The 487,309-nt window shown below is 38.8% G+C and overlaps 4 protein-coding genes across 24 annotated transcripts; 1 reads left to right on the top strand and 3 right to left on the bottom strand.

Moving 5' to 3' along the window:
* Positions 1 to 88,944: 88,944 nt before the first annotated feature.
* On the bottom strand, positions 88,945 to 106,146 carry ARL5B (ADP ribosylation factor like GTPase 5B). Its single transcript, XM_054193201.1, has 6 exons — positions 105,946 to 106,146; positions 98,889 to 98,949; positions 97,484 to 97,631; positions 94,489 to 94,572; positions 92,631 to 92,782; positions 88,945 to 90,565 (listed from the first exon to the last, which is right to left on the bottom strand). The coding sequence occupies exons 1-6, from the start codon at positions 105,989 to 105,991 to the stop codon at positions 90,517 to 90,519; spliced, it is 540 nt and encodes a 179-aa protein (XP_054049176.1). The 5' UTR covers positions 105,992 to 106,146; the 3' UTR covers positions 88,945 to 90,516.
* Positions 106,147 to 106,254: 108 nt separating this feature from the next.
* Positions 106,255 to 132,036, top strand: NSUN6 (NOP2/Sun RNA methyltransferase 6). Of its 11 annotated transcripts, none has more exons than XM_054193194.1 (13): positions 107,163 to 107,697; positions 107,978 to 108,027; positions 111,799 to 111,907; positions 112,646 to 112,801; positions 114,524 to 114,603; positions 115,778 to 115,887; positions 118,619 to 118,772; positions 120,399 to 120,480; positions 121,373 to 121,492; positions 124,099 to 124,243; positions 126,099 to 126,247; positions 127,199 to 127,324; positions 130,234 to 131,029. In XM_054193194.1, the coding sequence occupies exons 3-13, from the start codon at positions 111,833 to 111,835 to the stop codon at positions 130,444 to 130,446; spliced, it is 1,410 nt and encodes a 469-aa protein (XP_054049169.1). In that variant the 5' UTR covers positions 107,163 to 107,697; positions 107,978 to 108,027; positions 111,799 to 111,832; the 3' UTR covers positions 130,447 to 131,029. The 11 variants fall into 11 exon arrangements, 9 of the variants coding, with proteins under 9 accessions (XP_054049175.1, XP_054049167.1, XP_054049171.1 ...); XR_008465097.1 differs by lacking the exons at positions 107,163 to 107,697; positions 107,978 to 108,027 and adding exons at positions 131,527 to 131,568; positions 131,902 to 132,036 and having other exon boundaries at positions 109,444 to 111,907; positions 130,234 to 130,713; XM_054193200.1 differs by lacking the exons at positions 107,163 to 107,697; positions 107,978 to 108,027 and adding an exon at positions 106,255 to 106,321.
* Positions 132,037 to 134,226: 2,190 nt separating this feature from the next.
* CACNB2 (calcium voltage-gated channel auxiliary subunit beta 2) lies at positions 134,227 to 393,149 on the bottom strand. 4 transcript variants are annotated; one of them, XM_054193190.1, is made up of 15 exons: positions 392,931 to 393,149; positions 381,523 to 381,615; positions 226,326 to 226,445; positions 181,000 to 181,122; positions 176,437 to 176,573; positions 174,588 to 174,664; positions 170,506 to 170,639; positions 166,975 to 167,055; positions 166,622 to 166,680; positions 163,514 to 163,623; positions 145,789 to 145,940; positions 144,967 to 145,062; positions 143,443 to 143,628; positions 141,976 to 142,019; positions 138,610 to 138,742 (listed from the first exon to the last, which is right to left on the bottom strand). In XM_054193190.1, the coding sequence occupies exons 1-14, from the start codon at positions 393,027 to 393,029 to the stop codon at positions 142,014 to 142,016; spliced, it is 1,473 nt and encodes a 490-aa protein (XP_054049165.1). In that variant the 5' UTR covers positions 393,030 to 393,149; the 3' UTR covers positions 138,610 to 138,742; positions 141,976 to 142,013. The 4 variants fall into 4 exon arrangements, with proteins under 4 accessions (XP_054049161.1, XP_054049162.1, XP_054049164.1 ...); XM_054193186.1 differs by lacking the exon at positions 141,976 to 142,019 and having other exon boundaries at positions 134,227 to 138,742; XM_054193187.1 differs by lacking the exons at positions 141,976 to 142,019; positions 381,523 to 381,615; positions 392,931 to 393,149 and adding an exon at positions 264,660 to 264,976 and having other exon boundaries at positions 134,227 to 138,742.
* Positions 393,150 to 422,756: 29,607 nt separating this feature from the next.
* Positions 422,757 to 482,931, bottom strand: SLC39A12 (solute carrier family 39 member 12). 8 transcript variants are annotated; one of them, XM_054193287.1, is made up of 18 exons: positions 482,606 to 482,931; positions 482,452 to 482,481; positions 481,867 to 481,935; positions 472,550 to 472,713; positions 472,056 to 472,160; positions 456,767 to 456,943; positions 455,303 to 455,655; positions 451,345 to 451,626; positions 448,646 to 448,853; positions 445,978 to 446,180; positions 441,384 to 441,555; positions 438,659 to 438,831; positions 437,244 to 437,396; positions 435,938 to 436,048; positions 433,589 to 433,652; positions 429,735 to 429,893; positions 428,178 to 428,365; positions 422,757 to 423,108 (listed from the first exon to the last, which is right to left on the bottom strand). In XM_054193287.1, the coding sequence occupies exons 7-18, from the start codon at positions 455,570 to 455,572 to the stop codon at positions 422,980 to 422,982; spliced, it is 2,112 nt and encodes a 703-aa protein (XP_054049262.1). In that variant the 5' UTR covers positions 455,573 to 455,655; positions 456,767 to 456,943; positions 472,056 to 472,160; positions 472,550 to 472,713; positions 481,867 to 481,935; positions 482,452 to 482,481; positions 482,606 to 482,931; the 3' UTR covers positions 422,757 to 422,979. The 8 variants fall into 8 exon arrangements, with proteins under 8 accessions (XP_054049262.1, XP_054049255.1, XP_054049260.1 ...); XM_054193280.1 differs by lacking the exon at positions 435,938 to 436,048; XM_054193285.1 differs by lacking the exons at positions 429,735 to 429,893; positions 435,938 to 436,048.
* Between the last annotated feature and the right edge of the window lie 4,378 nt (positions 482,932 to 487,309).

Here is a 487,309-nt window from a genome sequence, read left to right as displayed (position 1 = left end):
TGCTATGAAAAACAACAATTTTTTACTTATGAGAAAATGTGGGTTTGTATGTGTTTGCTCATTTACGGCTATTTCACATGAAAATAAGTAGCAGCTAATTTTCTTCCTCTTCTCCTTACTAATTTAGTTAGCCATTTTGTACTTTGGTTAACAGACACTACACCAAAGTGTCTGAGGTTGTACATTTCTGTCTTTACCTACACTCTTTCAACAGCAGCTGCAGGGGATCATCTGAACCAGAAACCAGGGTTGAAAGGAGTCAGCAATACCTAACATAGAATCACAGAATGGTTTGGGTTGGAAGGGACCTTAACGATCACCTAGTCCAACCCCCCTACCATGGGCAGGGACACCTCCCACTAGACCACGTTACTCAAACCTGACCTTGAACACTTCTAAGGATTGGGCATCCACAACTTCTCTGGGCAACCTGTTCTGGTGTCTCACCACCCTCAGAGTGAAGAATTTCTTCCTGATAGCTAATCTAAATCTACCCTCTTTCAGTTTAAAGCCATTAACCCTTGTCCTATCACTGTACGCCCTTGTAAAAAGTCCTTCTCCAGCTTTCTTGTAGTCCCCCTTTAGGTCCTGGCAGGCCACTATAAGGTCTCCCCGGAGCCTTCTCTTCTCCAGGCTGAACAACCCCAACTTTCTCAGCCTGTCTTCGTAGGAGAGGTGCTCCAGCCCTCTGATCATCTTTGTGGCCTTCCTCTAGACTTGCTCCAACAGGCCCACGCCCATCTTATGTTGGAGGCTCCAGAGCTGGACACAGGAGATAGAAAAGAACATGGAGAAGAGCCTTGACGTTCAAAAGGAGAAACCCCCTGAAAGGAGAAACACCCTAAAACAGACTTTATTCTGAAATTTTAAGTCCTAGCAAGATAAAAAAACAGTGAGCAAAAAACTATTCATCCTAAAGGAAGCTAAAAAATGTGATGGTTTGCATCAAATAGAACACAATGCCTCCTATTGCAGCATAGGAACTCAAAGGAGGCTTTGAAGATGGAAATGTAAGCGGACTCTTTCCTCTTGCTCTCTTGTGATAAATTATGTTCTGAAAATGTAATGCAAAAGGAACATAATGCTATTTAGTACTGATTCGCAACTGCTGGATGAAATTATTGTGGACTTTCAGACCAGATGATCAGAACAACCTGCTTTTGTCTTAAATTCTGTCCTCTCTTAAGTTACTGCTCTCATGCAAAACTAGATTTATTAATGTTTTGATGTATCTTTAAGACCCTCTGAAAGGCACTATTAACACTCATCTGAGTCATGGCTTCTTTTTTTTTTTTATCAAGCCCAAATAACAGTATTTCTGACGACAGGTTACCATATTACCGGCAGAGGCCCAAGAATGGAAAGTATTTAAGAAAGGAAAGGAGAGGGGATTTTAAAAATCAGAGAGTGTGACAGAAAATAAAGCTATGACTGGAAAATAAAACCTCATGAAACCTACAATAAAATAGATCAGAAATGTGTCAGGATGGACAAGACAGATTGGGTAAGAATTGTTACATTTGAGTTCCATGCAAACGTCCAAACAAGTAAAATAAAACTAGTTATTTAAGCTACAGAAGGAAAACACGTCTGCTAGCAGATCCACCACTAAAGGGCACAATGTCAGAATTCTCAGTGCCGCACTCTGCAGTTAATTTAATTTGTTAGCAGAATTACTTTCTGAAGTTTTAAATAATACTGTTACATGCCTCCCACAGTCACTCACAGCTAAAAGCACTCACAAAATGAAAGCACTGTGCAGCAAAATGAAAACAAATCTGTCACCCACACAGAAGTATACACTTTTCCAAACTGATAGAAACGGGCCTTTATCCAAATAGTTTGCTAGCACCACAATGCTAAGTTAATCTTTGGCTTGGTTTGCTTTTGAAAAAATTAATTGGGATTGTTATTAAGCTGGACTTTCCTAAATTTAAATTCCCTTGGGTTTTGGAGGGAGAAAAGCAGGGACAGCAAGTTGTTGCACGGCTGTCTGTGCTAGGAAAAGCACTCCTTTCTCTTTGTTTTCTTAAATCTGTATGAAAAAGGTTGTCCAAGACAGTGCAATATTTCTTTTTCATACATTGCCAACAAAGTGAGTCTCCAGAATTTTCAACTTCTCTTCACAGGCTGGCATCTAGTTTAAAGACTATTCTTTCTCCAAGTTTTTGCCCTGGTCAGGTATCAGAACACCCAAAAAGAGAATACAAGGTAAAACATGAAAAGAAATCTACCTAGCTCATAGCTACAGCTCCTGTGCCACCTTAAGCACAGAGACATCAGCAGGAATAAACAGTATATGCAAGTACATAAAAGTTACCCACAGGAGGTAAGATTTGGCAAACATCAGGCTTATGGAGGATGGAGTGGGTGTTAACTAGCAATAATGTGTCTGTGCGTATGGGTAGATGTACACGTTCACATAACAACACTGGGAACACTTAGTTTCCCAGATTTGCTCCTGAATATGAACTTTACTTGGAGCTAAGGTTGCTAGTGGAACAAATCCAACCACATGGACAAGCTTTCAGACCAAAAGAGAAATTTCCATGAAATACAGGCAGTTAAAGAATCTTTCTCACAATTCTGTAGAAAACGAAGGTTGTGCAGTTCCATTGCAGTGTAATGCAGAGAAGGTTGAACTAACTCCTCTCCCATCCACAGAACTAAAATTACAATAAAATTAAGAGGAATTAGGATATAAACTTAGTTATGACAATAAAAATTAAGCTTTAAAGCCAGAAGAAGTGTTCTTTTAATTACTGACAGTAAGTAAAATATGAATGAATGCGTCATAAATTGGAAAACCATTCACTGTGTAATAGAAGCTCCAAATAGGCTTATAGATGGAAAGTAAATGAGCTAGAAAAGAAAGAACAAATGCTTTGGGAATGCTGTTTTTTATATTATGCATTGTGAAGAGATCCCACTGTACTGGCTTTTTCACTTCAGTTTAGATAGAAATGTACTGACTTAATAGAGAAACACATTTACATTTCGCTTCTTAACCTTTCTGAGCATTTAAGAATATTAAATCAATTTCCTCGCCAGAAGTACCCAAAATAATACATAATTCGTTGTCAAAATCATATCACCCATCATCATCATCATAATTTTTCCCAGGCTCATTAATCTCCATGTACAGAAGATACATTTGTTTTAAATATTAAATACTTGCTTTATTTTGCTGAGAACTGAACGGAAAGTAGAAACATGAAAACGAAATGAAGTCCTGGTTAGATCTGAGTTTATGAACATATTAAATTTTAGCTTTCTATAAAATTAAAGCATTTTCAAGGGTAACAAGAAACCCAAAATGAATACATGGGGCAAATGCAGATAGCAACCTCTACCACCTCAGCCAATGCATAGGACAGGCTTTAAAACCCATGCAGCCAAAGGAAGTCCTGTTAATGATTTCAAAAGGCTTTGGATCAAACCCTTCAGAAGTCACCAGGACCATTAACGAGTGTAATATTAAACTGTAGTCCTATGCTTAACTGCCTTGCTAAGCCAGTGTACCATTCTGCTATTGATTATAAACCCGAAGCCTACGTTCACCATGGTGTGAAAAATATTGATGATCAGTTCATACCTCCTTAGTATAGTATTAAACTTGGGTAAAAAATGGTTTATATTTCCTAGTTTTTCTTCCTCTGTTTATCTTTCTCTTGCAGGCACACAGTTCCAATATTTTCTTCTACATTTGTATAGATTATATTGTTTCTTTTTCTTTGAGTATCTGTCACTACCGTTTTCTTCCTATAATGCAAATATGACTGTGTAACTAGTGCAGGAATATGTGTCTGAACACACTCCCTCCAGTCGCTAATGCTTTTCATTACATGAGCTGATGATATTTTCAGGTTGACATGCTTAAGATAAATGAGATTTTTATTACGATCAATGAAGACAGTTAAGATTTTTCTTCCTTCCAGCCCCTCAATGAGTGAATTAAGATTGTGCAATGCTCATTTTTATCATACTCATAATTACTACTCCTTTACCACCATCCTCAGATTTTCTACCCAAGTGAACATTGGATGAACCTAGAATATTGATAAAAATTGAAAGCCAAAAATGAAGAATCTGTCAAATAACACACTTTACTGAAACATTACAAAATAATTATGGATTAGGAAGCCTAACCTCATGTGTCTTTTTTTTTAAAAATTTTACTTGGTTCTGCTTCTTAGTATCAGGCCTTTTAAATAAAATTCATAGAGGTAAATCAAATAAAGTCTGATGGGTCTATGGGGCCCAGATGATGCCAGTCAAATGACATTGATAACCATTATTTTTTATTAAATTCTTCATATTTCTAAAAAAAAATGAGAAATCTTGTTTCTCTGGATATACCATGAGTCGAGTACAGATGGATGGTTAGTTAACCCAGTGGAAAACTCCTTCATCCAGGACTTTATCTAAAACTTCTCTACAGGTTTCTCTCAAGCCTATGTTCCCAATATTTGTTTTGCTGTGGCTTTGACTTCCAATGACATAGTCTCAGTTTTTCCCTTCTTTCTCTCAGATACAGTCACATTCATCCACCAAGAGAGGGACAGCCAGTGCTTTCTTGGTTTAGCTTGTCTGAGTTTGAGTAGTGCCAAGTACCAGCACTTTAGGTGAAGTTTTTTGGTTTGCTACCTGATTACATGAAATAGCTAATGTTTTGTTTCATTTACTGTAACGAAGACCAATTTCATTCACATGTGAACAAACTTTAACCCAACATCTACTATTCATAAAATTCATACAAGTAGAAGAGCTAAACAGCTTTAAATTGCTCTGCCTACCTGCTTTGACTGCCACTGGTGGTGGTAGAGCTTAATCACCTTAAGTATGGCACATGTCATTGTGTCCATTCCAGGCGTAACATAGATAATATAGATAACTGGGCAATTGTAAGTTTAATACAGATTATTTCCAATTTTTGAAGTTTCTCTGAGTACATTTATTATTAGGATTTTAACAGATATATAATGATTTGTAATATAAAATAAAATATTGATTGATCCCCTTAGACTTTTAGTAACACAGTGCTAAACTTTGAGTTGCAGAAAATGTTTTTTTTCTTTTAGTTATTCAAACTGATATTTTATCTAGTCAGTCTCCTGTCAAAGAAAGATCCTTTATTATATCTCAATTTTTTGATAACTCCCTTTTGTCAAATATGTTGCATGTATGATATTATTTTCTTGAGTTATTCAGAGAGCTTTTTATTTCATATATTGTTTTCTTTAATGAAATGTAAAGACGGGGGAAACAATTTTTGTGTGTGTGCGTGTGTCACAAAATAGACAGGCTGTCATTTTGTTACTTCCCGGTCTGACTACATCAGGCCCGGGAGAGGTTCGCAATGATTCCAACTGTGAAATTAAGATGCAAACAAGGTCAGATGCCGCTCACTGCAGGTTTGCAGGTTTATCGTTATTCCCCAGCGAAAGTCACTAAGACAAGCGATAGAGTAAAGGCAGAAGTAGACGAAAGGCAGAAAAGAGAAGCAGTATTACAGAGCGTAGCAAGAATATAGTTACCACCACAGGCCCAACAACATCTCGGCGGTCCTCCAGAAGTTCAGTGGCATCCTGTTGATCCATGGTTGGTGGCGGTGGGGATCTCGGTCCCAATTCCCAAATTGTGGTGGGTCGCTGCGCCGGTTATAGTCCAGGTAGCCCAGGTCGGTCCGTAGCTTGACCAATCAGCGTGGCAGTGGCCTTTGCCAAGCTAATTACACGGTCACCGTATAAGCTTTTCCTGCCCCCTTGCTGTTCGGGCAGCACTTGGCACAGTCATTGTGCTTCAGCAATTTTGGAGTTAACAACACAGGCTCAGGTGGGCCCTGGGCTAGGCAGGGTCTGGCCATGCTGACAGCCAGAGGCCTACACCCTTTCCAGCCAGGGGAGCCACACACCCTCCTCAGCTGATGGCAATCCTGGGTGGTGACTGGCAAGCAGGAGGATGGTCTGCAGAAGGTGCTAAATAGATACAAGCAAGCTTCTTATCGGCCTGCAAGCCTGCCGTCAATTTGCAGAAGCTTAAGCTTTCAGCCAATTATTTTAAAGTTACAGTCTTTCACACATCTGTATGGATATTTTTATAGCATTTCCATATCATTTTTTGACCTAGAATCTCCACTTCCTTAATTCAGGATGAGTACAGCAAGAAAAAATGGCTGTTGGTTTCTTGGTGCTTTGTTTCAATGAATTAATTTGTCTCATGCAAGCAGATTGCTGAGGAAAAGCTAAGATGCAGGAATGGATCTGAGGTTAAACCCCTGCTCAACTTTCTTCTCACATTTTTTCTCAAAGACATGAAACAGTTTTCTGAGCAGAACTGAAAAATTCACTCAGCTATGCAAAACTTTCACGCTATTTGGCTAGTGATTTTACTGCTATCGAGTCTAAGGAAAGTCAGTTTGCGTTCACTTGGTGCCTTCATTGTCAGGGCACAGGAACACACTGGCCCAAGGGGAATTTTATTCTGATGCACTGTTGCATTCTTACACTTTGTAAAGGCAATGAGCAAATTCTGGACAAAGAGGCTGATTTTCAAATCAAAAAAAAAAAAAAAAAAAAAGGAAAAAAGCAGCAACCATGGAGGAAGGCGATTTTTTTTTAATTGATGGTTATCAAATTATGCTCACAAAGCATAATTTATGCCTTCCATAACCATAAACATAAAACCATAAGCATTGAACCTGCAGAGTTAAAACAATACTGTGTTCTCAAATACATCAACTTCTCAAGAACAGCTTCCCTAATAGTTGTGAGTACACCAGCTATGAATCTTCCCCCAGGAACTGCGACATGCATAAAAGAGAGACCAAATCCTGGCCTGATTTACAATAAAATTAAGCAAAGGCAGGCAGTATAGCAAAACAAATCTGATGTAATCACCATTTTGAAGGAATGACAATCATTCTTTTGCTGCTCATCACTTTCTTGAAAATTCATTAATTAGTAAATTAGATTTACTATTTTATTACTTAATTTGACAAACTTGCCACTGACCATGAAGGAAACAAAAATTGTCTTCTACTTCCAGCCCACTAAGTAAATACATTTGCAGAATTTGCAGCACTGAAGAAATGAACATCTAACGTTGAGTTGTGCACTAGTTGAACTAGTAACACAGTTATGATCGTCAAAGCAACAATGCACATAGTCTTGCTAATATTGTTTAACTCAACATAAGCAGCTATAAATTATTATGAGTTTTGTTGGAATTCTTTGTTGAACTGCTGCACTTTGCCAGTAAAAGCTGTCTTTGTCTCTCTAACAATCAATTATGGGAACATTTGCCCACAACACGCACAAACATTATATGTCATTAGAACCATTGAAGTTCTTCCAGGGAACTGATTGCCACTCTTATTGCTATACTTTGGGTAGATAAACAATACAGTAGGAAGTTCATAGCTATTAGTCATTGTATCTTTGTTGGGTGCTTAGTTATGATTTTTTTATGTGCCATCAGAACATGAACAGAATCTGTGAAAGAGAAAACTTGTTGTCATGGACGTGTACAGGTAAAATAGCATATTTCTTAGGCCATAAGTTGGTATGTGCTTATGCTCTTAGTGAAAGGTTCATAAGCTATAGGACACAAAACCTATTTCAAATCATCATTACATATGGATAATTTTTTATTCACTGGAAGGCTATTCAATGAAATTATGAAAAAAGAAAATTTGTTTTATTAGCAAAGAAAATATTACTGGCATTATGTTTTACTGTTCCACTCTACAATGTAGGCTTGCAATTAAGTGTCTGATGAAAGAACATTTACTTGCATGCGGGTAAAACTAATTAATTAAAAAGCACAAAGCAAAGCACTTGCAATAATTTAACTAAGATAAAATGAAAAATAGAGTTGATATTTCTGTTTAAATTTTGGCTATAGTTTATTCATTCTGTTTACAATACTGCATTTTCCCTTTGTGTTAACTTACCATGCTTAAAATGATAGGGTCTTTAGAGATGACGCAACCTCCAGCAGCTTGGATTCAGCATTTCAAGTTCATGGACAGGAAGAAGACTCCAAATGCAGTATTGAAAACCACAAATATATCTCATCAGCAAGTCAAACTCAGATACGGAAGTAATTAGCTGTGTCGGAAGAATAAGCATTCTGCCTTCAAGGAAATAACAAAAGTTGCATAGAATTTGCATACAGTATATGAAATATGGTAATTTCCCTGTAAACAGATGTGTTTTCAGCTTTGATTTACTGTCATCACTAAATGATGAGTATATGCATGAATACTAATATGATGATATTAAATTATTCATTTACTAGAAAGGTAGAAGAGAGAGAGAAAGGAAATGATCTTACATTAGTTGAAAGAACTCTTCTATTTGATGAGGGGTTAAGTAGAGAAACAACTTAACTTGATGTTGGAAAAGAAGGCAGGACATTTATACAGAAAAATTTAAAATAATGTGTGGACGTGAGTGCTGGAAACAAAGAAGGGAAGATACTGATTGACTGGAAACTGAAGGGAAGGCTACTAATGGTTTCAGAACTAATGTGCAGATAATTCATCTTTTTGCAGCCTTCTTTAATATGCTTTTTCTTGCTAACCAATTTTCAAACACTTCTACTATATCTAAGGATGTTATTACACGAGCAAATAAAAATTTTGTACATTCCTTCTGTCTTAGGCTCAGAGAGGTTTAAGGAAGAATTTTCAATCTGAGCAAACCTAAATCCACAGACAGACATGTAAGTCCAAGCAGGCTGATTTTCATGAATGCTAGTCACCCTCGTACTCATTACAGTTAGCCATAACTGGAAGCATATAGCAAACTGACATCAGTTTGCATTTCATCGTAATTTCTGACATCATTTTTATTTCTGTACCTAAATGCAGAACATATGCCTTATATCCAAAAAATACCAAAGTTAATAAATTCCTTGTGATGCAAAACAGGGGCAGATGGATGAATTTGAAGAGCTTCTGTTGAGCGTACCAGTCTGGAGATCCATCTCAAAAATTTTAATTCTCTTACATTCTTTAATTACTTCGTGAGATATAAGGACTGTGTTTACAGAACCCAGGGGCTCTCCCTTGTAATGTTGTCCCTGGTATATTTTTTAAATTATATTCCGTTACTGTTCTTTGCATTGAATGACGCTGACTCCACTGAAGTTAAACACAAATTTCCCATAGAGTACACCAAAGCACAGGGTTTCATCTTTGTCATTAAGAAAGTGTTTCCAGGAAGGGAATCAACTGGGATTTTAAAATTATTCCATTATAAAAGTGAGTATGTTTGAAGTTCTAATATGAACTTTATTCTTTTTCTCATAACTCTTAAAAATTATTGCCATAGAATTGTAGAATCATAGAATGGTTTGGGTTGGAAAGGACCTTAAAGATCACCTAGTCCAACCCCCCTGCCATGGGCAGGGACACCTCCCACTAGACCAGGTTACTCAAACCTGACCTTGAACACTTCTAAGGATTGGGCATCCACAACTTCTCTGGGCAACCTGTTCTGGTGTCTCACCACCCTCAGAGTGAAGAATTTCTTCCTGATAGCTAATCTAAATCTACCCTCTTTCAGTTTAAAGCCATTAACCCTTGTCCTATCACTGTATGCCCTTGTAAAAAGTCCTTCTCCAGCTTTCTTGTAGTCCCCCTTTAGGTCCTGGCAGGCCACTATAAGGTCTCCCCGGAGCCTTCTCTTCTCCAGGCTGAACAACGCCATCTCTCTCAGCCTGTCTTCGTAGGAGAGGTGTTCCAGCCCTCTGATCATCAATATTTTTTAGTCCTAGAAACATGCTCATGTAGTCAACTCTGGACACAAAAACCTTCCCAAGCTAAAAAAAAAAAAAAAAAAGAAAACTAAGCTTGAATTTTTAAAACCATAAAAAATATATTTTTTTTCCAATGAGGGTTAAGGGAAAAACTTCAGAGAAAAAAATGACACTGTGGTTTACCTTTGACATTTTTGTATATAGATATAACCACTGAAATAAGAAGATTATTGCTGCACATCAACAAAAATTTGGGTATTAGATTAGTAATGGTGTTAGCTGAATTCTAGTATTGAAGGTTTTACGAATTATTGTTACAAAATAACACATTTTTTCTATATGGCTGAAATTTGAAGACCAAATTGACATCTATGCACTCAAAAGATAGATCTCATTCTGCGACAGAAGTTTTCATGTGTTCTCCTCAAATCTTCTCAACAAATAGCATTGGGCAATAATCCAAACCTATCTGAGTTTAATTTTATCCAGGCTGGCTGACCATTTTGAATTTTAAGACACTTTGAATGCCTACTTTTCTCTTTAGCCTATGAAAGTAGATGTCAAGATACTACTTAAATGAACAGTGTGACATTCTAAGCAGTGTTGATGTCAGCTAGACCAATTGCAAAAAGGAACGCAAAAATAAAATATGAGTGGAACATTTTAAGAGAATAAAGAGGGTCTTAAAAAAGATTTTTACACCAGATTAAATAGATATGTGAAAAAGTTATGATAATTTACACTCCATATGTTTTATTCCAATTTTCTATTTTCTCAGGTTTTGATAATGGTCAAAGCCATTCTGTTGAGTCATTTTCACAGCCCTCTTGCATCCTCTATGTACTCCCTCAACGAATGTACAACAAGTACACTCTAGGCGAGATTAAGGAGAAAAATGTGGACAGTATCATGATGTAGGGACACAGTTTTGTATCCTGGAAACCTAAACATAGGTGATCTTGTGCATATGCCAATTACACAGGGAGCAGACTAGTTTAGATCAACATTAAAAATAAAACATTCACCTAATACTAATCAACTTTTAACTCAATCCCCTGAAAAAATCCTGTTTATCTGAGTTTTATGCAGATAACGAGAATGTAATGCTCTAAGAATGCCCAAACCCTTACCCACATAAAGAGATTTCGATGTGCGAAAGAAATCTATCTCAGGGTCTTTTGCATAATGATTAATTTGTTTTTCATTTCTCAAGTGCAATAAGCTATGCCTATGATTTTCAACCCAGATATGGCGATATCTGTGTATTTCTTTGCCATCAAATACAGCATCTTTCCTGTCTTCTCTCTGAAATACTTCTATTCCAAACACTCATTTCCTACCTGCATTAATTTAGATGAAGTTGTTATTCAAATAGACATATATTCCTATTGAATATAAACAACATTTAAAAATTACGGTAGCATAAACAGATCATGTAAGTCTCCACACACAGAATTTTTTTTGGAAGAGCTATACTAAGCGATTTTAAAACAGACTGTGGAAAGTCAAAAAAATTACTTCTGAATGTATTGAATATAAATAGGTGAACATTTGATACAATATTTTAAATACAAATTTTTGGAAAAAAATGAGGTCATTTTTGCTGATTTTTTGGTAATGAAATAACAGACTGTATAGAACATTACAGGCCTGTGGGTTCAAAGTTTTTTTAACTAAGGTATCAATAAGAAATTATGGAATTTCATTAACAGTATTAATGACAATTAAACTGTTAGATGTAAATCAAACTCCTATTCTCTAATTACTCATTTTGGCATTTCTGTTTTATAAGGATCATTTTATTTATATATGTATACCAAAATGTTGGGCTAATGCTTATGGACTTAGTTTTGTTCTATCTCAGGAGCATATACAAAGGACTTAACTTCTCTCTTCTACAGAGACCTGCAGAAAGAGTGGATCAGATAATTTTCGAGTATTCATCGTATCACCTTTGTGAGAGTTAAATCACTCATGTTGCAATCCCAGTTTCACTAAGAAAACAATCCCTCCTTCAAAAGAAACCAAAACTATTTATAAAATAATCGTTCTTCAATTATTGTTTCAGTAATGCTCACTGAAGTTTCTTTACATGCCATTAAAATTCAATATTTGAAAGTAATACAACAGTAGCAATAAAGGCCCATATTGGAATGACAAATGCGGTATGCGTCACCAAGCCAGATTTTGCCTTGAGTGATTCTATCAGCTCATTTTGAAGTTTCTATCTGACATTTAAGCTATCTGTTAAATATAACTATGGGAACCATCTGGAGAGCTATTTTAGACAGAATAGCCTAATAAATGTGATCTGCCCTGATGGCATGCCTTTAGATTATTTATCTTCTATTCGATTGCAGCCTGAAATAGTAATTTCTTTACTAATTTTAGAAAATTCAAAAACATATGTAAGCACTATTGCTTACATATGATTGTATTTGACTACAATTATCTCTGGAGATCTGACTCTAGAACTTGGACTCATTACTTAGCTGAATAGGAGACTAGTGATTCAACTTTGTTTACAAAGTGAGCAGTGCCCTAATGAGGACAAGTTGCTGTTGTTTGGTATCTTCACCTTAAAACATATGAAAATGACAGTGCAAAAGCCAAAATGCTGAGTTGAAAGAGTAGGTGTGGGAAGAACTCTCACACTTCCTTACAGATATGAAATATTCTCTCTGGAATCAAAAAAATACATTAAGCCAGGAATTTTGTGCTTATTTGTATGTGGTCAGCCACCTCAATATTCACAACACCCAACAGCACAATGAAAAATTAAGGAATAATTCCTCCTGATTTCTTGGACCAAACCCAGCAATGATTTTACAAATGCACTGAATTCATTACGTGAAATTATTTGAGGGAAGGGGGAAATTTCCATTATCTTTCCATGTCTGCCAATTTCTCTATTAAGCAATAAATTACACTTTTTTGATATATCCATATTAATCCTGTGAGCTCAGGCTCACAGCAGTTCTGTTCTTGCATCAGCCTGAGTTCTGCATATTATCTCCCTCCTGCGGGTCCCAACACCTTCAATAATGCCTGTAGAAACCCTAACTGGTTTGTCTTCCCCTCTAGATTGGGGGAAGGAGTAAATCAGAAAGCCTGACTTTCCCATAAGTATTAAACATGTGCTGTTCCACTGATGTTGCATTTCAGAAATTGTTTTTCTAGTTCTATGGCCCACTGCAACTTATCAGTTTACACTCCGATTAAAATTCTATGAATTGTGGCTGAATAGTCTTAAAATATTAGTTTCATATTCCTAGGGCGATTTAGAATTCTTAAACATGTCACCAAAAGTTATTGCAAACAGTGTTATTTTCATTTTCACTTCGCTCTACACGTGAGGTTTGACCTTGTCAGCCCTGACCCAGCAAGTAAAGCAAGAAAACCAGAGCCTCTACCCTGGCTCTATTTCAGATTTCAGTTGATGGTTTACATTTCATCAGACTTAAATAATTTCATAGCATTTCATTACACTTAGACCCTCACGTGAATCTAGCCACCATTAGTTTATGAATCATAGAATCACAGAATTGCCCAGGTTGGAAGGGACCTTTCAGGTCATCTAGTCCAACCATCAATGTAACTCTGACAAAAACCACCACTAAACTTTATCTCTAAGCACTATGTCTACCTGTCTTTTAAATACCTCCAGAGTTGGGGACTCAGCCACTTCCCTGGGCAGCCTGTTCCAATGCTTAATAACCCTTTCAGTGTAAAAGTTTTTCCTAATATCCAGTCTAAATCAGACATAGTCTGGGCATTTCAAAGCAAGTCACACATGCTTACTAACAAAAATAGTTAGGTGCTGCAAGAAGAAGTCTGAAGAACCCAAGGATGACAATGAATAATGGAAAATGATCACCAGAGACAGGTGGTGAACAATCAATTTAAATCAAGCAATATTTTAAAAATATTTTGGTCTCTGACTCTATTTTGCCTCTGAAATTCATTCTAACTTGTGGTTAGGGTTTTAGAAAGCATTTGAAATGTACGTCTTATACATAAGAGAGTATCGGTGATGCTAGATATTCTTTGAGCACACACTTGTTTTCTTTCTTCCAAAAGCCCTGAAGAAACAAAACCATGCATATTAAAAGGCAGAATAAACTGTAACCCAGAAAGCCATAATATACTGTAGTCTTTTCAATTAATAATGTCACAGGCAGTTGAGCACCATGGAATTAGAAACTTCACAATGCGCTACTCCACATTTTCCCAGCAAAAATTGTGACATATAGAGTCTTTTTACTTAGAAGAACAGTGAAGCTTGAAGCCCATGCATTAAGTTTGAGCAGCCTTGGTGAAAATGAGATCTCGTTTCCTCATTATGCAATCCGACATCCTTCATCTAAAACTAAATGAGATAATAAGGTAAGAGAGATGAGATATATTTTCTGCATAAAGAACCATATAATCCTTTATCTCATTTAAATAATAGATTCATAAAATCTTTTTTTAAACATCCAACTGAAAGATGCAGTGAAATATTAATAAATCTGCATATTTAATAAAACTAATACCACATGCTAAAAGATATCCAGATTAATTGATATCCCTAGAGATATACCAAACAGCACCAACATGGTTGTGGTTGGCTGTTGGATCTGAAGTTTGTAAAGGATTGTATATAGCAATAGGTGTCAGTATTGTGCAGATTCTGCCAGGTGTTGTGTATCAGTACAGCATTAAAATACTAGCTTTAGTTTATGTTTGAGTATATTTTCATTGAAGAGGGGACTGTGCTGCTCTTTGAGACTGACTACCAAGCAGCAACATCCTTAGCGCTTTACAAGCCAATTTCTTAATTTCTCATAAGAAAGGAATCTCAACAGTTGTTGAGAATCAATGAGATGGGGTGTTCTCAGGTCTATTGATGGCATTTGTACAGGGAGTGGCACCTAAAAAGGCCCTTTTCTCTTTGACTTCTTTGTAGCTGTGTCAAGCATAAATTTCTTGTTAGAAATAAAATCTCAGATAAGAATATTGATTAGGAAGCAATGAGCCAATAAAGGAAATCAAAATTATCCATACCTTCCCTGGACAGGACTAAGTAAATGGGAAATGAAGAACCAAATCCACTGTTGGGCAAATGCCTGACAGACTGAGTATTCAGAAATAACAGGGACGGTAGCAGGAAAACGTTTCCTGTTCAATTCAAGCTATAAAACATTTTACACATCTATAATTTTCAAGAAGTGAAATTAGCCAGGAATTAATTTCTCTCCATAACAACTCTGCAATGCAAAGAAGGGTCTTCAGGCTTTTAAGAATGGAGAACCGATGCATAGAATTTAAGGCTCAAATCCAAAATAGACTTTATCAAAACATCTATAATGAAAATTAGGTAGAATATAGGCATGTAGTTTCAAATCCGAAATCCTTTAAACCCTGGTCATTCACTATCTATTTCTGGAGACCCCTAAAGCTCCAAATGCTTCATTCAAGAATATTAAGGGTTTGTCCCAAAGAATTTGTACTCTCTCAGAAGTACCTTAGAGTTGATGGTGCAAAGCAATCTGATTAGCTAATTAGTCCCTAATCCCAGTCATGGTTTTTAACCTATCTTCCTCCCATTTACTGGGAGTGGTAAGAGGAGTGTCATCTAACACGTCATTGGGCTGTCTGCAGAATTTAACAACAGATACCACATACTTCAAAAAATGCAATGGAAGATAAAGCTAAAATACATAAATACTCTTTCGTAGAAGGACTTGACCTAGGAGTCTCTGTGTTAACACCTAGCAAAATGTCCTAACAAAATGTATTTTTAGCTTCCCATTCCAGAAAATAATAAACACTAGACACACTGAAGAGACGTACTAGAATAGGGCAAAATACGAAAGCACGAAGCACAGGGTCATATAAGTTTCACTGATGTCTAAAATATCAGTTTAGTGAGGATGAGATAGAAGAATGATTCATCAGCTACCAGTTAACAGTGTCATGTAGCCATGCAAGAGGTATGGTGAAGAGAGCTAAGGAAGTGTAACTCCATCGTCCAAAGCGCTGGTGACAGAGCATTAGTTCTTCATTTACAAAAAAGTTTGATTACAGCAATAAGTGCAAATTACCTAGACTGAGAAGAGGCATGAAGAGATAACCTTACAAAAAGAGGCTAAAATAAGCTGAAGTAGCAAACCAAAGCAAGAGGGGTTATACTTCTTTCAGTGAGTACACTAGCAGGCAGGAGGGTAAAATCACATTGAAAGGACATACTTGAAATAAAAGGGTGTTGGGCGAAAAATAAACAGGCATAAACTATCCTTGACTGATAAAGATCTCTAACCTACAAAGCAGTGTAGTTCTGGAATACAAACAAGGGGAAAAATTTGACTTTTGATTAGCTAAAGAAAGATGTTATAGTGCATATAGTTTCCCCTGAAACTGCAGGGGACTGAGTGTCAACAGCTCAGGAAGTCATTTTTCTTCCCATTTTCCAATACACAAGTGGAGAATTTTCAATGTAAAGTGAAGAGTTTCCCAAGATTTCTAAGTGAATGATAAGGGAAAGCTGCTTGGTTAAAAAATCATGATGTTAATGAAAGACAAAACTGAAGAGAACAATATTGCATATTGTGGTGCTTACAATGAATAATAGAGGGAATGTAAATCAAAATACTGAGTATACAGAATGCTGTCCAAATAAATTAGTCTAACATTTCTGAAGTCTATAAATATACAAAAGCTAGTAAATACGTACTGATTTTGCACTGCTGATACTTACATGCTGCACATTTTATAATATATTTCCAATTTCAGAAAATAATATGCATTTAGTGAATAATTTTCAAGGATCTAAAGTTAGAAATTAATCCAGTTATTCAAATAGAAACAGCAAAAGATGATGAAACTCCCACTATTGTGCTCTGATTCATACCAATGACCGCTGGAGATCTTCATCTCATAAATTCATACACCCTCCAGACTATGGTAGCAGGGGCTACCATTTTTATCCTCATTTTTGCTACCAATTCAAAGCCAAATCTGGTCCAATTACCTGATTAATAAAAAATCCAAAGTAATCTGAAACACTAATTTTGAGTTAGCACTGTATAGATCCAGATGAAGGAAACTGGATAATCCTTTCGAAGATACTCCTTTTCTAGTGGAAAAAAAAAGTGGTATCTCATAGGACAAACACAGACTACCCTAAGATTTCTCAGTACATAGCTTACAATAGATTTATTTATCTGCCCAAGAAAATAGAAACAGAAAAAGGAATCATATTAAATAAGAACAGGCCAAGATGATAATGAGAATGAAAAGAACATAAAGTCAAAATATACCTTGGAATTTCAGTGTAGGTATACTTCCAGTGGTTGCCTTTTAATCTATCCTTTTTTCCTTTCTGGTATCTTAAGTACACACTTGTGATTATTCAAGGTAAAATTGGAGCTTTTTAAATGATATATCACAGTCTGATGGGTCCTAATTGTATTTGTTATCTACGTAGGAAGACAAATGATTTGATTTTAGTACCTAAAATGAGTTCACTGGTGTGGCAGTTCTTAAGGTTTCTTTTTAATGGGGAAGTAAGGTGATTTATTACAGTATCAGTGAAAACCCAGGAGCTTCCAAGTTTCAACATTTCTGTCACTTTTTCAAAATCTAAACACTCTTCAATCTGACCCCTTACACTTCACTTTACCACAAAACACAGAGATGCTTTATTAATATATATTTTAATTATTTAATGGCTCTCCTTCCCTCTAGCAATCTGTTCTTTCAAAGGTGTGTTACAAATTTTGTATGACATGCCAAGGAACAGCTTTTTAATCAGAAGGAATTACTTCCTTTTTGTTAAAGGTGGTACATCTCTGTGCATGTAGTCTGCTAACAGATTCTATGGTACAATGACTTATTTATATGGGGGTGATTACACTCGAGAACATTAAATGAAAGAGCATAATCGAATACAGGGTGACCAAAGGCTAAAGCATTAATAATAATAATAATAATAATAATAATAATAATAATAATACAAAACCATTGTATTGCCTGCTTTTCTTTTGCTAACGTTTGTTGTGTCCTATAAAGTGAAAATGCCAAGGTGTTTGAGCTCATAATGAAACTCAGTGATTAGTCGAGTCCTACAAGCCAAAGATCTGTGTGTCTGTAGGTATGTACATATATATAAGGTCTTCATATATTTGTACATGCATATATACTTATGTGTACACATGTATAGACATACATATATTTATATTATTCTTGGTGAATATACAGACTATAATTATATGTTTGCAAATTATGCATGTAATACATGCAACAGCATATACAGGAAGCATGCAAAAAGTGACTATCCAGTCATAACCTCAACTTTGAACTTTCAGATATTAAGAGCAAAACAATGTGATGTCTGGGAAATACAAAGGCCGAGATCCATACCCTTTTCCTGTTGCTTTTATCATTTACTCCACAGAAATGAGAAAGGTCCTAACATCAGATACTTTCCTGGAATCAGACATGGATGCAATTTGAGTAAAAAACCAACAACTGATTCACATAAGTAATGCACAGACAACATTAAAAACTAAGGTTTAACTGTATGTAAAAATAGTAGACTTAAAACCAGTAAATTTTTGCCTACTAAGAACTGCTCCCGCAATCATTTGCAGAATCGAGTCAAGGCATTTTTACCCTCTCTAGTCACAATGAAATACTGATACAATAGCACATACTTATTTTCAGTAGATGGAATGATTCTAAAACCTAAATACCCTCAGCTCACTTGCAAGCCCATACTTATCAAGACACAAACATTTTCTGTAGAATGTTTCCCATGAACAAAAAACATTCTGTTTCTAAACAATGTAATGATTAGCTTATTTTCATTCCTTCACACGCTTCACCTAAAACAAATGCCATTTGCTTTCATCACATAATATCATTGTGAAGATTCATCTTCATATTTTCAAATCAAATAGTCACTGTAATAGCAACTTGATTGCATGAAGAATAGTGGCTATCAGGATACATTATCATTATACAACGTGCATCCAAAATGAGGCAAATTTAAAGCAATGTTCTACAATTTCATTATCATGACAAATGAAGACTGAGTCATTTTACCCTGACATTCTCTTATATAACTTCCAAAAGGGCTCAAAGTGTACAGCAATTAGTACTACTTTAGAAAGATTCTTTTTCTTTTGTAGTGCATTACGGATGGAATCGACTTGAGGAAAGTATCGCCTGACTGAATTGCACCATTCTTGGTTACTCTTTAAAAGCAGCATATCTTCATTTTCAGTAGATCAAATTACATGACAGTGAAAGCAATAATACACATGCTGGCTGAATTAAAATTCCTTGTCTTCTACTTTTAATACCAAGGTGCACTAATGTGATGGCATTATTTTTATTGTCATGAGTAGCAAATAATAGTTTTCAACACAATTCAGAAAGGATCTAGTTTGAAATAAGGTGCACTCTGTAACTAAATATCGATCCTCCAAGGTGTTATAAAATGTTGCTGGAGTAAAGAATAAGAAATAAACTGAATTACCGAGCTATGTATTCCACTGACATGTTTTGATGTAAAGTACTCAGCAAATGCTTGGGTATTTCAGGCTTTTTTTAGAAAATCTGTATCAGAAACAATTTGGGAGACTTTATCAAAGCCTAAACACTAAACTGAAATTTGTTTGCAACCTATTTTTTGTAATGTATCCTATTGCTGGGGAAAAAACATTTTTTATACAAGCTATAGACACAATTATGCCATTGAAAAAAAGGATTGTGTCTTTATATCTGTATGAAGTTTGGCTGATGGCCCCATGATTTTACTTCACTGAAGGTGCACCCACGCCAAAGCAATGTAGCAATAGGCATTTCTGCCCCCCACCACTGTGAGCTTCAGATCTTCAGCATCACCTGAATAGGTCTGGTGGGAACTAGAGCAGTAATGTAAAAACACATAGTAACGACATCACTAAATCTGACCATTTTAATCTGTACAATGTAAGTGTCCCGGTTTGAGGTAGAGCAGAACCAACTTTCTGTTCAGTAATTTTACCTCTTCTAACTCTCTGGATATTGTGCAGAAAAATGTTCATTCTCGGAGTGACAAGACCAATGTTTATAGTTAATGCCAAGGAATGGTATTCAGAGAGGCTCTTGCTTAAACTTATTGCTATAACAACCAAGGTCAGGTAACTTTGTTATCTGTCCCATTGGAGGATCGGAAGCGGAAAAGCGTAGAGGGGGTCATACCTGTGGGGAGGAGTGGATGGGACAGGTGACCCAAAACTGACCAACAGGGTATTCCATCCCATCTGCCCCATGCTCAGTATAAAAGCTGAGGGATCAAAGTGTGATCCCTCTTTCTTCAATGCCTGACATCCAAGGAGAACCCTGTCTGTTCGTCTGCCTTTGATCCCAATCCGTGCACTCCTGACTCCAGATCTGGAATCCACCTCCAATCTGTAGCTGAGTCCAGTCTGGGACTTCTCCAGTGCCTGACAGTGATGTCATCCTGGGAGCCTGATACAGTTTTGTATATATGGTATCTATTGCATTATTTTCTTTTCATTTTATTATTAATAATTCATTAAAGTAGTTTAATTCCTTGTAAACTCCTTTTCTCTCTCCTTCCTCTCCTTGGAGCGAGAGGTGGGAGAGGGCATCTGTCATCCACCATTGGCCAATCTGGCTTAAACCACGATAGTAAGTAAGAACTTATTTCTGTTGTTTATTTTACACCAAACAGAACAAACAAAATCACTAATTGAAACTGGTAGGTTACTGAAAATAATGATCAGAGCAGTCACATCAGAGAATGAATGTTTCAACAGTTTTGGTAAGACTGGTAGAGACATGCTCCAAGAAAAATTTTATTCAAATACATTCTTGTGGAAATTGACTTTAAAATCATTCCCTTGCATATTCACATGATAAAAGCTTTATTTATCGGGAGGATGTAGTGAACAGAAAGCACTTCACTACAGCTCCAAGAATTAAACTGTGTCTGTATCTTGCTGCAAACAGGGCATCTGAGAAGGTAAAGGTGACTGAGACAACATTAGTCACATGAGGCATTTTGCACCGCTGGCTACAGAAATTGTCAGCCATGTTGGCCATTTTCACCAGATCTTCCTCCTTTTTTTCCAGGGCACAGACCATTTTCTGGTGAAGGAAAGACAGTGTTTACAGACTTCTCCCCTGGGACTCTGACATAACATTGCAGAAGAGAATCTGACTGCATCCCTCCCAGCTCTACACAGATTGGAAAATACACCATTTCGATTATGAGATTTTAGTTTGAGAAAATTCATCATAAACTGTGATCAAGCCAGAAATCGATTCATTGAAAGAATTTTAGGAATAAAATAAATTTCTAATTGCAGTGTTTCCCAAATTCTCTCCTTGTAACTGTTCACCAGCTGTTTCTGATGCCACTTCTTCATGAAACAGTGAAAGTATCAGAAATTTATCCTAGACTTCTTCAGGTAACAAGATAGGAACTAACAATATCACATGTCCCACCCATTTCTAGTTTCTAAACCAGGTGGGTAATGGACCTTGCCAACTTCCTCTCAGTAAAGCAGGGAGAGAAAGTCAGTGGTAGTTGTTTATTTGAATCCACAAATCCGTATTCTTACTCCATCTTGTCTCCCCCTTCTTTTTCACTTATGATCTCCATTGCAAGCACAGCTTCAGCTGTCACCTCTGCTAGGATGTGCAGATCCATTTCTGCCATCAGGTTTGTCTCCTTTTAATCATACTGAAATCTCTGCCAGACCTTCTGACACTTTTTGTCTTTCCATGTGAGTAAATTAAACATGATTAAGAAGAGGTGGTTTTCCTCAGGAATCACCACTTCAGCCTGTATTACTCTGGCAAACTTCTTTCTTATATCCACTACCTACTCAGGCCCAATAACCTAGGTATTATCCTAACATTTGTCCTCAAATCCAGATAATCTACAACACTCAAAATTTTTCCTGAAAAGTGTTTTTAAGGCATAGGCTTTCCTTATGATTTATAGAGACAAGTCTCTTCAGGCCTTCCTGTTTTTCCAAACTTGACAAACTCATTTTGACTCTATTTCAAACTATTCAAAGTGCTTTTGTACAGATGACACTCCTGAATTTAACTGAATCATGCCAGTTTTCCTCTGAGTCTCTAAGAAGCCCTATTTTTTTCACTGCATGTATAAACTATGCATTTTTATCTAAAAGCCCATTCTGCTTTCAATGGAAAATTTAAGGCAGCAACTGGAAATAAGAAAGTAATTAGAAATAAAAGACTGAAGAAAAGACAAAATGGAAATGAAAGTAAATTAGAAGTTACAAGGCATATAGAAGTGAAAAGGGATAATGAATACATTGGGGAAAACCAATTGTTGGCAGAGCAAAAGACCAAAAAAATGTTTTAGACATATTGGAAAGAAATAAAACTAGCAACATTTTATATCCATTATCAAATGGAGATGGTAATGATAATAGCAACAGCAACGAGTAACAGACAGACTGAAGTGATCAATAAATATTTCTGTTTCACATTTGGGAAGAAGCACGATAATGTAGCCATCCTCAAATGAGGAAGATTTCACAACTAGCAATAACTAAAGAGGCTGTTAGTCAACACTTAATAGCGCTGGTTACTTTCAAACCAGCAGACAATCTCTGGTCTGTGTACATTCCTTGAAATAAATCTGGGATTCCAAGGAAATGCTAAAATATTGCTGGAGAATTAACATTGGGCTAAAGTTACAAAAGGCAAAGAGGATGACAGGAATAACTACTGACTTTAAACGAGACAAACTCTTGGAAAACCTGTTACAGGAATCAAATAATTTCAATTTAATTGTTTTACAGGAAATCAATCTTGTCAAGCGAAATTGACTTAATTAGTGGATGAAATGGCAAATTTGTTTAAGTATACTTACTCTAGAAGTATAAGACTCTAGGAATAATAAAGGCATCTGAATTAACATTGCCAGTATGTCATGAGAAGATTACAAATTGGCCTATTAGCCAAGCTTGAAGGGAGTGTCTGTGAGACTCGTCAACAAATGGGGATTTTCTAAAAGTATCTAGATTTAATAGTATTCAACTCTTCGTGGTCAGACAGGAATATAAAGGTATTGCTAATAAATAACATACAAAATAAAACAGATTTCTTGGTTAAAGAGGTCATTGCAAAGGCTTTGTTTTGATACAGCTAAATGTAAGCATTAGATATAAGCAAGAAACAAGGAATATAGACCTCACTTGGAAACACAAAATACAACAGAAATTGTGTAGGAGTTATAATAAATAGTCAGCTCCCAAGTAACCACTGGGAGGTTAAAAGGGTTTAATACAATTGTTACTTGCAAAACCAAGGACAAAAGAAAAGGGAACTTCTGTTTTATAAAACCAGATTTGGAATATTCTGAAAGTAACCTACCTGGGAATAAAAATCCTTCTCAGATAAAATATTGTTATTTTCAGAATTGAATTAGAATGAAAATTAAAAAAAAATAAGAAAGGCAAGCAACTTCTTCATAAGAAGAAAATTCTGCACAAATCTGTGTCACTAAACAGAAAACAAACCAAAATAAAAACATGACAAAACAACTTCGCACCTGGTGGACACACAACAAACACTATCTGAGGCTTTAAGTCAGCAGTCTACCAGCTATCATCTTGTTTTTTCTGTGCAGTCTGATACATTTTATTTGGAAATGTTTTTGTGGAAAGCTTTAGTCTTACAAAAAAGAATATTTTTCCATTAGAAAATTTTCATCTATGTCTGGTGGTTTAGAATACATGTTTTAAAAGTGCAGAAATTTTAATATAATAAAAATAAAGCTCCATAAAAATATTCGAGTACTTAGCACCTTACTTGAGACAGTGCACCAAATATGAAGGGCCACTTATGTTAGTGAAAGAAGCTGATGACTACAGCTAAACATAAGTGAAGCAGGGATTTTTTATAATCAGGGTTATTAAACTTTGGAAGGTATTTCCCCAAAACAGTAGCAGGCACTGCACTTCAGTTTTTTATATCAGAAGTATTGACTTTTCAGGGAGATATGTTTCAACAAGTACTTCAATGTCAGGTTATTCCTTGTTCAGCATCTGCAAATGCCATGATCTCTTTCCTTGAAGGCAACCTTTGGTATTTCTGTACTAGATTAAGGCAAAAAGAAAATGAAGAAACGTTCCATGATCGGATTAGAGTTTACAGTCCTATACATGATGCATACTTAGAGATTTGCTGCATCAGAGAAGGAGTCTCGAACTACAGACCAAAAATGTCCAAGCTGGGTAGATACTGGCTCAATAAAAGTATCATGGCATGAAATGCAACACCACGTGGTGTAAAGGAGGTCTGACTGGATGGTCTACTATGATCTAGTAGTCTATTCCAGCATTAAATTTTCAGGCACTCTGCAGCCTTTCTCCCATACCGGTCATTTCTGCAGAGAATTTTAAGTACGCTTACAGCATGGTTCTGCATAGCACACTATAGCTTAGGTGTCTGATAGAGAGTGTCCTTCCTGACACTGACAGTGCTTTTCAGTTGTATGTCACAGTATGCAAAGTGTTAATTAAGATCCCATTGCCCTGTAACTGCCAAGATTATTTCAATTGCTGCAGAAAACAACATAGTAGGAATAGACAGGGTTACATATTGACATTTTAATTCAACAGACTTCTCCCTCTACCCTCAAAGATGGTAGTTATAGCAAAGATCATTATCCATAGGAAAAATGTAGCATAGAGTTATGTATACAAGTTCAACACAAGGAGAAACATTCCCTTCCTTATATCTAAAAAATATTATTAATGGAGTTGTTCTGAATAAAGAAGTTATGTTATTCCATGTGGGATATGTCCAGAGACTTTTACTATGCTTTCCTGGAGCACAGGCAAGTTCATAACTCAACAAGAAATGTTCCCTTGCTGTTATATTTGATTAGCATTCCACTAAAGGAAGTTCTATATTGTATCCAAAGAAAACATCCTTATTTTGGTTGAACAAGTTAATCAATTTGATCAAGAGTAACAGCAAAATTGTCATTCTGTCATGCAACTCTGTTTCACACCACATCTCAGAAAAGGAAAGGAAATTGCACTTCGTTTAGTTATCTTGCTTTATGTACAACCCTCATTTCCTCTTTCTTCCTGTTGTCATGTACATTCACCTGATCATCTTCTATTTCTGCCTCATGGAGCAAGGCAACCCTTCTACCACCAGGAAACAGACGAAATAGGACTGATTTACATCTGAGTTACAATTCTCATCAAATTACCATACTTAGTAGACGTCTCCTTACATTTAAGTTATACTATTTTATACACCTTTTATGAAAGTATCAGACCCATTGCAATAGCAAAGAAAACAATGCTTTGTTCAATGCTTACTACAATTGCTCCTACAGTGCTTTAAAAGCATCAAATTAAGAATCAACATTCCCTAGGGAAATAAATGAAGGAGAGACTGTGTAAGTAGACAGCTCACCCACCACAGCATTGCCTCTAGACAGCAATTGCTCACAACAGCTAAGAACAGATAGTGAGAAAGGAATCTCATACCCATCTGAAAAGGTAAAGGGAATTTGGGAAGGCAGAACACAATTATTTGAGATGGAATTTCATCAGAATGCTAAGGTTATACCAAGGGAACATTAATGATCGCTTTAGAGCCTCCTTTGAAGCAGAAAAGCAGGACTCTGGTATCATAAATACACTCAAAGAATTCAGGGCGTAGGACACAGAGAGATTTCTGTTTTCCTGCATCACATAGTTTGCACACTGGAATACAGCTTGTCCTTTTAAGGCATTTTTTTACCTCCTAGTGATCATCATTATAGTACCCGAGGGCCAGACCTAAAAGAGGACTGACATGCTGTTGTGGTTTGAGGTAGAACAGAACTGATTTTCTGTTCAGTAATTTTACTTTTTAGTTAACCCTCTTCTAACTAACTGAATTCTCTGAAAGTAACGGTGTATTTTTAAGACTGTAGTCTGCTCCCAGAGTGATAAAACCTGATTACTTATAATTTATGCCAAGGAATGGTATGCAGAGAGGCTCTTGTTTATACTTATTGCTATCACAACGAAGGTCAACTAATTTTGTTATTTGCCCAGCTGGAGGATTGGAAGTGGAAAAGTGTAGAGGGGTCCCACCTGTGGGGAGGAGCGGACAGGACAGGTGACCCAAAACTGGCCAACAGGGTATGCCATCCCATCTGCATCATGCTGTCTTTCTTCAACGGCTGGTGTCCAAGGAGGACTCTGTCTCTTTGTTTGCCTTTGATACAGATCTGTGCATTCCTGACTCCAGATCTCGAATCCAGTCCCCATCCGTCACTGAGTCCAGTCTGGGGCTTTCTGCATGCCTGCTGGTGAGGTGATCATCATCCTGGGAGCTTGATGCAGAACTTAGATACAAAATGAAGCTACAACTGCAAGCCTGAAAGCGTCCTGACTAATCACAGCAGAAAGCACAGCCAAAATCCAGGAGGGTACTGAGAACGTTCAGGGGGATATGTACTGCGGAGTGACATTGCTCTCTTATGTCGTATAGACCTTGCAACAGATGACATTACAACCTCTTTTCAAGACTCTCTCATTTATCCTTCCACAACTCTGAACAGCTATGAAGGAGGCAGATGCCACACTGCCCCAAGGACCTAAAGAAGCTCTCAATTATAAGATAGCTTTAAACACCTCTGATAAAGACAATAGGACTAAGTTCTTAACGATGAAGTATTCCTCTTGCAAAAGTTTGATCTAATGTCTTGTCAGATGTAATAAAAAGGAAGTTGCAGCACAGCACATCACCACCTCACTAAGGTGTTAAGAAACACATAAACTGTTTGGCTGCATTATTCCCACGACATCTTAGATTACAATGTAATTTTTTCTTGGCACTTTTAGGAACTGGAATATAATGAAGTTTTGATGAACTGAAATATGGTCTGTTGCTTCTAACAAATCACTGTGACCAGAGCTGACCTCATTAGAAGACTATTTTTTTGCACAAAGGACTAACCATTGGCCAAATCTGGTGTGGATTTTTTTAAGCATTCATAATGAATTCAAACAGCAGTTTCTATGTAAAGACAAACATAACCTTGACTGAAGAGGGGAAAGTAAAAAGTAAGTTTATTACAGCTTAAATTCCGTTCCGAGAACAGCTTGCCAAACAAGCAGAAAATACACTCTCAATATCCTCCAAAAATATACAACAATCAATCATTTTCAGTCAATAAAGCAGCTGCAAATTATCTCTGCTAATTTTAATCCTTTCTGTAGTTCCAGAATTCCAGTTATATCAGGAATTTTGTATACCCCTTTTCACTTCTACTCAGTTGGAACACTTCTAGTTTTATTTGATTTGATTCTAACACCATTTCCTGGTTTATAGACAAGACTGTTGTCCATATACCTATTCAAATTAAGCCAAATTTGTGTCACAGTGCATGTTGAATGAAAGCAGTGCTGATCTTAAGTCTGGTATACAGAGGGGTCATGCTGGGTACATGGAGTTACTGTCTCAAAGTAATGTGGAAGGAAATCTTCATAACACACTCTGATATACGTGATATGTTATCATGAACGTATTTCAGTTGTTCTTCATCTGTGCAATTACCTCTGGCCTCTTTCCTCTAGGACTCAGTGTATTGGCTCTAATCTGTAAAGGCTTGTCCATTTAAAAGCCATTTTTCACAGAACTCATTTCCCATACACTAATGCAGGGGGACAATGTAGCTATCCTCTGGACAGTTTCCTATTTCAAGACTCATTCTAGTTCTTAGGAATAAAATAATTGACATTGATTTTAATATAAAAAAATCTTCTGGTCAAAATTCTGTATCAACAGCGTAGCACAATGTGAAATAAAATGCCTGCTTTACCCAACTTCAGAGTTCTTGCTGTCTGACAAAAGGGTGGAGCTACATCTGGGTATTGATCCATAAACTCTTCTGCGGCAAAGATTGGCAGTAGTTGGCAGTGTCTCTCTGCATTTATAATGTGATAGAAAGATAGAAGTTCTAAAGCAGGCAGGGTGTTGTTCAGCAGCTTCTGTGACTCCACATCATTATCCAAACAGTCCTTTTTCCATGGCCCTTGATTTTGGCGAGTATATGGAGCTACTTGGAGAACAAAACCTTCTCTATTTTGGAGATCAAAAACCCTTTCGCAGTGGCAGGTTTACCTTATGGACAGTAATACAAGCAATGAGTCTGAATTCACGTCGCATACTATCTATATTCCACATGAAATTAAATAAATTAAACAAAATATGGTCCTTTAAATCAGATAATATCCCACAGGAATTAACATCCCCATCTTTGAAGTGATGAAAAAAATACACCAATGTTTATGAAAAAATGAACTTCTGGCAAACACTATCCAAAGAACTACTGTTGTTAATATATTGATCTGTAAATATACTTCTAGTAGACTGTATCTTTATTTAGTACTCACAGAAATTAATTCATAAGTGCCAAAAAGTTCTCCATCCAGGTCATTTTACACTACATTTGTGGGCACAGTTTCTTGTTATAGTTTGGTCCAATACTGACTAAAAATGTGCTCTTTCCTTATGTTATGTTTCTTACTCCTTTCCTTGTCGCTGTATTGAAGGGAAAATACATTTCAAAAAATCTCAGAATTCAATTTCTTAATGAAATATTGATTGAGGGTGCTCAGTTTTGATATATGCCTATCATAATGGTTCCAACAAGTGATGTCTATAAGTATATAAATGCATCCAATAGTGCAAACATATCCACAAAAAACATGTATGCATATAAAAAGAAAAGCCATTTTTCAAAGAATGAGAACCCTGATGAAGTGACGTTGACCAAGTACTAAAAATAATAGCATGCACAAAGAAGTCCTAATGACCTAAAGAAGATAAAGCAAACATTACTTAGACCATAATTCATAGCTATAAGCTAGGACAGGGACTATCCAACAGGTGCAGCTGTATTCATTATAATTCAATATCACTGCACTGCTGTCTAGCGATGTCCTTAAAAATCTTTAGCTTTATCCCCTAAAGACCTTTTTGGAAATTGAACTTCTTGACCCCACACAGTCTTCTTCAGGCATACACATCATTCTGGTTATCTATTACCTGAAAAGGTCCTGATGAGGTCAAAGTCATTATCTATAAATTCTGAACACTGTAGAGAGAGATGGGAAAAAATGGTACAACTTTTTCATTTCCCTAAAACACACTTTTGGATAAAGAGTATTTTTTCCAAGAATGAATAAATATGACGCATATATACTTTTAAATACAAAGTAGTCTACAGACTGCAGTACCTAAATGAACACATAAGAGTTAATGACATAAGAGCTAATAACAAATGCGTAATAAATATTCCAAAATTGGAGATGAACAGTCTGTGGGGCCAGAAAATGAAAGCATAAGTTCTTATGACTGAAACTTTCTTTACTTGGCATAGACTGAAGAATCTTTCTCTGATAAAAGTGTTATTAGAAGAGGCTTTAGAAAAATACAGAAAATGAAAAGACAGAATTACAATATCAGAAAAAGTTCTGAAAAATTGAAAAATAAAATCTAAAGATTATTCACTGTTCTGCTAAACTATATTCCTTAAAATTGTATTAGCACCAGCTGGATGAAGCATAGCAAAAAACCAATCTGGTTTTGAATGGCTTTGATGGTAAAGTATTAACAGCTGTTTCTGATATCTACACTGGGGAAACTGGTAGGAACTATAGCAATCACAGAAACACGGAAACGCAGAATCACTGAGGTTGGAGGGAACCTCTGAAGACCGTCCAGAGGTAGTCCAACCCCCTGCTCAAAGTAAGACAACAGAAGCCGGTTGCTTATGGCAACACCCAGTGAAAATTTGAGTGTCTACAAGACTCCACAACTCTCTGGGCAACCTGTTCCTTGTTCAATGACCCTCGCAGTAAAAAAGTTTTACTTTTTCACATGAACTTCAGTGCGGCCATGCCTTGCTTGTCCTGGGGAGCCCAACAGTGAACACAGCATCGCCTTCAGATGTGTCTCACCAGGGCTGAGCAAGAGGGGAAGGATCACGTCCCTCAATCTGCTGGCAATTCTCTTCCTAACACAGCCCAGGAAGCTGGTGGCCTCCTTTGCTGCAGGGGTACATTGCTGACTGATGCCCAACTTCTTGTCCACCAGCATCCCTAGGGCCTTCCCTGCAAAGCTGCTTTCTAGATGGTGGGCCCCAGCCTGCAGTAGTACATGGGGTCATTCCTCTCCAGTTGCAGGACTTGGAATTTCCATTTTTTGATCTTCATGAGTTTCCTGTTTATCCCTTTCTCCAGCCTGTAAAGATCCATTTAAAAGACAGCACAACCTTCTGATGTATCAACCACCCTTCCCAGTTTTGTATCATCAATAAACTTGGTGAGGGTGCTTTCTTCCAGTCCTCAGAAAACTTCCCCAGTCACCATGATCTTTCAAAGACAACCAAGAGTGACCTCACAATGACATCAGCGAGCTCCCTCAGCATTTGGGGGTGCATCCCACCAGGTCCCGTGGACTAGAGTATGTCCAGTTGGTTTAAACATCTCCAAACCTGATCCTCCTCTACTAAGGGTAAAACTTCCTTTCTCTGAATTTTCCCACTGATCTCAGGGATGTGGGATACCTGAAGGCCTTACTAGTAAAGATGGAGGTGAAGGAGGTGGGCCTTTTCTGTGTCCTGTGTCGCCAGGTCCCCTGACCCATTCATCAGTGAGGCCACGTTTTCCCTAGTCTTCCTTTTGCAGGTGATACAACTGCAGAAGCCCTTCTTGATGTCCTTCATGCCCCTCACCAGGCTCAACATCAGATATGCCTTGGCCTCCCTAACCTCATTCCTGCATGGTCAGACACTGTCTCTATACTCTTCCCAGGACACCTGTCCCTGCTTCCAACTCTTGTAGGCTTCCATTTCACATCTGATTTTAGTCAGAAGCTCTTTGTTCATCCTTACAGGATGCCTCCTGCTGCCTTTGCCTGACTTCCTGCACATTGGTATGGGTCAGTCTTGAGCCTGGAGGAGGTAATTCTTGAAAATCAGGCAGTTCTTCTGGACTCCTCTCCAGGGCCATATCCCATGGGATTCTTCCAAGCAAGTCCTTGAACAGGCCAAAGTCTGCTTGTCAGAGGTCAAGGGTTTTGATCCTGCTTTTTGCCTTGTACTCTGCTCCCAGGATCCTGAACTCCACCATCACTGCAGGTTGTTTTTCAGTATGTTTCAATGTGTTTGAACCATCTACTTCATTGAGTGATCTGAAATAATTTTTTGTAAGTTATTTAAGGTGAAGAGTCTATATTCTGAAGAAAATAGCACAAGGTAAGCCAGTTCCCATACTTTTTTTTTTAGGGTAGTCTAGCAAAATACACAATGTTTTGTAACTTTGAATAGCTCCATAGTTTACAATACAACATCCTGTAAATACCTTATTTTGCAGCATTTCCTACCTTATTCACACCAAATCTGATTTAAAACACATCAGGGACATCTGCTTTACCTAACATGAGGAATCTAATTTAGACACCCTAGTAAGAAAAGTAGTCAATATGAAGTCACAGGACAGGTACGCTCCTTAAAAGGGCAGTTAAGATCCCCTTATATTCTCACCAGTAATTTTTTCAGGAGTCACAGAAAAATGGCTCCCTTTAATTAGATGCCTTGAGCTAGGTGGGATGAACAGACCTTTGCAATGACAGGCATCAGTTCAGCTGGTTGAATATGCATCTTGCCCTGAACTTCCCTTTCCTGAAAAGGAAAACAGCTTCTCAATATGACGCTTTTATTATTGCTGCCTGTTTTACTGTGAAAACGAAGAGCGTGTATTCCTATCTGAGCAGGATGGGAAAGGATCAGTCACTATCTCCATCCCCCAGTGTTGGCTTTCAAACATTAAGGAGTCATCATTGCAATGGTCTCCCTACAAAGAAAATTATTCAAATGAGTACAAAGAGAATATGCTCACACGACTTTCTAAGTTTTGAAATAATTTATGTTTATGTTGTTGTTTCAATTATTTTCATATAAAAAAAAATCAAACAACAAAACAAACAAACAAAAGAACAGAATGTTTCTTTGCCCGAGTCTTTTTTCAGACATGAGTCTTGAAATGAGATGGTGTGAGCATGCTGCACAGAAGATGCACAGATTTAACATAGGAACAATTTAGGGAAAGGAAATATGAAACAACCCAACATCCAAATGCCCTGTATTGTCTACTTCACCAGGTATCTCACATGTCTATGGGAGCAAAGGAGATACAGGGAGAACTAAAGAGACAACACTAAAGGACAGACATAATATAGGGTATTGTGTTCGAGGGAGGTCATCCTCCCCCTCTACTCCGCCTTGGTGAGGCCACATCTGGAGTGCTGGGCATGCATCTGGGCTCCCCCATACAAGGAGGACAGGGAACTGCTGGAGAGGGTGCAGAAAAGGGCTACCAAGATGATTAGGGGACTGGAACGCCTCTTTTATGAAGAAAGGCTGAAGGATTTGGGTCTCTTCAGTCTGGAAAAAAGACGACTGAGATGGGGTCTTATCAATGCTTATAAATACTTAAAGGGTGGATGTCAGGACGAGGGGACCAGGCTCTTTTCAGTGGTGCCCGGGGACAGGACAAGAGGTAATGGGCACAAACTTGAACATAGGAAGTTCTATGTCAACATGAGGAGGATCTTCTTTACTTTGGGGGTGGCAGGGCACTGGAACAGGCTGCCCAGAGAGGTGGTGGAGTCTCCATCTCTGGAGACATTCAAAACCCTCCTGGACATGTTCCTGTGCAACCTGCTCTGGGTGACCCTGCTCTGGCAGGGGGGTTGGACTAGATGATCTCTAGAGGTCCCTTCCAACCCTTACCATTCTGTGATTCTGTGTGTTTGAGGATGGTGCACACATTGTTTGACCCTGGAAGACAGGTACTGAGATCATTTGAGGAAGTCTGAGGTGTCCTCAAATAGTGCTGAATAACAGCATTATATGCCTTTTTTACTTCTTTTTCCCTTATATTTTTCAGCTTTGGAGATCAGAGTAGCTCCTCTTTGGAGAAGTCTCTTTTGCTACTTTCTAGAGTTTAGAGCTCTCTCAGAAATGCCATATACACGTAAATAGAAACTAGAAAAAGAAGCAATGAAAAAACACTATTTTCTTCGCTCAGTTACCAGACAGCTACATCACTGTATATTTACTCAAGCAGAAATGTCTAATTTTGCTTGGGTCACCTCTTTAGTCACACACTTATTTTAGTGCTGACAGTATAGATGCTGCCATCAGTTATGACAGAGCTGCTGCAAGAACAGGGCTCAGTAGCTCCTGCTTGCTTCATCTTCTGCCTGACAACCAGTTTCAGTCTCAGTGGTACTAAATCACACACCCTATAAAAAACAGCTTTTGGCTTTATAAAGCTCAGACATACTTGGCTTTGAAATTAACAGCTCTTTGTATTTCTTAGGTTTTTTAATTTCTTGATTAGAGTTGTAGGGATTTTTTTAAGGAAAGAAAGGGAAGATTTTCAGTCAGGATCATGTTTTCTCATCCTGAGACTCACAATTTCCACCCTGGATCCAGTAAAGCATGTGCTTAACTCAAAGGACACAAGTAATGCTGCCGAGTTCTCAGACTCTGGATTACCACCACTATCACCCACTTTTACGCTGCTGTATAATTCTCTGTTAGCAGCGAATGCAAGATACAGCAATGTACAATATAATAGTCAGAGCACAACTTCAGAGCACCAAATCCTGTTTATCTTACACTTGGAAGCAGTGTCACTGGTGTCAGAGTAAATGCTCCAGTGAGATAGCTGAACAGCCCTATCACGGCTTATCTTTCCAAACTAGCAAACGTACTTTCGCTGGATAAATAATACAGCTTCCTGTACCCACACAGCGTTATGTTTTCAAAACTGCAAGCTTTATACAAGCCATGCATAAGCAACATTAACATCAGTATGCTTCCTCTTTTAATATATAAATCACACATCAAAAAAACCCAACCCTTATTTTTGTTAGGCTTTTTTCATCTTTTTTACCAGAAAAAGACATTTAAAAGGTGTTTAAAAAATCATGATTGTCTGCATGTGAAGGTATATTTTGTTTATCTTTTGCTACATTTTAAAACTTCAGGAAAATGCTGGCTCTCATCCAAGATTGCAACTACCTTGTCATAGGTAAGGACCTACAAGACGTCCTTAGGATTTCTAGGTGTCCGTTTTAAACAAACACAACTCTTTTTTTTCTTCTTTTTCTTTCTGAAACAAAAAGTTTATCAGTAATGAAGTGGAATTTGCCTGCTTTTCATTTTTAAAGCAGTTGTGTTAAAAGCAGTCCTAATCATTGTTCACTTTATCAGTCAGATGATAAATTAGCTTCTGGACTTCTTAAATGACACTGCAGTACATCTGCCCTACATGTACTTAAAATTAGGTATTGTGTAGATGCTCACAAAACGTGCATTAATGGACAATTGTAGATGGTTCAATTGTGTGAGTTAAACGTGATAACTTATTGACTATCCATTAGTTCGAGCTGCCGCAAATTTCTAACATACTTTGGGTCAGTACAGGATTTCAGGGCTTTTTTGCCCTCATTTATTTGTTGCCTAAGGCCAGGACAGGTATCCTCTCCAGACCCAGATGTGCAGTGAAGACATTACTGTTCACAGCTGCTTGTCACTGAGAGCTGGATGGACGTTGCTGCTTTCCTCTCTGTGTGCAGAGGGGAGCACAAGTGAAGCCTCCCCCCAGTAACTCCGGTTAAACCTGGCTTTGCCTGGTCAATAGGGGGAACTGTCCATATGGTCCCTTCTATTAGTTGAGCTACGGGTTGGTAACCCCTAGCAAAGTGCAGGGAATAAAGAGGGCACCAATGTCTTCTTCCAGCAGTGATGTTTGCAAATTATCTGCCCCCGCCCTAGTAAGAAAGTTGTGCTGGTATAATTAAAGGTCTTTATTCATACTAAAACAGTTAAAATGGCACAAAAAAAAAAATAAATTGTTGACATGGTTTTTGCTTTTAATTCTAAAAAGCAAGATCTTTGAAAAAGAAGTTATAGTAATCCACAAGAGGGAACTGATTGCTCCAGTTTAACTTGAAATGGCACAACTTTCCCTTGGACAAGCTCCATTTCTAACTGTCAAGCTGACATTTTTCACAAATGTTACATTTTTAAAATCATTCCTCTTCCAGAAAAGCAGATCTGTTGTAATAAATATAAGTGATGAATACGCTTGTGGGAATGGTTGGTTGGGGTTTTTTTGCTTTGATTTTGACTTAGCATGTTCAATCTTGAAATGCTGTTTACAAGTGTTAAAATCAAACATATGTGCAAAGCCACAACACAGCAACTTCTGCGTCTCCCCCAGCTCATGCCCAGTTATTTCTGATTCACCCAACTTGCCTGACTTTGGTGTGGGAACTTTGATTATACCTGCTATGTGCCTCAGTGTTATCCAGAACATACACCTCAGGAGATGGGCAGTGCTCCTAAAGGAGAAGCACAAGAACCAAAAAAAACCCCATTTAAATCACTATTCTCCTCTCACCCATTCTTTTCTCATTATTTTGTGCACCATTTTCCTTTTACCTGCCATTGCTCACAAGCTCATCCTTTCCTCCATAATGTTTTTAAAACATTTTATCAAAGTGCCTCCTGATTTTTCTATGCTTTGACAGATTTCCCACATTGAAATCACAGAGCTGAGGAGGTAATCTGACCCAAATGAAACTAAATTGAACGCCCAGAATGGTCCATATAATAAGAACCTACCAACAGGAAACTTCTCAGACCACTGGAGACAAGGAGACTCATCCAGTTTTGCAAAGGGTCCTGATCCCCATAAGAAGAACCCTTTAGGATGTGCTACAAACTATAAATTGATTATTCCTCAATCTGTAAAAAAAAGCAGTGACTAGATAGGTTTCCAATGCTACATGCAATACTGCGTAGCTCTGGTTCCCAACATTGTCCAGAGTGGAGGGTCTCTCAGAGCAAACTACAGTTCCTTTCTGGCTTGTGTGCCCAAAATACCTTCCCACTGGTACAAAGATATGGGGAAGAGAGCTGATGAGAATTTGGATGTCAAGAGATACAGTCAGCTGACAGGGAAGGCCCTGTGTGCTCAGGAGATGGGAAGTGCTCCTGAGGGACCAGCCACAGAATTAACTAACGTGTTGTGCTTCCTCCCTTAAGAAATATTGAATAGAAGAATGTGACAGTAAGGAAAGGAAATGCATACCCTTTTACTATGTGAAGTCCAGCTGTGCACCATGTTGTAGTGACCTTCTCGGGTTTTCTGTGTTTTGATTGCCTACTGTCCCATCCACCTCATTCCTCAAAGGTTAATGAAGCTAAACAAGAGAGAAACAAAAAGGTCAGCCAGCAAAATGCTGGTCTATTGACAAAGCCTAAGGAATGCAAAAGTAATGCAGAACTCAAATACTGTTGTTCCTGCATTACTGATCCATACACACATCTCCTTCAGAAAATTTTGCTGTGCATGAAGTAGAGAAGTGACCCTCTGTCTCAAGTCCAAAAAGCTGAAGCTTTAGTGAACCAAGACTATTACACCCCAAAGGCTGAAGTTCCTATCTCATTAGAACTGTGGCAAGTTGACGAAGAGGGAATCGGGTATGAAGTAAGGGAATGTACCTCTTTAACTAATTGCCCTCTCATGGGAGCAGGTACGCATGGAAGAAGACTAAGGTTTGCCTCCCAGCTGACCATGTCACCTTTGCTTCTCATCTCCAGACTCAGATCTTTCACCAAGGCCACATAAGTGCTGGTTGTCACAAAAAATTTGCTGCTCTTAGAGCTAATACAGACAAGTGTATTACAGCTGGAGACTTTTCCTGTCACCAGGGCTGAGAGCAGAAAAGGGCAGAGAATCTGTCCCTCAATCCAAGCGACAACCAAGAATAATGGCTAAAGAGCAATTTATGACAAGAACATTTTTCCATTGTAAAAATTTGATTGCCCAGGACCCCCACTTTTCATTGGAAATGACACTTCAGTCAATAGGAAGAAATGTCTGGTCAAAATGAACATGGAAAAAACCATCCGTTCCTTGCCATCACTGTTTGTCTGAGCAGGGACTTAAAGCTGTTATTTTCAAGAGAAGGAGGGAGGATTTGTTTCAGATTCAGAACTCAAGATTCCTGGAGTTCTGATTTGTTTCAGAAAAATGCAAATTTTTGGCTTTCACAAAATTTAAAAAAAAACGTTTTCCTAGTGTTGGAAGCAGACTGAATATTGTTTTAAAATAATCTACTTTGTTTACCTAACACAGATCCCCATCTATTTAAAAACGCACTTTGTTTCTTTATGTACATGTCTTTGACAAGCAACATTTTACAAGAAAGCAGTAGTTTGCAAAGCTCTTCCTGGAATCCTTCCCTAATTAACAATGATGCTGAAGAAACTACTTCTACTGAGAACTACCAGCAAGTTGTAGGACTATAGAATTAAATCAAAATGGCTAGAGCATCGGATTTGAAAGAATAGTCTATAAACAATACACCTATCTGCAAGAATGAGGTGGAGAGATGATGTGGAAAAAACACAGTACCTTTATGCTTGCAAAACTGCCCTTTATGGTTAAATTAAAGAATTTTAAAAGTTGCCTCAGCAGTAAAGCTAAACAGTGAAGGAAGAGGAAAATAAAAGGAAAGGATTGAAAATGTGTTTTCTTAGCAAAGTGAACCTCTTCCTTCTTTGACAAAATTAAATGATAAATTTCATTATGCAGACCGTGTTATATGTTGCAGGTTTAAAAAACAGAATGAAATTAATGAATAACCTAATATAGTTGATTCCAGTAATGACAAAGCTTAAAAACATACTAAAGATTTCAAAGCACTGTGGCGTGTCTTATAGCTCTCCACAATCCCTCTCTGTTTTGTTGCCTTTTGTAGGGATGGTAAGTGAGGCACCCGCACCTGTCACTAGACACCTAAACAAATAATGCGTCTTCCCTCTGCATGGACCACTGGAAGGAAATTGCTGCCTGGTGCTCCTATTACTTCTCCCTTGACATAAATTATGAGCCACTTACAATGATGTAAAAGGATAGATTTTTTTTTTTCTTTGACTGGAAACTTACCTGCTGAATACCCTAGGGCTTTGATTAATGTTTCTGCCCTGTTTTGTATGAGAGCTAAGAAACTAAATATAGTTGGTACTCAGTAACTGCATCAGTATAGTGGATAATAATGAGTCATAGCTGGGAAGAACTGAAGGTTTCAAATTGCTAATGGCATAAATGAGACCTGTTATAGATCTGGAAGCTGAATCGGAATGGGAATTCCTCCATCCTGAATCACAACAGTAATGGAACAAGCTGCTATATACTCAGAAATTTTGAGTATGGAATATTAAATACAGCACCGATCTGTCTCCTACCACTGGTAAGTACTTTATTGAAGTATTTTCTCTGTGCTAAATTATTAATGGCTGTTATATCGCCTTGGAAAAAAAGCAGAAATATGAGGGTTTCGGTGCCCTGGAGGCACTAGCCAACAGTGATCCTCATGTCTGGGGTCCCTAGGCAGTGCATACGTTGCCAGCATCCACAAGGAAGTTTAAGCTTAAGGAAATTCTAGCACTAATTTGCACAACTATGTGGGACACCAGTTTCCATACAGAGGCTGGATACGGCAGCGGAAGGAACACAGCACAGGAAAGGGAGGGTAATCTCCTATGGTTTTGACCAACTGTAAACACAAAGGCTAAGTTCAGAGTCAATTACTACAATTGCAATTTCCTCTTTTTGAAGAAAAATCTGGAAACTGCTCATTATTAATATCTATTCAAATACAGCAATATTACTAGCCCATTATTAAACCTGTTGGAAGTAAATTTGCTTGCTTTTCTCCAAGCTACAAGACCCTGCAGTCTAGGTGACATTTCAAAGTCTAGATCTGCAGACCCAAACACGTACATTTCACTGTTTCCGTGTGACCAGAGGTGGATGCCTGAAAGTCTATGAAACAATGGGACAATGAGCCCTAATCCAGCCCTCTGCATGGCCGCTGGTTTTGGTTCACAAGTGAGTTTCCTTCACATTCAGATATTTCCTTATGCACCATCTTATTCTAGGACAAAGTCTGTATACACTTGCCATTTTTTATAATATATTACTTTTTTAGACAATAAGCACACATACAGACCCCTCTATATATGCAAGCAGCACATAAATAAAGATTATATGACTGTGTATGAAGCAGTAGTTGGATGACACATACAAGAACATAACTCAAAAAGACCATCAAGGTTGCTGAAAAGAATGTATGAGGTTATACTACAAGTCACTTGGCCAGATGCAGGCAAGAATATTTATTATTTCATAGATTTTACATACAAAAATGGACCATTAGCATTATTTAGTCTAAAATTTTGCATAACAGAAATTATAAATGTCATGAGGCATTTCCTGGATCTTAGTTACAGCCTAGTAACATCAAAAGGAATACAAAAAAGGTAATAATGAAAATATTTTTCTGCTATTTTAAGGAGATATACAATGCAATGCAGGTCTTACCACATCAATTAGACCACTGTTACAAATACATTCTTGTATCTTGTCAGACAAAACTATGAATACAGTTAAAAGACAATTATGCAAAAGCATGTCTATGGGGGAAAAATTGTTATTTTCTGCAGTCATTGCAGGTTTCTTTTAGGCATCAGTGATTGAATTGTCCAAATAGAAAGCTCATCAATATTAAAAAGAGGGCTATATTAATTACAAAATAAATTACCTAGTTCTTGTTGATTTGATTAAACGTAATGGAAAAATCGAGTCAGTCAATGAAAATGAGAATGAGGTAAATTAACTGGTTTTAGACATACATTCTTAGGCACGTCCGTGTCTTTAGATTATGCAGTGAGGCAAACAGGCATATCTGAACCCTGGGCATGGCCGTTCTGAATACCTCCCTTACTGCATGTGCAAATTCCTTCTACTTATATTTCTTGCAGCTCAGAAGTAGTCCAGTGTTGAGACCTTAGTAAATTTTGAGATGGCACAACAAATTCACTGAAAGCCCACTGGAGACTCTTTTTAATAAAGGTCGGTGTGAACTTTTATCCTGTTACAACTGGATTTGAATTCCTTTGTGGATATCAAACTTACAATTACATTTGTAGTGGGTTAACCTCAACTAGCCACCAGGTGCCCACCAAGCCACTCTACCACTCCTTCTCAACAGGTCAAGAGGAAAAAAATGTGACAAAAAGCTCATGGGTCAATATAAGGACAGGAGATAACTTGCCCATTACTGTCACGGATGAAACAGACTCAACTTCGGGAAATTTAAATTAATTTATTGCCAATTAGTTAGAGTAAGATAATGAGAAATAAGAACAAATCTAAAAACACCTTCCCCCATCCCTTCTTTCTTCCCAGGCTCAGCATCACTCCCAACTCTTCTATCTCCTCCCCCCAAGCAATGCAGGGGTACGGGGAATGGAACTTGTGTTCTCTGCCACTCGTTGCTCCTCACAGTCTTCCCTTGCTCCAGCATGGGTTCCCTTCCATGGAATACAGTCCTTCATTAATTTCTCCAACATGGGTCCTTCCCATGAGGCTGCAGTTCTTCAAGAACTGCTCCAGCATGGGTCCTTTCCAAAGGGTACAGTCCTTCAGGAGCGGACTGCTCTGGTGTAACCCCACATGGTGACAGGTCCTGACAGAAAACCTGCTCCTGCCTGGACTCCTCTCTACGATGCCACAGTTCTGCCAGGAGCCTGCTCTAGAGTGGGCTCTCCATGGGGTCACAGCTTCCTTCAGGGCACATCCACCTCATCCAGCATGGGATCCTCCATGGGCTGCAGGGGGACAACCTGCAGCGCCATGGTCTTCACCATGGGCTGCAGGGGAATCTTTGCTCCAGCACCTGGAGCACCTCCCCCCATCCTGCTTCAATGACCTTGGTAAAGGTCAGCCTGCAGGGCTATTTCTCTCCTTTTTTCAGTCCTCTTCCCCAGCTGCTGTTGCACAGTGCTTTTTATCCTTTCTTAAATATGTTATCACAGACGTGCTACCAACATCACCCGTGGGCTCAGCTTTGGCCAGTGGCAGCTCCATCTTGGAGCCAGCTGGAACTTGCTCTGTCTGACATGGGGAAAGCTTCTGGTGTCTTCTCACAGAAGCCACCCTTCCAGCCTCCCCGCTACCAAAACTTTGCCACATAAACCCAATGCAACATCTCAAAGTTATGATCAGCTATAATTGTTCATTCCTAAAAAATGAGAAGATTTTTAAAATTTGTATTGTATTGTGCTTTACCTAGAAAATGCCTGCCTCTGATTAAATGGGTGATGGTTAACTTCCTGTACTAGCTACTCTCGCTTTAATGACTTGAAGTTTATTATTGTCTCAACTAGGGAAAAAGTATTTATTGCTCCAGGGCTTTTGAAATGAAAACCCCTCTTCATTTCATGAAATCAGGTAATGATCATTTCCTGCAACACTAACATGTAGCTGCTAAATAAGGAAAAGCTGCAAGTATTTTATTTTTTCCAATATATCACTAGATATTAAAAAATATTCAAAATCTATATTAAAGCACAGCCAGAAACACTCAGAACACTTAGAATACATTTGCATATAAACAAAGAAAATAATTGTTAATGGAAGACCTTGTGTCTTCCTTGGTGATTCTCCATTCTGTTTTGATAATCAAGTGGTGTCTTTCAGTTGCACTGTAGAGGCTCCAGTTAAAGAACTGGTTTGCTAAATCAATTTTGGGCTCCATTAAGCTCATGGGGGTCTAGTCCTCTCTTCTCAGGCCTGAAGTATGCACAGTATTTCCCCCTCGAAATCATGGGTCACTGGAACTGAGAGCATTCCACATACCAGAGGACTGAGCTTACCCTTGTTCTGCATGGCCAAACTAGGTCTTCTTACGAAGCTTTAATTTTAATTTCATTTAAGCTCCCATTAGTTTAAAGCAGTAAAAATGCTATTAAAGAATCTATTTCAGTTTCAAGTGTACACAAAGAGTATTGAAGTTTCGTTTAAACTATGTCTTAAACTACCATAGACTCAGACACCTGGCCAAGTTGACATTGTTTAACAAATCGGTAGTGAAAACTAGGCTGTGGCAATCTGGGCACTCTGAACCTATAGCAAAAGGAAGCAGTGCCACTTACTTTAACCTTGTTTAACTGTGACTTAAGTAGACTTAACTTTTGACTTGTCATGTCTGAAGAGTGCATGAATGAGCAATTATCACGGTCGAGTTGACGCCTGTCAGGCTAACTTGTATGTCTATTCCTTTAATTAATATGAAATCATCCTTTTGGTTTGCTTTAATTAATTTGATTTTTAAATTATTCCATTAGTTAAGACAAACACATCCTTTTTGTGTTTCCATAGCAATGAGCTAACTGGCGTTTTTTCAGGGGAGGAAACATAACTTATACATTGATTTAATTAAAAAAAAAAAGAACGAGATATAGAAAAAATTAATAACTAATTGAATTAAGAAAAGAGAATATGGCCTATCACACATAGAAAAATACCGGTTTTCTTTGCAATACAACAGTTTCAAATAAACAAAGTTCTCTTCCTTTTGAAATAAAATCTCTCTTTGGAACAAGATGCTACCAAATAATTTATGTTTTCATTAAATAGCTATTTAATTTTGGCCTGCTGATCTGCTAAATTTGCAGTTGCATAATTGGCATAGCTCTGTGAACTTTGAGAAAAGTACTAATTCATAACCAAAAAAAAGAGCCAACCAATTTCTATTCATCACTTTCATAGCAATTTTTATTTTCTTGCCACTTTATATCATCTAATTTCCTTTTTCTTTCCAGTTCTCAGAAATAATTATTTTTCTCACTGAAAAAGAATTCCTTCCAGAGATAAGAAGCTTTCTGGTACATTTAATTAATATCAAACAAGGTAACACTGAAAATGGAACCAGTCCCACACGCAAAAAAGAGGGACTATTGTAGCAGTGAGGAAGGCCAATATAAAACTTTAAAACAAATGCAACAAAAGAATTCCCATTGGATTAAGATCTATGACTACATTAACTTAATTTTCCCCTAAACAATGTTTTCTCTGTTTTCTTCTTCAAATCTCAGCAATTATTCCCAAATTCTGTCTTAAGCAACTCCACTGCAAAGCTCCTGCACTAATGCAGAAAGCAAAACAGCTTATACCACTGCAGCCCATTAAAAATTATATATACAGTAGGACTACTGAAAAGACTTCAAACTGTGTAATTAGAGCATCAAAAACTATGAAAGCCAGAATGTCATGTGCCAGGTAACTTGTCTTCAGGACAGCAGTCTGTACCAGGCTCAGGATTTTCAGGCCTGCTTTTAGAGGCGTCAGTGGTTCTTAGTACCTTGAAAGAGCAACCAAACCAAAATACAGCTTCGTATCAGTTGTATTCATAAAGTGGCTTCACTGCTCTTCCAATGCATGTATGATAGAGCCCTTGTCTTTATGTAGCTTTATAAAGTATGTAGGCGAGCTTTGGGGTTAAATATTTGTATCTTCCTTATCACAATTATTAGAGATGAATAAACTAGACTGAGAGAAATACATGTCTTTTTTTGCTAAACTAGAACCATAGAATTCTAGCATCAAAGAGACATTTGAGTGGATGCCCCTTTATTCAAAACTTTGATACTCAGGGAGATTCTGGTACAGTAGAACCTCATTTTGCATCTATGTCATCACTTAATTAATGGAAGTACTTTATTTGCGGGTATATGAGTAAATTTATTTAATTAAATTAATATATTGATAGAAGAAAAAAAAGATTAATACTTTAAAGCACATTTACTTAAATTTATTGAAGTGACAGCTGACAGAACAACTGGGTGGTGGGAGGCTCACATTATGTTTGAGTTGTTCACATTAATGAGTTTCAGATAACCTGATGTTTCATATATGTGTGTGTTGATTTTGGCTTTTTGAGGTCATTAACACCGTGAGGACATCGTAGGTTTCTTTATAAATAATAGTTTAAATTTGATTGCTAAGGAGACTTCACAGGTGATTTGGGGATTTCAGTAAAGACATTAGCTTCAGCTAAGCACTTCTAGATTCAAGGAGACTCTATGTCATTATTGGCATTTATGAGCAGTTTGAACAAAGCTCTTATAAATTCTGACATACTGATATTAGTGGAGTGACTTATTCCTGCTGCTACCAGTCTTAAAAGTTCAGAATATTAAAGAGTGGAAATGCAGTTAAGCAAAACACTGCCGGAACTAGAAACAGGCCAAGGTAGGGTAATAGAGAATGTGTGCTACCGTCAGTTATAGTATGCAAAAAAAACCCCACTATCAGAAAGATTACTGGTAAGTGCAGAGTTACAAATAATAAATAGAAATTCTACATATTACTATAGTGCCCTGATTTGGCTTTTAACTGTGGAAATCATTGCTTTTGTACCGATGGTAAAGCTGATCAAAAAAGATATGCCCAGCAAGTAAGAAATCAAGTCACCTGCATTTTGTCCCTTGAGGACGTGACTAAAATAATAGACCCTCATCTAAACAGGTTTATAACCACAGAGAGACAAATGCACATTCACACTGATTTTATTTACGTACACACAAATGCACACAAAGTAATGTTAAGAAGGGCAATCAGACACTTTCTGATGCAATTGTGTGGAGTTGTTAATGAGAAGTACCAGATTATTTCTCCTTGTAAAGTGTAATCACACGTCATTCCTTCGTCCTCCTGCCATGTAGTCCTGTGTGATCTGTAGCAACGTGTACAAAATTAAATCTATTGTTTCCTAGTTTGCACTAAGTCGTTGGATGCCCCTCATCTCAATAGACATTTTTGTGGTCCTCCTGGACCTGTTTCTTTGGATGACACCTAACGATGTTAAAGTGGAAGTGCTGCTGAGACCAGCTCCTTTTTTGGAGCCAGTGGGTACATCAGATATAGATTATTTTTTTCCCCTTCTATAGCAGTAATTTTAGACACAAGACAAGGAGTAACCCAGCTAAAAAGCTGCCAAAGAGCCACTGAATGCAGATATAAGCAAAGTGGGAAAGTAAATCAGCCAGCAATGCTGAACAAAATGATACAGGAAAATTGAAACTGCAAGCTCAGTAGTATTATTTAACAGTCCGGAAGGGAAGTCTGCATGTCTTCTAAACATTAATGATTGAAGCACGCAATTCATGATGAGAGTCATCATCCTCAGTTGAGAGATGGAGGTTTGTGCTCTTCATTGTGAAATGACCAAGTGGCAGTTCAAGACGGAAGTCAGCATTGGGCCTCAGCTATGAATCTGGTGCCACTTATCCCAAGAGAGAGAGTGGACCCAAGAAAGTCCATAAAAGACAGGCAAGGAAATTATGAATGCATCTGGCAAGAAAGGCCAGAACAAAGACAACAGAAGAGAATGGCAAAATGATAGTTAAAAAAAATGAACCAACCAACCAAACAAAAAAAACCCAAAAGCCAAAGCGAAATAGGCTGATATAAAAGAAAAGGCATAGAAAAGCATGGAAAAGATATGAAAAGTTGGAATATTGGGTCATCTAGTCGATTTTGAGGTGTCATATTAGTAGGGGTATGATTTTCCCTAAAAGGAAAAACATTTAGCAGGAATAATTTCGGAGCGGGATTAATTCATATTTTGACCAGGAGTAAGGTAACCACCTCAAACTGAAAGCCAAGCAAATCGGAAATGAAATAGTGAAAATTCAAGGAAGCTGTTCAGGCTACATTTGACACCTTCTTTACATTGTTTACTGTGAAGGTCTCAGAACATCTTAGATTAATACTATGGAAAGAACAAATTAAAGTTTCTTCCACAGGAAGGGTTCAGACTCCCAGGAGTATTTTTGCTACGCACATGATTGTCACACCATATTAAGATTGTATGAAATTGTGCTTCATTAATGCTTTGAAAGATCTCTCTAGTCCCCTCTAAGCGCAGGTTCACTAATGGAGGTGATTTCAGCAGTAGGCAGCTGTACTTTGATCAGTATATCATAACAAAGAATAAATACACTGAGATTTGCATAGTACTTAATTATGATCTTTCTGAATGAAGGCTATTGTGGTTCTTTATTCAAGTACTCCCAAGTCCAATTATCCTTCTATCATATCAAGCTGCACACCTAGACAATTTTAATGTCCTTTGCTAGGTTATCTTGTTGTTCAATGAAACTCATTTTGCAACAGTTACTGAAATATTCAATTTTAGAAACATCTTAATAGCTATCTCATGTAGACAGTGCACTGATTTTCCACTCTGCAGCTATCAAGTGGATTTTTTGCAGATATAACTTCATTAATTTCCAGTAAATTATTCTGAGCCCAGCTCAGAGCAGACCTCAGCTGGTTTGTGTCTTCATATCAATGGCCAGATAAAGTTGGAAATTATGAAATAATTTCTCTTGGAGTAAGAGGTTCAAGCTCAAAAAAAAATTATATTGGAAGAAAAGGGTCTTTAAATGACTCTTAAAAGCCAAAATTCTCAAACTGAATACACTTCTGTACTATATGTGCCTGACACAGCAAAATGTGCTGTGTCAGACAAAATTGCCGTGGACAAGTAATTTGTATACTTTGCATCTGCCTAATGAAGGGGGGGTGAAGATTCAGAAAAATTTTAACTGCTCACCAAATAATGAAACCAAAAGTAAGATATTCAGGATCCAAAGATCAAAGATAAAAATTGCAAACAATAAGGCTGTTCAAATCAAAAATAATAATAATAATCAAAAAGAAAAGTATAAATGCCATCATAAGAAACAAAGCAGGCTAAAAAGTAGCAAATATAATACTGGGAAAATGGAGACTTACAGGAGAGGCAACAAAGAAAATTAAACACACTGCTCCTCTGAAGACCATGTTCTATCCAGTTTGATCTGGTTACCAAAGGGATAATGGACAGAAAGTGTCTGCAGATTTAAGTGTAGGGTGACAAAAAATCCAAGGGTTAACTGTTGCTTTGAGAAAGAATACTACAAGAGTCTTTGGTGGATTGCATTTTGATTGCATTTCCATTATTCCGTTTCATGTTTGAGGAGCTTTTAAACAAAAAGAAAATTGTTCTAGTCACCAATACAACAAATTTCTCTGTGCTGTTTTTTTCCACATCAGCCCCCCTAGCAAAGGCTGTACAAATCAAACTACGTCTGCTCACCTCTACTGATAGTAGCACTCCCATGAACAGCTTTCTGTTTGCGTGATAAGCGAACAAAAATGAAAGTTAAGCTGTTGTAGGAGATGATGACACTTTTACTGTTCATAGTATATATCCATGCTAGGTTAAACAAGCGTGGAACTATGTTTACCCTCAAACTGGTATTTCTCCAGTATAGTGCCTCCAGCAGGACTACCAGTTCTATGAACACATCAACCATCTTCTTTACAGAATACAAATGATCAGCTTCTTTTGAAGAAACCTCCTTTTCTGGGATTTTATTTTGTAGGGTGGGTTGGTTTTTTACAAACCACATTTTAAAAGTGTTTATATCAAATAGCATTGAGTACTTATCAGTGTATCAAGGTAAATACCACACAGACCCATGAAACCACAGTTTTTCACCAAAGTGCAATACCTGTACTTGAGGGCTGCAAAATCCTGAAGTTTGCAACAATTGTCAGGACTGTCAGAGATAGAATGTATTAAAAATGTCTGTCAACGTGACTCTACAGGCAGGAAAAATCAAAGTAAGCTACAGAACTTCCTGCAAATTTATCGGTGGAGCAGTATATAGATTGTGGAGTACAGATATTTTTTTTTTCTATAGGCATGGAAGAACTGATTGAATAAAAGGGAAAACATTCTTGATCACTTTTTGACAGGTGTATGTTGCTTATCTAAATAAAACCCTTGTTTGAGATAGGTTAATAAAGAAAAAAAAGCAATGTACAAAACAGACAGAGACACTGAAATGAGAATGAACATTTTCCTAGGTTGTTTTCGTATAAGACAGATTTGTTCTCTTTTTAACAAGCCTTTATTTACAGTTACAGAGATTAGCCTCTAAGCAACCAATCAAGTAGCCCTCTATCACCCTGACACAAAAAGAATTGGGAATAGTAATCCTTTGAATAAGAAGATAGCAGCATTCAGAAGCATGCAGAGTTGTAATAAAAATTTCCACTTGACTTAGTGCATTGTTTCTAATTCTTTGCTTGAAAATCCCTTTGCACTGAGGAAATGACAATAGTGTCTATACTTAGGGGGCTCCAACTACACCTGGTGCTAAATGGTGTTGTCCCCAAAATTTCAACTGAAATAAAACAAATTACTGTAGCTGAATGTTTTCCCCATTTTTTTGGTAGCTGTATTTACAGGCAGAAGCAACTGTGCGTGTTTCTAGCTACATGCTCCATACAGCCTACGTGATCATCCAATTGCTTTGTTTTATAGCCTGGCCGTTACTATATGGATTTTTCAACAGAAACTATAGAAGACTGCTGGCACATCATATGCACCATGTATCAGTGCGCAGTGCAGCCCTACACGTCCATTTTATGATCATTCTTTCCCACGTGGGCTGCGAGCAGAGCAACTGTTGCAGGAGACATAATTCTCACTGGTTCTAGATGGGAAGATCACATTTCCAAATACTCTTGTTCCTCTTGCAAGTCATATAGTCAAGCTTCTTGTCATTAAACTTGCTTTTGTTAATTGAACACAGGTAGTGATGCTGCAGAAGCTCCAGAGCAGAATCAAACTCTGTAGCTCTTTATCAAAAGCTTAAAGCTTTTGGAGTTCACCGATCTGTACTGCACATTAATGAGTGTTCATTTACAAATTTAAAATAAGCCCATTAAATATATACTAAAAATTAATATTATAGTTAAAAGATCCTATTGTCATTACTGCATAATAAAGGATCCATTTTTTTAAGAGTCAGTTTCTACTTCTTTACACACCATTAATGTAGTCACTTAAATCAATTTTCTTTTTATAAAATGCACTGAATGTCATCAAAGTTTTCAGTTCTTAAAACACACTATCTTAGAGGGAAACAGAAATTCCAGATTCATCTCTCACCTAAACTATACCTTTTAGTCCTACTAACAGACATGCAAGTTTTATGAAGGAAAAAAAATAAATTCTTCACTTCAAAGACACACTTATCTTGCTCTTTTCATAAATCATGCTTTCTTCTAAATCAGGAGTTTAAATTTTAGGAAAATTCCAGAAAGAGCAGCCAAATTAGTGCTTAAGTCACATACTTGCAGTTACCATAGTTCCAATTAAATATTCAAAAGAATTTTTCTTCTAATGGCTTAAGTATTTTATTTGCTAGCCAAGTACTGGGGTTCTCTTGGTCTAGATCAGAAGTGTGTAATCTAGTAGAGGGGTTGCAGCTGCCACTGATATGTGCAACTGCTATCAGTACTCACTCTTAAAATTCAGGCAACTATCTTGTCTTCCAACATAGATCTGAATCAGAAACGGATTTGATACATCAGATGTGGGAAATCCACTTTGTAGGGGTTTTCTACGAAGCAATTTGTTACCAAGTTCCCCTGTCCCACCAGCTTTAAATGCCCTTTCTTCCAGGACACACCTGGGGAAAGACCGCTTGTCAGGGCACGAGAATTCTCACATTGGCAGAGGTGGAAGGCAGACCTGTTGTCCAAATTTGTGATTACATTGATGAAATGGATACTTTTATTTTTTTGATATATGTCAGCAGAATGCCGTGTTTACCTTAGACGCCGTGACTAAGAATACAGTTGCTCTGTAGCCTCAGCACTCAAGGAGATAAGGTTTGACACACCGCTTTAGAGCAGACTGGGGTCTATTCTTACTTTTCCCAATCACAGGACACTCTCTATTCTTTAATGTTGACATTTGGCCACCAGTTTACTCCAAATTATTATATATCTGTATCTCTATGTGATATAATATATATTATATAGAATCCAGTATGTAACATAATTATATAGTATCTCATACACAATTTGTGACTTTTATATATATACATTTTATATAATATAGATGAAAATTCTTTTAAAATAAATATTTTTATGTATATTTATGAATATCATCCTTCCTCCAGGTGTCAGAAACAATCACACACACAGAGCAAAAAGAAATCATGTATGCCACTTGGGAAACTACAGGATGAAGAACTTCTTCTGCAGCAATTACAGTACTCTATTGCATGTTCATTGTTCCTACTGGTGCTATACCTCAAATTAAACTAGGAATTTGCAGGACCCAAAAAAAAAAAAAAAAGATGTGAAATTTTGCTTCCTACCACTTTGTAAGTACCTAGGCCTTTTGTAGGAAACCTTTCCTCTAGGACAACAAAAGAAGACAAAACCAGGGTCTATCAGATTTATATGACAGCCTGAATACAGCTTCTGAAAGCACAATCATCAAAGAATTATTAAAAAGAGATGAGTAGCTAGAGCTTTGATTGAAACTAACAGGAGCCCTAGGGGCCCTAAAGCTTTGAGAGCCATTAGAATCGTGTCTGGTTCCTTGAAAAGGTACTTGTGCAACTGAAGGCAGCAAAAATCCTAACACCATTTAATACTGCAGCGCAAAGTCTAAACTGTTTTGCATCAGTTTCCATGGTTTCTTCTAGATATCAGAGAAAAAAAAAAAAAAGATTTAGGGCTCAGTTTGTAACTGTCAAGATGAAAAATCAAGGTAAAAAATTATGTGGAGCACAACCCCAGCCAAAGGAAACTTCTAATTTCTGCAGCAAGCTATTATCCAAAGAGGAAACAGAGTGATGGAAAAACCACATCCCTGTGCTGCAGAGGTGGAATTATTTGACTTGTTCCTCTAAATTCTAGAAAACACTGGAGTGTGGAAAACAGCAAGACCTGATGACACAGAAAAAAAAAGTACAAAAGGAACAGACAAGTTTTATGAAGCTATTGTTATTGTGGCACTTCTATCAACTTCTTCATAATTACAGATGATGTCTTTTTAATTATTGCACTAAGTCTCACTCAGCACTTTAAAAACTGAAATTACATGGAGTGGAAAGCTCTGAGTAATATGGCGTTAAACTACCAGCTCTTCTAATACTTTAAAAGATTTGGATCTCTGCTGATGAAACAAACAAGAAAATAAAACCACCACAGCAGCTGCTTCCATCTTTACATGGTAATGTCAAACTGTTTATTTCTTATGGTCAGGCTACATAGAAATAACAGCTGAATTTTATAAAATGGCAGGTATTCTAACCTGTGAGACATCTCAGGTATTTGGACCACAAACATGAAATATTTAGGAATTGTTATGGAAAACACACCCAACAAAGCTGGATGATTAATGTATAGAATTTCCGTGTCTTCCATGTCAGAAATCATGAAAGATTCTGTAACATATAAATCATCAGAGTCCAAAACACTGTAGCCTTGCGTACAGTTGTTTGCCAACAACAAAAAGAGTGGCAGCAAAAGAAAATACATAGTAAAACAAGCAAACAAATGTTTGTGGAATGGAAACAAAAGGTGTAAGTTGATGTAAAATAACACAAGTGAATGAAAACTCCATTTGCCTAATGAAGAGCTGATCCAAATGGGGCTGCTAGAATGCCCTACCAGGAAGAATTTTTCTCTGTGATTCACTTCACCATTACTTAATCCACTTCAGTCAATGCACTCTTAGAAAAATGACAGTTTTAAAAACTTGTTTTGCAGTTTCCCTTGGAGGAGGATTATACAAATCTCACCAGAACAAACCTACAGGGCTGAACTTCACCAAGGAAGAGTTTCTATTTGTGGCAGAAAAAGCCATGTGAACATGAGTGATTGCTAGCAAGACTCTTATCAATATTCAGTCAATGGTGGTGGAGGGGAACAGGGACAAGCAGCAGTTCTCTATAAGAGCCCTACTCCCATCGAGGCTAACACAAAGTAAACGGCAGAGCCTCCAACCATTGCACTGCAAAACTACAGCACGGGATTTCTGGTGAGAGAGGTAGGTGCTGAATTTTCAGCAGTGTATACCTAGTAGTCCATTTAGAAAAACTCGGGTCATTTATGTAGTGACACACATTGAAATGGACTGAGTTACTAGCTAAAAGGTTGCAAATGAATGTCAATCGTACAAGGCGTTGTTTGTGGCCTGTGCGCTTTCTTCTCGTATAGAAATGACTGGCTGAAGAGATAAAAAATTTGTTAGTTTTAGTTTCTGTTGTGTCGTTTCTGACCTACTCTTTTGCCCTCGGAGGCTGGGAGCAGCAAAGCAGAATAGAAAATCTTCAAAGAACCAAGGACCTACAGATGTAGGGAGCTTCAGCTGTGACCTGTGGAGCCCCAGACAGCTCTGCACCTTATCATCGTCTCTTCTCCATGTCTGCTCCAATTCCTACTTGCAGTATACCTTGTGAAAGATGAAGTTTGTCTTAGTGGATCCTGAGTATTATGGTTTTTCTTTATTACTACCAACAGCGGGGACACAGACCAGGGCTGCAGGATGAGGCTTAAAGAACTGGCACGCACCTCCAGTGAGACAGGCAGGCAATGGCAGGCTTCAGGTAGATGCTTTGCAAAGCCAGCACGTTTGTATTGCAAATGAGGAACAGAACAAAAGCCATGTCATCCTCTACGGCAGCAGTACAATGTACAGATCTAGGAAAGCAAGGGATCTGGCAGGGTTTTGCTGAGGCCAGCCAGTTTCATGAGCCATGCATCCTGCTGATTTTTCCTATGGAGTGGCTAAAGCTAACAACATGAACTTTGCTAGAGCCTCAGCTATATGATTGTTGTTAATAAGAAAGTATTTATCTCTGCGTTATAATCTATAAGAAATTAATAAAGACATTTTCAGCTATCCATTTTAGCTTTAAACTAACCACAAATTGAATAGAATAGATAAACAAATAATTCCAACATAAAGCAATGTCACCCCTGGTTGACTTCAGTTCCTGGTTTCCCATGTTGCCTGACCAGTTGAGCATAGAAAAAGTAATTTAAATTGTCTTGTTGCTTTCATTGTAACATTTTGAGACATAAAGCCATGTCTCCAGATACTGAAGGGTGCATGAGTATATGTGAAATCCAGAGTGAATACTCCATCTCGTGGCAGATCATTATGTTCCCTGTTGCCAGAAACACACTTACAAAACAAAGATTGTATAATTCTGTTAAGACTATTATATAATTCTGTTAAGACTGAAAATGTAAAAATAGATACCTTTACCCAGAATTAGGGCAGAAATATCTGCATGTGTGCATGTGGTGGTATAAAGTAATTAGTTTGAAATCCCTAATTTGCAGTGACACTTCTCCCCACCAAAAAAGAACCAAAACCCACAACAAACCAAAAACCATAAACCAAATTAATAATAAAATCAAATTCCCGGAATATAAAAACAACCCATCCCATCAAATTCTGACATAAATTCTTCACAGCTTTCATAGAAAATACAGCAAAACAGAATCACTGGAATACTTAATCTGACTTTTTGTGTATTATAAATCTTTAAGTATTGATTAAATACTCGAATTCATACCAAAATATTGCAGACTTCCAAAACTAAAATCTGTGCTCCAAGGAGAGAATGTGTGGTGCCACCTTAATTCTTCAGAGACATTATCCTCTAGCTATCTCCTGATCCACACATAAATAAAAAGAAAATCAATGGTCAAACCATTCTCCGGTTTATTTGCAAAACCAGCATTTTCCCTCATTCTAAAGAAGAGCTTGAAGCCCTTGAAATTACTTGGATCGTATCAATATCAAATTATAATACTGAATCACCCCTAGTAATCAGAAAGTCAAAGAACTTGTAAAAACTAACAGTAGTTCTTTGACTATAGGGAACAGAGCACCAAAGTGTTCTTTTCCTGACAACCATGTGAACAGACAATGACAGTTCCGAAAGGTCTTGGGAAAAAAATCAATAATAGAAAAATACTGCCCTGAAATGATTTCACATACATAGGTTGCTACCCTTAAAGGCTCGAAGAGATACTGGTCCTTTTACGGTCAGATTATTTTAATCTCTTGGTTCCCTAAGAAATCATCGCTGTGCTTCAAGAACTTATGTTTCATCTCCACAAAGTGCTTTAGGAGATATTGCAGGTAGTAAACACCAAAAATAATTTAGTTTATCCTCCATGATACCCAATGTGCGAACGCATCAGGGTACATCTGTAAGAGCCTCATCTGTGTTATCAGACTCAAGCATCTTTTCAGGTTCCCTGCAGTTTGCTCTAGCCACATGCCAGCTCCCTACCAGGGACAAACAGTAGTCCCTCACCCATATGTTTGTTTCCATGGAAAGGAACTATGAATTTACAGATTAGACGAGAGCTTCAGCATACTGAGAAAAGGGAGTTTGCCTGAACGCTGGCAAGTGTTCTGCCTCTGCTTCTAACCACAGCTAGGACCTTTATCAAAGAAAACATCCATGCTTCAAAGGGAGAAATCTATTATTAAACACACAAGCACTGACAAACAGCTCTAAAGAAGCCATCACACTATTGACGCCACTGGTTAACTTCTTACGACATAGGTATATTTTCAGAATAATAACAAATTGAGAAGTTTATGAAAAGTCTTCTATGTTATCTGGACATGTGTTTTCCTGAAGCACGCTCTGTCAGACTCACATCAAATGAGAAGCACGTGGTACAGGGCTGCACGCACAGGTCATCCCTTCCTTACCCACAGTGGAGCACACAACCAGAACTCACCGTTACTGCCAGTAGCAGCCAATTGCTTAAACTTGTTCTAGAGGTAAAAATTAATGGTGAATAATCATTGCAAACTGGATCCAAAGCCTGACCCTTTTGTCATTCATTTTCAAGATCTTCTTTAAGGAAAGTACTAAGACAACAGAAACGCATGTGAAAATCATACAGGTGTCTGGTTGTATTAAATTTGAGAGACAGAATATCCCAGCCCATCCCTACACTAAGCCTTGCTGTTTAACATCTGGTTGAAGATGAAATATCGAGATGGACAGGCAGAAAGAAAAATAATGTCTCTTTTTCTTTTTCTTTTTTTTTTACTCCCAATATCACACAAAGTAGAACTTCAAGCTTGGAATTCATTCCGAGCTTTTCATTCCCATTATAGCTATAGTCATCTGCCTCTGGGTAGAAAGCTGTCCCCACCGTTCCAGATACATACAATTGTGTTTCAGACACTCATGGTCTTCAGCTATAGTCATCGTGACTATAGCTCAGAGCTAAGGATGTTCAGAAATAGCAGCAGCTGGTTTTAAATACTGTAACTGTCTGCTGAGTGTTAGAGGTCACCATGAATACACCAGGCTACTGCTCCGCTCTCTACACTGACTCTCCAAAGAATAGTGCGATTCAAAATCCCTTTTCTGATATGCACAGCCTTCATTCGTTTTAGACCCACTTGCTTGATCCTCCAGAATGGGCACTGAAACATTGATTAAAAATTGCTAGAATAGCCATGAAGAGACAGTTTCATTGTTAACACTGTATTTATCCCAGGAATCTCTTACAGGAAGGACATTTATACCAGAGACAAGGAGAAAGTCATATGATCCGCTTGTGATTAAAGCCTTTCAGATACCCAATACTTGGACAAAATTATAAAATAATACAGAAATCAGTATTCAGTCAAGATTTTGCAGTCAGCATGATCGGCTTAACACATTCTTTCCCTTGTGGAAAGCAATACTAGTGACTTTTGAGAAACGATATATTTTTGCCATTAAATATTATTCTAAGAGATAATGAGTAAAAAAAGAATCAAAGGTTTAATAATTAATTATTTATCTCAAACCCCGTATGACCATTACTGAAACTCTCAACCTCAGCTGAAAGAAGACCATTACGTAGTTAACGAAGATTATGAAAAACTAAAGTACAAACAAGAAAACAAATAACCAACAGAATCTTAAACTCAGTGATATCCAGGAAAATCAGTGCTCTGTTTATGCACAAGATTCTGGGGGAGGGCTAGGGGGGAAACTAATTTAGAATTAGGGAAAAAAGAGCATTTATAAATCTCAGACAAGAAAGATTACCTTACTAAGTTTTTAAATCATCAGGATCAGATTGTACAGGCAAACTAATAAACGGAGTAGCTGCAGGAATTCAATATGACTTTTTCTGATAAAATCGGGTTAAATATAACCATACAAACGTTTTCAGTAATGTAAACAGTCTATCACCACTGTTCTATCTACTATGATCTTGCTTCTACAGACAGGGCATTTTTTAACTTAACTGAAACAAAATGAAAACAGCTTTAAATTACATTCCAACTAACTGAATTCCCCTTCCTATGTCAATTAGACATAATGTTATTCACTTCATGCTCCTTCACTAAACAGCCCTAGAGCATGTCACGTTATCAGCGCAGGTGAGTTAATTTCCATGTACAGATTCTGCAAAATAGTTGGAGTAAAAAAGGTGCCACATGCATAAAATTACTAGGGATGTATATTCCTCATTTGGATAAGTATTTCTAAACTTCATAAGTTTCTCTTTCTCTATATATGCTTAAGCCTTCACACCAACATCTACATCCCAGAGACATCGTGCAGCTCATCGTGTGACCAAACATGTCACCCTTCTATGGCATCATCTGGAGACCTCCCACTGAAGGCAATACAGGTAACGTTTATAACAAAGCACAATAAAAAAAAAAAAAAACAAAAACCAATATGTAGATGTGTCAGAGGGAACCAATTTTCCTCTTACATTCTGGAATAAAGTAACTGCTAAGAGGAAATAAAAAGACCAAGTGTTTTCACATCCTTTCAGTAGAAAGATCAGCCACTATGAGATGTGAAAATGTGATGCTCAGCACATTTGGCAGATCGATGTATTAATGAGAACTGCTTATCTGTCTACACAAGTGTTCAGATAATCTTTGTAAAAGTGACACTAGCTATGTTTCTACTGGACAGCAAATTATATGGGTGACATTCCTGCGTAAAATATACTGGGATTTTTAAAAACCCAGAGAGGAAATGGGTTCCAGGTTAGTCCCTCACCAACAGCTGTCCATTACCCAAAGAATTAGTTCCGGTAGAGTAATTGACTATGTATATTTTACTATACTGTAACTGTCTACAAAGAGGGCTAAGAATTTTTCTGACAATTTAAGGCAAAGATAATGAGCAATTTCATTACATAAAACTCACTACTCACTGGTCTTGTCTACCAAAATGTTTCCTCCCTAGCTAAGCCAAGAGCTCATAAATGGTACACAACAAAATATAGAAAACAAAATATTTCCATACCTTTTAACTGTATGCTTCAGCCTCCTCCCCTACTTTTCTCAGCCCTTAGAGTCTGGAGCTATCAGCACACTTTCTGAACCAGCTGGACTCTTCAGCTGTGATGACCACCTGTTATTCCTCCTACTCACACGCCACTGCTGCTCCAGGCTTGCTCAGCACTGTCTGTCCATCACATGAACACTTACAGAAAATAAACCTGAACTGATACTACATCTCTTGAAGCCAGTAAGAAACACTAAAAAGAAAAAAATCTAAATTTTATGAATTTATACACTGAGTTCTGAAAAAGTCCTAGTTCTTTGAACACTTTCTGTACCAAAAAAATCTTTCATTACACATTCATCACAATAGATTCTGGGTTTTATAGCAATTAGTTGAATCAGTAAGGTGCCTTGGCAGAGATACAGCTGATCTGGATATCTGATGTCCTGAGACAAGCAAAGTCAGAAGTTGTTTTTAAAGGTCCCATATCATAAAGCTGACTTTCCTTTTTAAAGTACAGAATGGTCACTTCATCTAGAAAAGAGTAGCCTCCTTAAAACTGCATGAAGACCTAAAGCTAAAGCCTTTTTCCCCTTCTTTTCAGAATGCCTTTGAGGATTTTATCACAAAAGATACAAAGGAATTCTTTGTGGTTTTTTTATTATTACTATTATTCTATAGTAGCACCTGCAGCCACACTGTAGACTTATGCTATTTGCTGCATATTTATACAGTACTTTGGGAAGAACAGAAAAAGGTAGAAGCTCAGATTACTATCTGAAGCACTAATGAACATTTCCCTGGTGATACCACATCGTGTTTCTGCTGATGCTTTAGAATAGACATCGACAAATTTGAGAACAATCAATCAGTTGCAAAAACTAGTCCAGATTTGGGAAAGATATTTTAGGTTGAGGCTTTTTTAAAAGTCTGTTTAATGCAATTTAATGAAGGTTACAGTCCAGAGTTAGCTGTCTAATTAGAAGATGTTTGACAGAAGAAAGCTTTTCTGCGCTCCCCCCTAAAAATGTCAACAGAAAAGTCAGCATTTCCTTAGTCCTTTTTGTGAACTAAGATTATAAAAAAGAGAAAAGAGGCAGGGAAGAGAGTGCAGTAGGAGTCTGAGCAGAAGGGGAAAGAGAAGAGGTGGATTATTGGTTTTAATATGCTAATATAGAACGATGAATAACTATTAATTTGATACTAAACTTCTGCTTTTCTTATTAAAATAATCCTAGTATTTGACCCACGAGGGAATAAAATTGCTTAGCATCTCCAGCATTCATAAGTCTTCATCCTTTCTTAGACTGCAGTTAAAGCACTAATCCAACCTATTTTCTTTTAAAAGAATGGTACAGGATACCCCATATAACAGCCTATCTTTCTCCTGCTTATTGAAAAAACTGTCTGTTACTTATCCTTCTTCTTCTGTTTTTTCAGCCCAACATGGGGCCTTAAGCTCATTCCAACTCTGCGGCTGGGTGAGAGCTGTAACTGAGCAGCACTAAAGACACTCAGGACTGTAGAAAAGGAGGGCAGTGGACATTGTCTTCAACAGGTAAGAATGAAGTCCAAAGAGGCAAACATGTTGCTGGTCAACGTATGATTTTCATATGTCAGTTCATGGAAACTTTAATAATCTAGGTGGAAACATACCAGAAAACAGGATAACTTTCAAAGACCTGAAGGTTGATGGAAACTGGAGGAACATAGGAGGGAAAAGCCACTTTATACTTGCTCAGCTCTTCTTCACCTTTATGGACATCTGTTACTATTCCTTATGAAAAACAGGGTACTTGGGTGCAATTTTTGGTCTAATTCCATACAGTTAATCCTAGGTAGGATCAAGGAAAATACAAAATGAAGAAGGGGAGAGAAATTAAAATAAAATGCATAGATATTTTTGCATCAACTTGACTTACACGGTTTTCATCAGATTCTTTGACTACCATTTCTCTTGCATCCTTAATACTAAGTGAGTTCCATACCAACTGACTAATTTATTCCCTTTTGATTTCAGAATGCTTTCATGAACACACTTCAGAGAACAGTGCAGCCCGTGGCTAGAGTGAACCAGCTATTTCTGTCTTCAGAGGCAACTGATGTCAGCCAAGCTACAGCAGCCGTGCTGAGTCCGCACCGTGCCACATCAATCATTTTTCCGTGGAAAGAAAGGTACCAGAGATTCAGTACCTGCACTCCACCAAGTTGGCCATATTTTCTGTTTAATACATTCTTTTCCCTTTTGGTTCTCATTAAAGATCAGGACAAGTTCATGCAAAATGACTGCACACACTTGAGAATCAACAGCACAGTTTGTCATGTGGCAAAGGAATATTTTTGTGCCACTACAGTTATGTAGTTACACAAAGGAGAAAATAAGAGTTGTTCCTAGTCAGTTCCTCATCTGTTCCTAATTAGAAGAGCGTGCCTTTATGCAAAACATGCTGTAATTCTGAACTTCATACTTGAGTGAGTGGAATATGTGAAAGTCATCGTAGAAAACTTAATTCTCAGAAGTAACATTCTTGCTGCTGCTGTGCACACCACTGTAGGAAACTCCTAGAGGCCTCTGTCACAAGACACTTCATAACTCATCATTTAGGGTTACTCTGATGCTACAATGGTATTTCATCAAGCTAATTTTGGAAATAAGCAATGAAACCATTAATCACAAGCTTATACAACTTATAGATAAGGTTATGTCCTGAAAGAGTTTTTGTTCCATCGTCTATTTTCTAATACTTATTTTCAAAAGGCACAGTGGTTTCAGAAATCATTATGCTACACCCTTGTTAGACATAACAGATTATCAATGGTCCAGGGACTGACTTGAAAATTTTTTTTTCTTGTAGCTTCTTGGAATAAAAAAAACAAAAAAACCAACCAAACACTAAGATTTCTTCCTTTATCAGCTTCCAAATTTTGTCTTAACTCTGGCAATACTTAGGGTTAGTCTGTTAGGCAATCAAGTGTGAATTCCAGTTAATTCCATTTAAAAAGTTAAAAAATAAATACACTGGGCGGAGAGGAACCTTATGAAATTCAACAAGGGCAAGTGTAGGGTCCTGCACCTAGGGTGGAATAACTCCACACCAGTACAGATTAGGGGTTGACCTGCTGGAAAGCAGCTCTGCAGAGAGGCACCTGGGAGTCCTGGTGGACAACAAGTTGACCATGAGCCAGCAATGTGCCCTTGTGGCGGAGAAGGCCAATGGTCTCCTTGGGTGCATTAAAAAGACCGTGGCCAGCAGGTTGAGAGAGGTTATCCTGCCCCTCTACTCTGCCCTGGTGAGGCCACATCTGGATTACTGTGTCCAGTTCTGGGCTCCCCCATTCAAGAAAGACAAGGAACTACTGGAGAGAGTCCAGTGGAAGCTACGAAGACGATCAAGAGAATGGAGCACCTCTCCTATGAGGAAAGGCTGAGACGCCTGGGTCTGTTTAGCCTGGAGAAGAGAAGCCTGAGAGGGGCTCTCATCAATGCTTATCAAAAGCTAAAGGGCTGGTGTCAAGATGGGGCCAGACTCTTTTCAGTGGTGCCTGGTGACAGGACAAGGGGCAATGGGCACAAACGGAAACACAGGAAATTCCATCTCAGCATGAGGAAAATACTTTGAGGACGACAGAGCACTAGAAGAGGCTGCCCAGGGAGGTAGTGGAGTCTCCTTCTCTGGAGGTCTTCAAAACCCACCTGGATGCATTCCTGTGCAACCTGCTCTGGGTGACCCTGCTCTGGCAGGGGGGTTGGACTAGATGATCTCCGAAGGTCCCTTCCAACCCCCGCCATTCTGTGATTCAGTGATTCTGTTCCTTCATTAAAGGTGACAAAACTGAACAAGTTGAAAAGGATCAAAACATTGAGGGACACAATCATATCAGTTTATTTAGTACATCTTTTTGTTTTAAAACTCATGGTACTGAGGCTTTTGTTGATGTTCATTTTTAAGTATTCATGCTTCAGCTTGGCAATACATTGATTACTGCAGTTTAAATTTGAGGGCATAGGTTAAAGGTATAAATGGGATATCTACCTGCTAAGTAAGACAGAGGAAAATAAGATCTGTGCATCTGCAGATGATTGAGCTGATTTGGGAAAACAAAAAAAAGAAGAAAAAAAAAAAAGATGGCATTTTAAAAAATGTCCTAAAAGAATTCAAGAAACTTCAATAGCAGCTTTTCTTCTTGTCTTTTCAGCCAAAATGCTTCCCTCCACCTTTTGACTAAAGATGGAGTCCTAATAATTTCTCAATGAAATGTCTCATAAAATATCCATATGGTTTTTCGATTTAGGAATAAAAATTGATTTAATTAAAAAGAACAGAATTGGGGGTCTTGACCTATCCCAGTTCTAGAATTACTTTTGAGGTTTGTCTCATCATACTTGCACAACCTTTTAAATAGCAGGTGGAAAACGATATAGCACCAGCATTCTAGAAAGGAAGTGCTAGAATATGTTCCCACTATTTTGATGTAAAGTCCATAGAAAGGAATGTAATTATTTGCAAAGCAGGCACATAGTGACAGTGGCAGAAGAAAACTCCTTACTCGCCTTCTCCATTTGTAAAGAAAGGAAGCCCTCCTGTAATAATGGAAGGTGGAAAAAAAGCTTGTATTAAATTTCACTGAATTAAGACAAAGAAATAATATCATAAATATTAAATTATAACACACTAAATGAAGTTGGCAGAGATGACAGCTTCATGCAAGAGAATTACCCAATCATCACCAAAATCTGATGGAAGGGAGAGCATAAATGAGCAGTAGATCCTCTCATTTGGCACTTGCCTTATAGCAAAACAAAAATATTTACTTTTCTTTGACAACTTAACTTTGGCAGAGATAGCATTATAGGATCATAGAATCCTAGAATATTTCAGGTTGGAAGGGAACCATAAGGATCATCAAGTCCAACTCCCTGTTCCTTGCAGGACTACCTAAAACTGAACCATATGATTGGGAGCATCAACCAGACGGGGAATACCACTGGTCACTGGCCACCAGCCTGATATAACCTCATTTACTAAAACTCTCTGAGCTTGACCTGTCAGCCAATTGCTCACCAAAAGTATTATGGGTTTGTCTAGCTGTGTGCTGGACATTTTGTCCAGAAGAATATTATGAGAGACAGTATCAAAATCTTTGCTAAAGTCCAAAAAACCCCACATCTACTGGCTTCTCCTGATGATAGGCTAGTCATCTAATGCAACTTACCACTTCAAGCACCTGAATTCAGACCTTCCTGTAATAAGTGGCTTCAAAGACAGAAAATACATTCCAACCTACTTTTCTATGGGTGATACATTTTTAACTCAAAAGCATTGGCATCAAATATTAACAGAAACTCCATTCGGCACATCAGGACATATGCCTGCACAGCAAAAGAAACATCCTCTTTGAATAAAGCACTACCCTCCTTTTCTTTCTTTGAAAAATTAGATGAACTTGCGCCATCGAATATAGAGACAAAGTATGTCAAAGCTGTGTCAAAATTTACATAAGCAATTATAGGCAAGATCCTGTAGTACTGTGAGAGCCCAGTTCACAACAAGTGAAGGATCTAGAGACATAAAAACTGGAAGGACATATTTTATTTTTGTAAAAATTGTTTAATAACAGGATTAATAACACCTGATTGACATTCCACACCCAAATGTTTCACCAAGGCCCCATTGGCTGCAAGCCAATTGTCAGACAGCTATCAATTCTTTCAGTATGAGCAACTTTCTTTTCTAGCACAGAATGTTTTTCTAGCAAGAAAATGTAAGGACTATTATTAAAATAAAACTATATTTTCATTTCACATTTTAAACACTGGCATAGAAACTCCGTTTTTGAGTAAAATGACATAAAAATCCTTCTAAACTTCCTGCTTCATCTTTACCGCTTAATATCCTGAGACTGATGAGTGATAATGGAAAGCCCTTGTTCCAAATGGCAGACACACAGGACAATATGTAAATAGGACTAGTGGCAGAATGCTACAATTACTCTCTGGAAAAAGTGCAAACAAATAATTTATTGCCTCATTATTTAATTAGCAAAAAGCTTTTTGGCTAATAACTTCAACACTGAAACATAAAACCAGCTGTGCCCAAGCTGAAAACGCAAAGCTTTGTGTCTTTTTGCTGCGTGTTTCTATATAAGATCCTTTTCTAGGAATGTTATCCAAATATCTACCGAGCACTTCATTTTTTGTAAAGTACAAAAGTCTGCAATAAGAAATATTTAATACATTAAGGAAGAAAAAAGTCTGAGGAGCACTAAACGTTTCCCATCTGAATGAGAAGATAACCGAGGCTTTTATGTATGGACCAGCAGATTTTTACTTTTTTTAGATGAATGCTGGGAAAATAACAGGACAATCCATAGTTTTACTTTATCTTATCGCAAAATTGTTTTACACGTCTGGATGCATTTCCAAGTACTAAACATTGCTCTGTCTAGGTTTCAGCCCACTTCGTCTTTTTTATATGGATTCTTTTCTCTGGAGAACAACCACCATTATTTTTAGTTCTTCATTCCTCTAAAACGCAACATCGTCAAATGAAAAACTAAGCTATCATCATCTGCCAGCTACCCCATGCAATGATTAAATTCAATATAAAAATAGCCAAATGGTTTTATATATGATAAAAAGTGGAAAAGGCAGGTGGCTTATAAAATAAAAAGAAGCAACTATGATAAGTCAATCATGAGCACAGGAGATGAGAGCTAATAACACATATTGGTGTGATGAAGACTGACATGCCCATTACCAAAGTGGAACAATTTTTAGCAGTAGAAAGATTAAGCGTGATGGCATGAAATAAAAAATTGACTAGACTTTAGAGAACACGGAAGTTCAGGGGCTTCAAAAGGATTATTAAAATCTGCTGTGAACAGAAGCCTCCAAGAGTAAAAAGAATCAGACAGATTATGCTGCCCCTGAATGCAAGAAAAAAATTGACTAACTTATCTCCTCTACATCCATGCAAGATACAGAGAAATTATTTATAAGTAAGAAATAGTAAAAGATAGATAGAGTGAAAAAGAATAGTCAGCTGCAATTTACTGCAGAAGAAAATGACAAAAGTATAAGATAATTGCTAGGCAAATACAAACCTCAGCATTGCCAACTAACAATCTAGAACTTGGGGAAGATTCTTTTAGCCACAGATATACCTAATATTAATTTATTGCACAGTATTTTAAGGAGTTGGTTGTCTATTGCTGATCATCTTATCAGAAGATGAAACGTATTACTTTGCATTAGCATCTTTGTGGGCCTTTGACTCATATTCATACTGGATGACACAGCGAGCAACAAGTCCTCTGCCTTCAGAGCAGCACTCGAGCCCTCAGAGGACAAAAGGCACAGTCCCTTCTGCACTGGCACCATGTGCCAACAGATGTCCACAGCACTGCGGCTTTTGACATAGTTAGTGAGCCACACACCATAGATGGATGCAATATTAAGGGCTTAATTCAGCTTTAGACATGCATCCAAAATTGTTTAGCATTTTGTTCATTCCCATTCATGCACTGAAGACAACAGAGCTGGACCACTCTGTCAAACACCACGATACTTACACCACACTGATGATTTACACCACCTGAGGTATGGACCTTTCACTCTTCAGATTTTATACTTTTCATTGACGTTTTGCTAAACTAGATTTATAAGCCATTTGGCCTAATATCTAAGCAAGCCATCAGGAGAAATATTTTCTTCACTATTATCTTTACACTTTTAACTGTCTTGTGTTAGAAACAATCTTACAAAGCTTGACCAAAACCATACATGTTTTAGAACCTGTGTCTTACCACGGTGCACATGTGTGGCTTTTGTTTCAGGCATATTTAAAAGATAGATCATAAAAATGGTGATGTATAGATCTTAAAATTTATTTCAGGGGGTTTACTATAAGGGTGAGGGGTAGCAGTGAGGAAATGAAGGAAAAAATGAACTTGGATTTCCAGATTAATTCCCTTTCTGCCTTTTACTGAGGCAAGTAGATATGCTGAAGGATTGATGTGTAGAATTAGTGACTGTTTGATTTGATAATTGTTTTCAGCACATCACAAAATGTCAAAGGTAGTGAAAAAGCTATCACTGAAGATTTAGAGACCGTTTGCAACGCTATTTTGAATTGGCAACCACCTAACATGGTGTCATTTGTATCTATGATGCCAAGGCAGAAAAGAAGATAATTCCATTTCAATTACTTTTACTTTATTTTTCATTTTAGTTATGAAAGCACACCTGTTAAATGTATCCTCTGTTGGTACCAAAGCAGATTCACAGAGCAGTTATCAAGATTTCTGGTTTGGTACCAATACCTTGCACTACTAAGAGAATGTTTATTAGGTACTACTATGTCTTAATAAAAGCTGTACTTGTAAATCAGATATACAGAAATGCTCTATGCACTGAAGTTGCAGAATTGTAGGCTTTCCATTTCAAATCATGAACTTTTAGTATATTAATTTACTTTGTTGAATTTTCTGTAGTACATACCAATGTAGTCCGAGCATTTCACAATGCCCAAAGAACCCTCACTTACCTTAGGGAAATATTATTCCAAGTAAAAAGATCATTATTTCCTCCTTTTTAAAAAAATCTCCAAATACTTATGTATTGTACATAAATGCAGTAAACTAAGTATCCATTTTAAACCTACCTATTGATAAATTAAAAGAAAAGCACCAAAAATAGAAAACAGGTACATCCCTATCAGTGGAATATTCATTTCAAAAAACTAACAATGGTATAGGATGGGATTAAGTATAGGATCTGATTTAGTATAAACGTCTACACCTGAGCTAATCACCCAAGATTACCTTCAAGGGACAGCTAGTAGATATAGGCAGAGGAGGGAAGGGCAATAATCATGTCATCCTAATGCTGGCATCAAACACAGGTCAAATAAATCACGTGCCAGTTCTTTTAGTGAACTGCAGAAGGAGCATAGCGTAACTAGCTTAACTATTAACAGTATTTAAGTGTCTAGATTTAGGATTGATGAGTCTCATCCACAATGTCTACCAGCCTTTTTTTTCTGTTTGCATGGCTTTGTTTATCCACTGTTTGTTGCAGAGCTGTTAATGCCCAAAAAGTGTGGTCGCAAGTAAGGACTGTTGGAATCAGAGTGAGAATTTCATCTGTTCTAAAGCTCACGCACAGATCGTCAATGCTTTACACTTCCCATTTCTGCAGAAGTTTGCTACCCCCTTATCCCTGGGTCTTTAAGTTCAAAAATGTGTGCTGAAAGATAGATAAAACTGCAGAGCTATAATACTGGATTTCAGATAGCACATAACTATTACCTGCAGAAAGAACTTCGTGTTTTGCTGAAATAGATGTTTAAACTATTTTTTAAACCAGAACAGTCTGAAGATACCTTTAAAACTGAGATTTCCTTCAAGTAATATATATTAGAAACTAAAGAACAACATTAAAAGTAAAAAAATATATATAATATATTATATATAAATATTATATATAAATATATAATCTTATATATTACTACAAGTAATAGTCCTTTTTATGAGGTCTATTTAATTATTTTCATTGGAGACTCAGCAGCAAATCTCAGTTTATATAGGTATGTCAGCTCGTGAGAGCAATTAAGAAGGAACACCTTCAGATTGGCAAAAATACTGAGAAAAGTTTCTCTTCCCAGAGTTGCCACAAGGACACAATTGCAACAGCTGAAATTGTCAAGGTTATAGTCATGATGTTACTTTGATGTGTGTGAGTAGCCTGGTGATTGTGGTTCTAACGAGCACAGTTGTCTTATGCGTGTTCATAAACCCAGTAAGAGCAGGCTGAAACAAGCAACAGCAAATATCTATAAAAAATACTGTATTCGTTTTCAAGATTCTGTGTGAAGTAACAAATTCCACTGTTGCTTTTTTTTTTTTTTTTTAAATTATCTCAGGAACACCTACTGCCCAGTCACTGTGCAAACACCAGCTTTTCCAGAGACCCATCAGCGGCACGCTGCCGAGAGCGCTACCATCACTAGCACGGTGGAAGTCGTTTGGGATATTTCTCTTAGAAAAAAATACGCCTAAAGAAAATAAGAAGCAATTCAAGCTTAACTTCACAAATGTAGCCCATGAATACTAAAAATAAAGTTCCAAGAAAGGGGATCATGTCCCCCTGAGCCCGCTCTGAGCAGGGGTTCACCTCCTCTTCCACACCGGGCTGCACTCACTCAAAGGAGTGTTCCAACCCCGTGAAGCAAGTACAGTCACACACATAACAAATAGGTGAATTCTAAGTAAAGAGAAATTATTTTCTATTTGAACAGGCAAAAAGAATTTTTCAGGAGTCTCTGACAAATATAGGTTCATCAAGATAAGATCTGGGCTTTAGTCCTCGCAGCATATATTATTGTGTGATACTCCCTACCGCGTGATAAAAAACAGGGTAAGGCTAAACCTTTCGCTCTATTTTAGGAAAGGTATGATCTATGCAGACATCAGAAGAAACACATATAATTTTATTTCTTTACATAGTATATGTAATGAGAAGAAGAAAGCTGAACTCCATTGTTTCCAAATGAGACATTTTTATTCAAACAAGAGAGGTAAATCTGGTCTGTAACATACCAAGCATACATTTCTTTTTCCGTAATTTAGTACTTTAAGAAATAACAGGGTGGATGTTAGTCAAAGAACTGTAGTCAAAGAGGAGAGGCTGACGCGTATTTCCTGAGTAACCCCACAACTGAGAAACATAATTATTTTCTTTGTGTTCAAAGTAACTTTCCTGATAATTAAAGAAACAAGAATATTAATTCAATTGGAACTGTATGATGGAAGAAAATATCAGCTCTAGCTAATTTTCTTCGGCATTTGCTGTCATCTAGGAAGCATGTATTAACATTTTGGTTTAATATGTTTAATAAATAACCTTTATCTGTTTTTTCTTTCTTTTTTTTTTCTCTCCTGTGTTTTCAGAAAGGTTCTAAAACTTTGGTTTTTCTCATTGCTTTTTACAGAGGTGAAGGCATAAAACCTGCATCATAGTCTTATATGGGTATCTGAAAATTCTTTCAGTTCTTTGGACCTTCCTGTGATGCCTTTGACTGATCTAATGCAGTAGCATCTAATTAAAATACACAAGAAAGCTGATACTTGATAAGTACGTGGAAGTTGTTTTGTTAAGCCACCTTAGGTTTGTCTTTTCCTTATACAAAGCTGATGTCATTCTTTGAAAAATACCTGTAGCGTAAGCTGAAGATGCAGGCAGTTATAGCAGCAGTGTGCTATTCAGAATTATGTTTTGCTATCATCACGAAGAAAAAGTAATTTTAGTGGGTTGTTGGCTGAAAATGTTCAGCAGTTCATTAAGCCAATAAGAATTCTCACGGGGACCTCTCTCTCTTCATGAGAAAAGAAATAAACAGAAGTAACTTTTAACAGCACTAGCTTTGCAATCAATCCTCTCATTGATTTTGCGTCATGATCTGAAGACTGGAGAGAGAGAGGCGTTACGCTACTGCATTATGTTACTGGATGCCCTGAACATCTGAGGGCCAGGATAGCATCTAACCTGCAAAGATGAGGGATGTTCCTGTTGCAAGTGTCACCTCTTCCCCTGGCTCTGAGAGGAGAAGGATGTATGCCCTGTGCTTCCATTTGGCTCATTTGGGCTGCCACAGCCTAACCACGAGCAGGGTTTGGGTACCAAAGGCAGCAGGTCAGGCCTCTCGCCGCTCCCCAGGCGGGCTCACGCAGGGAAGTGGAGGGCCAAGCTGGCACCACAGCGAAGGCAGGGAATGGGGTTTATTATTTTGTTTCTTATCCAGTGGCTCACTTTGCAATAAAATAAACTTGACCCGTTCATATCAGAACAAAGGAAGAAAGAAATAACGAGTTTCCAAGGATTTTTCCTTTTGACTCTGAAACGTCCAGGAAAGCCTTGGCATAAGCAGCCTCTCAAGTCCGTGAAAGCATACACACCAAACTTTGGGGAAATTCTCTGTGATAAAAAGGCATATCTAAATTATTTGAGATTTGACCAGCGTTACATCTTTAATGGCAAATAGCAGGACTGACAATTCATTTCTTTACAAATGAACACAATGAAAATTAAAAGCCTATTCACTGCCCAGTAAAATGATGACTAAGTTTTATTAACAGCAGCGGTGATGTAGGGGTTTCAGCAACTGATTCTGAGAAGAAAAAAGCAATTGTATCCTGGGGAAGACTAAATGAATAAACGTAATAATTCTTTTTTCCCCCAAACGTTTTCACTACAGACTTGAGCAATAAGAGAAGTCAGGTTTCTCTCCAACAGCGAATATGACAACTACTGTTTTAATGTTAATAATTTTATTCAGGCAGATGACTGATTCTGGAGCAGGTCAGTAGATACCCAGAGTAATTTGTAACCACTCTTTACCTATACACAGGTGAAAGCACAACATATGTTAATTCTACAACCATGGTGCCTTATGGACTGACATACTATTGCGAGTGTGATCTTGAGGAAGAGGCTGTTGGGAAAGATCAGAGTTGCAGGAAATGCTGATCAAAAGCAAATGGAAATAAGAAACAGAAAGCAGCATGGGAACTACATCAGCACACGGGATCTGGACCTCAACCAGCTAAATCTTCTTTCGCTGGTGAGACGTCACAGTTTCACTAAACGAATCCCACAAGTCACCTGCAGTTTTGTCAGAGCTACTATGATAGCTTACATTTTTTCCAGGGTTTCTGGGACATCTCAACAGCCATTCTCAGACAGAATAACTATGATTCAACTAGATTCCTGTTTGGAATATGAAGTTTTCTTACTTTTTTCAGAAAAACTGACTTCACGGTCCCAACATGCACATGATAATTGGAGAATAGAGAGGGGCGGGGGGGAGGAAGCAACATCCCTTGGGGTAGTGATGTCTCAGGAAGGAACACACAGATTAGATTTAAAATCCTCTCAGTAGCTCTACTGCACCTGTCAGTGTGTTTGCAGGTGTGAAGCCAGGCTGCTTGATTCTTTCAATTCTGGCAGTCCATACCAACCTATGTTTCCCAATCTTTCATTCCAGGAAGGAAAGGTAAAGGTAGCAAAGCCAAGACTCCTTTGTGCGGTCCATAGGCTAAACCTTCCACGAAGCGCTCAGCAACCTCCTCATGTTCATCTCTTCAGCCTGTTTCCAAAGTGAGAAACTTCTCATTCACACAGCTCCCTCCATCACTCAGACACCTGCTAAAAACTCCTCCACAAAGACACAGTCATCAGCTCCTTCTTCTATACCTCTGTTTTTAAGAGGCTCTCTTGTCATAGCCCAGAAGTCCAGCATGTGTTTCCACAGAACTCCAGTGCATATTTCCACCTTCCTGTTCGAAAGCCTTCTGAGCAGCCCGCTGTAGCGCTCTCACAGCGTGAAGTGCCTCTTCTATGCTCAACAGGTGTTACATTAAATAATGGAAGCAATGAAACACTCCTAGGAAATTATCCCACCTTGCTTAACTCAAGGCTTCCAAAATAATGTGCCACTCCTGCCTCAGACATCAACGAATCCAATGAAAAGCAGTTATTTTGAATGGAGCTTTGAGTACAACTGCTTCAAGTAACAAAATAAGTATCAGAAAGGCTATATAATAAAATGTTTACATTTTAAACTTTGTCAAATCCAATTAATGGGTCTTTTTTAGCTTTGAAGAATTGTACCTTGCTGCTTCTTTTCTTTTAAGAAAGATTTACATAACTCCTTTATTGGTGTTCTTTTTTTTTCTACTCTCATTTCCCCATATAGTTATATTTTCTTGTATTAATCCCTTGTGCCCTATTTTCAGAAACTTCTGCCACCTGGTTGTGAGAGAAAAGTTAGTCAGCTGAGATCCTGTTTGTTTAACATCTCCATTTTACAGCACCTCTGTACAAAAAAAAAATAACCCCAATCTCTTTTGATACACAAAGCTTACCTGTATGACAAGTAATGTTTAGGAAAGAAATAGCAGTAGTTTTAGACAGTATTCCCAGGCAGTGATTCCCCAGTAGTAATAAGGGCAAATTAAAAAGTGTTGGTGAACTTCATCTTTTGGAATCTGGCGTGTCCCACATCCCCTGCCTCCATTCTTCTGTTTTCATTCACTCAAGATAGGTGAAAAAAACCCAAACAAACCCAAACCACAACCCTCATTAAAAGTAAAACATCTGGACTCTGGACTACAAGATACATTACATTTTGTGCAATGCAACAGCATGGAGACATTGAAGAAAACCACGGTTGTTTGAAATTGTGGGTAATGATGAAAAGCTGGATAATCTGTAAAACAGGGCTGTTACACCTGCAATCTAGGAGACAAATGCAAAGGTTTAGGCTATGGGAGGATTCAGGGTGATGAAAATTTGTTATGTAGGAACTTTACTTTAGGTGTTCTGCTCTACTGCACTTATAATTGCCTCAGCTCTTCCTTGGCTGACCAACGCTTGGACGATGGCCTTGTCACCGCGTCTTCATTCCTGGCTTCATTTGCTGTTTTCTGGCCCTCCTAATCAGGCAGGTAACGTCTGCTTCACGGGCAAGGAAGAAACGGGCACCTCTGAGAGGGAGTCTGGAGCCAATAGTGGAAAAATCGGTGGAGAGTGAGGTACTGAATTATGCAGATTTTATGATCGTGTTGTAGTCATGTCAGCATGCCTGAATCTCTCAGGGCTAGATATCTAGGACCCGTCCCACTTGGTTTGGTGAAGGAAAGCAGTTCTCTGGTCTGAGGCAACTGCATTGTGACCAGATGCAGACACTTTGCTCGGAGAAAGTAAGAATCTGTCCCTGTCCTGAACACTGGACACGGGACATACTCCAGCCGCAGCACCTACTTCTACATAATATAGCACTAGCTGCTGTTATTTTCTGTCATGTTCCTTTGCTTCTGAAATTTATCACATTGGCAAAGATAACAACCTAAATAATATTTGAACAGAGTCTACAAAGGCTGTAGAGCTGGTTAAAGGGATATTTTAAAAGATACTTTTCAAATATCTGTACTAGGCATGCAAATAAATCTATGAAACCAGTTGGCTTTGGACTATATCTGAAATAAAAGTCTGCTCTCAGGAGGAATCTAATTGCTACTTCCTAATTTTACATGACATTTTGAAGGAGATCTAATGTACAAAAGTAAAATAAGATAAAATGAATAGATAAAACACTTCTTCTATTTTACTGTTCCTTCTCGAGTGGTGTTCCAAGCTCTGTGCTTAATAAAGGTAAAAAGAAAAAAGAAAATAACATCACCTATGTATTTAAATCATGAAACGACTCTGTACAAAAAGCTACAATTCCTCTTAGGCAACACTTTTTTCTTTCTTTTTTCTTTGTTTCCTTTTTTTTTTTTTTGTGTTTTAATATTTCATCCTGATGATGAATGAGACTGATTTACTCAGAACCGATTTCATGGCAAGAGAAGCACACGCAGGGCAGGCAGCCACTGAGAAAGCTTTTTCACACTACAGTGCCAAACTGCAAGGTGGCATTGGCGTATAGATAAACGTGTCCTGGGGACAAGGGTGCAAACTCGTTTTAACTTGTGACCCAAGCCAGATTTGAATTCGAGCCAGTACCCAAAAACACCCAGCTGGGAAAACTCCTCATATGCAATTCATCCCCACTGCCCTCAGAGCAGCTAATTTCAGTCACACCAGTAAGGTCTTTTAAAGCCTCAGTCGTGCCTGCAAATAACTCCTAAGTGCTCTAGAGCCTTCTGATGCATAAGTTTTATCTCCAGCCCTTTCACATGACATTTTCTTCACATTCTTTCATATAACATTCACTAGGATAAGGAAATGGTTGAATAAACATTTCACTATGAGAAGTGAACAGGAGAGTAAGTAGCCAAATTGGGAAAAGAAAATGAACTGAGCCCTCAACGTTCCTACACAACTTCCTGAGGAAGAATTACAACATCACCAGTTTAGGCTGCCACTTTTTGTTTTAACTCCCACTTACCAGGTAATGGTTATATTAAGATAGTTCTCTCCTCAGAGTAGGGAATATCTGTTAATGTCTTCATGAAATACATCTTGAACATCCCTGCATGGACTCAAAACATAATTACCTATATTCATTGCTAATATGCCGGCTCTAACTTAAACATTTAGGAACTATCCAAGCAGTTTCAGAGACATTTCAGTGCGATACTTTCACCATCCCTAGATCTACTGGCCTCCCTTAAGGCAATTGCACTTATTTTAAACTTTTCGTGCTAGGTCACATGTTTTTGGTTGGGGTTGATAAAGACAGAAAGCCTTAATTTGCTCCCAGAAAGTAACGGAACTGTTAATGTTTTTTAAACAAGGAAATAAAAGAATTTCTTTGCGGTTACCCCCTCCTCCACCTTTCTTGTGAGAATGAAGACAGACAGAAACCTACAGGGAGAGTCAGTAATAAAGAATACACATGCAAACACAGCTGTGTTTGTTCATGATTTTGTTCATTTTTAAACACAATTTAGATTCTCTATATTATGCATTTTTAAGGAGATACTGTCCCTACAGATAGCAAAATCTGCAAAACCAAGAAGCTCAGCACAGCTGCACATAGTTCGAGCCAGTACACATTTCAGATGAAGATCTTTTTACAGAATGCACCCCCCATTAAGCAGACTCACTAGAGAGTATCCCTTAAAGCTATTCATTATACACTAGGTGGTATATACAACAAAAGCAAAGCAGGTTTTGTTATTTAACATGTACATAGTGTGTAAAAATGCATGCTCGATGTTTCGACAGTTTAAACGGCACCCAAGTTTCATACACTAAGTCAGATGCCAAAACACAAAAGCAATGTTGTCTGGCTCTGGTCTGTGTTTAGCAGAACCTTGAGAGTTTTAAGAGGGTTGAAAACTGCTGACAAACATACTCTCTAGCTCAGTAAAACATATTCAAGACACTGGAAGTAATGCAGCATATTTAATTTTCACAGGTTATTTATCTCACCAACATGACCTAAGTTTTTCAACAAGTGAGAGAAGACTACATTGTGCTTCCTTCTTAAATCTGATTTAATTTTATTGCTTCCTGCTCATCGTTTCTTTAAATTGATGTTGATAAGCAGACCACCTTATGCCAGATCTCTGCAGTTTGTACAACATGTGATCAGCTGGCAAAGTAATTCACTGATAACCATGGAAGATCACTGATCAGTAACATGGGTAAAAATCTACAGCTTCTGTGGAAGGGTCATCAGAAATGAACGAATTCTAGATTATTAATTTGAAACATTACATGCACACAGAATAAACCATGCAAATTCTGTCAGAAATCTCATTACACGAGTGCAGATGTTGCCAGGGTATCTGCTGAACGACGAATTCATTCTCAACTGAAAGAGAAGCTGACTCGGCATATCAATCACTCCTGCAATCCTTGCTCTGCAGTGGTGTGAATGTCTTTTACGGACACTTGACATCAGTAATTTTCATGGTTTGTAGCAGTTAATATGTTGTTCTTCTAGCTTTTAAGTTTTATTGCCTCTGAGATATTCAATCCCAGTTTGCCAACTTCCAATTTGCACAGTTGAAATCACATATTGAGGCTAAATTGAAGGGTCTTTCTTTAATACTTTTGTAGGACCTACGTTGTGTCATGTTTTCAAAGCATATTTTGCTGTGACAAATCTGTTGATAAAAATACGCATCTAATGTTAACTTCATTTTAAGCTGCATTTCCAATGGCATTGATATTTTTCATCTTCTTAGAGTCATGACTGAGAATAGAACCCTTTTTTTAACCATATCATTTTCATCAATATAATATCTCACAGATCTGAAATAAAAGTATCCATTTTACTGTAGTCATTTGCAATGAGACATTTATATACAGAATATGGTTTGAACTAATCTACATAAGAGGCCAATCGTTCTATGACAGTACAGAGAGACATCTTCTTCCAGGGAACAGTTTAAAAGAGATGTTAACACTTCCTATGTTTTGATGGCAAATGGAAGGAAAGTTGAGTTGGAAAAATAGGCTGAATTATAATATAGTTAAACGTGCCAAACATCTTTAAGACTTTAAACTTGAAAATCCAAAGGAAGCCGGGTGGCATTGCGTAGTATGGTATACTGGATGAAATAAACTGATAAAAAGGAACTATGTTTCTTTGATCTCTGGAGGAAGCAACCAAGATCAAATAAGATCATGAATAATACTACTAAATAAAGTAGTTTGAATCTTCAGAGAAAGATCTTTTACGTCACTAGCCCATCTCCTTTAGATCTCCTTTAGATTTCACCCAGTATATGGTGGGGGAAGAACAGAAGGTAGGACTGGTGCAGGCAGGAAGATTTTAAAATACATATTGTCTGTATTTGCACAGGTCTCAGATTATTAAGCACTATTTTATGTTGAGGAAACTGTTAAAATGAAAAATGCATGCAATACGTGGAAAATATTAGTTACTTATATGAGAATGGCATTCATAGTTGTAACACTTGATGTTATTCAGATAGCCCAATTTATTAAGCTTATCTTCAGCTCCACTGTAATATACAAATCTTGAAAAGAAAACTCAAAATCTTCTGAGTTGATGCTTCACTTAGAAGTGTGGGAAGGAAAGGACAGAAACACAGATATAGAAAAAACATTCAGAGAAGGACAAAGAACGGGGAAAAAAAAATCAGAGTTCAGTGTCCATTTCTTTTTTTGCATACTATCTATAAAATAACACATTGTATAGCTTTACTGTAGCTAAAGCTTCCCCTTTTGCCACACACTCCCCCAGCTCCACTCCCACCCCCCATTTCCTTTGAGTACATTGCCCTTGCTGAGATGAAAAACCCAAGGATTTAAATAACAAAAATGCAAGATCTCTGAACTAGAGCTGGTTGTTGAATTTAAAGTACTATTGCTAAAACTTGATCTCCATGATGTTTGATTGTCCCATTATCACACTATGTGCTTCAAAAAGATGATGCAGTGCAGCAGAAATCACTTTAAGGTTGTTTATAAACAGTATAAAGCACTGAATGGCTGTAAGAGTTAGCAGATTTGCACATAAAATCAGAGCGAATGTGACAGCTTTCCATTGCAAGTTCAAATCTCCTAGAGGCTAAATTAAAGGTTTTTCTATAACAAAAAATAAACCAGAGTGAATACTTTGGCTGTTATTGAGCTTAATATTAGGCTATGGAAAAGCCGAGCAAGATCTGGGACAGATTTTGTGAGGTATTTGTTTAGTAAACACCGGGGTTTGGATTTTACATACATTTTTCACACCAGTTCCAGACTTCAGATTTGAATTGAACCGCGGCTTTCAGTGAGCTTTGAGAAAATTACAGCAAATGCTTGTTCTTCCACCATGTTTTTGCATGGAGCCTAAATTTGAGACGTTACTGAGAAACATACTTACGCTTTTTTAAATTTTGGTTTGGGGGTTGTTCCAAGAAGTAAAAAGAATTAAATAACTTCTGATTGTGTCGTGCAGTCTTCCCAAGCACAATTTACAATGATGAAATGTCTCACCTGCTTAAATGCAAGAGGTTTCCTGCATCACCCACCTGTGCGCACATCGGGGTGGGGGGGAAGGAAGAAGGGACGGTTTTTGCATCTGCAAAGGGGGTGCTTCTTTCCTGCATTCCTCCACCTCACTTCCTTCAGGAAGAGCCAAGAGAGGATGTTGCTAACATCAATGTTGTCATTATTCCTGTTGAAGTCACTTACTGGTTGATTTTCAGCTAGATCGGCTCCCTGACTCTCAGTGTGCTCGCACAAGTGTTCAAACCGATGCCCTGGGCATGCAGACACTGCAGCTGAAGTGGCCAACGTGGGCAAGCATTGGCACTTGGTGCCCAAAAAGGTTCAGATCAAGACAACTGGACAAGGCTCTAAGCCTAAGTTTGAAGTTGCCCCTGCTTTTGGCCAAGCACTGAGCTAAATGAGCTCTTCCAGCCTCGGTTATTTCATTCCAGTTGCCACACAGCAGTGCCCTCCGACTCAAGCAGACTCTCATGTTTCCTCACCTGGGCAGACTCAAGGCTTTTCCACCTCTAAGGCCTTTTCTCTCCTCCTTGTCCCCTACTCATTTCACCACATAGGCAGCACTGTTCTGCACTCCTACTCAAACACCCTGTAAGGCATCAGGGAGCACAAGAAGCTAAGAAAATACTCCAAATATCCATGAACAGCTGAAATGTTCTGGAAACATGAAGAACAACGAAAAAGGCTTAAAACAGAACTTCCATTTCTGGCTACTAGAAGCAGGTTCAAGGAAGAAAGGAAGACAGCCACGGGACGCTTCATTTTTGCAAACAGCTAGTTCTGAAGTAGCTGAGGCACACTTTTAAATAGACAGTATGAAGAATAGGTTAGTTGCAGAAGGAGTCTGCAACTAAAGACTGAAAAGACAAACACGATTTTTGAAGATAATCTAGAAGGAATCAAATAAAAAACCGAGTATGGGACAAAATGTGAAAGAACGAGACCCAGAATTACTCTTTAAGGAAATAATAAATCTGCCAGTCAAATATCAATCAACTAGAGATGAAGCTTACGCTCTACAGAGCAACCTACAACACCTCAAACATGACAAAAACACCCAAAACGCTACACACACAGAAAAAGAAAGAAAGAAAGAAAGAAAGAAAGAAAGAAAGAAAGAAAGAAAGAAAGAAAGAAAGAAAGAAAGAAAGAAAGAAAGAAAGAAAGAAAGAAAGAAAGAAAGAAAGAAAGAAAGAAAGAAAGAAAGAAAGAAAGAAGACTTGCAGAGGTTAATACTGGAGTCAAAATAAGGCAAAAAGTTGCCCAGAACGTTACATTGTGTGCCAGACTCATGGACCAAGAATATGCCCGTCATTAAAAGTAAAAGTAAAACAATAAAAAGGATCCCATGATTTCACAGGCAAATGCAAACATTAGCAGAGTATGAACAGCATGAGCAGGGCTGGAAACAGCATTATTAATACATTGGAAGGAACGAAAAACATTGCAGTCAAAGCGAATGGGCTATCAATTTTAAAGAAAGCAGAACATTAATTTCAAATCAGACACAGATGAACAATCTGGAGTTATCAGGATGTAGTAACTGTTGCTTTTGAGAGAAAAGCTGAAGGAAAACAGATGAAACTCAAATGTTATAATAAAGATTTTATTCCCAACTGAAGAAGTCTATGAAATAAATGAACAGGAAACAAAGCCAAGGGAAAAGCTACAAACTATATATGGTATTACCAAAGGGAGAAAAAAAAAATTCTCAAACAGAGTAAAAGATGTGTCATGGTCTGTGTTTCAGCATTGGGAAGCCCCTAAGAGGGGCATCAAGCCAAAACAGTTATGGGAAGAGTTTGAGGATGTTCCTCAGGGAACATCTGAGAGAGGGTCTGAGGGCGCCCACCTACTTCATGCTCCTCAGGCACACAGAGCAGGTGAGACTTTTCTTGGGTGTGGGACTCACCAGCTGAACTTGGACATCTGAAACAGACATTTGTCCATTGTCTCGCTGCCTACTGGCTCCTGAACCAGTGGACTGACCTTTTACCGATGCCCTGTCTGATCGGGCCCACATACATTTAATTTGTTTCTTCTTCATCAGGATTCCGCCCATGATAGAAACGGGGCTTAAGGGATGTCCAAATACAAAAACTGTACACCTACCTTTAAGTATTCTATTTATCACACAATGCCATTTTACAGTAAATGTTTTTTTAAACAAACAAAATGCAAAAATCCCATGGTAAGATTTCATCCAGCCACAAGTGATGACGGGTACATAACTACTTGGAAGTGAAATGCGTATATCCATACGATTCTGTGCATTACTGCAATGGAAATTTCTTTAATGCCTGTGTTCTTAAAAATAGTTCGTAGGAATTTTACTTGTAAACAAATATTATTCTGCTCTCAAAAATGTTCTTTAACAATTTCAGATGTGTTCAGAACGCCAGTACCACCTGAAAAGGACACAGTGAGGGGATAATTGACCTTGTCAGCTAGAAGCAGTCTCCTCTTTTCCTTGGAACATTTAACTCATAGATGCAGTCAATTACCTTCAGGTAATGCCCGCTTCAAGGGTTTTATTGCTCTGTTCCTTTGAAATGAAAGAGATTTACTAGCCTAAGTTAGATCTGTTTTGCCTGAAGTTCCGATGGCATTTTGGCATAATTTTAGCAATATTCAAGTTCTCTCTGATTCTAGTATTAGGCTTTAGAAATAAAGCCACTGACGTCTGTGTTTCAAAGCAAGCAAATATAAATGAATCTTGCAAGTAATTTTTCCTTAACCCTGAATTCATTAGTACATATATTAAAGTAGATTTATAGGTTCAATGGCTAATTTTTACTTGTTGTTTTATAAGCGTACTGAACAACTTTTAATCTAAAACTGTGTCTATGTCTTCTAATTGGCTGGGAGAGTCTGTGGGTCTTTGGCTTAAGCCAGAAATGCTGGCAGAGCGAACACAGGGCGCAGCAGTATGCCATGGTTCGCTACTCTGTCACCAATATACTCTCTAAGATTCCCGGGCAGAGACTTTGTGTTCAGTGCCGAGAAATCCCGGCTGACAAGAAGTCAATAGAACAACAACTGAAAAGAAAAAGGTTGGAATGTAAAGCCCACGGCTCACACACGGGCCCCTTGTCTGGTACTTGTTCAGCACAATTAAAAACCTCAAATTCCTTTCTCTCCCAAAGAAGCTTCTAAATTAGTCACACAGCGGAAGGCAGACACACATGGTCTGACCTTAGATGACAGCACTTTTGCCCCCTCCTTATTTCAACTCATATAGAGTTAATCTTTTTTCTTCTTTTTTCTTTTTTTAGAAATATTTATAAACCTATACATAGACCAGCAGAAACAGCCTTGACTGCACAGAAGAGACAATCAAACCAGCAACTGAATTAAGAAGGTACTGAATTTAATTGCTTATTATCCAGATATACACAATTCATGTTAACGTAAGGTCCCATTTTAATTGCAGCTAAAAAGCAAAGCAAAAAGATAAAAAGATTCATAGGAAGCAAAAGAAACTTTCTACAACACTTTCAGAGAATCAGTATACGAAATTGCAAGCAGTCCAATATTTTGTTCATTAACTTCTAATTAGATAGTTCTATAAAGAAGAATGAGCACTGTTGGATTACGTATCCTACTGCGAGTCCCCAGACACTTCCTATATTGTGTTTATTTTCACAGAAGCAATAGGATTTAATTCTACAGTAATTACTTCCCAATTTTCCTCCAGAGCAGAAGTATATTACATTTCCTACTAAAACGAAAACTGATTCTATTAAGTACCTCCTGTCTTGCAACTTACTGATAAAAGAGCAAAGGGAAAATATTTTAAGAGCCTGCATTCATCTTCATAAGGTGCTAAGTCCAACAGCAACTGTTGGATGGGATAAGTAGGTCTAAGAACAGCATTTGAGTCTTCGTAGGATCAATACTTATTTTGCTCAATATTCACTGGACATACTAGAATATGTATCTGCATCAATTTCCTTCACAGGTTAGACATATAAAATCTTTAAAAAGTCAGTTATTCATGTTTCCTACAAATGTGAACATTCTTATTTCAATTGGCTTCTTTGGTCTCTATCTAATTGCAGTGTACTCAGCTGAAATCTATACCAAATTTCTAGTTATGCCATTTTTAAAAAATACGTTCAGTTTTTCCCAATGCTGAAATTTGAGGATCAGGTTAAGGCTTGACGAAACCCCCTTTTTCTCAACATGGGATTAGAATAGCAAATCTCTGAGCCTAATATCTGACAGCAACTTCCTTTTTGTCTCTGGTCAGACTAGTGAACTTTCTGCTCTAGTTCTGATGTCTACAGAATGGAATACAACCTGCACAGGTATGTGAGAGAATCATAGAATGGTTTGGGTTGGAAGGGACCTTTAAAGGCCATCTAGTCCAACCCCTCCTGCAATGAGCAGGGGCATCTTCAACTAGATCAGGTTGCTCAGAGCCCCGTCCAACCTGAGCCTCGGTTAAAGCTGATGGAGAAATGATAAGCACTCAAATGACTCAGTGAAAACATTTCTTAAAAAGCGCCACCTTGAAAACTAAGAGGCTAGAAACCAGTTTTGTTTTATAAAGAACACGGTCATATTTTTCTGAAAACTGTCATAGAAGATTTTGACCAGTGTTAGCAAGCTGCAAAGACTTTCTTCAGTAACTACCAGTTTTAGCAGTGTTATTTTTGAAATAGTTTTTCTGAGATTCTTTGAAAGAACTCAGTAGACCTTTTTCTGACCAACAGCGCCTTCGTGTTCATTTAATTCCAAAATGTCAGTGAAATCTGAAAATTTTAACCAATACTTTCACTACATTTTATCTTTGCACCTTTTCATTTCAGCTTCCAGTGTCTTCACTGGTAACCGTGGCCACTTATGGAGAACAGTGCAGTGAGCCCAAAGTCAACTCTGGAGGCAGCTCCACCTCATTCTTTGTGGATGCAGTGAGTGCACCACGTGGCACTGTACAGCACAGAAGCCACTGCACAGGGCTCTGGAGACAGCTCCTGAGGGCTCGACAATCCAGCCACAGAAAGGGTATACCTACGCCATCAGGGTATGGAGATCTACAGGTCAGCTTTCTTAGAAAGCATGTTCAGATCTTGAAGTGTGTGTGGTTTTGACACAATCCTGCTCTAGTACACCTATCCGAGCAGCTTTGGGAACAGAATGGGATCTCACCCTACAGAATCAGAGCACGGCTGAGCTAGGCCATGACTGATCCCCCCCACCCCAATAGATGTCTGAAGTTTTATCCAGTAAACTCTTTAGTACAACTTGGACATAGAAGTTACTTCGGCAATTATCTGTGAAAGATGCGCTGCAGAAACAGATAGCAAATGAGTTTCAAGAAGTTCTTGCTCATCACTTCATCAAAGAGTATCCCTTAGAGAAGAGCTGAAAGAAATTATGGTCTCACAGACTTCACTCCCTCCCCAGGTGCCGCGCACAGTTCACCAGTTCTTTTCTTTTTCAGTATGGAGGATGAGCTCTTTGAGACTATACATGTCATTGCCACCTGTAGTGAAGACTGGCCAGCAGTAACTTTCACTGTGGACATAAAAAGGAAGTGCTAATTATTAGGCAATACTCTTGTCAATAGCCATAATGTAAACAGTTTTTAAATAATTGCATAAAGGGAAATACACAAAATATGAGACCATGAAATACAAAGAGAGAATTACAGCTTCCCATCTGCATTTATAGAAGTTTGTTTTTTCCTCTCGTGCATATGTCAAAGTATTTTACAGAAAATCATTTTAAATTCTGTCCATGTGCTGCCCGGCTGAGGATTGAATACTGTTCCATGATTAAATATGATGACACTGGGCTTTGCAAAGTCATGAAGGAAAGATTTAGCAGGGACAGGCGGAGAGCTATTTTGCTGTCTTGTGAAATTAACATTACTTCTACCTGTGAACAGAGCACTAATTCTAATCTACCACTTCAATTGCAAGGTCTTTGGTTGCACTGCCACTGCCTTGTGCTAGGCTTCCTGCTTCCAGACTCATTCCACCTGGCAGAAACTCCCAAGTTTTAATCAAAGAGAATGAAACAGAACCAACGAGCCTGAATTCAGATGGGTGTGCAAACAGAGAATTGAAAGGAGGGATCTGAAAAGGATGAACTGAGGAAATACAAAGCGAGAAGCAATGGCAGAAATAGATGAGTAAGGAGAGGATATTTCCTTCTTCCTGCGCAGCTCTGCTCGTCATTGAGCAGCAGCATCCTATCACTGCTGTTGCTTCCCTGCACCCCCCTCCACCTTTGTCTCCGGCCTTGCCGCATACCATTCATCTTGAAATTCCTTCGATATTGCCCAACAGTATTTTGGAAGGTGCCAAGCACATGAGAGCATACTGACATTACACATACACAATGAAATAATACATTCACGTGTATAGCGGGTGTCTTTCTAAAAATATAACTACAACAAAAATTTTCCAAATATTTGTCCTTTCTGTGTCCAAAGTGTCCTTTTGGCTAAAAAGGTACTTTTTTTTTTTTTAATTCTAGAATTCCATTTTCTACAAGAAGCGCAGCTGAAGATCCTAATTTCACTGCCATAAGGAGATGATCATGAACACTTATCAAGAATTCACATTAGCAACCAAGCCTCAGATGCAACCCAAGATTACCCAAATGCTGCGGTCTTCATCAAAATCCTCAATAACATACTCCTTAGTAGAAGCTGGCGTTCTTTTGTGTCAAACAGTACTACACTTTTTTTTTTTTTATTACAGGCATGTCACAGACAGCAGACAGATGTGGTTATAAAAATGAAATATGTCAGGAATTGTATCCAATTTTTTGTTGTCTGCATTCTCAGACAGAGCAACAATAAAAGGTGTAGAATGTAATTCTAACCATAAATGATGAAGACAAAATGCTTTCAAGCTACAGAACTGAGTTTCAAATTCATTCAGAACTCACCGTAAGCTTCCCCTCCCCCACGAAGCAGTGCTTTCTCCATTGTATCTACGCGTGGTCCCCACGATTTAGCTAGTGACACACAACCACTTCGTTTTACCAAGGTGTTTTTAAAATCCCTCATGTCGATGCTAAAGCACGGAGCTAACGCCAGTTTGGCACTGTTGAAGCGATCCTTTCCTGCCATCTAGGGGACACATACTGGTGTGCGCACGGAGGATTGTCTTGACAGTTACACATCGGGAAAAATTCTATATGAAATGCTTATCTACTCAGCAAAGCAAAAATCAACTTAATTGAAGAGTAGAACAACTAACAAGAAACAAACCTAACTGAAGAATAGCACAACTATTTTATTAGAGACCGTATGCGTAAAAGTTTAATTCTGGCATTATCCTAAAATTTTCTAGAGTAAATTTCAGTTAAATGCCCAGCAAAAATACCGAGGCTACAATTTAAACCCCACTTTTATGATGCACACCCATGTCTTCTGAGCTACTCAGCTACATGAAAAGCCTTTTGATTTTCCTGGATACCTCAAGAGAGCAAGATCTATGCTGCTATAAACAGTGCGTAATGGTCAACAGCCAATACAGAGAGAAAAAGGATTGAGATGTCTGTGGTCCCAGGAAGTGAGGAAGTCAGAAAAAGCATCGTTGTATCACACCTGATATTATGAAAACATAGCTCAATGTCGGAACTTGCTTTCTAATACATCATTTACATGAAGTGCTAACTTTCTCAGAACCTCGTTCTCCTGCCTGCGCGGTAGGCACACATGCTGCGTAGACATCATGTACCTTTCTCTACCCAAAGAAGCAAAATATAGAAACATTCAACGTCAAAAGATCATTAAGCTAATTTCAGAAGTAGTTAAAGGTCAGTCCAAGGTGGAAGTTCTTATTGTTAGTGTTGGCATCATGGTCACATTTTTCATACTTGCTCTCTTCATTGTTGCCTTCCGGGCTTTTTCACAGAGCAGACTCTACAAAAGGCAAGAGCAAACTCAGCTAAATGTTAAGCATAGTCAAATGCACACACAAAAATCCAAACAAGTTTTTTCCTGCTCTTCTGTTTGGATTTGTTTTGCTCTTACTTTGAAAGGGAACAGTCCAGTAAAACAAACACCCTTCACCAAAACAAACAAAGAGCCATCCTTCCCATGGCTGAAACCATGTGAAAGTCTCTTTAGGATCAAAGTCGGAGATTCTCCTGGAATGAAAGGAAGCAGGTGTCCAACCAAGATGTTTCATGAACTGCCTACAGTTGCACAAGACGCAGGCCCTGATTCTGCCCCAGTGAAGGGACTGAAGGTTAAATCCTTTCCCTACCCCCTACACTTACAGTGACAACGTTACACTACTTTCAGAGCCCTTCACCAAAGAACAAACGCAAACAAACAAAAGAAAAACCAACACCCAAGTTCAGCAGAACAACTCTTTAATTAATTTTGATAAAAAAAATAATATTGAGTAGCTATATCCAGGTCCTCTTCCCATTACTGTGTTTAAATAGCTGGAAAGACTCACTGGCTGGGGGATACCGAAACTCTTTACCAACTAGGCAAGAAATTCCAAAAAATAAACGAAGAAGCAGCCATGTGCCAACCCACTTGCAGCAGTATAATATAAACCTGTATACGACACTTCAGTTTCTTGAACTGGAGCACAGTATACGCTTGCACAGCACAAACAGAAGTTTGACACTAGACCAACACTGCTGCTGAAAAAAAATAATTAAAAAAAAATCTCTCTCTCAAGATAGTGTATTTATGCAATTTGTCACTCGCAGGAAAAAAAAAAAAAAAAAAAAAAGGGAAGGTTTCCTGAAGGATCGGGATAACAGCACACATTTCAGAACAAAAATCCAAGAGGGAAACAGTGAGCAGTGAGCCTTAAATTTGATACAGAACTGGCAAAGATCAAAACTAGAAAACTGCTAGTGTCCACAGGCACTGGAGGAAGCTGTGACATGGATCCCGAGTGTTAGTACAGCCTGCCTGGCTAAACTTCAGGAAATCTGGGCCCTTGTACCAGGAACTGGTCACACTCAGCCAAAAGGAGAACTTTTGTGCCTACAGAAGCTGCCATGTTTAGCTTTAGTGTTCTGAAAACGAAGCAATTTTATGTCAGATTTGACTATCTACAGTGATATCTGTGTAGTCTTACAGAAGTTCTCAACTACCCAAAATTCTGTAATTCATTGGCTTTTATCTACAAAGTTTTCTCTTCGTTTAACATATGCTTATCTTTCCATGAGCTTAAGAACCTACAGCCAACAAGCATGTGAGGTTTCTGGGTTTGGTTTTTTTGGTTTTTTTTTTTTTTTTTTAAAGTGATAAAAAGTATACTTTCAGGAAGGCAACTTTATAGACAGTGTTTCAGGAAGTGTATTCCTATGCAAGAGATGCATCATGTTGAGGTACCAGCATGTAAATACAGGCATACACTTATTTTACTACTCTGGCCCTTATGCTTTGAGAACACCTTCAAAACCCTCTGTTCTTTGGGAAGACTTTTGGAATTGCTGGGGAAAAAAGGAAACATGTTACATTAAGAAGGTCAAAATTAAACTAAGCAAGGACACTGAAAAAGCATCTACTGTTTAAAGCCTATCCTTATGAAATAGTGTTGGGATTGAACAGAAAACCAGGAATTCAACTGCCTGTACTTCCCTCACTCCCCCATTTTTACAACTCAACACAAATTATTGATCTGTCTGTAAATATTTGTCCACAAATCATGTTTTGTCCAAAAGCTTTTTTTTGTACCAAAAAAAAAAGCCCAGAACACAAATGAAAGTACTGCCTCTTAGAAAAAATTCTTGAAGAGCACAAAAACTGAACACTTAAGTCATTTTTCATCAGAGTTTTTTTCCTACCCCAAAATCATATTTTGGTGTCTGTTACAATATTTACATGGTGATTGCAGAATTTTATTTTCGAACCTGAAAAAAATTCAAATTGCATGTTTTACAAAGGGCATTCAATTTACAAAGAGCAAATGAACTTTTCAAAAATTCAATATATGAAATTGTAATAGAGAACACTTGAATATTTGCAAGCTACAGTAACTGTGAACTGCAGGGTAAAGAAAGGAAAGAAAACTGTTTCCTTCTCAACCACAAATGACACATTTAACGTACTAAAAGGTACAAAAGGAAAAGCAACTCTTTATGGTCACAAAATACATTTTTTTCTTAGTAAACGGTTTTCACTTACCATATATTACTGAAGCAGATAAAAGTTAGCTGGACAAAAGAGACAGGAAGGACAGTACACTCCCTACTCAATTAGCCAGCTTATATTTCTAGTACTTATTTATGCAATAAGGCTTTATTCAGTCTTTAAATTATTAACAGGGAGGGAAACATTAAAATTATTACTGGATCTCCCTAATAACAACAGTTAGCTTACAGACAAACACAACAGGGAAGGGGAGAGGGAAAGTCTTATTGTAAAACTTAATTCCATTTCAAATAAACTAAGCAAATTCAGTTAAGCAAAAGAGCTTAAAAGTCTGCAAAGTCTACTTTCAAAAAGAGGATCCTGCCAACCTCATCCAAGCATGACAAAAATTGCTCAGAGGTGCGTGCTCATAGAGGCTACTAAAGAGATCAGAACTACTTCTCTCATAACATGACATATTATTTTAACACAATGGGTCTGATTTTATAAATTTGACTACAACATGCACCTCAATTACTTTATTATAGTATCCTATATTTTGTGTAAAATGGATTATTTAGGAGAAAAATGTTTTTAAATGTTTCCTTACATTTGTAATTTCCTCTGAGAAGCTGATTAAGTGTTCTTTGTGAACAGTATATTAAATGCAGAATATTATCAAAGGGCAAAGCTACCTGCAACATATTTACGACATACAGATTAACAGAAATAATGCAGTGTTCTAAAGCAGCCCATTGTAAAATTTATTTTAATCAAACCACTTTTGGTTTAACAGGCTCTGAAGGTAATTTGAAAAATCACCCCAAAATTCCACACCAAGCCTTTTAAAAAAAAAAAGATAAACAACAAACCACAGCACCAGTGCTGTGAACAAACTAATATTATAAACGGAAAACTGTTGTAGAAAATGAAGTAGTAAGGTGATCAAAATCATAGCTATTATCAAGAATGTTTCCTTGTGTAAAGGTACTCAAAGGTCGTAAATTTTAAGGCATTAGAAGAAAACATTCGTTATTCTGATATTCTAAGGTCTACAATCTGACCATTTCCTCCTAATCAAAGTTAGACGTATTACCTCAGGTGAGATTGCATTTATTAATCAAACTATAGATTTACAACTGTTTTTACCTGGTGTTGAGAGACATCAATTGTTTAGCTTAAATAAGTAAGCTTTAATTAGAATAAATTACTTAGGGTTATAATATGGTTTGATTTATGCTGTTTGCTTAGCTTTACTTAGCATGAGTAGCTAGATTTGCTGAAGCCTTTAGGCTGCAATACGGTTCATTTACTTAGTAATTTTCCTAGCAGCTGGTACAGTGCTATGTTTAGTCTTTTAGTCTAAGGAAAACGTTGGTTACACACTGATGTTTTGGTAGTGTTTTCCCCAAGTCTGGGATTTTTCAGTTCCCCATGTTCTGCCAGCAAGCACAGGTGCACAAGAAGCGTAAACCAGAAGATAAGGAGGCTCCAACCCTCAGCAGACACTGCAAATCAACAAGAGCAGTCAACAGCCTGCCTGCCTGGACACAGAGAGAGAATCTAATAAGGTGTTAGAGGACCCCAGACCAAAAACGACCATTGGTCTAAAAGATGCATGGAGAGCGCATGAGGGGCAGGTGTAGAAATCACAAGGGTATAATTGCCCAAGGATTTCTTTGTTCGAGGTGCCTCTCTTTTTACAGGCACCCAGCCCAGGCTGACCCTGCTGCTGTACCTTTCCATTAAATTAATTACTTTCATAAAATCTGACACCCGAGAAACCTGTGGGAAACCTAGGGTAGAGCCTGAGGAAGGAGGGAGCGTGTGTGTGTGTGCCAGGGGTTGGAAGGGCCACCCGTTGGCTCACCGGGGCCACCCGCTGCGAAGGGACCCTGGTCCAAGCAGTTTAAGACTCAGGTGGTCTGTGTGTGACTCCTTCAGTGGTGTGTGAATGCTCGGGCAGCGGCTTCTCCTTTAACACCTGGCAAGTGTTAAATACAAAATCATGCAGATAGGGCTTTTTAGAAATATTCAGGACTACATTCTGAATTACATCAAAATAAACCTGAAAATAAATCTAAATTACAAACTGAAATTATTAAGTCCCTAACCAAGAAAAGACATTCACAGTATCATTTTTTTTCCCTAAGAACAAAACAAATCTTATTTTCGCAAATTGGGTTGTTAGCATGAACATCGGAGCAAGAAGCTATAGTATCAGATCTTAACCTTGCCTTGCATCGCTCTTTTCTCTTTAAGCGCTACTTTTCACCGATTTAAATTATTTTCTAAGCATTTTAACTTGACACTCAACATGGTCTTTCTCCTAAACGTAACTTTTGCTAACCACCATTAAGAGACAACTTCATTCAACCAATCACTGTTTCCACATGTATTCAAAGTCTTCTTTTTAAAACTTATGACAACATATTTGCTGATACTTTAAAAAATTTCATTAAGCCTTGTTCAAATAAAAATGGAAGCCAATTGAAATTTACAAAACTTAAAACTTTATTAAAGAAAACTCAGTGTGCTTGAATTCTCAAAACAAGATTTAACAAAAACATTTTGTCATTAAAGGCTTACAGTCAATTAGCATAATGGTTTTAGTAACCAGACTCCACGTGTTTTTTAGGCATGCAAAAGTGCAGAACGGCGCTTTTGGAAAGTCTGCCAAGCATTTATATAGGTTAGAAACCTGACTGATACTGTGATTTCAACTAGGAATTGGGTGTCCGCTATTGGTTTTGTTTTCTTTTTTTGTTTCCCCCTCATTTTTTTTTGGGATGTTTGGTGGTTGGCTTTTTTTTGGTGCCTAATATTCTCAACTTCATCCATAGCTTTGGATTCTCCTTACAGATCTAACTTCATTCCCTTCAAACTGAATTAAAAGTTACTAGGTCCAATCTTTCACCACCTGCTTTTCAAATGGAAGCTATTTACTTTTTCAACTTTCAGTTCCTAAATTTCAGATGAATTAATCTAACTTGAAGAGCATCAAAAGTTCTTTGCTCCTGCAAATAAGACTAAAACCAAAAATTAAGGCAAAATATTTTCTCTGCAACAGAATCTGAAAACATATTTGATAGTGGGTAAATAAATGTCAAGATTAGCTTCAGTCTGAAGTCTACAGATAAAGCACCATGATTTTATTCTGTTTATAAAACTGACTTCCCTTTCGATTTTGCATTCATTTAGAAAACAGCACTCTCACTAAAAGGTGAGGAAGGCTCATGTATACAGTATTTAAAATTTTAACGGATTACAGCAAGTCTACACATAACACTGGCTGCCAAGATTCCAAATTTGATTATCAAGAGGTTTATTTTTAAAAAGGTATTCAAGTTCTAAATGACTAAACCAGCACTTAATAACAAATTTTTTATCCACTGTACAGAGATGTATTTTCAAGTAAAAGAATCATGTCCTAGAACTACTTACCAGAGAAACTGAGAATGAAATACATTTGCTTTAAGGCAGAAGTTCAACTATATACCAGGTTAAAAGCCACCACGATATTAACAATAACTAACTCGTTCAGCATTTCAAAGTTTGCATTCATAACTATTAACTCACATACTGGCTAGAACTCTACTGATGTTCCAGGAAGCGCAGCTGGAGATATGGTTATCCTTAGAGGCTAAAGCTATGCCAGAGTAAAGTCAAGCTAGTCACTAATTTTTTACTATTAAACAAACTGCGTTCATTTATGTTAGTAAGTTATATAAACTATTTAGAAAGAGGAAGTATGAAATATTGACAATGACAAAACAGATTTTAAAAAGCTATCATTGAAAAAGTTAGAAGACATATTCAGAGGAATTTCAATGCTTAAAAACAGATTCACATACGTTCATCCAGTTGAAGATTAGTGTATTAAAAAAAGTTAAGAAAATACTTTGTGTTTCAGTTCAACTGCGCTTGATTCAAGTACAGCTTAGGGGTTGGCTGATATAAATTAAACATGGTCACTGCCTCAGCAGCCAGAAGTACAGAAAAATGTACATGTTCACAGGATAAATAGAAGTCTCTTCTTTTGGGGGGAGGTTGGGGGGGAAGCTATCTCACTCCAATGCGGGAGGTCATCCACTCCAAGCCTTGGCATAATCTGAAAAATAAGAGATGTTATATTGGTACTAGCTCTATTCTAACATTTTAAAAGTATTTTCTACCTGTTTTTTATGTTCAAAAAAAATCTACTTAAAATAAATTAAAAAAAATAATCAGCTGGAATTGGGATTTAAATTTGAATAGAGTAAATAGTGTTTTAAACTAACTCTACTTAGGGTTTAACCACAAGAAGATCGTCAAGCATGCTATTTTATTGAAGCTTGGCACTCCTTCAATTTTTTTTCCTTGTAAATCTAAAACACACTCTTCGTAACATTCTTACTCATAAGTATATGGAACCAAATAAGTTCTCCTTTTTCTACAGGTTTCCCATGAAAGACTGCTTACTTGAAAGCTAGACCTTTACATACCAGCACTAAAAGAGAAAGGACAGGTTACCCAGACTGAATTGGTTCATGGAAAGGCAGTGTGTATCAAGAATTACAAAATCCCATACAAAATTAAAAATGTTTATATTCAACGAAAAGATTGCACGGTATCCACTTTGTAGAGTGGAGTTGATGGTTGGACTCGATGATCCCAAGGGTCTTTTCCAACCTAAATGATTCTATGATTCTATGATCTAATCTGCTTAGTCACTCAATTTGCATCTCCATTTAAAAGTATTCCATTTCAGAAGACAGGCTTTCCTTTGATTTTCTATGGATCTAATTACGTAGTTTATGCCATCTTTAAGCTTTTAAATCATGCCAGAGCTATCCAAGAAGGCTAGCTTCACTCTCAAAGAGGGAATCTCCCTAGACTTCTGTCAGATATTCACAAGGAAGATTCAGCTCAATGATCTAACTCTGGGAATTTTTTTATGATTTGGTCTCACTACTGTCACAGTTTGAAGTATTCTAATAATTCATCTTTTGTTTTTTTTTTAATAAGAAAGAAGCTGCCTAGGATGGCCAATGTTTCTAAACCAAAGTTCATCATTGTGAATTTCTACCTTCCTCCAAATGCCAACTTGTTTGAAGAGTTAAGTTTGTACATAAACTGACTACTCAAAAGTGACTGGCAAAATTGGTAGGAGGAAAGCAGAGTTAACTCAGAATAGAAACAATACAACCCAAAGATTCAGCCAAAAAATCAATTTGTTCTCACTGACATCTCACCCTAAGGAAGTGAACGCTACCAATCACTCTACAAGACATTCCCATTACATTAGAAAATATTTCATTCTAGAAGTGAGGAAGATGCCCTCCCTTCCCAAATACTCTGTTGGATTCACTATTTTTGATGTCACAAGACCATGTTATTGTAAAGGTTGTACAACACAGCTGAAAAAAAACCCTCTAACTACTACAGATTAGAAGACTGCTTTAAGAACCACGATGAAAAATTAGCAAACTTCAAAGCATGTAAACAAGACACTATCCAACATGTTACAGGCATCCACAAATGCTTTTTGACCTTTACAGACAAAGGATCTAAGGAAAGCTCAGCTTTCCATTTTAGTAATTGCTGGCAAAAGGTATACAAATTTCAAAATTAGCTACGTCAGCTGGATATGAAGAAAGGCTTAATATTGGTAACAACTTTGTTTTATGCCAGATCTATGTACCTTCACAACAAAACTATGTTTGAATGCTTCAAAAAACAAAACAAAAAAAACCCACACCAAAACAAACAGAAAGACCCCAACAAAACCCAAAACCACCCTCACCTTAGAAGCTTATGGTAGATGAGAACGTAAAGGAAGAAGACAGTAGCTTATTTCTTTAACTACACAAAGAAACACAGAATGACAGGATAGCGCACAGAGCCAACAGCTACATATTTCCAGGGGGTGGTGGTCTTGGGGGACTTTTTTGTGTTGTTGGGGTTTTGGTTGGTTGGGGTTTTTTTTTAAACAATAAGCTGAAAGACTTTCATACAAATGTGGAGTTTGAGCTATGAAAAAACCCCACCAGGTTCAATAAAGAAAAGGAAAATTCAAAATGTTCCTCTGACTGCAAAGCTGAGAAACTTTGTTCTTTCAGTAAATCCACATTAGCGTCAATAGGCTTCTAAAACTCTTTTACCATCTATTACTATCCTAAGCAGTAAGCATTTACCCTTCTCCTGTCAAAGCACAACAGGACTGAATATGCCACGGGTGATCCTTTATGGAGCTGAGGGTGAGGTATGCAGATATCTCAGCAGCTGTCATGCAACCTTTCATGTCCTGCTTGTTTGCAAAGATGAGAACTGCAGCCTTCCGTAAATCCTAGAAGTAATTTAGATTATTCATAATAGTTATTATAAAGAACTAAAAGGCTACTGCGTTAACTGAATTTCTTAAAAGAACTGTATTCAAGCTAATCTACAATTACACAGCAGCATGCAGTTTAAACAGACTTACTGCATTAAAAATTAATTACCTAAAGACTGAAGAAACCAATTTATTCTGAAGTGTTCTCCACCACAGAGAATCAAATTATAATGTATTATATGACTATTCTTTTGGTGTTGACCATGATTTCATATGTTAACTAATGAAAGTCTTGTTAAAATACATTTCATAAAGCTCCAAACCATCCAGCCAGCAAATTATTATTGGATAAACATTCCAAAATCTACATTAGATACTATTCAAACTGAAAAACCCGCTAGATATCATTCCCTTGAAATTACTTGCAATTTCATTAAACCAGTTCTGTAGTGATTAAAACAGGAACAATTTAAGAAAGCTATCTAAACTCTTCTAAGTTGTATCCTGTTGTTCCTAAAAGGAAGCTCTAATAATGCTGCAACAGCTTTAGTAAACAGAAACTAATAAAAAGTTGCTTTGTTTCTGTATGGAAATTAGGATTCCACACAGCAATGAGACAAGAACTGGGATGTATGGTTTTAGGAGTGCAGAAGGGTAAACAAATACTCAGGACGCTGACAGCTGTAATTAAAAGTGTTCAACACATTTCAATGTATATTAAGTTTTGAGACTATTTCTCCATCAAGAGAAAAAAAACAAATAAATTGTTATGCTCTGAAGTTGAAAATTCACTCCTACAAGTAGTCCAAAAACAGTTTTCAAGAGATGGTAGATCACAACCTCATAAGAGTTTATAACACTGGAAACTAATAAACTATGTGGGAAAACTTCACCACAAGAAGTCATCTTTCCACCTTTTTTGGTGGTGTATTTGCTCCTTACTACCAGACCCAAACTACATTAATATTAACTGTAAAGTAAAAACTCACTCACTTGAAACAATGCGAATCTCTCAGAAAAAATGAACTCAACAGAATTACTTACATTGTACTAAACCCTTTTCCTTCAAAAATGAAGGAAGATATCTAGATTTAAAACAAGCCTAATTTAACGTTAGAGTGATCACAGAATGTTTTAATGTACTTTAGCTAATCCAATGTAGATATTACTTTAGGATGTTTGAGGGACTTGACCCAATGTTGAACAGTCCTCAATACAACATATAATAATAAAACTACAAACAAAATAATTATGAAGGAAATTGAACTGAAGCTAATTTATCCATAGTATTATATATGCTCCTTTATTTTAAGAAACAGGATTAAAACAAACAAGGAAGAGAAACTCAATTGCCCACTTTCTAAAATAAAAATAAAAATTTTTTAAAAAGTTTCTTGAAATTTTAAACATTTAACTGAAAGAAGAGAGAGTGGTGGAGAACAATAGCTGGTTACATTAATACGAAGTTTAAGATATTTTGCAAGTTCAACATTTGCAAAGTAAAGAGTGATTTGATTACAATCAAGCAAGCCCTATTAGAAGTGCTTCATAATAATTTTCCTGTTTATTTATAATTTATATGGTTTTAAAATGTGATCAACATGCATACACATTTAGACTCAGAATTTTTTTTTGACAGTATAATTTTAGTGAACATACAAAGCATGTAATGTTATTTGACTGTTAACAAAAGAAAACTATTATCCCAACTCCCCCCATACCTCATGAGCCAGCATTCTATAAAGTTCTTCTTTTGTTATAGAAAGTCGCTCTCTATCAATGCTGTCAACAACAAGAATGATGAACTAGGGGAAAAAACCATAGTACGCTATGTAAGTACAAAGTATAAATTACAGAAAGCAGGTTTCAAGAGACCACTACCACAATTCTTCCTATATAAGAGAGACATAGACTTTCAGAGCACACTAGAAAACAGAACAAGCGGTTTATCGTTAGTCTTTTGCTAGAGCCCTGGAAATCATACATGAAGATTATAGCTTAAGAAAAAAATAATAATAAAGAAAATCATTGTGCTTGTACATTTCAGCACTGCTACTTTCATGTACTATGGTTAAATTTCCTTGGTGAGTTTTCAGGCCCTACATCATAAGCAAAATAGTGACATAGGTACCAAAAGCACCTACAGATAGTGGATTACATTTAAAACGTGGGTGACAAACTTGCTACACAGTTATCAATGAAAGCAGCTATTAGCGTCCACTAAAACTATAAAACTGAAATTCCCTATTTTGAAAGAAATATTTTTAGCAATTCAGCATTATCTTGCTCACAAGGCTTAAGATATGTTATTTCAAAGTAGTACATCAGACCTCAGAAAGCTATATACCTGTAGAGCTCAGCATTATGTTGTTGCACCTTAACCTTTGTAATGCAAAGGGCCTGTCTGGTTGGCCTCTCACCTTCAACTTCCACACCCTTCCACCTAGGCACTTGGAGAGGACTGTAGCAGTGACTTCACCCTTACTGTTTCTGCCAGGCACATTATTATCATGGCCATGCACCTGTGAATCCTGAGACACTGCCAGGTCTGGTACATCAGGTCTCCCATGGAAAGCAATTGTCACTGGAATGAAAATTACTCTTTCATGTGATTCTGTGATTCTTTCTGCCCCTTATGTTGTATGTTCTATTTTATAGCCTTACGCTACAGAGGAAAAAGACATGGCATTATATCACAGATAATACTCAAGTAAATGTTTGTAAGCATTACATAATAGTACGCGTACACAAACCCGAACAACTGATCAGTGTTCAGCACTTGCCCTGCCCAGAGTGTGCTCCAAGCAGTGCTAACAGCATCATCGGTGGGAATAACCAGTAGGGAGATCAAGCACATTCTGATGAAAATTATACAGATACTATAAAAAAAAAATAAAGTTACAGGGAACACGTGCTGCACTGGAGAGAAAAACAAGGAGACACTCCATCATTTCTCTACCCAGATGGGAATAATTTTCCATCCTTTTCCTCTTTTACTATAACTCTTTTTGTTTGCCCCCACCCCTGATAACTTAACCATGAGAGCTCCCTCCCCTTTCTGCTTCCCCCAGATCTTGTGTCTGTAAGTCTGCCTCAAGGTCCTTTCTGTAAAAATATGATTTGATTCTCAAAACACAATTGCAGAATTAGCCATATTAAGTTGAAACTAATTAGGACAGTTATGCAGTAAAAAGCTTATTTGTGGGATTTTTACATTACTCGAAAGATTTTGTTTAGATTACTTCAATTTACAGGTAAGCAAAGAGAGAAAGGAGATACTAACAAAAAAGGAGGATTAGAAGTCACCACTATAATTACCCAACATATGGTCCAAATCACTTTCCTTTATAAAATTAAGGAGATTCATCACCCATTGAAAATGACCACAAAGTATGAAAAACTAAGTCCATTTAATGCTGCTGTGACTTTTAGATGTCCAGCCGATGAGGAGGAACAGTAAAGGAATTATTCATATTGGGGAGGCAAGGATTAGCATACTAAACAGACCCCGTTTCTTTCTCAACCATTTCCAGCAGACAAAGCTTCTAAGTAAAGACAAGTTCTTTCCAAGTGCTAGAAAGCACGCTTACTAACCAGAATATGTTGAAGAACATCGCAGAAGGATCAAAAAAAGAACTAACGTGTATCTCGCCAGATTCCAAAATCAAAGATTCTCAATGGACAAACGTCAAGAACTTATCATTATTGTACCAGATAATGCTGGCAAAACTCTCTTCGCCCTCATGTGTATGTGTCTTAGCTGTAGCCATACTTTTCTAGATAAAATTAAAAATTACTTTAAAATACCAGAGATGTAAGTTAAGGTGTTATCACCAGGCTTCCAGTAGATAAAAAGTTTCTGAACATCTGGGATGGATCATTCTAATCTCTTCTCTCTCAAAGGGGGACATAGGGCAGAAAACCTCATTTTACAGGAATGCTTATGTAATGAGTAATATCTATGAGATCTCTACTTTTAGTAGAAATGGTAAGAAATGAAATCTAAAATCTTTTACATCCATGTAGGTTACAGAGGATTTTATGTGCACGTTGTGTTGACAACCTTTTGGCATCAAAAAGACTGGCAAAGAAAAGAAACCCACAAAAGACAGCTTGTTGCTGAGTTCTACTCCAACCTTTCCAGCAACGGCAGCTTTACCAGTTACCTCATGAGTCCTCCACAGCTAGGCTTTCCTTTATCCTTTGGATAAAAGCCACAAGCTGATGAGCTTTTTAAATACAGCTGCCTAGAGAAAGTTTCATCCCTCATCCTTAATTATCAAATTATCATAGTTATCAAAAACATTTCAGACTAGATATATGGAAGTTAGGTTACCCACTCACTGCAAACCCTCACTGATTTTGCCAAGAACATTGCAAAATTTTGTATTTAATCTACTTGAAAAAACATGCAAAAACCCCACTTGATCTGAAGTGTATTTTGATACCATTTAATTGCCTAGGAAAAAAGTTTAACCTCATAGTTCATACCACAGATCAAACAACATTACTGTAAAGTCATACTTCAAATATTACCAGAAAATTGGCTGCATACCAGAGACACCTTACACTTTTTGGGTTTACTCTTGTTCAAAACAATTTAAAAACAAACAGCTGCAATCTATATAAAAAATCTATCAATATTCCTAATAAATAAATAAATACAATTTCAAACAGACTTATTGAATTTGAAGATTTCAAAACAGCTTCTCATACCTCTGTGTTTGAATAATAGGTATTCCACGATGACCGTAATGACTCTTGTCCTCCAATATCCCACATTAAGAAATGAGTGTTTTTCACCACTATTTCTTCTACATTGCTTCCTATGGTTGGAGAAGTATGAACCACTTCATTCATTAAGCTAAAGGAAACAATATAACATCATAAAGACCAGACAGTAAAATCCACAGGGCTTGTCAGAGCTCAGTTACAACGAATTTATTGCACAAAAAGTAAATACATGTAACTCTGATAAAAAAAAAAAAAGATTAAAAAACGATTAAAAAACTAGGCATATTTCAAAAAGCTATACATCTGAATTTTTATAGAAATAAAGCAAATATTTAAGAACAGTTCTTTAGTAAAAAGATTAGTTAAATCTCAGTTTGGACTAAAAACTGTGGCTGATGTGCTTTTGTAGCAGAGACTGTAAACATGCTAAAAGACAACAGCAACAAAAAATAAGCACACAAAAGGCTTATAACAAATGGATAAGCATCTGCATTTTAAGAGACTTCTCTTTTTAAAGGACACTCTTTAACAGATACTTAAAATGCACCTGTTTCAAAGTAGAAGCTGCTATTCTAAAGATCTAAAATAAGAGGAACACTAAACTGTGCAAAATATAAATCAGAATATAATTTTTTCAGAGCACTCAAGTTAGTAGCTCAATATTAAAACAAACTCCTAAGGACTGTTTGTTAACATAGCTGAAAATTTCTCAGTTCTACCTTTAGGCTTTGTTAAAAGTGCTTAGGAAAAGGGTTGTTTTGGAAAATAACCTCTGCTGCCTTCCTATCCAACTATATGCATAGTCATTTGGCTACGCCCTCCTCCTTTTCCATGATTACAATAGTAATTATGTTCCTGCCAATATTCTTGAATTTATCATAGATATTCTTGTAATGCTGACAAGATTTGGATGCAATGATGCTATTGAAAATGCTTAAGGTAGTACCTAGGCAAGATGAAATACTATCTTGAGGAATTCTCCATCACAAATTTTAGACACTGAAATCGAGAAACATTTGGAAACATTTATGGATTTTTGCAGAGTGGATAGAATTTCTATTAATTTAGAAATCACTTTCTTCTCTGCAGTTCTTGGCGACAGGATTATTTCTATGCTTAAGATAGGCTTTGATGGCAAAAATTTGCAGTTCACTGTGCTTGTGCATACAGTTTTTTTATTCAATTTACAGTTCAATTTTAAAACACTGTAGTTCCTTCACTTATCCTTTAAATATTTACTCTGTTTAGAACAACTAATATCATTAATGTACAAACTGTGATCTAGAACCCTAGAGATTCCGCCAGATTGCAAAGCTGAATTTTCAATGATTAAACAGTGACAAATACTAAAATGTAAACAGAAAAGCAAAGTAGTTCATATACTTACAATTGGTAAAGTATAGTAGTCTTTCCAGCATTATCAAGTCCCACTATGATTACTTTGTGCTCTGCATATACACAAAAAAGACAAGAATAAATTAGTGGAAACAGCACTAATTAGAATTCTGGTTAATCGCTTTTCCTTACTGAAGGAAGCAACTGCTTGCTTGTCTTATTTCAACAGCTTGCACAGACTACTGATGACTTCAAGACAGGAAAAAAATATAATAAAAATCCACAAAGCTTCATAGGCTCTTGAGACTACAATTTTGGGAGAAGTCAGTACTGAAAGTCTTCAAGTAGGACCAGTTACTAATATGATTACTTCACTAAAAAAAATAATCTAGCTTTACAGAGAAAAATACAATCAAAAATCCAACTCATAGCAGTGTATCATCTTAAGAAAAACACCAAACATCCTAAGACTGCACAAAATATTAGCCTAACATTCAAGGATCAATAATAACCACTTGTTAAGGGACCAACATCATTAGCACAGTAAAAACTAAGAGGAAGCTGTATTCTGAATAGATCACAAATTCCAACATTGCAATTTCTGAACTGAAAAGTCATGGAACAACAGAATGGTCGAGGTTGAAAGACACTTCTGGAGGTCATCTGGTCCAACCCCCTTGCTCAACCAGGGCCACCAAAAGCCAGTTGCCCAGGACCATGTCCAGAAGGCTTTTGAGTATCTGCAAGGATGGAAATTCCAAAACCTACCTGGGAAGCCTGTGCCAATGCTCAGCCACCCTCACAGTGAAAAAGTGTTTACTGATGTTGGGAGGGAACCTCCTGTGTTTCTGTTTGTTCCCACTGCCTCTGGTCCTGTCACTGGGCCTCTGATCTCACAAGTGAGATGAGCCTGGTTTTGTCCTCTTTGCACCCTCCCTTCAGGTATTTAGATACATGAACAAGATCCCGTATGAGCCTTTTCTTCTCAATGCTAAACAGTCCCAGCTCTTTCAGCCCTTCCCTCGTATGTGAGATGCTGCAGTCCCTTAATCATCCTTGCGGCCCACCTCTGGACTCTCTCCAGTACGTCCATATCTCTCTTGTACTGAGGAGCCTGGAACTGGACACACTACTCCAGCTTATAGAACAGTGATCTTCCAAATGCTGCAATGTTATTTTTCCAGGCACAGGGGAAACAAAAACAAACCCAAACAAAAACACCACCACTACCTCCCGGACTTATAGGCTTCTCTGTAGTTAATCCTTCTTAAAATTTCACATAGGGCAGCACAGACAATTAGAATGGTCGTTCTTTTGATACACATGTGAAATTAGAAGATACATATCTGCTCACTGACAAAGCAGCAAATCACTTGAGAGCAGAGAATTTACAAATGGATGCTAGAAGTAAAACCTGCATTAAAAGTCTGTGAATAGGCTCACTTTTGAAGGGGCAATATTTAAAATTCTAGGGCACTTACTCCAAAGCAAAACATGGTTCACAACTTAAAGATTTCCTCTAAAATACCACATTCAATATACAAGATGTAACAAATTACTAAAAGGTCAGAAGATCCACCATAAATATAAAATTGGTGTGTTTTAGCCTGCAAGTGGGTGGTCTAAGGAAGAACTAGTGTTTTGGGTTTGTTTGGGTTTTTTTAAATCTATTTAGATATATAACCACCTAGGTCTTTGCATTCTGAAAGTGATTTTAATAAAACAATCTCTTGCTTGGGACTTTTAGAATTTTTGCTATGCAATAGCGAAGTAAACCATAGGTAGTGATTTATGCTTATATTTGTGTTCTGTACTTACACACTAAACCAAGTTTCTCCCTTTCACTGGCTGGTATTCAAACTCAGTTTGGGTTGTATTCATTAATATCTTCCCAGACCACCATGTTCTTGGCAAAAGAAGAAGAAAATGCATAACAGAGATGCCAGCGCAGAAGGGCAGAGTCTTTAAAAATCAGGTAGAAAGTGGGTAAAAAAATAAGTAGAAAAACTAGGTATATGCAGAGGAAAAAAAAGACAGTATTAGACTACTGTTTAAAAGAATCCAAAGAATTCTGTTTTATCAACCATTCCTGGAAGACTGTTTTAAAAAAAATAATAATTAAAAAAATACTATTGTTAAAAAAAACTCTAGCAGTCTAGTATCACAAAATAATGGGACTGTGAAGATGATGATGCAGATGTTAGAAGGAAGACACAATATGCTCTTTTCTTCACTTACTCATCTATATTTCTCTGTGGTAAAAGGACCCAAAAGCGAAGATTCACTTCTGACAAATCTGCCCCTTCCTCTTTCTAATTTGCCAAAATTAAAACTAAAAGTAATAATAAAAAAATCTAAATACTTTAATGATGAGGAAGGCTCTTCCAACATATTTGAAAGAAGAAATGAATACTGGAAAGGGCATCAATACTTTTCAGGCTGTGTAAAACAAAACCCACATCTAGTTCCGAAGAACAACAATCTTGGAGGCTTCAAGGCTGAAGACAGAATGCAGACAGAAGTTTGCCAAAGCGAAGGCAGGAGGGATAGCATTTTACTAAAGTTCAAAGTGATTTCAATACAAGGATTCATTCTGCACACTAAAAGCTACCTTAGAGTCTTCTTTACAACACAAAAGAACTGCTTAAATACACCTGGTATATCCAGATTGATTACAAGAAAGTAGAGAAACTGTCAGTAGTGTTTAGCCGTCACCGGAACCAAAATCCATTTGGTTTTCCAGATAATGGTCTCTGCTAACTTGACTGTACAGTCCGGGAACTGGCAGCAAGACCAAGTAAAGTAAACTGTGGAGTTACAGAAGTTCAAGCACCTTGACTTAGAGTTTACCATTATTTTTCTTACAGTAGTCTTTTTAACACCTATAGCATTTGTTCAGAGTAACCTGGAAGACTTTAAATGACTATCATTCAAAAAAAAATTAAAAAACAGATTTAAGAACTTCTTAAACAACTCTATCAGCAACACAACACACAAAGAAACAAGGTATTGACAACTGTCAGAGTTGCCTTTATTAGGTTGCTGACATTCACTTTTGTCTTTTCCTTATAGTTCCAGTAAAAGCAATCTTGACAGTATTGACGGAATGGTAAATCAAGCAAGTTTTATTCAGCTATGTGTTAACATACATACATATGTGTTAACATTTTTTCATATTACACGTTGCTTAGAAGACTGTCTTTTGAGCACTGAATCACAGCTTAAGCAGGTCATTTTTGAAGACTGATGTTTTTAAATATACTTTAAAACGTTATTTTCAAAATAAGTATAAATTCAATCTGAACTTATGACACTTTATAACTAGCCTTCAAATGCCTGCAATGAAAACAATACTCAGGTAACGATTTTTTGTCAATTTCAAAAATAAGCTAGAAGAATCGGGAAGCCATCAGTAAGTCACATAGAAAAAAGACAAAAGTCTATTTTTAAGCCAATTGTTTCTCTTATAAGTAAAGTATCTCTATTTCAGTTTGCATCGTTCAATTACTACTTGATTAACAGACAATATATATTGAGAGCTGAAAGACACAGAAATGCTCGTTGCCCTCCCTCTTTCAGGCTTTAACCTCTGCACTGAAAAGGCATGCAGATCAGAAAACAAGAAGATTAAATAAGGCCGTCAAACAGTTTTGTCCACCACCAAACAAAAACAGCAACTGTTTAAAGACTACTGCCAAACTCAAACTGGAAATGAGCCCTTCCAAACATATCTACACAATTAAATAGATATTCCCTGATGGACTGTGCTCAGGGCAGAGACTGTTAGTCTTCCTCTCTTTCATTAGTCATTGACTCACAGATCAACACAGGTATCACGCAGTTTCCTCAAACTGCCCTGCACTGCAGCTTTTCTTGTTCCATAATCCCACATGCCAGATTTGGAGAGTAGATGGTGCACTGCAATGGAAAAGCAAGTGCATTCTGCCAGGGGAGCAGGAAAAAGAGCTAAAGGCTTTCCCCTTCTAAAAGTTCCCATCACAGGTCAAAGCCACATAGCACTTTTAACTGTTACATACTCTACCACAAGGCAGTCTGGGTTTGCCAAAATGGGCTCACCATAATCAAAATGGGCTGAACCAACTGGAACAATTTCTGCCGCATGTACAGCGAGTTGAAACAGAACAACAGATTCAGCTCCCTGATAAGAACTCACACATGCTACCCAAGACACAGGGCTGAAAAGTTTGAATACAAATAGTAAGATATGCTGCTGGAAGAGGTCCATAGATAACATTAGTCAACAGACACTTATCGCTGAATGTCTTTAGCAACAGATTAGGTCAAGCCTCTTGATCTTCCTTCCAGTACCTCATCCTTACCATTGGAAAGGATGGTAAGAGAGAAAATCAAATTGCAAAGTAGTAAAGATGATGTGCAAATTAAAAAAATTACATTCAGTGCTTTAGTAGGATCTAAGGTACCTTCAGTACAAGATTTTCCTGCCAGGCAGAAGTCACTCGGAATAAACTCAATTTTCTGTACATTGCACATTTACTCTAACTGTACTGAACCCTGAGGCACAAAAATGCATGGGGCTTATTTTAATATGTTAGTTATCTTAAGATGTACATTTTTCAGAAAGCTACCAACATATCTTCTTTCTGTGAGTTAATGGTATTAGCTCACCAGCAGACATTTCTTTAACATTGTCCAGACATTATTGATCAAATACCTTTCAGATTTGGCATTTTCCGCTCAGCTATTATTCACATTTAGGTAAAGCAAAACCGCAATGCGTAATTAATACTCAAGTGAAATGCCAATGATTTCCTGTTCTGTATCTTCTAGCACTTAGGCACACCTCCTCCCCCATGCTCTACTTGATGGAAGACAGATGGCACTTTCTAAATCTTTGCTTTGTTTAACCTTTCTTTTTGCCAGTATCAAGTGCTTCAGACTATCAGCACAACCCACACTAGCCATGATGAACTGATAATATGCTCCACACACATGGCGGTTTATTTGCACCTTTGGAATATTCCCTCTGGATAATCAAAATCATTATGTAAGCTACTGTGCTAGTCTGCTCAATAAGCACTTTCATGGGACAGCCTATGAATTCTCCAAGAAATTATCTAGATTTGATATAACTAGAAGAGCAAACAAAAGCAATGACAATAATTACTACCCTTTATTATTAATAATAATATTATTTAGAGGAAAACAGTAATGCAATTAAAGAATAAGTTCCCATTAGATGGGAATTTATGTTTGAAGAGAATTTCTAGGGTGGAATTTCAGTTTTGGCTGGGAAAAGAAACTCACTTCCTTCTCTACGGTCACCACAAGAAGAGGGGGCAAAAAAACCCCAAACAACCAAACCAAAAAGAACCCCAGCAACAAAGCAAGATCAGAACACACCCCAGAAGCCTCTCATTGGGATAAAAGCCAAATGGTAACTATTTCATGGTATTGTCTCATTTATCTTCACTGTGATACTAATTTTCATTAACATTATAAATGTATGATGAATAACTTCCCTTCCAGGAATTAACGTACAGTAACAAAGATGTGTTTGTCACTAATTAAATGGAATCAACCTAATCTAATGTTGTAAGGTACTAACAAAACAAAAAAAAAACCCCAAACCCAAAACAAAACAACACCAAACAAAATAAATATTGACATCATATGGTACCATACAGACCAACACTAAAAACCACCAGAAGTTATCTCCTGACCAGTTCTCTGCTTATGGACATCTCTTCTGGAGTCCTTCATTGAAAGAAATGAGTCGCAGATTGCAGTATTTAATGAAAACCGAGACAGCACTAAATAGTTTTCTGGAGAATAGGGGGAACCCTGAATCTTACCAAATGGATTTTCCAGTTCAGACAAATAAGAATCTTCAAATCAACAAAAACAACAAATTCAGAAGACTCTGTTAGAAGACTTCAGGAACGATGTGGTGGGACAGCGTATGGTGGGGAAAGATAAATGGTCTGGATCTCCCTCCCACTCCCATCCCAATAAAAGGTGGCTTGATACATAGGTGTTAATATGTGCACACACTGAGACATTGCTCTGGTATTTACAGAATTAGAATGGGTTACGTGCACTGATAGTAACAAGACTATTAAAGGGACACCACTTGTACATGCCCCCAAAAACTTGCAAAACTGTATTGGCAATAGAGTGTTGCACAAAAAAGCTTAACTACATTTTTAGTAACTTTAAAGCAGAAATGAAGCATGCATTTGGAAACTTGATGAGAGAACGATCAGTTTGCCTGCTCCAAACTCAGGGCCTCAAGGAAAACCAACAGAAATGATACTCAACTACTTTATTTTCTAACCAAAGAAGGCGAGGTAAACAAGATTAATTAAAATAAGTTAACAGACAAAACATAATTTTCGATTTTTATGATAACTGTCTGGGCTAAAGGTAGTGGCAGTCACAAGTTCTGAACTCTGGATCAGAGCATGAGCCTTTCTTGCGGGGCCGGGCGCACTAGGCAAGGGAGAACGGAAAGCTATCCCCTTATGACCTTTTCATTCTTGGCTCGAGAAGTGATTTTCTTGGGTCACTAACTGTATTTAACCAGAATCTTTGCCAAAACACAAACAGATCTTTACCTCAAACGCCCCCAACGCAAGTTTGGTGGTCTTTTTTTTTTCTTGAGACTAACGATAAAAGCAGCACGATTTTAATAGCAGACCCCGACTTAAAAACGGAGGGTCTGCAAAAAGAAACAGCAAACATCGCCCATCAAAGCTTGAGCCGCTACAGCGGTGAAAAAACACGTCTGAGAGACGGCGGCATTCGCCACTATGCGATGTCGGGAGCACAAGGCTGGAAGGGCGGGCTGCCCGGGATAACCGAGGTGTTCAGAGCGGCCAGGGAGGACGGGGGAGAGGAGGGACCACCGCAGTCACAGAAACAAAGCGACCCCGAGCATGAGGCGCCGCGGAACCAGCGCTCAAACTGCTGCACAAAGAAAAATCCAACTTTTGCCTGGGCGCCTCCTCAGGGGAAGCCAGGCGGCCAGAACCGGCCCCCAACCTCCGACGGCTGCCCGCGGCCCCCTCAGCCCCGCGGGCTCCGCTTGGCCCCGCTCCCCCGCCGCCGGACCGAGCCCCCGCGCCCACCTTGGTTACCGAAGAGACTCCACAGCTTGGCGAAGATCAGGCCCATGCCTGGCCTCGGCTTCCCGCCGAGCCCCCAGGACACCCAGGGCTCAGCCAGGCGGCGGCGGCGGCTCCCTTGGCTCCCTTCGGGCGGTCGCAGCCCGCAGCGGCGCCGGGGCAGCGGCCGTGCGGGGGGCGGCGGGGGGCGGGCACACGGCACCGCCCCGCCCCCGGCCAACGGCCGCACGGCGCGAGAGGCCGCCCCAACGCCCACGCGGCTGTCGCGTCGCGTCACTCCGTGCGTCATCGCGTCCGCCCACGGCGGGTGGCCTCCGCGGGAGCGGCCCGGGTGGGGGGAGGTAGCGCCTCTCCGGGGCGGGCGGTGAGGCGGGGCCGGGTGAGCCGGGGAAGAGGCAGCCGCCCCGTAAGGGAGTGGTGTTGCGGGATACCCGTGTCCCCCACCTGGGGTGGGAGCGGCTTCACAGCGACAGCGGTCAGCCCTGGAGCGGAAGCGTTGCCGGTCTGCGCCGGCAGCGTCCTTTTCCCGTCACGGTGTCGCTCAGCCGGGCGGTGCTGCGGCTGGGCCCGCTGCCCGCGTTACGGCTGGGGAGGGCCCACGGTGGCCGTTCCGAGATAGAAACCTCGACACCCGAGAGGGGGAGAAGGGCGTCACAGCGGCGCGGCAAAGCGGACTCTGCCCGCGGGGGAAACTCTTGTGGCCACCCCTCAGCGGCGGCAAGGGGCCACTCACGCCGCTCGGGGCACGGGCCGCGCTGTGTGGGCTCTGGCCCGGCTCTGCTGCTCCCCTTCCCGCGCCCTGCGGGTCCCGCTGGGGCCGCTTGCCTGGGCCCACGCGCGGCGCGTCCGGTTCCCATGCTAACAGCCGGGCCGGCACCGCCCCGTGCCGCGGTACTTCCTGCCGCCGCCCCGGAGGAGGCGGGAGCGGCCCGGAGCGCGGCGGTAGGTGGGGACCTGGCGGCGGGTCGGCAGCCTGCGCGCCGCCGCGGGTGGGGGGAAAGGGGCCCGGCCCGGCCCGGCCCGGCCGCAGAGTGCTCTCCCGTTCTCGTGGTGTCCCGGGTCCGGACCGGGCATGTGTCTCCCTCGGTGTCCGCCGGGGCTGAGGGGGCAGTGGTGGTGGTGGCCGAGCGTCTCGTAGAGGTGCGCTGCCTCCCGGGGTAGCCCCGGGTCTTGCTTAAGGTGCCGCACAGGGCCTCGGGGAGGCTGGGGAGAGCTGTGACACCCCCGCACTTGGGGTTTTCAATAACGGGGCGGGTGGGGAATAAAGGAGGGAGCCCCAAATTCTGCTCCTCACAGCAATGTGCTGCCTGACCTCTGCCTCGTGGGGAAAAGAGGTTTGAAAGTTAAATCTTGCAGTGTATTTGTAGCTGTAGAAAATATTAAAGCCATTAAGCAAGTCTGGAATTAGTGTGATCAAGCAGAGACTTACTGTACATTTTTTAGAGTCTTAACTCTAGCATGCATTAAAAGAAAGCTCTCAGCTCTGCTAACACTTCTGGGAAAGAGTAGGGAAGAGAGGTTTGAAAGTTAAGTCTCGTTCGGCATCTCTGGGTGCTGGCTATGCTTTTCAGCCGGTGGTGCTTACGTGTGCAGGTAGATCAAAGCCCTGGTCCAGCACCACCTCGCCGGCAGCAGCCCCCAACAGAGGCACAGGGAAATCTGTACAGAGATGGTGAACAGGGAGCGATGTTCCCTCAAGGGCTCTCTTCTGAACTCCATCAAGCCTTTCCTGGGGCAAGGTGTACGGCACAGCAGGTCTGTGGAAAAAAAATGCCTCTCTGGTTTCAAACCTGCCTCCTGCTGGTTCTTGTTGAAGTCTAACTCTTCTATTTGAAGAGGCACTAGACAGTCTCCTGCATCAGCCTTTCTTCCTGCCCCACCTGAATTCATAAGCTTTTATTCTATTCCCCCCTCAACTATGTTTCCCAGCCTGGAAGACTGCAAACTGATTAATTTTTACTTACTTGAAAGACATTCCCTATCACCTTTAGGTCACCACTTATATCACATATGTATATATGTATCTCACTTGTAGGTCATCACCTTTCCCTGAGCCTTTCTAAGCTACATTGTATGTTTTCTGAGGTAAGGGGCACTGAAATGGCATACATAGAGTGCTGAACCTGCAGGTTGTGTGGATGGGCTCTGAACCTTCAGTTGCACTATTTTAAAGCTTCCAGGCTGCTCACAATGGTTTTATTCTTTTGACTGTTCTTTTTTTAACCAAGGAATTGCTTCTCATTTATGTGTTGTTCCTCTCCCTGAACTAAGCACAATGATACTGGATTTCTTGTATTTGCCATTTGAATGCATGTGTTGAGTCCACGTGCCGTTGGGTTGCTGCAACAGAGCAGCTCTCCTGCAGTAACATTTCGTACCAGGCCCTATGAACTAGTCAGGGTCAAGTCTTAACTTCTGTTACAAGTTCCTTGGCTTCCTAAAAGTGTTCATTAACTGTGGTTAAAAGCCCAGATGCGGTGTCATGCTTCTGTGTGACATCTAGCCTGTCTACGTGGGGAGAAGTGAATCTCCTATTAGTATTCTTGTTTTTCTGTTGGCCCTTGTTATATTGCAGACATTGTAGTATACTTGCCATCCTGCTTAGGAGGAAGTGGTTTCTAACACATGACAACTTTTCTATTTTGCTATGAAATTTCAAACCATACCTGTTGACATAGTTGTCTTGTTAGTTGGTATCACGGGACTAATACTTCCCTTTTATAATGCATTTTGGGGACTTCCTTGCAGTTCTGTCCTTTTTGTGTACTGTTTTTGACCAAGAGTTTTTAGTTTTAACAGCCTATTAGCTCATGTTTCATGGTATCATTCAGTCCCATTTTAAAAATGAGCAAGAAACATGTCCCATCGCCAACGTGCTGTCAGATCAGTGGTTGGTTTGCCATTCTGTGGTTATCATAAAATACCTATTTAATGTCCTGGAAAGATACCTTCTGTGGTGGGTTTCCCCTGGCTGGATGTCGGGTGCCCACTAAAGCCACTCTATCACTCCCCTTTCTCAGCTGGGACAGGGGGAGAGAAAATATAACAAAAGGCCCGTGGGTCAAGATAAAGACGGGGAGAGATGATTCAGCAATTACCATCGCGGGCAAAACAGACTTGACTTGGGAAAAATTAATTAAATTTATTACCAATCCAATCGGAGTAGGGTAATGAAAAAATAAAAACTAAATATTAAAACACCTTCCTCCTCGCCCCTCCCTTCTTCCCAGGCGCGAGGGGAACTTCACTCCTGATTTTCTTTACCTCATCCCCTCAAGTGGCACAGGGGGACGGGGAATGGGAGTTGTGGTCAGTTCATCACACGTTGTCTTTGCTGCTCCTTCCTCCTCAGGGGGAGGGCTCCTCGCACTCTTCCCCTGCTCCAGCATGGAGTCCCTCCCACAGGAGGGTAGTTCCTTCCTACAGGCTACCCACTTCCATGGGGTGCAGTCCTTCAGGAACAGACTGCTCCAGCGTGGGTCCCCCATGGGATCACAAGTCCTGCCAGCAAACTTGCTCCAGCATGGGCTTCTCTCTTCACAGGGCCGCAGGTCCTGACAGGAGCCTGCTCCAGTGGGGGCTCTCCATGGGGTCACAGGCTCCTTCAGGGCCACCTGCCCTGGCACGGAGTCATTCACAGGCTGCAGGTGGATATCTGCTCCACTGTTACCCTCCGTGGGCTGCAGGGGAACAGCCTGCCTCTCCATGGTCTTTGCCATGGGCTACACAAGAATCTCTGCTCTGGTGCCTCCTCCCCCTCCGTCTTCACTGACCTTGGTGTCTGCAGAATTATTGCTCTCGCATATTCTCACTCCTCTCTTCTGGCTGCTGCCACACAGGTTTTTTTCCCCCTTCTTAAATATGTTATCTCAGAGGCACTACCGTCATTGCTGATGAGCTCGGCCTTGGACAGTGGTGTGTCCGTCTTGTAGCCGGCTGGCATTAGCTCTATCGGACGTGGTGGAAGCTTCTAGCACCTTCTCACAGAAGCCACCCCTATAGTTCCCCTGCTACCAAAACCTTGCCACGCAAACCCAATACACCATCATAATGTTAATACTGAAGTCACTTGTAGGGCTCATAAATAACACATATTTCTACCAGTTTTCAAACGCCTGCTTAGTTCTATTCAGGATTCCAACTCTTTAAAAAAAATAATTCACAAGCATGGGTTTTTTTTTAAATGCTAGTTTATTATCCTTCTGAAGAAAAAACTTTCCAAATGTGAGTCATAAGGGGTTTTTTTTGTGATTTTTGTGTTGTATTTTTTCCTGTAATGTTGGCATCCTAAGACAACAGCTCAGAGGCATGGTATGTCCCATTGTCTGAAAAATTAAAACTGAACTTTGGTAATTTCAGTTGTAATATGAACTATTGTAGTACTGTTAGGTTGAGTAGAAATAGCAAGGTGAATTCTTTTGGGCATTTTGTTAGATTCTAAAAAGGAGTTCATTAATTCTGCTACAGTTTCTTTCTTTCAAAAGCTGTTAATGTTGGGAATAAGGCTTTGAAACTCCTACCCGTGAAACTGAAAATTTGCTTTGTCTGGGCTCATAAGTTAAGTCTGAAGAAGGTAACATTCTTCTAGCATTAAAACTTCAACTGAATCTGACATAGCAAAAAAAGATATTTTTGAGGGGTTCTGTATGATAAAAGTGTCAAATAGCCTCTTATTAAAATAGAATGAATACCAAACTTTCCAATGTATGTTCTCTAAATATGCTTAATATAATGAAATCATAGTATTTTAGTATTCAAACTTCCTTGTTGTGGATGGAATAAACCTCACTGATGGGGGAGGTTCTCACTTCCCCTGCTTTTAAGTTGGTGTAAACAAACTATAAAATTTTTAGGAAGTCTCACTTCATACTGAAGTGTGTATAATCTTTCAAAATACAGGCAATATAGGGGTGGGGAGATGCAATTTGGGAGGATAACTGTATTTTATTACCTAGAGAGAAAAATTAACAGAAAATAATTACAAAGAATGAAAGCTGCATCGGGGCTGAGCTACAATAGGGACTTTATAGCTGGGCTTTGCAGAAGGAATTAAAGCAACATCTGGAAGTTCCCTGTACCTTTTAACCATGTAATCTTTCACCAGACAGCTTGAAGATTTTCACTAAGGATCAGCAGAGCTTCTGTTGCATTAATGCTTCACTAGTCCTACCATGAATTAAACACAGACTCAAGAGAAAAGTGTTACTTATAGTCCTTTAATTTTCTAAGTATATATGGAAAAAATAAAAATCATTGTCCACCGTCATGCAAACGTCCCCCCGTTATGAAGTTTGGATAATTTCAACTACAGAGGAAGCCTAAGAAGTTAAACTTGAGGAAAACAAATCTGACAGGGAAAAATTAGATTATCTCTAAAAATGAACAGATATGATGAGGTAATAGAATAAGAATTTTAAAGATGGGTCTTAGAAGAGTCAAAGCTAAATCCTGTGAGGAGCCTTTGCGAGTGAATTCTAGGACTTAAGTGTTGAGTTGTCCCCAAGGATAGCTAGGGGAACTTTAATGGGACAGGATTTAGAGGTGGTGACGCTTTCTTCACATTTCAAAAGCCTGGGAAGGTATGGCTGGGAAGGATGTGAAAGCAAGGAAACCAGTAACCTAATTGTAAGGTGATTGTAAATGCTAAGCGTGTTAAGAACATATTCTGAAATGTAATTAATGGTAATGTTACAGTCATATCTTGAGCAATATTTGGAGTTTTGAGTACAGTAAGATTGCATTATTAAAACAGAATAATCAGAAACTGCAGCTTACTTTGTAGGTAAATCTTACATTACATTTATAAACTTACAGAATATGATAAAAACCACTAAGAAAATATTTTGTTTATTTCAGTTCTTTACCAGCAGATCTTAAATGCTAAAGGAAGATGTCTTTTTTCCCCAAAATCTCTTTCCAACGTGAAGTTGAAGAGTATCTCGCCAAAGTGTTCAGAAATAATGAGGTATGTGAAATAGATACTACAAATCAACAAATATTCACTTACTGAACACTCTTAATATTCCTCTGATTTAATATTTTGTCTGAATTTAATACCTTACAGTAAGTTACTGTCTTCACATTAGACACAGATTTTTATATATAATTCTATTTAAAATATAAAATTATTCTTTAGGCCTGTTGGCTCAAAGTAACATAAAAATATTAAAGATAAACTTAGCACAAATCTGAGGCTTCAGTTTTGGATCCCACTGAAGTATGATCACATAGAAAATTAACCACTTGCTAGCCACATAATGTTGCCAAGAAATACCACAGAGCAGAAACAAAAGTACTGCAGACAATTTATGAATTCCTAATGTCAAAGCACACAAAAATGATGTTGTATATTGGGATAAGAGTTATTAATTCATAGTTTTGAATCTGCTCTTCCATCTCCTTAGGACTGTTCTTTCTACAGTATCAGAGAGCTCACTAGCAGTTACTTTTGGTACTTGCTGCAGCCTTTTTACAATGATCTTGTTAATATGACTGTTTTCCTAACAAGTCCTTTTCAAGAAATTTATGAGGTTTTCACTGGAATTAGGCCTCCAGACATAGACATTCCTCACTATGGGACACCACACAACCATATTCCTCCATTTCTACAGAATGTTTATTCAGTGCTTTTTTTGCACTGAGCAAGAGGCTGCTGTGTGAATCTCTTTAATACTTATTTTAAAATCTCTTCTTTCACTTTCAGCTTATCGCTGCCTTAGGTAAACAGGAGGTGGAGAGTAAATATCAATCTCTGTTAAGTCATCTATCTCATCCACCATCTTTCACAACTGTTAGAGTTAATACCCACTTGGCCTCAGTGAAGCATGTGAAAAAACTGCTGTTTGAAGAAATCCAGAAGGTTTGTGCATTTTCTTTGTTACAAGAAAAATAACAGGATATTTCATCTTTTACCTGATTGTGAGAGCTTTTCATTACTGGAAACTCTTCCTTAACTTAATACACGTCCACTAGTATTAACGTTATGCAATCATATTGATTTCCCATCAGCATTAAATGTTAAATGAAAATTCATTGTCTAGCAGTATTCCTCATCTAATACATCCAAGAAAGGCAACAGCAGAAGGGAAAAGTCAACCAACTCTTTTTCAGGTGGCAGATTCAGACCTTAGGTAGGATTGGGGTACTACTGTAGTAAATACTGTACACGCATCGTAAGTCTAGAGAAGATGGTAGAAACAGATAAAAACTGCAGTTTGGTATGCTGTATTCAGCATATTTAGAACATTTTTATTTAAGATTAAAGGAGAATGGCTGTGTGTTTCGTTGCACAAACTGTTTAGGGAAGTGAGAAAATCTATGTTTTAGAAACTGGAGCCAGAGTGATGCCCTGCAGCTGCTGTATTTTCTTTTTTTTAACCTGTTTTTAATTGTTACATAATTTTCTGTATTTGTACTTGCCTTAATTAAACATTTATTTATCTGGTAATATGTTAGCCATTATGTTTAAGAAGTGCATTATTTTAAAACTCTATCCTAGATCTTCAGTCTGTCTAAAAAGATCCAGTTCTTCTTTAAGTAAATTATTAATGCTAGTGGGTGTACAGGGAGCTATTGCATGACAGGAGCCGAGACATTTCTGTGATGCAGAGGCAGTTGACGGTATTCTGTTGGCTGGAATGGTAATGAGTTAATGCTAATTTTAGCTTAATTGTAGAAATCTGGAAATGGGTATTGCAGAATGATATTTTGCTCCAAGGGAAAATGCTTTGCTGAAAACTGAATTAAGACTGGCGTTTCATAAACTTTTTGTATTTTTAATTGTGGTCATATTAGAAAAGGAAACTACATAAGAGTTTTAACAAAAGTATACTCACAGATTGTTTTCATTCTTAAGAGAAAATACTTATTTATCAGATGCCAAAAAAATTATGCTATTTCATGTTTTTGGGTTATATTTTAGAAGGCTCAGGTGAGAAGACATCACCTTTCAAAGTCCAGGAACAGTTTTAAAATGGCAAACTGTCATTTTCTTCAACTATATGCACAACTCAGCTCTCAGTACCCAAACACAGTTAAGCTGAAAAGAAAAACGAAAAGGATTACCAACTTGGCGTATTAAGTAAGACAGGCAATAATACATGAGTAGAGTTAAACAGTGGTTTATAATTAGTAACATCAAAATGATAACACAGATTAGACCGAAGCTTCTCTGGTGATGTTACTGTGACCTGATGACAACTCGACACAACCTTCTTGCAGAAGAAAGCAAAAACCAGTGGTAGTTTTTTGAGTGTCGGAACACTGTCCCGCTCCCTGAAGTCAGTTCTCAGTGAATCCCTTTGTGGCCTTGTTATTTCTCAATTTATTAAATGTTTAGTCTTTTACACAAGTGTTTTTAATATGGAGCGTCTCCTTACACACTCTTTCCAAATCTCCCTTAACTGTTTTTACTACCTTTTTTAATTTTTTTGTACTCTACAGCTATAAACTATGAATGGAAAAATAGTTTTCAGTCTAAACTGAGTTAAGTTTAGTTAGTAAGTTAAGTACTTACGTATTAGGTTTTTTAGTATTGCTTAATAGTTCTGGGTTTTTTGTTTGTTTTTTTTTAATGAAACAGCAATTTAAAGGACTATGTGTTCCAGTTCTTGAGCACCCGAAACTCCAGGACATCTTATTAATCCCTGTCATTGGACCCAGGTTTGAAATTTTTTGTCTTTAACCTTAAAATGTCATAACACATATTCTACTTATAAATTTCTTGTTAAACAGTTATGATAACTAACTCACTATAAATGAAGCACAACTTCATTTATATTAACACCCAGTGGATTCTAACCAGGTCAGAGTTTTAGTCTTTAAAAGACGCAAGAAAACATAGAGTTCTTTCCTTATTTATGTGATTAACTTTTTCATAGGGCAAATGTAACATAAGTACCTCCTCTCTGGAAAGGTAGGTGGCAGACAGAAGAATGAAATTTTTGCAGTGGAATATAGAACTAGAGGGTAAAATAGCTAAATACAGGCAGCATTTTCTTCCACTGGAATCAAGTCCACAGCTAGACTTAGGGAGACTGGATCAATAATGCTGAGAGGATTCCTGAATCTTTTTTATCCCCTACAAAATAAGGATTTGTTCTTCATTCTTAAGATATATTTGGATATTTCCCATGTTGCATCTGTGTCTGCTGGTATGGAGTTTCTTCGTTATTTTATTGAACACACTGATGGACATTTTATTTAAAATATCTTGTTCATAATGAAGACTAACATACTTCAGATTCAGTTTATATCGTGTTTAGGTAGAGGTTGGTAACAAGCAGTACTAGTTTGTAAACACTGTACACTCTAAAATAGCATTTAATGCTTTTATGTTTTCTTCATTCACATTTAATTCCCTTTTGTAGCATCTTTTTCTGAACGTTCTGTTCTTTTTATATTCAAATAAATTTACACTTTAATAAGTTCAAGTAACTGTCGTCTTCAGAATTCTTACTGGCAAAGTTTCTTGTACCTGGTTATACATTTATTTTAGAAGTACTTAGCAGTTGTTAAACACAAAAAAGTCACTTTAAAATCATATGGTCTAGGAAGGGATAGAGGATTATTTCTCCATCCCGGTATAATTTATTCGAGTTCCTGAGTCAGGTTCATAATAGTGGCAATATCTACCTGAATCTGCTTTATTTTGAGGACTGGTCTCCTTCTTGGCTGTTTCCTTTGATTCCTTTGGGACTAAAATAAATCTTCTAAATGTAATACATGATAGTTAATTACTTTTTCTATAATATTGTGACAAATACAGTATTTATGAACTAGAGGTTACTTGGGGAGTATTTATTTTTTTTAACTGAACAACATTTTGCATTTTTAGGCAAGATTTAAAAAAGCATGCATCTGAAGTCATTGTTGGAGCTCAGTGTGGATATGCAGTACTTCGAGGAGCACATGTTTATGTCCCTGGAATCATATCTACCTCAAGATGTAAGAGTTCTCTAAGTAACACCCAGTTAAGTTGTAAATAAGAAGGAAAAAAGATCACCTCTTGATGACAATTTCCAATAATTACTGATTTTTTTTTTCTATTCACAGCTGAAATTAATCTTATAGTTGTAAGTTAGGGTAAATATTTTTTTTTTTTAAGTTTTTCTGGCTTTTTTTTTTTTCGGATTTTTACTATTTTTGCATTACACTTGTAATAAATTATATTTAGTTATTTCTCACCTGGCCTGTTTTAAGTTTATTTTTCCGTATGTAATTCCTAGCTGAAGTATTAGTTCTCAAGGATTTAAGTTTCTTGTATTCATTTGAAAATCTTTTTAAAGAGCAGGTCCAAAGTAAAACTTGGCATTTTACTACTGAATGCTGAAACTTTTAACATGGATGTTCAGTAGAATAAACTCACAGAAGTTTGCTGCTTTCCAGTCTTGTCAAAAAAAAAAAAAAAGGGGGGGGAATGTCACAAGAGATAGATCTGGATGGTAACTGCATGTATGTTGATTATTTAATAGATAGTATTTCCAGACATGTTATTTCTTCATGCAGTCACAAAGATGCTTGCCTTCATAATCCTATCAGATACTAAGTTACAGATCTAAAAAACCAGACTTTTAATCCATTGGCGATTCATTTGATATTGTTTGTGTAGGAGAGATCTAATAAAAAGGTTTTTTTTCCTATTGATGAGAAAAATCTTCAATTTTAATGTCAGATTGTTAAGAAATGGAAATTTTTGTTTCAACGCCTGTGAGACAAGCTAAAAAAATCTACATATACATGCTTAGCGCTCAGCAGCCTGTTTATTTTTTATTTAAAGGTCAAATTAACTTTATGTGAAACCAGCATAATTTTGGATGATTCACCTCATTATTCTATTGTGATGAGATCTACTAATCATCATGGTTCTTATTATTAAACAAAGTGAGTCAGGAAAGCATTTATCTAGCCACTTAACTTCATTCCTTTTCAGGAAAAAACCTTCAAGAAGTTTTAAGCATGTGCTTAAGTCCAATTCACTGAACAGGAATGTTTTTCAATCTAGGACTTGATAATGAAATAAGTATATTGCTGTAGCAGTTGGTGAAATGGCTTATTTAGACAACCTCATAAATATTCAAATCCGTCTTTGAGTCAACGAGTGATTTATCATAATTGCTGCATGTAATTATCCATGCAACATCAACTCAAAGAAAAGAAAAGATACTATAAAACTTCAGGAACACTTCAGGGGAATTGCAGATAGGAAAATAAAATAAAAAGGCATGCTACCCACTTGAGGCCAAATAAAATAAGGCTGTATTAAGCACAGATGGTCTAACTAGGGAAAAAAAGAGCATCGCAAGAACAGACATTTAATCACTGAACTTGCAACCCAAATGAGGGTAAACTAATTATCAGGGGGCTTTGAGTTTAATTTAACTAATCAGACTCTAAGCTTTATGTTTATGGAATGCCAATATAAGCTACAAAAAGCTTAAGAACTGTACACAATAGTAATGCATTTTGAAAGCATGATTGTCAGCAGAGAGTGAAATAAAATCCCTTATGTTTGAATACTGCAAAGAGTGAAAAGTGAAATTGCTGCAAGAAGAGTGAAATTGCTGCAAGTTTTTGTTCAGTGAAGTTTAAGCAGACAATGACAGTAGGCTGTCACATAATGGTTTGTGTCACATTGTGTAAAAATAAGCTATGCGAAAAAATACCCAACAAACATTACTATTTAAGAATTCCGGGGTATTTGTGCATATTCAGAAGGCCACTTGAAAATGGTAAGATTCCTAAATACAATTCAAAGAATTCTTGGGAAGCTGAATGGTCATTAGTCTTGTTTGTCATATCTTTTGGTTGTACCAGCCAGTCAGACACATCAGAAATGTAATTTTGGAAAGTTGTTTGTTGCTGTCAGTGGAGGCCTTTATTTTTAAGCGCATTTTTCAGCCAGTCAGTGCATAGAGCTTGTTCACTGTTTTACAAAATCACGTAAACCACCCCCCTTTTCCGTCTATTTTTGTTCTAGCTCAGAAAGTTTGCTAAGTCCCTAGGACTACACTTCCAGAGTTTGGTGTATGTTTACATACTTTACTGGCCTGCAGGGTTTTAACTGGAGAGGTAAAACTCTTTTAAAGGATTATTGAGAACAGCAGTTGCCTTAGAGGGAACTTAGAAAAGTTGTAGGTGTAGAAAAAATACACCAGAAAAAAAGTTTCAACAAGAACATATAATCAGTTGTATGAAAACAATAGTTTGAGAAAAAGCAGCTATAGCTGTGTTCTACCTAGCTATTGAGAGGTCATTAGACAAATTTAGTGTTATTATCTTTGTACAGTAAGTGTGAACCAGTGTTGTTTGATGTACTTGCGTGCTTGGAGCACACCCAAAGGACTGAGTCCCAAAGAGTGTGCTTAGAACTTACGGGTGACCATGTGGTGATAAAATAAATAAAGTGAAGATTCGTCTAGCCTCTTAGAAAACAAGACATGTTGTCTGTTTTCTAACCTTGTGTCTCTTAATAGCTCAAATCATTTGGTAGCCATTGTTCACCATGTACATTTGAAAGCCCGATAGTTAATCTTTTTCTTTGATTACATTAGGAAAGTTTAAGTTTTGCTATGATATAGGAGTTGAAGTAAGTAGTCTACTGAAAATCCTAAATGATTTAGTCACTGCTGTCTTTTCAAGTATAATATTAATTTCAAAATTTCCGTTCTTTGCACAGTTATGAAAGCTGGAGATCTGGTCTCAGTGTATTCAGATATTGAAGGGAAATGTAAAAGAGGAGCCAAAGAATTTGAAGGAGTCAAAGTTTTCCTTGGAAATGGGATTTCAGAACTGAGTCGCAGTGAAATCTTTAGTTCAAGTGGCCCATTGAAGTAAGTCTGTAGCAACTTCAGTCTACACCTACAACTTTGCAAAGGGAAAGAAGAAGATGGGAAGACATTTGGAAATGTTCTGCACCCTATGTGAAACCACAAGATGGCTTTGGCTGAGACCTCTGTTGCATGATGGGAGTTCCAGTATTTTTTGGGAAGCGTTAGTTTCTGGGAATATGATAGAATTGTGCCTCGTGCTGTCTTCTGTAACTTCACAACTAAGGTAGCGGCAATGTAATGGCAATTATGATTAAAGTACTACGGTAAATATTAGTAGACTCAACATTTAGTTTCATAATGGTATCCAGATACCAATTTACTTGAGAGGCAGGAGGAAATAAATGCAAGCCTTTTCAGAATTTATGTTTAGCGTATGACTTCAATAATATAGAACAAACAGAAGTAACAAACGTTCTTACTGTGGCAAAATTGCATTTTGGTAAATTGTTCCGTACCACTTTCCCAGTTGGATGGAACCGAAGTGCAGCCTTTTCAATTTTTCCATCTCATAAAATTTTTGGTGGGGCTTTTTTTGGTGGGGCAGGGGATGGAACATGAGGTCAGATATCATAAAAAAACTAATAGCATTTGCCAAGTAGTTATCTATTTCAAGATTACTTGCTTTTCTATTTTGTTGACAAAGCATATGGTTTGTTTCTCTTCTGTCATCTAAAACACATATAAAAAGCAGTGTACAAGAGCATGGACATCAAATTAATGACTGAGACAATTTCACAAGAACAAACTAAAAAAGATCTATTAAAAAGGTTTACATTGTCAGAGGATTACCGATTTATTAGCACTTAAATATAGTAGAAGTAATGGTAGGATATACCTGTTGAGTTGATGACATGGAATGGTGTCAGTATGTAACGCTAACTCTGGTGTCTGCAAGTTTGCTTTCTCCTACCCTTCCTTCTTCTTGTTGGACTGTGCGGTGCATATGCAAAATAATACTCATTCTTGTTATCTTCAGTAATCTATTGCTTTCAGGCTCGGTATTGGTTTGTTTTTTTTTTTTATTGTTGTCCATTTCCTTATACATTTAAGTTAATGAAATCTGTGTCAGAACTTCGTCCATATTTGACACTTTTAGGTTGCTTCGAAGTTCAAAACTTTGCTTTGCAGGCAAATCAATGTTCCTGTAAGACTTTTGAAATATAATTTTTTTAGTTATTTGATAGAAATCTCAGACAGTCTAGAAAAATGGAGGGAAGATCATACACCAGTGCCCTAGCACGTCCGTGGCTAGCCAAAAGCAGTTATGGATTGAAATTACCATATTTAATTTTTTTTTATGCATTTCTTTACATTATCAAGGCTTGGATTAGATCTTAGTCTGTCTAGCGTACAAAAAAGGTAAATTTGCTTCATGCAATTTTTACAGATAGTTCCAATTTATAACGTAGTACATTTTTTGTTACAGTTAACCCAAATTAATGATGTAATTTTCAGAAATAACAGATTACAAAATTGTAAAAGCATTTTTCTTAGTTGATTTATAAGTGCTTTCATTGGTGTACAATTATTTTTTCAGGTTTGTATTTGTAACCATACCGATTTTAATTGAATACTGTTAAAAATTATAAATCTGAGTAACTGAAATATTCTTTCCATGTTTTTCAGTGGGTTGGGCATAAGAATGATAGAGCCAGTCTACCTTAGTCCTTCGTTTGACAACGTGCTCCCTGGTCATTTGTTTTTACAGGTACATTTGTTACAAAAATACAAGCCTGTACTATTTGCAGAATGATGAATATCCTCTAAGCACACATTAATACTTTATATATTCATTGTGTATTGTGGCATCTGAGTCACTCTTTGGATTTAAAGACAACAAAACGTTTAGAATGAAATCAATATCTACATGTAGGTGGTTTAATCGTACTGCATCTGAGATACGATAAGGGTGACTTCAAAGTGACTTGGGGATATTCACTTAAAAACTTAGAAATTCTTTTTGCGCAGATACTCTGCATAGAACTTTCAGTTTTTGGAATCTGTCTATGAACGCTGAAATATGAGCCTCTTTCAGGGTTTATCCTGTAGATAATCAGGAAAATCTCGAAATATTACGCTGACTTCAAGTTGAAGAGAAAATGCGTATCTTTTTAGCTCTAGTGAAAAAAATCCACCTGAACAAAATAACCATGAAAAGTCTTACAGTAGCACAGCTTTCACTACCTCGTACTGTAAAACTGCACAGCTTCCAAAGAATGGCAAATTTTTTATGTAGTTTTTGTTGTAAAACTTAAGAACTTATTTCAAGCTAATATTTGTGATACCTATACTGCTTTTCCCCCCACTATAAAACTAAAAGCAATACTCGGATATGACAATTGACCACCTGTCCTACATTGAAACGTAGAATGATGAAATCATGGAGCTTTAAATAAAAAAGGAGCCACTGAAGAATTCTGACCCATAGTGTCTCTTTTATATAATCCCAATGGTATATTTTCTGTTAAGGAACTGACAGTAATATCATAAGTATCTTCACTGCTGAATGAATTTTTGTTTCACTGAGTTTGTCATTCCTTAACATAGTACTTGATACAGGACATAAAGTTTGAATTATCCCATATTTGTTTTTATGATAGAACTTGCCTTCTGTGGTTGTGAGCCATATTTTAAACCCTCAACCAGGAGAAAGAATTTTGGATATGTGTGCTGCACCTGGAGGAAAAACAACCCATCTTGCAACATTAATGCATGACCAGGTAAGAGAAGTCATTGAACATTTCAGTCTTAGTGAAGAAAGTCTGACCACTGTTCTTTGCACAGCTCACTTCACTTGGCTGTCAGAATGCACAGATAATTTACGACAGCAACCAATTAATATTTGAACGTTCTGCTTACCAATATATATTGCTACAGATCAGAGTCACTGAAATGGGCACAGACCATCTTTATCAAAAGTCACCATCACATTTAAAACCTTATTTGCTGCAAATTGACCTTTTGAAGTATGTTTGATTTCACTTTTAAGTGCTACTGATTTATTTGTAGTGGAAGAATTCATAACATGCAAGGCAAAGTTACGCAGGGATATGCTTGGTGCTTAGGCACTTGGTTTAGTGGTGGACTTGGCAGTACTAGGTTAACAGTTGGACTTGACGATCTTAAAGGTCTTTTCCAACCTAAGTGATTCTATGATCCTATGTGCAATAGGTTGAATGGTGATAGGGGAAAAGCAATGGCACGTGGTCATTGAGTGCTCCTGTAGGAGGTGATTTGGCTCACAGTAGCTGAAGGCTGGACACCACTGACACACCATAAATCCTTTTTTTACTTGTCAATCCTAGACCTACATATTGGCTGACATACAGTCAAAAGCTTATCTTTACTGTATTTACTGTACCTTTTTTTTTTTTTAACATGGTCTGTCTTGGTTGTGTTGCCTTTCCATAAGCCCTTAGAGAGCCATCACCAAATAGGAAAAAGTTGTCGTTTTCTCAGCAGGTTCTAATTGCTATAGCAAGTCTAGTAGAGGTTTTTGGTTTTTAATTTTTTTTGAAGGTTGTATTACTGTTCTGGATTTTACTGATGCTACTGAAAATGGTGGGGTTTTTGTGTTTACAGATTTCATCTAGCATATAGTGGTGTATGTCTGTTTTGATTTATCTTGGAAAGAAAAAGAGAAACCTTATTCTTACATAAAAGAAATAATGTGTAATTGTGATTCCCTTCCCCCACCATGTCTAAATTATTTCTAGTATTTACAGCATTTCCCAAAGTAACTTTAGTGACAACTGCTGCAAGTATAAAAGTATGTTACAAGTCTTGAACAAGCCAGAAGCATGGCTGTGGGTGTCATTTCCTCCGGACTGAGCTGTATGTGATCATGTTTCCTACCATCTCCATGCAAATTTAAAACCCGTTGACCTATTTTACCATGTGTTTGAGCCTTCTACCCTCTTTCAGATGGTTACGGTTTTGCCTAACTTAGTGCCGAGTAAAACAGTTCAAAACAAACAAAACAAAACAAAACAAAACAAACAAAAAACCCCACTTGCCAGAAGTCAGCCGTTATAGGGTCCCTTAGGGAGTGACTGTGCCAGTCAGAATGCACACAGCTTCAGACTAGTATCTAGCCTAATGCAGTTATCATGGGGAATATGAGAGAATAGGGACTATTGGAGTGTGGATTTATGAATACAAAATTCTATAGTGAACACTAAGCCTGCTTTACACTGCTCCTGGTGTGGGTATGAGGAAATCAGGAACTGCACATCCTTTAATCCCTATGCTTTTGATAAAACTGACCGGCTGCACCCAGAGGGTGGTGATAAATAGCTCCTTTTCAAACTGGCAGCCTGTCACAAGTGGGGTCCCCCAGGGATCAATACTGGGCCCAATACTGTTTAATATCTTCATAAGTGATCCAGATGATGGGATCAAGTGTGCCCTGACGAAGTTTGCTGATGACACCAAACTGTGAGTGAAGCTGACGCTTTGGAAGGGAGAGCCATCCTGCAGGAAGACCTGGATAGGCTGTAAGAGTGGGCTAACAAGAACTTTATGAAGTTCAACAAAGACAAGTGTAAGGTCTTGCAGTTGGGAAAACATAATCCAGCAGCGCAGCATAGGCTGGGATCTACCTGGCTGGGGAGCAGCTCTGTAGAAAGGGACCTGGGGATCCTGGTGGACAACAAACTCAGTAGGAGTAAACAGTATGCTGCTGTGTCAAAGAAAGCCAACAGGTTGCTGGGTTGCATCAAAAAAGGCATGACCAGCAGAGATAAAGAAGTCATTATCCCGCTCTATTCAGCACTTGTCAGGCCACACCTGGAATATTGTGTTTAATTTCAGTCTCCGCTGTACAAAAAGAGATATGGACAGGCTGGAGAGGGTCCAGATCATCACAAAGATGATCAAAGGTCTGGGAAGCCTGCCATATGAGGAAAGGCTGAGAGAACTGAGTTTGTTCAGCCTTGAGAAAAGAAGGCTTAGGGGAGACCTTATCACCATGTGTTCCAGTATTTAAAGGGTGGCTACAAAGAAGATGGAGATTCCCTTTTTACAAGGAGTCACATGGAAAAGACAAGGGGTAATGAGCATGAGTTACTCCTGGGGGGACTCTGATTGGACACAAGAAGAAGATTTTTCACAATGAGAACAATCAGCCATTGGAATAATTTCCCCAGGGAAGCGGTGGATTCCCCAACATTGGACACTTCTAAGATTCAGCTGGACAGGGTGCTGGGCCATCATGTGTAGACTGTGCTTTCCCCAAGAAAGGTTGGACCAGATGATCCTTGAGTTCCCTTTTAACCTAGCATTCTATGATTGAAACCTCTGTCTTTTTTTTTTTTTTTTTTTCCAGGGTGAAGTAATAGCCATGGACAAGATAGCTAAGAAGGTCAAAAAAATTAAGCAGAATGCTGAATTGCTACAGTTGAATTGCATTAAGGCATTTTGCTATGATGGAACAAAGGCGCTTTCAGTTGAGAAGAGAGAGGACGAACAAGGTAAAGTATACAACTTGGATAGCAGTAGCTTTTAGAAGAAAATAGTAATCAGTTTTGCACTAATAGTATTAAACCTGCCACAGGTCTACATGTCCTTGAAATCTTGGCAGATACCTAGGTTGGTTCAGCACTGTGAATGTTCTTTTATTTCTACTCTTTCGTGATTATCAGCTTCTCCATGAAGCTAATACAAAACTCAAACTCTCTGTCCTTATCACAACCTAATATGCTCAAAGGAAATGCATTCCTTTCCCAGATAATATCAAAGATGGAAGAAGCCTTAAAGCTCTGAATTGTTTGACTTAGTCTGAGAAAATTTTTTGCAGAATTGCTTGGATTTTCTGCCTCAGAATCCTCATCTGTAAAATGGGGTTATTAATACCTAACTCCCAGGAGTGCTGCAAGGTTTAGTTCATTGATGTTTGTGCAGCTGTTCAGGGGAAAGTTCTATAGAAGCACAGTGTATTATTTTAAGTTAATTTCATTTGCTTTTCTGAAGCGCTGTATTTATGATGCTGGTTCTGTTCCCATGATGGAACGATTTAAATGGTATCTGCTGTCTTGATTATTTTTAGTTCGTTGTGCAAAGTATGCTGTTCTTTCTCGCTCTGTTTCATCCCAGTCACTCGTCAGCCTAAGTAGGAATCAGGTTGCGTAATTAGAATCATAGAATCATTCAGTTCACCTTCTTTGTCCCCATGCCCTGCAGTTATTCCTGATTTGCAGGAATAAAGGTACTTTCTTAATAGTCTTTCTATGAACATATAATATTGTAGGTGGTATGTAGCACGTACACGGATGAACAAGGGCTAGCTGTAATACTGAGAGCTCATGAAGGCTTTTCTGTACATCCCTGCAAGACGTGACATATTTTGAACGTTGGAGTAATGGATCAGAGGTAGATAAATCAGCAGTGCCAAAATAGACTCATTTTGTAGTGCTGGAACAAGCTGGGTAGCAGTAGTATGAAGCCACCCACTTGTTTTCACTTGTGACCCAACTTGTATGTTTGAGGAACAGAAGGAGAAAAGGAGGTAAAGCAAATGTGTGGCTCTCTTCCTCAGTGGTTGCTCGCAGATACGCGTATGGAGCCACTTTTGTCTTGGTGATGCTGAGCTGAAGAGTCTAGTGCTAAGGTGATAGAAAATTTTGGGCTCTTGAGCCAGTGGGATTCAGATGAAAGAAGGCTCTACGTATAAAAGTTATATATTCCCTTATCTATCCAGGTAATAGTCAGAAATTGATCTTGTCCTCACAATCCTTGTTTACTGAATTGTTCTGCTGCGGAGACAGCAGTGTCATGCATTAGAACTTGTAATATTTCATGTAATTATAAAGTGCTTTATTTTCTACAGATATACGTGCATCGTAAGAAGTAGTTATTATATAGACAGTCCTATTATTATTATTTAAGGCAGTCTTAATGGTTAACTACAGGCTTCGCTCAGTAAAGATTTGCACGCTTGGTTGTTATGAGGTGACTGTGATTCAGTACAGCCTGTATGTACAACTCGGTACCCAGCACCTCTGGCCAATCATATTTCAACATTTTTGTTTAATTAGTTTTAAATTTTACTTTCACATTATTAAATCAAGGTAAAAAAAATATGATTGCCTAAAGGGATCATGTATTGTTTGAGCAAACAGAACTAAAACTCTTTAGTTTTCTTGGAGATGAAGTCTGTCACCAGCAGTGCTGAGACTTGTCTCTACCCGAGGTTACTTTGGAAGACAGACACCATCTATAGAACGTAAATGTTTTATGTCAAGGAAGCAGTAAGAATTTGTCCTTATCTATGGTGAAGTCTCAAGGAAAGAAACAGCCACGTTTTACATTACTAACTGCTTTTTACAGAAGGACCGCCGTTCTTACCAGAATCATTTGATCGAGTTCTTCTTGATGCTCCATGTAGTGGGATGGGACAGAGACCAAACATGGCTTATTCCTTGACTTTAAAGGAAGTGACCTCTTATCAGCCACTACAGCGCAAACTTTTCACTGTGGTATGTATTAATCATTGAGTAGATGAGCTAAATTGAACGTAATTGCTTTTGCAGCATAAAACTTACTTCATACCAAAAAATGGAGCCTCGTTTTCCCTCCCTTTTCAGCAGCTAAGTAAAGAAGTTTGTGTTAGGATTCAGTTCACCTCTCAGCTCCACCATAGCTATTGCTAGGTGAAGTCAATTCACTGGAGCATGGGAAAAGTATATGCAAGCCATAATGAACAAAATATTTTTTTTTATTCCTTCTGTTTCATCAGTTTAAATTTATAATAATTGCAAGGGTCTAAGTCACGGAGCAGGTTAAAGTCTTTTCTCTGCAGCAGCACAGGCTCTTGTACGTTCACTGGATAGAACTCCCATGCAGTGGTGCTGTGAGGTACTATATGGGATATGAGATGGAGTACAAAGCCATATTACAACTTTTCATGCTAGTAGGAGTGTGCTTGGGCTGATGCTGAAAGATAAGATTTCATAAAACTTGCCTAAATCTGATTTATATGTATTCAAAGTGAACTGGAATTGCTTGAAAAAGCAGCATAGACATAGCTTCCATGCCAAGTATGTGGAAATAGTTGACATCTAATATCACTGATAAAAATATTGTGTATTGGTTGGCAGCAGGTGATGAAAAACAGAACTAATCTGCCTGGGATATGCAGAGCTGTACAAATAACAAATCTTACAAGGTGAATCATCTCAATGGCATTAATAAACTGCACGAGCTACAACGCTGATTTGGAAAGAAGAACATTTCTAATCCATGGGATCCTTTACTATATTCCCTGAGAAGAATTAGTATCCTAATGCGTATCTTACACAGAAAGAACTGAGTTTAATTAAGTGCTAAGTTTTAATATTATAGCTTAATGGCTTCTTGGTTAATGTTGCTTCATGTGCAAGTTTTTACGTTTAAAAATAAGCTGAACTATTGTTTATGTCTCCCTGCAGGCAGTGAAATTGCTGAAGCCAGGAGGTGTTTTAGTATATAGTACGTGTACAATTACACTCTCTGAAAATGAGGAGCAAGTTGCTTGGGCCCTGAAAACTTTTCCATGCCTCCAGCTTCAACCACAGGTAATATTTTCAGGGTATTTCACACAATCCAGTCAGCTTGCTTTGGTGCTGTGAAGTTACACACTATATCTACTGTCAATAAATCTCTTTTTCACTGCAGACAATTTTAACTGCTCTGGATAGAAATAACATAAGGATTTCTGAGGCTCTTTTAAATCTGTTTTCGTGTTTAATTGAGCTTCATTTAGGGAACGTTGTTTCCCACTGTGTACTGTGGTTGTTTGTACAACAGTCATTTAAAACACAACAGGGACAAAAGATAGTTAAGAAGGTTAAAATTTCTCTCACAATCCTTCTTTAATGCACGTATCTTATTTTCTGGTTTTGCACATTCACAGGAGAGGTGAAAATTTTTTATTAATGCTACTGAAGTAGTGAAGACTTGCGTAAAGGATGGGAGATAAATGGAAAGAACCTTGTGTTTTGAGGAAGGAGGATTTTATATGTATGGGAGCTATTTTTGTGTTATTTAAAGGAATGAAGGAATAGATTTATTTCAGGCTCAGCTTCCCAAGAATGTACCTTGTCTTTTTTGGCGTCAATGTCTACCATTAGGATGTCTGGGAGGAGGTAATACGTAGGGAGATACTAGAATTTATGTATACTGCATACATTTAAAAAATATCTGTTACCTTTATTAGTACCTTGAGAGAGTTTATCATCAGACCGTATGTGTGTCTCTTCCTCTTTGTTGATGTGATGAGTTGGGTGGGTTAGTTGTTTATCATCATGGCTTTGAGGAAAAGTCTAACTCTGATACCTGTTTAGCTTACTTATACGTTGTGTGATGACTTGTATCTGTCTTAAGAAGTTTAGATGCGACTTTTAACTTAAATTAAAAAAAATACATATCCAATAGGTGTACAATGAGAATTTATAGGAAGGCTGGTAAAGATTTAACAGAACTTTAGCTTTTCTTAAAGATTGGTATGTCAGGGTTATTCTGCCTGCTTTCTCACCATCCATGTACTAGGAATTTATCAGTTCCAGCTGTTTCAACTGAGATTATACATTTTACCTAACAGCATAAATATTGTCCTCGATAGAATGACAAAACAGAACACAAGCCCTATTAACTCAAATGCAAGATTAATTCTGGTTTAATAGTCTTCCTCTCACCAGTAATACCGTCTTGAATAAAGCACTAGTTTTCATACACAAATGCCATTATCTGTAAAAATTAAGTTTTTGTGTATAGTGTATTTTAAATGAGATGACACTGAATTGTTTATCCACAGATAGTTTATAGTATCTTACAAGCGGCTCCCCAGTAGTGTAAGAGAAGGTGATCATTTCCAATGAACAAGAAACTGCAGTCTAGGGTCAACTTACCTCATGCTCCTTTATGTATTTCCCATATTCTTTAGTCTCTCAGTGGACACCTGCTTTATACCCAGTCCTCTGTCTCCCAATTTCTCACTTTGGCAACAGATCCTGGAATCACGCTGGGCAGGAAAAAACAGGAGATGGAGCCGTGTTGATCTCGTAGGTGGAGGTTACTGCATGGCAGCTGATCCTTTGCCTGTGCAGACTTACTTCCTCTTAGGGATTTACACAGGAGATATACTGTATATATCAGCTTGAATGCAGTAACTTAACTGGAAGGAAAAAGGAAAAGGTAGAGGAAAAAATTGGTCTGTCTTTGAGCAAGTCGCTTGACCCTGTGTAATACTGTTTTCCCTGGACTTTCACCTTTCCACCCTCCTATTACGTTACTTGAAGTTGCTCTCCCTGTCTGCCTTTTTGTCTATTTCTTCTCAATTTGCAATGGACACCACTTACTTTCTGTCTCTTAACTGGAAAGCACTGAGGGAAAGCAAGAGAAAGAATCAGGCTGCAGCCTCTTGGCTTCCCAGCTTTACAGCAGACGGTACGTGGTTAAGCAACTAACTTGCATCATGTGCTGACTGGGTGAGCTCATGTTTAGCAAAGTGTGATGGCTCAAAAAATGCTCTCCTGTAGGCTGCATTAGAGACTAGACTAGACTAGACTTACAAAGGAGATCTATTTTTGATATTGCAATGCCAGTTTTTGCACATTTCAGTCTATCTCCCTACTGAATGCATTGAAAGAACAATCCAGCTAAGAATTAGATTTTTCCAGGAATCACTATTTTAACTAAAAAGCAGTCAAGGCTACTCACAAAAAATGCTGAGAAAAGGGCTGCGATTTTAAGCCCTTCTCTTCTCCAAGATTTTTATGCCAACTGTCATCTCCTGAATTCAGATACCTAAGCTGATCCTTTCTTTGCCTCATATACATACACACGTAACAGTCATCCCATTTACCTGTTAGTCCAGTTACATGACATAGGAAATCTGATGGACAGATTTTTCTGCCACATCATCTTCCAAAATGATGCCTTTTCAGGCAGTAAAGTAGTCTGGAGTTGGGCTTCCAGTCTCTCCATTTAAAGTTTTTAATGTGAAGAATCCAGGTATTTCTACTACTGTTACTCCTAGTAACTGGTTAAGGAATCATTATTTTTGGCTTAACTATTAGTCAGTATGCAGAAGTGCTGCATCGTTTAAAAGTGAAAAACCTAAAACCCTTCAAACTTCTTGTCTGGTGATAACAACTTTCTTCTGATGTTTCTGTCCTTTGAGCGATGAATTGATTTAGACCTGTGCACCTGCCCTCAGTAAGTGCTCTGAGCTGAAGTGGAGTAGGCACACCACCACCTCCTCAAAGCCCGTTGGACCTTGTATCTATGCTTACATGCATATTGGCCAGATGAAGGCGAGAAAAGAAGGGCCATGTTACTTCTAAAGTCTCCCCCGGTGTGAATGATACAAACCCAGCTTGGTCCAGTTAGGCAGCCCTGCATATACTCAGCGGAATACATTTAGGGCACTTAAGAACTTTACTCTTTTTTTTTTTTTTTTTGCTTTTCTTTGTGACTTAAAAAGGAACCTCATATTGGAGGAGAAGGCATGAGGGGAGCTGGGCTGTCGCTTGATCAGTTGAAGCTGCTGCAGAGATTCGATCCAGCTGCTGTGACGTTGCACGGAATGGATATTAATTCTTTGCAAGATTCCAGGGAAGACGATCTGATTTCACTGGCAAATAAGGACTGTATAGGATTTTTTATTGCAAAATTTATTAAATCGAACAGTAAATAAGCACTGAAGAGTGCACCCTGAAAAAAAAAAAACCTCTGTGAGTCTAAGAAGAGTTGAGACGTGAAGCGTGTTTCTTACTGCTGCGGTGTTGCCAAGCCAACGGGCTGACAGCAGGGTTGCCATGGCAGCAATAAAATCTGCCAGCTGTTCTGCTGGGAAAGAGCCACAGGTTGCGGAAAGAAAGTCACAGCTGGGGGAAGGGCAGTATCATTTTTTTAAGTCTCCATTTGCTTTTGTATCTGCAGCAGGTCAGCGCGTGAATGACAGGTACGCGCACTCATCCTGCTGTCTGCTCCCTCTTCCCTCGTGTGAGTGGCTTAAGTAGCGCGGCAAGCGCAGGAACAGGGGTTCTCTGGGAAGGGAAGGAAGCTACTTTACTTTATGAAATGCAAACATACATAACATACACATGAACTACTCTGAATTTTGGTAAGAGGTAGCTTCTACGGAGATTTACCAATAGTTAATGCTTCATTAAATAGTGCTTCACGAAACACTGCAACGTTTTACAAAGAACTGGTTTATAAATTGATACTTAGAACCTCATTTCTCTTTTATTTTAATACAAGCAAGATTCTCTGTACACATAGTATATACACAAAATACGATTAGGCTTTGTAGCATGTCTTTTATAGCAGCATGAATATATTAAACCATCTCACTCTGGGAATGTAAATAAATATTGTTTCAACATCAAACTTCCCATGCATAACTGTATTGGCTCTGAAGTAGCCTATTGGACTGGCTGACAAGTGACAATTTTAAAATCAAACATTTGCAACAGAAGGGGCTACAGTTGTGATTAATATATCAAAAGACAGAAAACAATGCATAATACCAGCTGAAATGTTGCAAATCACCTTTCAAACAACTAAGAATATTAACTCTTTATTGGTTAGAAAGCATCACCAGCTAAAATTATATGAAAATTGAAACTGGGGAAGCATGCTAATGAGAACTGACTTAATACACTGCTCAAAGTTTTAGTAATCTAAATTTTTTAAATGTGCTAGATGTATTTGAAAATTCTGCTTCAGTTCCAGAGACGTTCTCCATTTGAACAGTACTTTCTTTTCTCAGTGCTGCTGGAACTGACAATAGCACTGAAATTAGAGGGAAAAGGTAAGTACAATTCAGAAACATAAACTGACATCTGTGTGTGTTTGGTTTTTTTCCTCTCACTCATCAATTTCCAGTTTTTAAAAGCATTATCTGAAAAATGTCTGTGTCTTCACACATAATTATTTGGTTGGACTAAAAAGAGCGATACTTCTTTTGTAACTTATCTTTATACTGTCAGAAGTACTTTTGCATTTGCTCGCAATCAAAACAGTTTATACAATTCTGTTTCTCAGTAGTCTGCTTGTTTACTTATAGTTGCTATAAATGTTTTAATACATTATGTTTTCTACTGTTCTTAAATAAAACAAATGGCCCTTCTTCCCTTCTGTCCAGGTTGACCAGTACATCCTCTATAAGGGTGGAATTCTTGTCTACTACATGTCTACTTCCGTCGGTCGCTCCTTGCCGTTACCCACAACAAGTCTAAAGAAGATTTAAAGTCATTTTGTTTCATCAGTAGTAGGCGAGAGATCCTATTTAGAATCATGGTAGTTCATACTATAAATTAAGTCTTTTTAGTCTAAATATGGCTAAAATAATTACTTGGTAACAAAAGGATTAATCTTTTATTGTAAGTACATGTTGAAATCTTTAACTCAGTGCTAGTAAAAAAGCATTTTCTTTTTGCAGAATATATAAATCCTGTAAACATTAATCAGCACACGTAGATTATGCACTGAAATTTGCTTATGCATATAAAGTAAGGAACTTTGCCTCCAGTTTCAGTAACAGGATTTGTGCGATGCTGAATTTGAAAGAATTAAGATTGCTGAATTTTTAGTGGAAGATTTGTTGAGACCCTCCCAGATTTCTTTCATTTTGAATGATAAACAGGCTCTTCAAGAAGGTGATCTTGATTTTATATGAGAAGTTTTAGGAGGGAGTGGGGGGAGGGGAAAAAGTAACTGACTTGTATTTGATTCCAGTGTAATTGCAGACCAGACTTAACCTGAAAAAAAAATTACTCGTATCTGAACTTTTAACTACTAGAGTTGGTTCTGCAAAAGTCAACTGCTAGCCTTAAAAGAACACTTGGCACATTAAAGGGCTAAGCCTCATCAGCTGTTTCCCCTAGGCTCCTCTCTCTGTTGGTAACTGGGGAGGTGGGGAGGGAAGAGACTTCTCCATCAGGCAATTCAGAACAGAAACTCAAATTAAGATGCTCCAAATTATCCCTTGAAGGAGCCAGTGTCCTTTCTTTGACTATAGGCTTGGCTAAATTAGATGACTAAAGTTGGATGGAGGCCCGTCTTTTTTTTTCTTTTCTTTTCCAATCTTACTGTGACTTTAACTAGAAATGCAGGAATACTTTGTCACAAGTTTGATGTATGGTGTGTGTATATATATTTTTAATACATAATAGGGTTACTTTCCTGATAAGAATGCTTTACGCTCTGAACCATTATGCTTCAGTCTTTGGTGCTGAAGCACAACTGAATATGTATATATATAATATAAGAGATATTTATATATTAAATTGAAAAAAGTTATTGTCATTGTAATTAAAGATTAACCCTACAAAATAGATAGATTAGGCATGCAATCAGATCCTGTCTTTAAGAAAGTCTGAAAAGTAGTTTCTGCTATTTGCGGAAATAGTGATTAGTAATAGTGCCAAATCTAAATATTTATCTTGGTCAATATAAAGATATTAAAATAGGTAGCCTAGTATAGTATGAAATTATTATACAGCTCTCGGTGTCATGGAGTCCACCAATTTTTAGATCATAGGATTTCATATGCTTATTAAGGAAAAGGGAATATTTTAGTAAGAAAGAGGCTGGTGATGGTGATCAACAAGAAATTACTTTGGAAAGGGTAAAGAACCTTCTTTTTATGTCTAATTGTTAACAACTAAAAAATTTATGAGCAAATCCAATTTTGCACTGCTAGAATTCACTGCAGAGTAAGTACACGATAGATAAAAGTGGTAAGAATAAAGTGCGAAAAGAGAACACAAATGAGTTAAAAGAACCAGCTTAATCTCTATTATATCTGATATGAATCTTTTTTGGGGCTGCGTAGGAAGACATCTCTAGGGTGGTAAGTTATAAAAAGAAACTGTCTATAAAACTACTGTAAGCTTATATGTAACAGTTTGTTATATAAAAGTGGGGAAATAAATTATAGACAAATTGCCAAGCAATAAATTCGACTGAATAACGTTTGATAACATTCACAATCAAAATGGCATTCGCATATTTTACAGATGATAGAAGAACTGAAATTTTGGTGAAAGATCTGCAATAAAGCAATAAATAAAAGTAAATGTACACTAGAAATGTTATAATACGCTCTGAAAAATAATTTCTCTGTTCTTCCTCGAGACTATGTAATGAAGTTTTTTGCTTTATTTTCATGGAGGGAACAGAATTAAAGTAAAAAGCATTTGGGAAATAGTTTCAGCCTGATGCGTTAAAGCAGTCAGAGGTCAAATGTAACCACAAACCAAAATAAATCTTTAGTAACTACCCCAGGAGGTGGTTTACACTAACCGTTTTACTTTGGACAGACACTGATTAAAAGCAATCAGACCACTCACTGCATTCCAGCTAAGGGAATGATAACGGACCATACTGAACCCTCTGCAGTTGTCACAGAACGTGAATCTGACTTTACAAACCAACAACGGAGCTTAAAAGTGACAATTACTAACAAAACCACAAAAGACAGTAAGTATTAAAGGGCAAGGTATTAGACCTGGGCAGGAACTGCACGTATAGGATGAGCAACCAGATATGCAGACAGAAGTGAAAATAGGTCTCTGCTTTTATTTGGGCTTGGATGAGTGGGATTTCATTTCCTTATCCTCCATTTACAATAAGGGCTATAGGTTAAGAGTTTACAGATTTCTGTGAAAACAGGTACTCCACTCAAGCTCACTGTAGCTTTAAAACCGGTCTTCATTAATTAGGGGCAAATCCTTAGGAGAAACTATCTATTTAATTTTACACCTTGAGAAGCAAAAATTGCAGAACTCTCCTCCAATTCTGAACTCTTGATGCCAGACACGATGAACTCATGAGTATTCTAGAAGATGGTTGTATGGATCTGTACATTTCTTAATTTCTAGGCATTAATTTATGGATCGATTTAAAAATAGCTTCTTTCATCTCTTCACTCCTACCCATGCTGCCTTTATGCACAAACTTGTTTGCTTATTCATCCCCACTGTCCTGTCCCTTAACAGGGCTGGAGGCTGTTGCTCTCGCCTCTTTCCAGTCCCTCCTCGAGAATTCTTTCTTCCATGATGTGTGTGTGACACTAAACAACTGATAAAAGACAGACTCGGGCTGCTGAGCAGCACTGATGTGTATTCATTTGAAAAGACATACAAAAATAAGGTTAACATCTAACATATATACACGTAAATGTTAAAATGCATCCCATTGCTTACATATACTGAAATTCTTTACAAAAATATAAAGTGAGAGATGACAAGACCTATGCATCGCTTAACTATTTTATCTTCCTTTCCCTCTGTCTCACTGGTTTTATCATCTTTTTAGCTCATTTGAATAGAAATTTTAAAGGTGGTTTTGTACCACACATACATAAGAAAACTCCGGAGCTCATTGGGACCTCTACCGTTCCTCAGATTCAAAGCTCCTGAAACCAGATACAGGAATACGAACTCATTAATATCCTATTGCAAACAATAATATTAAACTTGCTGTTGGCAAAATTTTGCAAAGACAGTTCATCACAATAACCTTTGATATGTCCTCCAGTTGGAGTATTTTTAAAGCTTCTTATTGAAATAATTCTGTTAAAGTGCTTTTCAACGTAGTGCTCAGCAGGCAGGTGGTATTGTGCAATAGGTGTAGTACAAGCTCACATCACAAAGTATTTGTCACTCTTAAAACAGTAACTGAAGGAAGTCTCTTAGCAAGGCTAGTAAAAACCTACTGCGTGAGTCTAAGAAATGCATGTGTTAGTATGTTCTCTATACAGAATTAGTAGCACTATACAAAACATGATTCTCTCATTAGGTGGATTGGGACATGCCTTATTTTGTTATATTTACATTCCATAAATCAATATATAGGCCGCACTTAAATACTCAGACTTGAACTATGCTCTTTCTCATTTATTTGTCTATACGTGACTACCTACTCCGTGGTTTTCATACACTACTCAGTGCCTTGAAATTCTGCCAAACGTTCCTTAAAAAATACTTTAAGAAAGGTGGAAAATAAACACTCTCTGGAGCAAAAGTTAAAAAAAAAAACAAAAAAAAAAACAACAACAAAAATATCAAAGTACTGAAGTGGAATCCATAGATCACTTCTTGGGGGACACAGCTGTCATGTAGCAGTTGCAGGGAGCAACAGCATTTACTGGCGTTGGTAAAATAGCTAAAGCCAGGCTAAATAGAGCAAGACAATATACTTTCTCTTTCCATTTACACGTGAGCTGATATGATTCAAACAACAGTCTTTCGATGTCATTTTCCACCGATCCCCTGAAAAATCTCATATCAAAAGCCACTGTTTATATAGTCTTATATATCCATTTAGTAATACAACAGGTCTACTTACCTATGCTTCCTTTGTCTACAAAGTCTTTTAATCTTGTTTAGAAAAATGCTGAAAATGTTACTTCTAGAAAAATACCCTTTTCCTTGTCTTTCCCACAGTTCATCCTTTGAGCCAAATACTACCCTTGAATAACCACAACAGTCAGCAGCACCGGGAGGAGCGGCCCGATAATCTGACAGCAGAATATCACACTCTTAACATTGTTGTGACAAATGCGTATAGAGCATCAGGGAGAGGGGCAGAAGAGGGAGGACAAAGTATGTTTAAGGGAGTTAAACCAAATTGCTTGGATGCTGGAAGAGGAGACTGGAGAAAACATGCACCTGCCATCTGTCTTATCCATTTCACTAAAACGATCCTCAAAATCAGGCAATGCTGATATTCCCAGAATTAAAATAATAAATAAAAAGAACTTCCAGCGAAATTAATTATTATCCCACTACAGTCTTTATATAATGTGCTATTTACAGTGAAATACCAAAAGTATTTCATTCATACAATTACTGCAAAGACTACACGTGATGCAGAACAGCTTTTACACTAGGCAAGGGCATGGAACCTGTAGTCAAAAATAGTAGCGAATTTCCCCCCACTTACCAGTGCAACAGGTGTTCAATGCAAAACAAACTGTGTTCGCTCCCTTTGATTTCAACGCGCTTGTCTCTAGCAAGCCGGTAACAGGGTATTTTGTCACAGTCCTGTTTCTAAGCTCTCCCCAGCAGCACAACAGTTTAGGTGAAGGAAAAGCAGTGAGCTGGCTGCAAAGTGGGAATGCAGAGGAACTGGCAAGTGTAGAAAAAGTGGAGAAGCTACAAAAATTTATTTTCCAACAAAATAACTCTCCACAAGCTGTGTAAACTTTTCTTACTAAAACAAATACTCTAAAACACAAAGATTTTACATTTCCAGTGAAACACTCACAGTAACATTTTGCCTGGTTTTACTCTCCTGAAGTCTCAACAAGGAGCCAGCAGATTTATGCTTTCTCAATTACCTGGGCCAGTAAACTCCCTCATAGTCCCTGACGGCAATTTGGATTTTTAAATTAATAGACAGAAAGAAGAAACAGGCTCGCTGGGCTTTTGAGTAGCCTTTGTTGTCTTCAGTAGATTCTCACGCTTTGCTGCCTAACGCCGCGCGCACGCACACGTCCGCCCATCCGCCACCCACCCACTCACATCCACGCCTCTGTCATGTGTGCTCTAGTATTCTGAACAACAGAACAAAAATTAAGCTGTGTCCATTGCAATTTCGTGACCTGTACAGAAAGGAATAATTTATAGCGGTAAGCTCGTTATCTTTACCGTAAATTTAAAATGCAAAATTGGGTTTGCAAGGACAGCATAAGGTATAAGAGTTAGACCCCTTATCTCAAGCACTCATTCGTATTTACAGTAAGTATAAGCTTTCTGCTACAGAAGAAAAAGTATTTCGGTTGAACACTGTTACAGATTTCCTAAATGAGGCTAGTTCCAGTTGCCAGTAATTCAAAAGCAAATCTGCTGACTTGGCATTAGGACTCTAAAACAGTGTGATCAAACTTATATAGTAAGAAGGTGTCTGCAGAAATAACATTTATAAACTGTATATACAGTACACAGTACCAGTACATAGAAAATAGATTTTGACTTTATGATCCCCTGGCTGTAAGGCAAGACTGAATTGTCTTCAAATGGAGTCCACCAGAGGTATAAGCAACAGATAGTGGCCCTTAAATCAATATGCAAATCAAGTGCATACAAATTAAAAATCAGAGCAGACAAAAAGTTTCAGATTTTTTTATGTGCTGAGTCTGGCTTGCTGAATACACGGGAAGTTATTAAACATCAAATGTACCTTTTTTTAAAAAACACTAACAACACCTTGATGGCAACAGATATTGTTCAAGTGGCAGCTACCAAAAAACAGCTTGAAAAATGGCATAGTACAACACCGGGAACTCTGCAGTTGTACTACGCTAATTCATAGAGCACTAACCAAAAAAAATAAGTATATGAGTATTCTATTTCATGCTATTGCTATGCAAGCAACAGCAATACAAATCAGCATACAGAAGGATACCATATGTTCTGCAATGAAGAACCCAAAGATATTTTCAAGGGGCATTGTTACAAGACTTCAAAGAAACACAAGACTGCCGGAGGCAAAAGTTACTGACGGATGTAAACATCCCTGTTCCATTCTCCTGCGTCGTTACGTTTTTTCGATATCACTTCCCCATCCTTGTCACAATATTGGTCCCTTGATTTATGACGGCTACGCTGTTTGTTGCATTCATTGTGGTCCTGCTCGCGGTCCTTTGAGCGATGCCTTGATTCTCTATGTCTGTGATCACTGCTCCCGTGGGACTCGTCTCTATGATTGTGATCCCTGTGAGAATCATAGTGGTCACCGTGCTCATGTGAGTAGTCCTCCTTTGGCTCTACGTAAGCCGAATCTCTGCTGTCTTGTGTTTCTGAGTCAAAAGTTTCTTGCCTAGAAAGGCCTCTAACACCACTGCGATGGTTGTGGTGTTGGCTTGAGGAAGAGCGATGCTGGGATTTCTTGATGGGTTCAACCCGTGCTTCCTCTTCAATTTGTGAACCGCTGCGTTCAGGGACTGAATGGTCATTCCTCTGGTCTCCTTGAGATCCCTGCTATCACAACCAGCAGTAAGTTCACGTACATGAAGTACACATTTAAAAACCTCCCCGATATCAAGTTCGACTAGAAAGTATCATGAAACCAATAAAATTTAAGGACACGACAATCCACTTTGAATCTAAACTAGAAAAAAAAATTGGAATTCAACTTTTACTGAAAATTCAGTATTATAATACAAACAATTCCTCTCATCAGAATGGAGAGTGGCACTCGGGCTATTCTGTGACATTTTCTTGTCTCCCGTGACGTTTCTGACTATTCCAGTTAGCAGTAATTACCTACCGCACTCCAGACAAAAGGAGAGCATGCAGAAGCAGGACAAACTGCAGAAAAATTAAAGGGACATAAGCATGCTGGGAGAGGGCAGGTAGCAGTCGGGAGTTTACAGATGCCTGCTCGGAAACAGCCGTGATGGGAAAGTGATTTTAGAGCACTGAGGAGGTGGATTCCAACAGAGAACCAAAGTACAAAACCTTGGCTCTTTTAGAGTTTTGAGGTTTCTTCATGAAAAAATGCAATTTGATCTGGTAAGAATAAAGTTTGTATTATGATACTAATAGTATCACTGACCTTCTGTTTTTCTCAGCAATAATTCGATTTCTTCATGGTAATGAAAAATTAAACTTTGACCTCATAATTTTAAGAGCTGAGAATACCGACCATTGCCAAGGAAAGCAGGAGGAGAGTGATATTATCACCTAAAGAATTTCCTGACACACCACTACTATTAAAAAACTGAAATAAAAATTACCAGGTAATATCAAACCTACTCTTCACCAGCATAATGCTTTGAAATCACTGCAAAATGAACAAGTGGCATTATTTAACTCATCTGGGGCTGCCATTACATTAACGTGCTTTTATTCCCAAACCACAGCCAAAGATTTTTCAAGCTTAATTGCAAAATTTTAAGAAATAGTTTATGGTGAAGTTAAATTCTCTTTCTCACATGAGGTGAAGAATGTCAAGACAAAATCATCTCTACTGGCACAAAATTAAAGTAGGTTTTAACAGAGTTATACAGGCATTTGTTTGTGACACTGTTCTGAATTTATCAGAGTTAAGTCTAAAGTTTGCCCTCCTATGTGCAGAGTTGCCTAAAAATAAGGATTGCCTCCAGGGCAGCTCACGGACATTTCTTTTGGTCTATGTTGTGGAAAAGAGCTAGGGGAAGGAGGAAATTTTGTCCTTTAGCTACAGATCCTGGCAGGTGGGTTTCCTAGCAACCCAAAAAGGAAAATGACAGGAAATTGGACAGGAACAAATCCATATTTTATCAGAAACTTATAAAAAGCAACATATTTCAAATCAGCAATTTGATAAATTTGACAAATCATCGTTTTCTAAGACAACATTTTGTTCTGTAAATTTCCCAGCGACTAGCTGGGCTGCTCCATGTGTTCCTAATTCGAAACAAATGGTATAGATGAGAACAAGGTACCAGAAATGGCGATCAAATTTCTTTTTTCTTCTTGCTTTTATGATTCTCAAGATGATTCTAATTTGCCAGAAAAGGAATGCAGCAATTGTAAACATGAATAGATGTGTTCAAGGTGAACAGAAATGACTCAACGGAGGCGAATTATAAATGGAATCAAGTGAAAAGCCTAAAGCCTAAAGAGCCTAAAGCAGTGCCTGTTTTGGATGTGTAAACACATTTTTAATAGTCCACAACCATGACTGGTTTTAAGTCACATAAACTGGGTAGACACGCGGAACCCCTTAATTCTCATATGGTCAAATGCCATGTATGCACCTATATATATATATATAATTGTGACTAATAAAATCTGTCATTGCTGTGGTTTGAGAACAAATGCAAAATTTGAACCAGCTTTGAATGGAATGCTACTTTTACAAACTCAGATGCATCTTCTCTGCTATGGCAAGTGCGTGTGGAGGAGCACAATCAATACATTTAGAACCAATACCTGTGATTTCAGAATAGCGTTAGGCTATTGGGATTTATGAGCAAATTCATTGACAGTAAATTTCCCTATATATTACAGGGACACTGAGCAGGTAATGTTTGAATCTGGATTAAGATCTGGCTTGTGGTTCGTAACCAAATTAGGGCTCTGAATTGGATTAGATTCCACGGTCTAGGAATTTTATGGCCCAATCACATAAGTTTTTTGGATTAAAGTGGAGAAAGTTTGAGATAAGCCCATTTCATTATTCAGGGATCCTTGGAAAGAAGTTTAAGCAGTGCTGAAAGAGGAGAGAGAGAAGTCTGTGTCCACACAGTCAATCTGGCTTGGTCCCTATTTCCATCCAGTGGTCCCTAATCACCTACACCATATGTGCGTGAGGATGCTCCAGTCTTCTATTCCCCTACAAGAGGAAATCTGAGAAAAGTTGTCAGGACAGTTTGCTCCAAAGCTCTCCGTTAGACAGAGAGGAGGTGTACGGTCTTCATCGACTTAATTTCAAACAGTGCCAGGAGGCCTCAAACCTCCAAGCACCTTGTGCCATGCAATACACACAGTCAGCATCATGCTATAAAAATAGCACTCTGGCAGCTGGCAACACAAATCTCTCATTACAATGTACTCACGGGACTAAAAAAAACCACAAAACCCAATTACATCCCATGGCAAAGGGGTGCTGCATTGGACCCAGGGGAGAATGACTCAAATGCTTTGCAGTGCGGATGTGGCCCCTCCAGGCCAAATGGCTGGCGGCAAAGTTTATCGCTGCAGAGCCGTCCACAAAAACGGCACAGACACAGACGTTTAAGTTCTCCAAATGGAGGATTTTAACACTATTGAGAGACTGGCTTCAGCCACCGTGATTAGGAAATAAACCCACTCTATTCCGAGACCGCAACAGTCTCAGGTTTGAGATGTCAGCTGAAAACGTACCATGGGAAAATGAAACAAAAGGCACGTCAAAGTTGTGAGTTCCATAAGGGGACCCCCATTGCTTAGCACTTTTGGATTAGTAGACCTACAAACAAACTGTGAAACTGCAAATACATTCTCATTTTCAGTCCTTCAAATAAAAATATGTTAATTTGTAAGGAGATTGCACAACATTCAGAAAAGTGTTATTAAAACTCCGCATAGTTCCTCCGGAGAATGTGGTTAATAAAATGAGTAAGTGAACTATAAATCCACACCCAAAAGGCATAAAAAAAAGCTTGAGCAAAATAATAAACACGTCTACAAAGCAAAGACAGTTTATCTAGCAAGTCTGCACACAACAATACTGAATTTCATACTCAGAAATTCTTCCAGCTCACAATTTTTTCAGGGTGTTTCAGCTCTGAGGACAGAAAAAAAGGCAGAAATGAGCTATAGCTTACAGTCTTCTTTTCCTGCGACTGCTTTTGAAAGCAAGAGGAGATATTCTGCAAGGTGGCTGAAGCAATTTTTCTTGTTAAAGAACAAACCTGTCAAGTCTGTGGTCTTCTAATGGGAAATAAATTCTTTGAGACAAAAAATTGTTTTACAAGACCATAAAAACAAAAAGCAAATTGTTGGCATTTTAATTTGGGTGCAGACTTTTTTTTTTTTTCTTATTTTCTGAAAGAAGGCATTTTTCTTTAGCTAAAGTTATCAATTCTAACCAACATAAATATGTAACTTATGGGCCTATATGGACTTAGGTGGAAATTTAGATGTAGTAAGTCATTATTTGAGCTGGGACAGATGTTATTTACACCCCACTGTGATCTTCTCGGCCTCAATGTGTCAGTCACTATTTACAATGAAGAAGCACTTTTGAAGACCTCATTTCATGTCTTGCAACACATATACAAAGAAGACGATCTTATGCTGAGAACCTTAATACAATTATACAAAGCAAAAGTTGAAGGAGAAAAGAGAGGACACATTATGCCCAAAGTCAACAGGCAGGACAGTGGGGAGGTGGGAATAAAGCCTGTTTTTCCCAGCTCACTAGACAGTATCCTCGCTGTGCAGAACATACTGCCTCTCAAGGTCTTTCTGCACAACGGGCAGTGGGACTCAGGTTTTATGTAAGAGTTTGGCATGAAGGAAGCGAGTACTTTTCACAGCAATGGCCAATGAATAAAAGAACAAAGAAAACACTGGTAGGGCCACTTTGACGCCGAGACCTCACTAATACAGTCAGTCACCCTCAACGTCTACAACTCTGTAGCCTGTGGGAGGGTAGGAACAGATTCCCTCCAACGGTTGTGGATCTGCTCTGTACGTAACCCAATTTGTCATACAGGGCCTCTGGGGCTGGGATTTGCCTATTAGCGATACTGTGCCCATCAGAGAGGGAGTTACCAGAGGCTGTAATGTGCGTAGTATTAGCCCAGTTTTATCCCTCTGACTGGATTACATATGGCCAGCTATAAAAATGCTTGTGGCTGGTACACATATTACTGGCACAGTGGTGTCCTGGGCACAATGAAATCTTAAGTATTCCACTTCATGTCACCATATGTTTTCAGTCAGGCTGGTTTAGTCCTTGCAATCAAAACCAGCCCCCTAGTCAATACACAAACACACGCTACTGTGAATACAACAGCATTAACAATAATGTACCTGTATTTGCCTTTTATACTGAAAATGGGTGAATGTCTACTGAAAAATCTCTTGCTCTATCAACAACAGGAAGACATATTCAGCATATTCTAATATCAGACTAACACTCTGCTTTGGAAGAGGAAGAAGCTGCTAGGAAAAAAAAAGAAGAAATGGCATAAAAACTGTACCTGTAAATTAATATTTGGACCTGGGCTAATAGGAAGAGTGGCTGTTGCAAGTGTGCGAGTGAGAAGCTGGTTAGGAGGATTGCTGCTAGGTGGATGTGTGGCCTTCCAGTAGGCTTCCAAATAGTCAGCAAGGTGCTCACAAGCATCTTCAAGCTGGTTCTCATCAAGAATTACATCGAACATTTCCTGATAAAGGAAAGATTTTAGTGAGAATAACCAACAGTTAAAGGGAGATCAGCTGGAGACATGAATGACCAGTCTTTCCCTTCATCAAAAATGAACCACATTTGTAATACTTATGTTAAGATATTTCACCCTTTTGGGTGGTTTTTTTGAATGTAATTGATACAAAAGGCAGCGATCACAACTAGCACTAATGTTGCACTTGCTAAAGCAAGTCCTCATGGCTGCAACTTAGTAATGCACAAACAGGGAATGAAGTTAGGCAGAGGCAGCTTGAATAAATCTTAAAACTCAAATATCCAGCAAGAAAGGTTCAACATTCAAGTTTTTAGCTATTGGAACAATATGGAATGGCAAGAAATTGGATTAACTCCCCATATCTAGAATTACTAAGAGAAAACTAAGACAAACTAAACCCAGTAACTAATAACAGTAAGAAACACAAGTAATACAGATCATCCAGTTTCCAAGTGTCGTACAAATATTAGGAAAGAGATTAGTCACACGGTCTAATTTTAGACATCTAAAGTTAGGAGGTGAGTTTCCTCCGATTCCTCCCTGCTCAGGGAGTCAGGAGTTCTCCTGAAGGCAGCTTTGAGAGCCTAGGCAGGTCTCTAGCATTGACTTCTTGGGGACCAGAGAAGACTAGTCTCTTAACTGAGATGCTTGAAATTAAATGATGAAAACATCCCCCTCGCTCAGCTCTGTAATTATAGCAAATTCCCTTATCTGCAGCTGAACTGAACCTTCACCTTCTGGTCTCTGACCCATGCTCTTGACAGTCGAGTATGCAGACAATAATGCTTGTCATGTTTAAAACACAGCTGGGGTCTCATCATCTGCACTTTATAGGTGGAAATTGAAAGAATTTGCTTCAGTGCACATCAATGGAAGAACTGCAGAACTCTCAGCTACGCAGTCCCCCACAGCTCTTTGCCAAAACTGTGACCAAGAGTGTCAGCAGTGATGGGCTGTGGTGACATATTCCCACGGGCAGCTACCCAAACCACCGGCCTAAGCTTAAACTGTCAGAGATAAAGCACAGTCACTAAGAGGGTTCACTTTTAGACCAATAACCCAAGAAGAATTATCAAGTAAAACAAATGCTTGGCTTGTTTGAGCAGTGAACGTATTCAGCACACATCCTAATAACTGCTTGTGACTAGGGCTGTTTTTCCCTGCACCCCTGTGCAGAGCCCAGAGACCTCAGATGTTCTGCAAAAAAGCAATAGTGAAATATGGCCAGAAGAGGGCAAACATTCCCAGAAATTACGTAATTAACCTCGTGCTTGAAAAGAAAATCTCCTTTCAAAGACAAGACATAAATTAACAGTAACTCACAGGAGGACACTGTGCCAGTTTATCAGCTGCCACCATCTGAACATTAAGGTGTTTGGCCTGAGATTTCCCTCGAGATTTTATTAACCTCTGTAAAACCTGTGAAAAAATCAGACATTAATAAAAGTGATCAAGTTTGGACTTAATGTACATATAACACCACTTAAAATGTTTACTTTTTTAACTGTCCTCTTGAGCAGATCAAATTCTTCATTTGCTGGCGTCAGGAGCATTTCCCATGCTGTTTACATCCAGAACAACCTAATTTTCACTTACTTCCCAACATCCCCTTTACTGTTATGAGCACTAAAAAGTTCCCCTCCTATTTTCCTCTGCTGTTTCTGGTTTTATTTGTTGAAATTCTTTAATTGTTCTCCCAAGTTCTCTTCCAATAATTTGTTCTTCTCTTTCAAATGCCTCTTTACAAGGTCTGTGCAGGTTTTTTCACAGAATGAAAGAGTACATTGCCAGGAGATACTAAAGTTTACCTATCAGGCTGCTATTCATTATGTGAAAATCTTGCTTTCGTTCCTGTATTATTTTGATTTAACAAACTGCTAGCATTACTTACATGACTGATACTAAAAGTGCCCAATTTAAACAACCATTGGAGCTACAGCATCTTTTCCAAAATGGGTTTTGGTAACACCCAAGCTAAGATACTTTTTTGATTAATAGTATTTCACCAACCAAAGGAAAACAATAACAATATATAGCTTTGAACTTTAATGAGGACATGTGATTATCTGCATTTAAGACCCCAAAAAAGGGAAGAAAAAAAAAAAAAAAAGACTGAAACAGCATGAATGTTAGTAAAATATTTACCTTAGGAGAAGAAATCTTCACGTACACTATAATGGGAGCCAGAGAGGTTTTGCTTAGTTGAGCTGGGTGGTTAATGGTATCAGCATCAAGCACTACCAACTGCAGTGTCCTCGCTAATTCAAAAATCCGTTCAATTTCACTTTGAACTTCAGCTGCAGATAAGGAGAAAATTACACTTAGGAAAATATCAAAAGGCCATTAGTTTTAAGAAACGTAAAAGTGTGGTAGACTGGTGCGTTGCTCCTCCTCAGGCTGGCAGACATTGGTAGCCGTGCACGTCCCTGGCACGGTAGGGAAACGAATGCAACGTTAATGAGAGCGTTTGCCCCCGGGTTGTTGCCCTTGCAGACAGCACTGCCTGCCTCTCTCACCTCCACCGCTTCCTGCCATGCCAGCCTAGGGATATACTTTCTTACAGGACCCCAGTCCATGAATGTAAGAAAAAAAGAATGCCTGCTGCATCACACGGTAATCTTACTATGCCATTAATTTCCTATGTGTAAATAATTCCAGCTCAGGCTTTAATCTTACGTGGTAATCAATTTGCTCAAACTGGAGTGCCTGAGATAGGCATTAAGACGTACTGAGGTGTCTGTACAAGCAGAACCTCCTTATTTTCCACCCACTCCAACTTATCAAAGCTCTGGAAAACAGAGTTCCCTTCGTATACTGGCCTCAGTATGGTACCAGATTAAAAATTTGATTACTATGTGTAAAACACACACTGAAAAAAAATAATTCAATCATCCAAACAATGCTATGGTATCCTCCTCACAAACCCAGGAGTTCTGGAAAGGTGATTTTCTCAGGAAAAAATCATCTTGTCTTCTGGTAACTCATGCTGCCAGCTCCTCAGCACCCTGCCTGATCAGTAGTTTCCAGGGAAAAACTCTCCAAGACAGATGGACTGCGTCCGCTTTCACAAGTGATGTAGAAACTGTCTTCATTCCCAAATGAAACAAAACTAAATCTTATAATAGAAAAATCATACTTCGAATGGAATCACATTTTCCTGATCAAGTCTTGCCATAGGTGGACTTCAAAGAGAAATTACAGAAGCTGTGTGATTTGTGCAAGTCTATAAAGAAAGTTATAGAGCCAGACAAGATTGCAGTTCATACAGGTTCCCCTTTAAAGGCTGTGCACACTCCATGAACCAAAACCAGATTAGATACCTAGCCCATTCAAAGTAAATATTAGAAGATAACCAACAGAAACTTAAGTGTCAACAAGAGGCACCAAAAACTTATTTATTAAGGAGTTTCTTGAAATTACACTATCGGCATTTTATCTATTACACTGGCACAGCATTACGTTTGCTTAAAAACACAGCCTTATCTGGTCTGGCTAGAGAGAGCTTTCTGCAGCAAATGGTCTCTTTCAAGAGGTGTGAAGAGATTGATTTTTGTTATCTTGGAATAGCAACTGAATAAATTTGGTACCATGATAAGGTTGCAAAATTTCCAAGAGAGAGCAAAGCATCCCAGCTAGTCTCCATTTAGCTCAAAGTCTTTTGGTTCCAAATCAATAGGTGACTACTACGAGCATTTTAAAAATGAAGTAACATCTTAAGTGGCCATCAGAAAACCTATATATGATGCTCTCTATTGGAGGAGGTTGACATTGTTTTGGATCTATTAGAGATCACCTCCATCTGTTTGTAGTTATCTCAAATTTTGGCTTTGTACATGCCAATCAGCCTTTTACAGCAGAGAACGTTGCGAGATGTGCACAGCGTGCTGGTGCGTGCTTTCCTGCTTGTCGATAAAAGTGTTGAGGCCCAGCTGCTGTCTGAATTAGGATCACATTTTTGAAGACAGAACTTCTGATGGTTCTTGGCACATAGACGATTACATTTTCTGCAACTTTGTTACGTAGAGATATTGTTGGAATGACTGAATACCATTGTCTCAGTGATTTAGTAAAAGATTGTCAATAGTCTATCCCGAATTTAAGTCCAAATGACAACTAGAATAAACATATCAGAGATAATTTGTCATACTGTTCTGATGATGAGTTTGGTTTGCTTTCCCGCTATTTCAAACCAGGCTCAACACTTCAGTCAGAATAACAATATCAGCTAATGTATCAATTTAGGACCGTTCCCAGACTACTAAAAACCCTTGTTCAAGACAATTTATAACCAGCAAAATCTGTCTTTTTGCCAGTGTATCATAATTTTGTCTGAGGAAGTGGTAATTGCTATACTGCTGGAAGCACTTTTCTGCCAGTATAGAACACATCTCTGTGAACTAGATTTCCTGCTACACTTTTGAAACAACCCTTCACCAGGGCAGAGTTTGCCTCAGGGTATCTTCTATTGTGAAACATACCCAGGGCAATAATTGCTGGTAACTATGAACCAATAGTTTCCACCTCAGCCTGAAGACGGAGAGATATCTTTTCCATCAATTAAAAAGTATTTCAGTATTTATGTTTCTAAACTTGGGTATAGGAGAAAAGTTCAAGGAACTACACTGCATGGTTGATGAACTAATATATTGTGCCACTACCTCTCCAGTCAAGAATGGACAAAAAAATGCCACAGAGATTGCCGAAGAGGCCCTGATCTCCTGTGCCTTAGAGTACTTCTTTAGCTTCTGGAAAAGCCTGCATTTTGCTTGAAATCTTCCTTGTATTCTAACTTTTTACTACACATAAGATTGTTGCAATTACTTAAATAATAGTAGCTTCACTTATTAGGTGACAAAGGCTTTATCTACTGATGCAGCTTTGGTTTTCTTCTTTGTTTAGCAACATGTCTCAAAGAAATTCTATATCTGTAAAGATTCTTTCCCAACAAGATACTCACCACAAGTTTTCTCTCAGATTTTTGACCAAAGTAAGCAAAGAACCCTCAATGTCACATAGGGATAGTAACACAAATGTCACTGGTAGTTAAAATAGGGAGCTGAGAACAATGACAGTGTGGTATCTTCAAAGCAGCACAATAATAGCTTAGGAATCTTCCCACCTCCACGAATATCATCTATTTACAATAATGACCCTTCTGATATACTGGAGAGGCGTAACAGTGAGGCTGCAACAGCTAACTCCAATAAATCTTATTTGCCAATCATGATGAGAGGCATAAACAATCAGATTTACTGTGACAATCATCATGAAATGCTGGCAGCCCAGCTACAAAACTCAAAACCAGAAATAAGCTATCAAATTTTAAAGTGATCCTTACAATCTATTTGATACGGCCTCCTCGGTAATCAGAAAGGGAACATATTTTAAATGACAGGAGCACTCAACTATTTATTCCGTACAATAGGGGGTCAACTCTAAGAAACAAGAAGTACATATCTCCCAGCCAACTCTAAATATTGCACATTTAAACTTACTCCCATATATTAATTCCAAATATCCCTACTGTACTCTGAAATGAATAGAAAATCAGTGCGATGAGAGTACAAGTAAATGGCTTATGCCATTATAGGACAGACAAATATTCTTTATGCCAGTTGGACTTTACAAGTGAATTTCAAGCAAAAATCTTTAACAGTTCTCATCTAAAGTAAAGGCAAAACCACAGCAACACTGCACTGCATCTATGTCTCTTCACTAATAACAAGATGAACTACCGTGGAATTTAGGGTCACTTATACAATGCCATGCTAAAAGAACATTCTCTACTCTACGCAGTTGTAGACACACAACCCTCCTTCAAACCTGGGCAGAAAGCATCCATAGGAGCCAGAAGTCATTGGGACGCCCAACTTGACAGAGCAGTGGCTACATCAGCAGTAAGTTTTAGGAAGACCCTGATGAGATAGCAGTTTCGCAATGGGGACGCGATGCAAAATGGCCACGCTTCTGGCCTGCAAAGGCCAAATTAGAAACCACAAAATATTGCTTATACGCAGCAAAGAGGTTTTGATCTTCAGCAGGAACAGTGAAGTTCACACACTGTCAACTGAGTACAGTATGACTTTAATATCCTATTCAATTTGATCTTGTCTACTTCTCTTTGGTATCTGTGGCACTGTTTTGTCCGTAGAAACAGATTTGTAAATTATTACTTGGGCTGCAACAGCCACAGAGACAAAGTGTTCTCTTTTTCTAAACAGAGCTACGGATATTATATATGTATAGCATGAAAAGAACATACCTATGTCAATGCACGTCATACACAAGTGATTAGCAACATCTTGCGCAAATGTCTTTCAAATAATTTTATAACTTAAGGAGAACAGACATCAGTAGCCATGATTCTTCTTATGCTAATTCTTTTATACAAGCACACTTACTTCAAAATACTTAATCACTAAATTCTATGAACGTAATTAAAGAAATGAGAAGTTTAAGGCAGCCTCAGGAATTCCAAAACAAAGGCATTAGAAGCAAATGTGCTATATATCCCCCTTAAAAGCACATAGAAAGTATTGCAACAAAAAAACAGATGAGAAATGGGTAAAGGTCACATCTAAAATCTAAGAAAATGAAAAAAGAAAAAAAAAAAAAAAGGAACCGATGACTATTGAGTTGTGCCCACACACCTCTTGATTAAGAAGTAAATCATGAGCTTGACTGACAGAATTCAGATTTTGAATTTTAATTTGTGAGCGCATGTATGTATACACATGCTCGTATTGTGGGCAACATCACCAGAGTGTCTACGTCAGGTATTGCACTAGCCAGAATGCAGGTACTTGGCCAGAGCAGGCTATCCCAGGCTACATTACCTGCCTGTGCTCGCTGTATGCAAAGCGGAAAGACCAAGATGCCACCAAGGGTGAGCCAGAAAGCTACTTCGTGTGTGAGCAGTCCAGAGCAAGCCAGTAAGAAACCCCACACGTACGTCAGTGCTTGGTCCCTTTCTTCTCATCTTACACATTCCTCCCCTCGAGCGCCACGGTTGCTCTGGGTAGGCAGGGAGCTAATAGCAGGGTCACGCTGGACAGACAACTGGTCCCACCCCTTCCCCAGGCAGGGAGGTCCAGCCTCGTGGTCTCCAGGCAGGATCAGGTGTCCCCCCCCACACCGGTTCCAGTGCTGAGGAGCAGAAGCCTCTGTGCCTCCCTCCAGTCTACTCAGGTAAGAAGGAAAAAGTCTTGGAGGGGAACATAAGTAAATAAGAAGGAATGAATGCTCTAGCTTAGTCCTCAGGCAATGAGCCAGAAGAAACCTGGATTACTTGGGCTTTAATCAAATTTCTAACATAAATGTAGTTTTGTGAATACACTTACATTTCCCTGGTCTCAACCAAATCCCTTAGCCACTAGCTTGTTACATAAAAAGGGGAGGGTGGAAGTGGGAGGATGACAATATTTTCCAGGGAAAGTGGCTGTATGTGTTACTCATGCCTAACAGATGGGGCTCCTGCGAGGGATAAGGCAGAAAGGAGAGGAGCACGTCTGCTGCTCTGCCTGGTGCTCCCGTCTGGGCTCCGCTGGAGGGAAACCGTGGGGTGAGGTGCTGCAGGAAAACAGGGTTTTCCTCTTTCTGCCTGCTGAGGCTCCGTGTAGACAGAATTCAGATGGCCTTCAATGCACACACACGTCCAAGTGTTATTTACAGACACAATGGGATGTTTGGAAACCTCAACATAACCAAGATCCGTTTATAATGGGCTAACATCTCCTGAAACGCAATACTGTAATTATGTGAAAATACAAAACAGATAATGTCATTTAAAAATACTAAATAGCACAAGAAAATGTCTACTTCCTCCCCTATTTCTCTGGGCTAGCAAAACAATAGCACTCACGGAATGGTGCTTCTTATGCCAGGTTTAAAGTGGAAGTAAATTTTAATGGCCTATGAATAGAAAAGCTTGAAATCAGTGGATTGCGGCGGAAACACGAGAGGATAAGCACAGGGGAGAGCTGCACCGAGACAACTGCGCCAAGTGGAACCGCAGCTGCTCCAGGTGCCACGCAACAGCGTAGCGCTGCATCCACCATTAAGCTCCCCTACACTCCGTTAGCGAGTAATTGGGATGGTAAGACTGGGCAAAGCAGGAGTCTAACATTTATTTTGCCCAGGGGACCAAACAAGTGTCTCTGCATAGTTCATAATGGATATCATCGCATCAGGCTGCACGAACTTGGGTATTTCTGCATCATGCCTCATTACTCAGTGCAGTCCTATAGGCTTTTACAGCTCCGGTCCATACATAGACACTAAGTAAGTGTTCCCTAGGTTCGTTGTTTTATTCAAACAAACATAAATAAAAATGCTCAGCCTTTCTCAGAGATAGGATGTGGAATCACTCCATCGCTGGCTATTCAGCTCCTCCTGCTGATGGTGTGCCACTCGCAAAACATTTGCGTATTCACTGAGTGGGAGAGATACTGACTCTGTAGCCCGATGCTTAGAGTGGGAGGCAAAACACGTGGATTCCAGTTTGTTCTCCAGGGAAAGTTTAATTATTATGCAAAGTGCGTAAGACTCAGCAGGACCGACTGACAACCATCATAAAGGTGATCACAGCCCTGTCACGGTGATGGAAATTAGGAGTTCATGCCTCTGTTAGGAGAGAACAGAAATGAACCCAGACTTCTTGGCATTTTGGTTGAACAACCCAAACCCTTAGTCTTGGATAAAATGAGGAAACGGACATCAATTTTTTATCAGTTCCATTAGCCTAGGAGAAAGAAAACATACTGGATCAATTCAACCTACAGGTGTGAATAATTTTAAGGGAAGCAAACTGTATTCTTAAGCAAACAGCTAACTTCAACTATCCAGGTATCTTAGTTATTATACGAATATCTGTGACCTTAAAAATTATTCTAACACTTTGCTGTATTGCTTTTTTATAGCACATGCTTTGTTTCAAGACAGTTATGAATCTTATGTATTTCAGTGAAGTGCCATGACAAAATGTAGCAACATGTTGCTGAGAGCAATCTCTAATTTACAGAAATCAAGAATTTTATTTATTTTTTTTTTATGTCCTTTGGAATCACTCAGGAGGTTTCATTAAAGTACTTTGCTAATAGCGTATCAAAAAAGTATTCGTAAGTTAGGACATTGGAAAGTTAGTACCAAACTTCTGATGCAGAACTACCTGGAGAATTCATTAGAGAGACTCTGACCTTAGAAGTGAACAAAATCAAGGCTGGGCCAGCAGGATAAAAGAGCATTTTAAAACACATGAGGCTGATAAATTATAACAGGTTCAGGATCTTCATGCCAGCCTTTCCCCATCTGTGTGTAAAAAGATGTGTAGCCACATCCTAATGACAACCCAAAAGCTCTTGGCTGCTATTTGAATGCTATTACAGCATTCCGGTTCAAGGCAGCTTCAGGTTTAGCAGAATACCCTATCTGAGGATTTAATGCCAGCGAGTCAGAGTTGTGGACTTTTGTCCCCGCTAGCTTGATAAAGGGACAATCAGGATCTTCCATAACGCATTGAACACCTTTTTTCTTCTCTTTGAACTATATTAGATCCTTGAGACTTTGGAGTGGAAATACACTTATGGTGAAATCCTAATTCTACATTCCTGTTCCACGGCCTCTGTAAGAAGGGGAGGATTTTTATGAGGCTTAGCCAGCACTCTTTTTATTTTGATAAATAATTTGATAAATACATTGTATATTGATAAGTATCAAGCATTTACTTGATACTTATCATATACAACAACTGTCATTAAATTACCAAACATGAAGAATACATAATAACATTATCATATATATAATCTATAATATATACATAAAATAATGTATATATCATATATATATAATATGTATATATAAAATAAATCATTACCATAGTTTCAAGCATTCAACTGGCTTTTCACACAGATATCAAGAAAATAAAAACACAAGGCTGAAATTTGCACCGATAATCCAATACTATTTCTTCAAGCATTTATGTTTCATTTTCAGAAAACAAAACTCTGGGATATCAACCTAATGATGCGAATGGGAGCTCTATACATTTTCTAGAGACAACTTTCCAAAGGTAAGCACTCAATTGCACATGCAAATCGTGTGCATGTAATGCCTGACAGGTTACTGCATATGCACATACAAAGCAAATAAAAAGATTCCCAGCCATTTGACTGCAATCGATTTACCACACAGACAATGACATATTTTACATCAGCATTCGCATGTCTGTGTTAGAATATGCAGATTAGGTACACACACCTTAGAAATGTACCGTGGAAAACCTCATCTTTAGCGTTTACTTGTCAATCTCAACTTTTTTTTTTTTTTTTTTTTTTTTTTTTTTTTAAGAATTACTTGAAAATAAATGAGGAAAACCAGCAAGATCTTCTAAAAGAAATACTTAACAACACAGCACAGGATTGGCTTTTGTCTGTCAGTGAGCCAGTTACGAGAAACACACGGTGGTTCTGTGAGGCACAATAAAGCACTGAACACAAAACAGCAGGAAAAGTAATTTGCAAGCTTGTATACATACCCAAAACATCTGGATAGGGAGAGCATTAATGAAGCAAAGAATGGAAAAAGCCAAGACAATCAGGTTCTTGTACAAAGCATACAGCATGAGGTAAGGTTATAACAAGTGTAACATACACAGAAGCAACAAGAAAAAGGTTTGGGTCCTTTTGACAAAGAAATGCAGCAAAAGCACGAAGCTGGTTCAGCAGTTTCTGCAAATGGCATGTGTACGTATAGAAATTTCACTAAGCCAATTGGGATTGATTTTCAGGTGAATGAGATTTAAACATGTACTCTACCTTCTTGGAGAGAAAACTCTTTTCAGAATTACAGATTTCTTCTAGGCTTGTAAAGAAATGAATCAATTGCCCTTTCCTTAAATTTAGTTCTAGCATTTCGCATATTAAACATATAACAGTATTGACAAGCAAACATTTCTCTTTACATACTAACAAGCTTTCATATAGGAGAGGAATAAGACTGTACTGTCCTCCTAAATCTTTACGAGCCAGACACTATTTTTATAAAATTCTTGGATACATTGATTTTACACTAGAATATTCAGTGGTAGCATTTCCACTCATTTCCAATGAGTCAAATCCCAAGTCTATTTTTAACTGATTCCTTTATGGAAGCAAACTTCCAGTCGATAGGTGTGTGTAGCGTTAAGCCCATTGAGACTTCCCTATAATCCTGTAAATCCAGTTCGTCGTGGCAACTCCTACTCCTGATTATCACATCGTTTGTCTACGTCTCCTTGAAATTAATTCTGGGTTACCTATTAAATCAGTTCCAAATAATGGTGCTCATCCCACTGCGCACTGTGCCGTGCACAATTATAAACAATGCGCACAATACTGCAAACCTATAATGGGTGATAAGGTAAAAGTTCTCGAAAACAGTTTCATTTATTTCCCCCCAGAAAAGTATTTGGTATTAATGTATCAAGCACAATTACCTTTGTACTATAGATTAACTCATTGATAGAACAATTACTAAAACGATACTTACCATAAACCCAACAATATATTTTCAAAAGTCTAAGGAATAGACTTTGTACTGTATTAACTCCTTGATAGAACACTTATTAAATCGATACTTACATAAAAACCAACAATATATTTTTCAGAAGCCTAAGAAATAGCCTTCTCTGCTGCAATTACAACTGCTGCTCACAAATGTGAGCATAACTGAGGGATAAATCAGCAGCCTGACTGTCTAAGCCGCACGAGGCACCACTACGCAAAGGTGGGTGAGTAAATGAATAGCTTCCCATTGAACCTGCAAGGGGGGAGGGATTTGGATTAACATTAAGGCAGTTCTGGGGAGCTATATTTGCTATAATAAAAAGATGTTTTTAAGTGACACCAGAGGTAGAAATAAACACACAGGCCTCGGTCCACACGCCACTGACTGTTCAAGGAGGAGAGAGACAGATAGCAACTCATCTCCCCCGTGTCCCACAGCCCCATTCAGAGAAAAACAAAACAATTCAAAACAAACCCTGTTTTTCCATTAACAAGACCAAATTTTATTGCAATAAGTAACATTTTAAATATCTAGACCGGAACTAAGTCATTCTAGATAGCCTGGACAAAAAAACCCACCACAAACCACAAATATAATGTTTGCTGAAATTCTACCTTGGTTTTTTTTTTCAGTGAATTGGAGAAAAGGCCCTATATTCTTATATTATACAAGGGAAAATGTAGGTATGCAGAAAATACTGGGAAAAAAACAGCTGTTTTTATAAAGCCTGTCCAATACTATACAGGAATTCTGTATCAGAAACAGCCAAAGTCACTATTGCATTGGGCTCTTCAGTTAATTTGCCAAAAAGAGAGTCTCCCTTTCCACCCCTCAGCGCTGCATCTCTCCTCTGACGCGGTGAGCCAGGACTGCCACCGGTGGGGCGGGAGGCAGCGCAGAGGGGCCTGGTAGGAAGGGGACAGAGGGGATGCCCCTTCCCTTCCTGCGCCTCCACCCGCCGCTGCCACCGACCCTGGCTCCAGGCACAGGCAGCCACCATGCCGCAGGCACGCCGTGCTCTGCACTACCGTGGTGAGATTTACAGGGTGCCATTTCTGGCGCTGAGTGCCAAGGGGCTACTGGTTGGCCCTGGGCGAGGTGCGCAGGCTGCTGTGATTCGGAAGACAGGCTTCTGGCACGTCATGCTGCAGCGCTGGAGCTTTACAGGTTACCGAGTCATAGGCAGCAGACGCACCTCTCCTACCGGGGTTATCACTTTTTTCAGCAGAGAATCAACATCTGCTGAACACCAACAGAGACAGACCAGTGTTCAGTACTCTTCAGACCGAAATTCAAATCCCTGTTCCAAACCAGATACAGCAGAAGCTTGATTCTGCATGTCCTACGTCCCAAATGTGTGTTTTAATTACTGGGGTATGAGCTCCTTGGAGGATAGAAGATGGGTGATGACGGAGTTTCCCATTTATGATCAGGAATGCAATCTTGGATCCAGAAAATCTTTCCTGTTAAAACTGACTGCTTTACCACCACAAAAAAAAAAAATTGCTACTTCCCGTTCTGGTCCCCCAAATTTAAATTGAAAATGCCCTGTTGTGCTTTTAGAGAACTTCATTTGCCTTCCTTAATTTTCCTGCCTCATACATTGTACGTATTTTATAGCAAGAAAAACAGCAATTCACTGAGCAATTCCAATTCCCCACCATTCGTTTGCACATTTCTCAAATAAACTAAAGCAGAAAACTCGTGGAAAAGTAGTCTGCAAACACATAACCAAAGACTCAATCACAGCATACGTAACCTAAAGGTACTAAGAAGTCGCACAATTAACCTTTTTACTATTACTTCCTAACCTTTATTTTGCACAACTTGAGTTTGCAAACCTAATAATATTCCTTTAATAGTATTTTATTTTTTGCTGATTTATAGCAAATTCATCAGACAAACTGCAAAAAAAAATAAATTCCACTATATGGTGTGATATTGCCACTCACCTCTGCTACTCGAGCCAACTAAAGACTTACAGCGGTGGTATGTTGTCATCTCCTTTGTGACCCACTGCTAGAAGAGGCCACCTACCAGCAGGCTACAATGGTATTTTCTGATTCTGACTCTCTTTGTGCCTTGAGGTACATTGCAGGCAAGCAAGGGAACAGGCTGTAACATTCCTTGTACGTTCCTTCTTTTGCCCTTGCACAAGGGTTTTCCCCATCGCCTTACAAAAGCCGCTCCCTTTTCTGACTTTTGTTTTATCCCATCTCAGTTTTCCTCCCAGCCCACTGCTAACACATCATTTCCCTCCTGACTTCCTTCCTGGTGGGTTTTTGTCCTCCCATAGCCGACCCCTTGTCTGTAGCACACACCCTGCAGGTATTTCATCAGTGGGTTCAACTATCCCACCTCCTCCTCCAAAACTCCAACCTTTTCCATAATGGATTTTCACTACTTGTCTTTCTCCATACTGCACAGCAAAGTAGGGACCGAAAGCTGAAAGATGAGCACCTTCCCGCTTTAGTTCTGTTTGGCTGCCCCGATGCAATCTGCTGGGGCAGGTTCTGCTCAGCATCATTGCTGGACCTTGCCAAGGGAGAGCTGAGTCTGTAAGCAATTCATACGTAAAGGCTGGCATGTGTTAATGCAGCTCCTAATACTTTGGTCAAGTTTTCTCATTAGTTTCATAAAAAATGCCCAGAAACATGTAACTGAAATACTGTTCAATTCAATACCAAATCTCAAACCCCTGATAGATTATTAGAAGTATGTAAGTATTATAGCCTCTGGAAGAAAAGGTTTTGAGAATATTTTAACAGAGGTAAAATTAATTTTTGCCCTAACTTCATTTTTAAAATGACCTAGTTGCTCTATTTCCCACGATAATTCAAAATTATTTTATAAATCAGTTAATTTTTAGAACAATTCTAAGCGACTGAAAACTTGTTAGGTAGCAGGAAATTTTAAGTAATAATAATAGGCCTGTTACAAAAATTAGAGAGACATATCTATCTATCCACATATTTACATATATACATAATCACTGTCATCTTTTGGGTGTCTCTGACTGAGGTTCTATCAGAGCTTCCATTTTAAATACCTCTATCAACAAAGTACCTTGACCCAATGAAAAGATGTTGATATTCTTAAGGGTAAGGTTCTCCATGAGATAAAGGTATACACGATTGGGCTGCATTTATTGTTCATAGATCTTTCTCCTGTATAATTTTTTGTGATAGCTGTTTCACATATATGAAAATACTGAAGCATGAGGAATAAATTATGTGCTTTTTACTGCTGCATATATTTGTGCAGTATTGCACAAAACTGCACATGCTTTGATGTTCAGGTTGGGAAATTAATCACCATGGTTCTGCTTGTTCCACGACTGGGTGACCTCCATCCTTACTACCAATTTTGCCCAGAGAGGTTGTAGACGCCCCATCCCTGGAAACACTCAAGGTCAGGTTGGTCAGGGCTCTAAGCAACCTGATCTAGTTGAAGATGTCCCTGCTCATTGGAGGGGGTTGGACTTGATGACTTTTAAAGGTCCCTTCCAACCCAAACTATTCTATGATTTTCAGTTCTATTCAAAACAAGTCACTTTTAATTAGATTATTAAACAGACTTTGGCAACAATACTGAAATTCATGTACAAGAATATTCTTATGTGTAAAGATATTAATTATGTTGTTACAATACATTGCATTTTGATATTTGAAAACATAGAATCATAGGATCATGAAATGGTTAGAGTTGGAAGGGACCTTAAAGACCACCTAGTTCCAAACCCCCTGCCATGGGCAGGGACACCTCCCACTAGACCAGGCTGCTCAAAACCCCATCCAGCCTGGCCTTGAACACTTCCAGGGATGAGGCAACTTCTCTAGACAACCTATTCCAGGTTGTTCTTTACTCTCAGAGTAAAGAATTTCTTCCTAATACCTAATCTAAATCTACCAATCTAAATCTACTCTGTTTTAGTTTAAAACCATTACCCCTCATCCTATCACTACAGGCCTGGATAAAAAGTCCCTCCCCATCTTTCCTGTAGGCCCCCTTTAGCTACTGGAAGGCTGCTATAATGTCTCTTCTCCAGGCTGAACAACCCCAATTCTCTCATCCTGTCTTCATAGGAGAGGTGCTCCAGCTCTCTGATCATTCTTGTGGCCCTTCTCTGGGCCCACCCCAACAGGTCCACATCTTTCCTGCACTGAGGACTCCAGAGCTGGACGCAGTACCCCAGGTGGAATCTCATGAAAGCAGAGTAGAGAGGCAGAATCACCTCCTTCAACCTTCTGGCCACACTTCTTTTGATGTAGCCCAGGATATGGCTGGCTTAGTGGGCTGTGAGCGCACATTATCAGCTTATGTTGAGCTTCTCATCAACCAACAACCCCAAGTCCTTCTACTCAGGGCTGCTTTCAGTCCATTCTCCACCCAGCCTGTATTTGTGCTTGGGATTGCTCCAACCCAACGGCAGGACCACGCACTTGACCTTGTTGAATTTCATGAGGTTGCAACTCAGGCACACTTCTCAAGCCTGTCCAGGTCCCTCTGTATGGCATCCCTTCCCTACAGTGTGTTGACTTCTCCACACAGCTTGTTTGTTGTCAGCAAACTTGCTGAGGATGCACTCAACCCCACTGTCCACGTTGCCGATAAAGACGTTAAACAGCACCAGTCCCAGTACTGACCCCTGAGGAATGCCACTCGTTAGTGCTGGCCACTTGGACATCAAGCTGTTGACTGGAACTCTTTGAGCGTGATCATCCAGCCAATTTCTTATCCCTCAAGTGGTCCATCTGTAAATCCACATCTCTCTAATTTAGAGACAAGGATGTCATGCAGGACCGTGTCAAATGCTTTGCATAAGTCCAGGTACATGATAACAGTTGCTCTTCCCTCATCCACCAATGCTGTAATGCTGTCATAGAAGGCCACCAAATTTGTCAGACATGACTTGCCCTTAGTGAGGCTATGTTGGCTGCAACTGATCACCTCCTTATTTTCCATGTGCCTTAGCAGAGTTTCCAGGAGGATCTGCTCCATGATCTTGCTGGGTACAGAGGTGACACTGACTTGCCTGTAGTTGCTCTGATTTTCCTTTTTTTGCTTTTTTAAAAATGGGGGTTATGTTTTCCCTTTTCCAGTCAGTGGGAACTTCACTGGACTGCCACAACTTCTGAAATATGATGGATAGTGACTTAGTAACTTCATATGCCAGTTTCCCCGGGACCCGTGAATGCTTCTCATCAGATCACATAGATTTGTGCACCTTCGGGTTCCTTAGATGGTCTCTAACCTGATCTTCTCCTACAGTGGGTGGTTCTTCATTCTCCCAGACCCTGCCTTTGCCTTCTATGACTTCGGCGGTGTGGCTAGAGCACAAGCCAGTGAAGACCAAGGCAAAAAAGTCATTGAGTACCTCCGTCTTCTCCATATCCCAGGTAAGCAGGTGTCCTGTTACCTTCCGGAGAGGGCCCACATTTTCCCTAGGCTTCCTTTTATCACTGACGTACCTGTAGAAGCTTTTCTTGTTGACATCGCTGGCCAGATTTAATTCTATCAGTGCTTTAGTTTTCCTAACCTGATCCCTGGCTGCTTAGACAATTTCTCTGTATTCCTCCCAGGCTACCTATCCTTGCTTCCAATCTCTGCAGGCTTCCTTTTTGTGTTTGAGTTTGCCCAAGAGCTCCTTGTTCATCCATGCAGGCTTCCTGATGTTTTTGCCCAACTTCCCCTTTGTTGGGATGCATTGCTCCTGAGCTTGGACGAGGTGATCCTTGAATATGAACCAGCTTTCTTGGGCCCCTCCTCCCTCCAGGGCTTTATCCCATGGTACTCTACCAAGCAGATCCCTGAAGAGGCCGAAGTCCGCTCTCCTGAAGTCCAGGGTAGTGAGCTTGCTGTGCACCCTCATCGCTGCCCTAAGGATCTTGAACTCCATTTCATGGTCACTGCAGCCAAGGCTGCCCTTGAGCTTCACATTCGCCACCAGCCCCTCCTTGTTCATGAGAACAAGGTCCAGGCATGGCACCTGTCCTCGTTGGCTCCTCTATCACTTGGAGAAGGAAGTTATCATCAACACACTCCAGGAATCTCCTGGATTGCTTATGCCCTGCTGTGTTGTCCCTCCAACAGATACCAGGGCTGTGAATGTGAGGCTGCTCCCATCCGTCTATAAGGGTCCTCATCCACTCCATTTCCTAGTTGGGTGGCCTGTAGGAGAGCCCCACTGTAATGTCACCTGCCTCTGCCCTCCCTTTAATCCTGACCAATAAGCTCTTGGGTGGCTCCTCATCCATCCCCAGACAGAGCTCCATGCACTCCAGCTGGCCATTGACATAGAGGACGAAACCCCCTTATCATCTCCCCTGCCTGTCCTTCCTAAAGAGCCTGTATCTTTCCATTCCAACACTCCAGTCACAGGAGCCATCCCACTACATCTCCATGATGCCAAAAGGATCACAGCCCTGCAGGCATGTGCATGTCTCCAACTCCTTTTGTTTGTTCCCCATGCGATGTCCATTTGCATAGAGGCATTTAAGTTGGGCCCTCGATGAAGCTGACTTACCAGTGGCTGGAATTCCTTTGTGCTGCACTCCAGGTACTGTCCTGCTGATCTGTGATCCTTCTCCAGGCTCCAGGCATCTATTTCTGGCACTGACATCACTGATAAAAGTGGGGTGGATTGAGGTTCCCTCCCCTGGCAACACTAAAGCCCTCTTCACCAGCTTGGCAAGCCTCTGACCGAAGGTGCTCTTCCTCTTCTCTGACAGATGGATCCCATCACCCTGCAGTAGACCTTGATTCTCAAAGCAAGTCCCATGGCCTAAGTAGCCAAACCTCTGGCTGTGGCACCAGTCTTTATTGGTTCGCCAGATTCAACCGGCCCTTTCAAACCCCTCTCTCTGACCAGAAGGACTGATGAAAAAACTACCTGTTCCCCAGAGTCCCTGACTGCCGCTCCCAGGGCTCTGTAATACTTCTTGATACTTCTCAGATTGGTCCTGGCAGTATCACTGGTGCCCACATGAAACAACAGCAGCCGATAATAGTGGACCGTATATTTAAAATAAGACACACTTGGAAGCTATCAGACTACTTGCAAGTAAAGATTCACAGCCTCCACACAGCTGAATGCAAGAGTTTTAAGAAGCAAATTTTCAAGAAAGGGAAGTCAAACTTTTTAAGGCTCATTCTAAGAAGGACAGCTATATTAGGCAAATGTTAAATGTTCAGTCAAAGTACAGGTGTACTCATAAATTCTGTTATAAAACTGATAAAGAACCCATGTAGTAGGACGAATGAGACTCGTTTCCTGTTCCACAAAATTTACAAGGTTTCAAGATACAATGCTGTGTTCAGGGGAAATCAACCTCTTTCAAAGGCTACTAAGAGAAATCTGCAGCGCTGTAAAGACGAAAATTTGGCCAGAGCACTCACCTGTGATCTAGGACATTCGAGTTCAAGTTCCTTCTTTTTTGTACTTGAGCAGGGACTTGAACTTGAGCATCCCGTATCTCAGCAGAGTGCCCTGACATGAGTACATAGACTCCTGGCAGGATGCATCTCGGCTGGTCTCGGATATAACACAGCTCGTGCCAGAGGAAGGGCTGAGGTCAGTCCACGTGAGCTGAGACTCCAGAGTGACCACCTTTTCCTGTTTACTCTAAGGACACCTGGGGACGACAAGCTCCAGTGTGGCCACCTGTACTATAGATGGTGACATTTAGTTACATCTTCCCAGCTAAATTTGTTTTTCTTTCTGGCTAATAAATGTTTAATTACTTATACAACTGGACAAGCTTCAGTACAAAAAAGACTCATGTAAGATGACAGATATGTATGCTATGAATCTAGCTATACAGTTTTTAAAAACGTCTCCCCTTTTCCATCTTTCATTTTTTGCACCAACTTCGACATTAGTTTAAAATGATATAAAATGCAGAAAATGAGTACCTCAATAATTTTTTTCAGGTCTAGTATCAGTAGCTCTCACTACTAATAATCTTATCAAAGATAATGCATCTTTGCATTATCTATATCTGTAATACCCATATAATTTCAGGTATTCTGAAACAGTCACCTCTATTTACCCAGAAGAACATCTCTTCAGATTTTATTTACCTTATGGATGGCTACTTCTCCCCACTGGGTCAAACAGCAAAATATGAAGACTGAACATAAGCAGGATAAACCAAAACGAAGTTTATCTGGCAGTGATTTTAAAATGATTTCTAGTGACAGGATTTCTGAATTATGGGAATCGTGATTTCCTCACAGCAGAGAGAAGGCTATTTTTAGCTTACAGATATGAATTGGGAGCAGTATACTTTACAGACAATTTGTAGATAGCATCATTATAGGTACTTACCTAAGCTTGATCTTGTGTTAGATCGCTCTATTATCGCATGCTTACTGGGGTTGTTTAATACTGAGCGTTTGGCAAGCGAGATGTCTGCTGTGACTCGTGTAATTGATATACTGCAAAAATAAAATACAGTAAAATAGAAAAGAATGTTATTCATCTCGCAAGGATGTGGGGAGAAAAAGTAAGACTCATTTAACGCTAGAAGATGGCCAAGACTACAGGAAAACAAGTACCCCTCAGCAGCACAGTATGCTCTGCACAATGTGAACTGAGAAGAAACCTTATCTAATACTGTTAGAAGAATTACTGATAAGACATCCCCCTTTCTGCACAGTACTGAAAAGCAGTACAACCACTGACTGCAAAGTTACATGTGTTTGGGGAGAGGGGAGGCAGGAGGAGGTTAAAGACATGCTGCAGAAGATGAGACTTCCCTAGGGGCTCCAGGCCTGATGTGGTTAGACTTTGCACCAATAACCCCAGTATGAACAGGCTGATTTCTCCTTTCCCTAATTTTGATTAATTTGTTGAAATGTACTGAATGATAACCTGGCTTATTTAAGCACACCTGTAAGACATATAGGGATATGCAGACTTAACGGGTAAAAGTAAGGCTTAGCAGGGAAACTAGTACAGCCATATAACTCCTATTCTTATTGTTCAGTTTACATCTTTTAACAGAGTGCAAGAGTTACCTATAATTTTCCAGAAAGATCCAGCAATATGCTGGCCACCCAAAAATGTGGACTGCAACACAGAGAAGCAAGCGAATGAAAACTCTGGGCTGAGTATCTGGCAGGTTCAGTTTTGTGTTTATGAGAAAAGATGAGCCAAGAAAGAAGTGGTTACTTCCAGTTGTTTGCACTGACCTGCTACATAACCTTCTGCATATTCTTCTTCCTAGGAAAACAGTTAGCTTGGTTTGTTTTGCTTTACAGGGTCAAAATGCACCCTTTGGATAAATTCCCTTTACAACTCTTTGGTCTAATGAGGTTTAGGGGTCACATTTTTCCAGCGCTGAGGGTTAAATCAGACTGACGATATGCCCTTGTTCTTCCTTGTATGAATTTACTTGCAATTTAAAAGGAGGAAATGGATTTGCTAAGAACAGGGAGGGCTCCTCTCTAGCAAGCACAGTCAGATGTTGTTCATCTGAAATGCAACCAAATAGGTCATTTCCCATTGAGCTCAACACGTGTATATATTTAGCTAAAACCCTAAAAAATGTAACAAAGCCAGAAGCTAATACGGAAAAACAGAATTATTATTTGCACAATACTGATTATTAACATCATTTTTTAGGCATGATTTAACTTAAGCTAAAAACATAACCAAAGATCGTGATTTCTGGCACAGCTCCTCACAGATAATCCATTAGTCTTAAAATGAAATCCATTATACAATTTAGGGTACTCATAAGTTATTTTTATTTGCTAATTGATGAACACTATAACCTTTATTTTCTTTCCTTGCAATTATGATATATTCAGCTAAGCTAGATTTATGAGTCTAAAAGTTCTATTTTTCATTTTAAGATCTTTTAACATCTTTTAAGGTCATTTTAATGTCTTTTGAGATATGTAACACCAGGAAGAACAAGGCTGCTCTCAAAACAAAGGGTATGTATGTTCATATAGCGAAACAATTTCAATGAGAGCGGGGTCGGCTTGACAGCAGAGTGACACTGAAAGCAGTAGCATGAATCTAAAAATCTCCTGTAGAAATTTGTTGAGGACCTTGAGTACCAATTCAGGCTGCTGCTGAAGTTCGGGATGCTTCAAATCTGCTACTACAGACATCAGTTATATTGAGAGTATTTGTGGATTCACCCTGCCACAAGTGGATCTACAAATGAAAATTAGATACGGTCTAAAATACTTTAAGACATAAAGACACGACTTTTTTTCTGCTTTCAACACTCACTATTTTGTTAACTTCCAATTCTGAAGGTACATATCTAAGATTTGACAACCCTGACTAGTGTAAAGACGGACTAGAAAGTGGTTAGGTCTCAGCATCATCATTCTGACTGAGAGAATCCAACAGCTTGAACCACAATGTCTGATATTTTAAAGAGTTGAAGCTATCGACCAAAAACTCAAGCTCCCTCTTGAAAGTTTGACAGCATCAGACAGACAGAATAGTCTTACTGCACTGCCCACTTACGAACTAAATGGAACGCTCACTGAAGTTCCAGATTTTATATACAAGACCTTCCCATTTTCTCAATTTCCCCCCTGGAAACGTCAACCCACTAGCACATATTAATCTGGGGCCTGATCCAAGAGCAATATAATCACATGTGGAGAATCCACCTGATGTTTCTGGTCCATGGGTCTGTGATGTTTGAATTACAGAACATGTTACTGCTTTTAGAGATGGATTATCATTTGATGCTTGTACTACAGTAATGCCTGGAGGCTCAGATACAAATCAGATTGGACCTTGCCTAGTACACTGCGGGGGACAGGCTGTGACAGCACACAGATCAAAACCCAGCAACGTGCAACCTGTCTGCTACCAAGGGTGGCCGTATTTCAGCAAGGTGGGGGACTGACACCGCCCCCCCCACCCCAGCAGTCCTTTAGAGACTTCGCACTATAAAGTCTAGTGCTACTGTCAAACCTAGCTCCCAGCTTGAGGGATCAAGACTTTGATGATCGTATACATTAGATCTCGTATCACTTTTACCAAGTTAGATGCCACTGTAAGCAACTAGAGCTGAGGAGGTGGAACCGTGTCCCTCATCAGCTTGTATAGAACCCAAGAAGCATGGATGAGTTATCCCTTAAAAAATACTTAAACAAAAGATTTTTTTAATAGTACACATTTATTAAATCTGTAGATAAATATCTAGCAATCCGGAGTATGAATGTCAATCATGAGCAAGAAGACATCATTTTTTCCACTCTCGCCAAATATACGATCCTGAATACTTCCCACTGCAATACAGCCTCAGTGTGCTCTGCTATGGAGGCACTACAGTCCGCTCAACACTGCCATTCCTAATTTGCTACACATATTTTTCCAAGAATGTCATTATTTCTTGAAAGCCTGGTAGTACCTAAACAGGACCTGAACTCAAGTAAATGTGCATTTCAAAGTACTTACCGCCCTTCGAATCTATGTTTTAAAAAATCAAATAATGCTTTTTGCATCATATCTGTTACCTAGAAGCAAACAAACAGCAAATTAATAATCACGCAGGAAATTCATAATACTTGATGCTAATAATAGTAAGTAATAAAGTTGAAAGTAAAGATCATATCTGAAAAATAAGATTGGAATGTAATTTATTCTTAACCTGAATTCTGATATGAAATAAAATGCATGTGAGCAGCTATTTAGTAGAAGAAAAAACTGTCAAGCTTTTGTCTATGATATAAATTATGTTATTCAGCTTAATTATCTTTGAACATTCGTTTATTTTTGGAAAAATAAAACCATTCGCAACAATCACTTACCTCATATCCCTTCAGAGAAGGCCCCACTAAAACTACTGGTCGCATAGAAGGCACTACATCATAGGGAGGGATGTGCTCTGTCTGCAAAAACAGAAAAAGCTTTCAGCATCGCAGCACCTAGAGAAAGTGTTACACACTACTTGCAATATGAGGAACTCTGAATTTCCAGTGATGTCACCAACACAGGAATTACGGGTTCATTAGTTTTTACCAAAAACCAGTACTACAAGATAAGGACATAACAGGTTCAGGGATTTCATTTGAAAAAGTTTTAATTTGACTTTTGGTTTTCTTACTGTTTTCGTATTTGCTCTGGATAGCTACAAAACTGTTATTTTGGAGACATTCCCACGTCCCACTCCATAATTCCTAACTGGTTAATTGAAAAGGTTATTTCCAATAGTTAATGATTTGAAATGATTGACTCTAGAGCTGTGACATCTGTTTCCCACCAAAATTTTACGTAGGCAAATTACAAAGGAGAAAACTAAAACAAGAAGGGAGGAGAAAACCATAACACATCTCTTTTTACATCCAGATCTGCCTACTGCTTGACAAAACATTGTGACACCACTGCAAATTCCCATGGGAGCACTCCTAGTCTGACTTCCACATTTGCATCCGCAATTCACTTGCAAATGAAATCAAAATAATGACTGATCAAGTTAGTATTTATAGAAAATTTTCATAAACAGAGCTTGGGATAACAATCCTTCCACTTTGGGAAGTTCCCGTCATCACCCAAGAGTGGATTCTGTTAGTACGATATTCACCAAACTACTTACTGATGTATCGTGCACAATTTATAAGAATTATTTTAAAATACAAAGATAAAAAGATTACCGGCTTCCAAAGATTCCAAAATTTTTTATATTGTTATCAAAATAGAATAGAAACAAATTAAACTGTTTTTTTTTTTCTTTAATAAATGGCTATTTGATATGTGTCACCAAGAATAAGTCTTATCAGAAAGAGTTGTTTGTAAGGGAGGGTTTGGTTTATCTTTGTCTTGGGGAAAAAAATGATTGAAATTCAAACCCAAGAACGAGTGGGCGATATGGAAAAAAGTATGCCAGATCTATTTTTCAGATGCCTACATAGTACAAATACATCAGTCAAGATCACAGAATACAGTCATTGTTCATTGTTTCAGTACTCGACGTATCCCAAGGTGTTTCACAGTAACATTAAAGTAAGTATATACATTCCGAAACACAAAAACACAAAGACAGACATTAATACAGTGACAGCACAAAATGCTACACAAGCAGCAGTCTAAAGCAGCCTAAAACATGGAAAACATTTTTATGAATGTTTTTCAACGTAATTTATCTTGGTTTTTGTTACCTGTAACTTCACCAGATACTTAGTAACATAAGAATGAATACCAGTGCCCAAGGCATCATAAGCATGTGAAATTAATTTATTTCACACAGTGCAGAATCTGACTCAACACATTGCAAAGCCAAACCCTACAATTATGCTGTGCCAGTATCAAAATGCAGCCCTCCACTCTTCTCGCTAATATCACTAACAATCTGATAAGCATATCAGAGACAGATCCTAAGAGAAATTCATTATGGAAGTGTAAGGGCTTAAAGCATGAGTGTCCTGATGTAACAGATCTTTGTCTTAATGTGGCTGACTCAACTGAAGGTATTCATGTTAGAAGTTAACCAGTTATTTGAAAATTAGGGAAGGCACAGAAATTACCTTATTTGATGGAATATGGGGTATTTTTAAAATATGTTCTGTCGAAACAGGCATTTTTTTCCTCTAACTTTTACAGCTTGAAGCAATGAAGCTGTCAGCAGAAAACTGAGTAAAAGTTATCTAATGGAAGCATTAAAGTTCTTTAACTCAGCACTAGAGAATCTAATATTTTCTAAGGGGCTGGCATTGAGCTATATAGCTTTCACTTGCAGATTCAAGTTCAAATATGAACGTGAATAAAAACTAGCAGAGTTTTGACCATACAGCTTTTGCTCACATGCCATTTGACTACGTATGATTAGTTTGGGATGCCCATCCAGTATTTACTGTAAATGTCAGTATTACAAAACTGACTACAACCAGTAATGATTTTGATATTGAAGAAAAGAGGCACCACAGAATGAAAAGAGATATGGGACTAGCCACCACCCAGGTCCAAGGTGGTTCATCTAGAAGCTGCATCTTCCAAAGATGCTTATGCAGACAGCATCCAATACATGTCAACATGTATTATTCTTCCTTAGCGTTTATACTTGGTTATAAATATGATTAAATAAGAAATTACTCAGAAGCAAGAAACTGCTGTTGATTTCCATAGTGGGCTGTGAATGACATGGTACTTAACAGACCCTACTGAAGCCAATACCGGTGGCTTTAGAAGTGTCCCAATATTATTTAAAAGAGTTCAAGAAGAAAAGAGAGAGAGAGAAAAAAAGTTTTATTTACTAAACATGAGAGCACCCACAGCACTGGCAACAGTGTCACTTGGCACTACTTATAAGCACTGTAACACTCTGTTTTCACCTGTAAATGTGAGTGGTTAAAAACAAACAAATAAGAGATATGAAGATTAAAGATTCAAAAATCAAAAAAGTAGAAATGTGGTATTTCACTTTATAGTTTGGCTGCTACTTAATGACTTGATAACTTATGCCTGCAAAGATACCAGAAACGTACTGCAGTTTGCTGTAACAGGATGCCAATTGCATAATTCTGTAGTTATCTGGGTTATCCACGGAGAGACACAGGCTCTCCTGGGAAGCACCAGTACCATTTCCAATAGCTGAGATACTAAAAAAGTCTGACTGATGGATGGCAACAACATTTGGCTGATAACTTATGCATGACAACAGGAAAAATTCAAAGTAAACTGTCAAAACAAGCCTGCCGTCCCCCACTGGTCTTGTTCACCTGCAGATTTTGCACTTAGTGAATTAGAAGTTTAAATACTGACCAAATTAAAAATACAACTTTGTCTATTTGTTTTTAAGTACAATTTGAGTATCTCATCTGATTCCAATAATGATTTCCAGTAGACTGAGTTATAAGGGAAAAAACAATTGAGAAAGATAGAGGTAGAAAGAATAAGCATACACTAGAGAGGTGTGTTATATGGATTTGTTAGAAATTAATTTCTCAAACTTTTAGAAGGCCTTCTAAGTGTGTCCTATTATTCCATCAAAAAGGATAAGTACTGTAGCAGAGTTTCATGGATGCACTGAACTCGGGGCTGTTTGTTTTCATGTGCTGGATCTGCTAACAGTTCGATACCTGTCTTCCTTAATTCTAGAACAGCTGCTTTGTTAATCTGAGGTAATAATGCTAATGATGCCAGTGGCAGGATAAACACAGGTAATGTCGATATACACTTACCGATTTCTGCTTCTGCTTAGCTACAGCAGCATGGAAAAGAAACAAAGAACAACAAAGCATGCATGTTATTGGCTTGTCAAAGGACGCAGACACTTAACAGGACTAGAAATGCGACGCAGTGCAGGTGAGCAGGTGGACAGATGGGAGCTTGGAAGTTGGTGTTACCTTCTTAAAGAAGGGCATTCTTTTCTCTTTGGAGTGGGGTGATGTTACACTGTTTGCACTGGGTTTGGGGGAGCGATGGTTTGCTGGAATATCATTTTCTTCTGCATCTAAGCCAGTGGCATCTATGTCTATAGCTATATACAGACAAACAATTCAGAATTATCAGATGACAGGGAAAGTAAAGATAGGTTAAAAAGGAAATAATAGGTAAAGAAAAATAAAACTGTCCAGAGTAATAAATAAATAAAAACTAAAAAATCAACCATGAGTACAAAACACAACAGAACAAAGGGAAAAATTTAAAGGTGCAGTACATTAGGATTAGAAGACAGAAGGCAATCTGTAACCGCTACTATTACATTTTCCTCTGATACCCTTTTACAAAGCTACATCAGACATACACAGAGTTACTCTTACAAAACGGTCAAGTTCGTTCTTGTTACACCAGTGTAAATCCAAACTAGTTCACTGGAGTAGGTAAAACTTTCACCAATGTAAACAACAGAACTTGCCCAACAACATTTGAATTGTTTTATAGGAATGAACGCTAATTCAAAATGGGTATCAACAAATGAAATTTGAGATGTCACTAGCACGTCTATAGGAAAGTAAGAAACAGAAGAGTAATCACTTTTGAAGACAAAAATCAGCCTGATATTGGTACAATAACATCTACATTTACCTCAGGGTGGACTATACTTGGCATTTTTAACCATTTTAACTAAAAAAGCACAGTAGTCGTTAGATACATTTACTAGAAATAATAAAAACAAACCTACTAATAGTGAAAACTAAAAAGAATGGGCAGCAGAAGAGAGGAAATTGACCCCAGCTTGTCTCAGAGACCTGGATCCCGTTGTAAAGAGTGAAGGCGTTGGCAAAATGGAAGTGAATACAATAAACCAGCGCTGATCAACCTCTACCCCAAAAGAATATACAGCACGCAATGGTCATACCATAAATGTAAAATATTTACCCTTTTTAGCAAGTGAGTAACAATAGTTTAAGCAAAAATCATCATGAACTCAGAAACAAATATACTTTCAAAATGCAAAGCCACGTTATCCTGAATGCTGAATCCAACAGATACCTGCTAACTATATCCAAAACAAACCAAACCAAAACCCAACAACAAAGAAGCAGCTTTCTTGTTTACAATGCTCAACCCTGATCTTAAGTAATGTATTAAATTATTCTTCAGAAAGCAAGTACATACACAAAAGCAATCCACCAACATGCTGTACAACATCACCCTTGTGTGTGTGAAGACCTTACCCACCTCTTGACACACACTGGTAACACACACTTATCTTGCCGTGCCGTCACGTCGAACTGGATCTAACTCTAAATAGATCTGCAAGCAGTATCATTTGCATTGACTTTATCCAAACCCATAATTAATCATTGCAAACTATTATGAAACCACCTTAGTGACCTGCTTTCAGCTGCTTGATGAGTGGGACATCAACTAACACAGTGGCATGTGCTATTAAATTATGCAACAAATAAATATTTCTGTCAAGCCTACACACAGCTACTGATTTAAGAAACACTTGGGACAGCGATCTCTTCCTGTTTGAGTAAAATATATTTTCCCATTTGAATTATCCACAGATCTAATGCCATGATGCCTGACAATCCTTGAGTTACAGAACTGTGCCTTTGAGCCTGCCCTTGCCAGGAAAGGCTGTGAGTAGATCCGCAGCCTGTTTCTATACTTCTGCTCCTAAAAACAGCCACAGAAATCACGTAACATTTTCTTCTAGCAACACTGTTCCTTCATCCTCTTCATAAGTATAAAAAGAACATATTATCTTTCCTTGAATACAGGCCAGCGCAGATGCTATAAATCACTCATAATAAGGCATATTAAAACTCCTTCGGTTCTATGTTCAACTAAAATCACCAGTAAAAAAAAGTCAGGGTTGTTAGGTTTTTCCTGTAAAAAAGAAATGCAGCATTTCATCAGCTAGATATCAATATCTCCTTTTTCATTCTCAGTCTTCACATTATATTGACATCTTCTGTGCTAGTTTTTATTGTTAATAATATTTAGTTCATTGGGTTTTTTCAAAGTAATTTTTACCGTTATTATCATCCTGCTTGGTGGCCCAAAAGGACTGTATGGGTTGATTAATCTATCAATATAATATTGACTATTATGATGGCTATGAGCCTCCTTTTCCTTTGTTTTTCACTGGTTCATCATCTTGTTGGTTTTTTTTTATTTTTTTTATTTTTGTGGCACTAGCTTATATTGCAAAATAAAATACCCAACTCAAAGTCAAAAAATCAAGTGAACTTATTCACTTACAATCTCTTCAACTCATTAAATAATTTATGTGTTTGTCATTTATTATGCTTTCAAAAAGAGAAGGCCTGGGAATAACAATTGACCTGTATTTCAAAGTTACTTGGGTTCTTGTGTTAGTCACAAACTATGCCTCTTTCACCCTTCTTGGGATGTCTTTAAGCAAAAAAAATACTGCAGACCCAAAATCTGAAGATCACAGAATAAGGTAATGTGCCCTACTCATAAATGTTCTCCAAATCTTCAATGTAACTAAATAAATTTAAACAGATTTTCTTCTTTCTCCAGAAAAACAGGTTTCTGAAAACTACTGTCTGAAGAAATGACTCAATGCATTGAAAATTACAGCACTGCTAGCAATCAGTCAGTTGGTACCCAAAGTATGCTGCCCATTCTCTTACTTCTAAATTCTGTGCAATATTCTGAAAATTTCATATGTTGTGCTGTCCAAGTGCTTTTGGGATACAAAAAAATATTACGGCATTTCAGATGCTCTAACTATAAAATTACAACATAGGTCCACGGACAGTTTCTACTGCAAAAATGCAGCCTTAACAGTAAAGATGTTAGTTTAAAGCCATGGTAAAATAAACGATTAAGGTGTGTTCTAAAGACTTGTGATGGACACATATTAGTAAACTAAAAATATACCTTCCAATAAAAAAGGGAGGAAGGGAGCTTAAGTGGAATTTTGATAAACAAACTGCAATTGCAATAAAGTTGGTTCTTACAAACAAATTCATGGTTTCAAGAGAAAGACAGATATATTTTTCAATTAATTTAATCAAATTAAGCTACACCATAACTCGATTGAGTTCCTCTGTCTCTCTCTTAACGTCCATGTAAACGCTTCAAAATTTTCAGGACCATTTTAAGGTGCCTGTTCTGTGAACCAGGCTCCATATAAACTAATATGATTAGAAAATACATGTCTTTGCCTCAGTACACAAGGCACTAGCAACATTCATTAATATTTTCTGATTTCAGGTATTCAAAATGTACTTTTTCTCTCTCAGGAGAAGATAAAACATCCAGCAATGCAGCAGCTGAATTTAGTAGGGTTTTTTTTTCCTGTTTTTTTTTGGGGGGGGGGGGGGGGGGGGCGGGGGATTTAATCTGATATGCTTTTTTCAAGGAGCTAGTGACACTTTCGTCCACCAACTTGCCATGTGTTTGCTTCATACCTCTTCAATCCAACCTAACTGAAGTTATATCTGTCTGTGGATGCTCTAAATACAAAACAGTATTTGTCAAAAATTTGTCACAAAAGGCAAAAAATATCCAGTATGCTAGAATTATGTGAAGTGCATCCTCATTATCGGAACTGTGAAACTAAAAGTTCCTGTTATTATAAAATAATGCCGTTCTTGCTGCCACTGCAGAAGCCTCTTGGGAATTTTTATTCTTATTGCTGCATTTTCTCCTGTACCAGAAGGTATTTCTTGTCCAGCAAGAGTGCTCGGACCAGACCAAACCTCTAATTATCCTACTGCAACGCAGTCTCATCATTTTATTGTGCCTTTGCTATAAAACACCATGGTAAAAGCAAAGAGGGAATTTTGTGGATTCTTAACAGCCCTATCATTGCCTGAACTCGCTGGCATTGACTCCACTACTTCAAACCTACCTGAACCGGCCTTACAGGGCAATGCAACAACCTGGCTTTATACGTATGAAGCACAGGGAATAAGATAAAAAATACTAATTGTATACAAATTTTAACAGATTAGGTGTATGAGTCTGTAAACCGAAGGGTTCATGACCTACTCACCAGATGATGGAGGCGTCGATTTTCTGGAACTAGGAACGATGTCACCCAAACTGGATGAAGAGTTTCCTCCTGATTTACTGGAGTAAAGCAACAAATTAGTTTGAAGTTTCATAGCTTGCTTGGTATTTTTTCTAGCTTATTTATTACCTGCCTTCTAAATGAGTTGCTAGCTGAAAGACAAACAGTATTTCTGGCAGTGGTATAAAATATACGTCTTGCACAAAATGTGTGTACATTTTGAGGAACTGCAAACATCAGTCACGCTCCTTGTTCTGCTGTGCGACTTCATTCTGCTACATGTGCTGTCACTACCTCATGATCTTAATGCAACCCAATCATTAATATGGCTACTGATATATAATTATTAATACTCTACTAATTCTTAAGACAGTGAGCATATCTCTTTCCTTTAACAGAAGAGTTATTGATAGCTCCCTAATGAAAATGATAGTGTGTTTGCCTAACATCTTTTCAATTTAATTAAAGTACAAATTCTTTTGTTGTCTCAGTACAAGGTAGCCCTTAAGAAAAAAAAAACAAAGTCTCTCAAATGAAGACAAAGCAGTCTAGCATTTTGTCAAGTTCTGCTTTGTGAAAACCTATCCAAATTTTGAAAACAAAACAATATTTTTAGTCATTTTATTTCAGTCACCATAACGAGAAAATCACTGAGAAGAATGTAAGAAAGGCTACTTCACTCTTCAAATAATTCATGTGATAGTACTAGTTTCCACTTTCTCCATCTTAAAATATTAATAAGCACAAAGTAAATGCATTTGTGGTGCAGGACAGTTATCTCCAGCGAGAAGTTCTGGAGAATGGAATCCTTTACAATTTGGAAAGGGACCGAATCACTGGGTCAGATTTGGCTCTATCAATCAGAAGTGTCGCGAGAAGAATAAGGAACCTGACGTCCTCCTGCTGAGGACAGCACGCTCACAGGGAAGGCACTGCACAGCTGGCGAATGCAGCTGAGCACTGCAGCGCCCTGCTCTCCTCCTAGCGCAGACACGCTCTTCAAACGCTGCTGCCCTTCCTACTGAAGCAGGAAAGCCTTTCTGGCTTCCCAAATGCTTCCCAGCTGTTTTCTCAACTCCAGGTCTATCCCGCTCAGACATAATGGAAATATTTGTTTCCTGCATAGCCAAAGGAAGTTAAGTGGCTCTTCCTTCCCCATGTGTTTACTGGAAAACTACTTTATTAAGAGTTCTACAGTAAAGATGACATTATCACCATCTTGCAGTATTGTTCAACACATTTAGATACCGAATCTTTATTTTTATGTAATGATGGCTGCAGTCAGTGACAACAAATGACTTGACATGAAACTTCCATCATAAAATGCAGTATTCTTAAAAGCTGTATTTGTAGGTAATGAATTTACAAGATCGAAACACTTTTTTCCTGAGCTAACTAATAGGCACTGGCTTCAGCTTAAAAATAAATTCACCTTAACATCTTCTGTAACTTCTAAAATCAGCTTTAAAAGTGTTTAGAAATAGTAAGATGAAAACCTAACAAATGTTAAAGAATTTACGGAGATCGATTTGTAGGTCAAAAATTGTGCTTGCAGTAGTAAATTTACTAACTGCAACGTATATTTGCAAATATTTTATGAAAATAAAATGGAATAATAGCCATTGTAGGCCACCACAGACCATCAATTTAAATATTTCTCTCTCAAATGGCAATGACATTAACTATGTAAATAAACATCGCGTCCTTCATGGTTTCAAAATGTTTGTAGCTGCCAACTACAATAATTAAACAGAACTATAGCAGACACAGCATTAACTTCCAAGTTGTGTCACAGTCAACGCTACTATTTTTAATGGTTTGTTGTTATTACCTGGAGTAGAATTTTCCTTGTTTTGCCTTTTGTTCATGCTGCAGCCTCATGTTTTCTAGTTTGACTGGGCTTGGTATGAATCCTATTTCACAGCCTTCTTTTACCAATCGTCCTATCCACCAGTCATTATTAAATTTCTACAAATTAAAAAAAAAGAGAAAAAGTCATGTACTAAGAAATTACTATATTTGGGATTATTTTGTTATTATTTTTGATTTGCAGCTAAGCCATTTTATGTAATTCTTCCCTGCAGTTCATCACTGTGTACTATGTTATTATGGTAATGAAGAATTGTGGTAATATTCAGAAATACATTAAAATAATTATACCTTGCAAATTATTAAAATGCTACAGTACTTCAGCAGAAACCTTCCTTCATAGACTTCATGATTCTCCCCAGCTGTTATTTCCATCCATTTCATCATCTTTAGTTTTCAGTGCTTCACAGTCTTTTCCCCTCATACATGAGAGCTGCTTTTGTTCTTCCTTGATGTTTCTCCTTGGTGGGAAACTGAGATTTCTTCTGATCTGCTCCTACCCACTGCAACATTTTTTACAGCTCTGCAATAATCTACTTTTCTTATTCCATTATATTCAGTTCTCTATTTTAAATAAAAAATACTACTTCTCAAACTCTCCCGCTTCTCTGAACTCACTAAAATCTTCTGATATATGACTACGTTCCGCTGCTTACATATGCTCTACTGCATACGGCTCATGTGATCTGCATCTTAAACATACTATGGCAGATCCACAAGGAATGGATATCTTTGGACAACTAAAAAAATGTACAATTATACAAATGCAGAAAATACTCCAATTAACTGAATTTCTGCTATATGAAATATGAGATAATGAATACTCTAACTTAATAGTATTTATTCATACACACACAGGGGGTTTTGTTTGTTTATTTTGCAGAGGTCTGTAGAGCAGAACTATTTGCTTTTTCCTTTATTCACCTTTTTTGGATGAGAATAGGTCACTGTTACGTATGGCCCCACATGCAATACTCCAGGAGTTCCACGGGAATAACTACTGTCAAATATGAATTTTGGATAATTTGGATTATTCATGAAACTGAAAACGTCTGAATGGAAAGAGAAGTTGCCTTCTTGAACCTGAAGCTATGAATGTTGATATTATAGCGCACTTTTAATTATTTAACAAGTAGTTTTAACAAGTGTACAGTTATGAGTAAAACATGTAAAATGTGTGGGCTCCCATAAAAAGGAATTAATTTCAGTGAGAGTACAATGCTGGTGGATCAATGATACACAACCTAAATTGTAGTATTATCTTTCATTTTGGCTACTATAGACATGTTGCTATGCTTGAAACCAACTTTAAGATATTTAGCTAACAAAAAATAAAGATTAAAATAAAGTCACTTCTAAGCTTATAAAATATAACAGGATCTATAACATTCATCCAATGGGATGCCTTTATGAGTAAAAATACCAACATTTAATAGGGAGCTAATCTGGAATAGTAGTTTCTCAAAGCTGTATTAAACTGAAATACATTATTAAAATCATAGCCTTTCACTGCAAAATGCTAACTAAAGATATGCACCTGCATTTAAATATGTTGTAGGATAATACAGGTGGAGGAAGACTGTAGCAATTGGGTCAATGGAGATTGTCATTATATGGATCTGCTCTATGGTATATATGAAGTCTGCATTAACTTGATAAAAGGAAGAGATAGATAATTAAAAAGCACCATTAAATTAAAATCTGAACAGACACTACTTTTTTATGCTGCCCTACAGTACAACAGACTACTATGCAACACCATTAATTTTATTATAATTGATAGAAAAGACAAATCCATAGGAATTCTTTCTTCATACAAAAATAAATAACAAAAGATAAGCACGTGGAATTCATTCCTGCAAAGTCTCAAATGCTGTATCAGTATATGAAAGGGAGGATGAGATACTTTTATAAGTAAATAAACCCACACATAATACTTTCTAACTTTAAAAAGCAATAGCGGAAATCTTGGTAGCGAGGTGTCCAGCTCTCGAGGTGCTGGCTGGGGTGAGTGACTCTCTGTAATTCACCTGTGCTTGGAATGCCAAGGGAAACACAAATAAGAATTAAATGCAAAGCAGAATTACGGCCATGCATTAAAGCCTCAAAAGATTCAGGAGTGACTATAATGCGGCGCATATTTCTTCGTGCAGGAAGGAACACTTCATTTTTACGTGTACTGAGTTTTAATGAACGTAACCTAATCATGAAAACAAATTTCCCTCACACTCATTCACTGCAATACTTTTCACCATTGCCCATGCAGATTTTGAACTAAGGTTTTCCTCACTTAAGCCCTCTCAGAAGCACAAATTGGAGAACACTCCTCACAGAGACAGCATTGATCCAATAAGGCATTACGATGCAGGCAAAAGTTATTGGAGATTAACTTAGATTTCTTTATGTCTAGCAACCAGTTAGGTATAAAATATAAAAACAATAATGCATTTTATAGTCAAATATGGTTTCCTTTACTTTTCATCTGCATAAATAAAGTTTGGACATTTCAGTTCTCCCAGTATTAACTACAGGGAGCCCCAAAGTTACTGAAGGAGCGATATCCAGTGGGATACAGAGCCCTGGAGAGTGAGCAGGGCATAGCCATGGAAGATGGAGGGGAAGGACGCAGCTGTGCAATGAAGGGCCGATGTTCGGGGCACCCTCCTGAAGAGGTTCAATGCTCCCAGACGCCACAGGCACTGCCAAAGTCAGGACCAGAGAGTCCAAGTTCAAGTCTGACTCCTTGCGGGTCCCCTCCCACCTCTGCATCCCAGCAGTGAACCTGGCCCAGATGCAGGGTCCCTTCCACAACCCAGCTCTGCCCTAGCTCCACTAGAGGGTCAACTTTCTTTTACTGCTGAGAGAGAAAACCGGGTGTTTTTAAAGGCAATCAGTGCAGGCTGCCTGCTCCATTCCACTTGAAGCTGCAAGAACATTTTCATCTATTTTTCCATTCCTCAGTGCTACACGCAACCATGGACAATATAACAACTCAGCTGAGCTAAGCTTCCTTTCAAGGCACTTCTGGAAATCCAGAAAAGTTCAGGAAACTTTTTCTTCCTCATTTTCTCCTATGCATATTTACATCTGAGTCTAAGCTATGCTGTGAGGAAAAAAGCGTGAATTGTAACAGAAAATCTGCTAACACTGTGTTTCTGGTTCATATGGAAACAGGGGAAAGCCTTGATGTGAAGTCTGAGATTACCAGATCATTTGAAATGCGGATGGAATAGATGACTATACAAAATCATTTAATCTAACCAATCTGAGCCGTATTTTCCAGTGCTCACAGACTCACCGGAGAATGCCGATGGTTTTCTTTTGCCAGGACTCTGTGCCTGCTCATCTCTACTTTTGTCACAAAACAGAGCAGAGCAATTCTTTTGCGCTATCATCAGACAGAAAACGCATTTCCTTCACTATATACAGTTTGAATCCAAATTATCCCTTTTTTGTGTGTTTGATATATATGGAAAATGATGATCATTAGTCATCAGTACGAAGGCACTAGAAGTCCATTTCTTGTGTTTCCTTAGTCTCTGTCCACCTGTATTTCTACCTGTATATTAGGAATGTTTCTTGTTTCCGGCAAAGCACCTGCACTAGCAAAATCGTTGTGCATCATCAGTCATAACTACCGAGGGATTTTTCCATAATCTAAAATGGGGCAAAGATATAATTTCAAATGCACGGCTACGTAGCTTTCATCCTTAAGCTAACTTTCTAGTTCTTCTGCTATAAATTTCCATTTCCAGATGGACTGTTTTGTGGCAAAACACAATGGAATATGACCAGAAGCTGAAAAATATGGTAAAATGAGGGAATCATTCAGAAGAGAGCAGTGGGCTGCTAAGGAGGGTCTGTATGGGAAAGCTGCCAAGTTATTTGATTTGGACTATTTTGCAAGAAGCAGAGAAAGAAAATGACTTTAGGTGTTTGAAACTGTAAAAACTTAAAATTTTCAAAGCCAAACTGCAGGAAAAGAAAAACAGCGCTGCAAACACGAAGTGCCTTTTGTGACAGTTGCTATGTGCGTCTTGAAACATCACAACAGTTCTTCAGAATGTAACTGTTAACAAAATATTGTCTGTGACAGGGAAGTAACTTCAGTGAAAAAATGGAGAACTGAGGATTTTGAGGTTTATTGAGATTCAGTCACACAAATAAAAGAGAATCAACCCTTGGTTGCTGAATCACAATGAACCCTCAGAGTACTAGAATGGGAAAACCCACAAATATTATATTATTGAATATGCAGATGTAGATTTTTAAAGGTCTAAATAGAGGAGAATTAGAGAAGAAAAGCACTTGCTTTCCAAACTTCATTAATTTAAGGATTTTGTGCCATTGCTTTTATAAGAATAGTATTTCAAAGAACAGTCAGTTCCTTATGTTACCTTATTTATATAACATTTGTATAGTGCTTTGACAGCGTGAAGTGTTATCTTAACGTTAAGAAATAGTAGCACTATTACTCAAATGGACGCTTAAAGAGAGATTCAGTTACTCCTCTAGTTTAACTTACTTCTTTAACATGAAGAAAATCTTTAGCCTCGAATGAGATGGCCATGCCTGGGACTGGAACATCGTCATCGTGAGCTGCACTGTACCCAACATTTGTCCGAACTGCAAATGCAACAGGTTTTGTCTGCAAAACAAAAAAAACAGCATGAAGATTTCCCTCACAAAAACACGGACATATGTAGAAATGTATACACAGAGGATGATTTCTGTAAGTTATCTTTTTAAAATAATAAAAATTACAGAGAACTCTTAAAGCATCCCTGTAGAATATCAGTGTCGTGTTTACTTACCTCAGCTATTTAATATCAACACATTTGACAGAATATAAGGCTTTTTCTAGCTACCTGTGCTCTGAATTCATTTGGGATAAATCAAATCAGCAATTAGAAACCATAAACTAGTTGGCAATCCATATACTATGCTCAGCTTGCAGTTCTGCTGCTGTGCTTGCCCAGAGCTACACATGAGCAAGTGCCAGCCCCCATGTAGTCTCCAAGGAAATCACAAATGAAGAGGAGCGGTGTCAGCAGCTGCCAGTGACCCCTAAGCCAGACATCTCAGTGCGGAGCCATTCTGAGAGCACAGTAATGTGCCCTCAGATCGCCCGGTCATCACCAAATACCAGCCACAGACAGATGTGCTGGCTCCCATAATTCATACTATACTGCTAGTTGATACCAGTGAGTTACGTGATTTTCACAAGTTTTATGTTCAAGAAGCAGTTGCAGGAAGAGTCAGTGGCCCTGCTGGCCCCACAGCCACCCTCCAGCCTCCTGCACAGCTTCTCCTTCCAAACCCCACCAGTGATGAACACCTTTCTGCACAGGCAGTAAAAGCTGCCATCCAGCTCAGCCCAGCCTATTGCTATAAGAAGCCTTCCTCTTCTCAGAGGTGCAACCAGAATACCAGAGAACAACCTTTATTCTGGTTTATTCTACGTCAAACAACACCTTGAGCTTGCTCTCCCAACAGAGGATATCACACACTATCCACGGGACCTACTGTTGTCCTACCCCAGGCTAAACTTTTAGCTCATGCCAAAATCTTCCACACTGCTCTAGCCTGAAGTCCCTACACATTAGGACTGGGGAAATATTTTTAAAGACATGAACTGAGTCTCAGAGGTGCTCACAAGTTATTGAGGAAGGCATGACATAACTTTTCTTCTTAAAATATGCTAAAACTTTTACCAGAGAACAATTTTAGCTTTATTCGTTGGTATCCATCATCACTTTGGCTTGGCTAAAAATATGGTATTTTTCTGAGATGACAAGCAAAAAAAAAAAAAAATCTCATTTCCTATGTGAGGAATTGCTTCCATTTATTCTCAAAAAAGAGAATATGAAATGTATCCCCTACTTCATGACAGCAAACCCGAATACCAGAACCCAAAAATCATGCTATATTTTTCTGATTACCAAAAATGCCTGCCTGCTCCATCCAGGATTACTCTAACAACTTGCATAGTGCTAGAGGACAGAAATCTGCCACATTAAAATACATGATAAAATAACAAGGGAGATATATAAATAATTCTAAAGACAATATCATGCCACCTGGCCTGGAAAGGACAGTTGGAAATCAAGGGAGAGAAAGTTCCCTGTTGCTTAATTTAGGTCTAATGTGCTGTAAAAGCCACAGGGTTCCAATAAAGCAGAGTTTAAAACTCTTTAAATAGGCCTGTATTTGCATGAACTACCACAGTCAAACAATTTGCATCTAAGTGCACATTCTAGGAAGACTTTTCAATTTAGAAGGAGAAACAATAAGCTCTTTCATAACAATGGGGTCAAGAGAACCTCTGTGTCCAGAAATGAAACAGGTTGTTTCAACAGAAATAAATTCTGGAAGGGGACTGCAGAATGGGCTTCATGTTTATGTGGTATTCTGGATCTAACTACGTATTTGTACAAAAAGATGATCAGGAAATTATTGGAAAAGGTCTTTATTCTGTCCGTTCTTTCTTTCATAATTAGTGGAAAAAATCTTAAGAATCTTAAGAAAGGTAGGGCTCTGAAGACTGAAACTGGTACCATTTAAACAGGCACTTATTTAAACTGCCTATAGTCATGGTCTATGATCACCCCAAATATGTGTTGATTCCTCCACATCAGTTTAAAGACATTGCCGTGTTGACACAACATGGGTATGTCCACTTCCTCGCAGCTCAAATTCATATTGATTCAGCTCCTCTACAATTCTCTCAGCTGTTACTAGCACTCAGTTACCCTACATAAAAGTCAGCTTACTATTACAGAACTAGGCATGCCGCAAAGAAAAAAAGTAGTCACACGGGCACTGAATTCAGTGATATCCTGTATCTTTCGTAAAAATAAGAGATAAAATAAATTACTGGGTTTTAATATTCATACAAAACCGCACAACTTTCCTGAATTTAAAAATTACAGACTAACAGGATTGACTCTTTCTATGCTATTACTCATTTCAATACTGAAGATACAGATATGAATAAGCATTAAATTGTCAAATCTCCTAAACAATACTTCATCATTAAATCGTACAGCATGGAATAAATCATTCATTGTTAACAATGATTTTTTTGTAAAGCATAGTAAACTGTCACTTTAGAAATGTATCTCAGAATAAGAATGGAAATATTAAGGAACAATCTTTGCCAAACACTGATAGGGGGGATGATATGCTTGCTTATCCATTCTTGCATTTGCTATATCCTCTAGCGAATATAAAAAACGCTCAACAGAGTATTGTGACTTACTCCTAATAGTATCAGTGGATGAAAGACTTTAGGCTGACTAAAGACTTTAAAATCTCTGCTGCATTGCAATAAACAGACATTTTCAGAAAGTTAATGTCCTTGACATACTTCTTAGAAGTGATCTAAAATTTCCTCTTAGAGGGCAACACCTGACTACCCAAGAAAAAGAGAAAAATGGGAACTACTCCAGAACTATCTTAACATGAAAAAGAAGTAGCAGGGGAAAAATCCTCTGTCGTTTTCTGCTATCAAAAAATTAATGTAAAACTCTGTATAGAAAAACAAAGCAAAACATTGAGCTACAGAGATTCACAGAAACGGTATGTCCCATTTTAGATACTTGTCGTACTGGTAGAAAGCGAGACTGAATTACCATGGGATTAGACTACAATAATTCATCTAATTGAATATTTAAAACTAATTAATTTATAAAAGTTAAATGCTAGCCTTTTTACATAAATAAATAATTCTGAAAGTTTCACAGAACTGACAAATTAATTACTTTTTCTTTTCTCAAGCTACATTGTCTTGAGCTAAAAAATTCCAGTTGTTATGTAATTAGGGCCTTATGTAAAAAAATTTTTTTTTAACTTATGCGTATGTATATTTTAAAATATATCTAGCGTTTGCTTACATATTCTACAGTTCTAAAATTAGACTGGGTCAAAGCAGTTAAGCACTTTCAGTTCATTCTCTAAATCTCCATGAAAATGTGATGGCAGTTTAGCACCGAGTTAATCCACAGACTGCACTACAAGGACAGATGCTCCCAGATGTTGAACAGTTTAACATTTCATCTCTCTCAAGAGAAACAGCGTAGCCTGAAAAAGTTCACTTATCTTCAGAAATAACATTTCCACCTTGTTTTCCTTTTTCCCCCCTGTAAAAAAACAGCATTCAAGAGACGAAATAACTCTACGAGGAGAACAATAACCAGACCATCAACACTACCACCATCTGTATCACTAGGGCAGCAAGGAACACACTCTGGAGTGGAGCTCTTCACGAACCAATTTCAGCTCCTGATTTAAACTGAGAAATAAATCAATGAAAACATATTCACCAACTGTTAAACCAACTTTGGCTGTAGACTTTTAGTAATAAACATAAAGTGGGATGAGGGAGACATTGCTTAATTTTCTCTTTTTCCACCTGGATCTCACTTCTTCCTTTTGGTTCACAAGTTATATTCACTTTATACTTGTTCACTCCAGCCCTCATTACTAAGTCAATATGATTTACGGTATTATTATACTCTGCTACTTATATTCCCTCACTCTTGTTTTATGACTAACTTGTGTTCAATCCATACACGAGCGTTTGCACATTGTATCTGTCTCAGTCAGTTTAAACGAGTTTGCACCTGCTTGGCTGAATTTGTATTCAAGAAATATTTCACCCAACAGCAGAGCAAAATAATACAATCTGTTTTCTAGTAATATACTTAAAACATGACAGGACCCTTTCTTCCCTATAACTCATTTTAGACTTTTTATGTTGTGCGATAAACCAGTGGATATAGCCTCTGGGGTTCCCAGCCAAGGAGGGAAATTTTCTGACACAGAATTTGCTTACAGAACAGGTCATCTCCCTCACGGCCACTAATTTTGGGAATGTTGTTTGATAATCGAGGTATCTCTATTCCCCATCCACTTCCAGAATATAGAAAACAGATTAGAGCATTCTCCAAACCACTTTCATTTACACCTGAGGCTGTCCTACGTGAAACAATGACTCTGGGGCTACAGAAATACTAGCAAGGCTTAAGGCTGCCTTTACTTTCTTCAGCAGTAGGTGATGAGGATCTAGGGTCTCTGATCCATCTCATTTCTCACTCTATCACATCATTCCCACACATCCCCCAAGCATTTACACCAGCTGACATGAAAACAGAATGCTGATCAGAACGCATCTTTTGTGATGGCAATGGCAGCTTATCATGGAATGGTTAGAGTTGGAAGGGACCTTCAAGATCATCTAGTTCCAACCCCCTGCTGTGGGCAGGGACACCTCCCACTAGACCAGGCTGCTCAAAGCCCCATCCAGCCTGGCCTTGAACACTTCCAGGGATGGGGCATCCATAACTTCCCTGAGCAACCAGTTCCAGTGCCTCACCACCCCCACAGGAAAGACTTTCTTCCTGATATCCAATCTAAATCTACCCTCTTTCAGTTTGAAGCCATTACCCTGTGTCCTATCATTACACTCCCTGATAAAGAGTCCCTCCTCATCCTTCCTTTAGGTTGGCCCCCTTAAGGTAGTGGAAGGCCACTATAAGGCCTCCTTGGACCCTTCTCTTCTCCAGGCTCAACAACCCCAGCTCTCTCAGCCTGTCTTCATAGGAGAGGTGCTCGGGCCCTCTGATCATCTAAGTCAAGAACTGACTCAGGAAATGACTCCAGTTATCATTTTGACAAAGTGCTTGTCGACATTGGCCTCCGTGTTAAAGTTCGGAAAATTTGTCTCAAAACAAGTCTCCTCTCTCACTGTTGATACATAATGCTATACATCCTTCATCATATCCACTTTTCACAGCTGCCTGTAACTTTATCCTGAAAGCAAGGAATTATTTTTCTCTTGGGTAATGAAGATAATGGGTCTCTCTCAAAACACTACCAAGTTTGCACTCATGAAAATTTAAAACACCACACAATTTTTTTTCAGCTGAGGAAAGATGATACCACTCCTGAACTTCTCATTAGTAGTCTTGGTAGGAAGCAAATATGTCAAACGATGACCTATGTTTGGCACTATTTCCACAGAGTAGCCCTTGTACACAGTGTTTGGGCCATAAGCAATATTAATAACCCACACGGGACAAAGATCAATAGAAATGTGATGGCCTGGTAACTGCTGCCTTAAAATATGTCACATTATTTTGCTCTGCTGTTGACTAAGATTCAAATATATAAAGCAAAAGCAGCTCAAAACCTCGATGTTTTACAGAAGGAAATGATTTTCATGATTATTTTAAAGATATTTACAATGCTATGAAATATATACTGTCACAAAAAGCAGCTCAAGAATGGAAAAATAGACAAAAATAATAAAAGAACTTTCCTATTTTAAATTTTTTATTTTGTACGCCAACTAATACATCTGTTACTCAAGAAGCAATAATCCAACCCACCTGAGTACACAAACAATTCATAGGAAATTTACATCCTAAATGCTGATTATTGCTGGAGCCTCATTCCAGGTAAGTTATTGTCCAGTCTCTAAAAATAGCATCTGCTCAGCAATCTCATCGCTAAGGAAGCAACGCCAATTCACAGATGTCCCAATAGAAAACGAGAGTATACCTGCTGTCACTAAAAGTAGCGATCAATAATATGACTTCCCAGCAAAGATTAGGCCTTCTTTTATTGGCGTGGGTGTACGCATCAAACAAGTCTGGTAGCAAGACAGAACTACAGAATAATCGAGGTTGGAAGGAGCCTCCAAAGCCATCGAATCCAACGCCTGCCCAAAGCAGGTCTCATTAGATCAGGCTGCTCAGGGCTGTGTCCAGGTGAGTCTTGAGCACCTCCAAGGATGGACATCACAACCGCCCTGTGCATCCTGCTCCAGTATTTGAACACCCTCATGGTAAAAAAACATACAGGAACTATGGTTCATTCATACATCTATGAGGGAGGGACATAAAAATCTATAACGGACAACAAATACTAAACTTTATACTCCAGTACAAGGAAAATGAAATGTTACTACAACTGAAAAATCACTGGTTTCCAGCTTTCATTGTAAGTGGTCTAAAAAGATGGGGGGGTTAACCACTAGGCTGGGGGTTTTGAGCGTGTTTGTGTATTTATTTCAGGTTAAGCTGTATTACTTTCCTACAGCAGCTGGCACTGCCCTCATAACCATCCAATGCCTGAGGCTCAAGTCTGGGATTAGTGCCTCCCTGTGCAAGGTGTTGTACTCGGCACTTCCAACAAAGTGCAGGAGAAAAACAAAAGTACAGTGGGAGAATAAAGCACAATAAAATTGTAGTTAATAAGTAGCAGCCGAAGTACAACAACGGTGTAATGAGATTTAAACTCTTCTGAATTATTTAGGGTTTTGATAGCACAGAGCTCTCCTGAGGGATTTGGGAGAGAAGTGGTCAGCCAGAACACATAGTTCTGGAGACAAACTTCATTACTGACTCAGGCACTGAGAAATTCTTTGATCTGAGTACATTTTACCGTCTACTTCCAAAACTATGGCAATGTGAACTATACGCAGCCGTTACCGGTGCTTGCACTGCTACCTTACAAAGGGTTGGCTCACCAAATTCTTGCCTAGGAAAACACCACAACTGCTGCTCTCCGGCGCCCGACACTAACGAGCACCCTCCTGCAAGAGCGGCCAGCAAGGAGACCTGCCCATTCCACAAGCCACCGCCTCCATCAGCCTTCCTCTGGAACTCTCTAAGCAGGCCCTAAGTGTCGCTGCACGGAAACTCGTCTATTAATGCTTACGTGTGATTTTCCTTAGGATTGAGGCCCATTGGTAAAATTCGCTGAGGAAATCTCTGAATCCTTCCAGTTCCTTGGTATGTCTGCTACAGCAATGCCCGCTCTCAATGTTAAAGAAGGAAAATTTAACACATCCAGCTGGTACAAAAGAGAGTCTGACGGATCCATTTTTTCTTAACAATAGGTAGGCTCGGAAGAATTTTTTTTGGTCCTCTCATACTCTCTAGAGATACTTTTGTTACTATTTTAGCTCATCTTCACACACAGCTTGAAAGTCATGCTTCCTACTTCCTTTTACGAAATCGTATTTGAACAGAGAGTCACCGATGTCGGTTTACATTCAGCTCAGGAGGCAGCAAAGACTGAAATAGCTTCAGTGACGCACACGGAGCTTTCTCATATGAGCGGGGTCTTTTTTTATTAGAGCATAATGCCAAAACTCATCGGTGGCCGCGTGTTGTCTGCATGCAAGTGTGCCAGAAAGGTGGCTCTTCGGTACCACCCACTCGGGGAGTTAACGGGAACAACTGGAAACAGGCACAGCTGAAGAAGTCTGTTTGTGCTTACTGAAAACATGCTTATTCTGGCAGCAAAACCCAGCAGATGAAAACTGTCGTTTGCAATAAAAATACTGTGCTGGGATTTCAAGTTCTTTTTTTCAATGTCACAAGTGAGGACATTTTATGCTTATGAGACATTTTAAGCTTATGAGACAGCATTTTAGTAGATGTTAGCTCTTTTGGCTAAATTGAGGTTCACATAGAGAAAAGAACTGCAGCAACATTTTCAAGCTATTCACAAACAAAAATTCTACAGGAAAAGCATAAATCCATGACACAACAAGCTAGAGTAAACACTAAATAAATCAACAATGCAATGGCTGCTTAAAAATCTAGATAGTATTACCAAAAGCTCCTGATAAAAAGCTACATCATTGAAAACGTTACTTAGTTCAGTATTATGCATACAAGTTTTATTGCTAGTTTCAATATTTAAATAATTTTGCACTTCATTTTTTCAATTGGATCAGAAAGTCTTCATGACTGCTAGAGCCAAAGGTTAATGTTGTTAAAATGTTTCACTTTTACATAATATGTTAGGCATGTGTTTTTTAGGAAACTATGCGGAAAAACTCTTCCTTTATTAGAAACATATATTTCATAGCTAGACTGCTCTATTTCTAGGAGTTATAGGAATATATATTCCAAGGATGATATTTTAGAGTTTGAAAAGTCAAATGTTATATTAGCTCTTAATTAATACGCTAAACAGAACCTGAGAAGTTATTTCAGCACGTGGTAAGCACTAAGCTTATTCAATGTGCCTGCCTCTTTCACATAATTACATTTTATGGACAAAGCTTATGCTATCCTACTCTTCAACTGAGTACCTATTGTTTCTGTAGGTCTTGCACTGGGATACTTGTCATGTATAAATTCAAATGGAATCTCTACTGCAAATCTCCTTGACAGCCTAGATACAGATTACAGAATTATAACACAGAGCACATACGTTTAAAGCTGTGCTAAAAGAACATTAATTAAAGCTGAAAGTTAAGCATCCCAAACTTAAGAAAAGTGAAAATGGAAGTACCTTAAACACAGGGGAATGGTGGTATCTTTAACTTAACCCTCATTATGTACAGTATTATGGAACAAACATTGACTTCATAGACACACATTTTCCCCCACCCCACTACTATATCATACTTGCATGCAGGATGGATATCCCCTTGGGATAGTTCAAGAATTTATGAAATACAAGGAGCTATCTACAGTATCCTACACTCCTCTGATGGATTAACTTTTGCCATGAAAGAGTTAGGCTCACCCAGTTCAACAGAGAAAGGCAAGCGGTCTCTAAGGGATGATTTATCTTTTTTTAAAATGGCGTGAATCACTTTTTGCCTCCCTCTGCCCTGCAAGCACGGAACTGAAGCATCAATCCCTAGTTGTCCAGGCATACCAAATCCTACCCGCTACTCACTGTTATGAATGAAAGGTCTCTTAAATTTGTCCGTCAACATTAATGGAAACTTTTGATCTCAATCTGTGACTCAGCGGCCCAGCTACAACAGTATAAGGACAAATCAATGCTCGTGCAGCTTTCACATAGCTTCTGCACAACTCCCCAAAAACCAAGAAATCATTACAGAAGTAAATAATCTTAATATGCAAAAAATACAACAATGGGCCACAACAAGAAGGGAGAAACAAAACACTCAACAGCTGCTTGTTAAATATCATCAGACTATACGGTAAAATCTGTAGCATTATATATCTGCACAGGAAGGAAAGTTAAGCTAGCACAAACCACCCAACATCTTTCATTTTCTAGCTTTGGAGCACCTGATATTGTATATTTAGTTTGGCTTTTTTTTAGTTTCATTTTGTGTGCATATGTGCAATTTTCTATGTTCAAATAAAGCAAACAACAAAAAGATCCCTTAAGTAATACATTTCTAGTGTCATGCTGACATTTTCATACACCGTCAGTATGACTGAAATCTTTATATCCACTGCCAAAAACTCCTTTCAACTTCTACTGCAGAATTAACAGACTACAAATTGCTTAATACTCTGTAAGAGGAACAGCACTAGAGTTGAGGCACACTTTGGCTGTGCTCTTCTCAAATATTTGCTGAAAGCAGAAGAACTGTGAGACTTGGGAACTAGGGCTATTTAAAGCAAAGCTAATCAGAAACATAGTTTTATCTGAAATTTTTCTTTTTTTTCTTTTTTTAAATAAAATTTACTTGAAGATGATGCGAAGCATAAAAAATACTAGGCCAAATACCTTAATTTTCGTAGAACAATAAACACAAGAAGAATAAATTCTGTGACACTAACTTCATCTATTATAATCCTCCTGTACCTATTGTAGTCCTTCTTTAGCTCTTCGGGCAAAAAGTCCTCAGCCTGGCCATCACTGTGGCCGTGCACACCTGGGAGACCGGTGAGCGCTCACCCTTCTCTTTGCATGGAAGAGTTCCCAGAAAGTTTAGCACCAGCAGAGCTGCTGTTGTGCTGCAGTTCTCCCGCCCCATTATAAGAAGAGTCACAGCCTTGCCCATATGTTCTGGAGATCCCTTTTGCCAGACAAATCCTCCAAAGATTTAGAGTTAAGTTAGAGCAACACTGGGGTTTCTCTGACATAAGACAGGAACCAGCCAGAACCATGCAGGGGAGAAGCCAACACAGGAGTGGCTAAAAGCCAGGCTCTGGGCCATTCTTCGACTGAGCTGTGCCAAGAGTAGCCCATCACCAGAACCTAAAGATTTATGAGAGTTCTCATCCTATTCCTGTCCGAAACCACTCACAGTAACATGCTAGAAACGCAATTACTTCTCTTTAATATTTCCTAACATTTTTATTTACTTTTCCTTAAGACATTTCATTTGGCTTCCTTGCTCGGAGCACAAGATAAAACAGGTTTCCTGGTGGGTGTATGAGATGCAAGAGTGAAGTGCGGTGATGATGATATCCTTACAGAATATATTATACAGCTGGTGCACAGCTAGTCATCTAGCCAGCAGATGAAACACTAGCTGGCAATAAACCTTACTCTTATTATAGCTGTAGAACTGCTAAGGTTTAATTCCAGGTTGGACGCAGCAAGAGTTATTAGAAAAGCATAAAACAAAGTGACAGAATTGTAACAATTTTCTTTTTGGAAGAAAAAGAGTCATGGCATCAAAATGCAAAGCAGCAGTAAGAATTCTAATTTGGGTTTCTAGACATTTTTAATTTACTCTCTTCAGCTCAGTGGAGTGAATTTTCTGTGCGTATGCAGGGACGTAGTTCCTTAGGCTGAACCAAAGCAAGTGCAGCAGCCCACGCTCAGCCTCACCAGGGCAAGACAACACCCTTGTGTGATACAGCTGCCTATCTACACACAGTTGTTTTATCCACAGACAACAGGTATTACACGTAGTAGCATCTTGTACATAAGTAGCTGTCATTTACACGCTCAACGTTACACAGGGCTTTACGTGCCTTCACCTGTTGTTGCAACAGGTTCTCCTGGGAAGCGACTGCCACTGGTGTGAGAATCACCCCTTTCCCCTCCAACCCCCAAACCGTCTTGCCCATTATTTTGTAGGGCTTTGTTTATATTAGAGAAACCCAAAATTTAGTTTCTTTCTCATTGTCACATGCTGTAGAGGGGAAAACACCCAGAGGAGGACGAGGATGCTCGTCAGGGGACCCCATCACTTCTTTCTCCAGCTAGTCAATGGCGGTTTCCCTTTACCTTTTTTTTCCCCCCACTCTCTCCCTTGTTTTTTTTCTTATTTTCCCCCAAAAGTACCTTTTGCTGTAAAGAGTTGATGTATGTCATTAACTATGGATCTGGTGATACAGCTTTATGCATGTAAGCCTACCTCAATACCCTTTGTACATCACCTTTGTGATGTGATGCGATCATGTACCTTTGTACACCAACGCCATTTACACACAACACAAAGAATCACTGGACAGCAAATACGGTTTGCTAATAAGCAACTAGAACTCTGCATACTTTGAAGTTTCTAAAAGGAAAAAATTTAACGTTCTGTATCTTTCCTCTAGTATCAAAATTATATAAAATGCTTGGCTAGAGTCCAAGAAGATTAGCAATCCTTTTTGAATTGCTGGTAGTCAACCAGAAGATTGTAAATGGCCGTTATGGCATAACTCATGTGTACAAAGTGATACTGGGGGGTAAAGGAAAACACATGGTAGAATTCTGCTCCTTATTTATTTTTTAAATTTAAAATAATTTAAGTAAATATGGAAATACACTATGGCTATTAATAAAAGAAATTAAGAGACTGGAGTGAAGCTTAGAAGTAGACTATTAAGCTGCAATGTTGTTAAAACACTCTATTTTTGTGAATAAAACCTGTTTACAAGATATGGAGAATGGAGAGACAAAATAAAACCAGTATGTATTATTGAAAAATATATTTTAATCTTGTTTTACATTTGTATTTCATCCCAAAGAAATACTCTCCTTTGCTAACAAGAATAATTTTTTTAATTGGTTGATTGGTATCAAAGGCAAGATTTCTAGTACTTGATTTTACAGCTTTGTTCATTTTTTGAGTCAGATATTGGAAGACAAAAGCATGTTTTATTGGTTTTCATCTAAACTGAATCCTTTTCTGCACAATGGGAATAAAAACTACTTGAAAAGAATAAATATAAACACATTGTTAACTTTATGCAGCTTTGTAATTTTCATATTACTTTAATGCAACATTAGCTTAAGTTTTAAACTATTCATTGTAAAATAACACTTATTTAATATAGCGTATCATATCATGATGGGTTTATACAGGTTGGTTTCACATGAAACAATGCAGATCGTGTACCTAATTAATCAGCATCCTTTCATTTCTTAATAACTGAAGACAATTAACTCACCTGCTTACAGATCACTAAACAAATTACACTACTTTTTGTTGTCACTTTGTGTCCTCACCAATATGGTAACTAAAAGGAACTGGAAGTCCACAAAAATCATGTCTTAATTAACAAAACAGAGCTGTGTGATAGTTTGCATAATTACCATTTACATGAAGGAGATAACATTTTCTGGAAAGGGAAAGAAAGATGTTGCCTAGCATAACAAATATGCAGAGCTTCTCTAAGGTTCAGAATGCACTCTGAGATGGAGCCTAAAAAGTCTTTGATTTAAGGATAAAATTAAGAAAAAATAGTAATAGAAAAAAGCCAAGGAAGGGAAATTGAAGAGACATAAGCAATCAAGCCTGGAGAAGGTGATAAAGATTTTATTTGAATAATTACCAATCATATAAAGATAGATCATTGTCTTAATGGAATATTGAAACTATGTAGACGTTTACTGAGAATGGAGCCAAGCAGGGTTAAGAGTAACACCTTTAAATGTGCTGGAAACAACAAGCGCAGAAAACGAAATAAAGGGGGCTTTTCCAGGTTTGTTTCTAACCAATTGGTAGAAACTGTTTAAAAATATAAAAGTGGAAGGAAACAAGTGCTCATGAAATGGAAAAAACTCACCAACAGTGAGGAAAGAGTGATAACAGGAGAATGCAACGGTCTCCAGGAAAGCAGATTTTAATGTACTTTCAGTGTATTCTCAAGTATAACTGCTTCCCATGGGAAGCAGCTCTCAAGGAAAAAAATTAGTTCAGGAAAGTGACAGGTCCTCAGTGAAATAATATTAAGGGCACAAGCTCAAACTAACCTATATGAAAAAAAAGGTGGAAAGTATATAACCTGAAACTTATGAAAGAATGCTGAAAGGGAAATTAATATGAATAAAATAGAACCAACAAATAGGGGAATAAATCAGTATAAAATTATATACAATTAGTTAGCAATATTAAAAATATATTTTTCCTCCTGCTTTTTATGTATGTTAATAGTAAAAAGCAGACCAAGAAAAGAGTTCTCCCACACAAAGGAAAAATCTAAAACTCCATGTTCCTGACAAAGCAGAAATATCATGTATATTTGGTTCAGTCTTCACTTTTTAAGAAGTTCACTATTACTGCATATTTAAGGCAGGGGCGGGGGAGGGGACGGGACAAAAAAACCCTAAACAAACAAACAAAAAAACCAACCCCCCCCAAGCCCACCCTGATGATGGAGGAGTAAAAATTAAGGGTAGAGAAAGAAAAGCACAGGTGAGACAGAGGTTTAATTATACTCCAGCTATCGTGTATTGCTCTGGTGATCTTCGAGCCACAGTAAGTGGGGAAAAAGGACTATGACAAATGGAAGAACAGTTGAGCTAACTTCAGTTTCCAGAAAAAAACCCCCACAATTAAAATAAAAAACCTTCTGCGGAAAAAGCAGGAGAAAACCAAGGAAAACCTCTATAACAAAATACGTCACGTAGTCCTAACTTCTTTCTATAGGAGAATACGCAGACAGCAGAGAATCCCCTCTCTGCTGGACTGAGCGATGCTTTGAACTTTGCTCCTCTCACAGTCTCACAAGCAAGCTCTAAAAGTATTGCTGAAATAAGGGGACTGAACAACAGATTGGAAAAATTAATGGTGGGCTGCCAGCAAATATGGAAGATGGACTAATTGATTTTCTGCAGCTTTATGTCCCTTGTCCATTACAACTCAGTATTTCCATTAACTATTTGGATGATGGGATACAGAACGTCCTTCTTAAATTTAAAAATGGTATTGAATTGGGAAAAACTAAAAGAACAGTGGAAGAAAGTAGGAAGGCTTCAAAACTTTCTAAACTGGGAGAATGATCCAAATGAAGAATAGACCACAATTCAGTCAGGAAAGCTGCAGATGACCAGACAGCACTCATCAACTCCATAAGTAAGAAGTGTTTAACTGACTCGATGGTTGTCCTAACAACAGGATTTAAGGACGAGATCACTATTAGAAGCGACTGTCATATGTGTGTGAAAGACAGTACCCTATGGAGGACGACCAGGGAAGTGTACAGTCCTCAAGGCCCAAAACAATCTTTCCACAGGACTCAAGAGGGGCTGGGGCCTCACCCAGCATGTGCTGCACCATCTCAGGCAAGTGCTTCAAGGGAGTGTAGGAAGAAGAGAAATGGTTTGGACAAGAACAGCAATAGTGATTAGAGATGTAGAAAACATTAGGGAGAACACAGAAACATGACTTATTTTTTAACTCCCAGAGGTTTTAAGAATAATTTACACAAATGCCTATAAGGAATTGCTTAGCTACAACTCATCCTGAGTTGATGTAGAACAGACTTCTTGGGAATGCCTTGCAATCCCTTTAAGTCTTCATTTTATTTTAGTGTGCTAGCTCTTTTGCATTTACATGCTTATTTTAAAAAACAAAATATGTCAATCTTATTAAACTCATTTAATTTTAGACTTTACCTCCAGCCTTTGCCAGCTACTATGTCAAAAGTGCGACCATTTAACATTAAACGCTACTTAAATACTAAGAAAAGAAAGAAAAGGAAAAAGAGAAGAGAAGAGGGAAAGGAGAAGAGGGAAAGGAGAAGAGGGAAAGGAGAAGAGGGAAAGGAGAAGAGGGAAAGGAGAAGAGGGAAAGGAGAAGAGGGAAAAAAACCACAGAAAGATGACATCAACCACCAGGCAATGGACTGCAGAACTTAACATCTGCAAAACACTTAAACTCTATGTTTCACTACTTCCACTTGTATGGTCAAACTCATGCTGGAATTCATGGAGTCACCAGCACAGCTAATCTGTTCTCTCTTGCGTATCCCATACTATTGTTTTCTATGAACAGAGATATTTCTAGTGAATTATTTTTTGCCTGCTTTTTGTCCCCAAAGCAAATAGACAGGTTCTATACAAATATAGAGCCATACATTGAGTTAGTTATGTTTTTCTGGTACTCTATAAACTTCTCATGCGTTTATTAATGTCACATCTAAGTGGCATATATTAAAATTCATAAAAGCATTCATATGCAGCTCACAATGGCAATACGAAGGCAGGGAGAGAAGCATAAAAAAAGACTACACCCAGAGTGACAGAAGGAAAGATTTTTTTTCTTGGATCCTAAGAGAGACAAGGTGGGGTTTATTTCAAGTGAAAAAGTTACTATGTTGCTGGGCAGAAAACAAGCCTTAAAGAAAAGACCAACATTACTCAGGGCAGAAGTCACCTTTCTCATTTCGAGTTTTCTCAGTTTCATGAAGTTTTAAGTTTGGGGAGTTTTGAACAGATTTCAGGCTCAGATTTCAGCAAGAATTTTTTGCTTTGTTTTGTTCCTGTCACTGTGGTAAGAAGGACAAGGGAGGACCTTGGCAAAGGAACTGTTCTGAGTTTCCCCAGTGTCACCAAGCTGTTCCCCATATATAAAAATGTAGTTATTACTAACACTTTTCTTTAATATATGAAAGGTTTGTCCACTGTATGAAACTGAGCAGAGATAAATAGTGTTGTGCTGCCTCAATAGTCAAACAAAAGGCTCTAGATGTATTTAAACATGTCTCCAGAGGACAAGGTTCACACCAGTACAGTTTACACCAGAAAGTACTTCTGCCTGTGCCGGAATAGCCCCAGAGTACAACTAAGTTTCGGGCAAATAAAACTGTAAGCAGGTAACTTGAAGAACTAATTACAGTTTATGGGAACATCTGGGAAAACAACAAAGAAAGGAAGGGAAAAAAATGTAGAAGCACTTGGGTATCTTTTGTGATTGGAGAAGTGGCACGTTAACTTGAGACTGGTTGTAGGTAAAGGACAGCACTCTGCCTCGCGTGGGAGGCTGCCACAAAGGCTGGCAGGTGTGGGAGGACACATGCCTTTGTGGGAAGCACAGGTCAAGATCCCCAATGCCACAAGGAAAAGGGTTGGATTAATGCTGAAGAGACGGTCCCCTCCAGGGACACGCAGGGAGCAATCCACAGAGAGATAACGTCGCTCTGTAGTAGGTCACATCAGGTAGCAACTCACTGAGACACACAAAGTGTGGAAAAGTGGCCCATAAAGCGCTCCTTGATCCCTCCCAATAAGGGGGCTGCCTGTATTTGCAGGGAAGAGAAAGAGATGAAGTCGACCACGATGGTGGCAGGTGTATCTGTGAGCAGAAAGGTCACAAAAAGACAGAAACAAAGTGGGAAGTATGTCAACAGAGGGAAGCTCAGAGGAGCGAGAAGAATAGCCTAACATCCTGGACTGCTGAACCCAAAGGACATTACCAAGAAGTTAATGTTAGTATTCATCCCAGTCCCCAGATTCAGCCCACAAAACCTAAGGTACAGACAGAAAAATCACCAGGCATCTGCTGTTTCCAGGCTGGTCCCAATCCTAAAGCCACTAGACACTGCAGTGATTTCAACACCCAGACTGCCAAGAAACAGGCAGGGAAAAGGGCAAGAGATGTGAACAAGGTGGTACTCCAGGGCACATTTTGTTTCAGGATCATCTGCTGCAGGGAAGGTAACGTAGGAAGGTCAGGGAACCATGCCTTGGCCTCCATGGGCCAGACAGGGAAGCATTAGAACTTGCTGATCCAAAGCTTTTCACACCACCAGAACCGTGACATTTAAAACACCCTGAGGACTGATAAAACTGCCACAGAGGAAAAAAAGAAATAAATAAAAAGGCAAAGAAGAGAAAAGAAGAGAGACAGCTTAAGCTGTGAAAGAGCGTGTTAGGAGGCAAATTTATGGGACACTGTTCTGTCACTTGTCATTGAGCAGCAGCTGACCGAGCTGGCTGGGCTACTGGAAGCAGGCCCAGCACGTGAGCTAGTACCGCCCTGCATTACAGCATTGCTCATGGAGAACATTAGTAGAAGCAGAGGTAGATCTGGCCTTTAGCTTTACCTCTGAAGTGATGACTACAGAGCTCGCCCCAAGTGGCAAAGGCACAGCAGCAAGTAAAGTCAGGATAGAGCCTATTGCTCAAAATATATTTTAAAAATCATTCCCCCTCCTCCTTTTCCCTCTGTACTTCCCCCCCATCACCTTCAACTGTTGTGCCAAGCATTAAAGGAAGGTCATAAGCATATCTTAAATGCAAAACTGTTCACTATCTGCCTGCGCTGTGTAGCCTGGCAGACCTTCTTGCTGAAGTGTGTAGGTGTCAGACCCAGCGGTCACAGAGAGGACGAAAAATCTGGTTAGTGACCAGAATCTCAAAAAACTCAATGTTACAATGAAATGCAGCTACCAAAGCAGCTGAGGTTTTTTGATGGACAGTGGCCTGGCCTCAGTGAGACGTTTTTGTCGTGTCCCCCATCCTCTCCCACCCTGCAGGTCAATTTGGGGGTTTATTGTTGTATCAAACTTATAAAAAAATAGATTTCCACTATAATCCTATCTTTTCCAGTTGTTTGCACTTCTGTGATTGGAGGTACAAACCAAACACCGTGTAACTTTTCTCATCAGTTACAATTGTAAATTGATTCTTTTTATCTATTCTGATTTTATGTAACAAGTCAAAGGCAAAAGGTATAAACAGAGTTTGAGTTGGAAGTAACAATTTTATTCCTGCTTTTTTACAGTCCAGCTTGGTATAATGTGTTCTGGCCATGTAACTCAATATCCTCATAAATCCCCCGATTTACCAAATTCCTATTTACCAGAACCAGTATTATTTACTCACACTTTTTCTTCTTTTTTTTCTTCTCCCCCCCATACCCCCCACACCCCCTCCCACACCCCCCAGCACAGGATCAAATTAGCCATTTCTGAATTCAGAAGGAATAAGGGGATATTGGTTTCATATTGGTCTTTGTATTGAGACCAGTTGGATTTTTTTGGTTGTTTGGTTTTTTGGGGGTTTTTTGGGTTGTTTTTTTTGTTTGTTTGTTTGTTTGTTTTTTTTTCTTCTGAGAATCAGAAGCACCGGAATTATGGGAAAGACAAAAAGCAGACAAAAGGAAAAGTGTTTCTGAGACTTTTAGACTGGGTGCCCAAGGGAATGAGGCTCCCGGGATCGTACTCAGAGGCTACGTGTGACCATACTCTGGTGCTCGCCTGTGCAGCCCGCCCACACACCATGACCTCTGCACCCAGTAAATTCTCAGTCTTTCACACAAATTTGATAGAGGGAGTAGAAGTCTATACATGGGAAGTTCTCTTAAGTTTTGTGATGACAGGCGAGCAGGTAAAAGCAAAAATAGTGCAAATAGTGCAACTAAAGCACAAATGTCAACCATGCTTTGCAATCGATCAAAAGCCAAAGGGGCAGAAAAAGAGCATTTAATTGTAGTACTGAAGAACTCCTTCATTTTGATGGTAGTACAGTAACACGACAGCCTCAACAAAGAGAAATTCAGTACGAAAAAGGATCTGGAGTCTACAAACTACTTTTATTATCCTAAATATCAAATTAAGTATTAAACTCGACAAAATGTAACATCCAGACGTTTCTGTGAACAAGCTGTGTTCTTTCAAGCAACCGGTGAGTGTTTTTCTGCCCTGTGTTACAAGCAAGCAGCGAAGAGCACGCTGCCTTTCACCGGCTTAGTACATTATACCAGATTTGAACCGTTAGCATTGAAGCCAACCAATGAATTCCTCGGGAAGCAGAAGCTGCAGCTGACCCAGTAACCCTGGAGAGGCTTAGGAAAAGCTTAGAGCCTTTAAAAGCATAGCAAACACAAGCGCCTGACAGATCCTCCATCATAAATATCGTTTCCCCTCTGGAAAGAGAAAATCCTACCACCCCAGTGAAAAGACCTTGGAAGACACGTCCTTTTTCTCAGAGGGGGATGTTCAGTAAGACTGCTGAGAGAAGTACCATCCCATGGGATGCAGGAGAGCAGGGAACAGAGGGAGGGGACTTTAATTCCTGGGAAAGTGCCTCACGAGGTCAGGAGATTACTGCTGATCAAGCCAAGAAAAGGGATGCAACTGTTCCCAGAAGGAAGAGGGAAGGAGCAAACACCATGAAACCTTTAACCTTCTTATTCACCATATCAAAATTGGTCAACCAAAAGGTAATGGTAGCTGGCTATCTTTCACATCCTGTAATCTGGCAAACCACTAAAACCCCTGGCCTTGTCATTTTTCTCCCATCAGCATTTCATGGTCAAGTATCCTGATATTTAACCTTTTTTTTTTTTTTTTAACTTCCCCCCCCTCAAATTATAAAGGAACTTTTCTATTAGATCACACTGGCATAGGTCTTTTTTTCCTTCTTCATCTTATACATACATCACTGAATGTGAATGAATCACACTGTGCATGAAGTACAAGCTATCAATGTCTGACTTTAAAGAAAAAAACAATTCAGTTCATTACAATAAAACTTGTACGCAGTGCCAAGACTAGAAAAAGGCCAAAAAGGCCAGGAATGTAAACTCCCATGTTAAACCACACCTGGCATTTCTGTTAATGGGCAATGTATATGAAGGAAAGGACTAAAATCTTCCAAGGCTTAGGAATTGCTACCCTTTCCTTTGCATACAGAGGAAGATGAGAAAATTCACAAGTGACTGGAGTCTCTGAGGTGCAGGCTAAAGGGTAGTCGCTGAACAGACAATATGGCAATATCTTGACATTATAATAACTTTTTTTTTTTTAACATATGCCACAGAAGACATATAATTTTTCTGTTCACCTTTACAGGCAACTCACATACAGGGTAACCGTGCTCCCAGGCAGAAGACATAAATGACGACTGCAATGAAGATAGCCGGTTCAGCGATGATCTGCCACTCCTATGTACTTGACCAGTTCCTATCCTCAAAATGAACGCTGTAGCTCTTCACGCAGCATGTCTTCCTTTTTCCCACCAGGACATCCAGGAGCTCTCCAGCTCTAACTACATGCATCCTGTTGGCCCCCACTGACCTTTTTGCAGCTTAGAGAAGTTCCCAGCAGGCTCCTGCATTTCCCTGGCCTGACCCCATTTTCTCCAGCCTAGGGCAAAGCAGCTGCCAAAGCCTCCATTGCTCGCCTGGCTGCCAGGCTGCGTGGGGAGAGGACACGATCCCCCTCCACTGCCCAGTCCAGCTTCATCCTTTCCAACCCGGCTGCTCTCTCTGCCTCTGGCAGTCCTGTTCCTCAGAAATCACGGACCGCTGCAGTGCTCTCACTGCCTCCTCCCATTCAGCATCATATCCCTGCTCCTTCCTTTCAGAGAGGATGGAAACCAATAGCAGTTTTTGAGCTAAATTTCATGGTTGCAGTGTTAGGACATCCTACCGACATCAACCAACCTTACTGAACTCTGCTTGCCACCTTTGCAGGGGAACAGAAGTTATACGTGATTCCCCGGCAAGGTAAAATGAGCAGAATCAGTCTCAGTTTTACACCACCCTTTCAGCAAGGTAATACCTGACAAAACCTTCTTATTTAAGTATGTTGAAGCATGGCCATCTTCTACATGCATGTCCAAGGAAGACTCAACAGCACAGCAAACCATGACAACAAATCGCACAAGTGAAAAATGCAAGTACGAACTGTAAAAGCAACTGAGAAAACACTGTATTTGTCTTGACCAAAATGCAGGTTTATAAAATCCTTAGTGAACTTAATGGAGTTCATTAGCTGTGAAACAGCAAGGTGACAAAGGAGGAAGCCCAGATCCTTAGAGCACGGCCAGCTCCTGCCCGAAGGGACAGGGTGGCACAGCCGTCACTGACGCTGCTCCGCAAACGTGCCCCCACGGCGGCGGCTCCCGGAGGCTGCAGCCTGCTTTGCCTCAGGGGAGGCTCATGCCTCCACACCACACACAGAACTCCTCTTCCCACCCGCTTGTATAACTCAGCTAAAATCCAAAACTGTACAGACAGTATGAACATTATTTAATTATTTAGGAAAATACTGTACAGGATCTTAATCAACAAGACTCTCTGGGGTTAAGACTAACCAGGTATTTCCACTAGAACTGTAAGCAGAGATCCTGCTCTCCAACCTTGGTTATGGCATGGGAAAGGCTGCTACTGAAAACTAGCTAAGGGAAAGCAACTCAACACCTCCTAATTTCGTAAGCCGTCCATGACTGACAGACCCCCAGCCTCTCCACCCCTGCTTCTGACCAATTTTCTATTCACAATTTTCTACTTCTAACATAAAAAGTGAAATTGTGCTACAGGCTGCCGACTTTTATTTCATTTACCTGTTCCAATATGTAACGAAGCTGTGCTGATCAAAAGTTAAGACTTCTTGCCTAAAATGATGCTTAAAAATTGATTTGGATTAGGGAACCATGTGTTTTAATCAAATTATTAGCAAATGACTTTTAGAAAACTCTAAGAATAGTTTTACTTAATTTACATAAGAATAAATAATAACAATCACTTTCCAGAAGTTATTCTATATCAGTCTTTTTTTTTTTTGGGGGGGGGGGAAGAAACATAATTTTAATTCCTTATGTAGTTTCACCCAAACCTGTAAGGAATCAGATACTCAGTTTTGCCTCTGACATATCCTTGCAGACAACTTGTATATCCATCAGCAAGTTCAACTGGAAGTACAATTCATTAAGATACAATCATCTTTAGGGTAAAAATCAATAGTAAAGTATCCTCTAAGGTACTATCACGACAGGAGAACATAAATAATTAATTGAATGTTTTCAAAGTGCGATAAACCAGCTGCTTTGAAATCATATCTAGTGTTAATTTAAAATAAAAATGTTTTATAAAGGTGTGATAATCAATGAGAAGGCTCAAACCAGAAAAGTCTCTTTTTCATTGCGTTAACTCACCAGTAACAATCTTGCATTTAATAAAAGATTCTTGATTTTCAATTAGCTATCCAAGAACATGAGTATATAACCAATTCCACTTTAGCAGGGTTACTGTCCTCCATTTGATGTTACTACTTCCATTAGTAACCTTTGCAACTAATATGTTAAAACACATCAAATGCAAAGGCAATTACTTTAATGCAATAATCATAAATTACCTTTCATTTGACATTAGTCCTAGACAAAAAAATGACCAAGCATCACAAAGGGTAATTAAGAAATCACATATATAACTTCAAGTGCAAAGAACATCGCATTGAAGAACCAGTTTCAAAGGGGAAGTTGGAGAGACAGAAATCCTGAATAAAACACCTTACAAGAAGGAAAAGGTAAGTCTCTCCTTTAAAAATACAAAATTACTAACATACCAAATTTTTACCAGAATAATACCAACCAACCAGAATAATGCCTCTATTCTCCCCCTGATGTGTAACCAGCTTAAAGAATGGGAGCATTTTACCATGGAAAAATGTTCCAGAGGTCTAAAAGGCCACAATAAAGAAGCTTATATCGCTACTTGCATGCATTCATGATTGACTAAACCTTGAAGTTCACAGTAGAAACTGTGAAGTCACAGGTATTAAGATCTGTGATGTGCTCTAAATATAGATAATTTAGGTCATAACCATAAGAGATACAAACAGTCCTCTGAGATAATCCTCATGTGACACTGGTATTACTTTAAAAGGAGAATTTCTATAATAACTCTTGATTAAATATAGACATATGACAGCAGTGACTAAATCTAGATGCTGTATGGCTTTTCTGTAAGGCTCTTCACACAAATCTGGCTGTGCAGTCACTGGACAGACAGCACTAAGGCTGCTCACAACAGTGGTTTTCTTCTCAGCAAATTAAAGTCTCCTTTCCAGGCATTTGTACCTTTTAAAGATGTTTTCTAGAGTGTTTTCAGAGATACAAAATCACTTCAGAAAGAAAAAAATAAATGAGAGGCTACCTATAGCCTTTGTCACAAAATGAAAATGGGTATTATCATCTTTCTAAATGTCACTAATCACTTCACATTTCACCTATTATCTTCACTCTCTCCATTAATTCCCAGAACCCTTTAACTCATGAAGTCAGTAACATGCTGGAGTATCTAAGTTACTTGCTGAAGTTATTCAGATAAGAAGATTTGAATCGCAGAAGAAGAGGAGATGTACAGATGGCCACATGCACTAGGAGACAGTCTTCAGGAGTGAAACGATAAGGAACGTTCATATTTCTCTTCTCCCCACTCCGTCAGCTAATTGCTTTATGAAAGCAAGTGAGTAGTATTGCCAACATGCGTATTTTTTTTAAGTCTTGGATTATTTAGTCCTTATTCTTAAAGTCCATGGTCTTAAAATTTTATGGTTTAGTTAGAATCTCAGCTTTCAATAAAAAAAAAAAAAGCTAATATTCTTGTCCTTACAATTGTGAAAGAAGGCTTGAAGATATTTCCCAAACCTTGCCTAAAGGCTCAGAAACTTGATAGCGCACTTAATAAATGACATTGTTTTTAGTGCTTGGCTCGTGACTTCTTGAGGTCTGCAACTGGGGAAATTGCACTGACTTCTCTGATTTTTTTTCCCCCCATTTATTTCCTTCCCTTCGTTCCCGCTTCATCACAAACCGTGCTTCTTGGATCTCCAACATTTTGCTTTTTTGAAGTTCTTTGGGGTTTTCTCCTTCCTCTCTCTCAAAGGGCACTTGCCACATCCTCTCCCCCTTCTCCCACTAACTCTGTCAGGATAAACTGGATAAAACTCTGCCCAGCTCCTCAGATCTTGCTGCTACCATGATGCCTGCCTTCCCCCCAGTGCAAACCTTCCCCTTTCAAAGGCTTACTGGAGAAGGTGGAAGAAATTCCACCTGGCAAGTGAAGAAGTATATAAACACTAGCTCCCTATAGGCCTTGGAGACAGAGAAATAAAGTACTGCTGTTTCTTGCAACAGGCCACAGGCCTGAGGGTCTTGTCTTCCCCCTCCTGGAGGCTTCCTTTAGCTCCTAACAGAAATTATCTAAAGTCCAGGCAATTGCTACCCACTTCGCTTTACCTTTTGCTTAGCCTTGTACAACCGTGTTGTGTAACACCTATTAAATATATTTTTGCAACTAATAGACAGAGTGGACTGCCTGTGACCCTACAATAAAACGCAGCACAGGATGACCAACTCTGGAGGCCCAAGGGCTAGAAGCAACTTGTCTAGTGGTCTATGAATGGCCACCAAATGAATGCAGCTTTGGGTGTTGTGCGTAAAACCAGTCTTAGGGGTAAAAAGAGACCAAGGAGCCAGCATCAGCACACATAAAGCACGCCCCATACAGAACCTTTGGTTGTAATGTGTAATTACAGGCCAACCCAAGTCCCAAAGCATGCTGGCAAACAGATAAGAACAACCCAAGATGGATCCTGTGTGGAAGAGGAAGATATCACCAGTCGCAGCACCATGGTCTTCCTTCCTAGTAAAGGATGATGATGGGTCACTGTACCCCCACCCTAATCACAACAGCTGCCTCTCCCCTTGGGACCCCCGTGTTGTAGTGAGAAAACAAGAAGAGTTTAGTTATTAGAAAGTTCATGTATATATCCCTTTGCATAAAATTTTAAACTGTTGAAATTGGAATAACACTGGTTCTTTGATTAAACTAACAATAAATCCTTGGTTTTCCATATAAAGCGCTTCCTTTTGTCCGTAATGACCTCATGAGTCAAAACCTGGTAATAATTCAACCAAGCTCTTCCCAAAATGGCAATCCCCCCGAAACAAACATGTTGATGTTTAGAAGTGAAAAGTAAAATTTGGCTCATTTTTCCTACAGATTACGACACAGAAAGCTCAGAGGTTTTTGCCTCCTCAAAAAAATGCATGTTGTTAGCTAAACTTAGCTGGATGAATGGATGGCATTAAATCACTGTTCTTTTCCACATCATGCAAATTATTTGCTTTCAAGTTGTCCAACGAGCATCCAGCCAAGTCTTTTCAGTATCATATTTCTCATATCTTTATTCTACTCTTTTCAAGATCCAAGACTCACAAATGCATTATTTTTTTATTACTACAACTAATAAATAAATTAAAACCAAAGTTCACTGGGGTTATAGTTATGTTTTTCTGTTGTACGGAGAAAACTGCATTTGTAGAAACGTGGTCTAATTATTGAAAAAGCTATACTTTTTAAAACAAACTACTAAATGCAAAGATAAAGCAAATCTACCAGGAACAGACCCATCCATTCACAGGTCTCTTAAGCTGTACTTGTACCCTGTTTTCTTTTATAAAAAGTTAAGTTTGAAATGCTGTTTTTCCAAGCACGTATGACATTGCAGTGAAACTTTTCCTTGGTCTCCTGAAATTTCAAACCAAGCAACAACATAAAAATAAGGCAAAACTTGTAAGAAATTTTGCCTGTGTAGGACTATAAATCAGATTTTCACTTGGATTTTTTTTTTTCTTCTGTGCATGCTCTTACATCTGGAAAGGAAAAGAATAAGAGAAATCTTTTGGGTGAAATATTGTTCAGTTTTACATTGCCAAGAGCTATTTTTAGCTCTTGAAAGTACCAAACGTTCCTAAACAGAAGAAAAAAGATAAAGCCACATCCAGAATTCAAGCGGCAAATATTGTCTCTGTCTTTATCCTTTCCATATATAATGCTGCGATAAAATCAGAGTCCCTCAAAAATTAATTTTTGCAAAATTCTCTATGTCAGCACAGCAAATAGTCCTTTCAGTGCTCCTGATTTGCAAGCTAGTGCTGACCACTATGTGAACTTACAGACCATGTTTGCTGGTTAGAGGGAAGGCAGGCAGTACCTTTGCAAGCTCAGAGATCCAACTATAAATCAGACATGAAAACATGAAACATGTTCCACACTGTTATTAGTTGTGTTGAAAAAGACATCTATAAAAACATGCTTGATTAATGAACAGTTTAATACTTCCCATTCCACTAGATTTTCAATCCCTGCACCTACTTTTCAATAGAAAGGCAATACTTCTCCCTCATAAAAAACCCTATAAGCACAGGAAGCAGGGCAAGGGAAACTCACTAATAGGAAAGCGAATGCAACAGAAATGGCTGAGGTGGCATTATTTGCAATGGTAAATTGCCCTTTAAAATATTAGAAATGTAAACTTATCTGTGGTTTTTCACCAGTCCAAAAGAACACTGTCATTTAAAAGCTATCAGCTAAAGAGCTGTCTCCTTTTCCATTTAACAGACACGTAGACTACTGCATTTACCAGTCTTGTACATACCTCTCAGTCTTTGTTATCGTAATGCACAAACAGGACAGGCAAAAATGTTCCCACTTTAAGCAAGCAAGCAAGCAAAGAAACAAAGAATCAAGCAGCAATAGCAATAGTACTGTCACATTGCAGACCAGTGGTCATCAAGGAAGGGAAGAACATCTGACATGTCAGAAGATTATTTCAAAAGTCAATTAACTGCTAAAAAAATATAAAAATAAATAATACTAGTAGAAATCTACTAACAGCCTCTAAACCTTGAAGAAACTACCAACTTCTTGAGAAACATCCACCGCTGATTTTGAACATACTATCAACAATGTTTTAAGTGGATGACACATGACGTGAAAGAGGTGCCAAGAATCGGGACCACAGGGCTTTCATGGTTTTGGGGCTTCAGTGCTTTAGCATGAGAGATTAATTAAACCTACACTGCAAGCACTATCACCAAAGTCATCGCCAACTCCCTGTCTTGAAGGTGTGCAGAAGAACAGCTGGAAGTGTGTGTGTGTTACTCATATGTTATCATGCAAGAAGGTTTTCTTATCTTGAAAATGAGGCTTAGTACAAAAGAAACCCACCACAACTCACCACATTTACATAACAGATTGAGATAAGACATGCAGGATGACCAGAAAATGGTATCCGAGGTACAACAAAAGAAGCTAACAAATTTCAAATTGTATTTCTATAGGCTGAAAGATGGAAGAGTACTGAACATAACAAGAAAAATACTACAGCATTCTTAAAATCAGCAAGGAATGATAGAACCATGAAATGTTTGCAAATGAAACCCAAGAGAAGCAAGTCTTTAAGGAGTAAGAGGCAGAGCTCTTGTGTGGTGGATGGGCAGTAATTAAGAGGTCACCCTGGCTCTACCAAAGTTATGACAGGTTCACTTAAAAGTCTCCACTGAATCAATCACATATGTTGTGCTAGACCAGATCATTCATGCAAACTAGACAAGGTATCTTCTCTGGAAAAAAAACACCACCAAAACTAACCACACCAAAAAAACCAAACAAAAACAGAAAAACTCCAGATACTTACAAAAAAATGGAACGGAAATTATAACATATACTTGTGTTAACTGTTCAACAGTAGCAAGCAATGCACGCTAAGGAAGGAGCAGCATATAGCCAGAGAGATCTAGGTAGCGAAGGAAGATGTAAAAAAGAACCTACTTTAAAAAAAAGTGAACAGGTGAAACATGAGTGGCCACTTCTAAAAGACTTAAGACTTGATATTTGAAAATAATCTAAATTTATGTATATACAGACACACAATTTTAACTCTGGAGATACATGCCCATCTCTTTGAAATATGAGTCATATATTAAGTACAGCTACTTTTTACAGGTTAAAAACAGCCTTTGGACAAAAGACATTCTGAATTTAGAGAAAATGTTGATGACTAGTACAGTAATGCAAGTGGAATGGGTTAAATGCCAAATTTACATTGAGAATATAAAAGACCTCTGAAAAAAAAAAAAAACATAAGGAAATCATACAAGTGTGCATTTGGAAAGAATTTGCACATTTGATGATGCCTTTTCTCACTGCTGGCAAAAAGAAGAAAGTTCCTGCTCTGTCTCAAGGCAGCTTAATACATTCGTTGTGAATTTTACCCAACTTGCTGACTGATTGGCAAACACGTAAATGAAGGCAGTTAAGAGAGACCCCAGCAAGCAGACTAGACACAAAGGGTAGATGATGTGTGCTGTCTACACGGTTGGTTTTATTTCCACAGCTGAGGAACCAAATACTAGTGATGAAGAGGTTTCTGCAAAGGAGGTCATATCCTTCCCCTTGTAATTTCCTCTCTCATCTTTAAACTCAACACAAGAGGCAGCTCTCAAGATTTAAAAAAATGTCATTTTCTTACTGTGATGATTGGTGCTTCTTTTTCACACGTGGTAGGCGGCAGCTCCCAGCTCCTCCTCACCCCTTGCATCAATCACTCCCTGCATGCGGAGGTGCTCCAGCTGGGCACGGAGCAAGGGAGCAGGCTGCTGGGGACTTAATGCACCTCATCACCATGACTAACAAGGAGAAACTGAGAAAACCTGGAGAGAGTAACACGCCAGGTAAAATATATAGCCAAATGGAGAAAATTAGGGTAAAACCAACACCAAACAAAGGTGGTGTTGTCCTACAAAAAAGACGTTGATATGAATGCAATCCTCTGGTGTAATGAAATCTAAAAAATCTTGCATTTTAGAAAATTAGGACTAGTCAATTTATCTCTACATATAAATTAGCTATTCCCTCTATAAAGTACCTGTTTAGGAAATACAGAGGTAAGTGAGATGAATGGTCCTGGATCAGGTGTCATGTACTGATTATTTATAAAGTGAAGCAGAAGTCTTTTAAAATGTACTTTCAAGGGTATTTTAATAATGAACTTGAACTCTAATTCAGAATGTCCTTCAGGCCACAGTTTTATGCATAGTTTCAATTCTTTTCAGCCAACATTTTCACCAAAATTAAATGCTCTCTTCTCATGGCCCCCAGATTATGTCTTCTTACTCCTGTGCAGCCCCCATCCTAGTCCCAGACCACAATTTGGAAGGCAATGGGGTGAATAGGATCACAAAACTGACACTGCTTGTACCTGTTTTTTCTCATTAGGTTACATTTAACTCTAATAGTTCTCAGTTTTATTTCACCATGCAGTCACACAAAAGCTTTTCCAGAAAGAGGGCTAGACCGTAGCATTCATCAACAGAAAATACTGTATAAAGTTTACAGTGTTAACTGATTAGTGCAGTCCCAAAACTAAAACAACTGTGAATTAATTCTGCTTATGAACATGTTTAAATACAATATATTTGGAATATGCTTGTTTTTCAAATGTACACTTTATTTGGTTGTGCCTTTTATAAGTAATTGTGGGATAAAAGTGCTTTGCTTCATGGACTATATTTTGACTTAAAGTTGAAAGAACTTCTTTCACTATTTAACGTGCAGAAATTCGCTGCAGTCTACTAGCAAAGACACAAACTTCTTTCACAGTCAGTGCAGGCTCATTTCTTTACCTGTATCTATTATTTGCATACATACCTTATACATGTAATAAGTGCCTGCTTTGATAGACATTCTGCTACCTTCTACTTTAACTAGGCTAAATATAATGACTAAGCCCAGGCTTGAGTACAGGATTCATATTACAATTTAAACATTCAACAGTAAACAAAATATGTTACTCAAAACTGGCTTTCTGCATATGCAGCCTACCACCTCACAACTTTAGGGAAAGTAGGAGTGATTTAGGGCCCATTTAATATGTCACAGATTTTTTTTTTTCTTTTAAGTTCTAGAATGACACTAAAATATACTTCTTCTATTCCTCTTGATTCTGAGATGAGATAATAAGTTAAACACGATGTATGTGTTACTAAAGAGAGCTATTAAATTTTTTTTGTAATGAAGTTGATCTAAAGAATTCTCCTTCTACTGAAGCTGAAACCAGGTCTCAAAGCAGCTGGCTGGAAGCAAGACAGTGTCACAGCGTGGGTCTAAGTCGCATCCGCTGGCCATGGCTGGCTTTTTGCATGCCAGTCTGAGTTGGCTTTTAGCAAGGTTGTTAAATCTTTGAGCTGCTGGTCAGAGTGTGGAAGCAATTTAAATCTTTTCCACCTCTAAAAGCAGACTCAAGAAGAACATGATGTTAAAGGTTCTGCTGGTCATCCCAGGGGGGGAGACACTGAGGAAGCGTGTGTTGGGACTCAGAAGTGAACAAAAGATGAGAAAAAGATCAGAAACCTCTGCAGAATGTTCAATGAAGATCTGTGAGATTTTATACCCTCTGTCCCCTTCCAAAATTAAACAACTTTTTGTAAACAAGAAGTACCTCAGTGCACGTGCAGTGAACCACAAGTATTTGGTACACCTACAGACAACATCAAATGAGAATTTGGCATTGGAAGATACCGTAGATACAACTCAACAAAAACTATCATACAATATATGTGAACCTACAGTCATACAAACAGGTCTACCTGCTCTGAAAAACTCAAACAAAGCAAACATGTAAAGAAAATGTTTATAAAGGAGTGAGAAAATGTTTACAAAGGCAGAAGTGTTAATGCCTCCCATTACAATTGCATTTTGTGCAACAGAGGCAGTGGCTGGTTTACTATAATTGCTTTAACTATGTTTTCTATTTTTATTATCCTCTCTTTTTTATGAAGGTCACCCAAAATCAGTCCATGTTTCAGTCTGACTGGAGACAGCTGCTATTCAAAGGGCTGTGAAATAGCCGAAGAAGTGCAGAAACAGCTTGAGCTTCAACAGAGCTCTGGGCCCCCCTGAAACACCACTGCCCACCACGCCCAGCAGTCTCTTTAATACGATAGAGCGATCCAGGCATTGTAGCAGAGATGCTTACCACTACAATAGTTTTTAGCACCCATCATTTCGCGTTTTACAGCTAATTAGAGAAGCCTTACTCTCCACACATGAAATTTCTGGGCGTTATTCAACGCACTGCTAAATCTGAAAGCGTTATGCAAGAACATGTGCGTCCCCCACCTCTGCAAGAGGTTTCTCTCCTGTGCATACTTGATACTGATTTCACACAGGGCCCAGCATTTGCTAAAGCTGTTTCTGTCCTTAATATAGTTAAAGCAACATACAGCAGCTACTCAACGGCTGCTAACAGAAATCATGCGCTTAATTTGCTGGGTCTTTCTCTTCCTTTTACCATTCTAAAGAACTCATGCATCACTAAAGATCTCAAACCTTATAAAAATCTGAGGAACCTAGGTCGCAAGGAATACTGAATGTACTGAAAACGTTAATAAAAAAATAACGCCTCCTTATTTGAGCAAAAATCTACTACAATAATGAGAAGTAAAAAAATACAATTTTAAGCTTTAGAATTCTGCAATAAGTGGCAAAATTCTACAAAAACATATTTTGACTCTCTTGAGTATGTGTGACTAGACTGCTTAATTAAATTTATATTCTTTGAACAAGATAAATTTGGGGTCTTAGACCTTGTGTAGCTGCTTGATTTACTAGTTAAATCCAAACAACATGTTCTGAACTGCTCCAGGAAATTATAAGGTGTTATCTTCTATTTCCATTCAAAGCTCTTCCACTGAAAAAAGAGCATCAACAGATTTCAGTCATTTGATAAGACCGCCTTCCCCTTTTATCTCCACCTAAACTTTCAGCTTGTTAGAAAATGTGTTAAACAAGTTAAAGAAAGAAAAAAGGTCAGGACATTCAAAGTACACAACTTGTTTCTGCCAACATACTCAATAGAAAACATTCTATTTTATCCAAGCAGAATGGCTTCAGAAGACTGAAAAAAAACCTGGAGAAAGAGAAACAAATTTAAATCCTTGCTATAAATCAAGAGAAATGGTGTTCAACCTAGATCTCCCGTATTTCTCATAAATGCTTAGATATTTCTTAGCCCTGAATTGCAAGAGGATCAGTACAGGAACTTTTCTCCAGCTGCATTAATGCCACATAAATTCCTGTGTGTACTTTGTCACTTGATTTCTTTTACTTCTACTTAAAGTATTCCAAACAAAACCACTAATTTCAACAGGGGGAAAAAATTGTTTGTGGGTTTTGACATGGAGGTTCTTGAGTTGGTTGTGGTTTATAGAAATGGCTGAAAAGAAATGAGTTTATCAGCAAAAATCAAGACTTTTTTCAGAGCTTTTGAAAAGAACCGGCCTTGATGCTATGATTATATGGATAAACAGAATCTTAACAGACAGCATCACAAAAATACTGCCATTGAATACTCTATATGAGCACCTAAATGAACTATCTCACAAAACAACGATATGCTTTCTGCAACGTCTCAAAGAAACGGATTTAGGATTTGAAGTTATTTTGTTTTGTACACATGTAAAAAACTTGATGCTATCAGCAAGGCATTAATTTTTGTCTCTTTTCATAAAGAGAAGTGTTCACAATTAATAAAATTTCTACTAATAACACACGTATGATGAATTTTACTTTCATACAAACATTTGAGAATAAGACATGATTATGGTATATTTAGTAGCTTTCATCTCTGCTGTCTCTAGGCTGTCATACAGGAGTTTGCTTTAGCGGGCATGGTTTAGTACGTGTAGTGGGCTTTGGTGTTTTTTTCTGACAAAAGACCACTGTGGTGAGAGCTTCAAATCAGGATTAAAACATACAGGGAGTATCCGTGGGAAGTCATGTACAAGGTCGGACATTCACAGTGCCTAGAATTAATTAGCACAGTTTCAAGAACCCAGTGATGAATAAAAAACATCAAAAAATGCCTTTGAGATGACATGAAAGATGCATGCAGGATGGTATCAATACTCAATGTTCCAGCTGTTGAATTACGCTTGTCTTCGTTCCCGTCGGAGCGTGCAGAAGTCCTGCAGTAATGGCAGAGTGCCTATAGCTCAGGAACACAGGAAAACGTGCTGCAACTCACACTGAAGTTCAAAGAGAAAAAGCAGGTTTACTTCTGACTGTGGGAACACAACAATCCACCAGACTGCTCTAGGCAAAATTTCTAGCCTGGATTTGCCAGGGGCATTCAGGAAGAAATACTGGAACATGTCATTTTTGAGACAAAAATAAGATCTTCTCAATTCATGACAGAGTGAAGCAGATAAAGCAGATACATTGCTTTATGCCCTTTTATCTGTTGCTCCTTTTCCTGGGATTAAGTAACAGAAGTGTAGACGTGTTCCTGTTCATATCAGACAGCTTCTGAAAGGAAGTCCTGAAGAGCAATCAAATTCACTTGCGACCTATGAACAACCAACAGCAGGAGCTGCTGTGTCAGAAACTAGGATCAGTGGTAGGTTAAGTGCAAGATCCTACTTTTTCAGTCTTGTGGTATGGAGCTCTCTGTCTCCATCCATGTCCCCATGCCACAGCACACTGCTACACTGCGCTCACTGGGGTTAACTGGCCTAGCTTAGAAATAACCCTACCAAAATAAGGGAAGCGAGCATCTGCGGATGGAAAATTCTTCAACTAATACATTGGAGCCAAAGCCACTGCCATGAAACTACGTCACCAGAGAGATGCCGCACACAATCAAAAGGTGTGAGAGAAAGACAGTCAAGTCTGAGAAATGTGAAGTAAAATTTCAGTGTTCCAAACCTGGACATTGCTCAAGAATGTCAACATTCAACTCCCTGTATCTCTTCCTTCCCACCAGATCCTCAAGCTGAATCACAGAACAAAGCTGTGTGAATCAATCTGCTTCTTTCCAAAGTGATTTTGCCCCATTTACCCTCCCCTGACCTCCCCTCATCCTCCGGCCTACACCTCAGTCCCAGGCTTTCAAGAGAAACTCTCGGTTTGAGAGCTTTCCTTGGAGATTTTACCCAGCACTAAGCCTAATGCCACAATGAGCTCTTGCTCTGGAAGGCAAACAGCCAGGATACAGTTGTATGCTGAGTGATTTAATCTGGTGATTTTACGATGAGAAGAGTTTAAAAGTAGGAGTAAGAAATCTTTCCCTTTCTGAGGAACAAGTAACGGTTTCAACTGCATTTGAGTTCACACATACATAGCGCATCTGATGTCGAAAGAAACAAGTTAAAAGTTTATCAGAAGTTTCAGTTGGGACATGGTTAAAACATCAAGGAATATACCTAACCTTGAATAGGATGTGAAACGAAACAATGTGCCTTACGTGTTCTTTTGCAGTTGCTGACTTAGACATAAAACAGCAAAAAATATAACTTCTGGACTAAAGTTGAACCAAGAGCGTATCCCAAACAAACCTTGGGTAATTACAATGCTAAAATATAGACCCCTTTGTCAATAGTGAGCATGCTAATCAGGTAACCTCCCTAAATGTTTTGGACATGGGCTTAGATGCATATGTGTAGTTAGGAGTGGTGAGTGAATCATTATTAACCAATCAGCTGTGTTTTATCGTTATAAATATTGGGCAGCTGCAAATGTGTGGTGTGCTGGCTGTTCTTAAATGCCCAGCACCCGATTCTGCAGAATTGAAATAAAAACAAATAACTTGACTCAGTGTGTTGATTGGCTCTTGCACACCGGGTGAAGAACCCTTATTTATAGAATCATAGAATTATCTAAGTTGTAAGGGACCCTTAAGATCATGGAGTCCAACCATGAACCTAGCACTGCCAAGTCCACCACTAAACCAGGTCCCTAAGCACCCGTCTTTTAAATACCTCCAGGAATGGTGATTCAACCACTTCCCTGTGCAGCCTGTTCCAACATTTGATAACCCCTTCTGTGAAGAAATTGTTCCTAATATCCATTCTAAACCTCCCCTGGTGCAACTTGAGGCCATTTCCTCTTGTCCTAAATTAGGGCCAACACATTTACACCAGGACAGCTCTATGGCTTTAACCTCATGAGAAGGAAGCACCCATCTCCTTTGTCACAAGCTGCTGGAGTTACCTGGGTCCCCAGGTCACTGCCAGCTGAGTAGAGACAGGCAGTGCAAACAATCCTCTTCCTCATCTTCCCGTCAGGGAACCCAGTGTCACATCCCTGTGCCTGCAGCAGACAACCTGAGCACCAGGAGAGGCAGCAAGGGAAGGCAGGACCATGCTCAGCCCCTGCCTGAACAGAAGGCAGAAAATAACGAGCAATGCAGTAGAGCACTTCCATGGTGGCTCTGTGTTACATCTCAGCTGGATTAAACTGCCGTGAAACACCAGGGGTGAAGGCAAGGAAGTTTGTACTTTGTGGGTGAGTCATGTGCCTCGCTGCAAAAAAGGAATAAAGGGTCAAAATAATGAAAGAGCTGGGAGGAATGTAGTAAGTTCCCTTACAGCTCCTCTGGGAAGGATACTTTCAGCTGTAATTTGACTGCTAGGAAAAGTCAGAAATACATTTGCCTTTCCAGTTACTGCCATTTATTACTGCTGATTACTAAAAGCAATGTGCACAACTGATTCGCAAGATGGCAGGTACTCAGCGTTCCTTCTCATTCTTATTTCAGCCAGGAAGCATTTCTCTCATGACAGACAGAGGTGATCGGGTGTTACAGTAACCTCAAGTGCTTTGTGTTCATCTATTTTGACGCAACTGAAATATTAGATTCCAACAACTTTTTAAAACTCAATTTTGAAATAATTGGCAGAATGGATGGAGTCAAAAAGCAGCAGGCATTTCTCTTCTCTCACTTCAACAATCTGACATCTCCAGTCAAAATAATCAAAGCAGCTGCAGTTTGATCCTTCATCTTCCCTTTCAAGATATTTTTCCCTTTGCTTTTCCTCCACCCACTGAAAAAGTATGGCTTGCAGATCAATAACACAAGTTTATTTGCACAACAAAAACCCAAACCATGGGGTACATCCCTGCTTTTAATACCTGAAAAATGCAGATCTGTTCAAAATACAGAAAATAAGGCATCGATTTTCAAATTGGATTTTGGATTCTGGATATAATAAACAAAAAATCACATTGAAAATAGCTAACTACCTGATAAGATTCCCAAAATGATAATAAAGGACAGAGCTGTTGACATGTATTTTAGTCATATATTTATCTTAAATATTTTATTTTATCATCAATGTACTATCATACTTTTCCAAGAACAAAAAAGTACAAATTTTACAATCATAAACCGAAATGAGTTAAGCTGTTAGCACCGGAAGATCATTTCAGTAGAGTCATAAAGCTGAGAAAATTTTATTTCATCAAACATTCCAACAAGCAAGAAGGGAATCTCACTTCTAAGCGTCATCAAATGAGAAGTTCATGTTTTAATGCCAGTTATTGGAGGCAACCAAAAGAATCAACAAAAAAGTAATATAAGAATTACAGTATACTAAAATAACCCAAATATGGACAGGGAGGAGACGAAGTAAAGCAAAGCTGGAGATAGTAAACAAAAAGAAAATGGGAGAAACCCTTGTATTCTCTCCAGCAGTACTAATCTGAATTGTCTGCACAGCTGTATTCCTTGACATGGTTATCACTTTTTAAAACTTAGGTACCATTTCAATGTGTCCTGCTACCAATATAGTCGTATGTAAATAAAAAATCCTGAACAAAACCATCATCATCTTTATCTATTTAGCAAGGAGGAGAAGAGTTTTTAAGAAAAATAACTGCAAGAAGTAATATTTCAGTGGGTACTATCTCATCTGAAGCTAAAGAATGCCACCTGAATCTTTTATGTCAAGATCTCGTACCAGATCAAATAAAAGCATTTGATTGCTTCCTTACTTGCTGTTAGAGCTGAACTTGTTCAATCAAGGAAGCAAAAATAAAACTAGGCAGTTGTAAAAGTTGCATGACTAAAACCCATTGGTGACATTTACATCACAAAAATGGAGAAGGGCAAATGGTTATCCATACTTTCACCAAAGATAAACATCTGTTTAATCTTTGATATTTTGTGGCAGCCTAAAATCTATCTCGACACGTACATTCTACATCAGGATTGATTATTTTAAAGCCATAAAATAGAGGGTTTATGCATTGCATATTCTGTATCATGTTGAATTTGGCAACGCAACTCAGATGACTATGAAATGCTGGAGGAAAATGTCAGTGCAGGATTGGAGGTTAAACGTACAGAGGAGGTGTTCAGAGGTTTCTGTGGGCTCCACAGGTGAATGTTAGGGGAAGCTCATGCTGGTTTTGCTCTTGGATGTGCACTGGCTATACACAGAATATAGATGAAAAGATGGCAGGAACACAACCAGAAAAGAACCAGCGGGGGCCTGTCTGAATCTTCATTTTTAATTAATTTCTCTCATACCATGAATTATGCAGAATCCAGACACTCTTCATAGTTCAGGCTGAGTTTTGCACTTAAAATGTTCCTAACCTGGGAACACAGAGTATCTTCCTCCCAGGTATCACATGTTGACTTAGGGCTCCTACTGATTTTTCTTACATTTTATACAACCAGACACTGGTTTATGTAACCAATATTAAATTTTCCAAAGGAAATGCTTTTGAATTGGCATCTAACATCAGCCTAATTTTGTATCAAAGCACTCTACTGCTACCTATACTTAGAACTCATTGGCATCTTGTTATAAAACAAGTTGCAATCATGAAGAAGAAAAAAAAAAGATTATTTTTGAAGCTTCCTTACATTATATGTTTTTTTTCAGATTAAGTATAAAACCAAAGTTACAGATACCTGTCTTTTTCTTTTTTCTTCCTTTCTGTTTTTTTGGAGAGTGGGTTTGTGAGGTGGAAGGGGATTCAGATCTTTGCCAGTGACTCAAGAACTGTGTCTGGGGGTTTGTTTCCATCGCAGATGACAAGTACCTCCCTGCATAATAACGCACATAAGCCAGGTGTCCACTCTAAAAGAAGTCAGGTTAGTTCCTGAACTGGTTGGAAAATAGCCACTTTGGTACAACAGCAGAAAGCATAATGCTTCTGTTGTCCAAACTAGTCTTTCTCCAAGCCACTGCACCACACCATGTGCATCACCGTTAGCTGGGGCACCCCTCCAAGGTGAGCTGCTGTTGCCTGCACTGAAGTCTTTACTCCATCTCATTCCCGCTTCCGAAAAGCCCGTGGCAGTCCCCTACCACCTCTGGTCATGGGATGACTTTGTTCTCTGATAAAACCTTCCTATTTCCTCACAAGTTAATCCTTTGTTACAACAGCTCTCCCTGTGTATAAACACTTTACAACAGGAAGTTAACAATTTTAGACCATAAATGGCCAGTTCAAGTCACCAGTGCTAGTTATCTAATACATACAGACATATTCACAACTATATATCCATCTATACACATGCATGTGTATACGGATATATAGAATGCATACATATATGTATAACCACACACAGATATAAACAGGTCCAGACCCACAGACATTTAAAATCCTGTATTTTACTGAACTCAAGAATAACTAAGAGCTCTAATGCTTGTATAAACCTGCATCAGTAATGCCTACCTTGAAAATATTTTATAACTACATGTTTAATTTTAGAAAAAGAAAAGATTTTTAAAAAAGATAAACCCCCCAAAAAATCTCCAGACAGATTCTACATTAAGCTGGACTTGAAATGGAAAATATACGTCAATCATTTACAGTAGAAAAGATAAAATTATGTAAATTACAGATGGAAAATATTGCAGATGCAAAAAGCTCAGCATTTACCTTAAGGTGATTACAAACACTTTAGCTACCCTTAACAATGGCCTGTACCCTAAAATCCTATTTTCCTCTCTATTTTTGAATCAGTATTCTCTTTTAAGTAAAAAGACATATGTTAACTGCTTAAAAAAACCCACAGCATTCAGACAGCTGGACCAGCTGCTGAGAAAAGTGTGGTTCTGAATTACAGTGTCCTGTCTCAGATGTCGGCAAAAGTAAATCAGACCCTATAAACCTCAAGAAAGTTAATGAGCCAGGTCATACATGTCTTAACTGGAAAAGGCTTTGTTTAGAGCGACCAGCATCATCTACCTCCATCTAACACCAGTGGAAGTGCTCCCCTTTGTGCCAGCCTGAGCAGCCTGCAAAGGCATACCTTAATTTCTCCTTTCCCAGCGCCCATCAACCACACACACTCCCCACCGCTCACAGGGAGCAGCCCCAAAGCCACTTCTCGTCTTCTTGCATGATTCCCACAACCCTCCGCAGCCTCTGCTGAACCCCACAACAGCACCTGGCCCGACACCCGGACCCATCGGTCGCCTCCACCCCAGCCCCAGCGAGGGTTGGCCTCAGCACACTTCCTCAGCAGCTCAAGAGCCACAGGTAGGAGGTGGCATGCGGCTGTCACCACGTACAACTGGCCAGCAACAGGCACATCGCGGTCTGGGGACCTCTGCGGTAACCTCTGCAGTGCCAGCCATGCAGCAGCAGCTGACAGCTAACGGAGACCCCAGAGAGCAGGAGGAAAATATCCACATGAGGATTTAAGATGCACACAGGTGTTTGTCCCTGGCTTACAATGCTTACTTTGGTTAAAATATTTCTTCAAAACTTGATTTAGTTTTCCAAAAAGTAACACTTGTATTGCTGCCCTTTAGATAGTAATTTAGCCAAACAGATAAAGTCAGAGCAAAGACGTCTTGTCAAGGAAAGCATGTGAAAGCAGCAGGTGAGAGCAGACAGAAGAGCTATGCTTGTCCTCAGGACTTTTTCTCAGTATTGTCTCTCTACTCCTTGGAGACCATTTATCTCTTTCCCCTGATTACTTGAAGAACGTCAGGGTACTAAAGGATCTATCTACAGTTAGGTATCTAAATTTAGGCTGTGCTAATATCCCTCCACTCTTTTTTTTCCCCCACTCACACCCAAGAAGTAGAAGAGGAAAGGATACTTATGAAACAGATTTGATCACTCCATAATCACAGTATGAATGGGAGATGACAGATGTTTTTTAATGAGAGGGTACTATTTCTGGAGCATTTGATTCCAGGTTACATGAGACCCCGCTGGAAGAAACAATTCCTGCCCCCGAAAAATGTAGCCCAACAGTAAGAAAGGACAAACTGTTTGGGGAAATAACCAACAAAATGACAGGCGCTAGTGTAGAACAAGTGTATACACTTAAACTGAAGACAAAATAGATCATTAATATAAACAACAAAAACTATAGGTCACAGACAGCAATACAAAGGGAGCTGCTTTACATCCCAATGTTACAGTTCTAAGAATAAGCAGCAGAAATGAATGAATGAAGAAAAAGTATCTGTAACCTGATTCGAGCAGATCTAGCAATGCAGAACTCGCCTGCAGCTAAGCAACAGCCAGATTTCCAACTGTACTTTTGGATCAACAACTCATTTATTTCCAGCTAGACCACTGTGCCAGCTCCCATATAATCCCAGCAACTCTGACACGCAACATTAGCTACCTAAATGATAACATGCAATGAACATATTCTAAACCAAAAGGGCAAATGATAAGAAATCAATGAAAAAAAAAATATTACCATACACAACAGCTAACACAAGGTATACCCTGTGTTGCTGTGGCTTTGGGTGCTGTTCAGCACCGCGACATTCTCATAATTGACAGAAAATGGAAAGAGTTTCCATGATGGAACAAGCTGACATAACAGAAGGACGCACATCCAGGTGATGGGCACTTCTGGTCTGTCAAAATGCTACTGCAGCTTAAGCAGACATACCTTAACTAGCCTGCTAGCAGCATGGGGTCATTCAGAGGCTGTGAAACCTGTCTGAGAGTGAATAAATACTTAAATAACTAGTCTTGGCACACTGCACTGGATAATTACTTCTGACAATCTTTTTCATGCCTTCAGCCTTGCAGGGGTATGTAGGCATTAACCCAGTCTGCTACACGTTTCGAAGCCGTGGTCCTCAACCCAATGCATGGAGGCAATGCACTACGCTTAAGAGATTGCATTATCGCTCACGGTCACAAGCCATCACCATTACTACAGCACACATCAAGAAAGCAAAACACGACAGCTTATATTATTGCCTAAGAGCCAGCAAAGGCATGCCTGGTATCAAAATTTCAGTGGTTCACCATCTTAACGTAAAAATGTTTTAAATGACATTTTAAACTAGGACTATGGATATTTCAAGCTTTAACAAACTCCTGAAAGGATGCTAGCAGTAGAGCATTAGGTGGAGTGCAAACAAAGCAGAGCTGAGAGGAATTGAGACTTCCTATTACAGACACAATTACTGACTTCTGGAAGGCCACGATCTCACTTTGACAGCCATTCAAGATGTTTCAGGACCAAAGGATGTTGAGAACAATCCTTAATAGAGAATGAAGAGCACTGGGCTATCCCGTAGTCCCAGGTGAGAAACAGAACCTGGATTATTAACCGGCACTTTCAGTACCCAATGCATTAGAAATAACTGAAAAAAAAATATTTCATTTTCCAAAATGCTGAAAATATTCTATAGCTCTCATTTGAAAATTGTCTCTGCGTAAGTAGCTCTAAAGCCATGGGAGAAAGAGGCAAAATCTAAAAATTTGAAGAGACTGATGAGAAGAAAGAAGTTACTCTTGCAGAAGAGAAGGTTTACAGACCACCTGACTAATTGCATTTTAGTCAAAGACTAGTTCATAACATATGATGTGCTTGAGGCAAAATAAATAATGGAATATTTGAATTGATTTTACCAACATTGGAGAGGGCTAAAAATCATTACTGAAGTCACATTTCTTATGTACAAACTTTAGCTGAATGTAAAGGTCTCACTAATGCTTTTACCTCACAGTTTTCCTTTGATCTCATCCCTCTCACTCACTGCAATATTTTAGGGGATAATTAATTGAATACTTGCAAGGAATGGACAGAAAAATATCTTTACTTACTATAATTTATTTTTAATCCGCACCCTTCAAAACTAAAAAGCATTTTTCTGTAGAAATTACAATTTTTAAAACATTAACACTAAAAGCAATTAATGTCATTTGGCTTCTTATTTATTTTATGGCTTGTGAATGCTTAAGATTCATGTTTTTATGGAATAAGAAATTCAGTAAAATATCAGTACAAGCCCTTAGATTTGGGCATCTCTCTACTCAGCCACAAGACAGGTTCTCTTTACCCTATAGACAGACGCATGCTATGGACTATGAGGAGGACACGAAGAAAATCCTCAGTGCCCTAAAATGTTTTATTTTCTGTTAAAAAAAAAAAAAACCAAAAACCCAAAAAACAACCTTTCTGCATTTGCACTGCTAAACTGCCCTAACCAAGAACATTTCATCTCAGCTGCACACTTAACAGCTTCATCTGAAGATTTGTTTCCCTTGGGATTAGCTGCTGGCCTGCAGGTAGCCTCATCACTTGCCTCCTAATTTTCTGTCCCTGGACGACTCCGAACATGCGCCCGTGGCCCCACCTTCCTTACAGTAAGTCACATGCCAAAGTGAGTCAGCAAAATATGCTTAACCATTTTCCAGAGAAGCAATGCTTGTATAAAATAAATAAATAAAAATGGCCAGAATCTTTATTTTCTTACAAGCGTTTTTAGTTTTCCAGTTTGGATAAGTATCAGATACACATACTATATTCTGGATTCATGTTACACAAACACTTAGAATCCATACCAATCCAAATTAAAAAAAAAAAAACCTGAAAATCCTCCTAACAATTTGCCATTGTGTGCTCTACTACATTTTTCTCTTCAGTTTAAGGTGTTTTCCCTGGCTGTAAGGAAGGAAAATGGATGTCATTAAACTGTTTTCATTAAGTGCGTGACACAGTTCAACAGTTTTTTATCTACCCTTAATTCTCTATCATTTTCCCTCCACCGCTGCATTATTCATGTATGTCATCCTCTCCTAATTCCTGTGACAAATACAATTGTAATGACTTTATTTAGGATCAACACTTCCACTCACAATATTACAAGGGGAAAAGTTAAAGCAGCTGCATCACTTGGCTGTTCCTGGGAGCCAGCCGGGGCGAAGGGAAGGCAGCCCCGGAGAACCTGCCTGTGGGAAAGAGGGCTAGGGGCACCCAGGAGCCAGGCAGCACCAACAGAAGTTGCTGCTTCGTTAATTTTACTGTGTTTCAGGGAGGTGAAGGACTCACCCAATAAAGGCAGAAAAGCACCCCTGTCATATTTTAGATCTCCTGGCTTAGGTTTAATTGACGTCTTTTTAAACACTTCTTTCAAACGTACGCACCAAATGCATATAATATTTTATTTAATATTATTAAGTTAAATATTACACTAGACTAAATATTACACTATTACACTCCTATAGCCTCTACATAAAATGACTTCCATACATTACAGCCTGGAAGGATTTCTAACATTTGACTCCAGAAATAAAACTGCTAAGGTAGTTCCAGCTTTAATCCGTTCTTAAGCGCAAATGACGTAAATAACTCATTTTGTGTTTTCTGTACGACTGGAATTACCCATTGTTACAGCAGGTTGGTTTTGGCAGAGTCTTTGCTACTTCTACTGTTCACAAGTTGTCTTACAGTTTCAGACGGTGTCAGACCCAGAGACCGTACCTTATGCCAGCTGGAGTGAGAACATTGCTCTGATGTATAGAAATACAGTTTTAAAAACTCAGGGTCTGGTAGCAGTTTCCTCTACAAACTACAATGGCAGCTGTGCTAGAGGTCATGAATATTACATAAGGGCTGTCCATGCATTCAAGCCGGCATCAGGAAGCCAAATTCCCATAGCAACACTCGCATAGATTTACTCATCGCTAAGAGATGCACCCGTTCAGCAGTAAGAGCTGCACCGCTACCCCGATTAGCCTGCAAGATATTATTACTTCTAAAAATTCTTCTAAAAATTGTGCATTTACTGATAAAATTCAGCACTTCACCTGAATTTCAGGGCAGCCTTTATCATCTTTCCTAGGAGTAAAGAAATCTCAAACTAGCAAAAAAGCAGCCCTGATAAAACTGAAACTCCCGATTACGATCAGCAACATCTCTGAGATACAAGGTGGAAGGGATGATGTGGGCTGCTTCTGTCAAGTTTCTGCTGTACCCATCCCAGGACAGCAGGGCCTGACTTCAAAGAGATGTTCGGGACCTCTTGGCAAGCTCCAGCATCTCATTAAAAAGCTGCTTTAGGAGCTCTTATTAAATATCAGTCAACAATTACTTTTTTTTTTTTTTTAAATAATAATCTTTGGCTTCGTTGTTCAAGTTCTCTGGCCTGAGGAAGCTGTCTGCTTGTGCGTTATAGTCCTGTATTATTTATGGAGCTGGCCCTCACCACACGACCAGGTTCACAGCTCAATGATCTCCTGAATTTCTGAAGAACCCTTGTAAAACAGGTGGCACAAACGGGCAAAGGCAAAGCTGGCAGCGGAAAAGGAAACAGAAGGGGAGATGGAAGGGAGACAGGGAAATAAAAAACTAAGCAAAATGGAGGAAGGGAGTCAGAGAGAAAGTGAGAGAGATGTAGATCAGGTAGATCTGAGGAGGGATCTCAACAGTGTATTTAAATATTTAAATATGAGACATGAAAAAGGAAAACAGGTCTTGGAAAACAGTGATACACCGAGATCTAGCAGATATAAAAAAAGAAAAACTGGAACGAAGTGATAAACAAATAACAAATCAGATGAGCATGATTTTTACAGGTGCGATAGTACTTAAAGATACATCACAGATGAAAGAAGAACAAGTCCATACTCTTTCCCTGACAAAACCCTCACAGCCTTAAATGCATCTCACGGAAAATATAAACACACAGCACGAATCTGAAGCTCATTTAGTATTTCCTTACTAATTGTCACTATCTGCCAGGAATATGGAGATAGAAGGAGAAATCTTCACAAGTCCTAGAGCATATTACTCATGGGGTCATTTAACACACAAACTGTAAAGAAAGCCAGTGAAGTCTTCAGGCGAAAAAGACCTTTGTAACAGATTCTCCCTATTTAAATCTGACTTGTAGGGACTGATTCTTCATTGAAGGAAGATGAATAGGATGTTTGAGGGCTGATTTCCAGAAATGTAAGTTTTGGGTGCCATAGCAATCCACGGGTAAACTTTCACAAACGCCTTCAGTCAGAACTCAAAGCTTTGACCCTATACACTGCAAATAAATGGGTACATTCAAGAACAGAAAAAATGCACACGTCTAAGTAAGATTATTCTGAAATACACAAGCTGATCAAATGCTTTTTATGGAATACTGATTCTAAGTGATTTTTCCTGGAAAATATATTTTCTACTGTTGTCAGGAAAACCTTTATAAGAGGTCTTATGCTATATGTTAACACATTAAAAACAGTTGTACCAGTAATGGATGAGATGACAGTGCTTTGAAGTTGAACATTTGACGAGTCTGTGACATGAAGTAACACTTTACCTTTGCTTTTTCCAGCTGTGCCTGGGCCTGTCGCTCTGCCTCTCTCCGCACTGCTTCCCTGTCTTCTTCCAGAGATACATCTGAATCGGATGGACGGCTGGTGTAGGAGTCCGCCGAACCCTGCACAGGAAAAGTTGAAATAACGTCACAGGTTGTTTCGGTGTTCAAAAGAAAAAAAAAAAAAGTGGAAGTGTTTATACACCTTGCCTTTCTCTTACTTCTGTACCCCTGAAAAGAGAGTAACTGCCCAAAAGGGAAAGTCACTTAGGAAAATTATGTCTAGGTAAATGTTTTCTTCTGGAGGCTTTCCAAAAGTGCAGGTGTCGTCCCCAGTGTTTTATTTCCTGCACTATCCCCATGCTCTTATTTGTCTGGTTTTCAGCAAGCAGAGCCAGTTGCTGTGTAGAGCTACAGCAGTGGTGCAGTGCAGGGCTGAAGGACACACAGCAGCTTCAAGGATGGCTCCATAAAAATTAAAACTCTGAACAGTGACAGCATTAGCAAGGAAACAGACTTTTTACAATCAAAATGCAAATTCAGTATCAATAATTACCATTACACAATACTACTGCTAACAGATTTAAGCTCTGCTATCCATTTTTATTTTAGGGCAACCTCTTTACCTGACACACTTTCCCCATCAGAACTGCAAATGGCTCGTATCCATCCCTGCCCCTCAGCAAAACATGCAAATGACCACAAATCAACTTCCAACTAATAAAATCCGTCTGGACTCAACACATGTCCCCGTATCGCCACAATGGAAGCAGCCACAATGCCAGAACAGCTCTATAAATAATGACAGCTCTGCTTTCCCTCTGCATCTCCCTGCATACGAAATAGAGTTCTGCTAATTCAATCAGAATGAAAACAACTGTCCTCTCCTCACCGTCTTTTTTTCCCTCCCTCTCTGCAATACATATAACATACGCCGATAAGGAAAACGTAGGGCTTACACAGATATCAGAATTCTTCAGACGTCCTCCTTTGGCTCTTTTCAGAAGCCTGATCCAGGTGGCCTTCATTAGCCAGACAGCTCAGTTATTGTCCGCAGCTGCAGCGCCCGGCACTGATCTCATAAAACATGTGCACACTGAGCACCGCAGAATCACTGCTCCTTTCCTATCCATGCTCTGCTGTGAGAGCCTTCCTTCTCTTCCCTCTGCCTTTCAAGCTTGCAACCTCACTGTTTCCAAGTATTCTACTGCAATTCAATTTCCAAATTTTCTCATGCCATTAAAAAAAAAAAAAAAAAAAAAAACAAATCCAAAAAACCAAAAAATCCACACCATCTCCAAAAATCTCAGCTTGAGAGATAAAAAGGTAAAACAAGCCGGGCATCAGGTAAATGTTGTGAGAGATGCTTCAATTGATCATAAACTGAGATCGATCACAGAAAAATACCTAGGGCTTTTTCCGTTCTGTTTTGGGGGGCGGATTTGGCTGTTAAAAATAGTGCTTATAAGAGAACCTTTTAAAATCCTGTGCAAAATGTATTCAGTGACATTTGCAAGTGCAAAGTTCATTTCATCTCTTCCTAGATTGGCTGGGGGTGGGGTAACAGGCTGTTCATATCACTGGGCATGCTCCATATGTGCAGCCTTTTACGCAGATGCTCGCATCACACCGGGTTGTTAGCCTATGCCAAATTGCCATTTTACATCTCAAGGGTAAACAGCTGGAAAACGCAAGGTCCCTGCGAAACTGGGAGAGCTGGTACAGCGTCTCATTCCCGTCATGTATTGCTTGCTGCGAGCCGCGTTTCCCTCGGACGCTCCGATCTGTCACGCAGCGCTTTGCCTCTGCTGCAAAGCATCGAGCTCCACTCTGAGCTCCCTTACAAAAAACGTAAAGCCAAAAATATGCCTGTTGAGCAGGAATTTAACCCCCTAGTTACTGCTCATATTTTTCCGACATTAGCAGGGGAAAGAAGCAAAGAATAACGGTGCCACTCGACACATAAATATTAGATGCTAATATGGCAAAAGCCAAACAAAACATTGAATTTCTATATTCGGCTCTTCAGAGTCACCCTCTATCCTTTCATAAACTGACATGGGAATAACATGCTGAGGCGTGGGTATCTAGGGCATTTACGATTCACTGACAGACATGCAGCATTCTAGTTGAAAAAGATCGCTGTGGCTGACTGCAGTGCCTGCCTTTGATACAAATTCACAGTTACAAGAAAAACAGACGCTAGAGATTACAGCTGAGAACAGTGGTCACACACGTATCGTAGTACATCAGCGTGTCCCAGGAAGGACCGAATCCTGCCATGGTTTGTGTCTGTGTAACAACTAAATCGCCCCATCACAAGTGATGCAGCAGCCTACATTTAACCACTACTAGAGCAAACAATAGCTGTCACTAAGCTGACAGTTTAAAATAAAGGTAAATTTTACTTTTCCAAATGTTTTATTTTTTACTTTCATGAAGCCCCATACAAGTTACAGCATACAAATTAATAAACTGTCTTTGAACTGACACAGAGAAAATTACTCTCTGAGGAATATTTTGCTTACAGGAGTCCAAATACATCTACTATATTGTAGTGATCTTCCAAAACTGAATTGCCTACTGTGCTAAAGCAAAAGGAGTAGAAAATAAAAGCAAATACACTCAAAGTTGTCTTTAATTTTTCTAAAAATCTGGTCTGCTAGGAAAATACCCAGAGGCTCTGTAACCTCCCCAGAGCCTTTCAAATTTGGCTATTCTTTAAAATTGCCCTTTGCCACAACTTCTGACACAGCTCCCCAGTGGAAACAGTGGCAAAAGACGAGCAGCAACAAGCGGACAGAAGTTTGGTGTAGTTTAAACCCTGTTATGGTTGACACAACAGTGGCCTGTGGTTGAAACCATTGATGTTATCCCAGCATTAAGGAAAGCTGAGACTGCGATGAACAACCCCCGGCCATAGAGCCCCAGCCTCCAGGACGCTCTGGGGTCCCTCAACTCAACCCTCCTGGGAAAGCGCACGTCTGGACCCTTCCCCACCAGCGCTGCAGTTCCTCGGTGCCACTCTGCTGACAAGCAAAGCACGGTGTCACAAACCAACTCCAAAGCAACACTACCTTTAAATAAGAGGAAAACAAACAAACCGGCTGTTAAGCCTGACACGGCAATCACAGAAGAGACAAGGTGGTTGTTAGCTTTCTACAGCACTTCCACAGTGAACGCATCATATTTTCCGCTAACCAACTGGCATGGCATCACTTTTACTATCATTCATTCTGCTGTCCAGAAGGCATGCTGCCTAACTGTTCCTCACCCCATAAAAAAGAAGTCATGAAGCACAGAAAGATAATTTGTATCTCCCCTAAGGAGGCAAGATGCCTTTTGGGTCAGGCCGGAATTGCTAAAATTGGAATTTCATCTTGCAGGCCAGAGAGATCATTTACAGTGCTGGTCATGTCTTGTGTTGGCCACAGTCCCAACACACATCTAAAAAATCATATCATTCAATTTAATTATATTGACAAATCACATGAATCAAACTCAACATTACGTTTACTTGCCCAGTGGGACAGACATGGTCATGCAAATTTTCTGCAGAAAGCAGAAGTTGGGACCTTCTTCACTTCTCAAACATGGAAAAAAATTCAAAGCCTGACATCAGGGCAATCCAGGAAAAAGGGGAGCATGCAATTACAATTAATTCATTCTATAAACTACTGAGTATTTTACATGAGCTAAGAATGTTTTCATTCACTTTCAGAGGTAAAAAAATATGCAAACTGAAATAAAAACTATGATGAAACTACAGTGTAAGTACCTTGACTATTCAAGGAAAATAGGGCCAACTGGATGTGGATTGTCCATTCATGACAGCTAAGGAAAGTAAATTACCACCCTGGGCTACACTAGTTTTTTAGGATTGCTCTAGGGAACAAGATGGACCTTTTCCCTAGAGCTTCTGAAATTCAGCCTTTCTGAGATTCTGCGAGTCTCCAACTCCTTCCACTGTGATATGGAAGAGCTACAGTAATACATGTATGTAATACAGGCTACTATAGCCCCCAATTCCTCATTTTTCATGAGAAACCATCTAATAAAAGTGAGATAAGTCATGTTAATAATTACCCCATCTATTTATTCTTTTTTCTTTTCCTCCTTACTTGGCAGGTTTACAAACCCAGTTTGTTTGAAAAATAATTTCCTGTTTTAATGACATGCCTGACAAATATTTACCAACTATCTTTCCGCTTATTATATTAGAGTAGCTCCTATGAGGTATTCTTACAGTGTGAACCCACGCTTTTCACACTGCTAGTGATCGTATGTGATTATATTTGAGCTCCTTTTTCTTCAACACCATACATGTCTTATCGTCTTTAGTATTGTAGAAGTGTATCAATCATCTTCAAGAGACTGGGTCCTTCAAGTAAGAGTTGTTTTTATTATTTTCCTTTATTTGCAGGTACAAACTCCTTAGTTAAATTAGGGGGTGCCTCCAGCTCTCTTACTTGTCTTGTTAATTCTCTGTACCCATTCTTAACTTTGGTCAGTGCAGTTGGAGCTTAAGTACAGATTTTGACTGAAGTGTAACATTCACAGTGTAAAATCTGGTGATGTGTTTGGTCTGTTACTGTAATAAATTCTCACTGGGTTAATATAGCTATCAGTACACTTGCAAATTCAGTCATGGCCTTTATATTATGTCTTCCTCATAAAAAATAAAAGTGATCCTCTGAACACCATGAGTTTCTCTTGAAAAATTACTGAAAATTCTCAAATAATTCTCTTCTTAGAAAGATCAAACAAGTTCCTTCAAGTAGAGACTTTTTACATTATTCTTTATTAAATGAAGGCACAAAGCAGTAAGCAAACATACAACAAGATTTTACAAGGAAGAAAGAAATACATGTGACTGCACGTAATATAGAAACTGTTCATTTATAATAGTGGGTTGTTCTCCTACAGGTATTTTTCATCTCTTCATTCATTTAATGCTGAAGAGAATTTCAAATCCAAGAGGAGAAATATCTTTATGTCTTCACTCGATTTATACTTTGCATACAGAAAGCTCAGCCCTCACTGTGCCAATAAGAGGAACAATTCATTTCAATATTCAGAATTTATACACAGATATTGCTAACTGCTTATCTTCTAATCTTGTTGAAATAGTAAGAACGACATCATATGTCCTGCTAGGACATGATTTGAGATGGTATGTTACGTCCTTGTGATGTGCTACAGTTCTTGAGTGCTATGAAATAAGGTAAATGAAAAAAAAATGCTGAAAGGTTATTTCCATAAAATTTTCATGGGACTTAAAATCTTAAAAACTGATTCAGAACAAAGGCAAAATGTGAAATGTTGAAGTTTAGCATGAAGTGAAGCTGCTGACATTGTAATTATAATATGCCAACAGTGTCCAACAATATGTCCTGTTTCATCATAAACTGACCACCTTGAAATGTATGAGCCACACAATTAGAAAATCAGAAGCACTGCCACAAATGTACCGTCAGTAGGGACCTCAGTTTAGCAGAGTAGCCACAGCTGGTGAATGTGAAAATTTCTTATCTATGAAGTTTTTTCCAGATCTCTAAGCAATGTTGTTATTTTGAATGATGTTGAAGAAAGCACGAAACGCTGCTCTGAGAATGCTACGCAATATTACATTGATGGTAAAGTTAGTTTTTTGAGGGTAGACTTTTTATGGAAAGATCAAACTAATTCTAATTAACTGTTTGGCATGTATATTTGGCATGTATGACAAACTGAAGAAAGACATTTTAACAAAGGAAAAAGGAAAGAGATCATGTATTCATTAAGGGTATATCAAGCAGAATTGCGGACTCCTTGCGTAAGTGCCATTCACAGCCCTGGACACAAGCTGTTGGAAGCAATGGACACACTTCACAGCCTGGCAACTGCCAAGTCTAGCCCTGATGTCCTCTCTGGTCCTTGGCATGGCCCTCCTGGTGCTTGGCCGTTTACCCACTAGGCACACATTTACACTTAAAGGCTGTAAAACTGTGCTTTCCCACAATTACTATACAAGGAGGGCTACCAGGTCCTACAGTAGTCACAGACATCCTCTGCTATGTTTGCATTTAAAAGACAAAACCAATGTTGATGAGATGTTTTTGTGGTTGTTGTTTAGAGCTAATTGGGCATTGCTAGGGCATCTACAGCCACGGGGGACATTGAAATAACAGGAGGAGTGAAATTTTAGAAGAGCTCAGGAGCTTAAGGGTGGCAATGTGATTAAAAAGGAGATTATGTAGGAAATCAGTCTTTTCTTTACCCTTAACATGACTTTGGCAAGCTTGATTGCAGCACCCAGCTCGACATTAACAGGTTTCCAAGGTGCTAATCCAATTGACAGCTGGATGAAAGCAGAGGTTTTTATAATAGCCCTTAGGTTTGCAGAAGCCTAGATTTTGGCATTCATGAACCAGGTAAACAGTTGTACCTGGTGTACAGTTGTATCAGGGAAAAACAAAACAACAAAAAAACCCCAAACTCAAAACAATCACCCACATCAAACCTTCCCCCCTGCCCCCCCATTTTCACTCATATTTTCACAATATTAGCCTAAATGTTTCCTTTCCTGTTGTTTTGCTAAGAAAAAGTAGCATGAGTAGGTATTTTTAGAGGAATGATAGCCTTTTCATGGTGACTCTACAGAAAAACTTTGGATATACGCAAATTGTTTCCAAAAGGGCAGCTGCAGAGCTCAGCCTAGTTGGCAAGAAAACAAACAGACCCCTCAGAGCCAGAGCTGAACTTTCCCCAAATCTGTGGGATGCTCTGATGTGTTATGGTTTACCATTTTTTTGCAAAAACCATCTAAAAGGGAAAACTACTTGAGACCCTATTGTACTAAACTCTGTACAGTCACAAAGTGAATAGCAAACCCTGCTTAAAAGCACCTGCAGTCTAAAGGATGAGAGAATATGAGCCGGGGGGGGTGGAGGGGGGGGAACGGAGTAAGAAAGGGATCAAGGGAGCAACGCAACAGAAAATAAAGCATTTTTAAATATTCGATCCCAGCATTATGACTCATCCCTTGCATAACCATGGTGGGCTGTTGTTTAAGTAAGTTTTCTATATGTATTATGGCAGAGATTAGTTCTGTGAAAGCCTCTGAAGGAGGATAATCTGGTAGCTCTATATTCTGACAGAGAGATTCTCCCACTTATGAAACAAGAGAAAGTGCTTTTGAGGAAGAGGGCAATGACAGGAACATAAGGAGGTCTCCTAGCTTATCAAAATATGCTTTATCAACAATATAATAACATAATTGAGAACTTTAAAAACAAACAAAACAAAAAAACCCACATGCAAACCTAAAGAAAAATGGGAGTTGATTTTTCGAGACAATTAATTGGATTTAGAGGATGGGGTTAAATTATTGATGACTTTGAGCTGTAAGGAAAAGTCAGAGCAATGACAGAGCTAAGATGCTGCCAGTGGAACAACTCAGAGACAGGTGCCAAGGGAAGAAAAATACACCAAGGAAATGATTGCAAGCTGCATGAACTTGAATCATCTCACTTTTGCCTCAGACTGTCAGCACACACATGGATATTAACACAACTTGGCTGACTCATGATAACTTTTTAAAGCTCTGGTTACTTGATTATATGTCTAAGCCCTTAGGCAATGGTAAACCAGGACTATTAGTAACAGCAAGTGGAAATGTGGTGGTGTTTACTGAGACAGAAGCAGGTAAAAAATTGGAAGTTTCCAAGAAAAATGAAAGTATCATTTTTGACTGAATTATTTAATCAACAGCAGATATCACAAAGGAAAGATTTTTAAATTGCAGAAACACAACTCAGAAAAAATGATTTAGAATATAAAATGCTATATGTCAATACAAGAGCACAGAGAGAAAGACAAAGATTGGGTCAGCCACAAAATTACAGAGACTTAATTAAAAAAAGGAAAAATGGAAAACACATCTGGGATGACAACAAGGAAACAGAAAGACAACTAGAAAAGGAAAGAATTTAAAGGAAAGCATGGCAACCATCATCTCAATTTGTCTCAGCTCAGTTAAAAGTGTCAATTTAGATTCCCTGTTCCAGATCCTCGGTATATTTTTATCTGGGATTTTAGTTCAAGTCATTAAGATTTTCTGCATACTTAAAAATAACTTCCTTGAAAATTTAGCATGAAATTCTGTTAGCTATGGAGAATTTTGAAGGGAAAAAAATATTTTCTTTGAATTTTATCAAATTATCTCTATATGTACAGTCCCTACTTGGTTTTCAAATGTAACCTTTTTAATCTACTGCAGATAACAAATGGAAGGTTTGGGGGTTTGTTCGTCTGTTTGTTTGCTTGCATTTTAACTTGTTAATATTGTTGAGGTTAAGTATATACAGTGATGTCTTCCATAGTTCAAATTGTAACAACTGCTTTAAATGCATATTTTTGCTTGCTACCCTTCATTTCTATACTGTAAATACAGTATTCATCTGTTTAAATAATTATCTTTTTTCCTTATATCTTCGTGAGTGAGTTTGGCAAGCATGCACTCTGAAGAAACTGCTGTTATAGACTAGTTGTCTTCAATATTTTCCAACCTCTGATACGTTTCTTTTTCAGCCCATCATCTACTACTGAAATCTTGATTTTTCTAGTCATGATCTTTTGTTAACAGCAATCAATGACTGTCATGACATAAAACACTGCAATTTGCTCACTGCTTATATTAGGAGAGGTTTTCTTATCAACAACTTTATTAAATTACACAGTAAAGACTAAGGAATTAATTAATTAAATTTCCCTAACCCAGGCTCACTGAAAGCTCAAGCTTGTCAAATAGTGGTTTGTTTGTGACTCAACCCAGGTATCTCTGGCAGCCGCGATCATCCTTTAAGCATCTGCAGCCTTGCTCTCTCTGATATTGCCAGAAACACCAAGTGAGCAGCTTTCGCACTGCATGGCACCATTTACTTCAGGATAAAAACGCTACATAAAATAGACATATCCTCGTCAGTGGGCTAAATGTAAGCCCAGTTTCGGAGTGTGTCAGAAGCCACAGGATTCCTTGCGGTTTCAGGTGTTAGTCCTTTGTTCCAGCCTTCATCCTAATGTATACCACTTGAAAAATAACAGGTCTGTTTCTTTATATCTATTACCTATCCTCCAGGCCTAGCATAAACCAAAGCAAACTACTTGCAATTTTCACAAGAGGGTGAGGCTTCTTACACAATTTAGATATTACAATTATTCTCATCTGATTTCAAGGATACAACAGTGTGTAATACTTTCTCATTGATGGAAAAGTCTCTGGAAAGGCCTTTTGACCCTCTTGTCTATCACATATCAAAATAATCATCTTGGAAAATTCTCTCTCTCCAGCATATGTCTTCATAGTTTTTGTTCTAAAACCAAAATACATCAGTTAATGTATAGATTGCATGACATCAACTATTCACATCCATTGCCTATTTTGATTTGACTCTAAAAGATATCTAACCTAGCACATCCACCCAGAGCGGGTGAGGGTATCGATTGTGCGGGGTGTGATATTCATGCAAGGGCGAGAAGCTAAAGCCAGCACTGCAGGCCTGGTTCTCCCATCCCAATCCGTGTGGCCGTCACTGCTTACTTACTGCTTGTACAACTCCACCAACTGCCTTTTGCAAGAGGGACAGCAACACGGAGTTTGTGATTCCAACTCAGGAGTCCTTCCTACGGCACTTTTAGAGCACTATCCCCACCTCATTACTAAGAAGCAAGACTGAAGTCTCTGTATGTTACCGCCTCTGTTTTCTGTCTACAAGGGAACACATGAACATGAAGAGCATAGACAACGCTCATTTACAAAACTCGTTTAGAACGTTTGCAAAAAACAAGTTAGTACAAGGTTGAAGGAAACCATCTGATAGTATATAATCTCTCATAATGAATAAATCTAAGTATATTATCTTACAGATAAAACAGATCTTGTACTATGGATTTATATTTATACTGAGATATGATTGCTTCAATAAAGATGGGAGAGTTAAGAGAAGTATGCCCGCTACTGAAGATGGTGACGATGATTAGATGCTAACGTGAAGGAAAATAAAATATAAACGAACTGCAATAGAAAAATTAAAGGAAATGATAAAAGCAGCATATGGTCTAGTGATCTTTCCTAACTCAATGTTAGAATATGTTTTGTGTTCTGGAACATTCAAAGCTTAACAGAGTACAACAGCCACTTTCCTGGATAATAAGTGAACCCAGGTTTTTAAAATTATTGCGACCTAGAAGACCAAACATTTTCTGTTTTTCAGACATAAAAGAAACATCAGGAACAGACTTCTTTCTGATTCAGAACAGACTTTGTCTGGGTCAGGAGAGCACATTACATCATATCCCGCACTGAGCCGTTTCCTCCTCTAGAGGAAGCACCAAATTTTGGACCGCTGGTTGCTCTTTTATCTATTGCTGCATTACTGAATATTGACACAAAATACACATTTGATTTGCTGATAAAACCAAAATCTTAAAAAAGAATGCCTTTCCTGTGTCAGAACTGTGATGACGTACTACATCTTTTTCTCAGGACCACAAGGCAGAAAGGGGTCTCAGGAGGTCTCTAGTCCAACGTTCTGTTCAAGCTGTGAGACCAGACCAGCTTGTTCAGGACTTTATCCAGCTGGGCTTTGAAAACCTGCAAGCACAGAGACTGCACAACCTCTCTGGGAAAACCCATCCCATTGACAGACTGTCCTCACAGTGAATATGGTTTTTTCTTATATGCAGTCTGAACCTCTCTTTCCATTTCCAGTGTTTGTCTCTTGACCTTCCACCACGGACCTCTGAAGAGCCTGGCTCCACGCTTTTGGAAACCTCCTTGTAGATGCTGGGGGCTTTGGGTTGTCCTTGAAGCCATCTCATCCCCAGGCTGAACAAGCCCCAGTTCCCTGGCCTGTCCCTGCAGGCCAAGTGATCCAGCCTCAGTCACCCTGGGGGCTCTTCACCGAACCTTCTCTGATTTACCCATGTCTTTCTTCTGTTGGGGCACCAAAAACTGGCCAAAAACTGGTCACAGTGAAGCAGGTATGTTCTAATGAGTGCTGTGCAGAGGGAGGTTATCACCTCCCTGAATATCGTGCCTGTGCTCCTGTTCATAGAGGACTCAGGAGTTCAGGATTTCAAAAGAATCTGCAACTTCAGAAATATAATGGAATTCTCCTCAGAAACAAGCCAACATACAACTTAGGCAAACCTGTATTCATAGACGTGCCATAGTCAATGCATTCAAAAATTTTAAGAGAAGCAATGCCTCACATTACTGTAAAGCAACATTATTAATACGCTACCAGGATCAATTAACTTTGTAAAATCCGACAGATAAAGAAATTCCTTCCAGCACATCCCTACCAAATTTCTGGTCACAAGAGAGTCTCCAGCACCTGCAGTGATGAAAGACGCAAGAATGGAAACTCCACCTCTGAAAGCCTTCAGCTCACAAAACATGTTGTGCTAACTCTCACCAAAGAAATAAAACCAAATCCATGTCATCCCTGAAAATTTGTTTTCTTCTTCAGGAACTGCTCTGGCTAACGCCTGCTTTTTCCTCTCTGCTTCACTGTTTGGAAATTGAATTAATTCTCTCCTTAAACTCATCCGGTTATGCTCAATTAAAAGTCATATTTCCTCCAGTTGACACGGGAATCAATTTCTGCTTAAGGAATTACCACCTAAACATATCAACGGTACCACTGCTGCTAGCACCACTGGACGCCTGCTGAGGGGACAGGAATATTACAAAGGTGTCACTGAGATTGCTGCTCTACTGTGCTAATTAGTAAGGCAATTATTGTTTAGATGAGACTCCTAAAGATAAAGAGGAAGAGAGTGAACAAAGAGCCAGCAGAAAGTACGTAGGTGGATGATGGGCATCATCCATACCACACAGAAGAGGAGTACCTATGACAAAGCAGCGAAGAAGGACAAGGCTTCCAGAGGAGAAATACGAGAGAAAGATTTAAAAAATTTAAGAGATGCATGGAAGGCCAACGAGCATTTCTGAACTTTTACTAGTTCTTTCCAGTCTCCAGTTTAGCAGCAGAGAAGATCCCAAAATTTGAATCATTACAAAGGCAGAAAGATATCTTTTCTAGAATGAAAAGTATTGTATAAAAATACTGTCAAACAAAAAAATTACCTCAATGTTATTTGAGCTTATATGCCTGGCACTATAAGGAGAGTTAGCAAGCGAGTATCTGCCCTTTTTTTAAACAATATGCATTTTTATAGCATCTAACCACTTCCACCTCTGTACTGTTCGCAGTTTTCCATTACAGGCAGTAAATACCCAGTGGCTTTAGGCTTTCAAATTGAAGAATATAAGGAGAATGCTGATTCCACAACTAGTTTCTCTGCTTACAAGCATTCAACAATCTCTGTGTTTGCCTTGCACTACATGAAGTCCAAAGTATTCATGGACAGATAAGAATTATAAAATGACGGAGAAACCCAAGATTCATCATCTTTTCCAGGTCACACCTATTGCCCACTCAGTACTCACGTAGAATGTATATGTGCTGCTACACCGCAATTCAAATACGTTTGTACTCAAACCCTCTCAGAGATTCTCCAGAGACAGAATGCTGGCTTCCCTGGACAGGTTAAAATCAGAAGTCAACACTAAATGCAAGACAGGCTTTTCATGCTTTAAGAACTCTGACTCCTACTGGCTTTCAGTAGTATTCCAGTTCATCTCTGTTTTGGAAAAAAAGGAATTTAGTATGTTGATTATTTTTTTTTATTACTATCATTTTCCATTTATCCTTAACTGATTTCAATTAGGCTGAAACACTTACTACAGAAGTATTGTAAACTTTTATTTAAGGAAACCAGAATTTCACTCTGGATTTACACTGCTCTCCTTCCATCACTCCTTCTGTAATAATTATCCCATCTATAATCAGCAGTAGTTAAGACAGTTAGCATCTCCCTTCCTGTTCAAAGTTCTTGAGTTTACAAAGAGTAAAACAAAAATGACGGTTTATTGTTTCTTTCTTCATGCAGAAGAAAAGGAAACATTTTTTGATGAAGTTGGCACACAAATGTGCTCTCGTGTTTTCTTAGTTGTCTACAAGCATGGATCTTTTTTACGATTTGAAAAGGCATCAGTATTTTTAAGTCCCATTCATTTTCAAAATCATCATAACTTATGATCTCAACAGCAGTTCCTTCTTGTTTCCTCTTTGATTATGCTAAAATAGACCTTATTTAAATTGAATAGCATTTCATTCACGTCATAAAATCTACCAGAGAAGTGCAAGGACGACACTGTCAATTGTAACAAGGCAAGCTGATCCACAAAACGTGTTGTGTAAATGGCAGGACTAATCTCTCCCACCACACTCACAGACACAGATGTCCAGGTTTATTTAAAATAGCCCTAAGTGAAACAGTACAACCTGTGGTGTTTGGGTTTTTTCTAAAGCGTATCCTTGCTACTGGGAGGCACTTGATTAGAGAAAGATCTCAAATTTTATTCCTGTGCTGACAATGCAACAATGATTAGAGGAAATGGTATCAGCTGGGTGTTATTTTCTCCCTCAATACACTAAGGACAGTCCCATCCAGACCATTTCCCAGATGTTCTTGCCTGACAATTCCATCGAACCTCTGGATCCAAATTGATCAGAACATTATTTTGTACTAACAAGATACGGCTGAACAGAATGATTCATTTTTTCCTTACAAATCTACATTACCGATGGGGGGGTACGGGGGATAACATTCACACATGCGTGGGAAAACTCTTTATTCAGAAGGCAAACTAGTTTAAGTTATTGGCTGATATCAGCAAATAGGTTTATGTGGCGAATGTTAAAAGAAAAATAAAGCTTTTTCTTGCTGTTAAGTTATAGCAAAATGTCAATCAGCGAAAGCAAAATTTCACATATGGTACTAGAGTCTCGTACAATGAGCCTTATGATTTTGCTTAAGCATCTCCAAAGGCCACCCATGTTCTTGCTAGTATATCCATAACAAATAACAGAATTACAGCAAACAATACGAATAATTCCATCTTAGAAAGACCACAGGATAATTAAGGGAAACAGAACACAACTTTCTTAAATATATGGGGTAAACCACAATACGATACATATGATTAATTGACTATATTTGAGCAACAACCTAATGGCCCCATCCTTCAGATCTCACTTTATAGATATAGCACTATATTTATATGGAATGCAGACAAAGGGAAAAGAATCACAGTGAATTATAGATTAGAGGCCTAAAATTTCAGATTTATGTAGCGCATTCTTCACCAATGGGGACTAAATCATGGGGAACTGCTGGACAAGATGAAGACTTCTAAGAGTGAGTTTTGACTTGTAACATAAAACATGTGAATTTCTACTTTGGTTCCAGTAAAATTTCTATATGGCCTGTGTTCTCTGAATAGAACCAAGAGAAAAAAAAAAGGTTGAAGAGGGGACATCTGGAGGACAGGACATATAGTCCAACCTCCTCCTCAATGCAGCGCCAGATTCAAAACCAGATCAGCTTGCTCAGGGCCTTGTTTAGTTGAGTTTTGAAAATCTCCATGGATGGAAATTTTCCAACTTTATATAGAATTTTACTTTTTAACCTCCTACACCAGAAAAATATAAGGAAAATGTAAGAGTAATAAATCATCTTAATATAATAAATTAAGAAGTTACACGACATTTAACCTCAAAAAGTAGCCTGTAGAGCTGCTTCCATAAGCAGATGAATACAACTGTATCAAGTTCAGCACAAAGTCAGTTTTAGTAAAGCCAATTTCTGCACATGAAAAAACCTTAATTACTTCCAGTGAAGAAAAAGTTAAGTTTCTCATTGACTTTCAGGCAAATACACTTTATAAAAAGACATGCAGAGAACTTTCGCCTATCATATTGGGTTGCTCCTTAAAGGAACAGCTTTGCAATACAATTATATTCTTGTATTGTAATATTCTAATAATAGCTATGCATGTATCAGCCTTGCTCCTACAGCCTGGCCTACTATTGTTCCCTCTGCTTTAAATTCTTGTAATGGTCTACCTGCCCTTAGATTTAAGAGCTCAACTGGGTAGGAAGCACTCTCATTTTGGATTTCTGCACCAGCATTGCTTTGCCTGAACCAATAAACAAACACTTTGATTTAAAGAGGTTTTTTTTAATAAGAAAATTTACCAAGATATTTGGAACAAAACACAGAAATTGCCTTAAAAAACATCAAAAACCTATTAAAACCAATGCTCATTAACACCATCTGACTTGTTTGTAAGATTTAACAGAAGACAAACTATATCATACATCTTAAAATGCAGTATGTTATTCTAGCATTTTAAATGCCAAAAAGTCCTATGCAATGCTAAATTAAAACGTATAGATTCACATTGTGTTGTAAATGACAATGTACAATGAAATGTGCACGGGAGAACTTCTCAGGGATTTCATTCTTTCATTTCTCAGAGAAAAAGCTTTTAAAATTGCTGTTTCCTATAGTCCTGTAGTTACAGCAATCATAACACCCAAGTTCTGCTAAATTTTCCCCATGAAGAAATCTTAAAACACTAATCTGGTCAGAGATGCATAAAATAATAAACAAGCTTGTCATGGTTATCATTACCTGTTTCTATGTAAATAAAAGATTTGCTGAAAAAAGAATTAATGACTCTGATGGAAGATGAGCTAACTGTTCCCAGTATTTCATAATTCTTATTCATCAGCTAAAGTTGTTATCTGGAAAGTAACATGTGGTTTAAGTAAACAAACAGCACTTCATTTAGTCAGTCCAGTTGCCCAGAGCTTGTTTATAATTTAGAGAAGACATGTCTTCATGAAGACAGATGCCCATGGCTTCAGTAAAGAGGTAGATGGATTTTTTTTTTCCTCTGGTAGACTTCCTGACAGCCAATATTGAATGAAAATAAATAATAGGTTTACTCTGATCAGATGTCCGTTCATCAGACCTACTTATTATAACCAACTGGAAAACAAAAATGTATTCCAACATAGACATGAACACACAATTTCAACTGTAAAAGAAGAGGGTGGGAGGGAAAAAAGAAAAAAGGAGTTATGCCTGGAAGAGATTATCAAAGAAGTTTCAGATCAGATAATCTGAAACAGGATTTTTGGCCCTTGGTTACCCTGTGTGGAAGGTTCCTATCAAAATGACATTGGACTATATCCAGCCTGCCTGCTAGGAGTGCTTAATTGAGCTGTCGTAACTACTATAGTGTTGAAAGGTCAGGAGAGCAACGAGCTATCTAGGCTGCCAGACACCACCTCCTATACCGCTGATGGGAGAAAAGTAGCTGCGCTACCCAGGATAGAGCATCTAAAACAGGCAGTCTGCCGCGCCAGGCAGGCAGGCACGTATGGCAGACAGCGCGAACATGCTTCTTTGACTTCAGCTTTCCATATGTGCTGCAGGGGAGTCATGATTTCAATTTTTCACATAAAGCATCTTGCATGTGTACCCCTTCTGCTAATTTACATCCATCCACAGACTAAACAACATAGACATCAAAATGCATGTCACAAATACTTAACTGTAAAACAGACTTTAAAATAACTCTATTGTTAGAGACATTACATTGAGGCCCCTGCAAGATCTGGAATTTTCTTGTACCATATTAATGCACAACATATACAAGACCCATTTCTTTAACGAGACACATTCAAGCATTCAAGCTATTTCTTCTTAATACCTACAACTTTTCCGTGTAGGGCCCCACCTTGAGAGTTATAAATTCATGACTTAAAACAGGCATGCCATTAGTATCTTTTACCCACAAGACTTCTCTACCTACACAACTCTCACAACGTCTAATTAAAAAAAGAACTATGAATATATATGGCATAGCAGGGAGCAAGTTGTAAATGATTCCCAAAAGCCTGGTAACATACACACACACACATGTGCAGAGGAATCTAAGCTAATTAAGTATGTTGCAGCTACGTAAATCAGAGAAGCACAATGAGTTATGTTGTTCTTAGCTCTGTGCTGCCATAGCTAGACTGCTGCCCTGCTGGCACTACCTGTTACAGCTACATTAGGCTCCACTCAGATTCCTCACTGAAAAACAGCCATATTTTTATATCAAGACCTGTAAAGCAGATGACAATAGGGAAAATTAAAACCTCAAGTATTCCTGATCATGAAGTTATTTTTTTAAAAGTTCATGTTCGTTCACTTCAGTGAGGTAAACTGTCCAGCGAGAGGTTGATTAGTGCTTTACCAGGAAAGAGGTAGTATTACCATATTTTTTTTCCTTCAGATGGAAAAAACTGAAACCAAGACCAAGCAATTTAAAGATTTCATCACGACTTGGTGCTATCAGCACAATTAGAAGCCAACTATTCCCAAAGCCTGAGCAAGACTTCCTTCAGCTCCTTCCCACTGCTGTCTCACAAATGGAAAAGGAGCCAAGAGGTACAGAGCCACCTCGACCAGTTCGGTGGAGGGCAAGCAGAGACAAGTGTCTCCACATATCTCCACTCTGTTTTTTTTCACCAGCACTTACTACGAGCTGCAAGATGAAGGTGAGAAGCAAAGGAGGGAGCGATGATAAAAACACACAAACAAAACACTCAGCACTGGTGAGGACACGCCTGGAGTAGTGTGTCCAGTTCCAGGCTCCTCAGCAAGAGAGACACATGGACATACTGGAGAGAGTCCAACGAAAGGCAACAAAGATGATGAAGGGACTGGTGCATCTCTCCTATGAGGAAAGGCTGAGAGAGCTGGGACTGTTCAACCTGGAGATGAGAAGGCTCGGGGGGATCTTACTAATATATATAAATACCTGAAGGGAGGGCGCAAAGACGACAGAGCCAGGCTTTTTTCAGTGGTGCCCAGTGACAGGACCAGAGGCGATGGGCACCAACTGAAACACAGGAGGCTCCCTCTGAACATCAGGAAATGCTTTTTCACTGTGAGGGTGACCAAGCACCGGCACAGGTTGCCCAGGGAGGTTGTGGAGTTTCTATCCTTGGAGATACTCAAAAGCCGTCTGGACACAGTCCTGGGCAACTGGCTCTATGCAGACCTGCCTGAGCAAGAGGGCTGAACCAGATGACCTCCAGAGGTGCCTTCCAACCTCAACCACTCTATGATTCTGTGTAAAGTGCTCACAAGGCTGCTCACCCACACCACCTGTGAATGCCATTTGTAAATACTTTGGTTTTGTTCTTTTGTCTTCACATTAGTGGGTTGAACTGCACTGATCCTGCCAACCCAGGGCAATTTCCACACTCTACATCTCTTCCCCTCTACTCGGTAAACAGAAGTAAACTTCTCCCTTGCTATTTCACCAGCTGGAGTTGGTCAGTGTGGCTGGTTTCTAAACGCTAGAACTCGTTTGACCTTTGCTTAGTTCACAGGGTCCCTCCCGTGCATGCCTCAGGTACAAACCTGCTTCTCAAACATGGTATGCTTAACCATGACCCACTTCCATGGTAAGAGGTATGCTCATTCCCTTCCACCATTGCCTTCAGACACCACTCATCACTAAACCAGTAGGAAAGGATCCAAGTTATCTATAGTTGTTGCTTTGCCTCTTATGTGCTGTTGGAAATATCTATTTCTAAAAGTTAATTCCCGAGGGAGGAACACTGTCTTTAATCTCCAAGGGCTTCACATACCCCAGGACACTATGTTATAAAATAGGTATGCTGCGCTCCATGTGAAGGACAGCTGATCTACAGCTCAGAGACCCATGTACATAACAGGACTTACAGCTCAGTGCCTCCACCTAAGGCCTCCACCGAGCTCCCCAACTTTTTCTCGTCTGTTGGATTGTGGTGACAGAGGTAGAGGAAGGCCAAACATAGCATAAATCCCTTCAGTATACTGTCAATAATCCAAAAGGCTCCATACTCAGTCAGTGAAATTCAAATTAAAGAAAGGAAACAAGTAAAAGAAAACTATATGGAGGTCAAACAGTAATATCATTATTAAAGAATCTACTTTGCATACACTGCAGGAGGTTAGAGTAAACACCTGTTTTATTCTGGGGAAAACATACGGTCGCTACAATTGCCCGAACCACTAACTGGAAAGCACACTGGGTGTCTTGGGAGTAACACAGAAATGACCAATACCTCCCTCTGCATGGGTTTATTAAGGTTTTCCTGTCCGGTGTTTCCCCATCCTAAACTGACACTACTTCAGGAGCCATTCTGCTCTCCCAGGCTTCCCTTCGGGGAATCCCAAAACTCATATGCAGTGCTTAAAACACAGCTGAGACGTCTCTGAGCTAGTCATGGGGAATGATGCCATACAGCATGACCCTAATTTTTCCAATTTAGGAAAGAAAAACCGTATTGCTTCTACACTTTGGCTGCTGCAGAGAATCCATGGGCAAAGGCTTGCCAAGGGTGACTGTTACACAAACCCACATCCAGCTCTGGATGTGAGCACATTTGTCTGTCACACAGAGCTCTTCTCACTAAACACTCTGTTTTAGGCATAAATAACTCCATTCCTTGCACACGTGTACAACATCTGCAGTTGAAAATTAATCAAGTACTAACATTTGTTATGTGCAAAGCAGGTATTTTTAAAGCACCTTACCAGCTTAAAAAAGTTAAACGTTTTTTGTTACCAAAAGAGAACCAAGTATCACCTAAAATTTAAAGGCAAAGAATCAAAATATCAAGTGATTTGTCCAAGGATGGACTCATGACGCTGAAGAAAACCTCAGAGGCTCAATTTAATTTTCCTGCCTTTCAAGTCTGTACTTTAAGTTACACTCACACGTGCCACACAACCTATTCATCTGAACATAGCATTAGATGTTGTTGCCTTAGGTTGAACTAAGGTGAATAAGGAAAAATCATTCCAAAATCTTGGGGTTTCAATTTTACAGTGTTCTGCCACAGGAAATCTGCATAACTGTGCTTGCAATAAGAAACTTGCAACTCAAGTGAGTAGGTTTCCAAAGAAGCAATCCTGATTTATGATTTTTAGACATATTCCTGTGTTAATCCACAGTATGATAAAAAACACTGTTGCTAAACAGTTACATGTGACTCTCTCCAACCTTAAGGAACACCCTATTATGTTTTCTCCCTTTGCTCAGTTTATGAAATAAGGTAAGTAGCGATGACTCAGAATAAACACTGAAAACACATCAATGTGTTCTCCCCAACGATTTCTAGGATTTTGATAGCATGTTTCCAAAACAGGTGGGGTTTTCCCTTCTCACAGCGAGATTAGCCCTATCAGCAGCACGCCTGCTGCAAATGGAATCAGGGTCTGACTGAGTCATGACTAGCACTCAGAGAGTAATCCTTCTCAAACCTGAACGTCATTTGGCTGCTTCAAGATCTTCCACTCCTTTAGAAATTTAGCAGACAGATTTTCATGCTTTTAAGAAGACAATGCTACCCTGCAGGAGCCCTAAGTGTAACTGGCATCTATCAAAATCATACTCAATATTCCATAAGAAGTGCTCCATCCTGCAAGAGGACATAGGCAAACTCCAGGGAAGTGAAGATTTAATTCAAATAGACAACTTCAAAACTTTTGCCTGGAGAACACAAGTGACAAATACTGGATTTCCAAGGCAACCAAACATTTGCTCTAGTCATCACAACCAAATCACTGGAGTGATAAAGAGGTTTTACAGTCTTTGTAAGGATATTTTCAAAAAGACAAATCTATGAAGAGCAAAAGAAGAGTCAAGTTTTGAGTTTCTTAAGAAAGTTAAAAACAGTTACTTAACTGCAAAAGTTTGAAAGTTGCATGCAACAGAGCGAATGAAATTCAGTAATTTTCCTTAAATGACCAGTTATTAAGAAAACTCCCTGCCTCTGAATTATTCTGATGTAAAATGTCTTTCCAACAATTAGGTTGTTCTGAAGAGAAATCCTACTTAATCCTACACTTACATCGCAATGTCTGATCATCCTACTAAACCAGAGCCCAGTTTCTCCTGGGAAAGACTGCCAGGAGGGAGGAGAGACAAGACGCCGAGGTGTGCCATGCCCAATTAGAGACAGGTTGGGGCTATCAGCCTTGGCCTGCACACCTACACCCAGGGCCTCCAGGAAAGGCAGTGGTGGGACGTGGATGGAGATGCCCAGGCAAACCTCACCTGAGGGAGCAAGAGCGGAGGCTCTGCAGCTGTGGGAAACGCTCTGCTGGGCCAAGCATAGCCTGGGGACACCGGAGAGCCAGCCAAGCCTCCCAAACATGCAAGCACTACGGCTAGATTTGCCTCACCCCTTACGCAGCAGCTCAAAAGGCTGTTGGGAGTAAGTTTTAGATGCTTTTGCTTTGGGAGGTTAATGCAGAGTCCCACTTACCAGGCAGCCCTGAAAAAGAGCTTCCACTTTCTGCTCATTTCTTGAAGAACTATCCCGATTCTGTTCTGTTATCAGAGGTTTATTTTGCCAACAAACAGGAAAATCCCTACACAAACACGTTATAGCCACAAATGAGATTGCTTGGGCTGTAGGTTTTTATAGTTCCCTGTATTTTTGAAATTAAATTGCTTAACGTACTCACACACTTCTAAATTTCCATGTACATGGCATAAAAAAATGCCTCAAAAGACCACAGAAGATACCATATGTTTATTCCACCAGTTCTCAAGAGGTTAATAAACCTCTGCCTAAGTGCTAAAATGCAATGTGAAAGACGCTCAATATTTTATTTATGCAAAAACTCATTCAAACAGGGGAGGACCACAGCTACATGGTTTTATTAATCATTTCAAAAATACAGCATTTGTCACTATGACATGAAATACGTGAGACTCCAGCATCGTCTTTTGATAACTGATCCTTAAACAATATTATCTTTATTTAGCTAGGGTTTAGGGGAGATGGTATAAAAACTGATTATCGGTGCTGTCAGATATCTAGACTTATTATGCACTCAGCATAAATTAATAATCCAAGCTTTTTTATACACAGGAACAAAAAGAAAGCAAAAGTGGATGGCACACGCAAAAGCTTGTTGTAGCAGCCTGTGGAGTTTCACTATTGAATTTAACTGAGTTAGAAAATCGCTTCAGATGCTCACTTTTCTGCAAATGTGTGTGCATGCTCATGTGGACGTACGAAATGCACGTAATGACCACAGAAAGTTCTATTTCTCTATTACCCTATCTAGGGGTTGGGTTTTTCCAAGGGGGTTTTATTGAATTCCTCTAAGAGATGCTTTATTTTATCAATAATTTCACTTCTAGGATAAAAATCAACTTTTATATGTGCAGCTACAAGGCCTCAAACTAATTTAAAATTGTTTGAAATTAATCGTGAACTTAAAATTAAATCCTGAGATTCTTCACTGTCACTCTCTTCGCTCATGTTGTCCTTCAGTGACTCACAAGTAATTGTTTGTGTGGGAAGATAAAACAAATGCCTTTTCCACAGTGCAGAGCATATGGCTTCATGGACTACAGATCTGTACAAACAGAAGTTTTACATTGATTCTAGCTTTGACTGAACAATAAAACTGTTCTTCAAGCTTTATGTAGGCCATCTATTCTATTTTACTTATCACCGAGTAAAGCAAACATCCTGGTAAGTCTGGCTGCCAAAATAACACCCCAAAAAGTGCATCCATACTTTCCCCTGAACTATCTTGCTTTAAGGAAAAACTAAGAAGAAAAAACCAAAATGTCATTTTGGTCTGGACTCAATGAAACATTTAGTTTGAAGAGCTCATTACACTTCAGTTTCAGGGACATCTAGAGCTATTAAAGAGAAAAAAAGAAAAATAAAAAAATAAAACCCAACTCACACAATTCATGGTGGATTTCTTACATTTTTCTATTGATCCTATTCCACTTTGCTGAACTGTGTAGTACAAAAGAGACTGGAATGAGATGTCCCACCTGCCTGTGAAAGGTGTCTTAAACATTGAACTGTTTTCTATGACACAGATTACTTCAATACTTTTTAGTTGAAACAGCATCAGGAAAAGACATTGAGAAGTATGTTGGAGTCCAAAACCCTAACCACCATTCTTCAGTCACCTAGGTTATTTTCAAGGTCCTTTAAAATTTCAGACCCAAAGCTTCACTCTCTGTGCAAACCAGTAAGTAACTACACAGGGTACAATGGAGCATAGAGACTGGGCAAAAATCTATTACGAGAGATGTGCAACTCTTTACAAATAGCTACAAAGATGTAATGGATTAAAAAAAAAGGAATCAGTCCATTAAAAGCTTTAAAGTTGGAAACTTTCTTTTACCTGCCAATTTTTATAACGAGTAATCAATCCATAGCATAATTACGGCAATGCCATGTTGTTTGCTGCTTTGGAGAAACTTAAGTTCTTTTCAGTTGCCGTGCTCAGTTTGTGAAAGTTTGTGCGAGTCGCACACGCAAATGAGTTCCATGTGCAGTCAGCTGCGTTTAAATTATTTTCCTCAACAACTTCTACGTTTCCTGCATCTCAAAAACATAGCTGGTTGGAATTAAAAAAAAAAATGAGGAAAAAATCCAAAATAACTAAATTAATTCCTTGAAATGTGTTGTAGAACTCAGACTGCCATAAAAGGCGCTTTTGTACTTCAAAGAGCAACTTCAATAATCAAAACAAAACATTTGCAATTGCCAGTTATATGCAAAGAATGCGCCACTTTTTAACATGTGAATTTTATTTTGATGTCTTATAGTAGAGTTCATACTCATTTTTTGGTCTCTTGATTTTTCCCCAAAGCTGCTCAGGTCTTGCCTCGGGCAGGAGCGGTGTGTGGGTGGAAGAATCCATCCATTTTGCTCACAACGTAGCAGACGAGCCTCAGGCTGCAAAATTGCAAACTTTTATGTCAGCTACCAATGCCACGCAACAGCGTGGAGTTCTTTTCAATTTTCTTGTTTTCTCTTACATCATCGACTTTTTTCAGATGTCGTTTTACACAAATGCTGAAGTAGAGAGTGTCAGATTTTAATGTGGGCGTGTTTGGGGTTTTTTTTAAGCTAGCTCTTTTGATGGACATTACATTACGTTACAATGACATGTTTTGAACTCTACAAAAGAAATCGCTTGGCAGCATCCCCACAAACATAGAATTAAGGGCAGTTCTGTAAGCTACTTGTAGTCTGTCTATCTACATTACAAAGTACGAGACAAATTCCGAATTATTTGGAAGCATGGTTTTGCTTAACCCAAAGTCTGAATTGCCTCAAAATAATCAGTACTTGAATATTTTCAGTATCACCACAATGCAATAAACATGAACAGGAAAGTATATTCAATTTTATCTGGCAAATAGTAACCTGCTACTTGAAGAACTTGCAGAAAAACGTCATTTTTTTAAAAGAAATCAGATTGGCGAGTACTGAAGTTCAAACTACAGAAAGCACAGCACTGACAGGAATTCAAAGCTGCTCAATAAGACAGGAAACATTAAAAGTAAATAATTAAAAAAACACCAAAACCTTAGTTTACATCTTACCACTTCGTAATCCTCACTGCCAAAAAGGTACATAGCTACACCTTCACGGCCTGACAGGAGCCATCCAGAGCGTCCAAAACGCCTAAAGTAACATCTTCAACTGCATCTTCAACTTCTGCGTTTGGGCCGGGCGGGCTTTCCCGCCCCACACGCTCCCGGCGCTCCTTTCCCACCACCGAACTCCTCTTTTAAGTACCGCGATCGGGCGCGGAAAGAAAACCCCGGGCTGCGAGGGGCCGAGGAACCGACGGTCCGGCGAACCGCGCGGCAGACCAACCTCCCTCCCCCGGCGGAGAGGAGCGGCGGCGGCGGCGGGCGGGCGGGCGGAGCGCGGCGGCAGCGCCGGGCGCTCGTTCAGGCTCCGGCTCCTCCTCACAGGCTGCTGGAGCTGCCCCGATTGGCTGCGGGGGGAAAAGCAGGATCGGGGGAAAAAAGCGCGTGTCAGCCCGAGGAGCGGGGTTTTTTGGGGATGGGAGAGCCCGGGAAAGGAGCGGGAGTCGCGTTTCTGGAGCGGGTGGTCGGGCGCCTTCATCAGCGAGGGGCAGCGGGAGCAAAGGCTGCCGAAGGGCGAGGCGAACACCAGGAGTTCAACTTGGAGGAGCTCGGAAGCAGGCAGCTCACAACCTGGACCACCCGAGCTCATCTACATTCATCCCGCACACCTCTGATTGATAGTTCTGCAGAACCCCACGGAGCTATCTCACTATCTATCTCCATTAAAAACAATGAAAATAAAAATCAGTCCAGGATAGTTTTCGGTTGCTATGTTTCACTCACTTCATTGCTTCCTTCTGCTGATCAATCCCAGGCTGCTCTGCCAGCGCAACACGGCGCAACTTTATAACACGGTGGCACCTAAGTAACAGAAAAGTTATACCTGCTACCCCCACAGCACGGGAAGCGGGTGCAGCGTAGGACACCACGCCATGACAGAAGAACCTGAGGCCCTGCCTCGCTCCTGGCCAACTTCCAGTCCAGGTAGAGTGGGCAGGAAAGAGTAAAAGCAGCCAAAAAGCAGGATAAAACGCTAAAGACTAAAAGACTTCGGAGACTCATTCACCAACAGCATTCCCGATCTAAAATTACAATGGGGCTTTAAAAATAAAACTCCTTAAAGATGGTTTAGGAATACAGCATAAAGCCAGGCAGACAGAAATATTGCCCTCTGGGAAAGGCTGTTCTTCACAACTGGGGAAGAGGCCACCAGCTGGCATCCAGTAACACAACCCCGATCAAAACAGCTTTAAAACAGCGCTAGGAAACCCATCCCCTCTCTGCTCAGTCCCTGAATTCCTTATAGTTCACATTGCTGATATCACTATATCCCGTAATCGGAACTATGCATAAGATGTAGCAAAAATTATGGAATAAGTAATGTCTGAAGGAGGAAACATGTGGGTGTACGCTTGCTCATTTTTATCTATAATCATGTTAATATAACATACACAACATATCATGAGAAGATACCATGAACACGTACAGCATTGAAAAACAGCTGGTGCTACTCAACTTCCTCCTCTTCCACATGGGAAAGAGAACAAGACTTCTCTCCTACCAAAACCACCCAATGAAGCAGTTCAAATACAACGTAAACATCCTCGCTGTTCCTTACCCCCCTCACCCCCCGCTTAATTTAAATAGATCTTGTCTTGACTACCTCAGTTTCTTTGCGTGAGTTAGTAGGATATTTTTCTCTCAGTCTGCCTTCTCTGTCAAAACAGACCTTTGGTCCTCTGTTGACTACACGTGATGTGACTCATGAGTCCAGATTTTTTAAGTTCTTCTACATATTCACAAGCAGAGTTAAAACCAAGCTTTATCCCCTTGGAAAGAGCAAATTAGAAATCAGAAGACATTAATTTTCCTTCCAACCATATGTTTATAAAAGAGCAGTAGTTTAATCTGTCAGCCAAACTGGTCACTTCACATTATATCAATTGCAAATTAGGCTTCAAACAAGTAATATCATAATATTGTGTTGCCAGAAAGTAAACAAAGCATGCACCATTCCTGCACGGAGGTAAATAACAGACACAAGATACGGCTAGTGGAATGTAATAATCGCTTGTCCATGTTGGTTGCCACTATTGATGCTGAATGAGTGTGGTTACATATACTTAGTAGTTTTAATGTAATTGCCTAAGCATTACTGCCCAGCTTTTTTAGCATGAAACCACACCTGTCAATACCAGGCAAAGCCACTGCCATCATCCATTACTTCACTTGTCTGATACAGCTCTTACAAGCAACTGAAATCTGGGTGCTAACTTGATTGCACCCTCCTTGGATATGGCTCTCCCAACTAAATTTGGTAAAAAAAAATAATAAATCAGCAGGAATGTCACAAATTCTCCTACCACCAAGAATAAGGAAAACACATTGCTTTTCATGTATTAAAAATTATGGTGATTTTTTTTTTTAAATAGTTTCATCAGCTCCTGTAGTTTGGGCATGAATATGAAATCAGGGAGGACTGCAGTTCACATATACTCAACAGAGACTTAGGGCATTATTCAGACTGTCACCATAAGTGACTTACATGTCACAAGTAATTCTCACTACAGACAGTACAAGCAGCCAGAGTCTGGCAGCTTGGACGGTAAATAAGCTGAATTGCTCATTGCTCTCTTGAATTGAAACATCATGACAGGTACCCAAGTCTATCTCAGGACTCCACAAAGCAAATCTGTATATAGCTTTTATGGTTCAAGAGTTAAAGTCTGCAAAAATGCCACCCCTGTTGAGGGCGTTTAAACTTAGCACAGCACTTCTGGATGACCTGTGCTCCACTCCCAGCTAAGTGACAGCAGTGGGTTTTCTCTGCGCTTCCTTCCCCCAGTGGCTCAGTGTAGCGTGGGACTGGCCAGCACTGGGCGGTCAATGTCTCGCCGGTCCTGACCCTTGCAGCAAGGCAGCACAGATGAGAATCTTATGATCCACACAGAAAGAGTGAGCGCAGAAGTGGAAACGGGAGAGACAGAGAGAGAAGTATGTTGAAAAAGAAATCTGGCAGCGATGGGACTGGAGAGGTGGTGGGAATGGGAAGGGCAGGAAACCAGAATGCAGAACAAGGAAGGAAGCAGTGTAACTGCATGACCTACAGGGAGGAGATGCGATAAACCAGGCCAGAAGACACAAATTAAGATTAGGCAAGAAAAACATTCATGGTAGGCAATGAGCATAATAGGATTTGAAAAGACCTGCACAGGGACCGCTGGGTACCTGACTAGCCTAAAGCTAGCAGGTAACCAGGGAAGACGGGAATGGTGAGGAGCAGGGCAGAGATGTTGAGATACGATGCCTGGGCAGAACTGGCTGATCAAGCAAATAGGGGCTACGGAAAAACCTGTAGGGTGGAACTTCAGCAGAGATGAAGTTTAGGACAGCAACAAAACTGGGGTAAAGGCAGAAAGTGTCAAAACCACACCAATGGCTCTATAAAAAAAGAAGGTGACAAACAAAGCTAAGGTTGAAATTGCTCCTCTCCTGCAGTGGTACTTTCCAGCAGGACCCGTGCTTGAAGATGCATGACAGAGAGCTACACAGGTACACAAACCCAACCTGATGAAGACTGGGCCTCAAGAACCAGCCTTCAAAGAAAAGCAAACTACCTGGAGGCTTGACTGTGAGAGACAAGACTTCAGTCTGAAATGATGCATAAATCACAGGGATAAAAGAAATCACTTATTTAGCTTTCTACTGTACACAAGTACTTTAGAGTAGCCCTTGCTCATCTGTAGCATCCAGGGCAGCAATAGCAATATTAAACATCTGTTAACAGAGGCAACCAGTTACAAATGCAGGTGTGTCGATATGCGTGGACTCTGTTTGCTCTGATTTTTTCTGTAAATTTTGGTCCTTTTATAAAAATCTACTAACGTGTATAACACCTGATGGGAGGGAGTGAAGAAGGCAGAGACAGACTCTTCTCAGTGGTTCCCAGTGAAAGGGCAAGAAGCAATGAGCACAGACTGAAATATAGAAAATTGAATTTAAACATAAGGAAACACTTTTTGGTTTGTTTGTTTGTTTTTTTTTTTTAACTGTGAGGGTGACTGAGCACTGGCACAGGTTGCCCAGGGAGGCTGTGGAGTCTCCATTCTTGGAGACATTCAAAAGCCATCTGGACGCAGTCCTGGGCAACTGGGTCTAGGTAGACCTGCTCCGAGCAGGTGACTGGACTAGATGACCTCCAGAGGTGCCTTCCTACCTCAGCCCCTCTGCGAAACCATAATAAATTAATACAAAAAAATATCTGATTCATGTTGATATTTTAGTGACTCTATATCTCCATCTTTATTTTCAAAGATTAAGCACAATGACTTTTCAAATTGTCTAGGAGGATGACATTTAACTCTGGTATTTAAACTCTGACCCATGTCTTTTAAGCATAGCTATGAATTATCTACACTATAAATAACTGTATATCATACTACTTCAACATAGTGCCTTTGGGAAAACAAACAGAAGAAACTGCTGACATGGTTGTCAAGGTTAATAGACTAAACAGACCTTCCTCGATAAACAAGAATCTTTCAACTTGCATCCAACAGTAACAGTTTTTTATTCAGGAACTCAAATGGAAAGCAATCAACTCTCTCTTACCTAATTCAGATTCAAATTCAAATCACAGTGAAGAATGTCAACAGCTTGTAAATGTCTTTTGCACAGCTAGCAACAAGGATTGTCTCTTGTAAACGCAGGCATATCATTCTTAAGGGAACTTTGTCAATGCTCCTTTTTTCATTTACCTGGGCCAAAAACACTGAAGAACTTGCCCCCTTTCAAGACCAAAGAGCAAGAGTTATTTCGCTTTAATTACCTACCATCAAAACTATCCTATCCCAAACCAGCACTAAATAATTGCTTAACAGTGTTACTAAAATGGGAAAATGATTAGCAAGTAATTTTTCAGTTTTTCCAATTAATTTTAGCTCTCCCATTGATTTTCTTCTGTGGTGGTCAGGATAACTGTGTGCACCACACTTCCAGCCGCATAAACTGTGGCTTGCTTACACCTCCAGGAGTGTTATTGCCCTGAGAGAGGAAGGATCTGAAGCCCAGGCCTTCTTGTTCCTCTGAACATCATCCCATCCTGAAGGATGGGCCTTTCCCAATTCTTCTCATGGCCATTGTTACTCTCTGAATGCAGAATGGCGATAACCGCGGTGTTTCGTCAGTTAAGAACAACCGGGAAATAAGACTCTGCGTTCTAAGAAACGTCCAAGTACTTTATGATAATGATAGGACTGTCTCAGCAAGGGAGACTGAAAACAAGTTAACCCAGAAGAGTTGACAGCTTGATCACAGCACCATGCTGCTCCTACACTTTCATCACAGGTAAGTCATTCAGTTTGAGTTTCCCAGAGTCCTCCTAAACGCCCCTATCTGTATGTTGCGGGGAGGGAAAGAGGGGGATGGAGTGTCCAGGACACAATTTGGCCCCCCTCCTTCACTTGTTCTGAATGACACCTTCCTTTCTTTTTTTAAGCACCCCCCGAAAAATAGCCTGGTTTGGGTCAAGTTAAAATGCGTTTTATGTGTGTGTTTGTTTGCTTTTCCTTTTCATATCAGCAGAAGTGTTGGGCAGCATCCCAGAACATGATGCAGATTCCAAACCACCAAGATGCTCTGTGATCATCTCTTGCAGACTTTGTATTGCTTTTCTGAACGTATTGGCCTCACATCTAGCCATAAAATCAAAGTCCGCTTTCTTACAGAAAATTCCATATATCATTTAGGATGTTAGTAATTCTCCTTTACAGATGGTGCACATCTGAAAGAGGATTGATAAGTAACATTTTATTCTATGAGATTTAATTTAGGTATATAATAAACTAATGTCAACTAATTCAAGATGCAATAATGAAACACTTCCTTGAGATTAATATTACATCTTAAATCTCAAAAACGAGCTTAAAATGAATGTATAATAAAATAAAATCTGATAGTATGCCCACGGAACTATTGCAATGCTATTTAAATTTTATTTTTAAACACTGAAGCTGCTTATCATTCACAGATTGTTATTGGTTATTATGGTTACCATTCTCTAACACAATCCAATCTGCCTGCGGTTTCTATTTCAGGATACAGCAGTGATAACATTAACAGCAGACTAAACTTCTCAACTTGCAAACATACATACATTAGGGGCACATGCTATCTCCTCCTGAATTGAAAGATAACATGAGTCTGTTCTCACAGCGTCACAGAAATAACAAGCTGCCATTCTTCTTGCAGTCAGATGTTAAAACATTTAACCCAACCCACCGTGAGTGTCAGGAACACAGTGAAGGTTTTGAAACCGTTTGAATTATGTATCTGTAATTCAAATACCTGTTGTATTATGGATCCTCTGCATCATTCGGATGTTGGAGAGGTGCTATAAATGCTATCAAGTTGGAAGATCTGCCCACAGGTCATTGTTCACATGCGTGGGCAAGATTTTTTATTTTGATTTTTTAAACGTAATACAGAGTCATGGGGAACATTGTCTTCTTGTAGCCTTGCAGCCATGAAGCACAGAGAATGGGGATATAGACAGAAAGAACAAGCCAAGTGCTCGACATGCCGCTGCTGCTCTAGGACGCTCGCCTGCAACTGAATGTGCAGCCAAACACTTCTGAACCAGCTGTAAATTTTGTCGGAGCTTTAAGTGGTTGGAAGAAAACTGTTGGAAAAAACAACCACATTTAAAAGAAATAATACCCCAAAGATTAAAACAGAGATAATGTTCGTTGTGCTTATTAACTGCAAGAAGGGAAATGCATATGCTTTTGAGCACAAGAACGTCAATAATAGAACCAATCTTCACAGACAACACTAAGATCTTGAAGTAAAATGTATAAAACTCACATAACCCTGGAAAAACAGCCTGTGATGGACATAGTTCCTTTAAAAATACAGCTTTCCACTGAAAAGTTACTAATCTAACTCCATAATATCACCACTACATGCTGCTACACTGAATGCTACATTAAATAAACACTGGGATTTAACCTCAGTGAAAGGCTTTTAGCTCCCTCACTCAGCACGTCTGCTCCTCAGTGCAGGGAAATGCTTCAAGTGCCACGAGCAACCCGATGATCACCAGATGCTGATCTCCTGGAGCTGGTGACTGAGGAGTAACTTTGGCTTGTGGCTGCGCACAGGACCTACCAGCAGCTACCAGGGATATTAACCACTTCTAGCCACGTCCACATCCTGAAAACTGCTCGAGGTACAGGTTGTCCTCTGGGTACTATTGCTGTCCAGTTCCCATACGTGGGGCATTGACTTCTCAACTGATGCTTCCCAGAGGAGAGGTCCGAGCCCTTGGTCCTTTAATACCGTTTTGGTTTTTAAAATTAGGTAATAATTTGGGTACCAAGTCCAACCATATCTCAAAATCACATTTATAAAAGTGCTTGTAAAACTTGAGCTATTGACATCTCCAAATTCTGTTCTCATTTCAGAAACAAAAGTGCATCTGATCAGCAGAGCCGCAACAGCAGGCCACAGGAGGCATTTTGGCACACTTTGCCCTTGTTTATGCCATTTTGGCACAAGCCATCATTCCACAATTCCATCAATTTAAGTTATTGATTCTCACCAAATGTTGTGGTTTCTTTGGCTTCATCACTTCTTCAAATCTCAGTTCCCATCTCTCATTTTTACTGTGTTTGGAACATCTATTATTTCTGATGTTCGCATTTTTGGCAATCCTAAAAGCTTTATTAATTATGTTCAATTTTTGGTGACGAATGGCTTGTACAATTTAACCAGCTCCAGTGAAATGAATTCCGGTGGAATGTGAAAGTTGGAAACCTCGCCTCAGCAGAAAGGGCTATGTATCACTTGAGACCTGCTTCAGAGCTCACAGTAGGAATTACGTGTAATTTAGGCAGCACATGGGCTGTTGCAACAGCCTCTCTCACCTACGAGGACGGGCGTCACCCTGGCACTGGAGAAACATACTTCAGTTTAATGAGCAGGGAGCCAGATGTGTAACCCTGACTAATAACTCTCAGTGTGCTGCGGTGGAATCACAGTCAGAAGAACCAGTATGGGAGCTAAACGGAGTCCGTAGTTTGCAATGTAATGGACGAAATAGCTACAGTAAGTTGTTCCTTACAGAGAACTAATGCAACATGTTACGGCGACGTTTTCAGAACTGCCCTGATGAGATGCAGCAAGAAGGTAAGATACTTTTAGTCAATCTTCCCTGTCCACTCAAATTAACTAAATCTTGTTAGCAGAGAGTAAGAACTCTCCTAGTGAATACTTAGGGCAGGGTGGAAAGGTCTTCCCTCTCCTACACTGAAACGCTACATATTTTTTCCAAGTTATATTCTCCTAGATTCGTGTAAAATTGTGATTTTTCATTACATTTTACTGTTTAGTGCATTTTTTCCCCTCCTTCTTGCTACGATCCACAATCGGAGTTCATAAAAAGACTGCTCTGAACAGCCTGGTACCCCAGTGCTGTCAATACTGAAAGCTCATGCATCAAACCAAAGCGCATACCTCAGACCACATTTCTGTGTAGGGCTCGACTTCTCTGTCTGAGACTGAAGGGCTCTAATACTCTAAGAAAGGCACTCCAGCGTTTTCTGCATCCCAGTTAAGAGTTTTAAAGGTGAGCCTGCTAGTGTGATTCAGCAGTCATCCCCCACTACCTTTTTCAGGTTCAAATCCATAATACTAAGGTGAGTTGGGTGAGGATTTCTGAAGTTACTGAGAAACTCCTCCTAAGTACAAAAAAATTACTAGGCAATTGATTTACCACGATGAAAAAAGTTAACAGCATAAGAATTCTGATCAAATCCATAATTTTGCTCTTAATATGGTAGTGACCTATAAAAAGACAGCATTTTGAATTCCAAGGCATAACAATTTCTCCTCTCCTAAATTCATAAAACTGAACCTAAGTTGTATGTTGTGCTGTACATGACATGAACGGAATAATGGATTTACACTAAACCAGACTCAATGCAGAAAATTGCTTTTAAAATTTAAGACGGAAATGATTGGCTCCAGCAATTTAGTTCAGACACCTTAAGCTTCTCCTAAAATGAAAGACTTCTGCCATCACCATGCTAGTTGCTTTGTTTAAGTCTACGCAAATTCTAAGGAAGCTGGGAGATCCATGTGAAAACACAGCAATAGAAGCTGATCACATTTTCTTGAGAGAAAATATTCAGCCAGAAAATACCATGATGTTCTGGGAACTCAGTGATTTACTTTGAATTTGGCAGAAAGTTATCAAAGTGCTTAGCTTGAAAATGACTTTTCTAGCATTCCATCATAGCATAAGCTATGGAAACTATTATATAATTAAGCATTAGCCAAAGTGACCCCGTTTCTGAGATGAACTGGAAATATTGCTGAAAAGCAGTATTTCAAAAGTTCAAACAGTACTTTTTCCAATGCCTTACACATATTCATTTACTAGTTTCTAGTAAGCAAATACTGAAGAGGTTACTCTGATTTGAATAGAATAGAATACTATGATTTGAAAATACTGGTTTCATTGTTACATTATTAAAAGGCAAGAAATAATGCATACTTCATTGTCATATAATGATAAAGTGTATGTGAATGTGACATAAAAATGAAAACCCAAAACAAAACATAAAAAAAACCCAACCAGAAACTTTCAAACAAAAAACAGTCCCTGAATGGTGCTTAAATAAACAAGCAGAATCATAGAATAGTTTGGGTTGAAGACACCTTTAAAGGTCATCGAGTCCAACCCCCCAATCATAAGGCTCTTAATAAGAGAGAAAAGTGTAAAGCCCAAGCATGTCTGGGTCACACAAATTTTCAAAGAGCCTCTATCCTGCTGAACTGAGCTGCTGAACTGCGTACTTACAAGGCTGTGCTGAATTGCACAGAAAGGATAATACACACCTGACCGAGGACTTTGTCAAACTGAGAACACGCTAAGTTACGTTACAACTATTGCAACTGTGAGCCAGTCTTTCTACTGACATCCTTTGATCAGCATGAGCCTACTCAAAGTGCAATTCAGCTTTTATACCTAGAATTGCCAGCAGAGCTTCACAATTATATTTTTTTTCTGATACTAATATTCTATCAATACAATTAACTAACAAGCTAATAATTTTTAAGCAATGAATATTCTAAATCGTCAATCTGTCAGCATCCTTTCGGCAGCCTCAAAACATTCAGAACAAAAGAGAAATTTACATCCATTAAAATACAGCAAAACGCAATGTATAATTAATGACGAGCTGAAGAAAAACAAGTTGTTTTGTGAACAGCAGAAGTAACGAAGCCTGGTTTCCCACACACACCTCCACAATACCTTCAGCTCTCTCTCATTTTCCCTACACACCACATGCTCCATACCCTCGGTTCCCCTCCCCAAACTCCCCTTCCCTTTCCGCGAGCTGCTGGTGGAACAAGAGGCAGCATTTGTTTCAGCTACTCTGGAGTTAACGCCGTGCTCATGGGCTGGCTGGATGCTATCTTTTGGATGCTAGAGGAGCCCAGAGAGCGCCTTGACTCTCGCACACTGGCATGTCGAGCAAATGGCTTTAACAGCTCCATCCAGCCCCCAAGAAGGTCTGTTATAAGCACTCAGTTCTTCTGAGACCTCCGCAAGACTGATTTAAATTGGCCATAGGATTGAAGTTACTGAGAAGCACAACTAACAGATGGAAAGTGGGATTGCATAAATCTTGTCTTAGGAAACCAACCTAAAAATCAGAGCTGTTATACAAAGACTGTCCATACGCTTTAATACTCAGCAGCGTGTTTAAATATAAGATGATGGCATGAGCAGCAATGTAAACATTTAGCCTGTCAGTCAGTATGGAGAATTTTCAACTGTCTTTTTCACAGAACATTGGTTGCTGTTATTAAGCAGTTGCAAGCGCAACATAAACCACAGGCTTTCACGCAGTGTATATGCAGCACCAGCAGTGCGTGAACATTTGCAAATATTGTACTTACAACAAAGGACTTCAGGGATCAGAAATAAAAAAAAAAAAGCAAAAAGTCCTATGTGTGTAAATAGAAAATACATAAATAATAGAAAAACCTATTTTCACAATTAATAACATCATCTGTATTTTGGCCCATAGCAAAAAGTCACTTTAAAATAGAGCAGCCCAGTGGTTTAGTAGCCTACAAGATGGACATCTCAAAATGCAATGAAGTTTCAAGGCACTTTACCTCCCCTCCTTCTACACCATTTTTATGCTGCACTTCCATCCTGGGATGCAAAGAGCAGAATTCATCCTTTCAATTTTATCAGTTCTGAGGCTGGTTAACTGCAATTTGAAAACTGAATAAAAAATAGCAGCAGCAATTAAATATTCCACTGATGCTAAAAACATAAATTCAGGAAAATCTGGGCAAATTGGCAAAAGGCAGGATGTCACTTCTCTGCATAGTGGGATAGGTAAGGACAAAATAACAGCCACAGGAGACCACAAGGAATTACTGCGCCGGATGTGCTTACACTTTCTGGCAGTTACAGAAGTTTCCATATTGAAGAATTTCTATGTCACAAGGACTGCGTTGGTGGTGAAAACATGTCAGTGGTTATGCAATAAGTATTATTTTATTTCATCCTACTGTAGCATTTTAATTGACTTGGATACTTCAGGGGTCAACTTGTTACAAGGGACATGCTGAAATTTGGCAATTCAGAAAAAAGTACCCATTAAAGGGTTATCTGACTTTCTGCCCAATTATCCAATTTGTATCCACTTTTGATGCAACATCTGTTATTAAGAGACTGATATCAATAGTTAATTTACTTAATTATACGTGCCAAGAAATATGAGAGAAAAAGTTCTCAAGCTATATCTCTTTTTTTAATCTTCCAAATCTTCCCACTACTTTCCTTTCGGCCATCTAAACAATTCCTTTTTCAATTAGACAGTGTTTGAGGACTAGTACTGCTAAACCCAAACTAATTTCCAAGCACAGCTTCCTTTAAAATGCTTCTGAACAAGAAGTGACTACAGCCAAAATGACAAAGTTAAATGGTCTCTTCCCCTCATGACACATCTAGAAACTAGGATAGAAACTGAGGAAATATGAAATGAATGGTCATCAACCATCACTTTAAAGACGGGTTGACCAAATGTTCAGAAATCCACATAATACACATGGCTGAATCCCTTCAGCCAAATTTTATTCTTTTCTGCCTGTATTCCGCTTCACCTTTCCTGCTTTGTTGCTGCTTCTCAGTCCACGAGGGCTGCCCATCCCCAGCGCCGCTCCCTGCGATCCCCTTACCCTGTCAAACAGTAACTTCTTCCTCCGTCCACCAGGACCTCTATGACTATGCATGGACTTCTTTGGACCTCTGTGATATCAGGTTAAAGCTTTCTTTTACTCTATAGCCCAGATAAATCAAACCCTTGATGACATTATTTGATGATCAGTAGACAAAAAGATTAAAATGTTGCATGGGAACGTGGACATTATTTGAGCTAAGTTCTAACACCAGGTAGCTTCTCTTTAGGAAAACAGTATTTTTCAATTTATTTTTTTTTTATTTTACACTCTTTTCCCACCAAAAAATTTATTCTCCAATTTTTCCATGTTTATAATTGTATTGGGATTGTCAGAGAATCCCAATACACACTAACTCATCAGAACTCTTAAGAACTGCTTGCAAAAGATACATATTAAAACTTAAAGACTTAAGCTTTTAAGTATATTAATTACATAAGAAAAAAAGCTAAAGACAGCTATCGCTACAGTTGGACTCGATGATCTTAAGGGTCTTTTCCAACCTAAATGATTCTGTGATTCTAGTAGTAGCTGATTTCTGCTGTTCTGAACATCCGTGCTGGAAACAAATCCAGCGGAGTTGTATATGGTAGTTGTATACCTTCCTACTTCATGGCACACTTCCATTGTTGCATCATCCCCCCCCAAACATACGATACGAGCACATTTCTAAATTGAGTAAAGAAAAGTTGACCATAGGAGAAGGACAGAATGGATGTTAGCAATAACTACTCCTATGTGGAGTTCCCTAAATAATCCAGGAATAGGAGTTATACAGATCTGATTTCCTTCCCGAAGAAAGGTGTGGAGCAGCCGTTACACAAGACACCGTCCCTGGGTTTTCTCTGAGTAACTCTGGAAAGCTACTGTCATGCCTCTGGTACACTTCTTTTACTGCAACTATATTAAAATCTCTCATAGAAGTTATAGAAAGCAGCAAGCTTAAGCCAAACATTTGGCTTAAGTTTATGCCTACATTACTTTTATTATTTTAATCTCCATCCTTTGTTTTCTACAGTGTAGAAAAGAAAACAAAGCACATTCAATTAGAACTTTAAAAAAACCTATTTGTCATCTATTTATATTTTATTTCACCAGCACAGCTGTAGTGGGATATCGGCGACTATATACATAAGTCCCTGCCCCAGGATACCCGCACCTGGTCAAATGCTGCCAAAGCAAAATCATGAACCTGTTACAACTTAATCCAAACCAAAGATAATACAGAGTGTAACATCTGTGTCTGTAAAGAGAATGTACTTCAAACTACTGCCAGCAGAGAGTCCCATTGCTCTCATATTGAGGAGAAAACAATCATTTAGCACAATCCCAAAAACAACCCACAGAACAAACAGCAAGCTACCTCGTTTTAACGGTTTTAATAGGCTTATAGACAGAAGCTCTCTCAGCAACAGCCACCTGTGAGCGCTTTCCCTTCCCCTCGGCTCCAGTTTTTACCGTTTTTCAAGGTGACAGCAAGTTAGTACATTTTTTAAAAGGAAGCTCAAAAGTACAGTTTGGACATCCACGAAACGGCTGGCACATTTTTCAACAACATTTGAGCTTGGCTAGACGAGAGCAAAGTGAAACAGTTTAGCTGTAATTAAGTTAACTTGCAAGCCAGCCCCTACGTTGCATTGTAAAATTGAAGGGCTCCCGAGCATCTGGCCTGCACTCCTTCGACATATGCTTACCCCAGGAGTCATGTGCTTAGTTTGAGGAGACATCAGGCGTCTGTCAAGCATGTCAGCCTCGCTCCACGCGGGCCAGCCCTTCCAGCAGCAGCAACGCTTCTGACAGGAGCAAAACCTCCGACGCGAAGCAGCGCGCCAGCGAAAACTTCAGCAAATCATCCTGCATTAACCATCGTTTGAAACACTCCTCCGTCTAAGGCCTGGTTTAAAGTGCCCAGCTTTTGCCTATATGGAGCGATAGTGTTTGCTGGCGATTTCTCTCAGCTCTTGATCTGATTCAGTCCCTATGTTAGGTTACAGCTCAGCAGAGAGCCCGTCACCATCAATTACCAAGGAGGAGTGGGAGGGCTCCGCGCGCCCGGTGACGTCAGCCGCTGTAGGAACGAAGCCTGCACACTTGCTGGAGTAACATAACATTTGATTAATCTCAGATGCATGCCTGGCAGCACACATGGCCTCCTGTTAACATACAACAACTGGCTGTGCTGCCAGAAACAAATCACAGAGAAGTCTCTGAACGTGAACACTGGATGATCGATTTCTTGATGTTTGTGGATATGGATTTTTTTCTTTCTTTCTTTTTTCCCCCCGCTCCTGAATAGAGAAATTAGGCACTGGAATTTCAAGTTGGAAATCTCAATTAGGTTGGAAATCTCCCCTGTAACAGGAAAATTATGCTTGACCACAATTAAGGTAAAAGACATATTATGGTAGAAGATGCATTCAAATGAACCTTAATCATGGTTCTTTATAAAACCTGCCATCCTAAAAACAAACTCACTAGATACATCAGCATAGCAGTACTTCCATGCGTTTGCCAGTCCACTCAAATCGTCAGGAAAACTCACACGCATAATATTATTGACCCTAATGAGTTTAAGAGTTTGCAAGATTAGGGTCAACTGGCTTAAAATAGGTTAAAAGTAAATAAGAATGAAGAAGACATGTCTGTATTGGTCAGGGGCTTCTGGAGGTGCAGAAGGAGAAGGCAGGAACAGGCACGGAACGGTATGAACAGAGAAAGAGCTGCGGAGAAGCCGCTTTCTGCTCCTGCTACCACTGAGATAATAAATGAGGAGGCAGTGACTCCGGAGAGTAGCAACAAGCACAAACATTTTTTTTGGCTCCAGCTGCTCAGTGAGCTAGGCAGTCTTCTCTGCTTACGCCTCGAGACTGGTCTTTAATAGGCATGCTAGGCGAGCAAAGCCCCATAAAGTCAAAACTCCAGTCTGTTGGAGCTGAAAACATTGCCTATTTTCAAAAGCCAAACTCTTAACACTGATTATGCTCCGTAAAGTCGATGGTAGTTGGGAGAGCGAAGGGCAGACCCCACCTATATACCTCACAATAAGAATCAAAACAGAGTCATTATTATTTTTATTTTTTTTTTAAATAAAGACTTCAGACTGGCTTCCATTTATATTAACGGATTTCTAGACATAGTTTCACACAGCCACTCTTAAGGTGTACCAAGGTCAGTATAGAGTTATCCTCTTCCCTCCCCCCACAACTTAAAATGGGATTTCTTATTTATATTAGCTGCATACCATATTGCTAACTACTCTAACTCACTGAAACTAGAAGTGACTTTTGGTTTACACATGATCAGGTTTGCTTTTTTTCTTCAAGGGGAGGCTGGGAATGCAGGATTGTTAAAATTTTGCCACTGCTTCAGAAACCAATATCCATGTTATGTTCACTTCAGATACCAAAACAGAATTAAATAAGTAGAAAACTTGCATAAGCTTTTGATGATCGCCAAATATTTACTTCTCATGAAACAGATATTTCTATTTACCTGAAATAGCAGCAAAGAAAAATACCCAGAACATTGACAACCTCTTGCGTAACGTATTTTGACTTCCACAAGGCACTTCTAGGATGCATTATTAAACTGGAAATGTTAAAACAACTACTGTTTTCAGAGGAAGCAAACAGTAAAACTTCAGCGAATACAATTTTAGACGGCTGTGAGAAGTATAGCAATTTCTGATGCAATACTGTATTAATAAAGTGGGGTTTTTTACAGTACAATTACTGAGCTAGCTTTCTGGCAAAACTGTCATCCTTAAAAAGTTTAACACATGCTGTGGGACACAAATACCTTGGGGCAAATCAGAACTGCTCTGAAGAATATACAATCACAGTCCCAGCTGGAATATCGCAATTAGGACAGGGCAGCTCTGATTCCAGAGGCTTATTTTCTGCCCTTCAGCGGATTTTACAGAATGCTGAAACTCAGCTTGCAAGACCAGGCTGTCATCATGGCAAATTTTGGCATTACAATATTGAAACAAAAGAACTTTGTACTAGAAAACACAGAAATAAGATGACTTAAGCTTCAGAAACAGCAATAGAGAAATTCCCTGGTACTGATCACAAAGTTTCAAAAGCTCCCTAAATCTTCTAGCCATAGAATAGAAACAGCCTCTTGTTCTTTCTTTTTATTTTAATTTTTTTAAACTTCTGAGCAGCAGACAGTCACAGAACTAGCGTGTAGTAAATGCGAGATGACTTCTGCCCTTTGTTGCCCAAGAGGGTGAACTGTCACCTAAGCAGCACGAGGTCTGTTAAAAGCTGCCTGCTGTGCGTAACCTGACAAATTAATTAAGGTGCCTTAGAACAAAAGTGAGTGACCTTCAGTCACTTACAGAAAAATATAAGGTCTTTATTAAGAGAACAGAAACACATTTCGTCCAATGATTACTATTTTCATTCATTCTTTAAACCTGCATAGCACTAAAGGAGAAGTAGCTTTAACATTAAATCTTAACACTCCGTATTTGCACAGTGCTTTCATAAGAAGTCTCAACCAGTTTTAAACACAACCTTATGAAATTTTACTATGTTTGGACTATAAATGCCATTAAGCACATGAGAAAACAGAAGCTTGTGAATGTTTAAGTTTTTTTGGTTTTGTCTTTTTGTTTAACAAAGCAAGGTACCTGGACTCTGCTTCTTTCCATCCCAAGTTGAAAATGGGTGTCTGTCTAAAAAAGTTCTTGTTGACAAACCAGATCAAAAATGAGTAAATGAGTTGTTAGAGATCACAACACTCAATAACTCAGAAGTAATGAAAGCTTAGACATATGAGTAATTTTTGTCATCACCAAGTTATTGTGCATCAGCTGATCTATATGTGGACATGTGGGCATGCTTAGCATATGGCAAGCAAATTAAAGCAATTTATTGTAATTCTGCCTCGTTATGGATTATGTTATCTGGCATTTTCTGATGGATAAATGCATGAACAGGTAATGCATAGCAACTTGTAAATCCATGTATCTAAACCTTATATATATATACACACACACACACACACACATACACACACACAGGAGAATTGTTCTGTCTCTCCTTTCCTTCCCATTTTAAAAGCAGATAATGCATTTGTTTTTCTTCAGTTATCTGGGATATCATATTTGCTTTTATTCAGTCATCAAGTACCTCATCAGTCTTAACACAATCTCTCAAAAGATAACTTCACGTTTCTGAGATTCCTCAGCCAACTCTTTAGGCATCCAAGTATCCCATACAAAAACCTCCGGTTAAGTAGGGTCCAAGCTGTTCCCTTTCTCTACGTGAATGTGAATATTTAGCCGTTTGCCATTGATGTAAGTTACAAATGTTACCACTTGGTAAGAGTCAACTTTAGAAGAGCTTCCTTTACCCTTTTGGAAGACACATTCTGACCAAAAGACATCAAGGTATTAAAATCCCTCATTTATTTAACATGACAAGACAGTAGAACACTGTATAGGCCTACGCAAAGCTGATATATATGAATTTTGACATCTGCAACATTTCTGTTGAGAAGACAGATGATAAATTAGTCAAAGCTCACACCGAGTCAACAACTCAGTAGCAAACAGACTCAAACCCAGATTTCCTAAATTGCTGCAACAGCCTTTCCCCAGAAAACACGCAAAACCACCCAAATCCTGTCGGCAGGAGACCGCTCGGTTCCCTAGCACATCCCGAAGTTCATGAAGGTTTCTCAGGTTCATTGTTCCCTCTCAGATCTTTACCAAAGGGCCATTCCGCTTGGTGTTTTGCACACTAAATGAATAGGGCCACTCACGCAGCAGAGTCCCAGGGGAGATGCTGCAAGAGTGGCTGGTTGATACTTGTGGCAAAAGAAAATAATCCATTCGCTCACCCAGCACGGTGGGAGCTGAGCTGTAGGACAGCCCCCCGCTTCCCGACTACACTCTGCCTGGTTTGAATGAGGGACACAAACAGCGTCTCCCACCTCCAAGGAAAAGTTTCTTTACTATCAGATATAAAGTCAATCTCTTGTTTTTGTCTCGGTGGCCAATGAAAAGTAAACTATTTTGTAGAAGTGGGAGAGGGCTCAAGGTGAAAAATCCATCACAGAATACGGGAGAAAATTCCGTAATGCCTAAATATTGCAAAATAGGCTTGAAGGTTTGAAACAGGTGAGTACTCAAACCAGCAGGGTTACTGGCTATAACACAGAGAGAAGATTTATTTTTTTTTTTTAATAATGGCAAGCTGACTTGATTCAATACCTACTGTGAGAAAAAGGTTCACAGCTATGTTTTACAGTTAAAATACATCCCAAGAGTGCCTGGTTTACCAAGAACTGCACCTTCATGTTCCTCATTTTTGACCAGCTAACTTAAGGAATTTGTCTTGCAAACTGTTGGTCCTGAGAAAGAGCAACAGTTGCATCTGAGAGAAAAGTGTTGCATCTTTGTGGATGCTGATCTTCCTAACTTCTGAGTACACACTGCTTTGCCAAAAATCACTTTCATGGAAAAATGTGGAATTCCACCAGTCTAAATGCACTCTCACCTTTACATGACACTGCCTTACTGCAAGATCCACAAGGCAGGATCACTCTGCAGGAGTACGTCAAGGTCAGGTGTTGGTTAGGAAAGCAGCATTCACAGAGCACCAACAGATCATTTCTAATTTCTGCAGAGAAGGAACTTCATCACTAGATGAAAATTTAAGTTCCCTGATGGCACTGAAAGATGTGTTAGGAAATTAACAGGAATCTGAGTGCAGCACATAAAACATACACATCACACAAAACAGCTAAACTAGCAATTTAAGTAAGTAAACATCACTGCTTAGAGCAGAGCTCTTGGCCCTCTCCACTCCTGCCCCCATCCCTGGTATCTCCAGCAGTGCCTTCCCTCCCCTCTGCTGGTCCCAGCACTTGTCAGACCCCTCCAGGAGGAGACAGACATACCTAGCCTAGTGGGAAACTCAGGGTTTGGGGTTTTTCTCTTTTTCGTATTTTTTTTTTCTGCCGTATCAGTAAAATGAAATATCTAAAGGGAACAAAAGCAAGGCAAAGGATGTCGGTAGCAGTGGGGCAACAAGCCTTCACCACCCAAACCGCACTGTGAAGCATTATGAGATAACCCACCAAGGGCCTAACTCTTTTGTGAGTTTAATCAAACTTTTGTGAGTTTAATTTCTATTTTGCAATGCATAGCAATAGCTATGCAATATAATGCTGTAGTTGTTTAAAAGCAGAAAAGACATCCACTTCAAAACAAGTATCTCACACTCAAAACATTAATAATTAACCACCCACACACAAGCACTTACTCAAGTAAACAGAAAAAATGACAGCTGAGATACATACAGTTGTGCTTAACATTTAAATGAAGTCTTGTTTTATTAAAGATAATTCATGTCACATTTTTCCTCTTCAAAGTACAAATTTAACTCCAGCCACAGTGAATAAGGCACACCCCTCCATCCATAGATTTTGATTTTATACTTACAATAGCTACAGACAATGTTAGCTTACTGCAATCTCCTTCGATGTTAATTCTCCTGAAAACGTTCTTATTGGCGTGATCTGAAGCCCACAAGGCTCTCTTCGGTTGGCTTTAGATTAGGCCCTTACATAACTGTAACATCTGGGGCCCATTTCTGCCATGCAAGTTCCAACAGACACAATTCTGTGTGTATAAATTCATTTCTATTTAACAGACGTCTGTATTTTTGAAAAGCTGAGCTGATCTGCAATTCTGTTCAATCAAACACACAAGTTAATACATATTGTCCCAAAAAGGAGTGAAATAAATAATGCTATTTTGTATGACATAAATCCTAAATGTATTCCAGTGTGTTATTTTAACTTCTGTGCTTTGCAAATTCATATCCATCTCTGCACAGAGGATAAAAACCACAGCAGACCATTATCGCCACAGCTGGAACTACTGGAAGGGAGAAGGTCCAGGGTCAGTACTCCTCCCCTACATTATTTTTACACAAAGTATCCAAAGTATTATATATACTTTGTAAATCCTAGAATAAACTGTGATCTTCCTCAGGAGACAGCAAAGCGATCTAACAGTGAAGTAGAAACAACATGAAGTACCGTTGCACAGCCCACATAAAGCAATTGTAAATATGTGCATATTTGTTTATGTGCAACTCCAAAGTGAAGTCTGGAAGGGATTGCTATCAATTAGTGAAAGCTCTCCATACGATAGCTTGTTAGGCTATACGTAATGAAGAAATATAACAAACTGTTATAACCTTTCTTCTTACGGATAATTTTCCTCGAGTGAAGAACAATTAGGATTTCTTGTAAAGTTACGTTTTTTTCCCCTACCGACAATAAAAACGTAACATAAGGATATCCATATCCATCCTTGTAATTGCACAAACAATAAAATATTAACAGGATTATCACTAAATCCTTGTGAAGAATTCGGTGTCACTACTATAGAAAAAGCCTTGCTGAAATAAATACATGAACCAGAACTACTACCCAGTGAAGCGCACGGGTTTACAGGAATCAGAGAATGCTCTTCAGACTACAGCCTCTAAGATTATATCAAAAATAGGTCAGTACAACAATTAATTAAAAGGACTAAAAATAAGTTATTTTAAAATTATTTTTCCAACTTGTACCAATGCAATAACAGTGGATTATTCACACTCTCATCTATCGTATTTCACGTATTTTCACCATTTATCACAGAATACTACAGCCTACAGAAGTTATAGTTTTTTCAGGCCCGCAATGCAGAATTTCCAGTTATCCTTTGCAAACAACAGCAGAATTTCCACCCATCAATCTAAAAGGCACTGGACTTTGCATTTCACAGTTCAACACTACTTATCTGGATTAGGAAAGCAATTGCATGCCAATTAAGACATGTAAATAGGCTCAAGAAAAGAATGTAGCACAGCAAAATATACTGACAGTCTTTTTAATAGTAACAAACACTGTAATTCTTTTTTTATTATTATTGTTATTATAAGCATGGAAAGAATGACAAAAACCACAGTCATACCAAGGTTAAATTACAATATGTTACACACAGAGCCTACTTTGAAAGAAGATTAAGACTACAAAATAAAGCAATTAAGCATTTGGTCAGCTTTAATTGAATTCCCTTGTGCTCACCTACATAATCATATTCTGATTTCCAGAGAGCTCCTACATTTTTCAGCACACAGATGAATGGTTACTGACCTGCTACCTTATATTTTTTTACTCCTGTTTGTTCTCCTGAGTGTTTGGGCCCCAGGCCTCCTGTATTTCTCTGAAGCCTGTATTACTAACTTGTTCTTGGAATTTTCTGAGAAGGTCATCACCAGCATTTTCTATAGCTTCAAAAAGACTGTACGATGAAGGGGGCTTTTTGACCACTTTACAGAGGAGAGCTACGGCAGGAAGAATATGGTCAGAAAGGGCTGCTTGTTCTGAAGACCACGGTGTCTCCTCAGCACTTGAAATGGGAACATGCGATCTTTTTGTTGCCTGTGGCACCAAAATTTGGTGTGTAAGAGAAAGCCTTCTGCTCCAGCAGCAGCACCTCACCCCCGAGTAGTTGACAACAGCAAGAGATCCTCTTGCAAGGCCACACGTCTTTGGAAGACATGCAGAACATTTGTCGTGCACTCACAAGCTGACGAAAAAGAAGCTTTTTTAAAGTAGAAGGAAGGTGCTAATTAATGGGTACGACAGATTTCATATACAGACAAACCCCTTAAGGCAGAAGCATCTCTCCGGTTGCATTTTGATCCCAAAGATCAGTCCTCAAGAAAGAACTTGAGCCATTCCAATCACCCCAGTATAAGTTTAGAAACTGTATCTCTGTCGTGTAAATAACATACACAGCAAATGACAGAACTGGACCCAAAAAGTGAGAGGACACGACATGCTTTTGGAACACAAATCTCTTGAGAGCCCGTGAACACACATTAAATAAACCTTGTCTATAGTACCACTGTCACAGTTCTTGTGCCACACTTTGTGGAGAATAAACTGTCTTGTGGAAGGGTATCTCCACGCACTTGCTCTGTGCTTATATTTCTCCTTATTTCTGCCATTGGCTACTATCGGAAAAAAGCCAGATAAATCTTTGGTTTAACTGGGTACAGCGTGTTTTGTGACAGGTGCTAAATTAACAGATAAGGGGAACAAAGAGAGAAGAAAAGGAGATGCCCACTGAGTTCTTTGACTTTCAAAGTTAGCTTAAGGGCTGATATAAAACATAACTCCCAGAAGAGTCATGGTGCTAAGCTGCCCCTAAGGCTTCATGGCTGAGAGATGCCTCTGCAAAATCTTCCAGGGAAGAAGGGTGTTGTTAAACATACTTAAAGTTTCATTTTCATTGCTTTTATGTTTTTTTTTTCTTTTTTCACTCTGGTTCTGTTTTTGTGATCAAGGACTTACCTTTCCCCCTGGTAAAATAAAAAGCAGTCCCTTGTTGTGTTAAAGCACAAATTCTCTAGAAACATCACACCCAAATGTGTGGTACTAAGTGCAAGCAGTCCCTTTAGACGACTGTACACATGAGAAAAAAAAATGCACATTCAAAGAACTGTTGTGCATTTCCATTGAACTACATAGGTCAGGACAGATGTTAGTACTGTCAAGTACCAGGTTATGGGAAGGAGTTTTCCCTAGAGCACTAAAGAGTGCTTTCGACCATGAACTACGCAGCAGAGGGACAGCCCATGACAGCAGGAACTGCCCGGAAGGTTACGTTATCTCTGCAAATAGAGACTTCAGCTGATAGCGTTATTTTATTTTCCTCCCTAATATAATTCAGTCCACTTCTTTCCCATGATTAGTTCCTTAATATTCTCCAAGAGCCAAGGACATGATATACTCAGCGTTTAAACCTGATTTTGCCCTTAACCAGAAGTTACAGTAGACACTGCACTTCCTATTTAACTTTTCTGTATTGTCAGTATTTGGTTTGAAAAGTTTCATTTTCAACACAGAACATATTTGTGAAAGTACTATTCTGCAAAAGCAGGAGAACATGGAGAACAGTTTAACAAGTGTCTTAACATTTTTTAACAGACAGTGCAATACCACTGATTGCATTTCAGATCCGCTGTGCAGTAAAAAAAAATTACTCTGCAAAACAGCTACTGCTCTGTGAATTATCAAGCGCAACATGACTTACAAATGATTGCTAAAATGTAATCTTGGCCATGCAAATGCCCATCTTTCATACAAGGGAAGAAACAGGAACACTTTTTCAGTAAACATGGAGGTGTCTCCAAGGGTTGGAGGAAGTTCAGGACTTCTCCTAGCTTATTTGGCTCCTGGTCCACTCCTAGCAGTTAGCAGAGCAATCACTGCAGGGCCCCAGCAGACAAATTGGTGACTACTAGCGTGGGACAGCATTCCTGGATCCCCTTACTGGGATCTAATGCATCAAACCTGCCTGAACCATGCTCCTGAACCAAAGCCAACTGGCTTTTTAATACTCCATAGTATTAAACTAACTCTCTTCCCCTTCAAAAGAGGATGGCTGAATCCAAACCGCCCCGCAGGAATACTATACTACCTGGCCTGTGCTGTCTCACAAGCGATGCCAAAGAGCTGCCTGGAAGACTGCGAGTTAGTCCTGGCCAAACACACACCAGGGACCACTCCGACAACTCTGCAGAGTTGCGCTCCTGTGCCAGGAAACCTCTGATGCTCCTCAGCACCCGCGTACAGAAACAGCCTTAGGGCTAGACAGCTTCAATAACCACAGGCAAAGCCAGGCCCCATTTATGGCCACAAATGTACTTTAAAGCGCACTCAGGCGATCATTTCACCATTGTTTCTGAGCCAACTCAAGTATTTCCATTTTATATCCTCACCTGCTCATCTGGAGTTTTCTTTCAACCTGGCACCAGACAGAACCAACCCAGACAGACACTGTGCTGCTAAACCTCTCCGGTGTCTTTCCAGAGGCTCCCCTACGTCCCCGCCTGGCGGGACACCCAGCCGTCCCCCCCCGGCAGGCAGGGCCAGGCCACCGACTGCCCACACAGCGCAGAGCATCTCGCACGGGTCTTACAGGCTTTGAGACTTTTGGACAAATTTGAGCACTGCTAGTATCGGCTTATTTCTGTTCTTCCTTTTTCATTTTAACTCAGTTAATTATTTCCATAAAGCTTTGGTAAAGCATGTAAAAGGAGATTCAGAAAACAAAACTGTGTCAGATCCAGCACTGTAATTTAAATGCCTGGTTAGTTTAATGCAGCTGATGTTTCTTTAAGGCCTGGGTTACGTACACATCCACTATACTTCCAGGTGTTTTACATGCGGATTTAGGATTGCTGATGGCATCCATTAAGAAAAATACATATTTATCTCCCTGCAATGGGGTTATTTCTATAAACCTCTTTAGGACAAATTTTCACTGACACTGACCCATGCCAACCACTATTTCCCTTCACCTTTCCACAGCAAATTACCTGGCAAGAACAAACATTCAGATCAGTATAACGTAATGCAAATTAAAGTATATGTTCACTTTGGATCACCTGGAGAGAATTTCAAACTTCATGGCTGGCCCCAGACTGTGCTTCCTCCCATACAGCTGCAGAGGGAACAGGTTTAGGTGGGTTTTTTGTTTTGGTTTTGTTTTTTTATTCTTGGCCGATAAAAGATTTCAGTGGCGCAGCAAATCAAACATACTAAATCTGCGTGCTTCAGCTCCAGAGACTGGTCAGACGCAGAAAGTAATCAGTGACAGGAATTAAGAGAACGATTTTGTGTCCCAGATCCGGGGAATGCCACGGGATTGCTGGGCAGTATTTAGACAAGAGGCTGCTGGAAAGAACCTTCTAGAAAAAAACCAAAACCAAAAACAACACAAAACCAAAACAAAACAGAACACAAAACCCCATTTGCTATTTCTGGTACATAACAGATATTTTGGGATTAGCTCATGATGCAGAGAGGTGAATATATTGTAGAACAGAAAGAATGTGAATTACAAAAGCAATTAGGCTGCTTGTGTAACCAAAATAAAAGAAGGGAAAGGGATTAAGGAGGGAAAGAGAATGGAATAAAACACAAGGATTTTCTAAAAGAGCATACTTTACTCCAGAAACAATTCTAAACCTGATGCATGGCTGCAGCGTGCTAAGTGTTGTCCTGCCCATCCAAACCCCTCTGCCTGCCTTGCAGCGTACCTTTTCCAGCTCTTGGATGGTAAAAAACCATGGAATTCATCATATACATCTCTTTCTTGAAGTATTAGAAACTGAAAAAATCTTGTAGACTGAATTTTTAATTATTGCATATTTTGTTTCATTGATAGCACAGAGAAGTCAGAGATGAAGCGCTCTTCACCAGGCTGCGTGGTTTTCCACGTACCGTGCAGAAATTATTGGCAACACAGAAAAAGAACAATTTGCACAGTTGTATGGTGTCTGACAACAGTGAGCCCTGAGCTACAGATACCAAACCAATACTCAGTTGTATCTGACTGTTTGAATACCAAATTTCAGTTTGGTATATCTGAAAACATTAAGATCTCAACCAAATTGCCTCAAAGGAATGTCTATAAATCTGATCAGTTTTTAAGAATCCACCTTTTTTCAACCATGCCGATTACTCAAGCTGATTTAAAAGCTCACCTTCATCTCTGGATTAATTCTTTTCTCTGTCTTCTCTCTGCTTCCATCTTCTGTCACTCACTTATATACATCATCATTCTCTTCTCCCTCTATATCACCTGTTGCTTTCACCATATTTTGCTATTTTTTTCCTAATTAATATGATTTTTCTTCCAATTGTCTTTTAATCCATTTTGCTTCAACTTACTGTGTTTTTTTCCTATATTGGCACTCCTCAAAAAGCAAACAAACAAAACACTGCAAGGAAACCCCTACTCCAAATCCTACTTTCTTAGAACACCCAGGAAATCAGAATTAATTCAAACAGCAGCAGACCTTTTGTTTTAAATACCTGAAACCCCACCTGAGATCTGTCAGGAAATACAATTTCCTTAAAAAAAAAAAAAAAAAAGCTTAGTCCTTTTTTGCTTATGAAATCTGGTAGAGCTAAAGAAAGATCAGTTACTTGCAAAATTATTTCTGTAGTAAATCCATTAGATCAGCCCTGACAAAAATAAACTAATTTGCAGTGGAGAACATATATCATTCAGGTACTTGGAAAAGTCAGGTCATTTGGAAGCTGCTACATCTCCAGTATTTTTGGTTTAAAGCTGCTGTACAGGACATTTTGTGACAGATCTCTTTTGATGGAGGGTTGAGAACCCCCTCTCTCTTTATTCACATTTTTCTGATCTCCTGACACGCTTGCACATGAATTTGAGTGAGAAAGAATGCACAAAAGAACGGGAAGACCAGGTGTTGGTTTGCCACTGCCAAGCCTGGTAAGTCATGAAATAGGTCACAGAATCATAGAGTTGCCCAGGTTGGAAGGGACCTTTCAGATCATCTAGTCCAACCGTCAACCTAACTCTGACAAAAACCATCACTAATCTAAACTATACCTCTAAGCACCATGTCTACCCGTCTTTAAATACCTCCAGGATGGTGCCTCAACTGCAAAACCACCAGGTTTAGTTATTTCTTTAAACTAGGACAGGAAGGTATACATGCTGGTATGCAATATAATTTCAATTTTTCACCTTCTTTGCACAGTCAGCTTACTTAAAGAAAGCAGTATGCTGTAATTCCATTCAGAAACAAACACAAAAATTCACTGGGATTATTGATCCATTGAGGGAAATTCCAATAGAGGACAGAAAAATTAACTCTCCGTTTGTTATTTTTACGACTTATTCTTTATGGTATTGTCAGAGCAAATTCAAGCATGGTCGCATTGTAGATTTTGACCCCGAACTCAGTCCCTAGCCCAGCCCATCCAGCTCGCCGGCCACGGCTGCGCACAGGGAGCACAGCGGGAGGGTTGGATTGCAGCTCCGCAGCCCTCCCCTCCTTCAGCAAACCTCCGGGGACAAGCCCGAGTGACACAAGGCACACGTTTGTCCTGACACCGCTCTGCGCATGAGAGGAGTCTCCTGCCCACCCGTCCCAGCGTGCCTCGCAGTGATTGTTTCTTCCTAAGGAGATTTAGGCAGTTTGCGTCAATCAAGGATTTAACAAGAGACATAAATGCCATCCCCTCTTAACATAAACAAACAGCTGCCAGCACCTTCCTTGATGAGCTAAGGGTGCATGGGCGGCTGGCAAAAATTATGAAAGTTAGTCATTTCTACTGTATTCTCCCCTTTTAAACATACTAGCTAATCTTATCATTTAATCACAGGACTGATTTTAAAGGTCTTCATTTTCCACAGTGGCAAAAAACTACTTTAAAATACTTTACAGGCATATATAAATAAAATGAGAATTCTTATGAATAATAATATTAAATGCCCAGAATCACATACAGAGTACAAAAACCATTAACAAAGTAAGCATAGGCAATCATTAAATGTTTTTCTAACTCCAACTGTCTAAACAAGGAAACAGAACTCAAATAATTAATTATTGAATAAGGCTTGCTCCTTGGTCTATAAAGCGGAGTATACCTGTATCAGAACGTCAGCAGAAGTCAGCATTCACAAGTCAGGCGGCTTCAAGTCTTGTCAGATCTCTTTTTTGCAGTAAATTGAATAATAATAATAATAAAAAAAAAATCCTTGAAATTAATTGTTTCAAATTGCAATATCAACACAAACAAGCTTTATTTTGCAAGCAACATCTTCTGCTTTGTAAACCTGGCCATGTTCAACACATACTTACAAACCAGTCAATTAAATAACAGAATTACGAATTCTTTAAAAACTGGCCCGATCATTCCCACAATGAACTTCAGGAAATTAGCATGAAATTAGCAGTTTGCCAGATGCCCAGTAGAAGGCAAATGAAGAAAAATCACTGCCCCGCAAACGATCTGCCACTCAGTGGCTCGGCAGCTGGGCTGGGTGCGTTTCTCCTCCTCACTCCCTTCCACACTCTTTACCACCAGCACACACGTGCAATTTTTTTCCAAGTAGAAATGAAGCGGCCAAAATACAGCTCACATATTGTCTTACTTCCTCAGAAAATAATTTAAATCCAAGTACTTCTTCTTTGCCCTACATTTTCCTTTCAATAAGCTGTTTGGTAGCTCCCACCAACCACCATTAAATCGGTCGCAGTCATCCTTTTAGCGACAGTTCCAAAAGTTCACTTCACGATGTTAGAAGCTTGTTACAATTATAGCACCTCTTAGCACTTGAACTTTTGATCTGATTTCTTAAAAATAGCAAAGACTCCCAGATCAAAAGAACAGCATTGAAAATAACAGTATTAATGCCATTTAATCGGCTCCAATTTCTTCTAGCCTCTGGAAGAAGGCGGCAGCGGGTGGCATATTCTAGTCTACATTTGGACCAACTCAAAATTCACAGCTGCGTCTTCAAATATTTCATTCTGACACTGTGAAATAGCAATTTGGGAAGTATGCAAAGCCCTGTGCTAACATTTTGCGGTAAAGCTCGTCTGTCTTAACTTCCCATGTCCTTCTGCTCACAGGTTTTGGGAGTCAAATTCCTAACTTTTGTCATGAGTTTCTTTCTTCCTTTCTGTCCCCCCACACAGGCAGGCATGGTTGTAGGACCTCTCAGGCTGCACACCTATTCTTCGCTCTGTGGTTTCCTTGGGAGCCTTCTTGCTTTTCTGGAACACCTCTGTAAAAGGCATTCAATTATGATCTAAGGAGGTTTTCAGAAACCTTCAAAACTCTAGGGCCTGCTCACAGGGTAATATTGCAGGATTAATTAGACAAAATTAAAATCAGATGTATTTATCTTGAAAGCAGGGTCCTAAACATATACTAAATTTCTGAAAACAAAACAGATGCTGTGACATAGTAGAACAATTTGTCAACACATCATCTGATTATCTTTTTTTCTTTTTAAGTAAAAGGGGTATGAACCCACTCCTAGCCGCGAAAAAATAACGTCACAAACATACCACAGATTTAAAAATAAAATGGCCATCACTGAGACAGTTCTTGTCCTCACTTACACTCACACAATCCTAATTAACACCAGGCAGAATTTGGCCCACTGTGCAAGCCCCCTCTAATCCCTGCACTGTAGTCTGCCACGCCAGAAGGTTATTCCTTGAAACATTCCCCAGTAAGCCGGATAATTCTAGAAATGACATTTCAATGCCATTGAATCAGTTTGCCTAGTGCTACGATTTAATTTCTAAGCCTTTTCCACTTGACTGTACTTGTATTAGAACACAGAAATGGTGAAAATGCTGTCTTTTTTGAGAAAGAAATCAAAAATGACGATGACAACTTTGGCCTGTAGTTTGGGACACCCATTTGGAAAGAATTGAGTCTTTGCAAGGGGTAGCATCGTCCTTCATTTATTGTATATCTAAAAGGTACATCACAAATTATAAAATGCAAGCAAAATATTTAGAAAGAGAGTAACAGAAAGCCAGAGGACCATCTAATGTGTAAGATAAAAATAACAAACCCATTTGTTCAGTGTCCTAGGACTGCGTTAAAAATGAGACGCTGCAGCAGCGAGAGCAGAGCGGCTGTTTTCACAACATTTAGCTCCTGGCTCCCAGATAAAGGGCCTGCGAGGGCAGGGGAACACAGGGAGAAGCGACGGACTGAGCATCCCAGAGGCTGCGGGAGCAGAGACGGGCAAAGTTTAGATTAGGTCACGTCATTGTCCCAGGGCTGATGGCTCAAGGCCATTTCGCACCTCCTTGCCTGAGCTGCACTTAGGGCTCATTATCTGTAACCCTGGATATAAGGCTGAGGGTTTAGCATAGGAAACTAAGCTTTATGATATAAATAAAACCAGACCCTGCAAAGAAATAGGTCTTCTCTACTAAATAGAGACCAGTTTTATAAATATTTTCATGTTCAGCTCCTTGCCGTGCTGAGACTATAATCTTCGTGGAATAAAGGGCAGTCTGCAACGGTGCCACCTCTGGGGAGAAGGACTCAAAATTAAGTCTCTAATTTCCCATTTATGCCATGTAGGAATTATACAGGGCCGGCTTCTGCAGCAGGTCCAGGGTTTCGTACTCTTTGGCAGCCTGGCTTTATCAGCTCCGTGTTCACGTCCGGCCGCCTGTGCAGGCGAGGAAGGGCTCACCCGGCTGTGCCCGCGAGCTCTTCACAGCGCTGCACAGCGGGCAGCTCACAGCGGGGCTGAAAGGAGACGCTGCTCTGCCTGATGCCAAAGCCAGGAATGCCGTAATATGCAGATAAACACACCTATATTTTTCAGGATATTTCTGTCCTCGTGACATAAGGGACATGAGTGACATGACATATCTCTTCATTTCCATTGATACCTCTTCGTAGAACACCTGGGGGCCATTTAAAAAACACTGATTTTGTCACAGCTTATTTTCCAGTTTCACTCCATTTTCTCACCTGTTATCTCTTGACTTATGTAAAATACTCAAATTTAGTATCCTTGGTAAAGCTCATTTTTAACTCTGCCACATATGAGACTACGAGGATTTTTTTCTGGTTTCCATTAGCAAAGCAGTAATATAAAAACCCTGAAAAAATGCAGGACAGCAGCGTGAGGAAATTTGTGTCTGCTCCATAGTACTTTACACTCCTTCACACTTCCTTGAATACAAATTTTGGTAAGAAAAATCAAAGACTACCAAGTCAACTAAAGATTTTAGTAAGTATGTGGTTTTCTTCAAGTCAGACAGTTATCTACACAAGTACTTAGGCGTATGTGCAACAAATACTGATGAGTATCTCAATATTTCATATTCACCATAAACCAGGTGTTTTTAAAGTTGTCTCAGGAAATAAATTGCATTTGATTGCAATAGAATTTTCTAAGTTCTGCTATAACAACACCAATACAGTTTTATGAACCAAGAACCACGAGTCTCAAGCGTAACACTGGCACAGCAACACTGAAAGTCTTTTGGGGTGCCCATCAGAGAGTTAAAAGACATGGGGGAGCTTCCCTTACCATCAACTGGCAACCGATAATGGTATACCGTAAAACACTGCAGTCAATTATAAATATCTCTGAAGCTCACCAAAATGCTTCGAAAGGGGTCAGGTAAGTGAAGGTTGCGTGCAACAGAATAAGAAAATACTTCAGAGTAGAGAAAGAAGCGGGCTTGGAGAAGGTCACTTGGTGGAGCTGGCAAGGCTGCTTTTCAGAGGAACTCAGGATGATGTTTCATCCTTGGGATTTTAGTGCAACTACTTTAATATTTTGTTCTTATATCTACAATTTGGACTAATCTTCTCAGATTTACTAAAGAAAATTCACAAGACATGTTCTTACTATAATCTCACTATAACTCATCTTGAAACTGAGACAATAGAAAATATGGAAGGATAAAAACATCAAGTGCTGCCAGCAGCATAAACTCACTTTATGGCAGGGTTTTGTAGAAGGTAGAAGGAAAAAAAACAGAGTAAGGAGCTGATTCTGCAGCTCCCGGCACAGGCCAGCAAAAGGCCCTACAGGGTCCCTGCCCACAGCCCCAGCCCGTCTGGCTTTAGATTTCTAAAGCCTATAGAAAACTGCAATTAAGACATCTCGCAGAAAATTTAGGACCTGAAAAATACAACCTTAGCCTTTCCAAATCAGTTTTCAGCTCAGTGCTCTGCAGCCCATTGCCATATCAACACGGACGCTTCATTTCAGCATGCCTTTTTGCTCTGAAATACATTCAATGTTTTCATCTTTTCTCATGTCAAGGTTCACATAAAAGAGAAAATCAGAAGCTCAATAAAAAAAAGCCATTAAAATACTTCTCAAACTATAATTTTTATAAGGGCTGAAATCTTCCTGGCACAAAATAAGAGACACTATGGAACATTTTAAGCTTGGCATAATCCTAATGTTTATTATACAGCATTTTTAGATTTAATTATCCCGACCTTGAAAAAAGCGTAATTCATGGACAACACTAGAGAAGCCACCTGTACAATCTCCCATCACAATAGGTGGTGTCGATTACATTTGGGCAGAGTTCCACTGAGCTGCGCGTTCAGAGCCACGCACAGGGGGAACATCATAGTGTTGCCCTTGGCTGAATTTTGAGCTGCCCCCCTTGGCCACCTCCTGGAGTTACTGGCGCTTCAGGGCATTGCGACTGGATCCACATCCAGCTGTGCCGGGCAGCTAAAGCCAACGCCGAGGTATGGCACGCTCATGAAGGACGGGAAGCACCAGATCCACAAAAGGATCTGGCTAGGGTAGAAGCCAAACGCAATGTTTTAACCCTGAAAGCTCTTTCCAACAAGGCTCCAAAAATTCTTACGGGAAAGAAGCATCTTACTCTTCAGACAAACAAGAGCTCAGCTCCTAACCCCGAGATCCCAGAATATCTCCGCCTCGTTCCCCTGCCAGACTTCATCTGGCAGCTTCAGAGCGTGCACAAACAGGAGCGAGCTACTGCAACAAAACACGCGAAAGATTGAGACCCAAGCGCATAAAAAGTTTAACAGAATAAAAATAATGAACATGTAGCTGCATGAAAAGTAGGGAAAATCAGCAGATTTCAAGCATCCCGTCTGGCAGACTGAAAAGCAGGAAAGCAATGCTGAAGATCATGTTTTATCACTTTAGTTAGAGCTGCTTGAATAATTCATTTTTGAGAGCAGGGGCCAAATCAGTGTCTTGTAACATAATGCAATGTCTCGTACAATACTAGGAATACACCAAAATATTTTTTTCAGTTTACTTTTACTGAAATGCAAGTACAAAATGAATCATTTGGGGTTAAAAAATGTAATATTTTAAAAATTTATGTCTAATTCAGGACTCGGTTTTAAGAAAAGTCTTAATTAAGACTGTATGTTAGAAGTACAAACCGCCGTTAGAAACTTATACTTATTTGGGCCTGGGTAATGAACTGTGTCATGAATTCATTGATGATTTCCCTCTGCATCTCAGTAACAGTTAAACATATCTCCCATCTGCCAGACTGCTGAGATCTTGGTTTCAGCTTCCATACTACATACTCGTTACCACAGTTAATATTAATTGGTAATCAAACAGAAAAGCACCTGAAGCAAAGAAACAAGACAGAAATAACCTTTTTATTCCCACCAGGCAAGAACTGAGACATGGTAATAGGGCAGTATGTTTACCATTTATGTTTACCCTGTACCTAATAAAAGACTTCACCAACCGGAGTGAACAGACGTTTTTCATCAGCGCTTTTGTTTTTCAAATGGAAGTTTTTTATTATATGCAAAATTACATTAAGCATGCAAAATGACTTATTCAGTGATTTGCATAAACATCTTCCATGGTGTGCACAAAACTTGACAGCTGTGATTTGCTTTGCCGATGCATAAATAACAACAAAATTGGCCCAAAGACTTTTACTTCACATTTTAAATGTGAAGCCTAACAGGGTAAAGAAAAAGGTTATCACTTCGAGAAATATCGGAAAAACACTTAGCCCAGACCCAGTAAGAAAAAACTAGAAAAGAAAACAGGACAAAAATTATAATAAATAAAAAACTATGACATCGCTAAATCTCAGGAGATTTCTAACCTATTGATCTCAATGCTGAATGGGACATAAATATAGTTACAAGGGCTAAATCAGTAGATATTTCTTTTAAATGGTAAAGAATATTTTTAGTTGTTTTAATAACTTAGAATTTCAAATATCCAATATTTTTATATTTGGAGAATATCTAAATATTTCAAATATTCAAATTTTAAAAATAAATTAAAACTTAAATAATTTCAAAATACTATTAGAACTTTACAGTAATTAAAGCATTTTAAAATACTTTGGTTAATCTATTCCACAATTACACTTTAAGATATTTTAGAAGTCTACAAGGAGTAGCCACTGGCTGGAATTTATTGAAGGTTTATTATTTGCTTCTTTCTACAACCATTTCTAGCTATTCAAAATGTGCCTAAAAGCCATTTTTGCTTTAGTCTAGGTGACTAAAGCTGACACTGTGCTGATGAAAAGGCAGTTTCGTCGACTGGGGGGATGATTTACTTTAGATTAACCAACATCTCGAAGGTGGGAGGGCATGGAAGAAAATGACTTGTATGACCTTTGCCTTCTTGCACTATCAGGTCTAGACCATTTAAATACTTCAGTCAAAGTATCCTCTTTAAACAGGACAGGCTTTATTTAGACTATAAGCTGCTCAAGCCAGACAGATTTATTATTTGCCTTCAGCATGATACATTGGTTATGATACATTGGTTACAGCTGAAAATCAAAACTACTTTTGGAGTAAGTTCTACAAAACAATACTGTAACATGAATATAAAAGTCAAAAGTGAATCATAAAGTGAAAATCATTCAGTACTAAGTCTTAAATATTTAGAATTAGAAGGAAATGAGTTAAGATAAATTTTTTAAAAAAATCAAATAATAATCTTAACAGAAAACCAACCAGCAAAATATATCCCCTCCTATCCCATGGAAATAAATAAAAATTCTAGAAATTTATCAGATTTAAAGGTTAACCACCCCCATTCTGATTTTCTCCTTCATTTTTATTTACAGCTTTTACAAGATGACTTAACTATTTTTTAATTATTTTTTAACTTGTGAAAGTATAAATCAGGACAGCTTTTGGATAGCAGTCCCTTGAGTTTCTAAATATTTTCTTAGCTAGTTGCTTAGTAGAAAGATAGCAGAAATTATGTTACCATCCTTATGCTAAAAAAAAAAGTTTAACAGCGTTTGGGGTTAAGCACAATATGGCCTTGACAGTAGTTTTCTGTCTTGTACCGGAAGGCGTATACAATAGCACAGGAAAAGAGCCTTGAGGCATTAGTGTAATCCACCGAGGTTAAAGTAGGAAAGCTAAAATTATTTATTACATTTTAAGCCCATAGTACAATAAATGGTCCGTTGCTAGGAAGCAATCCTGGTTAAAAATACAGCTCTCTCTAATACGCTGACTTAATGCCTGAAAAATGCCAGAAACAGGTCTCACTGAAGGTATTTCTCACACCCTCCGTCAACAGTCCCCAGTTCACATTCATGAACATATGAAGCTGCAGCACCCCTGAGCCTGGAGGTCACGCTTGCCCAGGAGGAGGCAAGCTGAAAAGATGGATGATCTTTACTAACATCTTGCCAGGAGTGCCCACATCAGGGCAGCTATGGAAATAACTAAAAACTCTCCAAAACGATGAGATTTAAAATGCCGATCCCCCATTCTGACCATGGATTGGCCACACACGAAGGAAGAGTTTGCCCACCAGAGCCCCCAGACCCTCGGGATGGGCTGACTGCGTGGGGGACACTGAGGGATGCAGTAAGCAGTCCCAAACCCCATCCTATATGCTATGATAAATTCCCGTGAATAACCAGCGTTTGCCCTGTTCTGTGAAAACAAAAGCATTCGACTGTCCTAATTTACAGCTGTAAACAGATGAAGCAATGCTTATTCATGCAAGTTAAAAATTAAATCCTCGGAAACAGAAAAGAAGAATTTGGCAGTAACAGTGCTGAGGAGCTGCACACATGTAGCTCGAGAACTGACCAGTTCTCTAGTAATACTGGACCAGTAAGTTCAGTACCATTAAGGAACACAACACACCAGAACACGGCTTGCAAGGGACGAAAGTGCCATGAATACCTGAAAAATGGGAACATAGTCCTTAGAGGAGGCTCTGGATGAAGTCACAGCTGTTACACTTAGTCACATTTCAGAGGATTAACAATAATATATTAAGGGAAGAATAAAACAAATAACCCGAAGCCCAGAATTGCATAGGCATTATGAATTACTGTAAACAACTTGAAGGTTTTTGATCACAAAATATTACACCTGTCTATTCTACAGTGAATCTTTACTGAATGCATTCTTTATGCAAATTGTGACACAAAACCTGTGTTTCTAGTAGCCACATAGTGTCCCTGAAAACGAATGTACAAGTAGAAATTGATAATGGCCTTAAAAGAGCCAGTAAATAAAGTAATCTTTTTAATTACTAGCTACATTTCCTATTAATAATTACTGTTATTGCTGAATTATTTTTCAATTCAACTTATTTTTTATGTTTTCACTCTACAGTCCTTTCTTCTTTCTAGGTGATTTTCTGCTAGAAAGGAAGACAGATTGCTTTTGACTGCCAAAGTACTTCATTTACTTTACTATTCTAACCCAAGCGGCTGCAGTTCAACAGGCAGGGTTGAAGAGGAAAGGTTCAGAACTTCAGAATAACCTTTTTTTTTCCCCCTTAAACTAACTTATAATGGGAATCAGTCACTGTCTCAAAGAGTGTGGGATCAGATGAAGGTCTTGTTGCCTTCCCGAGTCTTAAAAGTTAAGCCCTGATTCTAAACATTTGCTGTTCTCCGTGGTTCCTTTCCTGGCTATGCTGGATGATGCGGAGAGCTGGAACTCCTCTGATGGTTTTGCCAGGCCCCGGCTCATAAATGGGGCAAATCCTTGCATAAGAAACAGCCCACCACAGATGCTCACAGTAAGCTCAAACCAGATTAAGATAAAAATGCAAAGATTTCAGCAATTCTGAATGTCCTCTGCCCTCTGGATGAACCTTCTTCACTTTCACAGCCAGTCTCCCTTTTCAGATTTTTAACAGGTTTATTAATTTTTTTGTTAAACTCCTTTTCTTCTGCCTCAAGTGGAGAACGGCCTGGTCACCCTCTTAAAGGAGAACCAAGTTTGTCCCCATCCAACAAGCAGATAAATGCCTCTGTTATGTTCATAAACATTACGTTTGGATTTATGCACTTATTGGTTGGTAAACAGCCCTTTGCATCAGTGAGGTATAAAACTCTCCCTTTTCTCTCCAGTGCCTAATTGGTATCTTTAGGGAAGAATTTATTCTCTTTGGACTTTATATTCTCTGTCACTTTGCACATTATAGCCACACAAGATACGAACATCTAACCGGGCTAATTTTTGTGTAGCTTGATACAAGTGCATGGCTGGTATCAGAAATAATAGGAATTAATAACTTTGGAAGCACAGTGTTTTGAATGGCTTTTCCTCAACCCCTTCCTTGTAGTCAGGAACACTCATACAAGCAAATGCACGCATTCTGATAGGATTTAAGTAGTTAATTATGGGCACGTGCCTAGTCTGGTTTTTAAAGACTCTGATTTCATTGAGAAACAGTAACGCAGCAGTTTTTGCTGTCTGGACATGAGGAATTATCTATGGATTTTTACAAATTACACACTTCGTCAAGTCTTGAAAATTTCAACCTGAACTACAATTTCAATAGTGCCATCAAGTCTCTTGTTAATGATGGATGGACATCAAAACATAATGTACTTCAGAGATATTTTACCCTTTGTTTCCAAATATGCTTCAACATTATTGCCATGGTTAATATTAAACTTCTCCTATGTGCATTACACCTGAAATAACTGTAGAAAGTTAACTGCCCTCTTTTTCACGCTGCAGTGAGATTTGGCCTTGAATCTTCAATAGTTCAATTTTCTATGCAGTTCTAGAACTGTAATACAATGCAACGTGGCAGCAATACAATGGTTAATATAACTACCCAACAGCTATACAGCTGTAAAATCACACAGCTAAAAGCCACCCAACACAGTGTATCAAGAATAAATCAGCTACTAGCACTTGAAGAAGAGCCTGAGTTCAAAGACCACCATACAAAATTATAATTAACTTATCTGGAGTGCATGGGTTATTGCTAAAGAGCTTTTTCGTTCCTTTGCCTTAAAAATGCAATATTTACAACAGAGAGTTTACGCCGTCACTAGGAGAACACCATTTCCCAGAGCCAACGCATTCATTACTCATGATGTAACTCGCAGCATGAGGAGTTCCTTGAAAACTGTATACTACAAGAATACAGTAGTTTCCATTAGTGTGGGAACTTACCACATTTCTCATAGGATTCAAAGTATTTCCCTTAGCAACAATAAATCTACAGAAAAAGATACAAGGGAGTAGTTAAAAGCACTGGCTGTAAGTGAAAAGAAGTCCTTAACTCACTGTCATGAGCTAGGCTAGTACTGTTCAACTCGTAAATATGCAGAAACTACTCAAGTAGTTTAGACCAACTGGGTTTTGGATTTCAACTTAAGTGATTTTTAAATTATTATTATTTTTAAAGGAAGCAATATGCACATTTTTAAGATTTATTTTAGTTACAAACACAATTTCAAAGGAGGTACTTTAAAACCAAACCAGATACTTCGTCCCTTGGAGGAGGTCACCTACAAAACGTCTCTTACAAGAATCTCTTTCAAATTTACCAAGACGATAAGGGAAATTTAGAGGAAAGGATGCAATTCAAAAGCCATTTCTTCATGGGTGCTTGAATCACCCATAAAATAGTTCAAATTAAAACGTTCACGCTTACTTGGACCTGATCACTTAGCGCATTGTTTTCCCAGTAGCAGCTCAGATTTAGAGAGGTACCAGGGCCTCATTTACCCATCAATACATGAACCCTTCTCTGTGACCCCCGAACTGGTCACACACGTTAACACAGGGCATAGGTGACCCTATTGGTAAGGTGGTATAAGGCCATGTTACCTGGGCAACACTGTCAGACATACCAATTTTGGGACTTTTGGGGAAAAAAAAGTGATAAGGGGAGGGCTGTTTATTTGGGTGAGAATGAGGGGTGGGAAAGGGGAAAAAAAACCTGGGAGGAGAGAAGGGAAACTAAGGGTCAGCCAATTGATGTGGTGACTGATGGTGTTCGGGGGTGCTTATCAAGCAGCCCCGGATCTGATCATAGAATCATAGAATCATTTAGGTTGGAAAAGAGCTTTGGGATCATTGAGTCCAGCCATCAACTCCACTCCACAAAGTTCTCCCTTACACCATATTCCTTAACACCACACCTAAACAACTCTTAAACACATTCAGGGATGGTGACTCCACCACCTCCCTGGGCAGCCTATTCCAGTGTCTGACCACTCTTTCTGTGAAGAATTTTTTCCTAATGTCCAGCCTAAACCTACCCTGCTGCAGCTTGAACCCATTCCCTCTTGTTCTATTGCTAATTACCTGTGAGAAGAGACCAGCACCAACCTCTCTACAATGTCCTTTCAAGTAGCTGTAGAGAGTGATGAGGTCTCCCCTCAGCCTCCTCTTCCTCAAACTAAACAGTCCCAGCTCCTTCAATCGCTCCTCATAAGATTTATTCTCCAGGCCCTTCACCAGCTTCGTTGCCCTCCTCTGCACTTGCTCCAGCACCTCGATATCTCTCTCGTATTGAGGTGCCCAGAACTGGGCACAATACTCAAGGTGTGGCCTCAAATGTGATCCCTGCAGGTCAGGTCCTTCAGCAGACAGTTTAGAAATGACAGCACTCGAACGAACAGCGGGGCTGCTAAGCTATCAACAGGGACTGGCTTTGCTTCAGACAGAGCAGTATCTCCCCTCCTCACACCGACCCCACTCCAGTCGCGTGCACCAGCTCAACGTCCCACTTGGGATTCTTTCCAAGCCCTGCAGCCCGGCACTGTCCCACTGGGGGCTGCTACTGGATCACTGGACTTGCTGATACAAAATAAACTTCCCATTGGTTTTGGAAAGGTGGGACATCGGTTTCATTCATTTAAAAAGACTGCCAGTCCGACAGTGTACAGAGGCGATGGACTGATCACATGAGATCACCTGATGGAGAAAACCAGAGCCAATAACGCAGGCATTGCAGTGCAGCCCACCCTCCCTGTCAGCCCTGACGCAGGTGAAAAGACTGAAATGTCTGCTCTGGTGACAGTGTGGAAAGCTGGTGTGTGACCGATGTTATTTTACTCATCAGAAATATAGTATGATCATACCTCGTGCTGTCCTCGCACTGTTACACAGCACACAGAGGTTACATCAGAGCAGTTTTACTGACTTCAAACATTCGGAGGTAATTTCTGACCCTTATACTAAGCACGTGACAGAGCTGATGACACTTGAAATGATACTTGAGAGTACAGTTTGTTCAGAATAAAGCTGGAAAGTCACTTGAGAGATTTTGCTCTATCTTTGAGACATTTTGCCAGGAACTAAAGCGCACGGCCCTGTTCTGCCCTGTCCCCTCTCCTGCCGCTTTGTTGGCTGTAGCACTGGGAACACTTCAAAATTTCTGGCAATCCAACACTTTTCAACTTACTCTTGATGTCAAAGCCCATAGGAGAACTAATTAAGTTTATGAGTTTTTGTAAGTGACCTTGCAAAAGCCCAATCGTCAGCACTGAAATAGCTGGCATATAGCTTGTTTAATTTCTGTTTACAATGGGAAAAATCTCCGAACACAAGTCTCTGTGATACTGAGAAACATTTTACAATTAAAAAAACCCAAAAACCAAAAAAACCCAAGAAATTTTCAAAACTCTTAAAATGAAAACTACTTAAGTGAAACTGATTATAGACATTAATACTACATTAATACTAATTCATATTACATTAATACTTTTTAACAGTTGAAAAGATATTTGAAATTAGTTGTTTTGTTTATTTTTCATGGAATAACACGATTTATCAGTTGCTGAACTGCAAAGCTGCTTCAGCTGGCAAAGGCTGATTATATTACTTCTTCCTTTACAAAAATCTGCTCCTAAAAATGTGTTAAGGGGAAATTAATGTCTGTTCTGTAGTTATATTTTGCCTCATTAGCTTTATTCCTATCAATTGTTAATGACTCCAGAGAATATCACCGTGTATTAATGCCTTCCAATTACGGTATTACAGCAAGTACTTACATATTCCTGTTTTGTCAGTGTTCAGAAAGAGACTAAGTCATTAAATAAAACCTCTATTTCCTTACAATAGAAAGTATGGTAAAAGTTTGAAGAAAGTGCACTCTTTCCTAAGTGATCAACCAAACAGAATCAAAAAATTAGTTGTCTGGTCTGTGAGAAACATGTCCCAGTGTATGACCAACCACTGAGTCTGCAAATCAAGGTTTTCGTGAGAAGAAGCCACAAGTTCTTGAATTTGGGGGTTGTCCCATGGTGCTTCTGCTGCATATTCATCTGGGTGAATCGAAGCAGAGTGTATTAACTGCTGCTCTAATTTCTGACAACTAATAAAGGCCATAATTATACCGAGGCATTCCAGTAACATCCCATTTTCACCAATAGCCAGGAACAGCTATGGGACTAGATTGAAACGATGGTTCATAAAGAGAGCGCAGTTTGTCAGAACATGTGATATGTGACCCATGCCTTCTAATAAGAAATAAATAAAGAGGCAGATATCAACACAGCTGAGATAACATTACTTCAATTTCCCTGTTCCCTTTGTGCTTTGGGGATTTCATTCTGGTTTTCCTGATGTCTTTAGACATTCTTGCATCTTTAGGGAGGAACTTTAACTTCAAGGACAACTGAATGTCTCTTGCTCCCGAATAGCCCTCGCTAGCCAAAGAAAGAGTAAGCCAGAACTTTTGTTACTTATAGTTTAACAACAGGAAACCACATTCAGAAGTGCAGCAATGAAAAATTCTGTAAAATAATATCCCGCCTATTAGTGCATTCAAAGGACTCAACACAGCTACACACCTTTTTTTTATATCAGCATCCTCTCTTCTTAGTCTTAGAGAGATCGTGTTCTTTAAATGCATCTCTCTTAAGTTGTTTACTAGTCTTATTTCAAGAAATAACATTTAATATTATTTAAAAATATTATTCTTTTTCTCAATAAGAGTACCTATCGCACTAGACAGTGCTTAATGCCTTTCACGGCCTTCTCTTTTAATTATCGTCTCCTATGGTGCATATGAACTCTTTATTCAACACAGGGTAGACATAAGGGGAAGTCTGACAGCAAAACCTCAAAATGACTGGAAGAGTCAAGGAAAATCATACCAAAAAGTGCAATTCACTCTTTGCCACAGGGTAGATTTCAAATTGGAAGCATGTCTTCCACTGGAAGAAAAAGCCCACAAGAAAGTAAAACCTGCAAGTACTGAACATAGATGAGCCCTGCAATAAAATAGTTCACACCTGAAGACTATCGTATTGGTTTGGAATGCTGAATATTCAAAAACTGAAGTGCTGTTTACAAAGCACCTCCTATTAGTTTGTAAAAATTCTGTAGCTAACAAGATACTATTACAGTAACTATCAAAGCGCCTGTTGAAGTTCATCAAATAAAATTTACTTAGTAAGTTCTCCCGGAGCTGGTTATGAATATTCTGCATTCAAGAACCAGGTTCTATAACATGGCAGAAGTCTCACGGAGTGGGATTTGCCCTGAAGAGTGGCCAAGGACATGCTAAAATGAGAAAACAACATTTCGCCTGGAAACAGGGTAAGAATTCAATATGCTGTATCCAATAGAACTGACTCTATTACAGTAGCCAGATACTTATTTACTGAAGCCAACATGAAGCAAAGAAAATTAGGAAGCAGAGAGAGCAGGAATTCAGACACAAAGGCAATCCCTTAGGCCTCTGCAGAGAAGGCATCACCGACAGGCTCTAGACACAGGTCCAGGTTTTTGAAGTCTTCAAACCTAAAGCTTTTACAGCTGTATTTACTTCTTTGCTGTTATTTTCAGGGCAAATTAGTTTGAATCTCTAATGTCTTTTGAATCTCTTCTCTCATTTCCAAGATGTTTCCACTTGTGATTGAACACATTTAAGAATCATGTATAATGGAAAAGAGAGATCTTCATTGCCCATGTGTATCTTGGGAATGGAACATACGCTTCCACACGCGTAACTTTTTTGCCTGTTATTTCTCCATATCTTTTTTTTTCTGTGTGACATAGCTTTGCATATCATTGTCCAGATTTATCTAGTCTAATAATCAGCTGTTATAATCTGTGTTAACAAATAATGATGCTGTTTTCATTCTATAGAAGATGTCCTACTGATACCTCTGACTGATACCTCAAGAGGAACAAATAAACACTTGCTGGTAACTAGGTAATGTATTCCTGATGGTCATTCAGAAAAAGAATCATAACTGTCGTTGTTCAGTTTTGGTTTTTTGTTTGTTTGTTGTTTTTTTTAAATAAAAAAAATTATCATAGTTCATCATAGATAATTTATATCACAGTTCTCTCTACCACAATAAATAATAAAAACACATGCTTTACTTGGTGTAGTTTTCTGCACAGTTTTACATTCAAATATAATTAAAATGTAAATACTCGAAACCAATTTCCACATGGGAAATCCTGTTTTTAGTTTCCTTCAAGAACAGGCTACCTAATGAAAATGGAACTGAGGACAGCTTTCAATGTAATCAGTAGCCCTTAGGAATTTGGTATAAAATAGTGAATGGTTAGATATAAATATCCTTTTATAAATCAGTATAAGTAGAAACAACTAAACAGATACAGAAAAGCTTGAGTATATAATTACTAAATATCCATGAAATTCTGATCAACTGTATCCAAAACTTTGTGACTAAAATATGGACACATTTCTTGAATATTTCTCATGAGCCCTTCTTATTGTATGCATAATTTTTGCTCAGCATCACACATTACTTGAAGGACAGTATAACTTGATGCTACAAAATAACTGCAGGACATAACAAAATGTATACACAAGCAGAATTCCAGTTGAAATTCAGCAACTGTGACGAGCACCAGTACTTCTAAAAGGGAGCAAGATGAATTCAAACAGAAAATCCTACCGCCTTAACATACAGCGCTAGTGTGCTCAACACAACATAACATTCCTATACCATCTCTAACATTAATCAAACATGAAAGGGTTAAAACTTCCCTGTCTTCCTTAATTTTTACAGAGTCTTCTTAGTGTTGCAGTATGTTCTCAGCCCTAAATATCCACTAGCTGCTCTCTTCTCTCCCTTTCTATTTCCCTTGGCTACCATACTTTTAGGAATAATTCTCCCATTAGTGCACTGATGATTTGAGTGAAAAACTCATAAATGCTTATGCAGTTACATGTTTAAATTTGTCATGCATGACTGGAAAAATAAACCATTTACACTTTATACATTCCGGTCTCATTTATGCCTCTAAGAAATGCAAGATGTATCTGGCAATTTGTCATAAATTGCTATCTCTGTCTGCTTTAATCTTTGCAATTCAAATACAGGAAAATTACACTGCAAATTTATAATGCAAGCTTCTCCAATTTTAGTTGTGGCAAAAAACTTAGAAAAGAGAAAGGGAAATGACAATAGAAATAACTAACCCACTGGAATATACAGCTGGCATTCCTGTATCCAGATTTTAATGTCAAAGGCCAGTACAAATACTGCTGAGAAAAACAGGCATAATTTCCTTTTATCCACAGATGCTTCTATAATTTCACCTTCTATTTCTATTTCTAATTTCTATTTCTATTCAAAGTCAGGTTTTTATTTTTTCCTCCAGTCTCTTCTATCCCAGAATAAACTGAAGGTCCGTAAAAAATTCTCTTCATCAAGACAGTTCAGGGCAGCTCAAAACAATTGCGACTGGGTCAACTGGTAACTTCTGCCTTTTTATTAACTCTTGATAGTGGAAAACCCCCTAACTTTTACATCTTAAAAAGGGGAAAACACATTCTTCTTACCTTCCTTTTTATACCTGCGTGGTTACAAAAGTCTGTAGAGATTAGGAGTAGCAATTAGACATCTGTGGTAAATGCTTACGTATGCTATTGCACGGTATTTCGAAAAGGTACTCTAGGGAAGTTAACTTCTCATTACTGTATGAAGTCAGTCAACAACAACTTTCTACCTTTAACATAAATTGTCCTCCGGCCTCTTTAAAATTGCTGCCTGGTAGTCAGGAACTCAGCACACTGCACATAAAGATGAAGCGCAAAAATTAATGATCGATTCCAATTTGGAACGTACCATTAATTTATTCTTCAAACGCGACTGCTTGATTTTAAAAATCAAGCAATCTGCCTGAGTCAAGCGGTGTTATGGATAGGGATGTATCACCCGCGTCCAGCCCTGACTCCCAGGGCCAGCAGACTGAGCGCAGTCACAGCCTTGCACGCACAGAAACTGCCCTCAGGGCGACGGCTGGCTGGTACAGCCCAGTTGCCGCGGGGACACGGGCAGAATCCTGGTTCCCCTGATTCAAGGCAAAACTTCCAGAAAACAGAGGGGAAGCCAGTCCTGTAGTTTACAGCAGACTACTTGGAAGTTCTGCACACCCTGACAACCTTTCTGCTAATCGGATTATGCACGTCGCTCCAACCAAAATCAGTGGGAATTACACTGATACACAAGTACGAGAAAAACCAGAGGGGATAATATGCAATTAAGCTTGTTGCCTTTTGTTTCCTAGTGTTTTGAATCCCCTGAAATTTCTGTAGCACACTACTTGAGTCCTGTGCAAGCAAAGGGAGACAATCCATCAGTGACAGTAGCTTTCCCACAGGTTTGCCTCTGAAGGATGGAGACAACCCAGGCCTGCCTCTATTTATAGAAAAAACCTAGGCTGCCAGTGGGCAGAGCCAAAGTCCTCATCAGAACTTTGCCAAGGAAGCTTGCTCTATCGCCCAAGAATGCTAAGAGCTGTCTCTAATAGAAACTAAGGACCAGAAAGAAAGCAAATGACAACATCATTTCAGTCCATGATATTTGACAGAACGAGTATCACATTAGGTCAGGCTGAGACCAAACCAAACCAGCACCCTATTGATTTACCGAAAAGAAACACCACTTAATAAGCAATGTAACAAACAAGATTTTTGTCTTTTTCTTTTTTTTTTTTTCACAACAATGGTGTATTTCAGCCAAAAATATCTAGAGCTGTTTCAGCTATGTCAATCTTTAAATGTCAAGAGCCATGATTTATAAAAGGACGAAGTCCTCCATGCAAGCCAGAGTTGAGTAATCAATTGCCTCCCTACTTAGACCTTCCATCAGATCCTTGCCCACCCTCCTTCAATACCATCCTAACGCCGCCCCATGAAATGAGCAATAGTTTTACTATTGTTCCACAGATAAGTGACATTTCCATCTTTAATATTTCCTGACTTCATCCACCTTTGCAGGTTCTTCACAAGATTCTAATCGAAACCAGAGTAACAGCATGCCTGGAAATAGTAAGTGCTTCTCTCCAAACTTTCCTCCTCCATGTAGGTTGAGAACCCCAAGCAAAAACAACTCATACAAGTGAATCTTTTGTCCTCTCTCTGAGGAACTCAGCAAATTTAGTGTGTATTATCATTATCCTCCGTGTTTCAGGGTAAATGCGTGCTCAGATAATTTTCCAATTATTTTCAAGCTTTTTCCACTATCTGTTCTTCAAACTACTCGTTTAATATCCTATTTTCAAGTTGACCCCAAACGCAGACACAAAAATAGAACTCAGTGTAGCCACACCATCCTCTTGGTATTTCTGCATTTGTTTAATCCTTCCTTTTTAATACTATCACGTCTCTTAAGATTCAAAGCTCCAGTTTGTCTTTCTCTTTATCTCCCTTTTCTCCCTTATAATTTTATCTTCTCCCCTCCTGTTTCTTTGACCACTTAATCCTTGCATTTTTTCTGAGCTGGAACAAAGCATATTTCACTACTTACATCCTATATTTCTCCTTTCATCCCTCACTTTCTGTACCATTGTAACACTATGTGTACCACCATGTAACTTCTTAAGTAATAAAGTGAGATAGAAATATCAGTCCCTTTTATTAGCTCAGGGAATTCACCAGGAATTGTAATTTAGTTAATTACATAAAAGTCAGTCTTCCTCCTCTGTAAATTCTACTCCTTTGAATTTAGGTGATAACTGAGTGTGTGACAAAGAGCGTTAATAAGTAAGAGGACAGAGATAACGGATACTTTGCAATCAGGAAGATTTATCTCTTAAATACCAACAATGACAATTCAGTTTAAATATTAATAAAAGCAGAAACATACTGTGTATGCACTCTTAAGCATCCTACTTATAGAAATAGCAATGCTGCAAATTCCCTACCCATCCAACCCTGTCTTTCAGGGAAGACGAGTTACTCTACCAAAGTGGCACACAGACTTTGCTCTTTATTTGCAGTGGGTACCACGATCTACAACTACTGACAGCAGAGCATGGGAGGAGGCTGCACAGCTTTCAGCTAAAGAGCTAGAATTTATTTTTGGGTATCTGTGGCTCAATGACCTTTCTGCTCAGTAGGTTGCTTTGGCACGGAGTCAAGGTTTGCAGCCCTGCAGCAGGGTTTGCGTGGCTCCAAAGGCCAGAGGATGTTTGGATAGGAAAAAGAAAAAAAGAAAAAAAAAAAAAAAAAGGTTGTATCTGGAACTCTGCAAGATCATGCTAACCTTGAAAATGACATCAGGTACAAAATGAAATGTCTTTCACAGAATACTTAGAAGTGTTTACTCCTGTAATATACCAGCACAACAGACTGGCCAAATAGTTTACGGAAAATATAGGGTAGAAATCTTGCGTTAACAGGCATGGAACAATGTTTTACAGAGCCTATGGTACTTCAAGTTTAAAAGTTCCTTTAAGCTCAATTTTCACCACCATCTGCTGCTTAGGTCAAAAACATAATTTAAAAATCCACCAAGTCCCATAGCTGCATTTATTATAATCTATTGGCTTTTTCTCAGGTGTAGGTCCTACCTAAAGTTGTCACAGACCTCAAGGACAGGATTGCTTGTATGTACATAAAGTAACAAACAATAAGATTGCTTACATTAGAAAATAAAAATAAAATGCATGTCAATAGGAGTCAATTTAACAAAATGATTCCATCAGGGATAATTAAATGGATGCATTTTGCAAATCAAATATAAAAAAACCCCAAAGCATTAGACGACAAACAGATTTTACAGTCATCGTGTCTAGGTCATCCTCAGTTCTTCCCAGTAACTTTAAAAAACATTCACATGTGGCAGCACCGACATCCTTTAGAGAGAGAAGTTAAAATATTCTTCATGTAATTCAAAACTAAAGTCACCATGGCTCCTCCAAGGCCATTTACTGGATTTAAAAAGCCACATATCATGTGCAGCAATGATCAAAGCTTTCCTCAAGACCGTGTGCATGAAACCAAGGCTGTAATTCACATTTCTGGAAACCCCAGAGCCTGTATCAAAGTCATGCAGATCTATCAAACGGTATCTGAAGAGCTTCTGCAGAAGAAACAACCCACTAAAAAGTTGTTGATTCCTCAGCTCTCCAAAGATATGAGAAATTCATTTCTCAGCCTTGTCATTTCTGAGATGACGGTCCCTGCAGCCGTCAGGGGTCTGTCAGACACATTGATGCAAAATGTTGGCAAAAGTCACAGAAACTGCCTAATTTTTAATCACTTAGTAGGTTTTGGGTTTTTTGCACAGAGGAAGGCACCCAAGTAGGCACTTGTAAGCCTCCAAGGGGAAATAGGAATTGTGCAGGTAGCAGTCTTTTGCCCAAAAACATAATGTGTTTTCTGTCTTTAAGAACTTGTATGCTAAAGACACGAGAATCAAATGCCAATTTTTAACTACAGAATAACATAAGTTTAGCAAACACGCTGATTCAGCAAAGTGGTTGAGCACAAACTTAAGTTTTAAGCAGGTGAGACATAAACTGAAATTTCAGGAGATCCTGAAGTGCTTTGCTGGATTACAGCCAAAAAATTTTCTTGCAGTCCGCCTTGTGATTCAGCCTTGGACCCTCATGTTTTCACTGAAGATGGACAAAGGTCAAGATCAAATTACGACACAAGTAAAACTTCCAGAGTCAAATTCCAGATTTTCAGGGAGTTGGAGGCAATCTCTACTTGTTGGGATTTAAGCCAAGTGATACTTTGTGCAGGTATCTGATTCTGTGCCCTTGTACTTCACTGCATGGTATCTCGGCTTTTTAAAACATTAGAGCACTACAAAAAAAATCACTATTATGTTCTGAAACATTCTCATTACTTGTTTTAAACATCCTCAGTGCAATAACTATTCTAATCTAATTGTTTTTTCGTTTAAAATACTGGTCACAAAATTATCTTTATACTTACTAAGGAAATTATAACTTCCATCCCTTAGTAGTAAACAATTTTTATACTGTATTGCCAAGGATGGATGAAGGGACTAAAAACACCCACTCCCCAAGAGAACCAAAGGGAAAGAGGTGAAGAAGAGCAAGAGTTACCTAAAATTGTCTTTTTACAGAAACTGAATTTCTTCCTTTTGCTTCCTGTGTCTTAAACAGGTATCCAGTCACAACCATAAATTACCAATAGAGGACACGTAATTCAAAGTTAAGTCAGAAATCCTTGCAAATATCTTTTGCAGGTTTATTTATTTTTGAAGGGGGTAAAATGTTACATAAAGTAGAAGTAATCCCAAAAGCTACAGTGGTTTGGATGCTGCATCTATTTTTTTTATATAACACAGTTGCAATCATGTAAATTGCCATTTTTTGCACTAGATTTTTCAAACCAGTTTCTGGTTTATACATTTCACATGTATAACTATGGCTTTAGTGAAACAATTAAAGGTCACTTATGTTTACAATATAGAGCCATGCCATCATACATAAACCCCGTATCAATCATTCAATTGAAATGATTACAAAATTTACCGTTTTCATGACAGCATGTATCTATTTCCTTTTGTATGTAAATTGGTAGTGAAAGCATGGAGGGGGAGAGAGGTCTTATTTTATTCTTGGTGGTTACTCCACAGTGCAAAATTATGGGTAAGAGCAAGTACCTCGGCATTCTCCAACATAATCACCAGAAATAGGTATTTTAAATACCGAAACCTGGAGACAATCATAGCTGCAAACATAGGAGATTTCTACCTCCAGGAGGACACGCTGTGATGTGAGCAGTTCATCCTTCAGGACAAGTTGGGGGATACAAACGTTTATCAACTACGCTTGTACCCAACCATAGCTCGCTTCATGAACACACGTAAATTTCTCAGTAATCTGAAAGTTAACACATTTTCACAGCTATTAATCACCGAGCAGTCGCAGGGAAGGGAAGGTGTCTGTACCCTCCTGTCTGGCAGTCATGTCCTCTATTCCTGAACAGCCCCAGCACCGCAGACCAGGTAATGCAGTTATGGGCGAGATTTGGGACTCAGGGAAGTCACTGAAGAAGCCCTAAAGCCATCTACTGAGCAGCTGCCAGCATGTCCAGGTTTCTGAGAGGACCCGGGTTTGACGATATTCTGCTTGTTTGGTAGAGCAGGCTGTGTGCTGGCAGCGTTGTATAATCATACGGGATGGGGGTTAGGAAAAGGCACCGTTACTTATTCTGGAATTGTATTTCATGGCTTACTTTATTCCCCAACAGGGAAACCTAGTTTCTGACACAGAAATAATGTATAAGGACAAAATAACAATGTATTTTCTTAGCAAAAATGGAGGAAGTCAACAGAAAAGACGCTGAACATGGACTCCATCCCATTGTGTATTACAACTTATTAGAGGATACTGAAACAACTTCTGATATTTTTATTAATAATGCTTATGGATCATACCACACATAAGAATACCCACAGTCACAAATCATTGAAATATACAAAAACAGAAGTGAAAATATCATTAAAATCATAAATCCCCTAAAAATCTTTAAACCTTACTCTTAAGGCCTTGATCCTGTACCCTGAAAGCCACACCGAATTTGCAATTGATTAAAAAGTACGTAGCGCAAACCCTTTACTAGCATAGATGAAAAATATATATCAAAAACAAGCCGCAAGCCTGTAACTTTAAAATTTGCAAATATAGTTCCTTCAAAACACTAGTGCTCCAATTAATGTTTGTTTTATTTTTCTTAATTTTAGGAATAATTGAAATAATTATGATATTTAATCACTTATAATTTTTTAAATCTACCTTAAATCTCAGTCTATTTAAGTTTATACTTCCACATATATATGAGAGAAATGCATATTCATATATATATGAAAAAATACATATTTATAGAAACTTTGTTAATCTTTTTGTACTTACCCAGGACACATTTTTAGCCTTGGGTGTTTTTAGCATGGCAACATGCAAGGCTGAGATGACCAACAGCAGCCCCACCAGCATGGAAAGTCGGATGGAGGTGTAGTCCAGGTGCCTCTGTTACCCCCGGGAGTACAGTCCCTTAGCCTGGCTGACACAGGCACACTGAGCATGTGGTCAGGTCACGATAAAAAAAGTCATTTTTCTTCCCGATGTACAATCCAGTCAGAGAGGGACAAATCTTTGCGAAACACCTGTCTTCAGCGGCAGCTGGCTGTCTTTCTGTATATCCATGAAATCCAAAGTTGGCTCTTCTCTTGGAAAAGTTAAAACCAAAAGACAAAAGGACCCACTCTCACAGACACTTCCCCTTTCTACCAGCAAAACGCAGTGCCCGGTTACCCACCGAGCTTCCACCCAAGCTCTGAGCTTGTAGGAGAACGAAGCCCAACACTGGAAACCAGAGGATGTCAAAGAGATGCCCAGTTGCTGGCTGCACCGTTTAACTGCTGCTACGCCTGAATATTTCACGACCCTGGCATCTTCCAAGTAATAAAGAGAATTAGGATCTCGTTGTCAATAAATAATGCAGGCCAACAGGTCGTGCAGGTACCTGTTGTGCCGGCGTTGTGGTGGCTGCAGCTCCAGCCCCGTGGAGGGCACCTGTTGTCCCGGCCCCTTGCCGCGGCACTGGGAGCACCCGCCCGCGCAGACACGTGTCCCAGAAGGGGAGGCAAAGCAGAGAATCACTCTCCCTGCTCGCTTCTCATTGTTCCTCTGCCCTTCTGTCCCTTCACTTTTACCTCCTGTCAATCTAGATTACCCGAGCAGATCCAGGCTAAATTTTGCAACTATCAGTAGTGATTAGAGTGAGTTGATTGAAATCGGATTATACAGGAAGACCTCTGCCTCCTCGCTCAGCGCATGGGCCAGTACCATTTGCAAAATACTTACGCTTCACCGCACCGCATGAGAGCGTTTGGAGCAGTCCATTTTAAGAGAAACGGTGCAGGAAAAACAAGACAGACTGCGCTGCCTTTAAGAAGAGAAAAGGGATCCTGTTTTTAATAGCTGCACTTTAATTTACAGGGGAATGTTTTTAAACCACTTCCAGATGGAAGAGTTTGCTGGAGTCTCATGGATTCATCATAAAGTATGGTGTATCAAAGAGTGGCACTATGTACCTAATGCGCACCGTGTACCTGATTGCTCACATATGGATCCAGTACATGCGTAACTGCATGGTGTCTGAGCACCGAACGTGTCAGAAGCATCATCCTTCCCCGGGATAACACCTGCAAATCCTACTGCTGGTATCTATGAAACTCACAAACTCATTCAAATGTGCTTTTTACAAAGCATATAATTAAATGTATGAGAAAGTGACCTGCCTGAACCGTATTCAAATATATATATTATTTAAATACGAACATGAGCTATCAAGTAAAAAGGTCAGACAAATTCTAAAATTATAGTGCCATCACAAAACTGTGGCATTGAATCTTGAAAAGAAGAAAACAAAAATTAAAATACAAAAGGAGACTGGTGGAACAGAACAAGTAAGGGGGTGAGATGACAAAAAACATTAAAAAACATACAAAATTCAGTTAAGTCCAGCTGACCGTGAATGTGACAGACAGATGCAGTTTGCATTACAACACACCATTTTTCTAGGACTTCCTTAATAATAACTTAATATTATTATCTACTCATAATACAGACACAGATTATGCTCCAAGCATCATCTGTCACTTTACACTCATTGTTTAATGTATTTGCATAAATGCAATGAGTTTGTGATTCCACAAATTCAATTTGTGCATGGTCCGTAATTTGTTTGCAGATATTAAAGTAATATTAAGGTCTTTTCCAAGATGACAGCATAAACTTTTTATTTTGTTAAAAGAAACTCTAGAAACTGTGTACCCTGATTGGGACAGACAGAAAAGCAAAATACATATATTTTCCAGTGGAAATAACCATTGGATTTCAAAATGATTACGGTCTTCTGCAGATTTGTAGTCCACACTGAAGGTAGCTAGAACAGGTGTGGTACACTCTGCTTTGCATATGCTAGAACGAAGGCTTGTACACACATGGCTTTTTAATAGATCCCCCAATTTTTAAGCCCACCCAGTCTCAGGGAGCTGAAGGCACCATCCATTACTGGCTCGTCGGCATCTTTAGAAGAATCTGTAAACCTTGATTTGTATCTAGGAAATCAGCAGCTGATTAACTGTAAAACCTGATGAAATAGAACCGTCTATTTAAGACAGTATGAATCACTGGGTAGTTTAACAGCAGGTTTTTCATTTAAGAGAAACATCACTATTCTACTGTAGGTGTTCAAATATAATCCAGTAGACAGAAATCCTGCCAGAGTTAAGGAAACTGTAATTCACTTCTGAAAAAAACATGACAAAAACCGCAACTATTAAATGTCTATATTTGAAAATAATGTTTCTAACCTTTGCAAAAATACTGAGATACAGATTACCTTGGATATTACAGAACAAAATTTTGAAACGCTGTACTACTGTGTGTTGGCAGCCTTACATCAGGACTTGGGTTGTATAAATCACAGGTCAATACACACCCCAGGGAAGACAACGTTAGAAAACAGCAGTTTGAACTTGCTTTCTTCAATGAAGCTCAAAGTTGGATATGTATTTGTATCCCTAAATCGCACTAGTACTTTTCTCATCATCCTTTAAACAAGGAGACCATTTATGAAATACATATATTTTGAAACTTTCAGTGAAAGCTACAAAGATCGATGTTAAAATACAAGGTCATGTACATCCTTCTTTCTACTAATGGCATAACCCAGCCAGGTAGGAAAATGTATATGCACACCTGTATCTATCTTGCAAAACTATGCAGCACTTCCAGATTACAGAGACTCTCCAAAATCTTATAACTGTTCTCTCATATGGCATATGGAATAACTTTACTCAGTCTCAGAGTGACTCTGGCATTGATTTTCACCAGCGAGGCACATTCTTCTTGCATTCATCTTTATATGAATCATGTATCAAAGATATCTCTTATTCCCTTTGTTGTTCATGCTGAGCACAGAATCACTTGCCAGCAAGCCGTTAACCAGTCACTCGTGATACAGCAGGTTAACAGATGCACAATGGCAAACAGAAGCTCGGATTTATGCAGTTCCCCTACCATGATTTTCCCCTGTCTGGACAAGCTGTTGCATCACCAGGAGAAGGCTGATTCAAATATCTGATATATCAAGGGCTGACTGAAACAAGTCAGAGGAAATACCTCTGGTTCAGTCCTAATCACAGAAATCCTTCAGACTGATAAAACTTCCTTGTCCTGAGAAAGTAAACATAAATTTGAAAACCTGACACTTGAAAGGCAGAAAGTGTAAAAATTCTCTGAGGTAGCAGTGTAATTAAGATGGCCAAATAAAGGCCTCCACCTTCAAAAATAACCAAGAACAAAAAAATCCAAAAAAATGCATAAGCCACAGATGGCAAGCAATAGCTTTCAAGGCATAAAATGCCACAGAACAAAGCCTGTGAGTTAAAATTGTCTGGAAACAATAAACTACAAGCCAGTCTTGAAGACTTTAGCGCTGCTTACTGATTGGATCTGCCTTCCATTCATCAGTGACACATAATCAGGAAAAGCTTTTTAGGTCATGCTTTTGTTCCTGCTAGAAGGATATACTTAAATGCATGGGATTCGACCTCAATGCCAATGAAGACTATGGTATTTTTATCCATTCGTTTCTATTGAAACATTTCTAATCTAATATGTGCTCCTCACCAAAGACAAAAGAGGGCGTATGTTATGAATATCTGTGTGCTATAGATCTCTGTACTTTCTCTTAATATCCCTGGAACAGATCTCAAATGAAATATAAATTACTTGTATGAGATGAATACATTGTTTTATCTCACAGATGGCTTTGTTAGCTGTAGGAAACTGGCACTGACAATCTCTTTTTTATAGTGACAAAATATCTCTTACGTACAATATTTATAGTATGTATGCATACTTATTGATACGTACGTAACACAGGCAAACATCACAACAGAAATCCCACATACTTTGATATCAATTTATAATTTTTCCTCTATCTGACTTTGACCATAAAATGATAAAATATATACAAGTAATAAAGTAAAAAAAAAAAAATCCCAGAAAAAAACATTAGTTCTGGAAGGAACAAAGCAAATGAAAATGACAGAAATAAATGCACAGGAGATTTCAATGCTGTTCTGCAACAAGTTAGAAAAATAACTTCAGAAGCTAATTTGCTTTCCACGGATTGAGAATCAAACAGATATATTGAACAGTCAACACTTGTTTCTTATTATGTTGTTATTGTCTGTAATTCCCCCAATTCCAATGAATGAAACTAGTAAATTGATGTCAGCATGAGCAACCTGAAGCACTGTCAACAGACTTGACCCTGTGGTTTTTGTGATCTTTGCTGAATCCGCACAGCAGTTGATACGCAATTGATAAAGGAGCTGAGCTGAGAAAAGTCTGCCTACAGCTGATTCCTGGGACGGGGGAGCCCTGAAGAGTACAAATCCCATTTTAGTCCTGGGAAGGGGAAGCAATGGCACAAACCAGAATACATAAACCAAAAGAAACATTAACTTAAATAGGCTATGTAGCATAAATGAGGCTGCCACTGCGGTAACCTCAGTTCTACTTAATAGAATTACCTGTAAATAAATTAAAAGGTAAGACTTTCTGGGCTTCTCAGGATACTAAAGGTAAGCGTCTGCACGTTGCATGCTTGCACAAACAGAACCATTATAAAGATATACATTCATGCCCTTGTAAAGGCATAAATTTCTCCTTCCCAGTTGAATTCTCCCAGTTTCTACAGTTTTTTATCATACGTGTACCCTTGATTAAACAATCTGAGTTAGTGAGTCCATTTAGACGCCAACTTACAAACGTGAAGCAAGTCACCACCGCACAGCAGAAAGCCAGCACATCTTTTCCGAAAGCCCAAGTACGATGTATGGACGTACGGTGTCCATACATATGTATGGACAGGATGCTGTGCAGTAAATGCCCGTCATGGCACACACCACATACCAAGCTCTCATCCAGGTCCCACAGCAGTAGGGCGACAGCATCCTCTGGAAGAACTCTGTCTGCAAAGCTATACTAAATTTTTAAGTGATTTGGGGTCAAATAAACCTGTTGCTGATAGCCTCCAATAAGTGCGCTGAGGTTCAAATTCTAGTAGTTGGACAGGTGAAAGAAAAGGGTATATGACTGGATAGACATCCCTGCAGCCATGTGGCAACTTTCTGCAGTGAAACACTTAAAAGTACAAGAAAGATCCTCAATGAGATGTTAAGCAGTCATTAGAAACACTTCTGTTTCAAATATACTGTGTCTAGACGTATTAAAGCAAAAAAAAATATTTCACAGAGAAATTAGTGACTTTATTCCATTCTGAAAGTTAGAGGATATAACTACAGAGTTCGTTACGTTAGTACCTAACACAAAGTTATCCTACAATACTGTCACTGGATAGAATAGCTAAGATCAGATCTGACCCTCTGTACCGTGCTAATAAACATGAACTTGGTCCCATACAAACAAGCTGAAGAACAGCTGGCATTTGAGTTTCCTCCTTCTTCTTAACTCAGTTCACAGAATTTTAGAGCAGCAGCTGCTGATGGCTTGCCAGATATGTGCTCAAGTAAAATGAACTAAATTTATTCCCTCACACAGAATGATTTAGAAATACTGAATTTTACTTCAAGCAGCTAATTTAGTGCCAACAGGAAGCACTAAAAAATCCTACAGCAAAAAATAACAAAGTAAAAGACAATAACAGTTGAAGACGTAGATACTAACAAGACTAGAGAGTCCAGAAACTACTCCTGTTATATGTAGGACCTATAGTATAATCTTTAATTCCAGAGGACACAGATCTCTCTGTAGAAAACAGAAGGTCCTCCTCAGATGAACAATGCTGAACAACAAACTTAAAATGACAGACATATTTTGCACACATTCATCATGCATCATCTCCTTTCTGAGGTTGCATTCTTGTACAATCACTGCAACATACAATAGTTTTCCTATCTTTAATGAGCATACTTTCAGAAAATGCTTGTGAGGGAAGATGCTACTATTATTCTCATTTGAAAACATCAATTCCAGATGAGTCCATTAGTTAATAAGGACTCTAGTCTGAGAGGGTTCTGGTCTGATCCTTCCAATAATTTAACATTCTGTAATACTTTCTGTATGTAGAGAACACTTGTGGACTTCTGCTGTATTGCATACTCAGCAGTTCTGCAGATAAATCTTGATCACTACAATTTTGAGATCACGGAGTTGCTTTAAGCCAGGTATTTCTAAATGGTGGTACACAAGACACTTAGAGAATGATCTGAATTGTCCAGCCTTGCCAAGAGCCAAACAAGCACCAAATCCATTTACGGCTTATTCATAAAACTATCCTCTCTCTTCCTGTCCTACATTCACTTACTGAGCTCCTTCTTCAGCAACAAGAAAATTGATTTTTTTATTTTTTTTTCTGAATATCAGCTATTCAATGATGAATATAGCTGTGATCTTAGGAAAAACAAGAATGGGGTTCTTGGTCCTTAAATACCGCATTGCGATGTATACACACAACTGTAGGGTGTTTCACCTTTCAAGTAACTGACTTCCTAATCTCAACCTTTGTAATGCAAAGGTTTTAATGTATCTACAGGGTTTTTTTTATTTTTTATAGGTTTTAACAGAAGTCCCAGCACCATCACCACCAGAAGACATATAAAGGTATGGAATGATTTTGATTGCAACAAGCTTCACAGTACCACCTGCAACTGTCCTCAGCTCAGAGCTGTGGCTGAAACAGAGGGAGGTTGCCAGAGTCATTTCAATTTGGCTCCTCAAAATAAGCAGACACTGGAATTAACGTGTCTGCTCTCTAGATATAAAACAGAAATAACAAGATAACCTTGAAACAAAATGCTGTAAATTTGCTCATTAAAGTTTGTGAAGCAATTAGATGAACATTATAGAAGACTCTACTGCTTAATGAAGATCATCAAAGAAAAGCCTTCGTACACATAACACAGGGACCCGTGACATGGGCTGCCAAGCCATAATTGTTATTCTTTTCATAGGCCAGGCCTTCAAGAAGGGTAAGGCACATGGTCTTCTGCCTACTGACACGGGAACGATACGGCAGCTCAGACACTGGTCCATCCTCCTCCTCCTGCTGCTGTCCCTACCAGCTCTGCATTTTGGTGGTCATCTCGTCCCTGCTATCAAATGACTTGTGACTGCACAGCCCTACTCCCAGCCTCCCCTCCATCCTCCTCCAGCTGCCAGCCCTCCCTGTCCTTCCCGTCAGCCCCAGCCACCAGCACTGCCACCACCCCATTTGGACAGACAAATGCGGGACAGTGTCCAACCGACCCCTCGCTCTAAGCAGATCCTCACAGTCTATTCCAAATCCCACTTGTAACTAGCATATCTCAAAGGATCAATTTATTTCCTCTAACCTAATTCAAAAAAACCTCTTCTGGAATGGAGACCATGGTCATAGAAAAGCTCCAAGTTGCACAATTTCAGAGCTGATGCGTAAGGGTGAAAGGAAGAGTCAGGTAGGAAAGTGAGAAGGCTGCCGCCATGCCAGCACAGCCCAGCAGGCAGGGAAGAAAATGGGATGGATTTACAAAGAGCCAGAATCCCCCTAACTACAAAGCTGTGAAACCAACCAAAATCCAGGTAACTCAAAGCTTGATTTAAAATTAATTCTTCAGAAGTTGTCATAAGGTTATAATCACAATTCATATTTTCAAAATATATTATTTGAGATACTGCAGCTGACTCAGGGATTATGTTTCTCAGAACAGGAAGAAATTCTATGGGTATTAATAACATCCAGTACCTATTTCCAGTAGTTAGTTTCTGAGGCACAAAGGACAACAAAATTCTTTCCATATCTGTCCTGTTCAGCAGTACAAAGAACAAGCACAAAGGTTTCATAATAATGCAGAAAAGTGTTAAAAAAAGAGTTCACCAAAAGAAATGGAAAATATCTATGATTTTGACAAGCTTCTGCATGATGCTTTAGAGGTTACTGAAAAGTTCACATTGGATATTTATAAGTAGAAAATTAATGACACCCTTACGGCAAAGGAAAGCTCAAAGAGTATGTAAATGTAATATTTCAGTGGTATTTTGGTTCATTGCATATAAGTAATAATGGAAGTACTAAAAATAGGCAAAGAACTGAGATTTAATACTTGGTGAGTATCATGTATTGTATTCGAAATCACAAAGAAAAATAATCAAAAGCATCAATCAATAATCAATGGTAAGTCAAATCAAGCCTTTCTGTGAAAGAAGAAAGTGTACTATATGTTAAGAAAGGTATCAATTACTGAGGTAATATATTAATTCTACGGAATTTTGATAAAACAAAATTCCTCAAGCCTTGGTGAGCAATAGCAATTCTGGGATCTATGACTTTTTGCAAAACTATTAATTTTTTCTACGTCTGATAAGTTTTGTGTAATTCTTATATAAGGAAATCACAAGTACAGTGAGTACACCATGAAACCTACTACCCCAACCCTTTGGTATGCATCACTCATCCAAATATATTTATATTAAATTTACATTACATAAGTGCTTTTCACTGCATTTATTTATTTGAATAGTCAGCCAATATCCTTTACTGTGACTTAGTGACATAACAACTTGAATATTTTCCATTTTATTCTTCTATTCTTTGTCTTATGACTACTGCAACGATTCCTTCAGAACACGTACAAAAAAAGAAGCTACGATGACTCAGTTGCAATATTTTATGTAACAAAACAACATGGTACACACATAAGCAAAGTCATGAAAGAGTATAAAGGTGCTTGGGGAAACAAAAATTTATTTTAACTTTTTCTTTAGTTGTAACACTAATTAAATACACCATCAGATGATATTATTTTCCTGTGGCCATCTCTTACACTGGTTGAAAATTTGAAAATTCACTGACTAAAAAGCCAAATACCCTAAGACCACAGCAACAACAGAGATGATAAAACCTTCAGTTACACACCCAATGTTTGAAAAGGACAGGATGCTGAATTTATTCAATGCTCAATTGTTTTGGTTTGGTTTGGTTTTTTTGGTATCAGATACAGTGTAGGCGAATTGAACCTTCCTACCATTGGTAGGATTTTCTTCTCTGTTGTTATTAGACAACATCCTCAAGCATCTCAAGCCCAAATTGCTCAAAATGAGCAATTAAGTTTAGAGCAGTGATATTCAAAATCACTACTAGAACTGTGCAAGCCTTTAAAAGAGACAGTTTCATTTTAAACTCACACAATGTTGTACAGTAATCAATGAAATCATCAGTGAAAAGCCAGTACAAATCAGAATCTGTTCCACCATGTCGCATCATTCCTCAGGGACAAAAAACATACTGTGAAGCAGCGATTTCAAAACAAAAATGCTCTGAAACCTGCTCTTAAAAACGAAGATGACAATATTTGCCATCTTGAAGACCATGCATCAAGAAAGATACTGGCTTTTACAGCCTTTTTGGATCTCACCTTTCTCATGCTTATTTGTATTTGCTGTAAACAAAATGATATGAGGGTTCTGTAGCTCTGCTTCTCATATTTTTGCATCTCTATGCAGGGAAGACAGCAAGTGTGGTGTAAGCAGCCAGCCCAGGACAGATGAAGGGAAAACACCTGTGTCTGGCTTATAGTATCTTTGTAGTTAAAGTCAATGAGAGGTTCTGAGGAGAACAGGCAGAAGTGGGGGGCAAAGAAAAGGTAATTAAATAAAGTTCAGCTTGTCCAGGTAATAATTATTTATTATATACACAGATTATCCTCCTGGGCTGCCCAACACAATCGAATATAATCAAAAGTAGTGTACTGGAAAAAGGCCACAAATTACATCATCTTTCATGCACCGAATTAAATGTTCCAGCAGCAGAGTGAGGTCAGGAGCACATCTCGGGCACTGATGGATGGAAGTGATGGGGACCAGCACGTGGCAGAATGCTGTTCAGCAATTTATGGCGCCTGTTAACAGGAGCGAGGGGTTGTGAGTGGTGTCAGAGCGCGGCTTCCTGAGCTCAGAGAAAAGCCAGTGGGATAGACCACCTCTGCAAACCAAAAGGGTTTATGTGACGAAAAAATGGGAGACATTCTTATAAAGCCCGTAACCTAACACAGACATCTCTGCGTCTACATGATTCACAATATGTAGCACTAGGGCTGCAACATATCTTAAATTTAGGCTGGTGAAGAGGTGGCATCACTCTCGTCTCCTCCTCCTGCACAGGGAAGGCCGTTTCCTGCCTCGGCAGGAGGGAGGCAGGCAGGAGGCAGGCAGCGACTGCAGTGGCGATGCCTCTGGTGGGGTCCCTCCTCTGTCCTCCTTCACAACAAAGCACAGCCACCAGCAAAGTCTCGAAACTTCATTTTGACAAAACATGCGAACCCCAGTATTCACATCACTCTTCAAGACTGCAGAGCAATGTGTTTAGAGATGGGTTTACCTTGCACAGGAGGGTCCCACAGGTTCCTACATCTCTGCAACTACTTTGTAGCGAGGTGGGGGTCTGTCTCTTCTCCCCAGTAACAAGCGATAGGACAAGAGTGAACGGCCTCAAGCCGAACGGCCTCAAGCCTCAAACCAGGGGAGGTTTAGATTGGCTATTAGGAGAAATTCCTTCACCAAAAGCGTTGTCAAGCATTGGAACAGGCTGCCCAGGGAAGTGGTTGAGTCTTCATCCGTGGAGGTATTTAAAAGATATGTAGATGTAGTGCTGAGGGACACGGTTTAGTGGTGGACTTGGCAGTGCTAGGGTAACAGTTGGACTTGATGATCTTAAAGGTCTCTTTTAACCAAAACAATTCTACAATTTTAAGATTCTATTCTATACTCTTCTCGGTACCACCGAGGTCCCTGCTGTCGGGCTGCCACAGATGTCCTGTTCCAACAAGCTGAAACTGAACCAGGAGAACCAGGGTTGGTGGCTGAAAACAGTCCTGGTCGTACCTTCTCCAGTTTGCTGGAGTCTGGATCTAGTTTTGGCAAGCAACACTCCATTACGATTCCCTCACATAGGCCTTAAATTCATCTAATTTACTTGCCTTAGGCCAGACACTTTACCATCCTGACTTATGAATAACTGGCACATTTTACTTTCTCATCCCAGAATATTGAAAGTGTGCTGAAATAGTGTGACCCTGCACAAAACCAGCATGAGTAAATAAATATAAAACCCATGCGATTAACTGTACCACATCTTTTTTTCTTCCTTCTCTTTTGGACAACTTTTCACTATGTTTGATTCTGGTTAGGCAAATAATTAATCAAACCAGTTTATCTTCTAAATCTTGTATGTAACCTGTGGCATACAGGTCTTGCACATAAATGTTGCTCTTAGAAATAGTAAAATATCCAGTTTCAGTAAAATCTGTATCTTCCAGGTTAACTAAATGAAAACAACATGAAGAGTATATTACGCAAGACATTTAGCTCACGTTTACAACTGGGGAGATAAGAGTTAAAGGACCCACTTATTTCCAAGTCAGGTAAAACCAGAGAAACCTTGAAAAAGTTGTATATGCAACTTACTGAAAAAAACCCCAAATAATCGCAAAATATGGGAAAACCATTAGTAAAGAAAAAGAAAGTTATTTTAACCGGGGTAGTTTCTAGGCAAAAAATGGAAATAGAGAAGCAATAAAAGAAGCAAGTTGATTCTACTGAAAATAGAGGTACCAATGCCTGACCAATTCTGTGCACAAACCCATAAACAGAAAAGATTATAAAATGTGAAGATGGTGAGTGTTATTGCTAACAGTCTGGTTATAAATCCTGAAATAGACTTTACACAGACGAGGGACAAGACGAAGCATCTGAAAACATTTCACCAGATGTAGTATAAGTAGGTCACCATTCCCACAAAGATAATGATTTTCACTACAATATAACAGATCCAAGTTTGCAAGCACTACCTTCAAATTATTTATTTCCAGAAGCAACACGAAGCCCAAGAGCATTCCTTCTTTCGCATCACGCCTCCAATGCCACACGGCGTGCTCCGAGCCGCGTGTGCGCACTTGAACACAGACGCACGATTGCAAGTACACGCTGCAGCCGCTTCTTCAGCTGTTAAACAAATAGTATTTCAGCCAAGTGAAGCAGCAGAGTGGTTCCATCTAGAGGAAGAGTGTGTAAAAACTACTCATCCCTGATGACTAGCTATTTTTAAATAAAGAATAGGCATAAGCCATTATTAATACAGCACGCTCGGTATAAAGGGCCTGCTACCTGGTGTCATAGCGCCATGAATAATCTGTTTCTTAAGGCAGTGCGTGCTTGGTTGAACTGGACAGAAAAGAATAATGTTGTAACCATCAGAATTATTAACATCTGCATCCTGGATAGCCCTGGCAATATCTGCACCCACAAATAATGTTAAAGTAAGTGTGACTAGCAATGACATTTAAGAGATGTCTACAAGTGAGATTGTTCACTGAGGTGTAAATTATATGCTCAAACCAATGCAAACCAAAACACCTCCTTGACTGTCAGCCCTAATTTGACTTCATCTTGCCTTGACTCGCAAAACTTTTTAAGGACTCCACAAAAGCCAAAAGCTTCTTTTTCTGCTACACATAAGAGGCACATTAGCTCACTACTTAAACAAAATGGGTTCTTTCAGCTCTGTTAGAATCATAGAATGTGTTGGGTTGGAAGGGACCTTTAAAGGTCATCTAGTCCAACCCCCCTGCAGTGAGCAGGGACATCTTCAACTAGATCAGATTGCTCAGAGCCTCATCAAGCCTGGGCTTGAATGTCTCCAGGGATGGGGCTTCCACCACCTCTCTGGGCAACCTGTTCCAGTGTCTCACCACCCTCATTGTAAAGAACTTCTTCCTAATGTCTAATCTAAACCTACCCTGCTCTAGTTTAAAACCATTGCCCCTCGGCCTATCGCTACATGCCCTTGCAAACAGCCCCTCCCCATCTCTCCTGTAGGCCCCCTTCAGGTACTGGAAGGCCACTATAAGGTCTCCCCTGAGCCTTCTCTTCTCCAGGCTGAACAACCCCAACTCTCTCAGCCTGTCCTCATAGCAGAGGTGCTCCAGCCCTTGGATCAACTTCATGGCCCTCCTCTGGACCCGCTCCAACAGGTCCATGTCCTTCTCATGCTGACGGCTCCAGAGCTGGACACAGTACTCCAGATGGGGTCTCAAAAGAGCACAGTAGATGAAGCAAAGCTTAGAGTTAGGACGAAGCAAAGAACTGACCTTCCTTCAGTAATCTTATTTGGCCTCTTCCAGCCTATCTTGACCTTGACCCCCTCTGTTTCTTGTTTCATTAACTAGGCAACAACTCCCTTTTCCTTCAATGTTCCTGTTGTAAGGGGATGTTTAATCTCACCAGAACAGTTGCAAGACTTTTTCCAGAGTTTCTGCCCATTGAAGCACTCTTGCGATGTTCAGCACTTCACCAAATCTATTTTTTCACTTCAAACCTAAAAGTATTTTTTTTATTTTCCTCTCATTTCCCTTTTAGAAAGTTATTAATTTTGCTATTCCAGTTTAGTATAAAGATAGTAGGAAAGACATTAAAGATGGCAATCTTCCTCAGAGAAGTCAGGAGACTCAATTAGTATCATAAGACAGCCAGTTAATTTATCATGACTTCACAGTCTCATAAAATTGTCATGGAATGCCAACTCATCAGAAAATGGATTAAAATTACCAAGAATACTTTAATTTTTCCTCCACCACTGAAGCCAGTAAGCACTGTACCCAAGAAGAGCAGAAAGAAAAAGTAAATGCTGAAGGGAAAAAATATAATCAGGAGAAAACATAAAAAAAAACAGAAAAACACTTTTATCAAGTGAGGATAGCAAAGCTCACTGTGTATGAAGCGGGAGAAAAGGCAGAGGGTAAAAAGACTGTGAGCCAAAAAGAAATCAAGGATGACAAGGATGAAGGATGTAACAATCTCTTAAGTTTTAAGCGTTTATTTTTAACAAATACTCTTTTTTTCAGGTTTCATAGAAAATGTTATACTTCTGCACACATACTTGTGCAGCAGGATTCTCCCTCCATCAAAGAATCGCAGCTTTGTGGAAAGGAAGCACCTCGGGCCTCTTTCCACATGATTTGTCCACAGCCACAGGATGAATCACTGGCGGGTCTGGAGACAGAGGTTACAAGTCCTGATTCCCACTTATTAACTCCGAGAGACTAATAATAGAGCATACAATCCTCTAAGTGTATGATTTATTACAAATTTGCACGAACATAACACAGGTTTCAGGAAACCTGTAGCCTTTTTAAGAACAACTTATTTAAAATACAGCTTCGGAAAACTCTTACATTAAAATAATATGCATAAAATCAAACTCAAGGGTGCTACTGGTGTAGGAGTAGGAGGTTATGAGGGAAGCAGATTGGTTTCACAAGTCTATGTTTTTCTCGCCAGAAACAATGCAAATAATGTCACTCCTTTGATACACCCAAGTAGTGGAGGTAAACAAAATAATGCCCCGGTTTAGCAATTGGCTGAATTCATATTTCCATTGGTAATACTATCACTTTCACAGATGAGGACAGAAGAAAATAACTAAAATGGGGTTCTCCAATTCTTTATTTCAGTATATTTAAAATTGTTATTGCTACTGACTTGAAATTTTAAATATTTTAAATCTATTATTGAAGCAGTTACATTACATACAAAATAAAAGAGAGCAGGCCCTCACTGCATATATTGTCACAATACTTTATCCACAGCCATATTGTTATGTAATTTTACTGCAGAATGCACCATGAGCTATAAATGTTCCCTTTAATTCTCCTAAATGTAAGAAAGTTTTTCAAAAGAAGCCCCTTCTGCTAGTTAATTAAATTCAAAGGTTGTACCTAGGGAATGCAGCAGAAGAAAGAATCTAAAGAAGGGGGACAAGAAAATATATTCTCTTTTTTTTTTTTTAAACGGAGGCTTTGTAGTCTGAAATCTATGCTAGCCAATTGGAACACAATCATTTAAACACAGTGACAGGAGTGAAAAATAAGATATTATGACCAACTAATACGTAAAAGGGAAAAACCAGAACAACTGGTGCAAACGTGAAGTTTCACTTGGAAGGACTGGAGCTGCAATGGAAAAAGTTTAGCTTCAGTAATACTCCCCAACATAACAAATATAGGCTGTTAGACAATAGTAGCAGAGCAAATGCAGGTAAAGGGGATTTATTTCCCCTTAATTTGGGCAGTGCAAAGTTTGCTCTGGTTTGGCTGGTATATGATGACTGACAGAGTCTTGGTTCAGGTCACTTTCCCTTTAAACATTGCCACAGCAGTTTATTCCAGTTTACTCTGTTTTCTTCCCATACTACCAAAGCAAAACATTAGAAAAGTAGGCTACAGAAAAAATGCAAAAGGACTTTCCGTAGATATTTCAAATACAGAAAGCATCCTCCAAATCCAGAGATTACGAGTTGCTCCCTAACAGTTTTATGTAAGCCATACCCAGTACCAAGGATAGTCCAGTCACTTAAAACAGTTAAAGGACTATTTTTGCTAGTCCAGCCAATTCCTTTAAGGTGTAATTATACCATGCTTATGCTAAAATATGTCATTTAGTTCTCATCATCAGAAAACCACAACTTCTTTATACTTACTTTCCTCCTTCCCAGCATGTTGTTTTTCTGCCTACAACATACAAAGAGGAGAAACACGGAGGTAAATCCTGAGAATAACAACGGTTCATCAACAGCTGCCTTAGCCTGCAACTTCTGCTTGCGAACAGCTCAAACTTCCACTAAAACTGGCAACAGCAGCAATGGGAAAAAGAAGAGGGATAGATGTAAGGCTAGGGCTGATGGCACAGCAGCATTAAGGGTCCTAGAAATAGCCCTGGCAGGTGAAGTCCTGGGAAGGGAAAATACAAGGCTGGGACTAATGTCAACAGAAGGAAAAGAAGTTTGCAAATGTGAAGCAAAATTTCTGCATATCAAAACCAGAGAAGCAAGGTGGAGAAGAGGGAAAAAAAAGTAGCTATATTTGGAAAAAAATAACCCTATAAATCAGCAACGAAGAAGAGATAGACAGGTAGTGAACAAAAGGAACAAGGAGAAGGACAGCATCTGCTATGATGAAGAATGGTCTGGTGAGAAACACGATTAAGTGATAGATGGAAAGGATTACAGTCTCAAGAGGAACAGACAAAAAACCCTAGTCCACATCTAATAACACCAAAAAGAGAACATTCCCTCAGGAGGTCTGAGATATCCCCCAGACACAGGCACAAAAAGCCTGCCGTCTGGATCCTGCTCGCTGCTGCAGGCAGAAAGCTCTCCAATTACAGTCCCCACCATTAGAGAAGAAGCATCTTGCAACAAAACCATACCAAGGTCCTTAATTACATTAAACTAAAATACACAGTGCAAGCCATACCATAAATTTCACTACTAATCTTTAAATAAAGTTTTTATTGTTTTGGAATGCATTTTTGAGGTGTTTTTTTTGCGTAGTTTTTTTTTTTTTTTTTTATATATCAAATTGTAGTCCTTTGTTAAGGATTAGAGTCAGAGTAATGAATATTTTCCTTCCAGGCATCGTCTCCGTGCTTTATCAAATTAGTTATATATCTGAGAAAAATCTTTAAAACATTGGCTCAGACTTACTCTGAATAGTCCTTTTAGCTAAGCAAAAATGACGTTTGATAATTCAAAAAAAAAAAAAAAAAGAAAAAAGGCAAAAAGGCAAAAAGTCAACAAGATGAGTTTTCAAACTACTAAATAAATATTAAATATAGTGTCGGGATTTCCCACAACTAAAGTTTTTAAGCTGTTATTAAAAATACAACAGATTCCAGCCTATGGCTCGCCTATCCAGATTACCATATGTTGGCCCTCCCTGGCTACATTCACATACTTCTGGTTGTGTAATTGTAAGAGTGGCAATAAACACGCACTCTGCAAACACACCTGCACCCTGGGAAGGTAGGAAGCTTTGCCGTACACTATGCTTTGCTGCACACAGACGTCATCACTTGGATTTGCCTGTTTTGTGTGCTCCGGTAGGTGATTTCCAGGTTAGCATTAGGTTACTTCCAACTTCACCATCTTGAAAAGTCTTTCAAGAAACTACATGGACTCTCCTCCCATACCTGTCATTGCTTTCACTTGCCATGGATAAAAAGTTCAGAGTCAACCCCTAGGAGGAGACATTACATACAGTCAAAGTGGTTGACAGCTAATTGCTCTGCTCAGAAACGTACAGGCTGTGGAAATCTCTTGGTCTCTGTGTTCAAATAGCCTTCATTTCCAGACACTTCCAGGGAGATCAGCGGAGAGATGAAGACTGTGCAAGATTCCTGAGTGACTTCCATCAGATTGCAACTTCTGAAGGCTGGGACAACAGGTGGATAGACTGCTCTAAAGTTTGAAAGCTGGAATATACTGGTCAGTCTTCGGGCTCCAGTGCTATTAGATGTTCTGTGACATGCTGGCAGTAAGAGTTGTGAAAAACTTTTCGGGCAACATGCAATTAGTACTTAGACTTAGTTTTAGACTCCATGTTCCAGAAAAATGTGCTTGTTCACTGGAAGAACTCCACGCAGCTCCTCCTCCATACTAGCCCAAATGGATCCCATTTGACAAATGGCATGACCCCATCCCACAGACAAGACTAAAGGACTAAGGGGAAGATGCTATTTGGAATTATCTCCAGCTTTTGCCATTAATATGTCCAATATAGGGGTCTTTATTTCTGGAATCGAGTATTAGTATTCAGTCATAATGCCCATACGACATACCTTACCATTAGAAGCTGCAGATTATGCCACAACGTATTAAACATATTGCATTAAATGGCCCCCTCCATCACCCTGATTACCCACCCACAGAGAAGAGCTCTCGGAAGAGAAAGAGTGGAAACTTAGTTGATGCAAGCAGTACATGGTGGCATACTGAAGGAAGAGTCAATGACCAGGAAAGACTGGGGAGAACGCCTGAGCCAAATTTAATCTTGTTAACATTGTGTGGTCTGCACATCCCTCAATAGCAGCAAAACCTGTTGAGAAGGTAAAGATAGATACGATCCATGCAGGCCTTAAATTTTATCCCTGCACACAGATGCAGGACTAATCTTTGTGCCTGAGAGTCCAACATGCAGGAGATCATAGAAAGAAGTAACATAAGAATACAACCATCTTCTCCACCAATAATGCTGCTCCTCCAAAGAAACCATGTGAGCCCACATAACAAATTGCAGTGACCTGCCTATTGCTGACCCAAAAGACCCTCAAAGGGACTGATTATGCCTAAGATTTGCACAATTTTTACGACCTGGACCAGAAAGAGCTGTATTGGTTGCAAAACAATAGTCAGTTAGATTTGGTCATACTTTTTTGGATACATAAAGTAAAATACCTTAAACTCCCCCAAAAATAAAAAAAAAAACAACCAACTTCTAAGTTGGATCATTCACCACTACAATTAATAAGCAACTTAAGAACTGTAAACTAATAACCCAGAATAAAAGTCTGATGTTTTTCCCTAATGAGTCAGACGTTAATAAAAAGGGTCATATCTTGGCTCACTTTAATTTCAGTGCTTTCATCCCAAAAGAATCACACAGTACAACCTCAATTAGCCCAATGCCGTGGGGAGCAACAAAAAAATTCAATAATAACGGGTTTGGATAATCAAGGATTCGAACAACAGAGAGAATTTTCATTGTAATTAAGTTATTTGAGAACACGGTCATCTTTCACGTAATGGGTTCGGACCAAAAAGATCAAGGGCAAACTCCATTTCACTTATCCTAAGTAAGGCGGCACAACCTTCTTCTCACAATACCCTTCACACAACAAGTATCACCAAAAAAAAGGTACAAACCTTAGTACTTTGTAAGATATTCACTGAGCATCTTTCTCTCCATTGCCCACAAACATCCAAAAATGATGGAGTTCATGGAGTTTGATATACATAGTCTGAGACTAAGCCCAAATAGATGTCATGGTGGTTCACAAATGAGTATTCTGACACTTCCAGGTTGTGAAATGCGCTATGCAAACAGGCAAATATTCTGTCTAGATAATATTATTCACAGTGGCTGATGCTACTGTTAAGTAACAATAAGAAGGAGAAATGAAAGGGCGGGTGATGCATCTCAAGAGGTCGTTATTTTCATATGCCTTAAACTCCACCGGCAGGAGAAGGCTAACAAACAAGAAGTGCTTTCATGTATTCATATTTCAACTTCTGCATTACAGTGGGAATAGCTATATATCAAATAAGTATCTGCATAACAGATGTCCAAGTTTTTATTTTATATTGAATAGATGGTTAAAATTAACTACACATTGGGTTTTGCATAATTTATGCAAAATATTGTACTGTTTAAGTTCGAACCTTGAGCAAAGCTCTTATCTGAATCTCCATGCTTCTGCCTGCTTCTTACAGAACAGTATCAACTGTTGCACCAGTAAGAACAAAATACATCCAAAGTCAAATTAGCTGTGCAAAACAGCTACGGCCACACGCATATTTCTAATTGTTTACATCTCTGCACTATATTCTGAAGAAGAGATTTGTTTTCTCTTTAATAATTTTATTCTCTCCATTGATGCCCTACACAAACTTTGACTTAGATCACACCTATTTACGACCTTGCTTGTTCTGTGATCATTTTTTAAGCGTTGTGTAGAAGACGTTTCTATGACAGAGAAACACACGGCATTCCTGACCACAGAACTATTTCTCCTGATGTATTTGTTCTTTTCTTGTGCAACAAGCGACAAGCTGCTTGTTGCAAATACTCAGCAATTTCAATTTGCAGCTTAGCCAGATCGTTTCAACCTCCTGTTTCTTATCACGTCTATCTGACAACTGAACAGCAGAATAGAAATGGAATGTTAAAACATCAATGAATTACTTAGGAGATTATCACGTCAGCTGAGTATAGTTCAGACATATTTCAGCTAATAGCCAATCTTTTTCATTACTAATACTTAAGCTTTGGCGCTGGCCTTCCTCGTGGAATTTATTAGAGACAGCCATTTTGCAATACTGAGCAGTCTTATCATACCAGAGTACTGAAATACCCTGCTCTGGAAAGCAAACAAACCATGCAAACCATCAGGCCATGCTTCTGCCACTGTGCTACTGCTCTCTTGCAAAAGAACTACCTCATCAGATGATTTTTATGTTCCTCAGGGTCTTCCAAATAATTTTTGTGCCAGTCCGTAATTGCTTATTAACTTTAACTGATTTTTCAGTTATCACATATGGATAAATAGAGATGTCCTTTTCTAATGATTCCATTTACGCAGAGCTACTAGGAAGAAAAACTACAAAATTTAAAAAAATAAGTCTGAAGGGTCAGACTTCCAGTCTTTTAAAACTGCAGGTTTATTTTGAAATCTGATATACTCTTGATATGAGTTCTGAAAAAAACAGATGAGAAGAAACTCATACCTGTTAAAATAATCCTTGTGCCCCTGTGCTGTAAAAACTTATTTCATAGATACTTAGTGCTCTGGTTGGTCACTCAGATATACATTAAAATACCTGCCTGAGGCATACCATACCATCTAATATATTAGGAGCTGAGCATACAAGTTAGCATCATTCTAATACGAACGAAAACTTACATAGGAAACCCGTACTCGCCGTCGGTGCACCAGCCCACAGCACTGCATGAAGAGGACAGCAGACAACAATCAGGGTACGCTTTTCACCAAGCTTCGGTCGTTCCTGTCTCCTCTGAGACACTGTCCATCTCTCCTCACTTTTCAGCCCCAGGTGCAAGGAAACAGGTAGAAAAACAGTCACCCTCCAGCTCCCAAGCCGTCCTTTTATATTATCTTGAAGACAGATGAAACTTACTTTCTCCGAGTAAGTCAATCTCTTCTGTTTCAGATGACAAAAAAAAAAAAAAAAAAAAAAAGGCAGAAAAAAACCCAACAACAAAAACCCAGAGGCACGTCTTTATTTCCTCAGCATCCAGTTATTACAAAGCAAATTCCATATTCGTATACATCTTTTACTACACGTGGTGTGAGGTTTGTAGCAACCATTCTGAACTTAGGAAAGACAGAGACGTAACAGGATCTTTATATCTCAGACTACTGCAACACCCGGCTTTCCGAAGGTCTCTTGCTGCTGCTGCTGCCGCTGCTGCTGTTGTTATTGCTGCTGCTGCTATTACAGCTTTCTTCCCAATGCACAAACCAGCAAGAGCATCCTTGCTTCAGCGTTACCTCTGTTCTATCTTGGGCACATCTGATTTGTTATTTATCCCTTCCCAACAGCCTGAAAAAATGACGAAGTCTAGACTTTAATTCACTCTGGATTCTCAAGACTACAGAACCACCCTCCAAATAGTCAGATGCTTTGTCTGGCGATACGTGTTTCACATGAATTGTAGGCAGGACTGCTGAGTGGCCTTACTACCTGACTCGCATCAGAGGCACCGTCTCCTCTGCTGATACTGTTTACAAAGAGAACTTGAGAGAACATCAAAACTCAGAATACGCACTTAGACTTTGGGATTAACACCCTTTTTTTTTTTTTTAACCTAAAACACTGACAGAGCTAATTAAATACCTGGATAATTGAGACTTACGGATAATGGTTTTGAAAAGATAAATATAATGAAAAATTATTATCCTTAAAGCAATAAGGGGACACATGTGAAATCAGGTCAGATTAAATTAACCTGTTTATGATCACAGTTCATCACTCTTCTTCTGGGAGGGACTGAATATTCGAGTACTGAAAAAGCTTAATAGCTATATTATACCTTAAAATTAAATCCTTCAGTACTTTATGGCAGTGGTCTAACAGTCTCAAATGTCTCCAGTGCTGTACATCTCCGGTCAGATGAATACGCGATTCACTTACTTTTTTAACACTGAGAAAAATTAACTCTTTCACCACCAGCATTCTGCTAAAAAACAGGATACACAGTATGCTTAAAACAGTAAAATAAGAGGACCTATATATATATATTACTGTAAAAAGGTAGAGATGAAGGTAATTTTCTTTTTATTTCATTACTGAGTTTATTATCAAAATCTGCAATGAAAAAATTAGAGATTATACAAGATATTTCCACCCCATCTTTATGTAGGCTGTGTGATGATGGGTAATGAAAGGGTTACATCTTCTCAAAAGGGTAAAGAAAAAGAAGATGGTGCTCCTCAGAGTTTAGTTTGGCTTCCAAGCTTCAAAGAGGGGACTCCAAAGGCGGCAAATTATCTATGTGTAGGCAAAATGGTGCTGGGTACTCAAACTGGCTGAATGGGCAGGAGGGAGTTTATGCCAGTGGAAGATAAAGGTCTGCCCATAGAAGCGGGAAGCTCTCTCCCTCTGTGCTGAAACCACGTAACTAAGAGAGTTAATATTTACAAGCCCAAAGACTGGCAACTACAACTCAATTTAGGCACCTAACTCCTGCCACTTTCAAGTATATTTTTTTCATGTGCAATTTCCCTCTTAAAAAAATAATTAATAAATCAGTGGTTTTAAGCACCTATGTGTCTTTGGGGACCAAAAAGCGTGTTTAGCCAGTCAAATACCACTAACTTGACTGGTTTGGGGGTCTTTTGATAGTTTTTTTTCCAGATCATCTAACAACCAGCAGTTTCTATGGATACCAGTGGGTTGATTGGTCTTTCTAAGCCAAATGTACTTTTAGTGTAATGCCACAATTGCTAGTGAAGATGTATTGCTGATAGCTCATCTCAGCTGGACCTGCAGATGCTCTCAGCATCTTAAAAAAAATATAATAAGACTAATACAATTAAAAACAGGAAATTGTGGATGTAAGGACATAATCTATACACCTAAATCTAAGTTAGCTTTATTTTACCTCCTATATAGGTAATGATTTATCTTTAGCAGAAGGACAGAAGTCGGTACTTCACAACAACACATATGGAAGTGTCCTTGTAACGATTTCACTGCCCAAAAGCAGTATAACGGACCAATAAACAATGCAGACTATTCACCTCTTCAGATCAGGACTGTTTAGAGCTATTCTAACAAAACCATTAATAAATATAGTAATAATGACAACTAGCGGGAAGAAAAAAATCATTTGAAAGTCAGAACATATTGAACATTACCATAAAAAGAATCACTAATCAAAGTTAGACAGAATAATACAGCAGTTGCATAGATACATACATACATAACAATTGGTTCTCTATATTCTCTCCTTATAATGACTACTTTTTACTCTTGGGGAAGATCCATACGTAAACTAACAGCAGTATGAAAACCATACCTTTTTTAAAGATTTGTGAAGTTTATTTGGAAATCATCAATAATATTAGTTTTGCATAAGTGTTTCTTGCACTGGTAAGGCAAACAATATGAAAAATTAGCAATTAATTTTGGAGGTTTCAATTGCTTCTCAAGAAGATAAATGCATCTGTATTTCTAACTCTTCCTAAAATTCACCAAGAATACCCATAGCAACCATGAGCATCCCCTTACAAAACCAGCACCCCAACTTTCACTCCAAATTAGCATGCATCTACTACTTTCACAACCAAATATTTCGCAATCCAATCATAAAATCTCTCCTTTCAACACAGGCAGGAAAATTGTTTGGTTGTCTCTCTCCCCTCCTACTCCCAAATTACTGAAATACTTTATCATAACCATACTTCAAACAATTACCAAAGACATTTTTTTCAACATGACTCTCTGTTGCCTTTTATAGAGGGGTGGGGAGGGATGACTATTTTGGGGATAGAAGGGACATAAGTATCTCCAAGTCAAACTCATCTGTAATTGAAATACTGCAAAATTTTATGTTCTGCAAATATAATTTTGTTTACAGTCCCCAGAGGACAATGCAGTGAATACAGAATCAGACCATTTACATCTTCTGTTAAATTTTCTTCAGCACACACATTGGATTTTACTTTCTTTTGTCTTCCACATTCTCATTACCACATTTGTGATGTCTAGCAGTGTTTATTGCATTCAAAGAAACAACGATGACTATTCAGGCAGCAAATTTTATCACTATCCTTCCTGTCCTTTCTCAGTGAGCTTAGACTTTAGGCAAACTGCAACACTCTAATGATGCTTGGCAAATCTGCAACCAAACCCCCCCTTAACATTGTCACTCTAATAAACCTCCATGCTACCTTAAATTGAAGGTGTAACAAGGCACCTAACCCAAGAATAACTAAAGATCAGAAGACCTCACTAAAAGACAAAATAGTATCAAGTCAATAAAAGATATTTTTCCATGCTTTAACAATGAAAAAAAAAATCTATGAACACAGCAATTCTTCTAATTTCATATTTCTTGTGATATATTTTTGAAATGAGCTTTTAGTTAGCCATTATCATTATAATACCAAGGTTAATGCCCTTAACGAATAATTTCATTTTTGCACACAGGGCAAAATGATAGCACCTTCAAAAAAGGAGCTTATCTTATACGTATAAAACAATATTCAAAAGATTGGTACAGACACTTGGGGAGCAGGAAGAAACAGTGACACAGTAGTGACAAATATACCAACAGGTACAATAAATAAGGACAAACTTTAGAAGTGTTTTGAAGTAATCAGTGAGGTTGATTTTCAAATATTTAGAGGCAACTTCTCCTCTATTGAAATCGCATGCAAGAAAGGACAAGTTTTTATCTGAAATTAAATGAACAGGCTGGCATAAAAGCTGAATAGGAATGAACCCTTAGAGGGTAAATGAGTGATACAGCTATTTGTATTCTCCTCAAGTGCTTCATTTCCCAGGTTATGTAAACTGAAAGGTGTGAAAAGAAAAAGAGGCTGTCAGAAAATTGTTATCATTTACTTTGATTGGCTTCCTCAGCTAACCAGCACTATCTGGGTAAAGCCTCTGCCAGCTCACAATCACCCAAAGCTCGTGGCCAGACCTTCCATAATCTGATCAAGTGACTGTCCAGCTCTAATGAGATGGATCTGAAGTATTCAATGCCAGCAAGCTCAAGGCATAGCTGCCCCAGCTACCTCAAATGGCATCACATCCATTCCAAATGAGCAATGACGGAATAAAACCATGCTGAATCTTTTTTTCTGGATGAAAAAAACCACAAGACACAACATCCCCTCAAAATGCCTCAAAACATGTCACAGAAAAACAACCGTCCACCCTATGCTACCTACAGGTTCCTTTACAGATAAGTTCCATTAAATTATTGTTTCAATTTATTGACAGAATCACAGAATGGTTGAGGTGGGAAGGTAACACTGGAGATCATTGAGTCCAGCCACCTGCTCAGAGCAGGCTCAACCAGAGCACGCTGCTCAAGGCCATGTCCAGGTGAGTTTCAAATTGTCTCCAATGATGGAGACTCCATATCCTCTCTGGGAAACCTGTTAAAGTCCTTCAACATCTCCACAGAAAAAAGCTTTTTCTTATGTTTAATTGTAATTGCCTATATTTCAATTTGTGCCCATTGCTCTTGTCCTGTCATGGGGCACCATTGAGGAGAATCTAGCTCCATCATCTTTACTCCTTTCATTCAGGTATTTACACATATATATGGAGAAGATCCCCTTGAGCCTTTTCTTCTCCAGCAGAACAGTCACGGCCAGCCCTCTCAGCCTATCCTTGTATGACATGCGCGCCAAGCCCTTTATTAAGCTTGTGGCCCTTGACTGGACTCACTCTAGAACATCCATGTCTCTCTTGTCCTAGGGAGTCCAGAACGGGACAAAGCACTCCAGATGTGTCTCACCACAACTGAGCAGAGGGCAAGGATCACCTCCCTTGACCTGCTGGCAGCACTCTTCCTAACATAGCCCAGGAGGCTGTTTGGCCTTTGCTGCAAGGACACATTGCTGGCTCATGTTCACTTTGAGTCCATCAGGGCTCCCAGCGCCTTTTCTACACAGCTGCTTTCTTGCTGATCAGCCCCAGTCACTATTCTTTCCCAGGTGCATGACTTTGCACTTGCCTTTGTTGAACTTCATGAGGTTCCTGTCAGATTATTTCTTCAGCCTGTTGAGGCCCATCTGGATGGCAGCACAACCTTATGATGTATCACCCACTCCCCCCAGTTTTGTAGCACCTGTAAACTCTGAGGGTACACTCTGCTCAATCATCCAGACTATTAATGAAGAGGTTAAACTGTATTGTCTCCAAGACCACCCTTAGGGTGCAAAACTAGTGACTGGCCTCCATCTGGGCTGGACTTCGTGCTGCTGATCACAACCCTTCGAGCATGACATTTCTAACAGATTTCAGTCCACTTCACCACCCACTTACTTAGTCCATTATTTTGTCTATGAGGATGTCTTGGGAAACAGCTTGGAAAACTTTGCAGAGGCAAGATAAAAAGCATTCACTCTTCTCCCCTTGTCTTCTAAGCCAATCATCTCACTGTAAAAGGCTGTCAAGCCAGTCAAGCCTGACTTGCCCTTTGTAAATCTATGCTGAGTACTCCCAATCACCTACTGGTCCTTCATATGTTTAATAATGGTTACTGAGAGGAATTGCTCCATCACCTTCACAGAGATAGAGGTAAGGCTGATCAGCCTGTAGTTCCCCAGATCCTTCTTCTCACCCTTCATGACGACTGTGGTTATATTTGGTTTTTTCCAGTCCTCACAAACCTTCTTCAATCACCATGGCCCTTCAAAGATTATTAAGAGCTATTTTTCTAAGACGTCAACTTAGTGGTATGGATACTCAGTGTAAGCCACTGTCCCTCAGAACGGCCTCTCCACCTAAAATCTCTACACACAAATATTTAGGTCTGATTTTCTCAGTTGCATCGTAACAACTTCATTTTAAGCACTTGAATGGATTCCTAAATTTACATCAAAATGTTTAATTTGCTTTAACTGTAATTCTTCTTCTAAAGCTTTTCAGTCCCACTTCTTAGTAGTTTATCTGAGTCAGCATTTATGAAATAATGTATTATTTTTAGCTAAAGGTTTTTGGCATATTAGTCAGATGTTAGATAGATTAATTTAGTCAGTACCATTTAACATTCTTTCCATGCAGCACTTTAGAGAAACTCATTTGAGATATTTTAAGCCATGCAGTTATCTACAAATAAAGCATTTCAAGTATCCATGTAAAACTGTACGAGGGGTCTACGGTGACAGAGGAATCATGACAAAAACATCTCAGATTTCTTGGCAGAATAAGCTGTTTCTGAATCTCTTGATTTTGTGAACTGTACGGAACATTATGCAGTCCCTTCCCCTCAAAAATCAAAACAAACCCAAAAACTTATTTTGCATATGAAGTTAGTGGTAAAAACCTATATGAGATTCTCAAAAACAGTCCAACTTTTATGAAGCGTTTGCTACACATTATACAATACATTACACACACAAGAAGTACGAAAAATCTGGCTCTCCCTAAGTGCTGGCAATAACCTTAAGAATATAACTTCCCTCCAGTGGTGTCATCTTTCTCCATGTGACATTTTACCGATCATGTGCTGTACTCATGTCCTTCCAAGGCTTTTCGAGAACCTACTTTTGTTGATGTCCAACTCGTCCACTGCTTGAAAGAACACAATGGTGTTCTCTTCAGTCAGCTGCTTTTTTAGTGGTATTCTAAATGGATAACTCTACTGTATAATCCATACATGATCAGTATTCTCCAGGAAAAGTCTAAGTAACTAAACTTAATATAAAGAATATTCAATACTAGCTCAAGACTTCTGCATTCAGTTAACATTCTTTAATAACAGTTTACTGATTTAATCATTGACAATGAGCTTTTGCCAACTACGGCTCCCACCTTCCTGTCTTCCACCACAAATGAATGTTGTTGACTTTCTATTAACATTATAAACGTCCTCTTCTCTGCCAGCCTTTCTCTGGAAAAGAATAATAGCACTAAGGAATCTTCATTTTCATTAACAAGGCTTCACGCTGGCTGGTTTTACTTCAGAGCTGTACTGCTCAATTTTTAATTTATTTTTTCCTATAAAGATGCTGAAGTTGCAGACAACAGACTGAAAAAGAGCAAAACCCTTTTAACCTGAAGTCTTTTGATTTAGTGATCTACCACTATGCTATTTTTGCTGGTTACCATGTATTAATTAATTAGCAATACTTAAAACCTTCTTGCTTACATCATCTATGTATACATAATTTTTGAGAGAAAAATAAGTTAAATCACTTAAAAATTATTTTTTAATAAGGCAGTTCCTCATTGTTATCACAGTTGATCCTGAAAGAGGCAAATAAGCAAACTTTACTGTGCCTGTTAATCTAGAGAGGTAACATAAACTGCAATTTTTTCAAGCTCATTTTTCAACATGTTAAAAGCTCTCCAAGGACAGATAATAAACAATTTGCCTTAAATGACCGCTAACCTTGGTTTGTATGAATCTGTCAAGCTATCATCCTAGCTATAGCTGTGGTTTTCTCATACAGATCTACGTCAGAGAATTGCAATCAGCAAGTCGTAGTTTAAACTTTCTAGGAGATCAGTTTCAAACAAGTGAAATAAAGTAAAACAAGTAAAATAAAATACTTCTTACAACATCAGGCATGAAATTCTGCAACTTGCTGCCACTGGCAGTACCACAGACGATACTGGGGAAGAGGGGCCAGGACGAATTCCAGGACAGCAGATACATAACCTGATACAAATGCAAATAGTCACAGATATACCCTCTGACAAAACAAGGAGAACAAGGGACTTCATAAAGCCGACAGGCTCTCTCATACCCTCTCTAACTAGTATTATTTTTAACTATAGTTAGAGACTGACTACTGTGCTAGATGTACCACTGCTCTGATGCAGGTGGAGATTTTGTGTGATCTGCTATGCAAGCTATCTAGTCTTCTTTAAAGGGATTTCCACTTACAGACATGTATTGTCTTCTTCATGCCTGTTGAGGTTCTTTATGCCCCATCGTTCCCTTTGCCTGCAGTTCATTCTGTCTCTTGTTACCCAGAAACACCAACTGTATTACAACTTCTTTTCTTGTGATCCTCTACTTGTATCCATCATCCTCTGTTTTATCAGTCTGCTTTTCAGGTTTTCCTGTCAGACAGGTATTTGAACACACCATGTTTCTACATGGCATCCTCTCTTCTTTCCTCAAATTTGTCTACAATCCTACTATTTCCACCTGAGAACTCTAATTCTCAGGTATATTCTGCCACCAGTTCAGGTCATGCCATGCATATACAGATGTTATCAGAAATCTCATTAGCAACGCACATTTGGGAGCTTCTACACATAGTCATCTTTGTTTTCTCCTTCCATGCTGTCCTGATTTGACAAATGTGAAGGTCATCTCTAATGCCATCTCAGACACTATCAGCGCCTCTCCCTAGTCCTCAAAAGTCAAGGACTTGTTTCTTTCTCATTATAGATGAAGTCTGCACCACCTCTCCCTTTTTTTTCCTGTTCCTATGTTTACTCAGTCCTGTACATAGGGATTTATTGAATATATCCCAGCAGTTAAATAATTTTCTGTATTGAATCCGGTAATATGAATGCTGTGACAACATTAAAGAGACGTCCATGCTATTTTAGTTTCTTATTATATGCAGAATGCTCTCTGGGCCATATTTTAATCAAAATGTACAATGGCCCTTCCCACAGATTTTTAGATGAGTGTCCTGGTTTGAGGTAAAACAGAACCAATTTTCTGAGAGAACAAAGCTTTAGGTAATTGTGTGATCCTTCGTTTCATCCAGTCGATCCTCCTCCCTTTCATCCAGTAGATCCTCCTCCCTTTCACCACCTCATCAGCTTCTGCACCTGTCAGTCAATTTAGTTCAAATAATGGAAGTTTCAAGGATATTTTGTTTCTATAGGCTTGGTGAGTACTACAAGATGAGTAAATAAGAGACACCCAAATCCTTGATAATTACAAAATCATACCAAATTATAAACAAACATCACATGCTCTGACAGGCCAATTATACTGTATCGTGCCTGTATGTCTGGGAAATCACCACACATACAACTTTGAATCACTCACAGCGCATGCTCTCACTTGCCTAGAAAGTATTGTCATTGGGATATATAAAAGGAAAAAAAGGACATCTAACAAAAGGAAATCAAGCTTCTGTAGCTCTGCTGCTCGGAGACCAGCTACTTTTTTCCTTTGGAACCTAAAAGAGATTGCAAGTAGATAACCCGTGTCTAAAAAACATCTTGCTGCACAGGTGATCATAACATTTTCCAACATTAAGTATCACTGCTTATTTCAAATGCCCATGTTATGGATAGAGATGCTTTCTTCCTGTTGAAAGAATTATTTTTTCCTCAACACCTCTCTTTAAATCTGGTAAAAATGTATTAGACAAGGTCAGCTCGAAGCATTTGAGGAAGAAAAAAAGAGGTAATGCTTCTATAAATGTATAAAAACCAAACAAAAAAAAAAAACAAGAAAGAGAGGAAAAAAATTACATACAAATTATAAATTGGGGAGCTGCCTTTCCTGTGGCTTGGTGTAGCCCAGAGAGGAGACAGCAGCTGGACCAGTGCCCAGAGGTTTTAGGGTTCATCACTGCCCCATACATTTCTTGTCTTGTTCATAGCATGTATGCCATCGCAGGACATAGAAGACTGAGGAAACAGCTGATGCACAGTTTCTAGTTTGATTGCATTTCACAGAAATAAAGGCAACATAGAAAATTACAATTTAGGGCTGTATCAATTTCTAGTTCTCTCTGATCTGGTTCTGCATCAGAACTAGGAGCAAGTGGAAGTGGAGAAAACAATGCTTACACAGTCTTTATTACTCCTACTATGGAGTCAGCAGCCTGCAAAGGTGCCTATGAGCTGTACTAGAAGCAAAAGCACTGTAAGTGCGGGTTTCTCCTTTCTCTATGTTGCAGTGATGATATCTGAAGAAGGATGATTTATTTTATATATGCTACAAGGATATTAGAGGAAAAACAGTCTGTAGTATGTACAAGTAGAGACCTAAAATTACATCTTTTCATGAGAGATTTTAACAGGGCTTACAGTTTTTCTTTTGATTCTATTATGAGAGGGCTACTTTATTAAAAAAATGAATTGTCTAGTATTAAAATCTTCTATACTTTCAGTCACTCGTTTACTAGGCTTTTAAGCAACATTAGAAGATAAAGTGCTTATTTTCATAAGCATATTATGAATGGTTTCAGTTGCATCTCAAAATTATGGCAACTCAAAAATCACAGAATATTCAATGCAAGGGAAAAAATACAGCAGTATTGTGCTACATTACTTTTTTTAAAACTCAAGAAAATGAATTGTTCTGTTTAATTACAGCCGCTAGGTGGCAAAGTTGGCCAAAGAACAATTACTAGTAACTAAGTAATTTGAAACTTGACTTGGTATCTTTCTATTTGAATATAAATGGACTTATTAAAAAATGTCACAGAAATAATAAATAAATAATAAATAATAAAAATTCAATAATCAGAAAGATATTTTATGACATTATCTGTAAATATTACTAAACTGCTTCACCTATCTATTAAAGTTCTTAAAATACTGAAGGTAAAATATTTTTAGCAAATGTTCTTGCAATCACATGGAGAAATTACCGCACTGGGCAACAATAAAAATTCTGAATACAGATTTTAACTTTAGAAAAGAATACCTATGAACACATACACTATCTTCTGACTTGACATCAGGCACAGTAATGCTATCTTTTGACTACAGGGGATACAGTACTCCTTATGTTTCTTGACATAAAAGCTGCTTTTCTTCCTTTCAAATCAGCACAGTCAAACTCTCCATATGGTTGAATTCCAGCAAATACTTTAGAAAGACAGCCAGTCTTTTAACCTTTTCTTGTAGTACTTCCTTCTCCTTAACCTTTTCTTGATAGTTCTTATTTTTTGTCTTTATTTCAGCACATCTGCTGTTGAATCGTGCTTCAAATTAAATTCCAAGCTGTCTACTATATACACCTACACATCCCAATGTACTGGAATTGGTGGTACCTGCAATACAGGTAATAGTGGCATGAAATACACTACGTTAGTTAATCCACAAACTCTCTGCAAACATCCTGCAGAGCAAACCGCACCTGACTTATAGGGGCATATGTTAAAGAAAGGAGTTTGGAAGAGCTTTCCTGTCCCACAGTCCCCTAGAACTACTGAGGCACCGCTTAATAAAAAAATCTACTCCCAATATTAGTATCTCTCTCTTCCAAAAAAGTTCATGGACCAGGACCATTAAGTGCCCAAAGAGTGCATGAAGAAAGGAGGATCCTGTCTTATTTTCTCATGTTTCATGGGATAAATCGGGCTAGCTCCAAGATAGAAGTATGGTGAGCTCCACAGTCAGGGGCTTTTGACTTGACTAAACAACTTATCCAGCCAGCAAATTGTAAACTTACTGTATCTAGTGGGTAATGGTAAGCTCTTGTCATATCCAGCTCAAGCTCTTTAAAAGGCACTGGGGCTACAGCATCACATTATCAAGGGAGGGAGGGTGGAGAGAAGAGGAGTATGAGCATCAAAGGGGAGCCAACCACTGCAGATACTAAATGCTTGACAGTTTTGATCATAGTCTTTACAGTGAAGGGGGAAGAGCTAATGCTGAGTATCGACACTATTTAGTTTGCATTTTCTTTTAACTGAAAGTCAACAAAAAACATCTCACTCAGAATGAGGAGGAAAGAAAACAGAATAAACCAGACTGAGAAGGAGTCATTCCAAAGCAATGTGCACTGCCCGTTTGGAAAGTTACCAGCTACACGCAGTAGATGTGGAATGTATTTTTGCCCAGTAGCATCCACTCCCATTCCTAGATGTGTGTCATTTAACATGTCAGTAAACAGCTGATCACAGTGATGCAGCTATAAAATCTATGAGCTTCCGTGTCACAGGAGAGGTTAAAATAAACAGCCAGAGCCACACTGAGTTTGAGTTCTATCTTGACCCCAGCTCAAACTGTGAAGTTTTTAACCTAAACTGCTGCAACTCTCTGTCCAGAGGACACTGTGAGGGGGAAGGAGGGGATGGACACGGAGGAACGAAAGATGAGCCACCTGCTAAGCACATTTGAGCAGTCCAGTTTCTGGAGCACACAAGAGAGAGAGAAAGGTACTCTTACAGCTGGCTACCTTCGATTTTCAGCCCCGAAGAAGCACGAGTCTGCTGACAGGTCACTTGGAAGCAGCTTACAGTGATGTCCACAGTGAGGGCTCAGCCTCAGCCCCTGAGGGCTCCAAACCACTCACTCACAGCACTTCTAAGAGGGGGAAACCTCACCACACATTTCCAACAAGGGCTCTTGTAAATCTTCTTCCCCACGGAAAAATCATCTTCCCCAGAGAAACACAGACCCATCAAGACAGACATGGACATGGTGGAGCGAGTCCAGCCAAGGGCCATGAAGGTGATGAAGGGCTTGGAGGATCAGGCATGCAAGGAGAGACAGAAAGCTGGGACTGTTCAGCCTGGAGAAGAGAAGGTTCAGGGAGATCTTATCCATATGTATACATACCCAACAGGAAGCCATAAACAAGACACAGCCAGACTACTCAGTGGTGCCTCATGACAGGACAAGAGGAAACGGGCACAAATGAAATATAGAAAATTCCAATTAAATATAAGAAAACTATTTTTTACAGTGCGGGTGGTCAAGCACTGTAACACGTTGCCCAGAGAGGCTGTGCAGTTTCCATCCTTGGACATACTCAAAACCTGCCTGGACACGGCCCCCAGCAACCTGCTCTAGCTGAGCCTGCCCTGTGCAGGGGGTTGGACTTGATGATCTCCAGCAATACCGTCACCAACATTCTGTGATTCTACAAATGCTGAACAGGAAAAATTCCGCAGAATTTTCCCCGAAGTTAACTTGCAGCAGTCCTGTTGCTTACAGAAAGAATTGACAATCTCAATTTCTTATACTAATTAACGCTCGGCATTTAGAAAACAATGGGAAAGTAATGCTCTGCTAGTTATGCATTTTAAATAATAAGCAAGGGCATAACCAGTTTAATTTTTATTGAAAAGAAGTCTGTCTCTCTAAATCTGTCCTTATTACTAACTGAAGAAGAAATGTATTCAAAAGACAATTACATGATGCTTTACAATTGTTTTGTCAAGCTTTTATAGCTATTAAGACGACGTTGGAAAGTTTTAAGAGTGTGCTGCTATGAGAAAGTAAACATAAGCCACAATGTTAATAAAAAAAAACAAACACAAAAAACAAAACAAACAACCAACAAAACTTTCCTTTTACAGTAGTTTCAGTATGTTCCAAATCCTTCTTCAAGTATTCCCCCCATAATTACCAAACTTGTTGGACTCTTGGAAAACAGCTTTCTAATATATTTCTACTGAATTGTTCTGTTACCAACAGGCAAACCATATCATAAGCAACAGAGAAGTTCAAACGCAACACAAAACACATTTCTCAAAGAGATTCAGAGTACTCCATGGAATTCCCTGACATTTCTTTCTTAAAAAGCAAAAAAAAAAATAAATTTAAGATATATATGACAGCTTGTTTAAAATAAACTTTTTATAGGAAAATAAACAGACTCTAGTGTGGTAAAAGCAGTCAGAGCAACATGAACTGGATTTTCTGCAGATGATGGGCAATATTTCACTATTTCCAATCAAACAGAAGTAAGCAAATAATACCTTTGTAGTCTGGTTTCCTGATAAAATAAAACTTATTTCTCCCTCTATGAACTCAGCTTATTTGCCCATTTTTATAGTGTTTGACTGAGGGGCAGAATCTCAATAAATATTAAATTCCTGCAGATTTACTTAAATAAGTAGCCAAATAAAAATAAACTGTAGGTTCTATAGGAAACGCTGAGGGATAAACACCACCACCATTAAACATTAAGTGGCAAAGAGCCTCAATTTTGAGACAAAAAGCCTTAGAAACTAAAGCTAAATAGCTTTGAATAGATTTTTAAAAAGCAAAATAAATCCTGTTTTATTATTAAAATTTCAACACACTTCATTAAAGTTATTCAAAACATTCTTCTCCAACCTGACCCAAACCCCAAAAGGATGTCTGCGTTATGCAACGGTAAGTGATGCAAACCACATTTTACTACCAGTTTCGCAGCACCCTCCAGGCTTTACCGGTTTACATGGGGACGAGGGTTTGTCGACCCCTGGCTCCACGGGCAACTGCCAAACCCCAGACCATGAAAGCCCAGGAGCCCTTGAGCTCCAAGGCCAGGCCTGCAGGGTAGGAAGTAAAGAGAGACAGCAAACCACGAGGTATGGCTCTGCCCCACATCAGGCTCTGCCAAAACAAAGACTTTTCCCAAATTCACATTTTACAAACGAAACCCAATTGAACCAGGAGATCCCAAGCTTACATTCTAGCAAACATACGCAATGAAAACGAACACAGCTACACAGATGCCATGAAAATGTGTCAATGGTTGCGCCAAGTGTGCTTGTCCAGGGTTGGCGGTGTTCCCACAGCCTCCAAGGACACCACCAGTGTCTCTGGTGGCTGTAGGTTTGGGCAGCAGAAAAAAAGACAGGGAGAAAGAGGGATACCTTGCTGCTGGTGACCTGTGAGGAATTTTAAGGGACAACTGGGTGAAAAGTAGAAGGAAAAGAGTGCTCAGAGTGTAGCAGTACACAGCAGTGAAGTTTGACTGGCTTCATACTAGAGCAGGGTAACCTGGGCAACTCAGATGGAAACAGCTTTTATTTATTTATTTATTTCCTATAAAGACTTTCAAATATTTCTCCCCATTTTATTTTGGGCACTTCCAAAGCAACTCAAACCAAGCACCTTGTAGCTCTTCAGTGTCCAAAAAAGGCTGCAGCATGTGAATGAACAAGAATTTCCAGATGGCACGTCTCATGAACTTAAATAAGACATCCCTGGGGTATTAAGTAATGAAATTTCTACTTCCTCCAGCTACTTGTTGCCTGGAAGAATTCAGATGGCACCAAAGCATTTCACTGGAAATGAAAACATTTTAAACCTCGCAGTCCTACTTCGCTTGAAACCTGATGTGGTGTCAGGAAGCCCTCGTCTCCCCAGACAGACTGTGTACATGATAACTTAAGACTGACTAATCTTGGCTTCTCTGTTTGTATGGTATATCGTTTTGATAACAGCGCGATCAGAAGTTCAAACAGACTGGAATGAGGGATGGGTCAAAGAACAGGGACTGCAGGTTTCATAGCTGTGTAATGTTTATATGGTAACAAATACAGCACGCTATTGTGAAATGCAGCATGTTGCAGATATATCTTTTTTTCTCCTAGAGATATAATTAAGTCAAAAAGTATTACTATTTGCAAATGAAAGTATGATATAGGAAACAAGCTGTAGTGCTATGCACTGCTAATACTTTTACATTCCCTTGTAGATGCCACTTTAAATCCAGAAATGAAGATAACACTTGACATAAAGTGATGACTAAAATAACAGAAAAATAGCGGCTCCATTCTGAGAAGGAATGAAAGAAAATAACTAAAAAGATGACAGAAGTCAAAAGATATCCTGAAACAAAATCATTTTTGGACTGTTACAGATTAAGAAAGCAAATTAGGTTCCAGTAAAAAGAAAAAATCAGATTGTTTACACAGACATGAACAGTTCAGGAAAAGTAATATTAAGGAACTCAAACCTTTCATTTGATATATAATGAAATGTTAAGTTTCTGTATTCTTAAACTACTTAATATATATTTTTTCTTTTCTTTTTGTCTTTTTTTTAAGTAATAATGATCAGCCTTGAAAACAAAAACACTGTTTCAAAGTCAAGAACTTAAACTGCCTTTCACCAGCTTTACCGGTGAAAGCTTAATGTCCTTCGTAGCTTAATGTCCTGGAAGGCCCTGCTGGCAGCCAGCCCAGCGCTTCCCCACTGTCCACTACCTCCTCCCCAGGTAAAGGCCAGGAATCAGCATCACTGATGAACAAACATCATCCTCCTGGACAGGAAGCGGCCGCCAGGGTGGCAGAAGAGCTGGGGACGGGAGACATCTCCTCCTGAGCACGGGCTGCCCAGCCCAGTCCCAGGCACTGCTGCGCCCCTGCTAACGTCCTGGAGCAGATGGCCCAGTTTGCCCCACTTTAAATTGTCCCTGGAAAAAGGCTTGGGGTGGTGCAAGAATGTCTAATTTCAGCCACCACTGATTTTGGTCATCAATGGCTAAAAAATGGCAAAGGGAGGCCAGCACGCCCTTTCACACTACTACAGCATACACGAGTGCTGGGAATGCAGAGCTGGTATTTCAATCTCAGCTTCATGAAAGTCAAAAGACAACAAATCTCTATGCAAAAAGACGTTACGCTATCCCCTCCAGTCTCTCACCTGCTCTTCACAATGCATAAAAATCTTAACTGCTGCTAAATCAGGAGCGTCTATCCTTATTTAAGGACAATTTCTTCCATAAACGTATGCTATAGGTCTTTTAAAAAGCAATACAGTACTTCTGCTCCTTTCATCACCATTTTACCAGGTCACTACAAGCAGTTACATAAATCTTGCTTTCTCCCATCCCTTGACATCACTCATTCTTTTTAGGATTTCTCCTCTTACAAAAGAGATGATTGACATAGTTAGTCTTGCCAGAATTTCCCTCAAATATTGCAGAGGGAAAAGGTTAGGTATCACACAACTGCATGCAATACTTTGTACGTTTTGGAAATAGGACTAAAAGCAAAACAGGACTAAAAGACAAAAATAACTTTCCATGTCTAGTCTTATATCCTCACTGCTTTTCCACAGAGGATTCAAAGTGCAGTTCACGTCACTTATAAAATGTTAATTTAGACTATATCTGCATATTGCTTTGGCTACGATGAAAGGAATAAATGATATTAACAAAGAGCACAGCTGGATTCAGATCAATTGTGGATGTGTTCCTGCATGGCATCAGGTATACCAACTCTTGACACTTAGTGACAGGCTAAGCACCACTATCATATACCAAATGCTTAGTCCTGGAAAAATACCAACTTTGTTTCATTCATGGAATGAAATCATTCAAAAGGATTTGCCCCAAATTCTCTTTGTCCAGGATCACAGACACAGGAACGTTTGTACATCTTATGCTTAGCCGGGCTCTCCAGCTTGTCCGTAATGTGCCACCAGTACTCAACAAGTTAGTGAGCTTATTTTTCACAAATCAGACATTAAAAGTAAAACGAATATTCAGGAAGGTAATTAATAAAATATTTTAAAACTATTCATAAAATATTTTAAAACAGTCTTATACCAGTGATTGAAACTGGTTCTGAATTTACAGCTATTTCTCCTTCAAAACACAACTTTGGTTCCTAAAGGGACTACCAAAAATCAACATAACAATTCCTGTGTTTTACATACCTACCTGTTCTCATAACTATTTTATAGGAAGCAAATTCCAAAAGCGCTAAAGGAAAACAAAGTTAGAGACTAAAATCTATGCATTAACATACTCCCTGATCTTCAGAGAAGTAAGGAGGGTAAACGGGAGATAGGAAGAAAGAGTCCAACACATCTTTCAGGTTCTGAGCAGCTTGACGGCTTGACACCTTTGCAGCGTATGTGAAAGAGGATGTGCCTCACACACTAAGTTGTCTCTTCCCTCAGCAGAATTAAAGACAGATGCGACAGTGTTAATGAAGTGGCAAACAGGTCCGCACTTCGGAGAGAGATTCAGCTCATGAAAAAGAAAGACATTTCTCAACACAGTCCTACATCTTAGAATAACCAAGAACATTCCCCGCCATCAATGACTCATGGAGATGGGTATCTGTTACACCGTTCACAGATGTCACATTGTTGGCATTGCATTCATCATAAGGATAGCAACCTGCCGGCACCGCAGCAACTTTCAAACTCACTGACAGGCTTATCTTTTCAGTACTCAACTACCTTGACAAAGAATAAAGAAAACAAACCCACAATTACAACTCCAGTCCTGAAGCAGTTTTTTCCTTTTCTCCTTTCCCCTTCAGATGGCATGGGGCTTTTTTTTCCACCAAGGGAAATGATAGCTGCAGCAATTAACTATATTCACACTATAGGAAATCGTTTTATACAGCTGCTGCCACACACACAATAGGCACAGAATGGTTCTGGCACCAAACAAAGGAGGCGGCAGTTTTCCCTTGAATGAAGAAATTAGTTGTCAAACATGTTTATGGACTTACTGTCTCAATTTATATTGTGCTCCATCAAATCGTGTAGATTTAATTGTCGCTAGGAATTTCAACAGTATACTCATGATTTTTGTTAAAATATAGTGAAGCAAGTTTTGCTTCCTGCAAGTTCATTTTGTAATTTAGTTTGGTGTGCTAGATCTTACACAGATGTTGGGGATGCTAAAGTTAGCCCAAAGAGGCTCCTGAATTCTGGAATAAAACAAGTAGATATTTTTCCTTTCCCTTTTTTTAAGTTATATGTACATTTTTCCCTTTTCTTTCCTTAAAAAAAAAAAATAAAATCTTAGTTTAATCTTATCTACTTTTCAGCCTCTAGAATGTGAATTTAGGTGTGATATTTATAATACCTGATAAATTTCATTGCTCCCAATTGCGTGAAGTACTTTACAGAACTCAAACAGAAAAGCATGTGTTCCAAAGAGACTACATTGTAATTTTTTAAAGCATCACAAAGGGGAAAGAAAAGTGTGAGGAGAGAAGAAAAACATTTGTCCAGTCAACAAGAACTCTATTGCTAAGAATACATAAAACACCTTAGTTGACAAATAGAAAGGATTTTTAGTTAATATTTACAGCATGGTGAGCCATGAAGGTCAGTTCCACTCAGAAAAAAAATGGTGGATTTATATCTGCAACCATTTTCAGCAAAGCAGCAATAGACATGTAATTTCAGGAGAAGCTTCATTCCGCTTTGCCTTGACTCTTCAACAGAGAAATTTTCACTGCTAGAAATAAAAGCATACACAATATACATGCCACATCTGGTTTTCCACTGAAACAAATGAAAAAAAAAAAAAACAAAACCCTACCTCCACAGTTAATCATAAAGCACTATTACATCAAGTACCAAATGTCTGCGCCACTGGCAATATTTTGCCTACAGTAAAAACTGACCTAAAAACCTAAGACCCACAAATCACACAGTCGTGATATTGTGGTTTTGCTCTTAAGGTGCTATTTTGAGTCTAACCTTTTCTTAAGGACGGAAAAAAAAAATATAAAGGCTATTTCCATGCTAACTTGCAACCAGACACTAGATGTCTCTCCCTGAAATGGCACCAACAAGCTCTTGCTCCTCTTCTTACCCTACAGTGACATCCTGCAGTCCTACTCCAACTTTACGGCAATATTCTCAAGGTTTTTACACGCAAGTGCAGTTCATCACAACTAAACAAGCCAGAGATGTCTCACTTTCGCTGAAGAGGGATTAAAGGAGTTAGACAGACAGTTATAAATGGAGCAGCCTTCTTTAAGGTATAAAGGAAACCTCTGTAGGAAGTAGTCTTACACGTAAACTATAATGACCATGCTTTTAACAAAACTTCTAATGCATTTTTTGTTATTGTTTAGGCATTTTTACAAGTCACTTAAGAACCAAAGTAGTACAAACAGGCTCAATCTTTAAGAAACAAATGAAAAATACTTCATCTGTAACTGAAGGTTATCTAGTAATACTGAAAATTATCAAGACACACCTGAAATAATGTAGTCAAACGCATTCCAGTCAATAACTGAAATTTATTTATGCCGCCACGGTACAAGTAAAATTTCCTGCTCAAGGACACGTTGTACGTTACTGGATAATAAACTGTGACTTCTAATGGTTACTATGATTTTTCTGGTTTCCTTAGACAACAGTGATACTAAGAAGCAAGTCTATCTGGACTTGCAAAATAAAAACTTAAAGTTTTAAGAACAGTCTCTGGATTACATTATATATGATACCAGATGAGCATAGTCTAATTTAAACTTCCTTCGGGGGGGGAAAAAAAAAAAAAAAAAAAAAAGAAACCCAAGACTGCTGCACCTTTATAGCCAGCATTTTGTTCAGAGGACCACAAACAGGTGCCTTGTCCTGCACATGGATTAAAAAAAAAAATTTAAAAAAATTCTGTTCCTATGTGTTCTTGCATCCATGTGCATACCTACCTTCAATGCCATCCACACGGGCAAATATTTTAAGACAAAGATTGATTTTGGAAACAGCCCAAACCATAAACGCAGCCCAGCACTCTTAATAGTGTCCTTTAAAATGCAACCACTTAAAATGAAAACATTAATACACCCTGATGTTTCCAGATGTCAGATTCTCAATGCATCTTGGTTGACCAGGCTCAATTATCTAGATTAGTGGTCTTCCATTTTCATTAGATCACATACAACAGTAACAACAAAAAGAATGAATAAGAACAAAATCATATTTTACCCTCCATTTAAATTTTGACTATTACAGCAACATCTTCAGACAGCTTTTCTCAATGCTGTAGTGTCTTGAGTGATTTAATTTTTAATTAAGCAGATTATTTAAGCAAGAATTTTTAATGTGAAGAATTACACTGAAATGTGCACCTACCTTACTGTTAGAGGGTCTGCAATACAGTATTGGCTCTTTAATGGCATTTATCCTCTTCTTTTAAGTATTAATAAAATATTACAGCTGTGAAAATCCATATTATTAGAATACAACAGGGCCCAAACCCATAATCCATACAGGCTATGACAGAAGGTTTCCATTCTCGTAGCAAAGCACGTATGTGAAATACAAACCCTGCGAGTGCCATTTGTACACGTGTGTGTTGGAAAGGGTGCAATTTAGAAGGCAGTTTCTACAACATGATAAATGCACCTCTCAAAGAATCAAGAATTGTGCTTCTTTGCACTCATAGATAGGTGATTCGATGCTTCTTCAAGATGCCAAAAATCATATTTTTTCTAAACAAAGGCCTAACTCAGAGGTTTCAATTATTTCATTTTAAGCTCAGTCACAAGAACAAACAGAAAGAGAAGTGATTAAAAAAAAAAAACCAAACCCAGCAGTGGAAAGTGTAAGTGCCATGACTATCTCCTGATTCAGCTGCTCAGATGGTAGGTAATAGGCATATGTACTACTCAATTTCAGCACTGCAAATCAGATTAAGAAAAAATTCAATTCACCACATTTAACTCCATATATTTATTATGCAAATGCCTTGAAAAAATTTAGAACAAGATGAAGTGTGAGCTGTGAGGTAATCAGCTAGGCTGAAGAAGAATTCTCATTTAACTTATACCAGGCTTAACTCTGAATACTTAACTATAATCAGTGGAGTTAAACCCACATATAAATAGTGCATTAATACATAAACCGGAGAGGGATCCAGATGTTTGCAACAGTTTATCTTCTCGCGCTTACAAAAAGCACACATAATTTCTCCAGAACCCCTCTTAACAGAACAAAGAGCTTCTCTTTATTCCTTTTTATGGGCAGTTAAATGATATTATAGAACATGCCACATCTGAGAAGGGATTATCATTAGGTTTTCCTCTCTCAAAATGACTTCCACTTCATGACTCGAAGTCTGTCCTTTGAAACAACCCTACCAAAGCCACATACAGATGCATCCTCATGGTACCATTTTCCCCATCTTAGAGACGGAACTGCAGAGCAGGTGGCTCGTGGAGCTTCAGGACGTAACTAACATCATTAAATGCTCTTTGCTATTTATTACTGAAACAGCGCAGGGAAAGTGCAATGAGGATTGCAGAGCCCCTCTGGGTGTGGCAAAACTTGGGAACAAATGAAGTCCCAAATAAACTCATTTACTTGCACAGAAGGTGTTGCTGAGGAGCACACTGGTGCTGCAGATGGCGGTGCTGCGCCAGCCCACCCCAATGGCAGCATCCTGGCTCCTAACCCCCACATGGCACAAAACCCCTGAGGGGCTGGTTAACCCCAGAAGAGAGGCAAAGACCCACCACGCTCCTGCAGCGCGGGCACCTCCTGACTCCTCAAATGAAGGGCAAACTTTGTTATTTTTATGCTGCACTGGCATCGCCATTGTGGGGTGTGAGCAAAATAAATCAAGTAGGAGGTACTTGAGTCAGACGGCAGGCAACTAATCACTGAAGATTTGCCATGGGATGTAGATATCCTCACTAAGCTGCTTCAGATGAGGCTTTTGTTCTGGATACAACTATTCTGCATGAAAAATAATTTGATTTTCATCTCAGAATAATGACAATACATCATCATCATCATTTTCACCAAAGACGCGTTCATGTCATCCTTAGAGTATTTCCCGAAAAACCTAATTTTTGAAATCTGATAGAAACCGGATTTTTATTTTTAGGTGCCAAATGCAGCAAGGGAAGCTAAAACACGGAAGTGTTAGAAGTGTTTCACGCTGCTCCATGCTACTTTGATTTTCAGGCTGGCAGAAGGGTGAAGAAGGTTGGAAGGCAGGACAGCCATGCTCCAGCTTATTCACACTCAGCGATCCCAATCGCTCCTGCCTTCAGGAAGGGCTGGAAGGCTACAGCTGCAACAAGCAACTGCAGATTGCAAAACCAGCCTCTTCGGCTGGCGGAGCGTCTGCGCCAGGGCTCCCTGGGGACCCTGGGTCTCTTCCTTCAGAGGTTCTGGGTGCCTTGTGTAGGCTCGTCCTCCATTAGGGAGTGTACTACAGCAAGAAAAACAATTCTGCCTAACAGTGAGTTAACAGAGTTATTCTCTCCTAATATTAAGCATTTAAAGAAAGCTGTATCTGCAGAATTCATTAAACTAACTTTGCAGCTAATTTCTGCCCAACTGTTGTATCCAACAGTTGGTGGTAGAAAGCATTAATTAGTGCGTCACATTGCTCTATCTGCCATTAGAGAATATTGATTGCAAGTTAACTATTACATGGAGTATCACAAAAAAATCTAAATGACACTTTACACATAGCAGCTCTCTGTATACCATAGCAACAGGGAGAGATTGAAGTAAAATGGTCTGGTTTCTATAGCAACTATCACACAGACCATCTGTAATCAAAAGGAATCCTAGCAAGGGAAACAAAATGGGAGATTTTGCATACCGGAAGACTATTCATATATTTAAAATATATCGCTCCTTAGTGTTCAACTGCAGTGTTAAAATATTATTTAAGTGCAAGAAATCTCCATAAGCTTCTGAACAAACTTTTTACTTACTAGAATACTAATTAAAATTCACCATCTCTCCCTAACTACAAAAGACACCCTTATAAAAAAGTCAATGTTTTCCAGACACCAAACATATGACCCTCAAGATCCATACTCCATGTGCTCATCAAGTATTTGGTAACTATTTTATTCTGAAACTCAAATACTCTAAGAGGGCTACTAGCATAATACTTCTTACTATCTACTATACAGAACTGCTTTTAGAAAGATATCATTTCAGACAGAGACATTTAACCATCCTGTTTTGAAAATATAAAGTCTGATCCAGCTTTTGAAAAAAAAAAAAAAGAAATCAGGATATGAGAAAATAAGAAAAGAAAAAAAAAAACCCTAAACCCCTCTATAACCAGAGAGGCATTTGTGTCATGCAGTTCGTGTGCTGAATATAACAATACTATATTAAGGCACACCACACATGAATGGAAGGTAAATTTAATGTTAGCGATGCAAGGCACTCTCTTCTTTACATTTCAGTATTTTAAATCCTGAGAAAATAAAAGGGACCATTATATCTAGATGGGGGAATTACTTTCATACTAAATGTAAGTTTTGGTGTAAATTAACTGGCTATAAATAGGCTTTTAAATTATAGAACCAGGAATCAGTGAAAAAAAAATATTATCAACAACAGTCCATTTCTTTTGCTCAGGAAAATGCTGATTTGCAGAACATCAATCACTCACACGCTGAAGGCAGGCATTACCCTGGGTAATGGCATTACCTGTCTCCTGGGTTCATGCAAAGCAGAAAGGGGGCAATCTGGAATAATCACAAAAGCACTTCTCTCTTCAGTATGGGGAAGGGGCACTAAGGAACCACCATGGTGAACCTATGCTGTCAGAAGTTTATTCTTCACTATAGCTTGCGTGACAGCTGCTTAAACCCTCTTCCTCACCATCAGGATGAACTGAAACACAGATGCTCAGCCTACTGTCGGGACAGTCTATATCCCCCTGCTCACTTCCCTGGGACAAGGCAGCAGGATGACAGGACAGCAGCGCTGGTGACTGATCCAGCACACACCATCTTTCTCTGCTCTGCCTGAGGTACCGAGATGAGAAGAAACAGAAGTCTCTGGGCAAGACAGCGTCTGAGAGCAAATAATTATGGCCAAACACTCACCGAGCCTGCAAACCTATCCCTGTCTATATCCAAACATCACTGGAAAAAGCACACGTTACACATCACTTGCTGTGGCAATGGCTGCATATTCCCTGCCACCATCCTTTCCACTCTTACAGACACTGAAGAGAACAGCCCATCTAGGGGGCTGCGCAGTTGGACTTTCAGGTGGCAGAAAAACCACCACACAAAAGACTAGTGTCTGGTCTCCTCATGCCATATGAAAAAGAAACATGGCCTAACCCAGGCAGTAATGTGCAATGGGAATACAACAACTAAATAAGGAGACTTCAATCGTTGTTTTCATTTTTACAGGAAACACAGGTTGCATTGGCACTTAAAGCCAGAAGTTACTTGACTGAGTGTAGCTATAGCAGAATTCAGAATGAGTCTTGTAAGAAGAGTTCAGTCCAGTGCTAAAGAGTCTCTTTCATGTTACAGACCTTCAAAATCCCCTTTGTAAAGATGCCTGTATTTGTTTAGATGTGAGAGTAATCTCAGCACTCAAGCAATTTTAGCTTGGACCTATAATTATCCTGAAAAATAACCAACAGCTGTAGTCAGTGTATACTCTTCTTTCACAGATTTAGGCAAAATTAAATAGATCTAAAGTGTTGTTTTCATAATTTCATAACCACAAACCCATTTGGAGAGTTTATCACATTACTGATGTCAGTGAACAAAGAAATAGATGTTAAAATGCTATACATCCTTCCTGATAATACATATGTATAGGTAAAAGCTTTCAAAAACAAATCATCTGGCTTCACAAGTACCTTGTACTACTAACAATCCTTAGTCTTCTTTTAGACAAAAGTCAAGGCAATAACCTGTTTTCCTATAGATTTGCCCACTGCGCAAGGAATGGAAGCCTATAACTAACCCACCCCTCTATTTAACTCAGATAGTAACAAGTTTTACAAAATGTACTAGCACTTGCACAAGGAAGAAGTGGGGAGTTTATGGGATGCTAAAGAGGAAGCCTTGCAATGGGTTATCTAAGGAAGTCATTAACACCCGTAGGAGATGATATGCTTGGCTATGTCTTCATTAGCAATTATGCAGCACAACAGGAGTCATTCAGTAGATGGAAGAAATTGGTGCCAAGGCCCCTGTAGGGGACAGAAAGGTTTTTATTTCAGTCAAGATTTAGTCTGGTCCCTTGGACAAAATGTTTCCAGCACAAATATGGTTCAACCATTGGTTTGGATCCTTCCAGATCCATAAAGAATGAGGGTACATTTGGGTCACACCTTCAGCTTCCATTTTTCCATACAGCTTCCACTTTAGTTTCCTACATAAGGAATCTGGTTCATGCTCATAAAAATCATTCTCTAATCAGGAGACTGACTTCCATACCAGTTTTTAAAGTATTCTCAATATATAAAGAAAGACCCTGAAATCTTGCAGTAAAGATTTCTTTAATAATATCATGTCTCTTTAATAATATCATGAAAAATTTTCAGTACAAAGAGAAGGAAATTTATGAGTTTTGCTCAGGTTTGATCTTTAGATGAAACCTCAAAGCGAAAGTAGGAACATGAGAGCAAATAGACCATCTATGGAGATAATGACAATTTGGGAAAAACAAAACACGAACTTATACCATCCTTCTTAAAATTATATGAAAATATTTCATAAATGTTTAGTAACACAATAGTGTTTGATCCAATTTGTGTAAAGTTAATGAACATTAATGCTAACTATATCCTCAGATGCTCACAGTATAGCAGAACTTCTTCCCTGCAATTGTATAACACAAAACTTACGATATGTGGGAATTCTATACCGTTGTATCAATTATGATTTAATTGCTTTAGTGCTGTATCTATCATAAGTGTATGTGCACTACCAGAGAAATTAAAACCTAGGATTTTTTTTTTAAAATAACACACATTGATTTTAAACACACAATAATCCTGTTGAAAGAGAGATCTACTTCCAGCATGGGATGATGAAGTATAAGATGGAATCAAAACTATTCTTATTAGAAAGTTTGTCTTCATCTCTGACATCTGTAAAACTGCAGCATGAGACATATTCCATTTTAAATGACACTGCAAAAGGTCAGAACAATTCCCCTAACCTTGTCAAGGCTGGCAAGATTGATACTTGTTTTAGGTAAACTTAGCATCCATGTCATGTGTATTGGACTAAATATAAAATTCAGAGAGCAGGGGGAACAAACATATATTTAGAAATTAAAAATGGAATTTCATTTTCCAGACCAACAAAAGAACAACAGTTCTGTATCCAAGAATATAATTCTGTAAATATTAACCAGTTCACTGTCATCTGATTGTTCTTACAATTTATCTGGACTTCCACACAGTTTCATGGAAACTCAATGAAAACATGATTAACCTCCTTGCTGGTCTACCCTTTATAACTATAGTAGAATTTCTTAAGAGTTGCTTTTTTTCCCCCCCCCATAACTCTTTGAATTGCAAAACCATCTCAGCAAGTACACAAAAAATTAGTAATTGTGCTTCGTCTTCTCCCTAAAATATCTTAAATAACCATTTAACACTTGCTTCTGCATATTAAATCTTTATTTTAATTCAACAAAATTGATTTGCCTAACATAAAAGGCTGTTTTCAATATTCATTAACAAAATCCCTTGTCTTTAACTTTTAACTGCAAAATTTAGAAGACACAGAACACATCTGCACTGTAGTCAAAACCAGTTTTCCTTTCATCAGAGCATCAATCAGTCAATACAACTGACAAATCATTTTCTATCTTGAAACAGTGATTTAGTACTCTATCTGTACTCGCTGCAGCCTAATTCAAATAGAACTGAGTAATAGCCATGCTTTTGTTTATTCGCTGTATTGAGAAACTTTATGAAGTATTAAATAGTGTAGGACAAAATCAGAATTCTGGAAGCACATTTTTTTATGTTATTTGTGTCCTTAAGCTTTGGTATCCCTTAAGCTGGCAGCAACACTACAAGCACGAAAATATACAACATTGCGGGTCACTGAGAGAATATGTTCTGAATATTACAATTATATGCAGCAAAAGATTTATCCTCAGAGGATATATGAAAACACAGAAAGAGGAATCCATTACGCACACGCACGTGCTGCTGGCCAGTACATGCAGCAGAATACATATTAGGAAAAAACACACGCGTACTGGCAGCGCACAGTCACTTCAGTTCTACCCCATTTATCTCTGTGCTACTCTAATGCAAAAATGACAAAAGATAAACATCCATATTCAAAGGGACCTAAGCCTGACTGCTGAGCGGAAAAAAAAAAAAGACAAACTTATTTCACAGAGAAACTATGCAATTTACAAGTTTAAAATGTTTAGGTTTTATTTAAATGAATAAACAACATCCCCCTGTAATAATTATGGGCGCACTACCTTTGCCATTACAAGATACATATATTATATATTATGCTTTTCTAAGAATTTTGTATTTTTATAAACTGCAGACGACCACATTTTCTGTTTCCTTGAATACATGTTGATGAGATACAACAAAAAAAAAAATTACCCAAATAGGACATTACTGTTGTCAGCAGAAAAACATTATAACTTATTCTAAAATAAAGCTATTATACTTCCATATTGAATATTATTACATTCCGAACCTTTTTTTTGGTTCGTTTTTTTTTACTTATAATATAAGGCAGGAAATTTTAATTCTACTTTACTCTGTAAATAGCTTACAAAGCATGGGTAATAGCAACCATGAAGAGCTACCCCTCGTGTAATAAACACAGGGACACACAGCTGTGTTTCTGCAGTGATCACGAAGAAAGAAAGAAGTACCGAAACCAGCTCTGGCAGCCTCTCTAAAACATGTCCCTGTGCACACTGGTTGGGACTGTATTGTGCATTTACAGTACGCTTTGCCCAGCTATCACTGAAGCGGTGACAACTTCCTATCCTCCCTTGCCTGATTCATCGGTCACTATCTTTGACTAAGGTAATTCACCTAGTTGACCATATTTACAATCACAAGAATAAAAATAATTCAAATAAACCAAAGTGAACAAAAATACTTTAAAAACCTCCGAAAATAATACTGATACTGACTGTCTGCCCTTTTTTTTTTTTTTGGAATAATTATCCTGTGTATAATCTTTTTAATGTGTTGGTCAAAAAGAAAAAAAGAAGTCACCTAACTTTATATTCAACACATGAATCCATCATGCTCACACATCTGGAATATTACTTCCCTGCAATGTCTTTGTGCTTTCTTACCGACTTTCAATAACACTTTTATGCACTTTTTTCACTTTCAAGCAGGATTTCCAGAAGATGCCAATCGCAGCATGTAGCTCAACCTCATGGAGCTTACACTTGAATGCATAGTATTTTACAAGAAATTAAATGTGAATTCTGGTGAATTAACTGGCTTTCACAGAATAGCGTGTATTAAATTTCATTGCCCATTTTTAAATGTGCCTTTTTTAGTGTTTGCTTGATATATAACTACAAGATTTCCTGAAGCAGGCCAGAGTAGATCACTAGACACTGATCTTTACAATCTGATTATTTGAAATGCAGAAGCAACAGCTGGCAGCCACTTTTTAGACGACCAAAGCGATGTCCTTTGCCAATAGGTGAGGCAATTTATTAATAACAGCCTAAAAAACAGTCTAGAGATGAAAAATTCAGTCTTGTTTCTTGCTATCTAGATCTAATGCCATCACATCCCACCTGGGAAGCCTCTCCTTGAAGGTCTGACTGCTTTTAATTCAATCTCTTTGCATGGTAAAAGGGATACCCCTCTGAACCACAAGAAAAAGTACGTTTTTCATTAAATTCTTCAGGCAAAACAGGATTCTTGTGGCTATATTTAGAAGGGTCAGTACAAAAAACAACATTAAATTTGCTGTATTAATAAATTAGAAAAATATAAGCTGACTCTCCAACCAATCACTTCTAATAGTAGGCGTAGTAAAAACTTATCCTAAAATGTCATGCAAGACCTAAGCAAATATCGGTCTGATTTGTTAGACAGTATATAGACATAAATGATTCACTGCTGGCCTTAATGGACTTTAAAGTATTCCTGGTATTTCTACAGAGAAGGATGTTAAATCTGCATGGGACCTCACAGCTACCAAGTAAAACAGAGCAGAAATTAAAAGCATTTGGACATTAGTGGATCACAGAAGGTTGAGGGGGATAAGACTGACCCAGTTTCCATACCGGTAAGAGAAGCAGTCTTCACAATAAAATACTCCGATGTCCTGCTTTTATAGTAATTTCCTTCATTTTCATCATAAGTCAAGCCTACCACAACACCAACTGTCTTCAGCAGTACAAAGTCATTTGATACATTCAAACTGAAGATTCGAGCTTCACAGTCAAATGCTCCGCGGCCCAGTGTCTTAATCTTGTCAAGTCCCACCTTTATATAACCGTAACAAATCTCCTGTTGTGTCAGACTTGAGAGACATTATTAGAAAGTTTACTTGAATAGTGCTTGGACACCAGCAAAATATTTATAACAGATAGCTTTGGTAGAGCAAATTCAATGGCCAAATCATTTAAAAAGGACACGCAACATGAGTTAACTTCTATATTTTTATCATAATGTGTTATTATTTAGAAGCCATTATTCAAAAAAAGCAACAGAAAGTAACACAGTAAAAGTCAAGTAATCTAGCCTGGTAACTTTTTTAAAAGCTCTTCTGAAAAATGCAGTTGAAGGCCATCTAATAGTTTTATCTGTTTCTTCTTTATATACATGCTTACAAACATTTCTGCTAGAGCATTTTTAAGAAAGAAAATATTACTTTGACAAAAAAATATCAAATACACAAACACACAATTATTAAAGGGCGTTACTTAAAATTGAACCACCATCATGAAAAAATTCAACAAAGAATTAATATATTCTGATTGCCATTCCCTTTTTGCATTTTACAGTCTGGTGGGTTTCTATACAGCAGAGGATGGGGTCTAAAGTGCCCAGTAACAGCATGAGGCCAGCCCGCTCATGTTTCCCCACGGCAAGCAACAGAAAGAAAGACTAGATAGTTCTGCTCTGGCCAGCCATATGTGGCTATCAGGAGAAATCTATACCTCTCCCTAGTATCACATGAATAATGCATTAGCTGCCTAACCGTGTAGGATTTATCTTCAAAAAATACAGGCTAGGTTTCAAACAGCACTCTAATCAGTTTTGTCACACGGTACCCAAAGTAATGCAACACTAGGTTTCTTTTCGTGTTCTCAAAATATTTGCTTGGTGCTTACAGCTACGACTATCTCCTGTTAGAACTTTTTCATTGTGAAAAACTAGGACAATACGGTAATGTTTTTAACCTAAATAACAGATAGATTCAAATAGATTTGGGTGTTTAGTACTCTGACAAATAAACAACATTGGACAAGAAAGCAAAGTGTAAACAATTACATTTCAAACTAAATATGTAGCCCAGACCCATGACGTATCTAGTATGCGAACGTAAGAATGGCTAAATGGAATGAGACCAGTTCAGCGGAGCTAATGGCAGCCTAAACCAGGAAAACCTACATTTGTCTGTCTTAAGTCCTTACACATTTCCCCATCACAACCATCACAACCACAACCATTAGCCCAGTGTCCCCAATTCCCTAAACTTCTCTCATGCGCCAAATCCCTGTTTCCTTGGTGGCACCACAGTGCCACCAATATACCCTCCCACCTCTGCAAGGGTGAGCTTCAGAAGACAGCAGCTGTCCTGAAGCAACACATATGCTTGTTGCCCCATGGCGAGCTTCATATTTAGTGAGCATCCAACCATTGCCAAACAGAGCGGGCAAAGACCAGATTTCACCCGTCTGCTCACTGTGGAACCAGCCATTTCTGTCTGCTTCACAGCCACGCCTCTGTTTTTCACAACGTCAGCATAAAATTAACATCTTGGGATCTCCACTGCTCTGCCAAATTTCATGAAATAAGCCAATGAGTTTGAAAGAAAAGGGTAATCAACAAAGTGGACACTTCACTGGCAGGTTAATCTGAAAACTCTAGCACACAATAAACAATGACAGAGATGACTCACGTATACGGAACTCGGCCTGATTAAATTAAGTTAATTTAAGACAAACACACAGATCTGTTTAAAAAGGGGGACTAGGTAATAGTAGAGTACTTAGGAAAGCAGCAACCTAGAAAGGAACACAAACAATACTGGTTTCACACAGGTCTGTCGCTTAGAAGGTCAACATGATCTTTGAACCTATGAAGAAATGTAAAAGGAGAGCAGGTAGGTGGTGTTAGGGTATTAGCGAGATTATTACTGACAGATGTGCAGGACAGGTGTCCACACAGTTTTTAGGCTGCCACTGAGAACTGTAACATTTTAGAGAAGTGCTAGAAAAATTACTTCAGGTCTGTTAAAGCAGTTGAGTCTCTTTGTGAGAAAGTTAAGAGGTGACTTGAACAAGGATTATATGTAAAATAGAGAAGGAAGGGCTTCTAACAGTAAACAGGTCTTTAATCTAGTAGAAAATGTCACAACAAAAGCAGAGGATTAGAAACTGAAGCTAGATAAATGAGGTGAGAGTAATTGCATTTTGGACAGTCTTAAAGACTGAATAATAAGAATAAAGGTAGATGGCATAGATTTTAAAAACAAGGAAAGGCTATTTGAGGGGAGGGAGAAGTGGGTGAAGGGGGGTTTTTTAGCATTAAAAAGAACAGAAGAAACTCCTGATGATCACCATTAACCCCATAAACACTTAAATGTAGAAAAACACATTTGATGTGCTTAAGTAATTCAGATAATGTAAGGCCTAAATTAGTGTCACTTGAGACACAATAATAAACCTGATTCACAATACTGTGATCTCTAAAAAAGCCTTTTGTAAACCAATCTCAACCGCACGCTTTCTTCTCATCCTAAAAGCTTGGTATTGATTTCTGAAACCTTCTAATTTTCATCTAGAATCTGAAATCGTGCATATAATTTGAGTTTGTGTTTTGGATCATTTGGCATTTAATGCTGTGTGCCATTTTCCACTCCTTGGTTTGCTGAAGTGAGGTTGCTGGGCATTCAGCTACCTGCCCCTCTGAAACTAATCTGCTGTTCTCTGTTTTCACAGTTCACAGGGCCCCTTGAGTCACCACTTGTATTTCCCTAAATGATGGCTCCTCATTACGAGCAATGATTCATAATTCTCCAGCTGCTTATCCAAGTTTCACATAGGGCATGGGCACACTGTGATTTTAAAAGGCTTTAGCACTGCAATGTAAGTCATGTAGTGCGCTTGCTTCACCTCGTTTAGCACCAGCTTACTGACCAGGGACAGCAAAACCCAGCTTGAAAGAAGCAGCATTTTCCTGACAGAATATTCAGCTTCAAAATCAATGGCTTACCTCAAATTCAGACATGAAAAGTAATGTGCCAATAAGCTACAGACCAGCTGGAACAAGCCAAACTCATTTCCAGTTGCTGACTTGAGATTCAGCACGTTACACATTTACAAAACAGGACTCACGTGGGACAGGCCAACGATGTAGGGCAACACCCCACATCCAGGTGACCCCTGTTACAACCAGGTGACATAATCATTAATGCAGACTAGAAGAAAAGCCAAAAAATCATGAGAGCTATCTCAAAATCAATTATGAGAATTCACAGAAAATTCACAAAGCATTAGGTAGTCTGACAAAATTTGCATATGAATCCCTGTAAGGGAAGCAAGCCATCACCTTGGGCATCGCAAATGCTGACAAATAAGATGCTACTGAGAACAGCAACAAAAGTCAGGCTGCTTCAAGACGCAGGATATCCATCACTACGATTTTTTTTTTTCTTCCTCCAAGGATATTATCAATCTAAATTGCTCTTGATCACAAACAGAAACAAGAGCTGCACATTCTTGGGGAAAGAGCAACATCCGCTCATTCTAATGTACTCTGAACATATGTGAAGATGACACGCGCTCCTGAAGAAGGCATGATGTAACAAATGTTGGGAATGAGCCAACACTGCAGACTCCAGGCCCTTTTAGGGTTTCTTTCTGTTTGCATCCAAAGAAAGCACTGACAGAAGGAACTAGTGATATGAATGTACATGTTATACCAAGAAGTCAGTCTGAGGTAAACTACTAGTTTCTTTATGTGAGATCTATTAGACTAACTTGGATCAATCAATGAAGTTATGCTGATGGAGAAAGGAAGCAGAGCAAACAGAATGGGAAACCACAGTCGCAGCGGTGCAGAAAAACGCCTTGAGAGTAATGCTGAACCAGCAGCATCCCAATAAAGAACAGTGTCATAGCTGATCCAGTGAGGGAAGTCTCCTGTCCCTTTTGGGCTACCCAGAAACCCAAATACTTGGCTGAGCATTTCACTTGTTCTTATGTAAGCACATGCACGCTTTGCAGGGACAAATGCAACCTTTATAGGAAACAACCTTCTCCCGGACCCAGTTCAGTTTGGGCTCCCATAACAGTATGTGCCCCTGCTGTTATTAGGGGCAGCCATTTGCCACTAAGACCACGTAGACTAAGATTGAGAAGAAATGGGAGCTTTCTCATCTGTATGATGATGCTGGGCTGGCCACTGGATTGGTTCTAGAGATAAGAAACCAGAATGTCCTAGTCCATTAGACTGGCATTTCTTGCAAGCACTACTTTCTCTTTAAAGAGAAAATAAGAGTGGAATATCTGAACCATTACAAAATGATGCCAGAAAAGAAGGGGAGGGTGGGAGGGAGGCAAAGAAACAGAAAGAAAAAGACACTCAGCATCCATAAATCTATTAGAAGTCCCTGAATATAAAGGCTGGGGAATGAATGGCATTTGTACTGATGTGTTAGAAAACAAACTGTATTTAGTCCAGGCATCTAATGAAACTGCAGGTTGTAACTTCTGTTTACTTTCTGTCACCAAGCAGAATCTGCTGTATCTCAAGTTGAAAAGTTCATAAACTAAACATTATTTTAAAAGTTCAAGAACTACACACACATCATTATATAATGCAAGTACTTAGTCTCCAGAATACACTGAAAGTTTGCCTCTAGACAGTCCTAAAAAGGCAGAAATATTTTTAAAAGCATAGATTGAGCATTTTGTATCATTACTAACAATAGCATTCTTTAGTTCTTTATAAATGGCTCTTTACTTTTATTTATCTCACACCAAAACACTAATGGAAATCACTTCTAAACTTATTTATATCTAGTTCAAAGTATTAAGATTAACAAATTTCCTAAGAGAGAACATATTTTCTGATTAATCCCTTTTTTTTTTTTAGCTAAATTAAATGTTCACTAGAGAGTTTAAAGAAACATTGGGATGTACTTTAAATGAATTTTAGAAACAATAAAAAGAGCTTCTGAATATAAGCAAAGAACTGCTGTACACGTGCCAAGATTTTTGCAACTTTATGAACATGATTAATAGTTTCATTTTGAAAGGGGCCATGTACACATACAGCCCCGTAACGTATGAGGTCCTGCACATGCAGTCAGTAACAGCAAAAAGAACTCGGGAAACATTACAGAACTAAACAGCAAGAACTGTTCCCAGCTATTAGACAAAGAAAAAGGGAGGGCTGTGCCAAAGAGTGCTTTCATGGAGCTGTATTTTTATGTTCTGAAACTGTATGTTCAGCAGTGTCAGAGCAAAGTAATAAACTATACCAAGATTAAATCGCAAAGTTTTGAAAATAGCCCTTGTCCTTTCCTGACTCACATACTTGAAGATGCGCATTGGGGCTGATTTCCTGTCAATTGGGCATTACAAACCAGCCTGAAGAATGTAGGACTCATGTAAAGGGATCACGACTGCTCATTAATCAAGCACACTCTTACATTCGGCAACGTTAAGTGCAAACACGTGGCAGCATGTGGTGTATGTCATACCAAAACCAGAGCCTTAACTATGGCACATGTGCTTCTGTGGATTACTGCAGGAGAAATTTGGTGAAAACTGCAAAATTGCACAAAATGTGTGGTAGGGTGATCAACTGATGTAAGCAACAGCAAAACTAGATGGCTTTTATATTATAATAACGACCAAATATTGTCACATTTCATTACTAATGCTTCATAGAAATATTACCTGGATAAAAAGATATAAAAGATGCACTGCTAAAGTGGAACTTAAGGAATTCCCTCACACTTTAACCTTGCAGATGGGCTAATATTCTCATTTAGTAAATAATCAAGATATCTGACAAATAGGAAAAGCAAAGATTAAAGGCTAAGAAATCATTCCTAGAAATAGAAAGAAAGCCCTATTGCAGCAGCATTTATTCTTCAAAATTTTAGTTCCTGAGTTTTTGCATGTCACATTAAGAGGACTACCATCTCACCCTGACCCTTCTCTCTAAGGCTCAGACAAACCATCAACAAGAAAAAGAAAAAACCCTCTCAACATCAGAAGTTAAGATTTTCTGACAGAGAATCAAGGCACTCGGTAAAAAATGTTTTCAAGTTCCTGAATTGTTATAGCGTCAGACACTTGTTAATTTTCTTGTTGTATTATTAAGCGTTCTTTCATCCAGAAACAAGAGTCATCTTTTCATTGTGACAAGGAATTCTTCCCAACATTTCTTGATTAAGAGTTTTTCAAAAGAATGACACTGTAGATAAAAGCAGTCAATCCGTCAGTGCAGACTTTTTGCAACAATATGCTATTTTTAACAAAAGTTTCTGTGGGACAGACTTCTCAAGTTCAAGATAGTCCAAAACACTTATCATAAATCAAGCATCCAAGGAACAGAAAGACACCCATGCAGGATGTAGATAGCCAGGTTGAGATCTGACTTCTGGTAGATTTGGACTACTGACTCGGAGAAAAAGATATGGACCTGCTAGCCTGCTGGGTAGGACATTCACATGGAACGTAGAAGATGTTTTGATTGTCTGCTGCAGTGAGAGCTGAACAGTTCACACAGAGGGAAAACTCTGCAGAGAAACATTAAGAGGAGAAAATTTCTGGGCAAGAACACAGTCCAGTGTTTAGGACATGTCTGCTTCCTGCAACGCAGAAGAGCAAGGACTCGTGCTGCAGTGAAGGATCAGATCACCTAGACTGTTCATCAGAGCCTGTCTCTCATTTTCCCCTTGGTAGGAACAACACTGAAAAAGATTTTAAGTTTGTTCCAATGTAGAAAGGTTATTTTATATCTGCTGTACCTGAAGGCCTCGATATACATGTATCTCCTTGAGCTGTGTGGTGCCACTGCAGAGTGCAATTTTCTGCAGAGAAACACAGTACCACAAAGAAAACAAAGGCTATTGCAGATAAAAGGAATTATATTTTTAGCCACACTCTGAACAGAGGCCAGTAATTTCAAATCGTGCCCAGAAGTCCACCTCATCTTCGGACAACTTCAGTTTATCCACTATGGATAGTACCCAGCGTTATACCTAGAAGTTAGCTACGTAGGTCGGCTTGCAATAGACACTCTCATGCCACGCAATCCCCCTGAAGACGACAGCAGCATACAGAAACTTTTCTGCCTAGCTAAGGCAAAAAAGGTTTGCACGGCCTGCACTGAACAGCCCTGCACCGCAGGCCTTGCTGGGGCTCCACAGACCCCTCCTCCGCAGAAATCACAGGCTGAATCCATAACACCCAGGCATGCCTTCTCAAGTATAACCGAAAAAACTGTAAGTTTGCAATTGCTAACAAATACATTATGGTAAGCATAAAACCACCTCTAACCGTTAACCTATAGTACGCCTTTGTTGTACCTGCCCAGTCTCAGGTTTAGTGTCCTGCGTTGCTTCAGCAGGAGCAGATTCCTGCAAGTCCTCGGGATTAAAGCCTTGAATTTCTTCCACCAAAATTGTTTCTGGCTCATCCTCAGGTCTAAGACTTAGAGTGTCCTCTGCAAAGTCTGAAATATTGGATTCCTGCAGAGTGTCAGGCGCTGGGCCCCGGGTCTCGTCTCCAAGAGCCGGTTCCATCGCTCACCCTGGTGCGGAGAAAGGAAGAGCGCTCCTTGCAGAAGCGCCCCGGTAACGATAGCATCAGCTCTGGCGGGGAAGGATTACAGACACCTGAACCCTGCCCCCAGCAAGTAAATAAAACAAGAAACACATGTTTTAAAATAGTCGTTATTCTAAAATACCTGCTCTAAGCAATCTTTTACTCCGGCTCATGAGCTCTATCTATTATAGATTACATTTCATTTTACTTGAAAGAATTATTTTAAAAGTGACTTACGGGTAAAAGATGGCACAGTGGGTCCTATGAGAAGAGAGCTCTAGGCATTGCAGTGGCAAGAGAGTCTAAACTGAGGCAAATGATTCAGGATTACTGAGCTTCAGCTCATTGATACCTGTGCCCTCCCAAGAAGTCTTTTTAAAGCTTCCACTAACCAGCCCTAGAGTTCAAAGGAACCCCAATATGGAGACAGGAACAGAACTGGGAACAAACTTCTTCCAATCTACAAGTATCTTCAAGAGCACAGAGAGTGGATAGGAAGGAAACTAGACCTCAAACAGGACAACATAAACATCTCTCATTGCATTTCCCAAATTGTCCAGACAGCTATCTCAGAATCTGTATCAAAAATATGAAAAAAGTAGGATAATTCTTCTCTTTTTTTATCTACAAGGACCAAGAAAAAATGCCGCTTGGTCTCATAAATAGTAATGGCATCAAAACATACTTTTGGTGATTCCTCCCGTATCTAGAAACAGATACCTCTTACATTAACTATTGACATTATCAAGAAAACTTATAACTCCTCATGCATTTTTTATTTTATTCCAGTTCATATCCAATTTTGCTTACTTTTGTAAACAACCACATACAATTTAGAAAACAAAGCACAGATTTCTGCATAATATATTAGATATAATACATCTTGATCTCAGTAAAGAGAACATTTTATTTTCTTACAGAGTTTGGTTTCCTTTATCCTCAAGTAAAAACAAAACATACATTTAAAAGCATCATGACTAGAGCCATTCTGTGTATCTAAAACCCCCACAAAAGAAAGAATAAAAATGAAATATGTTTAACTTTAATAATCACCTTTACAAAGTAGCAGTAGCCTTAGTAGTCTACAATCACAGCCAGCATCTTTAGATAGTAGCGAAAAGTTCAGATTGTCCCACTGGTTGAATACAACAAAAGAACTAGCATAAGGAACAGAAAAAAATACGCCTCTAGAAGTAAAGATGTACTAAGTTTATTTATAGGGCAAAAGACACTCAATGTCTTTAATTTGATCAATTTTCTGTGAATAGCTGTATGTTGTCAACTAAAGAAACAGATGGATAACACAATGTGGTATGGCGACAGCAAGGGGAAGACCTGGAGCACAGCAATTGTGGGGCACCATGTAAAGCTTCATGTAGAACTGCTGGAGACCACTGATAGATAAAACAGAATTTTTCTCCCTACTTTTCAATAAATATTCATTAATAAAAAATAATTTTTAATGCACAAAACTTTAGGTTTCCTTCAGTGAAGGACGGAGACTTCTTGCACTACTGTTCTTAACACAGTATCCAGATTTTAAGTCACCAGATAAAAATCAAATACCAATGGCCTAAAACATTATAAAATGAAACAGGTCTCAAAAAGAAAGATTAACAGTAGAAAGTAATAGTTTGCAAACTTCTGCCTCTACATCCCCTCCGGTTAACGGGACAGACAGCTGCTTACAGTCCATGCAGAACTGTGACACTGGTCGTTGTGTGGCATTATCTGCCTCTGCTTCAAGGGGGTAAGAGCCTTTCCACTGAGATACAGCAATGCCCATTTGTGCCTATTAAGTCTTCATGTCACCAAGATCAGGGAAATTCCCACTCATGAATCCAAAAAGCTAGCAGCCTTTGCAATACTGTCCTGTAACTTTTGTACCGGGGCACTATTTCAGGATATCCAATATAAATAAATCAAACATATGCAGAAAAAAAAGACATAAAGTAATTTGTGATGGCAGGGAGTGGTGTCTTTAAGGCATTTTTTTTCCTCCTCAAAATAATCCATTACTAACAGCGCAGATGACAGCTCCAAGAGGGGAAAAAGGCTGTAACAAATTGTTCCTCCTTAATACTTAAATTTCTGGGCAGATAAGGATATTAAATACTGAATGCTCCTGTCAGCTGTTTGAGCACTTCATATTTTTCCCTCCGTCCCTGCTCATTTAACACAATTAACAGGGTCACATGTAGAAGAGTCCCCCTGCTCCCCATTCACACTGTAGACACTGCAGCCTGACACACACACGTGCCTTGTGCCTATGCTGAGAGAGACCATGAACAAAACACTCCCATTTGCTTCTCAAGCTGAAGGAGACAAAACGCAGCATACATTTTCTCTGCCTGGACACCCATCCACAACTTGCTCTTCACAGAGCTGGCCCCACGCTCATTGGACACCAAAGAAATGGCACGAGAGGCCGCACTTTCCCCACGTTTGCGATTCCCACCCCAAATTAACTTTCTCTTTGTCCGTTCATGTCACAGCTCAAGGATAAGGCCCTCTCCAGGCTCTGAGGAAAGAAGGGCTCGAGTGGGACACAGGAAGCCCCTGAGGGGTCCTGCCCCTGGCGTGCACCCTGTCCTCGCTCCCTGCCTGCTCATGGCTGCTGCTTCCCACCTTCTGCGCTCGGGCTGGTATGGGGATTGCCCTCCTGGCTGTGGAAATTCACCCCACATCCAGCACATCGTGAAACCTGGCACTTCTCTCCACACCTCGCCACATTTTAATCACGTTCTGACTCCCCTTCATTCCTCTCGCCATTTTCTTTGCTCCCAAACGTGTGGCCTATTGCCTCAACAAAAGCTGCTTCAATATTAAAGGATATTTAATTCACATTTTAATCATCTGGGTAATAATACACTGCTTTTTCTTTTCTTTTTTTTTTAAAGGACATGCAAGATATTTGGAACAAAAGGTGTTACATAAATCCAGCCTGAAAGACTTTTCATATCCGAAGAAATACAAAGACAAATCACAATAGTAGAGATACTAAGATATAATTTGCACAGACTGTATGTTAAAAGAAAAAAAGAAAAGGAAAAGGAAATAAAGAGTCCAAGATGTACTTTCAAAAAATTTTTTTGAAAAAAAACTATTCTAATTCACGTAAATATTTTAGAGAAAAGTGAAAGCATGTATCCAACACATTCTAGAAAGATAATGTACTGTGTTTTACTGCCTGTAGCACACAGGGGGTATTACTAACCAAAGTTAAAAAAGAAATATCTATGGAAATTTAAAAACAATGAAGCTTGGATAAGAACTGTTCTTTCGAACCTACATTACAAACATACTTGCAGTTATTTATTCTTATAAAGTTTCTTTTGTAATTAAGCAAGGTACAGGAAAGTATATTTCTTTTTTGCTTTTCACTGTAAAGCTGCTAATATTTGGGACATAACTTCCTGATGAAATTTTCCTGGTTTACTCCGGAGAACTTTTACTAGAATTTATCCACAGACCAATGCTATGTCTTAGGCTGTGAGAAACAGTAACAGTTAGAACAGGGGGGGAAAAAAAAAAAAAAAAAAAAAAAAGTGACTATTTTGGCCTAGACGTTAAGAATCCTAGGCAGACAATGAAAACAGGCTGCAGAGGAAATATCCAAGGTTGTCCTGTGGACTTCAGGTATCTAAAAATCCATTAATTACAGGTAATTATGTCCATACAGTTTACCAGTTGCTCACTTGCTCATTTATATTTCTGTATCTTGAACCACGACGTGATAAAACACCATCTAGTAAATTGGATTGCATGTCAAAATCTGACGTTGTAGGAAGTTAAAGAAATACTTCTTAAATTGGAGGTTCTGCGCTTAGTCTTGTACTTGCAATAAACAGAGAGTCCCTGGAATGCATACAACATTGAACAGAGCAGATGTTGTTTACATGAGACACCAAAAAAAAAGTCACTGCGACTCGGGGAGCATTACCCTCCAGCAATTGTGGGGCAAATTCACCCATCAGGTGCACACCAGTGTGCCCAGAACTTTAAGGACAAGAGAACTATTTTTACGTCCTCCAGAGAAAAAGAAAATAAAACACGTATACACACACACACACTATGGATAACTTAAAAATTAAGTAAAGCTCTTTACTTCAGCCTACCCATACACTTCATCATGTAATCCTCTTACAGCATAAAAAAAGAAAAGCCTTATGATGGAGGAAAAACAGCCTTTCACATAGCATAAAAATATTCTGAAAAGGACCACAGAGGAGAAACTATTCACAACCAGGGAGTTTGGTTTAAGTGGAAAACTGCCCATACATTTTACCACAGTCCAAATCTTCATCCTTGGTATGTTAATATAACAACTTGACTACCTCAAAAGTTACCACTCCCAGAAGATACACAAATGTTGCAAACTCTAACGCTCCCCACGAAGGACGCTACAGCAAACACCAAGCTTTTGCTCCAGATAGAGAGACTTCAAGTTCATGTGGAGGCAGGTACCCAGACCCAGGAAAACTGCTTGCTCTTAAACCTGGCCTAATATTACTGTCTTTGAAGGGAGAGGTTTGAAGCCCGACTATGGTAAAGTCTTTTCCAGTGGACTCTCCACTGGTTTTGCATCCTACCTTTTACCTGTCTTTTCTGCAGTAGGCACATTCCATGACAATTAACATTGGGAATGATTGTTTGCCAAGGTGCACTTTACCTTCAGATTCTCCTCACTTTCAGAACCTTTTATACTTCAAAAATAGACTGTATGGACCCTTCATTAGCTCTTTTTGGTTTGGGTTTTTTTGGAGGGGGAGGGAAGCAGGGAAGACATGAGACATTACATTCCAAGACAAAGTAGAAAGGAATAGTGAAGCCAGAAGATAATCAATCTAGTCCTCAGAAATTAAAAAGTAGCTCAATAGCTATGCTCTGCATTAAAATTTTGTCTAAATGAGAATTGTAAAACTACAGGGGAGCAAGGCTGTATGAGGCTTTTCATTTGTTTCATTATTCTGTATTACTTTATGGACTACCATTACATAAAATAAGAGCTTTAAAATAGTTTTCAAACCAATCTCTTGCTGAATCAGGTGGCTGTCACCAATTTCCAAGCTTTATATTGAAAAAGAAAGAAAAATTTCACTGCTCAGAAAAGCAGCAAGGTTGATATTAATGACAATGAATGGTATGACTAACAGAATTATACTTCAGCCTTTTAAAACTCCTTATCCAGCACTCCCTGAGGTCTGAGTTCCAAGACATCACTTTTTGGATTCTGTAAAGGAGTCCTTGTATTGTATTTTCATTTGCTAGAAAATTGCACCTAGGATTGTTACATGCAGACCATGGTATTATCAATAAAGCAAAGCTCACCGTGCACCATCTGAACAATAGGCTTTTACACTGTAATGTTTCTTGGGAATTACAGTATTAGATTAATGAGATGTGCAAATGTTTTATCAACTCAATCTCCAGAGCAATGACTCATTCCTAAATGCAGAACAGCAATAAAATGAAAAACAGCTTATGGGCTGCTGTATTCTACACCCCATAGGTATAGACCGTATGATTTCAATAGAGTAGAACAGATGCAAAAAGGTTCCACAGAAATAAGAAAGCTGCATAGACACAGAAAACACTGTAGCAATGTGTGCTGAGTCTGTGCTAAATGGCTAAAGAGGTGCCAATAACGTTAAACAGCTGCAGAAACACCAACGGAGAAGAGAGCCTGACCATCAGACACAGGTATGAGCAAAAGAGACTATTCACAGCAACCAACCACAGGCAGCTTAAATGAGAAAGCTGGTTCCGTGATGTTCGCCAGGTACTCAGTGGGACTACAATTACCCTCTTCTGGAGAGTAATTCAGAGCAGAAGACTAATTTAGGTAATGCAAATCAACTTCTGGAAGAGCTGATCTGTCTCCATAACCATCAAGCACACACAGAAATGCTGCTAGCTCGGGTGAGAGCTCAAGTGGCACTTTCTGCCTTGGCTGATGCCAACAGCATCCACCGAAGGCACACAAAATGAGCTCGGCAACAGCGAGGGTTGACTTTGTACCAGGTTCTCCCTTTTATCCTACGAAAGCAAGATAAAAGCAAGGAAAAAATACTCTCAAATAGAATAGAACAAATTGTGCCCTATCTTCTCCTGAAAAAACAGACAAGTTTGCAAAGTAGATAGTAATTAATAGATACTCTCTTAGATGGTAAGGATGTACCATATAAGGAAGAAACAACATTTATCCAAATGCTTCAGTCACCCTCATTTATGGTGCCTAGAGACCTAACAAACAACAGACTGCAGGCAATCAGATAAATCAGTTCTATTCGGAAATCCCTAGTATACTCTATACAGCAAATGGGCTGTATAAAATGTTTGTAGTCACAGTGGGAAAATTTCTCCTCATTCACCCTGATATTCTGGGTTTTCTGCTCGCAAAGGCTGGGAATTATTCTCTGTGTTTACATATTGACTTCATTTCCATTTCTGTCTGTTTCTAGACCTATCTCATACTGAGCACCTGCTTACCTCACAATTTCCAATGCATTTTTTGTCAAAACGCTTTTTTCAAAACAGGATTTGATCTCTCCTTTTAGCAGCTGGGGACACCCATGCCAATGAGACTGCTGCGAGCCTGTGGGCGGAATGTCCTGCAGCCACAAGGAGAGAATGGTCCAGCCATTGCTCAAACACAGAATCTTCTGGGAACACGCAGCAGGTTGGGTCTCCTTGCAAACTCATTTTCTTCCAGGGAAACAACAACATAGGGATGAGGAAGAAGGAAATGGTGTTCCATGCACACCTCCACTTGCTGGGGTGCAGGTAGAATGTGCTCCAAACCCAGGGCCTTCCCACAGTTTGGGCAAAACCAGAGGGAGTAAGGTGTTCAAGTTCAACAGTTTTTGGTATGATAGAGTCTTCAACCACACTCTTCAGCCCTGGGGGGATGTATCGCATATAGTATACATCCAAGTGACTACTCCTGTGGTCCTCTCTGGCTGAGAAGCAGCGTGCAGCACTTGACCCGACAAAGCACGCCAGCAAGACACAGGCCTCCTAACTGCTTGTCTAGCCACCTGGGGCCAGGGAGGAGACCTGCTGGGACACAGGATCCAGACCCTTCGCCTTACAGCAGGCTGAGCAGCCTCTGCAGCCTCACCGCCCCAGCAAACCAGCACGAGCACAGTCTGGTAGCTGCCAGCGTTGGTAAATTAATCTTCAGGAGCTCGCCTGCTTGTCTGAGGGGTGTCTCCTTGCCCCAGTGGCTGGCAAACGCTCTCACCAGCTGAGTGCAAAACAATGAGAAACACTTTCCCAAACTGGCAGAGATGATTATATGCACGTTTCAGATTTTGGTAGTGTTCTCCTTTGGGGCTGACTTACCCAAAGACCAAAGATGTCTTCCGAGACAGATCCTGTCTTACTGGAAACATAAGGGCTATTGTATTTCCAACTCTTGAGTGACCATTAAAAATACCACTTTCACAGAAAAATGTAATGATGCATACACAGTTAAACAAACTTGAAAGGAAGGTCCATTAGTACAAACAAGACCAAATTAAGGTCCTGTTCCATAGCTGTCAGGACCATGTTGGTGAGACCTTTTAAAAAGCCTTATAAAGAGCTAGTAGAGAAAAATCCCTGAGTGATACTCAGATTAAGCAGAGAGGTAAACGTTTGCCAGATTAACTGTAAATTGCAGCTGCTTGACTTCAAGTATGTGTTCTGAAAAACCATGAATAATACCAGTCTTATAAATACAGTGAACTTTTCTAACATGAAAAACAAAATCTTATGTGCGCTGCCAAGAAAGTCTGCCTAGAAACTTTCTGTTTAAGTTTTGTATAAACTAGGAATAGGATTTCCCCCAACTCCAATGTCTACCAAATAGTCAGGCAGTAAGAGGAAGGAATTCGACATCTAAATGAAGAACTCTCCTTTTCTGACGTGTGAATTGATCCAGAATTGTAAGCTGACTGACCACAAATTTCCCAACAACTGAAAATTAAAACTACCTTGGAAGCAGCAGAGTTACTAATTGCATCCAGCCAAGGTCTATCTCTTCTTGTAAATGTCCTGCAGAGCCAACGTAATGGCAAGCCTAAACAGGTCAGTGTTTTACAGCACAGAAATTGAAAAGTGGAGCAGATCAATGCCACCTTCTGAACAACATACCTCAGTTTTCAGTCAGGAATGCAGTACAAGCAGATCCAGTTCAAAGCAGCCCCAAGGGAACCATCCCAGAGGACTGACTCCCTTCCTGACGGGGGCCAGGGGGAGCAGCTGTGCACCCCTGCTCTGCAGAGGTGATGAAAGCACAAATGAAGTAAAGATCTGCCAAAATTATAATACCTCAGACCCTACCTATTCCCATGGATGAACTTTCCCTCTTTCATTTAATCAAGCAAATACTGCAGCGGTGGGTTTCATTATTATTTCATCTGTTCCCCCTGGTGATTAGTAACTCTCAGCTAAATGTGAGTCACCTACAAGTGCTTCCTCACATCAACAATGGAACATCATCCATAGCTATAGTTACAAGCAGGAGATGAAGTACCAAAGATACAGATTCTTCTGTGTTTCTGGGCTCCATTTACCATTTCTGGAAGAACTAAATAGGACGTTCTCCAAAGCAGATACAGTTGATGCATGCTGGAAATAAGCCCTAGATTTGGCTGACCCTGCTTTGTGAGAAAGCACAGGGTGTAGCATAACAAAAAGTGCATGACATCACACGTCAAAGGAGACCAAAGGATTTCCTGACTATGGTATAAGGATTTATCTCTGGACTAACATGACGAATCTTGCCAAGGTAGAAAGCCAGTTTCTGATAGAAAGAAGAATACCAGATTAAATGCCAAATTCTGAAGTTGTGTTAAACTGGATTTCACCACATTGACTTTCAGGCATATAACTATGGGCACTAATTAAGTTAGTTCTGAGTTGCACTCTGAATAGTAAAAATTTGCAGAAAGGATAAAAAAATAATACTTTTGTATACCTGAGACTGCCAGGAGTTTGGTCATTATAGAGAGATAGACATAGATTATAGATTCATATAAAATGCATGTAAATTACATACCTATTATTCTTATATATATATCCATAGCAAAAAAAAAAAACGTTCTACTTTAAATGTTTATTATCAAACTGGAAGTATGTAAGATTTCTAGAACTACCAACACTTGTAAGAACACAGTCCTCACAGATTCAGAAGAAGTCTCCAGGTTCTAGAGAGAGAAATGTAAGTGCAAATGTAACCAGAGTTTTACTTTGTCACAAAGCGTCAAATCTTCTTTGATCTGAGATGAATGCTATTCATTTTTTTTATTCTTTTGGAATGAATAAGTGTTTAATTTAAAACTCTTTGTCTTGGTATCATAAAGTAATTGTTATGACATCAGTCTTTGAGATACGGGTCCTTCAAAAAGCATGGAAGACAACAGGTGGAAACAGGCAGGGTGTATGTAAACTATCCCAGCGTAATTGTAACACATACCCATTGGTCTGAGATGATGACAGTCTACAGATACCTGAAGAAACTTAACTGATTGCCAGAAATGAGGGACAGGGATCTCTTAAACAGCAATCTAAAAGCTAAATTGCATACAACAAACGAATTATTTCTATCTTTTCTAAATTTACTACTTCCTTCTAGAAAACTTCGCCAAGATCCAAGAGAGAAAAAAAACAAACAAACAAAATTTAAAAAACCCAAACAAACAAACAAAAAACCTGTGAAGGATATACAAGATAACTATTGGGTAATACGACTCCATTCCTTTTAGAAATCGAGTTTAGACTTTGAAGGAGTAAAGAGTAGCTCAAAAATCCTTACACTGACCACATGGATTTGTGAGAACTCTGCATTCATTTACCTGCCGAGATGACAAGTCTCTTGCAGTGTCTTTAACCTCTTGGTCAGTACCACGTCCATAAAGCCCACAAAACTTACCACACATCATGACCATGAGTCCATCAGTTAACATGGGACATATGCATCAAGCAGACTTACAGAAACCTTCAATGTAAACTTCAAAAAATATTATTTTTATCATTCAAGAGCAGTCAACCAACAAAACTTTAACATGTTATTGTAAATTAGGGAATCTCTCTCATCAGAGGCTTATAGCAAACATGACTGTGGCTCTAAACAGTTAATAGGTATCATTTGCATACAGAGGAAACTGCATTTAGCAGATATAATGCAGACAGTGTACAGAATATGTTTTGCTTCTCAATCCTTTGTTTCATTTTTAAGTTGTGGCTTAAATTGTTCAAGTGTGCCACCAGTGATCCTAGCTGTGAGTGGGAATAAAAGAATCCAGCCCCAGTGGAAGAAAGATGACATATCTTGGCTCTTTTTCAAGACAAGAGTAACTCACATAATCTGTTCCTAGGGTTTCTGCAGGATTTATGATAGTTGCGTCTATTTGACAAGCTATTCAGCCAGATGCAAAAAACCATACAGTTGAGCAAAGAGATGAAGAAACACAAAAGTGTCTACTGGGTTAAGATGAGAGTCTTGAGACGGACTGGAAAAGGAAAGCCACTGTCCTGTTGGATTAAAAAAAAAAAAAAAAAAAAAAAAAAAAAAAGGTCTTACTTTGGACTCACTCCGCCTCTAAATTAGTCTTCTTCCCAGGTAGCCTCCTAACAAGACCTGATGGCTCATGCAGACATTCAGAAGTTTGTAGACCTGGTCCTGAGGGTAATACTTTTCATTACAAGTTACAGTTAAGTGCACTTGGGAATTAAGATACCTTGAAGTGCAGAGCAGATGCTCTGCATCTCTCAGTGAAAACCTTGGATGCAGACCCATACAAACCCCAAGCTTTGACACAGACCTGGCGATCACAGGTTTTCTGGATGTGTGGAGGTCCCCTGCACAGTTTCCATTCACTAGCACTGCTCCCTTGCTTGCGTCCAAGCCCAAGAGATTTAGAATTCGTCACTTGGGTTTAAGAAAGAGCATGTTTTGTGGTAAATAGAAAAAACTTTCAATACAAAAGTTTTAATACAGCATTAATAAATCATCTAGCTAGTTTAACTAGGGATTTTAGGAAACATGCAAAGAGGGAGGCATCAGAGCATCATAAAATGGCATTAGCGGATTTGCCTCAGAGTAGAGAAGGGAGAAGGACGTAGTCTGTGGCTGACTGGTTGGCACAAGCCCTTCTCACGCCCACTGTCTGTCACTGCCAGAAGACACTCTGGCAGACTGACTGGCTTCAGCTGCCATAGCTAGCCAGGGCTGCACTGCTGAGAAAATGGCAAAGCACGCACTTTAAAAATGAGATACAGATATAAGCGGTGCTTCAAGTAAGAACTGGATACTGCCGACATATATAGGTATTACGTTCAGATGCTACCTATGGGAGGTAATCCCAAACTTTTCTGCAAAACTACTGACAGAGCATTATAACCTTCAAGCAGTTTCTCTCTTCAAAACCTTCAGCAATATTTTACCTAACAATGCAAATTTAAGTTATTTTAAATTGCATGCAGTCTTTCCAAAATACATAAATATCACACTGAACACTGTGCAAAAAAAAAAAAAGTTAAGTACTGGTCTCTTGCTTATGAGAAATTAATCAATTAAGATTAGAAAAACCTTAAACCTTCCAGAGTTAAGTCGTTTCCATGAAAAAAGCACACAGCACGCTGCCAATTCTTCCAGACTATCTCCAGTGAATCACTGCTTCTTAGGCCTCAAACTGATGCTGTCTCTCTTCCACTTGGCTGTGTCATTTCATTCAGAGGCTTTATCTCAACACCAGACTTTATCACCACACTTATTTATTATGTAAGGTGTTGACTCATTTTCTACAGTCAGATTTCACAGTATAGTAACAGCCTAATTGGTCAAATCTATTAACATGCTTTCATTTCTTTGTCATGTCCGAAACAGCATTTTAAATATTGTTCACTTTTCTCAGATAATAACAGAAACATGAAGATTTTACAAATTTTACCCTTTGATATCTTCAAAGTGCTGGTGGAGTTCGAGCAAACATTATTTCTCAAAAGCATGGGAAATTTTATTATTAACATATTATTTTAGTGCATTATTTAACAATACAAGCAGATTAGGAAAGCATCTTATTTCTATTTCTATATAAATGGCAGATGATGGATAAACTGTAGCCAGTGTTAGGAAGAGATGTGTAAAATCAGCCGACTTCTGATTATACTCTATTACGAAGTCTGGCAATTTCCTTGGCAATTATTTCAAGGACAAGACTGAAATAATCTTTAATCTTTTCTTATTATAAGCAAACATTACCCTGACACGTTACTATTTTCAAAAGAATTACTAAGAAGTAAATACAGTCAAAGAAGGTGGACAAAGAATGATTTCTTTTTCAAAGAGCTATGCATGCAATAACATGTTTTTAGAAAAGTAGTAAGGGAAGATTACTGAATTTATACTATAATTTTCATAGTTTGTATGAAAAATAAACCCAACTAGCCATGCTTTGCTGTTTCTACAGGAACCATGGCGCCTGCCTTCAACTCAGTTCCTCCAAAAGCAGCATCCGATAAGCAGACATTTCAGAGCCAAGTGATCGATGTCTTAAAGCTGTATTTCTAACACGAAAGACACAGCATCTCAAGCTAATTCATCATAAAAGCAGAAGTCTAGTTTTCACCCTGTGACAACCTTCCTAGATTTCAGAAATATTTTCCGGTTCAATCTGCAAAACAACTGAAAACTCAAAAATATCACAGGAGGCAATAGAAGGAAAGACAGCAAAGGCATATATAGATATATTTCTCCCTTTTTCACTTCATCCATCCTGCCCTCTTTCAGCTCCTCACTCATTTGCAAGAACCATCTCTCTTTCCTACCCAAGACTTGATTAGAGGTAAAGCATCTGATGGCAATCATTTATCATACAGGAGGCTACAGGTTTATGTGGAGCTTAGAATTAACCCTATGCATCTCAGCAAGATTATTAATGACCTCCTTTGGCAGAGGTGGAAGAATTAAGATATCCCACAATATCAGATTTTAAGGAAGGGTAGCTTTCCAGTTTTTCATATACCTAGGACTGATTCAGGTCCTACTATTTTTCAGGCCAGTCATATTTGGGAACTAAGATATTATGTGACCGTCAGTGAAAAAAATGTGCACTAATTGTGCTCACATGGACCTCACATTGATATCACTCTGTAATTCAATGGCCAGAAAAAAGCCTTTCTGTAAATTTGTTTGAAGATTTATAATTCATTTTAGAAGTAGTGGAGCATGAAGCTTTTCAATGAACCCGATATTCCAGCAAAGAAAAGTCTTGAGTGAGATCAGACGAGGAAAGCAACGTTCAAATCTACGGAAACATATAATCAGTGTTGAAAGTACTGTCTAAATACAAAGCCCAAGAGAAGACAGCTCTCTGCTGCAACTGCCCATAAAACTACCAAATTCATGACTAATTGGACAGAAATGGCACTTGTATACGTTGTACTATATCTACTTAATGAGGTACAAGGCTCCTGAGTTTGAGCAGGAACATACTGGTGGGATATTGTGAAAGACAAAAGATGCAGTAGATCCCTCTGTCTAATTGCAAAGTACCTGTCTCTGCTCTCTGAGGCTTCCCACGACCCGGGCTCCACACTGAAGAGAAACTGAAGCAGTTTGCTGCACATTGGCAAATCAGTGGAGTTTTCCTTGGAATCGCTTGCATTTTGGAGTGGAAGATGACATTTGCTATACAGAGGACCAAACTGTTCCCTTGTGTTAGACAGTTGTTCCCAATCAAAACCATACAGCATAAATGCAAGCCCTGAATGCAATATTTAAAATGAGAAAAAGAATTTCAGGTTTAATTTTCCTTAAAATGAACTAAATCAGCAGCTATGTTTATGGTGCATTCACATATAGTTATAAACTTGAACTTTGCAAGTGACTTAAGCTACCTTATTTCTCAAAAAAAAAAACCAACCCATATTTTAAGGCCTTATAAAAAAACATTCCAATAAACTGCTCCATTTAAAAAAAAATAAATCAAAAAAACAACCCCAAAGCAAATCCACTCCAACTAAACAGGCCTGTAAGATGAAGTTGTCAATACACTGCATTTATCTTCATACATTATTTTTCGGCAGTTTTTTTCATTAGCTATAATTAAATATATGCATTGGAACTGTTGTTCCATTGCAGATACTTCATATGTCCATGCTTACTATAACCAGAAGACATCTATGATGGCATTTAATAGAACCTCGCATCTCACCACAATGTTTAAAATTATTATTTTGAGTAAGACAATGCTGCACACGAGAACTAGAAACCACAGTGAATTTCCTGGGAGAAGCAGGGGACAAAATAAAACACTTGATTCTCATTCAGTTCTATTCCTAATTTTGATCTTAACTGTTTACAAGCGTATAGTTTTTTTTCTTGGAGCTCCCGCTATACCCCACCCAAAAGACCACCAAATACAGGCAAGGAGGTTCTTGGCGCAGCTGTAAGGCTTTGAGAGGTTCAGCACATACAAAGCACACTCTGATTAGCACAAAACTGCAAGATGGAGACTGCCAGAGGGCAATGGCCAGTCATGAAGACATTTGGCCAAAGAGAAAGCCTAAGAACACAGTTAGGCGTAAGCCTTTCTGCTCACTCCCTATGCCACGCACTATGATGGAAGAGTCTCCAACTCTATATTCAGTAAGCTTGCAATGATGATGCTTTACCTCCATCAGTTTGGCTAAATGCTTCAAAAACCCTCACATCTCTAACTGCCTGAGCAGCTGAGCCCTTGCCTCCTCCTCCTCCTCTCCTGCAGCACAGACGCAGCTCTGCCACCTGCAGAAATCCCACGTTGCTCAGGGACGCACAAGTCCTGTCGCACCCTTTGAATGCTCCACTACAAATCTGATGTTGCCAAACTTGAGTGCAGGCTGTGGTAGTTCCTGAGCAGCTGGAAAGCTCCATTTCTCCTCTCCCTAATGGACCCAGAGGAGAAGCACACAGCCAGGAGGCACACGTGAGATGGCAGCAATGGGAACACCAAAGGAGAAGGTCCAACAGCTGCCACCAGTGGGGACGCTACCTCCCACCTCAGGGCTCGCCTCTCCCCCCATCCTCTCACAGGAGGCCACATATGTCCTCTCTGACAACCCACAACACCCACCCATCATCTTTACAAGCTCAAAAGCTACACTGGCAATCATCTCAGCAGCCATTAGATATGAGCCCGATCTTCAAAATTTCACAGTTCCCACTGCTGCTTGGAAAAGGATGTGCTGACCTCAGCTGCGTGCAGAGTAAATTCAAACAGGCTATAAGGAGGGCTCCTACCCTTCAGTTTTTAATAAAGTATTTTATTTAGTTGTTCCCCCCTGTAATTTTCTCACACCCTGCTACGAGAAGAGTAAACGGATGTGTAAGAAGAGTTTTATGATGTTTTGCCTGTTTGTTTTGGTTAGAGGGTGTGTGGTTTGTTTTTTTTTTTAAACACATGGCAGCATTTTGATTTCTATTCTTAGAAACCATTTGAGGCAAAAAAGGGCCCATGAAAGAATTGAAGTCCGCAAATGAACTTCCTTTCCGCAGGGTTTTTCTCAGCCATCTCCCCTCCAGTCACGCATGCCAAAATCCCATGCTTTATAGGGGCATCTGTTCTTTTCTCTCCAGGCCAAAAAAGGAGACTTTTCAAACCCTTACTACAGCTGAGGAAATCTATAGCTCAATGAGCCTAATATGATTTTCCCATGTCTACAGAGCCTAAAGAGCAGCTTCACAACTGCCATCAGAAGGGAAAGCCCCTTTCTCCTCCCTCCACCCTTCCTCCCCTCCAGCCACACGCTCCCAATCCAGGCCTCTTCTAAAAGCTGTCCTCTTCCCACTCCTCCATCTAGCCGGTTTTGACCACATGACTGAGGAGCTGAGATATCAGCCATGAATGAAACTCGACATCAACAGCTGAACTGACATATTCTCATGAATCCCCACACTGCTCCAAGTGCTTCACCCACTCTTCCGCTGTGAACTGGGTATGCTTCATATGACAAGAAAGATAAAAAATAGTTGACTTCCCATACTAGTACTATTCACAGAGACATTATCTAATTTTGTATCACAACAAACACAGACTCGCTGGATTTGACTAAAAAATGATTAACAGTGCTGGACAGAAACAGCACGTCACCCTGAAACTACATTGCCTGCCTGTGATTCAAGGTCACACACTAGCAAAGTTTGGTGGCTCCCGCTAACGCCAGAACACAGACATCATACTCCATATACCAACCTTCTGTAAGGTGGCTTTATCCAAGTGCAATACATTTCCTTCCAAAACTTATAATTCACGGTGAAAAACATTGGATGCCACAATTCCATCAAATTAAAAACCCATGAAATAACGGTTTTAATGTGTTTTAAATAAGCAGATGTTGTAGTACGTACCGTTTGTGTAAGGCTTCAATGCAACCACAATAGCAAGCACAGGCCACAAGCATCACTGCTGTGGCTTTCAGTGAAATCAGCAGAATTAGACCAGAAAAAACTGAACCTAACAAAATATGCCCAGACATTAGCATCAGAAATAAAAGATGAGAAAGGTCAGTAGTATACGTTTTCATTTATCACAATCAGTGTTTGCACAATATGGCTAAAAATTTCTGACATACCTCGTTTTGTTATGTGTAAGAGCTAAAGGCAAGTCTGCAAAGCTCCTTTTTTCTCTACAAGCCAAACATGTCTCATAATTGAAGGCACACAAAGAATTTAAGAATATATTCATTTGCAAATGAGCTTTTTTAATTATTATTATTATTTATTTAGACTTCCTGGCTAGCCACAATCTTGTTCACACATAGTCTTCAAAAAGCAGGAACAGTCCTAGCAGAGAAAGCCTAAGCAGGTTTTCAGCATAAGATTGTTAGTACTGGGCATTAAGACCAAAGCTAATATCTGTGCCCGCTCTACCCCAGCTCTTCGCGGCTCAGCCTGGAAATGCATCGCCTCACTGGCAGGCTGCGTGTATGAGCTGAATACATAAGCTCTTCCCCTCATGAAAAGGAAAAAAAAAAAAAAAAAAAAAAAATCAAAAAAAAAAATCAAAGCTAAGCTCTATCTCTGAAAAAACGAAAAGGCAATTAAAAGAAGAGAGGAATACGTTTCTGACATGGCCCGGTTCTCTGGTGAACTCAAGATTAAGAGGCATGTTTATGAGCAAAACTGAGTCAATATTTTCAAATCGTTTCTCAGTGCAAATCTTAGTTTTACCATTCATAAAATTCAATAGGTAATTACACAGCTAGGCAAATGTCCTCAGAGAAAAGTAGAAGAATAATGAATTCCCTACATAATTATTTATAGCTGTGTTTTTGAGTGAACACAGTGTAACAGGCATCAGGCCAATATTTAAAGGCAAAAAAACAGATTTGTAAAACCTTAAATATTTCAGTAAGCAAGTCCATAGTCTACAGTCTATTTCACAATCTAATCTGCCTTTGCAATACGTAAAAATCCCAACAACTCAGACTGCCTCTGTGATTAATCATTAGGATTTAAAATAAAACCTCCACAAAGACAGGTCCAGAAGTGCAACCACAAAATATGTAATGCTATCAGAACATGCAATTTGCTTAAAATAATGTTGCTGGGAAGTGCCGTAGTGTTGTCTGCAAAATATTTTGTCTGATCTGTATTTTGAAAAAACCCTCGGGAACAAAATCGTTACCACGCATCAGTCAAAATGGCAGCAAGCAGAGATCAGATCCAATTGAGTCTTTCATAGCTAACCCTAAGAACAAGCTGCTTATCACTCCAAAGCTCAAAAAAAGATGATGAAAACTATGTAACACGATGTTCTTTAGCTCCCTAAAGACAACTGATTAGAGTCAGTTAGGAGCTGGTTGGTGTGCAGTGATGCTTCTGCTTTCCAAATACACCGCTTAATTGCCAATAAGACTTCACAACGCAACAGAGGGGAAAAAAAATTCTTCCCTCTCCTGCTACTGAAAAGTCAAGCAGTAGCTGCTGGCAAGTGAAAGCAAGGCCAAGTTGTTGTTATTTTTTTTTAAGCTCCAATATCATCAATAATATTCTGGAGACAAAACTAAACAAACCAATGTTTGTAGCAAACAAATAGAACGTGATCCAAAACATTCTCCTAAAATCTCATCAGTTCTACAGTGTCACAAGTGAAAAATAGAAACAAAAACCTATATCAACAGAGAAAAATCACAGGACTGGGGAGGTTTAACTGGATGGAAAAGAACGATTTTTTTAAATTTGTATTTTTTATATTTAGAAACGTTCTTGCTTCAGTTTAACGCTTCTTTTATATACATTCGAAACAATAGTGGATAGATTGCTCTGCACTATTTCAGCACTCCGAAAAACAGATTTAAATGGAAAAGATCATTGCGCACAGGGCTGTGCACTTCATCCTCCTTACACGACAGCAGGAATTTTCAAGCAATTTGAATAAAATGTTACTTTGTTCTCTACCATTCAAACAAAACTAAGTTGGCATTATTTTTACTACTGTAGCATTTGGTATGCATTGCAGGAAACTTGCCAGGTACATATGGGAGCCAGAGGTGCAGATGTCCTTAAGGAAAGAGTAAAATGCAGACACAATAAAGCTTTGTTAACATAAGGAATAGATACTAACCCCCTCCCTCCTGCAGCGGCTTTAACTTAAATGGCTTTAACTTAAATGGCCGGAGGCTCTGTGGGTTCAAGTGACTGAATCCTATATGCAAAAAGTTAACTTGCTCTTGCACAATACCTCCACTGCCTTCCACACGCATAACATTTCTTCAGGACTAGACATATTTGTCTTCTCTTATCCAGCACCACTGTATTTCTCTGTTAGGAAACGTCCATTTTCCACCGATGCTCATGAGAAGAACCTGCACGCCTCTCCTAGCTCTCCCAGCCTAAGGACAGGCCAGCTAAATGTGACGCAAAAGCACCTTCCAAACATTCTTTCTTCTTTATGAGGAACAGAGGCAGAGCTTAGCAATAAACGCTCAGGACAAGCCCAGGATTCCTTCTTGAGAGCGGAAGGGAGTACTTGTAGAGATGCACATAAAATTTGCAGGACAAATTACGATGTAAATGTGAAAGACAGGAAACGAGGGGGGGGGGAAATGAACTCAGAGGGTAAAAAAAGGCAGCTATACGCATTGTAAGCAACACAGAAACAAACAGGTTGTGTGTATACCATGTCTAGATCAAAAACACTGCCAAAAAAACCCACAAACCCCTTTCCAAGCAAAAATTGACTTCCTGGTTTTAAGATAACACTAAAATAAAATAGCATAAAATTAAATGGGCGCGTCCTTGATTCTACTGGGTTTGGATTCATTTGTTCGCTCTGCGTTTCTGCAGCTCTCGCCCATCTCAGGAGAAACACCAAATTCTTGGAGTCACTTTTTCTCCTGCAAATGAATGGTTCTGGCAAAATATTTCTGTTCGTTTATACCATGTAAAATAACCTCCGAGAAAGATGGAGACAGGCAGCACCGAGGTAGTTTCTGCGAAGGGGACAGCAGCACAGCCAGCAGAAAGCAACTGCACTCATTCTGTTTAATACCCGGGGCACTGGGTGCCCTGGTCACGCTGGTGGCAATTCTTCCCCAGTGCAGGAGAAAACCAAGCTGTCCCAGGAGGAGAATCAGAGCAGGAAAGCCTGTTGAAGATGCCATCCAAGCTCTGAAATAAACCTCTCAACAGCAACTGTGAAGAGACGCTTCTCTCATACATCTGCTACAATACAAACAGCTCTGCCTGTACATTACTTACTAGGAATGTTTTGTGATGATTTTATTTTTTCAAATTTATTTTGGACAATGTCACATAACATATTTATCCATTAACATCCCTTTATTATCTTCAGTGGCAATGCCATTTCAAAAATCAGTTTTGCTTCAGCAATCTACTCCATCTCGGGGTTTTTGCAGAAGCCTTTTTTACCTTTCAGTCATTTGTATTATAACCACTTGCATAATTACTAAATTTGGATTAATTCAGGGAAACATATAAATATCTTCTCTAAAAATCTACACTTGAGGCAGTCACGCTCTATGGTCCCTTTACAGCCCTGGGAAAGATAAAGACACTTTTAGACTGTGGCTCACCAACTCTGTTTCATGTCTGTTTTGAAGATTTGATAAATCACGCCCCACAGTCTGTAGAGCAAACCGGCTCTCCACTGACTGCAGGAGTCCACCTCAACATCTACGTGTAGATTGATGATCCACCTCCTTGTGTTACATCCTCTTTGCCCTGCTCCCCCTCCTGCCAGCAAGAAGAGATACTTGAGACCAACTTCAGACTTCATTTAGGTAAACAAGAAAGGCAAAGAACCGTGTGCAGTCAGTGTAAAATAAACACTCACACTCTGCTAAAAATGTTCCAGACTTAATTCGGCATCCACGAGGAGCTAAGGAAAACAGCAACACAGATTTCCTTACAAAGATTGCTCAGAACTGGGAGATCCCGTTGCTGCTCCCAAACACTACTTGGACTGCTTTTTTTTCACAAAATGTCACAAATAAGGAATGTTTTGATCCAGGGTTTCCACCTTCATATTGTTTACTGCCACTGGAAAAACTCCCACGATCAATGAATATTTCGTGCCTATGTTCACTGAAATGTAATAGGGACCTGACTTTATCAAATCCACAGCCTATCACAAAAACCTGCAAACATGATCACGGCAGGACAAAGTAGAACTTTGCAAACAGAAGATGTGTACCGATACAACCAATGCAACAACAGTGGTGCCATTAAATGTTCTGAGATGGAAGAACATGCAAGACAAGCAGGTAGAACAGGAGTTCTGGTGCCTGCTTACGGCAAAGCCAAAAACTCTGCAATGAAACCTCCCAAATTGCAAAACCCCTCCAAAAAAGATGGCAAAGTCTGCATTTGCAAAACCACAGCTTAAATCAGCAAGCCATGAAGAACTGTATTTCAGGCTCTGCACAGGTGCAGATATTGTGATGCTCTGGGCACCCTTCATGCTCTCCAGGTTGTTGTCCACCAGAAGCACATCAAAACACACACTCCTTCCACAAAAGCACAGCTTCAGTAGCACCGTTCTGCAGCCAAAGACCACACCGGGCTCTGGATACCATTCCCTCAATTTTTTGTTACCTCTGTTGGCGAGATTGAGCTGTTCTCCAAGCACCCACACAAGTCTTGGATCCACTTGGGTCTCCCCCTTTGAGAGAGACACGTAGGCACAGGTCATGGGAGCCTGCAGCACCGCTCCATCCTCTACCGGCTTTTCAGCATCAGCTCAACGGGGACAAATGCTGCCAGGGATTTCCCCTCCAACCCGTGCTTTAAAATAACACTGGGATGTAGGTGGAAAGCATCTAAGTTAACACTGCCTCGCAGAGCACTATTTTAGGCAGGAAAACCCCAACAATTGGTAGGGTTTTGATGCTTTCTCCCAAATGTTGCCACTTTAGGCGCTTTCATCAGACTCCACCTCCTCCTCCAGATTTAATCACCTGACAGCATTAGAGGAAGAAAAATAATGCAAACTACTACACGTGGAAAGGAATAAGAAATGAAAAGGTATTTTTCTGCCAAGATCAAAACAATAGCAACCAAATATTTTTCATTGTGCCAGCAGAGAGAGGCTTCTGCTGTTTCTCAGTCTACAGTATCACTCTGATTTGACAATCTACCCCTCAAAAAAATTACTTGAACATTAACATCAGCAAGTCATCCAGCCTTTTAAAAGGTGAAAACCACATACCTGACGTACAAAACTGTTAGAGGTAGTGTCAGAAGATGTACTCCCATCTGATCCTTTAAATCGGTTTTTTCTTCTTGCCCCTTTACCGTAAGACTGTAAAAAAAAAAAAAAAAAAAAAAATCAGAGGAACAGCGTTAGTTTGTGTTGCACAACAAGCTTTCAGTGCAAGCATCACCAATGTCTCCTAGGCGAGCAGGGATTCAGATGATCAGCTTCGTGCCAATTAATAAGCACATATTCAGTAAGTAACTGATGGGACTACGTGCACAAGTCCTCACCAACACAACGAGGCCTGGCCAATTAAGCCCTGAATGTTTTGGGTTTTGTTTTTGTTTTTTTTTTTCCACATTCAGGTTTGGAGAAGCATTTATAGACTTGTGTAGTTGTAGTATTATTCATGCAAGTCACAATGATTAAAAAGTACAGTTTGTTTTGCAGCTAGTTTAAATAAACAAGCTAGGAAAGGAGATACTGGAGCAGTTTCCCGTACATCACAGCTATGAGCTAAGGCAGCTGAGGGAACACTGAACAGCAAGAAGTAACCAACAACTTGTTGGTTCAGATACCATCTTACAACTGAGGAAGAATTTATAATAATATTTAAAAAAAAAAATAATGTTGAAGTAAGGAAAAGGAATATAACAATAAAAAGAGCACTAAATATGTAACCGGAAAAGGGATAATATACAACTAAAAGGCAAGGCATCATTTTTATGTATTAGGAAATCAAAAAGACATCAGGTGAAAGCAAGTGTTGGCTGACGAAACAATTATTAAATTACGGTTTAGAAACACAGCAAATGGCCCAACCCCCCGAAAAAAGCTATTTGTTCTATGTGATAAATACAGACCATCAATAAATATCATAAAACAAGTATCAAAAAACATGAGAGCTTAAAACGATGCTATTTGCAACCACTTAATTTTGTGGTGACTGTACATCGTGCCATGGCACCACCTCAGACCCTTCACAAAGCGTTCCTCCCAGGTACAGCAGAATCTGACAGATTTCTTCTGCACAACCACATTAAGAGACAGCCCTTCCTATCTAGTCACATTGCTTAAATTCATCTAAACTTACATCAAAATCATGTCTTGACTACTTCAAACATTATTTTCCTTGACATTGATAAACGCAATTATTTTTTTCCTCACTCATCCTGCTGCTGTAAAGGTCATTTTACTAATCCATCTCTCTGGATCACGTCTCCTGTCTTTAAATACCTCCCACAGTTCCCTGAAATAAACAGGGTCTTTGTCTTCACTTTCAAGGTCTGCCTTGGCCTATTCCCAATCTAAGCTCTCATTTTGTATTCGGCACTCAACTTTCGAGTTCCACAATAACTCACGGGTGGGGGAAAAAAAAAAAAAAGACACAAAAAACCAAACATAAGCCTCCATCACCTACATGCTAAGTTTTCAGAGAGAAATTTCATATCCTCCCCCATACTATACTCACAGTCCTTCTCCCAAGAATAAAAATTCCTTTACAGAAATCTCATTGTTCCCCTTAAAATATACAAAACGAACAAACAAAAAACCCTCTTGATAAGAAGGTCCTAGTGTGCTGGTATCTCAAAACATTACACTAATAAATTAAACGATTTATCCACTATTATTTCCTAGAATTCCAAGTCCATGCATCCGCATCCTGCTGTTGTTTTTGGCCCCAAGCCGCTGTCGGTCCTGGGTTTAGACACGATGAGGAAATTATGATCGGCTTACTGGAGAACGTGGCTGTGCACGTGTTACAGCACAGCACTCCTGACAGCCCGGCCCTGGCACAAAACCTGGTATAAAACTCTGCTGGGGTGCATAAAGCGGGCCCTTCTCTGGGCTTGGGCAAACTCCAGAGCCTCACGCTGGGCTCTGGGGCTCCGTCCCGTCGTCCCTCGTGGTAGGGAAGGGCAGGCTCCAGCGCTAGCTCGGAGGCACACTTAAAATCTCATACCGGCAGATTTTTAAAATCATGAGTTCAAGATCTGAGCCGCAGCTCTTAGCAGTAACACATATGGTAAATACGATCGAATATTTTGCAATCTAAGAGTAACTGAGGACAACGACGTATAACCGCTGCTAACTTCAGATCGTTTGTCAAATTGACAAATCCAGGTAACTTGCCCCCACGAGATGCAGGAGAACAGTCTCAGGGTATGTCTGGACCATTAGCGTTGACTCTGGGGAAGCTGAGAGCACTGGTTAAAATCTAATATTATACCAATCTTTTCAAAAGAATGACTCGAGTAACAATAGATCTCTCAGCCTGACACTGATTCTCAGCAAAAATAATTTAATATCTGTTATGTCACTCAACTAACATTGAGTCACAAGAAAAGCAATGATTTTTCCCCCAAAATATAGATTTATGGGAAAGAGATTTTGCCAAATTCATGTGATTTTTCCAAAATTGTAAAAAGGCCGTGTAATAAGTTTCTGAAAAGCAAGTGAACCAATACTACACACATTGGTTGGGGCAGAACTGCATAAAAATCAGCATGCTACACGCTCTGGGGATGAAAATACGACATTCTGATGAGACTAGAACCGTAACCAAGTATGTCACAAAATGTACAATGAAAACTGAATGAGGAAGGACTTTATATGGCTGCTTTTCTAAAAGGGATATTTGATAATAGAAGAACTTTTTGATAACAGAAAGGTGTGATAGAGCTATAAGAATAAAAAGTAGATTGGAACCACTGTTACCAGCAAATTATTCAAAACATTTTCCAGGTGCTGTTAGAATAGACAGTTCTATGAGAACCATCTTTTTCCACCCAATACAATATAATATTCCACCTAATAGAATACAATATTAAGGTATATGAAATGCATAAGAAGTAGTCTTCAAATAACATCTTTAAATCAAGTTTACCTCTTAAAAATAGTTCTCACTGAGGTAACTGACTGTAGCTACCCGCCAACATCCTGACGCTCTTTTCTCCAATTTTTGTGGAAGAATATGGAAATATACTTATAAAAATAAAGAATTCATAACATTCACATAGCAGCTCAAGAATATAAAGCATCTACATAAAGACTACACTATCTAGGCAATTTCATAAATAATGTACTGAATAGTATTTTGTAATCCCCCCAAGGAGATACTAGAAAAAATGTACACATACTCTTCACAGTTATATTTTTGCATTTGTACCCAGTTTCTACAATATTTATTTTATTTACAGAATCACAGCATTCAGTTTTATAACACAAAAAAATACTACAAAGGCAGAAGAGGGACTGTGTCTAGAGTGATGAGGATAAAACAAACGAGCAGAATAAAAAGACATTACAAGCACAGATAAAACGCACGCGTCTCTACCTGCATAGCAACACCTAAAAGCATTTATTTTGGGTAACACCAAATGGCAAATCCAGCTCAAACTGAAACTTGATTTTTCAGGGTTTTGGGTTGGCTTTTTTTTTGGTGCATAGCAGCATGCACATTTTTGTTCTAGTATTATATACAAGTGAAAACTATTCAGGAGCACAAGCTAAATACTAACTTTGAACACAAAAAAAACCAGTTAACGTGATGGCAGGCCATGGCTACACAGCGTAGGGGAGGTCAGTTTTACAGCTGCTTCTGTGCATAGACCAACTCTGAATCAGAGGAAAGGGGGACAATTTCGGCATGTGGGAAAAGTGGGATTTGATGACTCTTCTCATTATTTTAAAGGATGCTAATCTGGGATTACATTTGTCTCCCAGGCCTTTCAAGTTTATTCCCACAGTCAGAAATGTCTGAAACTTTCTTCTAAAAATGAGATAAGTCTTCCATAAACAAAACAGATTCTTACATATTTTTAAAAATGGTTAAGTATCTCTATCATATGGAGAATCATGAATACTCATCCTGTCACATTCATAATGTTTTGCTTCTTTGAGTGTTTTTTCTTTTTTTCCGTAAGAGCTTCATGCAAGAACAAGACCTTTGTACCAAAAAAAGAATAAAAAATAAGTCTACCAGTTACTTTCCGTTCTGGAAAACAAAAAAGAAATTTTTTTTCACAATGAACTCAATATGTTACTGTGATTTTCATATTAAAATTAGCTGCCTTATCTGTGTTCTGTGCAGCAGTTGGCTGCAATTAGGTAGCTAAAAATAAAGGGCTGAATCACAATGTGCGGACACTGGCCAGTAAAAGCAGCTACATGGGGCAGTCTTTCTCAATCTATACAGTAGCTCGACCTAACAGAACCACCATAGGGGGCCACAAGTCTCTGCACCCCAGCATACAGTGCCCAATGGTAACAACCTTGAAACCCAGCATAACTGGCTGCCTATGCTGTACCATCACTTGCCCCAGTTAATTTTAATAGAACCGACTCCGGCACCGCAAACAAGCCTGTTTATATAAAAAAGTTTGCTGACAAGAACATTCTCACTGGATTTCAGCAGAACATCTAACACAAAGTTATGTATACATGTGTTTACAAGATCAAAACTGTTGCTTGGTTTATTAGTCAGATGTGTGAAGTTCTTTTAAAATTGGCTGAGTTGCCAGAGACGAGAAACACAACACACGCACTTATGGTCTACAGCTTCTTAAAATACCTGGCAGACAATGTGAAACCTTAAAAAAACCCCAAGAAAGCCCTACCAAAGTAATCTCGTAAAAAAATATTTCATCAACAAAGTCTTAATAAAGCAAAGAAAGACTCTGCCTTCCAACTCTGACATGAAAGTACATTGTGCAACCTTTATTCAGCCCATCAAATAAAATATGGGAATCATATGAAGAGTTAGAGGCATGCATAGCAGTTTCCTGATAATTAACAGTTTCATATACAATTACGCATTATTGCAAACACATGAGATCAATGTTGCTCAGTAAAACCCTTTAATTTTAATGAGGTTCTGCCTCAACACATGAAAAGCATGCACCCGTAAGATTTAATCCTCTAACACACACGACAAGCAGAAGGCAGGGTTTATCCCTGTAGGCATAATACTATCATCTGGAAGAGGGAATATAAAACATTTAAAATGACCAACTACCTGCAACCAGGGAACTGATCTTCAGTAAAAGACTTAAAATGCCCTTCACCAGTAACCACTCCAATGGTAGTTTACATCAAAGCACAGAAAAGCAGCATACACAGGGTTAAGTCTGAATCTTTACTAATTATAATGGTTAAAATAGCACCAGTCATTGAGACTAATACTGTGGTTAGTGGCAAGCATAAACCCTTAAAAACTATCCTACTGGTCTATTCAAAGAATAAAGGAAAGGTGTAGAAGATTTAGGCAGCAGAGCCACTGATGCGGAGTCAGGTCTCGAAAAAGAAAGTAAAAATTCAGAGCTGTAATGAGGCTTCACCATTCAGATGAAAAAATGACAAGGATCAAAAGAATACCTAAAGGTAAAGGAAATGAGCGACCCTCCGAAGAATTACAGAATTGCTAGAAAAGTCAGAAATGAAGATGAGTGCACTAAGCATTTTCCCTTCCCATGCAAAAGCTTTAAAAGCTTTTTAAAAGCGCCAATGTCCCAGGCAACAAATAGCATGCCAGGACAGTGCAGAACATGCACATCCAGCTCCGTCCACCTCTTGGAAAAACAAGTAACTGCCACTTGAATCAATTCCTCACAACAAGGCCGCAGAATGTTCCTGTAGGTCAGACCACCTGAGCCCTCCCTGGTCAATGGCCAGGCTTGACACCACTCAGAAACAATCAGCTCCTGCTACCGGGTGGTGTAGCCTTCAGCATGGGCTGCGTAACTGTAAACCCCCACACCTACCTACACTCACAGAATCACAGAACGGTAGGGTTGGAAGGGACCTCTGGAGATCTTCTAGTCCAATCCCCCTGCCAGAGCAGGCTCATCTAGAGCAGGTTGCACAGGAACATAAATTGAGCATCTTTGAATATAAAGGGTCAACTACAGAAAGAGTCCCCATACTAGAGAAGAAGCCCAAGGTTATGGGATTCTCCAAACAAACATCATTTGCTATCAGGACACAATTCAGAAAAGACAAGACTTCCCTTTAGGAATCCTGTCAAAGTGAGGATCTCCATATACAGTCATCGAGTTCACACAGGCTACAATGATGAGTCTGCTAAGTTCATTCCGCAGTCCTTTTATAAAATATTCCACCTACACCAAAAAAAAAAAATCCATCTAAACAAACTAAAAAAAAACCACAGTAATTTATCTATCCAAACTTGCACAGGTAATCCAAATTATCCAAAACTGTATTTGGCACATGCTCCATTTTCCTCCATAAAAAAAAGAAAACCCATTTCTGCTGAGAAATGTGCAACAGGGTTAAATCGTTGATGCTCTTTTCTGCTGGCCTGCGATAAAGCCTTGCCAGTACTGCAGCTAGAAATAGCCTAATTCTCACCAGTTCCTACACTTCTAAACCACATCCCAGTGCTCTCGCCCCGGCCTCAGACCAGGTCACCTGGCAGTTTCCACCTGCCAGACAAGAAGTAGGGGACTTGGCCTGCTCTCCTCCTCCCCAGTGCCTTGGGAACCCACCTCGGTGCAAATCTGCTGCACATCTCCCTGTAACACCAGCGATGAAGATGTCTGCCCACAACTCAGCACAACAGGAGCACGCAACAGCAGTAGGTGTTGAAGCTCCTGCCCAAACCCCACTGTGCTTCCTGCAGCCCTTTAAGATTGGCAGCTACAGTTGCAGGCCACGTGCCTGCTCCTCCCCACCTGCTCTCCATGGATTTCTCTATTCCTCGTACAGAAGCAAACAGAAAAAGAAATCTGACTCTATGCCAGAAAGATATTTACAGGGGGCTACACCCAACCATGGGGAAGCTTCCCTCTGCTAAGGGTCTGCTGCCCTGCCAACAGAGACTGAGGGCAGGAAGGCTGATTTTGGTTGGTTTGTGTGATTTTGAATCTCTTCTATCCCAGCACAGAAAAGAACTGAGTAAAAGAAGCAGAAGAAAAGCAACTGAGACTCCAGATAAGTCATCCTTGGAAGAGTACAGGAACTTTTCATCTGTAACAATTAGTAATTATAAACCTAGAGACAAAACAAGACAAAACCAGAGATTGTCTCTAGAAGACGGTTACCAGATACTCAAATAAGTTAGGACTGAAACTGCTGAATTGTTTCAGAGGGCTTTTACACTGTAGGAAAATATAAAATATGATCATTACAGACCATATATGCTGATGATGTGTAATACCCAAGTGGAAAATAAACGTCTCTGGATGAGATCAGCATGCAAGGTCACCTATTACTGATAGAGTTCAGGACAATGAAAAATCAACCCGAAGACAAAGAGCAGCGAAGAACCAAAAAAGTAACAGCTGAAACTGGGAGGGCTTTCTCTAGTGAAGGACTATTAAAATTTATTTTTGTCAGTAACGAGTACAACACTGAAAGGAGGTTACTGCACCAGGAGTGAAAATACTACCTCTTGCTGAGGACCATGAGAAAGTCCAATGAATGGAGTTTGATTTCATCTCTTCTTCATTTGTATATACTCCATTGAGCTGCTGACACATTGGATCTGGCTCCTAGGGATGCTGCCAGCAGAGTAAAACCTTCCGTGCCTCTATAGTGAATAGTGATTGCTATTATTTAAGTAAGCAAAGGGATATAAATTTTGTTTGTTTATTGCTTATGAAGTATTCTTGCAGTACTGGGAAATACGCTGTTGCAAAACGTTTATCTGAACAACAGGTAAACACGGTATGAATTGTGATAAATCAGCTCAGCTGAAAGACAGCAGCAGAGGGCAGTGTGATTAATCTGCTGAGAATAAATCTCTGGCTATTCTTGCCATTCCTCGTTACCACAAGACAGGCAGTGAGGGGACGGTGCTATGCAACTGGACAGATAGATGGAGATCCAGGAAGGACAACAGTCCTTGGCTAGGGCCAAATAACTAAGCTGATATTCCGGAGTCACCACATGCACGTTACTCTAAAATTCACGTTAACATCAATCACAGTCAATGCGGAAGGAAAACTGAACGAAAACTGTCCCTAACCCCATGCCTGCAGTTTACCTTCAGCAATGCAACAGAACCAGTTGGAGCCAAGCGCTCCCGAGGTGATGAAGCCTTTAGACTCGGAAGGGGGGAAGCACGTAGCAGCACCAGGGCACGGAGGAAATCTAAATGCAAGTGAAGCAGCTGAAGAAAACAATCAAGAAGAGAACTGTTTTCATTTAAAACGTGGCAGGTTGTTAGGACCTGCACTGACAGATGATGCATAAGGCGGCAAGAACAGGAGGGAAATAATAATGGGGAATAGGGAAGAATTCATCCAGGGTAAGATACCTTCTCCCTCCACAAGGTAGTCTGTAGTTGCTTGATACAGGGTTTCATTATATTTTCTTTGAAACATCTCGGATAATTCACTGATCTGATTTGCTATGGCTGTTCCTGTGACACAACACAGGAAGCTTTATGATGAGAAAATAGCAATAGAAATCGAATCTAATGATTTCTGGAGACTGAGGGACTTTGAAGTAGGATCAGAAAAAAAATTACATGGGAGGGAGGGAAAAGAGAAGAGAGGCCGAGAGTTACCATGAAAGGCATTAAGATGCTATGCTATAATATAAACAAATCAGCATAGCATCTGAGTTAATTAAACTGATTAAACTGAATATTGTACTAATTCAGCTCCCTAGAATTAAGAGGTTCTTGAAATAAAGAATTAAAAAGAGGACTGGAGTTGATTTTTTATTTTTTTTTTTTAAGAAACAGATACTGATCATCAAACTCTGATGCACTTGAACAGAGTTTGCTTGTTTTACGATTTCAGAAAATCAAATGCTGATCTCATTACAAAAGGGCCACAGCTAAAACTACCACTTTGCACTGACACATACCTGGATGTTGTGAATAACTCCACAGTGTAACTGTTAGCATGTGCATTCCTGGGGATAAAGCTGGACATCTGAAACTATACCACAACCCCACCTGGACTAGGATCACAGCGAGTACCTAGAACTATGCTTTTACAGTACTGTGTACCTAAAAGACACAGAATTTTAGGTAATACAGAATAGCACACCGATACCTTGTCCCCATTGCAAAGAACTTCCCAGGGAGAGTACATGATCAACCCCTAAAGGGATTTTATTTTGTTTGCTGATCTCGTTAGGAAAATTCATTATGAAAATAAGAAATGGAGGCTATCTAGGAATATTTCACATATTTAACTACCTTTTAAGAGTAATTACTTCCAGACTGTTAACTACTTTCACTCCTCTGCCAAGTGGTGACAAGTTTGGCCAAAATCGATGGACAGACGCTATCCAAGATATCAACCATGATGTACGGCCAGGTTAAGAGAAATCCTCAGCTTTGCAAAAGTAAAATTCTTGGATAAGAGAGATTTTGAGGCTTGTTACAACTCTATAAAGACTCTTCAATTATATTTTGCTAAATCATAATTCCCATAAGTAGCACTTCAGAGCGAATACTTTTAGGAATGATATCACTCCATAAGCTCGAATGTTGGGTGGTTGGTTTTTTTCCTGACGCATTACTTGGCATGAAATGTTTGTAGGATTGATACTCAAGTACCTTAGTGAAAAAGATAGCGGTGGGCATAACTGAAGTACCTGTAGGCAATCTACTTGATGATTCACATGTTCCCATTAAGCCTCTCCTTCTCACTGTGAGTATGCTCTAAAGCAGCAAGATCTTACAATATTGATTTTTTGGAAATCATGCTAATGGAGCAAAAATTCAAATCAGAATAATTGTCTCTCAATGCAGTGCATGCTAAGGAATTAACTACCATTATTATTCAGACAAAGGGCTCTTTTGCTTCCATAATCTTATTTCCTCTACACCAAAGGTTTATGTACAACTGGAATATGTATATATGGAGAAAATATGATTCTTGTTTTGCCTAATGGCTTTGGTTCTGAAAACTGGAAAATAGTGCCTGAACTAAGAAGCCGCATTTTCTTAAAGAATGGACCTTTTTGGCTGTGAGTGTCCAGAAACCAATTCTATAAAACAGAATATAAGTACTTCACCTGAAACATAAATAATATGAGTGCTAGCAAACTATCCTTCCTCTCTGAACAGAGGTTCTTTATGCCTAGTTAAAAGGAGGGGTGCGAAGCAATTTTATGATCAGGATTTGACATTTGTCCACAGCAGAGAGGGACCATATGATTTGACAGTCGCCGATTCTGTGCTTAGGGCTGAAAAGATATAAAAAAGGAGGGATTTGTAGGTCAGAAATTAGTTCCCTTGCCACTGCTTCTGGAGAAGCTGGCAAAGCATATGGCCCTATGTCTGTTCTGCACTTGGAGGCTGCAGTCAAATTCACATCCAGAGAGACACTTTTTCTTTTTTAGCTTAACCTAGTCTCTGTTTCAGTGCCTGGATTTTGTTCTGCTGTCACTGGTCCCCAGTAAGTAAAGATCAATTAGCAAGTCTTTTGACAGACTGACAGCACTTTCCTCCGGTAATCGAGCACTTCTGTGATGAAACTGGACCACCTTCTCGAAGAAAATAAAGCATCAGATATTGCTTTGGCAGAAGCAATAAAAACTGCCACCCCAAAAGGAAAAAAAAACCTCTGTCCTAACAAGAGCAAGCATGTTTGTAATTTAAAACACACGCAATCGGATTTTACCACCCTTTTACTGGGTTTAAAAATAGCACCGTAAGTCTTTGTAGCCAACTATTGCAAACTCGAAGATATTATGCAACATTCATATATTAAACAGGAAACACCTTTCAAAATACAGAGTCTTTACCAAGCGTGCGAACGTCCATACCCCATCTCCCTCTGTTCACCCATCCACCTGAACGCAGCGCACATGGACCGAGTTGTTAAAATTTCAGAGGTGACGGTACAGCCACCTCCCGCCCAGTAATCGAGCGGCTTCAATCTGCGGCGTGCTCAACACCTTCAGCCTCCCCAAAAATCTTGCTCAACAACCAGCGTGAATCGCCTTCCCCCATCAACCCAGCCTGCTACCAGCCGGCGTTAAGGGATGAGGAAGGTTTCTGCAGCGCGCGGTAAGCATCAGGTACAGATACAACAGGTTACCGGAGCAGGGAAAAATAGCCATAACCTGTGAGTAAGACACACACGGAAAAGCACCTTAATAGCAACGTATTCTTATATATCCACCTTCCAGCTAACCGCAAGGTTCCTTTGATTTATAAAGCTTCTATGGCACAGAGCATCCCATTATGCATCTTAATTACACGGCATTTGTGGGTAAGGGGGAGCACGGGGGGTTCGGGCGTCTTCGGGGAGCCGCCAAACTTTTCTGACGGCGGGGAGACGAAGTTGAAGGACGGGGAGCTCCGGCAGCCCCGCCGCTGCCCTCCCCGCTGCATCAGGGCGAGCCCCCCCGAGCCCGGCCCGGCCCCGCCGCCCCCCGCCCCGCTCCCCGCCGCAGCCCCAGCCGCCGGCCGAGCCCGGCCGCCCCCGCCGTACCTGCGCTGCCGCCGCCGCGGGCAGGGGGTTGTCCAGCAGCTCCATCTGCACCTCCTGCGCCGGGCTGGGAGGCGATTTGGACATGTCGCTCTGGACCATTGGCGGGGGAGTGCGGGCGGCCGGGCGCCGAGCCCCTCGCTGGGGCAGAGCCGTGCCGAGCCGAGCCGAGCGGAGCCGGGGCGGCGGAGCCCCCCCCCTCCTCAGCGCCCGGCCATGCCGGGGGAGGCGGCGGGCGGGCGGAGGCGGGCGGCGGCGCGGCCCTGCCCTGGCTGCTGCCGGCGGGGAGCGCGCAGCGCGGCACCGGGGGACGGGGCACCGCCGCCGCCGGCGGGCGCGGGGGGAGGGCAGGGGGCGGTGCGTGGGGGAAGAGGGAAAGTGACAACGAGCATCTCCCTCCCGGCAGCTACCGGGCGGCGGGCGCGGGCGGGGGGGCGGCGGGGAGGCGGCGCCGGCCTCCCCGCCGAGAGGGGGCGGCGGGCTGGGCGGCCGCGGCGGGGGGGCGAGGGAGAAAGTTGGGGCGGGGGGTGTCAGGCCCGGCTTTTCCCCGCCGCTCGGTCAAGGTCGGCCGCGGCCGGGAGGGGCTCGCTCCCGTCGGTAAGTTGTTGGCGAAGGAGGCTTCCCGGCGGTCAGGCAACTCTCCGTGGGTCGTGGAGCGGCCGTTCCCGGGCGCGGCTGGGGCAGGAGCGGGGGGAGAGGCGGCCGCTTCCCTTCCGGAGCCCAGGTGCGCCCGGGAGGGCGGGGGGAGGCGGAGTGCACCCCCCCCCGGCAGCCCCGCGGTGCCGCTCGGCCCCCACCGTGTGGCATCGCGTCTCTCGGCCCCTGGCGAAGCCGTGGGGTACGGTCGGGTTTAGCCAACAAACCTGCGCTTTCCAAAGAGAAAGTTCTCCAGGTCTGTCGTCTTGCTGCCGTGTCTTCCCGTACTTCTCGGAGGCTCCCGTGCACACATCAAGAAGGGATGAGTAATTCCTAGCCGGCAGGTGAGATGCAGCCAGCTCTCTGGTTTTATACAATTTAGCACAGTTTCGGTCCTGTTATCAGGTGCCCCACGGGAGGCTTTTGAAACACCTGTTCAAAACCTGACCCGGGAAAATCACCTTCCACCCCTGAGATGATCTGTCATTCTTCCTTGGAAACAAAACCGAACTTTCAGATTGTCCCAACAGAGACTAAACCCGCTGCCCATGTAAGCACACAATGGACTGATACTTGTAGTCAGAGAAGATTTTGTAGACGGAGACTTGTTACATCTTGTTGTCATCTTTGGAATCTTTGGATTCATCATCTACCTGCGCTCCACACAGCACAAGAGGGAAACTTGTGTGGTTGTTTGTGAAATCTCATATCAGTTGATTGTAAACAGTGAAAAATCAGTACAGAAACTCTGAGTGGCCTAATATCATATAGTTAAAATCACAACCAATACTAAGAGCATTATAATAGTCACAGCGAACCAAATCCAGCACAAAAGCCAGTTCAACGTCAAGAAGTACTGTCAAGCTTTCTACCAGTTGTGTGGTTGATTTATCTCATTTTGCAAAACAGCTAATAAATTTCCTCTCTGACTTAGCTTGCTTCTGCAGACTTTCTCATACGAATAGTGAAAATATCCTGCAGGAACTACCCATTTTTTCTGAAGGAATTGGCTTTCTCTGCAAGTGGAAATGCTCCAAGGTTTGAAGGAGCTTGAAAACTTTCACTTGTCGGGGAAGTTTCACATTTTACTTTAAAAAGTTGTCATAGTATTCTTCAAAAATAATTTCTAGAATTTTGTCCAAGTTGTTGTCTATAGTGAAACAGAATCTTAATTTTAAGTGAGAAGAATGTTGTTTACATGCTTACATTTCATTCAAACTGTTCAATAGAGATGCCGAATAATCTTGAAACTATAAAGATGCCGGAGCCTGGAATGCTTCCAGATATTCTCTTAGTGGCTGTAACCAAAAAGATATTTTCTCGGTACAGATTTGGTGAGAGGAATGTGTACTTCACCTTCTAACATAGGCCTTGAAGTAGTTATTTCTTTGTCGCTTCCAAATTAGATTGTTTTAATGGGATTGCTTTTTGTGACCGTCATAATAATTGAGGAAGAATAATACATAAATAAATATTTAAAAAATAACCTAAACACAGTATTCCTGTTAATGATTGCTAAGTGGAGTGTTGTTGTTGGTGTTGGCTTTGATTGACTTCTAGCACCGTTATAGCTTTGGAAGCATTTATGCTTCCGTTTCGGACCGTTCTCTGTGAAAGGCCCTTGATCCACCGTGATTCAGTACATTTACTTGGTAAATTTTTGGGCATCTGTCAAGAGTTCGCCTCTTCTCCCTCATGCAGAGCAGGGAGTGGAAGTTATTTAATCATGTAACAGCGGTCCTTCAGATTGCCCTCTGAATTTTCCCTTTGTAAAGAGTATATAAATAACGTAGCTTTTTTTTTTTTCTTTCAAGTATACCGTTCTTCTTTAAAAGTAGTCGAGAACATTTTGGAAGCATTACAGTTTCTAAAGCCATAAATTGTGTAGCTGTGTTGAAAGGGTATTTCTACTCCCTCATAAATTAGAGCTTGAATATACGAAATGAAGTTCATTTTTTGTTTGCTGAGTCTTGTATCTTTTATGATTACTTTGTCTTCTTTCCTTTCTAAAAAGATAAAGGTAAGGATTTTGCATGTTTATATACACACATACAAGGGCTGTAGAAAGCAGGGACTCAGGAAAGAAGTTTTTAAGGCACAAATAAACAAAAGGGAGCTCACCAACTAAAATAAAATAGTTAAATATAAATAGTTGTGTTGTACAGTTTTCTTTAAAAGAAACTCACCACAAACCCCCCCACACACTAATCACCTCCAAATTTCTAGTAAGTTTATTTTGTTTTTCTTCCTGAGAAAATATATTCTGCGTAACTGTTCTTTAGTAGCAATTATCATTAGTTGCCTTGATGTAATGAGAGGCTAGAAGATGAGCCTAGAAAAACAATTTTAAGTGTCTTAGTCTGTTTCACTCCTTTTGTTTAGCAACTGAAGAGAGTTCTCTAACCTTGAAATGTGCAGTGAAAATCCTTCAGCTGAACACACACACACGCAGTCATCCCTCTGCGTGCTGTTTTTGGCCACATCTGCTCCAGGACAAGGGTCAACGTGTAAAAACAATATGCAGAGATTCCAAATTGCTCCTTCTTTCTCAAGGGGAAAACAACCTGCTACGCCTAACCACTTCTCAGCAGAAAACCACTCTGCTGCTTTTTTTTTTACGCTTTTATCTGCAATGGAGAGGTGTTGTGCATGCTTATTTGGATTTTTATAAACATGCAAATGTTAGAAGGCCAGAAGAAAATATAAGCTTTTTTAAAAAACAAAACAAAACAAAATACCAGAAACAAAAAAACCCCTAACCTCAAAACCTTAGGCTGACAAAGAGGATAACCTGATTTGGGTGCCAAAAAAATATCTTTTCTTTTTGTTGTATGAGAGATTGGATGTTCTTTTATAGCAAGAAGTGCTGTATTACTTTGCATGTTTAATTGTCCTTCACCACCAATATAAGAGTGTGGTGTCAGCACCGCGTCCCAAGCTTTGCACACATGTACAGTGAGTACAGGATTGATTTAGTCTATAACCGTCACCTGAATGTGCAAAAATAGGGCTAAGGTTGTTGGCTGATATTTGTGTAAATGCAGCTAAAAGCCAATAACTTAGGCCCAAGGGAGATCATTAAAATGTTGCATAAATATAGGCTGGTGAGCTTACAATGACTCTTGTGAAACTACTAAAATGCTTCTAATTGAGCATATGTTTGAAGGCCTGATCCAGCGAATTTCTTTAGGAACACCAGTTAAAAAGAAGTGCTGGCCATCTATTCCTCTGTGCCGCCTCCTGCTTAAAATGCACTGTAGCTAGAAATTCAATATTGTGAAAATTCACTCAGTTACCTGGATTTAGTATCTCGGAACAGACATAGTCCATCTCCTTCTCCAGTGATAAACGGGAAGCTGGCTGTCACGAGAACAAACTAAAGAGATTCCTCTTGGTTTTGTACTTTATCTTTCACACGACAAGTCTGAACAAAACCACTCCAGACAGGCTCACTTATGAATCTATTATCAGTCTGTATCAGAGCAGAACACCGTCTGCCTGGATTTAATGAACTGATCCATTCTTACAGCTCGTGTTTATTATGCCTTATTCTGTAGGATATTTAGCGCCACGCAGCAAAACCTGGGTTGATATTTTTATGATATATTCGGGAGGGGGACAGGAATGGAAGGAGCAAGGTTTCTACATGATGGAAGATATGAGCAAGATACAAACACTGGCAAAAATGCTCCTAATGTGCGGGGAGGCTCGCAATACTTGCAAACGCCACAACACCTACTAAGCACGTATTTTCAGCCCTTTGCAAAACGTGACCAAAAAAGGCACGCTCCTGCTCGCAAGCTGCTCGCTTTGCGAGAGGCAATTTTGTTGTCCGTGGGTTGTATACAAAGTTCATGTTTGATTAAGCCCTTCTGCACAAGTTGCTGGTTTCAGTTGATATTTTCTTTCTTTTTTCTTTGCCCTCCCGTCCTAGCTGAGACCGCATATCTCCTTTTGTATCCCCGGTCCTTACCAACTATGGTGTTCCTATTTATAGCCTTATTGCTCTCTTATTATTAAATACTTGAATCGCAAGAGCACAAAAAGGCTTTATAGCACTCTCACCCACAAATATGCTCAGCCCATGTGAGTTACTGACATGAGAGACAGCTTTTAATAGTCCGTGCGGCCTGTGTCCAAGGATGGCATCCGAGCTCTTCTCAGCTCCTTGAGCCTGGCCTTTCCTCTGCCCTTCATTATGCCCCATGCTCAGCTTGGGCCTTTCTGCTTTAGGGAAGACATTATTTTCTTTCCACTCTATAATCACTTATTTGTGGCACCGAAGCAAAACTCCATTTACAATAAATGGTGTAAGAGAAGACAATGACAACCTCTAATCCGTATCAGGATTGTAAAACCATCAACATGGTTGACAGTTAACTCATCATTACCAAGGCTGTTGGCAGAGTTAATAAGCCTAAGAGTTTACAGGTTCTTTGCCAACTGATCCGTGCACAGATCTGCAGCGCAGATCGCTGATGGCACGGCTCCGTGTTACCACCAAGTCGATGTCAATGGCAAGCATTTTCTAGAAGTTGTTTCCCTCCCTCCTCGCCTTGGCCGTGCTGACCTGATCCTCCTCTGCACACCACTTGTGCTTCCCTCAGCACGAGGGACTCCATTCAAGAATTAGAAGCAAAACGTGGCAGGAAATCAATTACCTTTCCATAGGGTTAATTCTCTGCTGCTTTATCTCCATGAGCCATCTTACCATGGAGTCCAAGAGCAGCAACTGCCAGGGTGAAAGGGGAAGGGGGGGACAGCGGGAATACGTAGCTTAGAGCAGGGTTGCAGGAATTCCTTCCTGGCAGCACCCCAGCCCTTAGAGCAGCTTAGCTATAAACATCAAACTGCGGCCACCGTCAGTTTTTGAAAACATTACTGCAGAGTAACGTCGATCTGGTTTCTGAAAAACAATTTTTGGTAAGTACTTTCAGTTTATGCAGCAAAAGGAGGGCGAGGAAAGACAAGTCTTCAAGCTTTTGTTTGTTCCTCCTCTTCCTCCCTTACCACTAAGCCTCTTTTACCCAACTGCCCCCCAGTCTTTACCAAATTTGAAGTTCTCATTTTGTAAGCAAGCAGTTTTCAATAAAGCTTTAGCAGCCTTCAAGTTTCATAGGAAAAATGATTCTGAAAATCAGCAGTCACGTTAATACCGTGATGTAAATTCTGTATTAGCCACAGTCAATTAACGTCCGTCAAAACCATCTTATCTATTTCCAGAATGAAATTTTGAGAGAAACATTTGTCCACCTAAAAGCGGAAACACGAAACAGTGCATAAGGCTTCACCATCTTCTCCTCTGATTCTGTGCTGCCCTACATTTTATTAAGGTACTGTCCTTGCTATGTCCTTTGAAAACCGAAGAACCAAGTCTGTGCTGAGATGACAGTTTCTTATTGTAACATTGCAATGGTATCCCATATGACTTGTGCAGAAAAAAATGCCAGAAGCCTAATAGCAACATTTTGTTCCCAGTCATGTGCAAAGAAGAAAACTGTGGTGAGCGTCAAGCAGATTTACTCTGCTTTTTGTAGCTAAGTATGTTCTTTAGTGTTAATTTGAAACCATGTCTTTTAAAACACACTCTAGAGTACTTTCTATGGCATGTTTCTCAAATTTGGATGGTTTCCTTGTATCATTAGATGCTAAGAAAACAAATTTCCATTCAGTTTTGCCCTGGTCTATTTTGTAGGAAAAATAGCTTGAAATAGACATAATATCTTTTTTTTTTTTTTTTTTTTTTGCATGGTAGAATTACACTGATAAAAATAATAGGAAAGGATCAGCTTTTAAAATGACATATCTATTAAAAGCCAACAGCTAATGCGTTGGTGTCCAAGCCTGCGACACCCAGGACGTTAAAAATCAAGCAGTGCCGTACTACCCCTCCTGGGTAGCGCAGGAGCTGCTGCTCCCGGTGAAAGCCGTGGGGAGACACGTCCAGACCCGCTCTTGGATGACTTTCCTGAGTGGATATTTCTGAAAAAGGCAGCAGAGAACGATAGTGACGAAGCATTGTTCTTCCGAGGGGGGAATGTCAGGCCATCAACGCTCTCACAAAGCATCCGATGAAAAAACCCGAACCTTTAATTTTACTTAAAACAATCCCTTAATAGGAAATCTGAACAGGACTTGCTTTTCCTTACAGCCTCTATGAAATTCTGTGGTCGCTGAAGACACACGTTAGTGACAGACTGAACCAACCCCGGTGTGCCATCCCAAGCCCGCCCAGGTGAATTCAACAGGCAGAGGCAGCTCCATGGCAACAAATACTAAAGAAGCAGCCTGTTAGAGAGCCCTAATTCTGCAAAGAAAGACATGTGGAGCATTTTTGCTTTCATTCTAGCACAACAGGAAGAAAAATACATTTCAGTTAATGATAATGAGAAAAGCCTTAAAACATTTCCTCCTCAAGAATGGAAGCAGATCATCATCTTCGGTAATCAGTCATTTTTTCTGTACAATAAATGATTTTTCCTGAGAACAAAATAAATTCCAGATGAGATTTTACAGCCTTTGTTTGGGCAATATTCAAAGCAATTTCACTCAGTTGTTTTGTTTCTCTTTTTTTTGCTGTTTAAATATAGTCAGTGTGCATCTGTTTATTCCTTCACATCTCGTGAAGTCCTGAACCAGGAGTTACTATCAGAGCAAGAATATTGAAGCCATTTACTGCCAGACTAGTGCCTGGGGACTGTTGCTGTATAAGGAGTCAATGAGGACAGAAAAATTATTTTTGAGTGTCACATTAACCAATGCCAACATTAAAAAAGAATCTGTAAAATAAGATAAGCTTTAATTTTTTAAAGTTGATACTCAGATTACCCTACCACAAAAATAAATGTCTTCTAAATCCGTTGTTGCAGCTTTCACAGTAACATACATTAATCTATGTTTTCCCATGATGGAGTCACCGTGGAGATCACAAAAGGAGAGGAACTCCATCAGCAAATCTGTTACTTTGTTCTAACAATGTGGTTTTAGTGAGATGGATGTATTTCAGACCCCCAAACTAACTAGTCAGAGACAATTTTAAAGCATAGCTTGCCTAAGTGATGCTTGACATTGATATTATGTTAAATTAACTTAGTTTTAGAGTTACATAAAGACATATGTGAAATCGTATGGTATTTTCCAAATTTCTCTTCAATCTTGCTGCTTCCTAGATGAGCCATCTCTCAGCAAGGTCTCCTGTTCATTTGCTGACATCCAGATTTGGCTAGTGAAACTGGGGGACAATTTAGTCATGTTCTAGTGGCTAAGAAAAGCAAATTTTGATGCAAGCCTGAAGCCCAGCCCTCGCTACTAGTCCTACTGACTGCAGTGCGATTTTTCATGCCCACCGGAAGACAGAAGCATCAAAAAAGAGAATAATTCACGTTCATCTGTTACTTAAGCCCTAGTTTTCCTAGGTTTGTGAATGAGCTGTATATAAAGACACAGAAAGGAGTCCTGCAAATCATTTATGTAAATAGCTTCATTAGCTTCATAGAACCTTTCATGAGTTACGAAGTGCTCTGGTTTTTAACTGGATGCCAGAATCCCAAACAATAAGTTTTTCTTTTGCATTGGATATATTTCAGTATGGCTTATAAACGCTAACACAATTCTTACTTTATGCAAGTATTCCAAAGCACTTTATACAAACTAATTCAATATTTGCTGCAGTAAATATTTTTATATCTTCCAAATGCTCATCGACCATTCAACACATAGTGAAAAACATGGTTTTGTTTCTACGGGCTGACACAAAACATTAGAATAGATCAAACACACATGAAAAAAGCCATCGCTGTATTAGAGTAAGTCTCCTAATGATAGAATAATACACTGGTGAATGGCTACTTGCATAAGTAATATGGCCAATGTCATAAGAATTACTTATCAGTGTGAATCTTATGATTAACTGCTCAGGGATTTGCAGTTTGGTCCACTGTGAGGTTGCTTTCTTTGAGAAAAATCTCTGCTGCATGCTTTTACCAAAAACAATACTGTTTTATTCAGTTTTGCTATATATGTCACCCAGCATAAAGGAAACAATGACAGCAAACACAGTGAGATAGTCAGGACCAAAATTTTAGCTGTTTGCAGCCAAACTATTGTTCATGAATCAACTCCTGAGCTCCTGCTGTTTCAAATCCAGTATGCTAATTTAAAACAAGATTAATTCTTGGTTCTTACTCATATGTTGAGTGCGATAGTTCTCCAACCAGTAAAATGGCCGTTTGGCCATCCTTTTTGCTGAGGCAGCAATGTCCTAAAGCAGCAAAGTGGCCAGCTGAGGGTGGTCACCCATTCAGCGATTCCAACTTCATTTGCTCTCTAGTGCCTTCTGAAATAAGCACTAGTTTGACTGCAGTGTTTGTTCAGCCACTAGTGTAAACTAAAAGAGCTTTTACTAGGAACTTTCGCCAGTGTAATCTATATTTCTTTTTTTTTTTTTTTTCCCAAAATAAACAAGGTTACAGTTGTAATAAGGGCTTCTACATGCCTTTCTTACTGATTTACAAGGCAAATAGAGTGCACCCCAAAGCATCAGCCAGAACGTGAAGATCATGCGGAAGAGAGAAGCTTTTTATATCCTTCTTGCTCTGAGACTTCAGAAACAGAAGATGAGGTGCTGCTCATAAGTGCTTCTCATAAAGTGCTCATAAAGTCAAAACGCCTGCTACTCCATTCTGCACCCTCAGTTCACTATGTAGCTCAGTCTCTGCTCTGGTTTTCTTGGATTGAACATATGCTGTTGTGCAATAACAGTCTATAAACTCTATTTAATTAGCATTCATGTTGCTGTTTGCAACTGCAATAAAAGTTTATTTACCGCAATCTAGTATAGTGTTTATATATAATCTCTTCATTTGCATAGCTAAATTCTGTGTGTTGCAAGAAAATTCACCAGTTTCTACATTTGCTGCCATGCTTCAACTAGAAGGAGAAAACCAATTTCAAGATAGGTGTCTTTCATGCACAACAAGTATGTGTCCCAGTGCATTTCATGCTTTCATTATTCTGAATGTCTGCGAGAATGAGTAATTTTTATAATTCTCTTGCACTGTATAATTTAAATGCAATCTTTTTTTCAAACAATTTTATTTATGTTTTCCTGCAGTGAATGAAACCATCCACAGATCTCAAACGTTGATTAGAAATAATAGTGTAATAAGCCAGTGAAGTTATAATTTATGGATCAGGAAACAGAGGTACTGAACAGTTAAATGTTTCCAAGGTGAGATTATTCCAGCTTTTTAACCAAAATAGGCATTGGATAAATTAAAATGTCCTTTAAGATCAGGAATCAAATCTCAGGATTTTCTCATCTTCTTGGAATACTCAATCATTAGATTAAAACCCTAATATTTACTCTTCCCCTTGTTCCTAGTTTTTGGAAATAATACTTTGTTTTTGGAACAGACCATGCGTGAGGGTTAGAGGAACCTCCTGACAGATAAATAATGCGGGTCTAAACCACACAGCTTCAGACACCTGTGTATTTTAGGGGGAAAAAAAATTACCTAGTCTTTGCTCACAGATGCAGCTCTAAAAAGAAATATTGTGTCCATTGAGTTGAGTGCCTCCGGCATCACGTGGCACCCCAGCAGGGCTTTTCAGGGTTGCTCTTTTCTACTGTGGAACCTCAATTCAGATCACATTTTATGAGTAATCTCATTTTTAGATCAGACTTTGTCTTTAAGAAGTAGCTTAAATTACAGAGATACTATGCAATACCTTTTAGAGGAAATCTAATCTGATTGTTAAATCAAACTTAAAAAATCCAACTCAAACCAGAAAAATATGACAAAAAGTATTGAAAACACAAGTGGCAAACAAAGCTGACAGTATATGTCTAAAATGTCCCTCTGTGGTTCTGGGGTAATAAAACAGATATGAGATTAGAAACTAAAATATCCTTGAAAACAGAAACCACAACTCTTTCAGCACAGTTACTGTATGTCCCGTTTGTCTATGCACATACATATTTTTACTTACGAGCATCACAAACATTAAAAAGATAGATTGCTTGTAAATGTAACATACAAGAACAAAACCCCCTATAAATGCAAAATGAAAAACAATTATCAAAAAAAATTTCTTTGTCCAGGAGGTAAAATGATGTATTGCAACCCATCAGTGCAAAGGAACATACAGCATTCACTAACATTTCCACATCTTCCTTACTAAGGATATGCTTCAGTAAGGAAAGTAATTGAGAATAAACCTAGATACAGATACTATATTACAAAAAGACAGTTTGATTAGATTTGCAGAACTCAGAGGGTTAGAAATAGCACTGCATTACATTCAAAGTTAAAGATCAGATTGGGAGCCACGTGCAACAAGTGTCTAGGAGCAGTTTATTACAAAAACAAACAAAAAAATTCCCCCCAAACCCCAGTCTTTCAAGGTTTAGCATCTTAAAATTGTTTGCTGCCTAACCACTGTCATCACCCAAACAACTGGATTCAAATGTCTTTAGAGTAATTAGATGCACGTACTGGATAAAGGTGTTTATCGTTTGTACAAAAAAGGAGGACTAGGTTTCACTGGCCAACTTTTGTTGACGAAAACCTATAGAAAACCCACTTGTAACCCTTAGTCTAGGTGGAGCCGTCTGTGATCCAAGGCCAACTTTGGTGATAAAAAGGAAGAAAAAGAAAATTGCTGGTAGAGTAAAAATAATAAAGGCGTGCAAGACTTGACGAGTGAAAGCACAGACAGAAGTGTTATTTGATGAAAAGCTATTGTTTTCTATAGAATATAAAATCTTTTCCAAACAGTTTTAGTCTTTACTGAGCCATCCAGGCTAGCAATAGGAAAATCACGTCGTTAACGCGCAGACCGGTCCCAGTCTGACAGGCTGCGGCATCTAACAGGTTGCCTCATTTCGCTGGTGTCGGAGCAGTACTAGATGCCTTCTGCAAGTGTGAAGCCCTGAGGCTCCCGCTGCCCTGGAAGTACAACCAGCACCCTCCATTGTTTCATAGGTGTTTCAGACAAAGACCGCATGATCTTTGAAACTTCTTCGTATCTTTGTCAGTAAGGAATTACACTTCTCCATGGCACCTACGATTAACAAGTTCCAGCCTTGTCAAGAGGCATTTTCGTAACCTCTATATCAACTTACATCGCTGTCTGTAAAAATACCCCAAGATGTTGCTGATAGTAGGAGTAAATTACATCTGCAGATAGATTGTATCTTTGCATTTCTAGCAAAAGAAATCTGTATGAATTGTTAAATATTTGTCAGTCGGTGGCTTTGCTGAGAGCGAATTGCTGCAAATCGGAAATCCAATTTATTTCATCACCTTCTCCCTTGCTTCAAAACGATTTTGAAACACCACTGCCAATCCACAAAGATTTATGAAGCCGAGGGTAAATGAAAGCCTGCTGTGGAACAACAACTGGCGTGTGACAACACGGTTTAGCTAAGTGTGTAGCGGTGCTTCCCGGCACGTCCCCGGGAGGCCAGAAATCTGTTCTGCAAATGGCCGAAGTGAAGCCAGCGCCGATAACAGCAGAGCAGCGGGCTTCAGCGAGGGCTGTAAATTCAGCCGGAGCGAGCTGTACTCAGGTAGCTGGCACGTACTGCACTCCGTCCTGCTGAAAGTATGCTTCTTCTGGGCTGGCCAGCTGTTGTAAAGCTAGCTCTGATTTATGGCAGCAACCTGCGTGATCCTTGGCTTCAGCGGATTCATGCTGAAACTCAGAGGTAAGCTAAGCACAGGGCTCTCGGAGCATCTTCAAGCTTTCTGGTGTTCACTTTCCTTCTTGTTTTAGAGGGCGGATGGTTTAACTGAAGATCGCTCCATGTGGCTATGACTACATACATGGAAACTATGAGGCCAAAATGCCCTAAGATAAACACACAACAGGATTTCATGAATGGGAAGCGATGCTCTGGATACTGTGAGCGAGCCTCACATGCGATGTCTGTTCGCACTAATCCCCGTGCATTTAGAGCAAAGGCAGCTTACACTCCTGTGGTGGTACTTTCCAGATTGCGCTGTAATCAAGAGAAACCATACAGGCTTCTCACGTTTCCAGCAGCCTGAAAATGTGTGCAGTAAAATCAGTTCATGCAAAAAGCCGCGTAACTGCAGCCCTTGAAGCCCTCTAGGAAATAATACACGGTGCCAAAAAGGCAACTACCACATACACCACAAAGCAAGGACATCACGACTGACTGGACCGATGATAAAGTTCCTGGAACATCTGGTAATTAATCTTAGTTTGGAAGGGTTTTAAAATGTTGGCTTATATGACTAATTCCCTTTCACTCTAGTAAGTATGTATACACCAGGAGACATTTGAGTTTAACAGAAAAATGTGTTTGGAGCTGTAGATCCCATTTAGAAAAAGGTCAAAATGTCAAAAAGCTGCACTGTCCTGATAGGTACCATGGAAAAAGTTTTAGCTATAAGAGGAGCAGTATCCAAAAAACCAAGGTTCATTGACACAGATTAAATATGATTCTCCATTTCAGAGTTAGAAATTTGGCTGGTGGCTGCTTATACATACCCACCAGGTTGGCGTATGGAGTACTAACCAACCAAATATCCGTGATTATGAAACACTATTTGATTAGTAGCCATTGAAGCCATCATACAGAATGAAAATACAATTTGTTGCCTAATAAATCTAATAATTTTCTTGAGGTTAAAATTCCTCAATCTATCTGCTCTCTGGTGGCTCCTGCCTTTTCATCAAAGCAGCAGTTGCTCTACTGCTCCATGTTGTTCCGTGTTCCACGCCCGTGTGCTCTGGTACTTATTCTGACTTTAATTTGTATTTTCAATGCAATTCTGCCTGGGGACTTTCTTACTAGAGCCTTAAAGAACTTGCATCATGGTTGTTTTAAGCATATATGGGTGGTAGCAGTCATGGAAGCTTCTCAGATTAGCAGCGATGCTGCGAACGCACTTCTAACAGCACTAGTCTCATGCGTGAGAATCCTGCTAGTAAAAACCCTACGTATGATAATATTTCCAAAAATACCATTTCACCAGTGTTACCTGTGAGTAATTCTCCTGAGAGACTTACAAACATCATACCCTCTGTTACCAGCGGTGTGAGGGACAATCACATCATGCTGTACCAGGTCTGGGCACAACTTTTTGAAAAGGCAGTATTTTTTTTCAGCTCCATAAGTATAAATCAGGTCTAATGAAGGATATCTTATCAAGCAGCCTAGTACAAAAAAACCAACAAACACCTAAAAAACAACAAACAAAACTTTGTGACATCAGCTTCCCTAGAACAACTACACCATTGCCAGTAGCCCACCCAAATAACAACCAACTGGGATAACTTACATATTATTTTGACTGATAAACTCCTATAGGAGAGCTCTGAATTGAGGCAGAGACCATGCAAGCTCTAGCTATTACAATAATCATTTAAAGAAATCAATTATTCTTGACAAAAGTCTTCTTATATATTTTATATGGGTGAGCTATTTTGGAATGCTTACCATTAATCTTTAAGTGAAAATGAAAATATTAACAATATAAATATGCACTCTTACTTATAAACAGTCATCTCCTTTACAGGCCACAGGGAAAGTTTCAAGCTACGATAGAATGTATTCTTTAAATCTATGCTAGCATCGTAATTGTCTTTAAAGTGATGAGTCACTTGGATTCCAGCTAAGACAGCTCAGTTCGTATAGCTGCCTGCTGGGGTAATGAGATAGGATACAGACACAAGCCACCCTTTGCCCCTGAGATTTTATCAGGAATAGTTTTTAAGTGCTCTTGTCACATTTCGTATTAGCATGAGTGCAAGAAGGGTTGCTGAAATTAGGTCAGGTTCTCCGAGCATCGCCAGAGAAGTCACTCCAGAGAGGAGATCAGATTTTTCTAGTTTGATTGTTCCAGCGCTCTGAGCTTCTATCAAGTATTAAAACTGCCTGGCTTATTGCAGTTCTCCAAATTTGCTAGAACTATTGTTCTTCAGAGAATTTGTAACACTGACAGCTATTAGCTAGTCCTTTTTGCATAGTAGCCTGAAAAACAGATTGGAATATTGAGTGTGCATCTCTTCATTATAAGGTTGCAGTAATGTCGGCGTAATAGTAAAGAATCAACATTTGGTTCATAATTGAGAATATTGAGCAAATTTACCTAATTCCCGTCCTGACACAACTGCCCTGTACAGTCACAACTGGTGGAAATTTGAAACCCGGGGAAGCAGTGTGGCGGTGCAGTACCTAGCTCTAAACCCACGGCGCTCACCCTGGCTCTCTCTCGCCCTGCAGGCTGACGAAAACAGCAGGAAACACTATAGCCACATTTACTGCCATCTTTTCCATTTCTCAGTAGTAACTTCATGTGAATGACACTTCGCTTACTTTGGTTGTGATCCACTTCAATGAACAAATTGACCAAATAAATAACTAACTAAATAAATAAAATCTCACTTGAAGATTTTCTTCCAGCCTCTATTTGAAATACCCAAACCTTTAAAATGAGATCTATGCAGGTAGATATTATTCTTTCCTTACAAAATCTCCGCACTGAAGAGACCCGAAGTATCCACCTAAACTTCTGAACCTCTGTAAAATCTTGGGTAGAAAACGAGTTCACAGGATAATAACCTGTTTTCCACAGCAGCTTCCGAATTTTATCTTCCATTGTGTTAAAAGCCTCAGACAGTTTGATCTTGCTAGAAATTCCCAAACGAGGAGCACAAATACAGTTAAAAGAAAGGAATGCTTTAAAATGAGAAAAGCTAAATATTACTTCAACATTTTTGAAGGTTTAAAGCCTTTTTTTCTCATTTGGTCTTGGCACAGTCCTTTATATAAAACAACAAATGTAAATATTTATTGCAAAGCCTGGTTTTGTATATCCAAAAATTTTAAGGATGACAGCCAAACGTCTTGTCAATTCACTGGGAGAGCCCAAATAGAAACAGCCCTTCTCTGTTGTGATATCCAGTGCATAATAATGGAGTAAACTCTCCTGCCAGAAAATAGCTATTAATTTTCTTTTCTACTATCTTGGATCTGTCCCACACCATAAATAAGTGGTTAGTATGAAGTATACAGTATTCCTAAGAATGCATTTGCTGCCACTTTCATTATCTCCAGATTTTCTTCACACCGTAAATGTGTTCTGAGGGCAAACATGCAACATACAGGTAGGGATCACTTCACTAAAAATGTTAGTATTTTCATATGATTGATGATATTGGCTGTTATTTGCTATGATTCTATGAGCATTATGTATCTGAACCAGAAAAAATTACAGCATTTAGAAAACAGAGACTAGTTCCTCTAGAGAAGGCATGTCGTCAACTTCTGGTTTATATTGTTTATAATTAAAAGGTATCAAGAAAGAATATCTAAAAAATCCCATGATGAAATCAGACTGGATTACAAACCAATGAGATTGTAATGTATTTTATACTAAACCCACTAACCTGTGTCATGAAAAGGATAGGAGTTATACATCTAAGGAAATAGCATTTTAAAGATTTCACAATAAATAAAATCCTTGACATATTTATGTGGGATTAAATATTATTGAAACATAGCATTCCTCGGGCAAATTGGAGTTGTTTGCAAGTCTATTGCTGTTTACGGCACAAGAAAGAGATTGCCTTTCATTTTACCACAGTAAAATATGGGTCTTAAGGTGAATAGAAGAGCTTTTCCTGGAATAACTGACTGTTGAACATTTTGGACAAAAGTAAACAGGAGCAAATATTGCTCCAATAAACCCACTGAATATCCTCCGCTTTACCTTGTTGCACCTTTTTGAAGTGCTAAGTACTTGTAGTCACCTGATGAACCTTTGGGAAAGCATGTGATCAAAGTACTAAAAGTGCTTGAAACTGCACAAAAGCGTATGTTTGTGAGCTTCCAAAAAACTCATCTCACTGTTAAAAAAATAATTTGATTTTGGTTTTCTACAGAGGAAATATTGGGCAGGTAACTACATTTACAACAACAAATGCTGATAGCTTTTTGATAGCAAGAAATAAGAAATTCCATTTTTGTTGTGGAAGGATAAACAAATGAACTTACTGCTACACTTAGAAAGAGGCAAAGTTTTCTCTTTATCTTTTAAAATTATCTTACCGTTTCATTAGTCTCATAATTTTCTAGACCAAAGCAAACCATCTTTTTCTTTTCCTGCCCGTATAATTATGAAGTTAACTAGAGACATACAACTCAGCTGAGAAGATGGGAGACTAACGGCAGTGCATAGAACAAAAGCAATCTAAACTTACTTAGCGTTTGCTCCTCAATCTACAAAATACAAACACTTACAGCATCAACACAACACAGCACAAATCTTCACCAAAGGCTCAGCAAAAACTTGATCTTGCTGCCATATTTCAGACAGCGTGTCCCCTTTAGGCTTTAAGGAGACTAGATGCGCCCAATTTGATTTTTTAAATTTTTATTTGAATTTTCAATTTGAATTCTGAGAATTGGAGTGTTGGTTTGGATGTTGTCGTGTTTGAATAGCGTTGTAGAAGCTTGGCTTGCTTTTAAATAAACTTTCCTGGGTAGGAAGATAGCAGGTTGGAGTTACTTGTTGAAACTCAAACCTCTGTTAAAGCTTTGAGCGTCAAGGGTCAACTAAATCCTACAGGGATTATTTCAGTTTACTTTTCAGAGGATGTGAAAGCTGTATGATCAAATGGCCAGTCTGTCCCCTGCTTCCTCTCTCAACTAAATTTGCCAGAGTTAGAGACAACTAAGTTTTAACACTCCTGATGAAAAGACTAGAGTAGATAGAGGAGCACCACCCCCACGGTTGCCTTCACAGAGAAGAGCAGGCCAAACTCAGCTGTTACAACACAGCCCGAAGAACCCAGCGGGCCAAAACGTGAAGACGCTTTTCTTTCTCAGCTTGCCGAGGTAAGAGAGTCACTGTGTATTCAGGAGACAAAGAAGCTGTTGCTTGTGGGAGAACCATTTTCTTACGTGCAGTCTGCCTTGTTAAACACCTTCTAGTCTTCTCATGTCCCATATTTTACCTGATTCCTGTTTATCTTCTGTTCTCATGAAATAATGAATAAGGCAAAAATCATGCTTTCATTCTACCCACAAATGTCTGTGCTCTTCTGAAGGAATCACAGTTCTGCATATTATCCATTTCTACTACACGAATTCTTTTAGGTAGGTACAGATTTTTCTTATGTTTGGATCCTCGAGGACGCCAGAGGAGCCCTGAAGTCTGTCAGCTGGTATTTCTGTTAAAATGACCCCTCCGCATCCCTGTAGGGGTGCAGAACTGTTTTGTGTAGATGAATTTCAATGACTTCATGCAGTAGTCAGGCCTGAAACTACTATAGAAATGAAGCAGGAGCTCTGAAAACCAGTCTCATTAAAGGGTCTGTTATTTATAAAATTTGTATTAAATTTAAATGCATTGACATCACCTTTGAGATACATTTGGTTCATTCTTGTAGCTCACTATTCATGTTTATCTTTAATTTCTTCCTGGTTTCTCTCAAGGCAATCTCTGAAATGCAAGGGACTATTGCTTTAGCTGAGGATGCATTCACTCAGATAAAGAGACATCTTAGTAACTTGGCATTTTAAAGCTTATGTTCCAGAGTTATGAACAACTTTGGAAAGACAAGAAGTGCTATCCAAATAGAAAATTTTATCTGATGGGCACATTTTGGGATTAACAATAGGGTGGAAAGCTCCTAGTACAGTCAGAACTGTGCAGTGCAGGAAACTGAAGTTTCTTGTTAGCAATTAAACTGTTAACTTATGAAAAGAAGACATTATTCTTTGAATTTCAGATTTCCAAACAATCTTATTAATGAACCAGTGTTTGGGTACTTCACGCATTGCCATAGCTTTGGCAGAAATGGAGGCGGCTGGAGATGATAGGTAGTAAGCAGAGTTTGCAATTTTTATTTTTCAAAAACGCTTACTTGGTTAAATTTTTAAACATAGTAATCTGTAGCTCTAACACCCTTCGTACAGCATAAACTGTATGAATTTGCAGGGATGTGGACTGGCTGGGCGTATTAGACAGGATGAAATAACCATGCAACATCTGTCTCAGCTCTCATTCTCCTCCCTTCTCTAGAGGCTGCAGCAGCAGTTTGACAGTGAGTACTGTACACTCGGGGTGCCGTAAGGCTGGATGCAAAGGACAAAGTCAGGATAAGGTTGCTATACGTCATATTCTTGCACCAAAAGCCTGTGACGTTTGCTTTCCCTCTGTAAATCTAGAGGCCATAGACTATTAAGGTGTTTAGAGCAGGAGTTAAGCAGAAACCAAGGACTTCGTTTAAAAGTTGCAATTCTGGAGCATCCACTCATTCAATACATAATTTTTTGAGGTACATAAGCACACTGAGTAACTCCCATTTGACTTGTAAGCTCCCTAAAGTTCTGTTTCTATCACAGTCTGAGCAAATCAGAATGTATCTCTTGAGGATTCAGGATCTAGAAATGAAGTATTTTCTAAGGCCTGGTCAAGATATGCTTCAAAATCGCCTAATGTGTGAACTGGCCTCTGAAAAGGAGTAAGTATGGTCACTGCCTCTCTAAAGATGGTTAAGAAAGAAACACAGAACCCTATCCTTACGCAAGCTGTCTAAGTGATGGGGATATTGGGCTTGTTGCTTTCATCAGGAGAGAGTTGAAATCCCTGTCTCCTACTCCCCAAAGGACTATGCTTACATCACGCTTATTGGCGCTCCTCAGTTCCCATTAGCACTCCATAAGAATTAATTTAAGGGAGTAGGTCAGAGAGAAAGCAAAGAAAGAATATGACTTGCAGGTGAGAAGGAATATGACTGGCAGGTGGTACAAAACTGGGAGAAGTAGCTGATACACCTGGGGGTTTCGCTGCCATTCAGAGGGACCTCAGCAGGCTGGAGAAATGGGCAAACAGGAATCTCATGAAATTCAACAAATGTTAATACCAAGTTCTGCCCCTGGGGAGGAATAACCCCATGCGCCAGTACAGGCTGGGGACCAGCTGGAAAGCAGCTTTGCAGAAAAGGCTCTGGGGATGCTGGTGGACAAGTTGGACATGAGCCAGCAACATGTCCTTTCAGCAAAGAAGATCAAAAGGCTCCCAGGCTGCATTAGGCAGAGCGTTGCCAGCAGGCTGAGGGAGGTAACTCTTCCCTCTGCTCAGCCCTGCTGAGACAAATCTGGAGTGCTGGGCCCAGTGCTGGGCTCCCCAGGACAAGAGAGACATGGATATACAAGGTCAGCGAAGATCCACAAAGATGGTGAAGGGCTTGGAGCATTTGCTGCACAAGGAGAAGCTGAGAGAGCTGGAAGTGTTCAGCCTGGAGAAGAGAAGGCATGGGGGCATCTTATTTAAGAGTATGGATACCTGAAGTAAGAGAGTAAAGAAGATGGAGCCAGACTCTTCTCAGTTGCATCTAGTAATGGGACAAGAGGTGATGTGCACAAATTGAAATACGAGAAATTCAACTTAAACATAAGAAAAAACTTTTTACACTGAGGGTGACAGGGCACTGGCATAGGTTTCCCAGAGAGGTTGTGCAGTCTCCGTCCTTGAAGATTCTTAAAATCTATCTGGACATGGCCATAGGCAACCTTCTCTAGCTGAGTCTACTCTGAGCAAGCGTGGTTGGACTAGACAATCTCCAGAGGCGCCTTCCCACCTCCACTCTTCTGTCATTCTGTTACTGTCCAGCCTAGTGACCGGTTTATCACTTGTGGACTCCAGTCTTTGCTCCAAGGACTGTTTCTGTATTTACATTTCATAGGCCCTGGAGAAAATGCATAAGAAGTGTCTGGAATTAGCTCTAGCTGGAAGTCTCTAGCTAGTTTCAGACTAGCTTTTGAGTATTCTGATTTGCCATGCTGCTTTATAAAATTTGGCAGAACAACTTCCTTCAGACAATCTCTAAAAGAGAAGAGCGACCATGTTCAGATCTTTGAAAGATCAGGTGTGTGGTCTCAGGAGAGGATTAGATCCAGTTCGCTAGATCCGGATAACAGATTATCCCTTCCAATCTCAAAGGCCTCTGAGCTGTAGAGAGAAGGGCTAGATTAAGATATTTTGCTACCTTTTGCATTAGCCATCCCTAGAAATGTCTGGCTTCTGTACAGGATATCTGGGTCTTTTCACTGACGATTCTATTCTCTTCTGCTGTCCTTGTGCTCCCTTCCGAAGTCTAGTGCAGAGATAAGGCCATGCACCCAAGGAAGTGTCTTTTGTTACATCTAGCTACTGATAGACAAATTGACAAATTTACCAAGCCCTAGGGGTTACTTGAAGCACCCAGAGATGCTGCTTAACACTGCTGGGAAACTCCTGGGTTTTGAATTTTCCATTCAGCTCTTGTAGAAGTCTTTCCATTTTCTTACCTTTCTGCAGAGCTCAAGTGATGGGATAATGTGACAGATGAGGCATGGAAAAATCTCGGTTGGGAAGGAACTCCCTTCTTCATTAGATTTTCCCTGAGAGAGCTTGATCAATTATTTTCTCATTTAAATAGGTAATACGAAACACTGTATAATTAGAGTGAAAATAGTAGATGAGTGTGTAGCCAACAGGCAGAGCTAAACAGAAGTAACCTAGTGCAAAAACTGTTACGTTGTCACCGATGATTATTATCCACCAGTCACAAAGACATCAAACACTGCTTCTTCCCTGTCATTGCATGGAGTTTTGCTCTGTCTTATATGTCTTATCTTCATGGAGCTAAAAATCACAAGGACTCATTCATACTATAAGGTTCAGTACCACGTCATTTAGAAGTTTACTTTCCACTCTTTTTTTTTTCCCTTGGAGCAGATTAATTATGGTAGAAGTATTTGGAGCAGCCTATCTGTCACCAGAAAACAATAACATAAGGCAGCCAGAACCATAGGGTAGACTTACTGGAAGGGTATTTCGTGATCAGGTTAAACTTAACAAATTGAATTTGCTTCTATGTTGTTAAAAATCAGTTCCACAATGGATTAGCTAACAAAATGTCATTGCGCTGACTGAAGGATGCAAACCAGATATAGGTTTGTTGAGTATGTTTGTAAAAGACATGTTTATATCTCAGATTTTAAATAGACATAGGGGATAAATGAACACGCAATGTGTTTTTCATCAAACATACTGCCTAGGAACTTTCAGTACTTGAGAAACAGTGCTGGTTGCCGGCTGTATTTCAGAAGATCTCCTTATCACGTAGATCTCAGCAACAGAGGCACTGTGCAGACTTGGGGTTTTTGTTAAAAAGAATGCAAAAGCCTGTGTTTTCTTTTGTTTAAAATAGTATAAAGCAGAAATTATTGCTTTTAGTAAAGTTTCACTGGTATAAAACTAACCGGAGAATTCAGAAGTGGTTTATGCATTTACATGCTACAAAGTAAGTCTCGCTAGTTATAAGAGGATTAGAGAGCAAAGTCTGAATCTAACATCTGACGCTATTTTGTAAACATGAATATAGTGAACATGAATGTCTCTTCTGCCAAGACTGTCTCTTTTTTACGTGAACCACCAACTTTGCTGGGGAACAAGCATGACAAAGGTGGCCTTTTCTGACATAAGTAGGACACAAGTGCAGAAGAGAGGAAAGGCCCTTTTCACTATTCAAATAGTAATTTTGAACATACAACAAAGTGATTCTTGAGAAAGCTGGGGACCTGTATGTTTGTTCTTACTGTCTTGAATCTGGGATATGTTTTGTGTTGTGAATTCTGGAGGAGGAGGGGAAGGTATGAAATTTGTCCTACATGACACAGATACCAGAGAATCAAAAGCAACTCTTGTTAAGGCCACGGTTTACATTCATACCAGAACTGTAAACGGCAAGAGCATATTGCAGGTTCATTAGTAAGTACCTCAAATCATCAGGAATTTTCAGTTTATGTTGCCTAAGTCAACTAACCATCCGTTATTAGAAATTGTTTTTCTATGTCTTCATATGTAGTACTAGGAGGCTGTGCAAGTTCAAGTGGTTAGCAATTCTTTTACTGAGAATTTGCAAAAGATTCTGCCAGGTGTCAGCTAACGTGCCTCAACTGGGAAGAAGTAAAGTCAAAAAAGAGTGACTGAAGAAGTGTAGGAGATCCGATCGCTTGCAGTCTGGTGTAAACTGACTGGTGAATACCAGTGTTGGTATTTACATCGTGCCATTTAAATCTTTTGGGGGGGTTTGGTTTATTTCTTCTTTTTTTTTTTTTCTTTAAAAATGGAGTATGCTTTCTGATACCAACAAAAAGCGGGTAGGAACTGCTTTTGCTCTAGATATGCTTCCTTAGATTTCAGACCATCCTTTCTGAGGTCCCTCTTGCTCATGATCCAACACACGCTGAAATTATGAAATGTCTGGAAAAAGATCTTCTGACAAATTAGTTTTTCTCCACCAATACTGAAACTTAATACATAGCAGAAATTATATTAGGGGAGAAATGAAGGGAGAGGAAGGGAAGGAAACAAAACCCCCCACTTTACTTAAGTGAAGTGCATTATAATTACTTCTAAAGAGCACAGCTCCGTGAAGGAGAGCTGAGGTCAAGAATGGAGGGTTAATTAAGTGCAATCTGACCTAAGAATTTTGATGGCATATTAAAATATTACATGCTAGAAAAGAATTTACAACAAATAGTTATGTGCTTTCTTAGTCCACCCTAATAAAGCCAGAAACACTATGGCAGACAGTCAGCTACTCTGCTGTCTAGACAAATGGCATATTCCTGCTAATTGCAAGTACAAAAAGCCAAATTAAAAAGTAGGTTTTATGGTATTAGGAAATGATAGAAAATGGGCTATGCTCTCATAAGATATTTTCCTTCTCATTACTTGAGACAGAATTGAAATCCTGCACACGAAATTATACTGATTTCATCAACTATGAATATGTATTTTCCAAAATATATGGCTATGAACATATGGATCATATTTTCAATGCATGTCTCAAGTTTAAGAGTTATTAAAAGTCATCTGTTTTGTAATATTTAAACTATTCCCAGTGTTAAAGCTCGACTTCTTAGACATGATATTTTCCAGCAACATTTGCAGAGAATTGCGTGGGGTTTGTGTTTACCAATGAGAATGAACTACAATGAGGAGAGGGTAATATTTTTCACATATTTGTTGTTTGTTTTGGCATTTACACAGTCATCTACAAGAACTTTCTCCTGGACACTTCCTTGTTCTGGCTTTCCTGTTATGTATCTGTTTTGCCCTGCTTGTCTCGAAGTGGAAAGGGAGATGCTTTGCATTCATGCAGGATGATGAATCACTGTGCAATTTAGAGTACATTGTCACTTGTATTCATTTCTTTACCAAATTACAGAAGAGTCCTTATTCTCCGTTGCATCTTTTCCTCTGAATCCTTATGCAAACTGCACAAAAAAAATTACCATCAGTGATGTCCTGGAGTGTGAAAGATTCTAATACTCATGGGACTCCTCATGTGGATGGTACCTAGGAAAAGGATTGCATTCATGGCTATAGCCCAGCTGTGGATGTCAAGTTTTCTGGATGTTGCTATGCTGTTCCGGGCATACCAAACCACCAGATGTATACTGTCCACTCACGCCTTTCTAAACTTGATGATAATTACAGCCACTGGTTACTGAGCTGCTGTAACATGCATATAGATGACTTTTGTTTGTATAGTTAAGAAGTGCAATACCCACCAACTTCTGGGTTTGGATGGCAGCCATTAAATAAGTGTGCTCTTATTCCCGAGCTTGTACTAAACATTTGCACAGCAATATGAAGATGGCCTTTGAAGTCCTGAAATTAGGACATGCTACCAATTGCTAGTGATAAAACCATCCGAGACCACACCAACACGCTTCAGCATGGAAATTGAAAGAATGGCCTACTTGTGTTTGAGTTCAGTACTCAGCAGTGTCTCTCAAATAAGAACAGTCAAATTGCTGGTACCACAGTGTAGATAATAGCATCTCTTTCTGTGTGGTTCTCAGTGACATTTCCATTGCTCTGTTGCCCTTTCTGAACATCAGAAGTCACAAATAGTTGCAACACATCGCTTCAAAACCACCAGCAAGGGTGGTGGAGGAGAATAGGTAAGAGCCCATATCATATGGGTTATGATGTTTGCATAGTGCAGACAAGTAGGTGGCGGGACCAATGCTAGAAAGTCCTTGCCAGAAAAGTCAAAAAGAGCATTCATGTGAGGTGGTGTGCTGGTGGATGCCATATCTGGTATGCAATGGCAGGGACACCCGGGATACTCTGAAACAATTGTCAGGCCTGAGATATGGCTGCTGCTCACCCACCATGCGCCCTGGTGAGGACAGCCTGGGCAGCTACCCAACAGACCAGGGCAGACATTGTCCTGGTGTCTTCCCTGCGGCATGAGTCCATGGAGAGACAGCAGAATTTGGCATGGTCTTAAATTAAGACTGGAGTGTGTCATAAGGATTGACTGGTCTATTCCCCTATGCGTTATCTCCTGTCATTTTTCTGGAAGAGGTCAAATTAGTTTCTGCTGGCCCCTGGGAAAAGGATGAGGGGTGGTTCCCAAGCCAGCTTCAGTGGTTCAAAACGAGGTCACATATAGACACATCTATAGTACTAGATTAGCACTATAGTAGTCAGTAGTTGGTATTAGTATTAGCAGTTGGTCGGCATTATCTTGGGCCAATATGTAAATGGTTGCTAGGCAGATTTAGGTTACCAGGTAATCCTGTGTTTAACGCTCTCTGGCAATGTCAGAGCTGGAAGGACTGTCACACCACGCTCCGTTTGTGTGCTCTGAGGCTGTAATGTGGAGGTGGGCCATCCTGGTCATGACTACAGGCCTTGACCTTTATTTCTAAGAGTATCGTGTGAGGTTCTTCTGCAGAGAAGTGGCATTCCCGTGGGCCACCCTGACTCCTGGGGTCCTGTGGGTTATTGCACTGCGGGAGCCTGCACTCACAGGGTTATCAGCCAGATTGCTTTCATCATATCCTTCACATCCGAAGCCAAGACAATATGAACCGTCTGAGACTTTGCCCTGAAGTGAGCTCCTGCAGGACGATACAGAGACAGCTATAAAAAGTGCTGCACTGAAGTATGCCCCTCGGGAGTCCCCCTGCCTGCTCTGTCTCCTGTCACCTCTGCAAAATGACGCAGCACCAGCCCTCTGCGATTCCTGCACACTGATGGGAGCTTGGCAGTGACTTCAATGCAACCAGAAGCCTACACAGGGTCTCCCATTGTGCTCAGTCCTGTTATCAGAGACATAAAAGGAAGAAGGCACTTCTTACATTCTCCTACGTGACCGAGAGCAACAGCTCCGTGTGTGGATTTTTTTGTTCTTTTGGGGAGAATGGTAGGTCTAGTAAAGGTGGGGCTAGCAAAATAAATCGCAGGACCTTTTGTTTTGATTAAAGCCATTGTGCAACTACCGCTTGTATTTTCTGTAGTCACATTCCTATGGCTACACGCACAATAGAAGGCAGCTTATTTTTAAGATGAGAGGAAGACTTGACAAAAGGTTACAGTAAAGCAAGAAAAGTTAACAACATTGATGAAGTATGCCCTTATAAAATTATCAGCCCTAATCCTCACTTTGATTTAAACCTCATTTTGGTTTCTAGCTGCAAGCTAAAAATTGTTATAATGATAATATGCTTTCTGAAATGCAATGGCAAGCTGAAAGAAAAACAATCCAAATATATATATCAAACCTAACTATATTTTCTTACACAATAAAGGCATTTTTTGTCTCTGGAGAAATGCCACATTCATGCTTAAAGCATAAAATACAGTGAAGGAATAGATGGCAGTATTTAAAATATGCAGATGAGCTCCAGAAACTTCTAAGGGCATTAGCATAGCTGGCTGCCAAGAAGGTACTATTTATCTTAGGAGTCACTGGGTAATGTGTAACATATACAGAAAAGAGAGGTACGAGTTCAGCTCTCTTACGCTTTGGAGCCCTGGTAGTTTGGAACTGGAAGTTTTTTTTATGAGGCCCTCTGCCATTTAACTTCCAGGAAAAAATACTGTAGCAAACAAATTCTTTCAACCTTTCCCTTTCTCTCTCATTTTCTGTGTAGGAAAGCAAGATATTTTCTATTTTTTTTCATCTTAAGAGTGCCTGAAAACTAAGAATAGATGAAAGAGAGAAATACTAACCAGCTTCTTCCAGAAAAATTCTCATATCTATAGATTCATATATTTTAGGGTTTCAAAGGAACATTATGATTATCTAGTCAGAACTGCCTGACAGGCTGTAAAACCTCACCAAGTAATCTCTCCATCAAGCACATAACATCTGTTTGAGTAATTGCATACCTCTTAGAGAGATACCCAGTCATGATTTAAGGGCTGCAAGTGATGAAGTTCTGCAGTCCTTACTCAGGATTTGACTCAATGAAAACATTGGCATATTATGGTCTCTGTCTGTTAGGTTTGGAGGAACAGAAAGAAATACCTGGCTTTAAATAGAGCCTTGTTTGAAATATGTATGAATAAACTTCACAGAATTTAAAACAAACAAAAAGAGAATGCATCATAAGAATACTTGTACTCCACCTTCTCTCTGGTAAGGATGCATGTGCTTCTATCCTTTTTCTTGGGCTTTTCAGAGAACATTGAAAAAAACTGATGAAACCTGCAGGTGGATCTCTTTGGCATTACACTGATTTAGTTTTCTAATTCAGTGACCTATAGGAATAGTTTTCAGCCCTCCGTAAGATGCATTCTTCCTAATATACAGAGTAGTCTTGTTTTACGTGTGGTAATGCTCCACCTTCAGTATCTTTTTTAAGATCCTAATGTCAAGAGAATTATAGCAGAGGCACCAACTTGAAGTAGTGAGACAAGGTCTCTCACAGGCGCCATAGGAATTCAAACTTCCGTACGCTAACAGGACTTCAGGTGTTCAGACTTCACACCAGGGCAAAATGGTGACTGAACCGATCACTTACTGACAAATGCCACAAAAGCATCTGAGCTCTGTGGCAGAAAGAAGGACTAACTGGCATTCTGATCGACATATTCGTGCCCGCGGTGGAAACTGTATATTTGGTTGTTAAACGAGATCAAGAATCCTGATAATTATATACAGCCAAATGATGGCATTTTTTGAACAGATGCAGATGCAATATGTTCACAGATCATGTCGGGATGTGAACCTATGCTCGTATGCAACTTGAAAGTACACACTACGAGAAATTACTTGCCCTCTTTCAGACACATTCATAAATAGTAAAAAAATATTTCAGAATACAAAAATATTGCCAAAACATGATCATGTTGGTAATCTTGTTTTCTGCAGTAGCGAACATTAAGCATACATAAACATTCAAACTACAGTAGCTCTGCTCTTTGAAATAACAAATGTTTCCAATATTCATTTGCACCATCTGATACAAGAATAGATTTTGCTTACGTCCAGTGGTGTCCTGCTATAGCTTGAATTGACTGTCACAGCTGAAGGTCATGGAGTGACTCAGTGCCAAAACAAACAGAGGAAATACTGGGAAACCACTTTTTAAAAATCTTACCTTACTAAAAGCAAGCACAAACTCCTGAAAAATGTAAACTTTGAGAAGAGAAGCATCAGTCATGGCTTCTCAGCTCATCTTTCAAAGTTGAACCAACAGAAAAAGCAGTCATAATATTTGCACACCTAAATAAAACAAGCTCAGATTTTACTTTGGGACTTAGAAGAGCTCAGTCCATTTCCCTAGTCAGATAGAGACTTCCTGTGTGACCTTGGCTAAATTGTTTGGGACAAGGTTTCTGAAGGTACGTAAATGCCTAGATGTACATTTAGATGTGCATTGGGGTATTTGCTACGGATTCTCATAACTAACAAGCGCTGAAAATGAGTGCTTATCTACCTTTAAAATTATCTTTAAGTGTTTTTCCTAAGGGTAATCTGTGGATGACTGGGGGTCCACAAGCCCATGGATCTGGGCTATTATAAACAATGACATTCAGAATTATTTTCACTTTAGATTTTGATGATAAGGCAGCATGGTGCCCATGAAGCCTTTGGGCACTGACAGTGCTCTAAGACTGTTTCCCTCTGTAACATGAGAATAATTGTACCTTCGGTAGGAGCTGTCAAATGAACACAAGACACATTGTGAGACAATCATATCACGTCGTAACGTAGCCCTACTTCAAGCTTGAGTTAAGACAAGGAAAAAAAAATCCACTTGCTGCATAAAGAATATATGTTTGTTCTGTACCTTGCTCTCCCTATTTCCACAGTTCATCAAAGGAGGGAGAAAGAATGCATCTCAATCCTCATACCAAAATATAAGTTAGGTAGGGGGGAGTCCTTGCACCAAAAATTGACAGCATTTAAGCAGTAGAAATCGCACAATTGAGTGTTGTTTGGTGCCTCCTGGAAGTTGCTCAGCACCTCAGAATCAGGGCAGAATTTGTATATTTCTTTCAGGCTTCATTCTGCAATACTAAATTAAATGAGTCATCTTAATTTATGCAGAAATCCCTTGAAATCAAGAGGACTAATTACACAAAAATCACTCAAGATAGAAGGAGTCGTAGCGAGGCCCTGAGGGAGCACAGCTACATGCACTTTAGACAATTGGAAAAGCTGTTTCCACAATGCACATCACATGTGTATGAATAAGCTAATTGCTGACGGGAAGGCTCTATTGGTGTTTATTAAACATGATGGCTCAGAAGCAACATCTGGCTCAAGGAATCCCTTGATTTGAGGAGCCTGGATGGGTTATCAGGGAAAAATAATTTAAACATATTTCTTACAATAATTCATAAGCATTTGCTATGAGCAACCATCAGAGGTGGGATAATGCAGAAAGTTGTTACTCTGACAGTTACCATAGTCCAATGCTTGACTGTCACAGACTCCGTCACGTGTATGAGAAACAGTTGGAAAAGGACATTCTCAGATTTCTAGATTCTAAACTTCAACATTTACACTTGTCATTTTTTACCTGCCACAGCAAAATACGACTATTGAGGATCTTTATGTTGACAAAGTAGATAATGCATGTATTATAATGAGATTGCTGTATGCCATTTAACAGTTTAGTTTTGCTATACTTTTTCGGTTTATAGAAATACGTTAAATCTTTGTACTAAGAGGCAACAAACTTTTCTGCTTTAAATTATTCAACTATGGTTAGTCCACTTTAATTATTGCATATAAAAGTGTTTTATTCTTTTCTTCAATCAGACTGGCAGAGATCACTTAGAGCATTCATCTAGAACAGTCTCAATAAAAACTACTCAAAAGCTCCTGCGAGTTTGAGCACGGGATCTGGTAAACTCAGTAACAAATAAAACATAATTCTAAACATTCATGTTTACAAAAAAAAATTAAAAAATCTGAACAATAAGTTAATAAAGTGAAATAGTTATCTACTATTCAGATATAAAAATCCCAGCAACTTAATTTATATATCACTATAGCAGACATGACAAAATTGTGAATTATGCTATCCACTGTCATAAGTGGTACTTCAAGATTTCCAACAGAAAACTTATATTTTAATTTTCTGTTCGTATATAGCCAAAAGTAAGAGGCAAAGCCAGCCTAATAGTAATCCAAGGTTCTGTAGGAGAAACATCAACCAGGGTCGCCGTGTCTGAATATGAGTCATTTCAGGAAGCTAAAAAAAGAATAAGACACCAGAATGAGAGCCAGATATATTCATCTCTGGGAAAAAAAGTCTTATGGGAAAACAAGACAAACTTCATTAAACAAGACTTTAAAAGTGCTCGGTTTCTGAATATAGCTATTAATTTGTAGTATGTTCTATACATTGTAACAACATAGATCTTGACAGTGAAATATTTAAATTAATCAAATTCTGCTCATTTTGGTTCTTTTACTAGCACCAATGTGAATTATAAATGAGATTCAGGACTTGTAAACTTCTCAACAGTTTTTAGTAATTTTATACAGCTGTCTGTAAGGAAATGCTTATTTAGTAAAATTAGTGATTCCCTTTTGTGGGAATAAACTAGTTTGAGGGGGTTTTGTTTCAGTACTATATATAGGGTCAGTTCTGCTCTTACTGAAATAACTGGCAACACTCCTATTTACTTGGGCTTTAGTAAACATACAAGTAGAAAACAGGATTTTTAAAATATACTTGAAAAAATTACACCTAATATTTTACTCTGTATGTCTTAAATCAGGTAAAGGAGCAGCGTCTGTTTATAATCATATTAAAAGCTACTTACTTTGACCTTCCACCCTACATGGTCTCTTTTATCAAAGTTTTAAACAAAAGTTATGTCTCAACAGACCCTGCGAAAATGACGCCTCAGGCTCAGACTCTCTTAGTATTTACGCTTTATGATTTACAGACACCAGGGGAGACAGTAATGACCACTGATACTTTCACATCAACTTTGAAAATAAATATAGAGCGATGGCCTGGTACTGACCTTTGATTTTGGTCGGGTTATTTTGGTCTATTTGTTGTGAACACCAAAACAAGAGCGAGTGGTCCCGGCACTCTCCCATCACGTTACCTTCCTGCTCCACTCCCAGCCTGCACTTGAATGAAGCTGCTCATTTTCTCTTCTCTTCAGAGCCTCCTCACAGGAGCTGTAACAGCAGCAGCCACTGGGAGACAGTGGAGTGGTGCTGACCAAGGAGGCTAACAGGGTTTGTTTACATCTATTTGCTATGCTTCTCCTTCCCTCTGTCAGAGGGGGGTCTCTGGATCTGCTTCTCCTGCACTCTTCTTTCTCTGGAAGCTGGCACGGCCCCAGAAGAAAACTACAGTGAAAAATCCACCTCTACTTTGAAGTTCTACGTAAAAATAGCAGGCCAACCCAAAGGTCCTGGATCTTCGTAACAACCAGGCAGTGGTTTAAATTATGATACAAATTTGCGTTTTAGAAACTCATGTAGTTATATTTGATTTGTATTTAAGGATCATCAGAAACATTTACTCTAAAGCCAGAGTAAGCACCTCGAAGTTATGATGTAAATCAAAATCTAAACTGACCGCTTGTAAGTGTTTGGAGCATGTGGTTTTTGTTTTGTATATAAGTAAAAACTGTTAATTAAGACCTAGGCCTGAATCCAGGGCTCCATTCTAGACCTTTGGTCTTTCTAATTTATCCTTATAATCAATCTATTTTGTCCTCTCCCCAGTGCATGAGTGAACAAGTTCTCTAAATACAAAATTTTTTCCCCTCCCACTGCAAAAGCTAGTATTTTCTCTTATTGCTGGTAGTGCCAATTTATGAGTTACGCACATGCACAGTAAGTTCCTAAGAAAGTTTTAAAAAGGCATTCTCAGTAGATAGTACCCTTCCTATGTGCAATGCAGATCTCTGCCCCCTCCACCTAGACTGCGTCCATGTTATCAAGTGCACAGACCATTTCTATAGTGTTACCTAGTGTGACATCCCTGCTTATCTCTTTGGAAATAAAAGCTGACTGCTGACACAGTATCAGCTATGGTTCCCCAATGCTCTCTGAACTCGTCTATACACAAATGTGTGTAGTACAGCAGAGAAAAGCTTGTTGTTTTGGAAGCACAAGCCTATTCAACTGGCAGATGCAAAGCACTTTACAAACTAAGGGAAGATAGCACCACATCCAAGCTGCTGGATGCCATCACACTTACTAATGCTTGGAGTCCTTTTGAGACAAAAGAGTTACTGTTAATCAAGGGACTAATCTATTCCCACTCCAGCTCTTGTTTTCATCATGAGACCACAAAAGGTATATAGAATTAGGAAGCAGTATGCTGAAAGAAGACATGAAGGGGTCTCAACAATGTACTGGCTGAATAAGAGTTCTACCAAGCTGGGTCATATATGGCATGACTGCTGCACTGCAACAGCCCAATAAGTCACTTTAAATGTACTCCTTTATCTCCAAAATTAGAAAGATTTTTATGGTTAGCTGGAGGAAATGTCAGTTAGTTACCTCAGGGAGTGGCTGGATAGCTCTTATTTCTTGATATCCTAATTGTCTTTCATGCTTCTGTCTCCCTCCTTTCAAATTAGACAGTAAATCTTTCTGGTCAGGAGCTACATAAACCAGTATGATGTGTACAATCACTCAGAAATGCCGTCCCAGTCCTTGGGGTTTAATACAATGCATATGGTTTCATAAATATTTGTCCAAATGATTATTTCATAGATACTCATTTAAGAGGCTGATACAGGATTTTCAAGTTTGTTTCCCAAGAGGAAAAGGGGACATGTTTTGTCAAAGAAACAGTTCATTAGGAGTGAGTTGGTCTGTTCCATTCCATACAGTGGTGTCTCAAGTTTCAATTCAGATTAAAGGTATATTAAAAAAAAGGTACATTATTAATGAAAGGATCTTTGGAAAGAGTGCAAAGTTATGATATGCTTATGATCTCTAAACAGATATCAAGTACAAAATATCTCACTATATTGCTCATAAAAAACTAGGTTTTAGGGGATTTAATTTTGGTTAAACAACTAAACCCACAATATTACAGGTTTTTACTCACACTTATATCTTGAAGCAACAAAAAATTTATGTTGCAATATTACACCTCTGCATACACATTTGCAAGACAAAATACTCCTCCCTTCCACCTTCCCCTGTTACTGGGAAGATGAAGTTTTTCAGGATTCCCTGGTGAAAAATGATGAAGGGTATAAATGATTTTATCTTTTCTCCTTTTCCTCAGATTTTTAAAATGATTAGCCTACCCTGCTTGTTAACGGAGCTAGAACGCTATGTGTAGAAATGAGAAACCTTTAATTAACCACAGAAGTAGTTTTGTACAACCTTGACTGTGGTGGCAGTCTCAGGGCTGTCCTGCCAACGAGCCTCCACCTCATACTCCTCAATGTTCCTCGATGCAGAAACCAGTGAGGCTGTCCAGTCTTATTTAAGTGCTGCTCTCTTATTTATCTGCTGCTCTGACAAGCACATGAATATGTGAAAGCCCATAAAACACTAACACTAAAAATTGTACACTTAAGCTTTGTACACCATTAAGTATTTGTACCTAATTGGCAGCAACACTGTTTGCAGCAGACAATAAAAGTTATTTCTGTGCAGAAAGTCGAAAAATACATAAAGCATGGTTGATTTTTTGTTGAGATGTACTGTACAAACGTACAAAACTTTTCAGACCTACAGATTCCTGCAGTGCTAGAGGAATATTTTTAAAAATAAAATAATCCCTGTGATATTCAACACTTGCACTTCTGATAAATACAGTGAGCAACTCAAAATGGCAATTCTTTTGACAAAATGCAGAGAAAGGCTGATTGGAATCCCTTTTGTTAAGATCCTCCCCTCTCTCTCCCTTCTTTCTCCTCTTCGCATCAAGATTATGGTGACAAACTGAGAACAAGGGAATACACGTCCCTGCCTGCCTGGAACTGTGTCATCTCTCGGGATTTACAGCTGGCACATTGCTTTGAAGAGTCAGGGAAAAAGATGGTGTTGTCCTGGGAGCTTGTGCATCCCTGATGGATGCTGATCCTACACTGAAGGAAAACTATGCCTAAATCATTCTTAGGCACATTAGTAAAACCGTACCTATTGAGCAGGTAGGCAGCCTCCCTTCCAAATTTCTCTGTGTCAGAACAAGATGCACCTTGGTACACAGTGCTCTTGTCTCTTATGCACCCCTCAGTCAGGACTGTTGACACAGCCACAATCCTTAGACAGTTCCCTCATAAACGCTTAGGAGAACTTTATGTTCATTTTACTTTTGTTACAGTGGCAAAAACAAATAGACTAAAATACAACCAAGACCTAAGGTCAATTATTACAACTAGATTATCAAATAGGTTATAATACATATCAGGTTTCAAGTATTATGCTTGAAGCTGGTAAATGATATCTCAGGCATGAGGTGGCAGTGGTAGTGAACACAACAGAGAGACAGCCAGGCTTGGGAGAAACACAATAATAATTTATGAACAGACAGATCTCTTTTTTTTTTCCACCTCTTGATCTAGTCACTCCCAATAGTTTTCGTTCACAAGCTTGCAAGCAACTTTACATTAATACCTATTGGTTAAAGAGCCATGTGATACTTAAAATAAGCTGGCAAGGTAATTAAGTTCTGCATTGTTACAAGTGTAACAGTTAGCCAGCTCTTCAATAAATGATGTGGCCTGAGGGATCTGCATGAGTTATGATTCCACCACATTCTTCCACAGTCCTCAGACCTTCCTCCTAATGTATACCTTCACGCTTTATTTTTCTGTAGCTATTGAGCTGGGAGTATGAGAAATGTTGGGCAAATATGAAAAAGTTGAGGCAATCTGATGGGTTTTGAATTGCTTAGGAGCTCATACAAACCTCTCTGAGAAAGAAAGACTGTCCAGGAAGAACACAGGATAAGCATCTTGCATTTTAGTTCAGAAACAGCAAATTCATGTTGAAAGCAAGTGTGAAAAATAGATAAAGAGGTGTAAAAAGAAAAAAAGTAAATAACTTCTTAAAGATTATTTGCACATTCAAATGTTTGTTTATGTTATACTAAGTAACTTTTTCAGGCCTAGAAATGTATTGTTTACCCTTCCCCCTTTGAAAGTCCTTTATGTCTTTCTCCTATGTTGCCCTCTTAATAGCCTTTATTTCACCCTTTTATTAGTAATTACACCTACCATAGCAGTGACACCAAACAATGCTTTTTCTGCATTTGTCTGACACTCATCTGCGATGTGGCTATGTTAAAAGGAAAATATAGCAATAGACTGAAGTTCTCACCATTTCTGCTAAAGATAAATACAAGAACATTCCAGCTGTAACAGTAAAAATCCAGTTTTGAATGCAAGGGTCAGTTGATACAGAGAGGCCGATATAAAGTCCTAAGAATGCTGTTAGTGCACTTATAAAATTCATCAAAATTGCGATCTTCGTGGGGAGCCCTGTACTTAGCAGCACAGCAAAATCTCCTGCACAGAGAAAAAGACACAAAATTTATGATTTAGCTGATAAATGTATTTGTAAGACTCTTGGTAATAAAACATGAAGAAAAATAATTAGGATATGCACAAAGACAGTGATTGATGGAGGACTGCGCTTAGGTTTCTGTAGAATTAGTTATAGACTCATCCTGTGAGAAAAAACATAGCCAAAAAACCCATATTGACTTGTATTTGTTTAGCTGTTCCTAAAGATAGCATACAGTATACAGGAGTGGCTTTCTGTTAGTTCTCGATGTTCTGTGACATTTCCAACTTGGATACACGCAAAAGTGAAGTCACATGCTTTCCCAGAGTTTCTAAATCTTTCTCGATTGGGAACTTGCCAGTCCAAATCATGTGAGGATATTTGCAGCATGGTCTTTGAGTGTTTTACAGGTGCTGTAAGTCAGAAAAACCTGTGCCAGTCTGATTCCAGTTTGAGTTTAATTCCACTGATTTCAGACCTGATTGACTTTGGTAAATTGTACATCAGAATTGCATCACAGATTTTTCTTCTAAAATGAACTATTTCATAACAGGTCCAGAGTAAAAGATTTTGAAAATTCTTCTCTGTGAGTGTAGAAATGTCCCTTTGACACTGGGACACTACTGCCCCAGAATTAAGAAGCATTGTCTTTGGAGTTATCTGTTCAGCATTTTGGTAATTTCTTTGCTATGCAAACAAGAGTTACCAGTTCTACAGTAATTCCCCACCTCACTTTTTCATTTGGGTAAGTTTTACTCATAGACAGCACATGAAATCTCCAGTCATTTAAGAACAGAAACGAGAATCCACTGTTCTCATCTCAAATTTGCCAGCTTCATCCACACTGAAAGATTTACCACAAGGAGATAACTGAGGACAATGTTCAACAGAACTGTCTTCCTGTCCTGCCTGCTAGTAAAATGGTTCATATATCTTCTTTTATTATCTTATTATTCTTGATTAGCAGCAGGAATGAGGGCAGCATGAGGAATACATTGTTAAATGGCTCTGCTGTGTATTAAAACTCTGGGGTTGCCTGTTGTGTCAGGCCCACATGGCTCTTGCTCACAGCTTACTATTATTTGTGTCTGTACAAATGAGAATAAAGGGCCACTCTGACATGATGGCACTGACATTTGGAGAAGGTGAGATGGGGTGGTATCCAATAACGAGGGCAGAAGCCTCCCCTCCTTTTTGTGAAGGGGAAAGAGAAGAACATAGCTTCTTTATATATCCATCTCACACATTAATGTTATAGTTCATGATGCTATAAGCAAAAAGAATTCCCACTAATGTAATACAGGAAAGAATTCTTTGGAAGACCTGTAACTACAAAGCCAATCAACAGAAATACATATATGTAATTCTTACCCATTTCATGAGGAATTTCATGGCATAAAATAGCAACAGTCGTTGTCACACCCGTTTCTGTTGAGGATGAGAATGCTGCTCCTATTACCAAGCCATCAGCAAAATTGTGAAGACTGTCACCCACCAGAACCATTATTGCTAACAAGCTAATTTTCTTACCTAGGAAAAAAAAAAACAAACAAACAAACAAATATAAAAGAAGTTTTAACAGAAACAGATACTGTAATTTTTGCTATGTTAAAAATGATTTTGTTTTCCGGTTACTTCACATATAACATTATGAAAAGTCATAATAATCAGAGGACAATAGTGTTTATCTGTTTTGACCTTGTTATTACTGTTCCTTCAATACATTTGAAACAAAAAAGTAGGTTGTAGAATAATTCATAGATGCAAATACCAGAAAGTACCTGCCTTATTTAGACAAAAATTTAGTATTAGGTTTGAGTCCACCCTCATGATAGATCCTAAGGGTTTCCATTAATCTTTCTTTGGCTGCTGAAATTCACACAAGTTCTCTAGATATTTTTTTTCTTTAAAAGATGGGCGTTTTTCCATCATCGCTCACAGAATTGCACAGCTATAGTGAAGATGAATATTTGATCTCATCCAGCTGATCTTTTGAACACTGTAAAAACTGCTACACTGAGTAATATTTTCAGGGTCTGTTTTTTATGAGACTGTATAACAGTGAAACATAAAGATGAAAGGCAACAAGCCTCAGAGAATCACTATTACTACAGCATTACCGCAATGCTCATTTACACCTTTTTTTCCAATCAATTATTTTATGCTCATAGTACTCCTGTCTGCAGCACCCCTCATGGATGCAGATGGCTGTTTTTCTTTCCCATATTGTTTGGTGAGCTTACTTTGGTGTGGAACGGTATGTTGGATGCTCATGATCAGGCATCTAACATGAGAGGAAAGGTGCTACTAGTGATAAAAGTACTGAAATCAAGCTAGGGAATTAGGGACGGTCTCTCCATCCAGCCTGTAACCCAGACAGCCACGTAGCATGCTGAACACATTCATGGGGAGGGATTTCATCTCAAGTGGCATGGAGGCCCCATCCATAAGCTCAACGGCTAGGCTTAGCAACATATAATTGGCTCCCCTATCCTGCCCTTTGTTCCGTCCACTTTATCCACAATCTTGCAAGCAGGACCTCCTAATGCCTCTCAGGAAACACATCCAGCTTTCCTCTACACAGCATGGACAGAACACTTTGCAAAGGGTTGCTTTTATGCCTGAAGAAGCAGGGTTGTGATCTGGGACCTAAACATCATGTATTTTCTTGACTTTTGTCAGCCCCACACAGACGTACTTTACGACAGTCTAAGCAGCTAACACGGAGCTGCCCAGAACTGTCTGAATACAGTTATTACGAGGTTTCACTTCAGTAATGTTTCTTCAGATATGGCCATTTTATAGTGATGGGGGAGATGTTTTTCTTACAGAAACTGGCTAGAACTGAAGTCTTCAGACTATTATAAAAAACACACACAGCACATAAAAGCCTAACAACTGTATTCAGAAAATCCTCCCTAGTTGCCTGGGAGCTCTGCGGGTTCAGAAAAATTGGCAGGCGTGTTAGATTTTCCTGCCAATTTACAGAGCCAGACGTGGATGTCCCCAGTTTGCGCAGTTCTTTCTAAACAGTATGGGCAGTTTACAATCAATAGTGCAGAGCATGAGTTACATAGAAATAATAGATTGCTGCACTACATTAAGTTTGTGATTTGTAATAAGCACTGTCCAGGACAAAATCATGGCCTGCCCTGAGATATTATTAGTCTGTTTTATTCAAGGATCTGATTGTTGAAGAAGACGTACCGTAATTACTGGAACTCACTCTAGCGTGTTGTCTATAGTATAACATAGGGATGAGGTTAACATTGTGGAGCAATTGCAAATGTAAGCTTTGTGAACTTGCTTGACTGAAAGCTAAGAAGATGCATATATAAACAAATCTGAATGTTTATCTTACTTTCAGCCTACTTTAAAGCAACTTTGTTACTAGCAATCATCTCACTGCATTGCTGCAACACTATTAACTTTTTACCCTAACTATTTCTACAAAGCCTCTTCTTCTTAAACAATCCTGCATTTATTTTTGATAGTTTTCTCTGCTTAAATAGGGGATCAGAACTCATAACAAATTCTATTCCATAATTGTCATAAAGCTAAGGGGTGCAGGACTCCCACCATCAATTATGGGTTTTTAGCTTTGAATAAGAGTTTAAAGCAAACATTTATCCATACATAGATCTTTTTTCCAATGTTTTCATTACTCGTACAGCAAAAAAATTTATAGTTAACGTAACGTCTCACTGAGTATACCAAATACAAACTGTTTGATCTTTTTGGATATTGATATAGCAAGTGTGGATAAATGAGAAGAGGGCCAGTGAGAAATCATACATCTTTTTCTTCCAGTAGCTTCTTGCTTTATGAATTAGTCACTGGCTATCTAAGGTGACTGACTTCTCTCGCAGTCCTACTTGACATGTGTTTACTGTGAAGTCTGGCATTTCTGGAGATGTCAGCCTTCTCTCTTAGAGCTGCAGATTCCATTCCATTTGGGGAAAAAACACCTAAAAGTTTAGTTCAGTACCAAGGTACCCAGGTATGTTTATGCATTTAGCTATTTGTAAGAACTGTAACAACATAAACTTTTGAAAATATGTATTCTCTAAAAAACCCTGAAACAAAACATTCTCCCTTCCCTACTATGGTTTCACTTACTGATTTCTAATATAGAGGTAAAACATGAGCTATGAGGGAAAAATGGAACCAAACGAAAAATTGTACTGAGAATCTAGACCAACTTTAGTTATAGACCAAAATTAGTCACATGGAACAAATAACACTGATATCACTAGAAATTTGTTTGTGCTTAGCAGGTAGTGATGATTGAACAGAATGGAAACATCTAGAGAGAGATGGACTAATAGTCACACTGAAACTGGCACTGGATTGTGTACTGCTGGATAGGTAAGACTGAAGAAACGGAAATCCAGATTTCAAATGCCTCGGAAATGGAAACGAAGTCCGCAAGAACAGAGAAGAATATTAGAAACCTTGAAGAAGATAATGACATTTTGAAATAAATGAAACTGTTGACCCAAGATCACAAAATAAAGGGGAGTCAACTACAGTAAATAAATTGATTTCAATTAAAATGCTATTCCCTCAGCTGAATGACTACAACTCTACTAAATTCACCAAGGTCACACAAGTACAGTCAAAGGCAGAGTTTGGTTTATGCTGTATTTTCCCATTATTTTTTTTTTTTTGAGTAAGCAGCAACAATACAGGGAAGATAAGAATTACTTTGAAGCGCTCTGAAGAAAACAGATTATCCTAAAACTGAGAGCCATCACGAGCCCATAATTCCATACATGTAACAAATCATTACTGGTTTGAGGAGGCTATTGCTTTACCGCGTAAGAGAAGAAGGAAGCAGAATTGTATTAGTATAGTGAGCCAAAAAACCAAACGTTTCACTACCTTCAGAAGTAAAAGCCCAAGCAAAGTTTACAATTATAAAAATCTGTTTTGTATTAAATTTTGAATGTTTCCCTTTAAGCAAAGGCTTTAGAAAAACGGTTTGCAACAGTGAGTAAACAAACACTAAAGCATGGACAGTATAAGATTAATGAATTTCACAATTACAGGGCTGGCAGCTGAAAAGGTTTTCAAGAAGATATTTAATTATGTAGCCAAGCATCATCAGTTGTGGTGAGGCAGCACATAGCAAACACAGAGCTAAGCCAGCTTTAGACTTTCAGTTCCATCTTAGGTCTCAAGGCTTTTTCTGTTGCTTGTCTAGTCTTTTTATTGATACTAACTTCTTTTGCTGATCGCCTTACTCTCTGGAGGAACTTCAGCAGACTCAGAATCTTCTGGGCTTCTCTAGTTAAAAGCAAAGATAATGGATCAGTGTTAAGGGGCTCTTCCAGCTGCTGCTATAAACACAGGAAAATATCAAATAAGTTCAAAATTTTTTATTAAAGATAGTTGCTGTTATTTGCATAGATATCATTAGAATCATTTATTGGGTACTGGCAGTGTGATTGGAAACACATAAAAAAAGAAATCTCCCTTGCCCAGAAAAGGCTACAGTCTAATTCAGGTAGGAAGACAGACATTTATAAGCACTTTTGTAACCCAAGAAAATAATGTTTCTGCTTGAATACACAAAAATCTGAGCCAAATGCAGAGCTAAAAAGGACATTGTCATTCAAATTGTATCTTTTCATTTTGTCATGACCAGATCACTGTAGTTTCCTGCTGGATAAGGTGTCTATAGGATTTCCAAGGAGAAATGGGTAGACACCAGAGTCTTTTTGGAGTTCCTGTTCTTCACAGTTACTCTGTGAAAACACAAGACTAAAAAAGATGATCCTAGGCAGGTTTCACACCCTTTCAAAATATAGTGTTTTTTTCTTTAGGGTAGTACAGCCTCCAGTGCCTCATCTCTTGGCCTTTAGTTAGGGCTTTGTCTCGGCATCCGGCATCACTCCACTGCAATGAGTGAAATTTACCCTTATTTCAAGTGAAGAAAGAGACAGTATCCCTGTCCTTATCCTAGAGAGTTAATTTGATGCATCAGCCCTAATGTTTAATTAACAGAAACTGCAACTGTGGGGAGAGAAGGGAGAACACGAGGAATCTCTCCTCCTACCTCCCCGGGGCTTTTCTTTCCGACTAGAGAAATTATTAGAAATTTGTGTGAGGGTGAGACAAGCCAAAAAAAAATAGTTTGTCTGAAACTAGAAAAACTGAATTTATAATCTCTATATTTTCTCCTTTTTGGCCAAAAAAAAAAAAGATATTAAAGCTATTATGGTAGCCAGTGAAGAGTCAACAGCAGCGCGAAAGAGTGCTTTGTTAGGGACAACAGCCACCACTCCAAACACTATAGCAGACATGTGTAGTGGCTGCAAAACAGGATATGTTTCTTGGCTGGTATTAGCTTGGTTGTGATGTGGGATATGTGCTGTAGAGGCATGAGAAGGAAAGGGAAAGGATTTGGTTTTAAAATTCTACATTTTAAAGGAAAAATAAAAGTCTTTAATTCCCATGATTGCAGCCAGTCATATGAATTCCAGTAATTGTTCCACTTCTCTTATAATATTTATTCACATGCCACTTCTTTGAACTCTGAGTCAAAACTGCAAGACTAATCACTGACCTGAAGGATTTATAAGCTTTTCTTAGTCAACCAGTGTTTGTCTTACTATTACTCACATGACTCTGAAAAATTGGCCGCGCCTGTACAAACTAGCTAAGCCAGGCTAGTTCATGTGATCTATACATAACTTTAAGGGAATCTTGCATCTGAGAGGAAAGACGAGCTCATTCATTATCATAAACAGGAAATGATGACGTGGCTCACAAATTAGTAAACATTCTTCACTTGTCTGTTTGCTCTGCATTCCATTGAGAGTTTCCCAACTGTGTTTGAGAGATTAGCAGTGGCTCGTGAGGCTCTTGCCCATCACAACTGCTTTAGTAAAATGGAGTTCACATTGTAGATCTCTGGAGATTCTGATTTAAATAACCAGGAACGTATGTATCTAGGTACTACATACAAACTGAAGAGATTTGTTGGAAAGAGAGAAAAGGTTAAAAGGTATGAGTCAATTTAGTTTGCAAACAAATATCTGTCTGGATACTCTACACAGACCAGAAAATTATGTAACTTCTTATGGGTAAGCACCATTCCCCGATCTCCAGCTTGTTTATGTTACTCTTTGAATCTGCGGAATAATGCCCAAGAATAGTCCAAGATTTCATCTGTTCACTAATTATGCACTTAACTCTCACTGCAGAAGATCCTGAAGTTTTTCCCATGGGAGAGTCTGCCCTTACATATGATAAATTTTTAAAAACAAGGGAGGAGGAAAATCTTCAAGAATTTTATCAACAAAAGGTAGTACAGGAAGTGTACTGTCATATCAATCTAATACACCCTTCAGAAAAGTTATTGTAAAAATTTGTGTTTGAAATCTCTGTTATAGCTCATTATAAACTTCAAAATCTAGAGATTCCTGACAATCATGTCATGTAATAAAGGACAAATCAATAAAGATTGAAAAATAATACTGATTTACTATATTAATTTTGGTTCATTTTTTGAGGAACAGAGAAAGAAGGATATAAAATCAGGGAAGTATGTCATATTGGTAACCTACCAACTGTATGGTTGAAGTAGATTTGCCTCTGCCTGAATGTTCATTTAATTCAGATTCCACTGGAAGATCATGGGAATGTCCCCAGTGCCCATTAACTAAAGAAAGGCCCTGCTGAATGAAGATGCTTTGCAATTAGTTCTGAAACCCAATGAAAACAGGTGCAGTCTTTCTCAGCCTTTTGTGAAATTTTAGCATATATAGGAAATATTTTTTTTCAAAACAAAACCTATTGAAAAAGATTGTTGGCTAGGATCAACATTTCCTAATGCTTATTTGATTAAAAAAACCATGAAAACTGAATCAGATAAATCAGTGTCAACCATAATGGTTTAATGAAATTTGTTTTGTTTTAAAACTGAAGATTAAAATTTGCGGCTGAGATGGATATAACAATTAACTTTTAGAGTTCATTTAGTTCTCTGCAGAGCATGTTTAAAGATTTGTGGGATGATGCTAAACCCTCCTCTCCGAATAAGTAACATAAAGGACTATTTTTTACCAAACAAACAAAATATCACCATCATTAAAATATTCTCATTCTGTTAATTTCACATGATATTCTTATGGTTGACTCAAAGACAGTGGGAATAGGGACTCATTGCTGCGTATCTAAATCAGGACAGTCATTAAACACTGTCTGTAAAATAGAACAAGCAAAGGCTTAGCCTTCTTAAGATAGCCTCCCATGCTGAGAAACTTAATGAGCCATCGTGCTTTGTGTTACATGGTATCCTTGTGCATAATCATATTTTTAGGCACCAGCCACACTGAAATAAAGTAATAAAATTAAGATAAGCAGCGAGCAAGGAGACGTTATTAATTTAAGATTGGGTTCTACTGACCACAACATACATATTAGATTTTCAAATCCATTGGGAAAGGGGTCAAAAATTGTTTGGAAATTTTAAGATATCATTCTTGAAAATATCTTGTGCTTACATCTATGACTTCCTTCTCTTCAAACAGAGCCTTGAGTAAACAACTGTCATTACTATTTCATATGGATACTCTTCACTTGCTCCAGTGTTAGTCATGAAAGTATGCTTACAGAACACCTTCAATTAACTGTTTCCTTCTTGATTTATAAATATATGGAGCACTTTCATGAAGTATACAAAATCCATAGACCAAAGCAAAATAGAAATTGAAGGTCAATCTGGTAGGAGCACTTTGGAAAGCTGTTTTTAATGCTTCATTTAACTCATACAAATGATAATTATTCTCTACAATCATTTTAACATTTTGTACACTGAAAAATCTCAAAAGAAAGGAGACTTTTTAAAGGATAAACTGTACAAAGCTTTACCTGGTCACGTGGTGTTACCAAAAGAAAGAAACACTTTTCAATCAGAAAAAAACCATGAATTCCTCCAATTATTCCCAAAAGTTTCCAAATATATTCTTTTCCATCATAGAAATGTTCTACCTCTTGTGCTTCATGCTTATGTAAACCAAGAGTCTAAAAAAAAAGGAAATAAAGAAAAAAAAACCTTACAATGGCAATATTTTGATTTTTGCTAGAGTTATCCATATTGCTAATTCCATTTATTCTCAACATTTTCTTTTGCCATCTCTTTCAAATTTAAATCGTGATTCGAGCTAATCAGCTGAATAGTAGATGGATGAAATGAATTAATAGGAGCCTCTGCTACAATTCATCAACTCTTGGTGTTGAAGGGAACAATATTTTTCAAGACAGTTTTAGGAAAATGCCCTCTATATAAATATTTAGTATATTTTGTTTGGAGTGTATCAGTCTTTAAAGTTTAGAAAGTTACTTGCATCATCTTCAGATGTAAACTTCATATTGAAAATAATCCATAAAGCTTTCTGCTGGTGGGTGTGTTTCCATTTTTCCCCAGTGGCCTAGCATGGTAGCCCTCCTTTGCTCCGAAAGTGGACACTTTAAAGGCTACTGGATACGTCACTTAAAACTGGTGAAGGAGAACACTTTCACACTCAAAAAGCGTTTCTTAAAGAAACGCATTTGTCTGACATTCACTGAGAATTGCCTTCCTTAAACCACTCTCCCAGTTCTGCCTCCAGAGATGATGTACTGAGTATGAAGAACATTTTGACCAGAATCTCAAGTGGTGTGAAGCTATTTTTCAATGACCAGTTGAAGTCTTTTCATAACAGTTGTGTCATACCAGAGGAGACTCAGTCAAAAATAAAGGAATACACAATGGAAAATTGGTTCTGTTATACACGATATTCTACTCTTAAAATTTATTTTATTAATTTAGGAAAAAATCACAGCACTTATTTTATTACAGTTCGAGGCAGCAGGATAAATTGGGCTGATAGCCCCTGGTTTTCTGTAACAATGTGTGAAGGGGACTGTGGATGCCTCATACAACCTTTGAACAATTTCTCCTAAAAAGCATTACCAAATCTGCCTCATGAGTTTCATACACATCTAGAAACCTGGCTTGCACAGGACTTGTGGGTTTTCTGAAAAGTTTTTGTGAAAATAGGAACCTTATTTTCTCTGAATTAATCATTTCTTGATTTTTGCTTCTTGCTACTTGGAATCTGTATGTGAACTACAAAGCGCAACTGTAATTGCAATGCTGGGTAGCTGCTTCCCAAATTTCATGGAAAGCTTTACTTTTAAACACATGAGCATTAGCCAGCTTTAAATGAGACTTTTCTGTGTGTGTGTGTGTGCACGCGTGTGTGTGTGAACTTTTTAAAAACACAAAAGTGTGTATTACCTACCTGAGGAATGAGGTGTAGCAATGCATCTCCAGAAAGGGTCCCAACAGCCAAACCGACAAACAGCTGTAAAATGAGTGTATAGATTTCTTGACAGGAGTTAAATAAAATGAGGGTTGTACCAAACATAGATCCAATAGTAATAAGTAAAACAGCAACAGTGCTGTAACCATATTCTGTAGGGAAAAACAAATGAAACAAAATAAGGGCACCTTTAATCATTCAGTATTTGTGTTTGTGTTTTAGTATTTGATTTGTATTTGGTTTTGAGGCTATGTTTTGCTACCTTTGTGTACAAGCACACAAAGAAGTGCTTCATTGTGCCAGATAGATTTTTCTAGTCATGTATGATACAGATGACAGAATTGGAAGCCTAAAACACATTCATTTTTTCTGGCTTTACAGGTAATACAGTCTAATGCCTCCACATTTCAGGCCTTATAGTGCTATATAGACTGTAACTGTGCAGATTAGAGAAACTCAGAGCAGCACAGTGAACGTCCGTCTGCACTTCTTTCCTCTATTAAGAGATTTAAGCTACATCCTCACATGCCACACCTGTGTATCTTTACAGCCAAGAGCACATTATCAACCAAATCATATTCAGTAAACAAACCAAGGCCTAAAGCCTCAAGTGAATGTAAGCATCTCATTTAGGTTCTAAGCATAAACTTTTTAGTCCAAATTATGTTTACAAATGTGCTGTGGACATACATTCCTTTAGTTACTACATCAGGACCACCAACATATTTTTCCCAGGTTACTGGGATTTTTGGAAGGTTACTCTTACAGTTCTTCAGAGTTACACACTGCTCACATTCCCAACCTTTTGCACAACATGAATCCTGATTAATCCATAAGAAAGTCTTATAGTGGAGGTAAAACACTGATGAGAAACAGACATAAAGGAACTAATGCCAAAATATTCAAAAGTGTCACTTAATGTTCCACACTTTAATAGCACTGCAAGCGCTCAGCACCTCATAAAATCAGACAGTAAATTTCACAGACTGCACATCCAAATACAAGGGTATAGTAGATACTTATGGAAGGTCAGGCCTTGGTGATTTGGCCAAAACAGCACAGCCTGTCAGTAAAATAGAACTGAGAATAAAATTAATGAGCCTATGCTCAGGTCACTAGGTCACACATAGGTCAAACCTGAAGTAATTCGTCTGTCTCAAGCCAGCAGAAGTGTGCCTGTGGTCATGGAAACCTTCCTTTGCCAAAAAGCACAGGGAAAGGGCCGCAGCAAGGTCTCTTATTAATTCTATTTTGTGTTTGAGTAGTTCAGCTTTGCTCATCTACACAGATCTGTCACCTTTATGATATCACTAAAATGTCAGCGATTGGGCTGATGAACTTTGACTTGAGAGACTCACTCAAACTGTGAATTTGTCATGAACCTTATATATGACCTGTGCAAGTTCCTTTCTTTCTTTGTCCCTTGATTCCCCGTCTGAAAAATGGGCATATCCCTGTAGCATAGAAAAGATAAAGGCAGTAAAGACTGCGAAACGTTCAGGTAAAGAGAGACATAAAAAAGAAGGACTGCTGCCTTCTGGGGAGCTGTAATGATTCTTCCTATTCTGTTTATTTCTTTCTGCTATAACCAGTCTTGGGATATTCATGACTGTCCTTCCATGCCCTTATTTAACATGTTTTTTAATTCACAGTCATAGTTCAATTAATCTGCATACCATGGAACGATAGCTCAGCTCATTCCCACAAGCTGCTTAATTTGTGTATCTTAAAGTACAGATAGAATTTAGAGATGGAAAGTGCTATTCCATATGGATTGTTGGCCAGCAGAATGGTAAAGCTTACTAGCTCCTACCGGATGTAGTCATCTAGATCTAGAGCTGGCCATGTAGATATTAGGATAAAGGTATTGAGAGCATTCATTGGTAGCCTAGAAGTGCTGCTCTAGATGCAGGTGATTATGGTTAGATGCCCATTACTTTTTGCTCATTTCTCCTGTCAGAAATTAATGCCCCCTGTAATACACTAGCAAACCTAGGTTTGCAACCACTTCCCAGATATTGCTGATATAAAGAAAAAACAAAACCAGGAACCACATTAAGAAGCCCTTAGGTCAAATCGGATTCAGATTTTTTTTTGACAGGGTGGACTAGGGACTGGTTACAGGAGAAGTTGAATCATCAGAATGGAAGGGGCAGAAATCCCTGGAAGCAGTGGCATGTGAGGGCTACGACTGCAACTGGAAACAATCTGATTACACTCTCAGTTCTTGTTCCAGCTCTATCACACAAGTCCTGCTGCCCATGTGACTGGTTTTCTGGTTGTTTTTCTTCCCACAACAGTATCCCCAAAGCTTCTCTTCCATAAAATATCACAATATGAAAAACCAGCAACATTCACAGAGAACTTATCTATACCAAGCATTTGCCACATCATGGTATGAAATGCCAGCTAACACAACCTTGAGGCTAAATATGAGACAATGTAATGATTCTAGAATAAACCTGGTGGAAATTTCACAAAATAGGTCATTGCTGCCCAGCAACACTTAAAAGGACCTGTCACTTCTCTGTATAGTACTATTGTCTGACATGTATGCAATGAAATTATAGAGAGCATAAATTACAGTGTGCAGAAATCTCATCATGTTTTGGTTTAAGGTTATTAATAAGTGAAATGTCTCCAGAAGTTAAGTCCCTGCACCCCTTCACCTGAATTTTCACAATTCACATAAAACATAACTCACTTTCCAAAGTTGTTGGTGGAAGCTTTGTCTGCTTGGAGTCAGGAAGCTGACACGAACAACTTAAGAGCTGCTGAATGATAGCTGGACTGATTTGCTTGAAGTGGTCTTTAGAAATAGAGGAAGAACTATTTTTTAAAAATATCTTCACAAGTTCATTGGCAGAGAAACAAACCTACGCAGAAAAGTATACACAGTTACTGAATATGTTGTGTAGACCTGCATTTAATGCTGAGGTTAAATATGGAATCTTAGAATAACACAGGGTTATACAAACTAGAAAAAAAAACTTGTTTTCCATATAATCTTTTCTGGTTAAATGAATTCTACTACTTCTAATGCTTCACCCCAGCCCACCCACACCCCCCATTAAAACTCGATACTTCGATATATTTCAGAAAGACCAGAAACTTTGGTATGAAGTAGCACAATTTCTACTGAAGTCTGTTAGTATCATGAGGATCTGACACAATAATATCTCTAAATATTTTATTATTATATGTGCTAATAAGAATATTTAAATGCTAACACAAATAATATTCTTCATGTAATACACTGCCTGTGTTAAGACAGTACTGAAATTTGTCCTTGTGCTGCATGTTTGTATCTTTAATAGATATGGAACTAAGTTGTTATTTTACGTCTTTTAACAATGGCACACCACTTTAAGGTAAGCACACTAAGAGTTACATAGTCTAGATTTGCTTTAAAGATTACTTAAGAATTGCTTTATTAGAGGTACTTAAGAATTTCAACTACTTTTTCCTCTTGTTAGAAACATCTCTGTCAAAAAAAAAAAAAGAACTTTTCTTGTGAACATTTATATTTTGAAAAATTTTCGTGGAGACTTGGTTTTCCATCTCCAGGATAAAACTTCTAGTAAAAACATGCGCAGTTAGCATTTGAATAGTTCTAGTGTCAATTCCAGTAAGAAATTTTAAAAAGAAGTAGTCCAGATCCAATATGCTAAAATATGCTATTTTACTTAAAGGAATAAACTTCATTTCTTAATCCCATCTTATTAGTTGTGATTCAATTGAATTCAAAGATAGATATTTGTTTCTGTCATTTAAAGCAGTCTGCAGCTGAGAATCAAGCAATAATATTCCTAAATACTATTTTCTAATCACTGAAGCTTAAGTTTCTTTTGAAAGAAAACTACTATTTAAATAAAAAGTGGTAATTATTATTACTTTTAAATAACCCAATTAAAAACCAATGTCTTCCTGCCTTTGCTCATCCACTAGTGATGTAAAACATGTCTTCTAGCTCACTCAGAAATGGAATGAATTGAGTACTGATACATTCATTCTGAATACCACATTCAGGTCTTCAGGACAAGAGGTGATCTTGCCACCTGGATCTAGTCTGTTCTGCCTCCAAGCAGGAGAGCGTGAAGACAATTCAGGAACACACATATTAAAAAAGACTTCACTCTGCCTGTTCTAGACGGTGACTTTGACGGTGACTTTGACTCTAAAAGTAGGGAACACCAACAAGTGGTATCTGGTAATGAGCAGCATTCTTCACTGGTCAGTACTGGGGCTGATATTATGTAATGCCTTCATCAATGACCTGAGTGATGGAACAGAGTGCACCATACCACATTCAGAGATGAAATGCAAATGGAACGAGTAGTCAATACGTGGATGGGCCTCATTGCTATTCACAGGGATCTTGACAAGCCAAAGAAATGGGCTGACAAAGACCTTCACGAAGATCAGCAAAAACAAATTTTTTGTGCTTGAAACAGAATAACCCCATGCATCAATAAAGGCTGGGAAAAACTGTCTGGAAGGCAGCTTTACAGAAAAGGCCCTTGGGGTCCTGACAGACTACTTGAACATGAGTCACCAGTGTGCCCTTGTGGCAACGAAGGCTAACTGCATACTGGGCTGCATTAGCAAGAGTGTAGCCAACGGGTAATGGAAAAAAAATATCGTCCTTCATTCAGGACATCTGGACTATGACCAGTTTAATAACCAGCAGTACAAGAAAGACTTTGGCAAATTGGGGGAAGTCCAATGGAGGGCCACCAAGATGGCTGGGGAACTGCAGTACATGATGTGCAAGCAGAGGCTGAGGGATCTGGGTTTATTCAGTTTGGAGAAGAGAAGGGTTGGGGGGTATCTTCAGTCTTCAACTATCTACTGGGGGTGATAGGGAAAATAAAGCCAGCATCCTCTCAGAGGTGTACAGCAAAAGGATGAGAGGCAACAGGTATTAGTTGCACCAGGAAAAAATCCAATTTGTTATAATAAAAAGACCTATCAAAATGAGATCAATAAAGCACTGGCACAGGTTTCCTAGAAAGATTGTGGAATCTCCATCTTTGGAGACATTCAGAATTCAATTGGACATGGCCCTGTGAAACTTGATCTGAATTTCATGTTGGTCCTGTTTTGAGAAGTAGGATAGACAAGATGAGGTCTGGGATTAATACGAACCTAAATTCTAATGTGATTTTATTATGAGGAATTGTAAAAGAAATAGCAAGATCTCATGTGGAAAATAAACCGTCCACCCACACATAAAAAAAGAATTCTTAGTACTTATTTAATAAAATGTTCTTGAAAGTCTTGAGGCATGAGGACCTGCATCTTTTCCAGTTGCAAGCCCTAGCCTTTTAAGTTTTTAACACAGGGAGGCAGAGTACTAAGTCTCCATCAGTAAAGCAACTATGTGTGTACCCCCAGGGGACGATACTGAAGAAACAAGTAAATCAAATTTGCATATTCTCATATGAAAAACTGGATGGATGGATGGATGGATGGATGGATGGATGGATGGATGGATGGATAATTTTTGTTTCCAAAATCCATGTTTCTTTAATGAGGAATAATAAATGAATACACAAATATTGTGACATAGTTTAAGGAACCTAATATTATTTCTCTTATTAGATCATTTACTACTAACTTATTTTATATGCATTTTTTAAATCAGTAGAGACAATGATGACTTAAAAAGAAAACCTTTTTTTCTGTGATAATGTCTCCAAATATAATTCCTATCTAAAAATAAAATTACAGATCTTAATGTTGTTAGCAAACACAAGCCATAAACTAGTCAATGCCTCATATGTAGCAGCATCTGTTACTAATGGAGCACACTGGCTATCACAGATATGTGCAGAAAGCAGGAGACAAAATTAGTGACGCAACACTGGAACACAAAACCTTCTAATGTAATGATATGTCAAAGAAAACAGACACAGCTAGAAAGAAGAGGAAAGAAATAAAAAAGAGAAACTAGGAAACACTAAAGAAGATAAATTCTCATCTCCAGATGTTTCTTTGTGATTTTGTTTCATCTATACAGAATATGTGGCTCTTGGTTTGACTCCCAAGCCTCAGATAGTTCCCCTGAACACTTATCTTTGGAGTTACAGTCAGTCTCAGAAGTTCAAGATAAATCTGTAACTGTTTTATAAATTCTTCTATTGCTGGAGAAGAGTTTTACTTTTGTACAGATAGTATTGCTACTGATTTCTGTCCTCCATAATTTAAAATTAATATGAAACACATTTAAAATGACCTTAATTTAAAATTGAGACCCCATTAAATGCCTCATCATGCTGATCAGCATTATTGCCTTTTGCGGTCAGCTGGAAAGAAATAAACATATTGATAGAGTATGTATTCCAATTGCAATAAAATTACACAGATAAATATTTATCCAGCATTTAACCAGATGCCATTTGTCTCACTTCCACATCATAAAATGACCACACAGCAAAAGTCAATTGCACATCTCTTATTCTCCTAAATGGAGAAGAAACAGTATCTTTGAACTTAAATTGTAAAGAACTGAAAAGAATAGAAACATAGTCTTTGAAGTATATATTTCAAATGTATATATCAAAATATATACAAAGTATATACTTTGAAGTCTCCTTTTTTGCCTAAGGAATGTCTTCCAGTCTAAAGAATGGAAGTCAGTTACCATCTTAATCTCAGTTATAAACAAAATTTATTTATTTTCTAATATTTAGGATAAGGATAAAATCATCTGCAATGAACCACTGTCCTTCAAACACCTCAAAAAGGATACTGGGTAGTAGCTAAAGTTCTGTCTTACAGACTCCATACTTTCTAAAGGAGGCTTCTGGACTCCATAGTTGGCTATTAAGTGTGTCTGGAAATGTCCAATCTTCAGTTTACAAAAGCCTTCTATAATGAACTTAAGTAGAGACCTTAGTTTACTTTTTTTCCTTAGTACAGAACAACTGTTCTTTCTACAAGGTCACTTAGAGGCTCTAGAAACTCTGTGTCATAAGAGCACAAGAAATATCTAATAAATATATTAAAACATTGAAGCCATGGTACTACAGTCCTCTCTGTCTGATTCTGCATAACAGTAACCATTCTGTTAGCCCCTCCCAGCTACTTTAATCACACATTCAACAGCCATAAAGTTCTTCCCTCAATTAGTATTTAAACAAATATAAATATATAAAAATATCATTCAGTATGAACATCATTTTTTTAAATTAATAAATTTTACCTCAGAAATAATGTAGTCTTTGCAAACCAGTGTGACCTTTTATCACTGAAATTCTGTGACCAATACTACAATAACATAAAAACAAATTAACCTGATCCCAATCTGTGTTCCTTTCACGATCTTCAAAATAACCTTTCACATAGTCTCCTTTTGTATGGTTTGCCTTGACTGGAATATTTCTGGTTCCAGTATCTCTGATTGCCATACTATAACGTCTTCTTTTGTGACTGTGGAATTGTCCATTTACAGCGCAGGTCTTTTTGGCTGTAAGCATGTTTAGGAGTTCTTCTAGTTCTAGTGATTAATTAGAAAACAGATACGTTACCCTGGGAAAATATACTTTTAAAAAGATAAAATCAAGAGGGATTGTTAAAATTTTGTTAGTTTTAACATTAATTCAACTCCTCATTTTAATAGTTTTTTTCTCTTCTCAGTTTGGTACTGTTGGTAATTTCTGCTTAACACCTCTGGAAGTTGAAGACACTTATAGGCTCAGCCTTTCCATCTTTACAGTACTACACGCGGTTGTTTTGCCTATGACTATTTCAGAGGAAAACAAACGTGACTGAAAGGAAATTCATCTTCCATTTAATCATCGGTCTCTGCCAAAGTTATCTAAAAATTACTGCTAAATAGTTTCACCATTATTAAAATTTTCCTGTGCAAATGGAATACCATGCTAAGACACCATGGACCAATATTTGGATATTCCAGAAAGACCAGGAAGACAGATCCTTTATGGAGTGTCCTGAAAGCAATCTTCAGGACCGTATGCTGCCTGCAGAACACAGGGCAGCAGATTTTCTCTCTCCTTTGGTCGAGTTGCTAATCTGGAGACGTGCCTGTTGACAGGTCTGAAGTAGGGAGGAGGGAGCCAGGACCCCTAATCCAAACCTGAGACAATGCAGGGAGGTATCCCATAGCACAACTTGAGTGCAATGGGCATGCCTGCTGGTGAAATGCTTGGTTATATGAGGGGGCATGCTCTGCCCTATCTTATTTTACCTTCCTTCACCCCTGCATTTTCAAGATGAAGCCATAGTGATAGTCCCTGTAAACCTGAGTTTGTCCATTGGGAACAAAAGAAGTCCACAATTTAATTTCAAAGGAATTTAGATCAATGAGATTAAGAATGCTTCCATGTGATAATCTTTTATTTTTTAATGTTGTTATTCAGAAAAAGCAAATGGTATAATCTTAATGGTACATCTTACAAAAAGCTTTGTGATAAGGTGTTTGTCTGCTTTCTTGTCTTGAGCAAACAGATCTGAACGGAACTGAAGCTAGATTTGTTTTCTAAATGTAGTCAACTCCAATTCTCTTTTTTTCCACACAGTCAGTTCCTTGCTCTTTCCTGCAGTTACTATTAAGAATTTAAATAAATTTAAAGGGATAATTTAATTAGCTTAGGCTTAAAATGTATTTACAAACTGGTACAAACTGGTTAAGAATATTTTTTTGTTTCTCTGAATGACACCCTAACTCCACCAGCCATAAAATGTTGCTATTGTCTTCACTGGGGCCTGGATTTCACCATATATAGCTATTTCATAGCACTGTGACCAGATGGCTCCATCCGTTCTTGTGAGTCAATTATTTCAGGAGATCTGGCTTGGCAATTTGAAAGGAAGGGTTTTGCTGCAAAACCAGTTTATGAAAGTATAATCTAGGAGTTCAAGTTTAGGCCTGAGGATTTTGTTCTTTTTTTTATAATTTTTTACTTCAATGATTCAATGTACCTCTTTGTAACCTAAGAGCGGTAAAAATGTTTTTACCCATGCTTAATTCAACATTTTAAGCTGTTTTAACCCATACTTAATGTAACTTCTTGAAAGTGCTTTGAAAAGCTTGTAAAGTGTTGCTATTATCAGTTACCACAAGCAAGAAAAAATAGATGTCTCATAATAACCTTCTAAATCCATAGTAGGCCTCTGAGTTGTTGGTTTCGCTTCTTAAACTGCTAAGCATGCAGAATCTTTTACAGAATTTAATAGCAGCTGCTGAGAGCTCAACACTTGTGTTTTCTTTTTCTTTCTTTTTTTTTTTTTTACTTTTGGACCACTCAGAACTCTCCTATCCTTCTATTTATTGATGGTTAAGTAGAATTTCTGATAAGTCTAGCATCAGAGCTCCTGAAGAAAATGAACTTTGCATATTCCAGACTCACTGACTGGGTACTAAGATCAGAAAGCAGGTAGGGAAGCACAAACCATAAAGACGTTTTCAGGTACAGCAGGCAGATATCAGAGAGCATTTGGTCAAAATAGAGTGGCCTGTGTCTGTTTCATCTCTTCTGGGGATACATCTACACTGAGGTGTGAGTGACTAAGGTGTTTGATCTGGCTACCATATGTGAATTATCTCATCTACCCCTAAATGAGTCTTGCAACGTACAAAGATCTGCATAAAGAAGCAATGTAAATGTGGCTCCAATGAACCCTGTCCTCACATCTAGACTGCCACTGTCAGAGATCTCTTGGGTAGTTCAGACTGTGCTGAGCAATTAAATAATAAATTAATGTGTCAGTACACATTTAATAATCTCAGAAACAATTTGTTTTATACCTCTCAGAGAATTATCACAATAAGGATTTTATCTTCCAAACTTGTTTTTAAATTTAGAAGAGATTAGTTAACAGATCTAAAATGAAACAGCATTTAAATCTAAAATGAAGTTCAAGAAATCCTTTAGATATTTAAAGATAGTTTACATCAAATCCATGTTGCAAATGGCAACTAGAGACAAATAAATAGCTTACCTGTCACTTGGAGCTCAGTGGTACTGTTTAGAGAACTGAAAATATATTTTATAAAGAATTCTGGGGAGGGTAAACTTGCTTTCCCCATACAGACTCCTTGGAGAGCCAGACTAATGATTAAAGCAGCCAGGCGTGGAAGAGTGTTTTCATCAGCACCATCTCTATCCATTATATCAGCATTTTTCTCCAGAGTACTCACATCAACGCACTGAAATCAGGAGAAAACAGCATGAAGACAGCCCTGGTCACCTCCATTTAAATAACCAGAGTGACAGAAGGAGAAACTGGAGAGAACACTTTCACAGACAGCCAGAGTAGAAAAAATACTAAGGTTAAGGCTGTAATTGACAACAGGACAGCAAATGCGAAACAGAGGACATTTTCAGGAGAACAGGCATAAGATGTTCAGGCAAAAGCCTGAAATTTTACTCAGTGTCTGATGGGGAAGAAGTACAGTCCTTCATTCAAGTTGTTTTTGCTTAGTGTTATTTTCATGCTGTTTCTATTATTCCTGTGTTCTCCTCAATTGCATCTATATCTACTTCCAGAAAGTGGCAGAAAAGGGTGGAATTTTTCTTAAGACACAAGAAATTGATTCAAATAATACAGACTTTAACTCCTCATCTCAAACTTCAGAAAGAATTCTCTTAATGTTTTTAGTTCCCTACCTATTAAATGGAATCAATAATTTGTTATGGGGCAACTATCTGGGTATAATATGGAAAGATATAATTCTACAGATAAAGGGTGACTTCCCTGCTGGGTGACCAAACAGGAGCAGTTGATAGTCGTGTACACCCACGTGTGTGGATGTGTGCAGGTCTGAAGTGAGGGAGCAGGGTACAGCTCTCTCAGTTACCTGGAAACTTATCCCTGTTTTCTTCCATTTCTACCTTTCTTGTTTATTTTCACTGCAAATATTCAGGGTTTGAGATAAAAAAAAAAAAGGCAAATTTGTCTCTAACCCATATTAAATTGAAAAGTCAACTAGATGAGCCAGTACAGTAATAAGTTCTTTTACACATACTTATCTCTCTATATATGCCTTAAACACTGCAGAGAGGAGGCTGGCATTTCTTTTCCTGTCCATCCATTACACATTTAAATTTCCACAACCCAAAACTTCATTCTCATTTCAAATAATATATTAGGTGTCATGACTGAGAAAAGGATATTTTCTGTGAAACCAAAACATATAAGGAGCCACTAAAAAGGCTTTTCTTCCATTACTACCCTGCATCATTGTCCCTTTTCCATAACTCAAGTGTTGTGATTCTAAGCATTAGATAGTCTACAATGTTTTGAGTACCTTTCTCAATAAAAAACCCCTCTTTTCCCTCCTGTCAGTGAGCAGTGAAGTCTCAGTTGCTGAACAGGCTTGACAACTGATTATACTGCCAGCATAAACAAACAGACCACACAGTAAAGCACTTTATGAATTGTTATTCCATCTTGACATGCCAAATACCCACCGATGCCTCTTTACAGTTGCCCAGATACCATTGGAGCTCTTGGAAATCGGCACGTTCACCAAGACCCAGAACCAGAAGTACCGGTCAATGAATAATTTATGATGGGAAATGATTACACAAAGAACACAGAAAGAGGAACTGGAGCCCTTGGCATTCTGCTGCACAGCCAGGACTCACAGCCATCTTCTGTTTGCATAGAAAACTATACCACAGTATGGTGTAAATTAAAATCTAATGAAACAGAAAAGAAAAGGGCAAATTCAAACTTTGCAACAAACCAAATTTAACTGTGTATTATGAACAGATTGAAGGGGCTTCTCACTGCAGGTCAACCTGTACTTTAGGAGTCATCTAATCTGGCAAAAACTTATTTTATTGCCCATTACAAGGAAAACGGTTTTTCTTTAGATTGTGAACTCTACAATGTTTTTCTATTATTTTATACACCCTAATTGAGATAACGAATAATAAACAGTGGCGACAAAACTGGCTGTATGTTTTCTGACCTATAAAGGATGTTTTTAGCTGAATATACTCAATATGCCTTTTTTTTTTTTTAACTTTAAATTTAAGCTTATCTGTATCATTCTCTCTACAAGGCATGTTCATGCTGGTAGATAATTAGTCACAAATGTATGTGTCCCAACTGAAGGAAACCATCATATCTTTGGACAGATTCCTTATTCCACCCTGCTTTAGATGGACTTGGAAATGCAGGGCCTGGCAAGGATCTTATCACAGCAAAATGGTTCATCCTTTCTTCTGTACGGCGAGATCAGTTTTGGAGCTGCTCTGTTTTATACCATTTAAATACAACCACTGCTAGTACATCTATACTAATAAATACAAGAGAAGAGAAAGTATTTTCTGTCCTTGAAGCCAAGTGCAAGATCTTGCATCTACACAGCTACGCTCTTTTCCATCTGCCCTAAGCAAGGCAACTGCATCTGAATTACCTACTGGGAATCGTCCCTAATATGCGCTATCTCCCCAACCACTTCTCAGCAGACTCTGTGGAAGTGCTAGGTAGCACATACCAAAAGCAAGTCAAGGAGAAGGATACTATTAAACAGCAGGTACAACAAAAGACCAGTGTTTGGCCTGTGCTCTCAAACTGTTATTTACCAGTTTTCTGGAGGACCACGATTCTGACACAATGTCTGAACTAGCTTAAAGGCATTATATCAGTAATAAATATGAAGTTATTTTTACTTATGGTTTTTTTACCTGGGTTTCAGAAGTTTTAAAATGTTGCCTTACTGCAGCCAAAATATCTTCAGTTTCGTTCCGTGAAAAATAATAACAGTCTTCATCATGTCTTAAACTAAGCATACTCTGTAGGTAAAATTTATAATCCTTATTCTTCAAGCTGAGTTCTGAAGAACACACATCTCTATGATGAAGAATGTAGTAGAGGAGAATAAGAGAAATTCTCTCAAATACTTCTTCGCTGAGATGGTCTTCTAAATTTCCACCAGCTATTAATAACAAAGATTCTGGTTCAAGGCACTGTGAAAAAATAAAAATAAATGGAAATTCAACTCAAGTAACACATTGCCAGTCATCTGCAAATACAATTAGAAAGAAGAATAGGAGAATTCAACTCTTATGTTTAAGGGATCGAACCTAAGCCTACACAGATGCAGGCTGATGGAATGGCAGGAGGAGGTTGTAGGTAATTCATTGAAGTTCTATGGCTGCAAAATCACACCGTGTTTTCTTCCAGAGACCCTTTTGTTTTTAAGAAATGTCAAGTATCTAAGAGATTTAAGATTTACTACAAACCGGGACTAACTCTGATCAATCACTGTAGAGAACTGAAAATTTTTCACTGTCCTCAAGAAACTTTATTTCTGGTTATAAACATATTAGATAAGGGCTAGGGCTACTCGTATTTTCACCTGTGTATCCTATGCATGTTTATATATTATAAGACAAAGACCGTATCTGGACTGTAGTTAATTCAGGGTATGTAAACAGGAGTTATATCATATTCAATGCACTTTTAAGAGACGTAATTGACCTTAAAATCATACAGCTATTTTTATTTTTTCTCAATTAGTTCTGTTAACTGGAACAATTCGGTCCAGTACAGAGAGTCAGTACAAGGTCTCAACACCATTTAGTCTTCCAAATGCACTTCAAGAGGGACTGAAACGATATACTCACCCTGTGCAGGCTATGGGAAATAAGATACTGAATTCTAGAATAAAGAATCTGTCTTGAAGAGATCCTGTAACTATTGTCATTCATTGTGTAGCCATTTTTTTCCAACTGGCTCCTTTCCAAGCATGTTATAGGCATGTCAGCTAATCTCAACTATTTATGGTAGAGCAGCCACACTGCACATTTCAGAAAAGAAACTACAATACATGAAGGTACCATGGGAGGATCAAAAATTAGTTATCTAGACAGAAGCTAGTTTGTGTCTACAAGCATGATGTGTTGGTTGGTGTGGCTCACCTTGTAACCTAGTTCATTTTCCTACACAGAAGCTGAGTAGAATCAAACATACATTGTCATGTTCAGAAGCCAATGTTCCTTGGAGGAACTGAGAGAGCTGATACATTTTAATAGAAATAATTCTAACAAAAATCCTCACAAATAAAAAAAAGAACTGTGGATGGTAATCACCAAATTAAATATTTATACTCGTAAATAAACTAGATCACAGTATGGCCCACTGTGCCCTGCCTACACTATCAAGATCTATAATTCTAACTTTTTCTAATGCATGTCTTTAAGCATTAGTATTTGGGCTAGGAGGAACATAGAGATTCTGTTTTCTGTCCCAAAAGATCTCAAGTTAGTCAACCAGACTTTTCAAACACTCAATAGTAATACAATAAACGTACTGCATGTAGTGGAAGATTTTCAAAGACTTCTACAACATTTCAAAACCCAGTGAGGATAAATTGTAATCTGTAAGGCTATTGTTTGCTCTTGCAAGGAAGATGACAGAAAAGGAAATTGCTAATTGGAAGGAAGCAGGTGCATTGTAAGAGATGCAGCTACTCCATAGTATATGGGTAGCCCATAGAGCGTGACCCTTGAGCGGATATCAAGAGGATATAAATTGGTTCATCACTGGTTATTTTGCTGTGACTAATATTTCACAGGCATAACCATCTGCATGGCCTTGGTTTAGAAATGCTTATTTGCTATAAGAAAAGAAGCTAACTTTGAACCTGGGCACTGAAGCCTGAGTTTCTTTTGTTTAAGAGACCAAAAGTTAGAAAAAATTTTCTTACCACTGCAAGAAATATATGACTTTTGTGTGCTTAGGAGATAAAGAAGTGTCAGATGCCATTCAATAGCTGCCAGTGCCTGCCCAAAGAGTCTTGGGGCCAATACATAGCAACAAACCAATCTAAAAAAGTGTTAAACTTCACTGCTTTTAAGTACCCATTGGAGACATCATTAAAAATGAAAAAAAATTCTGAAAACAAAGTCATGTGCTATGACTGGAATCCTGGATTTAGAAGGGAATGTTGAGTCTGAAATCAATTAGTTATTCCCAACAAGTTTGGGAAAGAAAATGCCAAGCAAAGGTGGGGCATTCCATTTGAAATTTTGACGATCTTGAAGGATAGTGCTTCTCACAGAGTTTTTCTTATCTTGGTTTACCAAATCTTGTTAAATCGTCTTGGAAGATTTCAGGACAGTGCCATGATGCCATCATTTTTCCTATAGACAACTGTGTTCATGTGCACTGGCAGTGCAGGGTGTCTGCAGTGTTACTGACACAGACAACACTGAGAAGTACTGGAAATGGTGAAAGTCCTCAAATTCTTCCCACAGGAAATTTCCAAGATGAAGCCTAAACAGAGTGCAAGTCCTGACCAAAGAAAGCCCCAGCTAAATTCAACTTAGATTTTTTCCATCCAAGGACACAATGGGCATGCTCTCCACAAATACCTTACAAATACAAGAAAAAATACAGCAATACGGAGAAGCAAAACAAAGAGGGAGAACAAGAAGGCCTAGACCCCTATTTTGTGAAGTTTAGGAGGACTGCAAAACCATTACTGTTTAATAGATTCTCAGCTTTTCATCTGGATCCATATACAGTACATATCCATTGCCCATATGTGCAAAGAGAAAAACAGCACAATCATCTCCTTCATAAAAATTACCCATTTAGGGAATGAGAGGCACATCCATTATTTATGTATGAAATTTCACATTGGGGCTCATATGAAAAATGGGAGTATTTGAGAAAGGGCCAATTAAGGGAGTAATTGTCTACTGCACAGGAAAGACGCCCGTTTCATTGGCTTGGCAGATTGCCAAGAATAGTATATTGTGAAAGCATTCACCTTTATGACCATCCTCATAATTCTGATATAAAGTGACACTCTGCCATATGTAGGTCACTGAACAATGCCAGAGCTAAAGTAACACTAATTAAAGCCAAGACCGACCAAGCCCTTTGTAGTCCCTTTCAGCTAAGTTGCTCACTTACCACTGTCTCCGTCCTACCAGAATCTACGATCTTATTACACTTTTTCTTTCTTTGTCAAATTGGGAATCAGTTCTGAAAATATTCTAAACTCAACTAGACAACCAAACCTTCTGTGAAGCTGTACCCTGGACTATTTCCAGTTTCAATTTGGATTTGTAGATTCATTGTTCTGCCTTTGATTTTCCTTGACCTGAAGTGCTTACCAAAACCCTCCCCTAAATCTTGAATATTTCAGTGAAGTGGCACATAAATCTGAGACAATCCTGTCTGGGTTTTATATTTGTGAACTAAAATCCAGAACAAAAAAAAAAAAAAGTGGCAGAACTGGTCCCGAGTTTTTACCTATGTCTCTCCACAGTGGAAATCCTCTGTGTCCCAACTTCAAGTTCATGCTTTTATTGTTAGATCAGGGTCAAGTAGAAAAATCTTTGTTGGAAAATAAACACTTGACAACTTTTAAAGGAAAATTATTAGTGCAATGCGACCGAAGCATGGCGTTTTTAAGGAATGCCTGTCATGTTTGGAATATCTCTTCATGAGCTCAAACCATAAATATTAATAATTCAGAATGAAATTATTAAAGCAGGGACAATTTTTTGCTGCAATAACAAGCCCTTTACATGTTTAAGTTTTGTATTCAGGAGAGTATCACTCTAATAAATAATTTTAGAACTCACTGACGATCCTGTAAAGATATCCCTCGTTAATTGAAGCACTAACCAGATTACAATCCTCTTGCATGCCATAAATCCGCTGTGGGCACTCAGCTCTCTCCAGTAACATTTTGACCAGTTCTCGTGAGTGGTTCATGTGGAGCTCAGTGTTGTCAGCTGAAAGAACGCGTAAAACTTCCATCAGATAGCCTCGGCTGGAAGCATAGCTGCCATCCTGCCCATGCTCTTCCCCAGGCTGTCCTTCAGCAACGAGCACGCTGAATATGAAAGCAGAACATACCACCCCAAGAGCTGGATGCTTGGTCAGAAAACACATCTCCTCTTCCTGCAGTGCGTGATCTGCACTGAATGTTGGATTGTTGTTTGCACTTCACAGCTTAAACTTGAAACCTGAGGAATCTGAATGGTAAAGGGGAAAAAAACCCCAACCCTTTAATTAGTGTGAATGCAATATGTTTGAAAGGATTTATTAATTGGTCAGCTAAGCTGATTTGCAGTGACAAGCTGTTTTTGAACAACAGGGAGCCTGTAAGGACTTTACAGCCCTGAACAGCAGGAAACTAAGACAACCATGGCCTTAAAACTTCTGTAGAATTACCATCAAGAGGTTGACTCAAAGTGCCTTTCCCTCCTCATAAAAGTAAAGTGTATGGTTTTCATTTCAGTGTTATGTTATTGCATTCACTAATAATCCTCTTTAATAAGAACAGGAAAATACCATAGCTTTCACTTTCATTCCATTATGAAACAGGTTTTTAGTAGCAAAAATAGCTGTAAATAAAGATTACTAGTCTCATTCTGATACAAATGGGCAGTAATTATGTTACACAGCAATGATATAGAGCAGGTTTTATTTTGAAAACACTTTACCAACGTTGCCGAACTCCAGCTATACAACACAAACCAAGAATGAACAGGATGTACTTAAAAATTAGTGATATTTTATGATCAGACGGAAGAGTTACAAAACTGAGCTCATAATTTCCTTCATAGAACTCAGTGAATAAACAAGACAAACACGCCAGAAGCAACGAGTTTAACTTGTTAACTTTAGATGCAAAAGATATTTTGTACTGTAAATCTGTCTTGTCACTATCCTTCCTAACACACCACTGCCTCTGCTTTAACAATAATCTATCTCAATATCAAAGCGCAAGAAACATAAAAGAGTTTCACTTCTGTTTTCCACACAAATATTTTCGTTTTATTGATGGGCAGATGCTGGCAGTGACCTACATTTTCAGATGATAACGCACATGTGTTAAACAGCCACACATAAGATCAGCTTCTTTCAATGGCAGTACGATACACGTGTGTCTTATTTTAAAGGAAACTCTGCTAACAAAGTACTTAAAATGAAAAAAGAACTGCTGAATTCAAATTGGCATTCACTCAGACAAAGGTTAGTGTGTTTTTAGATGTTAGGAAATCTTTTGGTGTTCAGATATATTTTACTGTTAGCAGTTAGGAATACGTTACGAGGATGCATTTCTAAACATTGTTTTCTTACCTTCCGAAGGGAAAAAGATTGCTTGTGTGTCTAGCTTTGTGGCCTGCTGAATCCTCAGAACTATTTAGCTGCTGGAAGTCCAATGTTTTTAAAATTCCTTGATGGTGCTCTGGAAGCTGGAGAGGATTAGTTTATTGCTGCCTTGAAAAGTTTTCAGTTGCTATGGAGAGAGCTGCTCTTAAGGTAACAATGGAGGTGGATAGGAATTAGTACATGTTCTTCTTGGCAAGTTCTAAGCATCACGTTATTGAATGTATTTCACATATTTTAGTACTTATCACTTTATGTAAACAGTCTATTTTAGCAGTGCAAGATGTATAAAATCTATTGAAGAATGTATTTCATTACGAAGGATAATACATTCAAGCAATCTAACTGTTCTCTACATTACTACGTTATCTGATACAAACCTGAATTTCTTTTTTTCATCAAAACGTTACTTCTTTTTGCAAATACGAAAACAGAATAGAAATAGAAATCTTTTCAAGTACCTTCACTGAAAAATCGTATTTTTCTTTGGGAAACACTGTCCAGAGAGAACAGTCTCTTTCATTCCCCCTTATTCTGTGCCACATTTGCACCAATTAAATAACCTGGGATAGCTCAGTCCGTGGTGAAAAAAAATTTCTTACACCCACTCAGATTTTCCAGAGGGATGGTGTTACAAAGTCGACATTTATGTCACCATGACGTTACAATATTCTTGTACTGGAAGTTAGTGAAAACTGTCACGACAGAGACTTACACAGCGACAGGTACACCAGTCATACCATCCTCCCACCTTCCAAACCTTCACTGCGGTAATGAAGAATTAGCATCTCAGTTGGCTCAACAGATCCTGTGAAGCAGTAAGCCTGTAGTAATAGAAAAGTCTTTATTGTCTTTAAAGCTACAGTGACAAAAATTCCCATGTTCTAAAATGCCAGTAATGTTTCCTACAAGGTGGTGAGCTGAAAGGGAATAGCCTTCTTTTAGTAGGGCTGAGAACTGCCAACTGATACTGACGACAAAAAAAAAATTGAACTGATGACATCAGCTTGAGCGAAGTGCAAAATATAAACAAATGTTCTGAAAAATATGAAGTACAAGTACATGGAAATATGTACAAACTCTTGTATGATCAAGGCTGAGCATTTCAAAAATCAGTCCTACTATTCGATACTCAAGTACAAAAAAATCCTACAGATTTGTATCAAATAATCCTTTATTTTACTTCATAAATTACAAAAGATATTTACCCAACTAACATTGCCAAATATGCAACTTTATGCAAACAAGAATCACAGAAATTTTTATCTCAAAAATTTATTTTTATATGAATGACTGAAAAGCCGAAACACATGATAATATGCATCTCCTCTAGCTTTTATATATTTTGCTCTGTGAAACAAAGCTAACCACGTCCAGATTTGTTCCACTAATAAAAATAATTCCTCAGATAATGAGGGAACAGCTTCCAGCATTTAATTCCAGGGATTGCTCAATCTCCAAACAAACATAGAATAGATTTATCTGTATATAATTTGGTGTTTTGTATATAATTAAAAATTGAAACTAAGAATTCATTCTATCCAATTAAAGAGTACAAACAGAGGGTCAATTGTTTCATTGAGAGAAGCTAACATTTAAAAACACATTTGATGATTTATAACTGTTGAAAGCTGCTGAGAGAAGATTTACATAATAATACTGGCTATATCTTACATTAACATTTGTATTACAGACTGATGGTAAAAAAAGGAAATGTTCAGTGTATTAAAAAGCAAGAGATAATAACTGGTACAGGGGACTATGGCTGATTTCAAAGGAGAATTAACTTCCTTTTTTAAGACTAAGCGTTGCAAACCTCCTCTGGCTTGTAAATGAGTTTCTCAGTGGTGGCAAAATCACTGAGGGTGACTCAAGCCTCAACCTCTGCTTTTACTCCTGACACCAGAGCACTACCTGTGCTTTCAGTCATGCCACTGTCATCAAAGAACTTTTCTGTCTACACAGCACCTGGATTACTACTTTTGAAGTAATTGCTAGCATTAATTGCTAAGCCCTCTTTTCAAGCCCTTCTGTAGTAGCATTATTGCCCTACGAACTACCCATCCTGATGCTGTGCCAACTGATAAAATGGGACAGTGATAATAACAGAGCTGTGGAGTTAGATGTCTATTAGAATTTTGCAGAGATTCACAGCCAGAAAGAAATCACTGGTACAGTTTAACTTCTTAAAACCTCCCGAAGCACCTATCACTATTATTGTAAGTGTCTGCCATTTTGGCTCAAATTCGATTGCATGTCTTCTGGTGACTTTTAATAAAAGGGAAAAAAAAGTCCCTGTACAATGCTTGTAAGCCATTGACTCTCTGCTTAGTGTAGAATGATAATATGCATGGAAGAAAGAGCCAACAGAGGAAGTGGAGAACTGGGGTAACTCAAATTGAAGTAGCTCACCATTCTAATGTGGCGACACACTGTATATAGCAAAACCAGAGGCAGACGAACTTCCTGATTAAATAAGCAAATGAAACTTTTTTTTTTTAAATTCCATCCTACACTTAGCTAAGACTTTGGCATGATCAAGCAAGGATCTGAGCTCAAGAATTTGCAGAGATAATCATTAATTTTTAATTGGTTTGAACAGTTACTACGGAGGGATACTTGCAAGAGCGTTACTGATTGCTGACAGGCATAGGTACACTTCCCAGGAAAATAAGTAATGGAAGAAATAAGAATAAGATAAAAAGAAGATTGATAAAAACTCTTATTTTCATTTCATGATTGGATTCATGATCTCGGAAAACCGTATATCAAATTTTCTCCACACACAAATACAATCTTTTATTACTTAGAAAGCTCATATAATAACATCCTAACTTCCAATCTTAGTGAATAGGAGTGAAGGCAATTTCCAAGTGGCATAACCAGACACAGAACATGATAAGCACATGCAGCAAGTCCTCTTTGGTTACAGGATTTATTTATTTATTTATTTATTTATTTGGTTTTAATTTGAAGTGAACCAGTAAGACTTACTGCTTGTTTCTCCCACCTATGCACCTGCTGCGAGAACAAAAGCAAGTTGCCCATTCACAAATGCCATGAACCACTGCACTCTGCAATTTACTGGTTTTCAAAGGATCGGTGAATAAATTATGTAGGAATAGGAAAACTCTTTAGACAACTCACTCTGAGATGACAAGGACATTCCTATGAGCTCTACCAACCCGACAAATGGCTTAATTTTATTTGTACGGCAGAATGGGAGAGGATGTAGGCATCATTTTAGCAAGACCCCTGCTGAACTTCACAGCTCACTGAGAATTGCAGCTATATAACTCTTATTTCTTAAATACTGTATAGCTTGTTTTGAGGGACTAAGCAAATGCGGTTTTTGCCCCTTTACTAATCGCAGCAATTATGGCAAATAGAAGAGAGTCCTGTGGTACTGCAGATTTCCTCCATGTTATTAATGTGATGTGCGCACATTGCTATAATTACAGCCATAGGCAGCATATTGACATATGAAAGGACTACATTTTGCATTCAATTTGTGTAGAATTTCAATATATAAAGCATCTTTGCCAATGAATTAATGCCAGAGTGCTGTAATAAAAAATGTCAGTGCTTTAAAATTGCCAATCTATTCAGCTTCATTGGCCGCACGTCCTAAAAATATCACATATATTAAGATTGCTATTGCATTAAAATAAATGAATGCTATTGAAATTATCTGGGTTACATATATTAACATAGAGTTATATATTTTAATGTATGTGTCTGGAACAAGCCTTGCATTAGTTCGGGACTGTGAAATTCACCTGTTAAGAGTTTCCTAAAAAGACCTGGAAATCTAGTTACATTAAAATAAAGCAGAAAGAACTCATGGATTACTTCCACTCTAGGCCAGCAGAGCCTTATGTTTTGAGAAATGTACCTTCAAAAGTGTCTTCTCACATATTACAGAATTAATTTGTGACATTTATTGTCCTAGGATACTCCTGGCATGAAAGCTTATATGGGTTAACAAAAAGAAAAGTGTTCATTTATGTGGAAAGTGTGATCTAAAACCTCATTAATTGCCCCCATCTTACTACAGACTTCTCCCTCACATAACCTTCCACTGCTGACTATCTGGCTGTGTTTCCAAAAAAAAATAAAATACTGGGATGTATGGGTAACCGTCAAGACTACTGAACGGTAACATTAATTATAATCAAGACGTTAGTCACAGTAGGAGATGTGAGTGCCCTGGGCAAGAAAAACAGGGGGCTTCAGAAGGATGTATATGATGTTGCTAATTTTAAAGTTAAAAAACATGTGGGGAAAAATGCTCTTGGCTTCATCCTTAGGAACTTCAGCAGCCTAACTTTACTTAAAGTATCTAAACATTAAAGTATAGCTATTAGGCCATCAAGTCAGCTTCAGTTATCTCACCTCCTTTTACACTAAATAGATGCAGAAATCAGTTACTAAGCTTTTCACTTGCCTATTATTTGGTTGTGTCCTGGAGCATTATCAGACTTTATTATGTATATTGTTTGGTTTTGTTCCTTTAGGTTTCCAAAGACACTAGCATTTACAGTCCAAATACATATGTTAAACTAAAAAATTAAATATTCCAAATTAAATATTATGTAGTATTACAGCATACAACACCAAGTAAAGTTTAATGAAAAAAATAAGATTTTTAAATTTAAAAATAACCTTTTGACAGTTAAGCTGTTCACCTCGTACGAAGCTGACTTATGTATCATGTGTCATGTCTTCAGCCATTGACTTCTGATCCCAATGTATTGGAATGTTCCTTTCCTGTTGGATAGTCATCATCTTATGCTTGAAAACATAAAGTCCCTTTATGCAATTTGTCTTACTTCATAAAATATTTATAAATAATTTTTATTCTTACAGAAATTAAGATAACAAGTGTTTACTCACATTACTTTCTGTTTTTCAAACTATGACTCAGTGTTCAGTAGTTCTAAAGAAATTGTCCTCACAATAGGGAAGAGTCATTGCAAGCAAACGTCATGGTAATTGTTGCCTGAGAGAAGACTAGAAGGCTTTCTAGTCTACCTAAAAACAAAGGAAAAATATAAGTTTCTGGGTCATGAATACAAGCCATGGTGAGGGAAGGGGATGACAGTTTCTTTCCCTCTCTTTGTCTTAAATTCAGGAAGTTTGTAGGTGGCACCAACACTAACAATAGCTTACAGAATTGTTGAGTGATTATATCGGCTTCAAGTAACAGATGTTGAAGCAATAGAGGTGAAAAGAAAAATGGAAAATCCTAGAAGGGAAGGACAATGAAAGAAGCAGTATTGATAGAAAACAACTAAATTTAACCAAATACAAAGTTGATTACATTACAGTGAACTGAGTTTCCACCTTTATTAAAACTACTGACCAACTAGTACCTCCCCAGGTAACCCAGTATTATATCCACTGTCCAATGGTTTGGTAACAAGAGCCATGAGAGGGGAACTGGTTATTGTAAGAAATGCTCATACTTCATGAAAGGAAGATTTTACTTTTAAAAGTTATCCACATATAGCTATAGATAACCTAAATACTAGTATTCATAATGAATGCACATATGTAACCCTTGGATTATAAAATAAATGTTTGCTTTTTCCTAGCTTATGAGAATACATACAGAAAACACAAAGGCAACTACTATTTTAACTTTGCAAATACAGTTTGAGTTAATACACCACATATTCTTGTAGCATTGTTCTATCCAAGTTAGGAACAGTTCTTATTTTATCATCAAGAAGACACACTGTTTATTCTGCTCAGTGTTGGTTGCAGAATTCTTTGTATCATTAGTTCCTGGAACAGAATTACTGTATTTTAATACTACTTCAGTGAATTCAGCATCTGTTTGCCATTGGTTATATGGTTTGTGTTGCTTAGTTGTGGAAGAAAAAAATTTGCACCTGAATAACTCACTGTACTGAGGTGAGATATTGGTATCTTCCTTGGTTTCCTCTCCTGTAAATGAATATTCAAAGCGGTTTATGAAGTGTATAGGAGATTTTCTCATGATGGACAACAATAGTGCTCATTTATATAAGCAGTTTATTATGTCTGCATGTTCTCTGTACACCACTGTATATACAAGGAGTATGAAACAAATCCAAAGAATATGAAAGAACAATAAAAAACCCCTAGGTCTAACTCAATATGATTATTCTGTTTCTTATGTCAACATAGCAGGTTTTTCTCCACTTAACTGAATTCACCTGATGAATATGTGTAATTATAACCATAAACATTATTCCCAATGAAGTATCTTTACAGTAATATTAGAATTTTCACATCTTTCCTCAAAATATTTGGCTATGTGCATGCGAAGATTACATTTGCCTTTTTATGATTGCTCAGTCTACATGCCTCACAACTCCTGCAGATGAGTGGTGCATGCAAGTCTTAACCCTCCATTATTTCTCATCCTAGAAATTCTGATCGCCCTGTAAAACGTGCTTATTACGTACTATTCTGTTTCACACAATGTATAAAACTCCAAGTCTCTAACTCTTTCTGCATGAAAACCTGAATATCCTCTGTAGCATTCTGACCCAATGTCATCAGCAAACTTTATGCTTGTCCTGGTTTGAGGTAGAACAGAACCAACTTTCTGTTCAGTAATTTTACTTCTTAGCTAGGCCTCTTCTAACTCTCTGGAATTAACCGCATATTGTGCCGAAAATGGTTCGTTCTCAGAGTGATAAGACCGATGTTTACAATTAGTGCCAAGGAACGGTATGCAGAGAGGCTCTTGCTTACACTTGTTGCTATAACAACCAAGGCCAGCTAATTTTGTTGGAGGTCAGCTAACACTGTTGGAGGGTCGGAAACGGAAAAGTGTAGAGGGGTCCCACCTGCAGGGAGGAGCGGACAGGACAGGTGACTCAAAATTGACCAACAGGGTATTCCATCCCATCTGCCTGTCTGTTCATCTGCCTTTGATCCCGATCCATGTGTTCCTGACTCCAGCTCTGGAATCCAGTTCCCACCTGTCACTGAATCCAGTCTGGGACTTTTCCAGTGCCTGCCGGTGATGTCATCCTAGGAGCTTAATATGGTTTTGTATATACTGTATCTATTTTATTATTTCCTTTTTATTTTATTATTAATATTTCATTAAAGTAGTTTAGTTTCTTCTAAACTTGTAAATCTCTTTATCTCTCCTCCTCCTCTCTGCGTGTGAGAGGTGGGGGGAGAGCATCTGCCGACAGCCATTGGCCAATTTGGCCAAAACCACGACAACGCCAAAAAAATTTAAGAAAGTATAAGAAAAGTTTAAAGACTTGAATCTTGGAAGATCTCGCTAGCAACCTCATGCCAGGTCAATCAATCTCTTTCCAAAGCAACCTACAACCTTCCAGATTTTTACCCACTCTCAATTTTTCCATCTCCTTCAGTCTAATAAGTAATATCCTAGTTGATACCACACCAAATAGTTAAACACAATTGTTATAGTGAAGTCCTGACAGATCTGATCTACTGCATCTACTTTATCCATAAAACCAGTGTCGTGATTTCAGTTGGGATAGAGTTAACTTTCTTACTAGCAGATGGCATAGTGCTACTTTTTGGATTTAGGATGGGAATAGTGTGATAGTGCACTGTGGTTTTTGATTGTTCCTAAGCGCTCAAGGCCTTTTCTGCTCCTCACACCACCCCACCAGTCTTCCCAATTCATCATGCATGATGGAGCCCTGCTTTCCTGGAGATGGCTGAACACCTCCCTGCCCATGGGAAGCAGCAAATGAACTTCTGGTTTTGCTTTGCTTGCATGCATGGCTTTTGGTCTACCTATTAAACTGTATTTATCTCAACCCACGAGTTTTTTCTCACTTTTACTCTTCCAATTCTCTCCCGCAACCAAACAGGGGAGAGTGAGCAAGTGGCAGAGTGGTCCTAGCTGCTGGCTGGTGTTACACCACAACAATCAGTCACTTACTTAAAAATAAACAAACAAAAAATTTACCTTCCTAGTAGTTTTTAATTAGTTTCTCTTTACCAGCTTTTGAATGGAAACAATGGCTTGTTTTTAGCTATAAATATTTCTTTTTCATAAAAGTAGAAATTAACAAAATACAGAATTATTCCTTTCTAGGTGTACAGATGCATTGAATAAATGACAATACTGAAAATATTTAAATAATAAATGTTGAAAATACTGAACATATTGAAAATAAAACCAATATAGATGTAGACTATAAGAAAAGCCTTAATTTAACATGCAATGATACTGCATCAAAACACTTGGCAGTAGAAACACTTTCTCAGATTTTTTCAATCATCTCTTTTATTGTACTCAGACTGTTTCTAGGTAAGTAGATATTTGTATTTCTTCTGGCAAATTCAGCTGGAAGTTACTAAAAATATATACATAATCAGCCAAGTCTGAAATTGAAGTTTATTCAAATAAAAAAAAAAGGCAGAGAGTAGATAGGCTAATTATAATGACAGTTTTACTCTTAATTCCCACCAGACTGCTGTTTCTTAAGAACTAAAAATCTGTTAATGTCCTTCAGCTTTTGAAGTTAACAGCACTGGCATAAACAGGGTTCCATCCCATTCCTAAATGTCTTTTATGCTTTCTAATTGTTTTATCTAAGTTATATTCAATGCTTATTGACCATATGTATAAATTATATACATGGTCTCAGTTAATATCAATATGAACACCATGGAGGACTGTGAGTTGGAAAGCAGATTTCAAGCACGGACCTTGGACTCCTCCTTTGTTAACCGTCTCAAAATCTCAGCTTATTGCCTGAACGCTTTCTGACATCTCCAGAAAACGAATGAAGCTACAGTACAGTTTTTTGCATTAAGGCTATTCTTATATCACAAACAATAATGTGGAGCTCCCTTCACTTACTAGTGAAGACGTGCGTAGGGATCCTAGCCATGATGACAATGAGTAGGAATAAACAAATAAATAGTGATAATACAGACACATTTGGGAACTAATACAGAGTGCTGGATTTCAAGGCTGAAGCCCGTCTCTGTCAGCTACCAGAAGTGAACTTTCTTTAAAGCAGCTGGTAGTGGGATAGGTATCACACCAGTGGGCCCTGAATTTCATCAAGCACGGAAAGCGTTACCATAGTCAGCTGCAAATGATCAAGCACAGGTCTTCGTAACAACATCACTCATTGTGATGTTGGTTGGTATTTTAAGCTTTAATTACTGATTTTGAACTGTTACCACCCAGACAATCTACGACTAATCAGTACCTGTAATCTCCCACACACTGTTCCAAGAACCACTTGCTTGAATTTTCTATTTAGTTCTAATTATAACCTCCTATATAGGAAACCGTAACAGTCTGTATTAAGGTTGTCTTTTCATCAAGACAGCAATTGAAGATTCAAAGTAAATAACCCTTCCAATTTTTTAACATTTGTGCCCAGAAAATACTGGTTTACCTTCAAGATGTTCCAAACTGTAATAACTTCCGCTCTCTACTTACTGAAAACTGCTCTTTGAAAACATGTTTTACTGAAAATAACGTCTTTTAGAAAACTCAAGATAAACTAGAACTTCCCTTCATATAGTTCCAATAAGAAATTACTTCCTCCTTAGTTTTTGCACATATAACTTCTATTCTGTTACATGGAAGGATTTCAAACTAAGTTTTCCAGTTCACAGTTTTTAAGGACAGAAGGGATCATCTAGGATCATTACACAGTTTTGCATTAAAGCAGGACAAAAACCTACACACAGGAATTTCTGAAATAAGCCCAGTGTGTGTTTGCATTCTAAAATAAATCTATGTACAAAATTCAGGCCTTATCAAAAGCTTCGTTTGAGGGTGTAATTCATCCTCAAGGAAGTTGTTTCAGAGCTTTGTTATCCTCAGCTTTAACATGTACATGTCTTATTCCCAGTGTGGATTTGTTTAGCTTCAGGTACTATGGTTTTTTGCACTTTAACTTTAGCATGACTAAACATCCAGTACAGTAGAAGAACTGTTACAAACACAAGCATATGCTGATCGTTATCATTATACGTCAACATTTTCTTAAATAAAGTAAGGAGATTAATTTTAAATCTCATAATAAGACATATATATAAGGTGTTAACTGACTCTCATGGCTTTTCTCTGAATATTATCACAAGTTCTCCACACATCTTATTGAAGCTTAGAATTTGTACACATTAATCCAGTGACAGTTTACACTGAGATTATATATAAAGAAAATAGAATTTCCTACTTAGTACATCTCAGCCTTTGTATCTAAAACTGCATTCACCATCTCACCCACAGTACTAGACTGGGCACTAATTTTCAGCCAATTATCCACCACGTTATCAGGTCAGTGTTCCTGGGAACCATCCCTCATCTTGTCAGTGTGACTCCAACTTTTTTTTTTTGAGTTTGGGAGCCTTCCTTAGTTTGCTAAAATTCTCACTATTCAATTAATGCATTCTGAGTTACCAATAATCATTCTCATTTTTAAAAATCTCCAGTCATCCAGTTTTGCTCATCATTATTTTCAGCTTTAAGGAAAGAGCCCTTTTAAAGTATCATCCATGTATATTTTGTTTAGAGCTATTCAAATGTATATATACACCTATATGAAATCAAGAAATGAACAGACATCTGTAGGCATCACCTTTTAGTTCACTGACAACCCACCTCTATCTGTCACAATGGCCTTTAATTTAGAATTAGGCTTTACAGATTAAAAAAAAAAAAAAGAGATTGAAATTATATTTATGAGGCAAATTCTTATTAGCTCCAATACCAGTAACTATTCAGATAGTCATGAATTGTAGTCCATGCTAAGTCTCTGCTGAGCAAGTGCTTGTACTTAGATTTAGCCGCTGAACAAGCTCTTATGCGTGCTGGGGATTTATACTGAAGTGCTCAATGTGAGTAGCTTGTGAACACCAGAGGCAGAAACTTTCCTGGAACTGAGGGTCCGCTACAAGCAAATTGCTTAATATGATACTAATCAAGCCTACTGCAGCTCTGCTCTTGCTGCGGTTTTCGCTCTTGTGCTGCCTTCTACACACTTGGAAATGGATTTTGAGATATGCAAGAAGAACGTTTACCCTAATCGCCCTTTTCCCCACTGCCCTTTTTAAAAACACACACACACACACAGAGCAGAGTTTGGAAAATCATAAATGTAAGGTCTAATCTCAGTTTTCACAATTTACTCAGCTGAACTTAAAGCGAGTATTTATTAACAATTAGATACACTCATTTACAATTGACAACATACAATTTGCAACCCAGAGTAAGGCACAGAGTAGCCAAGTAGAACAAGTCAATGGCTGGCACTCATAAGTTTGAAAAAGAAAGCCTAAGTGGATTAGTATGCAGAGCATTAGTGTACTGAGGTAATTTTTTAAATTAACTCTCTACAAGGAAGTTTGTGGGTTTTTAAAATAGAATTTTATTTCAAAATTCTTTTTTGTAGAAATCCTGAAAAGAACTAAAGAAGAAGCTGACGCAAATTTATATAAGAGGAAGAAAACAAAGATTCTTCATAAGCCAGTGGAAAAGTGAAAAAAAGGGAAGTGTGAGTCTGTAGGTCCCTTAAGATGAAAGTCTGGAGAACGGACACATTGAACATATTGGATTTCCTCCCCATCTTCTGAGGGATGACTCTCATTGCATTGCTTCCATGCCTCCTTTTGAGTGACATAGAACTCTTCTGCAAGCAAATTTTGTCAATTAAAGGCTATACACAACACAGGCATATTGGCTGTCTGCACACTGTGCTCACTGCGTATGCTCACTGCGTATGCTCACTGGTATTAACTCCAGTTTGCTCTCACTGCATGAAAAATTGAAAGACAACTGCCAAAGACAATCTTTACTGTCATTTTTAAATAGGGAAGTACATGCACATGAGAGAGGGAAAAATGCATCCTGCTCCCTTTTGGCATGTTCCTTTATCTTCTTTAACACATGTATAAAGTTGAATTAAATCTTTCAGAATGCAAATGTGTAGCTGTATGCTTATTAATTAAGTATGTTAAAAACTACAAACTTTACAGTAGAGCTGACACCCTTAACCTGCCTACAACTCTTTGGTCTTTGATCTGAATATTTTCCATAAAAGCTAATGCGTAGTTCCACAGAAGCTTTTTAACATATGCATGAAGCACACTAATTTTCTTTCACCTATGTTTTTTTAAAAAACCCCAACTTTCCTACCTTTATTATACATACATGAGTATAGTCTCAATTATTTACCTTTTATCTTTATTTTATTTCATTTTTTCCCCTTCATTTAAAGAGGGTTTGTTTTGCTTTATTTCAGTGTGATCTCCTGAGGAAGCAAGGTTTAAGCGGTCAAGTTCCATGTGTGTAGGATTGATCTTATCTAAATTTGGTGTATGTGGAAGTCTGTATCTGAGCGAGTCACCCTAGGCTCCCTGTATTATAGTCACTGGAGAGAAAGGTATTTTAAGAAGCGGTTTGTCTGGCCTATTCTAGAATAAACTTTTGGATGGGAGGAACTGCTGTCTATCCTCTGTGATTATATTTATGATAACTTCTTTGACAGTTAAGACAGCTGTAAGAGAAACGTTATGAATGCCATAAACCACCTTATTCAAAACGAAGAATCCAAAGAAAAGATGCAAAGCCATTGGACACAATCAGTCTTCATTACATCTGCTACTTGTTTACTTTGTAAAGGCTTTCCAATAATTTTTATACTCATGACAAAGAATTCAGTGATTGAGAGGAAGTATTACAGGATATTGACCACTAGAATGTAATGAAGCAATCCCTAATAAAATGCATCTGTGGAACTAGCAATTTATGATCTCAGGAAAAAATATGTCCATTTGCTAATCCAGAACCAGATTTTATTTCATTTGTTTCAAAGAAAAAACCAAAATTAATAGGGTAGGAAGTTCAGTGACTTTTCTATGGAGTGAAAAACACGGTAATTCTAGCCCTGAATTTGGAAACTACATGTGAGAATAATTTTCTCTCATTAATGAAAATAAATGCTGACATGATCATCAAGAAAACTGAAATAAAAGATTTAAACCTGGATTTATTTAATAGTTTTTATTTCTACCGTTTGAGCGACATTATGTTAAAGATGATTACAGAAGACATACTGTAATCATCTACTTGATAACGCCATTTTACCACTGCTGCCCTCTGCTGTATGTAACAGTTTCCAAGTGTTTGTATTTCGTACTAAGCTGGTGAATGATCAGTTTTAGAGATAGATATGCAAGTGCATATGCCAGATTGCTTTTGTTTATTCCTTTAACTTTCAATTAAGTTTATTTGGCAACAATGCGATTTTTTCAGTATGACTTAAAATTAACAAAGTAGATAAATGATTATCACAGATGATATATGATATATAGAAGAAATGTATTCTCAAATTTGTTTTGTAAGGTAGAATAAACTACTTCAAGAGACATTTTGACTCAGTTAAACATGCTGCAATATCCATGGCATCAATGTTAATGTCTTGTTAAATGTTATCTCTCAGTGAACATTATAAATGAGGAGGTAGTAAGAACAAAAGAAAATACAACATGAACAGCCTATGAATTCATATCCTTCTCTCAGTACAGTTTGTCTCCAATATTACTGTCTTTCTCTCTTTTTTTTTTAAATCCATCCATCCACCTGTTCATCTGTCCATCTCAGGAGAAAGTCTAATCTTAGATGCCATACTCCCAACAATAATAAACATTTTACCTGAGAAGATGTAACCTGCACTGCAGGGTAGCCTAGTTATATTACCATGGGGTAATATGCCTTTGCAAGCACACCCTCAAATGGGTACACATTAAACTACCCATGTACTTAGCTAACGAAGGGCATAGACAACTATGTACTGCTTGTCACAGAATCTTAACAGGACCCAAAAACCTTAGCTTAGGCTCATCAGAAATTTATCCATAACTCACAAACACGAGGCAGTTTTTGAGGAAATTCTCTTTCTTCACATGGATTTTCTCATGAACTAATGGTTTTGTTGAAAACCCTGCAAGAGTCTGTGGCTTTAGTTAATTTTATTCTGTTTAATAAAGCTCAGTATTTTTCATTACTTTTTGACTGAAGTGAGTATCAAACTGCAAGGCAAACCTTATGAAGCGAAGGATGGGAAATCAAAAAGATACCCGGAGTAGAGGACCACAAGGACTCAGAAATGCCCCACTGGCTCTGAGCAATGTTTTACTTAGCTCAGCATTCTGTTGCAACAGAAAATGCTATTTAGACAGCGCACGCAAGCCTCACACTGTCTGTGGTGTGTTCCCCTCACATCTCCAGCTCATTTAGTCATTAGAATTAGCTGTCTGAAAGTACACCCATGACTGTTGCGTTTAGTATGTGCTTATAAACCTGTTTTCCACAAATTTACCTAAACTCTATTTGCACTGCCTGCCTTCAGAAGGTCCTGTGCTGAAACCTTTCAGAAATTCACTACCCACTGTGTAAAAGAGTATTTTCTTTCCTCCCTTTTAAACCAATTTCCTATTATTTTCAGTTACTGTACTGTAAAATTTGATCAATAACAATTATGCATCCATTTTATCCACAACCTTCATGATTTTGTAACCATGACCAATACCTCTCATCAGCTTTCTCCAGTCCAGATTTAAATATTTTCCTTCTAGTTTCTCCCTCATAAATCCTCATAAATCCCTAAATCATTTTACTTGCCTTTGTACCTGTTCTAACCCTATGTCCTTCCCAAGATGTGGATACCTGAATTTCAAACAATAATCAAGATGTGGCTAGTACGCCACACTCTTGCATAGTTGAAACTGAGTGTACCTTTTTTGTTTATTTTAGCAGAACTAGGAGAACCCTTTCCTCCTGTATTTCTGAGCAAGTACTGTTAGCGGGCATTTGATTTAGTTAGCCACCTTGATATAACACTGCTCTAAGCATCATTATATTGTTTTGTAGGTCATCTTAACGTTGGTATTGATGCATGAAGGCAGTAACCTGCAATGGTTTTCGCCCTTCTCCCACAAGCTCTGTAAGGTGCTTGTCTCCAAAAATCAACACATGGAAAATGTGTGTTGAGCTGGGAGGTGGTAGATAAATATAGCATGCCATACACTAAAGCTTACGACTACTGAAGCCAAGGGCAGGAAAAAACATACCTATATTTACAAGAGTCCTGTCCTACAGCATGTTCTAAATACAGACTCTCCTGGTGACTTGTTAAGCATTTTAAAGGCATTTACTCAAACTACAAATATATGTTGTTCGGATTTACCGCAGTTGCAGACGAACAACGCATCCTGTGTTCTTGCAGAAAATCTTGTTTCTTACCATTTTCTTGGTGTCTCAGGGAATATTCTCTGTGAGCCATCATTAAATACATGCAGCACTCAGCTCGGAAAAGTGAGAGTTGTTATTGCTTCCTGTTGAGCATACCTTAAGAAAATTACCAGAAGTCTTTTGTAAAAATAATTATTTATAATCCAGGCATTTTCTATAGAACTTCACGATTTTTAACGATCTGAAATATGACCTTGGGCTGAGTATGAACAGATTCAGTTCTAAAGAATAGAGTTGATGACTGACAAGTTTTACTTGGCAGCACTCTCTCCAGTTTTCCTAAAGAACTGATGCTTGTTCACATGACTCTCTCTCTCTCCCTCCCTCCCTCCCCCTTCAAAGCACTTAATCCTCCCTTCTTCCTGAAGCTCCTATTTTTCCAAATGCTCCTTGTTAATATGTATCTAACCCCCTAAATGCAATCCTTGGTGCATTTAAGAAACTATCATGTCCCTAAACTGGAATCGTTAAATTAAATTGCTTACTTTCAAGCTGTTTACAGAGGAGTAATTTTCCTTTTAAGTTGCTGTCTTTCAGGTTTCAGCTAGCTCCATATAAACACTGGATACAGCCTGCTTTTGTTTTCTTCTGGCTTTTTCAGCAATGTAATGCATTTTCAATGTAGAAGTCACTTGGAAACACCATTACTCTAAAAGAAATTAAAACAGTATATGTAGACTCTTATGGGAAACACAAGTATATTTTCTTTAAATTGTAGTAACTGCTTCCCGTTGTTAACACACCAACAGTAATACAGGAATAATGCACTTACATAAGACAGTGACGCAGCACATCGTGCAGACAAAGGATTGAGAAATTCCCCACAAATAAGAAAGCCACTGGAGCCCAGCGGAGATTAGAGTGTTACTCATTGCCTCAAGAACACATTAAAGCTGCTTTGGGTACGACTAGTCTTATACTCTCCAAGATCTCTGAGTTTGTACCTAAACAGGAACTGCCTAAACTAGGAAATACTAAACCTATGTGCAGACATATTCTACTTTGTCAATCCTGGCTGATTCTGTCGGCTAGGGTTGCTAGGGTAATATCCAATACATTACTTCCACAATTAACATAGTTCAGGAAAGAGCTGCTCTGGAGTGAGCCAATGTGAGAGAAGACTAGCTAAATGCAAAGGAAGTCCTTTGCAAACTCAAGTTATATTTTCTTATTTGTCATCATGAATTCCAGCTGCTGTTTACTAGATACAGGACAGCTGAACCGACAGGAACCAAGACATTCACAGCTGCAGCGAGTGCTGTGACCCTCTGAAGCAGGGCCACACACCAGAGCGGACGTGCGTTGCTGTGGAGATTTGCAGAAGTGTGACAGTAAACACAGTTCTACAGGCTAGAATAGAGGAAATGCTAGCAGTACTAGGTAACACCCAGCTGCTTAAGGGTGGTAAATTTGAATGTATACATCGACATAGCCAACCTTCACTCTGTTAGCCTGCCTAAAACAAAACAAAAAGCCTTTGCCTGTATGAAAGCATTGGCTGATAAGTTTCCTTTACAGTACCTATGTTCCCCATCATCTTCAAGACAAAATACTCTGTTGTTTGACAGGGATGCATAGGGGTCATCACTGATGTAATTTTTAAGGTTCCTTTAATAAAGAAAATGGCTATTCATGCTTTTAATTTTGATGGTCCTCTTATGGTGGCTATAGTCTAGGCCGCTATGTAATAACATACAATCCCAGTAGCTCAAAGGGGAATCTGGCCTTACCCAAAGGCAGGAAACTGGAGAGAACAGTGGTACACCTGGGCACTTGTCCCATGTTTTCTTTAAATATGAAGTAAAAGGGTTTGGAATTCAATTTCTAGCCTTGGTTATAACTCAAATTGGGAACTCATCAAGGATAATATTACCCAAGACTAAGAATCTTAAACTCATATGTAAAACGCCTTCATAAATAGTCAGTTTAATAAAGAATCTATTTAATTAGATAAGAATGGAGCTCTTAAATCATGTTTCACAGAGGACCATACACGAAACATTAAGGATGACAACAGCATAATAAAAAAATATTATCAAGACAAAGAATTCATTTAGAGTATGATTACATACTATTGTAGAAATACGGAATACAGCTGCAATACTATCACCAAAACCTACCAAGCTTTCATTTTTAATTTGCTAATTGAGCCAATGAATATTCATGATCTCAATCTTGTAGCAATTTTGCAGTTCATTTCTCTGCTATTTGACTTGCAACGTTGCCATAAAAATCCAGACTAGTAGAAAATGTCAAAGAAAACTAGCAGACTGTGCAAATTTCCCTTCTTCACACATTGCCTCTTACTCCCTATGCAATAATATAACACTATACAGAAGACCCTGCTCAGATTTAAATTCATGTCCTTTTGAACAGGGAAAGCAACTGACCACAAGATTTTTATCATTTAGAGCGCTATACTAATTGTATCTTTCTCCGATTCACCATATTTGAGAGAACTGGATTTATAGTTTTTGCTTAAAAAGATGGCATTGGCAGTTGCCCACTATTTTTCTACTACAAACATAAACCAAAGATAAAACAGTAAAACTACTAAATACACCAAGTACTGTAATGATAACTGTGTAATGATTGCTTAAGGTTGGCAATAATTCTAGATTATGTTCTTAATGGTTTAATATAAAGCATTGGATTAATGTTTAATATAAAAAAGCCCTTCTAATAAAAATAAAGATGTGTGACTAAATAACGACTGCTTTGAACTGTGTAATTTGAAAAGATTTCTTTGTCCATATGTTATTCATCTGACAAATATAAAGTTATAGTTATTTGATACAAAGGCTTTTTAACCATGTTTTGTTTTGTTTAATAACACAGTGGGACATGCCCGAAAGACAGAATTACTGAAACCTCTGCTGAATTTGTAAGACTGTGATGAATTTCACTGACAAAAGTGTTCATATAAGTGCAATTTATGCCATTCAAAAACCAATTTAAATATAGAAAATAACTCACTGGTTGGGACTGACATTTGCTGTGCAAAATCCATCACAACAGATGTCTCAATTCACTGAGACATTTTCTCAAGGAAAGACAGTTAAAGTACATCAGCTAGAAACTCACAAATTATTGGACTCAAATTCATCAATACACCTCATCTATCATATTTATATAAGGCTCCAGTCCTGACAGTCACTGCCGGCTGTGCAGCACAGAGCACTTGACTAGAGTAAGCAGAGCCTACACAGGAGCACAAATAAACCCAGCTTACATTAGGCAAACCTCCATTTTTAGAAGCAGTGGATTTCAAATAAATTTCTCAGGGAACAGCTGTACGTGGTTACAGGCTTGTTTACATGTAGTTTTCCTATTTCTGTTTTGAATGTGATATTTAAACTGTTTTTGCTAAACTGGAAAAAAAAAGTTAGTGTCATTTATTGTGATATAAAGAAACTTTGCATTTTTCATATTAAATTGACTAAAAGTCAAGCTACATTTCAATGAATATGAGGACATCTGTGAAGCAGATCAAACCAAGGTAGTGATTGATTCAATTTTGTGTACAAACAAGGATAAAACCTGAAACTAATTATGACTGGAAATTGCCAGTGTTCCTTGGCTTTTTAGTTTTCAGGCAGAAAAAATACAGCAACCAAAGGGCAAGAGAGGATATCGCTACATTTTTGTTTGGTCCAAAGATATTCTTTTGTGTTTAGAGACACAAAAGCAAACCAAACCAAACATTTCCCCCCAAAAAAAAACCCCAAAGCACACAAAAACAACAAAAAAGCCCCACAAAAACTTGTCAATGCCTAGAAAGCTGTTAAAAATATAAGAAAATATATGCCCATAAAAATATATACATACCAAACAGAATCCTAAAATCTTGCCCTGTGGGTTACTAGTATATTCATGTACAAACACCATTTTCTTCAGCAATTTAACAACTGGGCTCAACTGCCTTTTAAATTGCATCATGACTTGGGTTTCACAGCCATACAGTTAATAGCACATCAGGAAACCAGCAATTACGGAAGTTGTCCTACAGCTCTCTCCAGTGCTCCTGTTATTCTTAACTTTCTCTATCCTTCTGCGAAATTCTTTTCTCTAGCTACTGTAATTATCTCCACAAATCCAGCTGCCAACTTCTTCTTCAGTTTATCTACTTCATATCTAAAGGGTGTCACAGATCAAACTGTTGTGCAATACAGCCAGTATTAAACATTTTGGACAATTAACTACCTGACAATGAGAAATCCTGCAGTGCTGCCTCTCTCACATGCATAGTCCCACTGACAACAAATCTCTGATTCCATCTGTCCTGCCCTCAAGCCTTTCCCCTAACTGCTTTCCTATTCCTGTTTTTCCTTAGATGCAACCCTTATTACTTTTGATGACCACTGCCCAAGATACTCCATTTACTTAATTTCGGCTCTGATTTGCCACAATACCCAGCTGCTACAACTCTCCTCTTAGAATAGTTCTTGCATCACCTCCTCTACAAATCATTCATCTTCCCCTTCACCTCAACTTTGGGATTGCTCAGTCCTTTGTAGCTTCCCTGTACTTGCCCTTTATTTAAGGCACAGTATATAGATTCAAAGTGGATATGCACAAATACAGGAAAAGGTGATAAATAAGAAAACAGAGGCAGCTGATTTAGTTTTCATAGAGACAAACATATCTGTTAGCTATTCAGCAAGCTGTAACTTTAGTTCTGACTGCCTCAACACATGCAATCTCTTGGGATAATGCCCAGCTGAGAATGTTTTAGGTCCTGATCATTTCAGACAAAAAGATCCTCAATGTTGGACAAGATTCAACCAGATGAAATTTACAGTGGATTTATTGTTTCTCTGAAACAGAGGGATTAGAAGGCTTTTGAAAGGGGCAAAAAAATTACTTTTTTAAGTCACTTTCTTCTCTCTGAAGATTTTTACCTGTTGTTAGAACGGACGCTCTGGGGGGAATGTCTCAATTGAAGACTTATTGTATGGTATTGGGAGACCTGGACTCAGCCCAGGAGGTCCTACATTCTTAGGATACAAGTACTGCTGGAAATCATACTTTTCTACTTTTTTTAACTTGAAATAACTTTCCCTGTGTAAACTTCCTATTTTGTATTTTCCTTTTAAAACAGATATTTTAATTTCACACAAAAGAGAAAAAATATTCTTTAGAAAATTCAAATTATGAAATGATGCAGAATTTGCCACAGATGTATAAGAAAGCTTGATTCTGAAAAAGGAACTTAGGCATAGCTTAAGATCGCAAATTCTCCCCGAAAGCAAGTGTGCTAGACTTTCTATTATGCAATTGAAAATAAAATGGTTATTTCTTTACATAATCTTTTGATTACTCAACATGAAACCCATATGATATGATCCTTCTTTGTAGTTTGGACAAAACCAACATGAAAAAAACTATATTAATTTAAAAGTTCCTATTATTATAACAAAACAGTCTTTGATTTAATAAGAATTGTAGTGTTTCCCATTCATTTCAAATTATTTGAATTGAATAACAAATATCTGGTATCTAAAATAAAAAGTAACATGTAAAGTACTAATGAGATAAATAAGAGGAAAATACAGTCTACCTCTAATAGATGATTTGCCTCAAAAATTCTATTTTTGTCTTGAATGTTTTGTCTGTGATAAAGTCAGTTTTGTTAATATTTATTCAAACCTGTTCAGTAAACACGTTCCAGTCAAATGAAGGGATAGCACCTTAAGAAGAATTTGTTTAAACAGTCTTAGGTGTTCACGAAAAACAATCATTTCAGTATGACTCAGGAATGCCCGGTAATTTCTTCAATATAATTTTTTCGTCTACTTTCATCAGCCTTTTGTATTAATTTTCATTTCTTTTCCTCGTACAGCATCCACATGTTGAAGCATGCGGAGGTCTTTCCAGAGGAGTCGAATTCTACAGTGGATTTCACTTGCCCATCAGTTCTGAGATGTCAACAATCTTGACAGGCCAACATCTTCTAAACATTTTCAAGAGATCAGTACAAGCTTCAGCTGCATGAAGGAGATGCATAAACTATATAAATCCAGGTGTTTCATTCTTTTGTTTTCTTTACTACAGTACACATGAGGTAGAAAGTATTGGTTGTAGAGGCAAAGCTGCACTTAACGAAAAGGCTTCTCAGCTGTTTGAACTGATTTACGGTATATGTGCATGTATGCACATGCGCTTCCATAGAGGCTGTAGTATGGCTGCAAACCCGTTTTAGATAGATTCCTCAGCAGTCAGTTTGGCTTGGAATCATTTCCAGCCACCTGTTCTTCATTCCTATATTGGTACGACTCAGTATCTGAGATTTTTTGAATGTAAAGGTGTGATCATATAGATAAAGGTTGAGTAGATGAGCATTTTTCAGACTAGCGTTTTTCAAACCAAGGCTTTCTTAGGAAAGTTAAAAACATATTGAGCTCCAGGAACCTTTGTCAGTGGTGGCCACTGGCAAGGTGTACCCAAATTGCTTGGAAAGCCTTTCTGATAGTGCATTATGTACCCAGTGAAATAACTGTATAGTCATGTTAGCAACTATGAAATGTGTTTCCTAGTGTATGCTTTAGAGGATAAAACCCACATTTTTGGGAGGAATGAGAAGAAAAAATACTGTGAAATAATGGGTTTATTCCAATTCCACTAGAACCTTTAGATGCAATATTATACTTTCTACCTTATATTATTCAGTAAGTGTAGGAAATTATTTCTACAGCTGTTTACTGCCCTATAACTGTAGTCATGGGGAAAAAACAGAAGTACTGATAGGGCAATCAAGGTTTCTGATGATACAAACAGCTTTTAGATATCGCTCATTTCCACAACAGTTGAAGGACAGCATTTGTAGTCACACAGCTAGATAGAGAGTACATTGTTTATTTCAGGACGCTGTAAGTTTATCAGTTAAAAGAAAGCTGAGGTTGACTTCCTTCTGCAAAGACTGTTAATTTAGTAGGACAGCTGGCTTCCTCCTGCAAAGTCTGAGAAATGACAGAGATGACAGAACAGCAGAAAACTGGGGGGAAAAAAATCAGCATATCACCGAATCAGAAGACGCACGTCTTTGAATAAGTAATAAGGTGGTTAGAAAGCTGCTGTGCTGAAAAGTGTTATTGGTTGCCCTATCCTAGGTCATTATAGGTTAAGCAATCAGCATTCTAAGTATCCTTAGATTTGAAGGACAAATTAGCCTGTTCTGTATTTCCAGCATGGTGCAAAGGTAAAGACAGGGCTGAACATTCATGACTTAGTCACAAAGGCAAAGATTAAAGGATGTTTTAAGGTGAGAAGCGATAAAAGACCCAGAAAGGAAACCTTGCATATTTCTGAAACAAAGCTGATGCTACAAAATCAAAGCTGGGAGACTGTTTAATGTTTGTTTCTGTTGTTAATGGCAGACTGTTTTTTGTTTCTGTTGTTGATAGTAGTGGGAAAATATGCAATCTCTTTATAAAGTAATCAAGAGATATTATAGAAGAATAGCTTGACAAGAATTGATTCAGATAAGTCTTACTATCTCTGGTCTCTGATTAAGGAGGTAATTACCATGCTGTTTTCTGGCCTTGTAATCTATGAATCATTTGTGCTATATAAATATTTATTTAAATACAAGCAATTTGGCATGCCCCTACATAATTGCTAAGCACCTGAATCAATGGAAAAGCAATGTCTTTATATTAAATAAACTTTATATTATAGTAAATAAAGTATAATAAAGTCAAACACTGAATGTTTTTCAGAACACATGGATTTCTACTCATGTTCTGAGCTCCTATTAAAGCACTAGTATGGAAGTCCTCAAGATAGTCTCTTGGTAAACAGAGCTAGAACCCACTCCTGATGAAGTGTATTTGTGGCTTTCAGTGTTACAGAGTCTGCTGGTTAGTCAGTAAAATCTGTGTCCATGAATGATTCCACACAAATAAACAGATCGTATTTCAAGTTTGTGCTTCAAATGCTGGAAAACCATTAAGAAAGCAAGCATGGAACTTGAGTGCATAGTTTCTTCATGGCAATGAATATTTACTTCACACGGCAATGTCTTATGAAAAGCTACATATTCTTTTCCAAGACAAAATTAAACACTTCTATAAACTGTCAGTATTCCTGAGTGGCAGACAAAGGAAAGTTAGCTGAGTATTTTAGACAGTAAAAGAAACACATTGAAGGAACCACAGCAGTGACATATGGAAGATAAAGAAGTACATTTTATAGCCCTCTGAGATACTCAGTGTAAGGTATTTACTCTCTTCATGCCTCTGAAAGGACCCTACACCTGCTTTTGTGAGAGCAGTGATGAAGATGACAGTCTGTTGCTCAAACATCAATGTTTCCAAAACCAACAGGGTACATATGCAATAGCTGAGAGTCATGTACCTTTTAGAAATATTTCAGGCATCTCACACGTTTATTTAAAAGATATGTCATAGAGCCATACTCAAGATACTCAAGAATTTGAAGCTTATTCTTTAGCTAAGTGAAGCTCAATTCTTTTCATCTTCCTCACTAATAACAACAAGAATTAGTAGAACAAGTAGTGCTACAGTGGCTCAGACCAGAAGTCCATCTAATAAATTTTCTTCTCTCTTACAGAGTCTAATAATGGATATTTACAGGACTGTACAAATAACCATATACTGAATAATTCTTCCTTGCTACATCATCCTGTTTTCTTTGAATTAAAGGTTTAGGAACATGCTGAGCCAGAGGACACATTTGGATGACTGTATTCAACAGTCCCTGTGGACCTATCTGCCAGAAATGTGGCAAATCCCTCTTTGACAATATGCCATCCTATGGCAATTAAAAATCTCATTATTTTATAGGCTTCCATAATATTTACCCTTAATCACCTTGTCTTATAAATGAAAGCTCCTAGCGCATTTAACCTCATTGTGTCCAGTAACCCCTAACAACGTTGATCACTTTGTTAACTGTCTGCCACTGCACACGTATTTTTAGGGTCAATTTTCCCAAATACATTACTTTGACTTTCATAACACTAAACTTAGTTTCCATTTTATTATCTCGTAAGTCAGCAGTGGACAAATCTTCTGCAGGTGTCCACACTTAAGCTCTAATTTTGACAACTATGAATAATTATGAGTAATCAGTAAATACCATCATTAGCTCTTTCTTCCAGGTGACTCAGGAGTTTTTGAATAGCATATGACCTACATTCTCCATGTTTACTGAGTCCTTCTAGTAGAATTGTTAGGCCTAATTTTCCAATACAGACCCCACATTTACTCTTCTACAAACTATCATAGATATTTCCTAATTCTTTCCTTATTACTGTTTTTACAGGTCTACCTTGGAAACAATTAGATTAGCTGTTTTATAGTGCTCAGGAAACACAGAGATTGTTTCACAGACTGATGTCGTATTTATGACTTTCTATTCCTTTGGCACTGGAGCTGTTTTCAAGAACAGGTTATGTACTAGAGCAAACAGCAATTTTGAGTTCTTTTAGAACAACTTCTAGGATATCTTTTCCATTTTTTTCTTAAAGTATGTCAAATTTGAGGAGAATGTGATCAGTATTACAGTGACCTTCACCCAGCATATCACAAACAACGCCTTGTGTTCTTGGGATGGATTAACCTGTTTTGAGTTTTTGCTCCAAAAATCAGTGATGTATGCGTACATGTGCTGTCTGCATAACAGCCCACATGATAAATACAAGTCTATGTGCAGATAATTGAAGTCTTCCATTATTACTACTTTCTTTATTTGAAGTCTCTCAATCTGTTGTAGTCAATAGCATCTTAGTGAACAGTTTAAAAGGCAACAAAAACAGGAGAAAAGTACTATTAGCAATTACACTGATGCTCTCTGATGTGTCAGAGTCATCTTGCTTCTGAGTGCAATTCCATTTCACTTCTTGAAAAATCTGTAAAGAAATAAATGTACCTCATTAAAGTCCGGAAAAACATCAAATCAACCAAAAGGACACTTAATGAAAGACGGTAAATGAACATTTACAGAAAGACTAGTGATGCAGTGAGATATCTTCATCCTGACAGTAAGAAAAAAAAAAGCTGGAAATAAAAGTGGCTGTATTTATATCCCCAAGAGGGGTAAGTCTGGTGTGTAAACAAGTTTCTGTAACAGAGCCAGGAGAATTCCTGTCAGTTCTGTGTCACTAATGATAATAAGCTAATGTTCTTTGCATTTTTGTAGACGTTTCAGTTTTAAGATTTAAAAGCAATTAACTGATCTTGAGAATGCTTCTGTGAGATAAAATACAATTATCCCTTTATTAGTGAGGGAGACGCTGAGGCACACAGTTTTTGACTTGTCACGTAATGAACTGATTACCAGAACCAACAGTGAATCACCCACACGTCCTGTGTTGCTAATAGTGTACAAACTGACCCTAATAGCGTATATAATGACAAATGCCTACCTGGAACACTAAAGTGATGGTCCCACAAGACTTGCAACAAGGAAAAAAAAAGAAAGAAAAAAGAAATAGAATAAAATTATGAGCATTTTACTAGTTCTGCTTCACTTACAAGTCCAACATAAGAACTATAAGAAAAAAAAATAATTGTACATACCACATTAGATTGGAAAAAGAGACAATTCTAGCTGGAGAGAGAAGACCAGGTCATTATCATCTCATTCATCATCTAAAAAATTAATCATGAAATCTGAATCACTTCCCTCTCATCTCCACTGTAATTCACTTGTTTGCCATCTTACTTATTTTGTTTTGAGCAAGCCCTGCTCCTGCCCGGTTGGCAGTCCCCTCACAGGAGAGCACAACCTGACTTTCTCTGGACAACTCCCGCTGAGGTAATTCCCATGGCGCCTCGTTGCCCTGCAGAGAAAATAGTCTCGCTGTCATGCCACAGATGCCGTCTTTGGCTCCAGATCTTCTGCCAGTGTTTACTCCATCTAAAACACGAGAGGAGCCCGCCCCGGGCTCGCTGCCCGGCCGCAGCCTACCGCTGCTTCGCTAGATGGCGCCGCCGCCTTCCGCGGAAGATGGCGCCCCTCGCTCTGGACGCCATCTCGGGCGCGAAGCCGCCGGAGGTTCCGCGCTGCGGCCCAAAGCGCACGGCGGCCGCTCCGGTCGGCCGGTCTTACCGGCACTCTGCTTTAATCGCCCTCATCTGCCCCCCAGTCCCGACCCGTGAAAGAAGAGTATCCCTAGACCCAGTGAGCCTGACTGGCGCCGGCAGCTCCCACGGAGGCGGCAGGGGGGACTTCCCCGCTCCCTCTCAGTGTGTGTCGGCCGACGGGGACCGCAGCCCGGACCAGAGCCCGGCGGCCGCGGGGACTGTGCAGGCGGTGCGAGTGTGGGGAGAAGCAAGAGCGAGCGACGGGTGGGAAGAGTGCGGGTGATGGAGCCCCGGGGCTCGGGCGCAGAGTGTTGTGCTCCCCAGCACTGGGAAGGCTGAGTGCCTCTGAGCCCAGGGCTGCCATTAACAAGGTGTAGGGCAACAGGCGGCTGTGGGTGATGGAGAGACATGCAGGCCAGAAGTCTCCCTTCACTTTGGGGCACAGTGGCTTTATGAGGCTTGGCTGGCCGTATCAGGGGCCAGCGTGGCTGCCTGTGCAGTAGGGAGGATGGCCAAGTCATGGAGTCACCGCAGGGCTGAGGTTGGGAGGGAAATCACCAGGCCCAGCCCCTGGAACCGAGCAGGGCTGTGAGTATCTCCAAACCTGGAGGCTCCACAGACTCCTTGGGCAGCCTGTGCCAGTCTTCAAGGCACACACCAAGTCTGGGCTCTTGTGTGGAGGATACGCTCTCCAGCGGTCATTCCTCAGCCCGCTGGCCAGAGTCATGGGCGACATCTAGAAGGTGGCTCAGGATGGAGAGAACCCCTCCCCAAAGCCTTCAGTTGCTTTGCGGTTCCAGGAGGTAGAAATAAAAGCTGACTTGTCAGCTGTGGCTGGTCTTTGATGAAGCCCTGTGCTCAGTCCCTGGCTCATAGAGTACTGGGATGCCACTGCAGACATGTTATCCCAATGTCTGTCTGATCTTGTAAGAAAAACATTTCTCCATTTTGCAGCTTCTGCAAAAATACCCAGAACCTGACTCAGACAAAGTTCAGAATAATGTAAACCATGCAAGTTCTGCTTCTATTAAAGAAGGGATCAGATCAGGAAGTAGAACAATTTCCTCTAGATTTATAGCAGAGTTATGAACAAGGAATTATGAACTGCTGAAACACACCAGAGAAAACTAATGTTCATTTAGGAAAAAACATCTTTTTTCATTGTGCTTGTGAGCTAATGAACGTAAAACTGTATCATTTGTTTTAGTTCATATAATCTTCCTCGACCATAAAACTTTGCAAAAGATTTTTAGGTATTTTACAACAGTACTGAGATTATTACATAAAGAACTTACATTTAAATATCTCTCCAAATGTCTCTTCCAAACCCGTATATGGTAGATAGGTAGTCTTGGGAAACAGAGTGAGTTTTCTCTAGAGAATCCTAAAAATGTCTAACCTTTTAGGTAACTGTAGTAACTAGTCCACTCTCATTGACATAATTTCTTGATACGGCATTCAATGAAAAACTGTGATGTGGTACTTTGATCACCTTCTTCTGACATTTAATTCTGGAACTTAATACTAAAATCACAACAGAGAAACAAAATAAGGGGGAATAGAGAGTGCTTCTTAAGAGAATGGTTCAAAGCTGCCACAGGGGAGGTTTAGACTGGACATCAGGAAGCATTTCTTTATGGAAAGGGTGGTCGGACACTGGAACAGGCCTCCTAGAAGGTGGTTGATGCCCCAAGCCTGTCGGTGTTTAAGAGGCATTTGGACAATGCCCTTAATAACATGCTTTAATGTTTGGTCAGCCCTGATTTGGTCAGGCAGTTGGACTAGATGATTGTTTTATGTCCCTTCCAACTGAAATTATTCTATTCTATTCTATTCTATTCTATTCTATTCTATTATTGAGAGAGGAAATAACCTGTATTTTGGTGGTTCTCACCACTGACAGTAACTGGAAGCAGTTAGCTTCTAAAAGTTAATTTGTGCATGAGAATGGTGAGAAGTGAATTATCAATGTTCCTCTTACAATAGTTGAAATAAATAATTGTTGAGACAGAGTTTATAAAAATGGCACTGATTTTCCTTAATTAGGGAAAGTAAATGGATTCTCCAGCTTACTGAATTGTGCTGAAGACTTACCGTTTTGTTCTCTTTTCTCACTTTCCTTGCTCAGCTAGATTGACATGGGTATCTCCCTCAGACTGCAACTGAGTGCAGTCTTCCACAAAAGACTTTTTACAAGTACCTAGAAGAAGAGGAGAGAAAGAAGACACTTTTTGTTGGGATCAGTGCCAGGAGAAAATGATACTGCACAAGTGTTGGCAAGCCAGGTTATCAGAGGCTTGGGAGTCTCTGAATAGCCAGTGCCAGTTGCACAGCAAGAATCAAACTTAGTGAGCAGTCGGAGGGCACCTTGTTACGTTAGGAGGCAGGTTTGTGCAGCACACTGCCTTCAAAAGTCTCTGCCAAACTCTTGCAGCAATCTCCTATATAGGGCATGCATAAAAGGCAAAATGAAAATCAAAGATTCGGGGGAATAAAGTCATAAAGGAAGTGAAAAAGGAGGAGAATGTAGCAAGATGCAAGTAAGTTCATTTGAAAATAATTTATTAATCTAGTTCAGATAGTGAGCCATTTCTAATCACTTTTTACCAGTGGAACATGGCATTGTTTGAAAAAATTAGAAAAATAATGCCATATAATTCAGAAATGTTTTGTATATTGTATGAGGACAGAGTTGGGTGGAATGGCTGAGATAGACAAGATTTTAATGTGTAATGATTAAATGATATCTAAGATTTATCTATGACTAAAGCTATAATAACTGTAAACAGAAATGGGGCTTACAGAAATTAAAAATAAGTTTTAATAATATAAATAAATACAAATAAAAATAATAAATTAAAAATTGGTTCAGATTTAACTGAACTAAAAATCAAAAAATTCTTAGTAAACAGAGATTATCAGCCAAAAATTACCTGTCTCCTATTCTAGCTGAGCATTAAGATCATGAAGATAGTAGGAAATGGTTGGCAGAAATATAAACAGAATGCAGCCAAAGTGGGTGCAGTGGTTTTTTGCCAGTCTACACAAAAGGGGAGAGGGAACTTTGAGGAGCAGCACTTGGTATGAGACTGAGCAGGACTTTTATGCTCAGTTTTTCTTCCTCAGTTGTATGCATCAGTGATGGAGACAGAAGTGTCAGAGCCCTCATTTCTGATGCTCGGCACAGCTTAACCTTCTCAAGGGTTAACTGGTGTCCTGAACACATCAGCTGCCACTCAGGGAAACAGAATTGGGCGTACTTTAGATACAGAGTTTATATCAGGACTATAAGCAGACACGCGTCAGTGATTTCTCACCCATGCTGGCACTGGGATGGGAAGTGTTCATGAGAGTACAAAGGCAGGTGGTTGCTTTGAGAGTTTGTTTTAGATGTAGTTCCGTTGTAGTTAGGGTCAATGATTTGTGCTTTCATAGGAACTGTCAGTATTCTTAACATTCTCTTAAGAAATGCTACCTGCTCTGTTTCCATTCTGAATTAGTGTGAAAAATAAAATCGACAGAATTTTTTTAATATAACAGAAGCTTTGTTTCCAAAAGTAGTGGTTTTCAAGCAGGGGAAAAAGAAAATCTATTGTGAGTGTTTTTGCTAGCTGTTTTCTGAAATAGCCTAGAGCTATTGACAGTAAATGTAATCAACAAAAAACACTTAGTGTGTGCTGTGCCAGGTTGAATAAGATATCAATTAAGAATTGGATTCAGCAGAACTCAGTTACTGGGAGATAATTGGTTTGGGCTTTCTCTGTGTCAATGAGAGTCTAGAGGTTTTGATCAATCTCCACACTAGATCAAGTCATTGCATCCTAATGTATCCATTTTTCTGTGCTGACCACAATGAGGACCTTGGGTAAGTGGTTTAGCTACATATGGCTACATTTTATATACCTAAATGTGAGATCAGTTCCACGTCCTTCCGTGTCTTAGGTAGCTGAGTGCGTGTATGAAAGAGATTACGTTGTTATTGCAAATTATTACGATGAAAAATAAGGAAAATACTATGTGAAAATGTATCCAGAATTTTTCTTCCTATGACTGTTGAAAGTAGCCTGAAACCATTTCCACAAATCTTGTTTATCTTCTTCTTAAGACACAGTAGGCTTGTTTGTAGAAATGTGAAGATTACAAGTTTATTGTAATAAGCAATTTAACACCTGGATTGAGTCTTTATACTTTGCTTTA

Source organism: Rissa tridactyla, chromosome 2, assembly GCF_028500815.1.
Source record: "Rissa tridactyla isolate bRisTri1 chromosome 2, bRisTri1.patW.cur.20221130, whole genome shotgun sequence".
NCBI lineage: Eukaryota > Metazoa > Chordata > Aves > Charadriiformes > Laridae > Rissa > Rissa tridactyla.
This window is presented reverse-complemented; position numbering and strand designations above follow the sequence as displayed.

What these genes read in the sequence shown, in the direction of transcription:
- ARL5B (XM_054193201.1), bottom strand. Translation starts at nt 105,991, where the DNA reads ATGGGCCTGATCTTCGCCAAGCTGTGGAGTCTCTTCGGTAACCAAG. An exon ending in ACTACTATACTTTACCAATT is followed by an intron (nt 97,632 to 98,888) that starts GTAAGTATATGA and finishes TGTTTCCTTTAG; the next exon opens with CTTAATGAATGAAGTGGTTC. An exon ending in ATAGAATGCTGGCTCATGAG is followed by an intron (nt 92,783 to 94,488) that starts GTATGGGGGGAG and finishes AATTACTTCTAG; the next exon opens with GATTTACGGAAGGCTGCAGT.
- NSUN6 (XM_054193200.1), top strand. Translation starts at nt 111,833, where the DNA reads ATGTCTTTTTTCCCCAAAATCTCTTTCCAACGTGAAGTTGAAGAGTAT. An exon ending in CTGGTCATTTGTTTTTACAG is followed by an intron (nt 120,481 to 121,372) that starts GTACATTTGTTA and finishes TTTTTATGATAG; the next exon opens with AACTTGCCTTCTGTGGTTGT. An exon ending in CAACATTAATGCATGACCAG is followed by an intron (nt 121,493 to 124,098) that starts GTAAGAGAAGTC and finishes TTTTTTTTCCAG; the next exon opens with GGTGAAGTAATAGCCATGGA.
- CACNB2 (XM_054193186.1), bottom strand. Translation starts at nt 393,029, where the DNA reads ATGGTCCAGAGCGACATGTCCAAATCGCCTCCCAGCCCGGCGCAGGAG. An exon ending in CAAGGAAAATTCTACTCCAG is followed by an intron (nt 174,665 to 176,436) that starts GTAATAACAACA and finishes GCTTTACTCCAG; the next exon opens with TAAATCAGGAGGAAACTCTT. An exon ending in AAACATAGATTCGAAGGGCG is followed by an intron (nt 163,624 to 166,621) that starts GTAAGTACTTTG and finishes TTATTTTTGCAG; the next exon opens with TATATCAATTACACGAGTCA.
- SLC39A12 (XM_054193287.1), bottom strand. Translation starts at nt 455,572, where the DNA reads ATGTGTTTTCTGACCAAGCATCCAGCTCTTGGGGTGGTATGTTCTGCT. An exon ending in TGGTAACACCACGTGACCAG is followed by an intron (nt 436,049 to 437,243) that starts GTAAAGCTTTGT and finishes ATCTTCATTCAG; the next exon opens with CAGGGCCTTTCTTTAGTTAA. An exon ending in TAAGGCGATCAGCAAAAGAA is followed by an intron (nt 429,894 to 433,588) that starts GTTAGTATCAAT and finishes TTTTTTTCCTAG; the next exon opens with GTAAGAAAATTAGCTTGTTA.